The sequence below is a fragment of the Typopeltis vanoorti genome, chromosome 16, assembly GCF_054136105.1.
Source record: "Typopeltis vanoorti isolate ZY-2024b chromosome 16, IOZ_Tvanoo_1.0, whole genome shotgun sequence".
NCBI lineage: Eukaryota > Metazoa > Arthropoda > Arachnida > Uropygi > Thelyphonidae > Typopeltis > Typopeltis vanoorti.
In genome coordinates this window covers 42,808,690-43,385,405 of record NC_143564.1, presented here as the reverse complement: position 1 = coordinate 43,385,405, position 576,716 = coordinate 42,808,690, and the positions used below count along the sequence as shown (strand labels likewise).

The following is a 576,716-nucleotide window of genomic DNA, read 5'->3' as shown; positions in this document are numbered from 1 at the left end:
CAAGAATCCAATAATATTATTATCAGATCTTATATTTCTAACGTCTAATGCACATTGTACCGTATCAATCAACCTATATCTTGGTCTTCCTTTGGATCATTTTCCTGCCAACCTGGAAGAGAACACTTGTTTTGCTAATCTTTCCTCGCCCATTCTGTTTAAGTGACCATACCACCTGAGATTAGCTCTGTTAATGCATTCCTGGATGCCGACAATGTCAAGTTCTTTCCTAATATCCTTGTTTTTAATATGACATTGCCATTGATGCCTTCTGTTCATGCCTCTAATCTTTCTCAGGACTCACATATCTGTGGTCTCTAGTCTTTGGTCAAGTGTTTTACTTCTGACCCAGCTCTCAGATCCATAAGTTAAAACTGGTTTGAACACTGTCTTGTACACAGCTAATTTAGTGTTCCGACTAATTTCTCTCTTATTCCATATGAATTTATTCAACTGACTTCCTACCATAACAGCTTTGTTGATTCTGTTGTCTATTTCCATATTTAATTTACCATCTTCAGTAAAAAATCGTACCTAAGTAGTTCAAATGTTTTACTTGTTTCACAGGTTCCCCGTTCACAACACAATTGACATTTTCAACATTTCTACTATTTTCATCGTCTTTTTAATGCTGACCTTCATACCATATCTATTACAACAGTTATTCAATTTAGTCAGGGAGTCTTGCAAACTTGTAGCAGATTTATTTAGAGTATAACATCATCCACATAAAGCAAAGAGTTGACATTAACATCTCCAATTCTAATACCATGTTTAATACCACTTTCCTTCATAATGTGATCCATATAGATAATGAATAACAGAGGGGATAATGTACATCCTTGTCTCACACCAGATTTAACATTAAACCATCTTCCTGTACTTCCTTCAATTCTAACTGCCAACTTACAACTCAAATACAGACTAAGTATTGCTTGATATAACGCCCCATCGACACCACATAATTGTAGCGTATTGAATAGCTTCTCTCTTGGCACTTTGTCATATGCCTTTTCCAGATTGACAAAACTTAAATACAGATCTTTGTTATATTCCTATGCTTTCTCAACTATTTGTCGTAAAGTGAAGATCTGATCCTGACAGCCTCTATTTGGCCTGAATCCAGCTTGTTCTTCACCAAGCTTTTCTTCCACAAATCTTCTCAACCGTTTCTGAGTATGCTTGCATAGATCTTGCCAGGATTACTCAGTAGGGAAATACCTCTGTAATTCTCACATTCAGTTTTATTTCCCTTTTTATATATGGGTATTATTAGAGCTCTACTCCAATCATTGGGAATTCGTCCCTCTGTCCAGGCTTTCTGAACTATGCGGTGCAGCCACTGTAAGACTTTTATACCATCATATTTCAGCATTTCTGGTTGAATATCATCTATTCCTGCTGCCTTTCCACATTTCAAGCCTTTGATAGCTTTTCTACTTCAAGTATTGATATGTATTCCTGACTGTACGCCTGTTGAGTGTTTTTTACCACTGTGCTATCACTGCTGGTTTCATTTAGCAGTTTTCCGAAGTAATTACTCCATACTTCATGGATATCTTTTTCTCCTGTTTTCATGTAACCTTTATCATCTCTAATTCCTTTTACAGCACTCTTTCCTCCATTCCTAAGCTTCTTCAACAACCTCCAGAATATTTTGCCACCTTCTTGATATTTATTTTCTATGTTCTTGCCCGAGTCCTCCCATGACTTTTGTTTAGCTAGTTTTACACAGTGTTTAGCTTTCTTACATTAAGAAAGCTAAATATTTGTCTCTGTATTCTCTAAGAGCACATGCTGACTTATTTGTCAGGAGCTTTTGATATGCTTTCTTCTTTTCCTTCACTGCCTCTTTAATGTCCTGTGTCCATCATGGAGTTCTGATTTTTCTATCCTTGCAGACAACCTCACCACATGTCTCTCTGGCTGAATCAATCAGTGATTTCTTCAAGGTTTGGCACTAAATCTCCAAGGTTTGGTTCCTGTTCTCAAACTCTTTCATTTTTTCTTCAATAATCTTTGTGTATTTTAGTCTACAGTTCACATCTGAGAGATGCTCAACTTTTATTCGCTTTAAAACTTTCTTACATGTTATTCTTTTCAATACGAAATTCAATTTTATCCTACTCAAGACTAAATAGTGATTACTTCAAATTTCAAATATTCTGCACACTCTGGTGTCCTGCACCATGGAGAAAACATCATTATCAACAATAACATAGTCAATGAGACTTTTCTAATTCCTTGCTTCTTCTCTCCATGTGAATTTGTGCACATTTTTATGTTGGAACATGGTGCTAGTAATAACCAGTCCATGTCCTGAGCAGAAATCCAACAGGTATTTGCCATTATTATTGGCTCTGCTATTTTCTCCAAATTTTCCCAAAATATTTTTGTATGTCTGACAATCATTTCCTACTCTGCTATTTAGATCCCCAACAAGGACCAACTTTTCCTTTTTCATTGTGTCAGTTGTTGAAAGTTTATTTTTCACTTGGTTAGAGTATAATAAAATTAGTTTAATCCTTTATCCAAGTGTGAGCAAACAAAGTTTGAGCCTGAAAGTATCTTCATGACTGGGGTAAGGTGGTACAATACCACGGCACTCCTTGCAAAGGTGGAGCAAGCTACCAACACTCCTATCTCAGTATCTCTATAATGCACAACACATCTCCTTGCAGATATGTCTAATGTAATGCATTAAGGGAAGGGCCACTGCCCAGAATAGTTTCAACCTTTATTGAGGTCTCTTCGGTGGGAGCCAGGCCCAAGTGGAGATACCAGGCATTAGCATTAGCAGGTCATCTCTACTTATAGGAGTTGCCAAATGGTGTGCCACCCTTTTTTAATAAATTACTCTGGATTTAGAGAAAGATGTTGAAAGTTTATTTTTCACTTGGTTAGAGTATAATAAAATTAGTTTAATCCTTTATCCAAGTGTGAGCAAATAAAGTTTGCGCCTGAAAGTATCTTCAGGACTGGGATAAGGTGGTACATCACTGGGGTAAGGTGGTATAATGCAAAACACATCTCCTTGCAGATATGTCTAATGTAATGCATTAAGGGAAGGGCCACTACCCAGACTAGTTTCAACCTTTATTGAGGTCTCTTCAGTGGGAGCCAGACCCAAGTGGAGATACCAGGCAGAAGTATTAGCAGGTCATCTCTACCTATAGGAGTTGCCAAATGGTGTGCCACTCTTTTTTAATAAATTACTCTGGATTTAGAGAAAGATGTTGAAAGTTTATTTTTCACTTGGTTAGAGTATAATAAAATTAGTTTAATCCTTTATCCAAGTGTGAGCAAACAAAGTTTGCACCTGAAAGTATCTTCAGGACTGGGGTAAGGTGGTACAACACCAGGGCACCCCTTGCAAAGGTGGAGCAAGCTACCAACAGGAGATACTGAGAAAGGATTATAGGAGATACTGAGATAGGAGTGTTGGTAGTTTGCTCCACCTTTGCAAGGAGTGCCCTGGTGTTGTACCACCTTACCCCAGTTCTGAAGATACTTTAAGGCGCAAACTTTGTTTGCTCACACTTGGATAAAGGATTAAACTAATTTTATTATTGTGTCAGTTGCTTTCTCTAAAGCATTAAAAAATTCCTCCACTTCTACCTTAGTAGAACCTTCTGTGGGACCATAGGCACAACTAAGTCTCATTGTCCAGTTCCCCATTCTCATATTTGCCCACATCAGTCTACTTGAGACTGCCTGCCATTCAAGAAGATTAGCCTCGTATTTAGTGTTGAATACTATGGCTACTCCTTCTTTTCCTTGATTGTCATTTCCTGAATATAACATTTTGTATTTATTTTTCAGAAAGATCTCATCAGTTTTTGTCTTTTTTTTTTCAGTCACACCTATTATGTCGATCTGGTACTTATCTAATTCCTCGGCTAGCTCCATTTCTTTGCCATTCAGGCTTCTTATGTTAGAAAATTTTAAGAGTAAGAAATTAATGACAGAAATATATGCCGGATTTCTATTCATAATATGAAGGGGGCAGGATAATAAGAAATCTTATAGTCTACAATCAACAATCACAACATCAGTGTGAAGATATCAACACAGTGATATCTTCACAAGAACCCAACCATGAAGACTCAGCAGCAAAATCTGAAGTAAACATTCAATTCAAGCAGGAAGGGAGTTGCTTGCAAAGATAGAAAAATAAGAAGTTCACCATAAGAATTTTATGATGAACTTCAGAAACCAGACACAGTCCTGGAAAAGAAGAAATCATGTTAATGATTTTCCTGGAAAGTAAGTTAGTAGGAGAGAATACAGAAAAATAAGAAAGGGAAAACTTTGGTAAAAAATATAGAAGATAAATAGAGCAAAAGTGACAAAATGTTCCAAAAGCTTTGAAAAAGTTCAGAAATGGAATAAAGAGTAATGTAAAACTTTCAGGGGACCCTATAACCTCTAGAGATTGCATCTCCTGGGTGGCAGATAGGGGAGCCCCCTATCTGCCACACCATGAGCCCCATATATATATATATATATATATATATATATATATATATATATGGGGAAAGAACTTGACATTGTCAGCATCCAGGAATGTGTTAGCAGAGCTAATCTCAGGTGGTATGGTCACTTAAATAGAATGGGAGAGGAAAGATTAGCAAAACAAGTGTTCTCTGCCAGGTTGGTAGGAAAACGACCCAGAGGAAGACCAAGATATAGGTGGATTGATACGGTACAAAGTGCCTTAGACGATAGAAATATAAGATCTGATAATGTTGGAGTCTTGAGAAGTAACAGACTGATTTGGAGGAAAATTGTAGATAGGAAGTTAGTAATGATGTAAATTTTTCATGTAGTACTATCATATACTGTACACTCCTTGTGGGTACATTTCAGGAATTTGATGATAATGATGTTAAAGATACCAAGTTATTTTAAATATAAACCTAGTTTTTTACTCCATTTCCAAAGTAAGCAAACAGACAAGTCAGTCAAGTTTGCACCTGCAAGTGTTGCAAGTCTAGCTGACCCCTGCACATAATGCAAGTCCAAGGCAACTCATGGTAAAGGTAGTATAAGCTCTGATCACTATTCTTAATATTTACTCTTAATGCAAAGCACATCTCCTGGAGGAGATGTATGATGCTATGTATTAAAGGCAAGGGGTCACTACCCAGACCAGTTTCGACCTTTATTGAGGTCTCATCAGTGGGAGCCAGGCTAAGAAATTCTAAGTTTTAAGTAATACAGAGCTTATAAATATTTTACTAACCATAAAGTTACCATAAAGTGCTTTGACCTTATTAAATAAAAATCTCAGGATGAGAGATAGATGTAGAAAGTTTTTTACCTTGGGTATAATATATGTTAAAGATACCAAGTTATTTTAAATACACACACACACACATATATGTGTGTGTGTGTGTGTGTGTGTGGTGGTGGTCCAAATATATTGAATAAGGACTCGTGGACCAACAGGGCCATAAGGGGCAATTATCTTGATTGTAAGGGAAGTGGCACTTCCATGGTCCCCTAGCTGGATCTATTCTCTTCTTCCTTTACTTTGAAGAAGATCCACGTTAATCTTTCCTAAAGGCCTTACCAGTCAGCTCTTCTTATTTTATAACCCTTATGCTATGAAAGGGAGAAGGGGTTATCTGTTTCCAGGATGATCTTCTGGTTTACTTATCTTGTGTCGAGGAGCATAAGAGACTATTAATAGGGGTCATGGAAAGACTTAACAGAGCTCAGTTATTCCTAAAGTGTTCCAAATGCCAATTTTTTCTCAAGGAGGTAGAGTATTTAGGTGATGTGGTAAATGAACGCGGTATAACACCCACAGAGGAAAATGTGACTGCCATATTGAAGGCAAGAACTCCCTCAACTGTAAGGCAAGTTAGGAGGTATTTGGGAATGATCAACTTTTACAAGAAATTCATTCCCGAATGCTCCAAACTGATGGAACCTATAGTCAGACTCACAAAGAAAGGAAAAAGATTCGAGTGGGGAAACGAACAGCAGATTGCTCAACAACGCTTAAACCTGGCTCTAACTAAGTTGCCTGTTCTGACCTATCCCAAACTGGGTAGTGATTTTTATCTCTCTGCTGATGCTTCCAATGATACAATCGCCTCCGTTATAGAGCAGAAAGAGGAAGAAGGGTTTATACCAATCGCCTTTATCAGTAGGAAACTTTCATCTTCCAAGATAAATTACTCAGTAATAGAAAAGGAAGCCCTTGCTATTACTCTCAATGCATAAACAAGATTCCTTGTTTATGCATTGAGAAAGTTCAGGTATATGTTATTAGGACAACATCTTATCTTGCGTTCTGATCACAAACCATTGTCGTTTATATCCTCAATGAAGGACAAAAATCAGAGAATCATTAGGTGGGCTCTGGAGATGCAAGAATTTGATTTGGAAATAAAATTCATCCCTGGCTCAGTGAACGTGGTCGCTCACTATCTATCCAGATCTCTGGATGTCGCACATGATAGTGATGTCAATCCTAGTGAAGAGGTGATTTTCCCTATATATAGAGAAAAGGGGAGAGGAAAAAGGGGAATCAATTCTTTAGAACAACAAGTATGGGATAAGTCTCGCATAATCGAAGAGCAAAGGAGGGATCCAGTATGGGGAGAGATTTATGAGAAAGTTTTGAGAGGAGAGAAGTCCCATATTAAAGATTCCTTCAATCACACACTATACATTGATCCGAATGGTCTCTTATTGTCTAAGCAAAGCGTCACAGGGAGATGGAAGGACAAAATCGTGGTTCCAGAAAAAATGATCCCATGGGTACTGTTCACCTTTCATGACTCTAATCTAGCAGGTCATCAAGGAATACATAGAACGTGGAACAGAGTTCGTGATCGTTATATATGGAAGGGGATGAAGGGAGATGTAGAATCGTATGTGACTTCCTGTCATTTATGTCAACAGAAGTCCAGCATTGTAGGTAAGGCTCCTCTCCAGTCTTTCCCTAACCCCATGCGTCCCTTTCAGGCTGTAGCCATGGATATCGTGGGCCCCCTACCTATCATCAAGAAAGGAAATAGGTACATTTTGGTGATCATAGACATGGTCTCACGATATCCAGAGACTGTAGCAATTAAGAATCAATCTGCCCAAACAGTAGCTTACAAATTTTTCAAGCTGATTATTTCTAGATATGGGACACCCCAGACACTTCTCTCTGACAAAGGCTCCAACTTCACAGCTGAAGTTATGTTACAATTGTGTAAGTTGTTAAGAGTAAAGAAATTGTTCACTACTCCTTATCATCCTCAAGGCAATGGAATAGTGGAAAGATTGAACAGGACTTTAAAGCTTACCTTGTCAAAGATATCCGACCTCCAGATCTCGAATTGGGATACCTTTCTGCCTCACACGTTATTCGCGTGCAGAACCGCCCTACACACCGCCATCAGAGAAGCCCCCGCAGTTATCCTCTATGGTTTTGAGCCAACATTCCCTGCTGATTTCAGGAATTCCCATGTGAATTCGGGGTTTCCAGATATTGATGATTATCTCAATAGCCTGATCGCTGATAATAGAATTGCGTATGAGATGGTGTACGAATCCAGTGAAGCTTGCTCACAAAAGGCAAGAAATTATGCCACCAAATTGAGGAGATACAAGGATCTGAAACCCGGCGATCTGGTCCTATTAGAACAGAATTCCGTTAATAAAAAAGGAGGGAAGTTTGGAAGGAGCATGGCCGGACCATATGAAATTCAAGAAAAATTGTCCCCAGTGACATTTAAAATAAAAGAGGAAAAGGAACAAGGGAAATCTTGGGTAGTACATTCTGACAGATTAAAACTTTATAAGATGAAGTCAAAAAGGTTGGTATGCTTAGGAGATTCAATGGAGAGTGTATGTAGAAATAGAGGGACTACAAGAGGGGATAACAGTCCTCGTCAAGGAGGAAACCGCGATGTGAATGCCCCCTCAGGAAGAGTACTGATTATCAAGGAGAGAGGGAATTGCCAAGCTCAGATCGGCAGTTCTCCAGGTTCAATCAGTTTGAGCAACGCATGGGGGAAGGCATAGCAAACAAGCAAAAGCTGACAAAAACAGAAAATGGGGTCTATAGGGATCAGAGTGAAGACAGAATACTAGAAAACACCCAATACAACCTTAGGCCCCGACGAAATGGTAAAGTAGACCACAGGAAAGGAGTTTATCCTTTAAGGATGCATGCCTCTGATAAATGGACATCTGACAGAAAAATCTCAACAAAGGGGTTAGGTATGAGAAGGAAATCAAAAGGAGAGGGATACAGTCAGGATAAAGCACGTAGCAGAGCTCGGTGCATACACTTCACAAGGTATTTTTTTAACAAGCAGCAAGTTCCTGTGAGGATGAGAGGAGGAGCGGAAAACACTTCGTAAGAAAAATTTCTCTTAAAGAATTTTTTTGTTTAAAGGGGGTACCTTTGTTACACCCTGATATCTTAAGAATGTAAAATTCTCAGTTATCATGGTGTAACATGAAGAGCAAATAAATTAAAAACTCTGCATGAAAGATAATAGTTGAATTAATTAAAAGAAAAAGAAAGATTCTTGCATCCAATAAAATATATAAAAAATAAAGGTGTTTGTTAAACTAACTAACAAAAGAAATAATATATTAATATTGTGATATGATTTAAAAGAGAAAATTTAACTAAATAAGACAGAAAAGGGTTAGTCATAAGAGATGGTATGTGAGAGGCTAGAGATTAAAATATTAAGTGAATTCATAGAAAAAATTTGGAAAGGGGATTAAGTTAGAGGCTAGCAGAAGAAAAACAACAGACTATCTCTCAGGGCCGATTCCCGGATTGAGACATCGTTTGGCTCGCCGACCAAAGGACGTTTGGCAGAAAAACGCCACCCTAATTGGTCGGTGAAGTAAAATCAAGACGGGGGCGGAGAAAAGAAGTTAAGAAAGGTGTGTTAGGAGAGCAGGTATAAAAGGGTTGGAAACACCCCCCCCCTCCCCCCACGAGGCTTTTTGGTTTCTGTTTTGGTTCTGTTCCCGAGGAGTTCTCTACGAGCTCCATGGCATAGGTTTCATGCGGTTTTCCTGAGTGGAGATTGGGGTTATATCTCTGTCGTCACAACATGGAAACAAAAGTAAGCGGGATTTCGATTCCGGATTTCCTATGTAAGAAGCGAAGAATGCCATAGAGTCAAAGAAAAGGAAACATATTCTTTGTGTTTCAACTTCAGTGACAACCATAAGAAAGGGAAAGCTGTAAAGATATCAATATCCACGTCGCGAGTTGCACATCCGTCATATAGATGATTCAAAGTGTGTCCTGAATTACGAAAGTTTAAGACCGTGTAAGCATAGTTCAATTCCAAAAGGAACATAGGAGTAGCAGATTATCGGAGAGGTTATACCAAGCTAGTTCAATCAGAAAAAGGTAAAGGCCCATATGAAAAACTCAAGAAAGAAAGGTACTGTAAAATATATCTAATGTTAACTAAAATTTGTCTGTAATAGGTATCATTATTCTAATACGGAACTGTTGAAGTGACCAAAGGAAAATTTATACTAGGACTTTAGTATCTGACAGCATATATTAAAAGTAAGCTAGCTAGTGTTAATGTTATATGAATAATTAAGTGTCCTGAGAATTTTGCATGTCTATTATATTGTATAAGAAAGTTAAATGTCATAGTTATGTGTTAGTGCAGTAAATGGTTTAGTTAAGCTACTTAAGTTTGGATAGTTGAATAGTGTGAATTAAGTAATTGCGTGTCCTGAGAATTTTGAATGCCTATTGTAATGTGTAGGAAAGTTGAAATGTCATGTCATAGTTGTGTGTTAGTGCAGTAAAAGGTTTAGTTAATCTACTTATGTTTGGATAGTTAAATAGTGTGAATTAATCTTATATGTCCATGTCACCTGAAGTTATGTGTTGAATTGTTATGGCGGCATGATCGTAATACCCATTATAGGATCATAGCCTAATTACTTGTAATAAGTTAATGTTAGTTTGTAAGTATTTAGTTTAGCATTGAATTGAGTAATAACAAAAATTGAATTGTACCATGTTAAAGTTTTTAATAAACCTTTGTTCAATGATAAGAAAAGTTGTCTGAAATTGCTGTCCAATGCACCACTTGAAAAATACGACCTAATCACGTGGGAAATTAATGTGTTAAGAAACGAGATAAAGTGTCACGACTGCAACATTGTTTCACTTTCAGACATATTTTAGTTCTTTCTCCTTGTTTTTGTATATAATATCTCAAACTAAATATCCCAAAAGGCACAGTATAAATACAAATATTAGAGGTACTAAGGGGAGAAATAACTTAAGTATTAGTAAATTTTTTGGTGATATCTCGAGCATAGATAATATTAGAACATAGCTAAGCAGAATTTCTCTAATTGGAATAAAAATCATAAATTGGGACACAACAACAGGAGACTTAAATGCAAGAATTGGAAACATAAAAATTAATAATAATATAGGAATATATGGAGAACATACTCTAAACAGAAATGGTAAAAAAATTTATCAACTTTGTATTTATAATAACCTTCAAATAATGAATTCTTTCTATAAACTAAGACATACATAAATATACCTGGGCAGCAAGAGGATGGAAATCAATATTAGATTATTTTATCTTAAATAAAAAGACATCAAAGTTCTCTTTAAATGTCAGAGTTCACAGAGGATATGAAATAAGTAGTGACCACTTCCTCATTAAAATAAAATTAAGATTACCACCTAAATGGCTACACATAACACAAACAGAAAGAAAATTTAAAACATTTGTTTATAAAGCTAGATTATTAAATGACAAATATACAATGGCTATATGAACAAAGAATTAACCAATACTTAGATAAAATAAAACAAAATGAAGAAATAGAAATAGAATGGCTTAATATAAAAACAATACTAAATACAGCAGCAAATGAAAGCTTAAGAAAGACCAAAAAATTCAATAAAAAACTGAAGATATGGGATGATATAATCAAAGAAATAGTCAAAATGAAAAAAGAAGCCTATCATAATGATTAAGCAGTAAAAGATTAGAAGATGAAATAGAATATAAAAGAATAAGAGTCATAGCTAAAAGAGAAGTCAGAAAAAGACAGAGAATCATGGAACAAATTTGTTTCTAATTTGGAACATGATTTATATAAAATAAGACCCAATGTATATAAGATTTTGAAACACTTAAGTACAGATACTAAAGACAACATAAAATTAAACACCGAATTGGAATCAGAAGAATTTCTAAATTTCTATACAGAATTGTGGACAGATAAATATTTTAAAAAAGATAACTGGCAAACATTTAATGAACATGAAAAGGAAATAACTAAGGATTAGAAATCAGCGTGAAAGAAACAAAAAATGGAAAATCACCTGGAGAAGATAAGTTAGGTTCAGAATTATAGAAATATGCAGGAATAAGGTTCAAAGAAAGACTCCTACTATTTTTATATAAAATCTATTCAACTAGTAACCCCCACCCCCAATAGAATGGAAAAACGCAATTGTGATCCCTATCTTTAAAAAAGGTAGTAGAGATGATGGAAGTTTATTTTGCCCTTGGTTAGACTATAATAAATTTAGTTTAATCCTTTATCCAAGTGTGAGCAAACAAAGTTTGCACCCAAAAATATTTTCAGGACTGAGGCAAGATGATGCCTCTGTTGGCAACTCATAGCAAAGGTGGACCAAGCTCTCATTCCAACACCTTTCTCTAAATCCAGAGTAATTTAATAATAAGGTGGTACGCCGGTTGGCAACTCGTATAGGTAAATATGACCACTCCATTGCTTCTGCCTTAGTGTCACCACTTCTGGGTCTGCCTCCCACTGACGAGACCTTAATAAAGGTCGAAACCGGTCTGGGTAGAGGCCCTTCCCTTAATGCATAGCATTATACATGTCTGCAAGGAGATGTGCTTTGCATGGTGGGAGATACTGAGACAAAGAGTGATAAGAGCTTGGTCCATCTTTGCTACGAGTTGCCAACAGAGGCACCACCTTGCCAGTCCTGAAGATAATTTCAGGTGCAAACTTTGTTTGCTCACACTTGGATAAGGAATTAAACTAAATTTATTGTAGTAGAGATGATCCTAAAAATTATAGAGGTATAAGCATACTAAATTCTTGTTACAAAATATATAGCATTATTTTAAATAACAAACTAATAAAATATTCTGAAAACTTTATTTTAGAAGTACAGAATGGATTTAGAAAAGGACGATCACGTATAGACCCAGCCTTTTACCTAAAATTAATAATAGAGAAAAGAAGAGAACACAGTTTAGAAACACATATTTTACATTTATTGACTTTGAAAAAGTATTTGACAAAGTCAAAAGAAGCATTTTATTTAACATATTAAAAGAAAGACAAATACCAAATAATATTCTAAAAGCTATCATAAGTATATATGAAAACAATCAAATTCAAATAAGATTAAATCATGAGCTATCATATACGAGAGATAAACCAAGTAGTCTGACAGGGATGTCCCCTTTCTTATTCTTCACTCAGTGAGAGGGTGCAGCACCATGTCCTTCCAGTTCTCTCTGTTGGTGGTTTTCCTTTTTGTTTCTGCATAGCCATGTGATCCTGTCCATGATCTTATATCTTCAAGCCATGTCCTTCGTTTTTTGCCTCTTGATCCTTTTCCCATAATTTTTCTTCTAAAACTGTTAATATCCTATGTCCTGCTGAACCTACTGAGAGGTTCAGCAGGACATAGGATATTAACAGTTTCGAACTAGAGACATAGGATATTAACTTTCGAACATGTCCTGCCAATCTCATCTTTCTCTGGATCATCTCCTATAATAAAGATCTCTGTGTTCTCATTCTCTGTAGGACATCTGTATTTGTCACATGTTCTGTCCATAGGATTTTCAGAGCTCTCCTATAACACCACATTTCAAAGGCTTTTATCTCTTGCCTTGCTCTCTTCTTGAATATCCAGGTCTCACTTCCATATGTGAAAATTGGCCACAGTAATGTTCTTATTCTTTTCTTTGTCTCGATACTCACAGAACTTCTGAGAAGATCTTTATTTTTCCAGAATGCATCTTTAGCTATGCCTGTTCTTATTTTTATTTCTTTATCTTGCTTTCCATCTGCAGTAAAGTAGGTACCTAAATATTTGTATTCTGTTGTATGTTCAATTTTCATATTGTTTATGAATATTTCTGGCTTGGATCTACTTTCTTTTGAGATTTTCATAAATTTGGTTTTTTTGCATTAATATCTAATCCAAATTCTTTACCTTCTTCAATTAGTAGCTACAGTAATTTGATTAGTTTGTTTCTGTTTTCTGCTATTAGAATGGTATCATCAGCATATCTAAGATTGCTGTATTTCATACCATTGATACTAATTCCTGTTTTTTGTTTTTCAATCTTTTTCATCACTGTCTCACTATAGATATTAAATAGATTTGGTGAAAGGATACAACCTTGTCTAACTCCTCTTTTTATTTTCACTTCAGAAGTCTCAGAGTTAAACAGCTGCATTTTCTATTTGGTGTAAATCATTTTTATAATCTTAAGTACCTGATCTTCTATGTCTAATTTATCCAATATATTGAACATTTTATTATGTTTTACCTGGTCAAAAGCCTTCTGAAAGTCTATGAAGCATATGTAAATGTTCCTATTTCTTTCAAGTGATCTTTCTATTAGTATTTTTAGTTCCAGGATAGCATTAATGGTTCCCATTCCTCTTCTGAAGCTTTTCTGTTGTTCACTCAATTCACTGCTTATGGCTCTTTCAATTTGTTTGTTAGCGAAGGTTAAAATAATTTTAGATGCATGGGATATTAGGCTCACAGTTCTGTAATCCTCACAATTTTGTGCATTATGTTTCTTTCGAATTTGTTTACAGATAGATGTTATAAAAACTTCAGGTAATGGTATTGTTTTATAGATGTCCTGAATGGATTCCACTAAATAGTTATTAATGCCAGTCAAGCTTTCAGCAGCTCAGCCGGAATATTATCACACCAAGGGGATTTATTATTAGGAAGATTCTTAATTATATGTTCTACCTCCTTTCTTGTGGGTAGAGTGGTATCTGTTATTACGTTTAACTTATGGTGTCGTGAATCATCCAACATGTTACCATTATCATCATCATAGAGATCTGATAAGTACTCCACTCATCTTCCATTTAACATTTCTTTATCAATGGGTATGTTTCCATCTTTGTCCTTGATGTTATTAGACTGTGTGTGTTTTGTTTTTCCATTAAGTTCTTTCACTTTCAGGAATGCTTCTCTGGTTTTGTTCCTATTTTGTAATTCTTCTATCTCAGTGCACTGCCTATTTATCCAGTTTTCTTTCAATCTTTTACATGTTTGATTCTTTTATCCAAAGTTTTTGTCCCCTTTCAGCAACTCTTTTTAATATTTATCTAAATGAAATAATAATTTCCATCAAGGTATTCAACTTTCTCCAACTGTGAACTTAAACTCTCCTTTTTGCCGATGACCAAATAATAATTACAAATTCTGAAGATAACTTACAGAAAAATATTTTAAATTTAAATGAGATAGCCAAAGATTATGGAATGATAATATCAACAGAAAAATCAAAAACAATGGCCTTAAAAGGACAAGATACAGTAAGAACTAAAATAATAAAAATAATAATAGATAACAAGATTTTAGAACAGATGAATTCATTTAACTACCTAGGATGTATGATTACATATGAAAATGAAAAAGATATAGACCTAAAAATTGCAAAATATTTAAAAATAACAGGTGTAATTAACTCTATATTTAAACCAAACCTAGTAAAAACAAACCAGACTAAAAGTATACAATACAGTAGCCCAACCAGTCCTATTGTATGGAAGTGAAATCTGGACAATTAAACAAAAACACAAAGTTTAATAACAGCTGAAATGAAGTTTATGAGAAAAACTGCAAAGTATACTCTAATTGAGCACAAAAGAAAAGAAGAAATTATGAAAGAATTAAACCAGGAATCAGTAATAGAAAAAATTAAAAAATATAAACATAAATGGATGGATCACATTGAAAGAATGAAAACAGAAAGATTACCAAAACAAGCTTTAAATTACAAACCATTAGGAAAAAGAAAACCAGAATGTCCTCTTAAGAGATTTAACAATGACTTCTAAAGCCAGAACAGGCCATTGTAGGCCTAAATCCTTGACAAGCATGATGATGATGAGTAATGTAAAAGGAATCAGGGTTGATAAAGGTGACAATAAAACCTATAAATATTCTGGATGTCTGAAGTAATGACTTTGAAAAACTGTGAAATAAGAGTGACAATCAAAGTGAAAAAAAAAATATATATATATATATATATATCATCATCATCATCATCATCAAATTCCTGCCATGTACCCTCAAGGGGTGTACAGGATATAATAGTACTACATGAAAAAAATTACATCATTATTAATTTCCTATCTACAATTTTCCTCCAAATCAGTCTGTTGCTTGTCAAGACTCCAACATTATCAGATCTTATATTTCTATCGTCTAAAGCACTTTGTACTGTATCAATCCACCTATATCTTGGTCTTCCTCTGGGTCGTTCTCTGCCAGCAAAACAAGTGTTCTCTGCCAACCTGGCAGAGAACACTTGTTTTGCTAATCTTTCCTCGCCCATTCTGATTAAGTGACCATACCACCTGAGATTAGCTCTGCTAACGCATTCCTGGATGCTGACAATGTCAAGTTCTTTCCTAATATCCTCGTTTTTAATATGATATTGCCATTGATGCCATCTGTTCACGCCTATAATCTTTCTCAGGACTCTCATATCTGTGGTCTCTAGTCTTTGGTCAAGTGTTTTACTTCTGACCCAGCTCTCAGATCCATAAGTTAAAACTGTCTTGTATACAGCTAATTTAGTGTTGCGACTAATTTCTCTCTTATTCCATATGAATTTATTCAATTGACTACCCACCATACCAGCTTTGCTGATTCTGTTGTCTATTTCTATATTTAATTTACCGTCTTCAGTAAAAATCGTGCCCAAATAGCTGAAATATTTTACTTCTTCCACAGGTTCTCCATTCACAACACAGTTGATATTTTCAATGATTCTGCCTATTTTCATTGTCTTTGTCTTTTTATTGCTGACCTTCATATCATATCTATTACAACAGCTATTCAATTTAGTCAGAGAATCTTGCAGACTTGTAGCAGATTTATTTAGAAGTATAACATCATCCGCATACAGCAAAGAGCTGACATTAACATCTCCAATTTTTGATATCATGTTTAATACCACTTTCCTTCATAATGTGATCCATATAGATAATGAATAACAGAGGGGATAATGTACATCCTTGTCTCACACCAGATTTAACATAAAACCATCTTCTTGTACTTCCTTCAATTCTAACTGCTGACTTACAACTCAAATAAAGACTAAGTATTGCTTGATATAATGCCCCATTGACACCATATAACTGCAGCGTATTGAATAGCTTCTCTCTTGGCACCTTGTCATATGTCTTTTCCAGATTGACAAAACTTAAATACAGACCCTTGTTATATTCCCATGCTTTCTCGACTATTTGTCGTAAAGTGAAGATCTGATCCTGACAGCCTCTATTTGGCCTGAATCCAGCTTGTTCTTCACCAAGCTTTTCTTCCACAATTCTTCTCAACCGTTTCTCAAGTATACTTGCATAGATCTTGCCAGGAACACTCAGTAGGGAAATACCTCTGTAATTCTCACATGCAGTTTTATTTCCCTTTTTATATATGGGTACTATGAGAGCTCTACTCCAATCATCGGGAATTCATCCCTCTGTCCAGGCTTTCTGAACTATGCAGTGCAGCCACTGTAAGACTCTTATACCACCATAATTCAGCATTTCTGGTCGAATATCATCTACTCCTGCTGCCTTTCCACATTTCAAGCCTTTGATGGCTTTTTCTACTTCTAGTATGGATATGTATTACTGACTGCATGCCTGGTCAGTGATTTTTACCACTGTGCTGTCATCATTGCTTGTTTCATTTAGCAGTTTTTCAAAGTAATTACTCCATACTTCAAGGATACCTTTTTCTCCCATTTTCATGTCACCTTTATCATCTCTAATTCCTTTTACAGCACTCTTTCCTCCATTCTTAAGCTTCTTCAATAACCTCCAGAATATTTTGCCACTTTCTTGATATTTATTTTCTATATTCTTGCCAAAGTCTTCCCATGACTTTTGTTTAGCTAGTTTTACACAGTGTTTAGCATTCTTGCATTTGTCTCTATATTCTCTAAGAGCACAAGCTGACTTATTTGACAGGAACTTTTGGTATGCTTTCTTCTTTTCCTTCACTGCCTCTTTAACTTCCTGTGTCTACCAGGGAGTTCTGATTTTTTTATCCTTACAGATAACCTCACCACATGCCTCTCTGGCAGAATCAATCAATGTTTTCTTCAGAGTTTGCCACTGAATCTCCAAGTTTTGATTCCTGTCCTCAAACTCTTTCATTTTTTCTTCAATAATCTTTGTGTATTTTAGCCTACAGTTCACATCTGAGAGCTGCTCAACTTTTATTCGCTTTAAAACTTTCTTACATGTTATTCTTTTCAATATGAAATTCAATTTTATCCTGCTCAAAACTAAATAGTGATCACTTCCAATTTCAAATCCTCTGTACACGCTGGTGTCCTGCACCAGGGAGAAAACATCACTATCAACAATAACATAGTCAATGAGACTTTTCTTATTCCTAGCTTCTTCTCTCCATGTGAATTTGTGCACATTTTTATGTTGGCACATGGTGTTAGTAATAACCAGTCCATGTCCTGAGCAGAAATCCAACAGATATTTGCCATTATTATTAGCTTTGCTCTTTTCTCCAAATTTTCCCAAAATATTTTTGTATGTCTCACAAGCATTTCCCACTCTGCTATTTAGATCCCCAACAAGGACCAACTTTTCCTTTTTCATTGTGTCAGTTGCTTTTTCTAAAGCCTCATAAAATTCCTCCACTTCTACCTTAGTAGAATCTTCTGTGGGACCATAGGCACAAATAAGTCTCATTGTCCAGTTCCCCATTCTCATATTTGCCCACATTACTCTACTTGAGACTGACTGCCATTCAAGAAGATTATCCTCGTATTTTGTGTTGAATACTATGGCTACTCCTTCATTTCCTTGATTATCATTGCCTGAATATAACATTTTGTATTTATTGCTCAGAAAGATCTCACCAGTTTTGGTCTTTTTTGTTTCAGTCACCTCTATTATGTCGATCTGGTACTTATCTTATTCCTCAGCTAGCTCCATTTCTTTGCCATTCAGGCTTCTTACGTTGATAGTACCGATCTTTAACTCTGGTGATGTTGAGTTGGGGTTTATTTTCAGATTTGTTCCAGTAGCTGACTTTTCGCTGTTCGCCCTGGTTCCCTGGCGAAAACAACAGAGGCCTTGTTTAACCGGGCGACGCCCCAGCCGGCATGAAATTTTGTCATGTTGTACCATCATTCTATATTTTGGTTTAACCAATAAGAATACAATTTGGTCGGCTAAATCCCAAATTGCCAGCCCATCCTCGTCCATTCAGTATCCAAGTAGATACCCAACAGGGTGCACCATGAGAAGGTGAGGATTGGACATTAGGTCAGAAGCCCTGGTCGGTTTTCCGCATTCCTTTAAAGGCCATGTGGAGGTCTCCTCTCAGTTATACAGCTTTGACCCTTAAGCACCCCTACCCCTATATATATATATATATATATTCTCGAGAACAATGTAATCAGAGCGTATCTCAATACTTGAAAAAAGTATTTGTAGAAAAAGTTATAAGAAACCTGAAATGTTGAAAGACAGCTGAAGTAGATAATATTCAACAAGAAATGCTACAATGCACGTAATTCAAAAGCCCTGGTCAGGAGGACAAATTCTAGATGATTTGAGTAAAACTCTCATAGTATCCATATATAAAACAGATCAATTTTCTACTTGATGTTCCTTGTAAGAAAAGGAAGAGAAACTTCGGGAAGACAAGTTGGATTCAAGCCAAATAGGGGTTGTCACAATATCCTTTTCATTTTAAGGCAAATGGTCAACAAATAATAGAAATATAACAAAGATCCATTTAAACTTTGTATATCTAGAAAAAAACAGGGCATACAATAAGATGCCAAGAGAAAAGATGATCAAAACACTATAGTTATGTGGTGTAGTTGGAACATTATACAGATCAATATATGTTGGAACATTATACAGATCAATATATATATATTGATCAATATATGATCAATATATATAGTCAAAAACCAAGTCGTTTTTGACTCCTGGTGATTCTATGAACATACATTCTCCATTCAGATCTGTCCCTGGCCATATCTTTCAGAATTTCCAAGCGCATTCCTGTTGCTTCTTTAACTCCATCCACCCATCTAATTCTTGGCCCCTCTTCTCCTGATTCCATCAACTTTAGCAAGCATCATCATCTTCTCCAGACTGTCATTTGCTCGCATAATATGTCCAAAGTATGACAATTTTTGCTTGATGATCACAGCTTCGAGGGAGCAATCCGGCTTTATTCTGTGTATCACTGATTTATTGGTTTGCTTTCATGGTAGTAGGTTCTTAGTAAGCATCTCCCAACCCATAATTCAAATGCATCTATCTTCTTTCTTTCACTCTTTCTCAGGGTCCAAATTTCACATCCATACAGTACCACAGGGAATACCATTGCTTTCATGATTCTGATTTTTGTTGTGAAGCTAATACCTTTGCTTTCTTTCCGAGTAATAATAATCTTCTAACTTCTTCAGTACAATAACCATCTTTATCAATTCGGTTCCTAGGAGCACAAAATTGTTAACTGCTTCCATTTTCTCCCCATCTACTTCAAAATCATTAAGTTCACATGTTGCCATAACTTTTGTCTTTTTGAGGTTAAGTTTAAGGCCATATTTAGCACTTTCTTCTTTAACTTTTAATAAGTTCCTCCAAATCTTCTTTACATTCTGCTAGCAAGGTGGTATCATCTGCATACCTCAATTTATTAATATTTCTTCCACCAATTTTAATTCCAACTGAAGACTCCTCCAGCCCTGCCATTCTTAAAATGTATTCGCTGTACAAGTTAAACAGGTATGGAGATAAAATACATCCTTGTCGCATCCCATTATCTATTGGGAAATACTCAGTTTCTCCAATGAAAAATCTGTTTGGACAGTAGCTTCTTGTTCATAATAAAGATTCCTCAGAAGGATAATGAAATGCTCTGGAACTCCCATTGTTCTTAACGCATTCCACAGTTTCACATGATCTACAGAGTCAAAAGCCTTGCTATAGTCAAGGAAACAAAGGTAGACATTCTTTTGATATTCCTGTGCTCTTTCTATTATCCATCTCACATTGGCTATTTGATCTCTTGTTCCTCTGTCTTTTCAAAATCCTGCCTGCTCATCTGGCATTTCTCTCTTCATGAATGGTTCCAGTCTTTTCTGAACGATCTTAAGTAAGACTTTATTTGTATGAGAAATCAGTGCTATAGTTCTGTAATTTTTGTACTCTCTTGCATCGCCTTTATATATCAATAAAGGTATATAAACTGATTTTTTCCATTCCCTAGGCCATGTGATCCAAATTTGCTGACATAGAACTGTTAAAATTTTAATTGCCTCTTCTCCTAGGGTTTTGAGCAACATCAAGAATTCTGGAAATGGTGGTGTTTCAGACCTTTGTTCAGATGTAATTTACAGTTGATAAGTATTCCATCTCCTCCTGGTGCTTTCTTACTGGATAGCTGTTGCAGTGCTCACCTCACTTCACTCTCCAATGGTACTAGCTCCTGGGTATAATCCTGCTCATCAAATTTCTCAGTAATTTTGGAGTCCTTTCTGTAAAGGACTTCTGTATACTCTTTCCATCTTTCTTTGATGTCTGCAGCTTCTGTAAAATATCCTTTGTGTTTACTTTTCAATATTGTCGCCTTGGCACTAAACTTCCCTATTAGTTCTCTGATCTTTTTGAAAAGATCTCTTGTTTTTCCTTTCTTGTTTTGGTCTTCTATTTGTTGGCATTCCTGGTTAAAGTATTTTTCCTTGTCTCTTTTGGCTTGTCATTGAAACTCTGCATTCAAATGCCATATTTCCTGCAAATTTTCTGTGGCTTCATTTTCCTCCTTTACATCAGAAGATGTAATTCTCATTACATCTTCTGACAGCCATTTAAACTTCTTCTTCTTCTTCTTCTACAAACTGTTGGAATATTCTTCTTTGCTTCTGTTTTAATTATATCTTGAATCTCTTCCCATAGTTCACCTGGTTCTCTTTCACACAAATTGAGTGTGTTGAATCTGTTCTGTATACTAATATTGTATTCAGCTGCCATATTTCCAAGATCATATGCGATCGACATTTGTGTTGTTTTCAGTTTCCATAATTTCACATGTATTGTAGCCACTAATAACTCATGGTCTGTTCCACAGTCTGCACCTAGAAAGGTCTTGACAGACTGAATTGCACTTCTCGATCTTCTTTGTCCAAGTATATAGTCAATTTGATTTCTGTATTGTCCATCAGGTGATATCCATGTGTATAATCTTCTTTTGTGCTGTTTAAAGCAAGTGTTAGCAACAAACAAAGAATTCTCTGCACAAAACTCAACTAGTCTCTTCCCTGCAGGTGTTACTAATACCTAAACCAAAACAACCTGTTATTCCTTGTTCCTCAGTCTCTCCCACTTTTGCATTCCAATCTCTGATAAGTAGCTATAATATATATATAGCTATTCATTGCTATTCATCATCTACATAGATCATTATGAAGGAAAGTGGCATTAAATACCACTAGATATCCAAATTGGAAATATTCAACTCGACTCTTTACTTGATATTACTTTACTCTTTAATTTATTAAGGGGAATATAATTTTTATATTCTTCTTAATAAATTAAATATTAAATAAATATCCAGTATTACTCATCAGGACTCTAAATAGAATACCTACTGGAAAAAAATTTTACATGAAAAATAAGCATTAAAAAAAAAAAGGGGGGGGGGACATGGAATTATCAACTGCATGTAAAATAATTCAATATTTAAATACAATTTATTTGTGAAAATGCCACATTAAATTTGGAAACTGCAGAGTAAGCAAAGCTGGTATACTAGTGGTATACTAGTAAGTAGGCAGTTGAATAAATACACTACTTGGAAAGAAGCCAACAGTCACCATAGTGTGAGGAACAAACAGCCAGCCATGTCCCCCACATTAACAAGATGTAAGACCTCCTTCGCTGCGATAACTGAAACAATCCTACAGGGAATACTTTCTACAAGCGCACAATAGCGAATGATGGGAATTTTTCAATCAATGATCAATGGGACCATTCTTCCTGTGGCTATGTAATGAGGCCCTGGACTGTTGTTTCCAATTCATCCTACAGAGGTTCATTAGGATTGAGATCAGTACTCTGTGGAGGCCCAGTTAAGTGTGATCATGTCCACATGTCTGCAAACCACGTAGTTACTGCAGCTGTCTTATGACACTGCCTTGCTGAATGATCAGTTCTGTAGAAACACCACAAAGTAGGATGCATTGCATTATCAGAATGTCCAGAATGTTCAGATAATGTTCATGGCACCACAAACAGAGGTTCGATGGTAAACAGAAAAACAGGGCCATACCATAACACTGCCACTTCTGAATTTCATAATTTGGGTTGTGCCCTCTCGTAAGAGACATTCACTTGGCATCCACCACACCTGTCCGTCTGCTCAGTAGAGTGTGTAGCATGATTCATCAAAACACAACTTTAAAAGCTTCCACATTCCACCATACAGAGTCTTTGGACCACAGAATATGACCCTGCATGTTGGTTTGGGTAATGTGGGATGAGCATATTGTAGTTTGACCATAGAAATCCATACTGTGCACCTTGGTTTTGAATGTTTTTATGCAGATTCTTGTTCCAGTCGATGTCCAGAAACTCTACATTCAATGTGCAGCCAACGAATGGTGGATTTAACATATACTTCGTAGCACCAAACAGTTATGTTTGATGAGTGTGGTGGGTCATCCACTGCAGGTAGTACTTGCAGTTGACTCCCTGCACTTCCATCTCAGTATATCACTGATTATTAACCTGGGATAACCCATTTTGCCAACAATTTGTGTTTTATTGTTTTATGCACAGATAGGCCTGTAACATGGCATTCTATCACTAAGTCTCTTTCAATCTCCATTAGTTACCTTCTCGCAGCCATTTCACCTGGACACAGTTGCACTGACTTGGGAGCATCATATTCCTCCATTTTATACCAGCTACAAACACATGACTTATTACATGGCATGATGCACCTTGTCCATAGGAGAGTTATCCACCGACTTCTTTCCAAGTAGTGCATATATATATATATATATATATGGAATAAGAGAGAATTAGCGAAAACACTAAACTAACATTGTGCAAGATATTGTTTAAATTTTATGAGATTTCTGAGAAAAACCAATGGCAGAATCATATTGAGATGAAGATAGATATTAGAAATTAATTGACATCATTAACATTTAGAAATGAGAGCATAGCTAATAAACTGAAAACTTATGTTAAACCAGCAAAGTTTATTGGACCCCAAAAATTCACAAATTAATATTCCCTCACTCATTCATCCTACAGATAACACTATAGACAGTCCTGCTTACAATCTTGCCAAGCAATTAACAAACTAACATGTCTAACACAGACGATTTCCTCTACTTCAAAAAAAAAAGTTGTTCATTTCAAAAGCTATATTAAAAAAAAAAAAAATATCCTCAAAAATTCAGATATGATGACTTGAATAATTCAGCCCAAGAATGCTGAATTAGTCAAATTCACTGTACATGCAGGTTATTTTACATGGAAAATAAAAATAAACACATGGGACTGCAATGAGTTCTTCCCCCTTTAACCAATTTCTATAGTGAACACAGAACAAAGCACTCTGTTACAACTCTGCAGAAACCCATAGACTATCTACACCAGGGATGGCCAACCCTGGTGTAGATAGTCTATGGGTTTCCTATGGCGCATGCACCAAAAGTAGCGCATTGGATCCCAACGATAATAAAAAAGTAAGCCTATTAATGCAAAAAAGTATTAACCAAAAACTGATATGTAGAAAAAAAGCTAAAACTTAGTAATTACTTCTAGCGATTTTATTGTTTCATGCACATCTTTTGCACATTCACTTGTTTGATCCTGAGGTGCCAAGCATTAGCAACAGCTGTGTGTGTTACGGGTTTTTGTCAGTCAGTTCAAAGCACAACTACAGAGCTGTGCTTTGTTCATCCTTTGTGAACATTTGTAATTTTATACTTTTTCGAAAATTAAGCCTTGTTGTTACATTCAATTACCCACCACAGTGTAAAAGAAAAAGTATAAAACTACAAAAGTAAATTCAATGAATAGTGGGAAAATAAGTTCTTATTTAGAGGGAATTCATTACAAAAGCTGTTTTGCATTGTTTGTGAAAACACATTTTCACATAATGAAAGTCATGATCTAATAGAAATATTAAGATCATGTCTTAATTTCTTTCTTAATCTTTCCCTCTTGTATCTTTACAGTGTCAAGGGTTTCTATTCCTTACAGCAACCGTTATACGAGGATAAGGTAGTTGGACCTATGCCTCCCGGCTATATTATGTCTGTAGAAGCATTATGTTCTCAAAGGCCAGTCTGCCTCCTTGTGGGAGGAAAAAGCACAGATAAACTGGCGAGAAAAACTCTGCAGTCCACACCCAAGACTGACTAACTTGTCTGAGAAAGATCCTAAGCTCCTCACATCAGCAACGGGAACTAAACCCAGGACACTCCTTTCCCAGGCATATGGTTGCATGCGGTCATGTCTTAATATTTCTATTAAGACATGATCTAAATATTTCAATTAAAACTGAAATATTATTATTATTATTATGCACTTCCATAGAGGCTGAAGACCTACTGCGAGGGACCCAATCTATCCACACAATCTATGATACCACTCCTTGAACCTATTAACAGAAAAAAGACTCACAATCGACACTGGCAACCTATTCCACTCACATTCTGCCTTAAGAAATTATCTCTCAGCAGGTGTATAAATTCTATTTCCTTCCTGCCATGTGATCTTTCTTCCTCCCAGTCTATATCTCCATAGTTGAAGTCTCCCAGGATAATCACTCGACCTGTACTCATTGTACTAATTTAGCGATGCATGTCTTCCAGATTTCCAGATCATGGGTGAAACTCCCTGGCCTATAGCAACAACCAACCGTATATTTTGTCTTACTGGCCTTAATCTCACACAACAGATTGCTTCAAATGAACAACCACCTTCCCGCCTGTCTCCTATTCTTTTTGGTTGCAATTCATCTGTTATCATCAACAGTACTCCTCCACCCCATTCTATTTTCTCTGCCATCCCTGAAAATACTTAACCCTTCACATTCAATCCCTGTAACTACATCATCTGCTGCTAGCCAAGTCTGACTAATGCCTATAACTTTTAGCAAGGTTGCACTAACCAATGCCAAAAACTCCTACATCTTGTTCCTGATACTTCTGGCATTGGTATATAGAAACTGCAGCATCCCTTTAGTCCCCCACCTACCTTTACTTTCTGAATTGACTATCCTATTCAATATTTTTGTTTGAGAGACCAGATTCCTCACTTGGTCATTTTCACACTCACTCACTTCATGGGTACCTTCACACAAACTCACTTGCTTCCACCCTAATTGCTTAAGTTTTCCTGAATTTGAACTTCAAGCATGCTCAGTGAACAAAGCTTCTCCAGACACCTAACACCCAAACCATTTAGATGCAATCCATCAGCATTGTACAAATTCATTCTTTTTGTTAAAGAGACTACATATTCTATATCATTCCTTTTGCACAATCTACATATACTCATTGGCTATCAATGCCCTCCTCCTCAGTTTGTCTCTATCATAGCGAGGTAGGAGACTTACAATCTTCACCTTCTCGCTTTTCAGTTTACCTCTTCTAACAACTCCTTTGCATCCTCCCTCATAGAATACTTCTAGCCTCTCAAATCATTTGTAGCAATCAAGACAATCATTTCCTTTGACTTACCTTTTTGCATCCAGATGGCATGGCTACTATCGCGAATTTTTGCAAAAAGAAGGAAATCTGAAGCTAGTGCTTTAGTCTGAGTTACGGAGAGAGAGAGAATCTTGTTTTTGTATTAAATCAATATATCATGTTTATATTAAACACATCTTTATTTGTATGCATGATCTAAATACATTTGATTCATTTTTAATATGTTTAAACAGCGAACACCCTAAAACCCATTTTGCTCCTTAATAATATAACCAAATACCCCTCTGCCCTTCCTAGGCACATTAGTCTTATGTCTTTCAAATGATTATTGTTTTGTTTATAGAAAAGCAACATACACACGCACCAGAAAAGCACAAAGAGACAAACGCCATCACCCTACCGAACAATACTGCTATTGTTCGGTAGGGTGAACAATAGCAGTATTCTCAAAATACTGACACATAAGGCAGTTTGGCTAAACTATGCCAAAATTCTGAATGAATGAATCCCATCCTCTCTTATATATATTAACATCTGAAAAGACAACCGAAGTGCTAAATAAATAATCTCCTATTAATAAATTTGTGCTTTTAAAGTACAAATCAAACTGGCAACTCTCATCTGTTCACGTATGGTGAAATGCCATAAAGTGCAGATTGGCATCTTGGCCTACTTGTGCTGTCCATAAGTAGGCCAAGATGCCTGCAGCTTGGCCTACTTATGGACAGCATAAAATGATTTATTACCATCTACCTGAAAGAATTAAAGAAATATGTTCACAGTCAGTACTGCTGGTATGCTATACATTAGACACCCATCACACAAGAATAAATCGAAGAAAAAACTAGAGAGCTGCTGGTTAAATACTCACCTTCTACAACATCAATCACTACCAGAGCAATAAGAGAAGGTATTAGGTTCCTATATACTGTATGAACTGCTATGGCTCCACCCATACTAGAAAATATTAACAGAATAATATAAATTGGTTCCCTTTTATAAATCTGCTTTTTACATTTAATAAATATATCAATGGAAAAAAAAATTCAAAATATATTTCTAGAGTAAAACCATAACTAAACTATTTTCCAGTTTGGATAAATTAATAAAGGCAGTAATGAGTACAGATTTTCTGCAAACACATACACAATAAATTTTGTCACATGAATTACATCTATGATATCAATGTTTAAAGCCAAATAACAAAATTAATAGAATGTATAATATACTTGAAGAGAAATTATATTCTTGTTTTAATTCTATATCAAAACATAAGCATAATTGTGAAGACTGTTACTTGAAATGTTTTGCCAATGTAAATATTATGAATACACATTTCAGCACTTTTTTATTATTAAGGTATAACAGTTTTCCTTAGAGCTGAGCAAATTTTAAAAATTTGGAAATGCCCCTTTTTGTGCCAAATTGCATAAAAATATGCAAATCTATTATTATTACATCCTCGATGGAGTTAGCAGACTCATTATGGGAGGTTCATTCAAATGATAACATATTTATCATACTGAAATCTTAAAATTCTTAATAAGAACTGCTGCATATTTATCATATCTAAATCTTAAAATCCTTAATGCGAACTGCTGCACGACAGTAGTTACCCTCCTTTTTTGAGGTGCTGCTCCATCATGCACCACTTGTACACCAAGTTATCATATGGTAATCTATCGAACGATTTTGCAAAGTCCAAGAATATCGTTGCAAGTGATTCTCTCTTATCTGACACACTTGTTACTTTACGGGGGGGGGATGACTGAGAAGTTCTGATAAACACCTAGAACAAAATGATATTAAAGCAACTGATACATCATAAATACTATGTCCCTTAGTATAGCATAATGCAAAGCACATATCCTTATGGATATGCATTATGGAAAGGGTCACTACCCAGACCAGTTTCGACCTTTATTGAGGTCTCATCAGTGGGAACCAGACACAGAGGTTGAAGTAATGCAGAAGCCATATTGTCATTACTAATGCAAGTGATGTAAAGTCATTAGCTTCTATATACGAGTTGCCCCAGTCCTGAAAATACTTCAGGCGCAAACTTTGTTTGCTTACACTTGATAAAGGATTAAACCAAATATATAATTTCTTGGTATCTTTAATTTATAGTATAACCAAGTGGAAAAACTTTCAATAACTTTCTCTGATCCAGAGTATTTTAATAATAAGTTGTGACACCTTTGGGCTACTTGTATATGAAAATATGACTTCTGCAATACTTCAACCTTTGTGTCACCACTGGGTCTAGCTCCTACTGCTGAGACCTCGATAAAGGTCAAAGCCAGCTGGAAGCTTGGGTGATGAATGGCAATGCTGTAGCCAGTGAAGTTATAACTGAGGCTTGGCTGTTGCTGTTACCCAGCTGTAGCCCAAGAAGTTATCTGAGGCTTGGCTGTTGTTTCCCCTCAGATGAGATGTGAGCGTTTCTGCTCGGTGGTGGGATGGGCCTGCCAGTGGATAGAGCCAATGCTGAGAGTTTTTCTCAGTGACGGGGTGAGCCTGTTACTGAGGGGAACAACCGCTGAGTTAAATGATCCTTCGAATCACTCATTGTTAGGTGATCTGGGGGATCTCATGAGTTTTTTGGAGAGGTAACGCTGTACTTAAACAGGGAAATCAGTGTGGGTAGTGACCACTCCCATAATGCATAGCATTATACATACCCATAAAGATATGTGCTTTGCATTATGGGATACTAAAGCAAGTGATGTGAAGTCATTAGTTTCCATATACAAGTTACTCCAGTCCTGAAAATAGTTGAACTATACATAATTTCTTGGTATCTTTAATTTATAGGATAACCAAGTGGAAAAACTTTCAACAATCATTGATCATTAGCTACATTAACTTCTTGATTCTGTCCCTTCTCAGCAAACAACAGCCTTTCTAAATACCGACACCAATCCATTCAATCATTCATTTTCGAAATTATGGATTCTACAACCATGTTAGAATAACTCTTTTTATTATCCCGACATTTCGATCTTCATATCAAGATCATCATCTGGAGCATACATAAATATACAAGACAAACTGCGTTACACAGTTGTAGAATCCATAATTTCGAAAATGAATGCTGATTACCATGTAACACTAAAAGAAAGCAATCCATTCAACTTTAAACCATTCCAACATTCCTTCCAATTCACAGATTCATAAACTGAATCTCCTTTGCCTCATACAACTTAGCTATCTTGGTATTCATCTCTGCTTTCCTTCTCAACTCACTATTGTCATATCTGGCAACATGCTAATGACTTTTTCAACATCACAACAACAACATGATGGCTCTATTGCATCATCATCCACAGAAAAAGCCAATCTCCTGGCTTCACACATTGCTTCCAATGTATGGAAAGAACGAGAGCACATCCATGGAAGTTGAGAATGAATGCAGTCAAGAAAGGTGTCAGAGCTAGATTTTTCTCTCATAGAGCAATGCATGATTTCAACAGTCTTTGGATTTAGTGAGTACCAGGAGGGTGAATAAATTCAAGAAAAGATACTGCAGCTGGTGTGTGTTATATGTGGTCTTCCTCGGTGAGTCTCCAACCTAGAGGTCTCTGATAATGATAATGTCTGTGATGGAGTACATGCCTGCTCATGTAAGAGAGCTGCTATCACAGGAAAATGATCGCTCCAATAGATGTTATTTTTTACTTCCACTTAAAAGAGAAAAAAGTGATGGTGAACAAACTGTTAGGTCAACAACAGAGAATGTTCAGACAGATGCAAAATGATGTACTTCTGGTAGGAAGGAAAGATTTTTGTTGAGCATGCACTCAACAACCTTTCAGCCGATGGTCAGTTTATGCACTACAACACAATGAATGGCCAATGCAATATGGGATCAGGGGAATTTTGGAATATATCTGCACCAGATGATACAGGTGCAGCATGTTGTAATAAGAAGTCTGCTGAAAGGTGAATTGTAGAGGGGGGACTGGTCTAGCAGCCTACTAACTGACATGCAAATAAGCCTAAATATCTGCCTTGGTATTTTTTTTTTTAATCATTTATGTATCATTTTATTTAGAAAATACAATCATTCATAAAAATGCTTCTGAAATGTGGGAAAATACATATACAAAAACATAATAAACATGCTAGGTAGCAGCCCATAACACTGAGAGTGACATATTTTCCTCCCCCACTATTCAAGCATCGTGCTGCACACTATTGTGCAACTGCATATTGCTTGTTTGGCTATTCAACATTCATTTGTTCATTTTGAGAGTAACCAAATGAATTTGTGGCTACTAAATAATAGTAATGAGTATTACAGATCCTTCATCTCCTCCACCTCTTCTAATATTCCCACCAATCTTATACTCTGCATCCACCTTTGCTTCCTGATTTTTCTGAATTTTAAAACCTTAGACTTCTCTACATTGAACTGGGGGCCCACTCATTCACCTATCCACCCAGACTTCTTAATCACATTCACAATTGAAATATCATGTGATTAACCAAATGACGAGCATGTAAGAAATTAAGAGATTGTGTTTACAGAAACCACTTCACAATCACATGATGTTTCAATTGTGAATGTGATCAAGAAGTCTGGGTGGATAGGTGAACGAGTGGGCCCCCCAGTTCAATGTAGAGCAGTCTAAGGTTTTAAAATTCAGGAAGCAAAGGTGGATGCAGAGTATAAGATTGGTAAGAATATCTTAGAAGAGGTGGAGGAGATGAGGGATCTGGCAGGGTTAGGATGGTGGATATAGACCTGAAAATTCAGGGACAATTTACTAAATTTGTGAGGGCAGCACAGTGGATTATGAAAATGGTGTAGGGAGGATACTGATATGTCAAAGTAACGATTTTATGATTCCTCTGTATAAGGAAAGCTTTGATCAGACCACATATGGGTTACTACGTAGAGATTTAGTCATCTAGTTTTCAAAAGGATGAATAGATGGTGGAAAGTGTTCAGGGATGATTGATAAAGGCCATTTCTAGTCTCGGTCTCTGAAATGTTGAATATGAAGCTTGATTGAGGGAATTCAATTTTCAAAGTCTAGTGGATAGAGGACTTCATCAAGACATAAGTTAGTAAGGGATTATTATCAGATTAATGTGGCTGAGACTGTTCATAAATTGAGTGGAGATGGGAGAGAAGAGAACAAGAAGCTGTCTAAGGAGACATGAGAAAGAGAGTAAGGAGTAGGTTCTTTTGCATGAAGAGCAGCAGGTAACTTGAATGCAAGAGTCTTAGAAGTCAGAAACCTTGATGTTTGTTAAAAAAAAAAAAAAAAAAAAGATTTTAGAGAAAAATAGACTAGAATTCTAAAAGAGATTTCTGGAGAAATTGATTCAATAACATACAACGAAATAAACCTATCATATAAATATGTGTAATATAGCAATGGTAGAAATGTCCATAATCTTAACAATATTAAAATATTGGCTAAAAAACAGAGCCAAAAGGCTTCACTTTGGCGATGCAAAATTATTCACATTAAGTGGATACTGAATCCAACATTATTCAGCTTTGAAATAATGTTGGATTCAATATCTACTTAATTTGAATAATTTTGCATCGCCGAAGCGAAACCTTTTGGCTCTCTTTTTCAGTAATTCTTGGTGCCTTTTGTGATGTGACACCTTTTTTTTAGCAACTCGTATGGTAAAGTATAAGTTCTGTATCACTTCAACCTAAGTATTTACATATGGGTCTGGATCCCACTGATGAGTAGGAGACAGATCTGTCTATGGGAAATACTAAGGATAGTGTTATGTCTCGTTGTTTCCCTGTTTCACTACTGTTTCTCTCTCTCTTATTATTATTATATTCTATATTTTATTTATTACACCTCCTACCCTTGAGTTCCCTATCTCATATTATCCTTACTTTTGCTCCTAAGTCGCCTGCGCTATTGTTATATCTCTTATCTAGCCCTTGTTATAACTTGTACTTTCTTTCTATTCTTTATTTTCTATTATATTTATACTATATTCCTACGTATCAGAGATTTCGTTTCCGGCAAATTTATTTTTAGAACGACTGCGCCAGCCGGTAACTAATTCCTGGTACTTGATTATCTCGGTAACATTTGTTAACATAGGGATCACGTGGTGAGCAGTCGTGGTTCCCCCACCTCTATCTTGCATGAAATGTTTCCCCCTCGCTCACACAGGTCCGAAAGTTTTTTATAAATGGTAGGTCAGTGTCAGAACAACAGAACATATAAACTTTGGTTTAAAAGAATACATTTATTATAACACTAGAACAGATACACATTTGATTAGACATTCTAAATATACTTGAAATAATAACTTCATTGCTAAATTACCCGCTTGTTCAGAATCAAAAGTCTGAACCTCCCCCCCCTTTTTAGATTAAGTGATCCAAAAATTTCATTCTCTAAGCTTAAGTATTTCAACTAGATATCTCTGCATTACAATTAAGCTCAAACTTGATTCATCTTTACAGAATTAATCAATACTCATTTTCTATGTACAAATGTAAGTAAAGTTTACACATAGCATATCAAATTCACACTATTTTAAACTCCAACATGGAAGACAAAGTTCAACTCTGTAAAGCTTCTATGCCCCACACTTTAAGTGTAAGTCAGGCTAACATTCAATACTTCAGCTATTAGCTTCTTCCTAACAAACCAAACTGTTCAAGAGTTATGTTCCCTTTTCGGCACAAATTTAGAATAGCATGTCTTTTTGACACAGATAATCAGTCCAACACAGTCACTAAGGCACTATGAGCAAATGAATGCATGGAGCTCTTCAAATCCTTGCCCCCTTTTCTTCTTTTTGTTAACAATTATATAAGATAAAAAGGTTGTACTTTACCATCTTGTCTTTACTAATGGGGTTTCCATGACTTCCCCATGCTCTCATTTCGGATATGGCAAGACTTCCGTATTCACTAGCCACTTGCTTCTATGGCTGCTGCGACTTACTTATTCCTTCTTCGAAGGTTGTCCTTTGCATTGGCGTGGTTCACCAATGGCTCCTTATTGAAAATCTGGTTTCATTCCACAGGTAGCTTTGTTCGACTCGGTTATAACAGCAACCAGCAGATTGTTGCTGGTCACCGGCGGCAAGCTTCCTCAGCTATCCAGGCTTGAAAGGGAACGCAAGAACAGAAAAACAAGAGAGCGTTTGAACCACGTGCTGCTCCTTATATCTTCCTTGGGAGCGCCCTCTCTCGTTGTCTACGTCATACACTTAGCTATAGCCGATTGGTTACTTTAACTCTGAACTGTTTAATATGGTTCTAAAACACAGATTTCCTTAGCTTATTTTACAACAATAATTTTGGTTCTAAAACACAGTTTTCCTTAGCTTATTTTACAACAATAATTTTAGTCGAGTAGACATACCTTTGGATCATAATATGTACAGTACTCCCTCAGCCCTGTTCTTGGAAGTATAAGAATGTCCTTTCCTTAAGTTTCCATTCTCTCTATGTTGGGTTGGAAACAAATGGCCTACGGATAGTGGGTCAGCTATTTCCAACACAACAAAGGCCTCCCCTTTAATTAAAATTTTTCCATAATGGAGTTACTGAAAATTTTCCTGTTTCTTACATTTCATCCCCCTCCTCCCTCTCTATAACAAGAATTTCTCCCCAAGAAAATTTTCGTCCTCAGTTTTCCTCGGTTATGTGATCTTTCCAATGCGTATTGACCTTCGGCAGTAACATGATATATGTGGGTGGTTTTGATCCGCACATGCTGCTCACTCAGATGTGTGCTCTTACTTTCAGCCAAATCATCTTCTACTATTTCCTTGCTTTGCCCTTCACCTGTGACCAAATTGTCATCTGCTTTCTCGACTGCAATGATATTAATTTTAGACTGAGTGTAAGTTATGGGGTCTTCCCTTCCTTTCGTCAGTTCTGCTTCCTTCCTGCATTGGGGTTCACTGAGCAAGGGTTTGTCCTCCTTTCCTCCTCATCATCATCAAATTCCTGCCATGTACCCTCAAGGGGTGTACAGGATATGACAGTACTATATGAAAAAATTACATCATTACTAACTTCCTATCTACAATTTTCCTCCAAATCAGTCTGTTACTTGTCAAGACTCCAACATTATCAGATCTTATATTTCTATCGTCTAAGGCACTTTGTACCGTATCAATCCAACTATATCTTGGTCTTCCTCTGGGTCGTTTTCCTGCCAACCTGGCAGAGAACACTTGTTTTGCTAATCTTTCCTCTCCCATTCTATTTAAGTGACCATACCATCTGAGATTAGCTCTGCTAACGCATTCCTGGATGCTGACAATGTCAAGTTCTTTCCTAATATCCTCATTTTTAATATGATATTGCCATTGATGCCATCTGTTCACGCCTCTAATCTTTCTCAGGACTCTCATATCTGCGGTCTCTAGTCTTTGGTCAAGTGTTTTACTTCTGACCCAGCTCTCAGATCCATAAGTTAAAATTGGTTTGAACACAGTCTTGTATACAGCTAATTTAGTGTTCCGACTAATTTCTTTCTTATTCCATATGAATTTATTCAATTGACTTCCCACCATACCAGCTTTGCTGATTCTGTTGTCTATTTCTATATTTAGTTTACCATCTTCAGTAAAAATTGTGCCTAAGTAGCTGAAATGTTTTACTTGTTCCACAGGTTCTCCATTCACAACACAGTTGACATTTTCAATGATTCTGCCTATTTTCATTGTCTTTGTATTTTTATTGCTGACCTTCATACCATATCTATTACAACAGCTATTCAATTTAGTCAGAGAATCTTGCAGACTTGTAGCGGATTTATTTAGAAGTATAACATCATCCGCATAAAGCAAAGAGCTGACATTAACATCTCCAATTTTGATATCAGGTTTAATACCACATTCCTTCATAATGTGATCCATATAGATAATGAATAACAGAGGGGGGATAATGTACATCCTTGTCTCACACCAGATTTAACATTAAACCATCTTCCTGTACTTCCTTCAATTCTAACTGCTGACTCACAACTCAAATAAAGACTAAGTATTGCTTGATATAATGCCCCATTGACACCATATAACTGCAGCGTATTGAATAGCTTCTCTCTTGGCACCTTGTCATATGCCTTTTCCAAATCGACAAAACTTAAATACAGATCTTTGTTATATTCCCATGCTTTCTCGACTATTTGTCGTAAAGTGAAGATCTGATCCTGACAGCCTCTATTTGGCCTGAATCCAGATTGTTCTTCACCAAGCTTTTCTTCCACAATTCTTCTCAACCGTTTCTCAAGTATACTTGCATAGATCTTGCCAGGAACACTCAGTAGGGAAATACCTCTGTAATTCTCACATTCAGTTTTATTTCCCTTTTTATATATGGGTACTATGAGAGCTCTACTCCAATCATCGGGAATCGTCCCTCTGTCCAGGCTTTCTGAACTATGCAGTGCAGCCACTGTAAGACTCTTATACCACCATACTTCAGCATTTCTGGTCGAATATCATCTACTCCTGCTGCCTTTCCACATTTCAAGCCTTTGATGGCTTTTTCTACTTCAAGTATGGATATGTATTCCTGACTGCATGCCTGGTCAGTGTTTTTTATCACTGTGCTGTCATCACTGCTTGTTTCATTTAGCAGTTTTTCAAAGTAATTACTCCATACTTCAAGGATATCTTTTTCTCCTGTTTTCATTTCACCTTTATCATCTCTAATTCCTTTTACAGAACTCTTTCCTCCATTCCTAAGCTTCTTCAACAACCTCCAGAATATTTTGCCACCTTCTTGATATTTATTTTCTATATTCTTGCCAAAGTCCTCCCATGACTTTTGTTTAGCTAGTTTTACACACTGTTTAGCTTTCTTACATTTGTCTCTGTATTCTGTAAGAGTAAAAGCTGACTTATTTGCCAGGAACTTTTGATATGCTTTCTTCTTTTCCTTCACTGCCTCTTTAACTTCCTGTGTCCACCAGGGAATTCTGATTTTTTTTATCTTTGCACACAACCTCACCACATGCCTCTCTGGCAGAATCAATCAATGTTTCCTTCAAAGTTTGCCACTGAATCTCCAAGGTTTGAGACCTGTTCTCAAACTCTTTCATTTTCTTTTCAATAATATTTCTGTATTTTAGTCTACAGTTTACATCTGAGAGCTGCTCAACTTTTATTCGCTTTAAAACTTTCTTACATTTCCTTGATCTTTCCTTGATCTCTTTTCCTTGATCTCTTGACCTCCTTTCCTTGATCTTTGAATTTCTGATTCTCTGTTCTATTATCCCTTCTTCCTTGGAACTGAATTCTCTCTTTGGGATAGTCACATGAGAATCCGTGCTTCTTTAAGAAGTCCTCTCCTAAAATCAGCCCCATGCGAGAGAGCGAGTTCTTGGGGAGAACTAGGAAATTATGCCAGGCATACAAATCTAATCCTATCAATTCTACTCTTAATCTCACACGCTTTTGGGCACGAGTAATGGAGGGGGATATCCCTAAGAGTCTGATGGATTTCCTCAATCTCTTAGTTCTTCTATTCATACAGTTCCCCAGTTCCCTGAGACAGTTCTCAGAGATTATAGAAACCTGAGAGCCGGTGTCTATGAATGCATTAATATGCCTTCTGCATATCCTTGTTTTTATGGTCATCCCAGGGAATTTTCTCCCTCCCTTTTTATTAGTTGGTTTGGCACAAATGTGTGATGTAGTTTTCATCACACAATTGTGTGATGAAAACTACATCAATACACCTCATAAACTACATCATAAATTGTGTGATGAAAACTACATCATAAACCGCGCACCGCTCCTTATATATTCCTTGTGAGCGCCCTCTCTCGTTGTCTACATCATACACTTAGCTATAGCCGATTGGTTACTTTAACTCTGAACTGTTTAACATGGTTCTAAAACACAGATTTCCTTAGCTTATTTTACAACAATAATTTTGGTTCTAAAACACAGTTTTCCTTAGCTTATTTTACAACAATAATTTTAGTCGAGTTGACATACCTTTGGATCATAATATGCACAGTACTCCCTCAGCCGTGTTCTTGGTATAAGTATAAGCATGTCCTTTCCTTAAGTTTCTATTCTCTCTATGTTGGTTCAGAAACAAATGGCTTACGGATAGTGGGTCAGCTATTTCCGACACAACAATAGTGATTGGAGCTTACTTGACCTTTACTACGAGTTGCCCCTGTCACGAAAAGTTTGCTTACGCTTGGATCTGCCGAAAGTTTTATAGCATGAAACTCTTGTAGTTTCTCTTTTCAGCTTTGAAATAATGTTGGATTCAATATTTACTTAATTAAAAATATAGGTAACCCTCGTATAACACAGACGTTGGGTTCCACAACAATGCTGCGTTATATAAATCGCGTTATGCAAAACTCAGATCACATAGAAAAAGTTAGGTTCCGAAATCGTTTTTTTTTTAATTATATAAACAACAATGACATACCCAACAAAAAAATACAGTATTTTTATTTAATTCAGTTAATTCATGTAAGTTAAGAAAGCAAATAAACTAGTAAATAAACACATACATACATCTTCAAGGCCCACCTTTCCTAATTAGGTTGTGGGGGCAACAGCTGCAAGAGGAACTTCCAATGGTCACCAGAACAGCTGAGCCACCAAGCTCAGATGTTCTGGTGGGATTCCCAAATGTGTCCACCCAAGGTTTTGGATTTAATCTATCCGGCGAGTCCTTGGCCTTCCACGTGGCCTCCAACCCTCTGGTTTGGCAAAGAGGGCCTGCTGAGGGAGCTTCTCTTGTGGCATTCTGACCAGGTGCCCGTACCAATGTAACCGTGATCTCTCAACACGGAGAAGCAGTAGTTGACTATTGAGGTTTTCCCAAATTGCAGAGCTTCTGACTCTGTCGAGTCTTGTCAGCCCTGCAACCCCTCGAAGGAACCTCATTTCAGCTGCATGGATTCGTGTCCACATTCTTTCGGTCATTACCCAACTCTCATGACCACAGGTGAGGATGGGGACATAGACTGTATTGAAGACAGCCAGCTTTGCCTTCTGGCTTAACTCCCGCTTCAATACTACCGAACGGCAAAGCTCCTGTAATATTGAGCTTGTTAAGCTAATTCGAGTATCTAGCTTGCCCCATTTTCCATCATTCGTGAATATGGACCAAAGGTATTTAAACTTCTCCACCTGCCTCATTGGGACTCCACTTACATGTAGAGTACACTGGGATGGTTGTCTTGAGACAATAAATGTTTCAGTTTTGGCCACACTGATCTTCATTCCGGCGTCTGCACAAACAGCTACAAACTTATCCAGGGTCCGCTGGAGGTCATCTGTGGAAGAAGAAGCAGAACTAGGTCATCTGCAAAAAGCAGACATCCAAATGCTAGATCTTCCAATTCTGACACATTCACTGCCTCGGCTGTGCCTATCAATCCAGTTCATAAATATTATGAAAAGGAGGGGTGACAGAACACACCCTTGGCAGAAGCCAACAGAGACTGTGAAAGGTTCAGACTTTGTGCTGTTTACCCTGACACAAAATTCTGGGCATTCATACAGGGACTTGATGGCAGCTAATAGTTGGCCATCCACTCCATACTCCTGTACTACTTGCCAAAGCTTATCTCAAGGAACCCGGTCATATGCCTTCTCCAAGTTCACAAAACATGTGTAGACATTCTTGGCATATTCCCAAGATTTCTCAAAGACTTGCCTTAAAGTGAAGATTTGGTCAGTTGTACTTCTACCAGGACGAAAGCCACATTGTTCTTCCTGGAATTTTGACTCAACTGTGCTCCTGGACCATCTTTCCAAGCACCTAGCATACACTTTCCCAGGCAGGCTGAGCAGAGAGATGCCATGATAGTTACTGCAATCCTTCTGGTCTCCGTTCTTGAAGACTGGTATTATTATACCTGTCTGCCATTGCTTTGGTGCTTGCCCAGATATCCAAGCAGCCTGACACACTCGAGTCAGCCAGAGAACACCGTCTCGATTTAAGGCTTTTAGCATTTTGGGCCGAATTTCATCATCGCCAGCAACCTTGCCCGATTTTAGCGATTTTATTGCTAAATGGACCTCTTCTACTGTGAGACTAGTCATTGTCCCGATCTGCACCTCTTGGATGTCCACAACTGCTGGGACATCCGGGTTAAGAAGGCTCTCAAAGTATTCCCTCCATCTGTGGAGGATATCCTTCTCGGTTGTTAAAAGTGCACCATCAGTGGCCTTAATTGCCCTTGCTGTGCACGATTTCCTCCCTCGAAGGCGGCGGTTGGTCTGCCAGAATACTTGGCTTCATTTGCATAGGATGAGTCTAATCTTTCTCCAAATAATTCCCAAGCCTTCTGCTTTGCTGTCTTTACTGCCTCAGCAGCAGCTTTTTGCGCCTCAGCATACCACAAACGCATCTCAGGTGACCTGACCCTAAGCCGTGTTAGGTAGGACTCCTTTTTTGCACTTCTTGGTTCTACCAGGGTGTCCTTTTCTCACTGCCCGTTGCCACACCAAGCCGCTTTCTGCCACAGCATGAGAGTGCAGAGGCAGTGACAGCTGTTCTGAACAGCTTCCACTCCTCCTCAACATCTGCAGTATGCTTGGGAATCTCTTTGAACCTGAAGGAAATGTCATCTGCAAAATTCTTCCTCACAGCCTCATTTTCCAATGCCTCCCATTTCACACGGTATAGCTGCTTAGGCCTGCCAGCGTTGATGGTAGCATCTGGTTTCTGAAGCCGTAGAGTGCACACAACAACATGGTGGTCAGTTGACAGTTCTGCCCCTCTTCTCACACGAACGTCCAACACTGAGGAAAATAGGTCTGCTGAGACTATAAAGAAGTCAATCAGAGACCTTTGTTCTAGTGTATCCCAGTACCAGGTATACTTATGGACTTCTCGGTGCTGGAAGAAGGTATTCATTATGGACAAGCTGTTAGTACAGCTGAAGTCCAATAATTTCAACCCACTCGCTTTAAGGTCAGGGGCACCGTTCCTCCCAATCACACCCCTCCATGTCTGGTCATCTGTTCCAATGAAATAAATACATAGTATAAAATTATAAAAAATTATAAATCATACATAAACTTCATTGCACAAAGAACATAAATGTTTTAGGCAAAATAAAATAAAGTGTATATTTTAATCGTCATCACTCTCTTCAAAATTAACATTTCGTAGATGTTCTTTATTTATGAGTGGCTGGATGTCGTCATCACTTGAAATCTCTTGGACATTATTTGTATAATTCTCATTGCATACTTCGGTTGGTTTAGTTATCAAGAATTCAGTAATAAGATCTTGCTTACCACTATGCTGCAATTTTTTATTAAGTTCATAATACGGAGCTAAACAAATATCCAATTGTCTCGTGAATTTTCTGGAGATTTCCACTTTATTTTATTCATATGGAGTTCCCTCCCTTTTCTCCCCCATCCCTATTGGGGCGAGTTGAGCCCCCTCGTGGGGGCGAGATTTTATCTCGGGATGAAAAACCCCAGATAAACTGGGGGAAAAAACTCTGCAGTCAACGCCCAAGACCGGCTAACTTGGGCTATGCCTGAAGAAGATGATCCTTAAGCTCATGTTGGTGACGGAAATCAAACCTAAGACACTCCTTCCCCAGGCATATGGTTGCAAGGCGCAAAGCCACTAGGCTAACTGCATGACAGTGCTCCACTGAGAGATCATTATCCATAAAATAACTTTCTTGCAAAGTCCAATCCTTCTAATTACTTTAAACTGAATTCTTTAACGAATTTATCACAATCAGAATCTTCAGCAGAACTTTCCCCGCTTAGATGTCATCTATTAATTGTACCAGTTCCTCCTGATTTAAATCTATTTCTCCATCAATTAATTCACTAATTTCGTTTTCAACCATATCGCAAAAGTGCTCTGTAAGTGGCCATTACTATAATTTTTTTTTTTTACATAAAAAAGCATTACATATTGTATGTAACTCACCAAAAAATAAAGTGCTCAGCTTGAGATTAACACACTCATGATTTTTAATGCACTTTCCTGGAAGAAAACGAAGACAATTTTCAACAATAAATACTTTATACGGCAAACAATTGAGATACACGTGTGCTAAAGTGTATTTCCCCTAATACAAATTTGCTACTTACAACTAAATGCACGATATGGACAGACACAAATTTAACGAAGGTAAAATTTGATTTTTAAGTTGCGCGTTGAAAAATATATAAAAAGATAAAGGATTACTACAGTTTGTAGACCGTCTTTTATTGAAACCGCATTGTATAAGTACCCTGATCAACAAGGGTTACTACAATTTGTAGACCATGTTATATCGAAACCACGTTGTATAAGTACCATGTTATACGAAGATTACTTGTATTGATTTCCAAGAATTTTGAAAATATTCAAAATCATCTCTAAGAAACTTTCCTGATAAAACTGAGGGAATTATTTAAAAAATTAGAAACTATATTACAAAAGAAATATTACAAGCAGAGCTGATGGATTTTGCAAGAATGAAGAAATGGCGAAAATTCAGTTCAAGTTATTGAAGATGTATTCCATGGAAATGCTGATACCAGTAATGATAACTGCTACTGAAAATTGTAATTCTTCAAAAATCCTGTTGTAATTGGATTTTAACCAAATTTAATATGCACATATTAGCATAGAAGGCTTATTTTCATAGAAGGTCTTTCTCTAAACTAAAAATACATTCTAAAAACAGACTTGTTAATATCACGAAAAAAATACATCATCAAATTCCTGCCATGTACCCTCAAGAGATGTACAGGATATGATAGTACCACATGAAAAATTTACAACATTACTAACTTCCTATCTACACTTTTCCTCCAAATCAGTCTGTTACTTGTCAAAAATCCAACACTGTCAGATCTTATATTTCTATCGTCTAAGGCACTTTGTACCGTATCAATCCACTATATCTTAGTCTTCCTCTGGATCATTTTCCTGCCAACCTGGCAGAGAACACTTGTTTTGCTAATCTTTCCTCGCCCATTCTGTTTAAGTGACCATACCAGGTGAGATTAGCTCTGCTAACGCATTCCTGGATGCTGACAATGTCAAGTTCTTTCCTAACATCCTCATTTTTAATATGATATTGCCATTGATCCCATCTGTTCACGCCTCTAATCTTTCTCAAGACTCTCATATTTGGGGTCTCTAGTCATTGGTCAAGAGTTTTACTTCTGACCCAGCTCTCAGATCCATAAGTTAAAACTGGTTTGAACACTGTTTTGTATACGGCTAATTTAGTGTTCCGACTAATTTCTCTCTTATTCCATATGAATTTATTCAATTGACTTCCTACCATATCACCTTTGTTGATTCTGTTGTCTATTTCCGTATTTAATTTACCATCTTCACTAAAAATCGTGCCTAAGTAGCTGAAATGTTTTACTTGTTCCACGGGTTCTCCGTTCACAATGCAGTTGACATTTTCAATGATTCTGCTTATTTTCATTGTCTTTGTCTTTTTATTGCTGACCTTCATGCCATATCTATTACAACAGTTATTCAATTTAGTCAGGGTATCTGGCAGACTTGTAGTGGATTTATTTAGAAGTATAACATCATCCGCATAAAGCAAAGAGCTGACATTAACATCTCCAATTTTGATATTTTGATATCATGTTTAGTACCACTTTCTTTCATAATGTGATCCATATAGATAATGAATAACAGAGGGAATAATGTACATCCTTGTCTCACACCAGATTTAACATTAAACCATCTTCCTGAACTTTCTTCAATTCTAACTGCTAACTTACAACTCAAATAAAGACTAAGTATTGCTTGATATAATGCCCCATTAACACCATATAACTGCAGCGTATTGAATAGCTTCTCTCTTGGCACTTTGTCATATGCCTTTTCCAGATGGACAAAACTTAATTACAGATATTTGTTATATTCCCATGCTTTCTCAACTATTTGTCATAAAGTGAAGATCTGATCCTGACAGCCTCTATTTGGCCTGAATCCAGCTTGTTCTTCCACAATTTTTCTCAACCGTTTCTCAAGTATACTGGCATAAATCTTACCAGGAACACTCAGTAGAGAAATACATCTGTAATTCTGATAATCGGTTTTATTTCCCTTTTTATATATGGGTACCATGAGAGCTCTGCTCCAATCATTGGGAATTTGTCAATCTGTCCAGGCTTTCTGAACTATGCAGTGCAGCCACTGTAAGACGTTAATACCACAATACTTCAGCATTTCTGGACAAATATCATCTACTCCTGCTGCCTTTCCACATTTCAAGCCTTTGAGGGCTTTTTCTACTTCAAGTATTGATATGTATTCCTGACTGTATGCCTGTTGAGTGTTTTTTACCACTGTGCTATCACTGCTTGTTTCATTTAGCAATTTTTCGAAGTAATTACTCCATACTTCAAGGATATCTTTTCCCCCCGTTTTCGTGTCACTTTATCATCTCTAACTCCTTTTACAGCACTCTTTCCTCCATTCCTAAGATTCTTCAACAACCTCCAGAATATTTTGCCACCTTCTTGATATTTATTTTCTATGTTCTTGCAAAATCTTCCCATGACTTTTGTTTAGCTAGTTTTACACAGTGTTGGGCTTTCTTACATTTGTCTCTGTATTCTCTAAGAACACAAGCTGACTTATTTGCGAGGAACTTTTGATATGCTTTCTTCTTTTCCTTCACTGCCTCTTTAACTTCCTGGGTCCACCATGGAGTTCTGATTTTTCTATGCTTGCAGGCAACCTCACCACATGCCTCTCTGGCTGAATCAAACAGGGTTTTCTTCAGGACTTGCGACTGAATCCCCAAGGTTTGGTTTCTGTTCTCAAACTCTTTCATTTTTTCTTCAATAATCTTTGTGTATTTTAGTCTACAGTTCACATCTGAGAGCTGCTCAACTTTTATTCGCTTTAAAACTTTCTTACATGTTATTCTTTCCAATATGAAATTCAATTTCATCCTACTCAAGACTAAATAGTGATAACTTCCAATTTCAAATCCTCTGTACACTCTGGTGTCCTGCACCAGGGAGAAAACATCACTATCAACAATAACATAGTGAATGAGACTTTTCTAATTCCTTGCCTCTTCTCTCCATGTGAATTTGTGCACATTTTTATGTTGGAACATGGTGCTAGTAATAACCAGTCCATGTCCTGAGCAGAAATCCAACAGGTATTTGCCATTATTATTGGCTTTGCTCTTTTCTCCAAATTTTCCCAAAATATTTTTGTATGTCTGACAATCATTTCCTACTCTGCTATTTAGATCCTCAACAAGGACCAACTTTTCCTTTTTCATTGTGTCAGTTGCTTTCTCTAAAGCATTAAAAAATTCCTCCACTTCTACCTTAGTAGAACCTTCTGTGGGACCATAGGCACAAATAAGTCTCATTGTCCAGTTCCCCATTCTCATATTTGCCCACATCAGTCTACTTGAGACTACCTGCCATTCAAGAAGATTATCCTCGTATTTAGTGTTGAATACTATGGCTACTCCTTCTTTTCCTTGATTGTCATTTCTTGAATATAACATTTTGTATTTATTTTTCAGAAAGATCTCACCAGTTTTTGTCATTTTTTGTTTCAGTCACCCCTATTATGTCGATCTGGTACTTATCTAATTCTTCAGCTAGCTCCATTTCTTTGCCATTCAGGCTTCTTATGTTGATAGTACCGATCTTTAACTCTGGTGATGTTGAGTTGGGGTGTGCTTTCAGATTTGTTCCAGTAGCTGACTTTTGCTGTTTGCCCTGGTTCCCTGGCGAAAACAACGGGGGCCTTGTTTAACCAGGCGACGCCCCAGCCATCATGAAATTTTGTCATGTTGTACCATCATTTTCTATATTGGTTTAAGCCAATAAGAATACAATTTGGTCGGCTAAATCCCAAAATGCCAGCCCATCTTCTTTCGTTCAGTATCCAGGTAGATACCTAACAGGGTGCACCACAAGAAGGTGAGGATTGGACATTAGGTCAGAAGCCCTGGTCTGTTCTCCGCATTCTTTTAAAGGCTATGTGGAGGTCTCCTCTCAGTTATATAGCTTTGATCCTTAAGCACCCTGAAAAAAAAATACTTACTAGTAAAATAAATTAGAATAATAACAAGGATATTTTAGTGTCAAACATTTATTTCCAAAAATAAATTATGTATTAATATTTATAATATGTATAAATATTGTATATAGATATAAGCATTTGGTTTACTGAGTGGTTAATGTATCCACTTACAACTAACAGGGTGTGGGTTTTAATCCTTCTGTGGACATGGGTGTTTATGGTTATCTTTAGATAGGAGAAAAAGTAAACAATCACCCTAAGTGACAATTCTGTTTATTGGAGGTCTTTGCAACTGGAAAAAGTTCCATGTTTGGTTTCTAGTGGCATTTCTGGATTAGGTAAAAGGTGAATTAAAATATAAAAAAAGGCAAAAAATTAATACAAAAAAACAGATATAACTAAAAACTCAATAAATATTTCATTATAAATAATAATATATAATAAAAATATTTGACAATATCGAAGTGCTAACAAGTGATAGACTAATCTGGAGAAAAATTGCTGGCAGAACATTAGTAACAACAAACTTAGTAAGCTTAATCTTGTAGTACTGCCATAGTGCCCTGTACACTGCTTGAGAGTGGTATCAGCAAATTGATGGATAAGGATAAAAAATAATATTCTTATAAAAATATAATAAAAAATTCCCTCAGCACTTTCACAATACTAATGTACTGCAGTTAACAACTTTTTGTGGTTTGTGAGTCACAAAAATTCATGCAAAAAAAAAAAAAAACTTAAAATAAGTAACAAGGATGTTCTTAAATGAACTAACATCAATAAACAAATTGTTTTTAGAAAAAAATATAATATTTTATAACATAAAATTTCATTGGCCATTCACAAGTAATTTATGGAGCTATTTTATTCACCAGTCAAGCACTGGTGAACTTCCTCTGTGTTAGTATTGAGTGGGACTTGAAGAATAGAGTATGGATGCCCACAAAGAAGGCAACTCCTCGATAGAGGGATTCATCTCTTATTCTGTCTTTACAGATGATGACAAATAGGTTGGGAATGAAATGGATGTGCAACCTTATTAAACAAGAGTTCTACAAGAAGAAGATAATGTGGATAAAATATTGGGAGAATAAGAGTGAGAGGAGTTATGAAATATATAAAGCTCAAGCCAGAAAAGTAATGACTATAGTGTAGAAAGCTAAATTGGAGTGTGAAAAGAAATTGGCTATGCTATTGGCAATCCAAAAGAATTTTATCATTATGCCATAAGCAACAACGAATACAGAAGGTACTCGGGTGTCAGAAGCTGAGATTGTTCAATTAATGAGTGCTCACTTTGCTAAGATATATCAACCAGGTGTATACAACATTTGCTAAAAGAATGTTCACCAGATTTGGCTAGGCCTTTCACATATTTGTATAACTTGAGTCTCAGCTCGGAAATGATACCACAGGAATGGACCTCACTTGTATAATAGTTCCATTGTACAAGATCGTACAAAAACTGATGTGTCTAACCACTAACCATCAGTATCCCTGGTGTGGTAGTGAATAAGAACTCACATACAGAAATGGGTAGACAAACAAGCTATACTCTGCAAGGAGCAATATGGGTTTACTAAAGGAAGGTCATATTTTAGCAATTTGCTCATACTTTATAACAATGTTACTGCCGAGTTGGATAAAGGGAATGGATAGGCTATGAAAATGTTGGATTTTGCTAAGTCATTTGATAGGATACCACATGAAAGGCTGTTGTATAAACTGGAGAATGTGGAATTGGGATATAAACTCTCAACTTGGATCAGTGAATGGTTAACAGACTGATATCAAAAAATGGTAGGTGTGAATCTGCTGGATTTAAGGTGACCAGTCGTATACCCCAGAGTTCAGTCCTTGGTTTCAGTCCTGTTAGACAATTCCTAACAGGAAATGTCTAACAGGAGATGTGCAATTGTTTGCCGATGATGCAAACAAAGGCAGAGCAACCAGGGATGTTACTGATATTCAGAACTTACAAAATGATTTGAATAGGCTGGAAATTTCAACAAAAGAAAATGGCTATCAGTTTAACGTTGGTAAGCAAAGTTATGCACTTTGGCTTGATGAGATTTCCAGTGGCATATTATATTAGCAGGGTTATGCTACAAGAAACTGATGAGGCTAGGGATCTTGGCATAATGGTGGATAGGAATTTGAAGTTGAAAGTTCACATAGCAACTCGGAGGATAATTGCAATGTTGAGGTGAACCTTGACGTATAAGGAGGTCATTTTGCCTCTTTAAAAGGCCTTGATACAATCACACACCTGGATTACTGTGTGCAGATTTAGTCTCTTGGGTTTCAAGGGGAAAGGATGTGGAAAGGATGCAAAAAAGAGTTACAAAGATTATATCCAGATTATGGGATTTAGATTATGAGGACATTGAAAGTATGTGGATTATAGACTCTGGTTAATAGGAGAAAGAGAGGGTGATATGATAAAGGTCTATAAACTTCTGAATGTTATAGGATATAGTCTGATGAAATTTTTCGTTATATGGAAGGTGGGGAAAGAACACAGAAGCATCCGTGGAAATTCAGTTTGTTTTCAGTCAAGAAAGAGGTAAGAGTTAGGTTTTCCTCTCACAGAACAGTGAATGAGTGTAATAGTTTGCCTTTAGGGGTAGTGAGTGCATATAGTTTGAGAGAATTTAAGAGAAGGTATGACAGTTGGTTTGGGTGATTTATTGCCTTCCTCAATGAGTCCTTGACTCCCTGGAGGTCTCAGATAATAATAATAAAAATTATTATTATAATTCTTAACTTCAACAATAATTAAGCAAATTGAGTCCTCACACTTCAATATATATATATATATATAATATATATATATTAATATTAATAATAGAAAAAAACATTAAAAGAAAATTACAATATTCTGAATTTTTACAACTTAAAATCTAAAAAAATAATTATCACATCTTATCTGGTTTTTGTACCCAAAAATATGCCATCTGAAAAGAACATTATGTCTCTTAACTGTATCTGGACCTCTCTTGAAATAAACAGTTCCTTGACTAAAGACCACTTTATCTTGGAAATAACTGCAGATTTCCTATTCTTAGTGATATGAAAATTTCAGACATGACAATAAAATCTTCAAATCCTAACACTATCTGGCATTCTTCCTTTAATGGCTGCAAAAATCACACACAAGTGTTACTTCTTTCCACTTTCTTCTTCAAGATTTATGACCCCTTTTCTCTTCCTGGACAAAGGATTTCTGAGGAAAAATACAAATCGCTGTATCCTCCGAAACAGTCGCTAAATCATTACTGCACTAATGGAATTTAACATCTGATAAACATTTCTCTTCCTATATGAGAAGCTTCATTCAAGTTCAGTTCCAAAGTTCCAATTATTTTCTTCCACAACTGTTATTCCAGTTACTCTTGTAACTGGAATATGTTAACTTATGTATTTTAAATATAGCTAAATAACTTCTGAAACAGCTTTCTTTATGAAAGACTGCCACTAATGGAACTTTTTCTCTTCTTCCCTAGTTCCAAAAAGTCTTCCATATTACTGATATATGTATCTATCTCATTTGATTACACAGCTCTATCCAGCTGTTTATTATTTGCCATGTTCTTTTCACTTGCACATGCTCCAGCATGCATGATATTTCTGGTTCTGCTTCAGTTGTGAAGTAAGAGAAACTGATGCCATTATACATTATTCTCATGAAGCTTTGCTTAAAAACTCACATTTTCAGTCAACTAAGTAAGTATTTTTAACTCATGTATTTTAAACATCAAACTATAACACTAATTTTGGATACAGCATTTGGATCCTACTAGATTCACCTGATTAAAATTTTGTGTGTAGCGCTAGACATAAACAGATATATTAGCTGCACACGACTATTTATAAATAAACAATACTAAACTACACACACACACACACACACACACAAATAAGCAATAAATTGTGCAGTTCTCACAATATAAATGCACTAACAACCAAAACTGGTAATATGAAACAGAATATTTAAGTTTACACTAATTTACACCAAATTCTGTAGAACGTCTACATGTATATACTGATAGTCTACAGTATCATGGTGTAACCATTTCCTTTAGCCAATTCTGCTATTGCCTTATCATAAAATGTGAATGATTTACTAAGGTGGGGGCCTACCTTTTACAAAGCTATCCTACCCACCCACCCACCCCACAGATTATCATATTCCTATTCACTCATTCTTGAATTTCATCTTAAACCAATTTTTCCAAAACTTTAACCATTACTCCAAAGACAGTAACTGGTCTGTAATTTAATACTTCTGTTTTGGAGCCACCTTTATGTAATGGAACTATCTTACCCTCTTTCTGCTTCTTTGGAACTGTGCCAGAGCTGAGACTAAGATTAAACCACTTCAGACACACCGCTAGTTCTCTTGCAGTCTTGCAACAAACAAGATGACATACTGTCCAGTCTGACATGCTGAGTACTTCCAATTCATCTTCCTCAATTTTCACATCATCATCTCTCACATAAGCGATTGCAAAGTCTCCACCTGGATGATATATCCTTGGAAAGATTACTCAGTAATTCAACTAATTCTTCTGCTTCTATCACTTTCCTAGCACACTAAGTAAAGTTATCCTTCTATAGTCATTCTTTCTCTTATTTGGTACATAGTGAAAAAACTTTTTTGTATTTACTTAGGCCTACTTAGCTAATTTTCTCTCAATCTGATTTAGCCATCTTTACTATACTAGTTACTCTTCTTGCCTGTGCTTTGTATTACTCATGAGCATGCTGATCACTTTTTTGTTTATATCTCTTTCACAATGCTTTATTTTTTGCAGCTTCTGGATTATATTGCAATTCATCCACTTAATTCCTACTCTGTTTATCCTCCTGACCTTGGGTATGGTCTGATACTCTTTCAAATAATCCCTGACCACTTTCCATGTACTACTGACATCCATTCCTTGTAGCTTCTTATGCTACCAGCTGCCACCTAAGTTTGTCATAATCGCCAGCTTTGTAATATCATATAAACCTTTTCTTTACTGAGAATTCCACATGTTGAGCAACCTCCTAGAACAGTTGTGGCAAACCTTTTTATGTACACGTGCCAAAAGTTTACAAATCGAGTTGCTGACGTAGAATATTAATTAATTTATTTATAATTTTAAATAATATTTTATTTTATTTATAATATTTATTTATACATAAATTTATAATATTATTCAGTGCAAAATTAATTATTGTATTATTAAATTGATTTTAATGATGTTGGTTTGAAAAAAAAAAACGGTGGCGAGAAAAATATTTATGCATTGTAACTCACCATAGAAGTCAGCTGAGAGGGGAAGCAGCAGAAGAATGTCAACTTGTCGGCGAAATGCTTACAGTATTTACTCGAATATAACTTGCCCTCACGTATAACTCGCACCCCTGATTTTACATTAAAAAGTTGTGCATATACCTCACACACGAAAAATGTTTAAACATGTTCACGTCGAGGTGATGGTAACTTGCTCCCCGCAGTAACAACACACCTTCCCCAACAGCCATCAGACTGCAGATGCAAGAAAAACAAGTAGTTTTATTGTATCCCTTAGTGAGGTACAGAGGCTTTTACAGTCTGTGTAATATATTTCTCAACAAACAGTGCAATTACAGACAGTTGGAATAAAAACAGCGCTATCTAACGAATCACATGTCCCCTCTCAGAAACTATGCTGTATAGGCTCAAGCAAAACCATATGTTGCACCAGAAACACAGTATCTAACTAAAAACTATTGTCCAATTTTTCAATTACATGAAACAAGTGTTTGTTTTATTGCATTTGAAATTCTCGATTTCATTATGACAGATCACAAAGGCTAATTTCAAATAAAATTCTACCAAGAATTGAAACATGCCATATAATGAGTGTGTGAGTTCTCCTGCCAGCTCAAACACAAGCAGCCATAAAATTCAACCAAGGGTTGAAACTGTGTGCGAGTTGAGTCTGCCGGTAATGAGAAGTTCCGTCAGAACGATAAATGACACCTCGTCGTGAATGTGTTAAAACTAAGAAATATATAGTGAATGTTGTTATGACAGTTTCGGATGTAATGGAATTCGGTTGAAGAGAATTTGCATTTCAACTTAACAATTGTCGATTGCCTTTGTCTTTGGGTTGCGTTATCTTTTGTTAATACCACACCAATCATATGCACATCTTCATAGCTGCTCTGTTGTATAAAACAAAATTTAACTTGTACGTATTGTAATAGTTAAAAAAAAGTTGGAAAATTTATAAGCAGTGTATAAAAGGATATCACCTGTAAATCATTGACATGCCAGCAAAATTCTCGGACATGCCATCTCTGGCACACATGCCATAGGTTTGTGAGGTTTGCTAGAATGGAGAAAGTGACCATGCAGTCTTATTCTAGGACATAGAATAAGACTGCATGGTCACTTTCCCCAATCAAAGATAGTGTTGCTACTGTAGTTATAGCTACATCTTCTGATTATATTACCAGATCCAACACACTCAGATGGACAATGAAATATATTTGTGCCTATGGTGCAAAAGAAGGTTCTTCTAAGGAAAAAGTGGAGGAATTTTTCAAGTCATTAGAGAAGGCGGCTAACATAAAAAAAAATGGAAAAGTTGATCCTGGTTGGAGATCTAAACAGCAGAATAGGAAATGAATTCTGGAAAATTTGGAAAAAAGGGAAAGGCTAATAATAATAGTAAGTGACTGCAGGATTTTGGTTCAGGATATGGACTACTCATTACCATGTTCCAACATAAATATGTGCACAAACCACATGGAGAAAAGTCACGAGAAATAAGAAAAAGATTCATCAACTATGTTATTGTTGATAATGATACAAGAGTGTTGTTATCAAGAAAGATAATTTGAAATTGGAAGTGTCCTACTGTAAAAGTTTTAAGTAGAATAAAAATGAATATCATATGGAAAAGAACAATATGCATGAAAGTTTGAAAAAAGAATTAAAGTTGGGCAGCTCTTCCAGGTGAATTGTAGCCTCAGCTATACATTATTCAAGAAAATATGAAAATGTTTGAAAATAAAACAAAACTTTGGAGTCCCAGTGGCAAACTGAAGAAAACATTGATTGATAACAAGCTAGGGAGGAATGTGGTAAGGTTAGGATAGAAAAATAAGAAGATGATGGACACAAGAAGTTAAACAAGCAATCTTGGAAAAGAATAAAGCATACCAAAAGTTTCTACAAACTAATTCAGCAGATGTCCTAAAAAAATACAGAGAAAAATGTAAAGAGATGTAGGCTATGTGTAAAAGTAGCTAAACCAAAGTCAAAGTCTTTGGTAAGAATATAGAAAATAAATATCAGAAAGGTAGAAAATGTTCTGGAGGCTATTAAAAGGCTTAGAAATGGAGGAAAGAGTATGGTAAAAGGAATCAAAGATGATAAAGTTAAACATGAAAACATGATATAACGATATTTGAGATGTTTGAAGTAATTGCCAGCCTTGCTGGCCGAGTGGTAAGCGTATCCGCTCTCCAGCCAAAAGGCTGCAGGTTTGAATCCTACTGTGGGAATGGATGTTTGTGATTGTCTGTGGAAATATTAATGGTGGTGGTTGGAAGTAGACAGCATTGGTGTAGTTGCGATCAGTTGGTGGAGACAGAGTTGTAGAGCAGTATCCTCCCCTCGATGAGTCTTTGGACTCACTGGAGGTATCAAATAATAATAATAATTATTATTATTATTTTGAAAGACTGTTAAACAACACAAATAGTGACAGAACACTAATAGAAAAATTCAGAGGAATGCACACAGGAATACATATCAATACTCGAGGTAGGAAAAAAGCAAAGCTATCAAAAGCCTGAAATTTGGAAAGGCAGTTCGAGTAGATATTTGACCAGAAATGCTAAAATATGGAGGTATAAAAGTTTTGCAGTGGCTACCCTGCATTATTCAGAAGACTGGTGTAAGAAGGTTAAATTCCAGATGATTGAAGTAGAGCTCTCATGGTTTTCATCTATAGACAGAGACACTGATTATAACTAATCAATGGGTTTGTAGGTAGTGAGTGAACAAGCTAGCTTTGGTGATCTATCTTCTCCACTCCATACCTTACAAGTATATTGAGATGAGGGCAATGGGAAAATAGTTTTGTGGCTAACTTTTATCTTCATTTTTAGGTAAAAGCTGAATAAGAGCTGGCTTCCACATTCTTGGATAGATGTTAGATGAGTATGACAGCTTGTAAAGGCAATGTAGGATGGGTGCTAGTTGTAGAACACAAGCTCATAGTGCAAATGGAGGAATACTACTGGGTCAGGAGACTTATTAATAGCAAAGATAATTGAGTATTTGTCTCATGTCCTGGCAAATGATCAGAGGAAGCATACTGTGGGTGGTTTGTGGGAGGAGATTTGCTTTGATGATGTCAACAAGAGTTAGAGGAAACGCCTAACGCTAAGATACTGCTTTGTTTTTAGAAGATGCTTCCTTTGTTCTATCATGAGACAGATGAAAACATAGGAGGACAGAAGTTTTGCCTAACAGCCTTGACAAGAAATCAGAAGGCTCGTCTGCCATTTGAGAAGCACACTTAATGCATTTGTCTCATGTCCTGGCAAATGATCAGAGGAAGCATACTGTGGGTGGTTTGTGGGAGGAAATTTGCTTTGATGATGTCAACAAGAGTTAGAGGAAACGCCTAACGCTAAGATACTGCTTTGTTTTTAGAAGATGCTTCCTTTGTTCTATCATGAGACAGATGAAAACATAGGAGGACAGAAGTTTTGTCTAACAGCATTGACAAGAAATCAGAAGGCTCGTCTGCCATTTGAGAAGCACACTTAATGCATTTGGTCTTCCCTTTCATTTGTTGATAATTTTTTTGCAGTTGTTATGGGCTGTGGTGTAAGGCAAGTGTTTATCTTCAGCATTGGGCATATGCTGTATTTTTATTTAGACTGACTTGGCACATTTGTTGAAAAACCAAAGCTCGAATAAAGGTTAGAGGATGTTCACTGGAGTGGATAAAAAATGCACTTGTCACAGCAAGAATAAATTCAGTTATTATATCACAACAAATGCTTATATCAGGATAACAGAAACAATAATCACACAATGGAAAAGAGGCACAGAAATCTCTAAAGTCATCCCAATTGGCACCACTACAGTTCCATAGGATACAAGGCTAAGAATAGCTGGGTAGAGGAGGATCTGTAGAAAAAAAACATGGTCAAAGTTACAGTCACTTTCTAAGAAGAGAACTAATATTAGTGTATATGAAGGGAGAACTGGTTATGAGATGGCCTCAGGTTAGAAGAATGATGAGAAATGATTTGTTTTAGTGACAGGGAAAAACAGCTTCCAGCTTCTCTTCCAATTTGGTCTGCGGAGAGAGAGAGAGAGAGAGAGAGAGAGAGGTGAGCCAGCTAGAATTATGGAGACTGAAATCTGTAAGGAAGATTATCTCTCTGTAGTGGAATATTGTTCGAGTAATTAGACCATGTAATCAACCTTTCAGACATAAATAATCAAAAAGGTCATTACAATCATCAGAATTAGGAGAGTGGAAAAGCTGCAAATGAAGACAAGTAAATTTTGAGCCAAAGCAGATTATAAAAAAGAGATTCTTAGTCTGATAACCTATGGCATGAGATATCAGACCTGATAAAAGTGTATACTTCAACTCTTCTTATGGAAGGCATCATGTATGACATAACATGGAAAGTTTAAGTGAGATGTAGTCATTGAGGATTCCAGTTGAGATGCAGTGATCAAAAACAAACTGGGTTTGGATGTCTGGTGGTAAACATCACTGATGTTAATATTGGGTCCCCAGATGTTGGTAAACTATAACAAAGTGTTTTGTTTTACATGAATTTTATTGTTTTGTTAGATTTTTTGGAGTATATTTTTATTATTTTTTGTGCAATATATTTGTTGAGATATTTTTGGTTTTAGCACAAGATTTTTTTTTTAAACTCCAGTCATACTATCATTTTATGCTCTTTCATGGTAGTGGAATATCGGAAAAAATTTATAGAGTGGGAGCATGCCATATGAGTGAAGGAATCATAGACATGACCTCCCAACGAAGGGAATGCCCAGACTTCAATCCAAGTATGGCCTTGACAGTGTTCCCCTGCAAGTTGGGCTTCCTATATGCACAACCTGGCATAGTAAGCAGCAGCAATGCTGTTCACCAGCTGATCAAAGTCTAACAAAGTGTCACCAAGGTCAGTCCAATTTACTATCTGGCAGTCAGCTTGGGGAAACCAATTTACTACTATACCCTCAACTAGAGGAGATGCTGGTTCTCTAGATACAAATTAGATATAAAGGTTATATAAACTATTAATAATAACTAAACATAAATTACCACAAGTAAACATTGATTATTTAATTTTAATAGTGTTTTTGTTCTTCTGTTCAATAAGCTATGATGACACAAAATGGTTAATGGTTAAACATGAATGGGAAAACTCATGATAGTTGACAAGTCAATTTTGAATACTGTTTCACCTATCTTTTATTCTCCCTGATGAAATATATAGGACCAAATAAATTTATACATTTTACATGTGCTAACCATTATTGATTATTTATTGATTATACTTGTACATCAAAATTTCATTTGCCTTATCACATTAAGCAATTTCATTATATAAAACAGTTTACCTGAATGAATAAGAAAAATTTTCTGAGCAGATTAAAAACAAACTCACAATGATATTATTGCCATTGCCCTTATCCAGATGAAATGTAACCTGCTGCAAACATATAAAATAACCTAAACCTGGTGTATATCTTTCGACATAAAGAGATATGCTGATTATGAAATGAGATATTCAGATTGAGTTTCCTAATAATCTGAATAATTTTCAATTTAATAATTTTTCTGATTTAAAATAATTTGTATTTATCTTTCAAGGAGTATACCTTATTTTAATTTTCCAACCAGATTTAATTACCTATGGCCAACTAATATTACATTAGGAGGATCACTTCTCTTGTACATAGCCTGGAATACATTTCCCACATCGCTAAAAAGAAAAATAATAATATATATTGCCATTAAATAAAGGTTAATTAAAAAAAGTACCAAACCAACTAAAGATTATAAAAATAAAGAATCAATCTGAAAAGCTTTTTTTTTTGAAAGTGAATTTGGAAGAGTTTTTTGTTTTTATGTGGAGTTGAGGTTTTGTTGGATTTTTAGGGTACATTTTTGTTATTTTTGGTGGTTTTTGTGGGAGATTTTTTAACCATTTCTCTAGAGGTTTTTTTTTTTTAATGTTTATCATGGTAGTGAGTGAAATATTAGGAAAAGGGTATACAGCAGGGATGCATATATCTGCTTCTAGCAATTAATTTTCATGAAAAACATCTTTCCTTCATTTACTGAAGAAGGCATGAAGAGAATCCCTTTGACAGCATTTAACAGAGCAGTCCAAAGAGACCCCTGGCTGCAGATTCAATCTCACTTCATGGAGTATATAACATTCTCACCGATATATATGAAGGTATTGTCCTTCAATATTATCTTCATGGTTCCTCGGAGATTAGATAACAATGCATATAAAAACTTCTCTGAGATCACAAAATTTAACTCGCTGGTTTTTCTCCTTTCCAGCTCTCTTTCCTCTCATCTCTTGGTTGATGGCTAGTTCCTGTTCCCTGGTGACAGTTGTTAAAAAACCTGCCAATTAATGTGCATGTCTATTAACAAGATTCAAAGCGAAACTCAAGTGACAAAATAACTGCTGACTGCATGTAACAATAGTGTATCATATAGGCACATTACTGTAAATAAACATAAAATAATATACATAACATTATTTCTGTGTGCTTCCCTAAGGATTTCAATATTAGATTAATCAAGCTAATTAAATTAGCTTGATTATTTAAATATATCTCAGTTTCCTTTGTTAGGCTACCACTTAACTTCAGGTAATATTAAGGTCTTTATAATTAGATTAATAAATACAAACAAGTTTTTTTTTTGAAAAAAAAAAAAAGAAAAAAAAAAAAAAAAAATATATATATATATATATATACACATTGTAAAAAATATATAATTTACACTCAAATTATATACATGATACCATAAAAACAAACATAATAAGCAAATCATTCAATTATATGAAATATTTACAATGTATACAATTTTTACAAAGTCAGGATATTTTTTCGAAAACTAATTAAACATAATTCAATAAAAAATCATACATATTCCGAATTTATTCAAACAATCAATTAATCCAAACCTGTTTGAATTGATTACATTCTTTCCTAAAAATGGCATTTATTATATAATTCTCTATTAATTACAGGATTAAGTTTAAGGTCTTCTATTGCTTCTAATAATTTATCAAAACTGTTTTTAATTTTAAACAGAGAAAATTCTTACCATTTTTGTAAAACAGCTAAGAAAAGATATAAATTTTATATATATATATATATATATATAAATCAAGATATAAATTAAAAGAAAAAAAATTCTTTTTTTCCGTAATAATGAATTGATACTGCTCTCAACCCCACTCCTTATTCTAAATGCTGTAGTACATTTCAGTGTTCTATACTGTGCTGAATAAAGAGTAGATTTAAATTTCCTCATGTGATGTGTACATCATCATCATGTACACATCACATTTACATATTTCCTAAAAAGTTAGCTGTTAGCTCCATTACAATGTGATTTATTAATTTTATTTTAATTATAAGCATTGAAGATCACAATAAGATACAATTTCTCTAATATGAACCTCAAAGAAAATAATTGGTGGTTGTATGTATCACACTGCCAAATAATTTTTGAAGAAAAAGCAGGAGTTAGAGGTAAATTTATAAAAAGCGAGATGGGTGGTGATTCCACTATACACAGTATAGGATATAAATTAATGGCATGTGCAAATTGTAAATGTGCTATTAATGAAACTGATTACTTTCAACATGTGAAGCCCAGATATATGAATTACTTTTTAAAGATGAACAATTGCCTTAGAATATCAGCACTTGAGAATTCAAAATACAAAATTACCAGGTCAGAATATCAGTACTGAGGCAACAATTCATCTAGATTGCATCTTGTTTGAAAGCACATTTGATCCTCCTCATCCATTGCTTAACACGTTCGCTGCCAGCTACGAGTATACTCGTATGACGCTTACCGCCAGCAACGAGATTACTGTACTGACCTTGAAGAAGTGAAAATGCTTGGCTTGTGGAGCTAGCATCAAAACTGTGTATTCTCATAGATGGTATATGCTCTGCACAAGCCAACTACGAGTACACTCGTATGACGTTTACCGCCGGCAACGAGATTACCGTACTGACCTTGAAGAAGTGAAATTGCTTGGCGTAGGGGAACAGACTATGCCGAAGTGGCGTGGCAGCGAACGTGTTAACATTCTCCATGCGACGAGAAACACTCCTTTTTGCTGTAATTTCATTATGGTTGCTAAATACTTTATTTTCAAGAAATAGTCGTCTTTATTAAAATCTTAATGCAGAAGCATTGTGAATTCAACACAGAAATACAGCATTTATAGATTACCAGAGAGTGATTGACAGAGTCTTAAAGAACAAACTGTGGACCATACTCAAGAATCTAAACATTCCAAATCAGCTGCTTACAGCAATGACTAACATATATCAAAACAACCAAATAACTGTAAGAATCAAGGAAAAAGCTATAATAGAAATCAATAAACAGAGGAGTGCAGCAAGGATGCCCAATGTCACAATTCTTACTTAACCCTCTCATGCATCATGTCCACTGTGGTGGATGGCTACTATTGGTTTACTTCACAGCTCCATGAGACATGTTTTGTAACCTCTGATGCATGCAGTCCACTCCAGTGGATTCCTATGCATAGTGGTGTTACCTAGTGGCTAAGAATGCGACTTCCACGGTCGTAAATGGCTTTTAATTTGTACTGTGTAGCCAAGATGGCGGACTTGAAGATAGCAGGTGCACATATGTAATTTTTTCATTGAAGCTTTATGACTACGTTGATATCATACAATATATACCTGTCCACTGTAGTGGACTGCATGCATGTTGGGTAATAAAAGACCAAGCCAAGTGTTTACACCCTAGTGCTGCTCAGTGGACCAAATGCGGTTTGAATTTTATAGAAATGATTATAGCTAATGCAATAGCTAATGAAAGATAATGTAGAAGTGGACATTGTGTAATGTATATCCATACACATTCTGATAATAATAATAATAACAATGAAATTACAATGCCCACTTCTACATTATCTTTCATTTAAATATTTCAAGACCACAGAATGTTATCATTCCAGAAACAAGCTCTAGCTCAGAGGAGGAAATTGATGAGAGTATGAATGAACTGGATGATAATCCTCCTATTGTGCCTCGTACGGTAGAACCGTGTGCTCGGAAGAAAACAAAAAAAGGCAAAGTACACATGGACCAATACAGACAATTCTTTTGCGGGATCTATTCCCACCTTTCAGCAGTAAGCATACACTGAATGTTATAGCTGGTATTCAATTTAGCCAGAGAATCCTGGAGACCAGCACTGGATTTATTTAGAAGCACAACTTCATCTGCATAAAGCAAGAGTTAAGTTTGATAACTCCAATTCTAATATCAGACTTAATGCCACTTTCTTTATAATGTATACCTTTGTCTCACACCTGATTTGACATTGAACCCATCTCCTGTAACATTCCGAATTCTAACTGTTGACTAAACACAAACAGAGACTATATACTGCTTGACATAATTTCTCACTTTACACCAGATAATTGTAGTGTTTTGAACAGCTTTTCTCTTGGCACCTAGTAATATGCCTTTTTCAGATCTACAAAAATTAGATATAGATCCTTGTTATATTCCCCATGACTTCTCAATTATTTGTTATGAGGTGAAAATCTGATATTAAAAACCTCTATTTGGCCTGAACTCTGATGTCTACTTAACACAATATTTGTTAGCCTATTCTCAAGTTTGCATGCATAAACTTACCAGGAACATCCAATAGGAAAATTCCTTTGTAATTCTCGCAATCAGTTTTATTTCGCTTTTTATTTTTTTTTATAGATGAATACTATGAGCTACACTCAAACAATCTGGAATTTTAATCTTTCATCAAGCCATCAGAATTATACAGTTACCCACTTTAAAATTTTATAACTGCTACATCTGAGAATTTCTGGTAGATTTTCATCTACTCCAACAGCCTTCTGCATTTCAGGTTTTTGAAATGTGTACTGCAGATTGCATTCCACTTGAATTATCTACTACTGTGCTGTCACAGCATTTCATTTAGCAATAGTTATAATTAAAGTTATTAAACATCTGGTATCTTCAATTTTTGTGCCACTTCATCATCTCTGATTCCTATTACAGTATTCTCTCTTCCAGAACAGCATGGATTTACTAAGGGTAGGTCATGTTTTAGCTAATTGCTCACATTCTAGAATAATGTCACCACTGAGTTGGACAAGGGGAATGGATACAGACCAAAAGCTTTTGGATTTTGCTAAAGCTTTTGACAGAATACAGCATGGAAAACTGTTGCATAAATTGGAGATTACAGCTATTTGCTGCATGTCACCTGTCATATGCAAAGATAGGCAGGCTAATCAGGAATGCAGATGATACGTAGTACTTGCAGAATGATTTCAGTAGGCAGGAATTGTGGGCACAGTAAAATGGATGTCGGTTCAATGTTAGTAAATGTAGAGTCATGCACTTTGGGGTGATTAGATATCCAATGTCATATTATATTGGTGGGATTATGCTAGAAGAAACTGATCAAGCTAGGGATCTTGGAGTTTTAATAGACAGAAAGCTGAAGTTCAAGTCATTTTGGATATATAGGGATCATTTTGCCTCTTTAGGCCTTGATAACACTTCGCTTCGATTATTGTGTATGGTCTCTTAGTTTCTGTGGTGATCCTGATACAGTGTAGAGAGTGCAAAGGAGAGTGTTGAAAATTATATCAGGATTGTGGAATACTGATTATGAAGACAGATTGAGAATTTGTAGATTGCAGACATTAGGTAAACAGGAGAAAGTGGGGTGATATGATTGAGACTTAAAAACTTCTAAAAGAGTCATACAGGATTTCAGTTGATGGAATTTTTCATTTTATGGAGGGTGGAGAAAGGATGAGAGGAGCATCCTTGGAATCTGAGAATGAATGCCATCAAGAACGGGGCGAGATCCAGATTTTTCTCTCATTGAGTTGTGTGTGATTGGAATGGATTGCCATTGGATGTTGTATGTGTAAGTAGTGCGAACGAATTTAAGAACAAGTACAACAGCTGGTGTGTGTGTGTGTGTGTGTGTGTGTATTATGTGGCCTCCCTCGATGAATTCCTGACTCTCTGGAGATCTCACTTAATAATTTCTAAGCTTTTCAATAACCTCGAAACGTTTTGACACATAATAATGCAATATTCATTTTCGAATAATTAATTTTTCTATGCTCTTACATGTTTCTTTGTATTCTTTTAGATCATCTGCCAACTTATTTGGTAGGAACTTTCAGCATGCTTTGAGCCTTTCTATAACTGCCTCTCTCACTTCTCGCATCCATTATGTGGAACTCTGAATTTTCTATAATTGCATATAACTTCACCACCTGCCTGAATTAATAACTATTTTCTTGAGAGTTTGGTACTAGTTTCAAGATTTTTGAGCTCTTTCACTTTTTCTTGAATAAAATTTGTATAGTTTTCAGTTCACCTGTAAAAGCTGCTCAACCTTAATTCTTTTTAAAGCTTCCTTATATATTTTGCTTTTCTATATGATATTCATTTTTATCCTGCTTAGAAATGATCACTTTCAATTTCCATTCATTCACCTGTATACTCTTGTCCTGAACCAGCATGAAGAGATCATCATCCATGATATATAGTCAGTGAGACTTTTTTTTCCTTCTGTCCATGTAAATTTGTGTGTATCTTTTATGTTGCAATGTGTCAGTGATGAATAATATCTTGAACAGAAAAATCCAGCAGGTACTTACCATTATTAGCTTTGCCATTTTTTTCCAAATTTTTCCAATACATTCTAAATGTTTGGAGTTTATTTCCTACTCTGCTGTTTAGATCTCCAACAAGAGCCAACTTTTCATTTTTCTTTATATCAGATGCCTTCTCAAATAGATTGAAAAATTCCTACATGTCTTCCTTAGTAGAACCTTCTGCTTGACCATAAGCATGTTTTACAACCCCATTTTAATTCTTGCTCACATAACTTGATATTTTGCATGCCATTCAAGATTATCTTCATATTTGGTTTGTTGACTACTCTTTCCTTTCCTTGATCATCTATCTTTGCCTGAATATAACATCTTGTAGTTGTTATTTTTAAGAATCTCCCATTTTTGTTTTGTTTCAGTAATACTAATTAAGTGAACATGGCATCTCCCTCATTCTTCTGCCAGTTCCTCTACCCAAAACATTTCTATATGCCTGGGATTCATTTTCTACTCTGCTGTTTACATCTCCAACAAGATCTGGCTTTTCCATTTTCTTTATGTTGGTGCCTTCTCTAATGACTCAAAAAAAATTCTTCTACTTCTTCCTTATTAGAATCTTCTGTGGGACCATAAGCACAAATACATTTCATTGTCCATTTCCCCCTTTTGAAGTTTGGTTTGGCCACATAACTACTTAAAATTGCCTTCCAATCAAGAAGATTATCTTCATGTTTGCTGTTGAATGCTATCACTTATCCTTCCTTTACTTAATCATTATTGCCCAAATATAGAATCCTATATTTTTATTTAGTGGTATCTTGCCTGTTTCAGTCCTCTTTGCTTCAGCAACATCAGTCTATGTGGTACTTTTCCAGTTCTTCTGCAAGTTTGATTTCTTTTCCATTAAGGGTCCTTATATTGATGGTTCTTATCTTCAATTCTTCTGATGTGCTTATTCCAATAGCTGATTTTTCACTGTTCGTCCTGGTTCCCTGAAAATAGCAGGGGGCCTCATTTAATATAACACTGGCAACACCTAGTCATCATGAAATCTCATGTTGTACTACCATGTTTATTTCTGGGCTAAGCCAATAGAATTTGGCCAGCTAAGTCTTAAATTGCCAGCTGCATACTCATTTTTCAGTGCCCAGTGGATATCTACTAACAGGGTGCACCATGTGAAGGTAAAGATTAGGTAATAAGTCGGAAGCTCCAGTCCATTCTCCACATTCCTTGAAGGCTATGTGGAGATCTCCTCCCAGTTATCTGGCTTTGACCTTCAAGTGACTCCATCTGAATAATTAGGATCCATTATCAATATGAAGAACTGCTATTTGGGAGATACTGATAGAAAAAAAAAAAAAGAAGAAGAATAGCAAATGTCTGGAAGGACAGATCAATTAGTACAGGAACAAAGCTGAGCATCTAGATACAGATGTTTTTTTCAATAGCATTTATGCATGTGAAAACTTGGAAGCCAAAAGAAGTCTGATAGGAAAAAACAGGCTGCTTTTGAAATGTGATGTTACAAGAGACTGTTGAGGATCTCATACACCAAAAGGCACACAAATGGATGGGTTCTAGAAAGCAGTGATAGAACTTTAAAACTCTTGAAGAGTAATGACAGAAAGATGCTGAAATACTTTGGACATAGAATGAGTAGGAGGAGTTCTCAAAACAGTAATAGAGGGCAAAGTGCAAAAAAAAAAAGGGGGGGGAGAGAATGATGTACCCTCAATGAGATGAATGGATAGTGTGTCTGGAGTGACTAGTTTTCGATCTATAAAAGCCTGCAATAGTAACATCTAGCTAGAATTTGTGTCACATATCACAAAGGTTTTGAGTTACCATATGCCATCTGCTGCCATCCAGTGAAATTCTGGTCAGAAGTCCTGCTCAATTCCTTACAAGCTAATTGACTTGCCTCCCAGTTATTTAACTTTAACCCTCAAGCAACACCCTTCCCCCCAAAAAATGCAGTTAATAAATTCTTTATAGCTTTACTAAGCTCATGTTACTACTCTAGTAATAAGATTTTTAGACAACTAACCAGAAATTCTATTGCAATAGAAATTTTATTTATACAAAATTTTTTAAAGAAAGACTTAGATGTTGTTTATTATTCATAATAATACAGAATACAGAATAATAATTAACAGAATAACCAACACCAAGAAGGGGAAAAAATACACTTTTTTTTAAAAATACATAAATACAGGATCACAGTAAAATCATTCTCATTCCACATATTAAGGATATAGCAGAAAAAATAACCAAAGTTCTTTGTACATATGATACCACTCCATCCACTTTCAAATCTTTCATTCAACTAGCTACTTTTATATATTCTCCTAAAGATTGACTACATCCTCTTGAACATCCTGGAGTATATAAAGTTCCTTGTGCCTGCAAATTAACCTACTTTGGACAGGCATGGTAGATCAGTTAACATCCACCTTGAAGAATATTAACATTACATCCGATATCGCCTGTATAGCAAATCAGTATTGGCAGACCTGGATACTCCTTCACATAGAATCAGATGGAGAAAAACATCTTTATTGCATAGGAGTTGTTACAGGTCTGAGAGGCTATTCTTAGAATTAGCATTGGCTATGAAGCACTCTCCCAACATGGACAAGTATAGTTGAATTAATTTACCAAAAATCTGAGAGATTATAATTTTAAGATGTAATAGTTGGACTTCTCTAAATTAATTTTGTAGTTATCTGACTGACAGAGAGAGAGAGTGCTATATAAGAACTTAAATTGTTTCTACAACTACTTGGTTTAGTGCTGTGTTCCTGTAACAGTTATCATTGTGCTCTGATAATGGCAAACCAGCAAAACATTAGTGAGTTTAATAGAGGAATTTTTTATCTTTGGTGTTGGTTATACCATTAAGCATTATTATGAGTATATAAATGTATATAATATAGTGTCAGATATATAAAAGCTGCTATCTAGTCTACAACTCAACTTGTTATTTGTGTCTGGTCTAAACTATACTTATGTTAATATAAATAATATTCTTACTTCGCCAATATTTCAGCAGACAGATTTCTTTCATCTAATGTTCGTGTTTCACCTAATAAAAGAATGTTTAGCTTTAAAGAAAGCCTAATTGAAAGGAAACATGGTTAATTAGAGTATAAAAAAAGATTAATTCATAATAGCAAAACTATTCCACTAATTCTAAAACTTCAAAAGCCTGATTTTGTTCAGATTTTCTACCTACATCTACAATTATTAAAAGAAATTTAAAAGAAAGTACAGATAATTTTCCCATTATGTCCAGGTCATTATACTCACACCTACCAAGCAGATAACTTTAAACACATCTTTGTATGGCTCACCTCATCATGTCACATACAGTCAAAAGATAACATATCATCCGTACTTTCTGACTGCACTCTTAGGGAACAATATGCTATCATCAAATTTTTATGGTCAGAAAGGTATCAAATCTGAGATTTGTAGAGGAATGTTAGCAGAGTATAATGAAAAATGTGTAAGTCATAAAAAAAAGCATACAAATGGACAGAAAAGTTTCAATAATGAAACTGAAAACTGTTGCAGAAAAGAAAGAAGCCTACTTTAAAAGGTATTCTTAATACATTATGACAAGGCTCACATTCATTTAGCTGACTGCGATCAACAAATATTCGATAATTTTAATCTGCAATTCATACTCATCTGTCCTGGTCTGGGGCTCTCCTCAAGTGATCATCACCATTTTTCCTGAAATAATAAAGACAAAAAACTTTGCATACTTGCCTCGGGCAAGTATGTAACAAACCAAAAAAAAAAAAAAAAAAACATTCTTCTCAGAGGTATCAAGAAGCACATAGACCAATTTAATAAGGTGCTTGGGAAAAAAAAAAGTACGAAGATGATAATGGTGAAAAATAACTGCAATCAAGGGCTGACTCAGATAAAAATGAGTCAAGATATTTAAAAATAGAACTTTTTACTCATAGAAGAATAGGCTTTATTGTTTTCAAGTATATCAAAAAATGTTGATGTATTGTTCAGAATTATATATACACAGGTAACCCTCGTATAACGCAGATGTTAGGTTCCATAGAAATGCTGCGTTACATAAATCGCATCACGTTATGCGAGACTAAGATCACATAGAAAAAGTAGGGTTATGTTCCGAAATCGTTTTTTTTTTAATAAATAAATACTATGAAACAAATACAGTATAAAATTATAAAAGTTACAAATTGTACGTGTACAATTTGAAATTTTTATTTAAGTGCAAAGCGTGTTGCTCAAATACACGAGCAACGCTCTTTGCACTTATTGTTGACCCAACAATAACACTGTCTCGGATTTTATGTTCATTTTATTTGATTGTTCGAATTGTAGATTCATTTAAATTCAAAGTCCTTGCAACTCATGGTTTTTCTTCATTTTTTCAACTGATCCAAGATTTTAATTTTTTCTTCGAGAGAAACGAATTTTCTTTTCGATGTTGATTTTTCCCCTTTCGGTGCAGTTTTGGTGGCCATTACTATAAAAATAATTTTTTTACATAAAAAAAAAACCATGATTTTTAATGCACTTTCCTGGCAGAAAACCAAGACAATTTTCAACAGTAAACAGTTGATGATACGCCAAAAAAATATGTACATGCATGCTAAAGGGTGTTTCCCATAATATAAATTCGCTACTTATAACTACATGCGCGATACGGGCAGACAAATTTAATGAAGATAAAATTTGGTTTTTAAGTAGTGTGGTGAAAAATATATGAAAAGATAAAGGGTTACTACAATTTGTAGACCGCATTATATCGAAACAGCATTGTATAAGTGCCACGAGGGTTACCTGTATATACAGGTAATTTAGAAAAATGAACATATCCCAACCCCGAGTTAATAGTACGTTTCATATATATATATATATGTGTGTGTGTGTATGCATGTGTGGGAGTGTGTATATTTTTACTTTCTTCCTCCACATTCTGAATAGCTGAACTTTTAAATTCAAACTAAGAAAACACTGAAACTAAACTCCTTATTAACTCTGCATGCAGATTCACATCCCAGGATATTGCCTTGTAACTTAACCTCTTAAATTAACCTAATTAATTCATTACACCCATAAAGAAATTGAGACTTCACATTCTTCTACCCAAATAAAAATCTTTACTTTACAAAAAACACAAACATAAACATTAAATCAACTTCTTAACTAAGCAAGTGCCAGTATATTCTTCAAATCACAATACCAAAAAAAAAAAAAAAAAAATATGCATAACTTCCTTACAATCATGTGAACCAACACATATATCAACAAAACTTTTGGAATTTCAGTTTTACCTGAAATCCTGAATTTACCTGAGATCCATTATTAATGCAAAGAATTGCTGTTCAGAAGATGTTAGAAGAAGATTAGGAATGGCTAAAACAGGCAGAGACTTCTTTATAATCTGGAAGGATGGATCTATCTCCGTGGGGACCAAGTTGAGGATTTTGGATGCAGTTGTTTTTCATACAGTGTGACTTATGGATGTGAGACGTGGAACCTAAAGAAGTCTGATAGGAAAAGGATATCTGCTTTTGAGGTGTGGTGTTACAGAAGGCTGCTGAGGATATCATATACTGAAAGGCATATGAATAACATATAGTCAAAGCCATACAAATGAATGGGTGTTAGAAAAGATCAGTAGAACTTTAAGGCTCCTTAAGGATATTGACAGAAAAAAGTTAAAATATATTGGACATGATGAAAGGATGGAAGGAGGACTTCTCAGAACAGCAATAGAATGTAAAGTTCCTGAAAAAAGAGGAAGGGGTAGACCAGCATTTCTCACCCTCTTTGCCCTTGCAGAACCCTTGAAATAATATCCATGTTGTAGGGAACCCCTACATAATAATTATTATATATCATTGTTAGTATCTTTATTATTTATGAATTTAAAGATCATGAGGAAAACAAATAATAAGTGCTATAATAACTATCGTTTATTTGTAATTTTCAAAATAATAAGATAAATCAAAGCAAAATGTCATATAAACAAAAATATGTGCCAAAGAATTGTTATTTTTGAAACAAATATGAATAATAAAGTTTAATTTTCTAATGTGAAACCTGTGCCCTTTTGGTACACAAATACTTAATTTGGGGTCGGATTTTAGATAAACAAACACGGATTACATCTTCAACAGAAAGGAGACGATTTCTGTCTTTGCTCTTAACACTTGTCAAACAAGAAAAAGCTTGCTCACACATATAAGACATTGAAATCTGCAGCAATATATTTATTGCTTTCCTATGAATAGTAGGATACGCTTCTTTAACAGAAATCCAGAACTTGTCCAGGGATAGGTCAGTAAATCTCATCTTGAATGTATGATCAGATTACAGCCCACAAAGTTCTTCCTCTTCTCTTAAAGTCAAGTTCTCAGGATGAGCAGAAGATTCCAAGTATGGATCTCTCACCCAATCATACATTTGTGTTGGAAGGGACGGAAAATAATGTTCGATTTTTATCATCAGTTCTTCCAGGTGGATTACAATAAGACTTGAAATTTGATGATATCCATCTTTACTTTTAAGTCCCACCAATAATTGAAACATATTAAGATTCCCTTTTGCAACATGATTTTTACAAAGATTCAGCCTTCTTTTAAATCCAAGAATCTTGTCACTTGAAGTTAATATATTTTCTCCAGGACCCTGCAGTGACTTGTTCAGCATATTAATGTAATGAAAAATGTCAGCTAAATAGGCTAGCATCTGTACCCACTTGGCAAAATCTTGTTTATTGTTTTCTTGAAAATATCTTTGCAATTCATCTTTTAGCTCAAACACCCTATTTAGAACTTTTCCTCTACTTGGCCACCGGATTTCTGTATAGAGCAAAAGATTTATATGCTCTTTGTCCAGGTTTTCACACAGAGTTTTAAACATTCTAGAGTGAACTGGCTTTTGTTTAATGAAGTTAAATATTTTTGTGGCATCGTCAAGAACTTTTTTCAGTTCATCACTAAGAGATTTTGACATCAACACTTCTCTGTGAATAAAACTGTGTGTTGAGACAACATCGGCATTTTCTTCTTTTACATAAGAAACAAAACCTCTTCTGGAGCCAACCATGGATGGAGCACCATCAGTACACATGCCAATACGTTTCTTCCAAGAAAGACCTTTTGTTTTCGGATATGAGGATAAAATATTGAATATATCTATTCCTCTGCTTGTCTTAGGTAATTCTTTACGACAGAGAAAGTTTTCTTGAATTTCATCCTCATTAACAAATCTTACAAAAGCTACAATGTAACAGTTATTGGTAAGATCTGATGACTCGTCAACTTGGATGGAAAAACTGCTATTTTTCAGTTTATCGCACAAAACCTCCTCGACGTCATTTGACATATCATGGATACGTCGACTTATCGTACTGTTTGAAACTGGAATATCTTCAATATCTCGTAATGCATCTTGTCTCAGCATTTTACCCACTATAATTTTACATGCTGGCACTATTAGGTTCTCACCAACTGTGTGACTTTTCCTTTTCTGTGCAATAATTTCTGCTACCAAATAACTTGCTTCCTGAGCCTTTTCACTGACACTGAATTTATTCATAAAAATTGCACTCTGTTTCTTTAGAGATTGCAATAGCATTTTAAAATAATCAGCACTTTTATTTTTCATATCATTGTGATTTTTCGTGAAATGTCTTTTCAATTTTGCTGGAGCCATTGCTGTATTTGAAAGTTGTTTGCCACAGACGAGACACAGTGGAAGAGGACAATCTGGATCACCAGTCAATGTAAAGCCCATTGATAAGTAATTTTCATTGTAAAAACGAACCTTTTTTGTATTCGTTTTTGTATTTGTGTTTTGAAATTCGGTATGAGATTCTAATTCTTCATCACTAGCCTCTTCAGAATTGGCTAGATTTTTTCTCTTCAAAAATTTCCACATTTTAACGGTTAGAAATTTCTATAAAATAAAAAATGTAAAAAAGATGATAAATCAAAATTAGACTAATAAAACTGAAGCACAAAACATAAATAAAGGAAAACAAAAGAAAAACATGGGAAAACGGGGAGAAAGAGAGAGAAAACAGAACTCCAGTATACAGTGATCATTGTTACATCGTGCAAAGCACTTATGTAACCTTATTCACCATTCAGAACAAACTATCGATATATTGAATTAAAAGTGTGAATATATTTTCACGTAGGTTAGCTAACAGTGGTTGCCATGTAACTCAAATAAAATTGGTCTTGAAACAATAAAAATACTTAATACATGCAACACTATCATTAAAGGTGTTAGTTTTTTAAAAAATTGCTTAAATTAAAGGGCTGAGAAAATTAGTTTATAAAACAGATTCAGTTATGTTAGTAATATAATATTTAGTAAATTAATAAAAATATAATAGAAAAAGTATAATAAAAAGAAATTAAACATTATGAAAAATTGGGTGGTCCCCGTTAATGCATAAGTACCAAATAATGTAATTAATAATATTATTTAAACATAATTATTATTTATTTGAGTCTAACTTTCATAAATACATAACACCTAAATAAATACACAATTTGTAACAATATAACTAATAAATTGATGAAATAGCAAAAATCGATTGCTCAAACTATCGACTGCAACCTGAAATAAAGGAGTAACCTTCCCAAAAATTATGATCACCGTAAAGTGGAATTTAGCCGAGAAAATATACAAACTTTTCATATTAACGAATGAATATGTACCTACACGCTAGAAAACACATAGGATTGATAAGAGACCGACTGCACTTCTCACGTTTCTTGCTTGCACTGACTCATAAGCGACACTAGGTAGCGCTACAACTAGCTCCAGTTGCCGTATGATAAGTGGATCATGGACAGCATTGCCTCACATCCTAGTGGGAGTTAATAGAACTAACGTGAACTCGAATTTATTCCTTTCAGAGAACATTTATTATTTTTAATTGTATGAAGAGCCAAAGGCTTCAATTCGGCGACATGAACTTATTTAAGTTAAGGGATATTGCATCCCAAATTATTTCTTAGCCGAATAAGAAACTCAAAGAGTTTCATGCCGAATATAGAAACTATATAAAGTTCGGCGATTCCAAGCATAAGCAAATACCTGGAAAGCAGCACCTGATCCATTTGGGTAGTGCAAACTGAGGCAACTCATACAAAGGGTGGAGCAAGCTCCAATCACTATTCTTGGTATTTACCCATAATGTGAACTTAGCTCCTAGGAGCTGTATTACTGTTCAACATTATGAGAGGAGGTGAGGTCACTACCCAGACCAGTTTCAACCTTTTTTGAGGTCTCATCAGTGAGTAGGTAGACCTAGTTAATACCAAGTTTGTAGCGAACAGAACTTACATCCCTTCTATGAGAATTGCCACGAAGGTGTCTTAATTTGCTTACGCTTGGAATCTCCGAACTTTATATAGTTTCTATATTCGGCATGAAACTCTGAGTTTCTTATTCGGCTAAGAAACAATATGGGATGCAATATCCCTTAACTTAAATAAGTTCATGTCGCCGAATTGAATTTGGCTCTTCATATAATTAATAATTGATTAAGACTTCTTGGCAATTTTCATAGAAGGGATGTAAGTTCTGTTCGCTACAAACTTGGTATTAACTAGGTCTACCTACTCACTGATGAGACCTCAAAAAAGGTCGAAACCAGTCTGGGTAGTGACCTCACCTCCTCTCATAATGTTGAACAGTAATACAGCTCCTAGGAGCTAAGTTCACATTATGGGTAAATACCAAGAATAATGATTGGAGCTTGCTCCACCCTTTCTAAGAGTTGCCTCAGTTTGCACTACCTAAATGGATCAGGTGCTGCTTTCCAGGTATTTGCTTACGCTTGGAATCACCGAACTTTATATAGTTTCTATATTCGGCATGAAACTCTTTGAGTTTCTTATTCGGCTAAGAAACAATATGGGATGCAATATCCCTTAACTTAAATAAGGTTATTATTTTGTTCCACTGTTTAAGTTCATTTATTTGCCACTGCTATTCATTATTATTTCTCGCGGAACCCCTAGCAATGTCTCACGGAACCCCGGTTGAGAAACACTGGGGTAGACCATCAGTGAGATGGATGGATGGTGTGTCTGGAGTGAGTGACTAATCTTCAGAGAGTTGAAGCCTCCAGAAAAGCATACAACAGGACCCACATGGCAAGGACTGGTGTCACACATCAAGCATCTGAGTGACCATACAGCATCTGTGGATGTCCAATGAACGGATGGATGGATATGTACACCATTCACTAAATAAAAATGACCAACACAATAGATGCAATTCTTTTTCTTTTTACTTTTCATAATATGCACATTCAAAGGATGTAGGGGATCCATGGAAAGCATTACACGATTAACTTTACAGCATAACTAATCTCATGTCAACAATTTTCCACAACATTAGTCAATAACTTGTCAGCACTAAAGGATAACTACTAAAGTCATCACCCATGACCTGAATCACTCCTGGACAGGAAACTCAACATGACTCCACTTTGTGAGAGTCAAAAGCCTGCCAGAGAGTAGGGCTGCTTTACTCCCAAGGAAGGAAGCAAGCCCAAAAATGAGCATCATCAAATGTCATCAGTGACAGCCAGATCCAGAAGAGATACCAAGGTTGAGGCAATGCAAGTCATATAGTTCTCATATACAAGTAGTAAAAGGGAGTATAACATCTTATTATTAAAATACTCTGCAATAGAGATAGCTGTAGAAAGTTTTTCCCCTCTTGGTTATAATTTAAACTAAACTTGCCAAAAAATTATATTCTTGTTTAATCCTTTATCCAAATGTCAAGTGTGCATGTGAAGTATCTTCACCAATTGTATATAGGAAATACCTTGCTTAGAAAGAATGTCAACAGACACTCCCATTGGCAAGGTGCATCAAGCCATGCAATGAGTCACGTGTTTGTAGCCAGTATAAATTGAAGAATATGATGATCCCAAGCAGTGCAACTGTGTCCAGGTGAAATGACTGCAAGAAGGGAACTGATGATTTTTGAAAGTGGTGTTGTGACAGGATGACATGTTGCAGGCCTAAATGTTTTGTCAACAATTTGAAAAATCAGTGATATCATACTGAGATGGAAGCGTAAGGAGTCAAGTGCAAGCTCCCCGCAGTGGATGAACCACAACACTCACTGAACATGACCGTAGGGTGCTATGAAGGATAATATGTAAAAACCACCTTTTGTCAGCAGACAAGTTGAATGTGAAGTTCTGGGCATTGACTGGAACATGAATCTGCACAAAAACATTTAGAACCAAGCCTCACAATATGAGTTTCCATGGTAGGACCCCAATATGCAAAACCCATATTACCCAAACCAATATGCAGGGCATCTTCAGTGATGCAAAGAGTGTGTACAGTGGGGCGTGGAAGCTTGGAGAGATGTGTTACGATAAATCATGCTGCACCCCCTCTACTGAGCAGATGGATGGGTGTGGATGTGATGGATGCCCAGTGAACATCTCTTACCAAAGTGTGTAACCTCAACTATGAAATTTGGAAGTGGCGGTGTGATGGTATGGTCCAGCTTTTCCTGGTTTGACCTCAGACTTCTGTTTGTGTATCCACAAACAGTGAACTCCGAGAGGTATCTGGACAATGCAATGCTTCCTACTTTGTGGCATTTCTATGGAACTGACCTTTGTCTCTTTCAGCATAGCACTATGCTTACTGTGCCATAAGGCTGCTTCTGAAAGTGCATGGTTTGTGGACATGAACATCACCACACTGACTGACGTTCACAGAATGATCTCAACCCTATTGAACATCTGTGGGATGAACTGAAGCATTGGATGAGGTCAAGGGACATCCACCTCACAACAGGAAGAATGGTTCAAAATTCCCATTGATTGTGGAAAGTATGCCTCGTAGGATTGATACAGTGATTGCAGCAAAAGGTGGGTGCCGTGACTGTTTGTTTCTTACACTATGGTGTCTGTTGACTTCTTTCCAAGCAGAGTATAAGATCTGATAATATTGGAATGGTGAAAGATAATAACAGGCTAATTTGGAGGAAAATTTTTGACTGGAAATTTAATAGTCATGTAACTTTTTCATGTAGTACTATCATAATGTCCTGTACACTCCCTGAGGATGTTGTCAATTTGATGATGATGACACCAATATTGAGAAAAAACAGCTATGCAGGCACACGACGCAAACTCACACACACCTATGTCCCCAAGAATGTCCAGTAGCTAAAGTACTAACTCAAGTATCCAAAAGGTCATGAAGTGAAAGAACAGAGGAAGAGGATGAGGAAAAGAGAAAGAAATATACATTTAAATCACAGGAAAAAAATCAAACAGGACTGAACATACATTTCTCAAACTTCAGGAGCATCAAATATAATTATACAGATCAACCTTCTAGAGCAATTAATCAGTACACACACACACACACACACACACACACACACACACACACACACACACACACACACACACACACACACACACACACACACACACAGTGATTTGCCCACATTCAAGAGTTAATTCCTTGATTGAAATTGGACAAAAGAAGCTCATGTGGAAAACTGATTTCTAACATGACAATTTAAAAAAAATAAGAATGAACTGGTCAACATTTAGGTCAGAATTTAAAGTTACAAAATAATTTAATATCTTAAAACTTACTCTTCATTTGAAAAACAAAATACAGTTGATCCTTAAAGAATGAAGACTTCAACTGCTGAACTGCACGGATCCACTTATATGCAATTTTTTAAGAATAAATATATTTGAAACATTTTTGGAGATTTGCGACAATTTGAAAAAACTCACAGACAAACTGCGTAGCTTAGAAATATTGAAAAAATGAAGAAAAATGAATGAATGCATAAAATATTATTTAGATACTAGTCTTTTATCATTTACTACCATAAAGTATACATAAATTTATTCATAAAGAGTTAAGTTATCAAAACTTACAGACTGTACATGGCCATTTGCAGTCGAGAGAAATGTAAACAAACGTAAAGATGCAGTGTTAAATCATAACTGCATAAAATTAACTGTTATTAATCAGTTAAACAGTTTAATTAAGCATAAAATAAAATTTTATAATGATGCATTCATTAGCATATAGGCTAGGCTACCACGAAGTAATCGTATCAATTGCACTAAGCTGCCAAAAAGTAATCATATTGCTGCTGCTCCGTTATCAATGAATGAATCGTTCTACTGTAAATAAATATGAATTTCTTTTTCACATTATCTTTTCATTTTTGATGTCTAGTGTTAGTAATATGTATAACATCTACAGTGCTTTGTATCATATAAGACAATACTGAAGTAGGTAGTGATAGACATATTATTCATCTTGTAAACAGACGATAAACTTACAGTATCAATAAATAGAGTACAGTTTGTTGAATGTATTTTCACTTATGATTTTGTTTCATAGCATACCATACAAAATGTGTTAATCGACTGTTTATGTTATCGATAAGGCTTCCGGTCAACAGTAGCCTATTAGTAAGTTGTGCTGGGGAGTCAAAAGTTATACACAGATTTTTGAACGTGGGGGGGGGGAAGGTTTGGAACAACTAATCTCCCATAATATATTACTTCCATAACATAAACATGCAGTAAAAAAAATAATTTAAAATTATGAATCTTTTCATGGTGTACAGTACGGACAGATTGGCCTTCAGATACTGTTGATGGTGGTGATGGGTGGTAGAAGGCATTGATGGTAGTTGTGTGTAGTAAGTGAATTAAGTAGTAGGGAAGATGGTGAGATATGCGTGTGTAGCGGAGTGGAGTACCCTCCTGCAATGAGTCTTTGGACTCCTTGGAAGTGTCATGTAATAATAACAATAATAATTTTTACTGTTGTTTCTATACATTAGAATTATTTTTTAGTTTTGGTTTTGTAACCACATTTGGCACTTGAATGTGTCTGATAAAAAATTGATATTTGTGTTTAAAAAAAATGTGAAGTATTTGAGATTAATTATATTTAACAGACATCTGGGGTGCTTAAGGGTCAAAGCTGTATAACTGAGAGGAGACCTCCACATAGCCTTTAAAGGAATGCGGAGAACCGACCAGGGCTTCTGACCTAATGTCCAATCCTCACCTTCTCGTGGTGCACCCTGTTGGGTATCTACTTTGATACTGAACGAACGAGGATGGGCTGCCAATTTGGAATTTATCCGACCAAATTGTATTCTTATTGGTTAAACCAAAATAAAAAATGATGGTACATGACAAAATTTCATGCCGGCTGGGGCGTCGCCCGGTTAAACAAGGCCCCCGTTGTTTTCGCCAGGGAACCAGGGCGAACAGCGAAAAGTCAGCTACTGGAACAAATCTGAAAACAAACCCCAACTCAACATCACCAGAGTTAAAGATCAGTACTATCAACATAAGAAGCCTGAATGGCAAAGAAATGGAGCTAGCTGAGGAATTAGATAAGTACCATATCGACATCATAGGGGTGACTGAAACAAAAAAGACAAAAACTGGTGAGATCTTTCTGAGCAATAAATACAAAATGTTACATTCAGGCAATTACAATCAAGGAAAAGAAGGAGTAGCCATAGTATTCAACACAAAATACGAGGCTAATCTTCTTGAATGGCAGTCAGTCTCAAGTAGAGTAATGTGGGCAAATATGAGAATGGGGAACTGGACAATGAGACTGATTTGTGCCTATGGTCCCACAGAAGGTTCTACTGAGGTAGACGTGGAGGAATTTTTTGAGGCTTTAGAAAAAGCAACTGACACAATGAAAGAGGAAAAGCTGGTCCTTGTTGGGGATCTAAATAGCAGAGTAGGAAATGATTGTGAGACATACAAAAATATTTTGGGAAAATTTGGAGAAAAGAGCAAAGCTAATAATAATGGCAAATATCTGTTGGATTTCTGCTCAGGACATGGACTGGTTATTACTAACACCATGTTCCAACATAAAAATGTGCACAAATTCACGTGGAGAGAAGAGGCAAGGAATAAGAAAAGTCTCATTGACTATGTTATTGTTAATAGTGATGTTTTCTCCCTGGTGCAGGACACCAGAGTGTACAGAGGATTTGAAATTGGAAGTGATCACTATTTAGTCTTGAGCAGGATAAAATTGAATTTCATATTGAAAAGAATAACATGTAAGAAAGTTTTAAAGTGAATAAAAGTTGAGCAGCTCTCGGATGTGAACTGTAGACTAAAATACAGAAAGATTATTGAAGAGAAAATGAGAGTTTGAGAACAGGAATCAAACCTTGGAGATTCAGTGGCAAACTCTGAAGAAAACATTGATTGATTCTGCCAGAGAAGCATGTGGTGAGGTTGTGTGCAAGGATAAAAAAATCAGAACCCTCTGGTGGACACAGGAAGTTAAAGAGGCAGTGAAGGAAAAGAAGAAAGCATATCAAAAGTTCCTGGCAAATAAGTCAGCTTTTACTCTTACAGAATACAGAAACAAATGTAAGAAAGCTAAACAGTGTGTAAAATTAGCTAAACAAAAGTCATGGGAGGACTTTGGCAAGAATATAGAAAATAAATATCAAGAAGGTGGCAAAATATTCTGGAGGTTGTTGAAGAAGCTTAAGAATGGAGGAAAGAGTGCTGTAAAAGGAGTTAGAGATGATAAAGGTGACATGAAAACAGGAGAAAAAAGATATCCTTGAAGTATGGAGTAATTACTTTGAAAAACTGCTAAATGAAACAAGCAGTGATGACAGCACAGTGATAAAAAACACTGACCAGGCATGCAGTCAGGAATACATATCCATACTTGAAGTAGAAAAAGCCATCATACGCTTGAAATGTGGAAAGGTAGCAGGAGTAGATGATATTCGACCAGAAATGCTGAAGTATGGTGGTATAAAAGTCTTACAGTGGCTGCACTGCATAGTTCAGAAAGCCTGGACAGAGGGACGAATTCCCGATGATTGGAGTAGAGCTCTCATAGTACCCATATATAAAAAGGGAAATAAAACTGAATGTGAGAATTACAGAGGTATTTCCCTACTGAGTGTTCCTGGCAAGATCTATGCAAGTATACTTGAGAAACGGTTGAGAAGAATTGTGGAAGAAAAGCTTGGTGAAGAATAAGCTGGATTCAGGCCAAATAGAGGCTGTCAGGATCAGATCTTCACTTTACGACAAATAGTCGAGAAAGCATGGGAATATAACAAAGATCTGTATTTAAGTTTTGTCGATTTGGAAAAGGCATATGACAAGGTGCCAAGAGAGAAGCTATTCAATACGCTGCAGTTATATGGTGTCAATGGGGCATTATATCAAGCAATACTTAGTCTTTATTTGAGTTGTAAGTCAGCAGTTAGAATTGAAGGAAGTACAGGAAGATGGTTTAATGTTAAATCTGGTGTGAGACAAGGATGTACATTATCCCCTCTGTTATTCATTATCTATATGGATCACATTATGAAGGAATGTGGTATTAAACCTGATATCAAAATTGGAGATGTTAATGTCAGCTCTTTGCTTTATGTGGATGATGTTATACTTCTAAATAAATCCGCAACAAGTCTGCAAGATTCTCTGACTAAATTGAATAGCTGTTGTAATAGACATGGTATGAAGGTCAGCAATAAAAAGACAAAGACAATGAAAATAGGCAGAATCATTGAAAATGTCATCTGTGTTGTGAATGGAGAACCTGTGGAACGAGTAAAACATTTCAGCTATTTAGGCACGATTTTTACTAAAGATGGTAAATTAAATATAGAAATAGACAACAGATCAGCAAAGCTGGTATGGTGGGAAGTCAATTGAATAAATTCATATGGAATAAGAAAGAAATTAGTCGGAACACTAAATTAGCTGTATACAAGACAGTGTTCAAACCAGTTTTAACTTATGGATCTGAGAGCTGGGTCAGAAGTAAAACACTTGACCAAAGACTAGAGACCACAGATTTGAGTGTCCTGAGAAAAATTAGAGGCCTGAACAGATGGCATCAATGGCAATATCATATTAAAAATGAGGATATTAGGAAAGAACTTGACATTGCCAGCATCCAGGAATGCGTTAGCAGAGCTAATCTCAGGTGGTATGGTCACTTAAATAGAATGGGAGAGGAAAGATTAGCAAAACAAGTGTTCTCTGCCAGGTTGGCAGGAAAACGACCCAGAGGAAGACCAAGATATAGGTGGATTGATACGGTACAAAGTGCCTTAGACGATAGAAATATAAGATCTGATAATGTTGAAGTCTTGACAAGTAACAGACTGATTTGGAGGAAAATTGTAGATAGGAAGTTAGTAATGATGTAATTTTTTCATGTAGTACTGTCATATCCTGTACACCCCTTGAGGGTACATGGCAGGAATTTGATGACGATGATGATGATGATGAACAGACATCTGATAATTGTAATATTTTCAATGGTTCTTTATTGTAAGTCAAAAGTATTCTTCTCACTAACAACATGGCAACCATCAACTTCTCGCTTGCTGCTTAGTTGAACAAGTACATATGCTCACTGAGGAGATTGATGGGAGACTGAAAGCTTGAACGTTCAGTACTGGGATAACAACAAAAACAAGAGAAGTTTGAAAACGAAGACCAGAGAATTTTTTTTCAAAAAAACATGACAGTCAGAATATATTAACAAAAGATTCCAAAAAGGAATTTTACCAAGGTAAATCTTATTGCAATAAATGAACAGTAACAAAAGGAGATATTAATGTTCTATTTCAACATGCAAAGAAATGTTAAAATGAAAAGTTTCTTTCTTTTGTCTCAAGTACACTGGTGATATTAATGAATTATTTTCTCAGAAACAAGTGATGGGATTAGAAAAATCTGAAACTGTAAAGTGGCATTAATGAAATGCTCTACTTGAATACGTTTCTGTTTAGCTCTACTTGAATACATTTCTGTTTAGCTCTACTTGAATACATTTCTGTTTATAAAGTAGGATGAAACTGTTTCTCTCTGTCAAGGAGATGTGATCTATGCTTCTTAAAATTAAGCTGCCTAAGGTAAGCCAATATTTATCAGCAATAACAAATGGAACAATATATACTAAATAAGGAAACACTGCAGAGTCCCATGGAAGTTAAGGAGAAAAGGGAAAAGTTTATATTTTGAGAAAAGACCTAGGTCTGGTAGACTAATCATGCACATGTTAAAAAAAATCAATAATAGAATGAGTCAGGGAATTAATGAATTTATCCTCTAAAGCAGGGGTCGGCAACTTTTTCAGACTTGCAGGCCACATTCAACTTTTATTTTTAACAATCGGGCCACCAGCATAGCAGGAACAATCTATAGATTATGAATACTTTGCTTCTTAAATATGTTTTGATGAGCAGTCAAAGAAGCTTGTTATTTATACTTTATTAATTTCATTTTTTCTAAGTCCACAGTTCAATTCCTTGTATTGGTTTTCATGTTCATTCTCGTAATGACGTCTGATATTATATTCTTTCATAATAGCAACACTTTTATGACAAACAAGACAAAGGGGCTTACCCCCATTTTCAATAAAGAAGTGCTTGCTGTTTCATTCATCATTAAACCTCCTTCCTTCATCTGCAATTGTACGTTTTCTTGAAACCATTGTCTGAAATTATTTTTAACAAATATATATACTCTGAAAATAATAGTTGATGTTATTGAATTATATATAAAGGACGGACCAGGGAAAGTGACTGCAAAAGTGTGCCAAAATCTCGGTTGTCGTCGGATGAAGTTGCCTTTGTTATCCCCAATCATGATGTCTCACATGGTTGACTCGTGCGCCAAGTTGCACGACGATATCACGAAGTATAGGTATAAAATTATTTTTAATTTATTATTCATATTTTTTAAATAATTCAACATGTGGGCTATATGCCATGTAAATATGGTCAACCCTTTATGGGCTGCCAAAAATGTACGTTTGGGCCGCCAGTTGCCGACCCCTGCTCTAAAGAATAAAGAGATCTCAAAAGAATAGTTTATTTTAGAATGTTCTAAATCCAATCAGTTTTACAGCAAAGAATATTTTGCTTGTAAATAATTTGGTTTTATTAAATATGTATTTTTTTATTTGGTCTTGAGTCAATCATTTCCTGGATTCTAAAAATGATTGAGTTTAAAAGTCATTGCACCAATTGCATATGAGGTCTTGTAAAATTCCTTAACACTCAATATAGTATGCCAACAGATGAGAGACCCTTCTACACTTCTGCGCATGTCACAAGAAGGAGAATCCATTCTGATAACAGGGTAAAATTATACAGAAAAACAGAATTATTAGAATATCTAAGTTCATTTTCAAATGAACTTAGATATTCTAAACTTACAGTTCAGAGAACTGAGACACTTAATGTCCTAAACCAATTAATTATTTATGACTTGTTGTGACTCTTTAACAAAAACACGCAAATAAAAGTTTTAAAAAAATACCATTATCAAATCCTTTTAATCTTCATAGTCATCTGAATTGGTGTCCAAATCGCCATCACTTTCACTTAAATTGATCACCAAAGGTTTGCATAATTCTTCGATAATTCCGTCTCTCTCCCAATACATATTTTCTGTTGAGGTGACATGAGAGCAATATTTGCCCCAGTTTTGAACTGTAATATTTTCAATCGCCTATTCTGAAAGCTTAAAAAGTTTCAACATGTCAACATCCCCAGTTACGCTACGATGGCGAATGAAACTTTTCACTTCTGCCCAAACATACTCAATAGCATTAATATTAATGTATTAATATATTAATATCGCAATGGTGGTAGCCTCAAAGCTAGGAATCCATGCTCTTTCAGCATCGTGTCGAATTTAAATAGTTTAGTTGTGGGTGAGTATCTTTTGACCAAGTTAAGCAATTCAATTTTTCGCATATCTGGGGAATGAGAAATGTTATTTGCAGAGAGCCAATCCATAAGAACTTGCTTCTTATTAGACCAATTTGGAACTTTGTTTAATTAAATGGAGTGATATGAAGCATTATCAATTATAACAACAGCATTTTTAGGAAGGTTTGGAATCAGTTTTTCTTCTGCCCACTTTTCGAAGATTGTAGAATTCATTTGCCTATGGTAATCTCCAGTAGTTGAATTGGCTTTTCGGAAATTCGGTAAAAACCCATTTCTCCACTCGCACACAAAATTATTATGCGCCATGAGGCATTTCTGGTTTGTAGCACACCACATTCTTCTTTAGATTGCCAACATTTTCCATAAGTTAAATTACTGTCAATCCAAGTTTCATCTATACAATCGGTCTATTCTCCTCCCTGAAACGTCGTATTGCTCTCAAGTACTGCATTCTAGATAAAACAATGTCACTTTGCTCCATAATAAGTTTCCTTTTATTCTGGGACTTTTTTGAATCAAAATCTGATTTCATTAAGTATTTTCCTTAAAGTTTCTCTTTTCCAAGGAAAATTAATTTTTTCTTTCAGCACAGGAATCAATTTTGGAACAGATGGCACTTTTTTCCTCGACCACGTAAGATTCGTGAATAGTTCTTCTTATAACGGCTACATCAAAATCATTCAAAGCATTTTCGATAGTTTTCTTTCTCTGGGGGTTTTTAGGAGATTTAAATTTTGGCTTACCTTCATCTTTTGATTCCCTACGAATTCTTTTATTAGTCGACTCCGATATGCCCGCAATTGCACTTGCACATTTTATGACTTGAGAAAGGGAAACAAGGAGACTGCCTTCTAATGATTCTTTTTAGCAAAATGTCAGGCCCATTATTCAATATTCTTTTGCAAGAGCTACTGAAAGGTTTAACACCAGAACTTGTTGACTATACAGGATCCATCACACACATTAATAATAGAAAAATTAAATCAAAAAAGCGACAATAAAAATCAAGCTACTACAATTACAGCAACAGACAAGAAAGCACGTGATTTCGCATGTTGGTGACCAATTCGTACATCCTTCATTTCTTTCTTCCCTTCAGCATGAATCGACTATTCTTGGCAAGTCACCAAGTGAAGCTCTCGCAAGTGTAGGCATACTATATGAACACAGTTTGGTACCTGAAAGGATACATCAAGTGTGTACACACAACACAAACCAAACAAACAGTAGCTCCAAGACAGAAGAAGCAAATTACAGACCAATTAATATCTCAAAAGTAGTAGTTAAAGTACTGGAAAAGTCAGTTAATGGTAAAATCCAGCAATGGGTGGATAGGAATATGATATGCTATTGGTGGTCAAGCATGGCTTTGCAAAAGATAGGTCCTGTCTCGGTAATTTACATTTTATAATAGAGTGAGCACAATTAGTTAAGGGAAATGGGTACACTATAATAGTGCTGGACTTTGCAAAGGCATTTGACAGAATACCACATGAAAAACTATTAAGAAGGTGGACAAGTGGGAATGGATATGAAGCTGGTAGCATGAATGGGGGGAGGACTGACAAACACCAAAAAGTAGTATATGGTGCAACAGAATCTAGAGAATTAGGGTGACTAGTAGAGTGCCTCAAGGCTCTGTACTAGAGCCACTACTCTTTAATTTGTATATTAATGATATGAGGAGGAATATTCAGTTGTTTGCTGATAATGCAAACTTGGAGTAGCTGATAAAGGTGATGTAGATATCCTACAGGATGATTTAAATTAATTGGCATTGTGGATAAAGATAATGATTGTCACAATTAAATGTTGCAAAAGGTAAGGTTATGCACTTTGGAAAAAATTACATACTGTGTATCACGTTGATGAGACCAGATAAAGTGAAAAGTGTGGGTTGCAAAGTTTAGTTGATAGGCAGAAAAGAGGGGGAAGTGATATATAAACTTAAGTTACTAAAGAGGTTGTATAAGATTAACATAAAAGAATTTTTTCAATGTGTGATGAACAGAGAGAGAGAGAGAGAGAGAAACAAAAAAAAAAAAACAGGGCTCACCCCTGCAAGTTGTGTAAAAGTGTGCAAACTAGATTTTTGCTTGGAGAGTGGTGAATGAATTGCCAGAACTAGCTGTGGGTGCCCTGATAGCAAAAGAGCTTAAAAAGAGGTATGATAGGTTTTACGTGTATAGAGGTTAGTGTGGGTCTCCTGAAGTGAGTCCTGACTTCATGGAGATACCTACATAATAATGATGATGATAATAATAATAAATGAACATCAATAACGTTTTTATAACATTTACTCCAAATGCCTGTCTTCCAGTTGAGTAGTATGCATTTCCATGCTTCTTAATTATGCATCTATTGTTCTATCATCAGTTGATCATTTTAAATGTGGTTGACAGAATCCAAAATTCTGCAAAAGGTGCAACAGTCTGTTGATAGGTTAAGGCCAGGATATGTAGCCGGCAAGGGATAAGGACCGACTCAACCAATACAACAGGTGGAATAGTGATGGCTCAAGATAATCAGAAACCTGTTGAAAAAATGAATTTCATCATTTCATGGTTGAATACAATGTAGTCAGGTAAGATTACAAGTGGCCAAATGAATGATATCTCCTCTTACCCTTTAAGAATCAAACCCAATATAAATTTTTTTTTTTTATTATAATCACTTGAAACATGGCAGATTCCTCTAAAGCAGTGTTTCCCAACGTGGGGCATACATCCCATGGGGGGGGGGCAATTTGAATATTTTGGGAGGCAATTAGAAAATGATGTTGCATTCGTCACCTCATCACCGATATACTCAAAAAATCACCATTCTCAGTGATAAATTATCGATGTTGCAATCCTGACTTTTCGAGAAAAAAAGCTGGCAACTCTAGTACAGCAATCAACATAAACACTTTGTAGTGTAAGTGTGTTAAGGTTAGATCATAACATCTGTCACTTCTGAAAAGTAAACAGTACCAATTTAACTTGAAGAAATGCGAAATGATGAGTCTATTAGAATTTTATTCAACATAAAAGGGACAATGGCATGGCTTTGTGACAAGACAGAAACAAAATACCCAAATTCAATTAGTTTTGAAAGAAAATTACTGTTGCTCTTCCCGTTGTCATATTTAGTTGAATGTGGCTTTAGTGCTGTAAATGACTTGTTACTGAAAAAAAGAAATCATCTGGATATCACAAACCATGCAGATTTGAGACTGAAATTGACTAAATTAGTACCTCAAATATGCATCTATTTGAGGTACTAATATTTGAGGTACCTCAAATATGCATCTCTTGGCAGCAGACATCAAGTTCAAGAATCACATTAACTTGGATTTTATTTTCCTAAGATCGATTTATGTTTTATAAGATACAAAGTGTAATATAAAATTTATATTCATTGAAGAAAGTCAAAAACAGTTTTACCTATGTTCCTTTATTATTTGAAGTACCTATTTATATTACTTTTTCAGAACTTGGTTAATTATTATGCTACAGGAGGCATCAAAATCTGAGGTGGGGCATGATCCAAAAAAAGGTTGGGAAACACTGCTCTAAAGGTATCCTGTGCACACACAGACAATCTACATAACTGTGGCTTCTAAAACAGTTGCATTAAATAATCACTGAATTCATTTCACATCTCAACTAGCACCTACTACATGGATAGATTTAGACAAAGTCAAAATCAGTCCCATCTTATTTTGCACAATAAAGATCACATTTCATCTCTCCCTTTCTGATCTATTTTCCCCCAGATCTCTTCCTAAGTTGACTTACACCACTAGCCCCTTTCCTGGTATAAACACATCACATCTGTAGCTTCTTCAGTCTTCAAAATAAACCAAATGTCCTTTTCTTCTCAACAATGCTTCTCTCTCATGCAAACATTGTTTATGTCCATCCCAAATCTGCTCAACCTTAGAATATTGTTCTTGCATTTGGGATGGTGCGCCAAAGACCTGAAAAACGCTTGATGTCCAAAATGAGAGGAAGTCAGTTAACTGATAACCTCTTATCTCACTTTCTCTCTCTCACATACACACAAACTCATCCACTTCCCACAGGCATTATGTTTGTGCTACTAGAGGTATTTTTATGCTGTTCTCAGCCTAAAACATATAAGCAACTGTTGGTGAACATACATTCATTCACTCTCCAGTTTCAAACTAAGTGAATTGACTTCTCATCTTCTTTTCATTCCATTAATCTGCTATATGAAATCATGTTCCTTACACTGCTTTAAGGATTATGACCTTTAGTTGTCAAGAAACTTATCAAGAGGTTCTTTCTTTTTTAACCACTTACCCATATAAAGCACTAAGGTATAGATTTTGCAATCTTGGTATAGAGATTGACACACACACACATACTTGAAAGGGGATGTAAATGCTATTCCAGTCTACCCATATCACAGCATTCTATAGCCACATGAATGACAGTATAGGCATTGCATCATGATGCAATGCCTATACTATTATTCTATTGGTTTGCTACTTACAACTACAACCTCAGCCACAACCAATGCCAAAAATCATGTACACACCTGGATATTTCATGGGTGGATGCGGTTCCATCAACGAATGCAATAATAACTGGAGCTTTATCACCAGCTCACATGTAGCATGTATGGTATAAAATTTGGGTATATTGGCAATATGGTCAATATACTTTCATTGAGTTCAATTGGGTGGACCCTTTGAAAGTATGTTTATACTGGAAGCATAAAACTGATCTTTGGATGTTGCAATAAGAAACAAAAGGAACAAACTGTTGTAGTGCTGTAGTATTCTGTCATGCGAATAGATAATTACCACGTTATTCATAAGGTATTAATAAGGCTGTTTTAAAATGGCATCAGATAGCAGATTCCTCAGAATGTTGCATGTGTAGCTTTGCCAATGGAAAAGACAATCTCACTGCTATCTGCAATTTTGCTAATAAATTTTCTCTCCACTTTAAATAATTTGTGATGAGAGTACCTAAATTTTATTATGCCTAATAAAAACATATACTCTATGATCTATAACACCTCTTCAAAGAATACTGCAACATCCAAGATGACTAATAGGCATGTCAGAGGGCAAGAAGGATATCTGGCCAAGTTTTCTAGCCAGATGGGTTTTTGAAATAAGATAATTCCTACCAAAAGTTTCAGCACCCTACTTCAGATAAGTTATTGGAAAACTTATAACAGCAATTGTGGGGTATACCAGGAGGTTTTTCTATATACACAGAAATTTAGAGAAAAGTAGCTCATATCAACAAATGACAGGAGCTACTTCTCTATCAAAATCCCATCTATTCATATTGTCAAAACCATATTTTCTTATGTTTTCATGCTGGATCTGTGTCAATTTTGAATTAAATTACACTGTTTGAGAGTAATTCCTGCATTTCATGCAGTAATCACTTGTTTTGAGAACAATGACTGTCTACTTGATAATTATCTTAATTCTGCAAGAAGTAATACTTACTATTCTATCCTTGCAATATTACTTGTGTACATTCTGACATTTAGAGGTAATGCTATTCACATATCCATTTCAGAGGAATTATGGAGACTACAACCACGACAGAAACAATTACTTTAATTTCCTAATTTTTCGACCTTCATGTTAAGGTCATCATCTGGAGGTTTCACACACACACATATATATAAAACTACATCAAAGCTATATTCTATTCATAACATTATCAGAGAACAAATTCATATACTAGAGTTAAGATCCTGGATTACTTACAGATCTATTTATAATTAACTCTTATACGAAAAGATATGTAGGTAAAACATGTGTCAGCCATATTTTTGAGATTTTTAAACCATCATTATTGTAGGGTGGTTGATAAGAATTTCACATGCCTCCTTAAATTAATGTTCATACCACATTTTGTTCTGATGTAAATAACAGATGCCTTTCCAGTCAATTCTATGTAGAGTATTCAGGCACGATAAGAAAGGCTGGATTTATCATAGTTACTACATTTAGTGTGCCATTTATGTTCGTTTTTCAGAGAGGAATTGTGCATCCTGTTTCACCTATACAGGGTGGTTCAAAATTCCACGTACAAACTTTGAGGGGAGGTAGAGAACATCAAAATCAACCATATTCACATAGGAAAGAATGACCGGAAACATCACCAGATGGAACTAACAGGGACACAAAGATACAGAAATAACACAAGGCAGTAAGTAGTGTAAAAAACTTTATTAGGCGTAACTGAACAGTTCAATAGTAGTTGGATAGATAATATGGTTTCACATCAGGTGCTCAAAGTTACAACCATTAGCAGTGATGCATGCCTGACACCGACGATGCACTGATTGTCGTACATTTTCGAAAATACCTGGAGATTCCCGGATATTAGCAGAGCCGATGACAATTCTTGCCATGAGGTCCATGTCAGAGGCAAAAGGCGTTTTGTACACTATGGCTTTAAGGGTCCCCCACAGAAAGAAATCAATGCTCGATAAATCAGGTGAGCCTAGGGCCATGCGACGGGTCCCCCATGCCCAATCCATCGAGCCCCAAAGGACCTGTCCAAATACTGACGCACAGAAATGCCAAAATGGGCTGGAGCCCCAGTCATGTTGGAACCACTCATTGGAACATTGTTCAGTAAATCCGGCAGAACTTCTTCCAGAAAGGTCCGATACTTCTGGGAGTCCAGTCAGGGTGGTAACAGGTATGGGCCGACTAAACAGTCAGAGACGATACCTGCCCTTACATTAATGGCGAAGCGTTGTTGTGCAGCATGTGATCACACAGCGTGTTGGTTCTCATGGGCCCACACATAAGCTTTGTGGTGATTGAAGACCCCTTCGCAGGTAAAAGATGAAGCTTCATCTGTGAACAAAACACAAGTTGGAAAATCTGGGTCTCTACAGAAACCACTGCACAAATTCCACATGTCAAGGATAATCTTCTGCCATCAGTAACTGGACTCGTTGTAGATGAAATGGATGTAAGGATTCAGAGTGCAACACGTGCAATACACTGGATTGAGATACTCCTATAGCAGAGACAACGGCACGTGTGCTTGTCTCTGAATTATTGTCCCTCGCATGCAACACCTCCTCTTCCATGGCAGGAGGCAGGATTTTGCGTTGATCATGGGCTGTCCACTATCATGCCTGCGATCCCTGAATGATCTATAGCCACACAAATTCTGATGCAAATGCGCAAACATTTGGTGATGTGGTATGTGTCTGTTTGGGTACCTTTCACGATACATTCATACAGTGGCTCGTCCATTACTGTCAGCTAACCTGTAAATGAGGTGCATGTCTGCCATCTCAGCATTCATAAAACATTGCATGTTCTTCGCACAACGTCGAAAGCTTGAATGAGGAAGCCCCAATTGCTCACCTGGAGCGCTGGCAAAGCACCACCTATCACTTTCGGGTAGCATTTCTAGTCATGCTTTCCTATGTGAACATGATTGATTTTGATGTTCTCTACCTCCCCTCAAAGTTTGCATGTGGAATTTTGAACGACCCTATATAGGGCAAATTACAGGTACACTAAATATGGCACTGGATGGAATATATGAGGATGCTTAAGGGTCAAAGCTGTATAATTGAGAGAAGACCTCCACATAGCCTTGAAAGGAATGGGGAGAACCAATCAAGGCTTCTGACCTAATGTCCAATCTTCACCTTTTCGTGGTGAATTCTGTTAGGTATCAACCTGGATACTGAACGAACGAGGGTTGGGCTGGCAATTGGGATTTAGATGACCAAATTGTATTCTTATTGGCTTAAACCACAAATAAATTTATGGTAAAACATGACAGAATTTCATGCCAGCTAGGGCATTGCCTGATTAAACAAGGCACCTGTTTAATCACCTTTTTTGCCAGGGAATCAGAGAGAACAGTGAAAAGTCAGCTACTGGAACAAATCCTGAAACAACCCAACTCAACATCACCACAGTTCAAGATCGATACTATCAACATAAGAAACCTTAATGACAAAGAAATGGAGCTGGCTCGGTAAAGTTTGAGAATAGGAGCCAAACCTTGGAGATTCAGTGGCAAGCCCTGAAGAAAGCACTGATTGATTCAGCTAGAGAGGCATGTGGTGAGGTTGTCTGCAAGGATAGAAAAATCAGAACTCTATGGTGGACACAAGAAGTTAAAGAGGCATTGAAGAAGAAGAATAAAGCATATCAAAAGTTCTTGGTAAATAAATCAGCTTGTGCTCTTAGAGAATACAGAGACAAATGTAAGAAAACTAAACACTGTGTAAAACTAGCTAAACAAAAGCCATAGGAAGACTTTAGCAAGAACCTAGAAAACAAATATCAGGAAGGTGGCAAAATATTCTGGAGGCTGTTGAAAAAGCTCAGAAATGGAGCAAAAAGTGCTATGCAAGGAGTTACAGATCATAAAGGTAACATGAAAACTGGAGAAAAAGATATCCTTGATGTATGGAGTAATTATTATCCCAAGATCCAATGGAGTCAAAGACTCATATAGGTCCTTTTGTCATATAAACAGCTCATAATACTGCACCTTAAACACACTCAAATTCTCTGCAGGCACCACACTCTCAGGCAAGGCATTCCAATCCTTCACAACTATGCATGCAAAAAACCTGCTGCTCACACCTTCCTTATACAGCTTCCAGGGATGACCGCTGGTTCTCCCCTGATCTCCCACTGTTTTCTGTAGAACATCTCCAACAACATTGATCCTATAACAACTCTATAACAACCCCTTACTAACTTGTAGCTCTCTATATATCTGCCCTCTTCCTCCTATCCACCAAACACTGTAAATTGCATCTTCTCAACCTTTCCTCATATTCGACATTCCAGAGATCAGAAACTACCTTAGTCAATCAGACTCTGGATCCTTTCCAACAGCTCTTCATCCTTTTGAAAACCAGGTGACTAAATCTGTGCACAGAAGTCCATGTGTGGCCGAATCAAAGCCTTATACGATGGAACAAGAATCTCCCTACTTCTACAAGTCAGTGTTCTCAGCATCATTCCCAGAAGTTTTTGTGTTGTTCACACAATTTTGGTAATGTGTCCCATAAATTTCAGATCCATATCCACTATCATGCCAAGATCTGTTATACCCTCCACCTCTGACAATATATCACTACTAAGCATAAATTCCACATCCCATCTTTGCAAAATGTAAAGTTTTAAAATTTGGGAAAATTGAACTCGCATCCCCATTCCCATTCACTCAATTTATTCAAGTCTTCTTGTAAATCCACAACATCTTCTCTACTCTTCGTAGTTCGTCCCAACTTTGCATTATCTGCAAACAACTGAATATCGCCATTCAAATCTTCGTCAATATCATTAACATATAAGATAAACAGTAATGGCCCTAAAACAGACCTATGAGGTACACCACTACTGACTCTCCTCTTCTGGGATATTGCTCCCCAACACACAACTTGCTGTACCTATCAGATAGCCAGTCTCTAATCCAATGCACTAATCTAATATCCAACCCCATCTAGTTTGACTATCAACTTATCATGGGGTAATCTATCAAAAGCCTTTGCAAAATTTAAGTATATTACTGTGTATCCCTCTCCTCTGTCCAAGAAAGTCATCACCTTACTGTAATAATAAGTAGATTACTAAAACATGATCTCCCTTTAGCAAATCCATGCTGTCCATCAACGATAATACCATTTTTGTCAATCCAATTCTAGATCTAGTTCTCACCAGCTTTTTCAACAACTTAACCACAATACCTGACACACAGATCTATAAATTGATGCTCGAGTTCTATCACCTCCCTTATGAAGTAGCAGAATCTTGCCCTCCTGCCACTCCTTTGGAACTTGACCTATTGCAAGACTCATATTACAAAAATATGTCGAGGCAGACGTTAACTCCCTGGCACATTCCTTCAGAATACGTGGTGATATATTATCAAGTCCCACAGCCTTATTAACATGAAGTTTGCTCAACTCCCCCATATACCTCTTGCTCACTTACAGTCAGTTTCTCCTCCTCATCATCAACTGCTTTCAAACTGTACATGATGTCGCATTCACAAGAATGAAAGTCCTTTATGAACTGCTCATTAAGTATCTCCACTATCTTCTGCAGCAACTGTCCTTATACCATTTTCCCCAATCAATGTCATCCTTCCATGATTATTCTTTTTTTTTTACTGGTTACATATTGAAAGAACTCTTTAGGATTCTTTTGGGCTTCATTAGCTAACTGCTGCTCACACCTCACTTTTGATACCCTTAACAACCAAGTCACCAGCCTGTCCTGGTCTTTCAAATCATCATGGCTTCTACTAGATAGTTCTTGAAAATCCTCCAAGCTGCAATGATCTCTTTTCCAGCTAACTCCTCAATTCCATGCTACACATACAAGCTGTCTCCTGAGCTATTCATAAACACCACCTTTGTAGTTCTACATATACCCATTTCTCACACAGGTCCTCACACTGCTAGCAACCACCAAGGTAATCATTTCATGGTCACTCTCACCAAACTGCCAGTGGTTTTGAGGCAGTATGTATGTGTGGACATAACTCTTTCTCTATCATCAATAGCACTCCCCCACCCTTTTTACCCTTTCTATCCTCATGAAACACATCATACCCTTCCATCTGTAAAATCTTGTATTGAGAGAATTTTGTATAAAATTCTTATATACCGATTTTACTTGAGAAAGAAAGTCAATGCAAAATACTTGTGGTTTAATTAACAATTTTTTTGTTTTACATAATCTGGTAAAATATTAAAATGAATTGCTAAATTATTTAACCACCAATATGTAATCTATAAAAATATTAGAATGAATTGCTAAATTATTTGACTGCCAATATTGCACAAACAAAGAGATAACCCAGACAGAATTAGAACATAGACCTGAGGCTATCACTAGGCGCGAAGGTCAACGAGTTATGGGGTTTTCCCGCATGACTCAGCGATTTTCGTAGGGGGAAGGTAACCCTAGTAGAACATTGGGGGAACTCGCTCTAAACAAGTTCCAAGGCTGTCGAGGGAGAATAAAAAGGAGACAGGCACTCTGCTCAAGGCTTTTGGCTCTCGCTCTGGTCTCTCTGTCCTGACTTGTTCTGGTGTCGCTTCGAAGAAGGTTCCTGTATCTAGCCATTCCAAGCGTGGGGAAGGATATCCCGATAGCAGTATTTCGCTGATGATAGGAGATTTTAAAGGCGGTATCGGCCTGTTCGAGAAGTCCAGTTGCGAAGTACTTTAAGCAATCTCTAGGAATGCTGGATCATCATTGCTGTGGAATAATGTCTGTTTGCGGTTCTAACAGGAAAGAAAAAGGTTATATTCGGGATCTCTAGGATCCTGAATGCTTAACTAGCTGAGAAATGTATCAAGTAAGGTTAATGTAGAACTGTTATGGATTGTGAACCTTAGAGCAGGGATTGTTGATTATATAGTTGCTAGCATGTTGTAAGGTTATGAAGTCGGAAAATCGCACTTCCATGCTGTTGTGAAATAGTTACCTAAGGAGTTTTAAGCATTTGTTAATGTTAAGTGTTGAAGGGAGGTGAAGCTTAGTTAAGCATAATTCTGATATTGATCTAAGTTAAATTGAGTTGAAGTGTGTGTGAAACTAACCACGTGTCTGCCGTATATGTGAACGGATGTGGTTTGTAAAGGCTAGAAGTACTGATTTAAGTAAGTTGAGAACTAGACACGTGCATTGCTTTGTTACTTGGCAGAATTGATAAGAGCCTAAAAAATTTGATACGTGTGAAATCCTTTTTCCATTAAATTGTAATTACTATGTCTTAGTATGCAGAACTGATGCTAGAGTCTTTGCCGCCCGCATGCAATTTCAATCTAAGCACCCCTGTAACAATCCAGGAGTGTGTGGTTCTTTTAGGATAATAAAAATTTAAATTATTTGAAATTTCTTAAATAAATTTTGACAGAACAGCCACATGTTGATTCGCTAAATGTAACAAACCAGGGGTGTTGACTAGGCAGGATAATCGTTAAAATTTGCCTCAAGGGATCACTTTAGTGAGTACGGGAGTGGCGAACCCGAGGTACCTGATGCTGGACCATACCTTATTTCATGTAATATACATCTGTTATATTATCTATAGAATGGTACCTACTCTTATTTCTTTCTGTCCTTTTCTTCTTTCTTGTTCCTTCCCCCCAATGCTATTAGAGTAATCGAGGGCTAGGGGTGATTCTTTCAATGTTTCTACTTTTTTCATCTCTTCATGCACAGAAGGCAACGGGAAACCACTATGCTTCTATTTTTTCCCTAGTTTGGATGAGCAGTAAAAATCAAAATGACGAGTGATGCACAGCTCAGGATGGGTCCCCTGGGTCCGGAACTGCGCAACTGGCTACCAGGGAGGTCACTTGTTCCCGTATGGATATGGACCAGATTGCATGTCAGTCATATGAATCTTCTTTACTAAAGCCTGCAGGGGGTGGAGAAGTGGAAGATGGAAAGTATTCATGTGGAAAAGGGGCTAAAAGTAATTTTCGCATTGGATCTTGGAATGTGAATACCTTACATCAAACTGGAAGAGTGGAGATTGTAAAGATGGAGATGCTAAGATTGAAAATAGATGTTCTGGGAATGGCTGAGGTGAGATGGAAAGGAAAAGGAGATTTTAGAACAGAGGATGGAATAAGAATAATTTACTCAGGAGGGGAAGAGCAACATCAAGCAGGTGTTGGAATAATATTGAATAAGCGAGTGGCAGGATATGTGGAAGGCTACTGGCAAATCTCAGACAGAGTTTTAGTAGTAAAGTTGAAAGCAAAACCAAGAAATATTCTACTTATCCAGACATATTTACCTACTTGTGATTAGAAGGTAGAGAGAGTTTATGGCGATATAGAACAGGGCTTGAAATGTAAAGAAACAAAAGATATAATTATAATACAAGGCGATATGAATGCAAAAATCGGAAGAGGAAGGGAGGAAGATATTGTTGGGATATTTGGATTGGGAGTGAGAAATGAAAGAGGAGACATATTGTTGGATTTCTGTAGAAGGCATGATTTAGCAATTATGAACACTTGGTTTAAGAAACATCCAAGAAGATTGTACACATGGAAAGCCCCAGGGGAGGATATAAATAGTAGAAGAAATCAGATAGATTATATTTTGATAAACAAAAGATATAGAAACATTATAAAAGATGCGACAACATATCCAGGAGCAGACTGTGATACAGATCATATATTGTTGTCAACTAAGATAAGGATTAATCTAAAAAAGGTAACTACAGGGAAATGGAACAAATCATGGAATATGGAGCGGCTGAAGATACCAAGTACGGCGAATGAATTCTCAAAGAAAGTAGAGGAAGAAATGGACGAGAGAAATATACAAGAAAATGATGATGCAAGTGAAAAATGGAAGATTCTGAAGGAAAGCATAATTACTGCTACAGAATTACATTTAGTTAAAAAAGAGGAGGAAAGAGAGAAAAGAAAGAAACCATGGATGACGGAAAATATTTTGAGGAAAATAACACAAAGAAGAACATTAGTTGATAGTAAAACAGAGGAGGAAAAAAAGCAGTATAAAGACTTGAGTAGGGAGATACAAAGAGAGATAAGAAGGAAAAAGGAAGAGTGGTTAGATGAAATAAGTAAAGATACAACAGCAAAGGCAGAAAGAAAGGACATAAAAGGAGTTTATAAAAACATTAATATGATGACAGGAAGGAGAAAGATGCTAAGGACTGGAGCAATCAAGAATGAAAGAGGTGAAATTCTGATAGAAAAAGAGAACATATTACAGAGATGGAAAGAATATGTAAGTAAACTTTATGAAGACAGGGAAAGAGGAGAAAATCAAAGGAAAGAACATAGTGGGCAGAGACTGTGCATCATGAGGGAGGAATTGAATCTAGCAATTCAAAAGATGAAAGAAGGAAAATCCCCTGGAATAGATGGTATACAGATAGAACTTATAAGGAATATAGGTGAAAAAGGTATGGAAGCGTTATGGCAAATTATTAACAGAATTTATGAAGGACAAGAATTACCAGAGGAGTTTAGAAGATCAATTTTTATCCCCATTCCAAAAAAGACGGGAATTTTAGACTGTAACAATTTTAGAACGATAAGTCTTATAACTCACACAGCAAAAATTCTGGTGCAAATAATTTTAGAGAGAATTAGGAATAAAACAGAAAAAGAAATGAATGAGGAACAGTTTGGATTCAGAACCAACAGAGGAACTAGAGAGGCTATAACTTGTCTAAGAATTATTGGGGAGAAAACATTAAACCTTGGTGGAAAGTTGTTTTTGGGATTTCTAGATTTTGAAAAGGCATTTGATACAGTGAAACATGAAAGGCTTTTTGACATTCTAGAAAATACTGATATTGACTCTTATGACTTGGAAATTTTAAAGAGATTATATTGGTCACAAATTGCGTCAGTATGTGTAAATGGAGAGGAAACAGGAGAATTCCCGGTGGAGAGAGGAGTCAGACAAGGATGCAAGTTATCACCATTATTGTTTAACTTTTATAGTGAACAAATGTTTAGAGAGGCACTTGAGGATGTAGAAGAAGGAATAAAAATAAACGGAAGAATCATTAATAACTTAAGATATGCAGATGATGTAGTAGTGATGGCAGAAAGTGAAAATGGGTTACAACAAATTATTCAAAGAATTGAAAACTCTTGTAAAGAGTATGGACTAAGAATTAACACAAAAAAAGACCAAGATAATGATAATGGGTAGAAAAATAGGAGATGTAAAAATAAGATGTGGAGGAAAGATTTTAGAAGAAGTGGAAAGATTTCAATATTTAGGTAGCTGGATCTCAGAGAAAGGAACTTCAGAGTTGGACATTAGAAATAGAATAGGCAAAGCTAAATCGCCATTTATGGAAATGAAGAGAATTTTAATAAACAAGAACACTAAAATAGGCATAAGAATTGGAATAGTTAAAGCAACAGTTTGGAGTATTGCAAGTTATGGAAGTGAGTCATGGACACTAAGAAAGAGAGATATGGAAAGAATTAATGCATTGGAAATGTGGTGTTATAGAAAGATGGAAAAGATTAGCTATACAGAAAGAATATCAAATCAAGAAGTTTTTAGACGAGTTGGGATGGAAAGAACACTGCTAAAGAATATTATGCAAAGAAAGACTAGATTTGCAGGACATCTTCTGAGAGGTTCTTGGGGACAACTGACAAGAACTATATTACAAGGGAAAGTTGAGGGGAAGAGAAGACGTGGAAGACCAACTAGAGAGTGGTTTCACGACATCGTGGAATGGACTGGTTTAAGAATGATGGAAGTGACAGACAGACAGAAATGGAGAAGAGCTGCTCATCTGCTGCAACCCTCTTGCTAGAGGATGCTACCGGACAACGACGACAATTTACTAAATTCTCAGTAACTTGTAAAAAATTTTTAATAATTTTTATAAGTGGAACTATCTTTTAGGAAAATAAAAGGAACTCAAGATAGATGAGAAAATAAGAAAAGAATTCAGAAATAATTAGAACATTTAATATAAGTATTCAAAAAAATAACATCTTTACAGAATAACAGAAAATAAATTAAATTACATAAATATATTTGAAATTTTTTAAATTAAAATTTTAGGGGTTTTGATTTCATATTCACAAAATTAGAAATAATGGTCTTAACGACTAATTCCGCACATATATAGTTCGCCCACCATTTGTAGGTCTCTCCTTGGCATTTTGCAAAGAATAGTTGATTCATGCTGAAGGGGAGAAAGAAACGAAGGATGTATGAATTGGTCGCCAACATGCAAATTCACGTGCTTTCTTGTCTGTCGCTGTACTAGCTTGATTTTTGTTGTCGCTTTTCTGCATTATTTTTTATTAATTTGTATGATGGATCCAGTACAGTCAACAAGTTCTGTTGTTAAACGTTTCAGTAACTCTTGCAAAAGAATATTGAATAATGTGCTGACATTCTGCGAAAAAGAATCATCAGAAAGCCGTCTCCTTGTTCCCCTTTCTCAAGTCATAAAACATGCAAGTGCAACTACGGGTATATCGGGGGCGACTGTTAAAAGAATTCGTAGGGAATCAAAAGGTGAAGGTAAGCCAAAATTTAAATCTCCTAAAAAAAGCACCAGAGAAAGAAAACCATTAAAACCGTAGCTTTGAATGATTTTGATGTAGACGTTATAAGAACTATTCACGAATTTTACGTGATCAAGAAAAGAGTGCCAACTGTTCCGAAATTGATTCCTGTGCTTAAAGAAAAAATTAATTTTCTTTGGAAAAGAGAAACTTTAAGGAAAATACTTCATAAAATTGGATTTTGTTTTAAAAAGTCCCAGAATAAAAGGAAACTTTTAGAGTGAAGTGACATTGTTTTATCTAGAACACAGTATTTGAGAGCAATAAGACGTTTCAGGGAGAAAAGACCAATTTTGTATTTAGATGAAACTTGGATTCATCTAGATACAAAATTGGTATTGATAGTAATTTAACTTATGAAAAATGTTGGCAGTCTAAAGAAGAATGTGGAGTGATACAATCCGGAAATGCCTCCCAGCACATAATTTTGTGTGCGGGTGGAGAAATGGGTTTTTTTACCGAATTCAAACTTACTATACAAAGCCAATTCAACTACTGGAGATTACCATGGGCAAATGAATTCTACGATCTTCGAAAAGTGGACAGAAGAAAAACTGATTCCAAACCTTCCTAAAAATGCTGTTGTTATAATTGATCACGCTTCATATCACTCTATTTGATTAAACAAAATTCCAAATTGGTCTAATAAGAAGCAAGTTCTTATGAATTGGCTCTTTGCAAATAACATTTCTCATTCCCCATATATGAGAAAAATTGAATTGCTTAATTTGGTCAAAAGAAACTCGCCCACAACTAAACTATTTAAATTCGACACAATGCTCAAAGAGCATGGATTCCTAGCTTTGAGGCTACCACCATGTCATTGCGATATTAATGCTATTGAGTATGTTTTTTGGCAGAAGCGAAAAGTTTCATTCGCCATCGCAACGTAACTGGGGATATTGACATGTCGAAACTTTTTAAGCTTTCAGAACAGACGACTGAAAGTATTACAGTTCAAAACTGGGGAAAATATTGCTCTCATGTCACCTCATTGGAAAATATGTATTGGGACACAGACGGAATTATCGAAGAATTATGCGAACCTTTGGTGATCAGTTTAAGCGAAAGTGATGGCGATTCGGACACCGATTCAGATGACTATGAAGATTAAAAGGATTTGATAATGGTATTTTTTTCCAACATTTTTTTTGCATGGGTTTGTTAAAAGAGTTACAAGTCATAAATAATTAATCGGTTTGGGACATTAAAGAGTCTCAATTCTCTCAACTGTCAGTTTAGAATATCTAAGTTTATTTGAAAAATTTCCGTTTTTCTGTATAATTTTTATTTTATAGAAAACTTTCTTAAAAATAAACTTAATTAAATTTTTGTTTTATGCTATACCTTTATTATACCTTTATTAATTTTGTTAATACTCTATGTACATTTTTCCAACTGTTATACAAGCAAAATAGTTACACTTTAAAAACAGCAATGTTCGTAAAAGAATACCTAAATTTTCCGACCAGTAATAATAAACAAACTCATCCCAGAAGACAGATTGATTACACTATTATCGGAATGTATTCTCCTTTTTCTGACATGCGCAGAAGTGTCGAGGGATCTCTAATCGGTGGGTAAACAGTATCATTTTCAATAGCTATTAATGCCAAACTAACGAGCCTTTTTTGTGACATACCTGTTCTTAAGTACGTTTTAATCAATTTCAACTTAATAGTATTAATAGTATTCTTAAGGTTAATAGTATTCTTAAAGCATTCTGAAAAGTTAGGAAAAGATAAATTATTAGACACAATAAAATTAAGAATATCGAAAGGGTTTTGAATATTTAAATTATTCTTCCGAAAAATATCCCGCAAAGCACATAACTCGTCATATAGTTCTATTGCATTTATGTCTTTATTGTTGCCGTCCTTCAAGAGAATCTCTAAACTGTCACAATTTTTTTGTAAATCTTCGTTATTAATTTGTAGTAATCTATACAAGAAATTGAAATTCATATGTTTTTAGTTGTTCAAAACGTTCTATTAACATACACGTTGCAACGTCTAGAAGTGTATAAAACACATTTGCTGTAAATTTATCTTCTGGTGATTGTGGCGTTTCGTCATGATGCTCGTAGTCAAATTGCTGTGTCTTCTTTCGTCGTCGGACTTCCGTACCAGTTTTAAATTCTTGTTCTCCATCCACCTCTTCACTCAGTTCTTTTGCCGTTTTTAGAACTTCTTTAAAATTTGTATCTGATCGATACTCTTGTAAGAATATTTTTAAGTTTTCGATAGATTCTAAAACAAGTGTAATGTTCATATTATTTGTCTTGAAGCATTTTACTCACAGAGGGTTTATTCTGTTAAGTAAATCATGCCAAGTTATAAGAGAGCAAATAAATTTGTAGTCCTCTATTTTAGCACATGTTTGTGCTTCATGCTGAGTTTCTTTATTAAAATTTCAAAAAGTGCATCGTAAATTTCTCCTAACTGATATTGTAGAAGGCGGATTGCATTAATTTTATTTCCCATTGCATTTCTGATGGCTATTTCAATGTTAATTTTTTTACGAACTTTAAAAGGATTGCCCAACGTTTGTAAGAGAATGAAAAGAAATTGTATATTTCTTGAATAATTGCAAAGAAATTAATTGTATCTGCATTCATTTGCTGCATCATTAATGATTAAATTTAGAGTATGAGCAGTACGTGGCACATAAAAAGCTAGGATTTTTGTTCAAAAGCAAATTTTGTAGCCCATATTTTTTCCCTTTCATATTTTCCCCATTGTCATACTCTTGACCTTGCATGTCTTCAATGGGAATGTTCCATTTTTTCAGTTGTTCCATTATTGTTGCACATAAACCACGTCCTGTGGAATCTGATATATCTGCAAAACCTAAAATGTTTTCCCTGATCTTGACAATTTCATTATCACAGGAAACAAAACAAATAATAATGTTAATTTCTTCTGTTTTCCTTGCATCAGGTGTGCAGTCTAAAATAATGGAATATTTAGATTTTTGAATTGATAATAAAATTGAATCCTTGCTTGCATTACATAAAGTTTCCAATATTCATTTTGACTGTCTTTATTCAAATAGTGTACTCTATTGTGTCACTGTAGGGCCCTTTCCACATGATTTTCTCTATATACTGGACGTATATATATACGCCCAGCTAAATCTGGATACGATTCTGGATACACCTGTTGAAAGAACATGGATAAGAAGTGCAATTTGGCTGTTCTCTCCTTTAGAATGTGCGATAATCCTTCACACTGTAGAGAACACTTAACCAGATTATTATCTCGTGAAGCTGAGTCTCAGTTCTCTATAACAAGGAAAGCAGTTCCTTGTTTTATGCTGTTCAATTTGACTGTTAGTTATATTAGAGAGGCTAAAAATATAGAAATTATTCTTATTTTCTCTTTTTATTGTATACAGTTTTAAATTCCTTGCCTACTCCTTATACAGGGGGAAAAAAAAAGGCGTTAGCTGATTTTTTTTTTATAGTTTTAAATTCAAGGACAAAATATAAATCCTTGCATACTTTCTTCACTTAAATATTGTATTACCTTGGAGAACCAATGTTTAATATTTTTGTATGAATTTTGTATAATCGCTTACTCATCAGAACATTCTGTTTTCGAAGAAATAAATTCAATAATTATTTTAAATATTATTTAATACAAAAACAGCTGCCAACGTTCTAGATTATATTATCTTTGTTCAAAATCATATTTCGAAAATAATTCACAGATTTCCTGAAGGAAATCTGTGAATTATTCTTCTATAACTTTTTTTGCTTTATACAGAATAATATGCAATTCTTTAATCATATCACTGTTTTTTTTTTTTGTTTTTTTTTTTAAATATTGTAATCTACTGCTCTTTACACTTTCACCTTGTTGGTTTCCCTGAATATAATTGGTCTTTACAAAATGAAAGAACGGTTATCGTTTAAATTGATAAGTATATATTTTCTGCTAAAAGTTTATTTTTCACTTGGTTAGACTATACTAAATTTAGTTTAATCCTTTATCCAAGTGTGAGCAAACAAAGTTTGTGCTTGAAAGCATCTTCAGTACTGGGGTAAGGTGGCACAACACCGGGCACCTCGTTGCAAAGGTGGAGCAAGCTAACATCACTCCTATCTCAGTATCTCCCATAATGCAAAACACACATCTCCTTGTGGATATGTCTAATGTTATGCATTAAAGGAAGACCACTACCCAGACTAGTTTCGACCTTCATTGAAGTCTCTTCAGTGGGAGCCAGGCCCAAGTGGAGATACCCAGTACTGAAGATACTTTCAGGCGCAAACTTTGTTTGCTCACACTTGGATAAAGGATTAAACTAAATTTATATTTTCTGCTAGTTTACATATTTTGCTCCAATTTTAAAGTAAGCGATACTGTTGCATATATTCTCTGATACAAAATATGTATATGTGCATGCATCAAATGTGAAATTTCATATTTTCACAATAGAATTGAACTTTATTTCGACTTTGATAGTTTTACACACACACCCCTCCCACTGCAACACTACCACACACCCGAAAACTGTTATGAAACATAGGTACAGTTTTTATTTAATTGATTTTTTTTGCATAGTAATTGTTCCACATAACGTTTAATTTTTCGACACAGAAACTAGGTTTTGATTATTATAAAGTAGCAAATTATAAATCAGAAAATATACATATTTCCTGATTATCATATATTAGAAAGATATATATGATATTGCATAATACAGGAAATTAATATTTAAAAACACTGACATCCTACAAATGCAATATCAGAATAATATATTTGGAATGTCTGCTAATCAATCAGAAAGATGGAAAAACAAAACAAGGAATTTCTGCCTGAAAACTATTCAGTTATTGCACGAGGCACTTTAGTGTGCTTCCTGCAGGGAATGTTCTTTTGATCTGTTTCCTAGTGGTCGGGGGGGGGATCAGTAATCTTCGTTAGCTTACAGCTTATTACTGGGCAGAAAGGAATATTAGAAAGTATACCCAACACACAATTCATTTGTGAGATGGCAAGAAGCAGCAGCAGTAGCTGTAACATTCAAGGTAAGAAATGGAAATTTTGTGAGATGACAAGTTGGAGGCTTCGCCTTTCGCTTCACCATTATCCCGAGAATCTACCAGCTGCGGCTAATAAAAAAAACCTCAACGCAAATACTATGTATGCAAAAAAAAAAACAATATCAGAAGGGAGACAACAATCTGGTGCCTTGAATGTAAAACTGGTTTGTGTGTTTACCCTTGCTTTAGGGTATTCCATACTGTTCAAGATTTTTAAATTCTGAACATTATGAAAACAAAATGTTTGTTTTCATGGCTACCAAAATAGTCCTTTTCAGGACTACAAATATTGATAGAGAGAGAGATGCCTAATTTTACTGTTTCCATTTCATCTTGAAGGTGAATTTCTTAAGTTATTATAATAACACAGTGATATATTGAAAGTTTATTTTTCACTTGGTTAGAGTATAATAAATTTAGTTTAATCCTTTATCCAAGTGTGAGCAAACAAAGTTTGTGCCTGAAAGTATCTTCAGGACTGGGTTAAGGTGGTACAACACCAGGGCAACTCGTTGCAAAGGTGGAGCAAGCTACCAACACTCCTACCTCAGTATCTCCTATAATGCAAAACACATCCCCTTGCGGATATGTCTAATGTTATGCATTAAGGGAAGGGCCACTACCCAGACTAGTTTCGACCTTTATTGAGGTCTCTTCAGTGGGAGCCAGGCCCAAGTGGAGATATCAGGCAGAAGCATTAGCAGGTCATCTCTACCTATAAGAATTGCCAATTGGTGTGCCACCATTTTTTAATAATTTACTCTGGATTTAGAGAAAGATGTTGAAAGTTTATTTTTCACTTGGTTAGAGTATAATAAATTTAGTTTAATCCTTTATCCAAGTGTGAGCAAACAAAGTTTGCGCCTGAAAGTATCTTCAGGACTGGGTTAAGGTGGTACAACATCTTTCTCTAAATCCAGAGTAAATTATTAAAAAATGGTGGCACACCAATTGGCAATTCTTATAGGTAGAGATGACCTGCTAATGCTTCTGCCTGATATCTCCACTTGGGCCTGGCTCCCACTGAAGAGACTTCAATAAAGGTTGAAACTAGTCTGGGTAGTGGCCCTTCCCTTAATGCATAACATTAGACATATCCACAAGGAGATGTGTTTTGCATTATAGGAGATACTGAGTTAGGAGTGTTGGTATCTTGCTCCACCTTTGCAACGAGTTGCCCTGGTGTTGTACCACCTTAACCCAGTCCTGAAGATACTTTCAGGCGCAAACTTTGTTTGCTCACATTTGGATAAAGGATTAAACTAAATTTATTATACAGTGATATATTGTTCTTTCGAAGTATCTAATAGTATATTTTCAAAGGAATAAAATATCAATAAAAAAGCAGATGCCCTTCACCCTTGTTTTAGGGTGTTCCGTACTGTTCAACATCTATAAATTTTGAACAGTAAAATCAGAAATGTTTCTTTTTTGATACACAATTCATTTGTGGCCATCAAAACTACAAATATTGATGGAGAGATTCCTGACTGTACTGCTTCCATTTCATCTTTAAAGTAAATTATTTCACCAAAAAATGAAAAATATAAATAATAAAATAAATTATTAAAATCTATAAAGCATTGATGTGATATAAGTTCTGAATTTCTTGTGTGAGATATATATATATATATAATACCTTAATTATATTCCAAACAATTATGAATAGTAGGGTAAATCATTCTCTGAGATGTCATATTTCTTAATTTTTGAAACATTCTGTGTACCACAATCTCGCCTAATGCAACTGGTTTTCAAATATGCCTATTATAAGACTGTTTTTTTGTAAATAAGAATAGAGTTTGTGGAAACTTTGTCTATTAAATTTTCATAGCAGTGTGTGCCACAGATTACAAATTTTCGAAGTAGCACGAATAATATTTTTTTATTACAAAACAGCAAAATTTGATAATAAAAATTTCCGCTACAATAAAGTTCGACAGATTGAAAAATATTGCCTTATTTCTTTTCTCCTGTGGGAGAATAACGGCAAAACGTCCCTTGTATAATTATAGCAGATTTTCTATTGGCAAAAATGGTAAGAAAATAATCATTTGCACTTTCATTTCAAAACACAAAGAACATTATTGTAAATTCACCCAATGAAAAATAAAACACTACATATTTTTCTTCTGCAATTATCTGGTTTTTTCTTTTAGTAAAAAGAAGAAATTACTGCACATATTTCTTTTGTCAATACAAGAGTGCAAAAATCTGTAAATTGATTACATTATAGCTGACAGAGAATTCATGCCAGAAAAAAAAAAAAAAAATTATTTATGAGTTCTAACATCAGCAGATATAATGACATTTTCTTCTAGTTTAGATATGTGACCTTACTGAAGTAGTTAACTTTTGCTACTATTTTACACTAAACTGCATGGGCATGTTCATGAAGTGATTTATGTTTGTAATAATTGCCCGCAGATTGAATACGTTTAAAACCCTCCCCCACTTCAATGCAAAAAAATAAATTTAAGTAACAGATATGCGCCTTTTCTCTTAAAAAATTCAAATCCTTTTTTCAAGATAATTGTATCAAATAATTTAGAATTTTTCGATAATAAAAGTGAAACCGATCACTTTAATAAAGAAATCATTTTTGGCATAAATACGACATCAGAAACGACAACTGAAAACGAAACAAGACATTCTTTGAGGCAATTTATTTTGATTTGTGGGAAACTTCCTCTCTACTGTTTCTCAAAAGCAGTAAGATAATCTAAGACTTTTCCCTCCAGCTAAGAGGATTATTGTCCAGCATTTCTAAGTCCTATTTCAGAAATAGTAACTGGCAGCATTAGAAGTAGTAATATTTGAATTTTAAAAAAAACAAACAAACAAACAAAAATAATGCAACTGAACTTTCTTGTGTGTAGTATGCATAAACAGTTTAACACATTAAAAATATAACATAGTATTTCTAAATCTTAGAATAATTTCAGCAGACTGCTGAACAGTTGATTTCAGATGCAAAGAAAGAGTAGAGAATTAGAAGCTTCAAATATACAATATTACTGCTTTATTCCTTTTGTCAAAACAGTAAACTGAAATAAGAGATTTTGAATACTGTCTGAAAGCTTTCAAAGCTGTATAAATTTAAAGTAGTTATGTAACTGAGTTCCAGGAGAGGGAGGGGGGGGGGGGGGGAGTTGCAGTAAAAAATCTTAAACGTGAGCATAAATTTTGAATCATTCCATACAGGATATCCTTCCTATTATATTTTCAACATATCTACAGTGGTTACGCACTGGATAATATAGTAATGTGCCTCCTACAAAAAAAAAAAAATCTGTTGCAATTTTAAGCAAAAGAAGAAGGAGAAGAGTCTCCGATAAAATAGCATTGGATAAATTTTTGATACTAAAAAGACACAATCGGAAACCAAGTAATGCAGTTTATAATCATTTGTTGTTCATAAAAAATAATAAAAAAATAAATAAATAAATTCCTAAAAATAAATAAATAAATAAGATCATCACCTATGTGATGATCCATAATCCATATAAAGGCATTTTGCAAAGAAAGAAAGCAAAATGTCACATTTCACTAAATGTTATTTAAAAATATATAAATATTTGACAAAATATGTTAAATGCAACAAACATTTCAAAATTCGTGAAAAAAATCTATATTGTCTGTAAAGTGAAGGAAATTTATTAATAAAATATATTCATTACAAAGGCTGATCTGTGGTCATGTCAGGATTGATTATCTATTTTGGCAGATGTGAAACTTGTTTTTATTTTTGGAAAGAGACACAATAAGAAAATTGTGCAGCAAAAAAAAATCCTAGTAGAGAAAAGGCAAATCCAAGTAACCAAGTAACACAGTACATGTAAAGCAAGTGACAAAAAATTTCCTCCATCACAATTAATCTGCTAATGTCTCTAAAATCACTGTTAATGGATTAAAGGCAGAGGAGGGTAAATACTTGATAAAAGGTAAAATGCGGATGAAGTTTAGATCCATGAAAATGCTGCAATGTTCTGGCTATTTCATCCACCTCAGCAGGTAGGAATATTAAATCATGCATCTTGTTATCTTGTTCAATAGTTGCAATAGTACATTCATGCAAACTGGATGATGTGCATGGTTCTTCAACTCTCATTTCTGATATATCGAGTAGGTTATAATCTGCATCAGCATATTTTAATATTTTAACACGATTATTAAGAGCCCCAGTTTGTTTCTTAATATCTGCTTCTCTCGCGGCATAATGCTTAAGATTTTGTGCACCAGATAACTTTTTTTTTAATTTTTGATTCCATTTCTATTTTATACCCACAAGAAATTATTACACAACACGACACAGACAAAATAACAGTCTGCACTGTGCTACTGTCAGTAGCCTACTGAGATACGTACCATATGACTAGTTAACTAGCAACAAATGTTTTGTACGAAAATTCGTTTCTGAGCATAAAAACCATTCACTGTTTCACTTTAGATAGACTGCAGCAGACACAACATTCTGCAAGCAAGCATTTAGCCTGCTCTCGCTGCAAAATTGTAAACAGCCGGCTGATCAAAGAGGTGGCAATATACAATTTTTTTTTAATTTTTATTCGGTGTATCAGGTCTTATTTATTTTAATATTGTTCATTCTAAGTATTTTGTTGTTTTTACGATAAAAATTTTGTTTCTTAAAAATGAACTTATGAACTGTACCATGGCGGTGGGGTCCCCTTCGCAGCGGCGCTCGCATGCACTACATGCCCGCTTCTGCCGGCCCTGTTAGTATGAATAAATTGTTTTGTTTGTTAAATAATTTGTCTGATTTCGACTTATCAATGCACTTCTCATAAAAAAATAGAATCTGTGTGTCCTTAAAGTTAAAAGTAGCCATGACTGACTAACAGTAAGTTTCAAACATTGCTTGATTTAGTGCTGAATTTTAGAGATAATTCCATGTTTCTCTGAGCATTTCTCTTACATGTTTAGGAAAGACAAACAATTCTTTTCCGTGATCTTTAATGGTGCAGTCATTACACAAATAAATTTTTAAAGATCAGTGTTAGAGAAAGCCAGCTAGTTAGACAAAGGAATAGGCTCCAGCCAGAGGCAATTCTTAAATCTATACTACACATACATGAAAGTAGCATAGTTACGACCTCGAGAGGGGGGGGGGGGAATGCAATTGTAGACTAAAGGATTAAAGGTGATAAGACTAGACCAAGCAACGATTACAACTCAAAATTACGACTGTTAAATAAGATAAATAAGACAAGTAAAGAAGAAATATTGAAAATATCTTGAATAAAGAATACATAAAAAAATTTAAAGAAAATAAAAATCATTATTTTTACACATCTCTAATTCCTGTCACGACTGTCCTCATCTAACAATGTCTCACTTATTCCAACAATTTTTGGGTGAACAGACTCAATTAATGCAACCATTTCATTTGACTTGTTTCTTACACTTCTAGCATTTGTATACAAACACAGCAGCTCATTCCTGGATCTATAGCTAGTTCTACTGATACCACTCACTCGATGTGATTTCACCATGCTCAACTCAAGCTAATTTCCCTTTCTCCTTATTCATCTTAGAACCCTCTTCAAATCCAACTGTTTTCTCTTGATCCCAGGTCATCCCCTTCCTTTCCTATCTACACATGCATTCACATCCTCTTAGAGCATCAAACTTTCTCATGCTGTGTTCCCCTGTCCATCTTGCACACCCATTCTTTATACTCATGCTGCTCACTTCTTCATTCACAACCACCTCTTCAATCTTTCCTATTTTACTCTCCCACTCTTCCCCATCGCTTCCCACCTGATCAGATTCATTCTCTGCACTCACTTATCTACCTTCCAGCAGCAGCAGAGTCTCCAGGCGACTCACACCAAAACCACTCAAATGCAGTCCATCACTCTTATACAGTTCACTTCATACCTAGGCAACACACTTACTACCTTTCCCTATCACACTATTGTCTTATCCATCTAAGCAATTTCCTGATATCCAAACTGATGTGTTCTTTGTTCGGAGTCACATTTGTACTTATTATAACTACCAACTCTTTCACTCACTCACTTCTCATATCCAATGCCTCAATCACTCTACCTCCAGTAAAACATACTTTGTGCATCTTCTCGTCCAGCAAATCTTGAATAATTGAATCACCATACAATGCCACTCGCAGTTATTTTCGTCATTTTCACTCTTCCATACATATCTCGAATTTTCTTACCTTTATTCTGCATTAATTTCATGTCTTGCCTCATTCTAACCAACTCAACTTTAGAATCTTGTATCACCTTTTGGCTGTCATTCATTCTTTCGAGTTTTCGAACTTTGCATCACACTTTTGCTTTCATTCATTCTCTCCATTTCATTGATGCTGCCACATCTGGATCACTTTAGTCTTTCTTACCTTCGATTAAGTTTCTCAGATCGCTCATTCTCTTTTTCAAAACTTTAACATTTTTTCCTTGCTCTTTTACACTGTCCGCTATCAGATGAGCACTCATCCTCCTCATGGCATTCTCACTAATAACACTTTCAGTCATCAAAATATTATTCACTCATCAAGTCCTCATATAGCTCACACTTTGCACACACCCTATTTCCACCTGCCTTAAATATGTGCAATTTATCTATATGTATAGGTGGTGTATATATATGTATAGGTGGCACCAGCGAATAATCAATTTAAATTTGTGCTCCCGCATTTTATCGTAACTGCAAGTGTTTTTTTGTACAAAATAAGCAGGAAACGGAAAAGTAACAGAAGGTACTAAGCAGCTGACTACTACAGTACAATTCGTAAGTACCCATAGTCCATTAAATGTGCTATATTTTACAACTAAAAAACAGCCACATGAAAGCGCTATGCCTACTGTCCGAAATAAAGATGGCTGAAACAAAAGTCAACAAACGAAGACTACCTCGAGACCCCTCCAAATATGCAGTAAATGTAATAAGCCCCCCTGGGTAATTCTGACCACAACTTAGTGCTTATCTCCTCCCCCATGCAACAATGCCTACACAGTTAATCCCACACATGAGTAGTTTGGCATTATAATAGCATCAAATGGGACAGTCTCTGAGACTACTATGCTTCATTCCCATGGTTAGACTATTGTTTCTGGTTTTTCAGTCCAGACATATGCACCGAACGCATCACCAAAGTGATCCTCGCTGGCATGAAAGCATATATTCCCCACACTACTCAGACCTGCCATCCTCTAACTAAACCCTGGTTCTCCAAAAAAGGTGCCAAGGCAGTGCAGTACAAATGAAAAATCAGGCACACCACAACTGGCTCATATCAAGAACCCCATCCTCATTCAATGCCTACACTGAAGCCCAAAACAAATGCAAGAAAACTATATATTTCCAAAACAGATTTTGAACAGGCAAAAAGCAGGAAGCTTGCAGCCTGTCCAAACAGAAGCCGTGCCTTTTGATCCCTTGCCAAGGCAATTGGCCGCAACTTTTGCCCTACACTATTCCCACCTCTATCATACCCAGATGGCTCATTTGCAACATCACTCATAGAAAAAGCTTACCTCCTGGCATCACACTTTGACTCAAATGTCCTACAGTCATTCGAACTGCCCAACATACAATGCCCCCTATATCCTTTTGCCAAAAAGACATCACAAACCTGCTGTCTAAATTAGACACAAAAAAGTCTCCTGGTCCAGACGGAATTCCTCCAATTATTCTGAAGGTCTGTGCATCTGAACTAACTCCTATCCTATGTCACCTGTACAAACTCTCTTACTCCACTGGTATATATCCCAAAACCTGGAAACTGGCCTATATTCAACCCATTCCTAAAAAGGGTGACAAATCACTGCCATCTAACTACCGCCCTATCTCACTCACTTCAGTCCTATCTAAATTAATGGAGAAAATCATCAATTCTCAAATCCTAATCTACTTTGAAGGTACCCGGCTATTAAGCGACCACCAGTACATATTCCGCCAAAGCCGTTCAACAGGAGATCTACTCTCATACATCACCCATCACTGGACAAGCTCTATGGATAAATTCGACAAATCCCAAGTAGTTGCACTTGATATCTCCAAAGCCTTTGACCGAGTATGGCACAAAGGCTAACTAAGCAAACTCCCATCATTTGAACTGCATCAGGACTTCTGCAGATGGATTGCCAGCTTCCTGTCTGGATGCACACTATGTGTAATGGTAGACGGCTCCCTATCCTCTCACCATCCAACTAATGCTGGGGTCCCTCAAGACTCAGTTCTCTCACCGATCCTCTCCCTTCTATATATCAATGACCTCTAACCCAATACACAGTTTTGCAGATGACAGCACACTACATTCCTCCCTAACAATAAATGGAAAATAGACAACAGAATCAACAAAGTTGGTATGATAGGAAATCAATTGAATAAATTCATATGGAATAAGAGAAAAATTAGCCGGAACATTTAGCTGTAGACAAGACAGTGTTCAAACCAATTTTAACTTATGGATCTGAGAGCTGGGTCAGAAGTAAAACACTTGACCAAAGACTAGAGACCGCAGATATGAGTGTCCTGAGAAAAATTAGAGGCCTGAACAGATGGCATCAATGGCAATATCATATTAAAAACGAGGATATTAGGAAAGAACTTGACATTGTTAGCATCCAGGAATGTCTTAGCAGAGGTAATCTCAGGTGGTATGGTCACTTAAACAGAATGGGAGAGGAAAGATTAGCAAAACAAGTGTTCTCTGCCAGGTTGGCAGGAAAAAGACCAAGAGAAAGATCAAGATATAGGTGGATTGATACAGTACAAAGTGCTTTAGAAGACAGAAATACGAGATCTAATAATGTTGGATCATGATAGATACAGACTGCTTTAGAGGAAAATTGTTGATAGGTAGTAATGATGTAAGTTCTTCATGTAGTGCTATTATACTGTATTTACTCAAATATAACTCACCCTCAAGTATAACTCGCACCCCTGATTTTACTTTATGAAAAAAGAAATTAAACAGTTTCACATATATAGCTCGCACATGAAAAAAAGTTTAACATGCGGTGATAGTAACTCGCTCCCCATGGTAAAAGATTTACGGAAAAGTGGCTCCTCGCATTTTGCCCCCCATATTTCATCCCTGACACATTTCGTCCCCTGTATAAATAATGTAGATAATGAGTAGGTTACAAAAATATAAATGCAGTCAACTCTCGATAACTCGAATTTTTATTGAAGTCCCAGCCCCTTTAGTGGAGATTCAATGTTAAACTCTCTCGATTACTTGAACTGAACTTCCGACAACTCTTCCGATAAGCAAATTGTTGCATCAGTAATTGCAGAGGCTCATGCCAATGTCACGGCATTACTTTCTAAAAAGGATTCACTTAAACGAACTATTTGTCATTCGATGCAACAATGGTACTCCTGCTTTACCGAGCAATCCCCAGGACCTAGTAATTCCACAAAATTATCAAGAAATTATTATTGATGGCAATGTACAACAGTTTTTGATGCATGATTCTCAGGACGAACTGCTTATTTTTTCCACTATTAACAATCTTCAGTTATTAGTGCGTAGCCAGGAGTAGTTTTCTGATGGAACGTTTAGCACAGTACCCACACATTTCCAGCAGCTTTATACAATTCATATGGTTCAATTCAATGCAGTTATTCCAGTGGTCTACATGCTTCTGCCAAACAAAACTCATGCCACATGTGTCAAGTTGCTTCAAGAAGTTAAAAATCTACAATCAGGTCTCCAACCCCAGCGACTTATGACAGATTTCGAACAAAGTGCCATGCAAGCCTTCCAACAAGAATTTCCTGGTATTGTAAATACCAGTTTTTTTTTTCATCTTTCCCAAAGAGTTTGGCGAAAGATACAGAATGAAGGTTTAAAAGCCCGATACGAACAAGACCATGAATTTGCTCGTTGGATCCGAATGATTCCGGCATTGGCATTTATTCCTGCTGCTAACATTATTCAAGCATTTGAAGATTCAGTTGAAGCTGATGACTTCCCGAATGAACCTATGGTGATTGCAAACTACTTTGAAGATACATATATTGGAAGAAATCAACGGAGAGGCCAGCAATTACCCATTTTTGCCATCAAACTGTGGAATGTTGCTGAATGATCAGCAACATACCAGCAATGGCGTGGAGGGGTGCCACACGAGATTTCAGGAAATTTGTGCTATTTTATTCCCAAATATTTGCAGATTCATTGATTCTTTAAAAAAATTTTAAATTTTGAAAAAGAAACAAAAAAAAAGAGAAACAAGGACTGTTTAAAGAAACAGCCCTTCTTGTTTCTTTCTTTAAAAAAACAACAGGGGGCTGCACAATTTCAAAATTACACAACTAATTGCTAGTAATTCAGGCAATCAAAGAAACAAGAAGTATGCTGCAATTTCTTCTAGAATCAAAAGAATAGTCCAAGATTTTCAAAATTGTAATGTGATTGATTACCTTAGGGACATTGCATACAACTTCGAGTTTTAAACAATAATAATGTGCATTTATCCTATTAAAACAAAATAAATTAGAATTATTAAAAAATTAGATGTATTATTTACATTTTTGTAGCCTACTCATTATCTACGGGGGGGGATGCGAGGGCCACTTTTCCAGATCCCCGGTAAACAAGGCCTCCCCCACAACCACTATACTGCAGACGCAAGAAAAACAAGTAATTTTATTGTATCACTGAATAAGGTACAGACATTTGCAGTCTGTGTAATATATTTCTCAAGAAATAGTCAAATTGGAGACTGGGATAAAAATGGCACTAACTAATGAATCGCATGTCTCCTCCCACAGAAACTATGCTGTATAGACTCAAGCACAATGATATTTTTTTTTACACTGGCAAACACAGTATCTAACTAAAAACTATCGTCCAATTTTTCAATTACATGAAATAAGAGTTTGTTTGTTTGTATTTGAAATTTTTGATGTCAAGATAGATCAGAAAGACTAACTTCAAATAAACTTCTATCACTGAATTGAACTAACTCATATAATGTGTGTATGAGTCTGCCTGCCAGCTCAATGCAAAAGCAGCACACAATCAAGCAGCAATAAATTCAATCAAAGGGTTACTACTCTGAGTTGAGCCATCCGGCATAATACAGAAGCGGTACACAAACAGTAATGAGAAGTTCCATTGGAACGATAAACGAGCAAAACACCATCCCATTGTGAACATGTGAAAACTAAGAAATATATAGGGAATGCTGTTATGGCAGTTTCAGCTATTATGGAATTCGGTTGCGGAGAATTAGTATTTCAACTCAACAATTGTTGGCTTGCGTATGTCGTTGTGTTATTGTGTTAATACTACACCAATCATGTGCACGTCTTCATAGCTGCTCTATCTCTACTGGCCTACAACTGCTGTCTGTTTCATGCTCTGTTTTTCACTTCTCATTAGTCATTCGTGAAGGATTGTTCGTTACATATCCCAAGTCTTGTAAATTACATATTAAATTACCCATTTAATTAAATACCCAATTTTCAGTTTTTTCCTGAAAACTTTAGTTTCTGAAAATCCCAGCATATATCTCACACCATGATTTTTTTTTGCTTGACATAAAGGGAAAGAAGATGATGCTATTTGGGTAGATGACTCTGACGATTCACACAAGGAAACTGCTCTCGAGGCTGGAAATAGTGATAGCAAAAGGATATTCTTGGTAAGTCATACCCTTTTCCAGTTTTATCCTGAAAACTTTAGTTTCCAGTGCATATCTCACCCCAGGATTTTTTAGCTTTACTTTTGGGGAAAAAAAATGCAAGTTATATTCAAGTAAATATGGTTATATCTTGTACACCCTTTGAGGGTTCATGTCAAGAATTTGATGGTGATGATAATGAATACAGTACACTCCAGGGTGGGCCAGAGGAGGAACTAGATCCTTGGATGAGTTGAATAAGTTTGTTAATTTTGCAGGAGGTTTAAAGGCTACATTTAGGTTGTATTTCTGTAGTATACAGTTTATTTTATCTGATAACCCTTTAATGTATGGGTTATCAAAAAACCTTCCTGAAAAATGGCTACAGCCAAAATACTATAAACAAAATTCTTCACAAGACCCCATTTAAAAACAAAAACTAGATTATAGTAAAGCTCTAACCAATTTTTGTTTTTAAATGGGGTCTTGTGAAGAATTTTGTTGACAGTATTTTGGCCTGTAGCCATTTTTCAGGAAGGTATTCTGATTACTTTTAATTCATCTTTAAGTTCTTGTTCATTGGAGCAAATCTTCAAAGCCCTGTTTTATAGTGTGCTAATGACATCTAGTTTTTGTGTTGGGTGGTGGTGGTAAGAGGTTATGTGTATATATTCACCAGTATGTGTAGGCTTCCATTAAATAGCAAAGGAAAGACTGCCAGAAGGAAGACTCATGACAAGTGTATCTAGAAAGGGAAGTGTATTCTGACTTTCCATCTCAATTGTGAATTGCATGCATTTGCATTGTTTGTTTGGATAGCTGAGGAAAGTATCTAAATATCTAGGTGGGATCAGATAATGAAAACATCATCAATGAATCTAAGCCAGATTTTGAGTTTTAAAGTGAAGGAAGCTATAGCACATTGCACAAAAGCTTCCATATAAAATGCAGTTGTTTACATCACATCAAAATATGGTATTCTGAACATAAATTTAAGGTGAAATTCTTATCAACCATCCTAATCTTAACAATAATGATAGTCTAAAAATCCCAAGAATATGGATGGCACATATTCTACCCACATAACCACTCAGCCAGAGGGACATAAGTTGTGTAGTGGCAGAAAGAACTCCTTAAACATAAGTGCTATTTTCATAATAATTGTCAATATTTCATGAATTTTAGTGTTGTAGTATTTATTTTTGATAACAAAATGTGTCTGCATGATTTTTGAACTCTAAACAAGCTCCATGATGTGGGGAATACTTCGATTAAATTATGACAAACTTCAGTTACACTAGACCATAGGTTCCCATCGTGGGTGGTGAAGCCTTCTAGGGGGGGGGGGGCTATAATGGGATCAGAAGCATTTGGGGGCATTCAGGCGGTCTAGGGGGTTGGTGGCCCTTTATAGAAGAAATTAATAATATATAATAATATATATATTTAATCACAAAATCGATTATTTTCTTAATTGATTTTGCGATTAGATAATCATTCAAAATTTAAATATTGCATTTTAATTCATCTTATGCCTGTCTATTACATGATCAATTTTTTTTATCAATTTTCTATTTCAATTATTTAATCATTTGAAAATTTACCATGTCAGATAGAAATAGATGTCAATTTTCTATGTCAATGAGAAAATAGAGCATGTATATATGTGTGTATAATAGGTTATGTTTACAGTAGCAAATATATTCGTTATATTTCATTTCAAAATATACATAAAATATATAAAACCACTTTTCTAATTGATTTGTACAAAAATAAACCCACTTTTATATAATTTATACTAACACATTATTTAATGCTAATAATGTCAAGTTCTCTCCTACTTTCCTCATTTTTAATATGATACTGCCATGGATATCATCTGTTCACTCCTCTAAACTTTCTCAAAACTCTCATATCTGTGGTCTCCAGAGTGTGATCAATATTATGGGGTGGGGGGCGCATTACAAAATTTATGTCTTGCAAAGTGGGTGGTGGCCCGAAAAAGTTTGGGAACTTATGTACTAGACCATATCTGAAAAAAAAAAAAAAGCTGACGAAAATCTGTGTGATAAGACTAAGTGTTCTGAAATTACCAAAAAATAAAATCACTGCAAAGCATATTAAGTGTCAGTGTGATTAATTTTTTTCACGAGTTAAGTCTTGTTTTGCACTAAGGGCTTGCAAAAACTATGCAGTGAGTGGAGAGAAGTAATCCAAGAGATGAGAAGATGGTTCTTTAGCCCTTTTTTGCTCTTTGGAAAACATCCACAGAGCAAAAAAAAGTGATAGCCTAGGTTTCCCTCAACAGTTTCAAAAGATAGTATGACTTTATAACAACAATTGTATTTTTAAGACGTGTAGAAAAGCTTATGTGTTCGTTGTACATGTTGTTTAATTTTGACAGTATATATCAGAACACAGAATTATAAGTAAATAATTATTTAGTGACTTATTACTGATATTTCACTGGTGTTATAACCAGCATCTGGTTATAACACCAATGAAATAACCAGATGCTGGTTATAACACCGGTGAAATATCAGCAATAAGTCACTAAATAATTATTTACTTATAATTCTGTGTTCTGATATATACCGTCAAAATTAAATGACAGGTATTTTTAAGAAAATGACAACTCAGATAACATAATTAAAATAATTTAATTGCTATGTCCTATATTTAGCCAAAGTCAAACTGGCATCATAAGAGAACAATACACACATGCAAAGATAAATGCACACATCAGCACTACATAAGTTAGTGAACCTAAAATGAAGAAAGGTGCTAAAACATACTACCTGGTAGGCTTGATTTTGGTGCTCTTAACCACTGAGATGATAGTCTGAGGATGAGTATTTCCCATACATGAAGTAGTTTTTATGCATCCAAGGTTTGGATAATTCTTCAAGGCAGAAGCAGATTCAATGAAGTTGTCTTGTACTTGTATTTGCTGAAGCAAGATAGTTTATTCAGCAGATTCTGTGATAACCAAAATATGGTCTGCAGGTCTTAAGTATAGCAGTAATATTTGACACAGTCTTTATTTTCAGAGATTCTGATAATGGCTATGCTGCCTGTTTGGCCATAGACAAGTGCAACTAAAACATGCAGATCAAATGCCCTACACATTATAGCTGCATGGAACTTGGGAAATGCATGAACACACACGTTAGAGTAGTGATCCTGTGTGCACATATCTTTACTTGCACATTGTGCATGCTATTCCCAGATTATGTCAATATAACTGCAGTGAAACAGAGGAAATAATAATAACTATATTATTTCAAGTAAAAAATCTATAGTCATGGCCTTCCTAAAATTACCAATGTGCCATATATTATTTTTGTGTAAGCTATTTCTCATTTCACATTTTTCCAACAATCAGTTTGTGTAATAAACTAGTGGGAAATTACTATGAGTTCTTATATATGTATAACTTGGAAGCGTGTAATTGTGCATCCTTCCTAAAAAAGCACTCCATTGGAATGACAGCAACTGAAAGCAGAAGAAAGAGGGCATTTACTTCAGTGCTGAAATATAATATTCACATTCCCATGCTTACTTAGTCATACAATTGCTGGAAAAAATTGCAAGTCTTCATCATCATTAAATTCCTGACATATTCCATATACCCCCTCCCCTTGGGGGGGAGGGGGTATATGGAATATTATGATACTACTACATAAAAAAGTTACACCATTACTAACTTCCTATCAACAATTTTCCCCAATATTAATCTGTTATCCATCAAGTCTCCAATATTATCAGATTTCATATTTCTATCTTCCAAAGCACTTTTTACTGAAACAATCCACCTATATCTTGGTCTTCCTCTGGATCTCTTTCCTGCCATCCTGGCAAAGAACACTTGTTTTGATAACCTTTCCTCTCCCATTCTGTTTAAGAAACCATAAATTATGATTAGCTCTTCTAACACATTATTTAATGCTAATAATGTCAAGTTCTCTCCTACTTTCCTCATTTTTAATATGATACTGCAATGGATATCATCTGTTCACTCCTCTAAACTTTCTCAAAACTCTCATATCTGTGGTCTCCAGAGTGTGATTAATTGTATTATTTCAAATCTAGTTCTCAGATCCATAAGTTAAAACACTGTTTTAACACTGTTGATATGCATTTGTGTACAGCTAGTTTAGTATTTTGACTAATTTCTCTCTTATTCCATACAAATTTATTCAGTTGACTTCCTACCTTAACAGCTTTACTAATTCTGTTGTCTATTTCCATATTTAATTTACCAACCATCTTCACTAAAAATTGAGCCTAAATAGCTGAAATTTGACTTCTTCTATAGGTTCTCCATTCGGAATACAGTTAATGTCTTCAATGTTTCTGCCTATTTTCATTGTCTTTTGATTGCTGATTTTCATACCATATTTATCACACCAGTTATTAAATTTATTCAGAAAATCTTACAGACTTAGCTGTACAGATATTGTTAGCATCCAGGAATGTGTTAGCAGAGCTAATCTCAGGTGGTATGGTCACTTACAAAGAATGGGAGAGGAGAGATTAGCAAAACAAGTGTTCTCTGACAGGTTGGCAGGAAAAAGACCCAGGGAAAGACCAAGATTTACATGGATTGATACAGTAAAAAAGTGTCTTAGAAAACAGAAATATAATATCTGATAACGTTAGAGTTGTGACAGGTAACAGTTTGATTTGGAGGAAAATTGTGGATAGGAAGTTAGTAATGATGTAAGTTTTTTCAAGTAGTACTATCATATCCTGTACACCCTTTGAGTGTGCATATCAGGAATTTGATGATGATAATGATTATATAGATCCCTGAAATATTCCCATAACTTCCTCACAATTTGTTTTAAAGTGAAAATCTGATCCTGCCAACCTCTATTTGGAATGAATCCTGTTTGTTCTTTAAAAAGCTTCCCTTCCACTATTTTTCTTAGCTGTTTCTCAAGTATACTTGCATAAATCTTACCAGGAACACTCAGTAAGGAAATTTCTCTGCAGTTCTCTCTTCAGTTTTATTTCCCTTTTTACAAATGGGTACTATAGGAGCTCTACTGCAATCAACCAAAATATGACCCTTTGACCATGCCTTCTGAATTACACAGTGCAGTTAATGTAAAAATTTTATACATATATATTGTAAAACTTTCATACATATATATTTGAGCATTTCTGGCAGAATATCATCTACTGCAGCTGCTTTTCCACATTTCAGGTTTTTGATGGTTTTTTCTATTTCTAGTGATATGCATTCCTGATGAACTGAAACACTAACAGGAGTGTCATCATGCTGTCACTGTTTGTTTCGTTTAGCAATCTTTCCAAGTAATAATTACTCCACACATCTAATATACTTTTATCCTCATTTTTTATATTACCTTTATTTTCTCTGATTCTTTTTATAGTACTCTTTCCTCAATTTCTAAGATTTTTAAAAGCCTCTAGAATATTTCCTCCCACTTCCTGATATTTATTAAATATTGTTTTTCTATTGAGTCCTCCTAATGAGGGAATAAGTACTATATTGTATGACTGTAACCTGTGTGTTCACAGGGCCGGTTTGCCTGCTTGTGGGATGAAAAATCCCAGATAAACTGAGGGGGGGGGGGACCCTGCAGTCCACACCCAAGGCCGGCTAACTTTGCTATGGCTGAGAAAGATCCTTAAGCTCCTCACGTCGTCGATGGGAAATAAACCTAGCACATTCGCAACCATATGCCTTCCCCAGGCATATGGTTGTGAAGCGCATAGCCACTAGGCTAACGGAGTGGACATGACTGTTGTTTGGCTAGCTAGCTAGCTTTACACAGTGCTTTCCTTTCTTGTACTTTTCTTCATATTCTTTAAGATCACGAGCTGACTTACTTGCCAGGAACTTTCGATATGCTTACTTCTTTTCCTGAAATGCCTCTTTAACTTCTTGAGTCCACCATGGAGTTCTGTTTTTTCTATCCTTGCAAACTGCCTCACCACATGCATCTCTGGCTGAATCAGTCAATGTTTTCTTCATGGTTTGCTAGTAATCTCCAAGGTTTGATTCTTGTCTTCAATCTTTTCCATTTTTTTATTGAATAATGTTTGTATATTTCAGTTCTACAGTTCACCTCTAAGAGCTGCTCAGCTTTGATTCATTTCAAACCTTTCTTAGACACCCCTCTTTTCAATATGATGTTCAATTTTATTCTACTCAACACCAAATGGTGATCACTTCCAATTTCAAATCTTCTATATACTCTTGTGTCCTGAACCAGTGGGAAAACATTGCAATCAACTTTAACATAATTAATGAGACTTTTCTAATTCCTTGCATCTTATTTCAATGTGAAAATGTCTGCACATTTTTATGATGCAACATGGTGTTAGTAATAACCAATCCATGTCCTGAACAGAAATCCAGCAGGTACTTACCATTATGATTATTATTATTAGATTTGGTCTTTTCAGTAAATTTTCCCAAAATATTTCTATGTCTGGTAATCATTTCCTACTCTGCTGTTTAGATCTTTTCCTTTTTCATTGTGTCAGCTGCATTCCCTAATGCCTCATAAAATTCCCCCACTTCTTCCTTAGCAGAGCCTTCATGGGACCATAGACACAAGTAAGTTGCATGTCCAGTTCTCCATTCTGATATTTGCCCACATCACTCTTGATAGTGCCTCCCATTCAAGAAGATTATCTACATATTTAGTATTGAATACTACAGCTCCTCCTTTTCCCTGATTGTTATTGCCTGCAGTGCAGTAACTAGTTTTTCATGGGAGCCAAGATTTCATTTTTGGCTCCCATTTTTTTGTTAAAAAAATAAAAAACAAATATGATAAAAATAGACTGGGTAATTTTTAACTTTAACCAAAAAGGTTACAGAACTGGCCCTCACTGGAAAAATTTAAAATTTGAAAATGAAAATATATGGATATTATTTTTTTGATTCACTATTTCAGGTCCCCTTTATCCTGGGCCTGTGCACCCATTGCAGCTGCCCTGTTATAGCACTGATTGTCTGAATATAACATCTTGTATTTGTTGCAAGATCTCACCTGTTTTTGTCTTCTTTGTTTCAGTAACACCTATCATGTTGATCTGTACTTATCTAATTCTTCTGCTAGTTCCATTTCTTTTCCATTCATGCTTCTTATATTGATGGTGTTAATCCTGAACTCTGCTGATGCTGAGTTGGGACTTCTTCTAGTAGCTAGCTTTTTGCTATTCGCCTTGATTTCCTGACAAAAACAAAGGGGGCTTTTGTTTAACCGAACAACACCACAGCCAACATAAAATGCTGTCATGTTGTACCATCATTTTGCATTTAGTTTAAGTCAATAAGAATACAATTTGGTCAGCTAAACCTCAAATTTCCAGTTCATCCGTGTTTGCTCAGTATCAAGGTAGATAGCTAAAAGGGTACAGAACAAGAAAGTGAGGCGTGGATATCAGGTCAGAAGCCCTGGTTACTGCATTCCTTAAAAGGCTATGTTGAGGTCTTCTCCCAGTTATCCAGCTCACCTCCCCATTATCCCTAACAGGTTGGTAGGTAGGTGTGTGTGTGTGTGTGTGTGTGTGTGTGTGTGTGTGTGTGTGTGTGTGTGTGTGTGTGTGTGTGTGTGTGTGTGTGTGTGTGAAGAAACTTATACATCTGTGTTCAAGATAACATTAAAAGCTTGCTGTCTGCATAATCCTGAAAATAACTAAATTAGTCAAAAATTCAAAATAAACAAAAAATAAATCATATTCCAATTTATAAATAAGAATATTATCTCCAAAAATTAATAACTAATAATATATAATTTTAATTAACCTACACATACATACCATGGCCACGTATATCAATTGCTGCTATCTGACACTCTACCATTTGAAAAATGCTGGACTACAAGAAAATAAACACATAAACAGCATTAATTGGCATATATAATATTTACAGTACACATATGAGAAGCATTTTTAGATTAACTTTTGCATTTTTTTTTTATCATTTATAAAGCTGTCGAGATATATATACCATAGCATCATTTACCAAGGACTCACTCCATCTTTATATTATCAATTTATTTTGAATTTCACCAAGAGATTATAATGAAAAACTTTGTTTCAAGAAGAAGATACCATTCTTGGTGCAGAAAGAAACTTGAATGATGCAAGTTCTTTTGATAAAGAATCTGAGGCTAAGCCATATTACCTCAGTAGCATATAAGAAAAAAACGTCTTAAAAACTAAAATTAACAGATACTTTAATATTATAAGAACTAATAATATATTAAGCAATTATCTTGCAATTATGTCAGCATTTGCAACCCTTTTCTCAGTACTAGCATAGTATAGGTCTGCATACCTTCCTTGGGTGGGACTCACATGTTGCAAATCTGCTACATTTAAAAATACTTCCAGTCTGGTTTCAAGTACACCTATATGCCAGGTAGCACCTGTGAATAAGTTACTCAAAGCATGTGCTCCCACATTTTATCATTATTGTAAGTGTTTTTTTGTTCAAATTAATCAATAAACGGAAAACTACCAGCAGGTAAAGGAGTCAATTACTTCTGCATGACCTGTAAGTACTTATAGTAAATCAAATCAGTTATCTTTATAATTAAAATTATCTTCTAAAATAATTAAGATCAGCCATGTGCAAGCACCCACTATGCCTACTATGCGAAGTTAAGATGGTGGCAGCAAAGGCTAACGACGAAAGAGCACCTCGAGTTCTCATCAGTGTACCACCACTGATCAAAACAACAATATGAATTGCTGCAGATGTAAAATTGATGTTACCAATAAAAAAAGGGTATATTGTACGATTTTTGTTGCCAATGGCTACATGCTTCCTATGCAAAAATAGATGAATCACCGTAAGCTTTTTATTGAAAAAAGCCTCCCTTCCGTAAAACAGCTTCTGAACTTAGGCAAATGAGTTGTAAACCTCTAACAGCACCTTAATACTATGATTGAAACCTTCTCTTCCAAAATCTGAATGCTGGAAGCTAAGCTCGAGCTAAGCATCAAATACTCGATGATCACTGCTGCAAAAATGCACCCCTGCATGCTAATGAACTCTGCAACCTAACTGCATCAACGGTACACAACTTGATCAAGGCCATTATTCTGAACTTTCATGGAAAATGGTGAATTCACTATAAGGACACATCAGTAAATTAGCAAGAGAATGCAACTTCAATCCCAGCAAATCATCTGGTGCCATTGTTTGTTTTGGACCGATAAATAAAAGGAAGGATGGAACAAACTTTCCACATCTCATGAAAGTGACCTGTGACACACAGACAAGAACATCCAAATTGATAACAGCGATTAATAAATTCATGGACACTTGCCCCCAGTTTGGCATAAGTGCTAAACCTGACTTAACATTTGCCCAGAGAGAACAATGACATCATCTTCGAAGACAACTTGAAGAAAAAGGCCAAAATGGAGACAAAAGTTGGTTCATCAACTACAAACAAGTTAAATTGGTACAAAAATCAAGTAACACCACTAGTAGCCATCATAGAGACCAATATGCAAGCACTACATAGGAAACATGCAAGAACCCTTGAAAATATATGCTCTACAGAACCTTGCACATCCACTTCGCTAACATCCGTTGCCTCAAGTCCAGCCTTAATAACGTCTACCACCATCTTCAGTCTATCAAACCCACCTACTTTTTTTTGGAAGAAACTCAAATCTCACCTCCCGCCAGCACTATTAATCTCAACCATCTGAACGACACACAACACATACCCGTTCTGACATACCTTGCCAAAGAGCATCTAACCTAGAATTGCACAAAAATTTTAACCTTCCATGGTTGAAAATATCCCTTCCCCACTCACTCAAATTCATTTGCTATCTGTATCACTCCACTAATGCCGCAACCACTCTGAGCTCTGTAATTTCTTCTCCTTTAAAATCGATTTTCTCCAGTTCCACTTTCCTAACAGCGAAATCATCCTCCTAGGAGATTTTAATGTTCACAACACCAACTGGCTTTCCTCCAGTTGTACAGATCTTGCAGGCAGACTCTGAAACATTTGCCATCATTAACGATGTTACACAACTTGTTCAGATGCTAACCAGAATACCAGATAACCAGAACCACTCCTCAAACACACTAGATCTCTTCCTTCCCAATGACCCTTCCAAATACACAGTGAATGTAGTGAGTCCCTGGGTAATTCCAACCACAATCTAGTGCTCATCTCCTCCCCAATGCAACAACACTGACACATCCACTCCTATACAAGAGTAGTTTGACATTATAACAGTGCCAAGTGGGACAGCCTCCATGACCTATGCCTCATTTCCATGGCTGGACCACTGTTTCTGGTCTGTCTTCCAATCCAAACATATCACAAAAGTGATCCTTACTGGCATGGAAACCTTCATTCCCCACACTGCTCTGAACTGCCATCCCCTACCTAAACCTTGGTTCTCCAAAAGATGTGCCAAGGCTATATACAAATGAAAAATCAAGCATGCCACAACTGGCTTACTTCAAGAACTCCATCTTCCTTTAGGACCTATACCCAACCCCAAAATAGATGCAAGAAAACCATCAATGTTTCCAAAACTCTATTTTGGAAAAATTGATAACATAACACCCCTATCATACACAGATGGCTCTATTGCATCATCTGGATTAGAGGATTCCTCCAACCCAAAATTGTAACTGTGTATTGGGTTGGAGGTCAACTTAATGACCTGCTTCTGTTGACCTCTAACCCAATACACAGTTTTGCAGATGACAGTACATTGCATTCCTCCCTTTCATTTGATAAACCTTGCTCTACATAACTCACCTTAACCTACAGAACAACTACCACTGCCCTCAATTCTGATCTCCAAGCCATCCTCCAATGGAGCTCAGATAACCTTGCCAATGCTACTAAAACCCAGTTCTGTCTTATTTCTCACAAAAAAAGAACCATTTTCTCCCAGTATTATTTTTGATATCACTCAAATTTCCAGGCAAGAAGAGGTCTCTCTTCTTGAAATTACCTTGACATCAAGCCTCTCCTGGAATAAACACATGACAACAATTGCATTATCATAGCTTCTAGTAAACTACGATTTCTCTTTTGCTCAATTTGTTACTTCACCTCTGAACAGCTGTTAACCTTATGCTTGGCTCAATACAGAGAGCAATTAGATTGATAACACTGGCCAACAAAAAAAAATTTTTTTTCTGCTGATTATGATTTGACACTTGTTTTTTACTAATTTGGGTGTGCAGATTTCAAATATCAAACCCATTTTTCTCTATCACATCAGGTTTTTCCTCTATTGCATTTTCTTTTTGCTAATTTGTAAGTTTTTGATAGTTTTAAGGAGGCAGTACTATTTAGAGGATCAAAAAAATCAATTTTTTAATATTATTTTCTAAAAGTATGTACTTTTAAAAATCTGTTCCTAACTTCTTATCAAGACATTCGAAAAATTCCCGAAGATATAGCCTATTATTCAAAGCGGTGTGCAGATCAAAATCGGAGTGCTCACCGCTCTCGCTTGTTAGTAAACGAATAAATGCGTAAGAACCTGCAACGGCACATGCTGGCGCTTTGAATGCGAGAGAGGCCGATAACCGACCTAATACATTTAGGTGATGAAAAGTAGGCGATGACAACTGTCTAAAACAAATGAATGATATATGCGTCACAGCGGACAAAGAACGATCGAAATCAGTCAATCGTTGATCAATTGTGAAAGTATGATGAGCACTTATAACGTTTCAATAAAGTCTGTCTTGTTAATTGCATGTTAGTCAGCAGTGAAGAAAATACATCACATCTACTACTCGAAAATGTGTCAATAGTGTAGATTCCTTCTGCTACATTTGTGGCAGCTTTACTGTTCCCAGTCAAAGGACAAATATCACTGATTTCGTTAAGAAAGTGTACTTTGCATACTTTGACGTAAAACTTGCAGATCGGGACAATTCATATGCTCCAAATAAAGTGTGTAAGTCATGTGTAGAAAATTTACGACAGTGGAGCAAGGGAAAACGCCAAAAATTAGCTTTTGGCATTCCAATGATTTGGCATGAACCGAAAAATCACGTAGATGATTGCTATTTTTGTTTAGTTCAGACTTCTGGTTATTAATAAGAAGAATAAGAAAAAAATTGTGTATCCAAATCTCGACTCAGCAATTCGGCCAGTTGCTCATTCCAATGAAATAGCTGTGCCAATTTATAAAGGACTTCTTTTACTTGAGAATGAGCATGATCAGGATATGCCAGATGTTCTTGAGGCGCAAGACCCGGATGTTGATTTAGACAATGAAAATTTAATTTCTAGTTCTGGACCGCAACGTTTTACTCAAGCGGAATTGAATGACTTAATAAGAGATTTGGGCCTATCAAAGGAATCATCGGAATTATTAGCTTCAAGATTAAATGAAAAAAACTTACTGGAGCAAGATACGAAGATAACTTTTTATCGTAGCAGGGAAAGTAATCTTGTACAATGTTTTAAACACAAGTGTGGGTTTGTTTACTGTAACAATGTGTCAGGTTTACTAACTGAAATGAGTGTTGTACAATATCATCCAAATGAGTGGCATTTTTTATTTATTGACAGTTCTAGCAGAAGTCTCAAGTGTGTCTTACTACACAATGGGAATGTATATGGCTCAATTCCTATTGGCTATTCAGTCCACTTAAAGGAAACATATGAAGACATTAAAAAGGTGTCATTCTGAAGTTATTAAAATATACAGACCATAACTGAATCATCTGTGTGGATCTTAAAATGGTGAACTTTTTACTTGGCTTTCAAAGAGGATATACAAAGTTTCCGTGTTTTCTATGCTTCTGGGATAGTTGAGCTAGAAACCAACACTGGAGTCAGAAACATTGGCCTCTTAGAATATCCTTAAATGCTGGAGAACAGAATGTTATAAATCAAGCTTTAATCGACAGAGAAAAAATCATTTTTCCACCTCTACACATCAAACTTGGTCTTATGAAGCAGTATGTTAAAGCTTTAGATTTACAAGGTGACTGTTTCCAATACATATGTGAAAAATTTCCACAACTTAGTTATGAAAAAATTAAAGCCGGTGTATTTGATGGACCGCAAATTAGAACTTTAATGAGAGACCCAAATTTCATCAACTCTATGAACGAAATTGAGAAAGAGGCCTGGACTTCATTTACGATGGTTGCGAATAATTTTCTAGGAAACAAAAAAGCATGCAATTACAAAGATCTAGTGGAAACAATGCTTGAAAATTTCCAGCGCCTAGGTTGCAACATGAGCATAAAGCTTCATTTCCTATACAGTCATCTTGATAGATTTCCCAAGAATTTAGGTGCTGTAAGCGATGAACAAGGCGAAAGATTTCATCAAGACTTAAAAACTATGGAAGATCGGTACCAAGGAAGATGGGATTATCACATGATGGCCAACTACTGTTGGAGTATTCAAAGGGATTACCAAAACAGAACACACAGCAAAAATTGCTACAAACAAAAATTTATTCCCTGAAACTCATGTGTAAGTAAAATTGTTATTTTTTTTATAAATATTCTTGTAATTTTTAATGAATATTGTTAAGTAGTTATGTATCTAATTATCGGCCTCTCTCGCATTCAAAGCGCCAGTACATGCTGTTGCAGGTTCTTACGCATTTATTCGTTTACTAACAAGTGAGAGCGGTGAGCGCTCTGATTCTGATCCGCACGCTGCTTTGAATAATAGGCTATATCTTCGGGAATTTTTCGAATTTCCTGATAAAAAGTTAGGAACTGATTTTTAAAAGTACATACTTTCAGAAAATAATATTAAAAAATCGATTTTTTTGATCCTCTAAATAGTACTGCCTCCTTAAAACTATCAAAAACTTACAAATTAGCAAAAAGAAAATGCATAGAGAAAAAACCTGACATGATAGAGAAAAATGGGTTTGATATTTGAAATCAGCAGACCCAAATTAGTAAAAAACAAGTCTCATATAAAAGTCAGCAAAAATTGTGTTGGCCAGTGTAATTAATCCATCTCTTACCAACTCACGACCCCCCACTTTTGCACAGATGTTTGGTTTCTGCAACTTGTATATTCCATAAATATATATGGCATGGCAAATGTTCATCTAAAATAGCATCGATAATCACTCTAAGTGTGGGGAGGATTACTGATACTTTGAAACCCACAGAACAAAGTTTCTTCCCCTCCTCCTCCTGTGGAAGACTGTTCCAGAGTACTACTGTACTGTGGAATAGTCTTCCTGCTGATGTGTTTCCCAAGGAATACAATACACAGGCTTTTAAATCCAATGTAAACAAGTTTCTCCTTTCTCAATCCAATACCCATATACGGTACTAATGTACTATAGGTTGACCAACCAACCTCTCTTTTATGGGGCTCAACATAAAAAAAAAATATTGAGAGTTTCCCAAAAACATTTTTTAAAAAGATTTTTTACCAGTAGTGTAAAATCTTGTTTTATACTAGTTTGGATAGCATGATTTGCAAGGCCTGAATTTTCTAACTTTAAGCAGATGCATCTTCTTGTTTATCTCATTACTGCATATCTGTCAGTCAAAAATATGAGAGCCCACAAGAGTATAGAATCTGATTTAGCTTATCCTCCATGTCTAGCTGATTATAATTCTAAATATTTATGAAACAAGGCAGAGGACACAATAGAAAGGTGAAAAGGTTGGTTCTTTCATTAAAATAAGGGAGAGGTCTATAATGTAACTGCCAGCCTATAATACAATAACCTATGGTATAGTCTAATAGGTCAAATTATAATTAAGATCACTTTGTATACTAATCTTTGGACAATTCAAGATCTCTGTCTCTGGTAGTACCAAGACAAGATGGACATGCATGACAACCAGCATGAGTCATTCTATGATAAACACAAAACTGTTTCACTATCATTCTAAAGTGATCTTTTTAAGAAAAATCAACTCTTTTTTTTCATCCTCATAAACAATTTACAGTTGAAGTGGAGATGAACAATTGGTTTCCATTCCTTGACATTTCAATCAACAGACAAGCCAACAGTAGCCTATAGTTTTCTATTTACCATAAGATGAACTCTTTCAAGCTTACCAACCATGGTGAAACTGAAAATACGGCGAATATCCTAATAGAAACACACACACAAGCACATAAGTCACAAGCGCGCGCACACACACACACAAAAAACACTCACTATAGGAAGTCAGATCTAGAAGACCAATAGGAAGATGGAGGGAAAAAAAAACTCTTACCATATTTTGTAACAAATTTAGACAAACAAAAAACTTTTCTAGAGTATGCATGTATAAAACTTTACAAGAAACAAGAAAAGTCTGAAAGAGAAGGAGCCTTTACAACTCCTACAGCTAAGTCATGCCATTCCCAGTTTTTTTGCCTTGCTATGCACACTGGCTCTGTATTCCAATCAGATGTTTAGAACAGAGACAAAATACTTGAATCGTTAAACTAAAGTTTAACTTCATTCTTCAATGCTGTATTCATTCTGTGACAAAAGGAGTAGATTGATCTACAATGAACAGAAATCACAAGTTATTCTTAATAACAGGCATTGCACCATTCGTAAGTAGACTATGATGAGATCTCATTTAAATCACAGCAAAACATTCAGAAGAAAACCATGAACTAAAATAAAGTACTCTCTCCCAAATTTGTCTCTAATCTCACCAAAACAGAAGATGGTATCAGCATATGCCATCATCATCCTCAGTAATCTCATAGATAGGCCATGCTTTCTTCCAAGTTATTACAGGAGGAATGCCAAATATATTTATCCAATATCATAAACATGATAACAGTAACAGCATTTACATGATGTATGCATATTTTTTTCATTCTACAGGTAAATAAAAGATAGCTTTAATCTGCTAAGTGAATTTTTTTTAAAATATGTCCAGTGGACCACTCTGTTGAGCATCTGCAAGGAAGAGTTGAGCTCCCTGTCTCATCTCATCTTCCTTTTACCTTGCTGTGTCGAGGGTTTATTAATCATCGGACCTCAAACCGTTCACAGGATAAGGTGATCAGTCCTACGCCCAGGTGTATCATGTCCGTAGTGTTTAGTTCTCAAGGCCGGTTTGCCTGCTTTGCAGGATGAAAAACCCCAGGATAAACTGGGGGGGGGGACCTACTGTCCATGTCTAAGACTGGCTAACTTGGCTATGGCTGAGGAAGATCCTTCAGCTCCTCACATCTCTGACAGGAATCGAACCTAGGACACTCCTTCCCCAGGCATATGGTTGCGAAGTGCACAGCCATTAGGCTAACAAGAACTGCAAGAAGTGACATTAAAAGGTGGACATTTCTACTTCTCAGAAAATTTTTTTCTGAAAGTATTCTATATCATAATACAGTACATATCACATCACCTTGTTTCTAATATAATTCAATGTCTAATTAATTATTTTATTAGGAATATAAAATAAGCAGCAGCCTTATATTCAGTATTGCAATATGGAACCTTTATGTTTGCAGCGTGTGTGTGTGTGTGGTTACATTTACATGATTTGGTTTATATTTATTAATTTAAAAGATTGAAGGTATAAAACATACTATATCTTGGCATGAAGTGTGATGTCCAGAACAAGAAGACTTTCACAAAATGTTGTGTGAATTTTAAATTCTGAACCCTGTACAGTTCCTCAATAACGCTGAAGCTATAGCAGATAAAAATTTAAAAACAAAGAAGTTAAAAGCTGACACCAGAAAAAATTTGAAATTCTATAACAGTATACAACAGGTTGACCACAACTACACAGCGATTGTGTTACCAGTAATGAGTTGTTATAAACTCATCATTGGTAAACTTAATGGAAGAAGACATAAATGCATTAAGTTGAGGTCATAATGTAGCCTTTAGTAACCCTAGGAAAGTACCAAACTTGAAAATAATGAGAACTGCTCAACATGGAATATGTAACCTCCCTCCTGTAACAGCTTTTATTTTGTGGGGGGGGAGGGTTCAAATCCACAAAAAGTTACTATAAACCTATAGTACATTTTGTATCACAGGTGGACTAAGGATTTAAGTTAAGGGATATTACATCCCATATTGTTTCATAGCCGAATAAGGATTTTTTTTTGCCATTTTTATTAATTTCATATATTTTTTTTGTAATTTTTTATTGATTTTACATAGTCTAGAAACCCTTCTCTAGACACCAAACATGGAACTTTTTCAAGCCATTTCAGACCTCCAATAAGCAGGACAGTAGTCCCACACTGGGCAATGAAATTCATCTCCCACCTAAAGATAATCACATACATCCATTTCCACAGTAGGATTTGAACCCGAGACCTATTGGATGGAAAGCAGGTACGCTAACTACTCGGCCAACAAGGTGGGCAATTAAATCCAGAAATGCTTAATAAATATAAGCTCCACACCACATTCAAACCATAATAACCTTCATCTGTTCTCCTAAAGGCAAACTCCATCTAATTTTTGCTCTATACTTGTGCACTGATTTACTATGGACAAACAAGATCTGTTGACATCCACCTCAGAAAACAAACACATGCACCACTATTGTTATGGTGAGTCGGAACTGGTGGACAATGCTTAGATATCTCTTCACACAAACTAAATGGGAAAAAAAAAATCAAATTGCTACACAGAAGTCATTACAAGTCAGAATGACTGTTTTCGAAATCAGCAGCTGCCATGAAACTCTGTCCAAACCTCGATAGGTGTGTCTGTATTAATTTGTTAATTAATCTTAAAATTTTCAGATTGACTTAACACCTGTAAGCTTCTCTTTACACAATAGGTGGCATCAAATTAGGACTATAGTTCTTTGAGGTGGTCTGCTATGATTTTAAGCCATTTCCACTAATAACTGATTGTTACTGTTTGAGTACTGTGATAAACTGCTTGTGCTCTGAAGACTGCATTAATTTGTCAATTAATTTTCAAATTATGAGATTGATTTAACACCTGTAAGCTTCTCTTTACACAGCAATAGATGGCATCAAATTAGGACTTTAGTTCTTTGAGTTGTCTGCTATGTTTTTAAGCCATTTCCACTAATAATTGATTGTTACTGTTTGAGTACTGTGATAAACTGCTTGTGCTCTGAAGACTGCATTAATTTGTCAATTAATTTTCAAATTTTCAGATTTCACTTTTTTCAGTGCTCTTTCACCAGGCATAGTCCACTGTTTTGACTGCTGTTTGGACTCAGGTGTGTAGTGGTGAATCCAAGTTTTGTCTACAGTCACGAATTGATGCAAAAAATCCAATGAATTATGATTAAACATCGCCAAACACTGCATTGAAATGTCTTTATTTTTATCATTTTTGATCGACAGTCAACAATAGTGGCATCCATCGTGCACACAACTTTTTTCATGTGCAATTTTTCATGCAGGATATTATACATCCATTCAGTTGAGATGCCTACAATCTCAGCAATCTCATGCACTTTCACTGGACGGTCTTCCATAACAATACCATGGATTTTGTCAATCATTTCCTTCATAGTGACCTCAGTCAGGCGTCCGGAGTGCGCTTCATCTTCAATGGACTTACGATCACGTTTAAACTCATTTATCCAAAAATAAATAGTCTTTAATGCTGGTGCAGTCCCCATGAACTGCATCTAACTAGGCTTTGATCTGTGCAGCTGTCCACTTCTTTAAATAAAGTGTTTTTATCACTGCACGAAACTCATTTTTCCTCCATTTTTATGAAAACTGCGAACATGGTGATTTTAAATGTTTGCCAAACGAGAACTATGCATGCCACATGGCTAGAATTTTGCCAGGGGTCATGAAAAAGATGATACATGCCGACATTGGTATGAATGAACGAATTGTGTTGCCATCTACTGGAAATTTACCAAACGTTTCAAATAACCCTTGTATGCATGATGGAGAAACAGAGATGACTGTTTTAAGGCCAGGTTTCTCAAAGTGGAACAATTTTATCCTTGAAGAGAGTTATTAGAGGTGGCAATACTTGGGAAAATTTCTGTAACAGGTAGCATTGGTGACACTAGATACAAATGAATTCTCCTGTTATGATAGGACATGTTTTAAAATAAAGTTCTTCATTACACATGAAAAAATTAAGGATTTTCTCTAAAAGTGCTGAATGCACATAAATTACAGCCTTATCACTAAGGGACAAAATATCATCACAAATCACATGTTGAACTTGACTTAAGGAATTTTTCAATCATAGCAATGATTGAAAATCATTGCTATGATTGAAAGCCCACAATCTTTGTTCCAGTGGAACCGCCCTCACTACTGAGCTTAACCACATACACAGAACTTTCCTCTCCAATGGCTACAGCGAACACAGTATCAAAAAAAAATAATCAATTCCTCCCCCAATCCCCGTCCCTCTCGTAAGCAAGATTTTAAAAATGCCATCACCATACCCTACATCTGTGGCACTTCGGAAAAAATAGCCAAGATACTAAAAAAGTATAACCTACACACAGCATATAAACCCTACCGCAAACTTGCTACCCTTATCCGGTCTACAAAAGATCAGCTCCCTCCTCTCTCTCTGCCTGGAGTTTACAAAGTACCCTGTTCCTGTAAGCTTGCGTACTTTGGAGAGACAGGCAGATCAGCATCCATCTGCCTGGAGGAACACAAGTCGTACATCGTTAAACACAACTATGGCCATTCAGGCTTGGCTGACCATGTGTTGGACACCACCCACAGAGTATCATGGAAGAAACCACCATGCTCCACCACAGCAAATTCAAGAAAGAGAGACTTTTCTTAGAAGCAGCAGCTCTCAGAAACCAACCAAATCTAAATAAATACGGTTGCATTAAGCTTGAGAAGATTTGGGAAATACTCATCACCAGAGGTCCCACCTTACATTCCAGGCCACCTACGACAGCCCTTAGAGGGCGCTCCACCTAGATAGGACTTTAGTGTCACCCACGTGGTTGGGCTTAGCATTGTAAGTTTTTGTGTGCATGTTACATTAATTGTTTTTGTAATCCCCGTAGATGTCCTAGTGACTAGGACGAAATATAAGAAGTATTAAATTCTATTTTAATTCTTTTTGAGTGTTGTAAAAAATCCATTAAACCTCCAACATAAATAGTTTTACTGCATCACTAAATACAGCACAGAGACATTTACAGTCTGTGCACTATAGTTAGCAATAATTAGATTAATTAGAGACAACGGGAAAGTCCCTTCCTAATGAAAAACACATCTCCTCCCACAAACACTATGCTACACACACACATGCAAGAAAAACAGTTTTATTATAGTGCCAATATATCTAACTAAATACATTTGTCCTAACATCCTGTTTCAAATTTTCAGTTGTAGAAAATACACATTAGTAACTGTTTATAATGCAGCCACCTGACTATATATATCAAACTTGAAATCGGTTTGAATTGCATTTAACATTTTTAATATTGTTAAGATGGTTCACAAATGCTAATTTTATAATTAAAATTCTACCAAAGAGTTGCAACTAACATGCCAAATAACCTTTGAGAAAAGGCACTCGTCCAACACAGGAGCGAGATACATATGGTAAAGCAAGTTCCCATGGAAGTGTTGGCATCTAGGTGTTAAACAGAGAAATGGAATAAGCAAAGTGGGTATGGTGACATACCAATTAAATAAATATATATATGAAATAAGAGTGAAATGAGACAGAACTCTTAACTAGAAATACAAAAGGCAGTGTTCAAACCACTCTTAACTTATGAATCTCAGATCCACAAAGGCAATTAATATGAAAAAGGAAGATATTAGGAAGGAACTTGGCATTGTTACCATTTAAGAATGCGTGGACAGAGCTAATCTAAGGTGGTATGATCACTTAATCTGAATGGGAGAGAAAAGGTTAGCAAAGCAGATGTTTGATGGCCAGATGACAGGAAAAAGACTAAGAGAAAGGCCAAGATAAGTGAATTCGTGCAGTCTCAAGTGTCCTAGAAGACAGAATATAAGATCTAACATTAGAAAGTACAGTACTTGTATTTCTCCTCCCATCACTTTTACTATATCAAATGATCCATCATATTAACACAATTCTTTAATGCTTGAGAGTAAATTCTTTACCTTCATCTCACCTACCTTTACCCTGAGAGTAAAGGTAGGCGAGGTGAAAAATCTTGTGTAAGAGAAAAGACAAGACTGCATTTTGGTGGCATTGAAAAAGAGCACACTCTGCTTTCTCCATTTTGAAGGACAGTACATAGATCAATGCTTAAGGCACTGGTTGTAGATGATTGTGATGCTTGGAATGTATGTGCAGTGCATGGTTTATCAAATGAGTAAGATGAATGGAGTACTACTGTCTGCAAAATTGTGGAGGATTAGTGGTGATTGAGTATGTTGTTTATGTACAGGAGAAAGAGAGTAGGTGATAGGACAGCCCAAGATACTCTTGCATTGGTGGTGAAGCTTGAAGAGCGAGAGGGAGTTATCCACCATGACATGCACTAAATGACCAGAGGGGAAGCTAGCAACCCAATAGCAAAGTAGCAGGTAAACAAAAGGATGTCAATTTGTTTAGCAGGCTTTGATGCTAGACACAATCAAAGCTCTAGAAATGTCAATTTTTTTTATTTGATCCATACACGAAAGGTCACAAGATCTATAGCAGATTAGTGCCATATGTGGGCAAGAGGATAAGAAAGAAGGAATCTGTTCACATTCGGTGAGTTTCCAGATTGATTATAAAAGTGTGTTGGTTAGTAGTGGCTCTTGTTCTAATGATTTTGGAGGAAACTGGAGGAATCATAATGGCTAATTCAGCAGAGCACTGTCCATGAAACTATCTGTAGAAGATGCACAAGGCAATGGATATGTGGCAGTGATATGTGAAAGAGGGATCATTAATTAACTGGATTAGCTTTTTCTAGATAGAATCGAGCAATCTTAGAGAGGATTTTGGTGCACCGTCCAAAAATATGGGAGCAATATTCCATGGTTGGACAGATTTGGGATTTGTACAGAGTTAGCAGTTGCAAAGATGTTTAAGTCTAGTGCAAAAACGTTTTCTATGGCTAGAAGCTATAGATGAAATGTGTTTGCAACAGGAAAGGTTGGAAGTATAGGTCATTCCAAGAAGGGAAATCTGATCATGTTTGGATATCTGGGTATTAATGAAGGTAAGGAGGAAGGATGCAAACTCACTCTTGCAAGTGATCAGACAAGACCAAGTTTTGGTGACAATGAAGTCTGCAACGTTGACTTTACCCCATTGTGATATATCTAGGAGATCAGAGTACAGGTCACTGGTCATGGTGGATCTTGAGGATTCTAATATTTGGGTACTACAAGGTTTGTCAAATGAAAAGGAGGAATGGAGTGTACTGCCATGGGCAAAGCTATGAATAGGATTGGAAGTCTATGAGAGCAGGTCATTTATATATAAGTGAAAGAAAAGAACCCTGGAGTGCTCCTACATTGATGGGGAAATTTGAGGAAAGGAAACTATCCATCATGCCACACAGTGAGCAGTCAAGAAGAAAGTTGGAGATCCAGAGTGTGGAAGGCAGACAGTATGATGGCAGTTTGCTAAGTAGGCTTCTCTGCCAAACCTAATTAAATGAAATGTCAAGGCAACCCTGTGAGTTTCTCAGAATTTTTCCATGGCTTGAGTCCAGAGGTGGGTGGTGAAACCTAGATTAGTTGTAGATTGCAAGTGTTGGAATTCATACTGCTGATCACTGATTAGTTAGTAAATCTTTAGGCTGTTCAAGAGTTGGTTGTTGATGATGTCCATAATTTTAGAGAGAACAGAAGTGACAGCAATTTGGCAGTAGTTCATTGGTTAATGTTTTATTACCTTTCTTTGGAATGGGCCTTTTTCCTGTTGTATGGCAGATGCCAGGTGAATAGATCGAAAAGGTGATACAGTATAGGCATAAGATACTTTTGTAGTGCCAGAGGATGTGAAGTCAGTAGTAGTTTGAGAAAGGGCATCTGTGAGATTGCATAAGATAGTGGCCTGAGTTGCCAAGAGGAGAAGTGACCTCTATGGAGTGTTTGGAAGTACTGATTAAAGAGATCCAAAGTACTACTGAAAGAGTGAAGAGGGTTATCTGGAATTCATGTAGGATTTGCATTAAGTCATTGCATATGGCAAAGATTTCTGTCTCTCATCCAGTTTGGTTAGTGGTGTTGGAAAAATGGGGAGCCAGCTGGAATTATGAACACTTGCCAAAGAAGATGAGTTTCACTATTTGGATAGCTGGATTTAGATGGTAGAGTTTCATGGAAAAGAATGTGACGAGGTCTGAGTGGTTAGAGTTTAGAGAACGGTAGATGTAACAGATGAATATTACTGAACGAGGCAAGGAAACCTTGAGACAAGAGATTGAAAGCAGCAGATTCTAAATTAACCACTCTCTAGCATGCAATGTCTGATCTCAGAAAGGCACAATGAAAGGAATTGTTAAGCATGTAATTTGGTACTGGAGGTGGACAACATCATCATCATCAAATTCCTGTCATGTACCCTCAAGGGGTGTACAGGATATGACAGTACTACATGAAAAAATTACATCATTACTAACTTCCTATCTACAATTTTCCTCCAAATCAGTCTGTTACTTGTCACGACTCCAACATTATCAGATCTTATATTTCTATCGTCTAAGGCACTTTGTACCGTATCAATCCACCTATATCTTGGTCTTCCTCTGGGTCGTTTTCCTGCCAACCTGGCAGAGAACACTTGTTTTGCTAATCTTTCCTCTCCCATTCTATTTAAGTGACCATACCACCTGAGATTAGCTCTGCTAACGCAATCTTTCTCAGGACTCTCATATCTGCGGTCTCTAGTCTTTGGTCAAGTGTTTTACTTCTGACCCAGCTCTCAGATCCATAAGTTAAAACTGGTTTGAACACTGTCTTGTATAATTTAGTGTTCCGACTAATTTCTCTCTTATTCCATATGAATTTATTCATTTGACTTCCCACCATACCAGCTTTGCTGATTCTGTTGTCTATTTCTATATTTAATTTACCATCTTCAGTAAAAATTGTGCCTAAGTAGCTGAAATGTTTTACTTGTTCCACAGGTTCTCCATTCACACCACAGTTGACATTTTCAATGATTCTGCCTATTTTCATTGTCTTTGTCTTTTTATTGCTGACCTTCATACCATATCTATTACAACAGCTATTCAATTTAGTCAGAGAATCTTGCAGACTTGTAGCGGATTTATTTAGAAGTATAACATCATCCGCATAAAGCAAAGAGCTGACATTAACATCTCCAATTTTGATATCAGGTTTAATACCACTTTCCTTCATAATGTGATCCATATAGATAATGAATAACAGAGGGGATAATGTACATCCTTGTCTCACACCAGATTTAACATTAAACCATCTTCCTGTATTTCCTTCAATTCTAACTGCTGACTTACATCTCAAATAAAGACTAAGTATTGCTTGATATAATGCCCCATTGACACCATATAACTGCAGCGTATTGAATAGCTTCTCTCTTGGCACCTTGTCATATGCCTTTTCCAAATCGACAAAACTTAAATACAGATCTTTGTTATATTCCCATGCTTTCTCGACTATTTGTCGTAAAGTGAAGATCTGATCCTGACAGCCTCTATTTGACCTGAATCCAGCTTGTTCTTCACCAAGATTTTCTTCCACAATTCTTCTCAACCGTTTCTCAAGTATACTTGCATAGATCTTGCCAGGAACACTCAGTAGGGAAATACCTCTGTAATTCTCACATTCAGTTTTATTTCCCTTTTTATATATGGGTACTATGAGAGCTCTACTCCAATCATTGGGAATTCGTCCCTCTGTCCAGGCTTTCTGAAGTATACATTGCAACCACTGTAAGACTTTTATACCACCATACTTCAGCATTTCTGGTCGAATATCATCTACTCCTAGTGCCTTTCCACATTTCAAGCCTTTGATAGTTTTTTCTACTTCAAGTATGGATATGTATTTCTGACTGCATGCCTGGTCAGTGTTTTTTATCACTGTGCTGTCATCACTGCTTGTTTCATTTAGCAGTTTTTCATAGTAATTACTCCATACTTCAAGGATATCTTTTTCTCCTGTTTTCATGTCACCTTTATCATCTCTAATTTCTTTTACAGCACATTCTTTCCTCCATTCCAAAGCTTCTTCAACAACTTCCAGAATATTTTGCCACCTTCTTGATATTTATTTTCTATATTCTTGCCAAAGTCCTCCCATGACTTTTGTTTAGCTAGTTTTACACACTGTTTAGCTTTCTTACATTTGTCTCTGTATTCTGTAAGAGTAAAAGCTGACTTATTTGCCACGAACTTTTGATATGCTTTCTTCTTTTCCTTCACTGCCTCTTTAACTTCCTGTGTCCACCAGGGAGTTCTGATTTTTTTATCCTTGCACACAACCTCACCACATGCCTCTCTGGCAGAATCAATCAATGTTTTCTTCAGAGTTTGCCACTGAATCTCCAAGGTTTGATTCCTGATCTCAAACTCTTTCATTTTCTTTTCAATAATCTTTGTGTATTTTAGTCTACAGTTCACATCTGAGAGCTGCTCAACTTTTATTTGCTTTAAAACTTTCTTACATGTTATTCTTTTCAATATGAAATTCAATTTTATCCTGCTCAAGACTAAATAGTGATCACTTCCAATTTCAAATCCTCTGTACACTCTGGTGTCCTGCACCAGGGAGAAGAAAACATCACTTTCAACAATACCATAGTCAATGAGACTTTTCTTATTCCTAGCCTCTTCTCTCCATGTGAATTTGTGCACATTTTTATGTTGGAACATGGTGTTAGTAATAACCAGTCCATGTCCTGAGCATAAATCCAACAGATATTTGCCATTATTATTAGCTTTGCTCTTTTCTCCAAATTTTCCCAAAATATTTTTGTATGTCTGACAATCATTTCCTACTCTGCTATTTATATCCCCAACAAGGACCAACTTTTCCTTTTTCATTGTGTCAGTTGCTTTTTCTAAAGCGTCAAAAAAATTCCTCCACTTCTACCTTAGTAGAACCTTCTGTGGGACCACACGCACAAATAAGTCTCATTGTCCAGTTCCCCATTCTCATATTTGTCAACATTACTCTACTTGAGACTGACTGCCATTCAAGAAGATTAGCCTCGTATTTTGTGTTGAATACTATGGCTACTCCTTCTTTTCCTTGATTGTCATTGCCTGAATATAACATTTTGTATTTATTGCTCAGAAAGATCTCACCAGTTTTGGTCTTTTTTGTTTCAGTCACCCCTATTATGTCGATCTGGTACTTATCTAATTCCTCAGCTAGCTCCATTTCTTTGCCATTCAGGTTTCTTACATTGATAGTACCGATCTTTAACTCTGGTGATGTTGAGTTGGGGTTTGTTTTCAGATTTGTTCCAGTAGCTGACTTTTCACTGTTCGCCCTGGTTCCCTGGTGAAAACAACGGGGGCCTTGTTTAACTGGGCGATGCCTCGGCCGGCATGAAATTTTGTCATGTTGTACCATCATTTTTTATTTTGGTTTAACCAATAAGAATACAATTTGGTTGGCTAAATCCCAAATTGCCAGCCCATCCTTGTTCGTTCAGTATCAAAGTAGATACCCAACAGGGTGCACCACGAGAAGGTGAGGATTGAACATTAGGTCAGAAGCCCTGGTCGGTTCTCTGCATTCCTTTAAAGGCTATGTGGAGGTCTCCTCTCAGTTATACAGCTTTGACCCTTAAGCATCCCGGAGGTGGACAACATCATCATCTTCAAATTCCTGCCATGTACCCTCGAGGGGTGTACAGGATATGACAGTACTACATGAAAAAATTACATCATTACTAACTTCCTATCTACAATTTTCCTCCAAATCTACACCAGTAGATGGACAACAGTAGATGCTATTTGGATATCTGTCAAGAGTAACAAGTATGGATGACTACTAGTGATAGTCATTTATGTTGGTGTTAATGCCATGGATGTAAGTAAAGTGAATGAAAAAAGTGAGTTTTTATTGAGGGGATTATGGAATGGACTGTATGTTGTGATTGGTTGCATTGTACATTTTTTATTAGGGTTAGTTTATGAGGGAAAGTCCTTTTTGTCACAGTGTCACTGTCAATAAGATTCATCATTAGTTCATTTGTGGTTAGATGGAGGGATTGAGTGGAACATACAGTGAGAGAAGATGTGCTAGTTGACTGGGAAGCTTCCTGACTTGTTACTGACAGGTTCGTTTAGTACACTGGGTCCATGTACTAAACGGAGGCTGGCATGTAGCACCACCATTATAATTAATGTATCCTCAAAATGGAAGAGGTTACGGGTCTGTAAGCATGTGTGACATGACCTTAAAGGAAATGACTCACATTGTGCAAGGAAAGGAGGGGGTGGAATTGGAATTCCTGCTCTGCAGAACAAACATGGCATATGCCACTTCGGGTTGCCAATAGATTCCACAGGGTTCGGTACTGGAAAACCAATTAGTGTTCAATCTATGACAATAATGCTTTGGCTGGTGTACAGGAAGATATTCAATTGTTTGATTATGATGATAATGTGAAACTTGGGAGAGATATTAATAACAGTGCTGTTTAAGCTGCTCAAGAGGATTTGAATAAGCTGGAAAGGTAAGCAAATAAATGAGAGCATCAGTTTAATGCACCTAAATGTAGGGTTTGAAAATTTGGATCCACAGATAGGATACTTCATATTTACTTAGTGAAATTATAATGGAAAAGAAGAGGAAGCAAGGTTTCCTTGGGGTAATTGTAAATAGAAATTTTAAGTTCAGAGAGCATATTGCAAGGCTGTGAAGACCACTTGTAGAACTGCTACAATACTGAAAAGGACATTCCCCACAAGAGCTTTATAAAAATTGGTGGTGCCATTGTATAAAACTTTGATAAGACCACATCTGGATCTCTGTGCTCATATCTCATTACAGAAATTTTGAAGAGAATGAAATAACAATGGAGGGTGCAGAGATTTTAAGTTCAGAGAGCATATTGCAAGGCTGTGAAGACCACTTGTAGAACTGCTACAATACTGAAAAGGACATTCCCCAAAAGAGCTTTGTAAAAATTGGTGGTGCCATTGTATAAAACTTTGATAAGACCACATCTGGATCTCTGTGCTCATATCTCATCACAGAAATTTTGAAGAGAATGAAGTAACAATGGAGGGTGCAGAGATGGATAATGAAAATCACATCAGGGCTGCACAATATTAGTTATGAGGATAGGCTGAAAGCATGCAAACTACAGTTTGGTGGATAGAAGACAAAAGGAAGATATGATTGAAAAATTTATAATCTTTTGAAAGATTATTATTGGACTGAAGCTGGGAGATTTTTCATATGATAGAATGAGGGAAAAGAACAAGGACAATCTCTGGAAGTCGCAAAAGAAAGTAGTGAAAGAAGTAGAGTAGAAAATAAAGTAAGAAGTAATTTTTTTGCATGGAGAGGCAGAATGGTAGGAGCATAGAATGCATTGTACTTAAGGAGTGGAACTCAATCATTGAGTTACGTATCAAATACTATATACCTTTAAAAATACAAAATACCAGGATATGTCAAATTAATACTCTTAATATAAATTTTTAATTAGTTAAACTTAATTTTAGCCTAAGGTTGATGGAAAACAGGGGGGAGCTCCATTACCAAACAGCTTTGTTATTTTTTATTGATTATCTAACATCAGGAGGTACCTGAAAATTTCAGAAAATCAGAAATACAAGATCTAATAACAGTTGAGTGCCATCAGGCTAATTTTGAAGAAAACTGTTGATAGGAAATTAAAAATAATGTAAAGTTAATTATGTAGTACTGTTATAGCATATTGCATATTCAGTGAGGGTATATATCAGGAATTTGATCATGACTAATTTAACTTTTAACTAATTGTGTAATTAAATTTTTTTTTAAATATGTAATGCTTGTAGTAGTAATATGTTAAAATAATTTAAAAGAAGTGTGCATCAAAGAAAGTTTAATAAAAAAAAACTGCTTTAACATAACCCTCTAGAAACAGCATACAGCATTATTATTACCCAACACCCCCATGGAGTCAAAGACTCATTATTATGGAGTCCAAGACTCATCATTATGCACAATCTCAAGTTATGAACTCTATGGAGGTCACATAATAAAATAATAGTAAGAGCAAAAAGTTTAAATTAAAGTATTTAAAAAATTGTACTTACAGAAAACAATGCCCAGGTAAGACCACTGTAGCCGCCACCATGCAACATTAACAGAAGTGGACCTGTTTCTCCAGAACAATAAACTCTAAATATCTGTTTTTTGTTAAAATCAATAATTTAATAATACAACTCTATAAAACACTAATTTTATAACTGTAATAATCCATATGATATCTGTCTTAGCTATTTCTTAATATTTTGAGTTTAAATTTGGAAGTATGCCTTACTAGGTTAGAGGAAGACAGAAACTTTGGGTCTATCATTGTCAGAACAATTGTTTATAAAAAATAATAATAATAAAATAAAAAAGTGTGCGAGTGCGCAGGCATGTTATAATTATACAAGTTTATATATGAAAGCTGTATGAAGATGTTTGTATACTTATACATTTATAGTATAAGTATACAAACGTGGGGGATCAAACTCATTCCCCACGTCCATGAATTCCACACCACACTGTCTGCATGACCTGCGCATAATGTCATTTGCGATTATGGCCCTCCTCCTAAACTCCTCTGTCATACCGCGGCAACAGACTCACCATTCTAACTCTGTCACTCTTTTCTTTCGCTACCTTTAACAATACTTTCAAGTCCTCTCTCATAAAAAATTTATCACCTTTCAATTCATTCGTACCCGCCACAATTATTAATTCTTTCACCCTCTGTTTTTGCACTCTAATACTCTCACTTACATCCTTAAATTTCGCACCCGGTAAGTATGATTTAGTTACACTCCCATCTATCACTCCTCTTAATAGTACCAATATACATAAATATCATGTACTCTGTCACTACAGCTGCTTCTTATGAACAAAATATCTGAATTGAATCACTCTCCAGCAGCAACGTGTATCATACAGATATGTAACATTATAGTTCACTGTGATCTGGCTATTATCAACGTTGTGACATAGATGTGTTAATGAATTCTGTAATTATGGTGTTGTGTGTGCATAAAATTGCCTTGATTATTTTCTAAGCATTTGGGAAAACATTTATAGCAGCATGTAGTTTATAAATAGAACATATGAGCATAGTCATTTATTTCTGCTGAGGGGAAGCCATTTTAGTTGTTTTCAACTTTGAGAAACTCAGCGATGAATGTGCATCAAAAGGAAAGTAACATGAATAAGATTTAAGATTTTGGCATTTGAAAATTATAGTGGTGTATATATACTGTCGGCCTGGTTGGCCCAGTGGTTAGCATATCCACTCTCCCGCCAAAAGGCTGCGGGTTCGAATCCTGCTATGGGCATGGATGTTTGTGATGTCTGTGGAAAGACTAGTGGTGATGGGCAGTAGATGCCATTTGTGTAAATGATGCGATTCACTGTAGTTGGTGAAGATGGAGAGTTGTAGAGTAGGTGCCCTCCCTCGATGAGTCTTTGGACTCCTTGGAGGTGTCCAAGGAGTCCAATAACACATAATAATAATAATAATAAATATATATTAAATTTCACTGAATTACCTTCAGGCAGAAATCCATTATTCACTGCTAAAATCTTACTCAGAGGAAAAAATACTTCAAGTTTTTCTTCAATATTTATGGAGCATAGAAGTGAAGACAACAAAGGATGCTTTAGCAAAGATGAGACATTTATTCTTCTCAAACACAAATATGTTAATATAAAAAATATCTGTAAAAATGTATTTACAGTATTGCTCTTTATGCAACTGAAACAGACTTTGTCTAAACAAAGCATCAGAATGGAAGCATGTCAATTATGGTGATAAAAAATTAAACAAATCAAAAAAAAAAAAAAATCACCAATGAAGAAATACTCACATGAATAAGAAAAGAAGAAAATATCATTAGGGCAATGGAAAATAGAAGAGGGAAAATGGATTGGACATCTTCTGAGGCAAAGCAATTTCTTGAAGATGATTTCTGAAGGGAAAGTGATGGGTAACGGTATGGAAGGCATGGCAGAAATTTCTGGAACAACTGATTAAGAAGTCAATCACTTGAAAACCCAAATGAAAAGGATGATAATGTATAGGAGTGAATAGTAGCAGAAGCATGCTTTCTCATTACTTCCAAGAGGAGTCCTTTAATTATACACTCACACATACTTCACATGAGACATTAATTTGAATGAAACTTATGTAGTAATCAGCCACTTTCACTTATAAGAGACTGGCTCCTTTGCTATTTCAAATATGTATAACAATTCACTATGCAGCTGACACGTATTTTCTATTAGTGAAGTAAAATATTTTTTTAATTAAATTTGTTTGGACTACTTCACATTTTCAGATAATTAAGAATATAATTTCTTGGTAACTTTATCTTATAGTTTAACCAAGTGAAAATACTTTCAATACCCAAGCATACGCAAAGTTTTTGCAGAAAAATGCTTTTTCTTCATGATTCGTCTATTTGTATACAGAAGGTGTTGACTTCATATCAGTTATCAACTGAGATTAGGTTTGACCTTTACTGAGATCTCATCAGTGGGAGCTAGATCCAGAAAGATAGTAAGGACAAATCAATGCAGAAGTTATATATACACACACACACACACACAGGTAGCCCTCGTATAACGTGGATGTTAGGTTCCATAGAAATGCCACGTTATATAAATCGTGTTATGCAAGACTCAGATCATATAGAAAAAGTAGAGTTAGGTTCCAAAATCGTTTTTTTTTTTTTAAATTATATAAACAACAATGAGATATCCAACAAAAAAATATTTTTATTTAATTCAGGTAGTTCATGTAAGTTATAAAAATATATAAATTATGAAACAAATGCATAGTATAAAATTATAAAAATTACAAATTGTACATAAACTTCATTGCACATAATGCATAAAATGTTTTAGGCAAAATAAAATAAAGTGCATATTTTAATCTTTCATAGCACAAGGATTTGAGGATAGGTTAATAAACATTGGTTTTGTCATGTAATCACCCGATGCTTTACTACAAAACAGTAGAGTAATTCTATCTTTAGAAACTTTGAATCCAGGAGCTGATCTTTCATTTTTCGAAATATAGGTGCGTTTTTGCATTTTTTTCCAATATAACCTGGATTCATCCGCATTGAACACCTGGTGTGCATCATAAATGTTCATAAACTGTGAGAGCTTTTTGTTTAATAAGATTTCCATCCAAAGGAATTTTCTTTCGAGTGCAATCTTCTATCCATATCATTAGAGATGTCTCCATTTTTCCCATTAGAATATCACGTACACGAGCAACGTGCTTTGCACTTACCATTGACCCCGCAATAAACACTTTCTCGGATTTTATGTTCATTTTGTTTGTTCGAATTGTTGATTCATTTAAATTCAAAGTCCTTGCAACGGCTCTTGGTTTTTCTCCATTTTTTAACCAATCCAAGATTTTAATTTCTTCTTTGAGAGAAATAAGTTTTCTTTTCAATGTTAGTTTTTTGCTTTCGTTGCAGTTTGTGGCCATTACTACAAAAATATTTTTTTACATAAAAAAAGCATTACATATTAATTATGTATGTAACTCATATACATAAAGTGCTCAGCTTGAGATTAACACACTTATGATTTTAATGTGCTTTCATGGCAGAAAACGAAGACAATTTTCAACAATAAACTCTTGATACGGTTAACAATTGACGTACATGTGTACTAAAGGGTATTTCCCGTAATATAAATTCGCTACTTATAACTACATGGGAGATATGGGCAGATGCAAATTTAACAAATATAAAATTTGATTTTCAAGCCACACGGTGAAAAACATATGAAAACATATAAAGGGTTACAACAATTTGTAGACCATGTTTTAATCTCAATCGTTTTATATAAGTACCTCGTTGAACAAGGATTACTACAAATTGTAGACAGTTTTATATTGAAACCATGTTGTATAAGTACTGCATTATACAAGGGTTACCTGCATATATATATTTTATATACAAGTAGTAAAATGATGTATCACCTTATTATTAAATACTCAGGATCAGAGATAGTATTAGAAAGTTTCATCTCTGGATGATATGAAGTGCATTATACTTGACAAGAAATGATATTCTTATTTTAATCTCCTTTACTCAAGCATAAGCAAACAAGATCTGCAATAAAGTATCTACACAACTAGCCCACTTGTATGCAGAATATAACTGTTTATCAAGTATAACATGCTTTGTAACCTAGTGATAAAATCTTCTTCAACTAACTCTAATCCAGATTATCTAATAATATGGTGACACATCATTTTACTACTCACATACAGAAAATATATGATCTCTGCATTGATTTAACATTGGCATCTTCTGGGTCTAGCTCCCACTGATAAGGCCTCAATAGAGGTCAAAAATAGTCTATATAGCGAAATTTTTAATCTTTCTTGTCTTGCACCCAAGAAAAATAGCCCTGGATTTGAAACCTTATGCAAATTTAAATTTACAAATCCAAAACAGAAAAGTGTTGAATTTTTTATAATTTATAATTTTAGTAAAATAAGTATTATATCATAATATAGATTATAGACAATGATTAAAATCAGACCAAATAACAGAAATCATCACAGGAATGAAGGCTTTCATTCCTCACTCCACTCCAAACACTCAGCCACCATCCAAGCCTTGGTTCTTAAAAAAGTGTGCCAAAAGGGAAAAAACATCTCACTTCTGGTTACCACGAATGGCTCAAGACCAAAAATCCAGCTGTCCACTCTGCAGCTTGCAACAGCTGTAAAAGAATCATCACCAAGTCAGATTTTGAAAGGGCCAAATGCTGCAAACTCGTCTCCTGCCAAATGGCAGTTGCTCCTTCTGATCGCTTGCCAAGGCCATTGGGTGCAACATCTGCCCATCCAGGCTTCCACCACTCTCACATTCAGATGGTACTATAGTTACCTCACTTAAAGACAAGGCCAATTTACTGGCATCGTTTTCTCTTTCAATTCCTGCATTGAAGACTGGAGCAAAGTTCCCTCCACTCTACCAAGAACGGCTCCCTTCATGTTGCCCATAGTCTTCCAACAAAAAGAAATCCGAAGAATCCAAAATAACCTGGACTCAAGGTATCTGCTCCTGATGGTATCTCATCTATTGTGTTTAAAATTGGTGCTCCAGAACTAACACCTCTCCTGCATTGCCTCTTCAATCTATCCTATTCAACTGGCATCTATCCTACAACATGTCCACATGCAACCCATCGCAAAGAAAAGTGATAAAAGTGAACCAATGAACTACCGTCCAATTGCTCTCACTTCTGTTCTCTCTAAAGCTAAGAAAGTCATCAACAACCAACTCTTGAACCACCCAGAGTCACACCAACTAATCAGTGACAGCAGTATGGATTCCACCACTCACAATCCATAGATGATCTTTTTGCTTTCACCACTCACCTCTGGTCTCAAGTTATGGAGAAATTTCGGGAAACTCACGCGGTTGACCTCAACATTTCAAAGGCATTCAATTGGGTTTGGAAGAGGGGACCTACATAACAAACTGCCATCCTATGGGCTGCCTTCCTTACTCTGCAACTGGATCAACTTTCTCACTGACTGCTCATTATATGTCATGGTGGACTGTTTATTCTCCTCAGATTTCCCCACCAATGCAGAAGTTCAGCAGGGTTCTGTTCTTTCACCCACTCTCTTCCTTTTATATATAAACGACCTACTTTCTCAGACTTCCAATCCTATCCAGCTTTGCTGACAACAGTACACTCTATTCCTCCTTTTCATTTGACAAGCCTTGTAGTGCTCAAATATTAGAATCCTCAAGATCTACTATGACTAGCAATCTGAACTCAGATCTCAGTGGGAAGGACAACCTCATAAACTTCAATGCCACCAAAACTCAGTCCTGTCTTATCTCTCACAGGAAAGAGCTCGCATGCCTCCCCCCTTACCTTCAGTAATACTGAGATATCCAAGCACAATCAGATTTCTAATCTTGGACTGACTTACACCTCAGATCTTTCCAGGCACAACACAACCGCATTTCAACTATAGTATCTGCAGCCACTAAAAAACTTGGTGTACTTTACTGCACAAGACACTGCTTCACACCTTCACAGCAATTAACTCTATACAAAGCCGAAATCCTCTCTAAGATTGCTCAATTCTGTCCAGAAGAGGGTAATCACGCTATTTAATGATCCTTTCTCAGATGTTCAGTTTTTGCCTTGTGCCTCTTCTACAGATACTTTCATGGATAGTGCTCTGCTGAATTGGCCACTGTTATTCCTCCACTCTCCTCCAAAATCATTAAAACAAGAGCCACTGTTAACAACACCTTTTTACAGTCCATCTTGAAACTCACTCCAAGGTGTATATATATATATAAACTGGTAAACAGATCGATTGGGCTCACTCCTGAAACAATACAAAGTGAGAACAGTTGAAAATTTTCAGGATAAAGTCTCCAATTTCCTCAGACAAATTAAGGACTATCAGGATCCTCTCTCCTTCCCAGGTAATTTTTACAGTATCCCACTATCTAAGTGGAATTCAGTGCTCTGGACAAATAGGATGGACCACCATTACCAAGAGAAAAGAACATAAAAAATATATTCGGTATGGACAACCAAAAAAGTGAACTAGCTCATCATGCCTTAGATGAAGAGTATTTCATCAGGTGGGAAAAAAAATAGCTCCCAGTTTAAATCACAGACTGTTCTCAGAAATGGCTCACATGCTACAAACCCACTGAACTCTAAAAGAGATTATGGTATAATTCTACATAAGTTTTGTTGTATTGCCCTATCCACTCATCAACAATAATCACGAAACACGAATCTCCCAGAAACATCACCACAGAGAATGCCACTGTCGCTTTACATGCATGTGAATGTCCTTGTTTTGGAAATTATTATAATTCTAATCTCCACTAAGTGCACAGCTTAAAAATGCTTTTGATAATGCCAATATAAGCTGGAGAAATGTTAGGTTGTAAATACTTAATGTAGTTATTGAACTGATTATTTCATTTCCATCTCTATGTGGTTTATTTCAGAAATATCAACGTGAATTTCAATCCTTTTGCCCCACTTACTCTCACAGAAAACAAACTGTGAGCCCATTCTCATTCACCGTACCTCAAAGTATCACTACAGAAACCTTCTGTGTCTTTTTCATTCGATCCACTTTCACTCTTCCACCTTTACCAAATGCATAATCTCCTGCTGGATGCAATTTAGTCTCTCACCATAACCAACCCTACTTTCAATTCTTGAAGAATTGAAAGTGTGACATAAGAAGAAGGTGTGACGTGAGTGAGTTCAGCAGTGAGAGCAATGTCATTGGAACAAATCGCTCGAGCTCTGTGGGTTAGTGTTTTTAGAATACCATACTGTTGAAATGGGTGATGGAGTGATTGTTTGTGTAAATATCTTCCCATGTGTGAGTTTTCTATAAACAGAATGATAAGGAACCATCTGGAAGACGTGTGATTAGTGTATCCAGAAAGGGCCGACAGCCATTAGCTGTCGGCCCTTTCTAGTTCCATGGTAAAGTTTCTGGTTTCTTCCAGTTCCATGATAAAGTGGATTTTTGGGTGTTGACTATTTAAATGTGCTAAGAATGCATCTAATGTGTCTGGGCCATGTGGCCAAATAGCAAGCACATCATCAACATAGCATAGCCAAGATTTGGTTTGAGAGTGGCTGTACTGATAGCTAGCTTTTCCAAGTGTACTATGTAGAAGTTGGTTAAGAGATTGTCCTGGGAATAAACAGAAGCCTTGAAACATGTTCCAAACCTCAACAAGTATGGCTATATAAATTTGCCAAAGATTTGGGAGACAGCCATCTTAAAACCTAACTAATACCTGCTTTCCCTCTGTTTTTTTTTCCCCAACATAGATGGCACCTAATTAGGACTTTAGTCTTTGTGTTGTACGTTACAATTGCTCAAACTGGTCCCATTGTTATACCGGATTGTTGTTGTCTTGCATACTGTGACAAACTGTTTTTGTGCTCTGAAGATGCTGGATAGAATACCAGCAAAATTATTATTATCTGAGACCGGAGTCAAGGACTCATCGAGGGAGGCTGTAAATTACCCAACCCAGCTATCATACCTTCCCTTAAATTCAAATATCAGCAATAGGTTAATAAATAGTTATTTTCTTATCAGTCTGTGTTCTCATCTATACCACTAAAATTGATCAACATGTACGACAAACACATAAGCCTTCCCACACGTTTACCAATGTAGAAATATATTTTTCTTATTTCTGCATCTCAAAATTATACTTTTATAATGAATTGCATTAAGTCATCCTTCGTATCACAATTTAATTTTCCAAGTCTCTTTTTCACTATAACTGACAAATTTTCTATTGAGTTAATATCAGGAAAGTTAACTGCTCACTGAAGCAATTGAATGTTGCAATTGTGTTGTACGTTACAATTGCTCAAACTGGTCCCATTGTTATACCGGATTGTTGTTGTCTTGCATACTGTGACAAACTGTTTTTGTGCTCTGAAGATGCTGGATAGAATACCAGCAAAATTATTATTATTATTATTATTATCTGAGACCGGAGTCAAGGACTCATCGAGGGAGGCTGTAAATTACCCAACCCAGCTATCATACCTTCCCTTAAATTCAAATATCAGCAATAGGTTAATAAATAGTTATTTTCTTATCAGTCTGTGTTCTCATCTATACCACTAAAATTGATCAACATGTACGACAAACACATAAGCCTTCCCACACGTTTACCAATGTAGAAATATATTTTTCTTATTTCTGCATCTCAAAATTATACTTTTATAATGAATTGCATTAAGTCATCCTTCGTATCACAATTTAATTTTCCAAGTCTCTTTTTCACTATAACTGACAAATTTTCTATTGAGTTAATATCAGGAAAGTTAACTGCTCACTGAAGCAATTGAATGTTGTAATTTTTGAGGAACTCTCACTTTTTTTTTTTTTTTGAAATGAGGCATGGAGCAAGATCCTGTTGGAAAATGAATTCTTTGTCTTTCTGGATCCATATGACCATTCTTTTCTCCAATATCTTTATGTATTGGTCACTTTTCATCATACCATCCACAAGCACAAGTGATCCTGAACTGTCATGTGTAAAACAACACCAGAACATCTTTTTAGCTAGGTGTTTAGGAACTTGTTGAAGGTTGGTGATAGAAGTCTTCTTAGCTGCTGATTTGCAATACTGCTGATACTCACTCTCCTTGGACAAAGAATTGCTCTTATCTGAGAATATGACATTCTTCCACATCTCAACAGTCAAATCTTTGTACATTTTTGCCCATTTGAGCCTCTTTTTTGGCATAGCCTTCATCAACAGTTGTTTCTTTTTCAGTCTGTGGGCAGTCATCCCTGCTTCCAACAATCTTCAACCAACTGTCATGTCAGAAACATTAATCCCACTAGCTGCAAGTCTCTAAGTCTACAGCAGACAATCTTGGATTCATTTTGTTTTTCCTAACTAGTAAACAATCTTGGGTAAGTGTAGTTTTCCTTTTTCATCCACATTTTCCTTTTCTGTCAGGAGAAAAAGTACCTGTCTCCCAAAACCTCTTTAAAATTGCATTGCCAGCATCCAAACTAACACTAAACTCATTGGCAATTTGTCTGAGTCATGAGTGTGCTAAGAAAGAGTGCATATTTTTGAATGCTTTCTTGGAGATGTAGCCATTTTATAGCTACACAAAATGAATAAAACACTACAAATGTCAACTTACTTACACTATTAAAAGCGCACAAAACTATTAATAAACATCATAGAGACAGTTAAAACATGCAACACTCAACAAAAATAATGAACTAAAACGAAAACTACAAATGGTAAACCAAAACTTGAGGGAAATTTGGCTTGTTGGGCCAAATTTCCCTCAAGGTACTATACATACACAGATGGCTATACAACTTGGTGATGTCAAGTAGTCAAGTATTGTTTCATTAAGATCATTTTCAAAATGAGTGATGCAAAAGATTTTGGATAAAGTTGTTTTAATCTCAATAATCTCAATTAATCTCAATCACTTTTGAGATTTCTAAACTGTCAAACAGTCATCATCACGAAAAAAAATCGATTATTACCGCATTCAAAGAAGTTAAGTAGGTCTGGCCAAACATCAAAGCATGATGAATGTTTCCATCATCTATAAAAGAGTTTGTAGACAAAACAGCAGACACAATACCAACTGATATTCACACATCAATGAGAAGTAAGAAAGGCAGGCTGGCAATTTTAATATTTAGGAAGGCACTGTTATTTCTATTTTATTCTTTTTATATATATATTCAACCTGTGTTTCTAAATTATATAAATATTTTAACATTAGATCTAACAGGAACACTTCCATGCAAAAAAAGTACAATAATAAATTATTAGTACCGTCAATTTTCACTATAACAAAACTACTAAAAAAGTTCGAGGCAAACCATTGTAGCATCAATGCTATTTTTAAAAGAAATTTGCTCTAGCAAACTTGTTTTTTTTACTATAATAAATCATTCCTTCTGTCCCTCCAGATTCATTATAGTGAGACTTGACAGGTGCAATTAAATATGTGAGGATACATTGCCATCTGACACAGTTACATCTTTTGCCTCTTGAAAATACTTGTCCCAAGAAAGTGGTGTATAATCTCGTTTACGATTCATTCCCTTTCTACCTCCAAATCTAAAATAATAAAAGATTTCATGGAAAAAACTTTCATCACTCAAAGAAAATAAATCATAAACTTGAAAATATTAAATGAGTAATGACCTTAAAATAAAAACATAATATTTGTTATATATAACAGAAAACATGTATAGTGAGTGAGGACCATCATATCAGTATTCTCCCTCCCTTAAAAAAAGAATATAAACTTGTAAGTTTTGACGGTTCATGGATAGATAAATAAAAGTTTGAAAGGCAGAAAACCAGGGCAAGATATTAAGTTACTTTAATTTAAAGAACACAACATTTCATACTAATTAGAGAATTTCTTCAGGTGTAAAAGCTAAAACTAGTAGACAAACAGTAAAAATTAACAAAGGTGACAACTACTATGTAGTAACAAGTCTGATGATTTTAAAAATATTTCTAATGGTGTGTTGCATTGTTAAGCACATTGTGCACCTATTTAAATCATTCTGCAAGCTCTGTACATCACCTTAACTAATACTTTATCAACTTTGTATCATCAGTGTACAGCATTGGGCAGATGAGGGTAATGTTATCTGTGAGAATCAACATGGATTTGTGAAAGGACGCTCTTGTTTTAGCAATATGCTAGCCTTTTATAATAAAGTTACAAGAGCATTAGATGAGGGAAAGGCATATACTGCAATTTTCTTAGACTTGGCGAAGGCATTTGACAGGGTGCCACATGATAAGCTGATATTTAAGTTGCAGCACATGGGTCTGGATGTCAGATTGGTCAACTGGATTCAGGATTGGCTGTCTGATAGGTATCAGAGAGTTGTGTATGGTGGAGCAGTTTCCAGGAGGCAGAGGGTTACAAGTGGGGTCCCACAGGGCTCAGTACTAGGACCTATATTGTTTAACCTTTATATCAATGACATAGTCAGTGGATTGCAGGGGGATATTCAGTTGTTTGCGGATGATGCGAAGCTGGGAAGGATTATTAGTAATAGCGCAGATGTGGTAGCCCTGCAAGAGGATTTAAATAAGCTAGATAGATGGGCAAACGAATGGGGGTGTCAGTTTAATGCAGCAAAATGTAAGGTCTTGAGGTTTGGGAAACATCGATGGGATGCTGCATACTCTATGGGAGGAGTTATACTGGAGGAAGTAGGGGAGACAAGAGATCTGGGGTTGATGATTGACAGAAACCTGAAGTTTAGGGGACATATTGCAAAGGTAGTGAAGGTAACACAGAGGATTGCTGCTATTATGAGAAGGACACTGACCTGCAGAGATAAGAGGGTTATCATTCCGTTGTATAAGTCTCTGATCAGACCACACTTGGACTATTGTTCTCAGATTTGGTCCCCAGGATTTGAAGGGGATAAATTAACTGTGGAAAGGATACAAAGACGGATGACAAAGATGGTTTCAGGACTGTACAAGGATAGTTATGAGGATCGGCTGAGAGAATGTGGACTGCAGAGTTTGGCGGATAGAAGAAGGAGAGGTGATATGATTGAGACTTTTAAACTGTTGAGAGGTGGTTACAGGGTTGACACTGGGGAGTTCTTTCGCTTGGTTGATCAGCGGGAAGGAGTGATGACAAGAGGCCATCCCTGGAAGTTACGAAAGGAAACTGTGAGCAAGAGGGTAAGGAGTGGTTTCTTTGTGTGGAGGGTGGTTGAGCCGTGGAATGCATTGCCTGATGGAGTGGTGGGAGCGAGAACGGTCAGTGACTTTAAAGAGTGGTATGATAAACTTTGTGTTTCTCAGGGGGGGATCTCCCCTCGATGAGTCTTGACAGACTTTATGTCTTAGGAAGGACCTCCCTCGATGAGTCTTTTGACTCCTTGGAGGCCTGAATAATAATAATAATAATAATAATAATAATAATAATAATAATCAACAAACAACTGAATATCTCCCTTCAAATTATTTCCTATATCATTTATGTACAAATTAAACAGCAGTGGTTCAAGCACAGAACCCTGCAGCATACCACTATTCACTTGCCTTCCCCTGGATTCTGCTCCTCAGTATACTACTTTTTGGTATCTATCCATCTGCATCCTTTAATCCATTTCACCAGTATCATATCCATTCCCATTTGTTGCAGTTTGTATAACAGAATTTCATGTAGCATTAAATCAGAGTAACTATTTAGCATTTGAAACAATCACAAAATCAGAACATTCATTAATTAAGAAATATGGTGATAAGGTTACTGAATGCTGTTTTTAGTTTTTATAAAACACTTAAGGAGATGAGCTGGCATATGCTACTCTGCAGCAGTATATTGGCATATAGAGCTGCAGCCCAGTGAGGGAAAGCTCACTGAAGTGGTTACACCAGGTGCCTCACAGGAGTCTTACTGATGAGGGATGGAAATATTAACATTTTGCCTCTCTAATGAAAACCAATATATGGTGAACATGTCAAAAATGGCATCTGAAGGTTAAGGTACATCAGAAGATTATATCCCTTGCAGAGTTACATAACATTAAATTATCCATCCAATTAACTAATTTTTCTAACCTAATATCCAAAAACCGATTATTCTGGTACTATTTGTATTTACTATCTGAATGCTGAATACCCATCTTAACAGCCAATCGATTATTCTTCCAAATATCCAATCACTTCTCCCTCCCCCCTTACACACACTGAAAACTCCTGTATTTCTATTTCATGCATATTAAGTATGAAATCAAGCATTTAAAAAAATTAATATAATCACAGTATGTCAGAGAGAAATAAATTAACCACAATATCATTTGCAATATATCATTTGCAATATATATATATTAAAATTTTTGCAAATATTCTTTTATATAAAATTAATTTTCATTGGTATGTCACTCTATAACATTCATTTTTTTAACATATTTCATAGGCTTAAAAAAAGAAGAACACTTTGGAAATAAATTTTTAAGTAAAAAATGAAATGAGTTATATGATGCCTGACCTCTTAATAGACATTTGAAAACTCAAATATATGAAACTGATCATCCCCATGTTCATTGCTTGTTTGTTTGACCTATTGCACAATAAAACACAAATCTACCTTAGGATAAAAGTAGATCATTCACACATAAATGTACATGCTGAATACAAAAATCACATCCATACTATTCTATCACTCAAAATTTGTTTAAGAAAGCATCATTTGTTAGTAAAAGTCTGCAGCAATATGGATTATACTAAGTCAGTTCAAGGCTGACACTCTCTCAAGGGCATGCTCTGATGACTGTCAGCTTGCTCTAAGATTACATCATCATATAACATATGTGCCACTGTCCAATGAGATAACTTCATTCATATAATATAATCACACTAACATGTGATAATCTCACTAACAGCAGGCAGATGTATGGCTACCATTATGGACATCACATCCAAAGAAAGCAAAAATGTGATTTTGCATCTGCTTTGTTTCAACAAGTCATTAGCCTGAACAGTCTGAACTTGCAGAGCATGCAATCATTACTAAACACAAAGTTTATTAGAACAAAACAAGTTCTTCATAAAAGTTTCCTCGCAGAATCTGAGTGGTTAGCGTGTCCCCTCTCCAGTCAAGAGGCTGCGGGTTTGAATCTCGCAACGGGCATGGATGTTTGTGATCATCTGTGGAAATACTAATGGTGGCAGTCGGCATTAGATGGTGTTGATGTAGTTGCAGTCAATTAGTGGATTGTGAGTGATGGAAGCAGAGTTGTAGAGTAGATGCCCTCTCTCGATGAGTCTTTGGACTCCCTGGAGGTGACAAATAAAAATAATAGTGTCAAACTTGACTTCGTCATCCTAATTTAAGCAGATCCAATGGGCTACATCTGTCCCCTTCATGGGAAATAGTACCTTTTAAATCTGCTATTCTTTCCTAACTTTATTTTTATATATCCGTTAAGTTAGGAAATTATTGACATCATATAATTATTAGCTACTTAGGTGCTTTTAAAATTGTTTGCTATTGTTTAAGTGCTGGTCTATGAATCTGTACTGATGATGCCTATGACACTTAGATGAACATTTTACACTAAAAGTTTTTTACATGAGCTTTCCTCTCTTTTTATATTTCTTTTGCACATTCACTTTCTCTTAACTGGTGCTGTGCATTTAAAATGACTTCATTGTGCATTGCAGTGCAGTTTTTTTTTATGTGATTCCCCACTCACAAAAAGTTATAGGCTTATAGTACATTAGTAATATGAATGAGTTAAGGATTTTGTTCTATTTTATTAATTTTTATCATTTTTGTATTTTTATTTATTTTTTTACATAGTCTGGAAACCCTCCTCTAGAGATCAAACATGGAACTTTTTCAAGCCACTTCAAGCCTCCAATAAGCAGGGCAGTGGTCTCACACTGGACAATGAAATTCATCTCATTATTCATTTCTTCTTGCACTCAAAGGGGAGCCAGCATGATTTTGTATCATGGCATACAAAGTTACAGTTGCATCATAAGTGTATGAGTAGTACAGATTCATTTTAGTGAATTTATAGTGAAATGACAAAATCAGCAAAAACAAACATACTCTGATCAAGAAACCATGTGGGATGTACTCTGAATATGGAGTGATAGAAAAGGCCAGGATTTAGGCTCCCTATATAGAAGACCATATATTGATCTCGTATACAAGAGGCTGAAAGACCGAAAAAACACATCAGTGCTATGTCTAGGGATGCAGGTGATGGGGTCCGAAGTTTATTGATTTTTTTTTTTTTTTAATTATTGAAGAGTTGCTAGTTGTAACTGATTGGAAATAATTCTTGCAGTAGGCTGTTTAAGAGGATGGAGGTAAATATAATAAAAGTAGGTTTCGTGTGTTGTTGCAGTTGCACAGTAAAAGTGTGCTGGGAAGCTGCTGCTTGCTGCCACTCTTGTATTAACAGGTGAAACAGATTGGAAGAATGATGGTTCAGTGGAACTGTGACCATTGAAGTCTCTGTGTCTATTCTGCAAATACTTCAATATTCACACAATGCATCTGTGAAACAGAGATCAAAGTGGATCTGTGAGAGGGATGTCTATGAGCCAAACTGTTCTCCTCTGGACAGCATGAAGAATTTTTAGAGAAGTGTACAAGATAACATACAGCCAGGTTCACTTGAGCCATGGACTTGGGATGATTATACCTATAACAACATATATATTTTTCATGTGTTGTCGATTTTCATCTATCAGTTAAACAAGCACATAACTGATAATCCAAACAGAGTTGAATGAATGTGAAAGATCTAAATCTTATCAAAATACATGCTGAAATCTTATGACACAAACTACAATTTGGAATCCCTGCAAAAAGAGGGGCACAAAGATCCCGTCATTTCAAAAGCATCTGCAGAATTTAAAATACGGATGGCAACTTTGTATTTTGCATCAACGTTAATAGAAACTCTAGGGGAGAAAACATGTTTTCAATAAATGGTATTATCTGTCTATAAGAAGCATCAAAGCTTAGCTCCTACACACTAGAAATAAATATTCCTTAATAGCTTGTATACATTAATACTAAATATAAGAATAAACAAAAAATAATTTCAGAAATTATATATTTCTAAAATTTTTGTTATGTTTTTCTACATATAGGACAAATACTACGCAATACCCGACGAATCAACTGAAAATAAAATGAAAAAGGAACTGATTCATCGATTCCACGTGCTTGCTTTTGTTCTTAATTAAGTGGAAAACTATTCCAAAATAAACTGCAATAAACACGAAACATCCCTAATCGAATATACGAGAAATGTCCCATTTAAAATATTTATTAGTCACCACAGAAGTAAATCCATTTAAATTTCATAACTTCCCAAACGGGAAAAGGAATCTCCGAGCATGAGGAAAATAACTTTACCCTACATCTCCTAATCCACGATTAGTGACAGGCGGCAGTTTATTTCTTAACACCTGTTTTTGAAGAGCAGACATTGCTCTACTTCTCAACCGCTCCAATTTCACTAACACATTACAGAACACGATACACAAGTTTGAAATGTTAGGATGTTATAACAGTTTCGTTTCGAGTTTCCAATATATTCCGCAAGGTAGCGACAAGGAAAACTCAAAAACATGCATCAACTATGCAATAATAATACAGCTGTTAAAATTCGACTACTCATAATAAAATAGCATACCTTCGATATAATTCCCTTCACTTGAAAAAAAAAAAAAAAGTTAAAAAATATCAGTTTTAATACATAACGGAGATGTACATTACAAATTTCGATTTAAAATTCCAGCATGTCTTTTTTTTTTTTTTCCTTGTTGTTCTAGAGGGTGTCCACATTGGTCCCCCCTAGTTTCAACGTGTTACTACTACTTAAGTGTAAGTGTATGGACCACGGTGTCGAAATCGTACAAATGAGAAGGAACACTGACCAAGTTTTTGTAAAAAAAAAATCTGGATGAAACTTGTAGAGTCTCTGGAACATTTTAACAAATACATTTCGATTTTTATCGTTGTTTGAAACTGGGGAGATATAATGTTGACATCCTGTATATCAGTTCAACAATTGGGTAAAAGTTATGGTAAGGTGTTTGGACATTAAGGAGAAAGAATGAATGGCTTTATGTGTTTCTTGAACAGCTGGAGGTTGTTATGATTTTTTTGGAAAGAGCGAAAAGGAAAAAAGCAGTATCAGGCCGGCTCAACATGATAAGAAGATAAGTCGCATCGGGGCGTTGAAGTGAATAGAAAAAATAAAATAAAAACACGTTTTAATATTGGCATTTAATAAATGCAGATATGCACTAAATATATTTTATTTTAATACTGTGACATTTGATTACATTTAGCAAAAGCTGCAATTGTTTTTCGCTATAGAGCTGACGTAAAGCACTAAACGAGCAGAGTGCTCGCACGGGCGTTATTTTACAGGGGGCGCCTAACACTACCGACTTTCTTTTTATATGTAGCGCGCATTCGCCAGCTAGGACGTTAGGCGCGCACGTGTATCCGGCTTAACATCTGGTATTTTTGTGGTATTTTTCTGTAAATTTTTACTCATGCGTTGTTAGGAATTCAGCGAACCGTTTATCGCTAAACACACACTAAGTGTGAATTAACTACACTGAATGTGTAGTTAATTCACACTTAGGTAAGTAGATTCAAAATTTAAACTAAGGCTATTCAAATCAGCGAAAAATATATGTATTTCTTGCAGTATTTATTTTTTATGTCTTATCAATTTTTTGGTTCAATAGATTTTTTACTTCAAAATAAATTTAGGCATAATGGAGAGGAGGGAAATTATCTGGAACTTCAAATAAAAAAAAAGGAAAAGCGGCAAAAGAACTTAAAAAGCAGAATCAGAAAAGGCACTAACTAATTTCTCAAAGAGTCTAAAGGTTTATCCACGTACCTCTCAGATAAATTAAAAGATTTAAATTTAGATATTAAAAATTTGCGGAGACAAGGATACAATGACGGAGCGAACATGCGAGGAACACACAGCGACGTTCAGAGACACATATCAAATATTAACCCTCGAGTACACTTTGTTCCGTCTGCAGCAACACAGATTAAATTTGGTGACAGCTGATGCTACTCAGGTTAATGCTGAAACCGTGAGTTTTTTTAGCATTATACAAGAAATTTATAATTTCTTTAGTGCTTTGACTAAACGATAGGATGTACTGAAAAAGGTAGACCAGAATTGCACTTTACCAGATACTAAATGGGAAGCAAGGATTGACGCTCTTCGTTCGCTTATATATAATATTGGAGAAGTTTCAGATTCTTTTGAATAAATTTATGATAATATACAATAATACAAAATATGAAGCAAAAACATTAGCTTTGAATAAAGATTATGAATTTTTGTGTTTACTTATTATCTGGTATGAATCTTTTTGCAGAATCAGTGCAGTGAATAAAATGCTTCAGAATCCAAACATAAGTTTAAGTGAATTTATAGAAGTGTTAAATAATGTAATCGACTTTACTAAAAAATTTAGATCGGATGAAAATTTATATTTGAATCGACAAAAGAGTTAGTATTAGATTTAAAATTTCTCCTCAGTTGAAGAGCAGTACATTACGCAGAATAAGAAAATATTGTTCTATGAGGAATGTCCTGGGGAATCGCCATTTGATCCGCAATATAACTTTAAAGTTACATTTTTTTTCCCCTTCCAATTGAAGATACTATGATTAACTCTTTGGAGGAAAGGTTTGATCGCTTGACAAGTTACTTTAACATATTTCAGTTCTCATCCAGTTTCAAGGAAATTTCTAATATGGATGAGGACAGTTTAAGAAAACACTGTGGTGATTTCCAAGTTGCGCTGACTGATGGTGAAGAAAAGGATATTTGTGCCACCGAATTATCCTTTAAAATACAAATTCTAAAGGACATCACACAGGATAGTGACAGATTTAGACTCAAAGAAAATATTGTAATATATATAAGCAAATGATTTAGAAAGCGTCTTTGTTAATTTAAAAATTTCTCTTCGAATATTTTTGACACCTCCAGTTTCAGTAGCAAGTGGAGAACGATTATTTTCAAGACTCAAACTAATTAGAAAATATCTGCGATCTAGTATTTCACAGGAAAGACTGGTTGGGCTGTCACTGATCGCAACAGAAGGTGATATCTGCGATAAACTAGAAACAAGTGAAATTTTGAATCAATTTACTGCCATAAAATTAATTAAAGTAAACATTTAAATCATTTATTTTATTAATATGATTGTTTTTCCATTAAAAATTAAATGATTCTTGTCATTGTGCAATTTTTCTAGTTAAGTTATAATAGCTCATAGCCAGAAATCGGCAACTTATGCGTCTCTAATTCTAGTCTTACCACAACTGTAAATTATCAGTAATTCATTTGCCTCTAAAAGTTTTTATTCACTACTGTACTAGTCATTTTTGCAACCCCCCCCCCCCACACACACACGCAATTTTGATGAGTTTCCTGGAGAAAAACCCGCCTGGCCGTGCCAGAGATTAATTAATTCGGGAACTGGTCGAAGAAGAAAGCATTATATATATATATATATATATATATATATATATGAGAATTTTTATATGTTTTGTTATTTTTGGTGTGTTGTTAATACGTGCATTTTTCAATGTACACAATGTTACACAAAAATAGGTGTGTTCTGAGTTTTTAACCTTTAAATTTGAACTACATTTTAAAAAAAAGTAAGGTGCGTTTAACTTCGATTTTCTTGAGTTTTAAGGGACGAAAAACATGAATTTCCGGAAGAAAAAACCCGCCTGGCCCTGCCAGAGATTAATTAATTCGGGAACTGGTCGAAGAAAGCATTAGAAAACGTTCCTTTAGTCGACGACTAGAACCTACCCTAGATCGCCATTCTTCGGTCGTCCTAGCACTCAGGAGAGCAAATGCCACTTCCACTGAGCTACATAGGCCGTGAGTTTGAATTATTTTTATATGTCGGCTAATGGCTCTGTGTGAAAGTAATTCGAGTAATTCTATGAGGGAGACTTTTTTATTATTATTAATCAGACAAAATTTTTGCTGATAATACTGAATTAATTTATTTGTTTTCTAAGTATGCGTGATAGACTGAGTTATTTGGATTTAACTAAAACGTGTATATTACCTTAAAGCAGGAGTCTTCAACGCATGGCCCTCGGGTCACCTGTTGCCCTCGGAGCTCTTTGCCGTGGCTCGCCGGGTATTTGAAAAAATAACTACTTAACATTAAAACGTGATTAAATAAAAAATAATTACACTGAAGCCCGCGGGCCACTAAGCTATACTGCGGTATTTAGAATTGTAAGATGCATTCAAGATTCACAAGGAACGCTGTGTATTTGATATTTTACATAAAAATCCCATAAAAATAAATATTAAATAGACATGCTTCTTCAGCCATCTACAAGCGCCAAGCGGTACTTAAGTACTAGTACTAATGTCGCAGGCTGAAGCAGTAATTCGTTCGAGTGCGCTATCTAGTGCCTTCCAGATACATCTCGGAGGTCCTCAATACTTCGTTTTTTTCATATAAATACAAGAGGATCTCATTCACAGTCAGTCGTGAACAGTGTGATACTCGTGTATAAGCGCGCGCAGGTTCGTCGTGTCAGCCATGGCCTATTGTGGTTATATATTGCCAGACTTTTTTCATTAGTGCGAGACATATTCAGTGGATAATAACCGTTACACGGACAGTTTGGATCATTTTTTGGGTTCACCTTCCATCACTGTAGCGTCTACGAGTAAAAAAAGTGAATCAAGTGATTCTTCTCTGTTTTTGATGAAAAGTAGACCAATTTGTACTCTTTTGTGCCGATCGACGATAAGCCAGTGTGTTCAGTTTGTCGTGAGTCAGTGTCAGTATTAAAAGAATACAATATAAAAAGACATTATGAGACAAAGCATACGTCCAATTTCGATCACCTTCAAGGGCGGCTTCGTGTGGACAAAGTAAACCGTCTCCAAATTGATTAAAAATGCGAGCAGGGTACGTTTTAAAAGGCAGAGGGAAGAGAGAGCGAAGCGTGCGTCAAAGTAAGTTATGTAATAGCTGAAAAAATTGCTAAATAATCAAAAGACTTCTTGGAGGCGAGTTTCTGTAAGAGTTTCTCATCGCTGCTGGGGATATTCTGTGCCCAAATAATAAGGAAGTGTTTAAAAAACCGAGTTTGTCAGGGTAACTGTAGCACGGCATGCCGAAGAACTTGCCAATGACACTGAAGGAACTTTAAAAAAACGGTTGTCCGAATTTACGTCATATTCACTTGCTTTAGATGAGAGCACAGATATGAAGGATACAGCCCAACTGGCTATCTTTATCCGTTGATTAACAATTGAATGTGACAGAAGAACTGCTAGCGCTCGTACCCATGAAGCGAACGATGAAAGCCACCGATATTCTTGAAGCGCCAAGAAAACGCTCCAACTTTTCTGCCTTAGCTTAACCAACCTCAAGGGTGTGGTAACTGATGGTTCCCCTGCTATGGTGAGAAAGAACGAAGGGTTTATTGCGCTGCTACAGAAAGAACCGGAACCAGAAGGAAAAGATTTCGTCCATTACCACTGTGTAATCCACCAGGAGAATTTATGCGCGAAAACTAATGGATTTAAGAATGTCATGAAAGTTATTGTGACTGTCGTCAACATTATTAGGGCAAAATGATTAAATCATCGTCAATTACAACAGTTTTTGATCCAAGAGTGCGAAGCGGATCATGGCGATGTGCTTTAGTTGAGCAGAAGGAAGGTTCTTAAAAGAGTCTTTGACTTATGGAGCGATATACAACAGTTCATGCAAACCGGGGGGGGGGGGAATCCGATTGTGGAATTTAACGATCCGAAGTGGATTTCAGACTTTGCCTTTGTGACCGACATCTCGTTGCATATGAATGACTTAAATACGCAGCTAAAATCCAAAGATCAACTGGTGCACACTCTGTTTGATCACATCAAAGCTTTTGTGGCCAAGCTAAAACTTTGGGAGGCACAACTCGTAAAAAAAGACTCAACTCATTTTAAGCTTCTCGCTGAGTCAAACTGTTCATCTCCTGATGAATACGCTACAAAATTAGCCGTGTTGCGAAGCGAGATCGAAGAGAGGTTTAGTAATTTTCGTAACCAACAGTCTTCTTTAGATTTATTTTCAATGCATTCAGTGTCAATGCTGCCGAAATGCCAGGCTCAGTGCAAATGGAGCTGCTTGAACTCCAAAACAACTCTTCTTTGAGAGAAAAATTATTCAATGTGCCTTTGCTTACATTTTACAAAGACTACATTTCTGAGGACCCATTCCTTAATCTTCGCCGGCATGCTTTGAAGATGTGCGCTATGTTAGAAAGCATATACTTATGTGAGCAGTTCTTCTTCAGAATGAAGCATGTGAAGTCCAAGACAAGAACTCAGATTACGGACCACCATCTCGAGAATACTCTGCGCATAGCGACTTCCAACATTGATGCCTCCTGGGATAGTCATGATCATGTGTTCTTGACTTAGGTGGCAGAAAAACAGGAGGAACTACAAGGCAAGTGATCATAATACACTTCAGAGCCAGCTTGTAACAGTACCATGACATAAAGATAAGCACAGGAAGGATGTTCAGTGGTCATGGGGATAGTCAATGGGTATCTGGAAAAAGCAATATCAGAATATATACCTAAGATAAGGAGGGTAAATTGGTTAGGAGTTAGATGGATGAGTACTATCACTAAGCATAAGCTGAAAAAAAGAAGAAAATATTGTGGTAGGTATATAAGTAGAAGGTGACTAGCTATACATGAACAGTACATTGTCAGGCGAGAAAAGTGACCAGCATGGTATCGAAGACAAAACTAGATTATGAGAAGAAATTTGATGATCAAGCAAAATGAAATTGCAGAGTGGTTTCTTGTTATATGGCAAGTTGGAAAAATCACTGAAAATAATGAGAACAGATGGTAGTGAGATAACAGGGGCAGATGAAATTGTTGAGGCAATGAATGACCATTATGCAAAGGTATATAATCCAAGTGATGATGTAGTGACAGGGACTGATGTGAGAACAGAGTTTGATAAAATAGCGGTACTTGGGATATTTCAGAATTTGAATGCAAGTATACCTGTGGGATTGGTTGGGGAATTAGCTTGTGTTTTACAAGAATAAGCAGGGAACTTGGTGCCTCTTTTGACTATGCTGTTTAACTTAATTCTCAGTTCTTGAAAAGTCACAAAAGATCGGAAGGAGAGCAAAAAAATTGTTTTAAAATTTTACTTAGTACCTTAGACTTACTTAGTCTTAGTTCCTCCCTTTAAATAAAAGGGAGGAACTAAGTCTATGGTAACTTCTAATTAAAGCTAAGTTTCATAGCTAAGTCTATGGAACTTCTAATTAAAGGGAAGGAACTAAGTCTATGCTATCAAATTATAGATTAAGCCATATCCCAGAAGTAGTGGTGATCATAATACACTTCAGAGGCAGCTTGTAGCAGTACCATGACATAAAGATATTCACAGGACGGATGTGCGTGCGTGCCTGTGTGTGTGTGAGAGAGAGAAACTAAAATGATCATTCATGATACCTGTAATTCTCCCTTTCACCAACTGGAAAAATTGGTGAAAGAGAAAATTCGGCAATCAGTGGATAATAATATGGTACTTTATGAGGGGAAGCAGGCCTTGCTGGTGGCGTGTGCGAACTGTGCAATATACACAGGCGCCACAGAAGGAAAGGGGCTAAAAGATGTCAAAAAATATGAGATACGAGTTTAAACGAACAACGAATGGTACATATAAATGTACGTCGTCTTTTTTTAGGGCTCCCTACAGATCTTCCCGGAAACGAACAAATAAATTCTGAAATTGTATCCTGGACCCGATTATATCACTGTAAGTTTTGATTAAAATTTACGAAAATATACCTAAAAGGCCTGTGTAGCTCAATGGAAGTGACGCTTGCATCCTCTGAGCTTGGTCGCTCGAAGTTTGACTTAAGTTCAAATCTAGTCGCTGACTGGAGAAACTTTTTCTAAGCCTTTCTTCGACCGGTTCCCGAGTTATTCGATCTCTGGCACGGGTAAGCGGGTTTTTCCTCCAGGAAACTCGGGTTTTTCATCCCATAAAGTCAAGAAAATCGACTGTAGTACCCACATTCTTTTTTCAGACAGTGACCTATCTTGTTAAGGTTAGGTGCCAAGAGATGGCAGCACTTGTTTGCCAGCCTCTTCATCGGTGGCTGCTGTAATTAGCGATAGACATGGGCCAGCTATCTATGATTGGCTACTGGTGGATATGGAACAGCCCACTCGATCTCCTAAAGCTAGATAGGGCATAAAGGCCTCGCCTACTCCCTTTAAGGGAATAAAAGGTGTTAGCTGATTTATTTTTTATTTATTTAAACCTAAAATAGTTCTTTGTTTTTTGATGTATCATAAATTAACTTATGATTAATGATTAGTGTAAGGGCCGTATCTTAATTTTAATCGGATCGGATGCATGTGGTCCGGCCCTAAAAGTCGGCTTACTACTGATAACTCATTCTTCTCGACATTCGAGCCTGTTATATTAGCGAGCTGTTAGGGCTGTGTCAGCGACACAAAATAATCGGCGAACTCTCGAGTCCAATGTGAAACCTTCTTGTAAAATTCTCTTATCTATTTTCGTTGGATCTTCAAAATCAATTTATTTATTAATGCACAATTAATGTAAAGAATATTTGAATAAATCTCTTAACTTTATATTAGTATTTTATATTATTTTGAAAATTTATATAACTTGAAAAAATTTGTATAAGCAGGACTAATAGGTAGGTAACATTATACTGTAAAGCGGTTTTCATTTGTTTTTCATTTCCTGTTCGTTTTATTTTATTTAAAAAAAAACTTTTTTTTGGAAAGGTGCCAAACCTTAATCGCACACACAAGAAAAATACTATGCCCCGGTCCTCAGGGGCAGCATAGCTTTTTGAAGGATAGCTCATGCCTTGGTAATCTGTTAACATTTTGTAATAGAATGAGAGATGAGTTGCATAAAGGGAATGACTACACGCTGATACTGTTGGTTTTTGTAGAGGTTGACAGGATGCTACATGGAGCTCTATTACGCAGTATCTCTAGAATGGAGGTGAATACATTTGGAAAAGTTGGTAAGAGTTCGGATGCAGAAACAGGTTGGCAGAAAAAAATGTATACTTTGCATGAACAACATTAGTTTGTCATGTCATGTCAGAAAAAAATGTATACTTTGCATGAACAAGATTAGTTTGTCATGTCATGTCATATCATATGGAAGGTCATGTTTAAGTACCTGGCTTATGTTTTATATAAATGATGCGGTTGAGTTATATAAGGGAGAATGGATAAGCACGATACTTTTGGGCTCTGCTAAAGCTTTAGAGTCTAAAGTTTTAGCTATTTGTTTCTTAAAGTTTAGACAGTAAAAAGCATTGAAGGCTGTTGCATAAGTTGGAGGATATGGGACGGTATAATACACAAATCATCAAAAAAATCAACTAACGCCTTTTATTCCCTAATAGGGAGTAGGCGAGGCCTTTATACCCTATCTAGCTTTTGGAGACTGAGTGGGCAGTTCAATCTCCACCGGTAGCCAATCAGAGATAGCTGGCCCATGTCTATCACTAATTATAGCAGCCGCCAATGAAGAGACTGGCAAACAAGTGCTGCCATCTTTTGGTACCTAACCCTAACAAGATATGTCACTGTCTGAAATAATGTGGGTACAACGGTCGATTTTCTTGAGTTTACGGGACGAAAAACCCGAGTTTCCGGGAGGAAAAACCAGCTTGCCTGTGCCAGAGATCGAATAACTCGGGAACCGGTCGAAGATAGGCTTAGAAAAGGTTCCTCCAGTCAGCGACTAGACTAGAACCTAGGTCTAACTTCAAGCGGCCAATCGCAGAGGACGCAAGCGCCACTTCCACTGAGCTTAATTTAATAATAGGATAGCTGAACTAACAGAAATCAAAACTTTTTGTATAGGGGATTGTATTCTTCAAGATTTAAGGTGATCAATGGTATACCTCACGGATGAGTCTTTGACCCATTCTTATTCAATATATAGATAATGACATTGAGAAGGCTTTGACAGCAAACACACAGCTATTTGCTGATGATGCAAAAATAGGCAGAGTAATCATGAATTCGATTGATATGAAGTACTTGCAGACTGATTTAAGTTGGAATTGAGGGCATGTATAAACGACTATCAGTTCAGTGTTAGTAATTGTAACGTTACGCGCTTTGATGTTTTCAGATATCCACAATTCCAACTTAAATCATTCTGCAAGTACTTCATATCAATCGAATTCTTGATTACTCTGCCTATTTTTGCATCATCAGCTCACTACACAATTGTATTATATTGGCCATATTGTGACAATGGAAACTTACTGATCTAGGAATCCTTGCGGTTTAGGAGGTAGGAAATTGAAGTTTAAGGGCAATATAGCAAAGATGGTGAATACAACTAAGAGAAAATTAATAAGAGAATTAAAAAATCCTTTTGCCTTTTTACGACACTATCTCATCTGTTTTTCTTGGGTGAATGCAGTTAAAATAAAGAGGTAGGTATATATTTAGAGAGGATTGCAAAGAAGAGCATTAAATGTGTTATTATTACGAGTATGGAATGTAGATTATGAGAACAGATGGAGAATTGATGAATTGCACACTGGCAAACAAGAGAAACAGGATAGTGTGTGTGTGTGTGAGAGAGAGAGAGTGAGAGAAACTTCTAAAATAATCATTCATGATACCGGTAAGTAAATTACAAGAAAGAGGACAGAAGACATTCAGAGAAGTTGAGAATGAATGCAGCCAATAAACGAGTGAGAAGCATGAATTTCTTCTCACAGCGTGGTGCCTGATTGAAATAGCTTGCCTTTGGAGGTAGTGAGTGTAGATGGCGTCCATGAATCCCAGCGAAGATAAGACAGGTGGTGTGAATAACATGGCATCCATCGATGAGTCGCTTACTCATTATGAGTGCAGACGCCACTTTTACAGGGCTACACAAGCCATAATAATAATAATAATAATAATAATAATAATAATTATTATTATTATTATTATTATTATTACAGCCCAAAACCTACCCAGATTGGCTTTTGTAACAATAATTTCAGGATAAGGTGGACAGTTTTGTCTCTAGGTTGGCTGAAACGTGCTCTCCAACCAGAAGGTCACGACTTTCAATCACCACAAGGGCATGAATGTTTATGATTGTCTTTAGGTGTAAGAATTTCATTGCTCGGTTTGTCGCGAGACCACCTCCCTAGTTACTAGTGGCCTGAATTGGAGTGAAAATTTTCCACTTTTGGTCAATAGAGCAGGGTTTCAGGCCTATGTAAAAAAATAATCATTAGCCTGACTACGATACGAATGTGCCATAGATTTTAAAAACGTTTCGTGGGTAGGAGCCACATAAAGAAAAGTCTTATGCCTAAATATATATTAGAGCACCTTTGCATCTCAACGAAATAATAAAATTTAAAAAAAATTAAATATGTATACTCGTGATTCTAATTGGATTCGTTTACTGGGTCAATTGTCTAGTTGTAGAATATTTAAAATGTACAATAACATAAATAAAAAATAATTTTCTGTTAGGAAAAACCTGTCATAGCCATTTGAGATCTGCTAATCATCTTCAACTGAAAAGCCATCATAGGTTCGTTATATCCAAGATGGCACTAAAACTCATAATTTTCAACCAAAGATTTTATTGAAATGAATTGACAGCTGGAGGCTCTAAATAAATCAAACACCTTCTATTCTCAAAAGGTAGTAGACAGAACTCTATTCACCCTAACGTTTGAAGACCGATGGGGAAGCCGATCTGCACTATTCAGCCGTCACTGTAGTGAGCTTAAACTATCGACAATGAAAACTTTTAGGGGAGAGAGATTATGGCAGATAATTTCTGCTATTTCATGGTCATAAATTTTAGCATGTATACACTAAGTTTGAAATAGTACGAAGAAAGACCGTTATATTTGCGATCATGCAGAGAACATTTTCTACTTCTTTTTCTGAACTGTGAAATTAAAATGCAGTTAAAAAAAAAACTTGCATGTGCTAAAGATGGACTACAAGGGAAAGAACTGGGAAAAGTCTTGAAAATATCCTCTGATTGATAACTTTAAATCGAACCTGTAACAGGCTTTTCTACAGGCAATATAGCACTAGGGAAGTAGACGGCATTTAGGCTACAAGCAATGTTTCAGAGGATTTATATAACTATTTATTTACAAGATACCTCCTGGAAGTAAGCGACTCATCGATGGATGCCATATGTTATTCACACCACCTGTCTTATCTTCGCTGGGATTCATGGACGCCATCTACACTCACTACCTCCAAAGGCAAGCTATTTACAGTAGGTGTCCTCCCGCGATGAGTCTTCGGATTCCTTGGAGGCGTCACGAATAATAATAATAATAATAATAATAATAATAATTTGAATACACTCACTGACTAGAGGAACTAGTTCTAACCCTTTTTTTCAACTAGTTCCCGAGTAGTTAGTCGATATCTGGCACTGGAAAGCAGGCTTTTTCTCCCGGAAACTCGAATTTTTGTACCTTAAACTCAAGAAAATCGAACCCACACTATTTACTGATAACGAACTTTCCCCTCTGCCAAATTCTGCTTGCTTTTTTGAATATGTTATATTCCAATGAATTAATCTTTGTTGTCATGCCAACTGTTATACTCGCGTATTTTGAAGATAATACATTCTCCCTCGAGATCAAGTGAAACGTGTTTATAATATCATTCATGCCAGTAATGCCAAGTTCTAACTCTAGAGAAATAGCTTATTAATTGGATAATCTTCTAGAGTGATCCTCGTTGCTCAAATGTAAATTGCGAATTACTCTTCACCATAGATGGCTATTTGAGTTGTGAGCGCATGCTGAAATTAACTTGTTTAATGCTTACTGCAGAATTTTTGGGAAAATGCACCTATAAAAGATATTTAAAATATGAAAAGCATATTTTAATGCCAAGATATTAAGTGCCTATAGAAATCAGTGGCCATCTAATGTATTCAAAGTATGAAAAAAATTATTATGTGGCATCTCCAAAGGCTCATTGAGGGTGGGTACCTACTCTACAACTCCGTCTCCACCACTCAATCCACCAACTACAACGAACCACAACTACCTTCTTCATCTACACCAACGCCATCTATTGCAGACCACCATCACTAGTATTTTCACACAATTATCTATGCCAACGGCGGGATTCGAACCCACAGCCTTTTGGGTGGAGAGTAGATACTCCCCACCCTGGCCGGTGAGGAGGGATATTTTGCTTGCATTTTAATACTGCCAGTCTAATAGAACGGCATCAGATAATACAATGTACTAGCTATTTGAAAATCAAAAAATCTTCACAATGAATGTATGACATACTTTATGATAGACTCGACAGTGTAACATCAAAAATAGTCACCTCACAAATGAAAACTCCATTTCGACTTCTGGAACAAATATAGTGCTGCCTACATCTTGTTTAGAAGTCGGACAATATAAAATGTGGAAATCATTCAACTAGTAACATTACTGGCTTAACGGGTGAAGCAAAAGCTTTTCATATTCCCGGCTATCTTAACAGAGACTGTGAGTAGAAAGAGTTTATGAGCTATAATGCTCGCCCTGAGTGGGCTAGGAGATTAATCCTCAGTGAGGGGGTTTAGGATGGCTTTAGGTCTTTTGTGCTTAGAATAGTCCGTTGCATCATAGTCAGCGGCCAGTTGGATCAGTCTGTTAGGATGCACAGTTGCCTTTGAAAAGAAGTTGGTTGCTATAGTCTGCATGATGGTGTAAATATAGGGGACCTCCGTGTCGCGGTGCAGTTGGACAGTTCGGATGAACCATGGAGCTCCCAGGATCATTCTAAGACACTTGTTCTGAATGCGTTGTAATTTAATGATATTTGAGTTTGAAGTATGGCTCCAGGCCGGTGAGGCATAGGTGAGTATTGGACAAATCATCAGTTTGTATGTGAGAAGTTTGATTCTGGTGCTCAGTTTACTGTTTCTGTTTATTAGCGGATAGAGCTGGGCTATGGTTTTGGATGTGTTTGCACAGAGAGTCTTGATATGGGAGTTGAAAGTCAGTTTACTGTCCATTACTACACCGAGATACTTGATCTCTGTTTTCCACTGAATTTTTGTGTTAAAGAGGAGAATATCTTCTTTGAGAAGCACTGATCTTTTAGAGAATAAGACGGCTACGCTCTTCTGAGGATTCACCTGGAGACGCCATTTGGCAAAATATTGCTCTATTTGCAGTAGGTTTTCTTGCAGTTTCTTGATGGCTAAGTGAGGCTTTAATGATCTGGCCAATATCGCTGTGTCATCAGCGTAAAGAGCTTTAATTGAAGATAATGGGTTGTGTGGTATATCATGCAGATATAAGGAGAACAGGATTGGTGCTAGTAAGGACCCTTGTGGAACTCCAGCCAAGATGTGTTTCTGTGAGGACACTACTCCACTTAGTCTCACTTGCATGCGCCTATCGCAGAGGTACGTCTTGATGAGTTGAATGATTCCGATTGGGACACCGGATGATATAAGCTTGTATAGTAAACCATAATGCCAAACCTTGTCAAATGCACTGGCTAAGTCTAGGAAAACAGCCCCAGTGCATTGGCGCCAGTTAAAACCTGTAATGATATGTTCCACCAATCTGTGTATTTGTTGTGTGGTACTATGCAACTGTCTGAAACCAAACTGCTCCTCAGGCAGGATGTTTAACCCGAGTACAGAATCTTGAAGCCTAGTAAGAATTACCTTCTCAGCTATTTTTCCGAGATTAGAGATGAGACTGATTGGTCTGTAATTCCGTGGCAGAGTGGGATCCTTTCCAGGTTTATGAATTGGAACAATGTACGCCAATTTCCAGTAGGAAGGGAAATACTTGTAGTGAAGTATGGAGTTGATTATGTTTGCCAAATGAACAATAGCTTTGCGAGGTAGAAGTTTTATAACTTTGTTGGAGATGCCGTCGGGTCCAGGAGCCTTTTTATTTTTGAATTTCTGAATAATAGCATATATTTCAGCAGGTGAGGTGGGTGTGATTTGAGTAGAATGTGTGGGAGCAGACTTGAGCGAATATCTGACATTACGGTGTATCTTGTAGATACGACTAATGTCAAGGTGACCGTATGCGGGTTTGCATTGATTTTCAAGATGATTCGCTATTGCCTCAGCTCTATCAGCATCAGTGTGGATGAGACCTGATTCTGTTTGCAGAGGGGAAGAGGTTTATTTTTGTTCTTGATCTTTCGGATAAGATTCCATACAGAGTGGCTGTCAGTGGAGATGGAGGTCAGTTTTTCATCCCAGAGTTGAGTTCTATGAGCTGCGAGTGCATCCCTCACTGCAGAATTTAACCTATTTAAGATTCGTTTATCTTGTGGCGCCCTAGTGTTGTGGTATCTTTTTCTAGCCTTATTTTTTCCCTAATCAGATTCATAGTATCTTCAGGCAGGTGGTTGGACTTGTAGGTGGTTGCAGGGGTAGTAACTGCTGCACAAGCTGCTGTAATCTGTTCTGTTAGATTTTTGACAGCTATGTCAATTTCCTCTTTTGATTTAATGATAGGAACAGGACCAATATATTTTGGGAGCACCTTGGAGAGCCTTTCCCAAGGAATAAATGAGTGAGGGGGTGGGGATAATTTTTCAAGATTTCCTAATTTTAACCGTATTGGATTATGATCTGATGATAAATCATTGATTGTTATTAAATTGTATTGGAGTCTGATGTGCTGCAGTATGGCTATGTCCAATAATTGGCCCTACCATAGGTGTTGTGATGGGTGGGATCAGCAGGGCCTATTACATGAAGGTTGTTGAAATCAGCATAGTTCTGTAGTATCTGTCCATTTTTGTTAGTGGAGTGGCTATTCCAGGTAGAATGCTTGGCATTTAAATCACCTGCCACAATGGTAGGCTCTCCAGTATCAAATATGGAGTTCAAATCAGAAGGTAGTAATGCTTTTTGTGGTGGATGGTATGCTGCAAAAATTTTTAATTTGCCTACTGAGCTCGTGAGAATCTCGATGCCAGTGATCTCAAGATTGGAGGTAGTAGGAATGTTTATGGAGTGATGAGAGATAAAATTTTTGATGAAAATTGCCGTGCCTCCACCTCTGTGGGTTGATCTGTCAGTTCTATACGACTGATATCCATAAATTTTGGGATTGTCTGCTGGTCTTAAATGCGTTTCATTTATTAATAGATCTGGCCGATGTCTGTGGGCAAAATTTTGGAGTTCTAGGATATTATTTCTTAAGCCGTTTGCATTCCAGGCTATTATCTCTAGGGCTTCTGGTTTTAATTTTTTACCGTTCATTAGTGAGCGCTGAAATGATGATTTGAGTGTCTTTTAGAAATCTGTTAGTAGAACTTTGTGAAGGATTAGATCTGCTGAAATCTAATAGCATATTTGCCAGGGACGCGGTAATGATAACTGTCAAATTTGGGCGTGATGGTGATTGTTCTAGGGATGTCTGTTTAGGGCGGGTTACATCCGCATATGTCCTGGACTGCCAATTTGGAGTCGTTTTTTGAGGGACCTCAGTTTTCAGCAGATGGGCTTCTGGGTCCTTATTCTGAACTTTAGGAGGCTGTGAAGTAGCCGCAGATGTAGGCGAGCTGATGGAAGGAGAGAATGGTCCCTCTTCAGATTTCCTGTTACGTGGATTGTACAAACATCCTCTGTAGTTGGATGTGTGAGGATCGCCACAATTGGCACATTTAGCCGGGGTAGATTTTGGTTTAGAACAGGTGTTCGTTGGGTGACCAACCCCACACTTCAAACATTTAAATTCGGCCCTACACATTTTCTGGGCATGCCCAAACTTTTGACATCTATGGCATTGCCCAGTAGAAGCTCTCTTCCTTAACGGTTCTACCGAGATTTTCAATCCACAGATGGTTGTCAAGTCATATATGTGTTTATAGGTTTGACTGATCTCGATCAGCACTAATGGCATTGGAGTCTTGTCCCTCCTGGTCATCCTACTGACCTTGATTGGTGGTAAATCACTCGAGTGCAGGTCTGTGATGATTTCGTCGGTGGAGACATCCTCAGGTACGCCTCTAATCACAACCTTGAGATTTTTTTCCGAACCGAGTGAGAAAGTATGGTACTGAATTCCTCTGGAATTTAGTTCTGTTGTTAACCTACGATAGTCTGTGACAGTTTTAGGGTGAATTTTTACACCATCTGTGATATTCTTTGCATTGTTATATGAGATCTTTAGGTTGTTCATTATACTCTTTAGAGTCATCCATTTGTTCTTCTCACGCAGGATAATCGGGGGGATCTTTTTCCTTGCGGAGGTAGATGAGTCTGGGGCAGAGCCATCTTCTTCCATGACATCTATAATTGGTGATTCGGAGGTCGCAGTTTTGCGCTTTTTGCTTACGCGAACCTCCTGAAAATCAGTGTGGTCAGTACGGGAATGATCTTCAGCCGTTGTTTTTTCAGTAGCGTTGGAGTAGTTCAAGAAGTTGAACGTCGTCCGTATCAACTTCTTGGATTTCATGAACTACTACCTTACCTGGCCATTTTGTGTGTAGCAGATTTCCAATATGCTTGAAAATAGCCAGGAGCTGTTTGAAGGTGAGTTCCTCGTACGGCAGGTCTGTGGCTGCACCCACGTTTTGTTCTGGAGAACAGGACATGCTTTCCATTTCTACCGTATTGTGATAATAGATAGTTTCTAAAATAATAACTGATGGAATGAAACAATGGCGATGCTGATGACAGTAAGCCTAGCGTATCGCCGTTGTTTCGAAAAAAAGGTTAACTTACCTACTGAATCAGTTTTTATGAGCCTATTCAAGAACCAAACCGGTTGACTATATCAGTAGGACTATTCACTGCCAGTAAAAATATTTGTTGAGTTCATTAAATCACATTTTGTATCAAATATCAGAATCGCGAATCATATGTATGAGCACTAGGCAAAACGCCATTTCCTCATTCGAAATCATTCAACTCTTTATACTTGTTTATATACTTCGTGAAAGCTATACCCGCTCCCCCCCACCTAAAAAAAAGAGATCACTGTAGTCTTCATGTAGTGAAATATAATATGCCGGTATTGTACTGAAGTGGAGGATAGAGAATATGCTTACTTAATTTCATATTATTAGGCAAACGTTTTATACTAAAGTCGCCTGGAAGGCATATTTTACATAAGATGTATGCTTAAGGTATTATATCCTTACATTAGCCATACAGTACATAAAAAAAAAAAAAAAAATCAGCTAACGCCTTTTTATTCCCGTATACGGGGAGTAGGCTAGGATACTTATGTCTTAGAATCAGTCATACTGATATACTTATTCATCTGGTCATGTGTGGTCCATATTGCTGTCTAAAGCAAACAGGTACATCCATAGTGTCAAATTTAATATAGTCAATAACACATGAACATCTTGTAAATGAAAGTATTATCATAGGATGTAGCATTAGTGGCCTATTCATAGTATCATCATCATCAGCTAACGCCTTTAATTATAGGGAATACGCGAGGCCTTTATCCGAAATAAAATGGCAGTTATGCGCAAATGAAATTTAAAAAAAAAAAAAAAATAGTGATGAAACCGAACAGGCAGACAGTTACAAATTAATTCGACTCAGGTAAACTTAATAAAACAAAGAAAGACACAAAAACAGACTAACTACTTCAAACCCTGTTTCATCAGAACAGGACAGCCGATACCGACTGAGTTACGGAGGTTCGGCCTGTTCACCTTGATTAGCTACAAATAAGTTGGAATCATGTACACTTGATAAAACCAACAAAGAAAGAAACAAAAGATTAATTGTTATAATAAAAATAAAGAAACTTTGTCTGAAATTTAAAAAAGGGACATAAAAGGGAAAATTTAAAGAACGGACATAAAAGGGAATAAAAAGCTATTTCGATAATGGAACAACTACTTTTATCCAACTAAGTAAAAAGATATTAAGTGGATTTATATTAAGGAGCAATTATTAATTTGACATACTGTGCGCATGGTTTTAAAGGAAATTATGACATAGTACTTGGTACAGGATTTAATTCAGAATTGAGAAGATAATATGTAATTAAGAAGTGTGCATGAAGAATCCATAATTGAGCATAGAGATACTTATCAGATAAAAAAAGAACGAAATTGTAATAGTTATATTGTAACTTTACCTGTAATAGGCAAAGCATAGAATTTCTTGTGGCAAAATAGAATTTGCATTTCATATAAGCAATATTCCATTATACAGCCACATAACATTAAGGTCAATCATTGGATAAATGCACACCAAAGATTAACAGAAGCAAACTTTCTATATAAAAACAATTATGATAGGTGTATACCACTGAAGCACAATCAATACACTCAGTGTTAGCGGTCAACAGTATGAATATAGTTAGCATGCATATGGAAATAATGAGCAACTGCTCACACACATGCCATAGGCTTGGACCATTTGCTTTACCAACTCCGTATGAACGAAAATAATGCTCAACACTAAACGTCTTTTGATTTAGTCGTTTATCTTTTTCGATTGAAGGTGAGTTAGCCGATCTCATATGGAGGTAGTAGGGTTTTTTCTCCCGGAAACTCGGGTTTTTCATCCCGCATACAGACAAATCGGCCCTTCAGAACACATGCAATTTACAGACAAAAAATACCAGCGGTGGTGATGGTGGGCAGTAGATGGTGTTGATGTAGGTGATTGGTAGTAGAGGTTCTGTGTTGTAGTGGAGATGAAGAGTTGTACAGTAGGTGTCCTCCCACGATGAGTCCTCAGACTCCTTGGAGGTGTCATGAACAATAATAATAATAATCTTGTCTAAAAAAGAAATAGTAAAGCCTGCTTAAAAAATGGATGAATGAAACGGTGGGAGTATGAAATTCGGTTGTCATAGGACATAGTGTTGAATGATTTTAACATGGTCTAAAGAGATGTTCACATGGATGAATGCATCCACTACTCAAAAAATGAAATCCCAATAGGAGTATCAAACTGAAGAAGTGGTACAAAAGTTGAACTCAAAGCATTTCTGCAATTAAGACACAATGGAAATTCCTGGATAATGCTCCCATAAAATCCAACACCATTTTGTTGACAATGGTAATTGAAAGTACAGTATCGCTCAAAAAAAATAATACAATAATAATAATAATAGTAAAATAAAATAAATAAAATACTGAATAACCACAACGATATATGTTATGAAGTAAATGGGTTTATTAACAAAGAAATATACATTTACACATGATATGTACATTCACAACTATCGGTGTGTGAATGTACATATAGTCTTAGTCGAATAAAGCATTAATGACAGCAGATTACTTGCTCGAGGTTTCGTAGCGCAAAAGAAGGTTGCAAGTTAGACACTTGCCACAGGCACTTTATACCCTCATTACTGTACTGACTAAGGCAAGTGATGTGAAGTCATAAGCTTCTATATACGAGTTGCCATACTTCTGAAAAATAGTTCAGGCACAAACTTGTTTGCTTACACTTGGATTAAAGGATTAAACCAAGTATATAATTTCTTGGTATCTTTAATTTATAATGAATAGGGTAGTCAATTCAGGAAGTAAAGGTAGGTGGGGGGACTAAATGAATGTTACAGTTTCTATATACTAATCCCAAAATGATATGCAACAGGAGAGAGGAGTTTTTGGCATTGGTTAGTGCAACCTGACCAAAAGTTATATGCATTAGTGACACTCGGCTAACAACAGATGATGTAGTTACGGGTATTGAATGGAAAGGGTTTAGTATTTTCAGGGAAGATAGAAAAGATTGGATGGGGGGTGGGTACTGCTGATGATATCAGATGAATTACAGTTAAAAAGAAGAGGAGACAGGCCGGAGAGTAGATGTTCATTTGAAACAATCTGGTGTGAGATGAAGACCAGTAAGACAAAATATACAGTTGGTTGTTGCTATAGGCCATGGAGTTCCACAGATGACCTAATAGACATGCATCACCAAATTAGTACAATAAGTACAGGTCGAGTGATTATTATGGGGACTTCAACTATAGAGATATAAACTCCAAGGAAGAAAGATTACATGGCAGGAAGGAAATAGAATTTATACACCTAGGTTATGGATAGTTTTGTAGATCTGGAAAAGGCATATAACAAGGTGCCAAGCGAGAAGCTATTCAATACACTACAGGTATATGGTGTAAATGGGACATTATATCAAGCAATTCTTAGTCTTTATTTGAGTTGTAAGTCAGCAGTTAGTGAAGGAAGTACAGGAAGGTGGTTAATGTTAAATCTGGTGTCAGACAAGGATGTACCTCATCCAATCTGTTATTTGTTATCTATATGGATCACATTATGAGCGAAAGTGATATTAAACCTGATATCAAAATTGGATATGTTAATCTCAGCTCTTTGCTTTATGTGGATGATGTTATACTTCTAAATAAATCCACTACAAGTCTGCAATATTCCATGACTAAAGTGAATAACTATTGTAATAGATATGGTATGAAGGTCAGCATTAAAAAGACAATGACAATGAAAATAGGCAGAAGCATTGAAAATATCAGCTGCATTGTGAATGGAGAACCTATAGAACAAGTAAAACACTTCAGCTACTTAGGCACAATTTTTAGTGAAGATGGTAAATTAAATATGGAAATAAGACAACAGAATCAACAAAGGTGATATGGTAGGAAGTCAATTGAATAAATTCATATGGAATAAGAGAGAAATTAGTCGGAACACTAAATTAGCTGTATACAAGATAGTGTTCAAACCAGTTTTAACTTATGGATCTGAGAGCTGGATCAGAAGTAAAACACTTGACCAAAGTCTAGAGACTGCAGATATGAGAGTTCTGAGAAAGATTAGGGGCATGAACAGATAGCATCAATGGCAATATCATATTAAAAACGAGGATATTAGGAAAGAACTTAACATTGTCGGCATCCAGGAATGTGTTAGCAGAGCTAATCTCAGGTGATGGTCACTTAAACAGAATGGGCATGGAAAGATTAGCACAACAAGTGTTCTCTGCCAGGTTGGCAGGAAAATGATCCAGAGGAAGGCCAAGATATAGGCGGATTGATACAGTACAAAGTGCCTTAGAAGACAGAAATATAAGATCTGATAATGTTGGATCATGACAGATACAGATTGATTTGGAGTAAAATTGTTGATAGGAAGTTAGTAATGATGTAATTGCTCATGTAGTACTATCATATCCTGTACACCTTTTGAGGGTATATACATCAGGATGATGATAGTTTTAAATAGCTCTTTGGATACCACATGCCTTGAACTGGTGAAAGTGACCATGCAGTCTGGACTTGGGAGATTGTAAAACATGAGAAATATTCTATCAAGAAGGGGTATATGTGGAACTAGAAGGTAGGTGTTTATGAGAAGCTTAGGAAGAAGCTTAAATCTGTGCCATGGCATAAAATACAGCAGGATGTGGATGTTAATAGTGCATGGAATGTAGTTAAGAGTAATCTAGAGGAAGCAGTATTAAATTGTATACCTAGTGTAAGGAGAGTTAATCAGGTAGGAGTAAGATGGATGAGTAAAATCATTAAGCATGAGCTGCAGAAAAGAAAATGCTGTGGTGGATATATAAAGACAAAGCTGACAAGCAAACACATGAACAGTACAATGCTCAAGCAAGAAAGGTGAGCAGCATGGCAAGGAAGGCAAAACCATAATTTGAAGGGAGGTACTCAGTTATTTGTTGATGATGGAAACATGAGTAGGGTAATAGCTAGTCAGTTAATTAGTTCAATAAAATTGAGTAGGGTAATAGTTAATCAGTAGAGAGCTTGCAAGATAAGTTTAAATATGCTAACAGTATGTGCAAAAGATAATAGATGTTAATTTAATGTGGAAAATGTAGAGTTATGCATTTTGTGATACAAACATTACAAGCTGTGTACTACCTCAAGATGAAGCCAATGATTTGTGGATAGTAGTTGACAGAGAAATGAAGTTTAGAGGGCATATTGCCAAGGCAGCCCATAAGATTACTTGGCTATTGAAGAACACACTAACAAACAGAGATAAAGGAGTTATCATTCCACTTTATAAAGCCTTGATATGACCACATCTGGATTACTGTGCTCAGGTCTGGTCGAATGGATTTCTTGGGAATTTGGAAAAGTGGGGAGGATCCAGAGGCAAGTGACCAAGATGGTGAGTGGTCTGTGGAATGCTCTCTATGAGGATAGATTCAGGGTTTTGGATTGCAAAAGTTGTGAAGGCTGCCTGTATTTCGCTGGTTTTGTACTCAGAGTCATTAGAGCACAATGATAACTATAACAGGGAGACACAGCACTAAACCAAGTAATTGTAGAAACAATTTAAATTGTAACTGACACCTAATATCGTTACACAGCACTCTCTATCAGTCAGATAACTACAAAGTTTGTTCAGAGAAGTCCAGCTATTAGATCTTAAAATGATAGTCTCTCAGATCTTTAGTAAATAAGAGAAAGAGGGGGGATATGATATGATTGAGACATATAAGCTGGTCAATGGTTGTTATCAGGTAGACATGGAAGAGGGGAGTAGAGCAAGAGGCCATTGCTGGAAATTGTATAAGGAGGGTGTGAGCAAAGGAGTGAGCAGTAGGTTCTTTGCAAGGAGGGTGGATGGTGAGTGGAATGCATTGCCTGAATGTGTGTGTTGTGGAACACATTGAATCAGTTTAAGATGCGGTTGGATGAGCATTGCATGCAATAGTGAGTACCTCCCATGATGAGTCTCTGACTCCATGGAGGTCAAATGTTAATAATAATAATAAATTCAACTATACTTGTTGAGGTTGGCAGAGTGCTTCATAGCTGATACTAAGAATAGCCTCTCAGACCTGTAATGACTTTTATGTAATAAAGATGTTTTTCTCTGTCTGATCCTATGTGAAGGATTATCCAGAGCATGGGGGTGCCAATCCCGACTTGCCATACAGATAATCTTAGATGTAATTTTTTATGTTCTTGAATATATTAACTGATCTACCAGTCTGTCCAAAGTAGACTAACTTTCAGGCATGTGGAGCTTTACACACTCCAGGATGTAGTCAATCTTTGTTGAATGTAGCTAGTTAAATGAACGGTTTGAAAGTGGTATGGAGATCCTATTTGCGAAGAACTTTGTCTATTTTTTATTATGTACCCTTAACATATGGAATGGGAATGATTTTGCCGTGATCCTGTTTGTTGGGTATAGGAGGGGTTGGGGTGTGCATGTAATATTTTATCTATTTTATATGGGCTGTAGCCATTAGCTAAAAGGGTGTTGCAAAGGTCACCAAGCTCAAGTATGTGATGTGTCAAATGAACAAATGGTCGTAATAAATGTATTTTTTCCTCTTGGTTATACCATTAGGCTTTATTATAGATAATCAATGCCTAAGCCTTTCTTTACATATAGAGTACAAGAAAATTCATTTCTGCTTGGTGTGAATGCATTATTATTATTATCATGTAACTCCTCCAGGGAGTACAAAGACTCATTGAGGGAGCGCACCTACTCCACCAACTATAACTAACCAGAACTACACCAATGACATCTACTGCCCATCACCAGTATTTCCACAGACAAATAATAAACAGCATTAATAAATGATAATCATCATCATCAAATTCCTTATTTGTACCCTAAAGGGGTATACTAAATATGATAGGAAGTTATTAATGATGTCAGTTTTTCATGTAGTACTATCTACAATTTTCCTCCAAATCAGTCTGTTACTTGTCAAGACTCCAATATTATCAGATCTTATATTTCTATCGTCTAAGGCACTTTGTACCGTATCAATCCACCTATTTCTTGGTCTTCCTCTGGGTCGTTTTCCTGCTAACCTGGCAGAGAACACTTGTTTTGCTAATCTTTCCTCGCCCATTCTGTTTAAGTGACCATACCACCTGAGATTAGCTCTGCTAACGCATTCCTGGATGCTGACAATGACAAGTTCTTTCCTAACATCCTCATTTTTAATATGATATTGCCATTGATCCCATCTGTTCACGCCTCTAATCTTTCTCAAGACTCTCATATTTGGGGTCTCTAGTCATTGGTCAAGAGTTTTACTTCTGACCCAGCTCTCAGATCCATAAGTTAAAACTGGTTTGAACACTGTTTTGTATACGGCTAATTTAGTGTTCTGACTAATTTCTCTCTTATTCCATATGAATTTATTCAATTGACTTCCTACCATATCACCTTTGTTGATTCTGTTGTCTATTTCCGTATTTAATTTACCATCTTCACTAAAAATCGTGTCTAAGTAGCTGAAATATTTTACTTGTTCTATAGGTTTTCCATTCACAATGTAGCTGATATTTTCAATGCTTCTGCCTATTTTCATTGTCTTTGTCTTTTTATTGCTGACTGTCATACCATATCTATTACAACAGTTATTCAATTTAGTCAGTGAATCTTGCAGACTTGTAGCAGATTTATTTAGAAGTATAACATCTTCTGCATAAAGCAAAGAGTTGACATTAACATCTCTAATTTTGATATCATGTTTAATACCACTTTCCTTCATAATGTGATCCATATAGATAATGAATAACAGGGGAGATAATGTACATCCTTGTCTCACATCATATTTAACATTAAACCATCTTTCTGTACTTCCTTCAATTCTAACTGCTGACTTACAACTCAAATAAAGACTAAGAATTGCTTGATATAATGTTCCATTTACACCATATACCTGTAGTGTATTGAATAGCTTCTCGCTTGGCACCTTGTCATATGCCTTTTCCAGATCGACAAAACTTAAATACAGATCTTTGTTATATTCCCATGCTTTCTCAGCTATTTGTCGTAAAATGAAGATCTGATCCTGACAGCCTCTATTTGGCCTGAATCCAACTTGTTCTTCACCAAGCTTTTCTTCCATAATTCTTCTCAACCATTTCTCAAATATTCTTGCATAGAACTTGCCAGGAACACTCAGTAGGGAAATACCTCTGTAATTCTCACATTCAGTTTTATTTTTTTTTTATATATGGGTACTATTAGAGCTCTACTCCAATCATCAGGAATTTGTCCCTCTGTCCAGGCTTTCTGAACTATACAGTGCAGCCACTGTAAGACTTTTATACCACCATATTTCAGCATTTCTGGTCAAATATCATCTACTCCTGCTGCCTTTCCAAATTTTAAGCCTTTGATGGCTTTTTCTACTTCAAGTATGGATATGTATTCCTGCCTGTATGCTGGTTGAGTGTTTTTTATCACCGTGCTATCACTGCTTGTTTCATTTAGCAATTTTTCGAAGTAATTACTCCATACTTCAAGGATATCTTTTTCTCCTTTTTCATATCACCTTTATCATCTCTAATTACTTTTACAGCATTCTTTCCTCCATTTTTAAGCTTCTTCAACAACCTCCAGAATATCTTACCACCTTCTTGATATTTATTTTCGATGTTCTTGCCAAAGTCCTCCCATGACCTTTGTTTAGCTAGTTTTACACAGTTTCGCTTTCTTACATTTGTCTCTGTATTCTCTAAAAGCACAAGCTGACTTATTTGTAAGAAACTTTTGATATCCTTTCTTCTTTTCCTTCACTGCCTCTTTTACTTCCTGTGTCCACCATGGAGTTCTGATTTTTCTATCCTTGCAGACAACCTCACCACATGCCTCTCTGGCTGAATCAATCAGGGTTTTATTCAAGGTTTGGTTCCTGTTCTCAAACTCTTTCATTTTTTTTCAATAATCTTTGTGTATTTTAGTCTACAGTTCACATCTGAGAGCTGCTCAACTTTTATTCACTTTAAAACTTTCTTACATGTTATTCTTTTCAATATGAAATTGAATTTTATCCTGCGCAAGACTAAATAGTGATCATTTCCAATTTCAAATCCTCTGTACACTCTGGTGTCCTGCACCATTGGAAAAACATCACCATCAACAATAACATAGTCACTGAGACTTTTCTTATTCCTTGCCTCTTCTCTCCATGTGAATTTGTGCACATTTTTATGTTGGAACATGGTGTTAGTAATAACCAGTCTATGTCCTGAGCAGAAATCCAACAGGTATTTGCCATTATTATTAGCTTTGCTCTTTTCTCCAAATTTTCCCAAAATATTTTTGTATGTCTGGCAATCATTTCGTACTCTGCTATTCAGATCCCCAACAAGGCCCAACTTTTCCTTTTTCATTGTCAGTTGCTTTTTCTAAAGCATCAAAAAATTCCTCCACTTCTACCTTAATAGAACCTTCTGTGGGACCATAGGCACAAATAAGTCTCATTGTCCAGTTCCTCTTTCTCATATTTGTCCACATTACTCTACTTGAGACCGCCTGCCATTTAAGAAGATTAGCCTCATATTTAGTGTCGAATACTATGGCTTCTCCTTCTTTTCCTTGACTGTCATTGCCTGAATATAAGATTTCGTATTTATTGCTCAGAAAGATCTCACCAGTTTTTATCTTTTTTTTTTTTGTTTCAGTCACCCCTATTATGTCATTCGGGTACTTATCTAATTCCTCAGCTAGCTCCATTTCTTTGCCATTCAGGCTTCTTATGTTGATAGTGTTAAATAGTGAATGAAGCTATGTTATGTAATTTTTTTTTTTTTTCATTCACATTTAACATTGCTTATTAAATATTAATCATGACTTATATAAAAATATTTATTATTCCTTAATTAAGAAATTACTAATCAAATATTTATTCAAAACCTGACCTACTATTAATTTATAAAATAATGATATGTTTAGAATTTTATATAACTAAATATATATGGTGTAACGTAAAGTGTATTTTATATTTAGCTGTATACGTGATCAAAAGGTTGAGGAAGTAGCTTAAATATTATATTGTTCTTATTTGTGAAATATTTAATGTTATGTAATCACTCATGTAGCAGTAATATAGCATACATTATATTGGCGAAATGTTTACGCTTAGTCGCTGTTGTCATGGAGACGCACGCGTAAACAACCACGAGTGGAGTAGAGCGTGGCGTTCGAACGTAAGGTGGGAGTGAAGGTCATAGATAATATAGATATATAGAGATAAAGCAGATAGAGAAGGAAGGTCATAGATAAGACAGGGAAGGGAGAAGAATTATTATTAAGGAGTGAGGAGAGAGTTTTGCGGAACCAAGATTATAAAATCCTGAGGGCAGAAATTTATGAGTTTAGTGTTCGGAAGTGAACCTATAAATAGTGAAACATAAAGTTTAATGTTATTAGCGAAATCTGCTGTTGTTATGAAGAAAGGTTGATGCCGTATTCAGATAAAAGGAAACTGGACAGTCAATGCGAAAATTCTGATTAGTTCCAGTTAATCTGGATTACGATTAAATTCTATGTTGCCCTAGAAAAAGGTTATATTGATTACTTGGAGAGAAGTGAACAGGAAAAGATATTAGTACCTAATTACTGTTGTTTGGAATAGTGAAGTGCGACTTACAGTAATACAGTTTAAACTATGGAGAATATTTGTTATGTGTGTTCCGCTAATGTTAATTAAGTCAATCAATAATTTGATGTATTGAAGAATTTGTCTGGTAAGAGTAGTTGTATAAGTTTCTCTATTCTAGCATTAACTGTAATATACCTCCGATGCTCAAGGTCCGGGAATATATTTACTTGGAATATAGCTTACGTAGTTTATTGCCTGCTGTGAATATAAACATTGAGCTGAAAGATTTGTGAAGACTGAATAAAATGTGAAATTGTTATATTAACTTGAGATAAGAAGATTTGTGTTTTTGAGACTGTGAATAGTATATGAAAGTTAGAACATTGAATTAGTATCAGTGACCTAAGAAGAAGTGTTAAGTTAATTGTATAGTTCCATTTTGAAATAGAGTTCTTGTATTTGTTAACCATATCATATATTAAATGTTTTATTTTGTTGATCTAAATATTGTGTTTGCCTGAATTCCTTATTATTGCACCGTTCATAAATATTCGAATCGTGCGGGAACCCCAAGTAAAAATAATAATAGATGATTCGGCCCAATGAGATGACTGCTAACTTAATTTAGAACTGATCCTACTATTTATATAGACTAATCTAAGAATAGGGTGGCGCAGTATAAATATAAATTTCCCTACTTTTGGATCGGTGATCATTTCGTAATTAGTTGTATTATTCATAAAAGTGACTTGAAACTAGATAAATTTAGAACACGACAGAAGGAGTCGTCACGACAATAGTACCGATCTTTAACTCTGGTGATGTTGAGTTGGGGGTGTGTTTTCAGATTTATTCCAGTAGCTGACTTTTCGCTGTTCGCCCTGGTTCCCTGGCAAAAACAATGGGGGCCTTATTTAACCGGGGAACACCCCAGCCTGCATGAAATTTTGTCATGTTGTACCATCATTTTTTATTTTGGTTTAACCAATAAGAATACAATTTGGTCGACTAAATCCCAAATTGCCAGCCCATCCTCGTTTGTGCAGTATCCAGGTAAGATACCAAACAGGGTGCACCACGAGAAGGTGAGGATTAGACATTAAGTCAGCAGCCTTGGTCGGTTCTCCGCATTCCTTTAAAGGCTATGTGGAGGTCTCCTGTCTTTAATAAACGATAATTAAAATAATAATGTGTGGCATAGAGAAGTATTATTAATTTATTGTATATAATATTTGTTTAAGAAAAGTATTTGGTTGTGGTATTTGGTTTTATCATCTGGATGTTTTTGTCCTTTCTTATTGTTTACTTTTGAGGAAAAACACCCATATTAATTTTTATTTATTTATTTTAATTTTTTTGTTTTGAAGTTAATGCAAGGATGTGTGATCACATGTATCTCTAACTGGGATTGATACTGATGGGAAATGATACTTTTAGTTAAAGGTTTCTAAGGAATAAAATCCACATGGATTCTGTTAATTGCTCAATTTTTTGTACCTCTACTTTTTGTGTTTAAACTACTGTGTTTAAACCTCTACTTTTGGTGTACTAGTACACTTCATTTAATTGGAGAATGAATTAAAATTAAAAAAATGGAATGAGTTAGACAACAAGCAAATTAGCAGAAACAGTAACATAGAATATTGGAAAGAAAATTAAGAATGATGAGCACATGCAATTCATTCTGTGTGTGTGCACTCACCAATGTTAGGCTCCTTTCAAACATTGTCTGTTTCCATTATTGTGTATTATTAAGTAACACCTCCAGGGAGTCCAAAGACTTAACGAGGGAGGGCACCTACTCCACAGCTCTCTGTCTCCACCAGCCGCAACTACCTTTATCATCTACTGCCAACCACCACCACTAGTATTTTCACAGACAATCACAAACATCCATGCCCAATGCGGGATTCGAACCTGCAGCCTTTTGGCCGGAAAGCAGATACGCTAACCACTTGGCCAGCCTTGTTGCCTTAATTCAATGATATATTTTGCATTTTTAAAATTATTATTTTAATTCACTTTCCAGAAGAAGTGTACTATAATGAATGTGAAACTAAATGCAGTAAAAATAATTGGTCAACAGTAACATAGAATATCTGGAAGAAAATTAAGAATGGTAAGCACATGTAATTCATTCTGTGTGGGTAAATGAATGTGGAATTTATACCTGATGTAATACCTTTAACATGTTCCCTGTTCCTAGAGATGAGATAGTTATTTTTCTCTGTTAAAAATAACTTTTTTTGTTGTTGCTTTGACATGAAAAGTAGCCTACTGCACATAAAACACTAGGAGTGCTTTCTTTTTAATAAATTAGTTTGGTGTGCTTGAATTTTTGTGTAAGATATATACAATTCCGAAGGTAACATTTTTTTTTTTTTTAATTAATACAGTAAACCCTTGATTTTATGGACCCTGATTTAATGGACTTCAGATTTAAGGGACCAAATTTCTAGTCCGTATGTCACATGTGAAAATTAACACCCTGTTAATTTTAAAATGCTTTTAACCAAGATTTGCTTATAATTAAATTAACAAGTTATTTTTTGTTATTAATTTCCTGTTATTTTTAACAAATTTTGGTGAATAGGCCATCCATCATATGGTGTAAAAACACTGTAGTAATTTAGCCGACATAAATGAGTCACCGCTCATAAACATGTTCAGCGAATGATTAGCACATGATTACACCAGTCTCACTGTAATTTTCTTTTGTCGCGTGGAGTAACAGCAGAATTCAAGTTAAAAAAAAAAAACTTGATAGTTTTTTCAAAGCAGGATTACCTAAACCAAGCACCCCAATATCTAACATTAACTTCACGCTGGAACGGAAGTGTCTGGATATATCATCATCCGAAGAAAAATAAATAGAAAAAATATTTTTTGTTTTTATAAAATTTAAATTTTGTTTTGTTTTTAAGAACATTGTTTATTTAAATATAATTAAAGCTTGTTTTTGGAAAAATGCTTGTTTATTTATTTCGATATAGATCATAGACTTGTTTTTTAGAGTCTCAAAACCAAGGTGAGGTTTATAAGCAATAATACACATCGAAAACTTTTCTGTGAAATTAAACTTTTCATAGATACAGTACTTAATTTTAATTACATAAAAGTTTCTACATAAGTAAAAACATGTAAATTAGCTAATTTGCCAATTTTTTAACATACGCATTCGGAAAATCTACTTTATTATATAACGGACTTTCAGATTTAACAGACACCCCCCCGCATGAATTAGTCCGTTATATTCAAGTTTTACTGTACTTTGTCTCATATTTAATTTAGTACAATTAGGATCTCAATGCATTGGAACACTCCACTCTATTATAACCTCACCTTGCATGCTTTCGTTGTTGAGTCACTTTGTTAAACTTCTGCCAGACCTGACCAGCACACAATAGTCCAAGTGAGGTCTTATCAAGGCCTTGTAAAGAGGCAAAATAGCATTCTTATCTTTACATGTGAATGTTCATTTCAGTATTGCAATTATTGTTTGTGTTGTATTTGCAATCTTTGTCACATGGTCCCTGAACTTCAACTTCCTATCTACTAACACTCCAAGATCCCTAGCCTCATCAGTTTCTTCAAGCATCCCACCAATATAATATGCCACTGGATATCTAATCATGCCGAAGTGAATGACTTTACATTTACTGACATTGAACTGACATCGATTTTCCCTTTGCCCACAATTCCAGCCTATCAAATCATTCTGCAAGTACTGCATATCAGCAGCATTCCTGATTATCCTACTTATCTTTGATTATCAACAAATAGCTGTATATCACTTATCAAATCTTTCCCAATATCATTAATGTACAGAGTGAATAACAGTGGACCAAGCACTGGTCCTTGTGATACCACTGATTACTTTAAATGCTGCAGAGACTCACATCCCCCTATAGCACTTTTTGATATATCAATCAGCCATCTTCTTATCCAAACCCATATTCTCCCATTTATGCAACAGTACAATGCTGTATTCTGTCAAAAGCCTTAACAAAATCCAAAAGTATCATAGTGTATCCATTCCCCTTGTCTAATTCAATGGTAACATTGTTATAGAATGTGAGCAAGTTGCTAAAACATGACCTTCTCTTAGTAAACCCATGTTTCTCATTGCAAAGTATTGTCAACCCATTTCTGAATGCGAGCCCTGACCAATTTTTCCAAAATCTTCACCACCACTTCAGAGATACTAAAGGGTGGTGCAAAGACGGATATATCCGTCTTTGCACCACCCTTGTGCAATGGAATTACCATACAATCCTTCTATTCATTCAGAATCTTTCCAGTTCTGAGACTCATATTAAACGGCCCGGTCAAAGGAATGGCCAGTTCAGCTGAACACTCTTTTGGCACATGTGCGGATATTCCATCAGTCCCTATTGCTGAATTCTTATTCAATTTGTGCAACAGCTCTAATACCTCAGCCACACACACCTGCATTTCTTCATCTAGTGAAGAGGTAACAGTGAGCTCAATGTTGCGTTCACCAGCTTTTAACAAAATGAGCACTCATTAACTGAACAACCTCTTCTGCTTCTGTAACCCTCACAACATCTGGATTTAGAAGAGTTATTATTTCATATTCATTCTTTCTTTTACTTGCAGCATATCGACAGAATTCTTGTGGGTTGTCTTTAGCACACAGAGCCAGTTTCTTTTCATACTCACACTTTTCTTTCCATACAACGGTTGTGATCCAGCCTGCTGCTTATAACGTTCATAATGGATGTCATCCTTATGCAAAGGGTATTCCTTCCACATCGTCCTTTTCTTATGAATCTCTTGCTTAATAAGATTACACATCCATTTGACTCCTACTCTATTTATTCTTCAAACTCTCGGGACACATTCTGACATTGCAACATTTAAGTATTGTTTAAATGCTTCCCATGCACTGCCAATATTCTTTCCATCCAGCAACCAATCCCATTCCACTGAACAGTATACTCCTCAGTTGGTCATAATTTCTTGCTTTGTAGTCCAGCACCTAACCTTTTCTGAATGGAACATTCATAAACTTAGTCACTTCCCAAGTGAGTACTGCATGATCACTGTCGCCAACCGGAGGCAGGATGGTGACGTCTTTAACTGAAACGCCCTCTGACACTATAATCAAATCTAACACTCTTTGCCCTTGAGTTCCTTCTGTCACATGCTGCTTGAGGAAGTTGTCCTGCAACAGCTCAATAAATGCATTTTCATTCTTCTCATGAGATTCTACTGCTACCCAATTAATATTTGGATAATTAAAGTCTCCCATCTTTTCTATTTGGTGATGCATTTCATCACTAGCAATCAATCCACCAGGTCTGTAGCAACACCCTACTATGTAATTGATCTTGTTAGATTCACCTCACACCAAACTGCTTCAAACTCATTGCTACACGAAATACTGTTAGAGTAGTACTACAATCATAGGTTATTATCTATTGCATTTTATCTACTGCATGTTAATACTCTGCAGTCCACATTCCCTCAGCCGATCCTCATAACCAACATTGTATAGTCCTGAAACCATCTTTGTTATCTGCCTCTATACCCTTTCCACAGTTAATTTATCCCCTTCGAATCCTGGGGACCAAATTTGAGAACAATAGTTCAAGTATGGTCTGATCAAGGCTTTATACAATGGAATGACAACTCTTTTATCTTTGTAGGTCAGTGTTCTTCTCATTATTGCAGTAATCCTCTGAGTTACCTTCTTTCACCACCTTTGCAATATGTTCCCTGAATTTCAGATTTCTGTCAATCATCACCCCCAGATCTCTCCTACTTCCTCCAACAGAGTATGCTGCCTCCCATTGATGTATCCCAAACTTCAAGACTTAACATTTTGCTGCATTAAATTCTCATTTATTTGCAAAACTCCCATTCATTTGCACATCTGTCTAGTTTATTAAAATCTTCTTGCAGGGCTGCCACCTCTGCACTATTACTAATAACCCTTCCCAACTTCACATCATCTGCAAACAACTGAATATCCCCCTGCAATCAATCGACAATGTCATTGATATAAAAGTTAAATAATACAGTTCCCAGTACTCAGCCCTATGGGACTCCACTTGCAACCTTCTGTCTCCTTGATATTGTCCAACCATACACAACTCTCTGATACCTATTAGATAGCCAATCCTGAATTCAATTGACTAACCTCACATCTAAACCCATATGCTGCAACTTAAATATCAGCTTATAATGTGGCAGCCTGTCAAATGCCTTTGCAAAATCCAAAAAAATGGCAGTATATGCCTTTCCCTCATCAACTGCTCTTGTCACATTATTATAAAAGGCAATCATATTACTAAAGCAAGAGCGCCCCTTAACAAATCATGTTGACTCTCTCAGATAACATTACCCTCATCTGCCCAACACAGTATATGATGCCTCACTGATTTCTCAAAGATCTTAACTACTGATGAAACACACACTGGTCTACAATTTGACACTGCTACTGCCCTTATGCAATGGCACTCTCTTACTGCCTTTCATTCCTTAGGTACCTTGAGTGAGGAAAGTATAATAAATTTAGTTTAATCCTTTATCCAAGTGTGAGCAATGTGGTAATAAAGTGGGAGCCAGGCCCAAGTGGAGATACTAGGCAGAAGCATTAGCAGGTCATCTCTACTTATAGGAGTTGCCAAATGGTGTGCCACCCTTTTTTAATAAATGACTCTGGATTTAGAGAAAGATGTTGAAAGTTTATTTTTCACTTGGTTAGCGTATAATAAATTTAGTTTAATCCTTTATCCAAGTGTGAGCAAACAAAGTTTGTGCCTGAAAGTATCTTCAGGACTGGGGTAAGGTGGTACAACACCAGGGCAACTCGTTGCAAAGGTGGAGCAAGCTACCAACACTCCTATCTCACTGAAGAGACCTCAATAAAGGTCAAAACTAGTCTGGGTAGTGGCCCTTCCCTTAATGCATAACATTAGACATATCTGCAAGGAGATGTGTTTTGCATTATAGGAGATACTGAGATAGGAGTGTTGGTAGCTTGCTCCACCTTTGCAACGAGTTGCCCTGGTGTTGTACCACCTTACCCCAGTCCTGAAGATACCTTTCAGGCGCAAACTTTGTTTGCTCACACTTGGATAAAGGATTAAACTAAATTTATTATACTCTAACCAAGTGATAAATAAACTTTCAACATGAGTGAGGAAAGGTTAGTAAAGCAAAGGTGTTTGATGCCAAGATGGCAGAAAAGAAACCCAGAAGAATACCAAGATCTAGATGGATTGATTCAGTCAGAAGTGGCTTAGAAGCACAAAATGTTAGATATGACAATATTATTATTATTAACCAAAGAGACCTCATGAAGTCACCGACCCACACATCAAGTTGCTTTTGTCATAAACACAGCTCATCATAACACATTCAAATTCTCTGCAGACCCACACTCTCAGGAATTGTGTTCCAATCATTCACAACTCTCCATGCAATAAACCTTCTCACTCCCTTGCTCACACCCTCCTTATATAGCTTCCAGGAATGACCTCTTGTTACCCCTAATCTCTCACCATTTTATAGAAAAGCCTCTTCAATGTTAATCCTATAGCAATCCCTTACTAACTTGTATGTCTCTATCATATCACCCCTCTTCCTCCTATCCACCAAACTTTTGCAAAATGCATCATCTCAACCTTTCTTCATATTCAACATTCCAGAGATCAGAAACTATTTTGGTCAATCGCTTCTGGACCCTCTCTGACACGTCTTCATCCTTTTGAAACCAGATGACCAAATCTGTGTACAGTAGTCAATATGTAACCTAATCAGAGCCTTATACAATGGAACCAGAATTTCATTACTTCTCCACATCACTGTCCTCTTCATCATTCCCAGAATTCATTGTGTTTTCATCATAATTTTGACAATGTGTCCTCTTAATTTTAGATCCTTATCCACCATCACCCCCAAGATCTTTATTTCCTCCACCTTCTCCAATACATCCCACCAAGTGTATACTTTACATCTCATGTAAATTTTAAAACCTTACAATTTTGCAACATTGAAATGACATCCCTACTCTTGTATCCATTCACTAAGTCTATGCAAGTGTTCTTGTAAGGTCACAACATCTGCTCTACTCCTTATAGTTCATCCCAACTTTGCATCATCTGCAAACAGCTGTATATCCCCCATCCATATATTCTCCAATATCACAAATATACAGGTTAAACACAATGCATATCACTAGTGACTTTCTTCTTTAGGGATATTGCTCCCCAATACACAGCTTGCTGACATCTATCAGATTTCCAATCGCCAATCCAGTGTATTAGTCTAATATCCAATTCTATCCATTCTAGTTTAGCTATCAACGTATAATGTGGTAATCTATCAAGAGTCTTTGCAAAGTCTAAGTATACTACTGTGTATTCATCTCTCACATCCAATAAGTAAGTAGATTACTAAAACACGGCCTACCTTTAGCAAATCCATGCTGTCCATCAAAGATAATACCAAGGTTGTCATCCCAATTTTCTGGATCCTGATTCTCATTAGTCTTTTCAACACTTAAATGCAACACATGACACACAGATTAGCCTATAATTGGATGTTTGAGTTCTGTCATCTCCTTTATGAAAGAGCACAATCTTGCCTTCTTTCCACTCCTTTGGAAGTTGACTCAATGTAAACTCATATTAAACAAATATGTTAATGCAGATGTCAACTCCATGGCACATTCCTTCAAAATCCACAGTGATATATCATCAAATCCCACAGCTTTATTGGAGTGCTCACAAGTAATAAACTGATTTGGAGTAAAATTGTTGATAAGAAATTAATAATAATGTAACTTAATCTGAACACTACCTTGGAGTTACATATCAGGAAACTGATGATGATGATGATGATAATTTTTAATCATAAAACATGAAGTCTGAGCACTGATCATTTAATACAGGTATCCCTAACCAGTGTCATCACATGCCATATAGGACTGTAAAAATAAATAAGAATATCAAATCTTGTCAAAGGGACATGGCCAAACTATGTCATTTAAAAATACAGAATTATTGCATCATTCAGATATATTTTCTACCAAAAACTGCAAGACCAGAATATGTTAAGACAACAACTAGATATAACTTGACTTTTCAAGGTCTTACTTTATTAAAGAGATATATGATCATGTGATTTTAAAAACAGGATCTTTCTAAATTGAAAGTGTGGTGGAGAGGGGGTGTGAAGAGCAGATTTTTAACATAAAAAATTGTCAGTGAATGGAACACATTACCAGAATGTTTTGTTAATGCAAGGCATGTTAAGCATTTTAAAATTTAGTAATGTTGTCAGTTGAATGAATCTCCTGTGATGAGTCTGCCAACTCCATAGAGGGTGAAAAAATAAATTTTTAAACTACTTTGAAAGGCATCAATAGTTTATACTTAAAGCATAAATATAGTAGTGCTCTGTATTACTAAGAACAAAATTCATTATTTATATCAACTCATGATCATATGAAAAACAGTGGTGTCTTTTAAAAGTGATGTCTTTTTAGATTGTAGAAATGCAATATAGCATAAATAGGTAATTTGATTTTCTCAGACTGAGCTGAACAACTGGATGAAAATCCAATACTATGGAGAGAATATCTATCTATCTATTTATATATATGATTACATGGAATTTGATTACAAAAATCACAACTGGAACATTTGGAATCGCCGAACTTTATATATAGTTTTTACTATATTCGGCATGAAACTCTTTGAGTTTCTTATTCAGCTAAGAAACTATATGGGATGTAATATATCCCTTAACTTAAACAAATTATTATTCTTTTTATTACTGCATGGATATCTCCATGGAGTCTGCAAATACATCATGGGATGTCCAAAATACTTCCTTTTGCATAATACTTATCATACCTCTTGATGAACACATTTACTAACATAGCACTGACAACCAATTCAAACTTATTCACCACCACTCCAAGTAAAATATCTACTTCTGAAGAGCTTACTCACTACATTCTTACTTAATTTCTAGAAACAATTCCCTGTTCTTTATCCTCTAGTCAAATACTAGAAAATTTCTGCTTCATGAATCTATAAAATCTTTTAGCAATTTACAAATTTCTATGATATTCCACTCTTTTCTACCTGTCAACCAACTTATGTAACCTAAAAACTTTCAGTCTATCCTTATAGGAATCATTCCATAAACCACTCCATCTCCACAATCTTCAAGAAACCCAGGTGGCCAAATTTATTCACAATAATCCAGATGGGATCAGATCATGTTGGCTTTACTTATTTTTGTTGTTAATACATTTTTGCCAAATAAACAATCTCAATACTAGCCAGTTTTGTAACGTGCCCTCTGAATTTCAACTTCATATCTACCATCATCAATTTCCTAATGTCATTGACATTCATCATCATCATTAAGAAAGTGATGATGAATGTCATTGACACATCATCACCATGATACCAAACATCATGAAATTGAGGATATTTCATGATGTTCATCTCTGTTAGTGTAGTATTAGCTTGTAATCTTTTCATTCCAAAGTACATAACTTGATACTTTTCTAGATTAAACTATCATCCATTATCTTTTGCCCATACTGCCAGCCTATTTACACAGTCTTGCCATAAAGACAAAAATACTGTCACAACTTCTGCAGAATCTCAATTCTGTTAGTGGTGCTAGGCACAGCCAACATTTGTGTGTTTATCAGTAGAGAGATAGTTGTCTAGCCGTGTGGGTTAACATGCAGTGGGAGATTATGAGATAAATACAAGGTTGGAATGCAGCCACCTGTTATTTTCAACATACTAAAAACATTCAAGATCAACTGGATATTTGTGCATCAGACTATTAACCATTATAATGATACCAAAGATACATCTGACCACTAAAGAACATTTTGACAATGCTGTGTTATGATGCAACAGCTTGTGAGGGATGTGAAGCACACCTCTGCCATAATCCTGTGAGAATGGAGAAAGTGATGTTGCAAGAAATGAATGCAGAGAATGATGTCATGTGTACCAACTGATGACCTGGGGGGGGGCAAGAGCCTATTGTGATTCTACTGGACACTTCCTAACACAACAACTTATGCAACAGAGAGTGATAAAATCAAAGGCACTTTTACAGTGCTGTGCAAACAGCAGACACAAGATATCCACTTCACAGATGAGAAGATTTTCACCATTGAAGAGTCATTTAACCACCAAAATTATTGTATGTATGCCCTGGATGGTCACACAGCACATGCCATAGCATCCAGGATTCAGAGAAGTCATCACTCCCGTGTCAGTGATGGTATGGTGGGAAGGGAGTGAGATAAGTTATGTATCAGGGAATATCCAAGTTGCATTTCTGCAAGAAAGGAGTAAAAACCTCTGTCAAAGTGTATCAAGACACCATGCTGGAACCTATGTTATGGTACCTGAACAACACCTTGTTTCACATTAGGTAGTGGACTTTCCAAAAGGACTCAGCCCCCTGCACACAAGGCAAAAGCCACACAACAGTGGTTGAAGGCGAATGTGCCTGACCACTGATTGGCCATTTGGAAGTACCAACCTGAATCTGCTGCACTTCAAATTGTGTTGGGAGCTTGAGGGAGTAGCCACAAGCTCCCAACACAATTTGTTAAAGGCCACACATCAATGGCCGTATGCATAACATCGAATGGATATGTTGCTACTGCTTGCTGTAAATCCACCTTCAGGCTGGCGATGCTGGAGTGTCATTGAAAAGAGCAAGGAAGTCCTAGACCATATCAAAGAATGGTATATGGAGGAGTAGAATCCTCCAGATTCTACTCCTTCATATACCAGGCATGCACGAAGGCAAAAGGTGGGACATTTCGAACATTGAATGCTGCTATATGCTTGTTATACATGTGGTTTGCATATGCAGAAAGCTGTATTTGATTAATCACATAACCGGCGATATGGATAAAATACACACTCCTCATACACTTCGTATCCATCACATATTTCAATGTAAAATGAAATATATGATGGTATTACAATTTTAATATGCACTTTGCATCCATGGTAACCTTGACATCTTGAGGCCAGTTGGGTGGTTAAAGGTTTATCACTGTTCAAGTTGTAATAGCATTTATTGCTAGACTAAGTAAATCATCCTTCAAGCTTTCTACATTACCTTGCTTATTTATTACATTACCCAATCTTTCATCACCAGCAAAAAACTGAATACAGTCATACCCCGAGTTACGTGGTTTCTTATATGTACGTATTCCCGTCCCGCTTCACGCCTCACCACTAGTCGTATCTTTCTGGTGCCAGCCGCATTCGCCAATGTCGCACATGCTGTGAACAAGAACTGACGTGTTCTGCGCAGTCTCCATTCATGCACGATTTTTATAGTCTACAAACCTAGCGATTGTTTAACGTTATGTTCTTGATAAAAATGTTATCACATAAAAAATAATAATGTCATCCAAAAGAAGCAAGTCCGATTTCTTCTACAGCTAGCAAGAAAAGAAAAACATTGACTTTGGAAACAAAACTCAACATTAAGGATTTTGAAGGCAGAATGAAAATTTGTGAGCTAGCAAAGAAGTTCGATCTACAGGAATCCACAGTAAGAACAATCATAAAAGAAAGGTTTGCAGATTTTGGAGGACATAGATTCTAATGAGGGACGAATTGTAGTCACAAGGCAAAGAATAAAAAAATCATTAGCTTGCTATGAAGAAATTTTGCGTGACAAGAAAAAGACATACCGTCAGACGAATCTATTAGATTTTATGAACCCATCGACATCGAAAATAACTTTGATTATATTTCTTAAAAAATATAGGTGTTGTTTTTGTAAATCTTTGGTCCCAATTAACTAATATTTTGTATGTTTGTATATATAAATTACATGCAAAATTAAACCCCCGAGTTATGCGAATTCAACTTACGCGCTTTTTGTTGATCCCACCTACTGCGTAACTTCGTGGTATGACTGTATTTCTCTTCAAATCATTTCTTATATCATTAATGTACAAATTAAATAGCAACAGTCTAGGTACTGAGCCTGAGATGCACCAACAGTCACTTGTATTCTTCCAGATGCTACTCCTCCATATACCATTCTCTGGTATGGTCTAGGACCTCCTTGCTCTTTTTAATGAGCATTCCCAACTCTTCCTTTTCACCACCCCCTGGGTAGAGGATGGATGACAGGAAAGAGCCCAGCCCAGCCTAGGGCTGCTCCACCAAAGCTGAAATAACATCAGACTGCTCTTCTGTACATGCAATTTATCATCTAGATGGATTGTAAATCTAACAATTCTAATCAATGGTGCATTCTGAATGCCCTTATTTGTGGTCTCTTATCAATGAGTGAGACTTGTGGAGAAATTGAACTTATCCTTGAGAGTTATCTCAAGGGCAAAAGTCATTTCTCCTATACTGGTAGCAAAATAGTGTATTACCACATTACTATATTTTAAATTTACGATCCTTTTTTTTTTTGCTAAGTTGAAAAGTACATTATATTTAACAGAAAATTGTGTTCTTGTTTTCATCAATATTTTATCCCAATATTTGCATGAAGTATTTTCACAAGTCACATGTATACAGAAAACAGTGGACTTCACATCACGCTGATCTTTTGATCCCATAATGTATACCTTGACCTAATTTTGACCTTGAAGCAACATCACATTGCACATTTATCTTTTCCTACACCAGTATCATTAATTTTCCATCTTTTGCACATCCACCACCCTTTTAGTCAATGTTTAACATAAGTATGAATTGTACAGGAGACCAAGAAAAACCTTTATACTTGTTTTTTTAGCAAAAGGTAGGTCGGACAGTCTCATGGAACTGGCAGGATTTTTCTGCACGGAAAAACCTTGCCAACTACATATGAGAAACTCTGGTTTTTCATCCTGCAAAATATTCAGACCAGCCAGAAGGAAATACACAATTAACAGACAGACATAATAAGCCAGTCTCATAACTATGGTTGCTTCAGTTATAAAACAAATCCAATCATCCTTTCTCTCATACATTTCATTTTCCTGTCCATAAGTAATCTCGCTCACACACACACACACACACACACACACACACACACACACACACACACACACACACACACACACACCTTTATTTTTGTATTTTTTTATTTCCAAATTCAGTTTCTCACATCATTTATAAAAATTAAAGATGCTACAAACTAAATCTATTCAATTTATGCTTATTTTTATTATAACTAGTTTTACACATCAGTTACTTTCTATTCTAAAAATACATAGAGGATCGACGGAGGGAATCTGGACTGCAGAGTTTGGTGGATAGAAGAAGGAGAGGTGATATGATCAAGACTTTAATTCTACCCTGTAACTGCTGAGAGGCAGTTACAGGGTAGAATTGGGGAGTTCTTTCACTTGGTGTCGAACAGCGGGAAGATGACAAGGGGCCATCACTGGAAGTTACGAAACCTCATAAGAGGGTTTTGTAAGCAAGAGGGTGAGGAGTGGTTTCTTTGCATGGAGGGTGGTTGAACTGTGGAATGCATTGCCCGAGAGAGAGTAGTTAGAGCAGGAACGGTCAATGGGTTCAAGGAGTGGTATGATAAGCTTTGTGTTTCCTAAAAACGACCTTCCACAATGAGTCTTTTGACTCCATGGAGGCCTGGATAATAATAATAATAATAATGTATGTAGTTAGAGGCAGCCCTCGATGAGAAGCGAGACAGAGTGGGTAAGATTCCCCAAGCTTGCAATTTTTAAAGGCTCAGGCATAAGTTTTTTTCTTTGTAAATGAAAATAACAATAAATAACAAATTTTGCTTTTTTTTTCCCCCACTTCAGAGGGCTCAGTAAGTTCTTTTCCCCAGGCTCAGTGTTAGCTGTCGATGCCATTGTTTGTGGGTATCAAAGACAAAGACTAATGCCTCTGATTCATAAAGATGAATCTAAAAGAGATGTGGATAAAAATTCTGGAGATTAGGTATATAAAGATGTGCACATGTGATACCAATTTATGCAAGAAGAGTAAAATAAAATAAAATTACTATTAAGCTCTAACCTCATAAAACTGACAACATTGTCCCACTGACTGAAGTCTTAGTGAAAAAGCTGAAAATTTATCATTTAGTGTATCCCTCCCTAACCAAGAAATAAGTACAAAAATATCAGAATGAGAAAGAACACATGGGAGATCCATGAAAGACTATAAACCTATTTTACATTTAGAATGTGGGAGGTATAAGGTTAGACAATCTGGGTTGTCTGTTCTAAACACCAAACACAACACTTTTTTTTTCATTTAAAGCCACGTCTGAAACACAGTTAACAGGCTAATGATTTTATACCAAGGAATGAAAATCATCTACAACTAATGATGTTCACAAATTCCCAATAATAGATACAACAGGATATGAAATTAACTGACAGCTGGCTGGATGGAAATCAGCCTTGTTAGTTGAGCAGATACTGAATATCTGCTCAACTAACAAGGCTGATGAACATCTCTAAGGAAAGTGTCTTTAACTACTTATCTGAAACATAAGATATATAAACAGCTTTATTAACTTTAATTTTTTGCTTGCACATAATTTTCTTATAGTCAACTCTTATTATAGCAAACACTACTACAGTGAGAGCTGTGACCAACCATTTTTTCCTATCCTACAAGTTTGCTTATGAGAGTTGACTGTTATATACATTCACAATATAAATGCAACATTGCTTTTATTATCTTAAGCACAGAATGATTCCATTTCTTGTTCATTAATGAAATATATTCTGGATTCTACACATCAAATGAACAGACTTTATTCCCATTATGCATGGATGAATGAAAAAAAAACAAAATCTATATATAAAAAGAGAACTAGAGAACTTTAACACCTAAAACACTTATATACAATTGTTATCCTTAATATCATTAAAACATTATATGTAACAATGCAGAATAACAATAACTAAAAACTTATATACAACAGTTGTTCTCCCTAATATTATTAAAATATAATTGTTAAATATGAGCTATATTAAATAAAATCAGAGAAAAATAAAACACAGAATATTTTTATATAGTTTATAATTCTGAAACCTCCAGTCTTTTAGGTCTGACTATATTGTTTTGGTAGGGAAAGGAAATGTTTTGCAGACCTGTTGGACTATCAAGAAACACAGAATCATTAGCATCATCTTGATTTGTTTCATTCAAATGTCCCATGGTAAGATAATCAGCACTGGAACTCTTGACTATTGTTTCTGAAGCAGGAATATTTGCAAGTTCATGCATTGTTGAATTAGCTGCATCAGTAGAGATGACCTCCTGTTTATCACTTAAAGAATCAAGTTGAATCATTGGCACTACTTCCATTGCTTCTTTTGGCACAGGACCATCTCCCACAGGACGGATAGATTGAATACAATCATACTGACCAGCAGTAGCATTTTCAGGCCGTAGATTTGAATATTGTTTGGTGTGTAGGATGTCATTTTTCACGTTCATGTAACTATTCAGCTGAGGGCTATCCATACAGAGGTAATCGTTGTTGTTAAAAAATTCTTCATTCATCACTAGGTATGGATCATTCAGATCAATGTAGAACTGAAAATCAAAATCAATAAATATTTTAAAATATAATAAAATTATACATAATAATAAAAAAAAATTAAACAGAACATATTTATGAATGATCTTAATTATAGAAATCATGATTTCTTCTTAGACGGTTATTGATCTGTTAATGTCATTTAAGGTTAACTTTTATTTGCAATATGGTTGTGTAGTATATCTGCACAATAACATCGTCAGCAGAAACAAACCTTCTGGCTAGAAAGACATCCTGTCCAAGATGTGAAACCATAGTGCTTTTCATGAAGGTGAATTAGCTGGTCTCATACAGATGTGACAAGGTTTCTCCCCTACCTGCAAGCCAGCCAAAGCAAACATGCAGTTGACAGACTATGTAGACAGGATTAACTACTATATTAGATAAATTTTGACTGGATTGCTTGGATGTGACAGGCAATTGATTCTGATAAGTAAAGAAATGATTGTCTATTGTGCTGTTATACAATGTTTCCTTCTTATCACTTATGATTGTAACTGAAAGGTGAAGGCTAGTGTGTATTCCTAGTGCTAGATTGAATGTCGTGGACAAAGTAGTGAAGAGGGGAAATGCAGAACTCATTTGGTCAGAGTCAAGAGACTTAGGAAATTCAGCATGCAGCATGGATGTGTTAAATGATACTCTTGTTTTGCACACCTGTTTATGAAGAAGTAATAAAGACACTATTTGCAAGTTTTGATTATTTCTGCTTACTACAAAAAGTATCTGATATTGTGCTATGAGAAAAGCTTGCTTGTGTAGAATGAAAAGATAGTGTATATGAGAAGCTAGCTGAGGCAAGTTACTGGACTTCGATAAGTCTGATCAATTCGACAAGAATTTCAACATATTCTGTAAAAGCTTATCCTTTATTAGGATCTCACGCACATAGGTCTAATGGGATTCAGTCACTATTTGTTAAAATTTATTATAATGAATATTTTACACAATGCTAAACTGCCAGAAGTTAAGTGTTACTGGTTCAATTTTAGTTGCCAACCAGAAGAACTTTTTCTAGGACTTTCTTCAGTCAGCTCCCAAGTAACTTGATATTTGGCATAAGCAAGTAGGGGTATTTCTCTCCTCCCACAAACTTGGGATTAAATCCTACATGTTACAAAAAACAACAGAATTCACACTATTTCAGACAGTGATGTGGGTTTAGATTTAAAATGGTGACAGTTGTCCACTGTACCCTTGTTCTGATGCCTTTAAAATAACAGGCAGCCATGAGTTTACCTATCATTGATGACTAATTGTGACACAACTGGCTGGCTACCAATTTCTAAGAGTTAGTTAAGAGCATCCCCCCCCCCCCTTAATGCTCCCTTTGGGAAATAAAAGGATGTTGGGATTGGGGAATAAAAGGATTTTTTTAAAATAATTTATTATTACAGTGAAAATTCATTTTTTGTTTATAGTTCAGTTGGGGACCCCATAAAGTAAGATCAATGTTGGACCTAGGTTCCCAAAATCTTAATCACAGAATTGATGATAATGCAATGTCAGATGGAATGAAAGTAACTGCTAAGGATGCCATGTGCCACAAGGAATTCAAGTGCACTGACAGCAAGGTACATGGTATCATCAGGTGTAGAGTTGTTTAGACTGAAGGGATAGATTGTGTTAAAATTGGTAAGAACTTGTATAAAGAATTGGGCAGATGAGGGCAATATATTAATTATGCAGCCCAGTATGGATATGTTAAAGGTCACTTTTATTTTATTAATCTGATTACATTTAACAATAGAGTAGATGAGGGCAAGGCATACACTGTCATTTTTTAAAATTTTATTTTTTTATGATTCTTCAAAGACAGGGTACCAAATGGCAAGTTGGTTTTTTAAGTTGCAATGTATGGCTTTGTATATCAAGTTAATGGATTGGATTGGTAACTGGCTTTCTGATAGACATCAGAGAGTTGTATATGGAGGAGCAGCATTAGCAATTAGGAAGGTTCTGTACTGGGACCATTACACTTCAATCTTTATGTTAATGATACTCTCATGGGACTATATGAAGATATTCAATTGCATACGATAACCACTTGGCCAACCAGGCCAGCAACCTCTTGGCTTATCTCCAAAGATGGTTGGTGATGGCATTGCTAAAGCTACAGCTGACTGGAAGGGTCTAAAGATTACTGTTAAGCTAACTATACAGAACAGATAATTTTGGTAATGTGTTCTCTAAATTTTATAACCTTACTTAGCACCACTGCAAGATATCTTATCCTCCACCTCCAACAATATATCTCTCCAAGTAGAAACTCTACATCCCATTTAAAATTTTTTTTTTAAATATAAATTTTAAAATCTTACATTTCACAATATTGACCTAGCATTCCCACTCCTGCACCATTTACTCAGTCTATTCAAGTCTTCTTGTAAGGCTACAACATCTGCAATCAACTGAATATCCCCATTCAAACCTTCTCCAATATCGCTGACATACAGGTTAAACAGCAATACCCAAAAAACAGACCTCAGATGCACACTACTGGTGACTTTCCTCTTCAGGGATATTACTCCACAATACATAACTTGCCGACATCTATCAGATAGCTAACCCCCAATGCAATGCACTAGTCTACTATCCAGCTCTATCCAATTCTAGTTTAGCTAATTTATTAACTTAAAGTATGGTAAGCTATCAAAAGCCATTGCAAAATCTAGATACACTACTGTGTATCCATCTCCCTCATTCAATGCAGTGTCACCTGACTCTGATAAGTAAGTAGATTACTAAAACATGACCTCCCTTTAGCAAATCATGCTGTGCATTAAAGATAATACCACTGTTATCAACCCAATTCTGGATCCTGGTTCACACCTGACACACAGATTGGCCAATAATTCGATGCTTGAATTCTTATCACCTCCTTTATGAAGCAGTACACCTTGCCTTCCACTCCTTTGGAACCTGACTCAATGTAAGACTCATATTAAACAAATATTTCAAGGCAGATGTCAACTCCCTGGCAATTTTCCTTTCTTCAAAGCATCTAGTTTACTCAATTACATAAACCTCTTGCTCACTAATAGCCAGTCTCTTCTCCACTCCATCTATTGCTCTCAAACTCTCCATGATGTCACATTCATTCACAAGGTGAAAGCCCTTCTATGAACTGTTTATTAATTCAAAGATTCATAGAACATTAGAGTATAGAGATGTAGGAATACATATATAATTGAGTAATTAATTTTAAAAATAAATAAACATATACATACATACATACATATATATATATACAGGGTGTTCGGGATAAATTTGACAGTTTCGTAAGGAAAAAGAAAATCTTCTTTGTATCTATTAAATTTAATGAATTGACAAAAAAACATTACAGGCAGAGTTAATTACAATACTATCAACAAGATTTACTCAAAATAACCACCATTAGCATCGATCACAGCTTCAATTCTGCTTCGGAACCTCGAACAAGCTGATGCTACAGTCTCCCTGGGAAGGGCCGCAAAAACTGTTTTAATTTTATCCATTAACTGGGCTTTTGTATTACTGGAAGTGCGATTGGTGTCTTTTTCAACTGCGCCCCATACAAAATAATCCATGGGGTTAAGGTCTGGGGAGTTTGGAGGCCAAACATTTGGACTGGTGAAGTCGTAGAAATTTTCAGACAACCATTTTTGACTTTTCCCAGAGGTGTGGCAAGGGGCCGAATCCTGCTGCCATACATACGGCCTACCATTGGCTACCCTTGTTATCCAGGGCTTGACTACAGTTAGCAACTCCACGAACAAAGCCCGAATTCCAATGCCAGGGTTCTTCAACACCTGTTCCTGCAGATTTGCGAGGAATTCTGCTGTACGAACGCAATCAGATCGTCTGCTAGGGATCTTTCTTCTTGCTACATCCTCGTAGTCACCATTGCAAGTCTCTAGTTCATGCCTGATTGTTTTTACTGTATTCAGGGAGCATTGGGCAGCAGTCGTAATATCCTTATTTTGATGGCAGGCACGAATCATCATGATACAAGTTATTCTCTTCCATGATTCAGGTGGGTTCCAGCTATCCATCCTTTCTGACATCTTGTATATGAATGAAGAAGGGTCCAAACTTTTAAATGAAGAGAAGTGTGTGTTAATACATGTAACTTACGGAAAAATATAATTAATTATAAATATATCAAATTTATACCGAACACCCTGTATAGAAGTAATAAATTATTATTATTTTTCTGACCTAAATGGAGTAACAAGACTCATCGTGGGAAGTCAACACTGGTCAACACAAAGTCTATCATACCACTCCTAAAAATCATCCAGAGTCTGAACGTTTGCCGCCCTTTCAGACAATGCATTTCATGCTCCTACCACTCTCCATGCAAAAAACTTATTTCTCATCCTTTTAATTCACCACCTCTTTTTTATAAGTTCCAAGGATGGCCTCTTGTTTTTGCTCCTTTCCCTTGTTTTACCATTTGAAAAATCTCTTCAGTGTTAATAAGATAATAACCCTTCAACAGCTTAAATGTCTTGATCATATCTCCCCCCCCCCACTCCATGCCTTCTATCCACCAAACTCTGCAGTCTGCATGCCCTCAGTCAATCCTCATAATCAGCATTGTAGAGTCCTGATATCATTTTTGTTATCCGTCTCTGCATCCTCTCCAAGGTTACTTTGTCCCCCATCAAATCCTGGTGACCAGATCTAAGTACAGAAATCCAGATGTGGTGTGATCAAAGCTTTATACACACATCTCTCATGGTCAGTGTTCTCCTCAACAATGCAACAGTTCTCCGAGATGGCTTCACAACCATTGCAATATATCATTGGAACTTCAAATCTCTATCCACAATCACTCCAACATCCCATGCTTTCTCTACTTCTTCCAATATAACTCCACCATGAAGCATCCTATCTGGGGATCTCAAATTTTAAAACCTTACATTTAGTTGCATTAAAATGACATCCCCATTCATGTGGCCCACTTTTCCAGTTTATTCAAATCCTCTTGAAGAGTCAAACCATCAGCATTATTACTAATAACCCTCCCAAGCTTTACATTATCTACAAACAACTAAACATCTCCCTGAAGTCCTGTGACAATGTCATTGATATACACTTATGAGCAGTTGAATTAGAGATACCTGCCTAGTAGCGGGCAGCACCCCCCCCCTTTTCGCCTTGATGACGGTGCAGATGTGGCGTGGCATGGACTCCACAAGGCACCAGAAGCATTGGGGAGCCAAACTGATCCATGACCGCTGCACAGCCTCCCACAATGCATGGAGATTGGTTGGAGCAGGGTCCAGTGCGTGTATATCTCTCTCGACAGCATCCCAGATGTGTTCAATAGGATTGAGGTCAGGGGACCTCAGGGGCCAGCCAAGCATCCTCATGTCCATGGAGTGTTCATCCACCCACTTGGTCACAATTAGGGAGTGGTGGGCCAGTGCATTGTCTTGCTGTAGGTACAGGTCTCCTGCAGGGTGCTGTAGACACAGAAATGTAGGCCCATGATCTGACAGCAGGTCCCTGTATCGTTCGCCGGTGAGGGACGACGGTAGAGTAGCTCTTACAGTTATAAACTTAAAATGTCGGAGAGGTGGATTTTTTATAAGTGAACTCTCAGTCGGTGTGTAAAAGTATTTGCTAAAATAATGAGCCAAAAGACTTCATATAATAAAGCCTTTTGTAATGAACAGGTTTGAAAAACATAATGGGCACCACTTACAATAATATCCATAACGTAATCTCTGCTAGTTTCTTTTATGTTACATTTCACAGCAAAAAAAAGCTATATAACATAAGAGCTATATTTAAATTTTGCAGATATGTATTATATACTCATATGTGAAAAAAAAAAAGTAACTCATTACTGCATTCAATTCCATTTACTTAGTATTACAATTTAAATGCAGATTTGAACCTTATTACTCAAACAATAAAGTTAAGATAACCAACCTGTTTTACTCCATCCTCTAGTAAAGCTCCTAGAAGATCAGCTAATTCACTAAAGTTTGGACGATCTTTAGGTTCTGTCTGCCAGCACTTTTGCATCATTAAGTACCTATTAATGTTAAAGAAAATAAGAATTTTAAGTAACACAGGCTATCATGTCTGTGTTTAATTTTTTTATTATCAGATATGGATAACATGTATCTACTCCCATCTCTCTCTCAGCATCTTGACCTGTCAATGGCAGGCAAGGGTTATGAGAAAAAAAGCTATAGAAGAAAAGTTTCGTGTGATTGACTATTTAAACTTATGTGCTGGTTGGAATTCACTTTAAGGTTTAATGGAATAAAAACAGCACATATAATCCGAAATTTAATTTTAGATAATAATGACATCATTATGAGCTTTGATGTCACCTATCTTTTTACCAATATCCCTCTTTCTGACACTTTAAATTTACTAAACAATGTTTTCTCCCTGTAATATCATTGAACTTTTTAATTTTACCATTCATTATGGCTACTTCAGCTGGAAAAATACCATTTACTATTATTATTATACCGGTATCTCCATGGAGTCAGAACACTATTTGTGGGAGATCCATTTATTCACACTAGCCATCATTCACACAATACCTCTCCTTAAACTCAAAATATCTCTCAGAAGTGTGATATAAACAGATTGAGGACACAGCCGTGGAATTCCGCCTTCTCTCCTACAGCAAATTTTTATATAGAGCATTTCATAAAATATGCTCTTGATACTGCTATTCTCAAACATTCTATTTGGTTACAGTACACTGATGATGTGTTCTTTATTGGGCCACATGGCTCAGATACAATAGACTCCTTACTCCTCCATCTCAAAAGATAGCACCACACAATCCAGTTCACTATAAAAAAAAAAAAAAAGAAAATAAGAATAACTTGCCTTTTCTAGATACTTTAATCACATATCTTCCCAATTATGTCCTTTCTTTCTTTTTACAGAAATCACATACACAGGTAGATAGATACAGAAGCTCCCCCCACCCCTCTTAACAATATGGTGTTATCAAAGCTTAGTTAACAGATTCCTCAATCTCTGTTCTGCCCAGGTTGAACTCTCCTTATTTGTCAGACCTTTTTGCCCAGTAATTACAATGCCAAAAAAGATCCACAAATCAATTCTTCCTCCCATCTCTCTCAGCATGTTTACTATATTTTGAAAGTTTTTTTCATTTGGTTATTCTATAAATTAAAGATGCCAACAAATTATATTCTTGGTTTAATACTTTATCCAAGTGCAAGCAAGCAAAGTTTGCACATCAAGTATCTTCATGGATGAGCTATATAGAAGCTAATAATGACTTTCATTTGACTTCAGGTGTGTATAATGCTATGCATTATGAGAAGTAAGTGCTGCTATCCAGACCAGTTTCAACTTTTCTTGAGGTCTCATCAGTGCAAACTAGACCCAGAGGAGATGCCAAGGTTGAAGTAATGCAGAAGTCATATATTTCAACTATACAAGTAGTGAAAATGTATATCACCATATTATTAAGATACTCTGGATCAGAGATAGATGCTGAAAGTTTTTTCGCTTGATTGGTGAAATGGCTTGGTGATACACCTTTTCGCTACTTGTATATAGGAAATATATGACTTCTGCATTACTTCAACCTTGATATCTCTTCTGGGTCTGGCTCCCACTGATAAGACCTCAAGAAAGGTCAAAACCAGCCTGGGTAGTGGCCCTTCCCATAATGCATAGCATTACATGCACATCCAAAAGGATGTGTAATGGGATAGTAAGGATATGTCTGCTTGTGCATTACGAGCAGACATATCCTTATTGATATTTTTCAATATATTGAGTACCTCAGTTCATCTATCTCAATGCTCACATCGGTCTCTGTCACCTTACTACCTGCAAAGTCACCACCTAGATGATATTCCTTTATAAAGTGATCACTTAGTAACTGAATTATTTCTTCTCCTTCTGTCACTTTCCTACCATCAGCACTGAATGATTATGGAAAGTTGTCTTTCCATAATCATTCTTTCTCTTACTTGCTACATAGCAAAACTATTTTGGATTTACTTTGGCTTGCTTAGTTGGGTAGATTGCTGTAAATCTTATTTAGCCTTATATAGGAAGAAGGACCTTGAGTATATGGATGTATCAGATAAATTTGAAGGTGATAGATCTGTTTGCTGGAGATGGTCTGCATTAGAGTGAAACTGGCAATGTGAAGTTGGGTAGATTGCTGTTGAGTGAAAAGTGTATGTGCTCAGGCAGAGAAATGATAATTACATAGTGGGACTGTTAGTTAAGCTATCAGGAAAGGTGATGAATGATAGTAGTATAAAAGATAGGGTTTAGGAATAGCCTTGATGGGAGGCAGAAAAGTCAAATATCTTGAAGAATGATAGGATAAGAGAAGAGATTACAAGAAGGAAAGATTCATCAAGAAAAAGTTACTGTGGGTTCTAATATTATGATTGCTGATCATCAATAATTCATGGAATATCAGGAATAAAGAGGCAGAGTTTGTGGTTTTAATAAAATCAGTTGATCTGTAAATCACTGGTCTCAGTCAGATGTGGCCTGACAGAGGATGAATGATATATAATGGAAATAGAATATGATGGATATGGCATTTTTGGAGAAGACAGAAAAAATTAAAAAAAAGAGGGGGAGAATTGAATTAAGCAATAGCAATAATGGCTTGGAGGCTATTTGATTAAGACTAATATGAGCAGGAATTTTAGATACTTAGTGGTGTGTTGCTAACAGAAGGCTGTGATAAATTCAGTCTAAAAATGAATACTCAGAAAACAAAAATAATCATCATATCAGATAAAGAAATGGATTAAAACCTAAATATAAAAGCCACTGAATAGAATAAATAGGCAGATTTATAGAGATGGGAATTGTTATAACTTGTAATGGAAAATGCAAACATGAAATAATATAAATAGCCAAAATGACCTTTAACATGCAACAAACAATTAGCAGAACCAGTGACAAATAATGTGGAGAGCAGTGACAAGGAAATGTATAGGCAAATTAGCCTGGCAAATAAGAAAATGATGATCATTACAGGTTATTTTAGTTATGGCAATATAGATTGAAATGAAAAGAAGGCATCTGGGGACAAGAGAATTTCTATAGTTTGTGAGAGACAATTACCTTAGCAGTACATAACAGATGAAGTTCAAGGATCTTGGATTTGATCATCTAATCAGTGGACGTTATCATAAATGGAATGTGAAATCTTCCATCAGCCTGTGAGATTGATAAAGACATGATAACCTGAGAAGTGGCAGGCTAAATGAGGAAGTCTCTGAGAAAGTTATATATGTAGAACTATGAGGCTGGTAATTATGATAAACTTTGCTCCATGAAAATTCGTTGAAAACAGTTAAATGAAAGACAATTTACAGGATGGCTAACAGAATGGAAATTCATCAAAAAAAAAAAAAAAATCATCAAATAACAATTTAATGAATGGCAATTCATTGAATCAACAATTCATTGTACAACAATTTGTTGCAAAAGTAGTGATCATTTAATTGGAATGGGAAAGATTAGTTAGCAAAAAACAAGTATCGATTCTAAGATGGCTGGATAAAGACCTACAGGAAGACCAAAATCAAGATGTAGTTAGTAAGCACCTTAGAAGACAAAAGTATAACATCTAACAATATTGGAGACCTGGCAGACAGAAGACTAATTAGAAAGAAAACTTCCCACAGGAAGTTAGTAATAATGTAAACTTTTCATGTAGCATCATCATGGTATTCTGTGCATCCCTTAAGGATGCATATCAGGAATTTGATGATGATGAAATTTGGAATGGTTCTGAGTAAAATTTATTCCATAATTGCTGGTGTATGGATGCCGCATAATAATAATAATTATTATTATTACTAAGAATCTTTAACAGATGCTTCATTGCATCAGCCTGGATGAAGCATCCAGGCTGATATATTGTTGCCAGTAAATTATTATAAATGTATTTGCAGTGCAAATTGCAAAATGCTGATATTCTGATGAAAAGAGTAAAAACATAAAATTGGCAAACATGACATGATAACAATCACTTATAAATTTCATGAATACGAAGTTTTGGGAACACTTGCAAGATATTATAAAACAATAAATTCTTTTCCATGTTAGTTTTCTTTAGATAAATACAGCTGTTATTAAATTTACTTTATGCGTATATTGTTGCTTTTATTATTATTATTATTATGTGACACCTCCAGGGAGTCCAAAGACTGATCAAGAGAGAATGTGCCAACAGCATCGAACAATTGATCTCCTTCCAACTACTTTTCCAACTATTAACTACTTTTGCGTGAGCCATTAGTAGCAGAGGCTCTACCAAACGACTAACCTTTGCTGCCTTTATCATTTATAATGTTTTTGTTTTCATTTTTGTATAACTGATTGTTTGCTCACTGTTTCTTTTTCTTTCATAGATTCATAAATAAATGCAGGTAACACAAGGACAGATAATTTTACCACCTGATTACTACAAAACATAACTAGTATGAATCACTATAAATACAGTGTGGAGGGAGTGATCTACCTCAGGAGAAGGAGTACATGATAGCCCTTAACTCTTCAATATCCTCCAATGCAAGTAGTACAAAACAGTTCACCATCGCTCATAAACAGAATAGGAATAAGCTAGGAATACTATAAAATATACTATTAAGTATATTTTTGGGACTGGAGTATGTGATTTGTTGCTTACTAAGAAGGTTCTGATTCCTTATACAATGGAATCAGAATCTTATTACTTCTATAACTACAGTGTCCTCTGCATCATTCCCAGAATTCATTGTGTTGTCCTCACAATTTTGGCAATATGTCCTCTAAATTTTAGATCCTTATCCACCATAACCCCAAGATAAATGTAGGTAACACAAGGACAGATAATTTTACCACCTGATTACTACAAAACATAACTAGTATGAATGAAATTAGTGCAGACAATGTATCTGATTAAGTAAGAAGCAATGTGGAAGAGTAGGAAAGTAAGAAAGGAGAGATTGAAGTGGTGTTTATGAATGAAGAAGCGGGTAGCATGAGTATAGAGAATGAGAAAACAAGTGTGCATGAAAAACAGGGAGGCTCAGGATGGACAGTGGAACACAGGTTGAAAAAGGTTGATGTTCCAAGAGGATATGAATACATGTGTAGACAAAAAAGGGAAGGGGATGACCTGGGATCAAGAGAAAACAGCTGGATTTGAAGAAGGTTCTGAGATGAATAAGGAGAAAAAGAAATGGTTCGAGTAAAGTATGGAGAAGTCACATCTAATAGGTGGTATTAGTGAAACTTGCTATAAATCTAGGAATGAGCTAGTATGTTTGTACACAAATGCTAGAAGCAGTACCATCGACAGGGTGTAGCACAGAGGCAGCCTGCCTCACAGTGCGGCTTAATAAGGGCACTCGTTCAGCCATATTGCGGTAGGTGCTGTTGCTAACAGGAATTGTTAGTGTAGCAAGTGCTGAAAGAAGTTTTTCCAAGCTTAAACAGATTAAAAATTATTTGCTAAAAGCAATGACCCAAGGAAGATTGGTTGGTCTAGCAACTATATCGATAGAGGCAGACATGGCTTATAATTTAAATTTAGAAGAGCTTATAAATAGTTTTATTATGTGATATTCCTGTAGAGCAATAATTTAATTAATATTATTATGTAATAATTTTGCATTAATGTTTCTCTTGTAATAAAAACAAAAACAGCAATTGGAGATTTTCTTATATTTTTGTCTTATAATCCACCAGGGGCGATATTTAATTGTTTGCCTCAGGGTGCGATAACTTGCAAGATTAACCATGGCCATCGCCAGATTAACTTTAATCTGGCGATGGCCCTGGCTAGAAGTGTAAGAAACAAGGCAAACGAGTTGCATTAATCAAGTCTGTTTACCTAAGAATTGTTGGAATAAGTGAGACATGGCTGGATGTGGATGACATCCTGACAAGAATAGAGATGGAAGGGTATGATGTGTTTCGTGAAGATGGAAAGGGTAAAAAGGGAAAGGGGGTGCTCTTCATGATAAAGAGTTATGTCCATACAAGGTAGAGATGCAAGAGAGAAATAGTGGTAGTGGTTTTGAGACAGTATAATATAATACAGAGGTGAATAGAATGAAATACTGTAGCTGGATAGAGCTGGTAATGTGGATGGTAGCAACCATGAAATGCATAATCAAATTACTCAAGTAAATAAGAAAAGGATGATGATTATGGGTGATTTTAATTATGGGAACATAGACCGGTAAAGAAGTAAAGAAAATGAGTTTCTCGAGTACTTGAGGGAACAACTACCTCAGACAGTATGCAACAGAGGATTTGAACATCTCATAAGAGGATGCCATAAAGGAGGTGTCATATCACCTTCCAGTTAGAGTAATCATGAAGTGATTACTTTGATGGTTGCCAGCACCGTCAAAACTTCTGTAAGGAAAGAGTATATGTGGAACTACTAGGATGGTGATTATGAGATGCCCAAAAGACATCTTGCAGGTGTATCATGGAAGGAGGAGTTGGCTAGGAAGGAGATCAATTCTGCTTTGATCATATTCAAGAACTATCTAGTAAAAGCAATGTCTAAATGTATTTCAAGGGTCAGAAGGTTAAATAAGGTAGGTGTGAAATGGATAAATGAAAAGAATATGCATGTGATACAGAGGAAAAAGGCATAATGGAGGCAACATAAGCAGAGTGCGTGTGTAGAGGCTTAAGTGCTGTGAGGACATCATGTTGGAGGCTTAATGGATTTTTTACAACACTCAAAAAGAATTAAAATAGAATTTAATACTTCCTATATTTCGTCCTAGTCACTAGGACATCTACGGGGATTACAAAAACAATTAATGTAACATATACACAAATAACAAACAATACTAAGCCCAACCACGTGGGTGACACTAAAGTCCTATCCAGGCAGAGCGCCCTCTAAGGGCAGTAGTAGGTGGCCTGGAATGTAAGGTGGGAACTCTGGTGATGAGTGTTTCCCAAATCTTCGGAAGCTTAATGCAACCGTATTTATTGAGATTTGGTTGGTTTTTGAGAGCTGCTGCTGCTGCTTCTAAGAAAAGTCTCTCTTTCTTGAATTTGCTGTGGTGGAGCATGGTGGTTTTCTTCCATGATACCCTGTGTGTGGTGTCCAAAACATGGTCAGCCAAGCCTGAATGGCCATAGTTGTGTTTGAGGATGTAAGACTTGTGTTCCTCTAGATGGATAGATGCTGATCTGCCTGTCTGTCCAAAGTACGCAAGCTTACAGGAACAGGGTACTTTGTAAACTCCAGGCAGAGAGAGAGGAGGGAGCTGATCTTTCGTAGAACGGATAAGGGTAGCAAGTTTGCAGTGGGGCTTATATGCTGTGTGTAGGTTGTACTTTTTTAGTATCCTGGCTATTTTTTTGGATGTGCCACGGATGTAGGGTATGGTGATGGCATTTTTAAAATCTTGTTGACGAGAAGGACGGGGAATGGGGGAGGAGTTGATTATTTTTTTGATACTGTGATCGCTGTAGCCATTGGAGAGGAAAGTGTTGTGTATGTGGTTAAGCTCAGTAGTGAGGGCAGTTCCACTGGAACAAAGATTGTGGGCTCTCTTGGTAAGAGTTTTAATAATGCCATATTGTTGAGAGGGGTGGTGGTGGGAGAGTTTGTGAATGTATCTGCCTATGTGTGTGTGGGTTTTCTGAAAACCCATTCACAAACTCTCCCACCACCACCCCTCTCAACAATAATGCCATATTGTTAAGAGGGGAATGGTCCAGAAAGAGAGACTTTTCTTAGAAGCAGCAGCAGCTCTCAAAAACCAACCAAATCTCAATAAATACGGTTGCATTAAGCTTCCGAAGATTTGGGAAACACTCATCACCAGAGCTCCCACCTTACATTCCAGGCCACCTACTACTGCCCTTAGAGGGCGCTCTACCTAGATAGGACTTTAGTGTCACCCACGTGGTTGGGCTTAGTATTGTTTGTTATTTGTGTATATGTTACATTAATTGTTTTTGTAATCCCCGTAGATGTCCTAGTGACTAGGACGAAATATAGGAAGTATTAAATTCTATTTTAATTCTTTTTGAGTGTTGTAAAAAATCCATTGAGCCTCCAACATGATAAGCAAAGTGGTAATAATCAATTCCATGAGGATCACGAAGAACAAGCAATGAGGTTAACTTGGTTGGTAAGGGTAGCAACAGTGAAGTATTAGCAGCAGTGAGCTAATGAAACTAAAAAGTATCCTAAGGAGTTCATTTAATATGTAGCCAGCAAAAAAAAAAAGAATGATTATGGAAAGAAGACATTGATTGCAGAAAATGATATAAGAACAACTGCTGCAGAGGATATAGTCAAGTTATTTAATGAGCAGTTCATGAAGGTCTTTAATTCTTGTGAATGTGACATCATGGAGAGCTTGAGAACAGTTGATGATAAGAAGGAGAGACTGATAATAAATTTAGTTTAATCCTTTATCCAAGTGTAAGCAAACAAAGTTTGCACCTGAAGTATCTTCAGGACTGAGGCAACTCGTGGTAAAGATGGACTAAGCTCTCATCACTTGTTTTAGTATCTCCCATAATGCAAAGCACATCTCCTTGCAGACTTGTATAATACCATGCATTCCACCTTAGTGATACTAAGGTGGAAGTAAAGAAGAAGTTATATTTATCTATACAAGTTGCCAAAAGTGTCTCACCTTATTATTAAATTGCTCTGGATTAGAGAAAGATGTTGGAAGTTTAAAAAAAAAACTTCCAAGAGGAGAGATTGACTGTAAATGAGCAAGAGGTATATGGGGAATTGAGCAAACTTGATGTTAATAAGGCTATGAGAATTGATAATACGTAGGCTGTTCAATAAGTTATAAGACTATATTTATACAGAAAACAGATTATCCTTAATTGTCATCATTTACATGGTCTTTTTCGAAGTAACTACCGTGAGACGCGATGCATTTGTCCCAATGTTGCGTCCACTTCTTAAACACATGTTGAAGTCCGTTTTTGAAAGTTCTTTCAAAACTGCCTCAGCAGCTTTTACACATGCTTTGTTGCTTTCGAAATGGCAGCCTCTTAGTGGTTTCTTGAGCTGAGGAAACAGCCAGAAATCGCACGGTGCGAGATCAGGACTGTATGGAGGGTGTGGTAGGATATCTATGTTGTTCTTCTTCAAAACGTCCACTACACAACCAGCAATAAGAGAGTGGAGAGCGTATGTGCGCAAAATGCAGGCAGTTGGAGGAAATAACTACATTAGATATATCGATATCCGACTTTGTTGCTCCAGGAACGGAGAATGAATGTAGGAAGACGAGTAGTATGATAGGAGAGAATGAGAAAATAATGGTTGATAGTGTGGAAGGTGTGAGTGACTGTGGAAGTTTAGGAGATGGTTTTGTTTGGGAGAGTGAATTTAGATTAAGAGTGACTGACCTGCAGCGGGAGATAGATGAGTTGAAAGAGGAGGTGGAATGTCTAGTGAATGAGAGCAGAAGTATGAAAGATAAGATTAGGAGAATGGAAGAGATGAATGCAAGGCGAATCAGAGTAGGAGAGAGAGAGAATTTAAGGAGTATGAGTGAGAGGTATGGGGGTGCTAGAAGAGGAGAGATTGGAAACAGTAGAAGAGAAGGAATGAGAGAGAGGTATGGGAATGCTAGCAGACGAGAGGATGAAAACAGTAGGAGAGACGGAATGAGAGAGAGATATGGAAGTGCTAGAAGAGGAGAGAATGGAAACGGTAGGAGAGATGGAATGAGAGAGAGGTATGGGAATGCTAGAAGACGAGCGGATGGAAACAGTAGTAGGAGAGACAGAATGAGAGAGGGATATGGAAGTGCTAGAAGTGGAGAAAATGGAAACAGTAGGAGAGAGGGAATGAGAGAGATGTATGGGAGTGCTAGAAGAGGAGAGAATGGAAACAGTAGAAGAGAGAGGTATGGGAATGAAAGAAGAGGAGAGAATGGAAACAATAGGAGCGATGGAATGGTAAGAGGTATAATGTATGGTGACTCAATGATCCGTGGTGTTCAGGATAGGATGCGTGAGGAGTGTTTGCCAGGAGGAACAATAGAAAGGGTGGCTATGGCAATTAAGAGAAGTGAAAGGGTGGATGAGATGATTGTGATGGTAGGAACGAATGACTTGAGTGGTAATGTAAGTCGGGCAGCGAGAGATATGAGATTTTTGCTTGAGACTGTACGGAAGAAGACAGAGAGAGGAAAAATAGTGTGCGTGTTGCCTAGGTATGATAATGATGAGCTGAGCAGAAGAGCGGTGATATTGAATGGCATAATAGCGAGAATGTGTGACAAGAGAGGACTGGTATATGTGGATGCTTGGAGTGCGTTTGAGGAAAGAGAGGAGTTGTTTGCGAGAGACCGTTTGCATTTGAATGAGGAAGGACGTAGGCATCTGGAGAGATTGCTGTTCTGAATGAGTCAGTGTGTCCCAGGGAGGATGATAGCAGGGGTGGCCTCTTGTGGGAAAGGATACTTGGGAGAAGGGAGACAATGTCAGGTAAGACTGAGCCCAGTGGAGTCTAGAAGGGATAATGCTGGGTATAGAAACAATGGCATTTATATGCTGTATACTAATGCCAGGAGTATCCGGAATAAGGGAGAGGAATTGGTGGCGCAGATAGCATCAGCCTGGCCAAAAATTATTGCGATCACTGAGACGTGGTTGACAGAAGGGGATATAAAAACAGGCATAGAAGTCACTGGGTATAGCATTTTTCGCCAGGATAGGAGGGGAAAGCGTGGTGGTGGGGTGCTGCTTATGATAAGTGATGACCTATGTCCTCTAAGAGTGGAGAATTTGGAAGGTAGTGAGACAAATGATTTTGAGAGCGTATGGTGTGAGGTAGAGGTAGGCAAGACAGGATATTTAGTGGGGTGTTGCTACAGACCCAGGAGCACAGAGGATGGGGACCAGGAGATGTTTAGACAGCTAAGTTTGGCAAGTGCAAGAAGAATGATTGTTATGGGAGATTTTAACTTCAGTAGTATAAATTGGAGAGAGGAAGATGCATGTAACAATAGGGGAATGGAATTTCTAGAATTCTTGAGGGACAAATGTCTTAGGCAACATGTAACAGAGGGAACAAGAGGTTCAAAAATTTTGGATTTGGTTATAGCATCAGAAGAGTTGATAATAACTGAGTTGACGTCTCTCCCACCAGTTGGAGAGAGTGACCATATGGTTTTGACTTGGAAAATGAATAGACATGCAGGAGTATCAAAGAGACGGGAACTTATGTGGAATTATAAGGCAGGTGATTATAATAGTCTTAGACGTCAACTTCGGGAAGTTTCATGGAGGGAGGAATTGGAAGGCCGGGATATCACCAGTGCGTGGGAAATTGTGAAAGAATATTTGTTATCAGCAATGGTAAGTTGTATACCACGAGTGAAGAAGAGGGCGCAATTTGGAGTAAAGTGGATGACAAACAATATTAAACAGGAATTGCATGTGAAAAAGAGGCTATGGAAGAGATATAAGGAGACAGGTGAAGAGATGCATGAGGAATATAAGACACAGGCCAGAAGAGTGACTCGTGTGGTAAGGAAAGCGAAACTGGAATATGAGAGGAGATTGGCCCTAAGATCCAAAGAAAATCCTAGGGAATTTTTTAGCTATGTGGCCAGTAGGAGGAGAAATGACTGTGGAAGAATGATATTGTGGGATAAAAATGGGAATAGAGTGACTGATGCAGAGGACATAGTGGAATTGTTCAATGAACACTTTATTGGAGTATTTCATCCTAGAGGAGTCAGTTTTAATGCTAGAGGGATAGGACTGGTACGAGGTCTGGAGGTACAGGAGGAGAGTGTGTTTCAGATACTGAGTACTCTGGATGACAGTAAAGCTGTGGGACTGGATGGTATTTCGCCACGAGTTTTGAGAGAATGTGCTAGGGAATTGACAATACCTTTAACGTGGCTTTTCAATGAAAGTCTGGCTTTGGCAAAGGTGCCCAGGGAATGGAAGGAAGGTAAGATAGTGCCATTGCATAAGGGTGGTAACAGACTGGAAGTGTCTAATTATAGGCCAGTCTGTGTGTCATCAGTAGTTGTTAAGATCTTGGAGAAAGTAGTGAGGGACCGTGTACAGCATTGGGCAGATGAGGGTAATGTTATCTGTGAGAATCAACATGGATTTGTGAAAGGACGCTCTTGTTTTAGCAATATGCTAGCCTTTTATAATAAAGTTACAAGAGCATTAGATGAGGGAAAGGCATATACTGCAATTTTCTTAGACTTGGCGAAGGCATTTGACAGGGTGCCACATGATAAGCTGATATTTAAGTTGCAGCACATGGGTCTGGATGTCAGATTGGTCAACTGGATTCAGGATTGGCTGTCTGATAGGTATCAGAGAGTTGTGTATGGTGGAGCAGTTTCCAGGAGGCAGAGGGTTACAAGTGGGGTCCCACAGGGCTCAGTACTAGGACCTATATTGTTTAACCTTTATATCAATGACATAGCCAGTGGATTGCAGGGGGATATTCAGTTGTTTGCGGATGATGCGAAGCTTGGAAGGATTATTAGTAATAGTGCAGATGTGGTAGCCCTGCAAGAGGATTTAAATAAGCTAGATAGATGGGCAAATGAATGGGGGTGTCAGTTTAATGCAGCAAAATGTAAGGTCTTGAGGTTTGGGAAACATCGATGGGATGCTGCATACTCTATGGGAGGAGTTATACTGGAGGAAGTAGGGGAGACAAGAGATCTGGGGTTGATGATTGATAGAAACCTGAAGTTTAGGGGACATATTGCAAAGGTGGTGAAGGTAACACAGAGGATTGCTGCTATTATGAGAAGGACACTGACCTGCAGAGATAAGAGGGTTATCATTCCGTTGTATAAGTCTCTGATCAGACCACACTTGGACTATTGTTCTCAGATTTGGTCCCCAGGATTTGAAGGGGATAAATTAACCGTGGAAAGGATACAAAGACGGATGACAAAGATGGTTTCAGGACTGTACAAGGATAGTTATGAGGATCGGCTGAGAGAATGTGGACTGCAGAGTTTGGTGGATAGAAGAAGGAGAGGTGATATGATTTAGACTTTTAAACTGTTGAGAGGTGGTTACACAGTTGACACTGGGGAGTTCTTTCGCTTGGTTGATCAGCGGGAAGGAGTGATGACAAGAGGCCATCCCTGGAAGTTACGAAAGGAAACTGTGAGCAAGAGGGTAAGGAGTGGTTTCTTTGTGTGGAGGGTGGTTGAGCCGTGGAATGCATTGCCTGATGGAGTGGTGGGAGTGAGAACGGTCAGTGGGTTTAAGGAGTGGTATGATAAACTTTGTGTTTCTCAGGGGGGGACTTCCCCTCGATGAGTCTTGACAGACTTTATGTCTTAGAAAGGACCTCCCTCGATGAGTCTTTTGACTCCTTGGAGGCCTGAATAATAATAATAATAATAATAATAATAATAATAATAATAATAATAATAATAATATGTGGCCTTGCATTATCGTGGTGCAATAAGAAGCCATTCTTCAGCAATGGACACTTCCTTTTGATGTGCTGAACCATTGTCCATAAAACATCCGCATAGTATGAGCCATTTACAGTATTCCTGGGTTCTACAGCGTGTTGATAAACAATGCCTTCATAGTCAAAAAACATCATCGTCATAACTTTACAGCCGATTTTACAGTTTTTGCTTTCTTGGGGGGTAGGCAAAGATGGATGCTTCCATTCACTGCTTTGTTGTTTCATTGTAGGGTCATAGTGATACAACCAAGCTTCATCTGCTGTAATGATGCATATTAAGAAGTTGTCGCCTTCTTGTTCCAGTCTTTCTTTCCATTCTGTGCACACATCCACTCGATGCTGCATTTGCCCTGGTGTCAAGAGTTTGGAAATCCACCGGGTGCAAACACGTTTCGGTCCCAAATGTTCAGCCATGATTGAGTGAACACTTCCCACAGAAATATTCAGGACAACATGTAGCTGGCGTACTGTAATTTTGCAATCCTCCTTGATGATAATTGCTGCTGCTGTGTTGATCATTGTCTCTGTGATGGACATTGAAGGTCTTCCCTCACGTTCAAGATCTTCCACATTTTGCCTTCCTTCCTTAAACATTTTATGCCAGCGAAAAACACTTGCCCTTGACATTGCTTCATTGTGGAAAGCTCGCATATCATGTTAAAAGTGTCCGATGCTGATTTTCGCAAACACACACAAAATTTAATTGCATAACGCTGTTCCAAGGGCACTTCCATTTCGACGACTGGTCATAGTGCATAGGCATGCCAAAACAAGCTTGCGTTTAGTCACGTGACACTCTGGCACAACAGCCTGTATACGCCATCTATCAACCTCTTTTGTTAATATAGACAGCAACATTTCTTTATTCCACAGAAATTAATATTGTGATGAGTGGTTTCGCGACAGTAAAATTAGTCTTATTACTTATTGAACAGCCCTTATATCACCATGTGTTTGGAAGGAATGCCTGTTGAGTGTTTTTTACCACTGTGCTATCACTGCTTGTTTCATTTAGCAATTTTTCGAAGTAATTACTCCATACTTCAAGGATATCTTTTTCTCCTGTTTTCATTTCACCTTTATCATCTCTAACTCCTTTTACAGCACTCTTTCCTCCATTCCTAAGCTTCTTCAACAACCTCCAGAATATTTTGCAACCTTCTTGATATTTATTTTCTATATTCTTGCCAAAGTCCTCCCATGACTTTTGTTTAGCTAGTTTTACACAGTGATTAGCATTCTTGCATTTGTCTCTGTATTCTCTAAGAGCACAAGCTGACTTATTTGACAGGAACTTTTGATATGCTTTCTTCTTTTCCTTCACTGCTGCCTCTTTAACTTCCTGTGCCCACCATGGAGTTGTAATTTTTCTATCCTTGCAGACAACTTCATCACTTGCCTCTCTAGCTGAATCAATCAGGGTTTTCTTCAAGGTTTGCCACTGAATCGCCAAGGTTTGGTTCTTTTTTCTCAAACTCTTTCATTTTTTCTTCAATAATTTTTGTGTATTTTAGCCTACAGTTTACATCTGAGAGCTGCTCAACTTTTATTCGCTTTAAAACTTTCTTACATGTTATTCTTTTCAATATGAAATTCAATTTTATCCTGCTCAAGACTAAATAGTGATCACTTCCAATTTCAAATCCTCTGTACACTCTGGTGTCCTGCACCAGGGAGAAAACATCACTATCAACAATAACATAGTCAATGAGACTTTTCTTATTCCTTGGCTCTTCTGTCCATGTGAATTTGTGCACATTTTTATGTTGGAATATGGTGTTAGTAATAACCAGTCCATGTCCTGAGCAAAAATCCAACAGGTATTTCAATTATTATTAGATTTGCTCTTTTCTTCAAATTTTCCCAAAATATTTTTGTATGTCTGACAATCATTTCCTACTCTGCTATTTAGATCCCCAACAAGGACCAACTTTTCCTTTTTCATTGTGTCAGTTGCTTTTTCTAAAGCATCAAAAAATTCCTTCACTTCTACCTTAGTAGAACCTTCTGTGGGACCACAGGCACAAATAAGTCTCATTGTCCAATTCCCCATTCTGATATTTTCCCACATCACTCTACTTGAGACTGCCTGTCATTCAAGAAGATTAGCCTCGTATTTTGTGTTGAATACCATGGCTACTCCTTCTTTTCCTTGATTGTCATTTCCTGAATATAACATTTTGTATTTATCACTCAGAAAGATCTCACCAGTTTTTGTCTTTTTTTTTTTGTTTCAGTCACCCCTATTATATCAATCTGTAAATCTCATTGTCCAATTCCCCATTCTGATATTTTCCCACATTACTCTACTTGAGACTGCCTGCCATTCAAGAAGATTAGCCTCGTATTTTGTGTCGAATATTATGGTTACTCCTTTTCCTTGATTGTCATTGCCTGAATATAACATTTTGTATTTACTGCTTAGAAAGATCTCACCAGTGAAAAAAAATCTTGAAAAAAATCATGAAAAAAACCTTGTATATTTTTTTACTTACCATACTTGAAATTTAAACCATGCTTTCACAAATACTGCAACAGCAGAGTGCTCCAATCATGATCAAGGTATACACAATAATGAGATTCTTCATACAGCAATGTGTACTTTCGTGAACATTCCAATATTTCAATAATTAAATAATGTGTTCAGATAACTACAAAGCTTTAACTTAGAGAACCAACAGAAAAACAGAAGGATGTTGATTTGTATTAGTATCCATGGACTCTGCTCAGCTAATACTTTATAGACTGAGTTTCCTGGAACTTCAACAATTGCTCATCAGAATATGTCTTTGGCTCTGATTGTTTCAGGTTGTGTGATAAATATGGTTTCTCTGAATTGATATATACGGCACTTATTTCGGAAAAAGTGAAATCTGATACAAGCGAACACGTGTGGATGGTGTTGAGTATGGAGAACTGATTTTTAAAAACTTAATTTTGCACCACCTTTTATGGTGCCTTTGTGCAGTGAACAATTTGCACACTTGCTTGCAGAAGCCCTGACTATTCACTCACAGCCCACCTCTCTTCCTCCCCCCCGCCACTGCTCTCAAACTCTGCATACTGTCAATGTTCACAAGGATGAAATAATTTTGAGCTGTTCATTTAATATCTCAACCCTCGATAAGAGGTCTGAGTTAATATAACTTCCACATTAAATTTAATAAGTTAAATTTAATTTAACTTATTAAATGTTAAACAGAGCTCCAGCTCTGTTTGTAGAAGAACTTAGTCTCTCACATTTCCAGCAACGTCTGTGTCCCCCCCCCCCACAGTTTTCTTCCATTTAATCCTGTGTAATGGAATGTCCATAGCATGCCTACTAGTACTTTCATCTGGTGTGTTATTGTAGGGGATAGAACATGTAATATTTTACAAATATTTTATCTAGTAACTATAAAAGTGTAGCAAATATAAGGACTATGGTAAGAGTTTATTAATGGAACTGATGGTCCTGGCTGTGTGTTAATCTGATAAACAAAACCAAAGCAGAACTATTCTCATCCCTAGAGGATGCAGGATTCATCTGAAATGATAGCCTAAGTATTAAATAACTATAATTTCCAAAACACTTTTGAACTACACATCAAATTAGCAACTCTCATTTCTTTACATTAGGACACATTCCATACACACTATCCACTACAAAGTGTCCAGTGTTAGTTACCTTGAGGAACAAAAGAAATACATTCACTGTCACCACATTGGCAGCCCTGACTTCCATGAAAGTAACTGAAATCGTTTTAGCAACAATTCATTGCTTGTCATCATTGGAGGACCCTTTAACTACAAACTAAATGTAACATGTAGGATGAATATTTGTAGATGTATTTAAATATGATTAGTTCCAAGAAACAGCAGTGAAATATTGTCAAAAATGTAGAGATTAGATAGTTATTAAAATATTATAAAAATTCAAGCATCAAACAAACACGTCTTATGCACTGAGGATGTTTTTCAAGGACATACAAGTATCAGACAAAAGCTGTTATTGTACCTCATAGTCAGATCAGAGAACTGGTACTAGCATATAGCTTACTGGCAAATGTTTAAAATATTGTCCAATGAATCACTGTCATAAGCAAAACATATGAATGAATTAATTTCTGCTACTACTGTCAGCCATACTATGAGGATCACAGAAATGGAAAATGCACTGCAAAAAATCCTAAATGCTGATTTTCTTAAAACCTTCTGATCCTTATCACTGACAAAACTGACCTAGAGATAATAATTCTGATAGCGAGATAGGCTCTCAATCACTGAAAACCAATAAAACATGGTTCATATCTGAATAGAGTATACCATAATATTTAAAGGATCAGACTAGCAGCCCATCTATTTTTCTTTTTCAGGTACTGGGTGATTTAATTAACGAATTTTTAGTTAAAAATTAGATCCTCTGTTAAAAAACATCAATTATAATAATCATGTAAACGTTTAATTCAATTATTCCTTGAATTATGATTATAATAAACAATAACAATTACTTACACACTTTTTGGTGCATATAATGGTATCTCCAATCTAAAACCATTTTTAAGTTTCCTATAAAATTCTTCATCTATATCTATTCCTGGATAAGGAGTTTCACCAAGTGTAAAAAATTCCCACAGAAGCACGCCAAAAGACCATCTTTAAAAAAAAATAAATAAAATAAATAAATATATATATATGTGTGTGTGTGTGTGTGTGCGCGCGCACAATGCAACTGGACTTTTTTGCATAAAAATATGAATTGTTAACAATAATCAAAAGAAGCACAACTATCTACTCAAATTCTCACTTTCTTTGAAAGTCACATAAATTTTTTAAATATATAGTTCAGTTCTATAAATTAAAGATACCAAGAAATTACATACTTGGTTTAATCCTTTATCTAAGTGCAAGGAAACAAGTTTGTGCCTGAACTATTTTCAGGACTGGGCCAACTCATATAAAGAAACTGATGACTTCACATCACTTGCCTTAGTATCCCATAATGCAAGACATACATCCTTAAGAATATAGTACAGCATTATGGGCCACTACCCAGGCTGGTTTCGACCTTTATTCAGGTCTCATCAGTGGGAGCAAGAGTCTCAGGTATGGTTGAAGTAATGCAGAATTCATATTTTTTTAGATGATTAGCTAAAAGGTACCAAACCTGATTATTAAAATACTATGGATTACAGATAGTTATTATATTTTTCCACTTGCTTATACTCTAAATGAAATATACCAAGAAATTATATACTTGGTTTAATCTTTTATCCAAGTGTAAGCAAACAAGTTTGTGCTTGAGTTCAGTTCAAAGAAGGGAGAGGAAACAGCAAAATCAGGTAGATTAACTGTAAAACACCAATTTTATAATAAAGAAATCTTTGGAAAAGACTGCATTTTGGATTCTGAATATTTTTGAATTTTTTTTGTGGTGAAGGAATTTAAAAATAAACAAATCTATTTATTATTATTATTCAGGCCTCCATGGAGTCAAAAGACTCATCGCAGGAGGTCCTTCCTAAGGAACACAAAGTCTATCAAGACTCATCGTGGGAGGTCCCTCCTAGGAAACACAAAGTCTATCATACCATTCCTTAAACTGATTGACCTTTCTCGCTCTCACCACTGTATCAGGCAATGCATTCCATGGTTCAACCACCCCACCATGCAAAGAAACCACTCCTCACCATCTTGCTCACAGTTTCCTTTTGTAACTTAGAGGGATGACCCCTTGTCATCACTCTTTCACGCTGTTCAACCAAGCAAAAGAACTCCCCAGCAACCTGTAACCACCTCTCAACAGTTTAAAAGTCTCAATCATATCACCTCTCCTTCTTCTATCCACCAAAGTCTGCAGTCCACATTCTCTCAGCCGATCCCCATAACTAACATTGCACATTCCTGAAACCATCTTTGTTATCTGCCTTTGTACCCTTTCCACAGTTAATTTATCCCCTTCAAATCCTAGGGACCAAATCTGAGAACAATAGTCTAAGTTTGGTCTGATCAGAGTCTTATACAATGGAATGATAACTCTTATCTCTGCAGGTCAGTGTCCTTCTCATTATTGCAGCAATCCTCTGTGTTACCTTCACCATCTTCACAATATGTCCCCTAAATTTCAGGTTTCTATCAATCATCAACCCCAGATTTCTTGTCGCCCCTACTTCCTCCAGTATAGCTCTTCCAATAGAGTATGCAGCGTCCCATCAATGTGTCCCAAACCTCAACATTTTGCTGCATTACACCAACCCCCATTCATTTGCCCATCTCTCTAGCTTATTCAAATCCTCTTGTAGGGCTACCACATCTGCACTATTACTAATAACCTTTCCCAGCTTTGCATCATCTTCAAACAACTGAATATGTCCCCTGCAATCCACTGACATTGTCAGTGGATTGCAGGAGGATTGATATAAAGTGGATTGATATAAAGGTTAAACAATATAGGTCCCAGTAGTGATCCCTGTGGGACCCCACCTGTAAACCTTAGCCCACTTGAAACTGCCCCCACCATACACAACTCTCTGATACCTATCAGACAGCCAATCCTGAATTCAGTTGACCAACCGCACATCCAGACTCATGTGCTGCAACTTAAATATAAGCTTATTATGTGGCACCCTATCAAATGCCTTTGCCAAGTCCAAGAAAATGGCAGTATATGCCTTTCCCTCATCTACTGCTCTTGTAACTTTATTATAAAAAGCTAGCATATTGCTAAAACAAGAGCACCCCTTCACAAATCCATGTTGACTCTCACAGATAACATTACCCTCATCTGCCCAATGTTGTATACGGTCCCTCACTAATTTCTCCAACAACTACTGATGATACTCAAACTGGCCTATAATTAGACACTTCCAATCTGCTACCGCCCTTATGCAATGGCACCATCTTACCTTCCTTCCATTTCTTGGGCAACTTTTCCGCAGTCAGACTTTCATTGAAAAGCCAGGTCAAAGACACTGTCAGTTCTTTAGCACATTCTCTCAAACCTTATGGTGAAATACCATCCAGTCCCACAGCTTTACCGACATCCAGAGTATTCAGTATTTGGAACATACTCTTCTCCTGCACCTCTAAATCTCGAACCTGCCCTATCCCTCTAGTATTAAAATTTACTCCTCCAGGATGAAATACACCAATAAAGTGTTCATTGAACAATTCCACTATGTCCTCTACATCAGTCACTTTATTCCCATTTTTATCCCATAATGTCATTCTTCCACAGTCATTACTCCTCCTACTGGCCACATAGCTAAAAAATTCCCTAGGATTTTCTTTGGATCTTAGGCCAATCTCTTCTCATATTGCAGTTTCGCCTTCCTCACCATACTAGTCGCTCTCCTGGCCTGTGTCTTATATTCTTCATGCATCTGCTCTTCACCTGTCTCCTTATATATCTTCCAAAGCCTCTTTTCACATGTAGTTCCTGTTTAATATTGTTTGTCATCCATTTTACTCCAAATTGTGTCCTCTTCTTTACTTGTGGAATACAGCTTACTATTGCTGCCAACAAATATTCTTTCACAATTTCCCAAGCAGGAGGTCTTTCTAATTCCTCCCTGCATCTGCTCTTCACCTGTCTCCTTATATCTCTTCCAAAGCCTCTTTTTCACATGCAGTTCCTGTTTAATATTGTTTGTCATCCACTTTACTCCAAATTGTGTCCTCTTCTTTACTTGTGGAATACAGCATACTATTGCTGCTACAAATATTCTTTCACAATTCCCCAAGCACTGATGATATCTGGTCCTTCTAATTCCTCCCTCCATGAAACTTCCCCAAGTTGACGTCTAAGACTATTATAATCACCTGCCTTATAATTCCACATACGTTCCCATCTCTTTTATACTCCTGCATGTCTATTCATCTTCCAAGTCAAAACCATATGGTCACTCTCTCCAAATGGTGGGAGAGATGCCATCTCAGTTATTATCAACTCTTCTGATACTATGACCAAATCGAAAACTCTTGAACCTCTTGTTCCCTCTATTACATGTTAACTAAGATATTTGTCCCTCAAGAATTCTAGAAATTCCATTCCCTTATTGCTCCATGCATCTTCCTCTCCCCAATTTATACCACTGTAGTTAAAATTGCCCATAACAATCATTCTTCTTGCACTTGCCAAACTCAACTGTCTAAACATCTCCTGGCCCCCACCCTCTGTGCTCCTTGGTCTGTAGCAACACCCCACTAAATATCCTGTCTTTCCCACCTCTGCCTCATGCTATATGCTTTCAAAATCATTAGTATCACTTCCTTCCAAAACCTCCACTCTTAGAGGACATAAGTTATCACTTATCATAAGCAGTACTCCACCACCATGCTTTCCCTTCCTATCCTGCCGAAAGTGCTGTACCCAGCTACTTCTATTCCTGTTATTATATCCTCTTTGGTCAACTATGTCTCAGTGATCCCAATAATCTTTGGCCAGGCTGATGCTATCAGCGTCACCAATTCCTCTCCTTTATTCCGGATACTCCTGGCATTAGTATAAAGCATAAAAATGCCATTGTTTCTATACCCAGCATTATCCCCTCTAGACTCCACTGGGCTCAGCATTACCTGATGTCATCCCCCTTCTCCCAAGTACTCATTCTCACAAGAGGTCACTCCTGCTACCATCCACCCTGGGACACACCGACTCATTCAGAACAGCAATCTCTCCGGATGCCTACATCCTTCCTCATTCAAATGCAAGCGGTCTCTCACATACAATTTTCTCTGTCCTCAAACGCGCTCCAAGTATCCATATATTCCAATCCTCTCTTCTGTCACATTCTAGCTCTTATATTATTCAATATTAGTGCTCTTCTGCTCAGCTCGTCACTATCATACTTAGGCAACACACATACTATCTTTCCTCTCTATGTCTTCTTTCGTACAACTGTGTTAAAATAATAATACACAATTTGGTTTGGAAAAAAAATCGCTGTTAATACTATTACAGGTATCCCTTGATTAATGCGATTAATTAATCCCTTAATGTTACCGGGTATATCAAAACTGCGTTAATCAAATATAATAAATAATCAATGGTAAAAACAATTTGTCTATGATCAATTACTGCATCAATTATTCATTTTATATGGTACTCTTTTAGAAAAGATAAAAAATGAATGCAGTGTAAATGTTTACTAAATGCTTGTACTTACATTAGTTACTGCAGTTTTTTATCAAAAAAAGTTATCAAGAGTCGTTTGAACAGTTTTAATTTTTTTCCTATCAGCATAAATTCTATGATAAAAAGCAAAATGACTTTCTAGACCACGGTAAACAAGCATTCTTCGATTAACATCTAGATCCATATCCATTACTGGCTGCTTAAGCGATTCTAAACTGTGAAATATTCCATCCAGTTCTTTAATTTTTATCTCCTTTGGAACGTCATATTCACATTCCATTTGTTCGTTGTCTTCATATGTGTGTTGTTGTTCAATTTCAAGCAGACTGTTGTAACTGAAATCTTTTGAATTTGAATCCAATAATTCTTTAACATCTTCTGCATCAGCACCATCAAAACCAAGGTCTTCACCAATTGCAATGATTTCTACAATCACTGTTGTGATTGTGAATATTCTAGCGCATTCTGCAAAAGGTTTTTCTAAACAGCTCTCATGCAGCCAGAAGGTACTTGCTCCCACGAATCATGAATGTTTTCAATTGCATGTTTAATGTTAAAATTTTTCCAAAATTCTTGGAGCCTAATCGCATTTTCTCTTGTTATTGTTTCTACTGCCTTTAAGAATGTCTTTTTAAGAAAATATGCTTTGAAAGTTGCAATGATGCCATGTCCATTGATTGTAGCAATGATGTCGTGTTCGGTGTAATTTTGGTAAATTTAAAGGTCCGTTAATTAAAACTCTTGCCACGTATATCAAGGGATTGTCGCAATTAATTTCACCATGTTAATCAAATCCCACGTTAAGCAAGGAATACCTGTATTGGATTTCTGTGGAACTGCAAATTTCTCTGTGGGAGGTCCACTTTAACTAGCTTCTTAATCTGTCATACCATGCTTAAATGACAGTAAATTCCATGAGCTCCAAACTATCAAAAAAAAAAACCCTCTCTCTCTCTCTCTCTCTCTATATATATATATATATATATATATATATATTATTATTATTATTAACATCTGACCTCCATGGAGTCAGAGACTCATTATGGAAGGTACACACTGTCACACACAAAGCTCATCCAACTGTGCTTTTAACTCATTCAATACATCTACATTCACAATACAATCGGGCAATGCATTACACTCATCAACCACTCTTTTTGTAAAGAACCTGCTTCTCACTTCTCTGCTCAAACCTTCCTTACACAGTTTCCAGGGACAGGCTCTTGTTCTACCCTACCCCCCCACTCTCTCCTTTTATGAAAAATCTCCACAATACAAATATTGTGGAAATACAAGTATTTCCACAATACAAATTTGCATATAAAATCTGCTTTTCACTCTCTTGCTCACTCCTTTATAAAACTTCCCAGGAGATCTTCCTTATCTTCTCTTATTAACCCCTCTTCCTTTCTGTTCCTATTTTATAAATATTTGCTAAATAGTATTGTATCACATTGCCTGTTTATGGAACTCACAGAAACTCACAATTTAAGGAAAGGATAGAAATTTACCATTTTCAGTTGTGCTCTTCAAGTAAATCCTCAATTTTACAATCAATACTTTTTTTTTTTTTTGAAAATCACCCAGTTCCATGGCCAATAGCAAAACAACAAGAGGTTCCCTTTTCTCTATATCTTTTAATGTCAACCTTATCAATAAAGGTTGGCACCTTATAGCACATTAGGGACAGTGGAATATCTAAGACCTGGTTAATAATGAAACCATGCCATACAGGCAAACATGAAACTTTGATTCAAATTCTTTAGTCAAAAAATGTTAATTGTACTTCTAAGATGCATTACAATTAAATGGGTTTGGCATTAGGTGTTTAGAGAAACTGTTGTGATTGTGAATAATCAGGGAAACTAGATGTGTCTGGGTGATTACATGTAAATATAGATTTACATGTAACCTGCACTGCATACTGAACAATATGACTCAAAATTCCCAATTACAAAGGTGATTTTTATACTCATTGAATGAATACTATAATTTTAATTTTCTTTCTCTTTATAGGAAATTTCCATATAATCTGTGTAATACATATAAGAGTGCAAAAGCAGAGGGTGAAAGAAATGATAGTAGTGGCAGGAACAAATGATTTAAAAGGAGAAAAAATTGCTATGAGAGAGGACTTGAAAGAATTACTAGAGGTAGCAAAAGGAAAGAGTGAGAGAGTTAGGATAGTGAGTCTGTTGCCATGGTATGACAGAAAAGAGTTGAGAAGGAGGGCCATGATTGCAAATGACTCTATGTGCAGGTTATGCAGGAGGAGTGGTGTGGAGTTTGTGGGCATGTGGAGTGAGTTTGATGGGTGAAAGAATTTATATAAGATGGATGATGATCATCATCAAATTCCTGACATGTGCCCTCAAGGGGTGTACAGGATATGATAGTACTACATGAAAAATTTATATCATTATTGACTTCCTATCTACAATTTTCCTCCAAATCAGTCTATTACTTGTCAAGACTCCAATATTATCATTATCAGATCTTATATTTCTATCGTCCAAGGCACAATGTACTGTATCAATCCACCTATATCTTGGTCTTCCTCTGGGCGTTTTCCTGCCAACCTGGAAGAGAACACTTGTTTTGCTAATCTTTCCTCGCCCATTCTGTTTAAGTGACCATACCACCTGAGATTAGCTCTGCTAACACATTCCTGGATGCTGACAATGTCAAGTTCTTTCCTAATATCGTCATTTTTAATATGATTTTCCCATTGATGCCATCTGTTCACACCTCTAATCTTTCTCAGGACTCTCATATCTGCGGTCTCTAGTCTTCGGTCAAGTGTTTACTTCTGATCCAGCTCTCAGATCCATAAGTGAAAACTGGTTTGAACACTGTCTTGCTACAGCTAATTTAGTGATCAGACTAATTTCTCTCTTATTCCATATGAATTTATTCAATTGACTTCCCACCATACCAGCTTTGTTGATTCTGTTGTCTATTTCCATATTTAATTTACCATCTTCACTAAAAATCGTGCCTAAGTAGCTGAAATGTTTTATTTGTTCCACAGGTTCCCTGTTAACAACACAGTTGACATTTTCAACAATTCTACCTATTTTCATTGTCTTTATCTTTTTAATGCTGATCTTTGTACCATATCTATTACAACAGTTATTCAATTTAGTCAGGGAATCTTGCAAACTTGTAGCGGATTTATTCAGAAGTATAACATCATCCACATAAAGCAAAGAACTGACATTAACATCTCCAATTCTGATATTACATTTAATACCATTTTCCTTCATAATGTGATCCATATAGATAATGAATAACAGCGGGGATAATGTACATCCTTGTCTCACACCAGATTTAACATTAAGCCATCTTCCTGTACATCCTTCAATTCTAACTGCCGACTTACAACTCAAATATAGACTAAGCATTGCTTGATATAACGCGAAATTGACATCATATAACTGTAGTGTATTGAATAGCTTCTCTCTTGGCACCTTGTCATATGCCTTTTTCAGATCGACAAAACTTAAATACAGATCTCTGTATATTCCCATGCTTTCTCGACTATTTGTCGTAAAGTGAAGATCTGACCCTGACAGCCTCTATTTGGCCTGAATCCAGCTTGTTCTTCACCAAGATTTTCTTCCACAATTCTTCTCAACCGTTTCTCAAGTATACTTATATAGATCTTGCCAGGAACACTCATTAGGGAAATACCTCTGTAATTCTCACATTCAGTTTTATTTCCCTTTTTATATATGGGCACTATCAGAGCACTACTCCAATCATCGGGAATTTGTCCCTCTGTCCAGGCTTTCTGAACTATGTATTGCAGCCACTGTAAGACTTTTATACCACCATACTTCAGCATTTCTGGTCGAATATCATCTACTCCTGCTGCCTTTCCACATTTCAAGCCTTTGATGGCTTTTTCTACTTCAAGCATGGATATGTATTCCTGACTGTATGCCTGTTGAGTGTTTTTTACCACTACGCTATCACTGCTTGCAATTTTTCGATCTAATTACTCCATACTTCAAGGATATCTTTTTCTCCTGTTTTCATGTCACCTTTATCATCTCTAACTCCTTTTACAGCATTCCTCCATTTCTAAGCTTTTTCAACAACCTCCAGAATATCTTACAACCTTGATATTTATTCTTGATATTTATTTTCTATGTTCTTGCCAAAGTCCTCCCATGACTTTTGTTTAGCTAGTTTTACACAGCTTTTCACTTTCTTAGATTTGTCTGTGTATTCTCTAAGAGCAAAAGCTGACTTATTTGTAAGAAACTTTTGATATCCTTTCTTCTTTTCCTTTACTGCCTCTTTAACTTCCTGTGTCCACCATGGAGTCCTGATTTTTCTATCCTTGCAGACAACCTCACCACATGCCTCTCTGGCTGAATCAATCAAGGTTTTCTTCAAGACTTGCCACTGACTCTCCAAGGTTTGGTTGCTGTTCTCAAACTTTCATTTTTTCTTCAATAATCTTTGTGTATGTTAGTCTACAGTTCACATCTGAGAGCTGCTCAACTTTTATTCGCTTTAAAACTTTCTTACATGTTATTCTTTTCAATATGAAATTCAATTTCATTGTGCACAAGACTAAATAGTGATCATTTCCAATTTCAAATCCTCTGTACACTCTGGTGTCCTGTACCAGTGGAAAAACATCACTATCAACAATAACAATATCAATGAGACTTTTCTTATTCCTTGCCTCTTCTCTCCATGTGAATTTGTGCACATTTTTATGTTGGAACATGGTGTTAGTAATAACCAGTCCATGTCCTGAGCAGAAATCCAACAGGTATTTGCCATTATTATTAGATTTGTTCTTTTCTTCAAATTTTCCCAAAATATTTTGGTATGTCTGACAATCATTTCATACTCTGCTATTCAGATCCCCAACAAGGACCAACTTTTCCTTTTTCATTGTGTCAATTGCTTTTTATAAAGCATCAAAAAATTCCTCCACTTCTACCTTAGTAGAACCTTCTGTGGAATCATAGGCACATATAAGTCTCATTGTCCAATTCCCCATTCTGATATTTGCCCACATCACTCTACTCGAGACCGCCTGCCATTCAAGAAGATTAGCCTCGTATTTAGTGTTGAATACTATGGCTACTCCTTCTTTTTCTTGACTGTCATTGCTTGAATATAATATTTCGTATTTATTGCTCAGAAATATCACACCAGTTTTTTATCTTTTTTGTTTCAGTCACCCCTATTATGTCAATCTGGTACTTATCTAATTCCTCAGCTAGCTCCATTTCTTTGCCATTCAGGCTTCTTATGTTGATAGTACTGATCTTTAACTCTGGTGATGTTGAGTTGGGGGTGTGTTTTCAGATTTATTCCAGTAGCTGACTTTTCGCTGTTCACCCTGGTTCCCTGGCAAAAACAATGGGGACCTTGTTTAACCAGGCAACCAGCCTGCAGGAAATTTTGTCATGTTGTAACATCATTTTTTATTTTGGTTTAACCGATAAGAATACAATTTGGTCGGCTAAATCCCAAATTGCCAGCCCATCCTCGTTTGTTCAGTATCCAGGTAAGATACCCAACAGGGTGCACCCCGAGAAGGTAAGGATTGGACGTGAGGTCAGAACCACTGGTCGGTTCTCCGCATTCCTTTAAAGGCCATGTGGAGGTCTCCTCTCAGTTATACAGCATTGACCTTTAAGCACCCCCTGACCCTTAAACACCTCTACGTCTGAATGGATTTGGTGTGCAGAGACTGGAAAAAGTGTTGTTGAATGAAGTGAAAGTGGATGTACTGATTCAGGGAAACTAGAGTTATTAAGGTGGGGGGGAGTAGATATGCAGACTTCAGGGAGGCAGTTGAGTGTATGAATGTGTATAATATGCCCGAGCTAGTACGAAGGACAGCAAATCAGAATAGGATAGTTAGTATAAGGCATCAAGATAATAGAGTTAGGACTAACGGGCTTCTGCATTTCATGTATACTAATGCCAGGAGTATTAGGAACAAGAAGGAAGAATTTTGGCCTTGGTTGGCTCTTCGTAGCCACAGGTTATTGGCATTAGTGAAACATGGCTGACAAAAGATGATATAGCTAGTGGGATAGAATGTGAGGGATATAGTGTATTTAGGAGGGACAGAGAGAATAAAATGGGGGAATGGTGTTACTGATGATAGCTGATGAATTGCAGCCGAGGAAAATAGAAGTTGAACTGCAGGATAGTGAAAAGAGCACATTTGAGGCTATTTGGTGTGAAATTGAGACTAGCAGAACAAAATATACAGTTGGGTGATGCTATAATCCAGGTGATGGAATAGATGGTGGAGATAGTATGCATAAGCAAATAGAAGCAATGAGTGGAAGGAGGGTAATTATTAAGGGGGATTTCAACTATGGTAACATTGATTGGAAGGAGGAGAGAACACATGGGAGGAAAGAATTGGATTTTATGCAGTTATTAAGGGATAACTATCTGCAACAGCATATAATGGAAAACACTAGGGGTTCAAGTGTGCTTGACCTAGTAATTGCATCTCAGAATTTGACTGTAATGAATATGGCCACATTGCCACCGATTTGTGAGAGTGATCATAGGGTCTTCACCTGGGAGGTGGCTAAATGTGTGGAATTTTCAATTAAGACAAAGTACATGTGAAATTACCGGGCTGGTAAGTATGACAAGCTTAGGAGATTGCTTGGTTCAGTGATATGACATGTAAAACTGCATGGGCTGATTGATAGTGCATGGGAAGTGGTTATGGAGCATTTGCAGTAAGTAATGGCTGACTGTATACAGAGTCTGAATAGTAAATCAAGTAGGGGTTAAATGGTTAAATAACACCATTAAGCTTGATCTGCAAAAAAAAAAGAAACAACTGTGGAGGGAATTTAAGGAGAAAGGTGACCTCTAGGCACACGAACAGTATAAAGCGCAGGCCAGAAGGGTAGGTAAGAAAAGCAAAAGCGAATTAAAAGAAAATTAGCCATGCAGGCTAAAGAGAATCCCAAACAGTTTTTTCGATATGTTGCAAGTAAAAGACAAAATGTATACAGCAGAATGATTTTAAGGAATGCTGATGGTAGGGAGGTAACTGAATCAGTTGATAGAGTGGAATTACTGAGCAAGTACTTTGCAAGAGTATGTCATCCAGGTGGTGATATTGCAGGAATGAAGGAACCAACAGCTTATATGGGAATTGTGGTGAATGAAGTAGAGGTGAATAGTCTATTACAAAACCCTAATGTGAATACATCTGTGGGATTGGATGGTATATATACCAGCTCATGTCGTACGTGAAGAGGCTAAAGAATTGTCAGTGCCCTTGACCATTTTGTTTAATTTGAGTCTTGGGTCTGGGTTAGTCCCGAGGGGGTGGAAAGAGGGGAAAATAGTTCCACTGCATAAAGGAGGTTCCAAGACTGCTGTTGCAAATTACCGACCGATCAGCATATCAGGAGTCATCGTCAAGGTCTTGTAGAAAGTAGTCAAGGGAAAAATACAGGAATGAACGGATGAAAATGGGATACTGTATGGGGATAGCATGGCTCTGCTGGACCTTGCTAAGGCCTTTGACAGGATACCATATGGTATCAGTAAAATCTAATCAGTAAACTGCAGCATATGGGGATGGATAGGAGGGTGGTTGATGGAGAGATATGAGAAAGTAGTTTATTCAGGAGTAGAGTCCAAAAGGCGGCCTGTGACTAGTGGTGTGCGCAGGGTTTTGTTCTTGGACCACTACTGTTTAATTTGTTCATTAATGATATAGGAAATGATCTGAGAGTAACTGTTCATTTGTTTGCTAATGATGCAAAGTTGGGTAGAGCAATAATGAATGCACATGATGTCAAAATTTTGCAGGATGATTTGGATAGTTTGGAGGACTGGGCTAAGGAGAACGGGTCAATTTAATGTGGCAAAATGTAAGGTTATGCATTTTGGGGTGAAAAGATTAGCAGCAGTATACCACATTGGTGGAACTGTACTCCAGGAGAATGACGAGGCCAGGGATTTGGGAGTGTTGGTGGATAAGGAGTTGAAGTTTAGGGGGGGCACTTTGCAAAAGTGGCTAAATCAGCTCATCCAATCACTTGGTTACTGAAGAATACTTTGACGTGCAGAGACAAGCATGTTATTGTTCCTCTGTATCGAGCCTTGTTAAGACCCCATCTTGACTACTGTGCCCAGATTTGGGTGCCAGGGTTTCTTCTTGATGGGAAGTAGGTGGAGAGGATCCAGTGGTGAGTGACCAAGATGATAGCAGGTCTATGGAATGAACCTTATGAGAACAGGTTGAAGATTTGTGGGTTGCAGAAATTGGTTGATAGGCAGAAAAGGGGTGAAATGATTGAGACATTGAAATTACTGAAGGGTTTCTATAAGATTAATTCAGAGGATATTTTTGAGAACAGGACTGGTGGTGGGAGGGCTAGAGGCCATCTATGGAAACTGGGCAAGAGTGTGGTTTAGCAAGGGTGTTAGAGCTAGGTTTTTTACTTGGAGAGTAGTGAATGAGTGGATTAAGCTGCCAGAGTCTGTTGTGGGTGCCATGACTGTGAATGTTGAATAGTTGTTCTTGACATGATGTTAGGATCTCCCTCGATGAGTCTGTCGACTCCTTGGAGTTGCCCGTAATAATAGTAATAATAATAATACTTACACATCACTGTGAGTGGTAAATACACGATCACGTATAGATTCAATTGCCATCCATTTTATAGGCAGCGGCCCCTAAAACAAAAAATCAAATTGAACATATATTAACTTATAATCATACATTTATTTATTAATTCATTTATTATAATATAATAAAAAATGTTGTAGAGGGATTATAAGGAGAACTATGGTCAGCATACCAACAAGCAGTAGAAAGTACCCACAAACAAGGGTGGCAGGAATAATAAGGAAAGGAATTCATATTATGAAGAAATTAACTGAGCAGGTCAAAGGAAATCCCAAACAGTTATTTTACTATGCTGTAAATAAAAGGAAGAATAATTATTGAGAGGGTGGATAATATTAATGAAAGTAGATGGCAGGAAAAAGTTACTATATGATCACTTGACAAGGGCATTCAAGTAATAATAATGCAGTGACTGAAGTGACAGAGATCAGTGTTTAACAAATTAACACGATAACATCAGGAAAAGAGTGAATAATACATTTAGTAGCCAAATTTAAACCTGAAAATGACAAGTCATCATCAGTGGCATCAAGCTGTTTGAATACCAAGTAGAACATGAACAATGAATTATTGAAAATAGTAAGATCCATGTGATGTTATACATAGAACAATGCAAATGAATAACAGAGGAAATGTATTATTATTACAAAAAAAATTGTTAATGATGTGTGATCAGAATAAGACTATCCCATATCTTTCATATTGAGAGGCAGTTATTCTGATTCAGGTTGAGATGGTAGAGTAAGGCTCTGGCACTTTCTTTAAACAAACATTCCAACTTATGGCAGCAACAATGGAGTAAGTAAGTTTCAGACCTTAGGATAATGTGGTCATTATCAATTCCATGGTGTGCTAGGCCAGATTTCTCAGATTTTTTATTAACAATGTAGGATAGGAGTTCTTGTACTCTTTTCTCCATGAAACATACAGTTTGTCTGAAGTACAAAAGGTGACAGTTGCGTGGAACTTTGTAGATGCCAGGAAGAGCCAAAGGAGATTGTTTATATTTAGAAGATGGTAATGATGATGATAGCTTGTTGAAAGGAATGAATATAGTTACTAGATTATTTGTAAGAATTCTAGAGATTGGCTCTGAGAAGCAGAAAATGTATTGGATAGGAAATGACACAGTTTGAAGGAACCCTTCAAACTGTGTCAGTGTTGTTTGAGCTCAGCTTATAAGAATCAAGATATGTTGTATAGTCCACTCTGAGAAGACATTGAGATGCATATAATATTTGATGTCCAGAAGTTCTTGCTGTACTTATCTTATCCTACATCACAAAAAATTTCAACCATGATATCCAATGGTGTGAAACATGCTTACTCCATCGCTGAACACATTTGAACACATAAGTTCAAATGTGTTCAAAAGAATGCACTGAAGCCTGAATCAGAATGACTGCCTCTCACTATCAAAGATATGGGAGAGTATTATTCTAATCAAAAATCATTAGAATAGGAACTGTGTCAATGTTGAGAGTTTATTTTTCACTTGGTTAGACTATAAGAAGTCTAATTTATTCTGTTTGTGCAAACAAAATTTGCCACGAGTTGCCTTGGTGTTGCACCACCTTAGCTCAGTCCTGAAGATACTTTCTTTGCAAACTTTGTTTGCTCACACTTGGATAAAGGATTAAACTAAACTTATTATAGTCTAATCAAGTGAAAAATAAACTCTCAACATCTTTCTCTGAATCCAGAGTAATTTAATAATAAGGTTGTACACCTTTTGGCAACTCCTATAGGTGGGGATGACCTCTCATTGCTTCTGCCTTGGTGTCTCCACTACTGGGCCTGGCTCCTACTGATGAGACCTCAATAAAGGTTGAAACCGGTCTGGGTAGTGGCCCTTGCCTTAATGCATAGCATTACACATATCCACAAAGAGATGTGCTTTGCATTATGGGAGATACTGAGATAGGAGTGATGATAACTTTCTCCACCTTTGCCATGAGTTGCACCACCTTAGCTCAGTCCTGAAGATACTTTCAGGCACAAACTTTGTTTGCTCACACTTGGATAAAGGATTAAACTAAACTTATTATGTGTAAATGTTGTTTGAGCTCAGCTTATAGGAATCAAAAATATGTTGTATAATCTAAAAGATAATGGCTATCTATTGTTAAATGTGGTGTAATGTGAAGTAATGCTTTTGGAGGAAAAGGTTATGAGCTAGGATTGCACTGATGGAACTCCAAGAAACTTACGAGGCTAGTGATCCCGGAATGTGGTGGACAGATAGTTGAATTTTAAGGATATATACTCCACAATGAGCAAAATAGTAAAATGAAATACTTAGAAGTTGAAGAACACACTGACAAATAAAGATAAAAAAAAAGTTATTAATGCTTTTGATATAACCACATCTGCTGTACACAGATTTGGTCATCTGGGTATCTTGGGTGGAGAGAATTCAAATACAAGCAACTTAGAAATAGTTACAAGTGCAAGGAATGCTCCCTATAAGATTTGCAGATTAAATAATTGGTTGTTAAGGGATATGATAGAAAGTTTTTCTATCATAAGAGGGCTTTATAGAGTAAAATGACAAGGGGAGAGAAAAACGGTTTATTCATTTAAAATGGTTAGCAAGTGCATGAGTATTCGATTTTTTTGCTTGGAAAGTGGTGAATGAGCGAAATAAGCTGCCAGAGGCATGATCAGAATAACGATCAGCGTGAGCCTACTAAAATCAGTCTTCAGGGCTCCATGGGTCTTGAAGACTCATTGTAGTAGACTTTTTAATATCAAGTTTAGCATGTATCACTGTTTTACACAAGATTTTCATTTCTGCTAATGTTATTCTTTACTGGTCTACTTTTTCATAGCCCATGTTTCACTTCCATATAACATAACATGTTTAACTAAAATTAGAATATTCTCAAATCTTGTACCTCTCTGTATTAAATTTGATTAAAATGTCATTGATCATGCCAATAATTTTGGTAAATTTATTAAATTAATGTTTTGGATCTGCTTTAGCAATGTAGTTTATATTACAACAAAGATAAGGAAAATTAACTTGTTCTATTAGTTTATGATTTAGTACTGTTTTGCTGTTTTTCGGTTGAAAACAGGCTGGGTGTTCATAGTTCAAATATATAAATGCTTCAAGTGTATAAATAAAATGGGAATACAGTTTGAATCAAATTACTGACTAAATTATATGAAGAGGATGTAATATTAATTGCTAATACAGAAGATGAACTACATTTAGCTCTTTGCAACCTAGATACATGCCAACCTTTACAACCTTCCAAATATGGCATGAAAATATCTTCTGGTAAAACTTTTAAAATATATGGCATCTGAAAAATGCCATATCCTTTAATATATTAATAGTTAATATATTAATTAATATAATATTAATAGCAATTAATATTAGATCCTCATCATATAATTTAATATATGTGCCATTTTAATAGTTTCATTAATATATATATATATATATATACACACACTAATGAGTCAAAACACTATGAACACCCAACCTGTTTCCAACCAAAAGACAGCACATTTAGCCAGAAACAGGCTCATGTAATATGGGATTGCTCACATGGCTATCACTGGGTGCTCTCATCTCACCAAACCCATCCTGACTGTTAATTCTTAACTAGGGATTGTTTCAGACCAAGTATTGCCTTACATTATAACTATGTAGCCTGATGAATCCAGACTTTTCTAGAAAGACAATGCTCAGATGTCACATGACTTGCATTGTGCAAGCATGGTTTGAAGAGCATATCCAAGCTTCCATGTGCTCCCCCTGACTGTCAAATTCTCGTGATTTGAATCCCATCAAACATTTATTGGATCATGTGAAACACAGCATCCACTAATCAACATAACCAGTGCCTCACTCAGTCTGGGACATTATTCTGTCTAGTTGATCCAGAATACCTCAGGACATCTTCCATGTCTAGTTGAGTCAATGCCAAAATGAGTGCAAGCCTGACCAAAGGAGACCTAACATTCTACTAATTAGGTCATAATAATGTTGTGGCACATGAAGGCATGTTAAAATGGACTGTAGATAAGCTACATCTCTGCATTTATACTTATATTTAATTTCATCTATTCTGTAGCTGGATCACTGGTTTTTACTGTTATGGTATTATTTTCATACATATTTCTAAATGATTTTATTAACTGTAGAGATAAATTCAGTTTTAACTAATTCAAAAAGTTTTTTTTCCCTTAAAGATCAAAGATTTTTTCATAATCTATGAATAGGATATGAGTATTTAAGATAAATAAAATAAGATAAAATTTAAGATAAACCAATTAATCACTGGAGATTATTATTATTATTATTATTATTCGTGACACCTCCAAGGTGTCGCGAATAATAATCCGAATCAAGGTGTCCAAAGACTCATTGCGGGAGGACACCTACTATACAACTGTCTCAACCACTACACCGAACCTCTACTACCAATCATCCCCTTCAACGCCATCTACATGAGATTATGGGTGTAGAAAATCAGGCTAAAGAACATCCCATCCAGCTAGAGGATGCTAACATCCTGTTTAGCTGGATGGAATGACTTCATATGTCTCTACTCTGCAGTTAAAGAGATTACCAAATACTACATTCCTTCACCTCTCACCATGAAAAATTTGCAAGACAAAGTAACTGGAAATACGAAATGGAACACAGCTAGTGCAATTACTTCTCTAATATCTTTAAAGATAAAAGTTTTCACCTACATATACTGACCAGTAAGAAAGGTACAGCACCCATAATCCTTTTGTTTAATCAAATGAAATCAAAAGCACCTGGGATTGATGAAATACCCTAAGAACTCTATAACAATGGTGGACCTGATCTAATTAAACAACTAACCAAACTTTTCAATAATACTCTTTTCACTGGGAGTATCTAAAATGATTGGAAAATAGACAAAATCTTACCTATACATGAAAAAAGTGATGTTCAAAAATGTAACAATTAGAGACAATTACTCTTCTTTGCCACTCTTACAAAATCTTTGTAAAAATAATACAGAATTGTCTAAACATTTAAAAACAGCTAATGGAAGAAGAACAAGTTGGTCAAATATTAACAAAAAAAAAACTAAAAAAAAACAGCTACTATAAAATATGTACTAAGATTTATTTCAAACTACTATCAGCATACAAGTGCAGTAGTTCAATATAAAAATATCACAACTAAAAAACTTGAAATTAAATGAGGAGTCATGCAAGGATGCTCACCCTCCCCATGCCTTTTTAACATTTCATCCAAAAACTCAAAGAACTGTCCTCAACAAAAGAAGTAAAAGTCAATAGAAGACCAATCACACATATCATATGCACAGATGATGTAGTAATTAAACAGATAACAAATCAAATCTTCAATACCAGCTTTCAAAATTACAAGAAACCGGCAGAAATTATAATATGGTTGTAAATTCAAGTAAAACAAAGATAAAGAAAATTGGAATATATAAGATAACACTTAATCAGGAAACCATAGAACAAGTTAATGGTTTTAATTATCTAAGAGCATATTTGACTTCAAATTCATGCCCAAATCTGTAGCCTAACAGACTTTGGGCATGAATGACATAGTAACAATAAAACACAAAACTCTCCATAGCATGGTCAATGATGAATAAACTTAATAAAATTTGGAAAAACAACAAAATTCCTACAGCTCTAAAAATAAAATGATACAAAAGTATAATACTACCAACAGCTCTCTACAGAGCAGAAACTTGGACCTTTAAAAAAAAAAAAAGCAGAGAAGAAACTGTAGGCTTTTTGAAATGAAATGCTTCAGGAAAATCAACAGAACATAAGACTAATATACAAGTGTTGCAAGATTTGAATATCTCTAACTCAACAATACTTAACACAGTTAAAAAGCATCACCTCTATTGGTTTAGTCACACTGTGTGAATGGAACCAGACATGCTTCCTTGCCTGGTATTTGAGGGCACTATGGAGGATACAAGGTCAATGGGAAGACCGAATTTAACATGGCATGAAGTCCTTACAACTGCACTGGACTCAAAGCTGTTGGCATATGAAAGAGCTTGCTTTGGACAGCCCACATGGGACTCAACTTGTCTTGAGGGCAGAAGAAAATATGATATTTAAGATAAATTCTTTGTTTTTCAATTTGTGTTATAAAGTGATGAATGAATCTCCCCATATGTTGAATAGTATTGGTCAGGCACTATGCATTGCGCTCACAACTCTCTTTTAAATAAAACATATTCCACCATTCTTCATACTAAAGAGAAAATATTTCTTTCATTTCTTTGCTTTCTTTGCTACACCTTTATTACATCACTTTTTCATTAGTCTCTGCAGATCATGTTTAACTCAGATACATTCAATTTCACTACAATATGATTGTAGGGACTAATTCATTATAATGGAAGTTATGTTGCTATGAACTTTCTTTTGACTAACATTGATGCCATGAACTCTGACTGGAATTTTTCAGCAGCTGATAATGACAGATATTCTAATGAGTGAGTTCCCTTAAAATACCTATTTTTAACAATGAGAGCACTCTGTATTCTATGTGTAGCCTACATTCTGAACTTTTTTTTTTGGTTCTCCTCATCTTCCCAAAATTCAGATGATGAAATCTTCATGTACACAGTCTTGTCATAAATACTGTTACAATGTTCCCCCCTTTCCTGTGTTGCTCACAGAATTCCTACAACTCCTGGGCACGAGCCCAGCCCTGTTAGTAGTAGCGCTGTGCACAGCCAACCATGTGCTTATCAGTACAAAGAGAGCGTTCTCTAGCTGTACAGGTTAACATGCAATGGAGAGATTATGAAACTGTGTAGCTGTAATAGTACTTCACAAGGTTGGAATGAAATCATCTGTTATTTTCAACATGCTAAAAATACTTGGGATCAGTAGGATGTTTGTGTATTGGACTATTAACCATTATAATGATACAGAAGATGGATCTAACCACCAAAGAACAGGTTGACCATGCTGTGTTAGGATGAAACAGCTTGTGAGGGCTGTGAAGGCGTGACTCTATTGTAATCCTGTGAGAACACAAAGTAATATCAAAGAGATGAACATTTTGCAGAGAATGATGTCACATGTACTAACTGATGATCTGGGGATGAGAGCCTATCATCTTTCTACAGGACACTTCCTAACACCATAAATTATACAGCAGAGGGTGATAAAATCAAACGTACCTCTCTGGTGGTACACGAACAACAGACACGGAAATATCCTCTTCATGGTGAAAATCTTCAATTTTCACCGTGAAGATTCTCATCTCTAATGAGAAGATTTTCAAGGTGGTATGGTCATTGAACAACACCTTATTTCACAGTAGGCAGCGGACTTTCCAACAGGACTCAACCCCACACAAGGTGAGGACCACACAACAGTGGTTGGAGGCAAATGTGCCTAACCACATATCACCATCTGAAAGTCCCCATCTGAATCTGCTGCTGAATCAACAGGAGAGTAGCCTGCAAAAAATGACACCCCAGCAGCGCCAGCCTGAAGGTGGATTTGGAGCAAGCAATGGCAGCATTTCCGTTGGATGCTGTGCGTGCTGCCATTGATATGCGGCCTCACAGACTTTGGGCATGAATGAAAGCGAAAGAAGGAACTTTCAACATTGAGTGCTGCTATATGCATGTTATACATGTGGTCTGCTCAGGACATGGACTGGTTATTACTAACACCATGTTCCAACATAAAAATGTGCACAAATTCACATGGAGAGAAGAGGCTAGGAATAAGAAAAGTCTCATTGACTATGTTATTGTTGATAGTGATGTTTTCTCCCTGGTGCAGGACACCAGAGTGTACAGAGGATTTGAAATTGGAAGTGATCACTATTTAGTCTTGAGCAGGATAAAACTGAATTTCATATTGAAAAGAATAACATGTAAGAAAGTTTTAAAGCGAATAAAAGTTGAGCAGCTCTCAGATGTGAACTGTAGACTAAAATACAGAAAGATTATTGAAAAGAAAATGAAAGAGTTTGAGAACAGGAATCAAACCTTGGAGATTCAGTGGCAAACTCTGAAGAAAACATTGAATGATTCTGCGAGAGGCATGTGGTGAAGTTGTGTGCAAGGATAAAAAAATCAGAACTCCCTGGTGGACACAGGAAGTTAAAGAGGCAGTGAAGGAAAAGAAGAAAGCATATCAAAAGTTCCTGTCAAATAAGTCAGCTTTTACTCTTACAGAATACAGAGACAAATGTAAGAAAGCTAAAACAGTGTGCAAAACAAGCTAAACAAAAGTCATGGGAGGACTTTGGCAAGAATATAGAAAATAAATATCAAGAAGGTGGCAAAATATTCTGGAGGTTGTTGAAGAAGCTTAGGAATGGAGGAAAGAGTGTGCTGTAAAAGGAGTTAGAGATGATAAAGGTGACATGAAAATGGGAGAAAAAGATATCCTAGAAGTATGGAGTAATTACTTTGAAAAACTGCTAAATGAAACAAGCAGTGATGACAGCACAGTGGTAAAATACACTGACCAGGCATGCAGTCAGGAATACATATCCATATTTGAAGTAGAAAAAGCCATCAAAGGCTTGAAATGTGGAAAGGCAGCAGGAGTAGATGATATTCGACCAGAAATGCTGAAGTATGGTGGTATAAAAGTCTTACAGTGGCTGCAATGCATAGTTCAGAAAGCCTGGACAGAGGGACAAATTCCCGATGATTGGAGTAGAGCTCTCATAGTACCCATATATAAAAAGGGAAATAAAACCGAATGTGAGAATTACAGAGGTATTTCCCTACTGAGTGTTCCTGGCAAGATCTATGCAAGTATACTTGAGAAACAGTTGAGAAGAATTGTGGAAGAAAAGCTTGGTGAAGAACAAGCTGGATTCAGGCCAAATAGTGGCTGTCAGGATCAGACCTTCACTTTACGACAAATAGTCGAGAAAGCATGGGAATATAACAAAGATCTGTATTTAAGTTTTGTCGATTTGGAAAAGGCATATGACAAGGTGCCAAGAGAGAAGCTATTCAATACACTACAGGTATATGGTGTCAATGGGGCGTTATATCAAGCAATACTTAGTCTTTATTTGAGTTGTAAGTAAGCAGTTAGAAATGAAGGAAGTACAGGAAGATGGTTTAATGTTAAATCTGGTGTGAGACAAGGATGTACATTATCCCTTCTGTTATTCATTATCTATATGGATCACATTATGAAAGAAAGTGGTATGAAACCTGATATCAAAATTGGAGATGTTAATGTCAGCTCTTTGCTTTATGCGGATGATGTTATACTTCTAAATAAATCCGCTACAAGTCTGCAAGATTCTCTGACTAAATTGAATAGCTGTTGTAATAGATATGGTATGAAGGTCAGCAATAAAAAGACAAAGACAATGAAAATAGGCAGAATCATTGAAAATGTCAACTGTGTTGTGAATGGAGAACCTGTGGAACAAGTGAAACATTTCAGCTACTTAGACACAATTTTTACTGAAGATGGTAAATTAAATATAGAAATAGACAACAGAATCAGCAAAGCTGGTATGGTGGGAAGTCAATTGAATAAATTCATATGGAATAAGAGAGAAATTAGTCGGAACACTAAATTAGCTGTATACAAGACAGTGTTCAAACCAGTTTTCACTTATGGATCTGAGAGCTGGATCAGAAGTAAAACACTTGACCAAAGACTAGAGACCGCAGATATGAGAGTCCTGAGAAAGATTAGAGGCGTGAACAGATGGCATCAATGGCAATGTCATATTAAAAATGAGGATATTAGGAAAGAACTTGACATTGTCAGCATCCAGGAATGCATTAGCAGAGCTAATCTCAGGTGGTATGGTCATTTAAATAGAATGGGAGAGGAAAGATTAGCAAAGCAAGTGTTCTCTGCCAGGTTGGCAGGAAAACGACCCAGAGGAAGACCAAGATATAGGTGGATTGATACGGTACAAAGTGCCTTAGGTGATAGAAATATAAGATCTGATAATGTTGGAGTCTTGACAAGTAACAGATTGATTTGGAGGAAAATTGTAGATAGGAAGTTAGTAATGATGTAATTTTTTCATGTAGTACTGTCATATCCTGTACACCCCTTGAGGGTATTTGATGATGATGATGATACATGTGGTTTGTATATGCTGAAAGTCACATGATGAGACCTCAATAAAATTGAAACAGTCTGCATAGTGGCCTTTCCCATACTGCACAGCATTATACATGTACTTAAGGATATGTGCCTTGCATTATGGGATACTAAGGCAATTGATTTGAAGTCATTGATGATTACACTTGGATAAAGGATGAAACTAAGAATATAATTTCTTGGCATGTTTAATTTAAAGTCCAAACTGGATGAATACCAAATGGAGCAGGTGTTGAAAGCATGTTTGAAATGAGTAATGATAAGAGTGACTGAGGCTGTGAAAAGGAGAGGAGAGGAAGTGTAGAAAATTTGACTATGTAGTAGGAACAAATGATTTGTGAAATGAAGTAGAGCAGGGATTTGCAAGTATTTTTTTAGAGATAATGAAGCGGACAAGTAAGAGGTAGAATTCTGAGTGTATTGCCAAGGTATGATTGTAAGGAGCTGAGGAGAGAGAGAGCAATGATTATGAAGGAAAAGATAATTAGAATGAGCAGGGAAGTCCTTTATCATATACTTAATAAGGCTGTAGCTAGATGGAATATCATGATGTATATTAATTAATGGGATGTGCAAAAGAGCTGACAGTCCTCTTGATTTAGTTATTCAACAAAGGAACAGCCCTAGAATATTGGAAAAGGAAAAATAGTGTCACTGCACAAAGAAGAATGCAAGTCATTGTGTCCAACTAAGTATATCTCAGATGTGGCAGTGAATGTGTTTATAAAGGCTAGTTTGCAACAGAATATAAACTTGGATTGATGAAAATGGAAATATTTTAGAGAACAGCATGGGTTTGTTAAAGGAAGGTCATGCTTCAGTAACATGGTTACATTTTGTGATATAGTGACTAGCATATTGGACAGAGGAAATGCTTATACAATGATTATTCTAGATTTTGCTAAAGCATTTGACAGAGTACCAGATGATAAACTACTGATGTTGAAAGTTTATTTTTCACTTGGTTAGACTATAATAAATATGTAGTACCTTCTCTAAATCCAGATTAATTTAATAAAAAAGGTGGCACACCTTTTGGCAACTCCTATAGATAAAGATGACCTTGCTATTGCTTCTGCCTGGTATCTCCACCTCTGGGCCTGGCTCCCACTGAAGAGACCTCAATAAAGGTCAAAACAAGTCTGAGTAGTGGCCAATCGCTTAATGCATAACATTATACATATCCGCAAGGAGATGTGTTTTGCATTATGGGAGATACTGGGATAGGAGTGATGTTAGCTTGGTCCACCTTTGCTACAAGTTGCCCGGTGTTGTACTACTTTACCCAAGTAAGGTAGTACAACACCATATTCAGTCCTGAAGATATTTTCAGGTGTAAACTTTGTTTGCTCACACTTAGATAAAGGATTAAACTAAATTTATTATGATAAACTACTGTTAAAATTAAGCAAGATGTGGATGGATAGTAAGTTGAGTTTGGTTACAGGAATTGTTGACTGATAGCAGTTTCTGATAACAGTTGACTGATAGAAGTTTCCTTCCAAAAGAAAGGAAAGTGACAAGTGGGGTACCAGAGGATTCTGTTCTATGATCACATTGTTTAATTTAACTATACAAATATAGTTCAAGGATTGAGGAAGATATTCGATTGTTTTCTGATGATGCTAAGTTATGAGGAGCAATGTCAGGTGATGCTGTTGCAAGAAGGATTTCAGAAGGTTGGTGCTGAAAAGTTGGGATGCTACTTCAGTGTTGGTAGGTATAAGGGCATACACATTAGCAGAGAACCAGAGAAGATGGAATGAGGTTTATCATATTAAAGGAACTTTGCTCCAGGAGGTGGAAGAAGTGAAAGATCTGAGGATCTTGTGATAGGGAACTAAAGTTCAGAAGACACATTGTAAAAGTTGTAAAGATTACAGAAAATTGATGTATAATGCAAAGAACCTTGACAAACATGGATAAGAATGCGATAGTTCCAATGGATTAATCAGACCACGTTTGGATTTCTGTGTATAGATCTGGTCACCTAGTTGTATGTACAATAAGGAAACATTACAGAGAGCACAGACATGAATAACTAAGGCTGTCTTAGAATTTTGGGAGTAAAGCCTTCTACTAGAAGTGGTAGGGTTGTTGTAGATGCTCTTTCCACACAAAGTTAGAACAATTACTAACATCTATGCCCATAGAGTGATTGGAATCTGCAGCATTTTAGCTGGAGAGCAGATATGTTAACTACTCAGCCAATGAGGCCAGCTAGAAATGTGTGCTATGAGGATATATAAGGGGGGCCAGAAAGTAATCAATTTTTTGAACTACATTTTTAATATAAATTTTATTAAAGAACAAATTAACATTATTCAATTCTATAATCCCCATCGTTAATTATAACCTTATACCAACGATCTACTAAGTTTAGAATTCCTTTTTTGAAAAATGTTTTTTCTTTGGAGCCAAAAATGATATCAAACTCCTTTGGACATCATCTTGCGAATGGAAGGTTTTATTTCTTATGAACAGGGGCAATATCCGGCAAATATGGAGGATGCGATAGAAGTTCCCATCCTAACTGCCTAATTTTTTCTTGAATCATTCTTGCAGAATGTGGTTTTGCATTATCTTGCTGCAAAATTATCCCTTTTCGATTGACAAGCACAGGACATTTGATTAACAATGCTTGATGTAGTCGCTCTAATTGTTCACAGTAGATGGCTGCTGTGATAGTCTTACCTTGTTCCATGAGTTCGTAATGAATAATTCCATGAATATCCCACCAAACGCACAATAGAACCTTTTATGGATGTAGTCCATCTTTAGGTGTTGGAATTGGAGTTTGATTTGGAGAAAGCCACTGTTTTTTTCATTTATTATTCTTATACAGCACCTGTTTTTCATCACCAGTTATGACTTGTTCCAAAATGGGGTCATTTTGTTGTCTGGTCAACAATGAATTGCAAATCGCCCGTCTCTGTGCTTTATTGTTTTTTGACAGTTCATGTGGTACCCATACACCCTGTTTAAGAACCTTGCCACTCTTATGTAAGTGCTCTTGGACAGTTGACCATGATGAATTAAGTTTCTCTGCTAATTCTTGTATGGTTTGTTTTGGATCTGATTCAACGAGAATCTTAAGAGCATCGTCATCTAGAGTAAGAGGTCTTCCAGATCGAGGACGATCAGAGAGATCAAAATTTTTTTCTGCAAATCTCCTAAACCATCGCTGACATTTGTTAACCTTCAATACATCTCCATAAGTTGCGCAAATGATTTTGGTAGCCTCGGTAGCATTCTTTCCTCGGTGAAACAAAAACAGCATATGATGACATAAATGGTGCTCTTCAACTTTAAAGTCTGCCATATTAAAAAAAAAATCTAAAATTAAAAAAATAGATTTTTTTAAATAGAAAAGTAATGCTAATATTTAAATAAAAATCAAATTTAATAATTTATGTGTTATTTAAGAAAAAACAATCAGCTAAAAACGACCTATTAAAAATAATTGATTACTTTCCGGTACCCCTTATATTAAGGGAATATGGCCTGCAGAGTTTGGCAGATAGGAGAAGAGATGATATGATTGAGACATACAAGATGGTGAGAGAAGTCTATCAGATAGATACAGGATAACAGATGATGGGAGAACAAGAAATTATCTCTGAAAACTACAAAGGTTATGTGAGAAGGAACTGAAAATGAGATATTTTGCATGGCAAGTGGTGAACAAGTGGAATGCATTGCTAGAGTGGGTGACAAGTTGTCCAATGCCGAATATCTTCAAGGACAGGTATGATAGTGATGGTGGTCAATGAATGTTTGACCTCTAGTGATGAGTCTTCCTCTGGGTTTGAATTCAGCTGTGGGTATGCTTGTGATTGTCATTTTCCAGCATGAGATTACTGTCCCATTTACTGGAGATTTCAACAAGTTGCACATAATCAGATGCCATGGTGTAAAGTCTCTAGAGCAGAGTTTCTGGATTATGTAAACAAACAAACAACAAAAAAAAACACCTTAATCCACCACAATAATTATGTATAATAAGTTTATAACCAATGAAATTCACAACACTCGAATTTCCAGTAGCTATTAATTGATATGATCTTCACATCCAACTCTACAAAAAAATAATTTTTGGAAATTTGACAGATCAACAAGAGAGCAACATTTTTTTAAAAATAACTCCAGGCTAAATATAACAAGTACACTTCAGACAATAAATGATCAGTACACTCTAAGATGAATGATTACATTCATATATACTGTAAGAACAATTAAGAAGTTTAATAACTGGATTCAAAAACAGGAATTTCTAACTGGCTGAGGTAATGAATTTGTGATCTTTTTACCACCACAAGAGGTCAAGCTAGGTAGGTTAATTAGTATTAAACATTATGTACCATACAATGGCATTGCTAGTTGCTGTTAATCTAGTGTGCTTATATACGTACAGGGTGATCAAAATTAAAGTATCCCTGTTTTGATGCCATGTGGAGTTCCACCCAGTAATCCAAATGCTCCAAAACTTTGCAGGAATACATTGTGCATCATGCAAAAGCAATAACTGAGAAACAAAAAGGGTTTAAAAATTCACAACCACGGACCCTGTATGATGTACCAAATGTCATCATCAAATTCCTGATATGTACTCTCAGGCGGGTGTACAAGATAATTACGATAGTACTATATGAAAAAGTTACACCATTACTAACTTCCAATCAACAATTTTCCTCCAAATTATTCTGTTATTTGTCAAGACTCCAATGTTATCAGATCTTATATTTCTGTCTTTTAAGACACTTTTTACTGTATCAATCCATCTACATCTTTGTCTTCCTCTGGGATGTAGATGGACTGATACAGTAAAAATAAAGTTAGTAATGGTATAACTTTTTCATATAGTGCTATCAAAATTATCCTGTACACCCCCTGAGGGTACATATCAGGAATTTAATGATGATATTCGGTACATCATACAGATGTCCTGGCAGCGAATTTTGGAACTCCTTTTTGCTTCTCAAATATTGCTTTTGTATGATTCACAATGCATTCCTGCAAAGTTCTGATGCATTTGGATCAATGGGTAGAGCACCACAAGGACTTAAACAGGGATACTTTAATTTTGATCACCCTGTACATACATAAGCACACTACATTATTAGAAATACCATTGTGTAGTGTAATTTTCCTGCAAACCAGCAAAGAACACTTGTTTTGCACTAATCTTTCCTCTCCCATTCTATTTAAGTGACCATACCACCTCTATTGACACATTCCTGAATGATAACAATGACAAGTTCTTTCCTAATATCCTCATTTTTAATGTGATACTGTCATTGATGCCATCTGTTGCCATCTTTCTCAGAACTGTCATATCAGGCATCTCCAGCCTTCGATCAAGTGTTGTATTTCTAACCCAGCTCTCAGATTCATAAGTTAAAATTGGTTTGAACACTATCTTGAATGCAGCTAAGTGTTTTGACTAATTTTTTTCTTATTCTACATAAATTTATTCAGCTGACTTCCTATCATACCAGCTTTACTATTTCTGTTGTCTGTTTCCATATTTAATTTGCCATCTTCACTAAAAATTGTGCCTAAATAGCTAAAACGTTTTACTTGTTCTATAGGTTCACCATACATGAGACAGTTGAAATTTTCATGTTTCTAACTATTTTCATTGTCTTTGTTTTGTATACTGAATCTAGATGTAGCAATTTTATTGCATGCATGTGTGTGTGTTTACAATGCCCCTGGTGGTAAATTTTGGAACTACTTTTTTCTCAGATATCGCTTCCGCATGATGCACAATGTATTCCTGCAAGGTTTCTCAGCATTTGGATTGATTACTAAGTGGCACTCCACAAGCCCCTAAACAGGTACTTTAATTTTGATCACCTGTACAGAGGGCGCTAGTGAGCCAAGCGCAGCGAACGCAATTTGAAGAGCTTCTGATTAAGATAAGTTTTACTAGGAATAATTAAGTATATATGCGTAATTGTTTGAGTAAGAGCGGCTGTAAACGTTATACGCTACCGGTATTATTAGTGTGGGGGATTTTTCTTGCCTAAACTAAAGTACAAAATCGTTATTATTAGACCTAATGACCTGCATAGAAAAAAAAAAAAAAAAATGGCGGCAGCATTGTCATTCCATGATTTTAATTTAGATTTCAGTCGTTTCGTTAAGTGTGAGGTCTGTTATATGTATTCCTTCAATTACATAAATGATTTGTGGATGTTTAGTGCGGATGGAAGAAGGGTGTGTGCGAAGTGTGACCTGAACGAGGAGCTGATGAATGCAAATAAGAAATTGATGACAGAAAGTGTTAGTACCGATTGTGTCGTGAGTGCACGTTTGAAAGAGAAGGATGGTGAGAAAAGAGAGGTGAAAAAATGATAAAAAATCAGGAAAAAAGAAAAAGAGCAATTTGAAAACCGTAACAGATGTTAAAAGGAACGAAAGTGAGACGGAAAGAAACGAAATTGAGAGAACGAATGAAAGTAGAAATGGCATGATGCAGAAATCGCAAGTGAAAAAAATCGAAAGAATAAATGATAGCAAAAAAAGAATGAATGTTGGCGAAAGTTGGATGCATGTTGGATCGAAAGTACTGAAACAAAGAAAGATTAATGACAGTAAAAAGTGAGAAGAATGATAACGAAAGTTGGACGCATGTTAGTCCGAAAGTACATAAATAAAGAAAGTTAAATGAGAGTGAAAGTGAGAAGAATCATAGTGAAGGTTGGACGTATGTTGGATCGAAAGTATGGAAACAAAGAAGGATGAATGAGAGGGAAAGTGAGAAGAGAGGGTCGAGAGTTAGGAAGTTAGAAAGATTTAATGATAGAGAGAATGTGTCGCGAGATTCGGAAGGTGAATTGGATTGGATGAGGCAAGAAATGAAATGGATGAGGAATGAAATTAAGAGAATTCAGGTCAAAACTATTAAAATAAATCATGATGGCATAAAAGAGTTAATGAAAGATGGGCAAGTGGCATTGTATGGCGACTCCATTATTAAAGGTGTGCTAGAGGATAAAATGCACAAGGTATGTTTTCCAGGTGGTAAAATGAGTAGAGTGATTGAGGCATTGGATATGAGGCGAGAGCGAGCAAATGAGTTAATCGTATTAATTGGTACAAATGATTTGAGAGAGAACAAAGAGCATGTCAAAATGAATGTCAGGAAAGATAAAAGAGAATAGTGTGACAGGAAGCGTAGTCAGTGTGTTGCCTAGGTATGATTGTAGTGAAATGAGGCGGAGAGCAAGGATTATGAATGATATTCTGGCTGAAATGTGTGAGGAGATGGGAGTACAGTTTGTTAATGTGTGGAATGAATTTGAGGGATGAAGTGAGCTGTATGGGAGCGATGGACTGCATTTGAGTGGTAATGGTGTGAGTCGCTTGGAGAGACTGCTGCTAGAAGGTAGAGAAGTGAATAGAGAGAATGAATCAGATCGAGAGGGGAGTGATGTGGAAGAGCAGGAGAGTAAGACAGGAGTGACTGAAGAAGTGGAAATGAATGGGGAAGTGAGTGGTATGAGTATAGAAAATAAGAGAATGGGTGTGCAAGAGGATCAGGGAAACGTGGTGGCTCAGGGTGGACATGGGTACACAGCGTGAGAAAGGTGGATGCTCCAAGAGGAGGTGAGAGCATGTGTAGGCAGGAAAGAAATGGGATGACCAGGGATCAAGAGGAAACAGATGGAATTGCAAAGGGTTCTAAAATGAAGAAGCAGAAAGGGAAATGGCCCAGTCCAGCATGCAGAGATCACATCGAGAGAGTGGTATCAGTGGAACTGGCTGTAGATCCAGAAATGAGCTGTTTTGTTTGTATACCAATGCTAGAAATATAAGAACCAAGGCAGATGAAATGGTTGCACTAATTGCGTCTGTACACCCGAAGATTGTCGGAATAAGTGAGACGTGGTTGGATGAGGAAGACATCCTGACAGGAATAGAGATGGAAAGGTATGATGTGTTTCGTGAGGATAGAAGGGGTAAAAAGGGAGGGGGAATGCTATTGATGATAGAGAAAGAGTTATGTCCATACAAGGTAGAGATGCAAGAGGAAAATAGGGCCAGTGGTTTTGAGGCAGTATGGTGTGAGATAGAGGTGAATAGAATCAAATACTTGGTGGGATGTTGTTATAGACCTGGTAATGTGGATGGTGGTGATAGTGAAATGTATAGTCAAATAAGCCAAGCAAATAACAAAAGGGTTATCATTATGGGTGATTTTAATTATGGCAATATAGACTGGAATGAAGAGATAGCAACTGGAAGTAAAGAAAATGAGTTTCTTGAGTTTTTGAGGGATAACTACCTCAGACAGTATGTAACAGAGGGCACACAAGGATTAAGGGTCTTGCATTTGGTTATCTCATCGGAGGATGTAATTATAAATGAGGTGTCAAATCATCCACCAATTGGTGAAAGTGACCATGAGGTGATTACCTGGGTGGTTGCCAGCAGTGCAAGGACCCCTGTGAAAAAAGGGTATATGTGGAACTATAAGGGGGGGGGGGATTATGAAGAGCTCAGGAGACAGCTTGCAGGTGTAGCATGGAATGAGGAGTTAGCTGGAAAAGAGATCAATGCAGCTTGGGGGATTTTCAAAAACTATTTAGTAGATGTAATGTCTAACTGTATACCATGGGTGAGAAGGTTAAATAAGGTAGGTGTCTTGGATAAATAAAGAGATTAAGCATGCGATACAGAGAAAAAGTGCATTGTGGAGGCAGCATAAGAGAAGTGGAAGTAATCAATTTCAGGAGGTCTACAAAGACCAGTCAAGGAGGGTGACTTGGTTGGTGAGAGTAGCTAAAGAGAGGTATGAACAGCAGTTAGCTAATGAAGCCAAAAAGAATCCTAGGGAAGTCTTTCAATATGTAGCCAGCAAAAGAAAGAATGATTATGGAAGGATGACATTGATTGGAGGAAATGGTATAAAGACAGATGTTGCAGAATGTATGGTGGAGATACTTAATGAGCAGTTCATAAAGATCTTTCAATCTTGTGAATGTGACTTCATGGAGAGATTGAGAGCAGCTGATGATGGGGAGGAGAGACTGACTGTAAGTGAGCAAGAGGTGTTTGGGGAGTTGAGTAAACCAGATATAAATAAGGATGTGGGACTTCATAATATATCACTGCATATTCTGAAGGAATGTGCCAGAGAGTTGACACCTGCCTTGACATATTTTTTTAATACGAGTCTTGCACTTGGTCAAGTTCCTAAAGAGTGGAAGGAAGGCAAGATTGTGCCACTTCTTAAAGAAGGTGATCGAACTCAAGCATCAAACTATAGGCCTATCTCTGTGTCAGGTGTTGTGGTTAAGTTGTTGGAGAAGCTTGTGAGAACTAGGATCCAGAGTTGGGTTGACAGCAATGGTATAATCTTTGATGGACAGTATGGATTTGCTAAAGGGAGGTCATGTTTTAGTAATCTATTTACTTATTACAATAAAGTGACTGCTTCCTTGGACAGAGGAGAAGGATACACAGTAATATACTTGGATTTTGCAAAAGCTTTTGATAATGTAACCTCGTGATAAGTTGACAGTCAAACTAGAGCAGATGGGGTTGGATATTAGATTAGTGCATTCGATTGGAGACTGGTAATCTGATAGGTATGAACAAGTTGTGTATGGGGGTGCGATATCCAGGAAAAGGAAAGTCACTAGTGGAGTGCCTCAGGGGTTTGTTTTAGGGCCATTACTATTTAACTTGTATATTAATGATATCGGTGAAGATTTGGATGGAGATATTCAGTTGTTTGCAGATGATGCAAAGTTGGGACGAACCATAAAAAGTAGTGAAGATGTTGTGGCCTTGCAAGAAGTCTTGAATAAATTGAGTGATTGGGCAAGCAAATGGGAATGTGAGTTCAATGTTGCAAAATGTAAGGTTTTAAAATTTGGAAAACAAAGATGGGATGCAGAATTTATGCTTGGTGAGAATATATTGTTGGAAGTAGAGGAAATAAGAGATCTGGGGGTGATAGTGGATAAGGATCTAAAATTTAGGGGACACATCACCAAAATTGTGAAGACAACACAAAGACTTTTGGGAATGATGCAGAGGACACTGACGAGTAGAAGAAGGGAGATTCTTGTTCCATTGTATAAGGCTTTGATTAGGCCACACATGGACCATTGTGCCCAGATTTGGTCACCGGGTTTTCAGAAGGATGAAGAGATGTTGGAAAGGGTCCAAAGGCGACTGACTAAGGTAGTTTCTGACCTCTGGAATGTTGAGTATGAGGAAAGATTGAGAAGATGTAATTTGCAGAGTCTAGTGGAGAAAAGGAAGAGGGGAGATATGATAGAGACCTACAAAGTTGGTAAGGGGTTGTTATAAGATCGATGGTAGAGAAGTTCTACAGAGAATAGAGAGAGAGATCAGGGGAGAACCAGAGGTCATCCCTGGAAACTGTATAAAGAGGGTGTGAGTAAGGGAGTGAGAGGTAGGTTTTTTCGTGCAGAGTTGTGAATGATTGGAATGCCTTGCCTGAGAGTGTGGTGTCTGCAGGGAGTTTGAGTGTGTTTAAGACACGGTATGATGAGATGTGTGTGATAAAAGGACCTCCCAGATGAGTCTTTGACTCCATGAGGTCTTATTTAATAATAATAATACCTTTCTGAAGATAACCTGTACATAAAGGTCAAAATACAAAAGATAATTTTAATGTTATTAAAGTTATTTATCTCAAAATGGTAATTCATTCCATATATCTAATAATAATAAATTTGAAACTGTGGCCAATATTCTACTTTCTCAACTCCTGTTTTTTAACACAAAATATTTTTAACAGATGCAGTATATCAGAATGGATAGAATTCATAGTTTAAGGTCTGTGTAATTGAAGTCAGAAAACCATTATCCATGTAGAAGATCCATATTCCAGTTTTGCCTTTAAGCAGAAGAGGTGCGATAAGCACAGTTATAGTTTAGTGTACCTGCCAAGAGGAGTCTTTGGAATCTCTGAAAGTTTGACAGTTGTAGTAATTGAACAACAACAAATGAATAAATAAAAATAATACTATACATTATGAATAAAACTATACATATATAAAAATATCCTGATTCACATGTTGCATTTAATTCAAATACTTCATTCAAAAATTTGCTAAATTATTACTGAATACTTCAACTATGGAGGACATAGTTTGGAGAGAGAAAAGGGGTCATGGCATGACACGATGGAAATGGAATTTATACAGTTGCTAAGGGATAACTACCAGAAGCAACATGCTATAGAAGGGACCATGGAATTGAGAGTGCTGGATCTGGCAATGGCATGAGAAGATATGTCCATAATCAAAGTAGATGCTCTGCATCCAATTGGAGAGAGCAACCATGCAGTCTTGTTCTGGGAAGTTACTAAACATGTGAAATTCTCTCTCAAGAAACGGTTTATTTTGAACTATAAAGATGGTAATAATGACAGACTTAGGAGGCATCTTGTAGCAATGCAATGGCTTGAGAAGTTACAAGGAAAGAGTGTCAGTACCGCCTATAAAGTGGTCAGGGATTGTTTTAGAGAAGCAGTATCAGATTGCATATCTAAAGTCAGGAAGATAAAACCAAGTGGGCATTAAGTGGATGAGTACTGATATTAAGCAAGAGCTGAAAAATAAAAAGAAAACATTGTGGAATGAATATAAAGAAAAGATGATCAGCATATTTATGAATAGTACAAAGTGCAAGCAAGAAGAATGAATAGTATGGTAAGAAAGGCTAAATCACACTACATGAGAAAATTAGCTATAGAGGCCAAAGTAAATCTGAAAGAGTTTTTTTTTTTTTTTTTTTTTGTTATGTCACAATAAGAGAGAAAAATGACTATATAGTAGGATGACTTTAAACAATGCTCATGATATAGGAAGGTGACAGAAGCAAAAGAAATGGTTGAGTTGTTGAATGATCATTTTGCAAGGATCATCCAGCTGGAGATTTTGCAGTTTCTGATGTAACAGAGATACATATCAGAATTGAAGTAGATGAACAGGTTAATGCAAAGGAAAATTTTCATTATATGATAAATAGTCAGAAAACTATGGAGTCATCTGTAGAAGTTATGTAAAAGTGTGGTTAGTAAGGATGTGCAGGCTAGATGTTCTGCATGGAGAGTGTTGAATGAATTGGTTGCAAGAATTAGTTGTGAGTTCCCTGACAGTGAATGAGTTTAATGATAGGTTTGCGTATATAATAATTAGTTTGGATCTCCCATGATGAGAGTCCCGAATCCATGGAGATTCCATAAAATAATAATAACAACAACAACAGCAATAATAATAATTAATCAATATATCTTAAAACAAATGAATATTTAATGCAAACTTGTAAGTTAGATAAAAAATAATGTAAATCAATAAAACACATACATCTTCTTTCTTTACATAATTAGCATATTTGTAACAATCCTTAGCCAAACCAAAATCACAGATTTTTACAATGTTCCTATCAGCGAGCAGCACATTTCTTGCAGCCAGATCACGATGAATCAGCTAGAAATATAGAAATTCAAAATGAATGCATTTTGAATCTGACGTATCTGTATATAACAACAACAAAAAATTTAGTTAAATTAGCACTGTTTAATGATTAATTTATACCTTACTATGTGTTCAGCAATGTGTTTCTTGCATTCTTGAGGACACTTTTATTAAAGAGACAGAAAGCTTTAATGAAAATAAGCATATAGACAAATAAAAAGTATGAGTAAAAATATTCAAAGTTCTTCAGTTCTGACAACTACATAAATCTTCTTTGTATGCTATCAGTTCAAACCAACAAATGCTTTCTTGCTTAAATGAGAGATTGTGTCCTTACAATAATTCATTTTGCATCAGTGCTGTAGTGACCATTTTAAATGTAGAATGTCTCAACCACACCATGGCAAAGTATCAAACAGAACACTCTATTCAGGCTAATCTGTTAGTCATACATATTCAGGGCTTTTGAAAAATTCTGTTAGATTTCCAGTTGACACACACACACACACACACACATATATATATATATATATATATATATATATACCATATATGCATGGAGGTTCATTTACTCGGTTGTTAAACATATTTTTTAAAAGAATTGAATGATATAAACCAAGAGAAAAGGAAAAAGGTTTAATAGTATCACACGACTAGTTTCGGCTTTTTTACAGCCTTCTTCAGGTGTTTTTATATAAAAGAAAAGAAAAAACATTAAACATTGAAGATAAAAACTGTAAACAGCACAGGAAAGTCACTATACATATTTAACGTGAAAACGTTGTAGTTAACGTATTCAAAGCTGTTCCTTTGTTGTTCATATTGTTGGGTGAGTGCGTGAGTATAGCATCTCATGAGCGCCAGTATTTGATCACGGCAGAATGACAGTTTGGAAGGTTGTAGCTTAAATTATTATTTAAATGTACAGGGTTGAGGATGATTTCTCTACATTCTACAATTTTTCTCTCCAATTTGTCATGGCAACAGAAAATGTTGTTAGATCTATCCCAAAGGATTGTATGACTATGGTTTTCATCATAAGAATCGGCCGAAAAAATGACATGGCTGGATAAAGCACTGGCACGTGTTCTCTTGTAAGCGATGTCCGTCCTGTGCTCCTCCATACGCAATTCAATGGACTTATCCGTCTGGCCAAAGTAAGGAATGTCACAGTCACACCATATCTTATACACATCAGAATATTTTAGATTGTGATGGCTTGGCTTTGGACGGCTCACTAGAGAGCGGATCTTAGGAAGTGGAGTAAATAAAGTTCTAATGTTATATTTTTTGAGAACCTTGGCTAATTTTGGGGAAACTGAGCTTATGTATGGTATAGATATATTGCCTTTAACATTATTCATTTCTTCAGTATGGTGACTAGGAGGATTAAAAAGGAATTTTTTAGTAATTTTTTGAGAATAACCATTCAGTCTGAAAGTAGATCTAAGAAAATTGATTTCTTTACAAAGTTCATCTGGGTCATGAAGAAGAGCGTGAGCTCTATGTCCCAAAGTAGAAATAATTCCAAGTTTCTGAGGAGAGAAATGATGGGACTGACTATGGAAATATCTGTTGGTGTGTGTAGGTTTTCTGTACATTGAAATTTTAAGTTTATCAGAAGAACGGGTCAGTTTCACGTCCAGGAAAGGCAGGGAACCATTAGTTTCAAACTCAGCCATGAATTGGATATTCGGGTGTTGACTATTGAGATGTTCAAGGAAATCCAGGAGAGAATCACATCCATGGCTCCAAATGAGGAAAATGTCTTCCACATATCGTTTCTAAATTCTAGGTGTTAAGGAATAAGAAGAGATAGCTTTGACTTCAAAATCTTCCAGATAAATGTTGGCAAGTAAAGGAGATAAAGGATTACCCATTGCTAGACCATGATTTTGCTTGTAGATGGTGTCCTGAAATGTAAAGTATCCAAACTTGATGCAATGAGTAAAGTTAACATTTTTTTGGATAATTTATCTTTGAGTAGTGTCAAGACTTTGTCTGTAGGAACATTTGTGAACAAGGATACTATGTCAAAGCTAGCTATGATTTCATTTTCTTTAACAGTAATATCCTTAATGTATGATACAAAATCCGCAGAGTTATTAATAAAAGACGAAGACTTGCCGGAAAAACATTTGAGGTATATTGCGAGATGTTTTGAAAGGTTGTATGTTGGTGAATCAATGCCTTCAAAAAGATATCTCCATAATCAGTCCCATCATTTCCCTCCTCAGAAACTTGGAATTATTTCTACTTTGGGACATAGAGCTCGCTCTCTTCTTCATGACCCAGATGAACTTCGTAAAGAAATCAATTTTCTTAGATCTACTTTCAGACTGAATGGTTATTCTCAAAAAAATTACTAAAAAATTCCTTTTTAATCCTCCTTGTCGCCATACTGAAGAAATGAATAATGTTAAAGGCAATATATCTATACCATACATAAGCTCAGTTTTCCAAAAATTAGCCAAGGTTCTCAAAAAATATAACATTAGAACTTTATTTACTCCACTTCCTAAGATCTGCTCTCTAGTGAGCCGTCCAAAGCCAAGCCATCACAATCTAAAATATTCTGATGTGTATAAGATACGGTGTGACTGTGACATTCCTTACTTTGGCCAGAAGGAAAAGTTTATTGAATTGCATATGGAGGAGCACAGGAGTATCGCTTACAAGAGAACACGTGCCAGTGCATTATCCAGCCATGTCCTTTTTTTTGGCCGATTCTGATGATGAAAACCATAGTCATACAATCCTTTGGGATAGACCTAACAACATTTTCCGTTGCCATGATGAATTGGAGAGAAAAATTGTAGAATGTAGAGAAATCATCCTCAACCCTGTACATTTAAATAATAATTTAAGCTACAACCTCCCAGACTGTCATTCTGCTGTGATCAAATACTGGCGCTCATGAGATGCTATACACACACACACACATTCACCCAACAATGTGACCATTAAGGAACAGCTTTGAATACGTTAACCACAACGCTTTCACGTTAAATATGTATAGTGACTTTCCTCTGCTGTGATCAAATACTGGCACTCATGAGATGCTATACGCACGCACTCACCCAACAATGTTACCATTAATTTATTATTATTATTATTATTATTATTATTATTATTATTGTTCCGGGAAACTCCAAGGAGTCGACAGACTCATCGAGGGAGGCCCTAACATCATGTCAAGAACAACTATTCAACATTCACACAGTATCTATCATACCTTGTCTTGAACTCATTCACGGTCGTAGCACCCACAACAGACTCTGGAAGCTTATTCCACTCATTTACCACTCTCCAAGTAAAGAACCTAGCTCTAACACCCTTGTCAACCATGCTCTTGCCCAGCTTCCATGCATGGTCCTCCCACCACCAGTCATATTTTCAAAAATATCTTCTGGATCAATCTTATAAAAACCCTTCAGTAATTTGAATGTCTCAATCATATCACCCCTCCTTCGCCTATCGTCCAATTTCTGCAACCCACAAATCTTCAACCTATTCTCATAAGGTTCATTCCACAGACCTGCTATCATCTTGGTCACTCGTCTCTGGACCCTCTCCACTTCCTCCCCATCACGAAGAAACCCTGGTGCCCATAACTGGGCACAGAAGTCCAGATGGGGTCTTATCAAGGCTCGATACAGAGGAACAACAACTTGTTCGTCTCTGCATGTTAAAGTATTTTTCAGAAGCCAAGTGATTTGGTGAGCTGTTTTAGTTACTTTTGCAATGTTCCCCCTAAACTTCAACTCCCTATCCACCAACACTCCCAAATCCCTGGCCTCATCAATCTCCTGGAGTATGGTTCCACCAATGCGATATACTGCTGCTATTCTTTTCACCCCAAAGTGCATTGCCACATTAAATTGACATCCATTTTTCCTAGCCCAGTCCTCCAAACTATCCAAATCATCCTGTAAAATTTTGACATCCTGTGCACTCACAATTGCTCTACCCAACTTTGCATCATCAGCAAACAAGTGAACACTTCCTCTCAGATCCTTTCCAATATCATTGATGAACAAATTGAAAAGCAGTGGTCCAAGAACAGAGCCCTGTGGCACTCCACTAGTCACAAGACGTCTTTTAGACTCCACTCCTGAATAAACCACTCTTTGATATCTCTCCTTCAACCACCCTCCTATCCATCTCACCAACCCTATATCTATACCCATCTGCTCCAGTTTACTGATTAGGGTTCCATGTGGTATCCTATCAAAGGCCTTGGCAAGGTCCAGTAGTATCACCGTAAACCCATTACCCCTATCCAGTTCAGCCGTCACTGTGTTATAAAACGTGAGCAAGTTACTGAGGCATGATCTACCCTTCACAAAACCATGTTGTCCCCCATACAATATCCCATTTTCATCTATCCAATCCTGTATTCTTTTCTTGACTAATTTCTCTAAGACCTTGACAATGATTCCTGATATGCTAATCGGTCGGTAATTTACAACAGCAGTCTTGGAACCACCTTTATGCAGTGGAACTATTTTCCCCTCTTTCCACCCGCTCGGGACTAACCCAGACCCGAGACTCAAATTAAACAAAAAAATTAAGGAACAGCTTTGAATACGTTAACCACAATGCTTTCATGTTAAATATGTATAGTGACTTTCCTGTGCTGTTTACGGTTTTTATCTTCAATGTTTAATGTTTTTTCTTTTCTTTTATATAAAAACACCTGAAGAAGGCTGTAAAAAGCCGAAACTAGTTGTGTGATACTATTAAACCTTTTTTTTTTCTTTTCTCTCAGTTTATCTCATTGAATTCTTTTAAAAAATATGTCGTATATATGCCAGCATATGAGACAAGGCCTAAATTTTAGGCTATTTTTAGGTTTTAAGCTTATGCCAATTGTATAAGACAACCCCTCCCCCCAATTTCTTCTTTCTTATATTAATGCAACATTAGGTATTGTTATTATATCCGTTATTTTTATATCTATGCATATCTGTTATTTTTTTGCATAGCATAAAATTTAGTATTTATGTGAATTACCTTAATTACAAGTGATTATCCCCAATTTTAATTAATTATTAATTTTTCATTTTTTTTAAATTTTAGGATTATTGAAATTGTTATCATTTAAAATCATGGAACCAGCAACAAAACGAAGAACGTAGAAGCTCGATTTAAAATAAGGGTAATTGGAATGGCAAAGCAAACTAATATCTGTGCTGCTACAAGAAAGTTTGACATAACCGAGAAGATGGTAAAAGAATGGAGGAAGAAAGAAGATATTTTAAAAAAACTGCCAAAGAAAAAATGTGCGATGAGAATGGGGATCACCTGATGGCCGCAATTGGGTATGCAGAATGGGTATTCGAACAAAGGCAGAATAGTTATCTTGTTACAAGAAATATGATTAGAGCATATGCACTAAAATGGTCAAGATTGAATCCAGATGAAAGTATAGAATTTCAAGCTACTTCAGGATGGTTTAATCATTTTATGAACAGACAAAATCTGGTAATATGACAAAAAATGAAAATTGCTCAAAAACTACCAGTAGATCTTGGCCACAAACTTACCAGTTTCCATAAATTTATTATTCAGTTGAAACAAGAACATAAATTTCTATTGTTAATTATTGGAAATATGGATGCAACTCCTATGAGCTTTGATATGATAAGCAATAAAACAATGGAGTCTAAAGGTAGTAAGAGTGTGCTAGTTCGAAGTACAGGTCATGAAAAAACAAGGATTACGGTTGTGTTGTCATGTTTGGCTGATGGAACCAAATTAAAACCAATGATCATCTTCAAACATAAAACTAAACCTAAGATAAAATTTCCTTCAGGTGTTTTTGTACATTTTCATGAAAAAGGATGGATGGACAAAAATGGTGTGAAATGATGGATAAATAATGTGTGGAACATGCGACCAGGTGGTATAACGAAGAAATGCAATCTATTAGTATGAGAGAGAGAGATATGTTTTGTAGTCATTTAACTGAGAATACTAAAAGTCTTCTAGAAAAAAATAACACAAAAATTGTTATACCAGGTGGTTTAACTTCTATACTGAAACTACTAGATGTCTGCTTGAACAAACAATTTAAAGATCGAATGCGAGAAGATTGGAATAATTGGATGCTGACTGGTGAAAAATCATTTATAAACAGTGGATCTATGCACACTGCATCACTTGATATGTTGTGCAATTTGTGATCAAAGCATGTAAAAGTAGAGACTGTAATAAAATCATTTAAAAAGTGTGGTATTTCTAATCTTATGGATAGTATGGAAGATGATCTGTCGTGGGACACTGATGACGATGAAAATGAAATCGATTCACCGGATTCGAACTGGGATGCATATGATGATCATTTAAACAATGAATCTGAAGAACTATTTTCAACAGATGATGATGATGATGATGATGAAGAAATTAACATGAAAATTGAGGTGAATAACTATTATTTGCTTTTTAAGACTTATATCTATTGTAATATTTTAAATAAATTTGTGTAACAAAAAATTAATCTGATTTGTTTATAAACACTGCCTATTTTCTTATATAACGATGTATTGTAACTACCTAAATGTTCATCCAAGAAATTAAGTTTCCCTTTTTATACTCGCCGTATAAGATGACCCATAATTTCGAGGGGTTTTCTGTAGTATTTGAGAGTCGTCTTATACGCCAACATATACGGTGTATATATATATATCACTAGTCAGGATGCTGGCCTGAGTCACCAACTTGAAAGCTGGGACATAATCAAGAAAATCACCTAATCATCAACAGCAGAAGAATGCCACTGGTATTTATTAGTTCACAGATTTATTTTGAAATAGAGCAGAAATTTACTGATAACAGCTTTCTCCAATACTATTATTATTATCATTATCACTGTGCCCTCTGCAACAGAGGGTGCAGTAGTAGCAAGCAGGCTTCTGCAACACTCCCATTTCTTAAATGCTAAAATAAATTTTATAATATAATAATGCTAAAATAATGCTAAAATAATGCTAAAATAAATTCAGAGTATATCAATATTCAATTCTTCAAGCTGAACATACTGATGCAAAAATTGTACTGAATTCATGGTGAACTAAAAGAGGACTGAGATACTGGTAGGAAATACAGCTTGGATAATCTCTAAAACATGTTTAAATGAAATATTTGGGAACTGAGAAGTAAAAGAAATAAACTTCACACTCTAACACACTGAATATTATGTCAGTGTGTTGGAGTGTGATGTTTTTTATACTGGTTTTAAAGTGAGCTTAGTTTTTTATGGATGAAGGCATGTTGCCAGTGCCATCCCAGGGAGCGTAATCGCAGAGTCTCCGTGTAACAGTCTGCCCTTCCTAGATGCTTTAATTACCCACAGCCTGATGGATCCCTGATATTCTCTATTTACAGACCCCCCCCCCTACACACACACACTGGTAGATATATTCAGTAACAGTCATACCAATCCTTCTGACAATATGGGATCAGAAAAATCTTATATAATAGGGTAAAATTAATCAGTTGTGATAACAGTGCTCTAGTCACTGAGCTTGACCACATTCTTGACACTTTCTTACACAATGGGTACATTCCCCACAGATTCAAAAAATATTAAACACCATAATCACATCCTCTTCCTCCAGAACAGAGAATGCAAAAAATTTATCAACGTTCCATATATCCATGGCACCTCTGAAAAAGAAACAAAAAAAAAACCTAAAAAAAAAAAGTACAATCTTACAACCACTTATAGATCATATAAGATATTGGCATCCCTTATCCACTTTACCAAAGATCAGCCACACTCTGTAGATTTGCCAAGTGTCTACCAGATTCCTTGCAGTTGTAAACTGTCCTAGGTACAGCCAAACAGGTAAGAAAGCCAACATCCAAATTGCTGAACATAGAGATTAAATATGGTTCGACCACTATAGCGACCCAGGACTTGCTGACCTGGGTCACTATAGTGGTTGCTACATACACATACCACCCAACCATAGAATTTGCTACAAGAAGGCCACCCTACTCCATTGAAGCAAATACAATGAGAGACAATTCCAGAAATTTGCCTTAAGAAACTTCGCAAACAAATTTGGTTGTATGAAACTGCCCCAAATTTGGGATGCACTCATCCTCAGATGTTCAGCTTAACAACCAAGACCATTTTTTCAAGTTCTACTCTGGTTGCCTTGTTTCAGCTTCATTTACCCAGTGTTAGTGCCTACATACACATACCACACAGTATTGTATTGTCTTTGCTAATATATGTCTTTGTGATGATGTAACAGTATTGTCTTTGCCAAAATATTAGCAGTATTAATTAGTTATTACAAATAAGATTCAATATATATGTTGTAAAGTACAGTACAGTGATTAATAGCCAATGTATAAGCCTTTCTACTAAAAAATGGTCAAATAAGTCAGTATAAAGTCAAAACAGGAGAATGGAAGAGGCAGCAAATGAAGGCAACAAAGTGTGGTAAAGAAATATTGAGTCAAAGAAGATTATATGAAGGGGATTCCAGGTTTGATAACTTTTGACTTGGGATATTAGACCTGACAAATCCACCAATCCTGTCCTTGTGAAAGGCATCACAGAAGATGTAATAAGGAAAGTTTGTGATGATGTCACAGATTGCTAGTTGTGGTTTTAGTTGAATAACACATTAGGTTTAGATGTCTGTGGATAGCGGTGACATCATTGATATTAATATTTAAACATCGAATGTTAGTTAATCTGGAGTTTTTTTAATTACATGTAATTCTGACATTTTGTTGGATTTTTTTTTTTTTTTTTTGAGGGGGGGGGTATATACTTTTTGGTTTGTTTGTTTTTCTGTACATTTTTAGAGATTTTTGGCAGTTTTTATGGAAGTTTTTTCCCCTAGAATCACTGTGGTGACTAAAAGTTTTTATACTTTATATCATGACAGTGGGTAAAATAAAAATAAAATTTATAGAGAAGAGGTGAAGGACTAGAGGTCACCAGTGTTACACTAGTAGTGCCCAGACTCCATTCCGAGTGTTGCTTTAGGCAGTGCTCGCTTCCATACTTCTTCCTGCAAACTTCTATACTTTGGCTACTTCTGGGCACAACTTGGCAAAGTAAGCAGCAGCAGGATTAGTTCCAGTTGATCACGAAGCCTCTCAAAGTGTTACCAACAGGTTTTCGGTCCCATGTACTATCTGACAGCCTGCTTATGGAAACCAGAATTATTTGCAAAATTCCTAAGGTATTTTATTTTAAACATTTAGCTCTTCTGAGCCTTTGTTTTCCTAGAACAGATTATTGTTTTATAAATAACCTCTTCCTGGAGAATAAGGAATATGTTGAATTTTTTAAACATAATTTCAATGTCATTTTCTTTGAATTGTAATGATTACAGATCAAGCTTGCAACCTGCATTTAACATATGCTTTTCAGTCAAAATATTACAACCACCATTGTAATATTTCAGAGGCTACCTCTTGCTAAGCAGTAAAATAGCATACACTCTCTTTAAGACCTTTGACTACTGCAGGAGGTATACGCTACCACATAATCAGGATTGCTTCTTTAGATATGTCTGTTCAGGGGGTTGAGGAACTCTAACACTAGATCTCTCGATTCATGTAATCCCAAAGGTGTTCTATGGGATTCAAATCAAGCATATTTGGCATGCATGGTAACACTTGTAAGTTGTTGTCATGCTAAGAAAATGACACTCAAGCAATACTGGGAATATGGCATGGTGCATTATCTTGATACAATACCAGCGGAGTCTAGAGGGAGGATAATGCTGGGTATGGAAACAATGGATTTTTATGCTTTATATCAATGCTAGGAGTATCCGGAATAAAGGAGAGGAATTGGTGACGATGATAGCATCAGCCTGGCCAAAGATTATTGGGATCACTGAGACGTGGTTGACAGAAGAGGATATAACAACAGGAATAGAAGTAGCTGGATACAGCATTTTTTGGCAGGATAGGAAGGGAAAGCATGGTGGTGGAGTACTGCTTATGATAAGTGATAACTTATGTCCTCTAAGAGTGGAGGTTTTGGAAGGAAGTGATACTAATGATTTTGAAAGCATATAGCATGAGGCAGAGGTGGGAAAGACAGGATATTTAGTGGGGTATTGCTACAGACCAAGGAGCACAGAGGGTGGGGACCAGAAGATGTTTAGACAGTTGAGAAGTCTCCCATAACAAGAGGAATGATTGTTATGGGAGATTTTAACTACAGCAGTATAAATTGGGGAGAGGAAGTTGCATGTAGCAATAAGGGAATGGAATTTCTAGAATTCTTGAGGGACAAATGTCTTAGACAACATGTAATAGAGGGAACATGAGGTTCAAGAGTTTTCGATTTGGTCATAGTATCAGAAGAGTTGATAATAACTGAGATGACATCTCTCCCACCAGTTGGAGAGAGTGCCACGTGGTTTTGACTTGGAAGATGGATAGACATGCAGGAGTATCAAAGAGACAGGAATGTATGTACAATTATAAGGCAGGTGATTATAATAGTCTTAGATATCAACTTGGGGAAGTTTCATGGAGGAAAGAAATGGAAGACCGGGATATCATTAGTGCTTGGGAAATTGTGAAGGAATATTTGTTAGCAGCAATAGTAAGCTGTATTCCACAAGTGAAGAAGAGGACACAATTAGGTGTAAAGTGGATGACAAACAATACTAAATGGGAATTGCATGTGAAAAAGAGGCTATGGAAGAGATATAAGGACACAGATGAAGAGCAGATGCATGAAGAATATAAGACACAGGCTAGGAGAGTGACTAGTATGGTAAGGAAGGCAAAACTGGAATATGAGAAGAGATTGGCCCTAAGATCCAAAGAAAATCCTAGGGAATTTTTTAGCTATGTGGCCAATAGGAGGAGAAATGATTGTGGAAGAATGACATTGTGGGATAAAAATGGGAACAGAGTGACAGATGTAGAGGAAATAGTGGAATTGTTCAATGAACACTTTATTGGAGTATTTCATCCTGGAGGAGTCAGATAGGGCAGGTTCGAGGTTTAGAGGTGCAGGAGGAGAGTGTGTTCCAAATACTAAGTACGTTGGATGTCAGTAAAGCTGTGGGACTGGATGGTATTTCACCATGAGTTTTGAGAGAATGTGCTAAGGAACTGACAGTGCCTTTGACCTGGCTTTTCAATGAAAGTCTGGCTGCAGGAAAGATGCCCATGAAATGGAAGGAAGGTAAGATAGTGCCATTGCATAAGGGCAGTAGCAGACTGGAAGTGTATAATTATAGGTATAGGTCAGTTTGTTTGTCATCGGTAGTTGTTAAGATCTTGAAGAAATTAGTGAGGGACCATATACAGCATTGGGCAGATGTGGGAAATGTTATCTGTGAGAGTCAACAAGGATTTTTGAAAGGACACTCTTGTTTTAGCAATATGCTAGCCTTTTATAATAAAGTTACAAGAGCAGAAGATGAGGGAAAGGCATATACTGCCATTTTCTTGGACTTAGAGAAGGCATTTGACAGGGTGCCACATGATAAGCTGATATTTAAGTTGCAGCACATGGATCTGTATGTCAGATTGGTCAACTAGATTCAGGATTGGCTGTCTGATAGGTATCAGAGTTGTGTATGGTGGGGCAGTTTCAAGGAGGCAGAGGGTCGGGTCCCACAGGGCTCAGTACTGGGCCCTATATTGTTTAACCTTAATATCAATGACATTTTCAGTGGATTGCAGGGGGATATTCAGTTGTTTGCAGATGCTGCGAAGCTGGGAAGGGTTATTAGTAATAGTGCACATGTAGTAGCCCTGCAAGAGGATTTGAATAAGCTAGAGAGATGGGCAAATGAATGGGGTTTCGGTTTAATCCAGCAAAATGGTCTTGAGATTTGGGGCACATTGATGGGATGCTGCATACTCCATGGGAGGAGGTATACTGGAGGAAGTAGGGGAGACAAGAGATCTGGAGTTGATAATTGATAGAAACTTGAAATTTAGGGGGACATATTGCAAAGGTGGTGAATGTAACACAGAGGATTGCTGCAATAATGAGAAGGACACTGACCTTCAGAGATTAAAGAGTTATCATTCCATTGTATAAGACTGTGATCAGACCACACTTAGACTATTGTTCTCAGATTTGGTCCCCAGGATTTGAAGATGATGAATTAACTATGGAAAGGGTACAAATGTGGATAACGAAGATGGTTTCAGGACTGTACAATGTTAGTTATGAGGATCGGCTGAGGGAATGTGGACTCCAGTGTTTGGTGGATAGAAGAAGGAGAGATGATATGATTGAGACTTTTAAACTGTTGAAAGGTGGTTACAGAGTTGACACTGCGGAGTTCTTTCGCTTGGTTGAACAGTGTGAAGGAGTGATGACAAGGGGCCAACCCTGAAAGTTACAAAAGGAAACTGTGAGCAAAATGGTGAGGAGTGGTTTCTTTGCATGGAGGACAGTTGAACCATGGAATGCATTGTCTGATAGAGTGGTGAGAGCAAGAACGGTCAATCAGTTTAAAGAGTGGTATGATAGACTGTGTTTAATAGGAGGACCTCCCACGATGCGTCTTGATAGACTTTGTGTTTCTTAGAAAGGACCTCCAGCGATGAGTCTTTTGACTCCATGGAGGCCTGAATAATAATAATAATACATGTGCCATCTGGAAAGACATTCACCATGATTGTGAACTTTATATTATCTGTACTATACTACTCTAGTGCATGGATCTCACTTGTCTATTGTTGTTTATTGAAATCTATTATTCTACCTTTCTCAACTGATTTTTAAACTGATGACGATCTTTTTAAGCTTCAGATTGAAATATGTTTTTATATACCTCAGGAATAAACTTTTCTGTATCTATGTGCTTCATATATTAATCAACTGAAGTGGTCAGTGTATCCATCTCCAACCAACACCCTGTAGATTCAAATCCTGAAGTGGGGGATTGTCTTTAGGTGGGAGATGAATTTCACTGCCTGGTGTGGGATCATGACCCTGTTCCATGTTTGGTTTCCAGATATGGAAAAATAAATTTAAAAAATACCAAAAAATTCATAAAATTAATACAAATTAATATAAAATAGAAAAAATCTTTAGCCTAATAGTATAAATGTACTGCCGGCTTAGAAAAACCTCTTGAGGATGGCAGTCACATTAAATAAAAAAATACACTGTATTGTCTCTTAATTGTGTGTTCTCTGGCTGATTGCCTGTTTTGCAGGATGATAAACCTGAGTCTTTAGGAGGAAAATCCCTGCTAACCCATATATGAGATTCCTTATTCTGTTTTTAATAACTGATTCTATGAGTTCATTCTTGAACTTCATGAGGATATTATTATTATTATTATTATTATTATGCGACACCTCTAAGGACTCAGCACAGGAGGACACTCTACTCTACTATACACATCTCACCAACTCCTCTATCAATTAATCCTCCAACCACACACACACACACACACACACACGATCACCACACAATGCCTCATCTTTACTTATGCACAAGCACATGAAGTGGGGCACTATAGCTGGTGGCCCCCAAAATTTAGAGCCAATTTAAGTGCCTTAAATAATGAAATTTAAAATTGAAGAACTAAAAGTATAAATAATTAAAATTGAACATAAAAAATTACAATTATTTTCTGTTAAATTTCCTATATCACTATAATATATATATATATATATAGCTCAGAAAAAGGGTATCTAAATAGATCACTTTTATAATTATTTATATTTATTATTTATTTGGATAATGTATCAAGATGCTAATCTATTCACTTATTTAAAACTTAATTTAACCTGATTTTTCAACTATGTATTTAAGGTAAATGTAGATTGTTTGAAATTTATTTCTGGCTAAATCTTAAATTATTGAGAAACATTGATAATATTATTCTTTAAATGTTTATGGTTTTAATTGATGTTATATATAATTTTTATATAATTCATCATCATCTCAGTTGAGATGATGCAAATGACCATCAAAACTTTTATGATCACTATAGTATTTTGACAGTGTCCTCAAAAACAATTATTTATAACTAATCTTTTGCAGACTTCAGATTTGTATCATTTTTAACCATTATCTGTATAGAGGATTTTTTAAAAGTATCTTTAAATTTAAATTCAAATTTAAGAGAATTTTTAATAAACAAGTATAGCATGGATACCTTTCTAGATGCCAGATACTCCATTCCTCGAGCACACTGAAAAGCATAGCAAAGAAGGTCGCAAGTAGTAACAAGGCAGTCTTTATCTTCTTTACAACTTGAGCTACTTCGATATCCTCCACTATCAGTTATGTTATCACTATCATATCCACTTCCGCTACTCAGTGTAGTAGCAGTCATTTCCATGGATGCATTCTTGGAATTCTGATGAAGTAACTCTGCATAGTTAATTATTTTTTCCCTAAAAATAATATAACTATATATATATATATATATATATATATATACACTTTATGGCAATTATAATACACTATAAAACTCAGCAAAACAGTTTTCTACAACTGTTTAAAATGTGGGGTTTATCAAAATAATGACTACACACACACACACATCTTTGTAATTTATATCTGAGAAATACAAATCCAGTTAGATAAATTCATACTATCAAGTTAAATTATAATTATAATTATTATTTAGTGGCACCTCCAAGGAGTCCATTATTATTATTATTATCCACATAATAATAATATGGCAGTCATTTCTGTGATCTGTGGTGGATAGATAGTCCAACTATCCATCAGAATACCAGACGCCTCTCACCATTCCTGGCAACACCCTAAACCTCTTCTTAACAATATGGATTGGTGTGGCTTGTGTAGACGTTGATTATCACTAATAATAAATAAATTCTGTGTGATGATACAGCGTTCCCCCTTTATTTGGGAGTTCACGGTACCATCTAGTCCCCCCCCAAATTTTATCTGGGCTCCGGAACCGGCATAGGCTGACAAATCAGACTATGGCTAGGTCAGTATTCCTGACTATAATCCATGTGTGTCCTCTGACCAGTTTGCCTGCTTTGTGGGATGAAAAACACCAGATAAACTGGTGGAAAAACACTGCTGTTCACGCACAAGACCAGCTAACTTGGTTATGGCTGAGGAAGATCCTTGATTTCCTCATGTCATTGACGGGAATCGAACCTAGGACACTCCTTCCCCAGGCATATGGTTGCGAAGTGCAAAGCCACTAGGCTAACCATGCAGACATTATCACTAATTTCAATGTTTAATGGAGAAAACAGATATCTAAAAATAATAATTAATTAACTAAATTTAATTAGCTAATTAGATTATAAGCCAATATTTTTCCTTGGTCACCAAAAGCATCTATTATGGGCATAAAGAAATTTCAAGCACATGCACACAGGCATTCCAACAGGAAGGCAAACACAGACTCATTTCAAAAGGCCAGCTCTACAGTACTGATTGCTTCCCTCTATGGATGCAGTGGTGGAATCCTGCTGAAGGTCTCACAATGATAGTATCCCAGATTTTTTGGCAAATGTGAAGCAACCAAATTTGCTTAGCTTTGGAGAGTAGTACTTTGATGAATTACAGGAGAACATGTTCTCTCTCTCTCTCTCTCTGATTTGTATCTCTTTCTGTATAAGAGGGGAGTTTGAGGTCCCCCCCCCCATTGGATCCAGTGATCTGTATTGTATTGTTTTCCAACTCAAAATGGCATTGTTTTCCAACTCAAAATGGCTGTAGCACAGATGAACATGTTTTCTGTGTTTGGAGAATGGGTGGAGAGCTTTGTTGATTATGTGAAGGGGGAAGCCATTGGCTAAAAATGTTTCAAAATGCGATTTAAATTCAGGTGAAAGTCTAGCATGATCTGAGCAGATGGTTCTAGCTCTATTAGTTAAGATTTTAACATCGTACTGCTGGGAGGGGTAGTGGTGTGATAGGTGATGTATGTATCTCCCAGTGTGGGTAGGCGATCTGTAAACATAAAAGGATCTATTGAGAAGCCAGTGAACTGTTTTTGATGAATTTTCATGGAACTACTATACCTTGATCAAATATTCTGGCACCTGTTCTCCTCGTTAACTCTATAAATTCTCTTTCCCTCCTTCATGCTTCTGCCTCTCTCTCCAATCTATATCACATAGCTGAAATCTTCCCTAATGATAATTCTCCTTATATTCATAAGATTTTGCTCTGTCTGCAGTTCACAGTCCTCTTCAGATGTCAACAGGAGCATCCAACTGGAAAGGTATTCTTGTCTTGTTAATCTCTTTCTTACACCAAACAGCCTCAAACTCATTGCCTGTATATGAGTAGGATTGGAAACAAGAGAAGGAATCGTGGTGATAGTAACAACCATTCCTAATCACTACTCTTGATGGATTCAATTCAGTACTGTGACAGTACTCCTAGTCATTTCTTATTCTGCCAGTCTTCCTTGAATAAACTGCACCCATTAAGGTTTACCCCTCCTGTCAACCAGGTCTCATTAATGGCAATATCTTTTGTGCCCTTTCTATTTACTAATACCAAACACTCATCACCTTTTTTTTAACGCTTCAGGCATTAGTAAACATGTGCATGATTGCTAACCAATCTGGCTAACAGTTTTTCCTGACCAATTCAAATAATAAGTCTGAGTTGATTCCTCAGCCAAATTCTCTATTCCACTATTGTAGTCATGAATTTTCTTGTATGGTAAAACCAGTCCACCAATGCCTGAGGTTATCCCTATCAACCTACCATTTTCTCTCTCTCTCTCCACATTCACAATTTAGCTCCTCTCACCTTAATATACATTTCACGACTACAGCTAGTCTTCATTACTATATACATTCTCTTTCACCAAACAACAATCTCTACAAGCACCTAACTTCAAATCCATTTAAGTTCAATTCATCCTGCAAGTACAAATCCTTTCAACCATCACAATCATCCCATACATCAACATAATGCTCACCATCTCTCTCTCTCTTACACAGTTTGTACACTGAATCATTTTCAATCAGCTGTCTGTCTCAGTTCACGTATGTCAAAATCGCAATCTTGATTCTTTGCTCTTCTTTTCTCGGATCATTCAACAACTGTTTCATATCTTCTTTTATACTATACTTATCTCCTTTCAAATAATTTTATTTGGTACAATCATTTCTTCCAATTGATCTACCTGCTTGCTTGTGACCACAGTGATGTTATGCACTTTCATCTGGAAAACACTGTCATTGTTCATTCTTCTATCACACCAATAATCATGAAATGACCATAAATCAACTTATCCATTTCACCCATTTCTGTATCTTCATACTTTCCTTTGGCCTGTTTCCTTTCCTGCTTCTTACTAAGAACTTTTTTGATCTCTCCAGTCCAATTCCATTTAGTATTGTGAAGTACCTATTGTAGCCTTGAAATTTCTACAACTGTGCTGAGATTTTCAGTATTTTATTTAAAAAATTTTTCTTTTTGTCACTACCATACCTGCTTTCTCACACTTGTTCATCTCTCCCGAACTGTTATTCCATTATGCAATTGAACAGCTCTATTCATGCCTGCATTCTTTCTCACTGTCACTACCTGCTCATTTGAATTCCCACTCTCAATCAATACCTCTTCCTCAATCTGCTTAAACTGCACACATTTTTGACATATTCCAGTACCAGAAATACAATTTTATTAATACAGACCAGTATTTTACAATAAACATTTATTAAAACCTACCAGTTTCGCCAGCAAACTGTCTGGCTTTTTCAAGGCATTACGGAGATATGAAAGTAAATGCAGATTAAAAGGAACATAAAAAACGTTGTAAAACAAACTAGTATCTATGGTTACATGTTTCGCGTGACAGAGATGGCTTATTGTTCTTATTCATTATCACGCAACTGGTAGGTTTTAATAAATGTTTATTGTAAAATACTGGTCTGTATTAATAAAATTGTATTTCTATTATGAAAACGACCAAAAATGTATACTTTAAGTATATTCCAGTACCATTATCTCCTTTTCCACAGCAACAAGTACATGAATGCTGACACATGTAGTTCAAAATGGGTGCTGTTAGAGATGTATATACAAAGCATAGAGCAGTGACTGAATTCTATGATGCAAAAGCGAGTATGATGGAAGTTTATAACTGCCTGAAAAATGTGTATAGAGACGATACTGTTGATATTGAGTGCAGTTAGATGTTAGGTCAGACAATTTAAGAGTAATGAAACCGAGGTGAGAGACTAGCCTTAAAGCACCCAACCGGTGACATCAATCATAACATGAAATGCAACTGGCTCTTTTTATGCATGAAGTAAGAACAGAAAACTGGATCCCACCACCACCACCTAACTATAATTTAATAGCAGTTATTTTTCAGAAAAAATGAAAACAGATGCATAAATAAGAAGAAAATTAATGATGTCAGAAATGTATATTTCAGTTACAAAACACAAAAAGATATGCACATAGCCAATTAACATAATTAATCATCACTGCTTGCATGCAAAACAAAATAAGTGATACAAATAATATCTGTGATCCCCCACAATGGCTGCCATGAGATAATGTAATACATACTTTACAGAGCTGTATGGTAGGTGTACATTTATTTACCTTTTCCCTTTTATCATTTTTTAATATAATAATAAAAATTATAAAGTTTATTTTTCTGTACTCTGTCATGCTATGCATCCAAGGCTAGTGTCTCACCCACCTCACTGTTGGTATGTTATGGCTGGTGATGGATAACAAGAGTTGCACACATTATAGCATTGATGCAGTGATCAAGAAAGACTGTCTCGTTGAAACTAATTACAACGAGACAGTCCTGTTGCAATTAGTCCAGTTGTAATGAATTATGTAATGCAGTTAGCATTGGAAAACCAGAAGCGATAATCATAATTAACTACCTTGGCTACAACAAAGTTTGTGCACAATGGGTCCTGAAAATTCTGGGTCATTTATATGGAACTTCTTCAGTACTATAAGAACAATAATGGGGAGGCCTTCCTATCCCACATCATCAGAGGTGATCAAACATGGGTTCACCATTACAACCCTGAATTGAAGAGGCATTCAATAGAATGGCATCTCAATTCACCATGCTAGAAGACATTCAAAAGACAGCCATCCATGAGCAAAATCATTGCAATTATGTTCTAGAACAAAGATGGAGTCTACTTGTGGATTTTTTATTAGAGAGGCACTGTGATCAATGGTACATGAAGATGTTGCAGACATTGAACAAATGCATCTGTAAAATTTAGCCTACCAGAAACATGAATGAGGTCCTCTTTCTCCATGACAACATCCAACCCCACACAAGTATGCAGACAAATAATACAATTACAACATTTAGCTGGAATGAACTTTGGCCATCCTGCTCATTGTTTGAATCAGGTATCCTCAAACTACCACCTGTTTAGCTGCCTGGAGGAGGCACTCCAAAGACAATTTCCATAAGATGAGGATCTGAATCTAGCTATTTTTGAAGAGCTCTAATAGAGTAAAGACTTTTATGGAGTCAGCATACAGTGTCGTATCCAGCAATGGCAAAAGTATATACAGAGAATGATGAAGACTTTGTTGAAAATGACAGAATAGTTGCAAAAGATGGTAGATGATCCATGCAAAAGTCAGTATTAAATAAATTATATTTTATGAAAAAAAAAAAAAAAAATAGGAAGCTCTTTTTTATTTATTTGTATGGGGTTTCCCCCATCTCTTAGGCCTGGTTGAGCCCTCCTAGTGAGGGATTAAGTATGTATTTTATGTTGGAAGTTTATTTTCCGCTTGGTTAGACTATAATAAATTTAGTTTAATCCTTTATCCAAGTGTAAGCAAACAACGTTTGTGCCTGAAGTTTCTTCAGGACTGAGGCAACTCGTATTAAAGGTGGACCATTAAAGGTGGACCATTAAAGGTGGCAAACTTTGTTTGCTTACACTTGGATAAAGGATTAAACTAAATTTATTATAGTCTAACCAAGTGGAAAATAAACTTCCAACATCTTTCTCTAAATCCAGAGTAATTTAATAATAAGGTGGTACACCTTTTGGCAACCTGTATAAGTAAACATGACCTCCATTGCTTCTGCCTTAGTATCACCAAAATAGAACGGAAGAAGGATCGACCGTGAGATGCGGTGATCAATACCCTTGGAGGGTAATGGATGGCAATGCTGTAGCCAATGAAGTTCTAACTGAGGCTTGGCTATTGCTGTTACCACCCTCTTGCCATGATCAGGGCTTTAATAGCTCAATAACACCTTATCCCTACATTGTCCTCTACAGATAACGGGGAAGATGAAAAGCATTCTTGCTTCGCTACTTTAAGCCAGTCCTTATAAGGACTTAGTATCACCACTTCTGGGTCTGGTTCCCACTGACGAGACCTTAATAAAGGTCAAAACTGGTCTGAGTAGTGGCCCTTCCCTTAATGCACAGCATTATACATGTCTGCAAGGAGATGTGCTTTGCATTATGGGAGATGCTAAGACTAGGAGTGATGAGAGCTTGGTCCACCTTTACCACGAGTTGCCTCAGTCCTGAAGATACTTCAGGTGCAAACTTTGTTTGCTTACACTTGGATAAAGGATTAAACTAAATTTATTATATGTATTTTATGACAATAGATCCGTGTGTGTGTGTTCATGAGCTGGTTTGCCTGTTCTGAGGGATGGAAAACTCAAGTTTCCAGGTGAAAAAACCCTCTATCTCCATAAGAGACCAGGTAACTCACCTTTAGTTAAAAGAGACAAGATAAAGGTTCTTCACATCATGGATTGGAATTGAACTCAGGTATTTCCGACCAAAAGGCTTTGTATATACAGAACTGAACTAGAGCGCAAAAACATAGGGTGAAGGAATTGATAGTTCTGGCGGGTACGAATGAATTGAAAGAAGATAAATTTTTTATGAGAGAGGACTTGAAAGTATTGTTAAAGGTAGCAAAAGAAAAGAGTGACAGAGTTAGAATGGTGAGTCTGTTGCCGCAGTATGACAGAGAGGAGTTTAGAAGCAGGGCCATAATCGCAAATGACATTATGCGCAGGTTATGCAGACAGTGTGGTGTGGAATTCGTGGATGTGTGGTAACATTAATTGGAAAGAGGAGAGGGCACATGTGAGGAAGGAAATGGATTTTATTATTATTAAGGGATAACTATCTGAGACAGCATGTAATTGAATATACTAGGGGTTTGCGAGTGCTTGACCTGGTAATAGCATCTGAGAATTTGACTGTAATGAATATGACCATGTTGCCACCTATTGGTGAGAGTGATCATAAGGTGCGAGGTGGCTAAAGGTGTGGAATTTTCAATTAAGACAGGGTATATGTGGAATTATAGTACTGGCAAATATGACAAGCTTAGGAGATTGCTTGGATCAGTGCCATGGCATGTACAACTGCAAGGGCTGGATGTTGATAGAGCATGGGAAGTGGTCAAAGAACATTTACAGGAGGTTATGGCTGATTGTATACCTAGGGTTTGAATAGTAAAACAAGTAGGGGTTAAATGGATGAATAACACCATTAAGCTTGAGCTGCAAAAAAAGAAACAACTGTGGAGTGAATTTAAAGAAACAGATGACCAGCAGGCACATGAACGGTATAAAGTGCAGGCCAGAAGGGTAACAAGTGTGGTAAAAAAAAAGCAAAACCAGATTATGAAAGGAAACTAGCAATGCAAACTAAAGAGAATCCCAAACAGTTCTTTCAATATGCTGCAAGCAAAAAAAAAACTGTACACGGCAAAATGATTTTAAGGAATGCCGATGGTAAGGAAGTCACTGAATCAGTCAATATAGTGGAGTTACTGAGCTAGCACTTTTGCAAAAGTATATCATCCAGGTGGTGACATTGAAAAAATTAAGGAACCATTAGTTTATACGGGAACTATGATGAATGAAGTGGAGGTGAATAGTCTATTACAGAACCTTAATGTGAATACATCTGTGGGATTGGATGATATACCGGCACGGGTCTTGCATGAAGTGGCTAAAGAATTATCAGTGCCCTTGACCATATTGTTTAATCTGAGTCTTGGGTCTGGTTTAGTCCTGAAGGTGTGGAAAGAGGGGAAAATAGTTCCACTGCATAAAGGAGGATCGAAGACTACGGTTGCAAATTACCGACCAATCAGCATATCAGGAGTCGTTGTCAAGGTCTTGGAAAAAGTAGTCAAGGGAAAAATACAGGAGTGGATTGATGAAAATGAGATACTGTATGGGGGACAGCATGGCTTTGTGAAGAGTAGATCATGCCTCAGTAACTTGCACAAGTTTTATAACACAGTGACGGCTGAACTGGATAAGTGTAAAGGATTTACAGTGATTCTACTGGACCTTGCCAAGGCATTTGACAGGATACCACATGGAATTCTAATCCGTAAACTACAACATATGGGAATGGATATAGGGTTAGTGAGATGGATAGGTGGGTGGTTGATGGAGAGATATCAAAGAGTAGTTTATTCAGGAGTAGAGTCCAAAAGACGGCCTGTGACTAGTGGTGTGCGGCAGGGTTCTGTTCTTGGACAACTGCTATTTAATTTGTTCATTAACGATATAGGGAAAGATCTAAGAGGAACAGTTCGTTTGTTCGCTGATGATGCAAAGTTAGGTAGGGCAATAGTGAATGCAGAAGATGTCAAAATCTTGCAGGACAACTTGCATAGATTGGAGTTCTGGGCTAAGGAGAATGGTTGTCAATTTAATGTGACAAAATATAAGGTTATGCATTTTGGGGTGAAAAGATTAGCAGCAGTATACCACATTGGTGGAACTGTAGGGAGATTAAGTTTAGGGGGGCACATTGCAAAAGTAGCTAAATCAGCTCATCAACTCACTTGGTTGTTGAAATATACCTTGACGAGCAGAGTCAAGCAAGTTATTGTACCTCTGTACCGAGACTCGATAAAACCTCATCTCGACTACTGTACCCAGATTTGGTCACCTAGGTTCCTTCTTGATGGGGAGGAGGTGGAGAGGATCTAGAGGCGAGTGACTAAGATGATAGCAAGTCTATGGAATGAACCATATGAGAACAGGTTGAAGATTTTAGTTGATAGGCGGAAAAGGGGAGATATGATTGAGACATTCAAATTGCTAAAGGGTTTCTATAGGATTAATATAGAGGATATTTTTGAGACCAGGACTGGTGGTGGGAGAACTAGGGGACACTTATGGAAGCTGGACAAGTGTGGTTAGCAGGGGTGTTAGAGCTGGGTTCTTTACTTTCAGAGTGGTAAATGAGTGGAGTAAGCTGCCAGAGTCTGTTGTGGGTGCTATGACGGTGAGTGAGTTCAAGGCAAGGTATGATAGATACTGTGAGAATGTCATATAGTTGTGTGGACATGATGTTTAGGGCCTCCCTCGATGAGTCTAAGGACTCCCTGGAGTCGCCTGTAATAATAATAGTAATAATAGTAAATCTAACAGAAATGATACAGTATTACTAATTAATATGCACTCTAAAACCATATCTCATAGCGTGTGTGCGCATACACAGACATACACAGTATGGTGCAAAAGAAAAACAGTACCGAATAACTACAATGATATCTGTTATGGAATAAACAGGTTTATTAACAAAGAAATATTTTCCCCATGATGATATGTACATTCACAACTATCATTGGAATCTTGATTGAATAAAGCCTCAACAATGGGTGAATAAATCAATAAACGAACAAAGGTCAAATAAAGCATTATATGCTCGCAATGGGCACCTTGTTTTCAAGACAGGTTTTGTACCACATGTAAAGGTTCTCTATCATCCTGGAGAACAAGGATTAGACATCTTCTGGACATATTGTGTAATTTTATCCCTTACTTCATCAAGGTTTGAAGGTGCATCATGGTGGAATACTCATTCGTTCAACATACCCCAAATGAAGACATCATGTGATATGAGATCAGGAGAACGTGAAGGGTACTGGAATTCTCTTAACCTTGAAATGAGCCTCCCAGGGAAGTGTTAGGATAGACTCTAGAACCATATGACGTGTGATAGGTTGCTCTGTCCTGTTACCTGTACACAAAATGGAATGTTTTTTGCAACACGTCCAATGCAAATCCTGGGTGGACGTAACCAACACATTCTTGATATAGCATTCACTATTCAAGGTCACAGTTATACCACCTACTTCATTGAAGATGGTGGTATAACAGTGACCTTGAATAGTGACCTATATTTCGTAATTCCTAAGCTCGGACCATTTGCTCTACCCACTCTTTATGAACAAATATAATGCTAAACAATAAACAAACATCTTTTCTTCCAACATCAACACCATTGCTACAACTAAACGTAATGCCGTGGACTCTACACATGTTCTTTTATTAATGTGCATGCAGCCAAAACGGCATTATCTCATAGCAGGTGTACTGAAGGGGATGTTGAAGTTCAGTACTTTTTTATTTTTACCATACTGTTATATATTTAATTTAAAAATTAAATTTTTAAATTAAATTTAATTAAATCTAAAATTATGCAATTCAAAATGTAAACCTATAAACAGTAGTAATATAATACAAAGTTTCAAATTTTATATTGATTTTAAGTAATTAAAACTTCATTTCAATAAAAATCCTAAAGTGACAAGTATCAGTATAAATAAAAATGGAATAAATTACTTACCTATATGTTGGATTTTCAATAGCAGTTGGTGATGTACTGTGGTATTCATCAACACTTCCACCTGTAATGTTTCTGTTGCTATAAAGCTGAGGAAGTGTGCAAAGTGAAGGATTCAACTTGCCAGTAACAGGATCAAGCTGGTTCACAAAATGTTTTCTGTGTCTCAGCAAATAATGTCTTATATTACCATAATGGCAATATTCTACTATTACTAGCAATTCACCTTCCAAAGAAACAAAAAAAAATAACATTAGGTCTACATATTTTTATATAACCATGATAACTAAATATCATATTAAACACAGGATTTATGCATCATATTTTTATTACATGGAGAAAATAAACAATTTTGCTGCTCTTCTTTCCTATTGAAAATATTTGCTATTCATAAAAACAAAGCATTTCTGCTAAAAAAACTATGCTTAAAACAATATCTCAATTATATCACACCTTCTTCTAGTTGTATAATCAACAGGTTCTGGAAATGACATTGCTACAATCTCTTGTCGTATCTGACATTATCCTAATATTTTTATTCTCAACTTTTCCAAGATATCTTTATTTCCTCAAAAGCAAACCATATACAGCAAATGTGGCTGATGAAGACCTTATACAATATAATCTCTTTTTATGCCCATGTCTGTATCTTACTTCATTGCAATAATCCACTGGGTCGGTCTCACAATTTTCATTATGAAGTCTAAAATGATTGCCTCCTGTATTTTGTAATTCCTGATTCCCTCCACCCTTACAACCTTTCCAAATGAATACACACATTCTGTATCCATGGATTCGTTCAATTTTCAAAGTAATTCTTCTTCATAGAAACCCAATTAATATTCTGCTAGGATGATAATTCTTATCTGTATAATCTGCTATGATCACTATATATTCTCAGGCTCTCTAACAGATAAACTTAAGTGTCAACGGTTATTCGTGACTTATTTTTAATGGTATTAACAACAATAAACGAACTATTTTATAAAAAGATGTTTTATTAACTTGCTTATATTTCACTGAATTTCAAATTGGCATCATTAGAGCACAACACAGCATGTATATGTGACAGTAAGTGAAACAATACAATTGTGCTGAACAAAAGATCTAGTCTTAGTTTGGTGCCCTCTAATGTTGTAAAAAAAAAAAAAAAAAAATAGCTATATGGGAGTTGCTTTTAAGATAACAGTCTCCCATAGTTCAGGCAAATTAATGCAACCATATTTGTTCAGGTTCGGAGAATTCTTCATAGCTATGGCTGACTCAAAATATGATCTTTCAGATCTGTAACGACTTCTAAATAGCATATTAGTTTTCTTCCATCTAATCCTGTGTGAAGGGGTGTCCAAAGCGTGGTCTGCCAGTCCTGACTTGCTATAATAATGGTAGCGAATGTATTTTTTATGTTCTTCCAGGCAGATGTTAATAGATCTTCCTGTCTGCCCACAGTAGACCAAGTCACAGTCACAAGGACCTTCATACACTCCAGGGTGTGCTGGAGGGTGAAGTTTATCCTTAGGTGAACGAATGAAAGTTGCTAATTTAACGTAAGGTTTGAATGTGGTGCGAAGGCCATGTTTCATCAGTACTTTATTATTATTATGTGACACTCTCCAGGGAGTCCAAAGACTCATCAAGGGAGGGCACCTACTCTAGAACTCTCCATCTCCACCACTCAATCCACCAACTACAATGAACCGCAAATACCTTCATCATCTACACCAGTGGTCTCCAAACTTTTTTGCTGTAAGGGTCACATTGGGTACTTCAGCACTGTTCAGCGGGCTGTAGTAAAAAAAAACTCGAACTAGATATATGAGTTTTATTGAAATCAGATAAAAACTGATTACAGAGTATGTGAGATTAAATTATCGTGTATTAATGACAACGAACACTATCAGCAATTTCTCATATTTTTATCACAAATTATAATAAAACCATTAATGTGAATGATGTAACTGTGTTTGTGTTTTTAAAATCTTATTAAACTCAGGTTCAAATTTTGAAGTGCTAATTACAAGTAGATTTCAAATGTTCATCAGATAAATTTGCCCTGTATTTTGACTTGATATATTTCATTTGTGAAAAGGTTTGTTCACAAAGATATGTTGTCCCAAAAATAGAGAAAATTTACAAGCAAATTTGAAGAAGTTTGCTTGTAAAATTTTGTAAAATTCAAATTTTTTTTTGTTAGTCCATTTTAACTGACCTTTTACAGTCAGAAAGACCGTAACGGTTTTACGGTTACTTTTTTTTGCTATTCGGGAATATATTTTGAACACAATTTTAATTAATGCATTTGAAATCTATCAACACCCCATGTTTTTTTTTGCGGATTCTTATTGAAAAATTAGTCCAATTGGCATGCCAGATAAAATCATATTGAGGGCCGCATCTGGCCCGTGGGCCATAGTTTGGAGACCCCTGATCTACACCAATGCCATCTACTGCCCACTACCACCACCACTAGTATTTTCACAGACAATCACAAATATCCATGCCCATGGCAGGATTCAAGCATGCAGCCTTTTGGCTGGAGAGTGGATATGCTCCTAACTGCTCGGCCAACCAAGCTGGCAAAGTTCATTAGTACTTCAGCTATCTTTTCTGAGCTTCAGAGATATCTCTGACATAGGAAATAGAAATGGTATTGTTGTGTTCCTGTGTATTAGAGGAGGAAGAAGTAATGGGGCTATGTAGTATTTTATCTATTTTGTAGGAATTATAGCCGTTAGCCAAGAAAGTATGGCTCAGATATTTGAGTTCTGTGGGCAGATCTGTTTCATTAGAACAAATATAAGTGGCAACACACTTATATTTGTGTGTTGCCATTTATATTTGTGGCAACACACAAATATAAGTGGTTATATTTGTATACAGTAAGTATACAAATATAACCACTATATTTGTATACTTACTGTATACAAATCACCTCAACCTACAGCACATCAGTCACCACTACCCTCAATTCTGATCTCCAAGCCATCATCCAATGGAGTTCAGATAACCTTGTCAATTTCAATGCTAGCAAAACCAAATTCTGCTTAATTTCCAACAGAAAGAACCATTTTTTCAAGTATTACCCTTGACAACACTCGAATTTCTACAAGACGAGATTTCTTTTCTTGGACTCACCCTGATACCAAGCTCTCATGGCATACACACATCACAAGCATTGCCTCCTCAGCTTCCAAAAATACTAGGATGTCTCTTTCAATCAAGATGTAACTTTGCCTCTGAACAGCTGTTAACCTTGTACAAGGTCACAAATCTGTGGGATAAGATCCCTATGAGCTCCCTCAAAATGCTTGATTCAATACAGAGGATGGGAATTTGATGAATTAATAACCCATCTCTTACAAACTCACTGCACTCACTTTTGCACAGGAATTTGGTTTTGGCAATATGTGTGTTCTATAAATATTTCCATGGCAAATGTTCACATGAAATAGCATCAATAATTCCCCTACTCAGTACTGAGGCTGTTGGAATACTTGTGATTGCAACACAACAACTCTTCACAGTCCAACTCAAAACCAACAGAACAGGTTTCTTTTCCTTCTGCTCCTGCTGTATTGTGGAACAGTTCCCCCTTACATGTTTCCCAAGGAATACAATATACAGGCTTTAAAATTAATCAACCTCTTTGATTTAAAAGCCTGTATATTGTATTCCATATAAGAGAGGTTGGTTGATTAACTAACCTCTCATGTATGGGCTCAACATAAAATAATAATAATAAAACCATAAGAACTGGATAGGGAGAATGGATATGGTACATAAGATTTATTTGCTTTAGCACTTAATGGATGGAAGATTATTATATAAATTCAAAGGAATTGATATGCAAAACAAGGCTGTGCTATGGATAGGCAAGTTGCCGACCTATAGGTATATCAAAGTGATGTATGGAGGTGCTGATTCAAGGAGAAGGAGGGTGACCTATGGTTCACCACAGTGTTCTGTCTGTACTTGGGCCATTGTTATTTAACTTATATATTAATGATGCTGGGGATAATGTGCAAATGATGCAGAGATGGGGGGAGGGGAGATAAAGAAAAATTATTATTATTATTAACATCTGACCTCCACGTAGTCAGAGACTCACTGTGGCAGGTACACACTATTGCATGCAATGCTCATCCAACTATGCATGCAATAGTGTGTACCTGCTATTGCATGCATAGTTGGATGAGCTGATTTCAATGTATCTACATTCACAACATACTCAGGCAATGAATTTCAATCACCAACCATTCTCCACGCAAAAAAAACTTTCTCCTAACACCCTCCTTATACAGTCTCCAGTAATGATCTCTTGTTTTACCTACCCCCTCTCCCATTCTATGAAAAATCTCTTCCATGTCAAACTGATAACACCCCTGATCAGCTTATATGTCTCAATCATATCTCCCCCAACCTCTTTCTCCTATTCATAAGGCTTTGCAACTTACATTCTTTCATATTTAAGTTATGGGATATTATCCCATATTGTTTCTTAGCCGAATAAGAAACTCAAATATGTATGTTCATGTTGCCGAATTGAAGCCTTTGGCTCTTCATTATAATTAGTAATTTAATAGGACACCTCTTGGCAATTCTCATAGAAGGAATGTAAGTTCTGTTCGCTACAAGCTTGGTATTAACTAGGTCTACCTAGTCACTGATGAGACCTCAAAAAAGGTCAAAACCGGTCTGGGTAGTGACCTTCTCTCATAATGTTGAACAATAATACAGCTCCTAGGAGTTAAGTTCACATTATGGGTAAATATCAAGAATAGTGATCAGAGCTTGCTCCATCCTTTGTATGAGTTGCCTCAGCTTGCACTACCTTCAAGGGTCAGTTGCTGCACTATCCAGGTATTTGCTTACGCTTGGAATCGCCAAACTTTATATAGTTTCTATATTTGGCATGAAACTCTTTGAGTTTCTTATTCGGCTAAGAAACAATATGGGATAATATCCCTTAACTTAAATATGTTCATGTTGCCAAATTGAAGCCTTTGGCTCTTCAATACAATTAATAATTAATTACATTCTTTCAATCTGTTCTCATACTCCACATTCCAAGGACCACTGACTACCTCTATGAATCTTCTCTGGATCATCTACAACATATCTGCATCACCGTGGAAACCTCAGCTTTTATTCTCTCCTATTCTAATTTCCATCTTGCATTTTAGAAAATTAGGCCATATTAACCTATTTCATCAGAAACATGATGGATCTGCCATCAAAGAAATCGATGAATTTTCTCGCATGAATTCTGTCAGAAGTAATGAATAAAATAAAACATTCATCTTCTATGCCAACTGAATACTTCACAACTAATAAATGAGATCTTGTACCTCATGTCACTTACTTTGGAGAAATGTCACGAAAAAGTTTGGAATTACAAGCAGTTTGATATTTTTAAGACATTTGATCAGGTTTAGCACAGACCTATTAAGTAAGATTGTATCATATGGTCCAATATGTGCAAACTGGGGTGCCAGGTTTCTATCTGGTCCCACATTACAAGTGATGGTCGATGGATTTTCTACTCGAATCCTACAACTAATGCTGGGGAAAGGCCCTCTTGTCTTTTGCCCACCTTTTTCCTTCTACATATCAATGTACTTCTACAGTTGATTAAAAACCCAATCCACAGTTTTAATTGTGATAGGAAGCTGCATTTCTCTTTCTCATTTGGCAAGCCTTGCACTAAACAAATCACTAAACTTCCAGAATATCAACATTTACAGCTCTGAATTCTGATCTACAAACCATTGTTAAATGGGAGTCTCATAAACTTGTTAATTTTAATTGCTAGCAAAACTCGGTCCTATTCTTTTATCTTTTTATTTTTTGAAATTCTTCCGGTCTAACTTCTGACAACACTCAAATTTCTGGACAAGGTATTATTTCTGTTACTGGAATAACTCTAAGCCCAATTATTGAACACCAATAACTTTGCTTCTGAAGAGATATTAATTCTACAAATTATAAATCAGCCCAAACAATGAATACTGTTCTCACATTAAGGCGATACCACTAATAGTCCTATAAACATAGTTGATTCAGTACAGAAGATGACAATTAAGTTGATTAATTCTCATTACCCAAGAATTCACTCATTTTCACACAGACATTCAGTTTCTGCTGATTTTATGTTTCTATAAATATTTTTTTCCATGGCTGCCATACATCAGAGTGGACATCAATAATTTTCCCATCCTTTAAATCTGTTAAAATACATGCAACAACTTTTTAAAGCACCCTTCACAGCTCAACTTCCAACTCACAATTTATTTTCTTGCAAAAAAATTGTTGTCTTTGTTTATGTATTTCCTAAAGAATACATTCTACAGATCTTGAAATCAAATGTTATTATGTTTCTTTTTTTTTTTCTCTTCCTCTATGGTTGGCATGCATTAAAACCGGCATCAGTAATTCTCCCACCCATCCACAGTGTTAATGTACTGTTGGTTGAACAAACTCATGTATGGGATTATCAAAATAATAACGTAGTTAATGACACTATGGATTTGGGGATGATGGTGGTGAAAGAGAGCGTTCTGTAAGAAGAAAGCAGTAATTTTCCCACTTTACAAGTTTTAATTAGATCACAGTTGGACTAATGTGCTCATATATGAGGGTGGTCTGAAAAGTTCTTGGCCTCGACCATAGATGGCAACAATATCGGCAAGATTTTCTTTTCTAAGTTGGTACATCTGTCATAAGCATCTATGTGAAATTGCAAGTCATTCTATCAAGTAGTTTGTTTCATACAGCTGTCTGAAGCAAAAGTGTTCTCTGTATCCCTTGAAATTGATAAAACTGAGTATTGTGCAGTTAGAAAATTCTTTGTAAAAGAAGGTTTAACACCAAAAGAAATTCATTCAAAGTTCATAAAACTTTATGGGCACTCTTCTCCGTGCCAGCCTTGAAGATGATCCAGATGAAGATGAAGCTTTGTGCAAAATGGGTGCGCGCTTGCTCACAGCAGATCAAAAACGCACTCGCATGAAAATCTCTGAACAGTGCTTGGAGTGTTTTAACAAGAATAAAACTGATTTTGCGTGTCAATTTATTACTATGGATGAGACTTGGATTCACCATTACACACCAGAATCCAAACAACAGTCAAAACAGTGGACAGAAGCCAGTTGTTCAGTGCCAAAGAAGACAAAGAGTCGGTTTCATCAGCAGGAAAGGTCATGGCATCGGTGTTTTGGGATGCTAAAGGCATTTTGTTGATTAATTATCTTGAAAAGGGTAAAACAATAACTGGGGAATATTATTCCGATCTTTTAACTAGACTAGACAAAAAAATTTGTGAGAAAAGGCCCAGTTTGCAGAAGAAAAAAATCATCTTTCATCAGGACAATGCACCTGCCACAAAAGTGTTTTGGAAATGGGAAATTTAAGGGATCTGCACTATGAATTGTTGGAACATCCACCTTATTCCCCAGATTTGGCTCCCTCTGACTTCTATCTCTTCCCAAAACTAAAACTCTTCCTCACTGGTCAGCATTTTTCTTTGAATCAAGAGGCGATTGCAGCTGTAGAGGGGTATTTTGCAGATCTTATTAAGAACCACTACAGGGGCGGGATAATGGTGCTGGAGCATCGCTGGAATAAATGTATTAGTCTTAACAGAGATTATTTTGAAAAATAAAAATAATTTTGAAATTATAAATTCGTTTTTTCATTGTCAGGCCGAGAACCTTTCAGGCCACCCTCGTATGATCAACCTAGGTTTCATGGAGATGGAATGGGGGGGGGGGGGGAGAGTGAGTAGAAAAGATTCAGGAAGGTAATTAAGGAAGGTAATCTAGTCTATGAACTCTTGTATATAAGAGCAGACTGAGGAAATGCAGTCTTCAAAGGGTTTGAGGAATAGATGGAAGAGAGGAGATATGGCAGGATACAAGCTGGTTAGGGAAACTTATAAGAGTACCAATAAGAGTGAGATTTGTCAGATTATAGCAGATGGAGAGGAAAGGGAGAGAAGGAGGGGGAGGGAGAGAGAGAGAGAACTCAGAGTAATCTCTGGATGTTGAGTAAGGGTGTGGTTAGAAAGAATGCGAGAATCCGGGTTTTTTCTCATGGCTGATAAGTGTACCACTAGGTGTTCATTTAATGTGTTCAAATGTTAGGCACTGTATAATGTAGAAGGGGGTTCAAACCTTTGTCCTTGGATTCCTGGAGTTCAAGTTATCTTCTTGGTTAACTTGGAGCATCTATACTTATTGAGACTAGGCTGGTGTATGTCTCTTTTAAAGATGATATTTTTTTTTCTGTAGATCTCAGGAGTGTTCAAAAAGATAAGACTACTTTTTACTGTAATAAGACTACATATTACAGTGATGGTCACAGTAAGCAAACTTGCATTTGGAGAGAATTTTAAAGATAAGTAACCAATAATTAATGGGTATCCCCTTTTTTTTTAGAACAAATAATCAGAATCTAATTCAGATGAGCTGTTACACAGGCTGCTGCTGTGTAACAGCTCATCACAATAACAGTAAGGTTTCAAGAAGCTATCAAACAATATACAGAGAGAGAAAGATAGAGGAGTAGCAGTATGGAAGACAAGCATAGGCCAGTGTTTCTTGGATAAATCTTTGTTTATATATACAGCTTCAGTAAAGTTGAACCATATGATTATTACACAGCTTATCCCTATATCTTCCACTTCCCTCTTGATTTTAATATACTTCAAACCACCAAAATAGTTAAATAAAAAAAAATGAACCAATGTCTGCAATAATGTCATTTTTATCTCCAATCTTCAAAAACTACACTTTCTTAATTCGATGGAACTGATTTCTTGACTATCCCTCTACTCACTTTTCTTTTTTTTCAAGTACACATGCATGACTTTTTTTTTTTTCAGCCTACAAGAAAATGCATCTGGCTATGTACAAATTTGCTCTGATATCCCAAGTCAGTAATGTTTCCAATACAGATTCTTCTCTTTCTGATCTACTATTACTAGTAAATTCTTTATCTTATTCAATCCAATTTATTTATTTGTTTCTATCTCCTAATATCCCAAGCTCTGATATCCCAAGTCAGTAATGTTTCCAATACAGATTCTTCTCTTTCTGATCTACTATTACTAGTAAATTCTTTATCTTATTCAATCCAATTTATTTATTTGTTTCTATCTGCTAATCTCATCAATCAGTATGACTGATGAGATTAGGAGAATCCATCCAAATTTAAATTTCCTCTAAGAGCAAAGTTTCCTTCCTTAGAGATTTTAATGTTTGCAATTTTGCAACTAACTATGTCAATAACAGTGCATTGGCTTAAATGCTGAATAATTATTCAGACTAGTGCACAAACTAATGCACAGCTCTGAGGAATAAAATATAAATATTAGTTTAAAGATTCAAGTATTTCATCTTTCTCACAGAAACATAATTGTAGTGCAGTGTTACTGACAGGGAAAAGACAGGTGAAGATCTAGATGGATGAATTCAGAAGAAAGGGAGAGGAGAGGTGGGGAGACTGCTTTTTAGAATGCTTCAAAGGACTGTTGTAGTTGAGACCTGACTAGTAACAGAGCAATTTGGAAGATAAATATTGTTGTGAAACGCATAATGAACTCTTAATTATACTGGAATGTCATAGTATCTTGTACTCCCTTGAGGAAAAGGATGATGATGAAGAGGCTTAAGAAATCATTATAACAGATGAAGAATAACAGAGGTAGTGCAGAATACAGTTATCAGATATGAAAGTACTGAGTTTAAGAAGGTGTGGCAAATGATATGATGAAGCCAGGTGAGAAGAAAGGTTTGCAGTTTGCAAATGTATGAAAGATGAATTTAAGGGGAACTTAGAATGGTGAGAGAGAGAGAGAAAGAAATGACTTATATATGAGAGGGTTTGGTGTTGGACATTTGGACCAATTGTAATTGAGCAAAAGAGAGAGCAAGAAAATGTATAGTAAAGATATGGAAGAGCCAGATCCATGGAACATGAAGGATAGATTATGAAAGAACAGAAATATAATGTAAAAATTAGAAACTGATCAAGACATGACAAAGCAAATAATGTGAGAGTGGAGTGAGTGAAAGTAACAGAAGGAAAAAAAGCCAAAATAAAAAGTTATAGTGTATAGATGGGATAACTTAATTTAGAGTTAGACTAATCTCAGTTGGAGAAAGTAAAGAATTACGGAATTGGAAAGGAAGGTTGTTGGTTATAGGTCATTCAAAAAAAAAACAGAACTATGAAAAACATGGTGGCCCTATCTGAAATCGCAACTAAAAGCCATTACAAAGATCTATAATGGTGGAAAATTAACAGAGGAACATCACCATCAGACAACTTGAGTAACTCCAGCACCTCCCCGAAGAAAGTCCTGCATATCACTCAGCTCTTCAATCCATCCAAAGACACTTAGAATTATTTGCAAAAGATACCCTGCATAGATCACAGCACACATGCATGCACACATGCATGCACACACACACACACACACACAACCTCTCAGATGTCCCCCTCCACATCCATAAAGCATTTTTTTTCTCTCTCTCTCAGGAAAAAAGCACACCAGGAAGAAAACTGCATCTCACCAATTAGATCCCAAGATGGCAGCATCACAGAAGATCCAAATAAAATTACTTCTGAAATATTACAATAGCAATACTACAAGACAACGTATAGCTCTACAGGCTTCTCTCATAAGGCCATCCGAGAAATACTGAAAGGAACAAAAGAATTTTTGAAACAAATCAGAACAAAGTAGAAAAAGCCATCACTCTGAAAGGCTTCCATAATCTATCATGATTTCAGTAGTATGCCAGACACCAAAGAAGAAAGACCACCCAGACCTTCAAAACTGGAATCCAATCTCACTAATTAACACTGACTGCATAATCAATTCCAAAGTACACTATTTGATCAAAAGTATCTGGCCACCCCTCTGTAATTCATAAACTGACGTCTAGATGTCACTACAACCTCACTCGCTTACTAGTATAAAAGGAGACACTGAGCTGTGTGCTGTTCAGTGATAAGAAGTACGAACAGAATGGGTAGGTCAAGGGAGCCGAGTGACTTTGAATGTGGACTAGTTATTAGTTGCCACATTAGTAAGAAATCTCAGAGACATTTCAACCCTCCTCAAGTTGCCCAAGTCAACAGTTGGTGACATGATTATGAAGTGGAAATGTGAAGGCAAAACCATGGTCGGGCAGGCTGCGTTTAATGACAAACAGGGACCATTGATTGTTGAAGAAGGTGGTTCATGGAAATCGCCAGACATCGAATGAAACAATCACCTGGGAGTTCCACAGTGCTACTAACTGTCCAGCCAGCACCATGACTGTGCATCGAGAGTTAAGAGGAATGAGATTCCATGGTCCAGCAGCTGCCCAAAAACCAAACATTTCTCTTGTGAACACTAAGCGCTGCCTGCAGGGATGTAAAGAGCAATGCCACTGGACAGTGGTCAACTGGAAATGTGTGATTTGGAGTGATGAATCACGCTTTACCATGTGGCATCCAGACCCTCTGATGGGAGGGTCTGGGTGTGGCAAATGCCTAGAGAACAATTCCTGCAAGTGTGTGTGTGTGTAGTGCCAACAGTGAAATTTGAAGAAGGTGGCATTACAGTGTGGGGGGTGTTTTTCATGGAATAGACTTGGCCCTCTCGTAACACTACATGGAAATCTAAATGCCAAAGAGTACAAGGACATTTTGACCTGTTGCATACTGTCTACGGTAGAAGATTAATTCAGTGATGATTCTTGTCTGTATCAGCATGACAATGCTACTTGCCATAAAGCAAAGTCTGTGAGGGAATAGTTTGTTGACAGTAACATTCCAGAAATGCACTGGCTGGCCCAGAGCCCTGACCTGAATCCCAAAGAACACCTTTGGGATGAATGCAGACTTCATTCCAGATCCCAACGACCCATCACGAACTGCTCTGACTACAGCTCTTCAGGAAGAATGGGCTGCCACTTCTCCAGAGAATTACGACACCTGGTAGAAGGTCTCCCTGGCAGAATTAGAGCTGTCATAGAAGTAAAGGGTGGACCTACCCCTGTATTAATGTCCACTACTGGAAAGTGTGTTACAGGGAAAGTCTGATTACAGTTTCAAGTAAGCATCTGGATACTTTTGATCAGATAGTATAATTGCAAACTAATTGAAGCCTATATTGCTTAATGTTATTGACTGCTATCAAAACTAATTCAGTACAGAAGATCAATACATAACAACATACATTTAATTAGAGAGTTCATCCACATTGTAACAGGCAAAATGAAGACTTAGCACTCAGCTTTGATTAGGGAAAAGCCTTTTAGAGAATAGAAGTCCTGAGAGCATTTGAATGTGGTCTCTGATTGTTCAAACAGTTCTACTATATGTGGAAGCACCTTTCTGCTTAAAAATAAACACGTGACTTACCAGGACATTACTATACTCTCTAGGATTAAGCAAGGATGTCTTCTCTTTGGGCAACTGTATATACTAGCCATTGAACCATTAGAAAAAAAAATACATGGCACAATACTCTCCAACTGAAATAGTATAATAAAATCCAATTTGAAGACCAGTCTATCAGCATATTATACTGTTGATGTCGCATCCTAACATATAATGATAAAGAAATCAAAATAATTCATCCAGAATTACTTTACACAGCACTTTCAACATATCATTCATGATTTATAATGTCTATCTGAATTCATCATTGTCACCTTGGTAACAAGCTGACAACTTTCCTTATCACCCTATTATCTTTACTCTCCTCTATAACCTCTTGGTATTCATCCTCAGGTACTCCTGCTGTTCAACTAAATCATTTGTTTCCACAACTGCTAACTTTCTTGCTTTTGTTTACTTTTCATAGCCAAAGCATCAGTCATATTGCTCATTTTCCCTCCTGGAAATAGACCATATGGTCTCTCTCATTCACAACCTTTAATAATGAAATCTTCACACATTACTATTCATAAGTTATTCATCACCTCCTTTTCTCAGTTTTCTTTCATTCTATCCATTTGCATTCATTTATTTCTCATTCTGATCAATTCATTAAACCTTGCACCCTGGCAATTTCACTCTGTTTTTCCTGCAGTCTTGCTCCATTGTGTTCTGTCATTCCTTTCTTTCACTTCCATACTCTCACTCAATTTCATTTACTCATTTCACTCTTCGCTTTCTTCTCCTCATTCACCACAGTGAAAGAACTGATGGTAACTGATCACTTTCATTTTATGATTCATACAATCTTTTGTACCTATAATTACACTAGACTCCATTCTGTCTGTCTGTTTCACATTCATTGATAACTCACAGTTTAACAAAAAAAATTGCACTTTCTACAAACCCATACCTTCTCTCATCTCCTGATCAGTCTCACATACATATCCTCCACACTCCACCATGCATACATGCTGCGCACACACAATAAGAATGAACCATTCTTAAATCTATGCTGTTAATTACACTGATCTTTGCACTGTGTAGTGTGCAAATCTCATTTATACTTCAAATGTAAACTTCAAAATTCATTAAAAAAAAGACGTTAGTAATAACCACAAAGCTCCCAATCATGCAGCTACACTAAACTATCATCAATATTTACAGCTAATAAGGGATACTTATAATATCTTAATTTTTAATGGGGTTGTGCCATTGAGATCTCCTGCTCACACAGAATAAAGTGAGCATAATTTCTCTAATTTTAATATAATTTTCCAGAGCCTGTGTAGCTCAGTGAAAGTGGTGTTTGCACTCCTCAGCACCAGATCGCCTGAAGAAAGAGCATCATCAGTTCAATTCTAGTCGCTGAGTAGAGGAATTTTTTCTAAGCTTTTCTTCGAATGGTTCCTGAGTTAATCAATCTCTAGCATGGGCAAGCAGGTTTTTTTCTCTTGGTAAGTTGGGTTTTTCATCCCATAAACTCAAGAAAATTAACCATAGAACTTACACTATTTCAGATATTAAAAATATTGTGTCAGAGTTAAGGAGTCACTTAATGGTCAAAGCGAAATAACTGGGACAAAGAAGACAAAAACAGATGAGATGTTACCAAATAATAAGTATAGGATGTTATTTTCAGGCAATAATGATCAAGGAAAGGAAGGAGCAATGATAGCATTCAACACCAAACATGAACATAAACTTCATGATTGGAAGGCACTTTCAAGAAGAGGTATGTGGACAAAGTTCAAAATGGAGACATAGACAATGAAACGTATTTGTGCCTATGGTCCCACAGAAGTGTTTTCCAATAAGTGGATTAAATTTTTGAATCATTAGAACATGCAGCTGACATAAAGAAAATGGAGAAATTGGTATCCTTGTTGGAGAGCTGAACACAGAGGTAGGAAATGAATCCCACTATGCATGTAGGAACATTTTTGAAAATGGAGAAAAGGACACAGCTAATAATAATGGTAAGTATTTACTGGATTTCTGCTCAGGACATGGAGCAGTCATCACTAACACCATGCTTCAACATAGATGTGCACAAGTTCACATGGAAGATACAAGAAATAATAAAAGCCTCATTGATGACATCATTGCTGATAGTGATATCTTAATGCTCGTTCAAGATACAAGAGTGTACAGAGGATTTGAAGTTGGAAGTAACTACCAGTACTAAGCAGGATAAAACTCCATATCATATTGAAAAGAGCAAGTATGTAAGACAGTTTTAAAAATTATTAAAGTTGAGCAGCTTTTATAAGTAAATTGTAGACTCAACTATATAAACATTATTGAAGAAAAAATGAAACAAACTGAATACAAGAACTAAACCTTGGTGTCTCAGTGGCAAACTCTGAAGAAGACATTGATTGATTCAGCTAGGGAAGTATGTGGTGAAGTTGTCTGCAAGGATAGAAAAATAAGAACACCATGGTGGACACAAGAAATTAAAGAAGCAGTCCTGGAAAAGAAGAAAGCATATCAAAAGTTTTTAGCAAATAAGTCGACAGATGCCCTAAAAGAATACAGAGAAAAATGAGAGAACTAAGCTGTGTGTAAAAGTAACTAAACAAAAGTCATGGAAAGACTGGTAAGAGTATGGAAAATAAATATCAGGAAGGAGCAAAATGTTCTGGAGGCTGCCGAAGAAGCTTAAAAATGGAGGAAAGAGTACTGTAAAAGGAATCAAAGATGATAAAGGTGACATGAAAACTGAAGATAAGGATATCCTAGATGTCTGGAGTAATTGCTTTGAAAGACTGTTAAATGAAACAAGCAGTGACAGAACCATACTAGAAAATTTTCAAGTGCAGAGGAATGCAAAGAGGAGTACATATCAATACTTGAGGTAAAAAAAAGTTGTCAAAATCTTGAGATGTGGAAAGGCAGCTAGAGTAGATGATATTCGACAGAAATGCTTAAGTATGGAGGTATAAAAGTTTCACAGTGGCTACACTGCATAATTCAGAGGGCCTAGTTAGAAGGTCAAATTTGCAATGAATTGGAGTAGAGCTTTCCTAGTGCCCATCTATAAAAAAAGGAATACAACTGAATGTTAGAATTACCAAGGAATTTCTGTACTAAGTGTTCTAGGTAAAATTTATGCAAACATACTTGAAAAGAGGTTGAAAAAGATTGTGGAAGAGAAAACTGGAGAAGAACAAGTTGGGTTCAAGGCAAATAGACATTGTCAAGATCAGATTTTCACTTTAAGAAAAATAGTTGAGAAATTGTGGTAATATGACAAAGATCTGTGCTTAACTTTTGTAGATCTGAAAAAGGCATATGACAAAGTATCCAGAAAAAAAAAACTATAGACAGTTATATGATATGAATAGAATACTACATGGAGCAATACATAGTCTGTATTTAAGTTGTAAGTCAGCACTTAGAATTGAAGGAAACAGGAAGATTATTTGAAATTTAGTGGTTAAAACAATAATGCACATTATCTCCACTCTTATTCATCATTTGTATGGATCACATTATGAAAGAAAGCAGCATTAGGCCATTTGTCATTATAATTTGGAGATGTAAAACATAGCTCACTGCTTTATTTAGATGATGTTGTACTCCTAAACACATTTAGTGCAGGTCTCCAGGATTCTCTAGCTAAATTGAATAACAAATTTGGCCTGGCAATCAGCAATAAAAAGACCAAAACTATGAAAATAGGCAGGAACATAGAAAACTTCAGCTGCATTCTGAATGGAGATTCTAGAGAACAAGTAAAATATTTCAGCTATTTATACACAGTTTTTTGCGAAGTGGCAGGTTAATTCTGGAAAGAGACAACAGAATAAGCAAATATTGATATGGTGGGTAGCCAGCCTGAATAAATTATTATTATTACATAACACCTCCAAGGAGTCCAAAGACTCACTGAGGGAGGGTGCCTACTCTATAATTCTCTGTCTCCACCACTTAATCAACCAACTACACCAACACCATCTACTACCCACCATCACTAGTATTTTTTGTCTGTAAATTGCATGTGTTCTCAAGGCCGATTTGTCTGTGTGCAGGATGAAAAACTCGAGTTTCCAGGAGAAAAAGAAAACCCTGGTACCTGCATTAGATCGGCTAACTCACCATCAATTGAAAGACACCCACATAAAGATTCCTCTCGTCACAATGAGAATTGAATTCAGTCCTTTCCCAATTGAAGGGAGCAACATACCATCATTCTTCCAATTGCACTATGGAGTAGCTTAAAAATTTATATGTAATAAGAGAGAAATTAGCCAAAACACTGAACTAGAAGTATACAAGACAGTGTTTAAACCAGTTTTAAGTTATGGATCTGAGAGCTGGGTTAGAAATAAACCACTTGATCAAAAACCAGAGACCACAGATATGAGCGTTCAGAAAAATTAGGGGAGTGAATCAATGGCAGAATCATATTAAACATAAAGATATCAGAAAGGAACTTAACATTATTAGCATTCAAGAATGTGTCAGCAGAGCTAATCTAAGGTGGTATGGTCACTTAAATAGAATGGATGAAGAAGGTTAACAAAACAGGTATTTGATGCCAAGATGGCAGGAAAGAGACCCAGAGGAAGACCAAGGTCTTGGTGGATTGATTCGGTCAGAAGTGCTTTAGAAGCACGAAATGTTAGAAACCTGAACATCCCCTCCCCACTTGAGGGTAATATCAAAAAATTGATAATGACGGTGTTATGGACAATATGATGGTGGCACTTGTTAGCCATCTCTTTCACTGCATGCCACTTAAATTAGTGATAACCTTGGAGCAGCTATCACTGAATGGCTACCAGTGGAGATTGAATTGCCCACTCAGTCTCCAAAAGTTAGATAGGGCTAAAATGGCCTCTCCTACTCCCTATAAGGGAATAAAAGGTGTTAGCAGATTTTTTTTTATATCATTTTTCTTAAGGTGATCCATATAGATTCCTGTACATCCTTCAATTCTAACTGCTGACCTGTAACTCAAATATAAACAGTATAGTGACCACATTCTTATTTTAGTACTTTGAACAGTTTTTCCTTGGCACAACACATATGTTGTATTAACAAGCATAACTAGTTGTGAACAGGTGCTATATAGTAATACAATGCTGAAAAAACTACATACAGGTACACCATCTATTTTCCAGTAATTCTCATTCCAGAGCCAAATTAGCCATTTTGCCAGACCAAACAGAGGTCACATAATAATAATTCATCAGCACATCTTTGGCTCATTGATTATACCTCTCATATGTCCCTAAAGCACCACTGATTCTAGAAAATGAAATGCATTAGTATAAATGACATAGTGCAAGTGGATATGGACTTATTCTTATGCTTGACATCACTATCACCACTATTATGAACCTGCTCTTGATTAGAAGCTATCCCTAGGGTTAAGTATAAGCAAAATAAAGAATCACTTAAAATCAAGAGATTAACATTAAGAGTTGGTCGATTAAACACAATTAAGTGAGCGTGCATACTTGCATTAATGATGCTATCCGTGGTGACCCAGTGAACTAGTTGGGTAGTTGCAAGAATTTCAATCTCTCTCTCGCTCAAAATTTTGTCTGGACTAAAGGGGGATGCCGGACCATATAATGCTGGAATATTGGTGGTGTACCTACAGTATCTAACTGTTAATTTGGTATGACATGTAAATAATAATCATCAGTAAACATTAAATGTATAACTTAAAGTATACAATAGTTTTTAATTATGTGGCGTTATTTTGAAAAGTAATTATTCTCTTGATTTAAAAACTCACAAAGATTCTCTAAAAATATATTTACCTTTGGAAATATTCTTAGTCACAGCACCTAACAGGTTTACAATGTTAAGATGACGCCCTAAGTGGATTAAAATCTTCAACTCAGCTGTTAAAGCTTTGCGCTGTGTAGCATCTGCCCTCTCTGAAGAAAAAAAAGAAAGAAAAACTTTTAACAAAATTTAAAGATATTATTATTCATATGTGAAATCAACTTCTGAGATGTTCAATATAAGAATAAACCATTTATGGTCTCATACATAACACATATTTATTTATTTTTAACTAATTTGGTTTGGTTAAGAGTTTGGTGGAGCAAAGATGGTTAAAACCACCAATGCTGGTCATATTGCTATGACCTATGCCAGATCATAGCAGTAGACAAATACAAATAAGTAGGCAAATTGCTTAATAAATAAATAAATGAACAGCCCTGGTTGGCCGAGTGGTTTAGCATATCCGCTCTCAGCCAAAAGGCTGTGGTTTTAAATCCCGCTGTGGGCTTGGATATTTGTGATTGTCTGTGAAAATACTAGTGGTAGTAATGGGCGGTAGATGCCATTGGTGTAGTTGTGGTTCATTGTAGTTGGTGGATTGTGAGTGGTGGAGACAGAGAGTTGGAGAGTAGATGCCCCTCCCTCGATGAGTCTTTGGAGGTGTCAAGTAATAATAATAAAAGAAGTATATAAACAAGTATATAAAAAATGATGTAAAGAGGTGTATAAAAAAACTTGTAAAATGGCATTCATAAAAATAAAATAAATAGATAAACCCAATTAGGTATTAAACATTTTATATAATAACTAATTTATAAATAAAAATAATACATACAATATTATTATTATGGGCATCTCCATGGAGTCAGTAGACTCATCGCAGGAGACCCAAACTATCAAAACAATATCTATCATATCTCTTCTTGAATTCATTTACAGACGAAGAACTCACAACTGAGTCAGGCAATGCATTCCACTCATTCACCACCCTCCAGGCAAAAAACCTTGTTCTCACACCCTTGTTAACCATACTTTTCTTTAATTCCAGGGATGTCCACTTGGTCTTCCATCACTATCAACACAACTGAAACATTTCCCCTGCATCAATCTTATAAAAACCTTTTAGTAATTTAAATGTTTCTATCATATCTCCTCTTCTCTGAACCAACCTCTGCAATCCACAAGCTCTCAATCTATCAATGTAGGGAGCAATATTTACATCACTCACCAACTTAGTCACTCTCCTCTGAACCCTCTCCACAACCTCCTCATCTCCAAGGAATCCAGGTGACCAGACTTGAGCACAGTAATCCAAATGTGGAAGTATCAACGCCTTATAAAGAGGAATAATAACCTCTTTATCTCTGGATGTTAGTGTGTTCCTCAATAACCAAGTAATCCTATGTGCAATCTTGGACACCTTAGCAATGTGTCCCTTGAACTTCATCTCCCTATCCAGCAACACCCCCATGTTCCTAGCCTCATCAATCTCTTATAGTACCGTTCCATCAATGTAGTACACAGCTGGTAATCTTTTAATCCCAAAATGCATTTTGGGATTAAAAGATTAAATGATAAAATGCTGAGCCAATCTCTTATCCATATCACCAGTTTAATATCCCTCCCCATCTGCTCCAATTTGCACAACAGTATTCCATGAGGTATCCTGTCAAAAGCCTTAGCAAAATCCAGAGGTACCACTGTGTAGCCATTTCCTTTGTCCAACTCAGATGTCATTCTATTATAAAAAGTTAATAAATTGCTAATGCAGGATCAACCTTGATCAAAACCATGTTGGCCCCTATATATGTATCATATCCTGATCCACCCATTCTTGAATTTTGTCTTCAACCAACTTTTCCAATACTTTTACCACCACTCCCAAGATGGTGATTGGTCTGTAATTAACTACCTCAGTTTTAGAGCCAACTTTATGCAAAGGAACTACTTTGCCTTCCTTTCACTCCCTAGGGACCATACCAGAGTTCAAACTTAAGTTAAATAACCAAGTAAGAGGCATTGACAATTCCTTTGCACATTCCTGCATATCAATATCTATGTTGAAAGTATTTTTACTTGATTATACCATAAATTACTTCTGCATTATTTCAACCCTGGTATCACTTCTTGGTCTGGCTCCCACTGACGAGACCTCAATAAAGGTCGAAACTGGTTTGGGAAAGTGGCTCTCCCCATAATGCATAGCATTATACATGTCTATAAGGATATTTGATTTGCATTATGGAATACTAAGGCAATTGATGTGAGGTCATTAGTCTCTATATACAAGTAGCCCAGTCGTGAGGTTGCTTCACGTACAAACTTTGTTTGCTCACAGGTTTCATCCTTGGATAAAGGATGAAAGCAAGAATATAATTTCTTGGCATCTTTAATTTATACAATATATAAATGATCTATATAGAGCAATAAATACTGATGTTCTGTAAAGATTGAAAAATGAAAGAAATATTCAATGAATCTGATAAAATCTGCCTGAGTGCATAGGGCTCAAACAAATTATGGACATGACTAAAATAGTGACAGCACTCAAGAGTTTAAATTAAAGTTACCGAAAAATGATATTCTAGTTTAATCCTTCATTCATGCATAAGCAAACAAAATATGCATGAAGTTTCTTCACAACTAGACTATTCATATATAGAAGCTAATGGCTACACATTAGTTGCTTTAGTATCCCATAATACAAAGCACACATCCTTTCAAATGTGTATACTGTGCATTATGGGAAGGGATACCACACTGACTGGCTTCAACTTTTATTGAGATCTCATTGGCTGGTCCCTCACTGGACCAGCCAATATCAACAGTTTCTAATCCTCACCAAGGATTAGAAACTGTTTTATATTATGACGACAGGCCCAATACCGAGGAGGGGGGGGGGGCATGGATATCTTTATCGAACACAACAATGAGTGCAGCAAAACTGAAAACCCTCAACTGCTAATATTGAGATCAAAGAATCGAATCCAGGCAAGTGCAGGAATCCTTGAAATCTACTCTGTGTATAACTCTACCAGCAAATAGCTACTTGAAACCAAATTAGTGGAGATACTAAAAACAGACAATGGATACACTACAAACCAAGCAGTGCTAGTAGCACTGCTTGGTTCGTAGTGTATCTATTCCCTTTATCCAACTTGGCCATAACACTGTTATAAAATATGAGCAAACTGCTAAAACATAATCTTCCTTTAGTAAACCCATGCTGCTCCTTGCAGAGTATAGATTGTTTTGTCTACCCATTTCTGTATGCGAGTTCTTACCAATGGCTCTAAAATCTTCATTATCACACCAGGTATACTGATAGGTCAGTAGCTAGACACATTAGTTTTTGCACCACCCTTGTACAATGGAACTATCATACATTCCTTCCATTCCTGTGGTATCATTCCTGAGCTGAGACTTAAGTTATACAAACATATGAAAGGCCTATCCAATTCGGCTGAACATTCCTTTAGCAAATGGACTGATATTCCATTTGTCCCTATATCCAGGTTATGCAACAGCTCTTCAACCTCATTTTCACGAACTTCTACCTCTTCATCCAATGTAGCAATAGCACTGTGCACCATGTTACATACACCTCGTTGATATATCTTAGCAAAGTGAGCACTCATTTGAACAATTTCATTAGTTTCCAACACTCCACCTGCATTCAATAAAGTTATTATTTCCCATTCATTCTTTCTTTTCCTTGCAACATAATGATAAAATTCCCTTGGATTGCCTTTAGCTTGCATGGCCAATGTATTTTCATACTCCGATTTAACTTTCCACACAATAATCATTACTTTTCTGGCTTGAGGTTTGTATATTTCATAACTCCTTCACTCTTATTCCCACAATATTTTTTCCACATCATCTTCTTTTTGTAGATCTCTTGTTTAATAAGGTTGCACTCCCAACTTATTTATTCTTTGACACATTCAGATACCATCTCATTTAAGCATTTTTTCAAAGATTTCCATGCACTGCTGACATTTTTCCCATTCAGTAACGGATACCATGGGACCAAAGATAGTATTCCTCTAAGTTAATCATAATTTCCAGCTTTGTAGTTCAGCATGTAACCTGTTCTAATTGGACCATCAATACAATTAGATACTGCCCAAGAAAGCACAGCATGATCACTATCACCAACTGTAGTAAAATCGTAGTATTCTTAATAGAGACTCCTTCTGATGCTATGAGCAAATCTAACACTCTTTGACCTCGAGTTCCTTCTTTCACATGCTGCTTGAGAAAGTTGTCTTGCAACAATTCAATAATATCTTCTCTCCTTTCAAATCATTTGTGTCAACCAAAACAATCAATTCTTTCATTTTTCCCCTTAGAAAACAAACAGCTTTGGTAATAACTTGATCTTCGTACCTGGGAAACACGCTTTCATCTCTTTCTCATTAAATATGCCTCTTTTCACTGAATCTCCCATACAATGCCTTCTCCTTTCTTCCAGCTTCTTCATACTTTCTCATTTGCTTTTTTTCTTTCATTCTCCCTCCTGATATACCACACAATAATCATTTCTCCAGTTGCTCTGGGTCATGTTTTGTCTTGTGAAGGCCACTGCTCAAGCAGTCTATATCACTTCTTACTGTCACCTCATTATCCACATTACCTTCAGCCACATCTTTCATGCTCTCAATTATATTTCACATATTCATTCACTCCTGTCACATTCTCTGTAAAACTTTCACTACTTGCTTACAGTATACCATTCATTTTAGTTGATTCATTTTCCTGCTTTCTATAGATATTTCTTGCACTCGCACACAAAACACATCCAACACACCCTCTCTCATCACATTCACTTTTGTACCACATTCTAGTCACTCTTGGTAATAAGTACACAGAAGACACACTACATCATGCAGAATCCCTAATGCTGAAGATAGCAGAAATTTTCTTTGTATACATTGGTGCAGTGGAAAATACTCTCTGAATGATATTGTGCATTAAATTTTGCAAACACACAACAGCATATATATAGCGGCAATTTTCTTTGTATACATTGGTGCAGTGGAAAATGCTCTCTGAATGATATCATGTATTAAATTTCACACAACTTTCAGTCTAAAATAAGTAAAATACTACCAAAAATAATTATTAAAATTAATAATATTCAATAAAATAAAGGACTCATCAGTAAGACAAGTGCATTACTGCTTCTAGTATGCACTATGCGCAAACATGCCAGTCCCAAAGGGCAGGACAGGATAGTGACTTGGTTAGTAAAAACAGCAAAAGTGCAGCATGAGCAGAAATCAGCCAATCCAACAAAGAAAAATCCAACCGGGGGGGGCAGTGCTTAAGGGTCAAAGCTGTATAACTGAGAGGAGACCTTCACATAGACTTTAAAGGAATGCGAAGAATCGAACAGGGCTTCTGACCTAATGTCAAATCCTCACCTTCTTGTGGTGCCCTGTTGGGTATCTACCTGGATACTGAACGAACGAGGAATGACTGGTAATTTGGGATTTAGCTGACCAAATTGTATTCTTATTGGTTAAACCAAAATAAAAATGATGGTACAGCATGACAAAATTTCATGCTGGGGAGTCACCTGGTTAAACAAGGCAGGCCCTGTTGTTTTCGCCAGGGAACCAGGGCAAACAGCAAAAAGTCAGCTACTGGAACAAATCTGAAAACACACCCCAACTCAACATCACCAGAGTTAAAGATCGGTACTATCAACAAAAGAAGCCTCAATGGCAAAGAAATAGAGCTAGCAGAGGAATTAGATAAGTACCAGATCGACATAAAAGGGGTGACTGAAACAAAAAAGATAAAAACTGGTGAGATCTTTCTGAGCAATAAATACAACATGTTATATTCAGGCAATGACAATGACAAGGAAAAGAAGGAGTAGCCATTGTATTCAATACAAAATACGAGGCTAATCTTCTTGCATGGTAGGCAATCTCAAGTAGAGTAATGTGGGCAAATATGAGAATGGGGAACTGGACAATGAGACTTATTTGTGCCTATGGACCTACAGAAGGTTCTACTAAGGTAGAAGTGGAGGAATTTTATGAGGCTTTAGAAAAAGCAACTGATACAATGAAAAAGAAAAAGTTGGTTCTTGTTGGTGATCTAAATAGCAAAATAGGAAGTGATTGTCAGATATACAAAAATATTTTGGGAAAATTTGGAGAAAAGAGCAAAGCTAATAATAATGGCAAATATCTGTTGGATTTCTGCTCAGGACATGGACTGGTTATTACTAACACCATGTTCCAACATACAAATGTGCACAAATTCACATGGAGAGAAGAGACAAGGAATAAGAAAAGTCTCATTGACTATGTTATTGTTGATAGTGATGTTTTCTCCCTGGTGCAGGACACCAGAGTGTACTGAGGATTTGAAATTGGAAGTGATCACTATTTAGTCTTTAGCAGGATAAAATTGAATTTCATATTGAAAAGAATAACATGTAAGAAAGTTTTAAAGTGAATAAAAGTTGAGCAGCTCTCAGATGTGAACTGTAGATTAAAATACACAATGATTATTTATGAAAAAATGATAGAGTTTGAGAACAGGAACCAAACCTTGGAGTTTCAGTGGCAAGCCTTGAAGAAAACCCTGATTGATTAAGCCAGAGAGGCATGTGGTGAGGATGTCTGCAAGGATAGAAAAATCAGGACTCCATAGTGGACACTGGAAGCTAAAGAGGCAGTGAAGGAAAAGAAGAAAGCATATCAAAAGTTCCTGTCAAATAAGTCAGCTTGTGCTCTTAGAGAATATAGAGACAAATGCAAGAATGCTAAACACTGTGTAAAACTAGCTAAACAAAAGTCATGGGAGGACTTTGGCAAGAACATAGAAAATAAATATCAAGAAGGTGCAAAATATTTTTGAGGTTGTTGAAGATGCTTAGGAATGGAGGAAAGAGTGTGCTGTAAAAGGAATTAGAGATTATAAAGGTGACATGAAAACAGGAGAAAAAGATATCCTGAAGTATGGAGTAATTACTTTGAAAAACTGCTAAATGAAACAAGCAGTGATGACAGCACAGTGGTAAAAAACACCGACCAGGCATGCAGTCAGGAATACATATCCATACTTGAAGTAGAAAAAGCCATCAAAGGCTTGAAATGTGGAAAGGCAGCAGGAGTAGATGATATTCGACCAGAAATGCTGAAGTATGGTGGTATAAAAGTCTTACAGTGGCTGTACTATAGTTCAGAATGCCTGGACAGAGGGACAAATTCCTGATGATTGGAATAGAGCTCTAATAGTACCCATATATAAAAAGGGAAATAAAACTGAATGTGAGAATTACAGAGGTATTTCCCTAATGAGTGTTCTGAGCAAGATTTATCCAGTATACTTGAGAAATGGTTGAGAAGAATTGTGGAAGAAAATCTTGGTGAAGAACAAGCTGTATTCAGGCCAAACAGAAGCTGTCAGGGTCAGATCTTCACTTTACGACAAATAGTGGAGAAATCATGGGAATATAACAAAGATCTGTATTTAAGTTTTGTAGATTTGGATAAGGCATACAACAAGGTGCCAAGAGAGAAGTTATTCAATACGCTACAGTTATATGGTGTCAATGGTGCATTATATCAAGCAATACTTAGTCTTTATTTGAGTTGTAAGTCGGCAGTTAGAATTGAAGGAAGTACAGGAAGATGGTTTAATGATAAATCTGGTGTGAGACAAGGATGTACATTATCCCTTCTGTTATTCATTATCTATATGAATTATATTATGAAGGAAAGTGGTATTAAACATTATATCAAAATTAGAGATGTTAATATCAGCTCTTTGCTTTATACGGACGATGTTATACTTCTAAATAAATCTGCTACAAGTCTGCAAGATTCACTGACCAAATTGAATAGCTGTTGTAATAGATATGGTATGAAGGTCAGCAATAAAAAGACAAAGACAATGAAAATAGGCAGAATCATTGAGAATGTCAACTGTGTTGTGAATGGAAAACCAGTGGAACAAGTAAAACATTTCAGCTACTTAGGCACAATTTTTAGTGAAGATGGTAAATTAAATATAGAAATAGACAACAGAATCAACAAAGCTGGTATGGTGGGAAGTCAACTGAATAAATTCATATGGAATAAGAAAGAAATTAGTCGGAACACTAAATTAGCTGTATACAAGGCAGTGTTCAAACCAGTTTTAACTTATGGATCTGAGAGCTGGGTCAGAAGTAAAACACTTGACCAAAGACTAGAGACTGCAGATATGAATGTCCTGAGAAAAATTAGAGGCCTGAACAGATGGCATCAATGGGAATATCATATTAAAAACGAGGATATTAGGAAAGAACTTGACATTGTCTGCATCCAGGAATGCATTATCAGAGCTAATCTCGGGTAGTATGGTCACTTAAACAGAATGGGCGAGGAAAGATTAGCAAAACAAGTGTTCTCTGGCAGGAAAATGACCCAGAGGAAGACCAAGATATATGTGGATTGATACTGTACAAAGTGCCTTAGATGATAGAAATATAAGATCTGATAATGTTGGAGTCTTGACAAGTAACAGACATTTGGAGGAAAATTGTAGATAGGAAGATAGTAATGATGTAAATTTTTCGTGTAGTACTATCATATCCTGTATACCCCTTGAGGGTACATGGCTGGAATTTGATGATGATGAACCAAGAAAAATCCTGGTGAGTTCTTTCAATATGTGACAAGCTGAAGAAAGAATGGTTATGGAAGGATAATGTCAATTGATGCCAATGGTTGATTAGTAACTGATGGAGAGGATACAGTTGAAGCATTCAATGAGAGTTTATCAGGGTATTTCATCTGTGTGAAAGTGATATCACGAAAAGCTGGAGTGTGTACAGTATGGTGAAGGAAGGACTGATGGTGAATTAATTCGATGATTATATAAACTTGATGTTAATGCAGTTAATGCTTGATGATATGCTTGACTACATATCATCCCATGTTTGGATGGAATTGGTTTGGGAATTAACATCCTTAGCACTCTTGTTTAGACACTAGTCTTGCAACAGGGTAAGTCCAAAAGAAGTGGAAAGTGGGGAAAATTAGTTCCATTTCAGAAAGAGGACAGTAAAACGTTTTTAATTTATGCTATAATTATAGGCCAATCTCTATGCAGTTGATGTTATGGTTTTAGAGAGGTTGGTGAGGACTAGGATTTGGAATTGGGTTGATAGCAGCAGTATTCTCTATGATAATCAGCATGAGCTGAGCTTCTTAGGGGGAGGTCATATGGTAGCAAACTGTTCATATACTACAAGAGGGTGTTGGATTTGATGGTAGGGTAGATGCATATACACTGAATAATTTGATTTTTCAAAGGCCTTTGACAGTTTTCCATGTGAAAAACTGATAAAAATATTGAATCAGATAGCACTGGATAGAAGACTAGTGCACTAGATAAGTAATTATCTGTCAGACAGGCATTAGGAAGTTGTGCACAGCATCTCCAAAAAGAGGAAGAGCACTGGTTGAGTACTACAGGGTTCTCTCTCTTGGGCCCATTTTTTTTTTACCTTGTATATTAATGATGTTAGTACAGGCTTAATTGGAGATATGCAGTTCTTTGCCTGTGATGGAAAGTTGGGGAGAACTATGAGGAGCAGAGCAGGCATAGCCTTGCAGTAGGATCTCAATAGACTATGTGAGTGGGCAAGTGAGTGGAGTTATCAGTTTAATGTTGTAAAGTGCAAGCAAGGTCGTAAAATCTGGTAAGCATGGTTGAGTGTAGAGTATACAATTAATGGAGAAATGAATAGAAGGAAAGGTGAGGTGAGTGAAACATATAAGTTGATAAGAAGTTGCTATCAGATTAATGTGGAGAAGATTTTTCATTGAGTATAGGGAGACAAGGCTGGCCATCCTTGCCATCCCATATTAAGAAGGTTGTGAGTAGCAGGTTCTTTGCATGGAGAGTGGTTGATGAGTGCAGTGCATTGCCTGAAAGTGTGGTTAATGCAGAAACTGTGAATGGGTTTAAAGCATGGTCAGATCTTGTTGCATGAGAGTGTGTGGTTTACCTGCAATGAGTCTTGACTTGATGGAGGTCTGATAAAATCCCAATGATTTCTTTTGCTATCTGGAAGGTAAAAGAAAGTACAGTTATGGAAGGACAACTTCAACAAATGTTGATTGTAGAGAGTAACAGAAGCAAGGATTACTGAGTGATCATTTTGCAAGTGTGTAACACCAGATGTAACACTGAGAATAAAAGAAAATGAACAGAAGATGCTTTGGATATTGCAGAATCTTAATGCAAATATAGCCATGACATTAGATGGGATATCAGCTCATATTGTGTAAAAGGAATAGGAAGCTCCATTAATCAAGCTGTTTAATTTAAATCTCAGCTGTTGGAAAATGCCTGGAGAGTAGAGAGGGAAAAACAGTTCCTACGCATACAGAAGGCCCAAAGACAGAAGCAGCAAATTATGGACCAATCAGCATTTCAGGAGTGGTAGTTAAGAGACAGGAGAAGTTGGTGAAAGACAGAATTTAGGAATTGATGGAGATGCTGCTCTGTGAGAGCAGCATGGGTTTCAGGTAAGTCTTACTTTAGTAATTTTTTCATTTTTGATAATAAAGTGACAAGTGAATCGAATGAAAGAAATGGCTGCTCACTGATACTGCTGATTTTGTTAAGACTTTTGACAGGATATCACACGGAAATTCTACATAAGCTGGTTGGGTTACTGCCAGCCTGGTTGGCCGAGTCGTTAGCATATTCGCTCTCAAGCCAAAAAAAGGCTGTGGGTGCGAATCCCGCCATGGGCATGGATATTTGTGATTGTCTGTGAAAAATATTAGTGGTGATGGTGGATAGTAGATGGCATTGGTGTAGATGATGAGGTTGAGTGGTGGAGACGGAGAGTTGTAGAGTAGGAGCCCTCCCTCGATGGATCGAGTCTTCCTGGAGGTGTCAAATAATAATAATAAAAAGCTAGAGCAAATGGGGTTGGATATGAAGCTGAATATGGATATGAGAGGGAGTGATGGGCAGACATCAAAAAGTAGTATATGAGGGAATGCATATTTAGGCTTAGGTGCTGGTTTATACTCATAATTAAATTTTGTGGAATAAAACTGCACATAGAAATAAAAAACAACATGTTTAATCATTCAAATATATCATCTTTGTCACAGAGACATATTCAGGAATAGAGTATTAAAATTGTAAAAACATGCATACACACCAATAAAGAAGAAATGAGTCTATTTAGAGCCTGAAATTCCATGAGGAGGACCCTCTACGAGTGCTATTGGCTAGCCTTAGTAGTTGGGTAGTAGGACTAAAAATTAATGTTCAAAAAATCTTGGGAAGATAGCACAACTATATTTATTTAGGTTAGGCTGCTTTCTTAAATCTATTCTGATTCAAAAAGAGTTTCTCAAATTTTCATTTGCTTGATGAAGCATATTAGTTTTTATTTCATCTGATCCTGTATAAGGTATCCGAAATCATGGTCAGCGAGATCTGACTGACCATAGTTGTGGTGGAAGATGTATTTCTTGTGTTCACCAAGGTGGATGTTGGCAGATCTCCCAATTTAACCAAAATATGATATGTTGCAAGAACAAGGAACCTTGTAAACACCTAGGACAGGGAAGGAGGGAAGGAAGAGGATATTTAAGAGAGCAGAGGAATAAAGCCAGCTTCAAATGAGGTTTGAAAGCAATGCAGACATTATATTTCTATAAAGTTCTGGCTATTTTTTCTGAGAAGACCATAATATAGGAAATATATACAGGATATAAGAAATAGTAATAGTGTTACTGTAGTCTATATATTAAGAAGGATGTGAGAGAGGGGAGGAATAGCTAATTTGTTCATCTTTTTGGCATTGTAACCATTGGACAGGAATAAAGGAGAGTTCAGTTGTAAGGGAAGCCTAGATAGAGAAGGGAAAAAAAAAAAAAGAAATATAATCTCTGCACTGCTTTCAAAGCTCATTTGAAGCTGGCTTGCTCTCTTAAGGATGCTCTTTCTCCCCTCTCTGTTCTAGGTATTTACAGGCTACCTTGTTCTTGCAACTTATATTTTTATCAAACTAGTACATCTACCAACATGCCTTAGTGAACATAAGAAATACATCTGCAGCCAGAACTATGATTGGTCAGGTCTGGCTAGCCAAGCTTTAGATATCTTCCATAGGATCAGATGGAAAAAAAAACTATTATGCTTTATCACAGCAAATGCAAACTTGACTCTTTTTAGGATCAGTAGCAGATTTAAAAAACCAGCTTAATCTAAGTAAATATGGGTGTGTCAACTTCCCAACATTTTGGAAACTTTAATTCTTACATGTATAACCCAACAGCTAAGGATAGCCAAAAGCACTCATAGAGGGTACTCCACACAAACTCATCATCATCAAAAGAGAGAATGAATCATATCGAGAGGGGAGTGATGTGGAAGAGCAGGAGAGTAAGACAGGAGAGATTGAAGAAGTGGCAATGAATGGGGAAGTGAGTGGTATGAGTATAGAAAATGAGAGAATGGATGTGCAAGAGGATCAGGGAAACGGGAAGGCTAAGGGTGGACAAGGATACACAGCGTGAGAAAGGTGGATGCTCCAAGAGGAGGTGAGAGCATGGAGGGCACTAGTGAGCCAAGCGCAGTGGACGCGATTTGAAGAGCTCCTGATTCAGATAAGTTTTACTGGGAATAATTAAGTATATATGGGTAATTGTTTGAGTAAGATCAGCTGTAAACGTTGTACCCTACCGGTATTATTAGTGTGGGGGATTTTTCTTGCCTAAACTAAAGTACGAAATCGTTATTATTAGACCTAATAACCTGCAGAGAAAAAAAAAAAAAAATGCGGTGGCATTGTCATTCCATGATTTTAATTTAGATTTCAGTCGTTTCGTTAAGTGTGAGGTCTGTTATATTAATTCCTTCAATTACATAAATGATTTGTGGATGTTTAGTGCAGATGGAAGAAGGGTGTGTGCGAAGTGTGACTTGAACGAGGAGCTGATGAATGCAAATAAGAAATTGATGACAGAAAGTGTTAGTACCAATTGTGTCGTGAGTGCACGTTTGAAAGAGGAGGATGGTGAGAAAAAGAGAGGTGAAAAAATGTTAAAAAATCAGGAAAAAGGAAAAAGAGCAATTTGAAAACCGTAACGGATGTTAAAAGGAACGAAAGTGAGGTGGAAAGAAACGAAATTGAGAGAACGAATGAAAGTAGAAATGGCGTGATGCAGAAATCGCAAGTGAAAAAAATCGAAAGAATAAATGATAGCGATAAAAGAATGAATGATGGCGAAAGTTGGATGCATGTTGGATCGAAAGTACTGAAACAAAGAACGATGAATGACAGTAAAAGTGAGAAGAATGATAACGAAAGTTGGACGCATGTTAGTCCGAAAGTACGGAAACAAAGCAAGATAAATGAGAGCGAAAGTGAGAAGAATCATAGTGAAAGTTGGATGTTTGTTGGACCGAAAGTATGGAAACAAAGAGGGATGAATGAGAGGGAAAGTGAGAAGAGAGGGTCGAGAGTTAGGAAGTTAGAAAGATTTAATGATAGAGAGAATGTGTTGCGAGATCCGGAAGGTGAATTGGATTGGATGAGGCAAGAAACGAAATGGATGCAAAATGAAATTAAGAGAATTCAGGTCAAAACTATTAAAATAAATCATGATGGCATGAAAGAGTTAACGAAAGATGGGCGAGCGGCATTGTATGGCGACTCCATTATTAAAGGTGTGCTAGAGGATAAAATGCACAAGGTATGTTTTCCAGGTGGTAAAATGAGTAGAGTGATTGAGGCATTGGATATGAGGTGGGAGCGAGCAAATGAGTTAATCGTATTAATTGGTACAAATGATTTGAGAGAGAACAAAGAGCATGTCAAAATGAATGTCAGGAAAGATAAAAGAGAATAGTGTGACAGGAAGCGTAGTCAGTGTGTCGCCTAGGTATGATTGTAGTGAAATGAGGCGGAGAGCAAGGATTATGAATGATATTCTGGCTGAAATGTGTGAGGAGATGGGAGTACAGTTTGTTAATGTGTGGAATGAGTTTGAGGGACGAAGTGAGCTGTATGGGAGCGATGGACTGCATTTGAGTGGTTATGGTGTGAGTCGCTTGGAGAGACTGCTGCTGGAAGGTAGAGAAGTGAATAGAGAGAATGAATCAGATCGAGAGGGGGAGTGATGTGGAAGAGCAGGAGAGTGAGACAGGAGAGATTGAAGAAGTGGAAATGAATGGGTAAGTGAGTGGTATGAGTATAGAAAAATGAGAGAATGGATGTGCAAGAGGATCAGGGAAACGGGGAGGCTCAGGGTGGACAAGGGTACACAGCGTGAGAAAGGTGGATGCTCCAAGAGGAGGTGAGAGCATGTGTAGGCAGGAAAGAAATGGGATGACCAGGGATCAAGAGGAAACAGATGGAATTGCAAAGGATTCTAAAATGAAGAAGCAGAAAGGGAAATGGCCCCAGTCCAGCATGCAGAGATCACATCGAGAGAGTGGTATCAGTGGAACTGGCTGTAGATCCAGAAATGAGCTGTTGTGTTTGTATGCAAATGCTAGAAGTATAAGAAACAAGGCGGATGAAATGGTTGCACTAATTGCGTCTGTGCACCCGAAGATTGTCGGAATAAGTGAGACGTGGTTGGATGAGGAAGACATCCTGAGAGGAATAGAATTCTTGTGTAGAGGCTTAAGTGCTGTGAGGACATTATGTTGGAGGTTTAATGGATTTTTTACAACACTCAAAAAGAATTAAAATAGAATTTCCTCTCCAATGGCTACAGCGAACACAGTATCAAAAAAAAAATAATCAATTCCTCCCCCATTCCATGTCCCTCTCGTCAACAAGAATTTAAAAATGCCATCACCATACCCTACATCCGTGGCACTTCGGAAAAAATAGCCAAGATACTAAAAAAGTATAACCTACACACAGCATATAAGCCCTACCGCAAACTGGCTACCCTTATCCGTTCTATGAAAGATCAGCTCCCTCCTCTCTCTCTGCCTAGAGTTTACAAAGTACCCTGTTCCTGTAAGCTTGCGTACTTTGGACAGACATGCAGATCAGCATCCATCTGCCTGGAGGAACACAAGTCGTACATCGTTAAACACAACTATGGCCATTCAGGCTTGGCTGACCATGTTTTGGACACCACCCACAGAGTATCATGGAAGAAAACATTTCAACTACTTAGGCACGATTTTTAGTGAAGATGGTAAATTAAATAAATATGGAAATAGACAACAGAATCAACAAAGCTGGTATGGTAGGAAGTCAACTGACTAAATTTATATGGAATAAGAGAGAAATTAGTCAAAACACTAAATTAGCTTTATACAAGAAAGTGTTCAAACCAATTTTAACTTATGGATCTGAGAGCTGGGTCAGAAGTAAAACACTTGACCAAAGACTAGAGACTGCAGATATGAGAGTCCTGAGAAAGATTAGGGGATGAACAGATGGCAATATCATATTAAAAAGGAGGATATTAAAAAAGAACTTGGCATTGTTAGCATCCAGGAATGTGTGTTAGTAGAGCTACTTTCTACTAACACATTCATTCAATAATTTAATATTAATGTTAAACAGAATGTGAGAGGAAAGATTAGCAAAACAAGTGTTCTCTGCCAGGTTGGCAGGAAAAAGACCCAGAGGAAGACCAAGATATAGGTGCATTGATACAATCTAAAGTGCCTTATAAGACAGAGATATAAGATCTGATAATGTTGGAGTCTTGATAGGTAACAGATTGATTTGCTAGGAAAATTGTAGATAGGAAGTTAGCAGTGATGTAAGTTTTTCATATAATACTATCATATCCTGTACACCTTTTGAGGATACATGTCAGGAATTTGATGATGAACAATGTCTCCATATCAGAGATGAAATATTAGCATGATTATTAAACCTTTTAATTATATTTCTGGACTCTATTTATTCCATGAAATCTGATTATTAGAGAACCTGAAAGGTGACTAGTGGTGTACCACAGGGCTTTGTAATTGGGGCACTGCTTTTTAATTTAGACATGAATAATATAGGAAATGGTTTAAGCAAAAAAATCCAGTTGTTTAATTACAACCCAAAATTGGGAAGAGTAATAGTTAATATTCTTGAAGAATATTCTTATTGAAGAATGAATTAAATATGCTTGTATTATGGGCAAAGTATAAATAATGTGCCTTGGGAATAAGACATCAATAAGCTTCATACTATATATATAGATCTCCCACTATGAGTTGTCTGACTCCACAGAGATGCCTGTATAATAATAATAATAAAATTGTACTACAGGAAACTGATGCACATATTGCTAAATTGGTCAAAACAGCTTATCAGAGAAAATACTTACTTAGATGTTGAAGAACATTCTGATAAGCAGCGATACAAGGCTGTTATTCCTATTTACAAGGTCACATTTCGATTATGGTAATCAGATCTGGATGCCTGGTTTTGTTAAGAATAGAAATGGTGGAGAAGATCCAGAGATGAGTGACTAAGATTGTGATTGGTCTATGTACTCCTCATGAGGATAAATTCAAAGTTCGTGGGTTACAAAAGTTAACTAATAGACAGAAAAGCATGATAGAAACTGCACTAGTGTGCACAGCTAAAGACAAACTACATTTTTACCTGTATATGAAAAAATTTTCATGACTACAGCCAAATATGAACATAAATTTATTGCCAGCATAAATAAATTAAACTAATAAATTACATTGCATAAAAATATGTTATAAATTTTGTAAAAAGTAAATTGAAATATGTTTTTGGCAAAATTTACAAATTTTCTAAGGACGTGATTAATCAACTAATGTATAGTGTTTACAGAAAACTATATGGAGAGACATTTCGGTATGGAACATGTCCACCCCAAACTGCGATGCAGCTCTCACATTGTACCATGCTTAACACAAAGTGATTCAGGAGTTCTTTAGGCAAATTGGCCTAAAGAACTTGTTTGTTTTTTGTTTGTTTCTATGGGGTTGAGATCTGGGCAGTGTGCTAGCACTTGATTCGATTAATATCCTCAGTCTCAAGAAGCATCTTCACTGCTTGTGTATGATGTGGCACTGTCACCCATAAAAATGCATTCTTCACCTACAGCACCACGGAACAACTTACTTTGGATCTTGGGTAATAATAATAATATCTCAAACTATAATTAGCAGTTTTATTTCTCAAAAAATTAATAATAATAATTTTTTGCATGCAAAAAGCAGATGAATACATTCAAATTATAATTATACACTGAATGAAATGGCTCACACTGTAACTGTGTTGAAATGGATGATCCTGAATGAAAACAGATATGTTTCTGATGAACTCAGGAATTCCATCTTTATAAACATCTCAAAAATTAGCTTGTGGTGGTTGAATGTAAAGCTTACAGACTAATAAGTATAACAGGCTATATAACTAATGGTGTAAATTATAATGGAAAGAATAAAATCAAAACAAATGAATTTCAATACCAAAATTATTATTATTATATAACACCTCCAAGGAGTCCAAGTGCTCATTGCAGGAGGGCACTCAACTCCACTCTGCTACAAACATCTCACTGTCTCTCACTACACACAACTATCACCTATTCCATCTACCACCCCATCACCAACAGTATTTGCCTGTAAATTGCATGTATTCTCATTGTGATTGGCCTGTATGCAGGATGAAAAACCGAGTTTCTTGGAGAAAAAAACCCTGCTACCTTCGTATGAGATCGACTAACTCACCTTTAACTTAAAAAAGGCCATATAAAGATTCCTCTCATCATAATGAGAATCAAACTCAGGTCTTTTCCAATCAAATTTGTTGTAGTTGAATTTTCCAGTGTTTTATGTCTAGAACAAGGGTCAGCAAGCTTTTTAGACCATTGACCCCTTCATGGAATCCTTGATCTCTCATCAACCCCCCCCCCCATCATTTTAAATAAATATTATCAATAATAAATTTCTCAATTTAAAAATAATAATTCCTTCCCTTTTACTTCATTATTGCTTCTCAATAAGAAATATTTAAAGAAATTTAAAGAAAATACTTAAAGAAATTTATAAAGAACATTAAAAATTTACTTACATTTTATTGATTTACTTGGAATGGTTACTGAGAAGGATGTATTTGATGAATAGTAGCCAATTGGCACATTGCATGTTTACTAGGTGTTACTCAAATCATTTTAGGTGTTTATTGACCCCTTTTGACCCTAGACATTTATCGATCCCTTGTACAGCCACATCGACTCCCAGGGGTCGATATCGACCACTTTGCCAACCCCTGGTCTAGAATGAGGATGGTTTGCGATATACAGACTGAAATATCCAAAATTTGACAATATATTTTTAGTAAAATCTTAAATGTGATTATATGTTGTTTTATTTCCCACAGTAATCTCTCTCTCTCTCTGTTGAAATATATGTGGACTTACTCTTTTAAGATTCTAATTTCTCGTAATGAAATATCTCAGAACTGATGTATGCAGTCAAAAGTGAGTCAGTAGCTCTTTTATTTATGTTTTATTAATATATTATACTCCAAAAATTTCTTTCATATTTCATATGTTCAATATAAATTACATGAAGCAGGATTTAGTTTTAATTAACTTAAAACTCATTACTTTGCCTTGTGGGGGGGATTACTCTATTGCATTTGCCACTGCATGTAAAACTTTAAATGGTTAACTAGTAAAATTAAAAATTGAATTCTGAGTTTACAGAACTTTTTATTTATACACAAAATTAAGTTATGCAACTAAAAAAATAAATAAATAAATAAAAACTTAAAGTTATGTTGCAAAAGTTTACAACACTGAGTACTGACATCTACTATTGTTTACAGTAATATCTAATAAACCAAATCCTCCTAGATGAGTCTTTGACTCCATGAGGTGTTAGGATAATAATAATCTAATAAACGAAATAATTAGTGTTCCAGTTAAGTGTTTACACAGTATTATCTTCTTTTCTTTTTTTGTGCACAGATATTTCTTTAGGTTCAGGTACTTTAATTGCAGGTAAAGAAGCTTTGATACTAAGGATCCATTTGTATTGAAAATGGAACATACACTGTCTACATCTGCTTCTTCTTCTGGAAGAATGGTTACTATATTCTCTCACCACTCGGGTCCTTTTCATGTTTAGCATTTAGAGTGAAAGTGCAATCATGTACAGTAACTTTAACATTTTTGGGTACCTCAAAACGAAAATTCTGATTGGCACATTTCGAGAATGAAACCATATGAATGGAGAAAAGAGTCTTGACCCACCAAATGGCTTTACACAATCAAAATCATCCAAACAATGCTTAAATTCTCTAACTGCTTCTTGCATTTGACATTCAACAAATTCCATAGCAGAAACTATATTTGAGAAAGGATCCCTTCTTCCCCATGAATACAGTCAATTCAGAACAAGAAGTTATGCAAGAGAAAAACTTGGCAAGAAGACATTTACTTATCTTTGTTTTATAGATTAAAAACAAGCATTTGATATTGTCCATCATAAGAAATTAATAAAACATTAATAAGAACAGAGACAGGAATAACATAAGGCTCATATTAACAAACAGCTACCAGAAACTTTCCAATACAGAAAGGTGTGAGACAGAGAGATATGTGTGTGTGCTCTCTCTCTCTCTCTCTCTTTCCTTCTATTTGATCACTGAAGTGAAGAAATTTTTTGAAGCATTGTAGAACTCGAAGAAGCAAAATTTGAAGGAAGAATTTAATTTAGCCTTGCTAATAATTTATATTCTTGATTAATCTTTTATCTAAAGATTTATCTATAAGCAAAGTTAGTGTATGAAGCATCTTCACAACTAGGCTACTTGTGGTGGTGGTGGTTCAGTGTAGTTGGTGTATTAAATGTGGACATGGAGAGTTGTAGAGTTGGTGCCTCCCTCGATGAGTCTTTGGATCCATCTCATGACACCTCCAAGGAGTCCAAAGACTCCTTGAGGTGTTACAAAATAATAATAATAATAATAATAATAATGATGATAATAATAATAGGATAAGACCTGCACATTAATTGCCACAGTATCCACAATGCGAAGCATATATCCTTTCAGACATGTACAATGCTATGCATTATGGGATGGGCCACTATCCAGAGCAGTTTGATCTTTATTGAAGGTGCACTATAGAATACCTGGAGTTGAATTATCGCTGATCATTAAGGGCCAAATTCCAGAGAGAGAGAGAGAGAGGCTATTCCATTGCACACTCAGTTCAGCTGATCTCTGCCACTTTCCCAAACTGGGATAGATGGAGTGTGGAATTTTCTCTTCCGTAGCACAATTGGAAGAATGACGGTATATCACCATTCAATTGGAAAAGGCCTAAGTTTGATTCTCATCGTGATGAGAGGAATCTTTATATTTATTTTTTTCATTTGAAGGTGAGTTAGCCAATCTCATATGGATAAAGCAGGGTTTTTTCTCCCAGAAATTTGGGTTTTGAATCCTGCATACAGACAAATCAGACTTGAGAACACATGCAATTTACAGACAAAAAATACTAGTGGTGGTGGTGGTGGACAGTAGATGGGGTTGGTGTACATAATGATGGTAGTGGCAGTTCGCTGTAGTTGGTGGATTAAGTGGTAGATAAAGAGTTGCAGAGCAGGCACCCTTTCTCAACGAGTTTTTGGACTCCTTGGAGGTGTCACGTAATAATAATAATAATAATAATGCAATTAATGTGAAGTCATTAACCTCTATATACAAATAGCTTAGCTGTGAAGATAATTTACATACAAACTTTGTTTGCTTACACTAAAGGATTAAATGAAAATATAATTTCTTAGGAAGTTTAATTTAAAGGATAACCAAGTGAAAAAAAAACTTTCTATAGGAGGAAGAAATATAAATAATCTTTGATATGCAAATGATTCTGTAATACATGCTGAGGGAGAAGAAGATTTGCAATAATTAACAATTAACAGAGCAAATAAATATATAAAGTAAAAAATATGTATTATATTAGATTCCATTAACAACAAAAAATCACAGTCAACAGAGAAAAATACACCCCAAAGTTAAAAATCAAAGTGAAAAAAGAAATTATAGAACAGGTAAAATCCAGTACTAAAATAAATGACATCTAATTAGAAATGATGATAGATTCAGAAGAGGAGCTACAAAATCAACCATTAAGTACTACAAGAATGTGCAAGTGAACTGTTATTGCCTCTGACAAAGTTGTTTAATCTATGTCTCAGCTCTGGCAAGGCTACAAGGGTGTGGAAAAATTGTAAAATGGTTCCATTAAATAAAGTTGGCTCCAAGACAGAAGCAAATAAATATATAAATACTAGCAAATTACAGAACAATTGGTATTTCTGGAGTGGTAGTTAAAATATTGGAAAAGTTGGTTATAAGTAAAATTCAGGAATGGGTGGATAGGAATATGATACTCTATAGGGGAAAGCAAGGCTTTGTAAAAGGTAGGTCCTGCCTCAGTCATTTATCCATATTTTATAATAACAGCAGAATTGGATAAAGGAAATGCCTACACCATGATACTGCTGGACTTTGCAAAGGCATTTGATAGAATAAAGCATGAAAAACTATTACATAAGTTGGAGAAAATGAGAATGGATGAGGCTTGTGACATGGATAAGGGTGTAGCTGATAGATGGACATCAGAGGGTGGTGTATGGTGCAGTGGTATCAAGATGAATAAAGGTGACTATCAAATCTTATGATATAGCATAAGATTTGGAGGGGAACATTCAGTTGTTTGCTGATAATGATGCAAAACTAGGGAGGGTAATAGTTGATAAAGGTTGTATATACATTTTACAGGATGATTTAAATAAATTGGCAGTTAGCAGAGGACAATGGTTGTCAATGCAATGTTGCAAAGTGTAAGGTAATACACTTCAGACTGAAAGGTAACACACTTTGTATCATATTGATGGTGCTAGTTTATAGGAAATTGATGAGGTTAGGGATCAAGGGATAATAGTGGATAGAGATTTGAATTCAGAGGACAAACATACTGCAAGAGTTGGCAAAACAGCTCAGAGGATTACCTGAATGTTGAAGAACATCTTGACAAGTAAAGACAGGGAGGTTATTATCGCTCTTTATAAGGCTATAATTTGGCCACATTGTTGACTGTGCACAGATTTGGTCATTTGTGTTTCTTGGGGATCAGGAAGTGGTGGAAAGGATTCAGAGACGAGTGGCCAAGCTGATGACATGTCTACGGAATGTTCCCTATGACAATAGATTGAGGGTGTGGGTTGTAGAGTTTTGCTGACAGGCAGAGGAGAGGAGGATAGGATACAAAAAGTTACCAAAGGAATTCTATAAGATTGACACAAGAAATTTTTCAATATATGGGGAGTAGGGGGGAAATGAGGGGTCACACTTGGAAGTTGTCTAAGAGTGTGGTTAGTAAAGGTGTGAAGACTAGGTCTTTACTTGGAGAGTGCGAGATGAGTGGATCTGTCCTCTCCAGCACCTCCTGATCCCCTGCCTTTCTTGGTAATCGGGAGGTGGTGGAGATGATTCAGAGACGAGTGATGGGTCATACATGGAAGTTGTCTAAGAGTGTGATTAGTAAGGGTGTTCGGACTAGGTTCTTTACTTGGAAAGTGGTAAATGAGTGGAATGGATTGCCAGAGGTGGTTGTGAGTGACCTAACAGTGAATACCAATTATATATTTGGTTTAATCCTTTATCCAAGTGTAAGCAAACAAAGCATGCACCTGAAGTATTTTCAGGACTGGAGCAACTCATGGCAAAGGTGGTATAAGTATAACTTCTCATCACTTGCCTTAGTATCCCATAATGCAAAGCACATCTCCTTGCAGACATGTATAATGCTATGCATTATACATGTAAAGTTATGTACTCTACAACTTACAAACCTTAGGTAAAGCACTATATGACCTGAGAACTTCCAGTTGTGATGAATCATCACATTCCTCAGTATTATGTGTGTGATGATATGTTTCTAATGCTGATGCACTGGTATATATGTGAACTATTGCAAATGCAGCAACAAACTAATAATGTCATCCTCAGATAAGCTTAACATGAGCTTTGAGGAGGCAATTGCATTATACTTCATCCAGAAGCACCAAGTATTAAAATGAAAATGATTTATTTCCATTTTTCATTTTCATTTCATGTTTAAAAATGCAAAACACATTATTAATATAATTATTATTTATACATATATATTTATACAAAAATATTTACTTAACATTTTGCACTGTCTTAGTTAGTAAACAGGAAATGTAACAGTAATGTCTTAATTATATATTTGTAAATACTCTGTATATAGGATGATGGTAATAAACTTTGTTAACTTGTCAATAATTATTATTATTCTGGACCTCCACTAAATCAAAAAAAAAACATCATGGGAGGTCTGTCTTATACAACACACAAGGTCTATCATGTCATTCCTTGAACTCATTCACTGTCTGCACTCTCACCACCCTCTCACATACAATGCTTTTCATGCTGCTATCAATCTGCAGGCAAACAGCCTCTTACCTCCTTTTGTAACTTCCAAGGATAATTCCTTCCTATTGTTTTACCATATGAAAAACTGTCCTGTTGTTAATCCAGTAAATATCTCTCAATAGCTTAAACGTCTTCATCATCTATATAACACACTCTGCACTTCGCATACTATCATTCTATTCTCATAACTAACATTGTACATTCCTGATATAATTTGTTACCTGCTCTGTACCCTCTCCAAGATTGCTTTGTCTCATTCAGATCCCGATGACCAGATCTGAGCACAAATTTAATCCAGAGGTAATCTAATCAGGGATTTACACAATAGAGCCACCACCATTTTACTTCTTCTGGTTAGTGTCCTTTTCAATACTGCAGCAATCTTCTGGATTGCCTTCACAACCTTTTCCCCATGTCCTCTGAATTTCATATTTCTATCTATAATCATCCCAAGATCCCTTGCTTCCTTCACTTCTTCCAGTATGACTCCACCAAGTGAGTATGAAGTGAGATTCAAATCCTCTTAAAAGAGCCACATCAGTACTATTAGTAATAGCCCTCCTAAGCTTCACATCATCTACAAACAACTCAATATCCCATTGTAATCCAGCGACAATATCATTGATATAAAGACTGAAGAATAACAGTCCCTTCCTAGTCCCTAATACTGCTCCACCATATACAACTCTCTGATATCTTTCAGAAAGTCAATACCATCCCATCTGATTTTCAAGCACGAAATTTTTACTAAATCATTATTTTATGGCCTAGATGGCTGAATAGTTGATGTATCTGTTCTCCAACCAACAGGATGCAGGTTCAAATCCTGCTATAGTCATGAGAGATATCCTTAGGTGAGGGATGAATTTCATCACCTGGTGTAATACCACAGCCCTGCTTATTGGAGTCTTGTGGCTTACAAAAGTTCCATGTTTGGTCTCTGAAGCAGGGATTCTGCAGTTAGTAAAAAATAAGCAAAAATAAAATAAAATAATGAAAAATTATAAAAATATGTTGCAGCAATCCTCTGAGATGTGTTCACAACTTCTTCCAGTGTAAGCAAGTAGGAAGCAACCCATTTGTAGATCCCAAATTTCAAAACCTTAGATTCAGTTGCTTTAAACAGAAATCCAAATTCATTTGCCCAACTTTCCAGCTTATTCAAATCCTCTTGAAGAGCCAAAACATCAGCACTATTACTAATAAACCTCCCAAGTTTCACATCATCTACAAACAACTAAATATTTCTCTGCAATCCCATTACAACATTGGCATAAAAAAATGAACAGTAATGGTCCTGGTATTGAACTGTGTGGAATTCCACTTGTAATCTTCCTACTGTTTGATACTGTTCTCCCACATGTAACACTCTGATATCTATCAGAAAGCCAATTACCAATCCAAGACATTAACCTGATATCTCAACTCAAATCATAATGAATGTACAAGAACAAGTCAACAAGTTTACATCTCATAGATGCTATAGCATCTATAAAATAAACTGTAGAAACTTATGAATTTATACAGACATTTTAATATTATTTTATAGGATATATTTTTATGTATATCAGAAATCCTAGTGGGATTCTCCAACTATCCTTGCAAGACAAGCCAATGCTAAATAGGTGTTATTTTATGATCAAAACAGTTTCTTTCTGAAGTGGAACAAACTATTTATTTTCTGATTTGTTTCGGAAATTTACATTCATATGAGCCTACTGAGCCTGATAACAATAAGCAGTTAATCAAAAACAATAATTACCTTTTAACATCTTTACTGCAACAGTTGTAGAGGTCTCTGAATCATATAAACCAACAGCTTCTGCCTTTACAACTCTCCCAAAGGCTCCTTGCCCAAGAGTTTTACCTAGAGATAAACATTTATGGAATTATATATATGAAACATTCACTCTACATGTCTAAAGTCATATACAAACACATGCATATATCCTCATCATTTGAAACACAAGAATATATTTTTACTTGGAGAATGTTGAATGGAAGAAAGGGTGTGGGCTTCCTAAATGAGTCTTCAGACTCTACGGAGATGTTTCTTTAATAATAATAATTATTATACAAAGCTCAGATTACATCATCCATATCTAGACTTTCGTGGATTCTGATCACTAAGTTCTGAGATGCAGTGATACTAGAGAAGAGTGACTAATAACAAGGGTGTGGAATATTGGCTATGAAAACAGACTGAAAAACTGATGTTTTTAGATAGAATTATTCTTGCAAATTTCTTTTTTTTTCTTCAAAAATAGACTATCTGTTCTTTTGTAGAAAATCATCAAAACAACTTCTCTTAAACAAAGAATTAAAACAAAAAAATTCTTGCAACAAATTCAATAACATGTCTTTATTTCAATTTACAAATAACACCCACACACAAAAACTTGATTTCAGCTTACCAAGTTTCAGACGGTCTTTGGAAAACTCCCATCGGTGATCATATGGTAAAAGTTCTGCTTGGCTATCCAATGGCATATCGGCATTAAACATTTCTATTGCTCCTTGGTCAAACAAAATATGGTTAAAAAATTCCAGCTCCTGATTCGTTTTCTAAATGAACAAATCATTAATCATTTATGCAATACATAAAATTCTATTTATCATGTACATGAAAAAATAAAAACCTCTCAATTATTCATAGTAAGGAACTGATATCTAATAAATTTTTATGCCAAGTAATTTAGCAAGTATTAGCTTAGTATGACTTTCCAAACTGAGCCCCTCTCCCACAATATTTGATGGGAATTACTTTTTTTTTAATGTAAATGATTAAAATTATACAATGCCATTTAAATAGTTTAAGTTTTCCTATCCAGTGAAAATGAAGTAAGTTTCATCCAAATATCATACAAAATTGAAAACGACATAAGAGACCATTTCACTCTTAAATTAATACAATAATACACATTCCATACCTGAAGTTTAATTTTCTGTAACCCAATTACCCAAACAGTGAACTCAAGTTCCTGGGTGACTACAAGTTAGTAAGGGGATGTTATAGAATCATTGCTGAAGAAGTTCTACAGAAAATAGCGGGAGATCAGGGGAGAACCAGAGGTCATCCCTGGAAACTGTATAAAGAGGGTGTGAGTAGGGGAGTGAGAAGCAGGTTTTTTTCATGCAGAATTGTGAATGATTGGAATGCCTTCAATGAGAGTGTGGTGTCTGCAGAGAATTTGAGTGTATTTAAAGCACAGTATGATGAGCTGTGTGTATGATAAAAGGACCTCCCAGATGAATCTTTGACTCCGTGGGGGTCTTCGGTAATAATAATAATATTCACAACTAGAACTAGTTTCCCCTTTTCCAATGACTGAGCTGGAAGAGATATGACAGCATTTGCTATAAGCAATGATCTATTTCAAGTCATCCATCTGGCAGATAAACTCTTCCACTATCCAAGTACCCTTGATCTTTTTCTTAACCACTTCTCTATCTAGGTATATTACAGAAGTCAACCTCTTCTTAGTAACTCATGCAGATTTGCAGAATATTAGACCTCCAATATGCTGCAAATTTCCTCTATAGCACAATGCTCTTCCCTCAAGCACTCCTAATTTTCTTTCCTTTAGCATTACAAGGGTGCCAAGTGGAATGACCTCTGGGACGTGTGATCTTTCTTTCTATAATCATTCTCCAAATCCAAACACCTAATCTGAGGAAGTCACAAAAATTTAGCTCACTGGAGTGAAGGCCTCTACTCTGCACTTCATCCAAAATTCCCTCTTTCCAAACCACCACCATTTAACAGACAAACCTGCAGAAAAAATTCAGCATATTACATGGCATGTGACAAGAATTTCAGCTACTATTCGTCTATACTGAAGCATGCAATTAATGCAAAATGACCATGAACAAATAACAAATCTGACTCTGAAAGGGTCAAGAGCAGAATATTTATCTCTGGTGCAAATGACAGTCATACCTTCTGGTCTCTTGTAAAGATCATCAGGCTTTCATACCTCACTCTCTCTCTCTCTCTCTCTCTCTCTCATCCAGATGAACCATTATAGCACCTAAAGATAATGATCTCCTGACATCGTTCATCTCTTTCACAGATGACTAAGTCTCATAGGTGTACCATATGCTTCTATGGTCCCCTATAAAAAAAAATAAAAATAAGGCATTTAAAGAATCATAAATAACCTACATACCAAAGATTCTTCCAGTCCGAATGGAACTTCCACAGCTGTGCTGTGCCCCTGAAGTTATGTTCCAAATGATCTACATCATCTCTACACTTCTACAGTCAGCTCAAATCTATCCCAAAACATGAAAGCAAGCATTCAGCACATTCCAAAAAAGAAAAGATAAAAAAAGTTTGCTGTCAAACCTCTGCTCTAACCTCAGTTCTCACCAAAATAATAATAATTATTATTACTATTATTATATACGTATCTCTAAGGAGTTACAAAAACTCATCCTGAGAGACCCATTAATTCACACACTAGCCATTATTCATACAATACCTATCATACCTAGTCTTAAACTCATTCACTGGCAAATCACTCACAACCACCTCTGGCAACCAATTCGCCTTCCTCCAAACAAAAAATGCAGCCCTAACACCTTTACTAACCACATTCTTACACAATTTCCACAGATGATCCCTCATTCTCATCCTTCCTGCCATGTACTGAAAAGAGTCTTCAGTGTTAATCCCATAAAACCCCTTTAATAACTATATGCTTCTATCATGCACCCCTCTTTTTCACTTATCAGCAAGTTTTGGAAGCATACAGACCTTCAATACTAATTCCATAGACCTGTCACACACACTGGATCCTCTACACCAGTTCTTCATCCCCATGGATGAAGTGGTGGAGTCAATGAATAATTCAATAAATAGGTGTAAAGGCGAGGCTAACAGGATAAAATATATGGTGCAGTGTTGCTACAAACCTTGTGGTTCAGTTGCTGGGGATGATGACATGTATTGCCAATTTACCCTGTTGAGTGCTAAGAGGGCAACTATTATGAGTGACTTAAATTATTCAAATATTCATTGAGCAGAAAAGAAATCTCATGGGAAGAATGAAGGGGAATTTACGAAGAAAGAGCTGTTGCAAAACAACTCTTTCAAGCACCATGTGAAAGTAGGAACCTGAGGTCAAAGAGTGGTAGATTTGATCAATGTGTTAGAAGGGGAGGTCTCAGTTAAGAATGTGAATATTTTGCCACACTTGGTGACAGTGTCAAATGTTCATTAATATCCTATTGTCATTACTTTAACATTTACAGCTTGAAATATCCTTGAAAATGTCAAAGAAAATTAATCTCTCCTTCCCCTATTTTCTTTCAATTTATATTTTAAACTAAAAATATAATGGAGAACGTTATCAACAGTCAGCTTCTACACTACTTAGAGAAACAATTTAATCAATTAACACATGTAGATTTATTGCAAACCCTCTGCTCTCACCAAGTCCTCACCAAAATAATGGAGAAGGTTATCAACAGCCAACTTTTTCACTACTTAGAGATCCAATTTAATCAATGATCAATGATCATATGTGTGGACTCTGCCAATCTAGATACACAGCGGATATCATCACACATTACTGGATATATGCCATGGAATCTGAAGAGACATGCTGTTGTTTTTGACATTTCCAGTTTTTTTGTTGTTTTTTTTGTAAATATATAGTACATTGTGAGTGAGCTAAGGATTTTTTCCTGTTTATTATTATATATCTATTCTATATATATAAAAAGATAAGCCAAAATTTGAAATGTTTTATGTCACGTTTTTTGTCTCTTCGTTGTTTTGAAACATCCAACAATGTGTTTGCCTTCATGAGACAAACATGTTGTTGTCTCATGTCTCGAGCCATCAGAATTGAAGGAGAACCGGCTTACAGCCTGGAACTCAGGGTTTGGGTGCTGTATGCACCAGAGCCCCCTAGTGTATGTATATATATATATATATATTTATTTATTTATATAATTTATCTTTTACATAGTCCAAAATAAGCCATTCTGACTTCATTTAACTGGGTGATGAAATTTCTCTCTCATCTAAGAACAATCAATTACCCATGCCCAAAATAGGATTCAAACCTGCAGAACAGTGGTTGGAAAGCCGAGGTTGGAGCCAGATCTGATGGAGTCTGCCATTGATGCTTGCTCAGTAAACTGCCATCCTTTAGTCCATTTCCCAACCTCTGTAACTGGGTGGTCAGCTTTCTCTCTGGCCAATCACTAAACATCATGGTGGACTGGATTCCTCTTTTCAAGCTTCTTAACTAATGCAGAATCACCTGACGGTTCTACTCTAATGCCTATCTTATTTTTCTTATAAATGACCTACTCTTATTCTATCCATAGTTCTGCTGATGATAGAAATGTTAGCATTCCTGCTTCGAAAGGATATCTTTCTTGTTGGAGGAAATGTCAACTAGACCCGCTAGGTGGTAGATGAACTTCACTGCCTGGTGAAACACCACTAACCTGCATATTGAAGGTCTGAAGTGGTGAATGCTTAGCTTCCAGAGCATGGATTACAGCTTCTGTCTTCTCCATGCAATTTGAGTGATACTCTTCAAGGCATGACAAACATACTAACAGATCCAAAAACGTCCTCTATTTCAAGGATACAGCAATAAAAATTGTGGTGTCACAGACAGCTGGCAGATAATACGTGGACTAAAACCTGTCAATACTGAGTCAAAAAGCATTAATATCAATAATCCCATTGCATATTTTGCCAAGTCATGATGGGAGGAAAAGTCCAAGTGGTGATATGTAGGAAACAACCGTCAAGCCCACAATATGGCAAGGAGACCGTATGAATGTCATGTCCAAGAGTGTTGCCTCTCACTTCATGTCTGTACTCTGTCTCAAATTGATAAGCAATAATGAAGCATAATAAACAATGAGGATGTTACTGTGATTAAAATAAAACACCCTCAAAATCCAATTTCAATAAAAGAGACAAATCAAGAAAAATATACAAAATAAGTATATTTTGTATATTTCTCAATCCTTTGATAAGATTGAGAAAGAAGAAATCTACTTACATTTTTCTTAAAGAGCTGTAGGCTGAAGTCATTGGGAAACACAATATGAAGAAGGCTGTTCCAGAAGACAGAGGCAAATGGGATAAATGAGGAAGAGGAGAGGCAGGTTCAATGTGTTTGCGGTTGTACTGAAAAGGAATGTTGGGCAGCTGCCGCTCTTGTTTTAATGCCCCAACAGAGAATATGGCAGAATGATGTTTGCCAATTCACTGTAGCAAGTAGTGAGCATGGAAGTATCTGTAGAAGAAACACAGAGCTAAAAATTGCACCTGTAAGGTGCAATATTTTAGATAGAGAGTTGAAGTGAGCTTGTGAGGGAAGGGTCATCTATGAGCTGAATTGCTCTCCTCTGGACAGCACCAAGAATTTTTAAGAAGGTTTTAAGTGCACTAACCCAAAAAAAGTAGGTGCACCTAAAAAGTAGGTAGAGTTAGTAGTCTGATGTCATGTGTTTGTGCTGGGGGAAAATGTCAGTACAAGGAGAGATAGGATAGCTCATTCTGTCTGGTGATTTGTTTATTATTGAGGAAAAGGGAAGGTGAACTAACCCATTTTGTGAGAGAAAAGACAGAACTGTGTTTTGATGGCATTGAAGGTGATCAGGTTATCTTTGCCCCAATGGAGAATAGTATGGAGATCAGCATTTAAAGCACTGGTTGTAGATAATCTTGATGTAAGGAATATCTGGGACTATATAGTCTGGTCTGTCAAAGGAACAAGATGAATGGAAAGTACTGTCATCAACAAAGCCACAAATAGGATTTGTTGTGATTGGGAGTAGTATAAGAGAAAGAGGATAGGTAATAGAATGAAGCTCTGAAGCACTCCTCCATTGTTGGTAAAGCTTGAAGAAAAAGTGCCATTCACCATGATATGTAGTGAACAACCAGAGAATCTATTCTGTTACAGAGGGTGGCAGGTAGAGTCTTACAGAGCAGGCTTTGATGCCAAACACAATCAAATGCTCTGGTAATGTTAAGGGCGAAAGCACAAGTTTCTCTGAACCTTTCCATGGCACATGTCAGTGGTAGGTGATGTAGGATAAGAGATCAGCTATGGATCTCGATTGGCAGAATCCATTGTGGTGGTCACTTATTAATTGGTGAGCTTCTAGGCAGTAAAGAAGTTGACTACTGATAACTTTCTCCATTATTTTGGAGAGGATTCAGATGATGGCAATTGATCAGTAGTTAGACAGTAGGCTTTTCTCTTCCTTTTTTGGAATGGATTGGATATATGCTTGCTTACAAGAGCTGGGATAGGTGGCAGCAGGACCATACTTAAACTTTTCCCTAGGTTGGTGAGGCCCAAGGCACTACAGTGCTCTGGGCCCTCCAGCTAGTGCCTCGCACACCTATGCATAAGTATGGACCTGGGTGGCAGCTAAATAAAGAAGATTGAAGAGATGATAGTGGACAGGTGTTAGCTCTGGAGTGCAATGCTTGAGTACAATAGGAGAGATGCCATCAGATCCAACTTTGTAACATTCAGGTTGTATAATATTCTTATGTCATTTTTGACAAAAGATCACGGAAGGCATGCAATGCTTGATTTCTAGCATGAAAGGAAAATTTGCTTTGATCATCTATGCAGGAGTTAGAGGACACGAGTGATGCCAGGAGGTTATCTTTTCTTTAGGTACTGTAACACTGGTGCTATCATTGATAATTGCTTATGGGGAGGGAGGGAGGGAGGGAGGAAGGGAGGGAGGAAGGGAGGGAGAGAGAGAGAGACAGAGGTAAGTAGAAGTTGCATCTGATGGCTTATGCAAGAGACCAGAAGATATGGCTTCCATTTGGACAAGAGGCAAGTTTTCTAGTATTGGTCTTTATGAAGTTGGATTTGGATTGCTAATCGTTGTTTTACATTTACTGCATGCTTCTGAACAGGCTGAGTATAAAGTTGGAATTTTTGATGTAAGCAACCTGCAGTAAACTGAGTTTTTCCCCTTCAACTGCTTTCATATATCTTCTGTTGAACCAGGGCTTGAAAAGTGACCTGGAATTTTGGATGGTATGAGGGATGAATGACTTCATGCCAGTGTGGATGATTTCTGTGACTCACTCAGTACAGGTGTCTGGGTTAGAACAGTGGAAGTAATAGTTATTCCATGGAAAAGAAGAATAGTAGTTTTAGAGGTCATCCCACTTGGTACCTTTATAGTACCAGAGGATACAAAGTTAAGTGTGCTTAAAGGAGGTGCATTCTGTGAAACAGGAAACTTTCACAAGATTGTAGTCTGAGTTACCAAGAGGAGAGGTAATGGGAAGGAGACTAGTTAAAAAGAGATCAAGGGTATTGAGAAAGTGGAGGGAATTATCAGGAATTCAGGTAGGTAGGTGTATGATTTGCATCAGATCATTGCTTATGGCAAAAACGTCTGCATTACATCAAGCAAGAGCCTCTGCAGCTAAGCTGGCATAGACGAAGCCCTTTGGTCAGAAAGAACTAGGTTCAATTTCCATCTATGATGTGAGGAATCTTTATCTGGTGTCTTTTGACTAAACGTGAGTAGGCCAGTCTCATACAGAGGTATAGGGTTTTTTCACCCAGAAACTAGGGTTTTTCGTCTTTCAGAACAGGCAAACCAGCCCCATGAACACACACAGATCTATAGTCATAAAATACATCAATCCCTCACTAGGAGAGCTCAACCAATCCTAAGGGATGGATGAGGAATGGGGAAACCCCATATGAATAAATAAATAAATTACATCCAGTATGATTGGTAGAGTTGAAGGAGGGGAACAAGTTGCAATCGTGGACATTAAGATCACCTAGGATGATGACTTTGCTGTTTGGATAGCTGGAGTGAAGATGGTCAAGCTTCAGGGAGGGGAAGGTGAAGAGGTCTGAGTGGTTTTCAGAATTAGGGTAGACCAGTAAATGTAGCAGATGAATGTTACTAAGTGGGGCAAGAAAATCTTCAGTCAGAGGAGGTCAAAAGCAGAGGACTTGAAATTTGGCATTCTCTGGCAGGCAATGTCAGAATGCACAAATACACAGGTGCTACCCTTGTGGCAAAATGAATCATGAAGAGTATAATAATAATTATTATTATTATTATTATGTGACATCTCCAAGGAGTCCAATGTTCAATTCATCAACTACAGTGAACCGCATCATTTACACCAACGCCATCTACTGCCCACCACCACTAGTATTTTCACAGACAATCACAAACATCCATGCCCACAGTGGGATTCGAACCCGTAGCATTTTGGCTGGAGAGTGAATACACTAACCACTTGGCCAACCAGGCCAGCAGATTGAAGTTGAACAGTAGTAGATGTAGCTGCAATATGGGATGCAAAAATGATTTTTTTTTTTTTGCAGTAGGAATCCTGGTGTGTTTGGAATATTGTATTTGGTTTGATTTTTTTTGAATGGATTTGTTGTCAAAGGAGATTTATTTTAATTGCCATGCTGCCATCATTGTTTGTCTGGTTCAATTTTGGTTTCTTGTTAGATGAAAAAAAAAATAGTTACTACATACTTGGACACATGACCTGGCAGAGTACATGGTAGCAGGATTATGCACCAGTTGACTGGGAAACCTCCTAACTTTTTACTGGATGGTTCAGGCCCATATACTATCTGGCAGCTGGCCTGTATTACCACTGTTTTAACTGATGCACCCTCAAAATGAAGGGTACATTAGTTATATTGATGCACCTTTAAGGGTATCACTCATATTACATGAAGAAGAGGGGAGGGATGGAGGCAGGAACCCCTGTTCTGGAGGCCAAACATAGCCTTTACTACTTCATGGCAACAGTGTTTCACCAAACGATGAAGTTCATCTACCACCTAGTGGTCTGGTTGGCATTTCCTCCAACTAGAAAGAATACTGTGATTGCATTCTTACTGTTCTAACCATGAGAATGACTCTACAGAAGGGTTTTTTTTTTTTCAATTTAATGTTTTTCACTACTACTCTCCAAAAACTAATTCGAGAAACTAATTTGAAAAACTAATTTCAAAAACTGAGTTTTTGAAAAATGTTAACCTTATTAAAATTAACAAAAAGATGTGAATTCTATTCACAAAGAATGAGACATCCATAATTTTCATAAAGAATTGCTAACAAGTAATGCTTTCTTTTTTTCATACAAATAAAAACATAAGATTAAGAAGAAAACAATACTCATTGAGTAGACTTTCTTGCACTGTGGTGTGAAGTTTTGCAGTTCTTCCACTAGAGATTTCTGAATGTGAGGAAACAGTACAAAACTGTGAATGAGTTGTTTATGGAGACAAATATACAGGCATCAGTAGAGTTTGATGCCAAACTGCTCATTGCGCTTCCCCTGATTCATGCTGAATGGCATTTATGAGGAAATAAATTCAGAATTCATGCCTATGATCTCTACTTAACTTGGTGTGCATTCAAAGAACAATTTCTGACACCAATAGCTTTTCCTCCATGAAAAGGCTTTACTATTAATTTGGAATGCTAATTTGAAGTAAAAATCTCACATAAATGTTACATTTGTTATGTTCATTTTTTACAGTTTATACACAGAATAAAAAAAATTCTTTAATGAGAAATATGTATTATTTATAGAAAAGATATATAAAAGTATACATGTAATATGTTTGCATTTATTGATGCAATTGTATATGCTTAGTATTACCTGAGCTGCCATGTGGTTAAGCGATAATGGCATAAAAGAAACTTAAATGTAATTAAGTAGTAATCTGGCTTACCATATGTTCTAATCTTTAGGGAATAACATAGAAATGATGTATGTATATTTTGTGTTTTTGTTTTTAGTAGTTTTCATATATCTTGCTTTTACTGTACAAAGTGTGAGAACTGTAGTAACGGGAATCATTTTGTCACCTGAGTTTCACTTTGAATCTCGGTAATGGAAGTAATTGTTAGTTGTTGTTTTTGGAAGAGCTGTCACTGGGTAACAAGAATGCTAGCCAAGAAAGAATAGTCAAGCAGGGAAGGAGAGCTGAAAAGGTCTAATAAACTATTGAATTAAGTTCTCTGAACTTGAAAAAAATTTTATATGCATTTTTAATTAATCTCCAAGGATATGGAACTGAGAAGTTAATAACTGAAGGATTGTATGATTATATGAGAATATTTTGTGCTTAATGAAAGGCAAGTGATATACGTTCCAAGGTGAAATACAGAATCTGGTAAAACGTCCTTGTATTGGAAATGCATTTGATGCATTGGAAATTAAATTAACATATTCCTATTGTTTGAGTGATTATTCTTCATGCCTATTTCAAAAAAATTGAAAGTAAAATGCATTAAGGATATTGTACACATGAGATCTTTAGTACAGGGTGATTATAATTAAAGTTAACATTTTGAAAGGCTGTAACTGGGTAACTACCCAGCAAAATGATTTAATATTTAAATTAAGTTTAAATGTAAGTTGGCTATGTGTTCACGGTAGACTACGTCTTTGAGATGTTCTCACAGCCAAGTCACAAGGGTTCAGATCTGGCAAGCATGCTACCATCATGTACAAAAATAGCGGCCGGCAATTCTGTCCTTGGTAAAATGTGTCTGAAGCAACCGTTTGAGAGGGGTGATGTGAGGAGGGGCACCATCCTGCATAAAAATTGTTGAATCCAGGCACTTACACTACTGAAGCGTTGGAATCACTTGATTAGCTAAGAGAGATGCATATCACTGGCCATTAACAGTGCAGGTAACAAGACCATTAGGACCAAGCTCCTCTAAAAGAAAGATCCAATAATGAATTCTGCTGTAAAACCACACGAAATGGTGACCTTGAGGGAATGAAGTGGTATTTCTCACACTGAGTTTGCGGTTGCCCAAATTCATATTTACAGCACCATCCAGATGAAAGTGAGCTTCGTCAGGGCAGAAAATATTCCATGGCCAGTTGTTACCCAGTTCAACTGGAGCAAGAAACTGAAGGACAGATGGTTCTCCTGCACTCCAGTCATGATTAAACAACTGCAGAACATGGGAAATCTCATAAGGATAACAGTGCAGAATTTGCCTTACGACTTTGTGAACCATGCTTACGGGTTTGTCTAGACTGTGCAATATACTGTGAACTGTTGCTTCCTATGACATTTGCCATTATTTCTTCTTCTAACACTGTGACTACTTCCTCCACTGTCTGCCATTTGATGGCCTTCCATCCTGTACCAGTTTGGCATCTAAACAACTTGTCTCTTCAAATTTCTGGATCATATTGCATAAACTGTTTGCAGTCAGAGGGCCTGTGTATAATCCATTTAATGTTCTGAATTTTTTAATTGTTGTCAAGGCACAGCTGTAATTTACTTATTTAGTAAATATATTTATTTTAGTAAAATAACTTCATGAGAAGTGAGCAATCCTTCAGTAACAGTGACATTGTGCTTTAACACAATGTCTGTTCACAGGCAATGAACTGACACTTTCTCAAAGGTACCTGCTTTTATAGAAGCTTCTTTCAAAGCATACATCATTGCAGAGGACATTTGTTATTTGCATAAATGGTAGAGTTGCAGCATTTCACTGCTTACTTCATGTATTGTAAATTATTCTCGCATTCAGTTTTATTTCTCTTTTTATATATGGATACTATTAGAGGTCTGCTCCAATCATCGGGAATTCGTCCCTCTGTCCAGGCATTCTGAACTATACAGTGCAGCCACTGTAAGACTTTTATGCCACCATACTTCAGCATTTCTGGTCGAATATCATCTACTCCTGCTGCCTTTCCACATTTCAAGCCTTTGATGGCTTTTTCTACTTCAAGTATGGATATGTATTCCTGACTGCATGCCTGGTCGGTGTATTTTACCACTGTGCTGTCATCACTGCTTGTTTCATTTAGCAGTTTTTCAAAGTAATTACTCCATACTTCTAGGATATCTTTTTCTCCCATTTTCATGTCACCTTTATCATCTCTAACTCCTTTTACAGCACACTCTTTCCTCCATTCCTAAGCTTCTTCAACAACCTCCAGAATATTTTGCCACCTTCTTGATATTTATTTTCTATGTTCTTGCCAAAGTCCTCCGATGACTTTTGTTTAGCTAGTTTTATAGAGTGTTTCGCTTTCTTACATTTGTCTCTGTATTCTCTAAGAGCAAAAGCTGACTTATTTGCCAGGAACTTTTGATATGATTTCTTCTTTTCCTTCACTGCCTCTTTAACTTCCCGTATCCACCATAGAGTCCTGATTTTTCTATCCTTGCACACAACCTCACCACATGCCTCTGTTGCTTAATCAATCAGGGTTTTCTTCAAGGCTTGCCACCGAAACTCCAAGGTTTGGTTCCTGTTCTCAAACTCTTTCATTTTTTCTTCAATAATCATTGTGTATTTTAATCTACAGTTCACATCTGAGAGCTGCTCAACTTTTATTCACTTTAAAACTTTCTTACATGCTATTCTTTTCAAAATGAAATTCAATTTTATCCTGCTCAAGACTAAATAGTGATCACTTCCAATTTCAAATCCTCGGTACACTCTGGTGTCCTGCACCAGGGAGAAAACATCACTATCAACAATAACATAGTCAATGAGACTTTTCTTATTCCTTGTCTCTTCTCTCCATGTGAATTTGTGCACATTTTTATGTTGGAACATGGTATTAGTAATAACCAGTCCATGTCCTGAGCAGAAATCCAACAGATATTTGCCATTATTATTAGCTTTGCTCTTTTCTCCAAATTTTCCCAAAATATTTTTGTATGTTTGACAATCACTTCCTACTCTGCTATTTATATCCCCAACAAGGACCAACTTTTCCTTTTTCATTGTGTCAGTTGCTTTTTCTAAAGCATCAAAAAATTAATTCACTTCTACTTTAGTAGAACCTTCTGTGGGACCATAGGCACAAATAAGTCTCATTGTCCAATTCCCAATTCTGATATTTGCCCACATCACTCTACTTGAGACTGCCTGCCATTCAAGAAGATTAGCCTTATATTTTGTGTTGAATACTATGGCTACTCCTTCTTTTCCTTGATTGTCATTGCTTGAATATAATATTTCGTATTTATTGCTCAGAAATATCACACCAGTTTTTTATCTTTTTTGTTTCAGTCACCACTATTATGTCAATCTGGTACTTATCTAATTCTTCAGTAGCTCCATTTCTTTGCCATTCAGGCTTCTTATGTTGATAGTGCTGATCTTTAACTCTGGTGATGTTGAGTTCGGGTGTGCTTTCAGATTTGTTCCAGTAGCTGACTTTTCGCTGTTTGCCCTGGTTCCCTGTCAAAAACAACGGAGTCCTTGTTTAACCGGGTGACGCCCCAGCCGTCATGAAATTTTGTCATGTTGTACCATCATTTTCTATATTGGTTTAAGCTAATAAGAATACAATTTGGTCGGCTAAATCCCAAAATGCCAGCCCATCCTCGTTCATTTAGTATCCAGGTAGATGCCCAACAGGGTGCACCACGAGAAGGTGAATATTGGACATTAGGTCAGAAGCCCTGGTTAGTTTTCCACATTCCTTTAAAGGCTATGTGGAGGTCTCCTGACAGTTATACAGCTTTGAATCTTAAGCACCCCTTAAAAATATCATTAAAACTAATTTTGATGGTTACATAAGATAAGAATCTCCCAAACTTTTGGGGGAGAGAGAGACAATCGTTCCGATTCAAATTTGGCTGATGTAAAAGGGCTTCGCAACTTTCTTTGAAAAGGCATTCATATTTAAACTTGCTTCTATGGAGAAGATGAGCTTCATCCCACTAGATACTGTGTTTAGTGCAATACTATGTTGTGCTAGACCAGACTTTTGAGGTTTCGTGTATTTGATATAATACTGATGTTCATTAATTCTTTTTTCAACAGAATGGCCTGTTTTCCCAAAGTATGTTAGATTACATTAATAAGATATCTGGTAAACACCAGCTGATGATAGAGATGACAGTTTGTGTTTTGTAGATGGCAACAGATGAGAAATTTTGTTGATAGGAAAATGTGTGGGAATGAGATACTTCTTCAAAATTCTACCGATTGGTTCAGAAATGCCAGAAATATAAGGGATTGGAACCCTGTTGAAGAATCCTGGGGTGTTAGAACATAGGAGTCAATTATCTGCTGGATTTGATTAGGGTTGTATACTGATGATGTACTGTAATATTCAGTACGAAAGATCTGCACTTACATTTCATTAAAGTTAATTACTGTGGTTATCATGTAATTTATCATTTAATGGTTTCTGTGAAAAACAAAATTCCATTGCTGCACCTATTATCATGTTAAATATTAAATCATTCCGCTAAGTAGTTACCCAGTTACAGCCTTTTGAAATGTGAACTTTAATTATATTCACCCTGTATTTAAGGAATTTTAAGATAAAATAAATACTGCAAGGGAAATTTCCATATGGCCAAGTGAAACTACAGAACCTGCAGCTGACTGCTGTGGTCAAATCTGTTTCATCAAATATTTGATGTTATATCTTAGAATTCTATTTAATTGAGAGTCAGAGAGTCACAGATATATATTTTCTTCAGTTCATAATTGTGCAATTATTAGAATGACCATTTAATTATCTTTGCATGCATTAGAAGTTAGAAATTAATTTACTACTTTTAATTCTATACAGAATATGAAATTAATCTGTTTGGACAGAGAGAGAAATAGAGAGAGAGAGAGAGAGAATTACTTAGTATTGAGAATTGTATCTATCTTTATCTATTTATGTTTACAGTAAATATTTTAATTTTTTCTATACTAGAGCTTCATTCTTTCAATATACACAACAGCATTAGATGAGGTAAAGGCATATACTGCCATTTTTCCTAGACTCAGCAAAGGCATTTGACAGGGTGCCACATGATAAGCTGATATTCAAGTTCCAGCACATGGGTCTGGATGTCAGATTGGCCAACTGGATTCAGGATTGGCTGTCCGATAGGTATCAGAGAGTTGTGTATGGTGAAGCAATATCAAAGAGGCAGAAGGTTACAAGTGGGGTTCCACAGGGCTCAGTACTGGGACCTATATTGTTTAACCCTTATATCAATGACATTGTGCATGGATTGCTGGGGGATATTCAGTTGTTTGCTGATGATGCAAAGCTGGGAAGGAGTATTAGTAATAGTGCAGATGTAGTAGCCCTGCAAGAGGATTTGAATTAGCTAGATAGATGGGTAAATGAATAGGGTTTCGGTTTAATCCAGCAAAATGTAAGGTCTTGAGATTTGGGACACATCGATGGGATGCTGCATACTCTATGGGAGGAGTTAAACTGGAGGAAGTAGGTGAGACAAGAGATCTGGGGTTGATGATTGATAGAAACCTGAAATTTAGGGGGACATATTGCAAAGGTAGTGAAGGTAACACAGAGGATTGCTGTAATAACAAGAAAGACACTGACCTGCAGAGATAAAAGGGTTATCATTCCTTTGTATAAGACTCTGATCAGACCACACTTAGACTATTGTTCTCAGATTTGTCCCCAGGATTTGAAGTGGATAAATTAACTGTGGAATGGGTACAAAGGTGGATAACAAAGATGGTGTTAGGACTGTACAATGTTAGTTATGAGGATAGGCAGGGAGTGTGGACTGCAGAGTTTGGTGGATAGAAGAAGGAGAGGTGATATGATTTAGACTTTTAAACTGTTGAGAGGTGGTTACACAGTTGACACTGGGGAGTTCTTTCACTTGGTTGAACAGCGGGAAGGAGTCATGACAAGGGGGCCATCCCTGGAAGTTATGAAAGGAAACTGTGAGAAAGAGGGTGAGAAGTGGTTTCTTTGCATGGAGGGTGTTTGAACCATGGAATGCATTGCCTGATAAAGTGGTGAGAGTGAGAATGGTCAATGCGTTTAAGGAGTGGTATGATAGACTTTTTGTTTCCTAGGAGGGACCTTCCTCTATGAGACTTGATAGACTCGTGTTTCTTAGAAAGGACCTCCCACGATGCATCTTTTGACTCCATGGAGGCCTGAATAATGTTGATCCTTGAAGTCAATGCACCATCACAGATATGAATCTGAAAAATTCTAACCAACTAAAATAAAATTATAATAGTATTATCTTACTCCACAACTAATTTTAATATATTGGTTGGATATAAGTGGGGAATAACATAATTAGAGCAATCAAACGTCCTTCGAAATGTAACAGAAGCACTGCAAAAACTGAAGGTGTACATTCAAAAACAATTTCCTCCACCAATAAAATGTATGGTCTAACATAGAACACGAATGATAGAGAATCAGTGTTGTAGTTTTGCATTTGGACAACCCACCGTATTATCTAAAAGTTAACTTTGATGATAAAGTCAAGATTTTGATGAAGATGTTCTATTATCAAGCTACTCAGCTCTATTGAAATGGATATGTGAAACTGATTGTACACTTGAAAACATATATCCTACAGAAGTAAATCATGATGAAAATAATTGTATAAAATTACACAATAAATTTCAAGAAATATTTGTTGCAATATTCAATGAAATATTCCATTTTGTTGAAGAAAAAAAATAGGAGGCATGTCATCAATTTCTATCTTTATAAATAAATGATTTATAAAACATTAGTAATTTAACAATCTATTATTATAACATAAACTCACTTTGTCATTATAAATTTTTTTCCCAAGGACCACAGAGATTATAATAAGGACTACTCCAACAAGTACAAGAATGATGATAATAACATGTATTTGAGGTAATTTTGCAGCAGTCTGGGCAGCCTGGGCACTTGCTAGCGGAATAAGCAAACATTCAGTGAATAAATTGTAACATATGTTATATTATAAATACTTAAACATTGTTTAAATACACTGCACTCTCAAAAGTAAAAAATCTGAAAGTGTGCCTAGAACAGAAAATATATCAGTATAACCTAGGATTAGTAAACAGTACATAAGTGAGGAATTTTCAGATTATTATTATTATTAAACAAGACCTCATGGAGTCAAAGACTCATCTAGGAGGTCCTTTTATCTCACACACATCTCATCATACCGGGTCTTAAACACATTCAAACTCCTTGCAGACACCACACTCTCAGGCAAGGCATTCCAATCATTCACAACTCTGCACGAAAAAAACCTGCCTCTCACTCCCCTACTCACACCCTCTTTATACAGTTTCCAGGGATGACCTCTGGTTCTCCCCTGATCTCCCACTATTCGCTGCAGAACTTCTCCACCATTGATCCTATAGCAACCCCTTACCAACTTGTAGGTCTCTATCATATCTCCCCTCTTCCTTCTCTCCACTAGTCTCTGCAAATTACATCTTTTCAATCTTTCCTCATACTCGACATTCCAGAGGTCAGAAACTACCTTAGTCAGTCGCCTTTGGACCCTTTCCAACATCTCTTCATCCTTCTGAAAACCAGGTGACCAAATCTGGGCACAATAGTCCATGTGTGGCCTAATCAAAGCCTTATACAATGGAACAAGAATCTCCCTACTTCTACACGTCAGTGTCCTCCTCATCATTCCCAGAAGTCTTTGTGTTGTCTTCACAATTTTGGCGATGTGACCCCTAAATTTTAGATCCTTATCCACTATCACCCCCAGATCTCTTATTTTCTCTACTTCCAACAATATATTCTCACCAAGCATAAATTCTGCATCCCATCTTTGTTTTCCAAATTTTAAAACCTTACATTTTGCAACATTGAACTCACATCCCCATTTGCTTGCCCAATCACTCAATTTATTCAAGTCTTCTTGCAAGGCCACAACATCTTCACTACTCTTTATGGTTCGTCCCAACTTTGCATCATCTGCAAACAACTGAATATCTCCATCCAAATCTTCACCTATATCATTAATATACAAGTTAAACTGTAATGGCCCTAAAACAGATCCCTGAGGCACTCCACTGGTGACTTTCCTTTTCCTGGATATCGCACACCCCCATACACAACTTGTTCATACCTATCAGATAGCCAGTCTCCAATCCAATGCACTAATCTAATATCCAACCCCATCTGCTCTAGTTTGACTGTCAACTTATCATGAGGTACTCTATCTTTTGCGAAATCCAAGTATATTACTGTGTATCCTTCTCCTCTGTCCAAGGAAGCAGTCACTTTATTGTAACAAGTAAGTAGATTACTAAAACACGACCTCCCTTTAGCAAATCCATGCTGTCTATCAAAGATTATACCATTGTTGTCAACCCAACTCTGGATCCTAGTTCTCACAAGCTTCTCCAACAACTTAACCACAACACCTGACACAGAGATAGGCCTATAGTTTGATGCTTGAGTTTGATCACCTCCTTTATGAAGTGGCACAATCTTGCCTTCCTTCCACTCTTTATGAACTTGACCAAGTGCAAGACTCGTATTAAAAAAATATGTCAAGGCAGGTGTCAACTCTCTGGCACATTCCTTCAGAATACGCGGTGATGTATTATCAAGCCCCACAGCCTTATTTATATTTAGTTTACTCAACTCCCCAAACACCTCTTGCTCACTGACAGTCAGTCTCTCCTCCCCATCATCAACTGCTCTCAATCTCTCCATGAAGTCACATTCACAAGATTGAAAGATCTTTATGAACTGCTCATTAAGTATCTCCACCACACATTCTGCAACAGCTGTCTTTATACCATTTCCTCCAATCAATGTCATCCTTCCATAATCATTCTTTCTTTTGCTGGCTACATATCGAAAAAACTCCCTAGGATTCTTTTTAGCTTCATTAGCTAACTGCTGTTCATACCTCTCTTTAGCTACTCTCACCAACCAAGTCACTCTCCTTGCCTGGTCTTTGTAGAACTCATGAAATTGGTTACTTCCACTTCTCTTATGCTGCCTCCACAATGCCCTTTTTCTCTGTATTGCATGCTTAATCTCTTTATTCATCCATCTCACACCTAACTTATTTAACCTTCTCACCCGTGGTATACATTTAGACATTGCATCCACTAAATATTTTTTGAAAATCCCCCAAGCTGCATTGATCTCTTTTCCAGCTAACTCCTCATTCCATGCTACACCTGCAAGCTGTCTCCTGAGCTCTTCATAATCACCCCCCTTGTAGTTCCACATATACCCTTTTTTCACAGGGGTCCTTGCACTGCTGGCAACCACCCAAGTAATCACCTCATGGTCACTTTCACCAATTGGTGGATGATTTGATACCTCATTGATAATTACATCCTCCGATGAGATGACCAAATTCAAGACCCTCAATCCTCTTGTGAAAGCCACTGACTTAAATGTTGAATCCAAAGCATTAGTACTGGCACTGTTGATAGAAAGCCTGCAACTGAGTCTGTTTAGCAAAATGTACAGATATCAGTTACAAATTGCAAAATAATTTGTATTCTCTGTTAAATGATTCATTTGTAAAATCTTTATAGCACGGGTCTTCTAAATCACATGTAATAGTAACCATTTTTAAAACTCCCAAGGGTGGTGCATAGCCTGGCACTGATAATGGAACAATGGAAGAAAATATGGAACCACGAAAATCCTTTCCTTCATGCTTACATGGTGATCAGAATACATCTTCAAAAATTATGGAAACAACTACCATGTTAGAGTAAAACTTCAGTTTAATACAGGCAACATGAGTGCATATAATGTACTATTGAAATTGAAAATCAGAACTCACTTCCTTTCCTGGATATACTGGTCATATGTCTTCCCTCAGGCAGTCTTTCCTTCACTGTTTACAGCAAGCCTACACATACTGGCCAATATATACATATCACTCTAACTCATATCACCACCCTTCACAAAAACTTTCATTAACAAAAACAAAGCTATAACAATTTGCTCTAATGAACAAGCTCTTAAACAAAAATTACAAACTATCAGCAATACATTTATAAATAACAGCTACAGCAAAAATACTATTAATAAAGTTCTTCATAAAACTTCATCAAAAAATATAGATTACACTAAAACCATAGCTATCCCATACATTAAAGGGTTATCAAAAAAAATTAATAGAATTCTACATTGTTATAAACTTAATGCCACTCTAAATCACCTATAAAACTAAAAAACCTTCAACTCCTCTAAGGATACTCTCCCCCTATTGGCTCACCCTGGAGTTTATTGTATCTGTTGCACCTGTAACCTACTTTATATTGGGGAAACTGGATATACAATCTCCACCCGTAAAAAAAAGAACAAAAACTGCACATTAAATTTAATAATTTTGGTGAAGCTGGCCTCTCAGATCATGCTCTTAGCACCCTACACCAAATTGATTGGAAAAGTACTTGTTCTTTACATTATACAAAACCCTGGTATGAATGGAAATTTAAAGAAGCCTGTGAAATTTTGATTAACTGACCTAATCTTAATAATAATGGCAGCAAAAAAATCCTAAGAATTTGGATGGCACACATTCAACCCACTTAGTTCAAGTTTTCCAACAAACCCCGACTTTAGGACTCTAAAGTCAGGGTTTGTTGGAAAGCAACTTTTCAACTTTTATTGGCCGCCATCCATACTGGTTTCTTTTAATTTATATGTATACTTATATGAGTAATTTGTATGTGTGTGTGTGTGTGAACATGTTGCTCTCTAGCTTAATTTAATTTAATTTTGTAACCTAATAGATAATAGATAATAATAATAATAGGACTCTAGCTTTGATGTAGAAAGTTTTTTCTTTTTTTTCACCAGAGGTCAGGCCAGTAGTTAATGGTTGATCAAATCAATGTAACTTCAGCATGCCAATGTAGATTGTAGGTACATTTGTTTCTTTGTATATATGCGCATACTCCAGATGATGACTTAATGTGAAGGTCGAAACGTCGAGTGATTATTTTAGTTTATATTAAACTGAAGTTTTACTCTAACACGGTAGTTGTTTCCATAATTTTTGAAGATGTATGGAGCCATGGGATTATGGATGCCTCAAGAGTATTCACAGCAAGACTTCTAAACAAAACAAGTTCATCAGACAAATTCTCTAATGATCACATTCAGATTTGATCATTATGTGTATATGATCAAATATACACATTGATCAGATTTGATCAATGTGTATATGTCTTGTTCTAACAACAAAGTCTAGCATTTGTCTGTCATAATATGAAGCTGCTTTGTAGTTAAACAGAGGAGTCACCAGGCAAGTGATCATTTACCAGGCATTTTTGTAGAATTCTATTCTACAGTCAGTTCTCAAAGAGTAAACTCCTATGGACAAAAGTAATAGTATGTTATATTGGATATTTGCTGCTATGGAGTTTTGGATAGCTATACTTGGTAGTGTGTTATAGTAAGATTAGAGCATTTCTTTTAATGATCTCCACACTCTCATACTGGGAAATGAAATTCATCTCCCATCTTAAGATAACCACAAACATTTATAGTCCTAGTGGGATTTGACTTGCATCCAATTGGTTGCAGGGCAAGTAAGTTAACAACTCAGCCAACAAAAATGGCCAAAGAATAATGAAATTAATAATGAAAAATACTATGAAATTGATTCTTCATATAAAAGCAGGATAATTTTGTGAAGTGATTACATGGTTGTGGCTAGCCATATGAATACTTCTGTGAGGAAAGGATATATGTGGAACTACAAGGCTGGTGATTATGAAGCTTAGGAGACAGCTTGAAGCTATAGCATTGAATGGGGGAGTTAAGCAGAAAGAAAATAAAAATTGTTTGAGAATTGACAAAAAAAAAAGTAAATAACAGCATGAATGTGTGAATATATTCTGAAAGAGAAAAGGTTGAATAAGGTACATGTAAAATGAATGAACGAGGAGAGTAACCATGAAATCTGGAAGAAGAAGAAGGCACTCTGAAAATAGCACAAGATGAATAATGGTAATAATCAGTTGCATAATGAGTATACAAAGCAAGCCAAATGAGTCAGTCTTCTGGATGACTCAGTTGGTAAGGATAACAAAAATGCAGAACAAGCAGAAATTAGCAAATCAAGGATCAAGAAAAATCAAGAAAAACCATCATGAGTTTTTTTCGACATGTGGCAAGTAAAAGGAAGAATGATTATGGTAAGATCAGTAGCAGATTACCTGATAGGCAACAGGCGTGCACCTAGGGCCTCGTCGTCTCAAGGGTCCTCAAAAATTACATAGGAAAAAAATAATGTGCCTCTAAAAATTTAGTGAACGTTTATATTTATTATTTATTTATTTATGCCTAGGGCCTCAAAGGAACATAACCCGCTACTGGGGAAGATGCTGTTAATAGATGAAAGAGGAATATTGACAACTGCTGCAGAATGCATTGTCATGGTATTAGCAAGCAGATCATCAGGATGTTTCATTCTCAGTGAATGAAACATCCTGATGATTCATTCACTGAGAATGAATCATCAGGATTCATTCAGAAGCTGAAGTGTAGAGAATGAAATGAGAGAAGAACTGAACTGTGAGTAAGCAAGAGGTATTTAACTCCTTATGGAGTTAAATACCTCTTACTGAGACCTCAATAAAAGTTGAAACTGGACAGGATAGTGGCCCTTCCATTATGCACAGCATTATGAAATACTAAAGTCATTGATGTGAAGTTATTAGCCTCCATATACAAGTAACCCAGTCATGGCGTTACTTCTTGCACAAACTTTGTTTGCTTACACTTGCATAAAGGATGAAATCAAGAATATAATTTCTTGGCATCTTTAATTTATAGTATATCCAAGTGAAAAAATTTTCAACATCTATCTCTAATCAAAAGTATTTCAGTAATAAGATGTAACACCTTTTGACTACTTGTATATGGAAATGTAACTTCTGTATTCAATGTTGGTACTGATTCTGGTTCTGGCTTTCACTGATAAGATCTCCAATTAGATCAAAACTGGTCTGGGTAGTGGTACTTCTAATAATGCATAGCATTATATTTGTAAACTCTGCCATGGGATCCTTAGGAGTCTCATTTCAGTCCTAAGCCTGGATAAAGGAGGAGGATCAGTAAGATGGGTGTCGATGCTCTGACTGTAAAGAAAAAACACAACTGCTATCTGATGCCTATGCCTACATGATCAACAGTCAAAACCTGCCAGCTCAGACATCACTTGGATGAACAAGGTCCACAATATCAATCGAGCAATTGGGATTGGATCAAAAATTGGGATACTGAAAGGAAATTGACAGAACTATGGACACTTTGGATGTCGGGAAAACTAGAATACTGCAAGTGGATGGAACTGATATAGAAAATGTAGAACAATTCACATATTTGGGAAGTAAAATGACATATGACTTGGACTGTAAAAAAAATAAATAACGATCAGGATTCTAAAGGGAAGAACAAATCTGAAGGCCATGGAAAACATCTGAAAAAGTAAAGTGATCAGCTTGCAAACAAAATTAAGAGTACTAGAAACATGCATCTATAGCAGCGTATTGTATGGATCTGAAATGTGGATAATAAATCAGGAATCAAGAAAAAGAATTTTGGCATTTGAAAGAACTTGTTACCGGAAGATTCTAAGAATAGGATGGATACAGAAAATCACAAATGAAGAGCTCTATCGGAAGAGATACAACCAAAGGAGAATTTAATGCAGAAGATTATACAAGGGAAGCTGCAATTATTTGGACACATCTGCAGAATGAGTGAAGATTGAAACATAAAGACATTCATGTTTGGTATTATGGGTGGTGTAAACAGAAAAGGTAGACCATACAGAGAATGGATAGACAACATAAAGGACTGGTGTGAAATGGGGTTATAGAAACTGCAACACTGTGCACTGGACAAAGAAAGGTGGAAGATAGTGAAGGAGGCATCAGACACCAATGGGCATGTTCCCATGGTTCATGATGATGATGATTATGTTTATAAGGATATGTGTGTTGCATTATGCCAACGCTGCTGATGTGAAGTCATTAACCTCCATGTACAAGTAGTCCAGTCATGAAGCTACTTCACACACAAGCTTGCATAAAGGATGAAACCAAAAATATCAATTCTTGCATCTTTGATTTATGATGGGGAAATTGGTAGAACAACAAGACATACCTGGAAGTTGTATAAGGAAGTTGTGAGCAGGGACATAAGGAGTAGGTTCTTTGCATGGAGGGTGGTTGGTCAGTGGAGTGTTTTGCTGATGTTGTGGTGAGTTCAGATACATTAAATGAGTTTAAAGCACAGTTTGATGGGCTATGTGTAACACTGTTTGCCTCCTGCAATGACTCTTTTGACTCTGTGGAGGTCAAGTGTTAATAATAATAATAATCATTGGTCTTATATTCAAGCAATAGGTCTACCATATCAAACATCTGCTTGAGATGTTTTACCATTTTAATGTGAGACTTTGGGTTTATTTTATATCCAGGTACTTTTGTGATCTAGTCTTGTGATATCAATCATAATCTTTCCACACTGAATTCTGTTGTTTGAAGTCTTTGAGTTTTCCTTTAATATCCATGTTTCAAAGCCAAATTTCAATACTTGCCTTTTTATGCATAGTGGTAAATGGCTTTTCAACATCAACTGCAATTTTCCAAAGGCTTACTAAATAAGCATTGTTCATCTCTTGACTTCTTCCAAAGTATTTTTTTTTATTGATTTCTGATGATTTTTATTATTGCTAGCAAAACACCTCATTGAAAGATAAACCTAAAAAAAGACACAAGTTATATTCAATAGCAATCTGGAGTTCACACGGTTGCCTTAGCAACCGTGTGGAGTTCCCATGGTTGCTAAGGTAACCGTGGCCCTACAGAAGTTAAAACCATTGTGGGGAGATAACAGAATAGCAATCGCAACCAGACTAAGACTAATTGACACCTTGGTGAATTCTGTCCTTTTGCATGGTTGTGAGGCCTGGACTTTATTGAAGGAAGATGAGAGGAGACTCCTGTTCTTTCAAAATGAAAACTTACAGAAGACTTTTGAGAATTCCTTATACTGCTCACGAAACCAATGAAAAACTGATTGACTTAATAGATGGGAGAAAAAGGGAAAATATTCTGACAGTCATCAGAAGAAGACAGATGAAATGGTTCGGACATGTGGAGAGGGCTAATGGCATTCCAAAGCAAACCCTAGAAGGAATCGTTCCGGGATCAAGGGTTAGGGGCCGACCTCGATTAAAATGGACTGATGACATCAAAAAATGGACAAATTCCTCCCTTTCTCAACTGACATCAAGAACAAGAGACCAAGACAACTGGAGGGCTAGCAAAGAGTATCACCTACTAGCCATGAATGACCCAATGGTTCATTTAGGACTATGGGAGAAGAAGAAGAAGAATCTGGAGTTCACAAGAAATGAAAATAATTATATGATCTGCATAGTATAAATGGCTTGAACATTTTCCATTTATCTTCAAACCTTTTCCTTCCCGATCAAGAATTTTAAATATTTCTTCCACATATGCTCTAAATAGTTTTGTGGATATCATGTCACCATGTCACATTGTAACGTGATGCTCGTGATGTGATGTCATGAGCAAATTATATAGGAGTTGAGAGTAAATTCAAATTTCTCTTAAACTTTGACTTTTTTTTTAAATACATTACTAGGAGGAAAACATACTCAAGAGGGCTCACTTTAGTGAGTACAAGCATGGCAAACCCGATGTACCTGATGCTGGACCATGCTTTACTTCATGTAATATACATCTGTTATATTATCTGTAGACTGGTCCCTCCCCTTCTTTCTTTGCTTCTTTCTTCTCTTCTTGCTCCTTCCCCTCAATGCTATTAGAGTATTCGAGGGCTAAGGGTGAATGTTTCCTATTTTGCTATGTCATTTCATCTTATGCAGCCACTGAAGGGGGCAAGCTAGCCTCAATAAGTGCCAGTCCCAAGCAAGGATAAATGGTGAGGGTTGATGTCAGGAAGGGCATCCAATCATAAAACTTCACTGCCAGATCTAGCTATGATCTAATGAGTCAAAAAAAAAGTGATACAAGGGCAAGGGTATATCCCTTAGGTGATGGGCAGTGACAGTGCCCTAAACTGCAAGAAGTGGATGAGAGTTACTGCATCAAGGGCGGATGCAGTTAAAGAAGTGAGCCCAGTAGGTGGAGAGAATGTTGCAAGTCGGAACATTGAATGTTGGAAGCATGACTGGAAGAGGAAGAGAGCGGTCGTCTTATGTGTATGAGCCCTGCAAGTTGGCTGTATAGCATAAGAGAAAGATCAGTTCTGGAATGTGCTAAATGAAGAAATGAGGGAACTGGAAGAAAATGAGATTATGATTGTCAGAGGAGACTTGAATGGACACATAGGAAGACAGAATAGGGACTGTGAAAGGGTGCATGGCGGCCATGAAGTGGGAATGATGAACCAGGAAGGAGAGAGGATTGTGGACTTCGCAGTAGCATTTGATCTGGCAATTGCGAACTCATTTTTCTACAAGAGGGAAGAACATTTGATAACATTTAGAAGTGGTAACAACAATTTACAGATTGACTACATTTTGACTAGAAGAAAACATCTTAAGGAAGCAACAAATTGTAAGGTAATCCAACAGATCAAGTGGCTCAGCAACACTGGCTGCTGTGCACAGACTTAAAAATAGGTCAAAGATAATAACTTTTGGAAGCCATGGAATGAAGATAATTAAGTGGTTTCACTCAAAAGAGGAGAGTGTGAGGAACCATTTTAGGGAGAGGGTGTTACAGAGGATTTTGGATGGACTAGAAGGTGTACAAGATTGGTGGAGACATAATTCAAAAGCAATTCTGAGCTGTGCAATCAAGGTGCTTAGTGAAACATCTGGAAAGATTAGAGAGCAGAAGGAGGATGTGGTGGAATAATAATGTACAAGAAGCAGTGATGGCTGAGAGGAAAGCAAAGCAGAAGTGGGACAAGTCAAGAGTGGAAGAGGACAGATAGGAATACAGAGAGAAAAAGCAAGAAGCCAAGAGAGTTGTTGCATGAGAAGACCATGGCATATCAAGATCTTTATGAACAATTAGAAACAAAGGAAGAACAGAGAAAAATTTATCGATTAGCAAAATGTAAAAATAAGGCATCAAAGGACATCTTACATGTGAGGCAGATCAAAGACTCTGGAGGAAGAGTATTAAGGAGGGATGTGGATATAAGTAACAGATGGAGAATATACTTTGAAGGACTTTTGAATGAGGAAAATGCGAGGAATCATAGAGAAGATGGGCAGCCTTATGAGGGGATGATGCAGAACATCAGTAGAGTGGAAGTGAAGGAGGCCATGAAGAATGGAAAATCGGTGGACCCTGACAGGATCCCGGCGGAGGCATGGAAGGCATTGCGGGAAGAGGGAATTGACCTGCTATGGCACCTGTTCATAAAAGTTTGCCAACAGGAAAATATACCCAAGAAGTGGAGGGAAAGTACTCTTGTCCCCACCTACAAGGGTCAAGGGGATGCACAAGACTGTAAGAATTACAGAGAAAGTTGATGTCCCATGCAATGAAAATCCTAGAAAGGGTTCTTGATGGAAGATTGAGTAAGGAGGTGGAGATTGCAAAGGAGCAATTTGGCTTCATGCCTGGTCGATCAATGACAGATGCTGTCTTTCGGTTAAGGCAGATGATAGAAAAGTTTTGAGAGAAACAACAGGAGCTACATCGGGTGTTTATTGATCTGGAGAAAGCATATGATGGTGCCAAGGCAAGAAGTCTGGAGGTGTCTGAGGGAGAAGAAGGTACACAGAGAAATATGTCAGGTTGGTGCAGGAGATGTACAGAAATGTAAAGACAAGAGTTTGGACCTGCCTGGGACAGACAGAAAGTTTCCTGCTGTTTAATATTGTGATGGAGGAGGTGAGAGAAGACGTGCCTTGGACAATGTTGTATGCGGATGACATCTTCATGTGTGCAGAATCAAGAAAAGAAGTGGCAGCTAAACTGGAAAGTACTGGAAGAGAGACGTATGAGACTGAGCAGAAGTAAAACAGAGTATACGTGTTGCAAAGTGGATGGCAGCCTGGAGACAGATCTGGAGCTTGAAGGAAATGTTATCATGAAGGTCAGTGATTTGAGGATACAAACAGGATGGAGGAACTGGAGAGAGAGAGAGAGAGAGATGGTTGGAGTGCTATGCGATAAGAGGGTGCTGATCAATCTAAAAGGCAAAATCTATGACAGTAGTGAGACCAGCTATGGCATATGCTATGGAAACTGTGGCCCTGAGGAAAAATAACATCAGCAGAATGGAGGTAGCAGAGACGAGAATGCTTAGGTGGATGTGTGGTGTGGCCAGAAAGGATCATCTAAGAAATGACTATGTGAGGGGAAACGGTAAAAGTTACAAACTTAGGAGTGAAGATATAGGAGGCAAAATTGAGATGGTTTGGTCATGTGATGAGGAGGAAGGACGAATATGTGGGAAGAAAGGTAATGCAGATGGATGTGCAGGAGAGGAAGAAGTGCTGGAGGCCAAAGAAGAGATGGAGGGAGCTGGTGGAGGAGAACTTGAGGATGAAGAACTTGAATGTGGTTACAGCCCAAGACAGAAGGATGTCAAGGAGACTCACCCAAAACAGTGACCCCACTTAAGTGGGACAAGTTGCAGAAGAAGAAGATTACTAGGATGAAAAGAAATGCTATGATAGAGATGTTTAAGTTAGTAAAGGAATTTTACTGGATTAACACAGAGAGAATTATTTTTTAAAAAATGGTGAAATAGCAGTCCAACCTTTTTAAATCTTCTTACTACCAAAACCAAAACTGAAAAATTTCAGTACAACTTATTAAACTGTTAAAAGAAACAAAGAGGATCCATGCTTCCAGAGAAAGACATGATCATCAGGATAGTAGGGATAATAATTTTATCATCTGCAATTCTAAGAATATTTGCTATAAAGAAGCTTATGAACACATTTTCACCAGAATACATAGTTGTAATATTGTAGTGACAGCAATTAGAAGCTAAATGAAAGGAAATATTGTTGTGACATTGCATGCAAGACAGACTACATCAATTGACGTAGACCTCTCTTAAACCGTTGTTATGATGCATAGTAACTTACTAAAGCAACAATGTACACTGGCAGCAACACTGCTGTGTAAGAAAGTTTTAAGCTCACAACTGTAAACTTTCCAAGAAATATATAGCTATCTACTCAGAGGTTGAACAAACAAAATATTTGAAAAAATCAACACGATTTTTCAACTCCTGCTAGATTAAAAAAAAAAAAAGGTAAAACATGTAATTATTTATCTTTAGAGCGGGGAGTGGAATGTTTAATATTTTTTTTCACAATTTCATAAATTAAAAATATTCAACTGTCTGTTATTCACGAACTAGCAAATTTTATTTTCCTCTCACCTTCTACTTCAGTATGCATACCACCAGTTGAGAAACACTGAAGTAGAAGGTGAGAGGGGAAGAAGAAGTAGTCATCCCTGGATGTTGTGTAAGAGTGTGGTGAAGAAGAATGCAAAACAGTTCTTTTACATAGAGAATTGTAAGTGAATGGAACCTCTAAATTATTAAAAATCATTCTGGTAATTACTAGAATGAATTGTGAATGCAGGGAGTGTTAATGATTTTTAAGGTTCAATATGATAAATGTGTTAATGGAATTACAAGTTCAATGTTGCAGAGTGTAAGGCTTGAAAATTTGGGAAGCCGGAGGAGGTCAAAGAAATGTGGGATCTGGGAATGATGGCAGATGAGAACCTAAAATTTTGGGATGCTAAAAATTGTTACAATTTTGAGGGTAGCACAACAGATTATGGCAATGATGTGGAGGACAGTGATATGTAGATATAAGGATATTATGGTTCTGTTGTATAAGGCCATTATCATGCCACATATGAATTTACGATGTACAAATTTGGTTATTGGTTTTCAAAAGAAGGAAGAGGTATTGGAAATGTTCCAGTGATGATTAACTAAGGTGTTTTTTTGGTCCCTGGAATGGGGAGTATGAAGGACGATTGAGGAAATACAATTTGTAGATTCTAGTGAACAGAAGATGGAGTGGGGGAAGATATGATTGAGACATGTAATTTGGTAAGGAGTTATTACCAGATTAATATGAATGAGGTTTTTCATAAAAGAAGAGAGGGAAAATAACAGAAGGTCATCCACAGGAGCTGTATAATCAGAGATGTGAGTTGCAGGTTTGTTTTTGTATAAAGAGTATTAATGAATGGAATGCATTTCCTGAGTGTGGTAAGTGCAGAAACAGTGACTGCATTTAAGGCATGGTACGATAAGCTCTGGACATGTGTGCGACATCTCGATGATTTTCATTTGACTTCATAGAGGTCTGATAACAATAATGATAAGATATGTGGGGCTAAAAGGCTAGTGATAACAGAAAGCTAAGGAGACAGTGTGGAACTACAGGAATGAGGAACTGAATGAAAAAGACAACAGTGTTGCTCAGACACTAGTCAAGAATTATTTAACAGCAGCAATAGCTGAACATATTCCAAAGGTCAGGAGCTTAAATAAGGTAGGAACACAATGGACAAATGAACCCTGGCCCTCTTATTCAAGGCCTGAAGTGGCTTGAAAAAGTTTCAGTTTTGGCCTCTTGAGCAAGGCTTCCAGACTAAGTAAAAAAGTAATTAGAAATACGAAATATATAATTGATAAAAATAGAAAAACCCTTAGCCCACCCATCATATAAAATGTACCATAGGTTTGCAAATAACCTTTTGTAGGGTTGGTGAGATGGATAGGAGGGTGGTTGATGGAGAGACATTAGTTTATTCAAGAGTATAGTCCAAAAGAAGACCTGTGACTAGTGGAGTGCTGCAGTGTTCTGTTCTTGGACCGCTACTATTTCATTTGTTCCTTAACGATATAGGAAAGGATCTGAGAGGAACTGTTCAGTTATTTGCTGATGATGCAAAGTTGGGTAGAGCAATAGTTAATACAGATTTCAAAATTTTGCAGGATGATTTAAATAGATTGTCAGACTGAGCAAAGGAGAATGGATGTCAGTTTAATGTGGCAAGTGTACGGTTATGCATTTTGGGGTGAAAAGATTACAAGCTGTATACCACATTAGTGGAAATGCACTCCAGAAAATTGACAAAGCCAGAGACTTGGGAGTGTTAGTGGATATGGAGTTAAAATTTAGGGAGCACATAGCAAAAATGGCTAAAGCAGCTGATCAGATCACTTGGTTACTGAAGAATACTTTGATGAGCAGAGACAAGCAGGTTGTTGTTCCTTTGTTGTTCCAGGGTTTCTTGGTGATGAGAAGGTGGAGAAGATCCAGAGGTGAGTGACTAAGATGGTAGCAGGTCTATGGAATGAACCTTACGAGAACAGGTTGAAGATTTGTGGGTTACATAAACTTGTTGATAGGCAGAAAAGGGATGACATGAGATTAATTCAGAGGAAATTTTTCAGAACAGGTGTGCTGGTGGGAGAACTAGTGGGGGATGACATGGAAACTGAGTAAGAGCGTAGTGAATGAATGGAATAGATTGCCAGAGACTATTGTGGGTGCAATGACTGTGAATGAGTTCAAAGCAAAGTATGATAGTTACTTTACAAATGTTGGATAGTTCTTGACATGATGTTCAGGGCTTCCCTCAATAAGTCTAAGGGCTCCTTGCAGTTCCCAGTAATAACAATAATGCGTTCAAAGGGCATAAAATTGCATTGCATAGATGGGGGTCATAAGACTGAAGCTAAGAACTATAGGTCAACTTAATGTGTTTGTAGTTGTGGTTAAAGTTGTGTCAAAGAGGTTAGTGAAGGCTAGAATCCTGAACTGGTTTGACAACAGCAGCATTCTCTTTGTTGGTCATCTTGGGTTTGGTAAAGAGAGATCATGTTTTAACAATCTGCTTGTGTGTTACAACAAGGTGACAAATGCAGTGAATGAGGAAAATGTATATACAGTAGTATATTAAAATTTTACAAAGGTTCTTAACAAATTGCCACAAAACAAGTTGGTAATTAAACTGTAATAACAGAGTATAAGAGACTAGCTGTCTGATTAGTATCAGCAAGTTGTGTATGGAAGAGTACTGTCCCAGAGGAGAAAAGTCACTAGTGACTTTTCTCTTCTGGGACAGTGCTCATGGTGTCCCCCACAGAATCTATTATGGGTTGCTCTTTGTATGTTAACTTGTATGTTAATGATACTGTGGGAAGTTTAAATGAAAATATGCAGCTATATGCAGAAGATGCATAGTTAGGAAGAAATGTGGAAAACTATAAGGAGAAGAGCAGATGTAGCTTTACAGCAAGATTTAAACAGACTGAGACTGCGAGTGGACAAATAAAGTAAATTATCAGTTCCATGCTGAAAAGTGTTAAGTTTTAAAATCTGAAAAGCGAAAGGCAGGATGCATAGAGAATATGAAATCTCATGTGAGGAGGCAGAGGAAATAAAAGATCTAGGTTGATAATGGTCAAGAACCTAAAATTTAAGCATCATGTTGCAAAAATTGTGAGAATGTCAAAACTCTGCAATTGGGATGTTCTCATGGTTCTTTTTACCCATATGGTTTTTTTATATATAGTCTTAATCAGGCTTCTATGGATTACTATACACAGATCTGGCCATTTGTTTTTCAAAAGAAAGATGTACTGGAAAAATTCTAGAGATGATTGACTAACACGATTTCTGGCCTCTGTAATGCTAGATATGAAGAAACATTCAAGAAATACAATTTGCAGAGATTTGTGGAGAAGAGGTGGGGCATGACTGAGACATACTTAAGTGAAAGGCTGTTACTGATTAATGTGGAAGAAATTTTTTAGAGAATTGGGAAGACGTGTAAAACAAGAGGCCATTCCTGAATGCTCCGTACAAAGGATGTGAATAAGGATGGAAGTGACTTTTTGTGTGCACAGTGGTATGCATTTCCCCTGAAAGTTTAGTGAGTACAAAATCAGTGAATGAGTTTAAGAGACTGTTTTTTAATCTAACAGGATCTTGACATCCGAAGATCAGGCTTTTGCCTCCATGAACATTTGATGATATGATAATAATAATAATAGAAAACTCAATCTATGAAGTTTTATTCAAATTCATATTTTCTTATTTACATTTATTCCAAATTACCTTTTTTTTCCAGATCGGTATTATGAAACCTTCTTTTTTGAAATAAAGTATATTAGACTAATAACTACTAAAGTAAGTGCTTGAACTGCTCTAAAAAATGAAGCATAAAAATGAAGAAACTCTTCCTAGTTTTGCCTGGAGGTAGTCCAGGTATGGTAGTATGCAGTGGAGGAAATTGCTCCATATAGCATAATGAAATTGATGTTGCCAGATAGTGGTTTCACTTAGAAGGAATATAGAAATTTTATATAGAAATATATAAAAAAACTTATATATTTCTATAAGTTTTTTTACAGCTTATGTAAGAAATAAATATAAATGCATTTGATTATTTTTCTTCTCATTTCAAAGTTTTGATACAATTCCAAGATTTTTATTATGCGTACATATTACAAAATTAATATTACTCACCAGAAACAACATGCAGTGAAATACTTCTACTGGCATTTCCTCCTTTATTTTCTGCTAAACATTGATAAATGCCATTATCCTGTTCTACAATTCTTTGGATCTTCAATTGTTGGCGATTATCTATGAACTCAACTCCTGACATATTAGTGACATCAAATGGTTTTCCATTTTTAAACCAAGTGATAAGAGGAAGTGGAACACCTTCTGTATAACAGAATAAATCTAATTCATCAGCAAAAGTAGCAGTTAGCTCTGAACCATTCATATTAGTGTAGCTGAAATATGGTTTTACAACAGCTGGAATTAATAAATAAATAAATAAAAAACACCTTGTTAGCATATGATACTTAAAAAAAAAGAACATCAAAACATATTAACTAAAACTTGACACAGTCACATTAGGAAACTTAATAATATTAGAAAGAAACTCTACAGAGTGCAATGAATTCAATTTGAGAGAGACAATAAGCTAACACATACCATTTATCATACTTCTTAATTTCATTTGCAGATGAGCACTCACACTTCCATTATTAATCCATATCAGTGACTCACCACATGCAAATAGTTTAACACAGATTTTTAGAGTAAAAGGAATGTGAAATATTTCTATATGGCAAATGGAACTCAAGTGTGAAGAATTTAAGGTGCAATATAACGGATTATCATTATCAACATCAATTTCTTGATATTTTACCCTCAAAGGGTGTACAGGCTAATACAACCTGCATATATGAAGTTTACATTGTAACTAATCTCCTATCAACAATTTTCCTCCAAATTAGTCTATTACTTATCAGTACTCCTGTCATATCTAACAGTTTGGTCTTCTAAGGCAACGCTTCCCAAACCGTGGGCTGTGGCCCCCTTGGGGGGGCCATTAGTTTTGCTTGGGGGGGGGGTCATGAAATAATGAAAACAAATTTAAAATGTTTTAAGACTAAATGTGCCATGTCAAATGTGTATGTAAGATGATAAAAATGTAATATTTTATTTTATTTTTACGATATTCGCTGTGTATGTTTTGCATTGAATATAAAATAAATACAATAAATATTACAATAATATATGTCTGTGTTACAAATTTTTTTTTCGATGGGGGCTGTGAAATATTTTAATGTTTCCAAGGAGGCCTTTACATCTATAAGTTTGGGAAGCACTGTTCTAAGGCACTTCTGACTGAATCAATCCACCTAGATCTTGGTCATCCTCCATCTTTTTCTTGCCATCTTAGTATCAAACACCTGTTCTGCTTACCTTTTTTCTTTCTGTTTAAGAATTGGAGAGGAAAGGTTAGCAAAACATTCTTCAATGCTAACAATGCCAAGTTCAGTCCCAATATTTTCAATTTTGATATGATTTTACCATTGATGCCATCTGTTCAGGCTTTTAATTTTTCTCAGATCTCTCATATCTGTTGTTTTTAATCTTTGATCAAGTGCTTTATTTCTAATCTAGCTCTCAGATCCATAACTGAAACTAGTTTGAACATTGTCTTGTATACTGCTAGTTTAGTGTTTTGACTAACTTCTCTTATTCCATATAAATTTATTTAACTAGCTCTCCACCATACCAGTTTTGCTTATATGACTCATATGTTGTTCTTGGTTTAGTTGTGGATAATATAACTAAACACATAAGAAAAAAATTGAGGTAATCACATTAGAAAACTATTATTATTATTACACAGAAACTTCTAGAGTGTGCAATGACTCAGTACTACAGATACACAAAACTAAAACATACCACTTATCTGACTGACATATTGCTGGTTAAATGAGATCTCCCTCAATGGATTTACTGACTCCATGGAGGTCTGCTAATGATAATATTTTTTTAAATTTTTCTTGTTCATTTCTTTCAGTTTCTGTCCTCCTCCTCCTCCCCATTTCTTCTACATGCAGTGCAGGTTATGGCCTTGCTGGGCCTGCTCAGGACACTGCTAATTTTTTAACTAGGGAGCCAGCATCACCTCAGCTTTTGAGGGTACAGCTGTAAACTAATTTTCAGTAGATAATTCACTCAACTGAACCCAACAGAATTCATCTGTTGACAGCATGTTGATCATCTGCTACTGCTTACTCTTCCTAGTTGTGCATGGAGGTAGTCCAGGTATGGTAGTATGCAGTGGAGGAAATTGTCCACGGCTACACCTAGACAACTGGAATCTTTGCACTTCCTGTACTGGAGTTGTGTACATAAGTCCCTTACCTCAGTTGCAAGCCTCTGCTCCAAGAAAGATAGATACATATTAGCATCACTATGTATGGATGTAAAAAAAAATCTCTCACAAAAAAGTCAAAAAATATGAAAAATTCAACAAAAATTATAAGAAATACTAAAAAACCTTCCAAAATAACAAAAAAAAAATTCTTCTACTAAAAACACTTCCATATCGATTTCACATCCATTTCACCAGTATCCAAAGTATCAACAAAAACATCAATGATATACACCAACACTTACAGATGTCAAAAATCCAATCTACTATTCCTTAACCAGTTGGCATCTTCCACAATAAAAGCCCACCTCAAATATTCCTATTACATCCTGCCTGTTACATTCTGCAAAAAGGGAGACGGAATGCATGGTTTTGTCAAATCAGATATCCCTTGCCGAGACTATCCAACCTGGAATCCCTGCTTTTCATTCTTATTTAGCTCAAGATTTGCTTACCTTTATAGCCTTCTTTTGCTGCCCCCCCCCTACTGCTTTCCTAATTCTGAAAACCAAGCCCTTTATGACTGCTTATTGCTAAAACTTGATTTCATATAATCTAATTACTGAAACTCTGAGAATGCCTTCCTAGGAGACCAGTGTTTACAACACAAACTGGCTAACTTCACAGATCAAACCAGAAAGGAAGCCAAATAATTTGCATCAGTCACAGTCCATCACACATAGTTAACCTATCAACCAAAATACTTGACAATCCTCAGCATTCTTCCAATGCACTGCACCTTTTCTTAACTAGCTATACCTCAAAATATACAATGGAGGTCTACCCTCTCTCTCTCTCTCTCTCTCTCTCTCGGCAGTCTGACAATAAACTTATTCAATCCATCTCTTCCACAGATCATTCTCTTCACAGCCAATCTCAGTCTCATACCTTATGGCACTACAATTCTGCCAACTAGGATAACCACCAGAATTTTTATGCCCTTTTTCCATGATTACATTGTTTTTGCACTCCAGATCCAAACACTTGCAGTGAGCTAATAATCAAAATAGGCCTTCATTTTCCCACACCAGTACAAGCCCCCAACCCATATCCAAGCTCTAGTTCTCTAAAAAATGTGCCACTGCTGTCCATGAGAAAAACACAACATATATAATCAATGGCTTAAATAAAAATCTCCAGCTTTTCACTCAGTTTACATTACAACCCAAACGAGGTATAAAAAAAAAGTTATCAATTCCAAAGCAGAATCATAAGAATAAAATGCAATAAGCTTGCCTCCTGCTGAACTGGCAGTTGAGACTTCTGGTTACTAAGGCTGTTGAGAAGTGATGCTTGTTTCCACCTCTCTTGCATCCTGATGGCACCATGTAACCTCACTCAAGGATAGAGTAGACCTTCTGGCATCTCAGTTTCCTCCAACTCTTGTTAAGACAACCAAGGCAAATGATCTCCTGCACTACCACCACATTATTGCATGCCTCATCTGATCTTTTACCTGAAAGATATCAGAAAAATCCTGATTAATCTAAATACAAATAAGGCCCCTAGTCCAGATAATAATCGTCCAGCTGTACTCAAAACTTGCACTCCCAAATTAACATCCATCCTGTATTACCTATATAAGTCGTCATATTCATCTGGCATCTACAATAGCATGTAAACAAGCCTTTTTTTTTCAGCCTAAAAAGAGAGATAAAAGTCAGCCATCAAATTATCATCTCATCTCACTACTCTTAAAAGTGATGGAGAAGATCATCAGTCATCTTCTTCACTACATGGTGAATAATCAATTAATTAGTGATTACCAATATGGACTCCACCATTCTCATTCTACAGCAGACCTCCGTTGCTAACCTTACCTACCTCTGGACATAGGTCACAGAAAAATTTACCATTGTTGTCAACCCAACTCTGGATCCTAGTTCTCACAAGCTTCCCCAACAACTTAACCACAACATCTGACACACAAATAGGCCTATAAGACCTATAGGACCCAACTCTGGATCCTAGTTCTCACAAGCTTCCCCAACAACTTAACCACAACACCTGACACACAAATAGGCCTATAAGACCTATAGGACCCACCTCTGGATCCTAGTTCTCACAAGCTTCCCCAACAACTTAACCACAACACCTGACACACAAATAGGTCTATAATTTGATGCTTGAGTTCGATCACCTCCTTTATGAAGTGGCCCAATCTTGCCCTCCTTCCACTCCTTAGGAACTCGACCAAGTGCAAGACTCATATTAAAAAATTATGTCAAAGCAGGTGTCAACTCCCTGGCACATTCCTTCAGAATACGTGGTGATATATTATCAAGTCCCACAGCCTTATTAACATCTAGTTTACTCGACCCCCCCCCCCCAGTTAGTCTCTCCTCCCTATCATCTACTGCTCTCAATCTCTGCATGTAGTCGCATTCACAAGACTGAAAGACCTTTATGAACTGCTCATTAAGGATCTCCATCACACATATTCTGCAACAGCTGTCTTTATACCATTTTCTCCTATCAATGTCATCCTTCCATAATCATTCTTTCTTTTGCTGGCTACATATCGAAAGAACTCCTTAGGATTCTTTTTGACTTCATTAGTTAACTGCTGTTCATACCTCTCTTTAGCTACCCTCACCAACCGAGTCACCCTCCTTGCCTGGTCTTTGTAGACCTCATGGAATTGGTTATTTCCACTTCTCTTATGCTGCCTCCACAATGCCCTCTTTCTCTGTATCACATGCTTAATCTCTTTATTCATCCATCTCACACCTACCTTATTTAACCTTCTCACCCTTGGAATATATTTTTAGAAATTGCATCTACTAGATAGTTTTTGAAAATCTCCCAAGCTGCATTGATCTCTTTTCCAGCTAACTCCTCATTCCATGTTACACCTGCAAGCTGTCTCCTGAGTTCTTCATAATCACCCCCCTTACAGTTCCACATATACCCTTTTTTCACAGGGGTCCTTGCACTGCTGGCAACCACCCAGGTAATCACCTCATGGTCACTCTCACCAATTGGTGGATGATTTGACACCTCATTTATAATTACATCCCCTGATGAGATGACCAAATTCAAGACCCTCAATCCTCATGTACCCTCTGTTACATACTGTCTGAGGTAGTTATCCCTCAAAAACTCAAGAAACTCATTTTCTTTACTTCCAGTTGCTATCTCATTATTCCAGTCTATATTGCCATAATTAAAATCGCCCATTATGATCACCCTTTTCTTATTTGCTTGGCTAATTTGATTATATATTTCATTATCACCACCATCCACATTATCTGGTCTATAAGTTGATGAATTAAATGTACAAATTTTGAAAGATGAAGAATTAAAAGTATGAAAACTAAAAATTAAACAAAAAAGGGACAAAAACTAGTAACATATGCAGGACCAACAACAAGATGGTGTGCTAGCCATTTCATGGAAACTGTCATCAGAATATAAACAACACAAAACCAACTATGAGCTATATGGTTTATGCATTAACTACCCAACCAGCACATGGCTCAAATATACCAAAAATATATGCTTTGTATGCATATTATTTATTCTATAATATCAAATGGTTATATTGACTTCAATGGACACTTCATATCCATGTAATAATAAAATGTATATATACATACAGGCTGGTACGGTGGTTAAAAGACGTTTTTAAAATCTGACCCACACATAAAACGTCAGCAATACCTATAGCATCTCAGTAGTACATGGAAAGAGAGACAAGAGGGTAAAAAGAAAGGAGGAATCAGTTGACGTTTTTCCTTTTTTTTTTTTTTTTTTCAATAGCTAAAGGTTATTATAATCTTTGGGGAAAGCTCTGGGTGGCTGTTTTGAAGAACAGAAGTAAATGGAATGAAAGAAGAGGCAGAGAACTAAGTTCAGAAAGTTTCAAACTGTACTGTATATGTGTGTTGGTTATCAGCAGCTCTTGTTCTATATGACTTTGAAGGAAAGTGAATGAAAGATCTTCTTCTTCTTTTCTTCTTCTACTACGCGTTATTCCCGCTTCCCATGCAGGGTCCGCGTGTTACTTTAGATGCGACTTCTTGTTAGTACTACTCCCAACCGACCCGTCGCCTGGTCTGCCGCTGGGGGGGGGGATATATTTTTGACTGTAGAGGCGTATGTTCATAGGGCCGGTTTGCCTGTTTGCGGGATTAAAAACGCCAGATAAACTGGCGGAAAAAACCCTACTGACCGCGCCCAAGACCGGCTAACTTGGCTATGCCTGAGGAAGATCCTCAAATTCCTCACGTCTACAACGGGAATCGAACCTGGGACACTCCTTCCCCAGGCATATGGTTGCGAAGTGCAAAGCCACTAGGCTAACCGCGCGGTTGAATGAAAGATAGTGTGTCCAAATCCACAGAGCACTGTCTATGAAAATATCTGTTGAATAGAAATAAGGCAGAAATGGAATGTCTATGGTAGAGAGTGAGGGAATGAAGTTGATCTGTGAGAGAGGGATAATTAACTGAAATCAGGGTTTAATTGTTTAACTGGAGTCAAGTTGACAACAGTAGTACTATCTTTGTGGACAGCTTTGCTAAAGGGGGATCATGTTTTAGTAATTTACTTACTTATTACAATAAGGTGACAGCTGCATTGGACGAGGGAGATGGATACACAGTAGTATACTTACAGTTGGAAAGAATTTTGATAGATTACCTCATGACAAGGTGAGAGTCAAACTAGAGCAGATGGGGTTGGATATTAGACCGGTGCACTGGAATGGAGACTAGCTATTTGACAAATAGCAGCATGTTGTGTATGAGGAAGTAATATCCCCGAGAGCAAAGTCACTACTGGTTTACATCAGTGGCTGTTTTAGGACCAATGCTGTTTAAGCTGTATGTTCATGATATTGTTGAAGTGAATTGTTGAACTGAATATCATAGAGATATTCAGTGTTTACAGATGATGCAAAGTTGGGAAGATCTATGAGGAGTAGAGCAGATGTTGTGACATTACAAGAAGACTTGAATAGACTGAGTGAATGGACACAGGAGTGGAGATGGTAGTTCAATGTTGCAAAATTTAAGATTTTAAAGATTTGGAAAACAAAGATGGGATGTAGAGTTTACACTTGGTGGGGATATATTATTAGATGTGGAGAAAATAAGAGATCTTGGGTGATGGTGGATAAGGAACTAAAATTTGGAGCACACTGCCAGAACTGTGAGGACAACACAACGAATTCTGGCAATTATGCAAAGGATACTGATTTGTAGAAGTAAAGATATTCTGGTTCCATTGTATAAGACCTTGATTAGGCCAGATATATGTGAACAGATTTGGTCACCTGGTTTCAAAAAGAGCCTCTGTAGCTCAGTCGATATAGACAAAGCCTTTGGTCGGAAAGACTTGGGTTCGATTCCCATCCGTGACACGAGGAACCTTTATCTGGTCTTTTTTGACTAAAAGTGAGTTAGCTGGTCTCATATGGAGGTAGGCAGTTTTTCACCTGAAAACTCGAGTTTTTCTTTCCCCATAACAGGCAAACTAGCCCATGAACACGTGCATCTACAGACACAGGACACTCCTGGAGGCATAGGGGCAACCACCTTATCCTCGAGATGGTTGCAGTTGCAAAAACAAGAAACCTCGACACTGTAAAGGTAAAAGAAGAGGATAAAGAAGATGAAAAGGATGAAAAGATATTGGAAAGCATTCAAACGTGATTGACTAAGGTAGTTTCTGTTCTTTCAAATGTTGAGTATGAAGAAAGGTTGAGAAAATGGAATTTGCAGAGTTGTGGAATGGAGGAAGAGGGGGTGATATCATACAGACGTACAAGTTTGTAAGAGGGTTTTTATAGAATTATCAATGAATAGGGTTTTTCATAAAATGGTGGGAGATTTATTTATTATTATTTTTTTTTTTTTTTTATGTTGAGCCCATACATGAGATGGCAGAACAAGAGAAGACATAAGATCAAGAATAAACAACGCAAAAGCCCAATTCTCTAAGATGAAAAGCATTTTAACAGGAAACCTCAACCTACAATTGAAAAAAAAAAAAAAATTAGTAAAGACATTGATATGGAGCATCACTGTATGGATGTAAAACTTGGATTCTAGGCAGAGAAGATGTAAGAAGATTGGAGGCTTTTGAAATGTGGTGCTAGCGTCGCATGAACAAAATAAAATGGACAGAAAAAAATCAAACCAACAAGTCCTGAGAGAGATAAACGAAACAAGAACTTTAATAAAATCGATCAAAATTAGAAGGGATAGGTGCTTTGGACATATACTTCGACATGATGGACTTGTGAAAAGAATAACTGAAGGCAAAATAGAGGGGAAAAGAAGAAGAGGCAGACCAAGGAAAAGCTTTCTTGACCAAGTCAAAGACAGCACGGGCTTGAGGAGTTATCAGGAGGTTAAGAAGAAAGCCAATGACAGAGCGGAATGGAGGAAATTGCTGCTGAGCTACCAGTCCCAAGACTGATGCAACTGATGAAAAATACACGAGAGGTTGGTTAACCTATAGCACATTAGTACTGTATATGGGTAGTGGGTGGGGAAAGGAGGAACTTGTGTACATTTGGTTTAAAAGACTGTATATTGTATTCCTTGGGAAACACAACAAGGGGAAGACTGTTCCACAATACAGCAGTTGCAGGGATGAAAGAGAAGGAAAGAAACCTGTTCCGTGGGTTTCAAGGTGCACTGTGAAGGGATGTTGAGCAGCAGCTGCACATGTTCCAACAAGCTTAGTACTAAGTGGGAGAATTATTGATGCTAATTCAAATGAACATTTCCCAAAGAAATACTTGTAGAATACACATAGTGCAGAAACCAAATATCTGTGCGAAACGTGGGGGAATGAGTTGGTAAGAGATGGGTCATTAATAAGTCTAATTGCTCTTCTCTGTATTGAGTCAAGTGTTTTGAGGGAGCTTTTATTGGCCCCCAGATCAAGAGGTTATTCCTGGAAGCTGTATAAGGAGGGTGTGAGTAAGGGAGCGAGAAGCAGGTTTTATGAATGGATAGCTCTGAATGATTGGAATGCATTCCTTGAGGGTGTAGTGTCTGCAGAGAATTTGAATGTATTTACGACATGGTATAATGAGCTGTGTTGTGTATGACAAAAGGACCTCCTGCAATGAGTCTTTGACTCCAAGGGGATCTTGGGATAATAATATGAATTGAAACTTTCTGTAAAATTAAGGAATAAAATGGATTTTTTTTTTATTAAGAAAAAAAATGACAGAAGGTCTTCACTACATATAAACTTGTGCACATACTTATGTTAGAACATGGTGTTAGTAATGGCTAGTCCATATCACGAGGAGAAATCCAGTAAGTACTTACCATTATTATTAGCCTCGTGCTTTTCTCCAAATTTTCCCCAAAATTTGGGAAAATTTGGAGAAATGTTTCTATACGCCTGATGGGATTCATTTTCTAGTCTGCTATTTAGATCTCTGACAAGGACTGCTTTTTCCATTTTCTTTATGTCAGCTGGCTGCTCTAATAACTCAAAAAATTGTTCCATTTCTTCCTTAGGAAAACCTTCTGTGGGACCATAGACACAAATAAGTTTCACTCCATTTTGAAGTTTACCCACATAACTACTTGAATCTGCCTTCCAATCAAGAATGTTATCTTCAAGATTGGTATTGAATGCTATTGATACTCCTTCCTATCCTCAACATTACCTGAACATAATATCCTACACTTATTATTTCGTTAGATTTCACCTGTTTTAGTCTTGTCTCAGTAATACCAATTATTGTCCTTGTGGTGCTTTTCAAGTTCTTCTGCAAGTTTGATTTCCTTTTCATTGTTACTCCCTTATGTTGATGGTTCCTATCTTCATTTCTTCTGTTATTGGATTTGTCCTTCTTTTTCTTCTAGATGCTGAATTGCAGTTTATTCCAGTAGCTGACTTTTCACTGTTTGCACTAGTTCCCTGATGAAAACAGCACAGACCTTGCTTAACCGAGAATCATCCCAGCCAGCATGAAATCTCATCGTGGTATCATCATGTTTATTTTTGGTTTAAGCCAATAGAGAGCACAATTCGGTCAGCTAAATCCCATATTGCCAGCCCATCCTTGTTTGTTCAGTACCAGTGGTTACCTACTAATGGGGTGAACCACATGAAGGTGAGGAGTGGATGTTAGGTCAGAAGCAATCAGTTCTCTGCATTCCTTAAAGGGCTATGTGGAGGGCTCCACCCAGTTATCTGGCTTTGACTCTTAAGTGACCCTTGTGATATATATTGTATTGTAAAATACTAAAAATGTAAAAATGACCAAGAATTCATGTAAATTAATTACAGTATATGATATGGATGTTAGCACTTACCACTGCTAAATCACTGTAGAGCAATTCTAAATCTGCAACTAATGTCTTTTGTGTTAGAAAATTTCAGATGCAGGCCACAAGAAAATAAGGAGATAAGGTGTAAATAATATATTTTATCAGAGTTATCTATCTACCTGTAGACAAAGTCACATGCTGACAGTGATACTGGCAAACACAGGAATGTGAAACCCATAAGTGACTGATGCAACCCAAACAACACACAGGTCTGTTTTGACTAGCAATGGGAATGCTGGAAAATAACAGCAGAGAGCAGGTAGCATAGATGGAGGGAGAGAGAGAGAGAGAGTTGTGATAAATTTGAAGTTATGGAATAACAATTTGCTAATGAAGCAGAATTATGAATTAGCTAATGAAGCCCCCCCCACCAAAAAAAAAACATAGGGAGTTCTTTCGATATGTAGTCAGAAAACAAAGGAATGATTATGGTAGGGTGATATTCAATGGAGAAAATGATACAAAGAAAACTGCTGTGGAAGGTTTTAGTTGAGATATTTAATGAGTAGTTCATAAAGGTCTTTCATCCTTGTGATCTACACCACTGGTGTAGGATCCAAGCAATCCTACACCAATCTACCTCCTTTGCCAACCTGGAAACAACCTTGAATACAGACCTCAACATCCTAAAGGTGTACTTCAAGCAGTGGAACCTGAAGCCAAATCCAACAAAAACTCTGTCTACAGCATTCCACCTGAACAATGCAGAAGCAAATCGACACCTCCACCTCTCTTTCTGTAGCAAAATGGTAGAACATGAGCCTCACCTGAAATACCATGGAGTGAGTCTGGACAGAAGCTTAACCTATAAAAGGCACATCACCAACCTGTCCAACAAAATTAAAAAGAGAAATAATATCATTTCAAGGCTTGATGGAACAACCTGGGGTTGTGGCACAGACATCCTAAGATCATCTGCACTAGCCCTCATGTTCTCTGTAGCAGAATAATGTGCCCCCATCTGGGAAAGAAGTGCACACACTAACATTATAGACATACAGCTAAACTCTACAATATGCACAATTAGTGGGACACTAAGAAGCACCCCTTTTCCCCTGGCTGCCTGTCCTATCTAACATTGCTCCACCAAATATACGGAGAAGACAAGCCTCGAATGAGCAACCTGTCCCTGCACCAGACTCTCATAAATCCACCTGGTGTTTGCCTAAAATCTAGGAACCTTTTCTGGTCCATTGACCAACTCTCTTCAGCTGCCTTATCATCAACACCTGACATTGGTCCAACAAATATCTTCCTGGTTGAAGATTTCTGTACGCAGCCTGGTTTTGCTCTTCCTAGGAAGATTTGGTTATCTATCAACAGGATCAGAACTAACCAGGGCAGATGTGGCTACCTACTACATAAATAGTCTGTCAGACCATCCTTATTGTGACTGTTCCCCTGTGGCCCAGATGATCACTCATATTGTTAATGATTGCCCAAGGTGCCAATTTCATGATGGTGGCCTCCAGGACATCCACAAGGTAACAGATGAGGCCCTGGATTGGCTTTCTAGACTGGACTTTGACCTGTAGCTGCTTTGTATTCCTTTTGACATAAGAATAAATAAATAAATAAATCCTTGTGATGAATGTGACATCATGGAAATTTGTAAAATTCTTTTTCAAAATCTCCATGTCCAATCAGAAAACTAACAGTTATGATTTTTTTTTTTTTTTGAAATTTTGCTTATTGTACAGTTTGATGAATTACTATGATATTATTTCCTGACCTTCATGTTTTTTTTGTTATGAATTTGTTTTATGCAGTTGAGCTCAATGTATAGATTTATTTATTGTACAGTTTGCATTGTGTGAAAGTGAGTTATGAATTTACAGTTCAATGACTTGGATATAAAACTCATTATGTTAATTATGTAAACTTATTATGCAACTCATATATAGACATATGTTTATTAAATGAGTTGTGTATAATTATTGAAATTATTTATTTGGATATACTTAAAATAATTTCCAACTTCAGCTAGAATAATTAAACACATGATATCTTTGTACTGAGATGAACACTTAAGTCTGAAAACAGCAATGACATTTCCTAAGGACAAATCTTGTCAGTGTTTTGGTATTCAAAATAGATGAATACACCTCAAAAAAATATAAATAAATAAAATAAAATAAGAAATTCATCAATTCATTCATTCATTCATCATACTCTGCAGTCTACTATTTTCCTACACTAACCATGCAACCTTTCTTTCAGTGTAACTGATCAGTGAACAGCAATCAGTTACTGTTTTGAGATAACAAAACAGTAACTGATTTATCTTCTACATTTCCATCTTTACATTAGAATCATCTTCAGGAATGTATACACATAATACATATACATATTAAAAGCAACTAACACTGTACTGTTGTAAGCTATGTTATATCTAATACCAGTTAGCCTTTCATTATTTAGTATTAGACATAACAAAACCTCCTGTGGTAAAAAAAAAAAAAAAAAAATAGCATCCATTAAACAGTTATTCAGAAATTCCTTCAACATCCTGTTGTCAATGCTCGTAATTAGTTCTGCCACTTTATGTTAATATAATAAATGATAGAATAGAGTCCTGTTTATCCCTTTCTTGAAGATCTAGTTAACTGTATCTAGTCCAGATTCCTATTTGTAGCAGGAATGGAAAACTGCAAATTTCTCATGAAGAAATTTTTTTTTTGACATTGCAGTAGAGATGTTGCAGATTACAACAGTATTGGTTAATTGGTTTTAACTTTGGTGTTTGTGTATGCATCTATATATTCACCATGTATGCATATATACATTCAACACATACACACGTATATGTGTTGTCAGGATGGCCAAGTGGTCTAGGATAAACTTCCTTTCATGTAACATGAGTGGGAATTCTGACACATGAATGTGGGTGTGGGTTCCACTCTTGAAATAATTTTTTCCTGATGAGTCTTGAGACTCCACTGAGGTCAAGAAAATAATAATTCCTGAAGATGACCTCAATGTAAAGGTAAAAATGTATGAGGTCTATTCAATAAGTAATAAGACTAATTTCACTGTCGCGAAACCACTCATCACAATATTAATTTCTGTGGAATAAAGAAATGTTGCTGTCTGTATACAAAAGAGGTTGATAGATGGTGTATATGGGCTGATGTGCCAGAGTGTCACATAACTAAACACAAGCTTGTTTCGGCACGCCTACGAGCCGCGACCAGTCGTCGAAATGGAAGCGTCCTTGGAACAGCGTTATGCGATTAAATTTTGTGTATGGTGGCAAAAATCGGCATCAGACACTTTTAACATGATATGCAAAGCTTTTCACGATGAAGCAATGTCGAGGGCAAGTGTTTTTCGCTGGCATAAAACTTTTAAGGAAGGAAGGCAAAATGTGGAAGATCTTGAACGTGAGGGAAGACCTTCAATGTCCATCACAGAGACAATGATCAACACAGCAGCGATTATCATCAAGGAGGATTGCAGAATTACAGTACGCCAGTTGCATGTTGTCCTGAATATTTCTGTGGGAAGCGTTCACTCAATCATGGCTGAACATTTGGGACTGAAACGTGTTTGCGCCCGATGGATTCCCAAACTCTTGACACCGGAGCAAATGCAGCATCGAGTGGATGTGTGCACAGAATGGAAAGAAAGACTGGAACAAGAAGGCAACAACTTATTAAAACGCATCATTACAGCAGATGAAGCTTGGTTGTATCACTATGACCCTACAATGGAACAACAAAGCAGTGAATGGAAGCATCCGTCTTCGCCTACCCCCAAGAAAGCAAAAACTGTAAAATCGGCTGGTAAAGTTATGACCATAATGTTTTTTTGACTACGAAGGCATTGTTTACCAACTGTAGAACCCGGGAATATTGTAAACGGTTCATACTATGTGGATGTTTTACGGACAATGGTACAGCACATCAAAAGGAAGCGTCCATTGCTGAAAAATGGCTTCTTATTGCACCACAATAATGCAAGGCCACATATTACTGCTGGTGTAGTGGATGTTTTGCAGAAGAACAATATAGATATCCTACCACGCCCTCCATACAGTCTTGATCTCGCACCGTGCGATTTCTGGCTGTTTCCTCAGCTCAAGAAACCACTAAGAGGCCGCCATTTCGAAAGCAACAAAGCATGTATAAAAGCTGTGGAGGCAGTTTTGAAAGAACTCTCAAAAAACGGACTTTCACATGTGTTTAAGAAGTGGATGCAACGTTGGGACAAATGCATCGCATCTCACGGTAGTTACTTCAAAAAAGACCATGTAAATGATGACAATTAAAGGTAATCTGTTTTCTGTATAAATATAGTCTTATAACTTATTGAACAGCCTCCATAGAAGATAACATTGAAATTATTATTTATCTCAAAACAGGAGCTGATTTCATAACTGTAATATAATGTAGATTTGACTGTAATTAAATTTATTAATTACAGTCAACTGAAATCTACTATGATTTGTGGCAATATAGAATTTTTTTTTTCTAAGTTGAACGAATGCAAATTTATACTACCAATTAGCGACAAATATTTACTTGGGGATAAAGTACTGAAACATTTATGTCATAAAACAAATATTAAACAGAAATGTGTACTAAATGCATTTTCTCATTATTATTGTTATTAACTGTGTGTATCTCCTGTGATGGAGTCAAAAGACTCATCACAGGGGATACACACAGTCACATTAACTCATTAAACTGTGCTTTAAACTTATTCAATGTATCTGCATTCATCACAATGTCAGGCAATGTATTCCACTCATCACTCACTGTCCACCATTAAAAGAGCCTGATCTTTATGATCCTGCCAACATCCTCCTTATACAGCTTCTAGGGAAGTCCACTTGTTCTACTCCTCTTCTTGAATGCTATGAAAATTTTTTTCCACGTTAACCCAGTAATGACCCTTTACCAACTAAAAAGTCTTCCTTCTCTTCCTCCTATTCATAAAGCTTTGCAAATTGCATTCCCTTAGTCTGTCTTCATAATCCACATTCCCAAGCCAGTTAACACTTCTCGGGACCCTTTCCAATTATATCCTCATCATCATGAAAACCAAGGGACCAAATCCATCTGCAATAATCCAAATGAGGGCAGATAAAGTCATCATACAATGAAACTAGAACCTACTTATTTCTTCATGTTAAGGTCCTCCTTCTCAACTGCCATAATCTGATGTGATGACTTCACATCTTGTGCAATGTGACCTCTGAACTTCATATCCTTGTTACCACCAATCCAAGGTCTCTTGTCTCCTCAGCTTTCTCCAAAATTTCCCTACCAAGTATATACTATGCATCTCATCGTTGCCTACCAAATTTCAGAACCTTACACTTGGGAACACTGAACTGACAGTTGCATACTGTTGCTCGCTTACAATCTATTCAATCCTCCTGTAGGGGAAAAACAAGAGTGATTCCACATCACTCTCCCAAGTTTTGCATCATCTGCAAACAGTTGTATATCACAGCAAAGCCCATCCCAATATCATTAATATACAAATTAAATAACAATGTTCCCAAGACAGACAGACTAGTCTGTCTTTCCTCTTCCAGGATACTGCATCCCATTCACAAATTGTTGGTCTATCTGAGAACTAGTTGCCTATGCAACCCAGTAATTTATCATCTAATCCTATCTGCTTCAGTTTAGTTGCCAACTTATGGTATGGCAATATATCAAAAGCCTTTGCAAAATTTAAGTAAAGCACTGTATTTGTATCTCTCTTGTCCAATACATTCATCACCTTGTTATTGTACATATGCAAGGTTGGTAAAACATGACCTTTTAAACAACCCATGCTGACAAGCACAAAGAATGCTACTGTAATCAATCCACTTTTGTATCCTGTCTCTCACCAACCATTCCAATACCTTAACCCCAGATATATAGATAAGCCTATAATTTGTTGACTTAGCCTTATCACCACTTTTGCGAAGTGGAACAATTTTACCTTTCTTCCACTCCTTTGGAACTTATGCTATTGCAAGACTCTTAAACAGGATGGCCAGGCTGATGCTTACTCCCTGGAACATTCCCTTAAGACACATGGTGATATGTCACCAAGTCCAATCACCTTACTGATATCTAGCTTACTTAACTCCTCATATATATATCCTGCTCACTCACCAGTAAGTCTTCTCTCATTTTATTCTCTACACTTGAACTGACTTCACATTAGGATGAAACACCCTGATGAACTGCTCACTGAATAACTCAAATATGTTTGCTGCTGCAGTTACCAATTTCCCACTTCAATCCATTAACATCATCTTGCCATAATCAATATTCTTTCTACTTGCCAGACATCAAAAATACTCCCAATGGTTTTTCGTGGCCTGGTTTGCTAATTTCTGCTCATACTGCACTTTTTGCTGAATCACTTTCTTGGCCTTTTTTTATCCTGGCCTGCAATGGATTATTACCATTATTCATACTATACTGCCTCCAAAGTGCCCTCTGATCTTTCAGCCCTCCAAATTTAGTGTATTTATATATTAGAGATTTGTTTTTGTTTCCTGTTAGTCAAAAAGAAATACTACACCTTCAGTTTTTTATAGGTCTCATGTGATATAACAAGACGTGTCAAGCAGGTAGCATTGAATATAATAAATTTAGTTTAATCCTTTATCCAAGTGTGAGCAAACAAAGTTTGCGCCTGAAAGTATCTTCAGGACTGGGTTAAGATGGTACAAACTTTTAACAGGTAGCATTGAAGTGAAAAAGAAGTATAATAAAGCATTCTATTGTCATGTGTTGTGCATGACACTCTCAGTTAAGTGGTTACACTCATAGATTAAAAATAGACATGCATCAGGGACACCTGTGAAAGACATTATCAATATTAGTTATCAATATCAATATTAAGGATTTGTAAAACATGCAGGAATCTTCGTAAGAAATTTTGAAGAGCATGTCCATCTTCCAAAAGAACATGTAATGGATGAACAGAAGCATTAAGCAAACAAAGCATTGCAAGAGACAGTCTAATGGTTATGTTAGGATCCAATGCACAGGAGACTTCAGAATGAAGCCACTCCTCCTTGCATTCCATGAACCTGAAGGCATTAAAGAATGTGATTATAAGTCTTAACTCACATTAAAAATCCATTAAAAATCAAATTAAAAATTCTTGACTCCATTAAACATTTTTAAGATCGGTTTGCAAATTACTTTACAAGCAGTACAGTAATATCTACAGAATTGGCAAAGAAGGATTTCCTATTTGTTGATAACACATCAAACTCATAGCTTAGGGCTTGAGTATTCCCAGAATTCAAAATAATGAAATTTTTCTTCCTGAACATCACCTCATTGATTCAACCAATGGATCATTGTGCCATTTCGAACTTTAAGTTCTTAAAAAGCAAACTTTCCAAACAATGTTTTGTGGTGACTGATGGAGAAAGCAAGTCAACATTAAGAGAATTCCAGAAGAGTTACAACATCAATGATGCAAAAAATAACACTAATAATGCATGGAAGAATGTGACCACAAATTATGTCTAATTTAGAGTGGCTATTGAACAACAACAAAAATAAACTAAAGAAGTGGCACAGTGTATGGCAAATCTTATTATTATTATTATTATTATTATTATTATTTCAGGCAACTCCAAGGAGTCGACAGCCTCATCGAGGGAGGCCCTAACATAATGTCCAGAACAACTATTCGACATTCACACAGTATCTATCATACCTCACCTTGAACTCATTCACGGTCATAGCACCCACAACAGAACTCTGGCAGCTTATTCCACTCATTTACCACTCTCCAAGTAAAAAACCTAGCTCTAACACCCTTGTTAACCACATTCTTTCCCAGCTTCGATGTATGGCCCCTAGTCCTCCCACCACCAGTCCTATTCTCAAAAATATCTTCTGGATTAATCTTATAGAAACCCTTCAGTAATTTGAATGTCTCAATCATATCACCCCTTTTCCGCCTATCAACCAATTTTTGCAACCCACAAATATTCAATCTGTTCTCATAAGGTTCATTCCACAGACCTGCCACCATCTTGTTCACTCATCTCTGGATCCTCTCACACTTCCTACCCATCAAGAAGAAACCCTGGGGCCCATATCTGGGCACAGTAGTCCAAATGGGATCTTATCAGGGCTCGATATAGAGGAACAATAACTTGTTTGTCTCTGCTTGTTAAAGTATTTTTCAGTAACCAAGTGATTTGATGAACTGATTTAGCCACTTTTGCAATGTGTCCCCTAAACTTCAACGCCCTATCCACCAACACTCCCAAATCCCTGGCTTCATCAATCTCCTGGAGAATGGTTCCACCAATGTGATATACTGCTGCTAATCTTTTCACTCCAAAATGCATAACCTTACACTTTGCCACATTAAATTGACATCCATTTCCCCTAGCCCAGACCTCAGCTATCCAAATCATCCTGCAAAATTTTGACATCCTGAGCACTCACAATTGCTCTACCCAACTTTGCATCATCAGCAAACAAGTGAACACTTCCTCTCAGATCCTTTCCTATATCGTTAATGAACAAATTGAAAAGTAGTGGTCCAAAAACAAAACCCTGCAGCACACCACTAGTCACAAGCCGTCTTTTGGACTCCACTCCTGAATAAACCACTCTCTGGTATCTCTCCATCAACCACCCCCCTATTCATCTCACCAACCCTATATCCCTCCCCATTTGCTCCAGTTTACTGATTAGAGTTCCATGTGGTATCCTGTCAAAGGCCTTGGCAAGGTCCAGTAGAATCACTGTAAACCCATTACCCTTATCCAGTTCAGCCGTCACTGTGTTATAAAACATGAGCAAGTTACTGAGGCATGATCTACCCTTCACAAAACCATGTTTCCCCCCCATACAGTATCCCATTTTCATCTATCCAATCCTGTATTCTTCTCTTGACTAGTTTCTCCAAGACCTCGACAACGATTCCTGATATGCTAATCGGTCGGTAATTTACAACAGTAGTCTTGGAACCTCCTTTATGCATTGACTTTATGCAAGACATATATATCTTGACTTTGAGTGACACTGAAAGATGTGGATATATAGAAATCAATCTGTATGTATAGAAACTACAAAAGAACTAGCAATACAAAATCTGAAGGAAACTGCTGATAATAAACTGAAGTCATTATTGTCTTCATATGATTCTGACTGTGACAGAGCATTCAAGGCTTGTTAAAGAATTAATATTTAGAATGAGATATAAATTTCTCCTACATAAGATATCAAAACCATTAGGCGAAAATTAATCCTTTCTTTAAAAAGAAAGTGAATCACTCCTCTGCTCTTCTAGAGCAATGTCAAAAATCTATCTCCCTCCACATCAATCTCCACCAAAACTTTTTTTTACTGTTTATTGCACACTGGCAAATATCAGAGAGTGAAAACGTTTCTGGACTTTCAAGCTCCAAAAGCAGACTTATTCTGACCCCTAAGCAACTATGAAAATGACCAAATAATAAATAGGAATGCCCAGAGAGCTGACTAGTCACACTTCCAGCATTTACCTCAGGTATGTGCACCAAGCCTTCCTACAAAAAAATTGGATTATGAATCTGATGATCTCCTCATAATGTGGACAAATACTGGATTTAATTCATCATCATCATCATCATCAAATTCCTGCCATGTACCCTCAAGGGGTGTACAGGATATGACAGTACTACATGAAAAAATTACATCATTACTAACTTCCTATCTACAATTTTCCTCCAAATCAGTCTGTTACTTGTCAAGACTCCAACATTATCAGATCTTATATTTCTATCGTCTAAGGCACTTTGTACCGTATCAATCCACCTATATCTTGGTCTTCCTCTGGGTCGTTTTCCTGCCAACCTGGCAGAGAACACTTGTTTTGCTAATCTTTCCTCGCACATTCTATTTAAGTGACCATACCATCTGAGATTAGCTCTGCTAACGCATTCCTGGATGCTGACAATGTCAAGTTCTTTCCTAATATCCTCATTTTTAATATGATATTGCCATTGATGCCATCTGTTCATGCCTCTAATCTTTCTCAGGACTCTCATATCTGCAGTCTCTAGTCTTTGGTCAAGTGTTTTACTTCTGACCCAGCTTTCAGATCCATAAGTTAAAATTGGTTTGAACACAGTCTTGTATACAGCTAATTTAGTGTTCCGACTAATTTCTTTCTTATTCCATATGAATTTATTCAATTGACTTCCCACCATACCAGCTTTGCTGATTCTGTTGTCTATTTCTATATTTAGTTTACCATCTTCAGTAAAAATTGTGCCTAAGTAGCTGAAATGTTTTACTTGTTCCACCGGTTCTCCATTCACAACACAGTTGACATTTTCAATGATTCTGCCTATTTGCATTGTCTTTGTCTTTTTATTGCTGACCTTCATACCATATCTATTACAACAGCTATTCAATTTAGTCAGAGAATCTTGCAGACTTGTAGCGGATTTATTTAGAAGTACAACATCATCCGCATAAAGCAAAGAGCTGACATTAACATCTCCAATTTTGATATCAGGTTTAATACCACATTCCTTCATAATGTGATCCATATATATAATGAATAACAGAGGGGATAATGTACATCCTTGTCTCACACCAGATTTAACATTAAACCATCTTCCTGTACTTTCTTCAATTCTAACTGCTGACTCACAACTCAAATAAAGACTAAGTATTGCTTGATATAATGCCCCATTGACACCATATAACTGCAGCGTATTGAATAGCTTCTCTCTTGGCACCTTGTCATATGCCTTTTCCAAATCGACAAAACTTAAATACAGATCTTTGTTATATTCCCATGCTTTCTCGACTATTTGTCGTAAAGTGAAGATCTGATCCTGACAGCCTCTATTTGACCTGAATCCAGCTTGTTCTTCACCAAGCTTTTCTTCCACAATTCTCAACCGTTTCTCAAGTATACTTGCATAGATCTTGCCAGGAACACTCAGTAGGGAAATACCTCTGTAATTCTCACATTCAGTTTTATTTCCCTTTTTATATATGGGTACTATGAGAGCTCTACTCCAATCATCGGGAATTCGTCCCTCTGTCCAGGCTTTCTGAACTATGCAGTGCAGCCACTGTAAGACTCTTATACCACCATACTTCAGCATTTCTGGTCGAATATCATCTACTCCTGCTGCCTTTCCACATTTCAAACCTTTGATGGCTTTTTCTACTTCAAGTATGGATATGTATTCCTGACTGCATGCATGGTCAGTGTTTTTTTATCACTGTGCTGTCATCACTGCTTGTTTCATTTAGCAGTTTTTCAAAGTAATTACTCCATACTTCAAGGATATCTTTTTCTCCTGTTTTCATGTCACCTTTATCATCTCTAACTCCTTTTACAGCACTCTTTCCTCCATTCCTAAGCTTCTTCAACAACCTCCAGAATATTTTGCCACCTTCTTGATATTTATTTTCTATATTCTTGCCAAAGTCCTCCCATGACTTTTGTTTAGCTAGTTTTACACACTGTTTAGCTTTCTTACATTTGTCTCTGTATTCTATAAGAGTAAAAGCTGACTTATTTGCCAGGAACTTTTGATATGCTTTCTTCTTTTCCTTCACTGCCTCTTTAACTTCCTGTGTCCACCAGGGAGTTCTGATTTTTTTATCCTTGCACACAACCTCACCACATGCCTCTCTGGCAGAATCAATCAATGTTTCCTTCAGAGTTTGCCACTGAATCTCCAAGGTTTGATTCCTGTTCTCAAACTCTTTCATTTTCTTTTCAATAATATTTCTGTATTTTAGTCTACAGTTCACATCTGAGAGCTGCTCAACTTTTATTCGCTTTAAAACTTTCTTACATGTTATTCTTTTCAATATGAAATTCAATTTTATCCTGCTCAAGACTAAATAGTGATCACTTCCAATTTCAAATCCTCTGTACACTCTGGTGTCCTGCACCAGGGAGAAAACATCACTATCAACAATAACATAGTCAATGAGACTTTTCTTATTCCTAGCCTCTTCTCTCCATGTGAATTTGTGCACATTTTAATGTTGGAACATGGTGTTAGTAATAACCAGTCCATGTCCTGAGCAGAAATCCAACAGATATTTGCCATTATTATTAGCTTTGCTCTTTTCTCCAAATTTTCCCAAAATATTTTTGTATGTCTCACAATCATTTCCTACTCTACTATTTAGATCCCCAACAAGGACCAACTTTTCCTTTTTCATTGTGTCAGTTGCTTTTTCTAAAGCCTCAAAAAATTCCTCCACTTCTACCTTAGTAGAACCTTCTGTGGGACCATAGGCACAAATAAGTCTCATTGTCCAGTTCCCCATTCTCATATTTGCCCACATTACTCTACTTGAGACTGACTGCCATTCAAGAAGATTAGCCTCGTATTTTGTGTTGAATACTATGGCTACTCCTTCTTTTCCTTTATTGTCATTGCCTGAATATAACATTTTGTATTTATTGCTCAGAAAGATCTCACCAGTTTTGGTCTTTTTTGTTTCAGTCACCCCTATTATGTCGATCTGGTACTTATCTAATTCCTCAGCTAGCTCCATTTCTTTGCCATTCAGGCTTCTTACGTTGATAGTACCGATCTTTAACTCTGGTGATGTTGAGTTGGGGTTTGTTTTCAGATTTGTTCCAGTAGCTGACTTTTCGCTGTTCGCCCTGGTTCCCTGGCGAAAACAACGGGGGCCTTGTTTAACCGGGCGACGCCCCAGCCGGCATGAAATTTTGTCATGTTGTACCATCATTTTTTATTTTGGTTTAACCAATAAGAATACAATTTGGTCGGCTAAGTCCCAAATTGCCAGCCCATCCTCGTTCGTTCAGTATCAAAGCAGATACCCAACAGGGTGCACCACGAGAAGGTGAGGATTGGACATTAGGTCAGAAGCCCTGGTCGGTTCTCCGCATTCCTTTAAAGGCTATGTGGAGGTCTCCTCTCAGTTATACAGCTTTGACCCTTAAGCACCCCAAAACTTGATTATCTTAATCAAGTAAATGCTTCTCATTAAATCCATATCATGTCAAACAAACATTTTAGTATTCAACCACACTTTGTTCTAATACTTACCTTTAACATTAAGATTTACAGTTTTAGTGAACCAAACTGAAGAGTTACTCTTGTACCAAGCTGTGCATTCATATACCCCAGAATCATTTAGATGAATTTCACCAAACTGCAACATCAGTGAATGGGAATATGGAGTTGTAACTGATATTAGTGATGTCTCTGCAAAAGACAAATAATTACAATTTAGTAAAACATTGCTTTAAAATCTGATTTTTAATTTCTGCTAATGCTTTCATATTTCTCTGTAATTTACAGTAATTTCTAAACCACAAAAATATATTTGAAACAAAAGGTGAAATTAAAGGAAACTGTTTAAATGAATTCTGTTAAAACAGATTTAATATAAAGTAATATTACACAAAGTAAATATTGCATGATCATCTTGAGCAACATAAGTCATTCATTAAATGTAAACAAAAAAGATCAATGGCAAAATGTTATTTCAGTGATGTTTTAGGGTTTTTCTTTACCTGATCTGCCAATTTCTGCTCATACTGCATGCTTGTTTTCTTTACTAACTGAGTCACTCCACATGACTGGTTCTTTATGCTCATCATGTAATTGATTATTACCATTATTCATCTTGCAATGCCTCCAAGGTTCCTTCTTCTTCTTTTTCTTCAAGATTTCATGCTTAAGCTCCTCATTCATCCACTTTACACCTACCTTATACCGTCTCTTGGCCTTTGGAATACATTCACACACATATATATGCTGTTATGTATTTCTTTGTCAGTTCCCAACCAACATTTATTTCCTTACACTCAACTCCTCATTCCATGTTATAGCTCCCAGCTGTCTTCTAAGCTTGTCATAATCACCAGCCTTTTACTTCCACATATATCCTTTCCTCACAGAAGTCTAGAACAGAGGTATAAATGGGGGAAGGCTGGGCATAGTTGTCTGCTGAGGTAGTTGTCTCTCCAGAACTCAAGAAATTCGTTTTCCTTATTCCATATGCCATTTCTTCATTCCAATCTATAATTACCATAATTAAAACCATCCATAATAATTATCCTTCCTTTGTTCACTAATCCAAGTTGTTTATACGTTTCTTCATCACCACCCCACATATTCCTGGGCCTAAAGCAACATCCAACTAAATATGTCTTCCTGTCAACCTCCACTTTACACCACCCTGCCTCATAACCATTACTACTGTTCCCTCTTTTATATCTACCTTATGTAGACATAATTCCCCTGCTAACATCAGCAGCACTTCCCTCCCCTTCATTATTGTCCTTTCTATCCTTGTGAAAAATACTTTATCCTTCCATTTCTATACCCATTATGATATCACCTTCATTCAACCATGTTTCACTTATTCCAATAATTTTAGAGCGAATAAACTCAATCAGTGAAACCATTTCATCTCCCTGATACCTCTGGCATTTCTAAACAAACACAGTAGTTAATTTTTAGGTCTATAAACAGTCCTATCCAAGCTACTTGTTGGTTGTGATTTCCCCACCACACTTACCCTTGCCCAGGTAATCGCACTTCCTACAAATACTTTCTCTTGTCTCCCATTCAACCGTAGAAGTAAGAATGATTATAGTAAGATGATGTTAATGGATGAAAATGGTAGAATGGTAACTGCTGCAGAAGACATTGTTAAGGTATTCAGTGATCAATTCAGCAAAAATTTTGCAAAGTATAAGGTTTTGAGATTTGGTAAGCAACAATGGGATGCAGAGTATACACTTGGTGGGGAAACTTTAAAAGAAGTGAAGGAGATGAGAGACCTGAGAGTAATGGTGGACAAGGACCTGAAATTCAGGGACTACATTGCACAAGTTGTGAAGGTGTCACATCAGATAATGGCAATGATGAAGTGAACCCTGACATGCAGAAATAGATTATGATACCATTATATAAGGCCTTGATCAGGCCTCATATGGATTATTGTGCATAGATTTAGTCACCAGGTTTTCATGGTGATGAGGATATGTTAGAAAGGGTCCAGAGAAGATTCACAAAGGTGGTCAGTGGTCTTTGGAATGTGGAGTACAAGGACAGATTGAAAGAATATAAGTTGTTATTATTATTATCCTCATGAATAGGAGGGAGGGGGATATGATTGAGACATATAAGCTAGTCAGCGGTTGTTAGTCAGCTGACATGGAAAAGATTTTTCGAGGGGGGGGAGGGTAGAACAAGAGGCCATCTTGTTCTACCCTCAAAGGCCATCAAACTGTATAACAAGGGTGTGAGCAGAGGAGTGAGGAAAAGGTTCTTTACATGGAGTGGTTGGTGAGTGCAATGCATTGCTTTAGCATGTTGTGAATGTAGACACATTGAATCAGTTTAAGGCACAGTTAGATGAGCTCTGTGTGTGTGATAGAGTGTACCTCCTGCGATGAATCTTTAACTAACTCCATGGAGGTTTGATGTTAATAATAATAATAACAACATATTGAAGAAAGACAATATAGAGTTAGGATATCTTCAAAGTAGTTTCAGTCATATCTCATTGGGAAGTATAGAATTGTAGTGATTAGAGACAGAGAAGAGTAATTACAAAAGAGTAATGATCCAAGCATGACTTATTGATCTTCATGCAGATATTATATTTGCACATTAATGCAAAGACAGTTTGTCCAAGTACTATTATTATTATTATTATTACCATTATACTACATAGCACCTCCAAGGAGTCCAAGGACTCATCGAGGGAGGGCACCTACTCCACAACTGTCCATCTCCACCACTCAACTACGTTCATCATCTACACCAATGCCATCTACTGATGACTACCATCACTAGTATTTTTCACAGACAATCACAAACATCCATGCCCATAGCGGGATTCAGACCCGCAGCCTTTTGGCTGGAGAGCAGATATGCTAACCACTCGGCCAACCAGGCTGGCCCTATTATTTGTAGAATTTCTGAGGGATAACTACTACCTAAGGCAACAGCATGTAATGGAACAATACAAAGTTTCAGAGTGTTAAATTTGATTACAGCCTCAAATAGTTAATGAGGTATCAACACTGCCACTGATTGTTGAGAGTGATATCGAGGAACTGACTTGGGAGGTAGCCAAAGAGGAAACAGTTTACACGTGGATAAACTTCCAATTATTCATTGGAAGTTTAGCAGTGTGATTCACAACACCAAAAAACAAAACAAATAAAAAATTATATAATTGCTAACAATTCACTAGTTTTTTAACTGGCAAATTGAGACTATAACCTGTATGTCACTATATATACAAACTAATAATCAGGAACAATTTGAAAACTTTAACTTACATTTTCAACATCAGTCTTAAATTAGCTCAAGTTCCAAAGGAGTGGAAAGATGGCAAAACTGTTCTGTTTTGATAAAGGAGGTGATAAGACTAAGGCTTTGAATTATAGGCCAATCAATTTGTTTGGAATTGTGGTAAAGGTGTTGGAGAAGCTATTCTGTTGGACAGCAACAGAATTCTCTTTAATGGACAGCATCAGTTTGCTAAAAGAAGATCATTTTTAAGCAATCTGCTTACATATTATAGCAAGGCAATGAATACATTGGAAAAGGATGATGATGCATAATATAGTATAGTACTGTATTTAGATTTTGCAAAGGCTTTCAATATACTGCCACCTGACAAACTAGTAGTTAAATTGCAAAAGATAGGTTGAATAGTAGATTCATGCATCATTGGATTGGAGATTGGCACTCTGATCGGTATCAATAGGTTGTGTTTTGGGGGAGTGATATCCCAGAAGAGGAAAGTCACTAGTGGTGTGCCTCAGGGCTCTGTTTTGGGGCCATTGTTGTTTCATTTTTAAGTAAATGACATTGGAAAGGGCTTAAATGGTGATATACAGTTTGCAGATGATGCAAACTTTGGCAGAGTTTACATGCAAGATGATGTAAACAGACTGTCAGAATGGGCAAGTGTGCAGGGATAACAGTAAATGTAGTAAAGTGTAAGGTTTTGAAATTTGGGAAGCAAAGATGTAATGCAGATTATAGCATTGGTGAGGATATTTTAGAGGAGATGGAGGAGATGAAATATTTGGGGGTGACTTGAAATTTTGTGGACATTTTGTAAAAATTGTGAGGACAACACAGCAGATTATGGGAATGATGTGGAGAACACTAATGTGTAGAAGTAAGGATGTTATGATTCCACTGTACAAGGAATCATAGCATACGAAATAATGTGCATGGATTTAAATGCCTAGTTTTCAAAAGGTTGATGAGTTGTTGGAGTGGATTCAAAAATGATTGACTAAGTTGGTTTCTCATCTCTAAAATATGGAATATGAGGACAGATTGAGAGAAGGCAAATTACAGAGAATAGTGGATAGAAGGAAGAGGGGAGACATGATCGAAATGTATAAGTTGGTAAGGGACAATTACCAGATTAACATGGATGAGATTTTTCATAGACTATCTGGAGACATGGGGAAAATGAGGAGCCATCCCTGGAAGCTGTATAAGGCAAGTGTGAGCAAGGGGATGAGAGAAGATTTTTTTACATGGAGAGTGATGGGTAATTGGAATGCATTGTCTGAGCATGTGGTAAGTGCAGCACCGAATACATTTAAGTCAAGGTATGATGAGCTGTGCATGTGAGAGTGGGACCTCCTGCGATGAGCTTCTTTACTCTATGGAGGTCTGCTGATAATAATAAGAAGAAGAAAAAGAAAAACCAATGTCCTAATTTTGGTGCTGTCTACTATTGGATAAGAAAAGATTTGCAAAGTATACAAATATTAAGTTGAAGCTAGTCTTAAAATAACTGACTCCTAGATTTTTGGAAAATTAATTGTTGAGATTTGAAGAATGTTTCATTGCTGTTGCTGAGTCACAAATTATCTAACCTGCTTAAAACTACTTGAGATATCACACTGCATTATATAATGATGTTTTTTTAAGAAAGCTGTCTGCCAGGAAACCAAAATCACTTAAGTTCATACAAAACTTTATAACTTATTTTCCTAGCAACTTATTTAGCTATATATCAGCTAGATTAGTTCGCTCTCCAACCAACAGGCTCTGGGTTTGAATCACGGGATGGCCATGGATGTTTGTAATTGTCTTTAAGTGGGAGACTACTGGCATGCTCTTATTAAAGGCATGAAATGCCTAAAAAGTTCCATGTTTGGTCTTTAGAGCAGAGTTTCTGAATTATATAAGAAATACATTTAAGAAATACAAAAAAATGTTTAATAAAACTAGAAAAAAATTCTTAGGCCACCAATGGTACTATATGTTTACAACCTTTCGTGGGTGGGAGTTGCATAAAAAATTATTCTGAGATAACTGCTTCAATATAGCTACATAAGTTGACATAACTTTGAAAACATTTAACCTACAGTATAGTATAGATATATGTGGATGATATTTTAGCAATATGGAAAGGTTCATCATCAAATTTGAAACTATTCATTTCAGGATGTTTGTAATTGTCTTTATGTGGGAGACTACTGGCATGCTTATTAAAGGCATGAAATGCCTAAAAAGTTCCATGTTTGGTCTTTAGAGCAGAGTTTCTGAATTATATAAAAAATAAATTTAAGAAATACAAAAAAATGTTTAATAAAAATAGAAAAAAATTCTTAGGCCACCAATAGTACTTTACTATATGTTTACAACCTTTTGTGGGCGGGAGTTGCATAAAAAAGTATTCTGAGATAATTGCTTCAATATAGCTACATAAGTTGACATAACTTTGAAAACATTTAACCTAAACCTACAGTGTTATAGATATATGTGGATGATATTTTTGCAATATGGAAAGGTTCATCATCAAATTTGAAACTAATCATTTCAAAAATAAACATGCTTTAACTGAGAATTCATTTGACCATAGAAGAGGAGAAAAATAATCAATATAATAGTGTATATATATATACACTACATATATATATATATATATACAGGGTGTTCGGGATAAATTTGACATATTTATAATTAATTATATTTTTCCGTAAGTTACATGTATTAACACACACTTCTCTTCATTTAAAAGTTTGGACCCTTCTTCATTCATATACAAGATGTCAGAAAGGATGGATAGCTGGAACCCACCTGAATCATGGAAGAGAATAACTTGTATCATGATGATTCGTGCCCGCCATCAAAATAAGGATATTACGACTGCTGCCCAATGCTCCCTGAATACAGTAAAAACAATCAGGCATGAACTAGAGACTTGCAATGGTGACTACGAGGATGTAGCAAGAAGAAAGATCCCTAGCAGATGATCTGATTGCGTTCGTACAGCAGAATTCCTCGCAAATCTGCAGGAACAGGTGTTGAAGAACCCTGGCATTGGAATTCGGGCTTTGTTCGTGGAGTTGCTAACTGTAGTCAAGCCCTGGATAACAAGGGTAGCCAATGGTAGGCCGTATGTATGGCAGCAGGATTCGGCCCCTTGCCACACCTCTGGGAAAAGTCAAAAATGGTTGTCTGAAAATTTCTACGACTTCACCAGTCCAAATGTTTGGCCTCCAAACTCCCCAGACCTTAACCCCATGGATTATTTTGTATGGGGCGCAGTTGAAAAAGACACCAATCGCACTTCCAGTAATACAAAAGCCCAGTTAATGGATAAAATTAAAACAGTTTTTGCGGCCCTTCCCAGGGAGACTGTAGCATCAGCTTGTTCGAGGTTCCGAAGCAGAATTGAAGCTGTGATCGATGCTAATGGTGGTTATTTTGAGTAAATCTTGTTGATAGTATTGTAATTAACTCTGCCTGTAATGTTTTTTTGTCAATTCATTAAATTTAATAGATACAAAGAAGATTTTCTTTTTCCTTACGAAACTGTCAAATTTATCCCGAACACCCTGTATATATATACACACACACACACACAATATACACACACACACACACACACACACACACACACACACACACACACACACACACACACACACACACACACACACACGCAATATATATATATATATATATATATATATATATATCAGTGGCATTGCATGCTCATTTTAGTTGGGTGTGCTGTTACATGGCTTATGCAACCTGTGGTACAAAATTCACGTCGATTTGACATGAATTTTGATTATTTTAAATATAATTGTATGAAAGTTTTAAAAGTGCATAGCACATCAGCGTTCATCTTAATTGGCCCAATGCAATTAATTGTAGGATAATTTTAAATACTTTAATTTATCAATTAATTGTAACCAAATCTGCATATAGCAAAGGACAATGTGTTTGTTTTAAGATATATTAGAAAACAGTAATGAAGGAGAATGGTATATTTGCATTACTCAAAGTTGTAATTTGGATCAGGAGAACAAGGCTTATCTCCTTCAACTACAATCATACATTCAGCAAAAGCCTCTGGGAGAAAATGGGTCATTCAATAGATTATCATTATTGTTTCCCATTGGAAATATGGGCAAAAAAAGTTATAAATGATTTATAGAAAATTATATACAGTAAACCCTTGCCGAACGTGGGGGTTACGTCATTAATACATTGCATGCATGGCAAAATCGCGTTCCGCAAAGTTAACTTTCTATGGAAAAAAATGTGTTAGGTATAGTTCAAATTAAGAAACTATGTATGTATAATTTAAACTAACCTAAATATTGTTGTAATTAAAAGGGAAAAATGAAACAAATGTTAATTGAAAGGATTTTTATTACTGCTTAATAAGTAGGTATATGATACAATTATTTTTTTAAAAAGCTAGTGATTTTGCTTGGGACAATGACTGACGCAACTCTTTAAAAGTTTCGCAGTAAGGAGCGCAGAGGTTTTCAATGCCTTTCATAAAGTGTCCTCTTCTTTCTTCATTTGGTATCAATCTCCATTGCAAAATCAGACAGTTCCTGTGCCTTTTTTAACAATTTGTTTAACTTCTTGTAAGTTAAGGGCGCTTTATCTTCTTCTTCACTATCACTGCTTTCACTATCGGCTGGTGTAACAAGATCAACCAATTCTTCATTCGTCATTTCTCGATCGTCATTCTCGATTAATTCTTTGACTTCTCCTTCTTCCATGTCTGAAAATCCTTCCCCGCCAATTGCTTTTGAAATTTCTACGATTTCTTTGGCTTCATTTTTAATCAATGGAAATCCTTTAAAACTGTTGACAACTTCTGGCCAGAGCTGATGCCAGCAAGCATTCAATGTTGATGAATTCACTTGTTCCCATGCGAGTTTAATCATTTCTATTCAGTGGCTTATGTTGAATCGCTTCCAAAATACCATTAGTGTGTCGTGCTTTCCTTCATCTAGTGCTTTATTTGCAGAGGTGTAAACATGCCTGACATAATAGGCTTTGAATGTTTTTATGATCCCTTGATCCATTGGTTGGAATAAAGAAGTGGTGTTAGGTGGGAGGAATAAAACCTCTACATTTGGATGCAATGTTGTGAGGGCCTCAGCATCGTGTCCTGGAGCATTATCGAGAATTAGAGAACTTTAAAGCACAGATTTTGCTGTTCTAAGTAATGTTTGATTTCTTTAATAAATGAATTTTCAAACCAGTTATTAAAGAGGGCTATTGTTACCCAAGCTTTTCTATTCCACTTCCAAACAACAAGCAATTGCTCAAAATTTTTTCCCTGCAATGCACGAGGCATTTTAGATCGATAAATGAGCAGAGGCTTGCACTTGAAGTCACCTGATGCATTTCCACAAAAAAGCAAAGTGAGTCCATCCTTAAAAGCTTTAAAACCTGGGGCAACCTTGCCCGTCTCATCTGCATTGAAAACTTGTTGCGGAACGTAACCCCCTCTCTTCAATGAATTTCAAAAATTGAGGTTTGAATTTCCCTGCTGCTTCTTTATCTGCAGAGCCAGCTTCTCCCTGAAGCTTTACATTGTGCAAATTAAAATGATGCTTAAAGTTTTCAAGCCAACCTTTGCTTGCTTGAAAATCCATTTTCGCTGACGATTGGCCATCTTTATTTAAAACGAAAGAAAACAAATCTAAAGCTTTGTTTCGAATAGCAACACCATCCACAACTGAGCCTTTTTCATTTACTTGATTGTCAATCCATGCTATTAATATTTTTCCTTCTTTTGCAATTGCAGAATTCTTCTTGAAACTTGAGCAACCATCGCCTGAAGTTTCACACTAGACCGAATCTTTTCTTCATTCTCCCATATTGTTCTTATGCTTGATTCGTTTATAGCTAGTTCTCTTGCAAGCAATGAAACACATGTACCATTTTTCAACTTATCTAAAATTTCAATTTTCTGAGATAATATCAAAAGTTTGTATCTTTTTGCTGCTTTATCATCTTCATTTTTCCTCTTAGATATCATATTGAATTTTTGAAATTAAAAGAAATACAAATGCAAAAGGAGAAGAGGATAAACACTGATAAATACGTGATTACAGCTCTGCTAACGTTAGTGAAATAATCGCAACTCGGCCTGGGTCACTCAGCTAGTGGGCAGCGCCAAGCAGGGTTGCCGGCCGACGCTCTGCTGCGTACCACGTATATGAATGAAATTCTAGCTTTGGACAAATTAAATGGAAACAATTAAGATAACACATATGTGCAAAATCGCATTCTGCAAATCTGCGCTCGACAAGGGTTTACTGTATTAAAAACTTGTCTATATCAGTGTCCTAAACACATCAGCCGCTTCACACATGCAAAACAGGTGAAACTCAGAAAACAAAAACAGCGACTCATGACAAATGGCAACATTCAGTTGGATTGGCCAACACAGTAACCAATCACAACCACTGATTTCTGAGTGCTATTGTCTCAGTCCATACCCAGCCTCACCTTCTCCATGGTCTAAAACCACTAGAACACTAAAAATTTGATTCCTGTGCTATCTGTACATCTGTTCAAAGGGCTCAGAAGTGTCCATATTTGTGACTTCACACCTGAGCTATTAATGCAAATGTGATCAAATGTGAAGAGCCTGTGTAGCTCAGTGGATGTGGCGTTTGCACACCACCGCACTTGGCCGCACGAAGGAAGACTTGGTTTCGAGTCTAGTCAGCGACTAGAGGAAATTTTTCTAAGCCTTTTTTCGACCGGTTCCCGAGTTAGTCGATCTCTGGCACCGGCAAGCAGGTTTTTCCTCCCGGAAACTCGGGTTTTTCGTCCTGTAAACTCAAGAAAATCGACCATACAACCCACATTATTTCAGACATTAAATATATTGTGTTAGGGTTAGGGACCATGAGATGGCGGCACATTTTGAGCAGTCTCTCTTCACTGCATACCGCTTAATTAGTGATAGCCTTGGGCCATCTGTCTCTGATTGGGTACCAGTGGAGATTGAAGTGCCCACTCAGTCTCCAAAAGTTAGATAGGGCTAAATGGCTTCGCCTACTCCCGTATACGGGAATAAAAAGGCGTTAGCTGATTTTTTTTTTTTTTTTTTTTTTTTTTTTTTTTTTTTTTTTTTTAGTGATCAAATGTACTATAGGTTTACTAATAACTTTTGCAGGTGGGAACCACATAAAATTTACATAAACTAAATTATTTTTCATCATTAAATGATAATTTTATAGGAATAAATACAAGAATATTTATTTAAACCTGAATTATTTCCCAGATGAATTACTGTTTCATTATCGACAGCAGACCTCCAAGTCCAAATCATATCTACAAATTTATATACATCTACACGGCAATGAAGTGTAACTACATCATTTTCAACTGGCTCTGCATCTGAAGCAATTACTTGAAATCCATTTTCAGCATCTGTAATTTAAAACTGTTTGTTAAGAAAATGTATTTCAATGTTTTATAAAAGAAATAGGTCTTAATAATTAATGATTAAAATATTAAACTATGTGTTTTTAAGTAATGTTGCTGTGTTGGCTTAGAGGTTAGTGTATCTGCTCTCTAACCAAAAGGCTGCAGGTTCAAATCCTGCCATGGGAATGGATGTTTGTGATTGTCTGAGAAAATACTAGTCGTGGTGGGCAGTAGATGTTTCCCCCCCCAACACACACACACAGTTCCTTTTTTTCTTTTTAACCACTTGCTCAGAGAGCACTATTTGTATTAAGTGTTTCATGATCTCTTGTATATACAAGTGATATAAAAAAGAAAAAAAAAAGAGTGGTGACCACATTTTTGGCTTCAAGAATAATGAGCGGAACATATTGCAAAAGAGTGTGCCGAGTGCAGAAACAGTAAATGAGTTTAAGGCACAGCTTGATGAGCTTATTTGATAGTGATAATAGTTCACGAGTTCTTAATTCCAGTAGGTATAATAACAATAAATCAGGATTATGCATCCTGTGGCCCTCATATCTTTTTTTTTTTTTTTTTTTTGGTTATGTTGTATGGCTTTTTAGATTTTTTTCTTCAAGACTTCAATTTTGGAGAAGTTATTGTTTCAGTAGTAATAATTAGAGTAAACCGAGCATCTCCATCTGGAGGTGTTTAATCTGGATATCTGAGATCCATAAGTAATGTTCTGTGATTCTGTAAAGAAAATTTTTTAGTTTTGCTTGGATTCAAATTTTCATATTATTATTATTCAGGCCTCCATGGAGTCAAAAGCCTCATCATGGGAGGTCTTTCCTAAGAACACAAAGTCTGTCAAGACTCATCGAGGGGAGGTCCCCCCTAAGAGACACAAAGTCTATCATACCACTCCTTAAACTCATTGACCGTTCTCACCTTCACCACTCTATCAGGCAATGCATTCCACGGCTCAACCACCCTCCATGCAAAGAAACCACTCCTCACCCTCTTGCTCACAGTTTCCTTTCGTAACGTCCAGGGATGGCCTCTTGTCATCACTCCTTCCCGCTGTTCAACCAAGTGAAAGAACTCCCCAGTGTCAACCCTGTAACCACCTCTCAACAGTTTAAAAGTCTAAATCATATCACCTCTCCTTCTATCCACCAAACTCTGCAGTCCACATTCCCTCAGCCGATTCTCATAACTATCCTTGTACAGTCCTGAAACCATCTTTGTCATCCGTCTTTGTATCCTTTCCACAGTTAATTTATCCCCTTCAAATCCTGGGGACCAAATCTGAGAACAATAGTCAAAGTGTGGTCTGATCAGAGACTTATACAACGGAATGATAACCCTCTTATCTCTGCAGGTCAGTGTCCTTCTCATAATTGCAGCAATCCTCTGTGTTACCTTCACCACCTTTGCAATATGTCCCCTAAACTTCAGGTTTCTATCAATCATCAACCCCAGATCTCTTGTCTCCCCAACTTCCTCCAGTATAACTCCTCCCATAGAGTATGCAGCATCCCATCGATGTTTCCCAAACCTCAAGACCTTACATTTTGCTGCATTAAACTGATACCCCCATTCATTTGCCCATCTATCTAGCTTATTCAAATCCTCTTGCAGGGCTACCACATCTGCACTATTACTAATAATCCTTCCTAGCTTTGCATCATCTGCAAACAACTGAATATCCCCTTGCAATCCACTGGCTATGTCATTGATATAAAGGTTAAACAATATAGGTCCTAGTACTGAGCCCTGTGGGACCCCACTTGTAACCCTCTGTCTCCTTGAAACTGCTCCACCATACACAACTCTCTGATACCTATCAGACAGCCAATCCTGAATCCAGTTGACCAATCTGACATCCAGACCCATGTGTTGCAACTTAAATATCAGCTTATCATGTGGCACCCTGTCAAATGCCTTTGCTAAGCCTAAGAAAATGGCAGTATATGCCTTTCCCTCATCTAATGTTCTTGTAACTTTATTATAAAAGGCTAGCATATTGCTAAAACAAGAGCGCCCTTTCACAAATCCATGTTGACTCTCACAGATAACATTACCCTCATCTGCCCAATGCTGTATACAGTCCCTCACTACTTTCTCCAAGATCTTAACAACTACTGATGACACACAGACTGGCCTATAATTAGACACTTCCAGTCTGTTACCACCCTTATGCAATGGCACTATCTTACCTTCCTTCCATTCCCTGGGCACCTTTGCCGAAGCCAGACTTTCATTGAAAAGCCAGGTTAAAGGCACTGTCAGTTTCCTAGCACATTCTCTCAAAACTCGTGGTGAAATACCATCCAGTCCCAAAGCTTTATTGACATCCAGAGTTCTCAGTAACTGAAACACACTCTCCTCCTGTACCTCTAAACCTTGAGCCTGCCCTATCCCTCTAGCATTAAAACTGACTCCTCCAGGATGAAATACTCCAATAAAGTGGTCATTGAACAATTCCACTATGTCCTCTGCATCAGTCACTCTATTCCCATTTTTATCCCACAATATCATTCTTCCACAGTCATTTCTCCTCCTACTGGCCACATAGCTAAAAAATTCCCTAGGATTTTCTTTGGATCTTAGGGCCAATCTCCTCTCATATTCCAGTTTCGCTTTCCTTACCACACTAGTCACTCTTCTGGCCTGTGTCTTATATTCTTCATGCATCCTCTCTTCACCTGTCTCCTTATATCTCTTCCATAGCCTCTTTTTCACATGCAATTCCTGTTTAATATTGTTTGTCATCCACTTTACTCTAAATTGTGTCCTCTTCTTCACTCGTGGTATACAACTTACCATTGCTGCTAACAAATATTCTTTCACAATTTCCCACACACTAATGATATCCCGGCCTTCCAATTCCTCCCTCCATGAAACTTCCTGAAGTTGACGTCTAAGACTATCATAATCACCTGCTTTATAATTCCATTCATATTACAGAATGGAAAGAAATCTCTGTTTAGAACACGAGATCCATACACATGCATTGTTTGAGAGGCTACATTTCAACTGTCTACCTGTGCTCTAAATAGTTCTGCCATCCAGATCTGTTTTGCATCTACTTATTTGTTCATTTAAAGAATATTCATATACTGCTCACTATTAGTCTTTTTATAGGAAAAAGATTTTTACTTTAATAATAGAGTAACTATACTTTTATCAGAAAAAAGTACTTAAGTATTATTAACACTGATATTCATTTTTATTCTTTATTATATCTAATACGGAATAAAGCATTATTAAATTGTAGAAATAACAACAAAAAAGAGAGAACTTTAATCTCTTAAAAAATCATTTAATTTGCAACAGTTATCCCAAAGAAAGCTATACATAATTTGCTATATACAGAAAAGCATATCATTCCAAGATTCTCAAAAGATGCTAATTCTCTCCTAAAGTAGCCAGATGTTTATAAAATTTACTATAACTAGGAGGCCTTACAAAAATAAAAACTGGCTGGGTTTTGAAATCCATGAGGATGAACACTAGCAACATAACTAGTAAGTGCAAAGCAAAATCTACTCAAAAAGCTCACATGATATCAACCATCCTTTCCATCAAGTGGTCCATGGCTATTTTGATTTATTTAAATGAAACTTTCTTGGCATATTACTTCAAGGAGCTGAATGAAGCTAATCCTACAGGATCCTAAATAAGAATCAAGGCTTAATTTTGCATAGTATGTGAAAATCACTAATTAGCTCCTGCAACAGCACCTCAGATTTAAACTATTCCAACAACCACCAAAAGTCAATGGAGAAACAGAAACAGTAGCACATGATGTTACATATGCAACTGCTACTTATTCACTGTTTATGCACTATAATTTTCTACATACTCATTTCTCCATACATTTCTCCTTATCAGTAGAAGTCAGACCCAGAAGTGATACCAAGTTTGAAGTAATGCAGAATTCATATTTCCATATACGAATAGCCAAAAGGTCACCTTACTTGTATATGGAAATATCATCATCATGCATATTAAGGAATTAGACCTAGCATGGCCTGTTCTGACCTTAGAGGTCATCAATGAATCGTTTAAGTGGACGTCCCGGTTTTCTTTTTTCTAATGGAAATATGAAAATATGACTCGTGCATTACTTCAAACTTGGTATCACTTCTGGGTATGGCTTCTACTGATGAGACCTCAATAAAGGTTGAAACTGGTATGGGTAGTGCCCCTTCCCATAATGCACAGCATTATACATGTCAGCAAGGATATGTGCTTTGCATTATGGGATACTAAGGCAAGTGTGAAGCCATTAGCTTCTATATACGAGTTGTCCCAGTGCTGAAAATACTTCAGGCACAAACTTTGTTTGCTTATACTTGGATAAAGAATTAAACCAAGTATATAATTTCTTGGTATCTTTAATTTATAGTATTTGAACTATGTTGCTTCTGACACAAATAAATAAATAAAGTAAACCCATGCTGTTCCTTGGCATAGATTTTGAAAGTTTATTTTTCACTTGGTTAGAGTATAATAAAATTAGTTTAATCCTTTATCCAAGTGTGAGCAAACAAAGTTTGCGCCTGAAAGTATCTTCAGGAATGGGGTAAGGTGATACAACACCAGGGAAACTCGTTGCAAAGGTGGAGCAAGCTACCAACACTCCTATCTCAGTATCTCCTATAATGCAAAACACATCTCCTTGCGGATATGTCTAATGTTATGCATTAAGGGAAGGGCCACTACCCAGACTAGTTTCGACCTTTATTGAGGTCTCTTCAGTGGGAGCCAGGCCCAAGTGTAAAAAAGGGTGGCACACTATTTGGCAACTCCTATAGGTAGATATGACCTGCTAATGCTTCTGCCTGGTATCTCCACTTTGGCCTGGCTCCCACTGAAGAGACCTCAATAAAGGTCAAAACTAGTCTGGGTAGTGGCCCTTCCCTTAATGCATAACATTAGACATATCCGCAAGGAGATGTGTTTTGCATTATAGGAGATACTGAGATAGGAGTGTTGGTAGCTTGCTCCACCTTTGCAACGAGTTGCCCTGGTGTTGTACCACCTTACCTCAGTCCTGAAGATACTTTCAGGCACAAACTTTGTTTGCTCACACTTGGATAAAGGATTAAACTAATTTTATTATACTCTAACCAAGTGAAAAATAAACTTTCAACATCTTTCTCTAAATCCAGAGTAATTTATTAAAAAAGGGTGGCACACCATTTGGCAACTCCTATAGGTAGAGATGACCTGCTAATGCTTCTGCCTGGTATCTCCACTTGGGCCTGGCTCCCACTGAAGAGACCTCAATAACTAGGACCTAAAGGAGAGCTCCAGATCGAAGAGAAAGAGCGTTTTGGTATTGCACCACCTTCAGGATCACCTACCCAGCTGACGAGATTCACGTTTTCAAGCTGCCCTGAAAGAGAGCTTCATGGTCCAGTCTTACAGTGGAAGTATCCCAGCCTTGGATTCCAGTTACCAGACCCCGAGAGAGAGCTCCTATTCCAGTCCTGCTGCCTTGGTAAGAACCCTTTGTTGTTGTTGTTTATTTTTTCTTTGGTTCTTAGTGTTCCACCTGTACCCTAGTGTAACAGGTATTTCCTTTTTTTTCCCTAAAGCATGTCTTCGGCTCTTCCGAGAGTAAGAACCCTCAGATTCGAAATTGACGCAAGGATCCTTAAGAGGACGTTTGCGAAAGCTCTCATAGACTGCGTCGGGGCTGACAATATTTCTGGCTTTATCCCCTATGGGGGGGAAGATATCAAGTAGTGTGTAAGAATACCAATACAAGAGAGAAACTATTGCAAGGGGTTCAATGTGAAGGAAAAATTTGCCACCCATTTTTTGTCGGAAGCATTGCTAAAAGAATGCGAATAGACCGTTTCCAACTAGAATACCTTGAAGGAGGGAACGATATTATCACTCAAGTTTTTTCAAAATGGGGAACAGTATGAGACATCCAAGTAGGCAAAGACGCTGACTTCCCTGAATGGATGTCGGGGGAAGTCACGCTCTCGCTAACAATGGAGGAGGAAGTCCCAAATTTTATCATGATTGGATCGGCCAGGGTAATGGTTAGTCACCCTGGAGTAAAAAGGCAATGTTATAAATGCGGCACCTTCAGTCACCTCGGAGCCCAGTGCCCCAAACTGAAATGTAAGAACTGCCTCACAGCAGGCCATTCACTGGCACAATGCCAGCTGGCATGCTTAAAATGCGCTGCTACCGACCATAAAGTGGACACCTGTCCGAGGAGAAACTTGGCAGAAAAAACAGGAGGCAATATCACACCCAACACCGAAGCACCAGGAAAAAATGTCAATGCCACGGAACCAAATGATTTCCCAACCCTGAAGGCTGCGCATGAAAGGGCAGCAACAAAGAATCATACTGCCACATCGCAAATTGAAGTAACAGAGAAACCTACAGCCAAAACTGTAGAAGTATCCAGGAAAGACACAAAGCACGAGGAGCCAGCCAACGACCAAACCACTGCCACAGAAAATAAACAGAAACACTAGCAGGAAGGTCCTATCATGGTAGTTGAAGAAACAACAGAAGAAGAAACAGTAGAAATGGAAATTCATAGCGAAGAAATCACACAAAAAAGACCAGGCAGCCCTGAAGAAGGGAATGTGAAAAAACCAAAACCAGGGAGTCCGGGCATAGCTGAACCTGGAAAGGTAACAGCAGAAGCCACAAAGTACCCTTATGCAAAAGCCAATGCACCGATACTGCATCTGCTAAAAGACTTCCCTGAGGATGCGAAGGTTTTACAAAACGGAATAGAAACATTCGGGGATATTCTACTTATCCTCACAGGGAAAAACGGGCCTAAAGGGGTAAGCGCAGAGTGGAACGATATGTTTATCGAAGACATAGACGAAATCACTCCAGAACAAATCGAAGAATTTATTGATGCAAAGGATGACGTGGGAGCAGCATTGTACAGAGGCCTAGGAATGCTAAACTACTTCTGCGGAGAAAAGTTATACGATCACATCCTTAGTATCCATAAAAAATAGAAAGCAGGCGGATTTAAGCCCTGCCTAACAGGCTGACAAGTCAGTCGATTCCTCGCATACAGCTGCCAGACTCGGGGGGGGGGGGGGGGGGGGGGGGCAGGGAATTTCCTTTTCTCTCTTTCAGATTAGAATTTTTTTTGTGAAAAAAGTCTATGCCTTTTCCACACAGGAGGGGGGGGGTATCCTGAGAACCTGGGCTGCGAAGGCCTACATCGAGGTGGTGCAGCTCCTTGTGGGCTGCATCACCTAGGCCAGGCTTTTCACCGCTCTTCTGATCATTCAGGTTGAAATTTCAAAATTCACCTAGTTTCTCATTTCTTTGGTTCTGTCTTACAAATTGTTATATGTAACTTTTAATGTTATTTACCAGTTCCTTTTTCATGTGTTGCTTCTTTCATTTGTTTTTCCCCACTTTCCTCGGGCAATCATCTGAAGAGGTGACTGACTGGGAAAAGCTGAAAAGAACGGATGGAGGGAGATAATGTCGGAGATCTGCTTGGTGCTGGCATTTAAGTCAGGCCAAGTAGATCGACTGAGGCCTCTTTAACTATCTACTACTATCCACTCTATCTTTCTCCTCCTCTCTCACTATCAAGCTGACTCTCAGCATGACTTTTTTTAAATCTAAAGAGGCCAGTGATGAAAGGCATGAACTCCCATTCTACCTCAGTAAAGGTCGAAACTAGTCTGGGTAGTGGCCCTTCCCTTAATGCATAACATTAGACATATCCGCAAGGAGATGTGTTTTGCATTATAGGAGATACTGAGATAGAAGTGTTGGTATCTTGCTCCACCTTTGCAACGAGTTGCCCTGGTGTTGTACCACCTTACCCCAGTCCTGAAGATACTTGCAGGCACAGGCCTTGTTTGCTCACACTTGGATAAAGGATTAAACTAATTTTATTATACTTGGCATAGATTGTTTGTCAACTCATTTTTGTAGACAAGATCTTCACCACACCTCCAGAGATAGTGATAAGTTAGTAGTGAGATACATCAGTTCTTGCACCACTCTTGAACAATGGAACTATCAAATTCTTTTCATTCCTGTGGGATCTTTCCTCAGCTGAGACTTAAGCTATACAAACATGTCAAGGGCCTAGCCAATTTGGCTGAACCAATGTAGACCACTTTGCCTCCAATTGGGGAGAGTGACCATATAGTCTTTTTCTGGGAAGTTGCTAAACGTGGAATTCTCTGTCAAGATAGGGTTTATGATGAACTATAAAGCTGGTAATTATGACAGACTTAGGAGGCATCTTAAAGCAGTGCCATGGCTTGAGAAGATACAAATAAAGAATGTCATGGTGCATGGGAAGTGGTGAGAGACTATTTAAGAGAAGTAGTAGCAGACTGCATACCGAATGTCAGAATAATAAACCAAGAGTGGATTAAGTGAATGAGTAGAGTTATAAAGAGCAGCAAAAAAAAAACCACTCTGGAGGAAATATGAAGAAAAAGGTGATCAGCATACTCATGAGCAGTACAAAGTGCAAGCAAGAAGGATGACTAGTTTGGTAAGAAAGGCCAAATCAAATCAGGAGAGAAAATTAGCTGAGCAGGCCAAAGTAAACCCGAGAGTTTTTCATTATGCAGCAACTAAGATGAAAAATGATGTCAGGATGACTTTAAACAGTGCTCATAGTAGGAAGGTGACAGAGGCAAAATAAATAGTTGAGTCGGCCACATCTTGACTACTGTGCACAGATTTGGTCACCTGGGTTTCTTGGGGATCAGGAAGTAGTAGAGAGGATTCAGAGATGAGTGGCCAAGCTGGTGACAGGTCTGTGGAATGATCCCTATGAGGATAGGTTAAGGGTGTGTGGATTACAAAGTTTAGTTAATAGGCAGAGAAGAGGGGAGACATGATAAAAACTTATAAGATATTAAATGGGATTTTTAAAATTGATGCAGAGGAAATTTTTTAATATATGGCAAATAGTCAGAGAACTAGAGATCATCGATGGAAATTACGTAAGAGTGTGGTTAGAAGGGTGTACAAACTAGATTTATTGCCTGGAGAATGATGAACAAATGGAATGGATTGGCAGAATTAGTTGAGTGTTCTGACAGTAAATGAGCTTAAGCAGAGGTATGATAGGTTTTGTGAGTATAAACAATGTGGGTCTCCACGTTGAGTCTCTCCATGAAGATACCATATAATAATAATAATAATACAATTACTGAAATAAGAGCCAACAGGCTTCACTTCGGCAAAGTAAAATTATTCAAAATTAAGTGAATATTGAATAACACATTATTTCTTAGCTGAATAAGAAACTCAAAGATAGGAAATCTAATCTAAGAGTTTCATGCCAAATATAGAAAACTATATAAATAAAGATCAGCGAGTCCAAGCGTAAGCCAACACCCTGTAGTGCAATGCTAGGGCAACTCAAAGTAAAGGTGGAGTAAGCTCCGATCACTGTTCTTAGTATTTTCCCATAATGTAAAACACAACTCCCTGGAGATGTATTATTCTACATTATGAGAGAAGGTCACTACCCAGACCAGTTTCGACCTTTTTTGAGGTCTCATCAGTGAGTAGGTAGACCTAGATGTAATACTAAGGTTTCAATGGTCAGAACTTATATATTTACTTTACCCAGACCTTTGTATAGGTGAAAAATTAGGCGATCCCGAAAGATCACCCATCTCAGCGTTGTTCCACTTCAGTGACAGGCTCACCCCGTCACTGAGAAGAACTTCTCAGCATTGGCTCTACCCAGTGGAAGGCTCACCCCCACCACCAAGCAGAGCCATAATCTCAGCAGTGGCCCCACTTAGAGACAAGCAAAAACCTATCCCCAAGCAGAGCCTCTCAGAACCCAAGCCTAACCCGCATCGGTTTCAACCCTCTTTGGGGTCTCATCAGTGAGTAGGTAGACCTGGATGTAATACTATGGTTTCAATGGTCAGAACTTATATCTTTACTGTACGAGTTGCCAAAAAAAAAAGGTGCACAAATACAATTACTGAAATAAGAGCCAACAGGCTTCACTTTGGCGAAGTAAAATTATTCAAAATTAAGTGGATACTGAATACCACATTATTTCTTAGCCGAAAAGAACTGTATTGTATTCAGAAATTGTATTTGTGCACCTTTTTTGGCAACTTGTACAGTAAAGATATAAGTTCTGACCATTGAAACCTTAGTATTACATCTAGGTCTACCTACTCACTGATGACACCTCAAAAAAAGGTCGAAACTGGTCTGGGAAGTGACCTTCTCTCATAATGTAGAACAGTAATACATCTCCTAGGAGCTGTGTTTTACATTATGGGAAAATACTAAGAACAGTGATCAGAGCTCAATCCACCTTTACTTCGAGTCATCCTAGCATTGCACTACTGGGTGTTGGCTTACTCTTGGACTCACTGATCTTTATTTATATAGTTTTCTATATAAATAAATGGTTGTTGAAAAATACTTTGACGAGCAGAGACAAGCAAGTTATTGTACCTCTGTACCAAGCTTGATAAGACCTCATCTCGACTACTGTGCCCAGATTTGGTCACCTAGATTTCTTCTTGATGGGGAGGAAGTGGAGAGGATCCAGAGGCGATTGAACAAGATGATAGCAGGTCTATGGAATGAACCATATGGGAATAGGTTGAAGATTTGTGGGTTGCAGAAATTAGTTGATAGGCGGAAAAGGCGAGATATGATTGAGACATTCAAATTTCTAAAGGGTTTCTACAGGATTAATTCAGAGGATATTTTTGAGATCGGGACTGGTGGTGGGAGAACTAGGGGATACCTATGGAAGCTGGGCAAGAGTGTGGTTAGCATGGGTGTTAGAGCTGGGTTCTTTACTTTTAGAGTAGTAAATGAGTGGAATAAGCTGCCAGAGTCTGTTGTGGGTGCTATGATGGTCAGTGAGTTCAAGGCAAGGTATGATAGATACTATGAGAATGTCATATAGTTGTGTGGACATGATGTTTAGGGCCTCCCTCGATGAGTCTAAGGACTCCCTGGAGTCGCCCGTAGTAATAATAATAATATATTCAGCATGAAACTCTTAGATTAGATTTCCTACCTTTGAGTTTCTTATTCAGCTAAGAAATAATGTGGTATTCAATATCCATTTAATTTTGAATAATAATACAGTTCTTGAACTCTTACTCATATCTCTCTCTCTGTCTTCACTGAGTGTAGTGGTAGCATTGTGCACCATGTTACATATACACCTGGCTGATAGATCTTAGCACTCACTATGCTTCTGACATAAGTGTATCAACTGAATTTAGTACAGTTATTCTTCCACATTCATTCTTTCTTTTACTTGCGACATATAACTTTCGACTGTCTTTAGCCTGTACAGCCAATTTCTTTGCATAATCTGATTTAGCTTTGCATATAATACTCATAACATTTCTAGTCTGAGCTTTATATATTTCATAACTCTTCTCACTCTTATTCTTATGATATTTTCCACATCATCATTTTCTTATGGATCTCTTGCTCAATAAGGTTGCACATCCATTTCTCAACCATCCTATTTGATCTTCAAACTCTAGGGACACATTCAGATACTGCTTCATTTAAACACCTTTTCAAAGCTCCGCATGCATTGCTGACATCTTACCCTTTCAGCAATTGATAGCATGAAATACAACATAGTATTCTACTAAGTTTATCATAATTTCTAACACTGTGGTTCATCATGCAACCTGTTGTAATTGGAACATCATATAGGTGGCTATTTCCCAGGTGAGTACAGCATGATTGCTGTCACTAACTTGTGGCAAAACAGTCACATTCTTAGATGATACTGACTTCTGATGGTATGATGAATTTGTAACACTCTTTAGCCTAGAGTTACTTCCTTCACATACTGCTTGAAAAAGTTGTCTCACAATAGATCTCAAAATTCTCTGCCATTTTTATCACAAGTTTTCTCTATTGTCCAATCAATATTTCGATAATTTAAAGTCACCCATAAATTACTCACTTAGTACCCATCACTATAATTTGGCAATGCATTTCATTGACTCCAGCAAACTGAACCACCAGGTCTGTAGCAACACCGACCATGTATTTCACTGTGCCAGCCTCTACTTCACACCAGATAGCCTCAAATTTACTACTAAATAGGACATTATTACTATTGTTGCTTTCTTGTGTTTCTATTCTAACTGGGCTGAAATCATTAGATAGCATTAGTAATATCACCACCCCAAACTTTCTCTCCCATCTATCCATCATTCCTGAAAATACTACACCCTTTACAATTGATCCCAGTTATGATGTAGTCATTTTGTTTATCCATCTCAGCTGTCACTATTATAAAAGGGAGTGAATAAATTACTAATCAAGACCTATCCTTTACAAAGCCATGCTGTCCCCATACAGCATTGCATTCCTATCTATCCATTTCTGAATTCTGCCCTTAACCAACTTTTCCAATTCTTTAATCACCTCTCATGACACAATGACTAGTCTAGAATTTACTACTGCTATATTGGATCTTCCTTTATTTTAATGGAACTAACTTGAAATCTTTTTACTGCCTTGGGAACAAGTCAGTGTTAAAACACCTGATCAGATTCAAAGCCAATTCTTGTGCACTTTTTCTAATACATGGGTCGATATTCCATTCAATTCCAAGTTGTATTCACGATATGATTTTGCAATATCCTAAGCACCTCTGGTTCATTTTTCCTATTCTATTCTAACATCAGTCACTATATTATCACCACTTATTTACACCTGGATAAACTACTTCTGCTACCTCCCTACTATCTGCATTCGTTAAAGTTATCTTTCTAAAATCACTAAATTTTTTTTGTGCTCCAATATATGGAAGGCTGTGATTCTTTTTGCATGTTATTTTATAATCCAGAAACCTTGCTGTAGCAACCAAAAACTGATTTTTTAAGCCACTTCCAGTAAGCTTGGCAATGGTTTCACACAAGATTAAAAATTTTATCTCTCCACACTTTTAACTCTTACCAAGTTGTTACATTTCTTGAATATATTTTGTACTGGTTATGAACTTCCTGATTCCATTTCTCCTTAAATATTCTGCTCATTGATGCTGGATATGCAGTCTGATAATGCTTTCCTTAAATACTCCTTGATCATTTCCCATGGCACAAACATTCCTCCCTTACTGTTTTTTAGGCATGCTAAGCATACATCCCTCCCTAAATGAAAATTCAACATGCTAAGTCACCTTCCATGTCAAGAATGCATGACTACTCTTCTTACTTGGAGTCAAAATTGACATCTTGGTTATGGGTATTTATCTCTTAGTAAATATGAGTTACTCTCAGTAGCTGAAGAAATTTTATTTCCTTTTCAGCATAAGTTTTTTTCTCTTAAGTCTACATTTAAGTCTATGTTACCAGTCAATCCTCATAATAATTACTCACCTTATGCTCACTGAACTAATTTTCCCATGCATGGCATCTACATCCACTGCACTCTATAGTACACAGAAGCAAACAATTTATCCACTTCCATTCTGTAGGTTACAGTTTTGCTATAATCAGCAATATCCCTTTTCCCATCCTATTCTCTCTCTCTCTCTCTCTCTCTCTCCTTCCTCCATTAAAAAAAAAAAAAAAAAATATCCTTTGCACTCTATTCTTGTAATTATATTTTTCTTTGTCAACTAAATCTCGCTAATGATAATTTTTGACCAAGCTGAATTAAACATGCCAGATATTCTTTAAGTTTATTCCTACGGCTTCTCACAAGAGGTTTTAAAAACTGAAATATTCCTTTTGGACCATGATTCTTTAATGACAGTCCCAATCATCTGGGACTAGAGGAACTGCATTCATCATTGTATTATCATTCCAATTCTAGTATTCACTTGCCACATAGTTAACTACATACATGCTTGCCTACCCCCCCCCCCTCAACTGTCTCAGTCCCCTAATTTCATACTTTAATTTTTTCAATGAGCAAAACTTGTTCTAGACATCCAACTCCAAATCCAATCAACTGCCATCCATCAGTCATAGGTCTTTTTGTCTATCAAATTCACATATCATATTGAAGTCACATATATCACTGCACATTCTACAAATGGACATTTTGTAGGGAGGAATTCAAAGGATTGAAAGGAAGACAAAACAATGTCAATGCACAAGAGTGGTGGCCCTACAGAAGATTCTTGTAGGACAGTCTAATCTTTAAAGGTACCTGTGGCATGACTATAAACAATGAATTACACAATAACCACAGTAATTGACTTTCATGAAATGAAGGTACAGATATTTCGTACCGAAAATAACAGTACATCATCAGTGTGTAGAAAACAAGCAATCAAAGGAACCGGGTTACAAAGTACATATACAGCAGTCAGTGGTTTACCAATTAAAAACTGTTGCCACATGCTATAAATAAGTATTAATAAATAATATTATTAAAAACTATTTTTCATGGTTACATAAGATAAGAATCTCCTAAACTATCGGGAGAGAGAGAAACAATCATTCCAATTCAGATTTGGTCGATGTAAAAGGACTTTGCAACTTTCTTTGAAAAGGCATTCATATTTAAACCTACTTCTATGGAGAAGACACGCTTAATCCCACTGGATATTGTGTTTAGTGTCAATACTATGCTGTGCCAGACCAGACGTTTCATGTATTCGATATAATATTGATGTTCATTAATTCTTTTTTTCTACAGAATGGCCTGTTTGTCCAAAGTATGTTAGATTACATCCATATGGTATCAGGTAAACATCAGCTAATGATAGAGGTGCCAGTTTGTCTTTTGTAGATGGCAACAGGTGAGAAATTTTGTTGATCAAAAAATAAGTGGGGAATGAGATGATACGTCTTCAAAATTCTACCAAATGGTTCTGAGATGGCAGAAATATAAGGGATTGGATCTCTGCAGTCTGTTGAAGAATCCTGAGGTGTTTGAACATAGGAGTCAATTATCTGCTGGATTTGATTAGAGTTGCAACCATTAAATTCCATTAAGTTTTAATAATGAGAAATTCTTGTTGTAAACTTGAGGGAGAGGAGCATAACTTATGTGCTCTATTAATTAAAGACTTGGTGTTATCAAGTGATGAGCAGACTTTGATGAATGTATCTACCAGTAAAGGTAGGTTTTTGCTAAACACTGGTTAATAAATTACCAGTGGCTGTGTGTGTAAGATGGGGGCCCAAAAATGGTAAACTACCAGCATTTTCTTTTTCCATGGGGAACTGAATGCATGGGTGAAGGCTATTGATCTGTTGCAGGAATGTGGTAAGTTCATTTTCAGAATGAGGCCAAATAGCAAAGATATCATCAACGTAACAAAACCAATGAGAGGGGTGGGGATGAACGGATCAAAAATAGTTTTTAATAATATTTTAATAATATTATTTATTAATACTAATTTCTAGCACACGGCAACAGCTTTTAACTGGTAAACCACCGACTGCTGTATGTACTTTGTAATCCAGTTCCTTTGATTGCTTGTTTTCTACACGCTGATGATGTACTGTTATTTTCAGTACGAAATATCTGTACTTTCATTTCATTAAAGTTAATTACTGTGGTTATCGTGTAATTTATTATTTATAGGACAGTCATTTTATCTGAAGTGAGTAAAGATACTGAAGAGCTTTGTTAGAACTAGAATAGAGAGTGCAAATATCCATATTGACCATCATACTGACCATTATATAGTCTCCCTTATCCAGCACATTATGTTTTCATTTTACGAAAAAAGGAATGTGTTGGATAAGACACTATAAAAAGTGATATTTTTGGACTTCGTAAAGACATTTAGCGAAATGCCTTGTGCAAGTTGCTGTACAAGCTGAAGGTCATGGGGATGAATACTGATCAGTCAGGTGAACTGTCTGAGAAATACCAGCAAGTTTTATATGGTGGAGCAGCCTTGTTAAAAGACAGAGTACCTAAGTGGAGTGCCAAAGTATTTAATCTTATTGAGCTGCTTTTGTTCACTGATTTGTTAATATTGCATATGGTTGGAAAGGAGACAATTGTTTGCTGATGAGGTAATGTTGGTAAAGTTTTAAGAAGTGATGCAGATGTCAAGTCTCTTTAAAAAAGATTTAAAGAAATGTACATTTTGCAACAAACAGTGCATTCTAAATGCAATGGTGCATACTGCATTAGTGAACTCTGGTCCAGAAGAGGAGGAAATTTGGGGCATAGAATTGATATGTCATTGACGTTGGGGGTGGGGCACTGAATAAATTCTAAAGACCACTTGTCATATACATTCTCTTTCTATAAGAAAGAGAATGTATATGATGAATAGGTAACTGTTTTCCCCTTGATAAGGTTGTGATCAGACCATGTCAGACAACTACACAGAGATTAAGTCACCAAGTTTCAATAATGAGAAAACTAGAAATCATGCAGAGATGAGACGAGACAATATCGGGACTAGGGTGTTGATTATAAGGAGTGGTTGAAGGAGTGTAAGCTACAAAGTTGATGAATAAGTGAAGAGGTGATATGATAGACATCATATTGTTAGATTTTACCAGCTTAATACAGAAGAGATTATTCAAGAGAAGAGAGAGACAGGAAAAGAATAAGAGGTTGTCACTGGAAATTGTACTTTTTCTTTTTATAGACTAGTAAAATGACTCATTCACTCCAATCATCTGGCATGTTATCATCTGATCAGGCCTTGTGAGTTATGCAGTGCAATTTTCAGTATATGCTCTCACTCATATACTACTTTTGGATTTCTAAAATCCAACAGCAGTTTTTGAGTATATTCAACATCAGTTTATAGCAAAACATGCAATGCAGCATTTCAAATGTGTCTAGCTAAAATTCTGATGTCAACTTGTTTAAATCAATTTAATAGATGGACACATTTGAAACAGACACATTGTTTATTTCATAATTAAATAAACTGGTAATTAAAAAGTAAGTTCTATAAAGTAACATAACTGAAAATGATAGCTACTTCATTTACCTGTAACAATGAACGATACAGTCATATTATCCTCTCCAATTTTATTGTCACCAACACAGATATAATAGCCTGACATGGTGGCATTCACTTGAAGAACATACTGAACAAAATCAGCTCCTTTCGTTATCTTCTGAAGTTTAATATCTGAATTTGGATAGGTTTTATTATCTTCTATTTCAATCCATTCAAATCTATCAAAGGGTTTGAACTTCCAATGGACTTCAGACAATGGGTATCCCTTGATATCACAATAAAGAACATGTATCTGATTAAGCATGTAATAATTGTCCTTCTTCCCAAAAACTGTCACTATAGGTTTATCTGAAAAATAGAATTTGTGATATAAACTATATAAATTTTACTTAGCAATAAATTATGTTCAATACTGTATCAGTGACACTTATTTCATGCCTTCATTTTTTTTTTTTTTCTAAAACATACAGAAAAAAGTAGAAAGTGTAAGTAATCATTATCATTTTCTGGTAAATACTCTGAAGGGTCCAGCTATTATGATGACAGCTAACATGATCACAGCTCCATGACTAGTTTCTAATCCCAATTTTTTTCCAAACTGATCTATATATAGATTTGCACAGATGGACAAAAGTTGTGCTAACAGCTTTGGCAAATGACCAGAAGGTGGTCATTTGCCAAAGGTATCAATTACTCGATGCTTATGCCATTGATATCAATTACCAGTGGCATAAGCAGCAAGTTTTCTACATTTATCCTTGTTGAATTTAGACTTTGTCCTTTTAACGATGGTTTTACAAGTATTGTAGACAAATGGGTAGTAGACTGTGGAAGAAGATGGTGTTTTGGTATCAAGCTTGTTGTAACAGAATAATAATTCATTTGTTGTTTGGAATGCTAGACATGATTATTTTATTTATTTATTTATTTTTATATGTTCTAACAGAATAATAATTCATTTGTTGTTTGGAATGCTAGACATGATTATTTTATTTATTTATTTATTTTTATATGTTCTAACATGTGGATCTTTTCATTGCAACCCATCTATCCCATGTAATAGATATCATACAAGCAGTAGATTTTTGTAGATTCCTAATTTTGTTACATGGAGAATGTGGTGGTTTAAGTAAATGAAAAAATAGAGATACCTTGCATAGAGAGGTCAAGAATATCTTTATTTCATATTTAAAATCTTTCACAGCTTACATTTGTAACAAAATATATATAGAATTTTATTCAAAGACTCCAATATATTTCATCTAATGTTACATGGACATCATCTAAGAGACAGATCAGTATCTATATTCAAAACATGAATCACAAGAATGAGTCAAAGTATGTACATAATAGACCATATCTTGCTTGCAGTTGAAGTACATGATTACACTATCAGAGTTCAAAGGAACAATTATAAAATTTGCACAGATTACAAAGTATTTTAAAATAATTATTAAAAAACATGAAGAATTAATGGTGATCACTTCCCAAAAATTAAAGATTGGCATGCTGGCTGAGTGGTTAAGGTTCAGATGATTTCATAGCATTCCACATGTTTCAAGGAAAACATGATCAAATTTGAAATTGCTGGAATGAAGAACTTTGCACATAAAGAACTATGTGCCTAGTGTTAACTGCATGAGAAGCAAGGCCACACTTGCCATATTACAAAAATATAGTATAGTCTTGATGTTTCTGAATTCTAATCAAGGCAGAATGGCTAGTCTGTTCAAAACAGCAAAGATGACATAAGCAGAGTAACTGAATGACACCTGGCGAGTAAAGAGGTGGTAAATATCACTCCCCCGCCCTTTTTTTTTTTTTTTTTTTCTAAATTAGCCAATCTTAGTATAGGTAAGTAGCATTTTCTCCCTCCTGGAAACGTTTTTTTAACAATACAGCTTACACAATAAAACCAGCTAACCAGGTTAGGAATACAAAACTGCTGTAGTTCTTTTGCTGCAATCATTAAATCCAGAAATTTAAAATTGAAAACTTAATTTCCAGTGATAACAAAGGGAAGAAACTGGCTATCTACGAAGAGTTACTGATGCCAAATTTTTTCAGCTAAAAAAAAAAACATAAATTTGAATCTCATCTATGAGGAAGTGGTAAGGTTTTTCCTCCAACTATATAGTAAATAGGTAAACCAGCCAGTGAACAGGCCAATTAACAGGTACAACATACTGACCTCATATATCTCAAATGCTTTAAACATTCATTATTTTATATATATATATTGTGATTGTTCATTTTTACTCAGTAGAAAATATTATAAATTAGTTTAAATGACTGAGACTGAGAGGTAAAGAGGTGACATGGTTTATTTAAAAAGATACTACTAGTTTACTAGCTTTGTTGAATGGATCAACTTCTTCAGGTATCACAATCAAAGAAATATACAAAAAATAACAGAGACTTAAAAATTGCATTAACAGTACTAGTACAAAAGACAGTAGCACATTTTGAAAACAGTAATGCGAGCTTGAGTTCCAAATAAAAGTTGACTAACGTGCTGTCACGAATGCACCAGTATTGAACAGAGGCAATGTTGCATCAGACAGATTGAAACTTAGGCTGTTGTTGATATGGGAAGAATCTAAGGTAATTTCTCTAGATTCGACAATCTTTCTTTCAAGTTCATCATAGCACACATGGATATTAGAAGTTTGTGTCCAGTCCATAATGTGTTGGCGGCCTTCATCTGAGTTAACAGAAAAAAGCATGTGGCTAAAGAGAGCGCTGGCTCTAGTCCTGTTGTAGGAAATATCTCTACGGTGTTCTTCCATACATAAAAGGATGGATTTAGCAGTTTGGCCATAGTATGGTTTTCCACAATCACGTAAAATCTTGTAGATGCCTCGAAACTCCTGGAAACTGAAAGGAGAGTGCTGGTAGACTCCAATTCACTAACCCAACATCTAAACCAATGTGCTGCATCTTAAATATCAGCTTATCATGTGATAGTCTATCAAATGCCTTTGTAAAAGCCAAAAAAAATGGCAATCACATTTCTAAAGCAAGAGCTCCCCTTAACAAATCCATGTTGACTCATTGACTCTCACAGATAACATTACCGTCATCTGCCCAAAACTGCATACAGTTCCCTCATTAATTTCTCCAAGATCTTAACTACTGATGAAACACAAACTGGTCTATAATTTTACACTTCCAGTCTGCTACCACCCTTATGTAATGGCACTATCTTACCCTCCTTCCACTCCTTGGGTACATTTCCCTTGGGCAGACTTTCATTGAAAAGCCAGGTCAACGGAGCTATCAGTTCTTCAGCACATTCTGTGAAAACCTGTGGTGAAATTCTATCAAGTCACACTGCTTCATTGATATCCAGAGTACTTAGCATTTGAAACAAACTCTCCTCTTACCACTTCTAAACCTTGAACCTGTCCTATCCCTCTAGTATTAAAACCTACTTCTCCAGGATGCAATACCCAATAAAGTGTTCAATGAAACTTTATTGGGGCAGGACATCCAACATGTCCTGCTTTGCATCAGTCACTCTATTCCCATTTTTATCCAACAATGTTATTCTTCCATAATCATTTCTCCTCCTACTGGCTACTAGCCAAAAAATTCCTCAGAATTTTCTTTGAATCTCAGGGCCAATCTCTTCTCATATTGCAGTTTTCCCTTCATTACAATACTAGTTACTCTTCTTTTTATATATTCTTCATCCATCTGCTCTCCTCCCCTCTCCTTATATCTCTTCCATAACCTGTTTTTTGACCTACAGTTCCTGTTTGATATTGTTTGTCATCCACTTTTACACTAAATTGTGTCCTCTTCTTCACCCATGGTATATAGCTTACTATTGCTTTTAATAAATATTCCTTCACAATTTTCTAAGCACTAATGATATCTTGCCCTTCCAATTCCTCCCTTCATGAAACTATCCCAAGCTGATATCTAAGACTATTATGATCTGATTGAGATTTAGACTATTTAGATTTAGACTATTATAATCTGATCCAATTATAATCTGATATAATATGATTGAGACATTTAAGCTGTTAAAGGGTTAATATTGGATTAACACTGGGAAGAATTTTCATACGGAAGAATGAGAGGAAGGAACAAGGATGAGGGGCGATTCCTGAAAGTTGCAAAAGGAAGTAGTGAGTAAAAGGGCAAGAAGGAAGTTATTGTATATTTTAGTAATATTATTTTAAGAATTATTTAATTTTAATAAATAATTATTTTAATAATAAGGTGATGCACCTTTGTATACACTTGTATATAGGAAATATATGAACTGATGTCTAGAAGTTCTTGCTTTAGTTCCTGTGGTTTACATCATACATATACAACTAGTAAAAAAGGTGATTCACCTTTTTACTATTGGTATATAAGAAATATATAATTTCTGCATTTATTCAACCTTGGCATTTCTTCTAGGTGTGGTTCCCAATGATGAGACCTCAATAAAGGTCAAAACTGTTTGGGAAGTGGCCCTTCCTAAAATGCATAGCATTATACACATTTAAATTATACACATTTGAAAGGGGTGTGCTTTATGAAGTCATTAGCCCTCTATACAGTGGTGTAGCTAGAGCAGTTGCCACCTGGGGCGGTCCCCGAGTTTGCTGCCCCTCTCAATACACACCAAAAATACTACAAAAAGTCAAAACGACTTATAGAGAAATAAATTAAAACACTATGTTTATTTTTTAAGTAAAACTTTAATTCCAAAATTCTAAAATGTTATTTTTCTTCCTTTTCTGTTACCAAAATTGTCTATGACATTGGCGAAGTCTATTTCATAGTAATGTAAGTAATTCTTAATCAATTTTATTTAGAAAAACTCCTCTCACAACTAGCAACCCTTACAGCAATTGTGAGGAAAATTTGCAGTAGTATTACAATATTTGGAACTGAGTTCTCAAGACTGTATTTTAGAATTAACTGCAAAAGTTCAAAAAGGTTCAAAGTGCTGGCTGGGACGACCCCCCCCCCCCTTAGCTATGCCACTGCCTCTATATACAAGTAGCCCATTTGTGAAGATACTTCACTAGCAAATTTTGTTTGCTTACACTTGGATAAAGAATTAAACAAGAATATAATCTCTTGGCAAGTTCAATTTAAGTGGTAGATTATTTTATTCACTGAATGCGAGTCCACCACCCTACTTAAAATTAAGCCTGAAGTAGTTTGAAAATGTTCCATCCCATGTTTCTTGAATTTTCAGTATGATGGCCACATGATGTGAACTAATATAAAAAACTTCATTAAACCTAAAAATCTCAATTAGTTTTTGTTTAGGAATGTGCTCATATTTCAAAAGAGTCAAACAGCTAAAATGTATCACATTAAGCAATAAAAGCATAAATACAATGGATGAAAATTAAAATAAATAATGAATGCATAAAGTAGGCATACCAGCTAGTATTGTTAATGTTCTTCAATGTAAAGCATGTCATATCCAAAAAATCTGTAAAAGTGAGATTTTTGATGAAGATCAAACTTGATTCAGGATGATATCCTAGTTCTTAATACACTGAATAGGAGTATGCAACATTCTGGAAGCCTCCTTAAATTTCCTAATAAAACAGTTGTATTCAATGCAAAGGCATTTCTGTATTTTGTTTAAGTGTCAGATGTTCTTCAATGGCTGTGAAAGAGCTAGACCAAATTTGTGATTTTTTTTTTTCTTTATGACATCTTAAAATGTTCTGACATGTGGATTTCCTCTGGAACATCTGCTTAACCAATATAGCAAATACTGCACAACAGTGCTAAATATAGACAAACATGTCTATATTTAGCTATAATGTCTAGCTATTTGACTCTTTTGAAATATACGTAAGCTTCTGACAAAGTTTACCCATCTTTAGAAAAAACAAAATCTAACACTAAGTTCCATGTTCTTGTTCTCTATGTCAGGATTATCTAATCCTTAGTTCAACTAATGTACAACAGAGTTGTAACCTTTTGTAGATGGAATTCTCATAAAAAAACTATTCCTAAATTTATTCCTAGAACTATTTCTTCACTTAATAATTCATTCAGTAGTGACTTCATAGTTTAGATAAGATAGAAATTTTAATTAACTACTTTCTTCCAAGACTTTTAATAATCCATGTGATAAACATAAATTACTTATAACTAAATCTGATTTAGGTTCTACTCCATTATGCACTTGGTTCACAAAATGGATAATACTGTTGCTGTATTCCAACTAACAGACTAAGTTTGAATCCTGCTGTAGTATGGATGTTTTGTGAATATCTTCAGGTGAAATATGAATTTCAATATTCAGTGCAAGATCACCCTTGTTTACTGAAGGCATAAAGTGACTTTCAAGGACCAAGTTTGCTCTCAAGAGCATGGTTTCAGGATTATCTAATCCTTAACCCACCCACATTACTAATATGTTTGCAACTTTTTGTGGACGAGAAGCATATGAAAAAAAAATAGTAAAAATTAATAAATAATTAATCAGCAATTAGTTGGGGAGAATTTCTTTTAGATTTCACAATGTCGAATACAGCCAAATTAATTACAACAGATACAATCTGAGTTCTTAGATATTATCAATATTGGAATAGCATGAAATCCTGCATAAAAATTTATTAACGGTTATTCTATTTAGGTCATCATATTACAAGAGACTACATGTATTGCAACCCTTTGTACAAAGTAAAACACAGTTTTTGAAGTAGTAATTTGTTGCAAACTTTCATTTCATGCAGCAATCATGTATTATTATATTTCCAATTAATTTCATGACTAGTATGAAATATGTGGGATCTGAGAGACCAGATTTTTAGTAATGCAAGAATTTGATATAATATATATGCCCTTCCCCTGTCTTAAAAGTTGTGCATCCAGTTTGCATAATAATACAAATTATAACTGAAGTCAAGCTTGCAATCTTCTGTCTAGGAATGGAGGAGAGCATTTCTTTAGTAAATCTGATGAGGAAGGATAAGTCAAAATACATTATTCAGGTAGTATCTCTTTAATGCTCACACAAATCTCTGTGCTGGAACAGAAGATAGTAGCAATCAGTGTATTATTATTATTATTATTGCACCCTCCATGGAGTCGGAAGACTCATTGTAGGAGGTTCATTCAACTGACAACATATTATCATACTGAATCTTAAAATGCTTAATACACCTTGCATTAACAATACATTTTGGTAATGCATTCCATTCAGTGACAATTTTCCATGTAAAAAATTTACTCCTCATAACCTCCCCCCCCCTTCTTTACCGCACTCGTACATGACTTCCAGGGATAGCCTATGGCTTTTCCCCTCTCGCCTTCTCTTTTTTATAATCACATCTGGATTAATCTGATAAAATGTCTACCATATCACCTCTCTTCCTCCGATCCAACAAACTGCAGTCCACATTTCTTCAACCTCTCTCCATAGCCAGCATTACGAAGTCCTAGTATTGTCTTAGTCATTGGTCTCTGGACCCTCACCAATGTTTCCACATCACACTGAAAACCAGGTGACCAAATCTCGGCACAATAATCCAAGTGTGGTCTGACCAGTGCTTTATACAGCAGCACAACCACTTTCTTATCCCTACATGTTAGAGTGCTTCTTATCATAGCAGCACTAGGATGTGCTCTCTAAACTTCAATCTGCTATCTACCATCAATCTCAAATCTCATCCACTTCCTACAGTATGGAACCTTCAATATAGTACACAGCTTTATATTTCTGCACTCCAAAATGCAACACATTGCACTTATTACTATTAAAACAATAACCCCACTCCTTTGTCTAAGTCAAACGTCTATTCAAATCTTCTTGAAGGAAACTGACATCAGCAGTGCTACTTATTATTCTCCTCAACTTTGCATCATCAGCAGACAACTGAAGTTCCCCAGTCAGTCCATATGATATACATAATTTACAAACAAGTTATTATTATTAATATTATTTGACACCTCCAGGGAATCCAAAGACTCATCGAGGGAGAGTGTGTCAACAGCATCGAACGATTGGTCCCCTTCCGACTACTAACCATGCTCAAACTTACTTAACTGAGCCATTAGTAGCAGAGGCTCTACCAATCGACCAACCTTTGCCGGCAAGAACAGAACTTTGAGACATAGCACTGATTACCTGCTTTTTGAGATATAGCTCCATCATGTACAACTTGCTGGTATCGTTCAGAGAGGTCAATTTCCATCCATCTAACCAATATACTATCTATTCCCATCCTCTGTGGCTTGTACACAAATACTGACTTATCATATAATGCTCTATCAAACACATTTGCAAATTCCAAGAATATCATAAAATGCAAGTAAATTACTAAAACAGGACTTACCCTTTACAAGTCCATGCTGACCATCATAAAGAATGCCATGTCCATCAACCCAAACCTGCATTCTATTCCTAACTAATCTCTCCAACAGTTTCACCACAACTACAGTTATACAGACAGGTCTATAATTGTAGACTTCTGTCACAAAACCATGCTTGTGGAGTGGTACTATTTTGCCTTCTTTTGACTCCTTGGGAACACTACTCAATGCAAGACTTCCATGAAATAACCAGGTTAAGGGAAACTCAACAAACTCAATCTCCTAGTTCCCATACACTATCTCCTCCTTCCATTCTCTATTCCTGTAATTAAAGACTCCCATCAGATCACCTTTTTACTTGCCCAACTAATTTGCCTAAACATTTCACAATTAGTATTCTTTACATTCCCTGGTCTATAAGCGTGTTGCTCATGCATGACAGTGGTGAGATGAGGCAGAGAGCAAGGATTATGAATGATATGTTAGCAGAAATGTGTGAGGAGAAAGAAGTGCAGTTTGTTGATGCATGGAATAAGTTTGAAGAACTAAGTGAATTCTATAGGAGTGATGGACTGCATTTGAGTGGTTTCTAAAAGTGGTTTTAGTTCACACTAAAACCACTTTTAGAGACTGCTGCTGGAAGGTAGAAAAGTGAGTGAAGAGAATGAATCTGATCCAAGTGGTAAGCAATGTTGAAGAATGGGAGAGTAAGACAGGAGAGATTGAAAATGTGAGCAGCATGAGTATAGAGAATGAGAGAACAGGTGTGCAAGACAGACAGGGAAATGGGTATGCTCAGGGTGGACAGAGGAACACAGCGTGAGAAAGGTAGATGCTCCAAGAGGATCTTCAGATCCAACTGTTTTCAAAGGAAAACAGTTCGATCTGAAGAATGTTCGAAGATGAATAAGGAGAAAAAGAAATGGCTCCAGTTAAGCATGGAGAAGTTGCATCAAATAAGTGGTGTCAGTGGACCTAGCTATAGATCCAGGAATAAGCTGCTGTGTTTGTATACAAATGCTAGAAGTGTAAGAAACAAGGTAAATGAAATAGTTGCATTAATTGAGTTTGTTCATCCAAAGATTGTTGGAATAAGTGACATGGTTGGATGAGGATGACATCCTGACAGGAATAGAGATGGAAGAGTATGATGTATTTTGTGAGGATAGAAAGAGTAAAAAGGGGAGAGGGAGTGCTATTAATGATAGAGAAAGAGTTATATCCATACAAAATAGAGATGCCAAAGGGGAAATAGTGCCAGTGGTTTTGAGGCAGTATGGTGTGAGATAGAAGAAGTGAATAGAATGAAATACTTAGTTGGATGTTGTTATAGACCTGGTAATGTGGATGGTAATGACTATGAAATGTATAATCAAATTAGCTAAGCAAATAAGAATATGAAATAAGGATGATTATTATGGGTGATTTAACCTATGGCACTATAGACTGGGATGATGAGATAGCAACTGGAAATAAAGAAAACAAGTTTCTTGAGTTTTTGAGGGACAACTACCTCAGACAGTATGTAACAAAGAGACCATGAGGACTGAGGGTCTTGCATTTGATCATCTCATCAGAGGATGTAATTATAAATGAGCTGGTAATAGTGACCATAAAGTGATTACCTGGGTGGTTGCCAGCAGTGTGAGGACCTCTGTGAGAGAAGGGTATATGTGGAACTACAAATCACCAGCCTTGTAGTTGAACTACAAATCACCAGGAACACAGCTTGCAGGTGTAGCTTGGAATGACGTGTTAGCTGGAAAAGAGATCAATGCAGCTTGGAGGATATTCAAGAACCATCTAGCAGAAGTGATGTCTAAATATATTCCAAGGATCAGAAGGTTAAATAAGGTAGGTGTGAAATGAATGAATGAAGAGATTAAGCATGCGATACAGAGAAAAAAAGGCATTGTGGAGGCAACATAAGAGAAATGGTAATAACCAATTCCATGAGGATTACAAGGACCAGGAAAGAAGGGTGACTTGGTTGGTAAGGGTAGCAAAAGTGAAGCATGAGCAGCAGTTAGCTAATGAAGCCAAAAAGAATCTTAGACAGTGCTTTCGATAACCAGCAAAAATAGGAATCATTATGGAAGGATGACATTGATTGGAGAAAATGGTATATGGACAACTGCTGCAGAAGATATAGGGGAGATACTTAATGAGCAGTTTGCAAAGGTCTTTCATTCTTGTGAATGTGACACCATGGAAAGACTGAGAGCAGTTGATGATGGGGAGGAGAGACTAATTGTGAGCAAGAGGTGTATGGGGAACTGAGCAAACTTGATGTTAATAAGTCTGTGGGACTTGATAATATATCACCAGGTATTCTGAAGGAATGTTAGAGAGAATTGACACCTGCCTGGACATATTTTTTTAATACGAGTCTTGCATTGGGTCAAGTTCTTAAGGAGTGGAAGGAGGGCAAGATTGTGCTACTTCGTAAGGGAGGTGACAGAACTCAAGCATCAAATTATAGGCCTATCTATGTGTCAGGTGTTAAATTATTGGAGAAGCTGGTGAGAACTAAGATCCAGAAGTGGGTTGAAAACAATGGTATTATCTTTGATGGACAGCATGGATTTGCTAAAGGGAGGTTATGTTTTATTAATCTACTTACTTATTACAATAAGGTGACGGTTTCTGGACAGAGGAAAGGGATACACAGTAGTATACTTAGATTTCCTAAAGGCTTTTGATAGATTAGCATGATAAGTTGAGAGTCAAACTAGAGCAGATGGTGTTGGATATTAGATTAGTGCATTGGATCAGAGACTGGCTGTCTGAAAGGTATCAGCAAGTTGTGTATGGGGAGCAATATTCAGGAAGAGGAAAGTCACTAGTGGTGTGCCTCAGCAGTCTGTTTTAGGGCTATTGCTGTTTAACCTGTATGTTAATGATATTGGTGAAGATTTGGATGGACATATTCAACTGTTTGCAGTGATGCAAAGTTAGGACTAACTATGAAGAGTAGAAAAGATGTTGTGGCCTTACAAGAAGACTTGAATAAATTGAATCAATGGATATAAAAATCAGGATGCGAGTTCACTGTTGCAAAATGTAAAGTTTAAAATTTCAGAAACAAAGATGGGATGTAGAATTTATGCTTGATGGGGATATATTGTTGGAGGTGGAGGAAATTAGAGATCTTGGGGTGATAGTGGATAAGGATCTGAAATTTAGGGAACACATTGCAAAAATTGTGAAGACAACACAAAGAATTCTAGGAATGATGTGGAGAACACTGACTTGTAGAAGCAAGGAGATTCTTGTTCCATTGTATATGACTTTGATTAGGCCACACATGATTTAGTCACCTGGTTTTCAAAAGGATGAAGAGATGTTAGAAGTGGCTGACTAAGGTAGTTTCTGATCTCGCGAATGTCGAATAATAGGAAAGGTTGAGAAGATGGAATTTACAGCATCTAGTGGATAGGAGGAAGAGGGAGTGATATGATAGAGCCTTGATCCTATAACAACCCCCTAACTACAAATTAGTTAGGGGGTTGTTATAGGATCAATGTTGGAGAGGTTTTACAGCAAATGGTGGGAGATCAGGAGAGAACCAGAGGACATCCCTGGAAGCTATATAAGGAGGGTACGAGTAGGGGATTGAAGCAGTTTTGCATGTAGAGTTGTGAATGATTATTATTATTATTACGTAACACCTACAGGGAGCGCAAAAACTCATCAAGGGAATGCACCTGCTCTACAACTCTCTTTCTCCACTCAATCCACCAACTACAATGAAAAGCAACTATCATCATCATCATCATGCCTTTCCTAAGAGTGTGGTGTCTGCAGAGAATGTGAGTGTGTTTAAGGCAAGGTATGATGAGCTGTTTGTATGACAAAAGGATCTCCTAGATGAGTCTGACTCCATGGGGTCTTGGGATAATAATCACATCATATCAGATATACTAGCCTGTTAATTTCAACTTCACCCTCACAGATTAAAAATTTGTGCATGCACTATCAACCTTCAACACTTTGTGGATACTATTCCTCTGCAATCATCAACAACACTCCCCACCCCCTCCTCTTTTCACATTCCTTCCATTTCTATTCCCGAAATCACATTCTCCTCAGACAAACAACTTTCACTTATTCCAATTATCTTTGGGCATATTGACTCAATCAATGCAACAAACTCAGCTCTCTTGTTTTGAATACTCCTTACATTTCTCTACAAACATAATCTCTGTGCCTTTGAGGCCATTTTATCAGTACCAACATTCTCTGTTCTATCTGTTATACCACATCTCAGTCTTCAATCTGACCACTCTCATTTCTCTGATCCTGACTCTGATTTCCATTCCTACCTATCTCATCCTCATTTTTATGCATTCCATCATCTTGTGCTACTACAACCACATCTTCAACCTCGTATCCATCTTCCTCCTGTTGCAAATCCATTTAGTGGATTTGCAACAGATTTGCTATCCTGCTTCAAAAGTAGACTAATCATTTACTATATTAACTTCTTGACTATACCTTCTCAGAAAACAATAGCTTTTCTAAATGCCTAACACCAAACACATTCAAATGCAACCTATAAACTTTAAACCATTCTGACTTTCCTTCAAATTCACTCCACCGATTTACAAATTGAATCCCCTTTGCCTCACACAACTTAGTCATTTTACTATTCATTATCTCTGCTCTCCTTCTCAATTCACTATTGTCATATCTGGGAAACATGCTAATGACTTTTCCAACAATGCGATTTGCACAACAACTTCCTCAAGTCAACTTGCTCGCAACTACCACTAATTTTGACACGGTCTTTCCATTTCTGCAATGCATCAGTTATTTGTTTCACTGTTCCATGAGAAAAGGATGTTTTGTGCACTTTATTAGTCATCACACCTCTAATGATCAAGTCCCCATACATGATATACGATTATCCTTTGACATTTTTTTTTTTGTAATACTAACTTCCTCCTTCTCATCAGCCAATCTCTTCTTTATGTTTAATATCCTCTTCCCAATGTTTCACTTTGCTTTTAATTTTCACTAACTCTTGCCTAAACTCTTCTAGTACAGTCGTCCCAACTCTTGCTCCCATTTCTAATCGCTCTAATCTATCAAGAGACTTCTTCACATATATTAATGCTTTCTTCTTTTCATTTACCCAAACAGTCCAAATCTTTCACATTTTTTGGTGCATACTTACAGCAATTTTTGCAATGCATCCACTGCAAAAAAACCAAGGCAGAGCTTGATCTTTGTACTGAAGCTTTCCATGCCAACAACATGGGTTTCATTACAAACACAATTTTCAGAAACAGTGAGCACAAAAAAGTAGAAAAATACAATATAAACAACAAAACTTCCAACAGCAACACACTACTGAAGGATATTTGTATCCAAACTGAAATAAATGCAGCACAATTTGCAATAAAAAGCCACACTATATATTAATTAAAAACCCTTATTTAGCACAGCTCAAATCTACCACTATGTTCACTTGTGACACAAAGAGGTAGACTCTTTATGGATATAGGGCTTGCACTGTTTGCATTTCATAGCTATTCTAAAAATGGACATATATATAAGGTGTCCCAAAATTCATGCAAGATTTAAATTTAGCGCCATTTGTGCGGTAAAGTGTTGCCATCGAGAAAAAAAAAAAAAAAAAACGTGACAGCAGACAGTTCAGGGTTATTAAAAATGACCACACACAGCGAAGGGAGTTCGTTGAATGGATTATGGAACAACAACAGGTGGATGCTTATTTTTCGAACCAAATCATCTTCAGCGATGAGGCTCATTTTCATCTTGATAGCTTCGTTAATCGACAAAATTGTCATATTTGGGGTTCAGAAAATCCACAAGTGATTGTTGAGAAACAAATGCATCCACAACGTGTCACTGTTTGGTGCGGATTTTGGGCTGGAGGCATCATCGGTCCATTCTTCTTCAAAAATGCGGCTGGTAAGGCAATAACAGTTAATGGTGCTCGCTATCGCGACATGATAATCCAGTTTTTTGTGCCTAAATTGCAAGATATGGATGTGGACGACATGTGGTTTCAACAAGACGGTGCCACATGCCATACAGCCCGAGAAACAATTCAATTACTGCATGAGTCATTTCCTGGTCGTGTAATTTCCCGTTTTGGTGATCAGAATTGGCCGCCCAGATCATGTGACTTAACGCCGTTGGACTTTTTTCTTTGGGGTTTTTTGAAGTCTAAGGTTTATGCCAACAAGCCCACGACCACCCATGCCTTGAAGGAGGAAATTGAGCGCTGTATCAATAAAATTCATCCTCATTTATGCAAAACAGTCATGGAAAATTTCGACAAAAGAGTGCGTATGTGCCAGCAAAGCCGTGGAGGCCATTTACCCGATATGCTATTCCATGCATAACCCTATACTGTATACACTATGAATCAATAAGAAATTACAATTTTTAATTAAAAACCTGTGTTTTCTATCAAAATTACTTCTTGCGTGAATTTTGGGACACCCTGTATAACAGCCAGTGTTACAATAAACCTCAAAGTTACAAATCAGTGATTAACACCAGGGTATTATCTTCATTAGAAAATGAAAAGTATTATCGGTTTGTTTTCAAACACAATTTGTGCAGAATTCATATATTTTAACCATATTTTTTATTTTAATAGATCAAGGTTTAATATTTTCAGCATAAAAATTGTAATAAAAAATTCACTAAGAAGATGGAGTTTTTTTTTTTTTTTTTTGCTTAATAGAGAGATACAGCCTCATTAATGAGAATTAGTGAGAAGAGCAATCATTTTAAAACTGATATCTTTGTTAATGATGGTATCTATTTATTAAGAAATATTTTCCCCCATAAATAAATTACTAACACACATTTCTAAAATTCTTACTGATAACAGTAGACAAAATAAAAACTTAAATGGAAAAATTCTGATCTAATTGGAATCTTTAACAAATATCACTTTGAATAAAGCATAATTAGAATTGTTAAAAAAAAAATAATAAAAAATTTCCTCCTGATATCCTTACTACTTTATCAGTGATTCAGGTGATTTCATTTGAAGTCACCTGAACAGGCAGTCTCTGACTTATGGATGGATTCTGAAATACCATAAGTTGAAAATTACGTATGATATTATCTGATGATATCTGATAAAGTCTACTGTATAAGCTAGAAATCTTTATAATGTAACATTAAGTGCTTAAAAAGGAAAGTTTAAGATAAATTGTTCATGATAAATGGATAAATAAATTAAGAATATCATAAATTTAAAATCAATTTTATAACAACTCAAAACATTTATAACATTGGATTTCAATGATTCAGGTCATTTAAATTGTTCTTTAATGCAAGCTCATCCTTAATCAATTGTATTTACAGTCAATGCAGCTAGTTTAAAGTCATGTGATAGGCTTTGCATTGTCTTGATCACATTTGTAATTCTTGATATTAATTTCAAGATCAATCTCATTACATTTACCAGTGGGTGACTTGTTCATATCCCTTGGTATTTTACTTCCATTATTTAACCTTGTAAATCAGAGTGCAATAAAATAGATGCAAGAATACAATACTTTCTGTTCAGTAGCGACTACAGTAAATGAATGCATATGTATTGGTTGACTGATATGTTGCCAACATGCTATCTCTGAAGCACACAATTTCATTGGAAGCTTTGCTTAGATGATCCATAACCCATAATTTGCATAATATTACACTCGTAACTCCAGATCAGTGTAAATTGAATTATAAGTCAGGGAATGCCTGCGCAAGTGCACGCACGCACGCACGCACGCACGCACGCACGCACGCACACACACACACACACACACACACAATCTTTCCCTGTATATGGTGTAGACTTGACATCCTGAATAACACCTTTTGTAACACTGCTAGCTTGATTTCACCATTCATCCATCTCACTCCTATTCTATTCATTCACTTAACTCTTGGTATGCATTGTGTTAGATACTGTCTTATTTCCCATGCATTGTCAACATCTTTTCTACACAGTTCATTAACTCAATGTATCGATGCTAGTTGACTACAGAGCTTTTCATAATCACCCACCTTATAGTTCCACATATAGACCTTGGTAACAATGTTTTCCTGTTTGACTACCTTCCAAACTAATGCCTCATGATCACTCACCAAAAGGAGGCGGAGTTAACACCTCATTCACAACCACATCCTGTGAGGATATCACCAAATCTAACACTGATAAACCTTGTGTTGCTTCCATCACATGCTGCTTTAGATATTTATCCAGCAGAAAATCAACAAATTCACTCTCCTTGTTACTATACACTATCTCTTCTTTCCAGTCCACATTCCTATAATTAAAATCTTCCATTAGGATTATCTTCCTTTTATTTGCCCAACTAATTTGTCTGAACATTTCACAATCAATACTCTCCACCTTCCCTGGCTTATAACAACATCCTATTAGATATACCATTCTATTAATCTCAACTCCACATCAAACAGCTTCAAAATCTTCACACAGACTATTTTTACACTTCCACTCTTGAAGGACAATTGATCTGCTACCATTCCAAATACTTACTTCCTCTAGAAAATTATATATCCTACCATTTCAGGCCATCATCATCATCATCAAATTCCTGCCAAGTACCCTCAAGGGGTGTACAGGATATGACAGTACTACATGAAAAAATTACATCATTACTAACTTCCTATCTACAATTTTCCTCCAAATTAGTCTGTTACTTGTCAAGACTCCAACATTATCAGATCTTATATTTCTATTGTCTAAGGCACTTTGTACCATATCAATCCACCTATATCTTGGTCTTCCTCTGGGTCGTTTTCCTGCCAACCTGGCAGAGAACACTTGTTTTGCTAATCTTTCCTCTCCCATTCTATTTAAGTGACCATACCACCTGAGATTAGCTCTGTTAACCCATTCCTGGATGCTGCCAATGTCAAGTTCTTTCCTAATATCCTCGTTTTTAATATGATATTGCCATTGACCATCTGTTCACGCCTCTAATCTTTCTCAGGACTCTCATATCTGCGGTTTCTAGTCTTTGGTCAAGTGTTTTACTTCTGACCCAGCTCTCAGATCCATAAGTTAAAACTGGTTTGAACACTGTCTTGTATACAGCTAATTTAGTGTTCTGACTAATTTCTTTCTTATTCCATATGAATTTATTCAATTAACTTCCCACCATACCAGCTTTGCTGATTCTGTTGTCTATTTCTATATTTAATTTACCATCTTCAGTAAAAATCGTGCCTAAGTAGCTGAAATGTTTTACTTGTTCCACAGGTTCTCCATTCACAACACAGTTGACATTTTCAATGATTCTGCCTATTTGCATTGTCTTTGTCTTTTTATTGCTGACCTTCATACCATATCTATTACAACAGCTATTCAATTTAGTCAGAGAATCTTGCAGACTTGTAGCGGATTTATTTAGAAGTATAACATCATCCGCATAAAGCAAAGAGCTGACATTAACATCTCCAATTTTGATATCAGGTTTAATACCACATTCCTTCATAATGTGATCCATACAGATAATGAATAACAGAGGGGATAATGTACATCCTTGTCTCACACCAGATTTAACATTAAACCATCTTCCTGTACTTCCTTCAATTCTAACTGCTGACTTACAACTCAAATAAAGACTAAGTATTGCTTGATATAATGCCCCATTGACACCATATAACTGCAGCGTATTGAATAGCATCTCTCTTGGCACCTTGTCATATGCCTTTTCCAAATCAACAAAACTTAAATACAGATCTTTGTTGTATTCCCATGCTTTCTCGACTATTTGTCGTAAAGTGAAGATCTGATCCTGACAGCCTCTATTTGGCCTGAATCCAGATTGTTCTTCACCAAGCTTTTCTTCCACAATTCTTCTCAACCGTTTCTCAAGTATACTTGCATAGATCTTGCCAGGAACACTCAGTAGGGAAATACCTCTGTAATTCTCACATTCAGTTTTATTTCCCTTTTTATATATGGGTACTATGAGAGCTCTACTCCAATCATCGGGAATTTGTCCCTCTGTCCAGGCTTTCTAAACTATGCAGTGCAGCCACTGTAAGACTTTTATACCACCATACTTCAGCATTTCTGGTCGAATATCATCTACTCCTGCTGCCTTTCCACATTTCAAGCCTTTGATGGCTTTTTCTACTTCAAGTATGGATATGTATTCCTGACTGCATGCATGGTCAGTGTTTTTTATCACTGTGCTGTCATCACTGCTTGTTTCATTTAGCAGTTTTTCAAAGTAATTACTCCATACTTCAAGGATATCTTTTTCTCCTGTTTTCATGTCACCTTTATCATCTCTAACTCCTTTTACAGCACTCTTTCCTCCATTCCTAAGCTTCTTCAACAACCTCCAGAATATTTTGCCATCTTCTTGATATTTATTTTCTATATTCTTGCCAAAGTGCTCCCATGACTTTTGTTTAGCTAGTTTTACACACTGTTTAGCTTTCTTACATTTGTTTCTGTATTCTGTAAGAGTAAAAGCTGACTTATTTGCCAGGAACTTTTGATATGCTTTCTTCTTTTCCTTCACTGCCTCTTTAACTTCCTGTGTCCACCAGGGAGTTCTGATTTTTTTATCCTTGCACACAACCTCACCACATGCCTCTCTGGCAGAATCAATCAATGTTTTCTTCAGAGTTTGCCACTGAATCTCCAAGGTTTGATTCCTGTTCTCAAAGTCTTTCATTTTCTTTTCAATAATCTTTCTGTATGTTAGTCTACAGTTCACATCTGAGAGCTGCTCAACTTTTATTCGCTTTAAAACTTTCTTACATGTTATTCTTTTCAATATGAAATTCAATTTTATCCTGCTCAAGACTGAATAGTGATTGCTTCCAATTTCAAATCCTCTGTACACTCTGGTGTCCTGCACCAGGGAGAAAACATCACTATCAACAATAACATAGTCAATGAGACTTTTCTTATTCCTAGCCTCTTCTCTCCATGTGAATTTGTGCACATTTTTATGTTGGAACATGGTGTTAGTAATAACCAGTCCATGTCCTGAGCATAAATCCAACAGATATTTGCCATTATTATTAGCTTTGCTCTTTTCTCCAAATTTTCCTAAAATATTTTTGTATGTCTCACAATCATTTCCTACTCTGCTATTTAGATCCCCAACAAGGACCAACTTTTCCTTTTTCATTGTGTCAGTTGCTTTTTCGAAAGACTCAAAAAATTCCTCCACTTCTACCTTAGTAGACCCTTCTGTGGGACCATAGGCACAAATAAGTCTCATTGTCCAGTTCCCCATTCTCATGTTTGCCCACATTACTCTACTTGAGACTGACTGCCATTCAAGAAGATTAGCCTCGTATTTTGTTGAATACTATGGCTACTCCTTCTTTTCCTTGATTGTCATTGCCTGAATATAACATTTTGTATTTATTGCTCAACCAAGTTTCACTTATGCCAATTATCTTTGGGTATATGGATTCAATCAATGCTACAAACTTAGCCCCTTTATTTCTGATATTCTGTACATTAGTATACAATTCTCCACTCTTTGAGGCCATCTCATCAACACAATCACTCTTTACTCTCTCTCTCTCTCTCTGCCAAAGTGCACTTCTCTCTCTTCATTCTGACCATCCCTTTTTTCCCTGATCCTGACTCTGATTTTAATTCATATTTCATCATCCTAACCATTCTGCACTCCATCACTCTGCCCAGCTATAATCACTTCCTCACCTTTGTATCCATCCTCTTCCTGTCCTTCCACAACATGTTTCTCAACTTCTGACTCTTAGTGGTACTAATTTCGTATGAACCCATGTATTCTTAGTAAACAACAATCACTCGAAATGAGCAACACCAAACCCATTCAAATGCATTTTGTAAGCTTTGAAACATTCTAATTTCCCTTCATATTCATTCCATACAATCACAAATTAAACAATCTCTGCCTGACACAATTCAGCCATCTTGTCATTCAGTATCCTTGCTCTCTATCTCAATTCACTAATGTTATATCTGGGCAAACTAATCACTATTATCCTTCACCTCCTGCAATAACTTCTTCAAATCCCTTTCCACATTCTTTGTCTCACTATCCAAGTAATTTGTGCCTACATTCCTTTCTCTTATGTAAAGCATCTGATATTTGTTTTATTGTACCACCTATAAAACATGTCTTATGCACCTTATTTTTTTACCACTCCTTTAATGATTGAGTCACCATATAAAGCAACCCTATCATCTTTAGATACCTGCTTCTTATTAACCTCCTTGTCATTTACATCTGTTATTCTCTTCTTTAAATGTTTGATTTCCTTATCCATACGTTGAACCTGAGTCTTCATTTTCATTAACTCTTACCTAAGCTCTTCCGTGTCACTTCTATTATTACCGTTGCAAGAACTTCCATCCTTCCTGGTAACACCATTCTCATTTTTGGAATGTCTTAACCTTTCATTGTGCTTCTCATATACTATAATCAGGGCTGGTTTTATCATTAGACAAACCTAAGCAATCGCCTAGGGGCAATTTCTATTTTTATAAATATCCACATGTGTACGTGTGCTTGTGTGAGTATGACAAAATATATAGAGAGAGACAATGTATAGGGGCACCTAAATTTTCTTTGCCTAGGGGCATCAGATACTCTCAGACCAGCCCTAACTATAATGCATTCCTTTTTATCATTTAATCTAATACTCCATACATCTTTAAAGTTTTTGTTGACTACCTTTACTGATTCTAATGCGGGAACTGGAAGAAAATGAGATGGTGATCATCAGAGGAGACTTGAACGGACACATAGGGAGACAGAATAGGAACTGTGAAAGGGTGCATCATGGCCATGGAGTGGGAATGATGAACCAGGAAGGAAAGAGGATTTTGGACTTTGAAGTAGCATTTGATCTGGCAATTGTGAACTCCTTTTTCTGTTTAAGGGAAGAACATTTCATAACATTTAGAAGTGGCAACAACAGTTCACAGATTGACTACATTTTGACTAGAAGAAAACATCTTAAGGCAGTAACAATTGTAAGGTAATCCCAACAGATCAAGTGGCTCAGCAACACTGGTTGCTGTGCGCAGACTTTAAAATAAAGTCGAAGATAAGAACCTTTGAAAGCCATGGGAGGAAGAAAATTAAGTGGTTTTGCTTAAAAGAAGAGAGTGTGAGGAACCATTTTAGGGAGAAGGTGATAGAGAGGATTTCGGATGGATTAGAAAGTGTACAAGATTGGTGAAGACATAATTCAAAAGAAATTCTAAGCTGTGCAATCGAGGTGCTTGGTGAAACATCTGGAAAGATTAGAGAGCAGAAGAAAGGTTAGTGGTAGAATAATAATATACAAGAAGCAGTGACGGCTAAGAGGAAGGCAAAGCAGAAGTGGGAGGAGTCAAGAGTGGATGAGGACAGAGAGGAGTACAGAGAGAAAAAACGAGAACCAAGAGAGTTGTTGCACAGGTGAAGGCCATGGCATATCAAGACCTCTATGATCAATTAGAAACAAAGGAAGAACAGAGAAAGATTTATCGAATAGCAAAATTGATAGATTAGAAATTGATTAGAAATAAAGCATCAAAGGACATCATACATGTGAGCCAGATCAAAGACTCTGGAGGAAGGGTATTAAGGAGGGATGTGGATATAAGAAACAGATGGAGCTTTTGAATGAAGAAAATGTAAGGACTCACAGAGAAGATGGGGAGCCTTATGAGAGGATGGTGCAGACCATTAGTAGAGTGGAAGTGAAGGAGGCTGTAAAGAGGATGAAGAATAGAAAATCGGTGGGCCCTGACAGGATCCCAGTGGAGGCATGGAAGGCACTGGGGAAAGAGGGAATTGACCTTCTATGGACCTTTTTTGATTATGATCATTTATTATTATTACGTGACACCTCCAGGGAGTCCAAAGATTCATCGAGGGAGGGCACCTCCCTCGTGATGGAGACAGTGAGCTCTATAGCTCTCTGTCTCCACTCAATCCAACTACACCAATGCCATCTACCACCCACTACTAATATTTCCACAGACAACCACAAACATCCATGCCCATGGCGGGATTCGAACCCGCAGCCTTTTGGCGGGAGAGCAGACACACTAACCACTCAGCTGACAAGGCCGGCAGGAAAATATACCTGAACAACAGGAAAATATACTCGAGGAATGGAGGGAAAGTACTCTTGTCCCCATCTATAAGAGTAAAAGGGATGCACAAAACTGTAAGAATTAAAGAGGAATAAAGTTGATGTCCTGCACAATGAAAATCCTAGAGAGGGTTCTTGATGGAAGACTGAGGAAGGAGATGGAGATTGCAAAGGAGCACTTTGACTTCATGCCTGGTCGATCGACAACAGATGCCATCTTTGGGTTATGATAGATGAGATGATGGAAAAGTTTCAAGAGAAGCACAGGAGCTACATCTGATATTTTTTTTATCTGGAGAAAGCGCATGATAGAGTGCCAAGGCAAGAAGTGTCTGAGGGAGAAGAAGGTACCAGAGAAATATGTCAGGCTGGTGCAGGAGATGTACAGAAATGTGAAGACAAGAGTTCGGAACTGCCTTGGAGAGACAGAAAGTTTTCCAGTGACAGTTGGCTTGCATCAAGGGTCAGCATTAAGTCCATTGCTGTTTAATATTGTGATGGAGGTGGTGAGAGAAGACGTGCCTTGAACAATGTTGTATGCAGATGACATCTTGATTTGTGCAGAATCAAGAGAAGAAGTGGCAGCTAAACTGGAAAGTTGGAGAAAAGTACTGAAAGAGAGAGGTATGAGACTGAGCAGAAGTAAGACCAAGTACATGTGCTGCAAAGTGGATGGCAGCCAGGAGACAGATCTGGAGCTTGAAGGAAATGTTATCAGGAAGGTCAGTGACTTTAGATACTTGGGTTCAACAATGAAAGAGGATGGTGAGGCTGAGAAGGAAGTGGGATGCAGGATACAAACAGGATGGAGGAATTTGAGAGAGATGGCTGGAGTGCTATGCGATAAGAGGGTGCCGATCAATCTAAAAGGCAAAATCTACAGGACAGTAGTGAGACCAGCTATGACGTATGCTATGGAAACTGTGGCCCTGAGGAAAAATAACATCAGCAGAATGGAGGTAGCAGAGATGAGAATGCTTAGGTGGATGTGTGGTGTGACCAGAAAGGATCGTCTGAGAAATGACTATGTAAGAGGAACGGTGAAAGTTACGAACTTAGGAGTAAAGATACAGGTGGCAAGGTTGAAATGGTTTGGTCATGTGATGAGGAGGGAGGAAGAGTATGTGGGAAGAAAGGTCATGCAGATGGATGTGCAGGGGAGGAGGAGGAAGCGCGGGTGGCCAAAGAAGAGATGGAGGGAGACAGTGGAGGAGGACCTGGGGATGAAGAACTTGGATGTGGCTACAGCCCAAGACAGGAGGTTGTGCAAGAGACTCACTACAAACAGCGACCCTACTTAAGTGGGAAAAGCTGCAGAAGAAGAAGAATGCAAAACTTGAATTAAGGATGGATGCCAAGAAATTATATTCTTGGTTTCATCCTTTATCCAAGTGTAAACAAATAGTTTGCATGTGAAGTCATTTCACGACTGGGCTACTTGTTTATAGAGGCTAATGGCCTCAGATCAATTGCCTTAGTATCCCACAATGCACATATACTTGCAAACATGTATAATTCTATGGTTATGGGAAGGGCCACAACCCAGATTGGTTTCAACCTTTGAGGTCTCATCAGTGGAAGTCAGATCCAGAAGTGATAACAAGGTTCAAGTGATGCAAAAGTTATATTTTCATATACAAGCAGTCGAAAGGCATCACATCTTATTACTAAAATATTCTGGATTAGAGATAGATGTTGAAAGTTTTTTTCAACTTAGTTATGCTACAAATTAAAGATGCAAAAAAATTATACTTTTGGTTTCATCCTTTATTCAAGAGTAAGCAAACACAGTTTGCACATGAAATCACTTCATGACTGGGCTACTTGTATATAGAGGTTGATGAGACCTTTCCAGTCTGGGTAATGGCCCTTCCCATAATGCATAGCATTATACATGTCTGCAAGGATATGTGCAATTGATCTGAGGTCATTAGCCTCTATATACAAGTAGCAGAGTCATGAAATGACTAAATGCGCAAACTATGTCTGCTTACACTCGGATAAATGAAACCAAGAAAATAATTTCTTGGCACATCTTTAATTTATAGTATTATTATTATGGGTATCTCCATGGAGTCAGTAGACTCATCGGATGGGGGAGGGGGAACCCAAACTATCAAAACAATATCATACCTCTTCTTGAATTCATTTACAGACAAAGAACTCGCAACTGAGTCAGGCAATGCATTCCACTCATTCACCACCCTCCAAGCAAAAAATCTAGTTCTCACACCCTTTGTTATGACTAAATGACAAAATGTGCAAACTATGTCTTACCCTTGGATAAAGGAGGAAACCAAGAAAATAATTTCTTGGCATCTTTAATTTATAGTATTATCTAGTTCTAGTTTTCAAAAATCTAGTTATCACACCCTTTGTTATGACTAAATGACTAAATGTGCAAAGTATGTCTGCTTACACTTGGATAAAGGATGAAACCAAGAAAATAATTTCTTGGCATCTTTAATTTATAGTATTATTATTATGGGTATCTCCATGAAGTCAGTAGACTCATCGGGTGGGGTGGGGGATCCCAAACTATCAAAACAATATCATACCTTTTCTTGAATTCATTTACAGACGAAGAACTCACAACTGAGTCAGGCAATGCATTCCACTCATTCACCACCCTACAAGCAAAAAATCTAGTTCTCACACCCTTTGTTAACCACACTTTTCCTTAATTTCCAGGGAGAACCTCTCTTTCTTCTATTACTATCACACAGCTGAAATATTTTCCCTGGATCAATCTTATAAAAACCTTTTAGTAATTTAAATGTTTCTATCATATCCCCTCTTCTCTGCCTATCAACCAACCTCTGCAATCCATAAGCTCTCAATCTATCAATGTAGGGAGCAATTTTTACATCACTCACCAACTTAGTCACTCTCCTCTGTAATAACTCTGTATAACAAAGAGAAAAAACTTTCAACAATGCAAAACTTGGTTTGCCAAATTGCTATTTGCCAAACCAAATATGCTTAGTTTTTGGACAGGGTGATGATAATGGTGTAAGTACCTGGTATAGGACAAAATAGAAATATATACATATATTATTAGCATCTCCATAGTGTAATTGGAAGAATGATAGTACACTGTGCCCTTTGATTGGAAAAAGGAGTTCGATTCTCATCACTAGGAAGGAATCTTTATATGGGTTTTTTCAACTGAAGGTGAGTTAGCTGATATCATACAGAGTTAGCAAATTTTTTTTTTTCCTGGAAACTCAGGTTTTTCATTCTGCATACAAACAAATCAGCCTTCAGGACACAAGCAATTTACAGACAAAGAAAAAAACTAGCAGTGGTGGTGGACCATAGATGGAGTTCGTGTAGACGATGGAGATTGATGGAAATGGTGGAGACAGATAGCTGTAGAGTAAGTGCCCTCCCTTGATGAGTCTCAACTACTTGGAGGTGTCATGAAATAATAATAAATTGTATATGTATAAATGACCTTTACAACAGATCTAGGAGCCCATGTGACCAAATTGCTTTAAAAACACTTGTAGAACTTATAATTCATATTTAATGTATACCAAACAATCAAATGCATGCGTAAACTAGACACCTAGATTTGGAGAGGACAGGGAGACTACAGCTATGCCAATTTATTCAGTTTGTTACTATTTAAAATAAACATCTTTTTTTTTTACACTGCTTACTGTAATCACAGATATCTGAGGCAGTGCCGTATTTAGGTGTAGGCCGTATAGGCCCGGGCCTAGAGCGGCAAATTTTGAGGGGTGGCAGAAATTTCCAGGCTCTCATTTTTTAGTTATAACATGTTCCTTATATGCTGCATCCACTCATAAGTAGAGAAATATTTTTCTTTTCCTCATTGTAAATTTAGTCTGCAAGCATACTGGCATGTAATCAGATTCTGCATAACTATACAGACCGAGACACATGCACGGAAAGCTACTGTATTCTTGTCGGTAACTTGACACAAAAGTGCTAGGGATTAGTGAATTTGAACCCGTTCTTGCCGAGCACATTGCCAAAATCGGGAAAAAAAAGGAAAAAGTTTCATTTCCTATCTTTCCTTCGCCATGAATAGGAATTTATTAAAATAATGGGCGAGAAAGTAATCAAATTTATTGTGGAAGAACTTAAAATAGCATAGTACTATTCCATAAGTGTTGACTAACACTAGACTTGTCTCGTGTTGATCAGTTGTCCTTCATTGTACGATATGTGAAAGAACATGGAACTTCTGTGGAGCGTTTCTTGCATCTCATTCCTAACGTAAGTCGCAAATCTGAACAGTTACAAGAGGCGGTATTGACTTCATTAAACGAGCTCGGAATAGATGTAGCAAATTACAGAGGGCAGGCATATGATAATGCTAGTAACATGTCAGGCAAGTACACAGGACTGCAAGCAAGAAATCTTGAAATAAATCCAGTGGCAGAATTCATACCGTGCACTGGATATTCTCTGTCTCAAATTGGTACTTGCACTGCCGAATTCTGTCCATACTCTTCTTCATTTTTGATGTCCTTCAGAAACTGTACGTATTTTTCACATCTTCAACACATCAGTGGAGTGTTCTAAGAAAGCATCTGAAAATTTTTGCAAAAGTAATCAAATGTCTTTCGCCTACTCACTGGTCAGCTTGTGACGATGCCTCTCAGAGTCTTTGTGAGGGATGGACGGAAATAATTTCCACTTTGTCCGAAATTGAAAATGACACCAACCAGAAGAAAGTTATGTGATGTGAAGCAAGTGGGATTCTATAGCAACTTCAGTCACTGGAGGTTGGGATCATGAGGGGCGGCACTTTCTGCGGGCCTAGGGGAAGCAAATACCTAAATATGCCACTGATCTGAGGTGATTATGAATAGCATTTACCAATGTCATGGTTGGTTTGTTAGTAAACATGGAGGACACATGAATGCTGATTAAGCATCAATTGAACACAACTAAGTTTTTTTTATCAATGTTTTAAAATATATAACATTTTTAGTAAGATGTCAAGTCTGTGTGTTTGTTAAGTTTGTATGCTAATGTGTTGCTCTTTATAGGTAGGCTGGCTATCTGGCTGCTCAGATAATGCCGAAGTAATGTAAGGCTATGAGATAAGATGGCAGCCCGGTTGGCCGAGTGGTTAACATATCCCCCCTAGTGAGCCCCCTAGTTTTTTTTAATAAACACACACACACACACACACACACACACACACACACACACACACACACACACACACACACACACACACACACAGGGTGGTCAGGAATAATGCTAAATACAAATAAAGGAACTATGTAGTAAAAATTATGTGAAAGTTGAATGTTCATGTCTTAAAGTTGTATTCTTAATGTAGTTTTTAATTATCAAGCTTCAAACATGGCCGCCATCATCATTGATACATCTTTCAAGCCAATTCTCAAACTCTGGGAATATATCAATGCATAATTGATACTGATATTGCTTGAAACGCTTTTGTTATTCTGACCTTGAACGTCCAAAGAATAGGATTTTGATGAGTAGGCAAGTGTTTTGATATGGTCCCACAAAAATCTAATGGGGTTACATCAGGCAAACACAGAGGAAAACCAACTGATCTGCCTCTACCAATCATTTGTTCAGAAAGGTATTCAAATTATTATTTTTTTTTAAATTTTTTAAAACTATGAATGGGATGATTGATAATGCAGAGTAGGTCATTTATATGTAATAGAGGATAAGTGATAGAGATGAGCCTAGGGAGGCTTGCATAGGTAGGGAAATCCAAAAGAGGAAGCCCAATGATGATCTGGCTTCCTCTTTCAGAAGCTATCCAATTACAGAATGGAAGGTAAACCAAAGGATGGCAATAATCTGCTGAGTGGGCCTGAATGCTAGACATGATCAAATGTTCTGGAAATGTCAAGAGAGACAGCACAATTTCTCTAAACCTTTCCATGGCATGTTTTCAGAGGTGGGTGACAGTCTAGGAAAGAAGCCATGGATCAAGGAGTAATAGTTTCATACCAGCAGTCATTGACTGGTGAGTCTCCAGGTGTTGAAGAAATTGAGTGTTGAAGCCTATTATTTTAGAGGGGACTCAATTGCAGAGAATGGGTTAGTAGTTGGATGACATTTTTATCTGTCTTTTCTGGGCTGAATATAGGCATAATTTCATGAATTTGAGCAGATGACTGCTGAGTATAAAAGAGTGTAGAGACAACAACAGGACAGGTGTTAATTCCGGAGCACAATATTTTTTTAAATTGGGTTATTGTTTCTGTTATTTGGGATTATAACCTTATATGGGATTATGCCAGCCTGGCTGGCCGAGTGGCTAGCATATCCACTCTCCAGCTAAAAGGCCGTGGGTTTGAATCCTGCCGTGGGCATGGATGTTTGTGATTGTCTGTGGAAACACCTGTAGTGGTGGTAGTTGGCAGTAGATGGCATTGCTGTAGTTGAGGTCAGTTGGTGGATTGAGTGGTGGAGACAGAGTTGTAAAGTAGGTGCCCTTCCTCGATGAGTCTTTGGACTCCCTGGAGGTGTGAAATAATAATAATAACCTAAGAAACTAAAGCTATCAGGCCATTGTATTATGTTTATTAATTGCATGTGTTCTTTTGGCAGGTTTGCCTGTTTGTGGGACACAAAACTTGTTTTTCCCTTGTTTCCACAAGGGAAAAACCCTGTCACCCCATATGAGAGAGACTAACTCAAATTCAGTTGAAAAGCACTTCAAACTAAGTGTTCCCAACCAAAAGACATCAATGATACCAAATACTGAGTAACAGAAACTATGAATGGGGAGACATAATCATGACCAAAGGACATTTCTGTATCAAAGATTGTTATTTAAAATTTTTCTTCTTAAAATTAATTTGTTCTGATCATTTGTGGAGGAGAAGAAGGACATCAGAAGGTCATCTTTATTCTTATTATTACTGTGGTAGTACCCAATCTTATTGAGAAAGCAATAGAAGTGCAAATCATTAATTAAGGGAATTTGATTTTCTTATGTCATTTCCTAAATTTAAAAATCTTAAGCCATCTGTCACTTACCTTTAACTACTAGAAGCACAGAAATGTTATCACTAGTTTCTGAAGTTAGAGCAGACAAAGAATAAAATCCAGTATCAGCTCTCTGTAAATTATTGATATTCAGTATCATCTGAGTTGCTGTTTTCTTTATTTCAAATCGTGAATTACTAATAAGCTGAACTTTATCTTTCTTCCATGAAAACATAATCTCACTTCTAGAAGGAACAACTGTGTAACTAACCACAATCTTCACACTGTTTCCAGCTTCTGACTCAAATGGCACTGAAGGATCAAAATCAGTTGAAAGATTGACATATGTACGTTGCTTTTCTCCTAGAAAAGTTTTATGCTTTATATTAATATAATGCAAATATAATGAAAATAAAAAAAAATCCAATATATACTTTGCTATATTATATTAAACACACAGAGGTATCTTAAAATCTGACTCAAATGGTACTGCAGGATCAAAATCATCTGAGAAAAAAAAAAAAAAGGAAAAGAAAAAAAGTTATATTTTTTATATTAATGTAATACAAATTAAAAATAATCTAATATATACTTTGGGGAATGTGAATACACTATATTATATTAAACACAGAGCTATCTCAAAAAACCAGCGTTTGTAAGAATCAATTTTTATCTTAATAAAGTAATCGCTTTATTCAGAATACTTGGTAAATTGACTGACATAGGCTATATAATCTCTAACCAATTTCTTCAAAATTAACTACAGAAGATATATAAACTGATTGGTTTGGCCTCTACTTACCACCATCCTGCAATGTCACTCTTTCACTCTCCTTCTCCTTGGGCACCTTCCTATTAGCTAGATTTTCACTGAACAGATATGTCAACGGGGGATGTCAGTTCCTTAGCACAATATCCCATTCGATCCCAAAGTCTTGACTTTCAGAGCAGCACTAGTATTTGAAATTGATTTTCCTCATGCACTTCTAAACCTTCATCCCTCCAGGAATAAAAACCTGCTTTTCTGTGAAGAAATACCCCATAATAAAGTGATCATTAAAGTTCTACTACTACAGTGGCACACCCGGGGGGGGGCTGGCCCCCTCCAAAAGAAAAGGAAAAATACACTCGAAAATTTTCCAAAAATCTTTTCCTAATTAAAATTCATTTTTTATTTACGTTGTGTCGTGTCTTTTATTTCTATACTACTTATGAATTAGTGGTCACAAAAGGTGGGAATACCCTGTAGCTCTCGGGAATCATGGCCGCTGTGAATGCAAGGTGAACGAGGTAGTGCTCGGCAGACAGAGCGTTACTTTGTTTGTCCGAGCTGGGCCAGAGAAGATCACGGGCATCATGTATTGGCGATCAGTGCAGATAATTAGTCATAGGTCGTATTCAATGTGTAGTGTGTATTCTCAAATAGTCTACTCAATTCTCTCCCCCCAAAATTAAATCTTGAGTGTTCGGCCCCCTCCAAGATTAAATCCTGAGTGCGCCACTGTACTACTATATCATCTGCATTGGTCAAAGTGCCATTTCCATCAAAGAAGCTCACTCATCCACAATCATTTTTCCTCCTACTGGCCATATAATGAAAGAATTTCTTAAGATTTTCCTTAGATTGTAGCGCTAGTTTCTTCTCATAATCCTAAATTGAGTCTTATATTCCTCACACAACTGCTTTTCATCTCTCTCTCTCTCTTAATACTTTTTGCTAACCTCTTTTTTACTTGCTATTCCTGTTTGATTTCATTACTCACCTACTTTATACCAAACTGTGCTATCTTTTTCACTTGAGGAATGAATTTACCATTGCCACTGATAATTAATTGTAATTATCTCCCATGCACTGCTGATATCTCTCTCCCTTTCAATTTTTCCATCCATAGAACTGTCCCATAGCTGATTTCTAACATTATTACACACTTATCTTATAAATTCACATAAATTTCTTTCTCCATGATACTTCTATACATCTATTTAGAGTCCAAGTTAAAACGACAAGGTCACTCTCACTATCTAGGAGGCTAGGATAACATCTCAGTTACAATCAGATCATCTAATGCTAAAACCATATCCAAAACTCTTGATAATTATCCTTCTATTATTACATGTTGCATAAGGCATTTGTCACTCAATAATTCCAGAAATTCCTTTTTTCTTAATACTGCACATTATCTTAACCATTTACCCTCCAGTTGGTGAGAGTGATCATGAAGTGATTACCTAGGTGGTTCCCAGCAGCGTGAGGACCTCTGTGAGAAAAGGATATATGTGGAACTACAAGGCTGGTGATTATGTAAAGCTCACGAGACAACTTGAAGGTGTAGCATGGAATGAGGAGTTAGCTGGAAAAGAGATCAATGCAGCTTGGAGGATATTCAAGAACCATCTAGTAGAAGTAATGTCTAAATATATTCCAAGGATCAGAAGGTTAAATAAGGTAGTGTGAAATGGATGAATGAAGAGATTAAGTATGCGATACAGAGAAAAAAAAAGGCATTGTGGAGGCAACATAAGAGAAGTGGTAATAACCAATTCCATGAGGATTACAAGAAACAGGAAAGAAGGGTGACTTGGTTGGAAGGGTAGCAAAAGGTGAAGCATGAGCAGCAGTTAGCTAATGAAGCCAAAAAGAATCCTAGACAGTGCTTTTGATGTGTAGCCAGCAAAAAAAGGAATGATTATGGAAGGATGACATTGATTGGAGAAAATGGTATGTGTACAACTGCTGCAGATGATATAGTGACATATTTAATGAGCAGTTCACAAAGTTCTTTCATTCTTGTGAATGTGACATCATGGAGAGACTGAGAGCACTTGGTGATGGGGAGGAAAGACTGATTGTAAGTGAGCAATAGGTGTATGGGGAACTGAGCAAACTTCATGTTAATAAGGCTGTGGGACTTGATAATATATCACCATGTATTCTGAAGAAATGTTCCAGGGAGTTGACATCTGCCTTAACATATTTTTTTAATATGAATCTTGCACTGGGTCGAATTCCAGAGGAGTAGGAGGAAGGCTAGATTATGCTGCTTCATAAGAGAGATAGAACTCAAACATCAAATTATAGTGCCTATCTGTGTGTCAAGCATTGTGATTTAGTTGTTGGAGAAGTTGGCGAGAACTAGGATCCAGAATTGGGTTGACAACAATGGCATATCTTTGATGGACAGCATGGATTTGCTAAAGGGAGGTCATGTTTTAGTAATCTACTTACTATTACAATGAGGTGATGGTTTCTTGGACAGAGGAGAGGGATACAGTAGTATACTTAGATTTTGCAAAGGCTTTTAATGGATCACCGCATGATAAGTTGATAGTCAAAATAGAGCAGATGGGTTGAATATTAGATTAGTGCATTAGATCAGATACTGGCTATCTGACAGGTATCAGCAAGTTGTGTATGGGGAAACAATATCCTGGAAGAGGAAAGTCACTTGTGGTGGCCCTCAGGGGTCTGTTTTAGGGCCATTGCTGTTTAACCATTATGTTAATAACATTGGGAAAAATTTTGATAGGGATATTTATTTGTTTGCAGATGATGCAAAGTTGGGAAGAACTATGAAGAGTAGAGAAGATGTTGTGGCCTTACAAGAAGACTTGAATAAATTGAATCAATGGGAATGGGGATACGAGTTCAATGCTGCAAAATGTAAGATTTTAAAATTTGGGAAACAAAGATGGGATGTAGAATTTATGCTTGGTGGGAATATATTTGTTGGAGGTGAAGTAAATAAGAGATCTTGGGGTGATAGTGGATAAGGATCTGAAACTTAGGGGATACATTGCCAAAATTGTGAGGACAACACAAAGAATTCTGAGAATGATGTGGAGGACACTGACTTGTAGAAGTAAGGAGATTCTTGTTCCATTGCATCGGGTTTTGGTATTAGGCCACAAATGGACTACTGTGCACAGATTTGGCCACCTGGTTTTCGAAAAGACAAAGAGCTGTTGGAAAGGATCCAGAGGCGACCGACTAAGGTAGTTTCGATCTCTCAAATGTCGAATATGAAGAAAGGTTGAGAAGATGGAATTTACAGAGTCTAGTGAATAGGAGGAAGAGGAGTGATATGATAGAGACCTACAGGTTAGTAAGGGGTTGGAGAGGTTTTACACAAAATGGGAGATCAGGGGAAAACCAGAGGTCATCCCTGGAAGCTATATAAGGAGGTTGTGAACAGGGGGGTGAGAAGAAGGTTTTTGCATTCAGAGTTGTGAATGACTGGAATGCCTTGCCTGAGAGTGTGGTGTCTGCGGAGAATTTGAGCGTGTTTAAGGTGCAGTATGATGAGCTTTGTATATGACAAAAGGACCTCCTAGATGAGTCTTACTCCATGGGGTCTTGAAATAATAATAATGATTCCTCTGCCCTATTTATACTGCTATGATTAAAATTTCCTGTAATGAACACTCACCGTGCACTTGTCAAACTTATCTCCTCTAAGCATTTCCTGCTCATTATCTTCTGTTTGTTGAGATATAGCAACATTCACTAAATATCCTGTCCTTCCCAACTCAACCTCACAGTATACTTTCAAAACTATGTGTCATTTCCTTCCAAAATACAGCAGATTCCAAATTCTCTACCCTGAGAGAATTAAACTCATTCCTTATATTAAGTGACCGTCCACTAAATAATATGATTTTCTTTTCCTGCCGAAATATACTCTATTTTCTCCTATCAGATCATCATCTTAGACCAAACAAATTTGACAGATTCCGATAGCCTTTGAACAGGTTCAGGCTATCAAATATCAACAATTAATTTCTTTTATTGCTGATAATACTCCTGGCATTTGTATAAAAAATCCTCTAACAGTGGCTTCTAAGAGTGGAGACTTTGGAAGGCAGTGTCACTAATGATTTTGAAAACATATGGTGTGAGGTAGAGGTGGGCAAGACAGGATATTTAGTGGGGTGTTGCTACAGACCCAGGAGCACAGAGGGTGAGGACCAAGAAATGTTTAGACAGTTGAGTTTGGCAAGTGCAAGAAGAATGATTGTTTTGGGAGATTTTAACTACGGTAGTATAAATTGGGGAGATGCATAACAATAAGGGAATGGAATTTCTAGAATTCTTGAGGGACAAATGTCTTAGGCAACATGTAATAGAGGGAACAAGAGGTTCAAGAGTTTTGGATTTGGTTGTAGCATCAGAAGAGTTGATAATAACTGAGATGACATCTCTCCCACCAGTTGGAGAGAGTGACCATGTGGTTTTGACATGGAAAATGAATAGACATGCAGGAATATCAAAGAGACGAGAATGTATGGGGAATTATAAGGCAGGTGATTATAATAATCTAAGACGTCAACTTGGGGAAGTTTCATGGAGGGAGGAATTGGAAGACTGGGATATCATTAGTGCATGGGAAATTATATGTAAGAATATTTGTTAGCAGCAATGGTAAGTTGTATACGAGTGAACAAGAGAACACAATTTGGAGTAAAGTGGATGACAAACAATATTAAACAGAAATTGCATGCAAAAAAGAGGCTATGGAAGAGATATAAGGAAACAGGTGAAGAGAAGATGCATGAAGAGTATAAGACGCAGGCCAGAAGAGTTACTAGTATGGTAAGGAAGGCAAAAGTGGAATATGAGAGGAGATTGGCCCTAAGATCCAAAGAAAAGCCTTGGGAATATTTTAGATATTTTTTGGCCAGTAGAAGGAGAAATGACTGTGCAAGAATGATATTGTGGGATAAAAATGGGAACAGAGTGACTGATGCAGAGGACATAGTGGAATTGTTCAATGAACACTGTATTGGAGTATTTCATCCTGGAGGAGTCAGTTTTAATGCTAGAGGGATTGTGCAGGTTTGAGGTTTAGAGGTACAGGAGAAGAGTGTGTTTCAAATACTCTGGATGTCAGTAAAGCTGTGGGGCCGGATGGTATTTCACCACAAGTTTTGAGAGAATGTGCTAGGGGAACTGACAATGCCTTTGACCTGGCTTTTCAATGAAGGTCCGGCTGCAGGAAAGGTGCCCATGGAATGGAAGGAAGGTAAGATAGTGCCATTGCATAAGGGCGGTAGCAGACTGGAAATGTCTAATTATAGGCCACGTGTGTAGAGGCTTAAGTGCTGTGAGGACATCATGTTGGAGGCTTAATGGATTTTTTACAACAACAAGAGGGAACAAGAGGTTCAAGAGTTTTGGATGTTGTAAAAAATCCATTAAGCCTCCAACATAATTATAGGCCAGTTTGTGTGTAATCAGTAGTTAGTAGGATCTTGGAGAAAGTAGTGAAGGACTGTATTCAGCATTGGGCAGATGAGGGTAATGTTATCTGTGAGTGTCAACATGGATTTGTGAAGGGGCACTCTTGTTTTAGCAATATGCTAGCCTTTTATGATAAAGCTACAAGAGCATTAGATGAGGGAAAGGCATATACTGCCATTTTCTTAGACTTAGCGAAGGCATTTGACATGGTACCACATGATAAGCTGATATTTAAGTTGTAGCACATGGGTCTGGATGTCAGATTGGTCAACTGGATTCAGGATTGGCTGTCCGATAGGTATCCGAGAATTGTGTATGGTGGGGCACTTTCAAGGAAGCAGAGGGTTACAAGTGGGGTCCCACAGGGCTCAGTACTGGGACCTATGTTGTGTAACCTTTATATCAATGACATTGTCAGTGGATTGCAAGGGGATATTCAGTTGTTTGCGGATGATGTGAAGCTGGGAGGATTATTAGTAATAGTGCAGATGCGGCAGCCCTGCAAGAGGATTTGAATAAGCTAGATAGATGGGCAAATGAATGGGGGTATTGGTTTAATCCAGCAAAATGTAAGGTCTTGAGGTTTAGGAAACATCGTTGGGACACTGCATACCCTATGGGAGGAATTATACTGGAGGAAGTAGGGAAGAGAAGAGATCTGGGGTTGATGATTGATAGAAACCTGAAATTTCATGTTGGAGGCTTAATGGATTGTATACAGCACTCAGAAAGGATTAAAAACAAAATTTAATTCTTCCTATATTTCATCTCAGTCAATAAGACATCTTCAGGGATTACAAAAAAAACTAATGTAACATAAAAACAAATAACAAACAATACTGATTCCAACCACGTGGTTGACATAAAGTCCTATCTAGGTGAAGCGCCCTGGAATGTAAAGTGGGAACTCTGATGATAAGCGTTTCCCAAATCTTAGGAAACTTAATGCAACCATATTTGTTAAGATTTTGTTGATTCCTGAGAGCTGCTGCTGATTCTAAGAATAGTCTTTCTCTTTTGAATTTGCTATAGTGGAGCATGGTGGTTTTTTTTCCATGAGATCCTGTGGGTTATATCCAAGACATGGTCAGTCAGGCCTGACTGACCATAGTTGTGGTTGCAGATGTATGACTTATGTTCTTCTAGGCAGATAGTAGCTGATTTGCCTGTCTGTACAAAGTATGCCAGTTTACATGAACAGGGTACTTTATAGACTCCAGGCACTGAGAGAGGAGGGAGCTGATCTTTTGTAGAGCGGATAAGGGTAGCAAGTTTGCAGTGGGGCTTAAATGCTGTGTGTAGGTTGTACTTTTTTTAAAATCTTGGCTATTTTTTCAGATGTGCCACAGATGTAGGGTATGGTGATGGCATCTCTTTTTGAAGAGAAGACCGAGGAATGGGGAGGGACCTGATTATTTTTTTAATGCTGTGATCGCTGTAGCCATTGGAGAGGAAAGTGTTGTGTATGTGGTCAAGCTCAGTTGTAAGGACGGTTCCACTGGAACAAAGATTGTGGGCTCTCTTGGTGAGAGTTTTTAATAATGCCATATTGTTGAGCAAGGTGGTGGTGTTAGCATTTGTGGATGTATCTGCCTGTATGCATGGGTTTTCTATATAGAGTGAAGGAAAGTGTACCGTTGGGAAAGTGTGTAAATAAGGTGTCTAGGAAGGGTAAATAATTGTTCTTTTCCTTTTCCATCGTGAACTGGATTCTTGGATGTAGGCTGTTGAGGTGACTGAGGAAGGCGTCTAATAGAGAACACATCATCTACATATCTTAGCCAGATAGAAGGTTTGAGAGGGGCTGAGTCTATCACTCGTTTCTCAAAATCTTCCATATAAAAATTGGCAGGAGGGTGGTGACGGGGGGGAACCCATGGCAGTTCCTTCTATCTGCTTATAGAATTTTTTCTTCCAAGAAAAATAACCAGAATCGATGGCAAAGGAAAAGAGATCAGAAGGAAAAACGTTTTTTAAGAGTGTTAAGGTATCAATTAAGGGAATATTAGTACACAATGAGGAGATGTCAAAGCTTACAATATGTCTGTGTTATTTAAGGTTCTATTTTCTATGAGGGTTTTGAAATGGGCAGAGTTTTTTTAATATAGGATGTGGAAAGTCCAGTGAGGGGGGTCAGAGAGTTGGCCAGCTGTTTTGACAGTTTGTAGCAAGGTGCATTAGTGGCATCTACTATAGGTTTTAGTGTGGAATTGGGTTTGTGGATTTTTGGTAAACCATATATTCGGGGGGAAGACGGGAACAGAAAGGTTTGAGTTTTTTCGTGATTTCTGGGGGCCAGGAAGACACTTTTTAAAGTAAGTTTATTAGTTTTTTAACTTGTGTTTTTGTGGGGTCGTGTTCTAGCAGGGTGTAGGTAGAGCGATCTCGGAGGATAATCTCCATTTTTCGATTGTATTCCGTGGCATTAAGAACAACTGTGACATTACCCTTATCTGCTCAGGTGATGACAATACTTTTTTCTTTTTGTAATTTCATGAGAGCAGTGCGTTGGGAGGACAATAAATTACTTTTTGGAGGCGAAGACTGGGCGAGGATGTTGGCGACGTCAAGTCCGATGTTGTTTGCTATCTGGGGAAAAAACCACCATGCTCCACCACAGCAAATTCAAAAGAGAAAGACTATTCTTAGAATCAGCAGCAGCTCTCAGGAACCAACCAAATCTTAACAAATATGGTTGCATTAAGCTTCCTAAGATATGTTAAGATTTGGTTGATTCCTGAGAATTCCAGGAATCAACCAAGCATTCCAGGCCACCTGCAACCGCCCTTAGAGGGTGCTCCACCTAGATAGGACTTTAGTGTCACCCACGTGGTTGGGCTTAGTATTGTATGTTATTTGTTTTTATGTTACGTTAGTTTTTTTGTAATCCCTGAAGATGTCTCATTGACTAAGACAAAATATAGGAAGAATTAAATTCTGTTTTTAATCATTTCAAGTGCTGTATACAATCCATTAAGCCTCCAACATGATGTCCTCACAGCACTTAAGTCTCTACACGTGAAACCTGAAATTTAGGGGACATATTGCAAAGGTGGTGAAGGTAACACAGAGGATTGCTGCAATAATGAGAAGGATGCTGACCTGCAGAGATAAAACAATTATCATTCCATTGTATAAGACCCTGATCAGACCACACTTGGACTATTTGTTCTCAGATTTGGTCCCCAGGATTTGAAGAGGATAAATTAACTGTGGAAAGGTTACAAAGGCGGATAACAAAGATGGTTTCAGGACTGTACAATGATAGTTATGAGGATCGACTGAGGGAATGTGGACTGCAGAGTTTGGTGAATAGAAGAAGGAGAGGTGATATGATTGAGACTTTTAAACTGTTGAGAGGTGGTTACAGGTTCACACTGGGGAGTTCTTTCGCTTGGTTGAACAGCGGGAAGGAGTGATGACAAGAGGCTATCCCTGGAAGTTTTGAAAGGAAACTGTGGGCAAGAAGGTGAGGAGTGGTTTCTTTGCATGGAGGGTGGTTGAACCATGGAATGCACTGCCTGATGGAGTGGTGAGAGTGAGAATGGTCAATGAGTTTAAGGAGTGGTATGATAGACTTTGTGTTTCTTAGGGAGGACCGCCCCTTGATGAGTCTTGATAGACTTTGTGTTTCTTAGGATGGACCGCCCATGATGAGTCTTTTGACTCCATGGAGACCTGAATAATATTAATAATAATAACAAAATACCAATGAACTGCAAGATGTCTGAAAGGGCGATGCTAGTTGATGCAAGTTTCATTACATGGAAGGTGGAACTTAAGAAAAGGATGAGAGCTTGATTTTTCTCTTACAGAGCAATAACTGAGTGAAGCAATTGCCTGTTGAATTGATGAGTTCATGTTGTGTGAATCATTTAAGATAAGGCATGACAGGTGGCATGAGTGATGTATGGCCTCCCTTGAATGGTCAACCTCCTGGAGTTCTCTCACTATAATGATAATAATAACTATCATTTCTAATATTATTATGAGTATTTCTGTACCTATTATTTATTATTTGCAGATTTATTATCATTCCATTGTATAAGACCCTGATCAGACCACACTTGGACTATTTGTTCTCAGATTTCATTTGATTCTGCAATATACCACACATTTCTCCCAAGACATTATCCCCACAAAAGGCCACCACTGCTACCATCTACCATGACAACACTAATTTCCTGCTTAAACATCAGAACAAGAAAAATGTTCTTGTTCTGATGTTTCCTAATATTCTTTCCTAATATTTACCTGTTTGTACCACATACACACAATAGGTTCTTCTACCCCTCATATATGGAGCCAGTGTCAAATATATATCTACTCTATACTATAAAATAAGCTGAAATTGGAAACGGATGTGACATCGGCTTGAAACGGATGTAGGCTGTAAAGTTTTTGTGTAACGTGTTTTGTAAAGTTTTCTGTAACCTTTTTGTCAAGTTATTTGAAACGTTTTGAAACTCAGGGGCTACCCTGAGTGTTGAGTCTTCAAAATTTGAGTCATCAGAATTCAAGGAGAACCGGCCTACCAGTCCATAACACGAGGGGTTGGGCACCGTAGGTATCGGGGTGGAACCCCCCCCCCCCCCAGTATGTATATATATATATTTGATGCAGCATATTTACTCAGCTATATGACATAATTAAAGAAATTTAATGACTACAAGCCAAGACATACCAAAATAGAAATGACTATTTATTATTTGAATGCACAACTAGTTTGATCTCAGAAGACATTGTTGGGTGTATAACAAAAAAGAGAAATACAAAAATATACAGTACAAGAAAACAACACTTATAAATTAACTTCAAATATATCGCTGACATTTGAAGGCATTCTGGATTCTCTAGTATTGTTGAGCACTATAACATAGGCATGATCTCATGTACACGAAATTTGGATATCTGAAGAGTGGCAATTGGTTTATAGCTATGGTTAGTATTAAGATGGACCAGATTGAGGACAATTTCTGTTGATTCCATAATCCTTCTTTACAGCTAATTGCAGCATCTAAAAATGTTTTATTGATTTGTGCCAGACCAGTGAATGAGTGATGGAATCTTCATTGTTAAGGTGAGCAGAATTAAACAACATGATTAGATAGTGCACTGACTCTAAGTGATACTACTTCAAATAAAGTTCTGATACTACTTCATCTAAGAATTTAAACTTATATTCAAATTAATCTAAGAATTTAAACTTATATCATGTAAATATTAGGCCATTTAAGGTCAAATTCTGATAATTTAATGTTGCTTTTCTCAGAAATTGAATGCTATATGGATGTACTAGTGTTAAGTAAAGTATGGATCAAACAACTTGAAATTAACAGACACTCCCATGGGCAAGGTGCATCGTGCCATGTGACAAGTCCCGTATTTGCCGCTAGCATAAATTGCATGAAAATGATGCTTCTAAGTCAGTGCAACTATCTGAGTGAAATAGCTGTGAGAAGGGAACTGACAGAGTTGTTTGAAAGAGATGTTATGATAGGATGCCATGTTGCAGGCCTATCTGTTCAGCAAGTTGGTTGACCATCCCAGGTCAACCATCAGTGATACCATACTGAGATGGAAGTGCAGAGAATCAACTGCAAGTGCTATCCACTGTGGATGACCTACCACACTCACTAAACATCCGTAGAAAGATAATATTAAAAACTGCCATTTGTTGGCCAATATGTTGAATGCATAGTTCTAGGCATCAACTGGAATACAAATCTGCACAAAATCATTCAGAACCAAGGCTCACAACATGGGTTTCCATGGTAGCATCACAATATGAGGTATAGAAATTTCCCAGAATAACAAAATAAATACGCTATTACTTGCAGATGATCAGGTAATCATTATCAGATAAGGAAGAATTTATAAAGAGCAATATATAATTTAAACATTATAGTAGGCCTCAAAAAAGGTAGCAACTGGTCTGGGCAGCATTGGCGCACCCAGGGAGGGGGCCAAGGGGCCTTGGCACCCCCCAAAAGAAAAAGGGAAAAAACACCAGAAAAATTTCCAAAAATCTTTTCCTAATTAAAATTCTTTTTTTTTTTTTAATTTATGTTGGGTCGTGTCTTCTATTTCTATGTTCGTTATATGTTCCTTATGAATTAGCGGTCACATAAGGTGGGAATACCCTATAGCGCTCAAGAATCCTGGGCGCTGTGAACGCAAGACGAATGAAGTAGTGCTCGGGAGCTACTTCATTTGCCCGAGTCGGGCCACAGGAGATCACGGGTATCATGTATTGGCGATCGCTGCAGATGCTCAGTCATAGCTCATATACAATGCGTAGTGTGTATTCTCAAATCGTATACTCAACTCGATCCCCCCCCCCCCCCCAAGATTAAATCCTGAGTGCACCACTGCTGGGCAGTGACCCTTCCCATAATGCATAGCATTATACATGTCTGTAAGGATATGTGCTTTGCATTATGGGATACTAAGGCAAGCGATGTGAAGTCATTAGCCTCTATATATGAGTTGCCCTGTCCTGAAAATACTTCAGGTGGAAACTATGTTTGCTTACACTTGGATAAAGGATTAAACCAAGAATATAATTTCTTGGTAACTTTAATTTATATTATAGTAGAACACTTTGGAATGAAAATATCCATAGAAAAAACTAAAACAATGCCATTTTGTGGACAAACTTCAGTTAGAAGTAAAATAGTTATTAATAATAAAATAGCAGAACAGATAAATACTTTCAGTTATCTTGCCTTTATAAGGCCTTATAAAGAGACAAAATGACTTCCATATCCTAACATGTCAATGCCCATTTCAACATTACAATTATCTTCTGAGTTGTACATGCAATTTCTGTTAGGTGACCTTTGAACTTTCAATTTACTATAACCAGTGGTGTGTTCGCAAATTTTTAACAACCGGCTCGCTTTATGAAAAATTTGATTTTTCACAAAGTTCTATTGTATCTTCAGATGTCTTTGTTTCTGCTTCTTCAAAGTTTGTCCTTTTAATGTTTAAGCAGTTTCGTTCTATTTCATTTTTTCAACTAACGGCTATCCACTTTTTTGACTGCAAAACTCTACCCATTAAAATTATTTTAATTATTAAAAAAAAAAGAAAAAACCTAAATAAAAACATATATTAAAGAAAATTTTCATATATTACCTACAACAGACCTATTATCAAATGAAATCCTGAACAAAAAAAATGTAACACTAATATTACCACTCATAGTCGATTAAATGACCAGAGACTGTAGCCATCGTGACGAATTTTTGTATTTATCGATAGTGCAACAATGTTGCTTTTCCAAGAACTTAATGTTGCAAGTTCTTGAAAATTCGCCAAAAATAAGGCATTATTGTTTATTCAAATACCCAGTTCGGGAGTTTTGATAATGTGTTTGTGTTGAATACAGACATTGTTTAGTAAATAAAATTGTTTCCAAATTCCCGTTCATAAATTGAGTTTGTGTTTTGTGAATTCTCCTTTATGCATTTATTTTTGATAATAATAATAATAATATATGTAAGTGTTTATTATACAATTTCAAAATATTTATGAGAAAAAGTATATACCACCATTCATCATCTATCCTTTCATAAAGAATTTTAATAACCGGCTTGCCCAACTTAAAAACATTAACGGCTGGCTTGCTAAATTTGAAAAATTGTAACAACCGGCTCGCACGAGCCGGTGCGAGCTGGTCCCAATACACCACTGACTATAACTAAGATCTCTAGCCTCGTCGGTTACTTCAAGAATAATCCCACCAATAAAATATGCTGCAGGATATTGCATCACAACGAAGTGCATAACCTCTCCATTCACTTTCTAACATTGAATTGATATCCATTATCAATTGTCCACACTTCCAGCCTATTCAAATAATCCTGCAAATGTTTTATATCAGTAGCATCTCTGACTTCCCTGCATATATATACACCATCAGCAAATAACTGAAGATCTCTTTTCAGCATCTTCAATTGTTGATAGCATTAACGTATAGATGAAACAACAACTGTCTAAGAGTGATCCCTGGAGAACATAACTGGTCACCTTAAATCTAGCAGATTCACAGCTCCTTATACCTTAACTGATACCTGTCCATCAGCCATCCGCTTATCCAAGCCAACAGTTTATATTCCAATCCCATATTCTCTAGTTTATGCAACAGCATTTCATGTGGTATCCTATCAAATGCCTTAACAAAGTCCCACAGTATCACAGTATAACCATTTCCTTTATCAAACTCAGCCATAATGTTATTACAAAACATGAGCAAATTGCTCATATATGGCCTCTCTTTAGTAAACCCATGCTGCTCCTGGCAAAGTATATCTTGTTTGTGCATCCATTTCTGTATGTGAGTTCTTACCAACTTCTGTAAAATCTTTATACTCTCTCTCTCTAGAAATATTGATAGGTCAACTGCTAGACACAACAGTCTTTGCATCACCCTTGTGTGCAATGGGATTATTATAAATGCTTAACATTCTTGGGGGATCTTTCCTAAACTAAGATTTAGACTGAATATTTTGATTTCCTCTCTGTCTCAATTGCCAAATTCTTATCCCAGTTGTGCAACAAACCTAGAATCTCTTTTTCATGCACCTCTGTCTCTTCATCCAATGTAGTGGTATCACTGTGCACTATGTTACATACCCTAGGTTCATAGATCTTGGTGAAGTGAGTACTCATTATTTGAGCTATCACACCTGATTCTGATACTAGGGTAGTGTCTACTTCAATAAAGTTATTCTTCTGCGACCATTCTTTCTTTTGCTTGCAGCATAACGATAAAATACTTTGGGGTCAACTTTAGACTATGGACCCAATTCTTTTCATACTCAAATTAAGCTTTTCATACAATACTTAACTTTTCTAGCCTGACTTTTATATATTTCATAACTCCTCTCACATCATCTTCACCTTATTGATCTCTTGTTTAATGAGATTGCATACCTATTTCACTCCCATCCTATTTATTCTTCAAACACATTCAGATACCAAATCATTTAAGCATCTTTTTCAAAACTTCATATCCTCATATCCACTGCTGATGTCCTGAAATCAAAGATAGTATTCTCCTGAGTTTGTGAGAATTTCCAGATTTGTAGTTCAGAACATAACCTGTCTTGATTGGAATATACATAAAGTTGGCTACTTCTTAGGTTATTACAGAATGATCACCATCTCATTTCACCATCATCATTTGGAAATTATCATTAATAATAATAATAATAATAATAATCTCCAAATGATGGCAAAAAAGTCACATCCTTAATTAAGATAATTTGATCATGGTATCAAAATGTAGAATTCTTTGTCCTCGAGTTTCTTCTTTCACATGCTATTTGAGAAAGCTGATTTGCAACAGCTGAATAAAATCTCCTTCATTCTTATCATGAGTTCTCTGCTACCCAATCAATATTCAGATAATTCAGGTCACCTATAATGATTACTCATTTAGTATTTGCCAGGGTAATTTGGCAATACATTTTTCCATACCAAGCAAATGAACTGCCAGGGCCATAACGACATCCCTGATGTATATTTCATCCTGCTAGCCTTCATTTCAAACCAAATAATCTCAAATTCAGTGCCATTTATTTATTAAATATACTGCCATATATTTCAGTCTAAAATTAACAGACCATTGTCAGTGGCTTAAAAAACAGTTGTTACAAGGTAGAATATGCAAAGAAATGATTTATTTGAAATTGAACAAATTAAATCGCCAATAGTATTATGATTTCACTGAAAAAAAGGTTAATCATAATAGTGTAAAATAAACTGCATATATATATATATATATATATATATATATATATATCATACTAAACAGATCATCAGATAGATGTAGTATCTAGTTGGTTTCTTAAGACCTTATGTCATTATAAAATATCATTCTTGGTCTTAATTAGTAAAAAACACTTTAATGTGCGATTTGAATCAAACTTTCCCATATTTTTGATAAGGATAGGCAGTCATTCCAATTCAAGTTATGCCAGTGAAGCAAGGCCTTAGCACTCTCCTTAAATAGGTGTTCAAATTTGTACTGACATCTATGTAGAAGGTGCGTTTCAGACCAAAGAATGTTATGGTCTGCCTCTATTCCATGTTGAGCTAAGCAGATTTATCGGATTTTTTGTGGAAAATATATGATGGATGTTCTTGTACTCTATTTTCTATTGAGCGTCCAGTTTGTCCAAAGTAGGAAAGATGGCAGTCACATGGAACTTGGTATACACCTGGAAGAGACATTAGGTGAGAATGTATACCAAGTTCCATGTGACTGCCATCTTTCCTACTTTGGACAAACTGAACATTCAATATAAAATAGAGTACATAGAGTACATTATATTAAGAGTTTTTTTTTTTTTTTTTAATTGTGCAAAAAACCCAACATAACAATAGAACAGCATTTAAAGCTAAGGATAACAGTAGTGTGGAATCCTCTAAGAGAACCTTTATGCTGGTGACATAAATGAAGAAAAATTAACATATGAAATTTCAAGATTAAAAGGAATTATTTGAGAATCCCCCATGGAGTTGGAGAAAGAAGTACAAAGTGTAATAAGGTTTATAAATGTTTATTCTCCATCCAATGGATCAGTTAGATGAAAATTCTTCCAGGAATTGGAGCCAGATTTATATGTCATTGACTACATCATAGCAGTAGACTGGAATTGTACTGAAAATCCCACATCAGATAAAATAGAAGGACACCCCAGGAGTGGAAAAGTGGGATATGCACAGTGAAAAACATGTCTCAACAATGCTTAACTAGTAGACATATGGAGGATTTGCAATCCTGATCTCCAGGCTTACATGAATCAAGGTACTAGTACTTGTCTTGATCGAATTTATATCTCTTATAAATATGCCAGACAAGGAAACCCATCACCTGATGGTTTAGAGCAGGGTTCGCCAAAGTCATTTGCCCATCGACCCCTTCAAGCGTTTCTTGACTTTTTATCGATCCCCTATATTTTACTATTACATAATTATAATAGGACAAGCAAAAAAGACGCTTATATGAATTTTTAGATTGTTTATTTTATAGTTACAGTGTTTATTGTATGTATAATATAGTATATATTATTATATTAGTATTACTACTACTATTACTATCACTAGTAATATCACTGGAATTACTAATGATATTAATAAACTACTGGTATTAATATCACTGGTATTATACCAGCGCTGCTCAACTCTTCAACATAGAGAAGTTTAGTTTGTGAATGAATAACGATTGAATCATAATATGTATGTTGATGAATTTTAGAACATTAACGCTCACTTGTATGTCAATGCGCAAAAATGAGACTGGGATCGAATACTTGTATCAGTAAATAAGAACCACGCACGTGTTGCAATCTCACTCCCACTGCGCCGGCTGGCAGGAACCACCAACATCCGTTTATTGGTAAATATGTCATTTTGGCCTACTTGATTGGCCTCAGTAACTATTTTCATGACCTTACTCCATCTTACAGGTCCTATTCATGGACCTGTAAGATGGAGGTACTGATCCCACGATTCACTCTTAATTGCGTTGTCATTACCTCCATGTCTTTTGTCATGGAGGTAATCCAAGTTAACCGAATTAAATATTACCCATACAATGATGTCTTATATTTTTTGCCGACCCTCAATCGACCCCTAACAATGTCATATCGACCCCTTTGGCGACCACTGGTTTAGAGGTAGAACTTCACTGTGAGGCCTAGGATTTTATTCTTCCCATTCTAGTTATACTATTTAATTCTTTTCTCTCATCAGGACACATACAAGTGAATTTGTAGCAAACCATATACCGTCCTCATTCCAAAACCTAATAGAGATCATACCTTAATCAGCAGTTGGAGACCTATTTCTCTGTCTAATACTGACATGATATTTTTCTGCATTATCAATAGCAAGGTGGGAATAAGAAACATAATTAAAAGCACACAGGTGTATGGAGTTCCAGGCTGAGCAGTAGAATTTAATCTTTTTGTACTACGTGATTTAGTCTGCTTAGTTGATATGAAAAAGCAGTCGATAGCAGTGCTATCAGTAGACTTTACTCAAGCATTTGTTATCAAAGGAGCCTATGCCAATTCAACTACCCATCTCCTAGATAATGGGTTCCTGTCAGAAATTGCACAATTGACCCAGTTAAAATTCGAAATGGCGTCAAGCAAGGTTACCCTCTTAGTCCGTTGCTCTTTACATTGGTTCTTGAACCTTTCTTACAGGAAGTCAACAATACATATGCTGTGTGAGGAATAACAGTTCCTTCGACTATAAAGGAAAATAAGGTATTAGCATATGCTGATGTAGTGAGCACTTTGATGGATAATGATTCCATATATATCTTTTTTGGTATTTTGGAAAAATTTAGCAAGATCAGTAGATTAACTGCTAATGCAGACAGAAATTAAACAGAACAAAATTAAAAGTTTTTGGAAAATGGGATCTTGGAGGCATTCCTTTTGGACTAATCTCTAAGAGAGAACCCCTTATTATACATGGAATTCCCTTTTCCACTTACCCAATATTACTAGTTCTAGAACTTATATACAAGAACTTTGAAACCTTAGAAGACTGGAAAATAGGTCCACTTTCCTTTTCTTCTAAAACCATAGTACTCAAAACCATAATCGTTTTTTCTGCTCAGTTTTACATAATAAATATTACAGGCATCACAGAAGCTGAAGAAAAGCAATTATATAGTACATCTGTGCAATTTGTTTGGTCCAGCTGATAGCAAGAAGTTAAAAAGGAATTTCTTTAACTATTAAAGAAGCATGGAGGATTTGGGCTTCCAGTCATACAATTCTGCCATTTAAGCAATACAGCTTCAAAAATCCATAAAATATTGTAGACCAATCACATATGTGCAGACCTTCTCCTGTACTACCTGGGTTTTCATCTTCCCATGTTTGGAGTAAATGATTATAAAGATCCAAAAGCTGAAGATGTTCCTGAATACTACAACACTCTGTGCTTAACTCTATGACTGCTAAATCACTCTGGAAATGACATTCTTTACATTAAAAAAAAAAAATTTGGTATAAAGAAATCTTTAATCTCTTTTGCCATGAACTTCCACAGTTAGGTACTGACAACAACACTTTTTTTCATAACTTATTGAAGTTTCAAGGATATCCTAACAGGAGGGATCTTGCTTAGAGAATTGCATATGGCTGCCTACCATCAATACCATCAAATGGAGGTACTCTAACATTGGAGATCCAATCTGTGACATCTGTTACCGATTGGAAACAGTAGAACATGTATTCTACAGCTGTCCTCTTGCCCTGCATATTTGGAACAGTTTATGTCATGTATTCGGCATTCCATTACTTACAACAGAACAGGTTTTTTTTTTGCAGTACCTACCACCTGTCAGCAATGGGAAAAGAATTTTGATTTTTATAATTAATGAATTAAAATACCATTTATGGAAGGTTAGAAAGAAACATAGATTTGAAAACCAGCAATATGACATCCGAATGCTTTATAATATTGTATTGTGGAAATTTTAGTGTTCATTCAGATGATTTTTGTATTTAAAATCAAATATTTGATTAGATGGCATAGACCACCCACATTATGCAATATTCACCAGGAGGGGAGATAAAATTCTGTCTATTTTTGCTATGAGAATTGTTTTAAATAGTTCCATCCCCTTAATTCAATGTGGTCTTATAATCAACTGAAGGGATGACTGGGGAGCAATTTCAGGCAGAGAAGGCCAACTCAAGACAGTTAACTCAGATAAGGCTAACCAACTGGGTATTAGTCATCTTTGTGCTTTAGTTTCATTTGGTCTTTTGGTCGTTCATCTATATGAGATTGGTGAAAAAGGAAAACTGATTGCCTTTGAGCATATGATGATATAAAAGAGCCGAGGCTTTTTCTCTATCTCTCATACTATCAATCTTTTCTTTCTTCTAATACTATCAGTCTCTTGCACCTCTATACTAACTACTCTAGGCCTATGATAAGCACTCCTTCACTTTTTCACCTCAATAAAGGTTGAAACTGGTCTGGGTAGTGACCCTTCCCATAATGCATAGCATTATACATGTCCATAAAGATATGTGCATTGCATTATGGGATACTAAGGCAATTGATGTGAAGTCATTAGCCTCTATATACAAGTAGTTCAGTCGTGAAGTAACTTATTCATGTGTAAACTTTGTTTACACATGAAGTGGTGCACCCTGTTAGTAAGTATCAACTGGGTACTGAAGAAATGAGGATGGAAATTTAGGACTTAGCTGACCAAATTGCACTTTGTTGGCTTAAACCAAAAATAATATGATGATGCAACATGATGAGAATAAAGAAAAAGGACACAGGGAAAACATACGTCCAGGTTAAATGATGCTGCTAGAAATCCTTTGAAGAACAAAATATCTGATAATGTTAGAGTTCTGACAAACAACAGACTCATTTGGAGGAAGACCATTCATAGGAAGCCAGTGATAATGTAAACTTGATCATGTAGCATTATCTTATTATCTTGTATATCCCTGGAGGGTATATATAAAGAATTTGATTATGTGTATTGCTAATAGTCCCAAAAGAGTCCCAACTCTCCTTAAATCAGAGGATCAAGGATGCAAGGGTGATAACTTTGAAGCTTGCTGGGATTCATGTTGAAGTCAACAAGAATATCAGATATTTAAAAGGGGAGCAATATTATAAGCCAAGACATGTTCACAAAATGTCATTGCTGAATGACAAGAAGATAATAACGGACAACTTAAGAGGACAGAGATGGAAGAAACAAGCACTTTGCCAGAGGACAACAAAAGAGTAGGATGTGTTAACAGGGTGGTAGAAAAACAAAATGTTTTCATACTTTATTAGAATTTTTGCTTTAGATTTACAGTGAGTGTAATCTAGAAAAAATATACTATCTATGGGCAGTTCACACTTATCAAACTTGTACTCTAACATAATATTTTAGTACATTTTATCAGAGTTTTTTTATGCAATGTTTGAATAATGATGGCTACCTCAAGTCAGTTTGCAGATATGTTATTGCCCAGCCAGTCACCATTTAAGGACTATATTCTACAGCATACTACAAGATTTTGTGATATGCAGCTTGCAGCTTGTACATCCTGTCAGTAAGAAATGTAGCATGTAAGAGACCTGGGAATGCATGTCTGCTTAAAATGTAGGAAATGGGAAGAGCTCAGCAATATTGAAATTAGTATAACAGACAACTTGGTTGCATTTTGTCAGAAATGAGTAGTGTGATAGGGGGTGAGGAAGATAAGCATCATATGAATAAGGATGTAAAATTAGGGTATGTAGCAGGTTTGGAAGATGGAATTGATTGGGTGAATGAATATCTGACAAGAGTATGTTGGTTGGAAAGAGAGACAGATAGATGCACTGGAAGAAGTGAAATGTATGAGGAACGAGTTTAGAAGAATGAAAGAAAAATTCCTGATCGATGTCAAGGGGATGATAAAAGAGAACTGAATATGAGAACCAGGGGAATGAGAAAAGGCAAGATGGTGCAGGAGCTACAGATGGACTGATGATGGGAAAGCAGATAAGTGGAGAGCAAGGAGAGAAAGTGTCACAGAAGAGAGAAAAAAAGAGAGAGAGAGAGAGAGAGAGAGAATGAGGGATGCAGGTGAACATGGAAGGAACACAGTGGTAAGAGGGCATGATGTATGGAGATTCAATGATATGTAGTGTGCAAAATGGAATGGAAGAGGCAGGCTGACTATGGCAATTAAGTGAGGTGAAAAAGTGGATGAGATGATTGTGATGGTAAGTATGAATGACCTGAGAGGCAGTGTGAATTGAGTGGTCAAAGAGATAAATGCTTGAGGATGTATAGCAAAAGAGTGAGTGAGAGAGAGGAAAGATAGTATGCATATTACCCAGATATGATAATGCAAAGCTGAGGAAAAGAGCAATGATAAATGCCATGATAACTAGAATATGTCAAAGAGAGGCTTGGATTATGTGGATGACTGGAGTGCATTTGAGGATAGAAGAGAACTGTATGTGAAAAGATGGCCAGCATTTGAAGGCATCTGAAGAGAATGTTGTTCTTTGAGCAAGTGAGAGTGTTAGTGTAGGGAAACTAGAAGGGGAACATATGGTGTAATGCAGAATCCAGTGGTGTCTGGAGGGAATAATGATATACAAACACTGACAACATATTGATGTTTCTTTGTATGAATGACAAGAATATCTGGAATAAAGAACATAAACTAGTACCACAGATAGCCTGAGCTTGTCCAAAGATTATTGGTATCAGTGAGATATGGTTCACAGAAGATGATATACTGACAGGAATAGAAATAGTAGGGCATTGTGTGTGTTGGTGTGACAGTGAAAGTGCAAGTCAAGCCATTTAGAGATTTAGAGAATACATATGAAAATAGGAATCTTTCAAGAAGACAGCATTGGTTTGCATAAGGAAAAATCCAACTACAAACCAGTTTGTGTGTCAGATGTGGTGATAAAGGTGCAAGGCAGGCCATTCAGAGATAGAATGCATAAGAAAATAAGACAGAATACATATCAAAGGAATCTTTCCTGAGGACAACAATAGTTACTAAACAGCAGTATTGTTAGAGTAACCTAGTTAAATTTTAAAGATGAAAGTTCTAGTAGGCCAATGTACTCTGATTACTTTAATTATACTAGCAGCAAGCAAGGCTGTTTTATTTCAGAGTAGTCTGCCAGAATATATGGTTTAGTTTGAAAACCACATGAATAAAAGAAAATTAAAACAACCTTGATACTAGCATAATTAGTTATAAGATGACAAGGGTACAGAGCAGAGTTAGATAGTTAGTTATTCACATGTGACATCACTGTGATGCTGTGTGGTCACTACTGTATCTCATAGCATTTTGGGAGTGAAGTCTTCTGCCAGGAGAAGAGGTAGGGTTGCAGATTCCCTTTGTAGAAAATCACATACATCCATGCCCACAGCGGGATTCAAACCTGCAGCCTCTTGGATGGAGAGCAGAGATGCTTATATGATAAGTTTCTGGATATTAGATTTTCTAGTTTTCTTCTAATTTTTTTTTTTTTTTTTTTGAATTTCTAGGCATCAAGCATGACAGAATTCCTGCTGAAATTGAGAGGAGTGAAATAGTTTATTGGTAGCTTTGATATAGTGATGATTAATAGAAGAACAAGTTGGTAGGGAGCAATGTCTCCAAGGAGAAGCAGTGCTTGCATACTGAGACAAATGACCTTTAAACACTTTCTAAACACAAACATATCACAAAAAAGTAGTAATGCATATAGTAATACTCATAATTATGCATGAGTTACCATCCTCACTGAAACAGGTGCTATGGATCAGATGCATATTTCAATTAATCAAAATAATCTTTTTTTTTTTTTTTTTTTTTTTTTTATGTATACAACGTGTATAGACATACCATGAACTGATATATATACTTGATAATAATTAGATTTTTGGGAATGATCAGTAACATTGCATTGATAGTACCCCTCATCACTCTTTTCTGCACTGGAAACGATTAATTCTCGAGAATACTCAACATAGGATGGTTTCACATCACTTCGTTTAAGAACAGTTGCTTCCGTTTCTGTTATTCTTGAGCTCTGCAAAGTGGGGAAACAAAGAATAAAAAATTACCAATAATCAGAATTTTCACCTTGCAGTTACATGGAATGACATCATAGTGAGAAGAAAACAAAAATTAAACACTAGTTTAATTATTCTAATATTTTGCCTCTATGACAGTGTCATAGAGACATCAGAGTACAATACAGAACTATAATGCACATGCAATGCATTGACATTAGCCTCAGAAGTTATTACACACCTGCACTGTACTTTAATAACATCTCTGTATCAGACACCTAACCTTCACACACCAAACCTTCAACTACTATCAAAGTCTTGGTTCTTCAACAAGTAGACTAAAGTTATTTAAAAAATCAGCATATCTCAAATGACTCATGTCAAAAGCCTTGGCAATTCACTACTGTCCAGAACAATTGTCTGAAAAAAAAAAAAGTATCAACAAATCCAAATTAGATTTTTAATAGGTCAAATTAAAAAATCCTGCTTCCTGCTGAAATGGCAGACAAACCTTCTGTTAATCACTATAATTACTGGGTACAACTTTATCTTTAGGTGATATTACAAATGGTACTATATGGATGTAAGAGTTGTTTTAGTATGATGGCCTCTTGGCATCGGGATGGTTAAAGGAATGTGAATTGCAGAGTTTCGTGAATAGGAGGAAAAAAAGTGATATGATAGAGATGTTTAAGTTAGTGAGGGGATTTTATCAGATTAATCCAGAGGAGATTATAAAAAAAGAGTAGAAGGTGAGAGGAGAAGGACCAGAGTCCAACCCTAGAATTTATATAAGAGTGTGGTGAAGAGGGGTGTGAGGAGTAGAATTTTTATGTGGAGAATTATGGATGAATGGAATGCATACTGGAATATGTTGTTAATGCAGGGAATGTTAAGGATTTTAAGATTCAGTATGATAAATACACTATCTATCAATAAATGTCTGGAGACTTCCAATTTACAATTGATACTAGTAGCCGAACCCTAATATCGGTATGTCCACCTTTGGCTTTGATCACCCCCTGCACTCTTTGAAGGCTTTCCACCTATGTGCGGCAGGCATCAGGTGGAATTTGTTTCCATTCCTCCATCAAAGCAGCACTGAGTTCAGTGACAGACTGAGGATGAGCCATTCTGGACCTCAAATGCCACTCCAATTCATCCCACAGGTGTTTGATGGTGTTGAGGCTAGGACTCTATGCAGGACAGGGCAGTCGTTTAACGCCCATCTCTTCATACCATTCCATAACAGCTGCAGCTTTGTGGCATAGGGCACTGTCGTCTTGATAGTAATGTGGATCTGTTCCATAAAAACTCTACAGTGTAGGAAGCACCTTATTATCCAGAATATCAAGGTACTGATGCTGCCTTCATGGAACCATGGACAACAACTAGTGATCCCACTCCAAACCAGCTGAATGCACCCCCACATTACTCCTCCACCACCAAAATTTACTGTGGGTATAACTTACTGTGGTAACAAGCATTCAGCAGACTGTCTCCATACCCACACCCTGCCATCAGACTGGAAAAGGTGAACGTTGATTCATCGCTCAAGAGTACCATTTCCTACTGGTCAATTGTCCAGTTCACACACTCTTTTCATGTGGTTAGACGAGCCACCTTGTTCTTTGCTGTGATGTTCAGTTTGCATGCTGCTGCTGCACTTCCATGGAAACCCAGTAAATGGAGTTCTTTTCATACAGTGTTAGTACTACCAAGATGTTACTGGCAATGTGGAACTCATCACGGTCTATACCAATTGTAGCCGGTTTTTGCATGCCACCTATTTTAACACCCTCCAGTCTCTGTCATTCATTTTCAACAGCCACCCTGGGTGTTTTCCTGCACTAGTGATATCAGAACATCTCAATTTGTGAATCGCATCACTAACTGTTGATTTTGGATGCTCCAATTGAGTGGCAATAGCACATATGGACATACCACCAATGTGACAGCCCATGATGACACTTCTCTTGAAGTCACTGAGTTCATGTTGTGTTGCCATATCACCTGTATTCAACTGCTACAATGAAACACTGCTACCTACTATCTGTAAACTGGTTTTTATGTTATTACCAAACCTGGAATGTTCCATAACTTCAAATAACAAGGGGTGTCTGGACAATTATTGATAGATAGTGTATGTTGTTAGTTGAATGAACTTCCCACAATGAGTGTTCTGACTCCACAACAGGTATGATAATTATTATGTTTAACGACTGAGAATTTATCTCTTTCTGGTGAAAGACATCGGAAAAATGTCAATCTAGATATTAGTAAGTTATTTCTTGGTCCAGGTGGTATTCTCCAATTGTGCCAAATACATCTGCATGAGAATTAGCACTCATCCTGTAATCATCTATAACAAAATAACCATACCTACCTGTCATTCTACACAAGGAAAAAGCCTTTATCCAATAGGTCCCTAAAAAGGAAGATAAAGTGGCCATTGAACTATCATCCCATTGTCTTCACCTCAATCCTGTTGAAAACAATGAAGAAGGTCATCTTCAACCTACTTCCTCATTATTTAGAGATTCACCAATTAATTAGGAATCACCAATTGGGTTCTCCCACCACTACCCTTTATCCACAGCAGACCTATCAAATCTTATTCACCTCTGGAAGTAAAGCATAGAAAAGCCTGGAAAAATTTGTGTAGTTTCCTCTTGATATTTCCAAGTCATTTGACCGAAGAACAGAAAGATTCTTACAATGCTTCCACCTGGAATTTTTCTCTCTGACTTCTTCATTGTTCCCAGGGTATATGCCAGGACTATATGCTTTGATCTATTCTATACATTAATGACATTCTCTCACTAAACTCAAATCTTATCTACAGTTCTAATGACTAAAGTATATGCCATTCCTTTTCTTCATTCAAGAAACCCTATAGTGCTCAAATGATTCAAGTTTCTAGATCTTCCATAACCAATGTCAAACTCTCTCCTGACAATATCCAGTGGGGTGAAGATAATGTAGTCAATTTCAATGCCATCAAAACATAATCAGTCTTATCTTGTGGAAAAATGATTCCAGTCATAAGTCAAGATCAGTTTTTTCTACTTGGGTTGATTTTCATATTTTGGATATGCTGTCCTGAATACATCACATCTACAACCTTCTCAGCCTCCAAAAATCTGTGTCCCCTTTTGTTCAAAACACTATTTCTCATATGCACAAATCCTACCATTTTAGAAACCCCAAATCCACCAAACCTCTTTTAGTACACCACCCCAAATGTGACAACAATATTTCCACATTTGGGGTGATATACTAAAACCCTCAGTGAAACATTTGATGCTATATTTGATCAAGAAAAGGACAATTCATTTAACACATGACACTCTCACTCTGTTTCTCAAAGATGCTCTCACTGTGCATAATGCCATTTTTATAGAAATTTTTATGAGTGCTGTTCTACCAAACTGGCCATAACCATTCCTCCGCTTTCTTCTAATCATGTAAGAACACAAGCAAATGCTGACATCCATACACAGTTCAGCCCAAACCATATCAAGCCAGCTTCTCACCCTCCTCTGTCATTAGTCAGCCTGGCTGGCCGAGTGGGTAGTGTATCTGCTCTCCAGCCAAAAGGCTTCAAGTTCGAATCCCACCGTGGGCATGGATGTTTGTGAGTGTATGTGGTGTAGACCCCAAATATGTCAACAGTATGCCAATGATGGTACATTTAAAGCCTCTTCAAAAATTCTTGTGCTGTCCAGAAGAGCAATTCAGTGGGATGCCCTCTCACAGACTCACTTCAACCTCTTTCTCACAGATGCAACAATTCAACTCTGTGCCTCTTCAACGGGTACTTCCATGGTCACTGCTCTAGCAAACTGGCAAACATCCTTCTTCCAATTTCTGTTTGTCTGGTAAAGCAAGAGGAGGCTGCCCAACATCGCTTTTTAGTACAACTGTAATTGAACCTGCTTTGTCTTATAGTATATATGTCATTATATCATACATCATGACATAGATATATGTGCATGTCTTATACATATGTCTCCTCTGGAATAGCCTCCCTCACAATGCATTTCCCAACTTCAACCTCCGGCACCTTAAAAAAATGTCAATACATTTTTTTCGTTCTCAATCCTTATCAGCATCTCTCACACACATGGCACTGATGTGGTACAGGTTCTTGTACCTCTCGTATGTGGGATAAATATTAAAAAAAAAAATAATGATTGAGACTTGGAGTGATAACAAGAGTTTAAAGTTCAGGACTACATTGCAAAGGTGGTTAAATCAACACACAAGATAACCGAGTTAAACAGAGCACTAACTTGTAGAGATAAGGAAGTTATTCTTCCACTGTACATTGTTCTGATAAGATAACATCTTGACTACTGTACTTGGATATGATTACCTGGGTTGAAAGGAGATAACTGAAAAGATCCAGTAGCAGGTAATCAAGATGACATCTGATCTATGGAACTTACATGCAAAGTAAGCTCCACAGATCAGATCATATCCTCACATGCAGCTTATCCATATGAGAATAAGCTGCATGTGAGGATAAACTGAGGGAATGGTGATCAAAACTTGAATAATTGATAGAAGAGAGGAGAATATGATAGAAACATACAGCTTGGTAAGGGAATCTTATCCTGTGGACATAAATGAGATTTTGTGATTCATGGCAAATGGAGACAACTCAGAGCCATCTTAAAAACTGAGTGAGAATGTAGTTAGAAAGCATGTGAGATCCAGGTTCTTCTTATGATACATGAAATGAGCTATAAGTGAGTGTTGTTAGTACATCTGCAGTGATTTTTTTAAGGAAGTCTGTGACAGATATGTGACCAGATAGGGATCCCTTCTCTCAACAACAAGTCCTCTCCCTGAAGGAGCCTGCATAATATCTTACTATAATCTAGAAATTATTCAGCTTTTAGACTTAGCGGAGAGGTCTCAGAAACTCAGGTTGTTAAAAAAAAAATTCAGATTCCACTAAAGCATGGATGCTTGTGAATTCAAGGTGACAATTTATTAAAAAAAAAAAAGTGAAATAATTAAAAATCTTAAAATTAATTCCATAACAGACTCAGTGATTAAATATAGGAAAAACTGACTAGACCATATACAAGAATGCAGAGAGAAAGATTACCAAAAAAAATCTTAATATATAAGCCTAGAGGAACAACAGGGAATGACCAAGAAGAAGATGGACTGAGTCCAGAACAAGCCACTTGGCCTAGAACCTGGATAGGAAGAAGAAGAATTTTTAACGTTAACGCCTATTGTGACTACATTACTTGTTGAAGATCAGAAGTGGAATGAAAAAGACCATCTACATTAGGTTAGATAAGCCAAATTAGATTGTGGGGTTTGGAAATCTATGCACTACAGGTTCCTAAACTCTTATTGATGGAAATTTAAAACCAGTACTATGCAGTATTTAAAGACAAAAAATACTGGTGTTGGTGAGGATTGGTGCTAGATGGCATTGATGGTAGTACTAGTAGTTTTGTGTATATCTGAAGTATTAAGTAGTAGGGGAGACAATGAGATGTGTGTAGTGGAGTACAGTAGAATGTCCTCCAGCAATGAGTGCTTGGAATCCTTAGAGGTGTCACGTAATAATAATAAGAGTTTTCTGATAGAATGGCAGGAAAAGACCAAGAGGAAGAACAAGATATAGGTGGACTGATGCAGATTGATGCAATAAGAAGTGCCAAAGAAGACAGAAATATGATATGAATATTGGATTCTTGTCAAATAACAATTTTGACAAGATTAATTTTGAAGAAAGATGTCAATACAAAGTTAATAATAATCCTGCACAGGATTATTATTATTAGCTTTGGGAGGATATGTACCCTCAGAAGGGGGAGGATGTAAGATAACATAATATCCTGTACATCTTCTGAGAGTACATACCAGTAAGTCGATGATTTACTGTCTTCAGAAACGGAGTTGAAATAGCTAAAATGTTTTACTTGTTCAATAAGTTCCCCATTCAGCATGCAGCTGATGTTTTCAATGTTCTTGCCTATTTTCAGTTTGTCTTTTTTTTTTTTTTTTTTGCTTAAGTGATGAATTGCACTTAATTTGTTACAGCAGTTATTCAATTTGGTTAAGAATGCTGCAGACTTTTACTTCATTTATGTAAGAGTATAATATCATCTGCATAAACTATGGACTGAGGTTAACATCTCCAATTTTGATATAAGTGGTATTGGGCCTAATATCAAAATTGGAGATGTTAACCTCAGCCCTTTATTTTATTATTTCTTTGTAATTTGACCCATATAGATAATGAATAACAGTGAAGACAGTGTGAATCCTTATCTCACACCTGATTTTACATCAAACCATTTTCCTATATCTCTTTCTATTACAATTGCTAACTCGCAATGTAAATGCAGACTAGGACAGTTCTGTATAATGTCCCATTTGCACCTTACAATTCATGTTCTGAAAAGGTTTTCTCATAGCATCTCATCACATGCCTTTTTCAGAGCTAGAAAATGTAAAAACACAGATCCTTGTTGCATTCCCATGCTTTCTCAGATACTTGTCTTAACATGAAAGTCTGATCCTGATAACTCTTAATTGGCATGAATCCAGGCTATTCTTTCCTGAATGTTTCACCGACAATTTTTCTTAGCCTATTCTGAAGTACCATTGATTAAATTTTACCTGAAGTATTCAGAAGGAAATTCACATTCATTTCCATTTTCTATGATGGGTACTATGAATTTCTTTTATGGAAGTATATTCTTGGAAATACTAAAATCATCAGTATTTCAACCTTCTGAATTATTCAGTGCAGTACAACCAGTAAAAAAAAAAAAAAAAAAAAAAAAAAAAAAAAAAAAAAAAAAAAAATTAGTACAGACAACTATAAGGAGTCCTTAGACTTATCAAGGGAGGCCCCTAAACATAATGTCAAGAACTATCCAATATTTGCACAGTATCTATCATACTTTGAACTCTTTCACAGTCATGGCACCCACAACAGACTCTGGCAACCTATGTTAAAGATACCAAGCAATTTTAAACCTGGTTTTACTCCATTTTTCCCAAGTGAGCAAACAGACAAAATGTCAAGTTTGCGCCTGCAATTTATGCATATTAAGATTAGTGATCAGAGCTTGCTCCACGTCTACTACGAGTTGCCTTGGTCTTGCACTACCTGTGGGATCAGCTAGTCTTGCATAAATTGCAGGCGCAAACTTGACATTTTGTCTGTTTGCTCACTTGGGAAAAATGGAGTAAAACCAGGTTTAAAATTGCTTGGTATCTTTAACATAACCATACCCAAGTTAAAAATACTTTCTATATCTGGCAACCTATTTCACTCATTCACTACTCTCCAAGCAAAAAACCTAGTTCTAGCACCCTTGCTAATTACACTCTTACTCAGTTTCCATGGCATCCTTAGTTCTCCCACCAACACACCTGTTCTGGAAATTTCATCTGAATTAATCTTGTAAAGATCCTCAGTAATTTGTATGTCTCAATCATCTTCTTCTTCTCTTCCATCTAAGACGGGTTGAGTCTTCTCTTGAGCAGGATCTTTCAGTCTTCTCCATTCCTTGCTGTTCGAAAAAGTTCCTTATATGTTCTGCATCCCGAGATGTTCTTTATTAATTTCAGCCAGATAATTCTTGGTCTTCCGGGTCTTCTTTGTTCAGTTGGAAAAGCATTGATTAGGACGTTAGGAAGTCTGTCTGCGTCCATGCATACAGTGTGTCCAAACCATCTCAGTTGTAGTTTTCTAATTTTTTCCATTATTGTCTTTATATAGAATGGTACTTGTCTGACTGTGATGTTTGTTTTCTTTTCTATCCAACTTGTTCTATTTATTTTTCTTAAGCATTTCATTTCAAATGCCAGCAATTTTTTCTCCTCTCTTTTTTTAACTGTCTACGCTTCTACTCCATAGATGAATGTTGGTATAATTATTGCTTCATATAATTTGATTTTGGCTTGCTTAGATATCTTGTTTGTTTTCCAGATTTTCTGTAATTTTCCCATGGTGGTCCATCCTATCGCTATTCTGTGTTTGATTGTTTTGAGTTTATCTATTGTTTCTGTTAGTTTTGATCCAAGGTATATGAAGTTGTCTCCTTGTTCTATTTGTTCTCCGTTTAGGGTGGCTGAGATGGTAGTTCTGTTCCTCCCTATTTTCATCACTTTTGTCTTTTGTATATTTATTGTCATGTCATATGTTTTACAGGTTTCGTTTAGCTTGTTGATCAACTTTTGTAGTTTATTTGGGGTTCTTGCAAGAAGGATGACATCATCTGCATACTTCATATTATTTATGTTTAAACCATTGACATTGATTCCAGGCTCAGTGTCTATTGCCTTCTTTACAACTTCTTCTAGATATATGTTGAATAGGCATGGGGATAATGGGCATCCTTGCATTACTCCTTTTTGGATCTCTATGGGTTCTGTTGTGAGTGTGTCCTTTTTAATTATTGCATTTGTCTTAGAGTAATATTTTATCAGAAACTGTATTATATATTTGTCTATTGCTTTTTCTAGTAGAATTTTGAGAAAGATTTCTCTGTTGATGTTATCGAAAGCTTGTTTAAAGTCCACAAAACAATAATATAGTTCTTTATGGTTTTCCCAGCTGAGTTCTGCTAGTTGGTGCAGTGTGAAAATTTGGTCTATTGTTGAATAGTTTCCTTGGAAGCCAGCTTGTTCTATGCCTATCATTTCTTCATAGGTGTTTTTTAATCTATTTTGTATAATTCTTAAGAATATTTTATAGGTGTGAGGAAGTAAATTGATTGGTCTGTAATTTCTACAGTCTCTTTTGTCTCCTTTCTTGTATATTGGGATGATCTTTCCAGTTCTCCAGTCATCTGGGATCTCTCCTGTTTGTAGTATTTTATTGATTAGGGTTGTTAAATATTCTATTGATATGCTGCCTCCACATGATCACAGTTCAGTAGGGATAGTAACAATGCCTGGTGCTTTATTGTTTTTCATCTGTTTTATTGCATATCTAACTTCTTCTTGTAAAATTTTTGGGTGATCTTTTATTTTTTTCTATTGTTGGCATTGTAGTTTTGTTTCCTTGGTGGAAGATAGTCTTAAAATAGTTTGACCAAATTTTTCTTATATATTCAATATTCCCGGTTTCAGTCATCTTGTTGTTTATCATTGTTACTGCTTTTGCTGAGAATTCCTTTGTAATTTCTCTTACAGTATCATGGAAGACTTTTAGGTTGTTTTGTTGGTATGCTTCTTGGCATTTCTTAGCTTTTTCTTCTAACCATTTTTCTTTGGCTTTTTTGCATAGGTTATCAACTTTATTTTTTAGTGCTCTGTATTTTTCTCTATTCTCTTCATTGTTTTGTTGGGTGACAAGTATCTTGGCCTCTCTTTTCTCTTCTATGGTAGCTATGATTTCTTGAGTTATCCACTGTTTGTTTATTTTGGGTTTGAAACCTAGAGTGTCTTTTGCAATTGATAACACTGTTTCTTTTCCTTCTTCCCAGTATTTTCTGCTGTTCAGTAAGATGAAGGGTTTTAATTTCAAGCACATCTGTTCTAAAAATCGACTTCTGCTTGAGCTATCTTTTAGTTTTGATAGGTTGATGTTTTCTTCTTTTCTGATATTGTTTTTCCTGTCAAATTGAATTTTATCTTCACTTTGGCAGTTAATATTTCTTGGTTCATGTTGAAATCAAAGTTGCTTAACATTACATTATTTACTGATCTTTTCCAGTGTTTGTTTATGAAGATATAGTCTATGCAGTTCTTTATATTACCATCTGGGGATATCCATGTATATTTATTATTAGGGCATTGATAGAACAATGTGTTTGTAATCATTAGATCGTTTGCTTTACAGAAGTGGAGTAATTGTTCTCCTCTGTAGTTAAGCTCTCCATATCCAAATTTCCCCATCACATCTTTTTTGTCTGCTGTGAACTGTCCTATTTTAGCATTAAAATCTCCCATCATTATCATGAGTTCTCTATTTTTGGGATTATCTATTTCCTATTGTAGTTTTTCATAGAAATTTTCTATTTCTTCCTCTGAATGGTTACTGTCTGGTGCATATATTTTGATTATTTTAATTGTTTGACCTTTTTCTTTTGCTTGAAGTTTGGCTGTTATTATTCTAGGAGACACTGGGTTTACTTCAATTACTGAGTGTGTAAGTTTCTTTTCAATTAATAATGCAACTCCTTCTCTGTGTATGTTAGCTTTCCTTCCTGAGAAGTACAGTCTTCCTTCTGGTAAATCCATGAATCCATCTCCGCACCAATGTGTCTCTGATAAACCTAAAATGTTCCATTTCAGTCTTTTTAAATTTTCCTGGACTAAACAATGTCTCAATCATATCACCCCTTTTCTATCTTCAACATGTTCTATAAAGTTCCAGAGACCTTCTACCATCTTGGTCACTTGCCTCTGGATCCTCTCCACCTCCTCATCACCAAGAAACCCTGATGCCCAGATCTGCATGCAGTAGTAGTCAAGATAGGGGTGTTATCAAGGCTCAATAAAGAGGAACAATAACCTGCTTATATCTGTTCAAAGTATTCTTCAGTAACCAAGTGATCTGATGAACTGATTTAGCCACTTTTGCTATGTGCTCCCTAAACTTTAACTACTTATCCACTAACACTCCCAAGTCTCTGGCTTTGTCAATTTCCTGGAGTGCAGTTCCACCAATGTGGTATACTGCTAGTAATCTTTTCACCCCAAAATGCATAACCTTTCACCTGCCACATTAAACTGACATCCATTCTCCTTTGCCCAGCCTGCCAATCTATTCAAATCATCCTGCAAAATGTTGACATCATCTGTATTAACTACTGCTCTACCAAACTTTGCATCATTGGCAAATAACTGAACAGTTCCTTGCAGATCCTTTCCTATATCATTAATGAACAAATTAAACAGTAACGGCCCCAGAACAGAACCCTGCAGCACGCCACTAGGCACAGGTCTTCTTTTGGACTCTGATGTCTCTCCATCAACCACTCTCCTATCCATCTCACCAACCCAACAAAAGGTTATTTACAAACCTATAGCACATTTTGTACCATGGGCTAAGGGTTTTTTCTGTTTTTATCAATTATATATATAAATATTTTTTGTATTTCTAATTACTTTTTTACATAGTCTGGAAGCCCTGCTCAAGAGGCCAAAACGGGAACTTTTTCAAGCCACTTTAGGTCTAATAAGAGGGTCGGTGTTCATTTGTTCATTGTATCTCTATCTTATTTAAACTCCTGACCTTTGAAATATGTTCGATTATTGCTGCTGTTAAATAATTCTTGACTAGTGTCTGAGCGACACTGGTGTCTTTTTCATCCAGTTCATCGTTGCTGTAGTTCCAGACTGCCTCCTTAGTTCTCTGTTATCGCTAACCTTAGAGCCCCACATATCTTATTATTATTATTATTATCATTGTTATGAGACCTATGGAGTCAAACGAAAATCATCATGAGCTGTCACACACACACGTCCAGAGCTTATCATACCATTCCTTAAACGCAGTCACTGTTTCTGCACTTGCCAAACTCTCAGTATTGTTAATGTACAAATTAAACAGTAGTGGTCCAAAAACAGAACCCTCTGGCATGCCACTAGTCACAGGCCTTCTTTTGACCTCTACTCCTGAATAAACAGCTTTGCCGTTTAATTGCAGTTACATTTGCCAGCCTGGTTGGCCAAGTGGTTAGTGTATCTGCTCTCCAGCTAAAAAGGCTGCAAGTTCAAATCACATTGTGGACATGGATGTTTGTGATTGTCTGTGATATACTAGTGGTGGTGGTGGTGGGTGGTAGATGGTGTTGGTGTAGTTGTGGTTCATTGTAGTTGGTGGACTGAATGGTAGAGATAGAGAGTTATAGCGTAGGTGCCCTCCCTTGATGAATCTTTGGACTCCCTGGAGGTGTTAGGTAATAATAATAATAATAATAATAACGATAATAATAATAAACTACTCTCTGATATCTCTCCATCAACCACCCGCCTATCCATTTCACCAATCCTATCCATCCCTATATGCTGCAGTTGACTGATTAGAATTCCATGTGGTATCCTGTCAAAGGCCTTTGCAAAGTTCAGCAGTATCACTGCAAACCCATTACCTTTATCCAACTAAGCTGTGATTGAATTTTAAAACATGAGCAAGTTACTGAGGCATGACCTACATTTCACAAAACCATGCTATATTCCCCATATTTGAGCATTTCTGGTGAATATAATTATTTTGGTTACCTTTCCACATTACATGTATCTGATGGGTTTGTGTCTCAGGTAGTGATATGTACTCTACGCTGCATTCCGCTTAAATAACTTTTACCACTTTCTTCCACTTGTCAATCTTCACTTTTTCCTCAGGTTGTCCAATTTTTTTTTTTTTTTTTTTTTTTTTTTTTTGGCCATGTCTCTGATCCAAATGTCATAACTCCTCCTCATTTATTCCTTCTAATGCTGCTCTCTGGAACAGTCTCTCATCTGATATGTTTCCCAAGGAATATAATCCACAGCACTTTAAACTAAATATGAACAAGTTCCTTTCTGCCATACATGGTACTAACATACTATTATTATTATGATACAAGTATCTCCATGGAGTCAGAAGATTCATTGTGGGAGATCCATTATTTATACAATACCTATCATACCTCTCCTTAAACTCATTCACTGATGAAGCACTCACAACCACCTTGGGCAACCTATTTACCACCCTCCAAGCAAAAATCGAGTCTTAACATCTTTGCTAACCACACACAATTTTCATGGGTGATACCTCATTTTTCTCCCTTCCTGCCATTTACTGAAATAAAAAGTCTTCAGTGTCATTCCTACAAAACTCTTTTAATAACTTATGTGCTGCTATTGTGTCACATCTTTCCATCTATCAGCTAGTTTTTGAAGTCCCACAGACCTTCAATCTATTCTCACAGCAAGCATTCCACAGATCTGCCATAATCTTTGTCACTCGCCTTTGGATTCTCTCCACCACTTCATTCCCATGGAATTTGGGTGATCAGATCTGCATGTAGTAGTTCAGAAGTGGCCTTATTAAAGCATCATAAAGTGAAATAATAACTTCTCTATCTCTGCTGTTAGTGTGTTCTTCAACAGCCATATCGTCTGTACTGTTTTGGCTACCTTTGCAATATGTCTTCTAAACTTCTACTCCCTGTCCACAATAAATCCCCCAATTCTCTGGCCTCAGTTTCCTGCAGTTCAGTTCCATCAATACAGCAAAGTACACAGCTTGTGTACTTTGCTGTATTGATGTGATCTCTTCTTCCCTAAGTGCATCACATTACACTTGGCCACATTAATATATATTAATTAGCCATTTACCTCTGTCCATACTACTAGTCTATTTAAGTCATCGAGCATCACCTCTACATCCCTATCATTTACAGTCACTCTTCCTGGTTTTGCATCATCAGCAAACAACACTGAATACCTCCCATCAGATCATATCAAATATTATGGATAAGTGATGTGCAAATTGAACAACAGAAGACTAAGCTGAGCCTTGTGGTACACCACTAGTCACCTGCCTCCTCCTGGACTCAACACCTCCATAACCATTCTTTGATCTGTCCATCAGGTCATTCTCTAATTCAAATCACAAAATTCACATCCATTCTCCTTTGCTCCAACTTATGCAACATAGGTATATGTGGAATCTTGCCAAATGCCTTTGCAAAATCTGGCAGTATTGCTGAGTAGCCATTTCCCTTATCTACTTCCATCATAATTTTGTTATAAAAATTAAGCAAATTACTAAAGCAAGATCTATCCTTCGCAAAACCATGCATCCCTTATACAGTATTATATTCCTATCCATCAAATATTGAATTTTGTCTTATCAATTTCCTCAGCGCCTTAACTACCACTCCTGAGATACTGATTGCTTATAATTTGCTACTTCTGTCTAGAAACTTTCTCTATGCATTGGGATTGTTTTTTCCTCTTTCCTCTCCATTGGCATTTTTCCAGTACTGAGGCTTAAATTAAAATTAAGTATAACTTTCAAATCAAATAACCAGAAAAGAAACTGGAAGACTTAACGAAAACACATCAACTACATGTACATGACACAGGGTGACATGGCCTAAACACACCAAGGTATCAACAAAACAACCCTAAATAAGAGATCATAACCAATCACAAAAAAATTATTTCCAGAATGTGTGTGAAGAATCACTCCTTCCCTTGAAAGTGACAATCCAGTCCACAACCCTGCCCAGACCCAGATGATGCAGCAAAGTTGCACAATACACACAGGATTCCACAATAATTGACAGTGGTTGGGATGAATGAATTGAGAGATAGCACGAATTGTGTGCCACAAGATCTGAAGTTGAAGTTAAACATAGTTTAGCAGAAATGCTAAACTATGTTTAACTTCATGCCCACTATCTTTCCGAAGAAAGATAGTGGGCATGTTGCCTGGGTATGATAATGCAGAGTGGAGAAGAGCAGTGATGACGAATGAGGGATAGTGAAAATGTGCAGGAAAAGAGGTCTGGAATAAGTGGATGCATGTAGTATATTTTAGGATAGAAGAGAGCTGTATGCAAGAGATGAATGACATTTGAATGTAGAAGGGTGCAGGCATTTGGAAAGACTACTGTTTTCTGGGCAAGTGAGAGTGTCAGGACAGCAAAACTAGAACTGCACAGGTGGAACGTTTCAGGGATGGCCTCATATGGGGGATAGTGGCTTAAGAAATGAGGGAGTGCACACTATAGTAAAGAATCAGGTGAAGTATGATGGGAGTAATAATGGCTAGAAGAATACTGGAAATGCACTGGTTTTTCTGTATACAAATGTTAGGAGCATTAGAAATAAAGGGAATGCATTTGTGGCATTGAATGCCTTAGTCTCTCCAAAGTATGTTCTAACAGGGATAGAAATTAAAGGATATAGCATATTTTGGCAGGATAGGAAAGGTAAACATGGTAGTGGAACATTACTCATGATAAGAGATGAACTGTGTCCTCTCAGGGCATAGAATCGCAATGGAAATAACACTAATAGCTTTGAAATATATAGTGTGAGATAGATGCTTGTAAGACAAGATATTTAGTGGGATGTTGCTACAAACCAAGGAATATAAATGATGATAATCAGGAAATGTTTAGGCAAATTAGTTTGGAAAGCACAAAGCGAGCAATTATTATGGGGGGGGGGGGGCTTCAACTATAGTGATATCGACTGGGTAGAGGAGACAGCATGCAGTAATAAGGAAACTGAAATTTTTGGATTCCTTGAGGAACAACTGTTTTAGGTAGGATGTGGTTGAGGGAACACGAGGATCGAAAGTTCTAAATTTGGTCATAGCATCAGAGGATCTGATTGTGACAGATAGGGCATACTTAGGATGATTTTAGGACTTAGGATGGATGATTTTAAGGAGTGGTATGATGAGCTTTGTGATGACTAGTATTGACTTCCCACAATGAGACTTGTGACTCCATGAAGGTCAGGAAAAATAATAATAATCTTCTCCATACAAGTGTTGCACAAGATAACCACCCTAGATTGCCCAAATTCTTGTGTATGGGATTATCACAAAAAAATAAAAAATAAAAAATAAAAAAATAATAATAATAATAATAATAATAATAATATATATATATATATATATATATATATATATATGTAGCAAAATATTACTCACATTTCTATTTGGATAATTCCATACCATTACAAGGCTAGTTCCAATATCCACTCTTACTGTACAGACAAGGATGAATGAAGTGTTCAGCAAAACATGTTCTGCTTTTGTAGTATTAATATAGGGTTGTGGAGCTTGAAGTGTATCATCTGAAATTTGAAAACATATATACATATTTTGAGATTTTTGCTTTCATTCGATGAATGTGTTTGCATACACGTCTGTGTAGTTTTTCAAAACATACATTTGTAATTCTTTCTTTTAAGGTTACACGATGATCAGCATTCATATTTAAGAATTTAGGGACACAAAACACACGTGTTGAAATGAAACGTTTTAACACATGTGTTTTGTGTTCCTAAATTCTTAAATATGAATACACTTGTAATAATTTATAAACTTAAAATTCAGAAATTATTTCAATTAATCAATCAAATTTGATTCTGAGAACCACTGACTGGTTTGTTCTTCCCCAAGTTTCTCTTCTGCAATATTTTTAGGCTCTTCTCAAGTATGCTTGCATCCTTACAGAAATTCATATAGGTCTTCTCATATTCAGCTATATTTCCTGTTCTAAAACAGGAAATATAGCTGAATATGAGAAGACCTATATGAATTTCTGTTATTAGAGATAGAGATAGATATTATTAGAGATGAGAACTGTAAAAGTTCTAAGCCAATCATCTAGAATTCAACCTTCTTACCAGATCTTCTGAATTATGCAGTATAGCCATTGTAACACTTTTACATCTCCATATTTGAACATTTCTGGTCGAATGTCATTCCACATTTCAGGTGTTTTTATGGCTTTTTCTACCTTAATGATTGATATGTGCTCCTGATTGAATTCCACTTAAATATTTCTCACCATAGCTGTCACTGCTCACCTTATTTAATAATTCTTCAAAGTAATCACTACAAATATTCAAAATATCTTTATCATCTCTTCTTCCTTTTGTTAAACTTTTATCCCTCTTTCATATTCCTCCTCTGCGTTCTTACCAAAGTCTTCCCATGACTTTTTTTCCGTTTAGCCACTTTTACACATACCTTGGTTCCTACATTTTTCTCTGTATCCTCTCAGGATATCAGTCAGCTCACATACTAGGGGTTTTCAGTATACTTTCTTCTTTTCAAAGATGGCCTCCTCTTGCATCTATCATAAAGTTTTGATTTTCTTGCAAACAAATTCACCACTTGCTTCTCTAGCTGAATCATTCAATGTTTTCTTCAGAGCACGTCACTTAGATTCTGAGGTCTGGTTCTTCTTTTCAAACTCTCATGCTTCCTTTAATAATATTTGTATAGTTGAGTTTAGAGTCCGTCTCTGAAGCTGCTCAACTTTTATTCTTTTTTGAACCTTTTTACATATTTTTCAATATGATAAGATGAACTGAGAAGAAGGTCATGATTAAGAATGAGTCAATAAGAAGAGTGTGTAAGAGGAATGGTGTGTGGTTTACAGATATCTGGAGTGAATCTGATGGATGGATAAAAGGACTTGTAGATGCCTGATGGATTGTAATAAATTTAGTTTAATCCTTTACCCAAGTGTAGGCAAACAAAGTTTGCACATGAAGTAGTTCAGGACTGAGGCAACTTGTAGCAAAGGTGGACCAAGTCTCATCACTCCTTGTCTCAGTATCTCCCATAATGCAAAGCACATCTCCTTGTGGACATGTATAATGGTATGCATTAAGAGAAGGGCCACTACCCAGACTGGTTTCAACCTTTATTGAGGTCTCGTCAGTGGGATGCAGATCCAGAAGTGGTCATACTAAGGCAGAAGCAAAGGAGAGGTCATATTTACTTATACGAGTTGCCAAAAAAGGTGTATCACCTTATTATTAATTTACTCTGGGTCAGCTTCACAGCCTTGTAATTCCACATATATCCCTTCTTGACAGAATATTTCTCATGTTTTATAATCTCCCAAGTTGAGACCACATGATCACTTTCACCAATTGGAGGCAATGTGACCATCTTGGTTGTGGATAACTCTCACACCTAGTCCTCCCTCCATCACATGCGGCCTCAGGTAATTATCTCTTGGTATATAAATTCCATTTCCTTCCTGCCACATCATCTTTCTTCCTTCCAGTCTATATCTTCATAGTCGAAGTCCCCCATAATAATCACTCCATCTATATTCATTGTACTAATTTGCTGATGCATGTCTTTTGGATGATCTGTGGAACTCCCTGGCCTATTGCAACAACCAACAGTTAGTTGTTTTTGTCTTACTGGCCTTGATCTCACACCAGTATGCTTCAAATGAACAGCCACCCTCCCACCTATCTCCTATTCTTTTTGGCTGCAATTCATCTGATATCATTAGCAGTATCCTCCATCCCATCCTATCTTCTCTATCTTCCCAGAAAATACTAAACCCATCACATTCTATCCCTGTAATATGGTGGCCTGGTTGGCCGAGTGGTTAGTGTATCTGCTCTCATACCAAAAGGCTGCGGGTTTGAATCTTGCCGTGGGCATGGATGTTTGTGATTGCCTGTGAAAATACTGGTGGTGGTTGGCGTTGGCACAGATGATGAAGGTAGTTGTGGCTGGTGGAGACAGAGTTATAGACTAGATACCCTCCCTCGATGAGTCTTTGGACTCCCTGGAGGTGTTACATAACAATAATAATCTCTCACTAATGCTTATAACTTTTTATAAAGTTACAGGGACAGAGAGAAAAAAATGGGGGAAGGGGTATTATTGATGATAGCTGATGAACTGCAGCCAAGGAGAATTGAAGTTGTATCACAGGATAGTAGTGAAAAGAGCTCATTTGAGGCTATTTGGTGTGAGATTGAGACTGGCAGAACAAAATATACATTTGGGTGCTGCTATTGACCAGATGATGGAATAGATGGTGGAGATAGTATGCATAAACAAATTGATGAAATGAGTGGAAGGAGAGTAATTATTATGGGGGATTTCAACTATGATAACATTAAATGGAAGGAGGAGAGGACACATGTGAGGAAGGAAATGGATTTTATTCAATTATTAAGGGATAACTATCTGAGTCAGATTGTAATTGAAAATACTAGGGGTGTGAAAGTGCTTGACTTGATAATAGCATCTGAGAATTTGACTGTAATGAATATGACCATGTTGCCACCTATTAGTGAGAGAGTGATCATAAGGTCTTGACCTGGGAGGTGGCTAAAGGTGTGGAGTTTTCAATTAAGACAGGGTATATGTGGAGTTAACGTGCTGGCAAGTATGACAAGCTTAGGAGAGTGCTTGTATCAGTGCCATGGCATGCACAACTGCAAGGGCTGGATGTCGATAGAGCATGGGAAGTGGTCAAGGAGCATTTACAAGAGGTTATGACTGATTGTATACCTAGGGTCCGAATAGTAAAACAAGTAGGGGTTAAATGGATGAATAACACCATTAAGCTTGAGCTGCAAAAAAAGAAACAACTGTGGAGTGAATTTAAAGAAAGAGGTGACCTGCAGGCACACAAATGGTATAAAGTGCAGGGCAGAAGGGTAACGAGTGTGGTAAAAAAAAAAAAGCAAAAGTGAATTATGAAAGAAAACTAGCTATGCAAGCTAAAGAGAATCCCAAACAGTTCTTTCAATATTCTGCAAGCAAAAAAAAAAAAAAAAAACTGTAGATGGCAAAATGATTTTAAGGAATGACGATGGTAAGGAGGTCACTGAATAAGTCGATATAGTGGAGTTACTGAGCGAGCACTTTGCAAAAGTATATCATCCAGGTGGTGACATTGAAAAAATGAAGGAACCATTAGTTTATACGGGAATTGTGATGAATGAAGTGAAGGTGAATAGTCTATTACAGAACCTTAATGTGAATACATCTGTGGGATTGGATGGTATATTGGCATGGGTCTTGCGTGAAGCGGCTAAAGAATTATCAGTGCCCTTGACCATGTTGTTTAATCTGAGTCTCGGGTCTGGTTTAGTCCCGAAGGTGTGAAAAGAGGGGAAAATAGTTCCACTGCATAAAGGAGGATCCAAGACTATGGTTGCAAATTACCGACCAATCAGCATATCAGGAGTCATTGTCAAGGTCTTGGAGAAAGTAGTCAAGGGAAAAATACAGGAACGGGTTAATGAAAATGAGATACTGTACAGGGGACAGCATGGCTTTGTGAAGGGTAGATCATGCCTCAGTAACTTGCTCAAGTTTTATAACACAGTGATGGTTGAACTGGATAAGGGTAATGGGTTTACAGTGATACTTCTGGACCTAGAAAGGCATTTGACAGAATATCACATGGAATTCTAATCCGTAAACTACAATGTATGGGAATGGATATAGGGTTGGTGAGATGGATAGGTGGGTGGTTGGTGGAGAGATATCAAAGCGTAGTTTATTCAGGAGTAGAGTCCAAAAGACAGCCTGTAATTAGTCGTGTGCTGCAGGGTTCTATTTTTGGACCACTGTTGTTTAATTTGTTCATTAATGATATAGGGAAGGATCTAAGAGGAACAGTTCATTTGTTCGCTGATGAATCAAAGTTGGGTAGGGCAATAGTGAATGCAGAAGATGTCAAAATCTTGCAGGACGACTTGGATAGATTGGAGTTCTGGGCTAAGGAGAATGGATGTCAATTTAATGTGACAAAATGTAAGGTTATGCATTTTGGGGTGAAAAGATTAGCAGCAGTATACCGCATTGATGGAACTGTACTTCAGGAGATTGATGAGGCCAGGGACTTGGGAATGTGGTGGATAGGAAGATGAAGTTTAGGGGGCACATTGCAAAAGTAGCTAAATCAGCTCATCAACTCACTTGGTTGTTGAAAAATACCTTGACGAGCAGAGACAAGCAAGTTATTGTACTTCTGTAACGAGCCTTGATAAGACCTCATCTCGACTACTGTGCCCAGATTTGGTCACCTAAGTTCCTTCTTGATGGAGAGGACGTGGAGAGGATCCAGAGTGACTAAGATGATAGCAGGTCTATGGAATGAACCATATGAGAACAGGTTGAAGATTTGTGGGTTGCAGAAATTAGTTGATAGGTGGAAAAGGGGAGATATGATTGAGATATTCAAATTGCTAAAGGGTTTCTATAGGATTAATTCAGAGGATATTTTTGAGATCAGGACTGGTGGTGGGAGAACTAGGGGACACCTATGGAAGCTGGGCAAGAGTGTGGTTAGCAGGGGTGTTAGAGCTGGGTTCTTTACTTTTAGAGTGGTGAATGAGTGGAATAAGCTGCCGGAGTCTGTTGTGGGTGCTATGACAGTGAGTGTGTTCAAGGCAAGGTATGATAGATACTGTGAGAATGTCATATAGTTGTGTGGACATGATGTTTAGGGCCTCCCTCGATGAGTCTAAGGACTCCCTGGAGTCGCCCATAATAATACTAATAAAGTTACACTAATGAATGCCAAAAGCTCCTCCCTCGTGTTGCTGATACTTCTGGAATTAGTATACAGAAACACAGCATCCCTTTAGGTCTCATCCACCTTTACTTCCTGAATTGACTACCCTATTCAATATTTTTGCTATAGAGACCAGATTGCTCATGGTTATTTTCACAGTCACCCACCTCATGGGTGCCTCTGCATAAACTCACCTGCTTCCACCTTAATTGCTTAACTTTTCTTGAAATTGTTGTTCAGTATGGTGAACAAAGCTGTCTCCAGACACCTAACACCAAAATCATTTAGATGCAGCCCATCAGATGCAGCCCACCGCATCATACAAATCCTTCTTTCCATTAAACACAGACCACAAATCCAATGTCATTCCTTCTTTCCAATCTACGTATTGATCTCTTCCAGCTTCTGCATTTTTTTCAATTTTGCACTTTGTCCTGTGAAGAACAACATTCAAGCATGCTATTTCTTTGTGTCCATTTCATTCTCTCTATTTCCAAAGCCACATATTTGATATTAATTCTGACATTTTCTAATCTACCATCTTTCTAACATCGACATTTTCTATCCTACATCGTCACCCAATAGTCACTCATTTTTGAAACATTGAATACACACTCTTGTTCCAGTTTCAATTTCCTTCCACATATCCTTTAATTTTTGCAATAAATACATCTCATATGCACTTCATATGCTACCAAAATTCTCCTCCTCCTTGGTTTGCCTCTATCATAGCATGGCAGGTGACTCACAATCTTCACCTTCTCGCTCTTCAGTTTTGCTACTAACAATTCCTTTACATCCTTTACATCCCGTACTTTTTTTTGCATCTGGATGGATTGACTAATATAAATTTTTGCACCAGGGACACATGATTTTGTTACAGTTTCATTAAGTAATCCCCTGATCACTGAGTCTCTGTACATAATTTTCTACTTAACTTGTTTTTCTCATTTGCTCTCACAGTCTCTATTATTACTTCAAACCACCTGCTTCTGTCTCTTCTCATCCCTGCTAATCTCTTCCAGCTTCTGCATTTTTTTCCGATTTTGCACTTTGTCCTGTGAAGAATAGCATTCAAGCATGATATTTCTTTATTTATGTACATTTCATTCTTCTATTTCCAATGCCACATGTTTGACATTATACCTGAAATTTTCTATCCTACCATCAACATTTTCTATCCTACCATCAACATTTTCTATCCTATGTCATCACGCAATAGGCACGCACTTTTGAAACATTTTTTTGATGTTGAAGGCTTATTTTTCACTTGGTTAGAGTATAATAAATTTAGTTTAATCCTTTATCTAAGTGTGAGCAAACAAAGTTTGCGCCTGAAAGTATCTTCAGGACTGGGTTAAGGTGGTACAACACCAGGGCAGCTCGTTGCAAAGGTGGAGCAAGCTACCAACACTCCTATCTCAGTATCTCCTATAATGCATCTCCTATAATCCTATCTCAGTATCTCCAGTTGGTAGCTTGCTCCACCTTTGCAAGGAGTGCCCTGGTGTTGTACCACCTTACCCCAGTCCTGAAGATACTTTCAGGTGCAAACTTTGTTTGCTCACACTTGGATAAAGGATTAAACTAATTTTATTATACTCTAACCAAGTGAAAAAAATTAATTTTCAACATCTTTCTCTAAATCCAGAGTAATTTATTAAAAAGGTGGCTCACCGTTTGGCAACTCCTATAGGTAGAGATGACCTTGCTAATGCTTCTCTCTTTATACAGTTTCCAGGGATGACCTCTGGTTCTCCCCCGATTTCCCACTATTTTCTGTAGAACTTCTCCAGCATTGATCCTATAACAACCCCATTACCAACCTGTAGGTTTCTATCATATCTCCCGTCTTCCTAATGTCCACCAGACTCTGCAAATTATATCTTCTCAATCTTTCCTCAAACTCAATATTCCAGAGGTCAGAAACTACCTTAGTCAGTCACCTTTGGATCCTTTCCAACATCTCTTCATTCTTCTGAAAACCAGGTGACCAAATCTGAGCACAATAGTCCATGTGTGGCTTAATCAAAGCCTTATACAATGGAACAAGAATCTCCTTACTTCTACATGTCAGTGTCCTCTGCATCATTCCTAGAAACCTTTGTGTTATCTTCACAATTCTGGCTATGTGTCCCGTAAATTTCAGATCCTTTTCCACTATCACCCCCAGATCTCTTATTTCTTCCACCTCCAACAATATATGCTCACCAAGCATAAATTCTGCGTCCCATCTTTGTTTTCCAAATTTTAAAACCTTACATTTTGCAACATGGAGCTCACATCTCCATTTTCGTGCCCAATCACTCAATTTATTCAAGACTTCTTGCAAGGCCACAACATCTTCACTACTCATCATGGTTCGTCCCAACTTTGCATCATCTGCAAAGAACTGAATATCTCCATCCAAATCTTCACCAATATCATTAATATAAAAGTAAACAGTAATAGTCCTAAAACAGACCCCTGAGGCACTCCACTAGTGACTTTCCTTTTCCTGGATATCACTCCCCCCGTACACAACTTGCTGATACCTATCAGATAGCCAGTCTCCAATCCAATGCACTAATCTAATATCCAACCCCATCTGCTCTAGTTTGACTATCAATTTATCATGAGGTACTCTATCAAAAGCCTTTGTGAAATCTAAGTATATTACTGTGTATCCTTCTCCTCTGTCTAAGGAAGCAGTCACTTTATTGTAATAAGTAAGTACATTACTAAAACATGACCTCCCTTTAGCAAATCGATGCTGTTCATCAAAGATAATACCATTGTTGTTAATACCACTGCTCTCAATCTCTCCATGAAGTCACATTCACAAGATTGAAACACCTTTACGAACTGCTCATTAAGTATCTCCACCACACATTCTGCAACAGCTATCTTTATATCATTTTCTCCTATCAATGTCATCCTTCCATAATCATTCTTTCTTTTGCTGGCTACATATTGAAAGTTTGAAGGATGATTTAAATAAGCTGGTAGAATGGGCAAAAGGTAATGGATGTCAGTTCAATGTGGAAAAGTGTCGAGTCATGCATTTTGGGATTAAAAGTTTACCAGCTGTATACTACATTGATGAGGCTAGGGACTTAGGGGTGCTGGCAGATAGGGAGATGAAGTTCAAAGGACACACTGCTAAGGTGTCCAAGATTGCACATAGGATTACTTGGTTGTTGAGGAACACACTGACATCCAGAGATAAAGAGGTTATTATTCCCCTTTATAAAGCATTGATACTTCCAAATTTGGATTACTGTGCTCAGATCTGGTCACCTGGATTCCTTGGAGATGAGGAGGCTGTGGAGAGGGCTCAGAAAAGAGTGACTAAGTTGGTAAGTGATGCAAAAAATGCTCCCTACATTGATAGATTGAGAGCTTATGGATTGCAGAGGTTGGTTGATAGGTGGAGAAGAGGGGATATGATAGAAACATTTAAATTATTGAAAGGTTTTTATAGGATTGATGCAGGGGAAATGTTTCAGCTGTGTGATAGTGATGGAAGAACAAGAGGTCATCCCTGGAAATTAAAGAAGAGTGTGGTTAACAAGGGTGTTAGAACAAGGTTTTTTGCCTGGAGGGTGGTGAATGAGTGGAATTCATTGCCTGACTTAGTTGTGAGCTCTTCGTCTGTAAATGAATTCGAGAAGAGATATGACAGATATTGTTTTGCTAGTTTGTGTCTCCTGCGATGAGTCTACTGACTCCATGGAGATACCTGTAATAATAATAATATCGAAAGAACTCCTTAGGATTCTTTTTGGCTTCATTAGCTAACTGCTGTTCATACCTCTCTTTAGCTACCCTCACCAACCAAATCACCCTCTTTGCCTGGTCTTTGTAGACCTCATGGAATTGGTTATTTCCACTTCTCTTATGCTGCCTCCACGATGCCCTTATTCTCTGTATCGCATGCTTAATCTCTTTATTCATCCATCTTACACCTACCTTATTTAACTTTCTCACCCTTGGAATACATTTAGACATTGCATCTGCTAGACAGTTTTTGAAAATCCCCCAAGCTGCACTGATCTCTTTTCCAGCTAACTCCTCATTCCATACTACACCTGCACGCTATCTCCTGAGCTCTTAATAATCATCCCCCCCCCCTTGTAGTTCCACATATACCCTTTTCTCACAGAGGTTCTCACACTACTGGCAACCACCCAGGTAATCATCTCATGGCCACTCTCACTAATTGGTGGATGATTTGACACCTCATTTATAATTACATCCCCTGATGAGATGATCAAATCCAAGGCCCTCAATCCTCATGCGCCCTCTGTTACATACTGTCTGAGGTAGTTATCCCTCAAAAACTCAAGAAACTCATTTTCTTTACTTCCAGTTGCTATCTCATCATTCCAGTCTATATTTCTATATTGCCATAATTGAAATCATCCATAATGATCACTCTTTTCTTATTTGCTAGGCTAATTTGATTATACATTTCATTATAATAAATTTAGTTTAATCCTTTATCCAAGTGTGAGCAAACAAAGTTTGTGCCTGAAAGTATCTTCAGGACTGGGGTAAGGTGGTACAACACCGGGCAACTCGTTGCAAAGGTGGAGCAAGCTAACATAACTCCTATCTCAGTATCTCCCATAATGCAAAACACATCTCCTTGCGGATATGTATAATGTTATGCATTAAGAGAAGGGCCACTACCCACACTAGTTTAGACCTTTATTGAGGTCTCTTCAGTGGGAGCCAGGCCCATGTGGAGATACCAGGCAGAAGCATTAGCAAGGTCATCTCTACTTATAGGAGTTACCAAATGGTGTGCCACCTTTTTAATAAATTACTGTGGCACACTATTTGGTAACTCCTATAGGTAGAGATGACCTTGCTAATGCTTCTACCTGGTATCTCCACTTGGGCCTGGCTCCCACTGAAGAGACCTCAATAAAGGTCGAAACTAGTTTGGGTAGTGGCCCTTCCCTTCATGCATAACATTATACATATCTGCAAGGAGATGTGTTTTGCATTATGGGAGATACTGAGATAGGAGTTATGTTAGCTTGCTCCACCTTTGCAAGGTGGAGCAAGCCTTACCCCAGTCCTTAAGATACTTTCCACCTTACCCCAGTCCTTAAGATACTTTCAGGTGCAAATTTTGTTTGCTCACACTTGGATAAAGGATTAAACTAGATTTATTATAGTCTAACCAAGTGAAAAATAAACTTTCAATATACATTGAATTATCACCACCATTCACATTACCTGGTCTTATAACAACATCCAATTAATTTTATTACAGCTGCCTTTCCACATTTCAGGTTTTAGATGCTATGTTCCATGTAAAGAGGGTGATTTTCTTCGGTTCTCTATGCAAGAGCTGGATGAAAAGAATGATACCAAGAAGTCAGCTTTATCTTTAGGTGATGTTAGAATAATGCCATCTGGATGAGAAAGATCGAAGTCATCCATATTGGTAGAAATTATGCCCAACAGTTTTTGCAAGGGACTAGAAGGCATGAGGTCATTGGCACAGGTAGCAAATTTTCTACATTTAGCCCTTTCAAAGTCACTAAATCCCATTAATGATGGTTTGTGCAAGAGTTGCAAGTTGCAACTCTTGCACAAACGAAACTCCTGCACAAAAAAAAGAGTTGCAATGACATTCCCTCATTGCAGGAGGGAACGCCATTCCATGCAACTCACGATCTGCTTTACTTGACCCATCTGTACACTATGCCACAATCCTTAACTACACGCTGCATCATCTGTTGCTAATAGTACTGTAATAATTGTTCTGTATAAATCTTGTGTATTAGGGTAATTTGCTGTAAGTTTTGCTTACACTTCACATACCTTATAATTCATCCAAATCTAGCACTTCTCATAATAGTTGAACTGTTATTTATAGTTTGAAGTGAGAAATATGTCCATTTTCATTCTCTTGAAGATCTAGTCATAACTGACATTGAGATTTCTGATTTCATGGGTTATCAGTCTCATCATAAGAGATATCATAGGTGTCCCTTATCTATGTCTTATCTGTGCCTTAAACTCATTGGTTGTCAATGTGCCAATCATATTCTCCAACAATGTATTTCACTTATCTACCACTCTCTAAATAAAAAATCTTTCTTACTCCCTTTATTTCTATTGCTTTATACAACTTTCAGGAATGGTCTCTTGTTGAGGATAATCTCTTATGTCATGAAGCAATTATCGACAAACGTTTCTTCATTTCTTTCATTTGCAATATTGGTTTTCTGTTATGAAAGCAAGTATGATAAAAGGTTTCATGACCTTATAGTACATTAGTAGCACAGCTGGTCTGAGGGCTACATATTTTGGAAACCTTACTCTAGAGAACAAACATGGAACTTTCGAACCACTTTGCACTTCCAGCGAGTAGGGAGGTGGTCTCCCATCAGGCAAAGAAAATCATAAAATCTAAAAAACAGTAGGCAGATACTATATGTCTAATATTCTAGTTGAATAAACTTAAATAACATGCAAAGAACTTTTACTTATCATATACAAAAACAACAAAAAAAAAAACTTTAGAAATAGAAAAAAGAAACTTACGAAAAAACATAAGATGAATAATACGAATTGCTGTGCTATTTTCTGCTTGTGCAAGACATTCAAAGTTCCCACTGTAATATGTATTGGGATAAAAAATAATAAAACCCTTAGTAGAGTCAAAGTGAACATCTTGGCCAATAGATATCATACTATTTTTTCTGCCTTCAACCTTCCATAATGTAACGTTTAGTTGTGAGCTTGTTGGTAAACAAGGAATGTAAGCTGTAGCATGCTGATGTAGTCTCATAAATATATAGCGTCCAGTAAGACGATCAGGTAAAAACAAATGTTTTGGATCTGAAATAAAAAATAATAAATAATAAATAAATAAAAATTTTTAAATTTCCTATGTTCAAACTGTTTTTAATTAAATCATTAAGATTTAGTTACACATTATCAGAAAATATACATAGTAACAAAAAATATTAAAAAAATTCAAAAATAAATGTTGTGACTATCTAGTGACAATGCTTTTGAGGAGACAATGGAAACGACAGAAAGGATAATGTTCATATTAAAGGAAAAAGAATACATTTGCTCTCCTGTCTTTTTTACATTTCCTCCAATTCTTTTTACCCTGGAATTATCTTCTGTTCTTTATTACCTCTATAGTCTCTCTTATTCCATTTGTCTACCTACAGCTTGGAAATTAGCCAAAATTCAACTCATGCTTATGAAAGGTGACAAATCTTTGTCATCAAATTATCACTGAATTTCTCTCACTTCATTTCTTTCTGAAGTAATGAAGATGATTAACACTCAACTTCTTGGTTTCAAGAATCGCTAATAAATGACTGCCAGTACGGATTCCCTACTATTGATCATCTGTCAATCTTCTTCTTTATGTCACAAGCCTTTGGCTAAATTATTATTATTATTATTATTCAGACCTCCATAGAGTCAAAGGATTCATCATGGGAGGTCCTTCCTAGGAAACACAATGTATCATACCACTCCATGAACTCATTGACCATTCTTGCTCTCACCACTCTATCAGGCAATGCATTCCACAGTTCAACCACCCTCCATGCAAAGAAACCACTCCTCACCCTCTTGCTCACAACTTCCTTTCATAACTTCCAGGGATGCATCGCTTGTCATCGCTCCTTCCTGCTGTTCCACTAAGTGAAAGAACTCCTCAGTCAACCTTGTAATTACCTCTCAACAGTTTAAAAGTCTCAATCATATACCTCTCCTTCTTCTATCTACGAGACTCTGCAGTCCACATTCCCTCAGCCGATCCTCATAACTAACATTATAGTCTTGAAACCATCTTTGTTATCTGCCTCTGCCCTTTCCACAGTTAATTTATCCCCTTCAAATCTTGGGGACCAAATCTGAGAACAATAATCTAAGTGTGGTCTGATCAGAGTCTTATACAATGGAATGATCTCTGCAGATAAGCATCCTTCTCAGTATTGCAGCAATCCAAATAATTAATGCCAGCAGCCCAGGGTTGTCATGTGGTCACCCTCCCAAATACTAACCTGGCCTCAAGTTTGCTTGCCTTTAGTGATCAGACGAGAACTGGTGCTTTCAAACCAATCTGACCGCTGCAAAAGTTTGGGAAATATTAACTGGTTACTCTTTATATCTGTAAAACATCTAATTGGGTTTGACAGAAATGTCTATTAAGCAAACACCCATCATATGGTCTTTCTTCTGCCTTCTACAATAGGTTGTTAGCTTTCTCTTTGGTCAACATTATGTGTGATTGCTGATAGAGCCTTATTATCAAACTGTGCAACTAATGCTACATTTTACAAAGCTTGGTTCTTTTTACCTATTTTCTTCCTTCTGTATATCAGTGCCTTCTCCAGATAACTGCCAAATCCAATCCACAGTTTTGCTGATAATAATAATACACTGCCCTCCTCTTTTACATCTGACAAACCGTGTATCACACAAATTAATCAAACTTCTAGAACGGCAACAATCCTAAATTCTGATCTGAAAACCATTCTTCAATGGGATTCTGAAAACTTTGTTAATTTCAGTAGACTGGAATTTAAAAAAGTATTTTCTAAAATATGTGCACATCAATGATAATCAAAACTGGCATCAGTAATTCTGATATTCTCCTCTACATATGTTATGCACAATAGCTATTTGTCACTCCTACTTACTTCAAATCTAAATTTATGATACAAATTTTTCTTCTTCAACTGCTGTGTTTTGGGACTGTTTCTCCAGTTATGTATTTCCTGATGAGTAATCTAGAGTTCTTCAAATCCAATGTTAACCTGTGTTTTCTTACTCTCTCTCCTGAATAAAAAGAGCTGATGAAAATGAAGAGTGAAAGGAAATGTCTGGAAGATGAAATTACACAAAGTACACAAAACATGCTTTCCTGGTGCAACACTGCAACAAATTGCTGATACTTTGCCAAGAAGGAAACAGCATCAGAATTAGTGGCAGTTGTGAGCACAAATAACTTAGATGGTGAAAAAAGGAATGTTGATAAGGACATGAGGAAATTGTTGTGGGAAGTAACGACTTCTCTAAATTGTTAGAAAAGTCTTTAGTGTGTTGCCAACATATGATATGCCACTTCAATAATGTATATCATACTGGTGTAAATGATACTGTATCGTACAATATGTAGAAGGGAGGCGAGGCAAGTATGGATAATTAGAAGTGTTTACTGGGTTAGATCTTAACAACACTGTGGGAATGGATGACATATCCTCTATATATTTTTAAGAAATGTGCAAAACCATTAGCCCTGGCCTGGTTATTTAATAAAAGAATTGCAGTGGGTGAGATTCCTAAGGAGTGGGGAAAAAAGGTAAAATAGTACCACTCTACAAGTGTGGTTCGAGGACAGATGTTTCCAATTACAGACCAGTCTGTATATCTGTAGTTGTAGTCAAGGTATTCATTAGGAGTATCCAATCCAATTCTGTATTCATCAGAATACAGGATTGGATTGATAGACATGAGATTCTTTATGATGGTCAGCATGGATTTGTAAAGAGTAGGTCTTGTTTTACAAGTTTACTTGCATTTTATAATAAGGTAATTAGTGTGTGTGTGTGTGGTGGATAAGGGAGATGATTATACAATGATATTCTTAGACTTTGAAGAAGCATTTCATAGATTACCTGATGATAAGTTAGTGTACAAGCTGCAGAGGATGAGAATTGATAGATTATAGGTCAACTCTATCAGAACAATACCAGCAAATTACATATGAAGGATCAGTGTTCTCAAAATAAAGGAGAGTAGCTGGTGGTGTGTCCAAGGGTTCTGTTCTGAGAATCTGCAGTTTAACTTATATGTTAATGATATCTCATGTGGATTAACTCAGGAACTTTGATTGTTTGCCAATGATATAGTGTTGGGGAGAATTATAAAGGGCACTACTGATGTTAATTCCTTTCAAGATTTGAATAGACTTTTAGCTTGGACAAATGAGTGGGATTATAGTTTAAATATTAATAAGTGAAGGGTGTTGCATTTTGGAGTGCAGAGATATAAGGCCATTTGTATTATGGAACCATGCTAAAAGAAGGGGATGAGATTTGAAATCTGGGAGTGATAGTTAACAGTAGACTGAAGTTTAGATGACATATAGCAAGTGTTGCAAATGCTTATCGCTACTGTAGGATATAAGGAGGTGGCTAGGCCACTCAGAGGCATAGATAGAGGGGGTCGGCACTTTGAACATTTTTGAACTTTTGCAGTTAATTCTAAAATACAGTCTCGAGAACTCAGTTCCAACTATTGTAATACTACAGCGAATTTTCCTCACAATTGCTGTAAGTGTTCCTAGTTGTGAGAGGAGTTTTTCTAAATAAAAGTGATTTAGAATTACCTACATTTCTATGAAATAGACTTCACCAATGCCATTGACGATTCTGCTAACAGAAAAGCAAGAAAAATAAAATTTGAGAATGTTGAAATTAAAGTTTTACTTAAAAAATAAACATAGTGTTTTAATTTATTTCCCTATAAGAGCAATACAAGTAGATTTTTTACATGGAGAATTGGGGTGAATGGAACACATTACAAGAATATGTTCTTAATACAGGAAGTGGTAAGGATTTTAAGATTCAGTATGATATATATATGATATATACAGACAAATTGGCCCTTCAGAACACACGCAATTTTTTACAGACATAGAATACCAGTTGTGGTGGAGGTGGGCGGTAGATGGCATTGATGGAGATGATTCGTAGTAGAGGCTCGATGTAGTGGTTGAGACAGTTGTAGGTGTGTCCTCCCGTGATAAGTCTTCGGACTCCTTTCGGTTGAATAAACCTCCCACAATGAGTCTGCTGACTCCATGGAGAGTGTGTTGAGAATAATAATAACAATAAATTAATGTTTTTCATTGATGATACTAATGTACTAAAGAGAAAAAAAAAGACCATCACTACCCTGCCTTTTTGAAGACTTTGAAAAAAAAAAGAAAAGAAAAAAGTTCATGTTTGATCTCTAAAGTAAGGTTTTTGAGTTACCTACCTCTTAGTCCACTCTCAGGATACTAATGTACAAGTTTATAACCTTTCATGAGTGGGATTCACATTACAAAAAAAAAAAAGGGGGGGGGGGGTTCCATCCCCACATTTCGTTCTTCTATCATCCAAAACATCAGAGGGGTACAGATTTCGAATAGTTATTCCACTAGCTACCAGCAGTATACTGGACTAAACTTACTGGTAATGTTTATAAAGGCTTCCTTTTTAAGCTGGCATTGCTAAAACTATGATTTAAAAAGGAATGGTTTTAAGCAGGGGCGGCTCGTGCATAGGCACTTAGGAACTGCAGCACTCCCAATTTTTTTCGATATATATATATATATATATATATATATATATATATTTGCTTGTAATATTTAATTTTATCATCAACAATCCTATACAATTCTCTTATTTTGTATAAAAAATAATAAAAATCCATTTTGTAGCACTTAAGACGGCGAAGGACGCTAGCAGCACTGTGTTTACCACAGTTTCATATTGCTACGCGGGCAAGCATATGCACGTCATAGTGAGATGCGAGCTATTAGCGAAATGCGGCACTGTCTGTCGCGCAGTTTCACTGTTGTTTATATGCAGTTTGCGCCAGTAGTAGCGTGTTTGTAGTGCTTATCGTGTTTACTCCGTCTCTTTAAATATTTGAACATTACAATTAAAGACAAAGCATTTGTTATACTTTTTATTTTAGAACATTATTGGGATTAATAATAATAATAATATCCTACAAATAGTTATGATAATGGATTTTATTTTTAAGTAATTTTTAATTATACTAAACTGTATAATTTTATCGATAATAAACAATATTTTTTCATGAAACAAAACAAGAATATATTTTATTTTAAGTAACTTTGAATTATACCAAACTGTATAATTTTATCGATAATAAACAATATTGTTTCGAGTTTAATTTTTTTTAATAATTACCATAAGTTTGATATTTTATCCGAACATGTATACACTGTACATACAGTACATCAATTCGACTTTCAAACTATGGGAAGTTGATGAACCTTTTTCATGTGCAGATTATGGAGAATTGATTGTTATACACTGAATGGCTTTCTAAATTTAACGATACTCGATTCAAATAAAAAAATAAATAAAAGACTACGTAATAGTAAAGAACACTCAACTAATGGATTCTTTAACTACTCATCTCAGTTTTCTGAATTACACATCGAATCTGTCAGAGGTACATGAAAGTGATATGCATGATGTAACAGCTTTGATGATATTTAATGCAAAGTTTAAATGAACAGGGAAAGATATCTAATAACATGTTATAGGCTTGGTAATCATTTGGTTGTAATTACAGTCTTAGCTGTTGATGTAACTAAGGCTTTTGATTCCAGTATGCATACCATTTTCTTATATGTAAGTGTTATATGCCCCTGTCATGAAAGATTTGCTTACGCTTGGATCCGCCAAAACTTTTATAATTTCTATATTCGGCACGAAAATCTTGTAGTTTCTCTATTCGGCTTTGAAATAATGTTGGATTCAATATCCACTTAATTTGAATAATTTTGCATCGCCGAAGTGAAGCCTTTTGGCCCTCTTTTTTCAGTAATGGCTTGTTTCTCTGTTTTGCAGGAAAAATCATATCACCTCTATATGAGAACAGCTATTACAGGCTTGAGGATGTGGCCTGGAAAAAGATGGCGGCTCGCATAGTAGTCTCGCATGATGGTTGTTGTTGCGAAGAATATTTTTTGATTTCAGTAGTGATTAGTGAGTTTTAGATATTGTGAATCTGCTTTGTTTGCGGAATAGAAGATAAGAATTTAACTTTTGATACAATTTTCTGGCCATAGCCCGTTCTATTCGCCATCATATCTATCCGAAATGTATCTTAATATTTCGTACACAAGAATGGAGAATGTAAACGATATCAAGGACGCCATTCAACAGCTAAACAAAGATATGTCACTTGACATTCTCAAATTCATCCTTAAGAAATTTGATACAGACTATCCTGGTTGCTTGAATCTCTTCACTGAAATAAATGACACTGAAGATGATGATTTGGACATAGAAGAGGACATTACACCTGTTCTACCTACAAAGATTCCCCAACAGTTCGATTGTTCTCGTGAGGAACAATCTAATAAAAGACGCAGAACATCGGGAGGTGAATTGGAAGATAATGTAACAACTCAACAAAATCAGATCTCCCAAGACAGAAAAGAAAAGGTCCCTCCAGTTATCCTTCGAGATAAAGACAAATGGACCTCAGTCACAAGATCCCTAGGAGAACAAAATATCAATTTTTCCTGGGCAAGAAATACTGAAGAGGGTGTAAAGATCCACCCTACCACTGTCACTGATTATCGCTTGATGACGAAAATGTTTGACAACTCCAAACTGCCCTTCCACACCTTTGCGCTAGTAAGCGAGAAGAACTTAAAGTAGTTCTAAGAGGAGTGGCTGAAGGCATCACAACTGATGAGATCACAGCTGACCTCATCAATCAAGGACCGACTCCAACTAAAGTCAGTAGAATGTTGAGGTCAGATAAAACACCAATGCCACTGGTGTTGGTCGAAATCTCCAACACACAAAAAAGTATCTATGAAGTTACGGACATTTGTAAGCTTAAAATCACAACCGAACCTCTAAGGAAGAAGGCATCGGCAGGGCAGTGCCACAGATTCGGGCATGCCCAAAAACTGTGCAGAGCTGCATATAGATGCCTAAAATGCGGTGAGGGTCATCAAACCAACTTCTGCACCAAACCCAGATCGACACCTGCCTGTTGTGCCAACTGTAGAGGACCACACCCCTCTAATTACAAGGGTTGCCTTTTCCATCCAAAAAACCGTGGATCATTAAGAAGTAACCACGATCCTCCAAGAAATGACACAATGCACATCCAAGCAGTTCGCCCTCCAGATCATATTACCTCACATTCGACAACACAGGAAGGCACTCGACCCTCAACCATGTCCAAATCATATGCGGAAGCGGTAAGAACCCAGACTTCTTCATCGCAAGAGCGAACAAGCTCTAATCTCACATCAGCTTTAACCTCGTCACTTGCAACAATGCTGCATGAATTCAGCAAAGCAAGCACCTCACCATCTTCCAGAAAAAGATTCTACCTAGAAACTCAATCCATATTAACTGCTCTCTATAATGTTTAAAAAATTTAAACCAAATTCTCTCATGATAACAGCATGGGATGCCAATGGCTTAACAAACAAAATTCTCGAGCTGCAAGAATTTGCAAAAAGATACAATCCAGACATAATCTTGATCAGTGAATCCCACCTCAGCCCATCAAACAGTCCAAAACTAAGAGGTTATATTTTATAGAGGACAGACAGACTTAACTCTAGTGGAGATGGAACAGTTATTTTTATCAAAAATTATTTAAACCACAACTTGCTGACCAACCCCCAAACTCTAAACCTTGAGGTGACGGGTGTGGAGGTGCACACTAATAATGCTGGCAAACTCAAAATCTATGCAGCGTACAATCCTCCCAGTATTCCACTATTGACAGCAGACTTAGACTCCATCCTCGGCTCCACAGATTCCATAATTATGGCTGGAGACCTTAACTCCAAACATACGGCCTGGTTCAGTTCGTCAATCAACGCCAAAGGCTTTACCTTGTACAACTACACATTACTCAACTCATCAATAGTAGCTGGACCCACTGAGCCCAGCAGGAAGTTCTGATGTATTAGACATAGTTATCCTCAGAAACATCAAATATCAATACCAGCTGGAGACAGTAGAAGAGCTGAACTCAGATCATAATCCCATCCTACTCAGGTTAGGACTTCAAGACCAGCTCTCTCCCCATCATTCTTTCGTACCATGGGACAAGCTCTCTAATGTTCTTCCAGTCCACATCGGTCCTCCCCCTGTCATTCGTAAAAAAGAAGAAATAAATCAAGCTGTAAACAATTTAACTAGGCAAATCAACACAGCAATAGCATCAGTCACTCAAACCACTGTCTTTCACGCTCCTAACTGGATCCCAGAAGAGATAATGGACCTGATTAGGGCCAAAAACAGGGCCAGAAAGCGATATCACAACACCAGAGCCCCGCAGGACAAAGCAACCTTGAACACTTTGAACAGATAGGTTCAAAGTGTTCAAGGTTGAGAAGCCCTCCAGGTCCACAGGAACTCCAAATGGGAAACCAAACTGAAGGAAATCAACCCAGAAGAAAATTCCTTGTGAAAGTTTGTAAAATCTCTTCGTACCAAAAGACAACCACTTCCCCCTTTAAAGACCAATCTTGGAGTTGCACACACACACAGATGAAGAAAAAGTAGAAGCCCTAATTGACAATCTGGAAAATCAATGCAGCCCATCTTATGCAAACTTAAATATCAATCTTATTTACAAGGTTCATCGTAAAGTTAGAAATGCACTAAGTCAGCCTAAGGATGATTCAGAAACCATCACCCCCACATCTCCAACAGAAATAATAAATATCATTTCCCATCTGAAGAATAAAAAGGCCCCCGGCCCTGACGGCATTACCAATAGAATAATAAAGCTACTCCCACGGAAAGCCATAATTCATCTAGTTAATATTACCAATTCCATTTTAAGATTCCAGTACTTTCCCTCTGATTGGAAAATCGCGGACATTATACCTCTGAAAAAGCCTGGTAATAACCCACAACTTCCCCAAAGCTACAGGCCCATCAGTCTTCTTTCCTGTCTTGGAAAAGTAATAGAAAAGGTCATCCTATCAAGACTACAATCAGCAGTGGACCAACAGAAAATAATCCCAAATGAGCAATTTGGGTTTCGCAAGGCTCACAACACGGTGCAACAAATTCACCGACTAACAGAACATATCACTCATGACTTTAACTGGCACCTTCATACTGCTGCTGTATTTTTGGATGTTGCCAAGGCCTTTGATAAGGTCTGGCATCAAGGCCTTATCTTCAAACTAATTGAAAACAATATCCCAATTAAACTAGTGAAACTCATATATTCATATATCAATGAAAGATACATGCAAGTAAAACTCAACGGGATTGTTTCTTCAAGGCACAAAATCCTGGCAGGAGTACCTCAAGGTTCTCTTCTGGCCCCAATACTTTTCACACCTTACATGGCAGATATTCCTCTCAACCCAAAAACTACTACGGCCCTTTATGCCGACGACACCGCTATTCTAGCTAGATCGCTCAGCCCTCACCTGGCAATCACTAGACTCCAAGGAAGTATCAATGAGCTAGCAAACTGGTTCACCAACTGGAGAATTCAAGTACACCCCCTCAAAAGCTCAGCCATGATGTTTTCAAGAAGAAAGATCTGCAACAAAGAAGACCTCCTGCTCTCTGGTCAAAAGATCCCATGGCAATCAGGGACCAAATATCTTGGGGTATTGATGGATAAGAAACTCCTTTTCAACAAACACATCAATCTCATTTGCTCCAAATCTTCCAAAGTCATAGCTGAGCTCTACCCATTGATCAACCGCATGAGCAAATTGAACCTACATAATAAATTGCTTCTTTACCGGATGGTAATAGGTCCAGTCATTACCTACGCCTCACCAGCATGGGGTAACACTTCAGGATCAAACATTTCAAAATTACAGAGAATCCAAAACAAATGCCTTAGGATGATTCTGGATGCACTGTGGTTCATCAGAAATTCACAAATTCACCGAGAAACCGGCACTCCATACATCTCCTCCCTTCTTCGTGATCTTGCAGAAAAATTCTTCGTGAAGTCAAGTTCACATTCAAACCCACTAATCGTCCAAGCTGTCAATTACAATGAGACTGATTACTACAAACACAAAAGACCGAAGGCTATTCTTCTCTCAACCGATCATAGCTAACACTACTGACCTCAGAGGGCGAACTTAATTGCTCACAAATCTCCCATTCCCAAATAACTCTCATTACAGATAAAGAGGAATATGAAAAGCACTTGCGCTTCACCCATCCTGTCAGTAATGTTAATGGTGGTGGTGGTGGTGCTGCTGCTTGAGGATGTGATATACAACTTGAATTTCACGCAACTTGGTTGGAGAAATAATAGGTTGACAATAACGGACGATTTTAACTATGGAAATATGAATTGGAGGGAGAAGTAATATATGAAAACCAAAAAGGGTGAGTGAATAAGAGATAAGTACTGGTGAAGAAGCAGCAGCAAGTAATGAAAACAACACAAGGTTTTAGAGTATTATTTTAGAGTATTTGGTGATAGTTTCAGGGGATGAAATATGAATAAAGCATTAGCTAAACAAGTGAGAAGAATATGTAAAAATAAAATAAAATAATAATACTATTAGTATTGTCCCAAACCTGTTATAGGTGTTTGTGTTTTGCTGAAAGTAGCACTCCAAATATGTGAGCAGGAAAAGTGAAGAAAATTTAAGTTTGGAGGAGATTCACATTATATTCATGTAAATATAATTATAGTCCAATCAGTATTTCAGATGGTAATTAAGATATTGGAGAGATTGATTAGAATTAATATCCAGAAATGGATTAATGCAAATATGATCCTGCACTGCAGATTTATTAGAAGTAGGTTTGCTTTAGCAATCTGTTCACATTTTATGATAAAATTACTACAGAATTCAACAAGCTGAGTAGATTATTATTATTATTAATATCCAACCTCTATTGAGTCAAAGGAGTCAAACCTCTATTGACTCACTGTGGGAGGTCCCCACTCTCATGCAAAAAGATAATCAAACCATGTCTTAAACCCATTCCCAATTTCTGCACCAGCCACATTTTCAGACAGTAAATTCTACTCACCGCCCAATCTCCATGCAAAGATCCTGTTCTTCACCCCTTACTCTGACACCCTCACAGTCGTTGTGATTCTCCTTAAAAGGTCACATCTGCTTTGCTCCTCATAGTTCTCTCATCAGCAAACATCTGCACATATCCAGTTATGCCTGTTCCAATATCACTAATATACAAGTCAAATAATAATTGCCCTAAGACAGACCCCTGCAGTACTCTGCTAATGACCTTCCCATTTTGGGATACCTCTCTCCCATACACAACCCACTGATACTCTGACAGCCAATTACCTATCCAACTCACTATTCTTTTATCTAATCCCATCTGTTTCAGTTGTTTTTTTTTCCTTCTTGTCATGTGGCAATTAATCAAAAGCTTATGAAAAATCCAGTGATCATCATCACCATGTAATAATGCCTAATCAATTTGGTAAAACTGCTAATATCTCCCTCTCCCTAAAAAACCCATGATGACCATCATAGAGAATGCTGTTATTATCAATCCAATTCTGAATCCTAGTCCTCACAAACTTCTCTAACAACTCCAGACACACAGTAGCCTATAATTTTGGAATTGTTGCAAGACTCGTGTTAAACAGGTGTGCCAAGGGTGCTGTTAATTCCCTAGAGCATCCTTCACAAGATGTTATGATATACAGTGAAGTCCTCTTGCCTTATTAACATCAAGTTTACTTAATTCCTCATAATTCTTGTTCACTCACCATCAGTCCCACCTCTACCATATCCTCTACACTCTAACCTCTTATGATGTCACCTTCATAAGATGAAATACCCTAATTCACTAAATACTTAAACTATATTCTCTGCATTAGCTACCAAACTACCATTGACATCAACCAACATCATTCCACAGTCATTTCTTTCTTCTACTTGCAACATATAGAAAAACACTCACTAGGATTTTTCTTGGCATGATCAACTAATTTCTACTAATACTGCAATTTTGCTCTTTTTAACAACTGAGTCACTTTCCTGAACTATTCATGCAATAATCAGTTGCATGAATAGTTCTTTCTACTATTCATGCAACTGATTATTACCAACATACATTTTGTGCTACCTCTTCTTCAAGGTTCCATACTTAATTCCTTCATTTATCCATTTTACTCCTATCTTATTTATTCTTTTTCCCTTTGGAGTACACTGAAACAAAAGTTGCATTTTACAATGGATTGCTGCTCATACAGACATTGATTATAATGAAGGAGTTGATAAATTTGAAAAAGAGGCCAGAGAACTCAACCAAGAAACTAACATCATAACTAGGCTGACCATATTTCCTTGAGACATTGGGATGGCAAAAACGGGATGGGGGTTACGTAATATTCTGCGTAACCCCCATTCCGTGGGGTTATTACGCAAAAAGTAAGACGATGAAAAAAGACGATTTCAAGTCTAATTTTACTATGTCTAATATGTATGGGATAATATGTATGGAATAAAATGTTTCTGATTTAGTACGTGCTAAAGAAAATTTTGGTTCATAAATTTTATTTATCAATGTCAACAAGCAGTCATTTGCGCGAAAACTTTGGCCGTGACGCACAGTATGATAAGCAACAAGAGCTTCACTTGCTGCAATCACTTTTATCACTTTCGCTATCACCATCACGTCTCTCCATAAACGAGCTAATGTTGTTAACTGAAGCCAGAGTCTTTTCAGCATCCTTATGTTTCTGGCTATGTAGGTGTTGATTGATGTCGATTCTACCTCCATGTGCAACGGAAAAATGAACATTACAATGTTGGCAGACCACTTTTGTTCCATTGCTATACAGCTTGTCCAGTTTAATAAATTTGAATTCTTTATGGATATCGTCATTAAAACTTCAGTTTCGCCTCCTTGACATTGCAAGGATAGACTTAAAGCTATATTTTTAAAGATTTAAAAATAAAACTTAAAATTTTATAAAATATGAAATTTAAACCACCGGCATTGAATAGCAGAACCGGGTTAGCGTAAAGGCAAAACAAAAACTAATGCTACAGCAGAACAGACGCCGCATCTGAGACGCGCAAGTGTTGCCAACATACATTTTTAATTTTCCCTGAATAAATCAGTTCAGATATCGATATTTAGTATCGAACAATGCTACTCCATGGTTATTCAAATTACTAGTACCCATGATATTTATATACGATTATAGGTTATGAATAATAATTTATGATTGACCAATATTAAAGTATATTTATAGTTTTTATTAAAAACGGGACAAAATCGACATTTTTATTAAAACGACTGAACGGCCGAGAAATATGAAAAAAAAAACCGTACTGTCCCGTTCAAAACATACGTATGGTCAGCCTAATCATAACTCTTGTTGATGCTAACGCACTAGAAAAATCTAAATTAATTCCACTAAAATCAGGGATACAACACCAAATTCCCAAAATTAATGTTGAATTAATTAATGTCTTCATCTTATAGATATGAAGATCAATACGGACGGTACGAGAACATATATAAATTGCAATCACTGCCCTAATACTGAACTGACACCCACTCACAATTTCATTTTTACCTGTCCAGCAATTACATCAGCCTTGCAAGCAATAGACTCTAATCCTGAACAACAACTCTACAGGGACAAAATTATCAACATTTCCATGTGCTCTTTGAACTGCTTTAGCTATGTTGATGATTTTGACCAACAACTCAATTTTGATCCTGAACAACAACTCTACAGGGTCAAAATCATCAACATAGCTAAAGCAGTTCAAAGAGCACATGGAAATGTTGATAATTTTGTCCCTGTAGAGTTGTTGTTCAGGATTACAGTCTATTGCTTGCAAGGCTGATGTGCTCCTCAAAGGACAAGACAACAACAACAACAACAGCAACAATAGTACACTCAGACAATGCTGCTATTAAGTATTCTTAATCAATATCCAAGCAGTATCATATTTGTCTTCCTTCCACTGCACTAGTTTTTTTCATATGGCTTATAGTTGTTTCCTAAGCTTTTCATAATCACAAGCCCTGTAGTTCTACATACATCCCTTCTTCAACATTCTCATATGACATGCTACAAACAACGGGATCACTTTGTGGTCACTCTTGCCAAATGGGGGGAAGTTTAGACACTCAATTCACAATCACTTTCTCTGATGATATGGCCAGACATAAGACTCACAATGAATGGTGTACCGGAACTAGCTTGCATAAGCGGAGTGTTAAATTTTCAAGAATTTTTGAACCGGTTGTTCAACTAACCATAGTTATAAACTGTAGAGAAGTATACAATTCAACCCACAATTAGCAGCATTTGAATGATAAGCTTATATTTGGTGACACTTCCTGGCTGAAAAATCAGCCATGAAGTGCTTTTTTTGGCATGCTTTGTGCTTCGTGTGTTAAGGCTTAAGTGCTGGGAGAAATTTGTGTTAGAAGCTAATGAAGTGAAACAGCATTGAGAAAGGATTAAAAATTATGATCAATTGAAACTCGCTCAATCACAATAATTTTAGAAGAGGAAGACTATTTTTAGAATCTGCACTTGTTCTCAAAAAGCAGCCTAATTTGCTTAAATATGATTGCATAAAACTTCCTAAAATATGTGGAAAACTAGTACTCCGAGATTCCAGTTTACATCCTAGGGCACCCACCTAGTTAGGACTAGTCTTTCATTCAAGTGTGTCCCTTAATTATTATTAAGTGACACCTCCAGAGAGTAAGAACTCATCGCGGGAGGTCACTACACTCAACTTCGCTAAATACATTCTTTTTAATCCTTTCTCAGTACTGTTTCACTCCGTTAAAGTTCTAACATGATCATCGCAGAGCACTTTAACACACGATACTGATTATTCATGGTGAAAATATAGCACGCAAGGCAAAACATTATAACTTCAATTGTATAGGCAATTAAACCGGTTGACCATTCTTAAAAGATGTCGGGATACAGGAATATACTCAACTGCTCTAAATTAAACTCTGCAACGGAAATGGATCGCTGCTACCAACGATATCATCAGCTCATTACAGTCAGAATTTTAAGCTATTCTCAACACTCAATTCTTTATCATTCTCTTTAATATTTCAGAAATCTCTTCTCAAAAAGAATTCTTAAAAATAACAAATAAACACATCATGTTCAATCTCTACATGCAGTGTTGACCTGTCGTCAAAGAGATTTAACGAAGCTGCCGTTATCGTCATAAGTCTCGTCTACGTACCGGAAATAGACCTGATGTTCAACATGGACTGCTGAATTCATCACGTAGCTCCAGAAATAGTTAACAACATTAGCCAACTCAGTGCCCTCAAGCCGCTGTGCCTCAACTCAGTGCCCGATAAGGCGCTTCTTCGATTAATGCCAGGGAATACAACAGAAGAAGATATATTTTAAGAGACTGCTCCACCTACAGATCTTTAGATTATGAGCCTATAAATATATTGAAACACTAAAACATATTTACAATAATACAACTTCTGTAATTAAATTATATAAAAACAGTGAAAAGTTTCCAATACAAAATAACCGATATGTGCGCTGCAAAAATAAACCCTTTCATGGCCAATTCCTTCGAGATACTGAGGAAAAAATTCAAGTGAACAAAACGTGACAATGGCTACAATATTGATATATTAAAAAAAAATAATAAAACAGATTCATCTAATCTATTCGCAGCTCACAAACAGGCGTTACAAACTAATGCAATCAATGCAAAAATTGTGAACATTAGTAATAACAACAAATGAAGATTATGAGATCAGAAGGATGAGACTATAGGACATCTAATCACAACCTGCAAGACAGCTGCTCAAACTGATTATAAATACCCCATGATCAATTGGCCAAAATAATTCATTGGCATGTATACAAAATATATGATAACTGGTGACAGCATAAAATAGAGACAGTGTTAGAAAACTAAACAGCAAAAATTCTCTGGAACTTTAGAATACAAACGGATCGGCATTATTCCATTGAATTTTTAGCATAGGTTTGCATTATTGACATCGTTGTACCCAGTAATAACAACATTATTAATAACAAAGAACTGGGAAAAAATTACTAAATATCGAGATCTGGCAATCGTAATTGTCCGGCTGTGGCTTAAACACACCAAAGTCATCCTAATAGATATCGGTACATTTGGTGCAATTTCTTAAAAAGTTATCCAACTATTTACAAGAATTATACATCAACGAAGTGACCCATGTGATCTATAAAAAATGGCATTACTTGGAACATTCCATATTTTACGATGCTACCTGACAGAGTGTTCTTAGATTCTTGGGCAGAATCTCAATGTTCTGTATCACCAGTCAAACTGTTCTTTGAATTATATATTGTTTTGACTGAGTATATCAATTATGTGAATAAAAAAATTATAATAAGTATAGGCCTGTGTAGCTCAGTGGAAGTGAAGCTTGAATCCTCTACTGCGCAAAGAGAGAGAGAGAGAGAGAGAGAGAGAATTAAATTCACGTCTATTCGCCGACTGGAGTTATTTCCAAGCATTTCTTCGACAGTTCCCGAGTTAGACGATCACTGGCAAGGGATTGAGGGTTTCCCTCCCCAGGAAACTCGGGTTTTTAGTCCCCTAAACTCAAGAAAATCTATTTTCATACAGTAACATATTCTGTAAGAGTTAGCTACCAAGAGATGACATCACTTGTTTGTCCATCTCTTCTTCGGTTGCACTTATAATTAGCGATAGTTATGCACTAGCTGTTTCTGATTAGCTACCTGTGAAGAATGAACTGCCCACATAGCCTCTAAAGTTATATGGGGTTAAAATGTATAGCCTACTTCTATGAGGGAATAAAAGGTGTTAGTTGATTATTATTATTATTATTTATTTATTTCATTTATTTTTTGCTAGTTGGCGTACCATGCATTAACATAAAGATAATCTACCATTTCCATGAAGAACAAAAAAATACATATGCCGTCATGAGCATTGTTAATTGTGCCTTGATCATGCTTTTGATGTTGGTTCTATGAACCAACTGGAAAATGACCATCCTATTCCATTGCTCCTACTTTAGAAGAGAAAGGCTGTTTTTAGAACCTGCAGCTACTCTCCAAAATTAGCTTCGTATATTTTTGAATAACTATGGTTCCAAAAACTTTCTAAAACATGGGAAACACATATTTCGAGATCCCAGTTTATATCCTAGGCCGCCAACGAGCGCCCACAGAGGACGAACTACCTAGGACTAGACTTTCGTCCACGTTTTTCCCTTAGTTTTATGTATAAGAATTATCTATGCTAGGAATTTTACAAGAATATAATTTTTCAACAAACTTCTGCTTAATTTATCCTAGACCACATCCCCGGAAACTCGAGTTTTTAGTCCCCTAAACTCAAGAAAATCGACGGTTCTTATGGTAAAAACATTCGCATGATCTATGTCCCTCGATGATTTCGCATTTTTAGAATTGTCACGAATCTGAGAAGACCATTACTCTAAGAAGAGAAGCTGTCCAGTCAAAATTAAGCAGATTTTTCTGATAATGGAATGCATTTACACTTTCGTGGGATTAAAATTCTCACAAGCAGAGAATCCACCGCTTTTCTTCAATTTTAAGCGAGGCTGTTGTTAAAAAACTAAGGGAACACTTCTGCTTTGAACCCTCATGTGCCTTCTGTTTCATATTGCCTAAAAGAGATATCCCTTAATACCACGAAAATCATTCTCTCAATTCCTTGATTCTATCTCTTTATTCCAATTAATATTGCCAAATTAAAATCACCCATAATTATCACTCTTCTCTTGCTCACTTAGCCAAGTTCATCATCATCATCATCATCATCATCATCATTATTAGAGCCTGTGTAGCTCAGTGGATGTGGCGTTTGCACACCACCGTGCTAGGCCGCACGAAGGAAGTCTTGGTTTCGAGTCTAGTCGGCGACTAGAGGAAATTTTTCTAAGCCTTTTTTCGACCGGTTCCCGAGTTAGTCGATCTCTGGCACGGGCAAGCAGGTTTTTCCTCCCGGAAACTCGGGTTTTTCGTCCTGTAAACTCAAGAAAATCGACCGTAGAACCCACATTATTTCAGACATTAAATATATTGTGTTAGGGTTAGAGACCACGAGATGGCGGCACATTTGAGCCGTCTCTCTTCACTGCGTGCCGCTTAATTAGTGATAGCCTTGGGCCATCTGTCTCTGATTGGGTACCAGTGGAGATTGAACTGCCCACTCAGTCTCCAAAAGTTAGATAGGGCTAAATGGCCTCGCCTACTCCCGTATATACGGGAATAAAAAGGCGTTAGCTGATTTTTTTTTTTATTTTATTATTATTATTAGGAGAAACCTCCAGGGAGTTAATAACCCATCGAGCGAGGCCATACTATCTATTCGTATTAGCTGTCATACCTATTCTTGATTTCAGTCATGCTACTTGTACACAAAACATCCAACGGCAATCCATTTCAATCAAGCACCACCCTATGAGAGAAAATTCTAGCCCTCACACCCTTGTTGATTCATTCTCATCTTCCAATGATGCCCTGGTGTCCTTTCCCTACCCTCAATAAAATGAAAAATTCTATCTACTGAAATTCTGTATAACCGTTTGAGAACGTTGTAAGTCTCAATCATATCACCCCTCTTTCTCCTGTGTGCTGATGTCTGGAGCCTACAAATTCTCAATCTGTGTTCGTAATCAGTATTCCACAACCCGGACATCTTTTTTATATATTTTTTTATATCAGATTGCCCTACCTATCATTGCATCATCAGCAAATAGCTGTATGTTGCATGTCAAATCCTTCCCAGTGTCATTGTTGTACAGGTTGAATAAAAATGGACTAAGGACTGATCTTTGAGGCACATCACTAGTTACTTTGAATCTTGCAGACTCACATCCATCATATATCACTTTTTGATACCTGTCAGTCAGTTATCCCTTTTATTAACGCTAATATTTTATAATCCAATCCCACATTATCCAGTTTATGCAACAGTCTTTTATGCTGTATTCTGTCAAAAGTCTTAGCAAAATCTAAAAGTATTGTGTATCCATTCCCCTTGTGTAACTCAGTGGGAACATTATTACAGAATTTGAGCAAGTTGTTAAAACATGAACTTTCCTTAGTAATCCCATGGTGTTCATTGCAAAGTTAGGGATTCTCTGTCAACAATTTTTGAATGCAAGCCCTAACCAATTTTCCCAAAATCTTCATCAGGGCATCATTGGAGAAGCCTCTTTGCACCATTCTTGTGCAATGGGATTACCACAGATTCCATTCCTGTGAAATCTGTTATGTTCCGAGTCTCAAATTATATAGCCTCGTCAAAGGACTAGCCAATTCAGCTGAACACTCTTTTACACTCTTTACGATTATGGTTGCAAAACGTATGTGGCTCTCAACTGAAGGCGAGTTAGCAAGAGGTAGAAGGAATTGTTTTTCTTAGAAAATCTGGTTTTTCCAACCGGACAGGAGAACAGACGCACATACAATTTACACTCAAAAGGATATATTTCAACATACGACTAGCCGACTAGCCACCTTATCCTAAAATTACGGTTACAAAAGCCAATCTTGACAAGTCTGGGACTGCACATTATGATCATTAATGCGAATTATATTAGGTACCATTATTGAAAATCAATAAATTTATATTTAAAAATAATCAGAAAAAAAAATCAGCTAAACAGGCATATTATTGTTTGGCTTAGAAAGAATTCCGTTAGTCGACGACTAACATGATGCCTAGTGCGACGAAAGCAAACACTGTTTCCATCAGAGCTACACAGCATCTTCTTTGCTGGCGTGGTTGGCTAAGAGGATAGCATCTCTATTATCCAGACAAAAGACTGTACTGTGTAGAAATTATTTTACCTTGGGTATAATAAATGTTAAAAATACCAAGCTATTTTAAACTTACCAAGCTATTTTTAACAGACTGTACTGTGTGTTGCAAATCCTGGAGCAGTGAAAACTTCTGTAGGTAGTGAATTTCATTTCTGGATGTGAGAAGACATTCTACTTACCGAAGACATCTAGTGGTTTGCGCAAATTTGTACACATACTCTACTTTTTATATGCTTTCAATATTTTTTTAATGGAATCGGTCAACTCTGAGTGGCTGAATTAAAATGCACATGATCCGGTTCTAATAAAAACGGTTCTTTTATACTACATTTTTGAATACTATTCTTTGTTTTGATTTAATTTCCATTTCATCAATGAAACAGGTAGATCAGTACGAAACACTGATACAAGAGATACTGAAGTTTGTAGTTCAGAAGGTGGCTCGAGTTCCCAAAACTACTTGAAATTTCAAAAAATAAAAGTATCATATAAATCTATTGTTTTTAAAGGAGCGTTAATTCTTTTAAATAGAATAGAATTTAAGTAAATTTTGCGAGTAATGTTCAATAAATTTTTTTTTTTTTTTTTTACTATTTTATTATGGTTTTTCTTTGGCTACAGATTAACTCATCATCAAATTCCTGATATATACCTATAGGGTTGTAAAGGTTAATGATAGTCTAGGTAAAAAAGTTACACCATTACTATCTTCCGATCAACAATTTTTCTACAAATTTATCTGTTATCTGTCGGACTCTAATATTATCAGATTTTATATTTCTGCCTTTTAAGGCGCTATTTACAGTATCAATCTGTCTACATCTTGGTCTTCCTCTGGGTCTTTTTCATGCCAACCTGGCAAAGAATATTTGTTTTGCTAACTTTCCTCTCCCATTCTGTTAAAGTTACTATTCCAGCTGAGATTAGCTCTACTAACACATTCCTGAATCCTAACAATGGCGAGTTCATTCCCAATATCCTCATTTTTGATGTGATACTGCCATTGATGCCATCTGTTCACTCCACTAACAATTCTCAGAATTCTCTTATCAATGGTCTCCAGTCTTTGATGAAGTGTTTTATTGTTATCCCAGATCTCGGATCCATAAGTTAATGGTGTGAACGCAGTCTTGTATACAGTTAATTTAGTGTTTTGACTAATTTCTTTCTTATTCCATAAATATTTCTTCAGCTGATTTCGCACCATATCAGCTTTACTAATTATGTTGTATATTTCCATGTTTAATTTACCATCATCATATAGCTGAATTGTTTTACTTGTTCTATAGGTTCACCATTCAGGATAGAATTGACGTTTACAATGTTTCTGCCTATTTTCCTCGTCTTTGTCTTGTTATTGCTGATTTTCATACCAAAATTATTACAACAATTATTCAATTTAGTCAGGGAATCATGCAGACTTGTACTGGATTTATTTAGAGGTATAACATCATCTGCATACAGTAAAGGTAGAGTAACACCGCCAATGTTAATATCAGATTTAGTACCACTTTACTTCATAATGTGATCCATATAGATAATGAATAACAGAAGGGATAATGTACATCCTTGTGTGACACCAGATTTATATCAAACCATTTTCATGTACTTCCTTCAATTCCAACTGCTGACTTACAACTCAAAAGGACTAAGTATTGCTTGATATAATGCCCCATTTACACCATACAACTGTAGCGTTTTGAATTGCTTCTCTCTTGGCACTTTGTCATATGCGTTTTCCAGATCCACAAAACTTAAATACAGATCTTTGTTATATTCCAATGATTTCTCAACTATTTATCGTAAAGTGAATATTTGATCCTGACAGCCTCTATTTGGAATGAATCCAGCTTGTTCTTTACCAAGCTTCCCCTTCTACAATCCTTCTGAACCGTTTCTATATACAGTAATACTCAATAGCGAAATACCTCTGTATTTATCACCAATCTTCTTGAATTCGACCCTCTGACCAGGCCTTCAGAATTATGCAATGGAGCCACTGTAAAATTTTATACCTCCATATCTGAGCATTTCTTGCAGAATTTCATCTACATCAGCTGCCTTTCCACATTTTAGGTTTTTTGATTACTTTTTCTAGTTCAGGTATGAATATGTATTCCTGATTGTATTTCTTTTTGAGGAGTTTTCTACAATTGTGCTGACACTGCTTGTTTCATTTAGCAGTCTTTCAAAGTAATCATTCCAGACATCTAGAATATCGTTATCTTCAGTTTTCTCATCACCTTTATCATCTCTGCTTCTTTTACAGTTCTTTTCCTCCATTTCTGAGCATTCTAAATAGTCTCCAGAATATTTTGCCACTTTCCAGATATTTATTTTCTATGTTCTTACCAAAGTCTATCCATGACTTTCGTTTAAATAGTTTTATACAGTGCTTCGCTTTTTTTTACATTTTTTTTTCTTTGTGTGTGTGTGTGTGTGCATTCTCTAAGAGCACAAGCTGACATACTTGCTTAGAACTTTGGATTTGCGTTCTACTTTTCTTTTGCTGCCTTGTTACCTTTCTGAGTACACCATGGTGGTCTCATTTTTCTATCTTTATGGACAATCTCACCACATACGTTTGGATGCTATCCAGGGAAGCTCCAAACCTCCCCGTCCCTTTCACCAGTCCCATCATACAGAAAGTATGCTGTATGGACTCAAGCAAAAACCATATGCTTCACTTGCAAACACAGCATCTAACTAAAAACTATTGTTATTAATTAGATGTGTGTGAGTTCGCTCGCCTGCAAAGCAGCAATAAAATTCGTAAATGTGTTAAAACTATATAGTGAATGTTGTTATGGCAGTTTCACATATTATTGGGATTCGGTTGAAGAGAGTTGGCATTTCAACTCAATTGTCGGATTGCTTTTATATTTCCGTCGCGCGATCTTTTGTTAATACTGCACCAATCACGTCTTAATAACCTGCCATTGCTGTCTGTTTCGTTTTAGGCTTAATTACCATAAAGGGAGAAAAGTCACAAAACAGAAAAATGTTCCGGAATCAGGCCCAGTGCATAAAAAAGTTTCGTGGACAGACCCTGGAGGATCCTGTCTAAATTTAACTACTGCCTGAACCAGTGGGAAAATATCGCTATCAACTATAACATAATATGAGACTTTTCATATTTCTTGTATCTTCTCTCCATATGAATTTGTGCACATTTTTATGTTGTAACATGGTGTTAGTAATAACAAGTCCATGTCTTGAGTAGAAATCTGACAGGTACTTACCATTTATATTAGCTTTGCGCTTTTCTCCAAATTTTCCCAAAACATTTCTATATGTCTTGTAATCATTTTCTACTCTGCTGTTTAGATTTCTGGCAAGGACAATCTTTTCCTTTTTCATCGAGCCCGTTACCCTCACTGATGCCTCAAAAAGTCCTCAATAAGCACAAATAAGTCGCATTGTCCAGTTCTCCATTCTAATATTTGCCTACATCACTGTATTTGATGTTGCCTGCCATTCATGAAGATTATCTTCATATTTAGTGTGAATACTATGGCTACTACCTTTTTTCCCTGATTGTCATTGCCTGAATATAACATCTCATCTTCTTTGTTTTAGTCACGCTTATTATGTCGATCTGGTACTTATCCAATTCTTCTGCTAGTTTTTAATTTTCCACTGATGCTTCTTACATTGATAGTACCAATCTTGAACTCTGTTGATGTTGGGTGGGGATGTGTTCTGGGATTTGCTCCAGTGGCCGACTTTCCGCTCTTCATCCTTGTTCGCTGACGAAAACAACGAAGGCTTGTTTAATCGGACGACGGGCCCAGCCGGTATGAGATTCTTCTATATTGTACAATCATTTTACATTGCGGTTTTAGCCAATAAGGATATAATTTAGTCGGCTAAATTACAAATTGCCAGTCCATCCTCATTCTTTCAGTATCCAGGCAGATACCTGACAGGGTGCATCGCGAGAAGGTGAGAATTGGATATTAGGTGAGAAGCCCCAGTCGGTTCTCCGCATTCCTTAATAGACTATGTGGAGGTCTCCTCCCATTTATACAGCTTTGATCTTAAGCACCCATACAGATTACCTAAAATCTGAAAAAATAAAAAATAAAAAACTTTAATTAATCAAATGATGTTATGAATGACTACATATTTCAAGTCGCTAGTGACGATGCTCCATGATTAGAAACACCTCGATTCTTCCTGTAGCAGTATAATAGGAATATGCCTCATAATAACGAGTGGAATCTTTAAATGAACTTTTCCTGAATTCAAAAGCACGCAAGCATAATGCAAAGAGTTATACACAAGGTAAATTAAGGAATATAAATACTTTGAAAATATTTTTACTTACCATTAATAAACACATATACGGAAGTGACATTATCGCTGGACTTAAAGTTCCTTGTGCCATTATAATAGCATGAATATAATCCTGTATCATTATAGACAGGATTTTCAATTATGAGCAGGCTGCTATATTTTGAATGTTCCACTGTGTCATTAACGACCATGATGATATTAGTACGATTCTCAATATCAGGATTCTGAAATGAAACAACATCAGCAAATATAATAAATTATAAAATTTCTGCAAAAGCTTAATAAAATAATTGTTAATTTCTAATGTCCTTAAAACGCATATCAAAATATGCAGAAAGTAAGAAATGCATTTCATTTCTAGTGAGAATTAAACTGCTGTAATGGATACTGATTACCTCATGTAGCCAATTTCCTGGTTTTTAATATATAAAAAGGAGAGTCACGGATGTCTCTCTTAATAGCTGAGTAGGTAACGTTTTCACTCTACCACCTATGGCTGTGGGTTTGAGCTGCACCGTAAAAAGGACTTATAAATTGTTTCAGCATTACTGAATACAAAGACATCTTTCTAGACAACAAATACTCTTTGCAACTGAAGTTCAAAACTATGTCTCATCTATGCTTTGAATATAAAGTATCTTAATGAAAGTTTTAGGTTTCTGTGTCTGCCGAAGTTTAAACAGAGAACTGAAAGAATTCAAGAATTATCTTACACAACCTACACCGTAATTTACTTGATCAGGAATTTTTAAGGTTGAAGTTTCTCTACTCCAAGTTGAATTGGAATTTGAATTGGAAAAAGCAAAACATTACCTTTCCTCGACATTCTACTCTCTCTCTCTCTCTCTCTCTCTCTCTCTCTCTCTCTCTCTCTCAGATAAAAGATTTTGTTATTCAGTAAGAAAACCCACCAACACTGGTAGATTTCTCCATACTCCACACCACCACCCCTTACAGAAGGTAGGAATAATCAAAAACTCTAAGGAACAGAGGATACGACATCTCTAGCAGCATAGAGAAGAGAAATAAAGAACTTTATTACCTATTTCATTATTTTCTCCTTAATGGATATGGGCGCAAGAGGATCACCACGATTTTGCAAACATCCCCTTACACAAAAGATAAATAAGCAAGACTTCAAAAGTGCAGTCACCTTCCCACAAAGTTATGGATAACATTTTTTTGGATTCCCTGACGTCATGACATAACAGTGACTATTATATCACTATATAAAATCTACAGATCCTTGCTGCATCCGAAATCTCATCCTTTCCTCAAGATGTCAGGTGTTTCCAAGATTCAGTGCTCGTGCGCCATTTGTTATGTTGGCCAAATGGCTTTTCCAGAGAAATCTGCATACAGATCTAGTTTTTCTCATCACACAAACCAATCAAGATCATCCTATACTTCGGAAGAGAGAGAGAAAAAAAACAGACTCCTGTATATTGAACATAACTACTTTGTCAGAAAATTCAATGAAAGCTTTCATAATGTTACACACTCCCACTCAATAAAAAAAAGAACCATGGCTTGGTCTGTCTTCCTGGGCCGTACTTATATTTTTCCCGAGGTGGATGGGGCCCGAGGCGCTATACTGCTTCGGGGCTTTTCCCTCATTGTTTGTGGCCCTTAAATTTGCCCTAATTTTTCTGGGCTCCCAGCTAGAGCCTCATGTGAGTGTGCATAACTACCTGCTGTCTTCATCAATAAAAAATCTCACATTTACAGACCTTGGCTATGATGCTCTTCATTGCAGCAGGTCCTAATGCCAGCCAGGACTCCTGCTTTCACGTGTTTATTGTTTAAAAGGTTCGTCCATTGAATTATTTTTTATTGCTTACTGTAACACGTCAGGCATCTCCAGCCGTTTTCTCCTGATGATATGCACTTGTCGGCACACTAAACTGGTTGAGTTATTTAATGTTTATAAAAATTTATTATGAGAGCCTGTGTAGCTCAGCAGAACTGACGTTTGGGTTCGAATCTAGTCGCCGACTAGAGGAACATTTTCTCGACTGGTTCCCGAGTAAGTTGATATCTGGCACGGGCAAGCGGTTTTTTCCTCCCAGAAACTCGGGTGTTTCATCCAGTAAACTCAAGAAAATCGGCCTTCGACCCCACGCTATTTTCAGACATTAAAAATATTGTGTTAGGGTTAGGGACCACGAGATGGCGGGACTTGTCATCTGTCACTGCATACCAATTAATTAGTGATAGCTTGGCCAGCTATCTCTGATTGGCTACCAGTGGAGATTGAAATGCCTACTCAGTCTCCAAAAGTTAGATAGGGTTAAAACGGCCTCGCCTACTCCCTATGCGAGAACAAAAAGGAGTTAGCTGATTTTTTTGAAATTTATTTAATATAGGTTCTCATTATGTGGTCATTATACCGAAATTTCGAAGAAAAATTAAGTACTATTATTATTATTATTATTATTATTCCTGACACCTCCAAGGAGTCATCGCAGGAGGACACCTAAAACTGTCTCAACCACTACACCGAAACTCCACTACGAATCATCTCCATGAACGCTATCTACCGCCCACCTCCACCAACACCACAACTAGAATTCTGTCTGTAAATTGCGTATGTTCTAAAGGGCCGATTTGTCTGTATGCGGGATGAATCGATGCAATGCATTATACTTTATCTCACAATTTGAGATAAAACTACTTGAGATAAGATTTTTTTTCTCTCTCTCTCTCTCTCTCTCTCTCTCTCTCTCTCTCTCATAACTGATGTGATATATTTATTGAAGAACTAAGGCAAATAACAAGCGCGATTTTGAATGAATAGGAGATGAAGGCTAGTAATTTAGCGATTTTAAATTATGGCTGACACAGCTAAGGCTATGAGGCTAGTGTAGAGCACATGTGTTCTTTGGCGGTCTGTTTTGCAAAATGAAAAATCCGAGTTTCCCAAAAGAAAAAATCCTTCAATTCACTATGATAGTGGCTAAATCACCTTCGGATGAGTAAGAAAAAAATAATAAAAATAAAAATGAACCCCATGAAGGTTTTTCCCGACCTTGACAGGATTTGAACGCTTCTCTTCCTGACCAAAGAGCATCGTCGATACCGATGGACTACGGTGGCATTTCCTTTATGAAGAGAAATATTTCGTGTATACTCTTCTCGGGTATACGACTGTATGGATGGGGTTATGTTAAATGCTGATAAGAGGTCTAGGTATTGTGCTGTGTTGTTATTTATGTTCCTAATGTTTATATTCATGTCACCTATTATTATCAGGTATTCTGAGGCGCCTTCTTCCGTCGCACAAAGCGATCTGTTTAATTCATTTAGAAATTTTGTGGTGCTTAAATTGGATGGTCTGTATATTGCGTTTAATATCAAGGAGTTCTCTTGTTCGATATTTTTAACTTCGACGCATATATTTTCTGCAAATTCTAATTTATGTTTGCTAAATATTATTATTCCACCGCCTCGTTTAGTTTGTCTGCAGCTCTTGTGTTGTTGAAAGTTTGGCATTTTGTAGATGGTTGCCTCTTCGTGTGTTGTGGATACTTCTGTTAGTATTAAAATATCTATGTTGTCTATATCTTCCTTCAGATAAGCATGCGGACTCAGGCAGTATTTTTGAATGCTCCTGATGTTGATATGAAGAATAGATAGTCCTTGTTTCCATTCTGTTATCGAGTTTAGAATGTGGCAACTGTCATGTTCCAGGATGATTACATCTGCTTGGTGGTCTGCGTTCACGTAGGTTGGTATGTTGTTCCATGCTTTACGACAGATTAGTGTTCCTTTTAATGTAGCAGTCTGCTGACATCTACGGATTTTATTCGGATTGGCTTTGCATAATAATAATAATAATAATAATAATAATAATAATAATAATAATAATAATTTTTAATATGTATTCTCGTTCAAAGAAATTACATCTACACAATATTCACACTGGAAAAGGAACAAATCTTAACTTCAGGCAGGGAGGACAACAAACACCAAGAAGGAGTAGCACTTATATTAAAACCAAAGGCTCAAAACTCTCTATTGTCTTACAATCCTATCTCACCTAGGATAATTAAAACAAGATTTAAAACATCAGTTGGATCACTGACTATTATTCAAATATACTCACCAACTTCGACATCATCAGAAGACATTGAGGAGTTTTATATAGATTTGAAAAAAGCAGTATAGCAGACATCAAGTCAAGATCTCCTAATTTTAATGGAGGACTTAAATGCAAAAGTAGGCAAAGACTGGGATACCTGGCCAAGTGTAATCGGAAAGTTCGGGTATGGAGAAAGCAATGAACTTGGCGAAAGACTGCTAAACGTCTGCTCAAATAATAGACTAACAATAACCAACACTCTCTTTAAACAACCAGAACCCGAAAAAAAAATGGACGTGGATATCACCAGACAGACAAACCAAGAATATGATAGACTATATTATTGTAAACCAAAGATGGGAATCAAGTATCCTTTTCTGCAGATTGTGGATCAGACCATAAGCTACTGTTAGCAAACTTAAGAATAAAGTTAAAATCTGAAAGCACTTTTAGAATCAAAAGGAGACTGAATGAAAAAAAAACTACAAGACAACTAAAAATAGCACACAGCAAGAAAATATCAAATAGAACTAGATACAACCCTAAAGGAACTACCAAAACAGAATATAAACATCGAAGAACATTGGTACAAATTAAAGGAAATAATATTAAAATCAGCAGAAAATATAATAGGTTACAAAGAAAGAGAAAGTAAAAAGGATTGGATCTCGAATGAAGTAAAAAGGTTAAGCGATCAAAGGAAGGGCATAAAACTAAAACAGAACTATAACAGATGTGAATATAATAGATTAACCAGAGAAATTAGAAAACTAGTAAAAAGAGGCAAGAATAACTGGTTAGAAGAAAAATGTAAAATGGCAGAGAAGCTATCAAAAGAAAATAACCTTCATGGATTATATAAACAAATAGACCAAATAAGTAAGACACAGACAACAAAAATGATAATGATCAAAAACAAAGAGGGACCACTAATTGAAAGTAAAACAAAAAGAATGGCCAGATGAGAAAATAATAAAAACATCTCCCAGGATATTACTCTTCCAGCCACTGAAATGGAAGAGAAAACAAATATCTTCCAAAGAAATAATACCACATAGCATAGAAAAACTTAAAACTAGGAAAGCACCTGGTATTGATCAAATACATGCAGAATTCTTAAAAGCAGGAAAGGAACAACTTTTGGAACCATTAAAAACATTATTTAAAAGGATCTACAAAAACGAAGCAGTGCCTACCGATTGGACCAAATCAGTTATAACTCCTATATACAAAAAAGGAGATAAAACAGAATGCGATAATTACAGAGGCATTAGCCCTCTCAGTATTCCAAGTAAGTTTTTTACGAAAGTACTCCAAAAACAAATTAAGCCATACAGGGGCACGCCAAGGGTATTTGCCGACCGGGTGCAAATTTTTATCGGCCGCCCCTAATATTGCACATTGTATAATCCAAATTAGATATTAGCTACATAAAATGCTGCCCTATCAATGTTGCCGCCAGGGTGCGGTGCACCTCTTACACCCTCGGGTTGGCACGGCCCTGAAGCCATATATAGAACTAGCACTAGGAGAAGATAAGCAGGCTTCAGACCAGGACAAAGCACAATTGATCAACTATTCACTTTAAGGCAGCTAATAGAAAAGACACTAGAGTACAACTAAGTAAAGACATAAATTTCATAGACTTTCGTCAGGCATTTCATTCAATCCGTAGAAGAGAATTATGGAAAACTATGGAAGAATTTGGAATTCCCAACAAAATAACAATAATAATAAGGAATCTGTATGAGAAATCTGAAGACAGGGATGCAATCTGTCACCAGACCTGTTCAATCTTACACTGGAAGAAGCAACCAATAAAGCCTTAAACAATGAAGACTCCGGAATCAAAATATATGGGAAAATTTAACAAATTAAAAATTTGCAGATGACATTGCATTACTTGCAAACACAGAAGAAAATCTACAGCGAATTTCTGATAAAATAAAGGAGGAGTGTATAAAATTTGCATTAAACATAAATATAGAGAAAACAAAAATTATGCAAATAGGAAAACGAAGCACCAATCGGGAAATTGAAATTGATAGTAAGAATCTAGACCTGGTAGAAAACTTCACCTACCTTGGAGGAGTTATTGAGTAAAACTGTGAAATTACAAAAGATATAAACAGACGAATCATTCAAGCATCCCAAACTTTTGGACGACTTAATAAAATATGGAAGTCAAGAGATATCAAACAAGTAACAAAAGTAAGAATCTATGAAACAATGGTCCTCCCAATGCTCCTCTATGGAAGTGAATGCTGGAATCTAAAAAAGGCTGAAGAGAAAAAATTATTATTTACTGAAATAGATTGGCTAAGAAGATTACTTGGAGTATCTCTGCTGGATCGACTAAGAAATGAAGACATGACACCGACAAAAACAAGAAACAACAATAATAGACAAAATCCAAGAAAGAAGACAGAATGGTAACAGAAAGCTACCATCTAAACCCCTGAATACAACGATGGAAGGTGAAAGATCCAAAGGACGGCCCTGAATTAGATGAATAGACAAAATAAAAGAGGACCTGAAAACCAAATCACAACAAGCGACACCAATCTGGACAGAATTGTTTTTACTCTCCCGGGACAGACAGAAGTGGAAAGAGTTCATTTGGCCTCATCATCATCCACATAGATGATGGAGGAGAGAAGAAGAAGAAGAAGAAGAAAGAAGAATATTCACACTATTCACAAATACTACTACTAATAATAATAATATTGTTTCCAGACAACAAAAGCTTTATCTTTTAGTACGTGAACCTTATGAGCTTGGCATAAAAGACTTGATTTAGCTGAATGTGTATTAATGAATTCATGTATGCTGTAATAATATTATTGCTGCTACTCACGACGCTACTAATGGAGAAAGAATTGATGAAGTCAGCAAGTTTGAGTACCAGGAATACCTTATTAATGCGAAAAAAGCAGCTATCAAAAGAATAGCTGATTTTGAGATACGGCGTTACAGAAGGATGTTGAAAAGCTATACGAATGAATTAGTTGGAAAAGATCAGTAGAACTTTAAGGCTCCTTAAGAATATTGTCAGAAGAAAGTTAAAATAGTTCGGACACATTGAAAAGATTGAAGGAGAACTTCTCAGAACACTAATAGAAAGCAAAGTTCCTGGAATAAGAGGAAGGAGCAGATTGTCAATGGGATGGAATGGGGACTACATGGTGAGGCCTGGTGTGGCACATCACCGAGCATCGGAGTGACTATGCGGCATCTGTGGATGTCCAGCGAACAGATGATGATGACTCACGATGCACACAGAAAAAAAAAAACAAAAGTGATCATTGGTGCAGAGGAAGAATTGATGATCCTTGGGTAGGCAGGAAGCAGGGCTCTCATGTGGTAGGGGATTCCTCCGAATATAATTGGGAAAGATTATTTTTTCAGTTATTAGCTAATTAATAGATGATTTTATTTAGAAATTTAAATTTAAAAATATAAATATATAATGTATTTAAATGAATCTAATTAAATGTAATGCCATTAAAGATGAACATAAAGCTCATAAAATACTTTGTGGTTTTTAACAAAGAAAGAGCCATATGGTTTCATTTCGGCGACGTAATTATATGGAAATAGTGGATATTAAAGATTAAGCATTATCTCAAAGCCGAATGTATGTAGAAACTTTGAAAGTTTCGAAATTTCGACCAGAGAACATATGAGAATACAATCCTCAACATCGAAGTTGCCTTAGCTTGCACTGCTTAAAAAGATACGAGAGCTGCCTAAGCGTTCATATGAAAAATAACCACAGAAGTGGTTATTTTTCATACGTATTTCATATATATATATATATATATATATATATATATATATATATATATATATATATATATAATTGTTTTTACCTTGTTCATTTTACCTTGTTTTTTACATTTTCCATATTGATTGATCCTCTGTGTTTAATTGGTGAATTTTGTTATTCCAGAGTTGGTTACGGTGGTCCTTTAGGACATATCGAACCTGGTTTGTTACTCTATAGACTGCTTGTTTATCCGCTGGGTCCATTGTTCTCTGATATTGTCTTCTTAATCTGTTTTTCTCTTGGATAAGACGTTTTATATCCTCTGGGAGTTTATTTGATGGTGCAAATTTGGTTATATATGTTACCTGTGTTATAGCTGTCAGTAGTTGTTTTTCAATAGTTTTCACTGCCTTTTCTATATCTTCGGCAGATGTTATATGCGGTACTGGACCAAGGCTTTCCTGGAAGGCTGAGGGAAGTTGTTTCCAATTTATAAATGTGGTGGTGTTTTCCGTTAAATCTTGTAGTATGGTGCCTAGTTGTAATATGATGGGGTTATGATCAGAACTTAAGTCGTTGATTGCTTGTATCTGATAGCTGTGCGCTATGTTTTTTACCAGAAGGAGGAGACAGGTATTCTTGTTTTCCCAGCTGTAGTAGAATTGGGTTGTGATTGGATGATAGTTCATCCAAGGATATAATGCTGTATTGAAGTTTGATATCCTGCTGGATAGCTATATCCAGGATATCAGCAGTGCCAAACGTACTGAGATGAGTTGGTTCGGTGGGGCCTGCCACAACAGCGCTGCTTGATCCTAAGTAATTTGAAAGGATGCAACCATTCTTTTTGATGATTGAGAAATTCCACGCAGGGTGCTTGAAGTTCAGATCCCCGGCTATAATGGTCGGCCCTCTGACGCATAAGATGGCATTTAGGTCAGAGTGTAGTAGAGATTTTTGGAGAGGATTGTAAGCTGAGTAGATTTTCAATCTGCCAGTAGAACTGGTGACTACTTCCCCACCTGTGATCTCATGGTTAGTGGTTGGGTTGCTCACAGAGTGGTGCTTAATATAATTTTTAATGAAGATGGCAGTGCCGCCGCCTCTGTAGAGTAATCTATCATTTCTGTATAGGCGATAACCCCTTATTTTAGGATTGTCTGAGGTCTTAAATGAGTTTCACTAATTAATAAAACATCTGGTTGATACATATATGTGAAATCTCGGAGTTCTAAAATTTTGTTTTTGAGGTCATTTGCATTCCAAGCAACGATCTGAAGAGATGCTGGAATGAGTTTGTTACTATTCATTTATGAGAGCTGTGAGGATGACCTGCGTTTCACGAAGAAATCTTTTAGTGGAGGTTTCAGTAGGGTTTGATAGGCTGAAATTTTGTAGCATATTTGCTAGTGAGGCCATAATAACAGCTGTTAGATTTTTAGGTGCTGTTGGTTGATTTTGTTCTGGTATTAGTCTATTTGTGCGGGTCACATCGGCATAACTTCTTGTTTGCTTTTGGGTGTCTCTATTTTTAGAGGTCTCCGACTGTGGCCGCAGAGTCTCCGGTTTTGATGCCTGGGCCTCTGGTGTTCTTATACTGTAGGAGGAGGGCTGATTTACTGCTTCCATCCCTCTGTTCTTTGGGTGCTGAATACATCCTTTGTAGTTCGCAGGATGAGGGCCACGCAGTTGGAATATTTGCCGAGGTGGTCTTCGTCTTAGTGCAGGTATTGGTTGGGTGGCTGTCTCTACATTTCAAACATCTATATTCAGCTCTACATAGATTCTGAGCATGGCCAAACTTCTGGCACCTGTGGCACTGCCCAGAAGATGATCTTTTCCGGAGTGGTTCTGGTGTGACAATGAGACCACACACTGTTTTTAAGTTGTAGATATCCTTGTATATTTTATGAATCTCAACTAGAACTAATGGCATGGGAGTCTTGTCTGCTTTGTACATTCTGCTGACCTTGACTGGAGGCAGATCCTGAGAATTAAGGTCAGCAGCTATTTCTGCTGTGTCAATGTCTTCTCAGACACCACGAAGGACCACTTTTACGTTTTTTTCAGAGCTGAGCGCAAAGGTATGATACTGGATGCCTCTGTCGTCCAGTTCTTTGGTCAACCTTCTATAGTCTGTCACTGTTGCTGGCTGGATCTTTATGCCTTTATCCATGTTTTTGGCCTTAATGAAGCCAATGTGCAGATTGGACATTGTGGATCTTAAAGCTGCCCACTTCGGCATTTCTCTAAGAATGATCGGAGGAACCTTTTCTTTGGGAGAAATAGCGGCGTCCGAACCCTGAGAATCCTGTTCCATTTCATTATTGTCATTGTGCGGTTCTTCTGTTGTTCTTCGCTTTTTGCGTGCGCGCACTTCTACAAAGTCTGAAGGAGTAGAAGGCACCGATTTTAATTGATCTTCTGCGACAACGTCTCTGACACTTTCCGGGGAAAACGTGTCGTAAAGTTTAACGTTTCCTGGCCAATGGTTGTTAAGTAGTTCACCTAGTCTTATAAATTCTTTATATACCTCCTCGAATATTGTCTCATTTAGCTGATTTTCCATGATTATCAATGTGAAGTATCTTAAAAAAATTTTTTTTAAAATAATAAAAAAAACCGTTTACCGTTCAATTGTAGTCTTACTGGAAAGAACAACGAATCAAAAATTGCATGATCTTCAAGACACATAATATCATATAATATAATAAACGCACCACAATTCCAAAACTGACCGAAAGCATCACTATCTCTACCGCCATTCCAATTCATACCAAGGTTGAATACAGAGCCTTATCAACTTTACCTATACAAGTTGCTACAAGGTGTTTTTATTTTGAATAATCTCTGGAAGAGATATAGATGTAAATATATATTTTTTTATCTTGGGAATAATGTATATTAGGGTTGCCAAGTAATTTTATAAACTTGGTTATTTTACTCCTAATCCCAAGTAAGCAAGCAGTTAAGTTTGCGCCTGAACGTAGTTCAAGTCTAAAGGTGGTGCAACACCAGGCCAACTCATTGTAAAGGTGGGTAAAGTTCTGATCACTGTTCTTAGTATTTTCAATAATGTAAAGCACATCTCACTAAGAGATGTATACTGCAATACATTATGGGTGACGTCACTACCCAGACCAGTTTCAACCTTTTTTGAGGTCTCCTCAGTGAGTAGCTAGACCCTAAATACCAAGGTTTTAGTAATACAGAGCCTTATCAACTTTACCTATACAAGTTGCTACAAGGTGTGTATATATATATATGTATATATATATACACACACACACACACACTCACATGTGTGTGTGTGTGTGTGTGTGTGTGTGTGTGTGTGTGTACTTTTAGAACGTAAAAGTACGTAACATTTCAATTGTAATTTCATTGTTGAACTAGCAGTTCGTATTGCCGTTCAAAATCCATCTTTTCTAGCGAAATTGCTTTATCAGAGAGGTAAAGCGAACAATATGTAACTGAGTACTGTATTATTAAACCTTGAGTATTTTTGCACTGAGTGGGAGAATGAATAATTTCCGATGCCTCTTTGAGTTTTCCATATGTGACTATTATATGAGCTGCACGACTTTGGTTTGCTGCCAAAAAAGTAACGTTTTTCCCTGTTGCATGAAAGGGTTATACTACATTTACGTGCTCTCTTTTCTGTAGATTTTATATATTATGTTATACAGCTAATATAATGTAAATGATATTTGTTATAATTTATAACTCTGATATGTTCACTCATAGAATTATCCCATGTGAACAGGCTCACTTAAATAACGAATCCTAGAAGCACAGTATATCATGTCAATTCTTGTTTTTTTTTTTTTTTTTAATGGCAGATGAGGTAAATTCAGTGATAATAAATACTCTGTTTAGAGGAATAAACGTAACTTCTCTTCTCTGAACAAAATATATACCGTTAGTTCAAAGCTGTACGTTACGGTTGGGCACAATCAGTGAAATTGGCCCGATATCACTTGATCTGAATACAATGTAGCATTCGCAATTGCTAGACTAAGTAGATCGAAGAGGATGCAAGCGCCACTTCCAGTGAGCTACATAGGCTCAACAAGAAATATAAAAATTCTAAATTTTATCCCCAGTTAACGAGTGTAACAGATATAACCTTTATTAAAGACATTAACTTATGTTCTTGTTGTCGGCTTGCGAATCAAAGGGTTAATTCCGGAAGTAATAAGCTTGTCAGTTCTTAAATGAGTTGATAAAAACATTAAAATTTAAAATTTAGAATTATAAGTAAAAATATCAATTTGATAATAATAGTATGTTAAAAATTGATACTAATATATATATATATATATTTTTTTATTTATTTTTATTTTTTATTTTTATTTTTACCAAGGTATCAGGATACGACCAGAGTAGAGGGTAAATCCCTTCACAGTGAAGCACCAGACTACTGTTGTATGGGATATCAATATGTGGTGTAGATACGTTGAGGACAGGAGACATGGAGAGAACACAGTCAACATTGGCTGGAAGAGATACAGTATTTAATTTATAAAAATCCATAAAGTTAAAATGCATTTACTTAAATTTTAAACTTTATTTTTAGTGTTTATTCACAGTTGATTAAAGCATTCAACACAACAGACCCTACTTCGTAGGGTCTGTTGAATGCTTTAATCAATTGCTGTTTAACACAGAAAGTTGATGAAAGGCCCAGATTATTTTCCTTTTTCGTTGTTATACTTTTAGGAACGGGAGCCACACACACACACACACACACACGCGCGCGCGCGCACGCACACACACACACACACACACACACACACACACACACACACACACACACACACACACACACACACACACACACACACACACACACACACACACACACACACACACACACACACACACACACACACACACACACACACACTAAATCGCTTGATATCTAGTTCTCTTATAATAATAATGACAAAAAATGCCCAATACATTCATATTTAAATACGATAATTGGTGTGGTCGTTGTGCCTACTGGCTAAGTTCCTAAATATTAATGAAATAATCCAGTTCGCGGTTCTGATAAGAACTGAATATACTGCAAGAGTATTAGCTTGTTAAACGCCTGTGGTAATCACGAAATAGCTAATGAAACAATATGTCACTTTTTGAGCCAATTTATAAATCTCCCATCGCTTATCACCATGTTATCCTTCACTTAAACACCGCTAACTTATTCACAGATATTCACTTAACCCTTTCTGCCTCTAGTGATTCCAATTGGAATCACCAACTGTCTTGGCTTTCGTAGCACATATTACGTGGCGAATGATTCTAATTCGTATCGTACATTGTAGTTCCATTTCTTTAATATAATAACAGGTATGTATTATACGTATATATCTTACTAATATCGGTTTTCATGACTTAGTAGAATAATATACATATATTGGATTATAGAGTATAAGCTCAGAAGTTGAATATTTGCTACCAGAATATAATGATTCTTCCTTATGGAATCAGTCGGTCAGAATTCTTATCCTGAAATGCATATTTCATCAAAATACTTGATACTCTTGCTTTTTTAGACCTAAAGAAAAATTTTTTTCACTTGGAAAAAAAAATTCAGGTCAGAAAGGGTTTTGATTAAAATAATATTTCACACAAAAAAAAAAGTGTCAGCTTGGATCCATGCTTGCATGGTGTGCACGTAAATGGATATATTATTGACTGTTTACCATGAGCATTCTTAAACGGATGATGAAATACCCAGGTTTTTTTAAGGATATGGTTTGTGATGGAAAAGTTAGCCCAGAAGGAGAATTTTACGTGGGTGTGCCGAAAAGTTGTGATAACCACCATGAAGGAGTTGAGGTAGAACCTCAGTTGAGGTGTTTATCAGAACTTTTCAGCCCCTCCCTCCTCGTATGTTGGCAGTGTTTATTGAAGCTCATTAGATTATTCTCTCCCTAAGTATTTTAAAACAGTTATCTTGAAGTATGACTTATTTGAGCACTGCAAGGCTTATCGAGTGAAGAAGAGGAACGGGATGTGCACACTAACAAAATTATTGATAGAGAAGGCCGTTAATGAAGAGGCGATTAAGAGGAGATTAACCATGACGTAGTAAACAAACAGTGAGGAACCTGGTGATCCAGTTGCAAAGTATGGAAGGCAAAAACATAAGATTGTAATTTAATAAAGATGCTTCTGTATCAGATCTGATCGGATGGTATGTGTGAAGAGCAAGGTTTCCTGATTATTGAAACCTTGCTATACAGACTAAACAACCAATAAATATCAGGCAGAAACTGACCCACTTCAGGCCTGTCATAAGCAGGAGGGTGTTAAAGACATCTAAAAAATCCACACTCACTCGAACACAGTCTACTAGTTGAAAAGTGTATATGCCTAAACATTCGGTCAAGGCTGACAGTTAAGCCTATAATAGGAAACATCTCCATTATCCCACTGAAGCCCCTTAGTATTAAAGCTGAAGCAAGCAAGCAAAGTTTACATAGCATCGCCATCAGAATATAAAAGAATTCTGAAGAGATCATGTCCTTGATGATCATATAAAGTCCGTAATTAAAAACCATTAACAATAAAATATTGTGCTAATGTACAAACTATCAATCCGGACAGCGTTTTATACAAGCGATTTTAATGTCAAGTACAATTTCATTTATTACTAGACCTCATCTCTGCCACTACTACTCGTTCATCAGTTACATCTTTCAAACAGGTTTATGTTTTCGTAAACTAGTGAAAAATACAGCGATGTTTTATTTAACAACTTATTGCTAATGCTGGCGTCATTAATGGAATCACTATCTGGTATGACATTGGTATAATATAATATAAGCATATTATGCTTATTATATAAGCATAATATAAACATGATATATAATATAAAAGGAGAAAGAGAAAGAGAAAAAATAGAGAAAGAGAAAAGAGGAACGTATATTCAGGTTGTGCTAAGTATGCGGTGCACACCCACTGAATAGTAATATCATGGATATTATATTTTTGCACTTATTCATATTAAAGACTCCCCTAATTGTTTCCTGGCTTCGCGTGATTCCTAAAATTAAACACAATATATTAAAGCTTTATGAAGAGGACACTTTTCAATGCGTAAACATTGCATCACATTCGTGTTAATAGCTCAGGTGTGCAGTCACAAATACCGACGCCTTTGAACACATGTACAGGGGCAGCGGGTTAAATTCTTAGCGTTCCAATGGTTTTAAACCATCCAAAGAACAACTATAACAATCATTATCAGCCATTGTCTATTCACTGCTGGTTGAAAGCCTTTCAAGCTGACTCAGAAACTGTCTGTCAATGACTTTTCTTTCTCATGTCACAGGCAGGGTGTGCGCTGAGACAACAGCGGACTAAATCAGTGGCTGTGTTTGGTTATTGTGTCAACCAATCCAATTGAAAGTTGTCATTTATCATGAGTTCCTGTATTTGTTTTCTGAATTTCATCTGTTTTGCGTGCGTGAAGTGTGAACTGGCATGTTTAGGATTTAGCCTAAGCAACAAAAGTTATGAAGATATTGTGTTATAGAAAAGTATATAGATATAGAAAAGTAATTTAGAAAAGATATAGAAAAGTGATTTTCTATAAATAATTTATAACTTTTTTGCCCATATTTACAATAGGATACAGCGTTGACGATCTACTCAATGTCCCGTTTTCTGCTAGAGTTTTCGCGGATTGTATGATTATAGTCGAAGGAGGTTTGAACTTGTGTATAAGTAAAACCAGTTATTTGAAACGAGTTATTGAACCTTTCTTTGGTTCAATTCGGAAATATAATAATTTCCTAAGTTATTAATTTTTCCGATTTCTATGCGCATTATATGGCTGTATTTAAAAATCGCATCTTCTTATTGTGTTATCTTCTATCGAAGGTCAGCGACCATCTTGGCGAACAAACTGCACTCTTGTGCTCATCTGAGCAGTTGTGCACTGCTCTTTCCTGTCCACATCTTGATGTTGTCAAACCATGATATTCTTTTTCTTCCTCTAGTTCCTTTGCCATCAATTCTTCCTACCAAAATAGTTTGTAGAAGTTGGTATTTGCTGTTTCTCATGATGTGGCCAAGATATGAAATCGCATCAAAATTCAAATAATCTGCGTCTCGGTAGTATTTGCCAATGATAATCTAATCTCACCACGAAGCGTAAACCGTTTGTGCTTCTCACATAAACGGCACGCGTGAAACATAGCTATTGTTCATTTGTTAAAATGTCCCAAGCCTGGATAAAAATAAGGGGGATTGAGGTGGTGCCGTACCTACCCATAAAAGGGTCTCACGGCCGTTGAATCACCATACGAAATGAATGAATTTGTTAAAATTATATTAATTGATAAATTAAAGTATTTAAAGCTATCCTACAATTAATTGCACTGAACCAATTATGCACTCTTAAAATTTCCATACATCAATAAATATGCAATCATACGGTCAAATCGACGTGAATTTTGTAGCGCTTGTTGGATAAACCACACGACAGTACACCCAACCTAAATAGGCACCCAATGACACTGACATAACATTATTATATAATATTATATATAAAACAATAACAATATTGTTATATAATTATATAATAGAGCCTTCGTAGCTTAATCAGTATCATCGATACGTTCTAGATGAAAAGACCTGATTTCAAATCCTTTTTAGACGCGAACAATCTTTAAAAGGACTTTTCAAATGAAGACAGTCTAGCTGGTCTACAGAGGTGCAGGGTATTTACATCCAGAAACTTGGGTTTTTCATCCCGCAAAACAGAAAAAACCTGCCAGAAGGACATAGGCAATTAATTAGCATAATACAATACCTCATAATATTTGTTGCTTAGGCTAAATCCAAAGAACAACTATAACATTCATCATCAGCCATTGTCTAATCACTGCTGGATGAAAGCCTTTCAAGCTGACCGAAAAACTGTCTGTTAATGACTTTTCTTTCTCATGTCACTACAGCATATCTGATGCTATCATCAGTCCAGCGTGATTTTGGTCGCACTCGTGGTCGTTTTACTTCCCATGGAATTTAATCAGATACTACTTTTGTCCATCATTGATCTTGTCTTCGAGCAATATGCCTAGCTCACTGCCACTTCAGATGTTTCACTCGTTCTATGATATGAAGGACTTTGATTTGATATCTTATGTACGTATTCCTTTTGTGACCCAGTCTTGTGATAATAAGAAAACTTCTTTCCATTCTAAACTATGTTGCTGTTAATTTTTGAATTTCCTTTGCTTCTAGGTGTTCATGTTTCACAGACATTAGTCAATATAGGAAGAATACATTGTTAAAAACTTTCCTTTTCAGGAATAATGGTAAATGGCTTTTGAATATAGACTGTAATTTTCCAAATGAATTCCACCCAAGAATTGTGTGCTTTTAATTTCTTCCATGATATTTTGGTTCATTAGTATCGTTTGTTCCAAGTATATGTGATGATCTACTTGTTCAATTTCATCCCTATTTGTTTTTTGTTTTTTTGGCTGTACTTAGCTATTGTACAAGGAACATCCAGAAAGTAAGTTCCGATTAACATGTCAGAGAAACAAAAATATACTGTACTTACAAAAACTTTATTGGAAATTAAAGTAGACATTTTTCACTACTTTTCTACATAATTTCCGCCATTGTTCAAGCACTTATCATAACGGGACACCAAGAGTTGTATACCTTCGTCGTAGAAAGGTTGCCGCCTGTGACGCAAACCATGTATACTGCTTCTTTGACCTCGTCGTCGTCTTGAAACCGCTGGCCACCAAGGAAAGATTTCAAATGTTTGAACAGGTAAAAGTTTCTTGGCCGAGGTCAGGACTATATGGACGATGATAGAATTGTTCCCAGCCGAAGTCGTTCTGTTACGCCGGCCGTGTGTGGGCGGGTGTTATCATGAATCAAAACAACGCCTCTGGTAAGCATGCCACGTCGTTTATTCTGGATCGCACAACGCAGTTTCTTAAGGGTTTGGCAGTACATACTCACGCCGCGCCGTGAGTGGAAACCGTTGTCTTCAATTTCGTCTTGACTGGTGATGAGGTGTGCCTTCACTCCATGGACTGTTGTTTTGATTCAGGAGTTGCGTGCGACACCCAAGTCTCGTTCCCCATTGACAAGTCTGCTCAGGAAAGCATCGCCACTATCATCATTACCATTGAATCACTCATTGCATGTTCTCCATAAACCTCAATAATCTGCCGATGAATTTCAGCTGCTTTAACGTTCTTCGCATTCAAGAAACGGATAACTGACTTAATTTCACATGCGGTAGGCGTCTCGATTTTCTTAGCCATTATAAACACACACCAAGAAGCGTACGCATTGCGAGAATGTCTGAAAATGGCACCAACGCCTTGCTAACAAATCAACAAACTCAGCACACATGTGCACCATGGCGATCGCAGCGCTGCAGTGAAAATATTTATAAACGGAACTTATTTTCTTAATGTCCCTCGTACATAACTTAGGTTTTCTTTATGTTTATCTTTAACCCAGCTGTTTTTCTAGAAATTGTAAGTTCATGGGTACGAGTCCGTAATTCATGTGCAATTGACGTAACGATAACTGTGTCATCTGCAAAGCGCAAATGGCTTAAATATCTTTCATTTATCTTCAGACCTTTTACTTCCCTATCCAGAAGTTTGAATATTTCTTCTAGGCATGCTGTGAATAGTTTTTTAGAATTGTGTCACCTTGTATTTGATGGTTTCTCAATGGTTTAAGTATTGCAGACGTTTTTAATGAATCAAAGGCGTTCTCATAATCAATAAAACCAAGACTGGCAGTTGATATTCATTACACCGTTCAATAATCTGTTGTACAGCTCGAATATGGTTCATTGAGCTAAAGCCACTTCGAAAACTTGCCTGTTCTTTTGGTTGTGCAAGGTCTAGAGCTGACTAAAGTCTATGAACCAAGACTTTAGCCTTTTGCCAAGATTTTGTAGATAATTTCTACACTTGCTTTTAAAAATTCCGCTGTGACTCCATCCTCACCTGCCGTTTTTTTTTTTTTTCATTTTGCATGCTTTAGATACTCAACATAACTTCTTCTGATAGAATTTGTGGCGTAATATTATATATCATACATAACAAAATAATAATATTATTATGATAATAATATCATTATATAATACGCTGTATAATATCGTCTTACATAATGATATTATCATGTATAAAATTATTACATCGTATATATTTCCATGTTTATATAATATTAACACGAAAATGCCCCTTGGTGGCGCAGTCGAATGGATACATTAGGTAGTTGCCTCCGTTTCTGTTACTATGTTAAGAAAAAAAGAAAGCCTTAATTCGTCTTCTGCTAATGGGAATTAAAAAATAAAAAGACAGTGGAAGATGATATCAAGTGTTCCATGCAACATGGTAGGATTTTAGATATTAATTATGCATTATTTAAATAACTGCTATGAGTTAGTGGAATTCAATGCTTAATGTGTTGTGTATGCTAATAATATGAATGAGATTCATTCTGAAGGATATTCCGCCGCAGGCTTTCCGTGATTTTTGTTGTTGTTATATTGGTTTTTGTTGTTTCTGTTGTAAATTTTTACAACAGAAATTATCGAGGAAGAAAGAATTGTAAACTACAAGAGATTGTATTGGTTGAGACTGCAGTTCGAAATTATAGTTAAATTAGGGGGGATTGTACATTCGACAACGTTAATTCGATTATGGTTTTCCAAATTTTTATAGTTAGGGAGGGCTCCGTATTTACATGGCTATCTATTTTAGAATACGGTACATGATGAAAGAAAAGCAATAAAAGAAGATAATTACGGGAAATACTGTTGGAATGCAGGGAATACTGATTAATGGTAATAAACTTCCATTTAAATCTTCAATATCAAGGAAGCTGTTTATATTACCAAGTATAAAGAAACCAGACTTAAGGAAAGAATGTAAACAGTTCAGAAATAATAATGCCATATTTTTTGATCAAGGGGAGGAGTATGGCGTATAAAGAAACAGTTTATTATTATTTTAGTTATTCTTTCTGTTTTTTTTTTTTTTAACAATCAATTATTGATTTTACCTGCTGATAGTAAGCTTAAAGATAGTGAACTGAATGACAAACCACTATTAATTGGAACTCGCAAAAGGAGAAGCTAGCAACGAAGACAGGTATGCACTACTAGGATATATGGACGAGTACGGGGTAAGGATGTAATATGCAGAGATAGCTTCTTTGCGAGATACGAACTTGCATGTTGGTATACATGGTATTGCTATTCTAGAAACCACGCTTCAAATGGATAATTACAAACCCATTAAGAAGAGTAGAGCTTAGGTTGGATATCAGCCTATTCAATATTTTGTCCGGATATGCCAGCAGGAAAAAATGACAAAGGACAAGAGTATTAGCAAGTTTAATACTTTTTCTCTTAAAAGAGGCAGTTAAACTAACCGGGGAGGGAGGGGGGGGTGCGAATATAAATAAAACTCTATCAAACTCGTTGTGAACGATAAAGATGGAAATCGTGCAGATCCTGTTTAACTAATATTTAGATACTACAGGACACGGTATGTCTCAAGATATAACAGTTAATAAAGTTGGTCATTCAAAGATAAGTACCGGCCTTGCTGACTTGTGATTCGAACAGGGCCTTCCGTTGTAAATTAATAGACAATATTGATAATTTGTAGTATGTACATATATTTCTAAACAGAAAGCCGTTCTCTTCATGAGCACTTTAGTAGTATAATTAACAGATGTTGCGAATTTGCGCTAATGATCAGTAGTAAAATTCCTGGTATTCGAGATTGTCGCAGAACAGCTAGCAATCCAACTAGCTTTTCAAGAGCATTTGTGCCTAACACATGCTTAATGTTTTACTCTGGAATACTGCGTTGAGAGATAACGTTAAACGATTTTATATTACAAAGTAAATTACGTGGACCTGAGAAACACTTGAGGGGAATTAATTTTTAACGATAAATGAGAAATTTTCAAGTAATTTGACTTTCAACTGCTAACTTCTTTTTTAATTACCAGTAAAAACTTTATCGCTTTAAAAACAAATGAACCGAAAGTGATGGCCACAGAATTTATGAATCAGATATGGAAAAAGAAGGCGGCTGACATCAGTAGACTTCGGCAAGATTCATTTAGTTGTAATAACACGATTGAAATATGATTACTAAACATAATTTCCTGGAGCAGATCGACAATTTTGGAATGGGGAAAGGAAAGAACAAAGAAATTATATGTATATTTAGCATAAAAAAAAAACTTATGATTGCAAGTTTTCTTTTTGTATGTCAGTTAATAAGGCCCAAGCAATATGCAGGATATATCCTATCATGCTATATTAAGCGAGGAATAAAATCTTCAAGTATTTAACTTTAATCATGAGGGCTTCGTTGTATTTATTCCAATCCATATAGGAGGCGGATGATCGGAAAGTAAGTGAAATGATAAACTACAGGCTTATAAGTTTAGCATCCACAGCAGGTAAAATAAGTATTAAGTGGGTTGAATGATTGTAACTATAAATGGATTGTAGCATGGATTTGCTTAAGAGGAAGTTCTGATTTTCAAACTTTTTTTTTTCAGGTGAATTCCACACATGAAGTCTTTTAAACATAGTACAGTATATGTCTGTTAGTACCGAGGCTGAGAACTAAATCAGAAAACCATACTCTAGAGATGAAATATGGCATGCAGAGGGGATTTTCAAGCCACTTCAGGTCTCTAATAACCAAATTAGTAGTCTCGCATTGGGCGATACAACATATTGTACGGAGGAGTTGATTGCTGATTTCGCCCTAATATTTAGATTTCACAAGCCATTCGATTATGTACCATACATTCGTCTTATAAGCAAATTGAAGAATTTTGCCACTATTATGGCACACAGACACCGAAGGTCATACTGCTCCAGGACACAGGTTACAACAGTATACATAGTAAACGGTTAGTATTATAGGACAATCACAAACATTCATGCCCTTGTTGGGATTTGAACCCGCAGCCTCTTGGCTGGAGAGCGGATATACGCTAACCACTCGACCAGCCAGGCTGGCTGTCAGTAAGTTGAAATAGTAAAAAGGTGAAGGTGGTAGCTAATGAATGGTCATTTCTCCGATTGAGTTCCTGAAACTAGTGAGGTTCCAGACAGGTCAGTGTTGGATTCATTGTGCTGAATTTTTATCTTCAGTATTCAGAATGAAATTAAAATTGCATGTCAAAATGTGCAGACAGTGCATAGAGCAGTTAATGACAAGCAATGGCTGTTAATTCCGGAAAATGTAAATACGATATGTAGTTTGCCTGAGAATAGACAGCTAAGATTAAAAGAAACTGAAAACAGCGGAAGATCAAAAGGACCCAAGCATAAGTGCAGTCCAAAATGAAATAATTTTCTAAGAAGTGTAATATAGAAACCGGATTATATTAATTTTCAGGAACTATGCTAGAGGAGAGGAAAATGCAGTTATTCCCTTGCATAAAATTAATTCGCTTAATGATCGGATCTCGTTTAGTGTACGCTAATGAACTTTGAAGATCTAAGAAAGAATATATATATATATACAGGGTGTTCGGGATAAATTTGACAGTTTCGTAAGGAAAAAGAAAATCTTCTTTGTATCTATTAAATTTAATGAATTGACAAAAAAAACATTACAGGCAGAGTTAATTACAATACTATCAACAAGATTTACTCAAAATAACCACCATTAGCATCGATCACAGCTTCAATTCTGCTTCGGAACCTCGAACAAGCTGATGCTACAGTCTCCCTGGGAAGGGCCGCAAAAACTGTTTTAATTTTATCCATTAACTGGGCTTTTGTATTACTAGAAGTGCGATTGGTGTCTTTTTCAACTGCGCCCCATACAAAATAATCCATGGGGTTAAGGTCTGGGGAGTTTGGAGGCCAAACATTTGGACTGGTGAAGTCGTAGAAATTTTCAGACAACCATTTTTGACTTTTCCCAGAGGTGTGGCAAGGGGCCGAATCCTGCTGCCATACATACGGCCTACCATTGGCTACCCTTGTTATCCAGGGCTTGACTACAGTTAGCAACTCCACGAATAAAGCCCGAATTCCAATGCCAGGGTTTTTCAACACCTGTTCCTGCAGATTTGCGAGGAATTCTGCTGTACGAACGCAATCAGATCGTCTGCTAGGGATCTTTCTTCTTGCTACATCCTCGTAGTCACCATTGCAAGTCTCTAGTTCATGCCTGATTGTTTTTACTGTATTCAGGGAGCATTGGGCAGCAGTCGTAATATCCTTATTTTGATGGCGGGCACGAATCATCATGATACAAGTTATTCTCTTCCATGATTCAGGTGGGTTCCAGCTATCCATCCTTTCTGACATCTTGTATATGAATAAAGAAGGGTCCAAACTTTTAAATGAAGAGAAGTGTGTGTTAATACATGTAACTTACGGAAAAATATAATTAATTATAAATATGTCAAATTTATCCCGAACACCCTGTATATATATATATATGCAAAAAAAAAAACATTATAAAAATAAATTAATTAAATCATAAAAGCCGAGAAGAGCGAACAAATTGATATCTAGAATGAATGGCTACACTTATGGAGAAAAACTTTTGTAGGCGCAAAACCTTAGAGACAAAGAGTATATGAGATTTGATTGAATTGAATAAAGGGATACCTTTTATAATTTTTCAGAACTATGTTACTGGAAGTAGACTAGCAGAAATATTCTTTCAGTGAAAGATCAGTCACTGGAATAAGTTTCGAAGATATTGTAGCAGCAGATATCTCACAGTAGGATTATTAAGTTTATGGCGCCCATGGTAATTTTTAGTGTGATAATTACAATAACTCGTGAAATATCCTCTCAGTTGCGCCCTTTTGACCGATGTCAGAAGGGCGCAACTGATCAATGTCTAAGCATCCCTACGCTACTGATCACAAGTTCTAGTATTCTGATTATTACTTTGTTTCATTCATCCATTCAGGTGCCATCGAAAACCTGGAAGTTGGCGGTTTTAGTTCTCCATTTTATCTTGTGAATCTAAATATTTGGATGATACTTCCATTCTGTTCCACCTAAAATGGTGTTTCGTTTGTCCTCTCCTTGTAGTTTTCCTGTGATTATCACGTTAATTAGTCCCCTTTTTTCCCCATCTTGCAAAATTTAATACTGACAGTACGCCTTAGTACTGCTTTGAACATGAGTATTATTACCTACCTTGAACATGGTAGTATTTCACTATGGTAGGTTTGCGTTCCATCATGCAGCCCAAGCAAAGGTTGTTTTATATTCTATCATCAGACTCCCTGCAGCTGTTTAATGCACACAGCAAAGCGCTGTAATTTCTTACCTTTCTATACCAACGTTCGAGATATGAGACCTCTGTTGGTTGTGTGGCGGCTAGGTCAGCTCGTACTTTCTCCACATTCTGGTTGTCAGTCACCTTTTACAGACAGTTAATTGTCTTAATAATAAGAAGAAAGTTAATTATTTGATGGCAATCATCCTAACAGGAGGCACTGATAAACAATTGCATGGGATTAAGCCTGAAATAAAGCGGTGTCTGTCTTGTCTACGTAGAAACAGAAGAGAGGAGGTTTAAATTGCTATACTCCGCATAAGTCAGACATATTACATTCTTATCTATTGAAGACTAATGACCCGCGTATTAAGACTCATTGTACCATGTATCTGGTGGAGTGCCAGCACTTCTCCTCAAGAGAGGAATGCAGTTTTTACTAACCAGGCTAAGCCAAACTGCTGGTGGCTTTTAATTGTTTACAAGGAATTAATTTATACGAACGCATTTGATCATAAATGCAATTTATAATGTACTTATAAACTTATTTTAGCAATTAATTTTTATTACCGCATTGTAATATTTTTCATAATGCAAAAATTTATTTTCTCATTGTAAATGGCGCAGTATAACCTTGGCGGGTCTTTGCGCAATAAACCACAAACCAACCTGACTGATAAGTCTAATTTGTAGGAAAATTGTCGATAGGAAGTTAGTAATAATATAAATTTTTCATTCAGCACTATCATTATACAGGATGTCCATGTTTCTTTATTGAACATTAATGTAGAAGTAACAGCAATTGCATTATTGTATTTTTTATCGACTTTTCTGTTATTTATTTTTATTTTAAGAAAGACCGTGCTCTTTATATTTCTTGTCAACATTTTCCATCAGAAGGTGATTGCTTCCCAAATATACGAGTATATCTGTATTACTCTACCTACTTGTTCTGTGGTAACAGCCTTTTAAATTTTGTTTAGATTTTTATTCACCCATTTATCTGTGACTTCATTTTCATCATTTAATTCATCATTTCTATATCGAATTTATCACAGCTGTGTTAGTCTGAAAATTATCTGTAAGATACGGTGCAGATCTTGCAGGATCAGTATTCTAGTGATTACTACTGTGTTGTCTGAAGCATATGCTAAATTAGAGCACTGCTTTTGTGTATATGTGTGTGTGTGTGTGTATATATATATTTAAAAATTTATGTGACTCCCACTCACGAAAAGTTGTAAACGTATTGTACATTAGCACCATGGATGGGCTAAGGATTTTTTCTAATTTCTTAATATTTTTTATTTTGTATTTTATTCACTTTTACCTGGTCTGGAAATCCTGCTCTAGAGACAAAACATGGAACTTTTTCAAGCCACTTCAAGCCTCCAGTAAGCAGGACGTTGATCTCCCACCGGGTGACGAAATTCATTTCCCACCTAAGGACAATCCCTGAAATCTTGCCCACGTCGCATGATATAGGTGTCCGCAGCTTGTTTGTTGGAGAGCGGATAGATACGCTAACCACTTGGCCAACCAGGTCGGCGTAACTGTATAATTGTATACAATACAATACTTAATCAGTAATTAGGCACATTTATTTGATTGTTAAGAGTTGATTTTATTACTCTGGTATAATAATTTTATTCTTCTTTGTACGATGCCATCAAGGGCATCCCCCCCCCTTTGATGCAGTTTGTGTTCTTGACATCGATCTTGCAGCGGATGGTTTTGGTTTAATAATTTCTTATTGCTAATAATATCATTATTGACCAACGGCTGGTCCATTGCTAATATTGAAAAGGACGAGTGAAATTGGGCCTAGTCATTGCTAGCTTTTCGTTTCGAGGTAAAATCCCACCCGGCGATCTCATCAACTCAGCCATTACAAACGGCCACCCCTCGCCAATAATACCGGCACCGGTCAAGCGTTAACCTAGATCAGAGCTTCTTAAACTGTGGGTCGTAACCGAATGTGGGGATCGCGATAAATTTGGCAACAGTAAAAAGTTTCTGAACCCACAAAATTAGGGGCTATTGTTTGTAATTCTTTATGTAAATGGTAAGATTTATATGTATACCAAATTGTTTTAAAATAATTTTTTTTATGATTTATTATCAGTAAATGTTTGATCTGTATACCTAATTTTATATACCCTGGATCGCGTAAAAATTTCTCGGACGAAATGGGGTCGCGTAAAAATTTCTTGGGTGAAATGGGGTCACAAGTGGAAAAAGTTTAAGAAGCGCGACCTAGATGACGTTTCTTTCCTCTCTATAATTATAGAGAGGAAGGAAACGTTTTCTTCTCGCGACCTCCCATCAAATAACTGCACTTTATCAATCAAACACATTTCTTTATTATTAACTAGTGTTATTCATATTTAAAAATTGGCAAAGAACAACAAGAAAATCAAATGGAAACGTTCATTAATAGATAGACAGATGTAATATAAATCACTGCATATGGAAACTAAGAAAGTTGCACGTGGTTAAAAATAAATGACAACCTTTCTGCGCGTCCCACAACTTTATCTCAGATCCTAAACTATTGTTACAGAACAGGGTCTTAAAATCTCAATTGGGAATAAGTAAATCAGCGAACGCTATAATTATGCTGTACTTGGTATAATAGCAGTGGTCGAACTGAATCAATATTCCTCTTCCTTTAAGAACGAATAGCCATGCGGTCCTGAGTCAGAATGTTCTTATGTTGAGTTTGTTAGATAACAATATATGTAGACACATGGGATAGAAACTTTTGAAAACTTGAAGCATTTTCTCATTCCAGTACTTTGGCATGAACTATACAAAAGAATCTAGTAGCGTGTAGGAATCGAAAGTCAGAAGAAGAAGGATAGTTTAATTGCCAAAGCTAGAAGAATTAGTGGGAGTTTATATGAACAGTATTATCAAGCATGAGCTGCATAACACACCCGCATATGCACGGTGGTGCTATAGATGAACATATATAAGACATATGCTAGAAGAGTGTCAAGTGCGTATGCGTGTGGAGGGAAGTCTGCTAATTCCATGTCACGTCTGAATATACCTGATAAACGAAATTAAAATACTTCATGACGGTTTAGTCGTGTTTGTGACATAATTATATAAAGAAACCTGTGGAGAATTCATGAGTAAATAAACACACGTGAAACCACAGTAATAGGTTTTTTTAATACGTGAATATTTCGACCTAGTGTCTTAGGACATCGTCAGTACAGTTGAGAACAATACTAGGAATAACATGCAGATAGGGCGCATGAATACAATGCGTGTAACAGAGCTTTCTAGCGTTAAAAAAAAACATTAGATTATTTAGATAAAATTAAAATTGAATTATTTTACACAATTTTGTATGACCATTTCCCATACTTTAGGAATGGCAAGAACATCATTGCGGTCTAGATTGGGTCTGTGAAGTAGGGCTCCAGCACTTTCTTTATATAAACGCTCATGTTTGTATGAAGATCTGTGTAGAAGTTTGGTCTTTTCCCAGTGGATCCTATGGGTTGGGTTTTCAACTCCGTGTTGGGTGAGGCCGGATTTCTGCGGCTTGATGAGACGGATGTGATCTTGATGTTCAGAGATGCGTTTAAGAACAGATCTTCCCTGTCTGCCCAAAGTACGACAGTTTCAGGAGCATGGTACCTCGTACATGCCAGGTAGTAACAGAAGTGGCAGTTTGTCTTTAGGCGAAGGTAACAAGTTGTAGATCTGGTTGATGGGTTTGTAGGTCGCAGCAAGATTGTATTTTTTCATAATTTTTGAAAATCGCTCTGATATGCCTTTTGACATAAGGTATGGGGATCCTATGGGCTTGTTCTTGTCTGAGTTGATGTGTGGAAAAATGTAATCTTCAGATTCTTTATTCAGCTGTGGAAGCCAGTCCTGCAGCATTTCAAGATAGGAGTTTCCCGTAGCAGTGTTTTCCTCAAAAAAAGAAAGGACCATAAATCTTTCTAACAGAAACCGCGCAAAAAACATTAAGTTTTGGTGAATCACGTTCATGTTATACAATTTCATATGGATTCTCAAGTCCCCATATGCGAACATTGTGGCGCGAAACTTCACCGCTTATGAAAGGTTGCTTCATCACTAAAAATCAACCTTTGTAGGAAGGTGTCGTCCTCCATGTCCTCTAACAAATTAGCACAAAAATCTGTTCTTTTTTTTTGTCACCTACACGAAGAGCTTGCACCAGTTGCAATCTGTATGGCTTCATAAGCAAACGTCGTCGTAACACACGCCAAACAGTCACATAAGGGATGGTAAGTTCTCGGCTAGCACGACGAGTGGACTTGCGCGGGCTTCGCTGAAAAGCCTCTTGAATTCGTTGCACATTCCTCTCTGAGGTGCGTGGTCGTCCAAGACTATTTCCCTTACATAAACACCTTGTTTCTTGAAATTGTTGATACCAGCGACGAAAGTTTTTGTCCAGTGGTGGATCAATTCCGTAACTTCGTCTAAACGCATGTATCATCTGCAAACAAACTTGACTGATAGATCTCTCTCTCTTTCTCCCTCCCTCCCAAAGCATGCTACTTATTTCCATTTTGTGGATTAACTTTAGTTTCGTTGCTGCCCTTTTCTTTTTATTTATAAATCGTTCGAAAAAGTACTTAAATATAAATTTTTCGAGAAAAGTGTCATCTAAATAGTTTATGGCGACAGTTTATGAAACTATCTAAAAATTAAGAAAAAAACACATTCCAAAGACTTTTTGTATACAGTTTCAGAACTTTTATACTACATACCTATAATGTTCTATTAAATAATCCTATTTAACAAAGAAAAGTAACATTTTACTATGTTTTTCACGTCCAAAAAAACATATTAAAATTTACATGTAAATATTTTGTCAGCGTAATTGAATTATGAAGAAATTATAACTGATAGTTATGTTACAAATGACTAAATAAACACACTTAAAACCTCAGTAATAGGTTTTTTTAATACGTAAATATTTCGACACATTGGAACCTCCAAGTTCGTCGGTTTTTAAACGAAACATTGCCTCAACGTTGGATTGGACGCACGGTACCCCACGACTTGGCACTACACTCTTGGCCTCCAAGATCTCCAGACATCACACCTTGTGACTTCTTTTTATGGGAATACGTAAAAGACAGTATTTATGTTCCTCCATTACCCGCTGACTTGGATGAGCTGAACCAGAATCATGGCTGCAATAAATTCTGTGACAGAAGACACTCTCAGACGCGTTTGGGATGAATTCAGCTATCGGCTTTATATTGTCCGTGCAGCAGGTGGAGGGCACATTAAGCATTTGTAGTTGTGGTGAGTGAAACTTCAAGCCTTACTTCATACTTCGTAATTTATTTTGTAAATGTACCACATTTTCATTATTAAATATAATTATTTGAAATCGGGTCATTCTTTTTGAAACACCCTTATACCACTATGTATATCGCCCTTATTCAGTGTATTTTTCACCTTATTATAATAAGTAAGCAGATTGCTAAAACACGATCTTCCTTTAACAGACCCATGCTGGCCATCAAAGAATATTTTTCTATCGTCAACCTCTTTCTGAATCTTGGTCCTAACCAACCTCTCTAGAACTTTAACCACAACTCCAGACACAGACTAGCCCGTTATTCAAAGCCTTAGTCTTATCACCTCCCTTATGAATCGGAACAATTTTGCCTTCTATCCACTCCTTTGGAACTTGGCTCAGTGTAAGACGTGTTAAAAGGATATGTAAAAGCTGTTGTCAATTCTCCAGAACATTCCCTCAAAACACGTAGCGAAATATTATGACCTACAGTCTTATTAACATCAACTTTATTCAATTCCTCACATACCTCCTGCTCACTTACTAGCAGTTCCTCCTCTTCACCTCTCATTCCATTCGAGTTCTGCATGAAGTCACATTCGCGACAATGAATTGCTCATTAAATACTTCAATTATATCCTCTGCAGCGGTGATCATTTCCCCATTTTCACCCGTCAATGCCATTCTTCCATAATCATTCTTTCTTCTACTAGCCACATATCAAAAAATTCTCTGGAATTTCCTCATTAGCTAATTGCTACTCTTACTGCACTTTTATTGCCTTTATCAAGCCAGTTACCTTCTTCGTCTTCTCCTTGTACTCTTCATGTAACTGGTTGTTATAACCACTCATCTTGTGTTTCTTCAATAACACCTTCTTCCAAACTGCATGCCTTACCTCTTGATTCACCCATTTCGCACCTGCTCTATTTAATCTCTTGACCTATGGAATACATTCTGATATTGCCTCCACCAGATAGTTATTCACTAGGGCACAAGCAGCTTTGATATCCTTTCCATCCAGTTCCTCATTCCAAGTTATTGCCCAAAGTTGTTTCCTGAGCTTTTCATAATGTTCAGCCTTATAATTCCACACATATATCCCTTTTCTAACAGAAGTTCTCATATGGCTGGCCACCCTGCAAGTGATCACCGCGTGGTCATTCTCACCAACTTGTGGAAGATCTGACACTCCATTTATAATATCATCTGATGAGATGATCAAATCCAGTATACCTGGATCGTCGTGTACTCACTGTTACGTACTACCAAAGGTAATTGTCTTTGAAAAACTCTAGAAATTCATTCTTTGCCTCAGATGTCTCTTGATTCCAGTCTATATTATCATAATTAAAGTCACCTATAATCATCACTCGTTTCTTGCTGATCAGGCTAATTTGCTTAAAGATTGATTTTTTTTTTTTTTTTAATTCCACTTTACGATACCAGACGTATAGCAACACCCAACTAAATATTTCATCCTGTTCACCTCTACCTCGCACTATACCGCCTCAATATCCTCATCTAACTGTGTCTCCCTTATATCAACAATTTTGGGGCGAATAAACTCGATCAATGCAATAATTTCATTCCCCTTATTTCGGATACTTCTGGCATCAGCAAATAAACATAACAAATCATTTCCGGTTCTACAAGTCCTACGGACATCACTTCTCCCATGCGACTCTTCAATGCCTTCCCCAGTCCCTTCCTCTATATTGCCACCGATTCTACAACTTTTCTCACACCAAACTCTCCCTTCCTATCCCAGGCCATCTCGATCATTTTTTTCTCACACTCACCTCTGAATCCAGCATACACGTTTGATGAAGTTGTCTCCCCGTCCGCCCTGACTTCCTCCCGTTTCCCTGTTTGTGTTGTTTCCATCCTCATTTACTTTACTCATTATACTCACCTCTCCTTGGTTTTTGAAATTACAAACCGCTTATAACTATTTCATTTTATTAACGAAAATAAAATGAAATAGTTATAAGAAGTTTGTAATTTCACAGAAAAACAAAGTAGGAAAACTGCGCAGCGGTTGATTCACGGTCGCTAAAAAAGCGTCGTATGAGGCGAATGCAGCGTTGTATAAATGGGCATTGGTCATACTCGAAGAGCGTCGTATGAGCGGTTCGTCTTAATGCGGGATATTACTGTATAATATTATTTTTCTTTTCTTGTGGTTTAAAGTAGTCAGTTATTTCTGTCAGATGAATTATTTTGAAATCTATTCAATAGCAGCAGTTTACTTCTCAAAAATTATTATATACTTCATAATTTAAAATTATGAAGTATTAGCGTGAAATTATGCCAGACGTAGTTAGTTTGCCAGTAATTTGGCTTTGGTCTCTCTTCAAAAGTGTGAGCTGTATGCGAGTATCAATATTATGATTCGGTGAAAATGATACGCGCAATACTAGATGATTCTCTCCTACAGTATGGCCTTTGCTTATTCAGACTTAAAACTATAGGGAGAATCGTCTGGTATTGCACATATCATTTTCATCGAATCACAATAACGATACTCTCATACAGCTCACTTGCTACTGATTATTTTTTAATAATCTTCAGCACTGATTGAGTCGATCTTGAAATTGTTTTTGCTTTTCCTCCTAGAACTCCAAATTTTCCTCAAAAGCCAAACTGTCATTGAACAAAGTTGTTGAGAATTATAGCCGAAGTTCAACGAGCGAAAACTATGTGGCCAGTTTATTATGTAAAGTGCGTGTGTTCGTCTGGCCGGATTGTTTGCTTTGCGGGATAAAAAAACACTTCTACGTCTATATGAGGCTGGCTAACTCACCTTTATATTTTTTTAATATCTCCCACCTACGAAAGATTTTAAACCTCGTACATCATTACCATGAGCGGGCTAAGAATTTTTTCATTTTATTTATTTGTTGTGTGTTTTATTTTTTACAATGGCCGGAAGTCGTGCTTTTGAAACCAAACATGAAACTTTATCAAGACACTTCATTTTTCCAATAAGTAAACGGGGAACCGGTCTTTCTGCGGGTGATGAAATTTAGTTCCATCTAAATAAAATCACAAGCATTCATGTCCACGACGAGATTCGAACCCGCTGCAAGTTTGACAGCTGATACGTTAACCACTTGGCCAACTAGCACACGATATTGGAAAATTCTTGCATGTTCTTCACTTTCTAGATGGGATTCGAACCCATCTATCCATCCATCATTCCAACCGAAGTCATTGTCTAGGCCAACTTAGTTAAGGAAGCTGAGGCAGAGTTATGATTATTCTCGTACAGAGGTTGATTAGGTAGCGTTCATAATGTTATCCTAATGGACTAAACTTTACTCGTGGTAAGCTGAAAGTTTCCAAAAAAAAAAAATCTAATACATCACCAATCCCACAAAGAGTGCAGTCTGTCCCTCATTGTGGGATATTGCACAACTCTCCAACATTTGCTTGGGGTTTGTATTCCATTTTTGTCACTTTTTATAGGTGGGATTCAGGAAAAAAAAACTTTCGTAGTTTTTTTAAGTCAGTAGATTCAAAACAATTTTATTAAGACGTAATTAGTCGATTATCAAAATTAGATTGTAAGGGATGAACAAGCTAAAAAAAAACTCTGAATGTAGTTAGTTAGCAAAGGAAGTACTATATAAGAAATAGTTGAATTATTGATAATATACTGAGAAAGAGGTATATACTAGTTTATCAGTTTATTTGTGGAGTGCTGGTTTTCGTGAAGTTGATTAGGAACTTGGAATTGGGTATGCTTGTAAACATTTGTTTATTTCCTACTCTTGGTCAATTTTTTATGTATGATTTCATTGCGATAAGCCATTTTGATAATTAGTAAATAAACGTATGTTGGTTATCGTTTAAATTATTTCCACTGTGTGGCCTTTCGACTATTATCAGTGACGAATACATGCGAGAAATCTGGGGGGGGGGGGAGGATTTATTGTAAAGTTTATGCTCAGAAAAACTTTTTATATTTTGCAAAAATAAATTTTTGTATATTTTTAAAATAAACTGGAACGTGAATTAACTCCTCTTCAATTCTTATTAAATCCATTCTTATATCTTCACCTCCTCTTGACTAGGTAGATGTAGATTGAAAATGCCCACATTTATAGCGCTATACAGAAGTTTAGGATAAATTTAAAACTGGATAGGTTAAAAATATTACACTCCTATCTCTGATACGCAGAGCCGGAGCTACACATTTCAAGGAAGGCGAATATTTTTTTCAAGTAGCGAAATGACTAACAGAATATAAAGTTCTTGTGAAAGATAAGCGCCTCTTTATGAGTGGTCTTAAGTAAGGTGGTATACCAGATGGCTTTATTCATAAGAGGAAATCACTGATCTTAAACATTGGAAATTGTAATTCTAGAAAAGCAGCTTCTGGCACAGGAAGTGAAAGACGGGCTTGAATGAACGAAGAAATGGAGTTAACAGGATAAGCTTAAAGTTGGATTGTGAATGACCCTTGATTGGATGTGATCATGATTTGAAGAAACCCGTTATCTTAAAGAAGACTAACTAGGGTTGAAGATTTAATATCAGCATTTCATCATCAATGATTTCTTTGATTATTAAAAGACGCTAATATTTCTTTCAAAAAACAGTAAACGGTTACTGTGTTTCTCTAAGTCAATCCCTACCTCAGTAGGTAGAATCTGTATTCTCCCCTTTTATTCTGCTGATTTTCACGACGTAATTGAAAACAAATGTTTCAGTCTTCCCGTTTGTCTCTTTACTCACTGATCACATGAACAAAGCTAAATCTATCATCCTTACCTTACATTATTAAAATAAAGAAAAATGCAATATATAATGCAGATCAATATAATAATATCTCTTTTCATAATTTAGTTTGTACACGGATATGCTGAAAGGTAATTCCCTCTACCTTATAAAATCCTAAATGTTAAACCAGTTGGACTAAGTTTGTAACTGTAAAATTTTTGGACTTTCTCTTCTATAAAACAGTTATTACTGCTTCTGTTGTTGTTGTTACTGCAGGATTTTAACAACGACCGGCCCAAGTGATTTTCTTATGCTGTGTAATAGATCAACATTGAGTTCCTACTCAAATCATAGGATAGGTTAGCAAAATAAAAATGGGATAATATACTTTAGATGATCAGTGAATAAGCGATCAGACACCAGTAAAAAAATAAATAAATAAAAAAAGTGAATGAATGAATGAATGAATTCATCGAAGTCCCCATGCCTGCGACTACAAAAAATCTTCTTTAATACCTAGGTAGTTTAAGTACAGTATCTGTTAGGATAGCAGAAAATTTGTTATCACTGCTACTTCTGAGATAGACGGCAAATTTGATTTGTGAGATTTGTATTGTATAATAGACAAGATGTCCTGACTTTGTCTCTCCTGTAATTCCCCGATTTATTTTCTCTTAAATCTTTCCGTGTGATAAATTAAAAAAAAAAAAAAAAAAAAAGGCACAGTAGGAAATCAGAGAGATTGAATAGCTTTTGTATAATTATGAATATTACTTAAAATGGTGCGACTTACTTTCTTCTAGTTGTTTATTTTTTGAGAAAAAAGCATATAAACATTGAGGCTCTTGCATAACATAATTATATATATATTTTTTTTCTAAATTCACTTTGCTAACCACATTTAGAGAGAAACTTACCGGATAAGATGCTTGAAGTTATTAAGGCAATGGTAGAAAACACATTGTTGAATATCACACTTCGTTTTGATACTTGAGACATTATGGCAATCATCATATCACTTAACTAGTGTATAACAGAAATTTCTAACATGAATAACCTTGTAGTTGTTTTTTTCAATGAAAATTTCTTCTTCCGATTGATAATCGGCATAGCATTAAAAATAATAAAATAAAAACTGATTTCGTTGTAGTAATATGGACATCCAGTAAACGACTTTTAGTTTTATCATAGAAATGTTCACATGGATTTCCACTTTCTTAAAAAGGTTGTCACTGTCATCGTGATAGCAACAGCAGAATTAAATCGCTCTGTTAAAGAGCCAGATTCCGTGAGATTTGTGCGAAGCAAATTTGCGACAGCGGTGTACTTCCTGTGGATAATGCCAGGACACAGGAAAGGAAACGAGCTCAGCTGCTCGTGAAGCTGTTTGCTACAGTTCCGACTCCTGCAGGCAGCCAGCCGTGAAGTACCCAGTATCGCTTCCAATACAGAATTCGTGTTCTCGGTAGCCTACCGGATGCTGCCTGCACTATGTTGAGTCACAATTTGGCTTTGACAAGAACCCGACGCTTCTCTTTCGGTTGAAAGCGTCAAGAAAATAATCTGATCATAAGTTTAAACTTATGATAAGATTATTTTCTTGATGCCTTCAACCATGCTTATCAATACCACAAATGCTTAATATTAACCATACGTAGCACATATTGAATGGAAACTCGGAAACTTAATGTTTGCGGTTTAATAACATTCCACTACCTCGAACAGGTGGATTAAAACGCGCAGCTAATATGTAAACAATACCGAATTTCTTATAAGTAGCACGCATTAATCACAACGTACAATTTTATGATTTACCCAATAATTCAATACTGATTTCAATTTACGAGTCTGCGGATCTCTATTTACGATCTTGAACGACTTAATTTGCATAGCATTTCAAGAACCTGTAACCTAGTCTAATATAATCTTAAAATTTCGTGGGATTTGTTGTCATTGGTATACTATTCCAGCATAATGCATTTGTATTATCTCGGTACATCGTAAAAGCAGATGTTATGGCGAAAATAATTTGTCTGAAATTGTTCATTACAGTATTTTTAATTAAATTTTTAATTACATCGAGGGAAATGATATAATAACCTGTTATATTCAGTCACATCAGATAATGCGATTGGATTTGTTTTCATAAGCTGATTATTTTATAAAAAATTAAGAAAAACTACACGCATTTTAATTCTGACATTAAAATGCGTGTAGATTTTTACTACATGCTCCTTAGTTTTAGCTGAACTTTCGCTGATCAGAACAGGTAATATTCTGAACTACAGAAAGTTTCGAAAAGCAATTTATGGTATACGAAACTTACATGACCTAAAGAATAATTTGCCATGGCATGATTGAAGACAAATAACTCTTCTGTTTTCAGATAGTGTCCCCCATTGTTGCATTTTATTGGTGTTTAAGACCTGGTAGCGCAGTTTCGAAGTTTCTGTAGGTAGCGGATAAATGCTAAAATTCATTAAAACGAAAGGATACCGCCAGGACAGTGGCGTACCTAGGGAGGGGCGATGGGTGCGGTCCGCACCGGGTGGCGTATTTTATATTTAGTTATAGCTGTAAAAAACAACTTGTTTACTTCATAAGTTTACTATTCGATTTCCACGAATTATGAATTATCCACGAAATATCAACTTATGCGGCCTCCTTTATTACTGCCTAATTTAAATATGGCATCCAATGGTAAAAAAGCCCCCACCTATAGTTTGTCTCAATTACAATTATTTATTTATGTTTATTAATTTATAAAAACCACCATTTGTTTGACTTAGAAAGGGCGGCAAATTGGAGACCGCCCCGGGCGGCAAAAGTTCTAGGTCCGCCACTGGGCCAGGATTGAAATTGTGGCAAGGAAAAAATATACAGATGATCGTTTCATAACGTAACAGAAGATTGACAAATGAGAAAGAGGAAAGAAGAGCTGGAAGACTGCTGGAAATGATTATAAGATACAAAAAGACTGATAATGTTCTAAAAAAAAAAGTGGCAGCTTTTGTTCCTTCGATGTTAAGAGCGGTACTTTATGCGTTTATTAGTTTTGAATTTAGTTTTCAATCTTTCCTTTCTTCCTGACAACCATTACTTTTGTTTTTCTTTCGTTTTCATTTCTTTGATATTATCAAACATATCCCGAAGAATTTCCTTCCACGATTCACATAGCCATACTTTGCCTGAACTTACAGTTCGGAAGTTATGTATATAGCAGAGCTATATCAAAACAGCATGTAATAAGGTACTTATATATTATCTTCTACAAATGTTATAAATTTTGAAGGAAATATTGCGTTAATATGCACGTTAAATTTTTTTTAAAAAAAGTATAATGTTTGTATAATTAAAATAAAAAAAAGTTATAATCTGAGCAACATACTTAAATGCGAATACACGCATTTAAGTATGTTGCTCAGAGTACTCGTGAACAGATAAAAACCTATCAAAACAGCATGACCATCTACTTTAAAAACTTATGGCTGTCACTCTTACTCATCATTTATTACTTTACAACCTGGATAAAAGACGATATTTACCTAAGGAATTGGGTGACAAATGCTGAGTTCTGTATGAGTTGTCGATATGGGTGAACAACCGTTGTTGTCCTTTTTTTTTTTTTTCTTTAAGAAAAGGAGAGTACTGGAAAATAACGCAAGCAGATGGATAACCAATAAAAGATTAGAAATCGAGACGTAATAAATAGATGAGGCCACTTTCGGAAGCATCATTGGAGGCCTTGTTCTAGTAAAGAGTGTCTCTGTCCTGCATCCAATAGACTACACCTTCAAAAACTCGGAAATGAGAGCGTTTGCCATTCATCCCACTACTCGCGGATGAATGATACTCTTATGACTGTTACTCTTTTCCATCATTTATTAAATACAATGATGGGGGAAGTTTTCGAGTGGAATAATAGTCTTTTTATTCGAAGTTCTACGTGAACTGCGAGTAAAGAGGCTTTCTGTAATTAAAATTATACATTTCTATAATTTTGGTTCTCTGCCCATAGTACCAAAATTTCTTATATTAATCCTGCTTTTCATACAGCAGGAGGAGAGGCTTTTTTTTTTTTTAAATATACATTTCAAGAGCTAAAGGAATAATTTTGACTCCATCACCATTTTACGGGGGGGGGGGAGTTGGACTTAATCAACTTAACATTTCTTTAAAAATTCGCTTGCACTGCATATTGGTGGAAGAATGAAGTTTTACGGTAAATGTATCACGCTGATCTATTTTACTCCCTTATTACTTTAGCATCTTTAATGAAGACCCTTTTTCATTTATAGGTATTTTTTCCTTAGATCTTTAGTAAATCTTTTCTTAAAATCACTTGCCATGAGAGGACCTTTCCTCTGGTGTCATTCATGAATGTGTAGTAGATTTCTAAGTACGAGGTATTTCATAAAGATCAAATAAATGCTTGTCACCGAAGCTTCTTTAGGGATAATCAAACATTTTAGAAGACACATAACAAGATTAAAAGGAATCCATTTGTTCACTTTATAATATGGCATATAATATGTCCTTTATAACATATTGACATATACAGATACTTTGATAATACGTTCAACTTCAGTAAGTTCTTAGTAATGGTAGAATGTAAAATACGTTCCTTGAGATATTCTCACGCGAAGTCTGTTGGAATAACTGTGGATAAAGAATTGTTAATTTTTTGAGTAGTTCTTTGCTCTCTTCGTGGATCAGCACCAGTTTGAGGCTAAAGGAGAATTGCTATTTTATCGGAGAATCTCACAAATTCCTCTACAATGTGACGTTTAATTTGTTGCTTGTTTGACCTCGGTCTATGGATACGAATCCCGCATGAAGTATAGATGTTTGTAAAAGCCTGCTCTTGACAAGTTTGTATATCTGCTTGACTTTATAAAGCTTGTAATTTTAGTCAAATAAAATAATGGCATCAGAAGTATAAGCGACAGTTAGGTTTTCTTCCTTACGAATTTCCAAATATTAAATGTTAGATACATAATTTTAGAATATCTGAAAAAAAAACAGCGTTCAATTGTTCGTTAACTGAAAAGAAATAACAGAAATATATAGTAGATTCTTGCGATATAAGCCAAAATTTGCATAAATTAGGTTATTACCTCACCTTTCCAGGGAATCAATATTTTAGCTAAAAACCTAGCCTACGCTCTTCCCATAGTAAAATAGGAGGTTATACAATTTCGTGATGGAAGCGTCCAATGGTTTTCATTGTATACCAGGAAGACAAAGTATCCTTAATTTATACATATACAAACACACGCCATCGGAATGATGACCACATCATAGTACAGCATTCCTGCTTTTTTTTTTTTTTTTTTTACTTCACATGACTTCTACTTGTGACATTGCACACAGAAAAAACTCCCATTACTTATTCTCTTCGTGCTTCATGGCACTAAAGGACGAAATCTGCTTCTTGCAGACACCTCTGTCCTGCTCCACAAATTCAGCTTCTCTCCAGAGTTCCAAACCAGCCATTCTTCTTTGCTTTTGTCATTCTCTGCCAGGTATTAACCTGTTTTGCCTTTTCCTTCTGTAATCCTGGGTAAATTCTTCACTGCAATATAGCATTACCTGTTGGGGAGGAGACTATTATAACAATCTGCTTCCATTAATAAGAATACAAAACAGAATAATTAGAGCCATAACTACTACCGACTTTGCACATTCAACCAATGATCTGTATATCGTTCATAATATTCTACCATTTCAGAAACTATATCTCTATGGTTGTCTGTTATATGTAAAAAGAAACACTGAACGTTTCTTCGTATATAATGTAGACTATGGATTGCGCTGCGGTCGAAACACGCTGGAAGTACGTAAGGCTGACAAAGAAATTTTTCATAAATCTTTCGAGTACATTGCAGCGAGCAGCTATAATAAACTTCCGAATGAAATTAAATCTCTAATCGCAGAATATGTATTCAGAAAAAGATTCAGAAACTACCTTATGGGATTAAAGAATGTTGACAATTATTTTAAACGTATATTATAAGAGATCATTATAACTCATATATCATAACCAATTAAGGTATTGATTTACAAATTGGTTCATTCAATTAGGAATTAAAATATCAACATGTACATCATTATAACTGGTAAGGGAGCCCTCTTAGATGCGGTTCCCGGACTCTCCGTGTCTGTTTTAAGCTAATTACTTTTCTAGTAACCAGTATGGTTACGTCCCTTGGTTACACATATTTGCATTAACTAACTTGCATTACTCTAAACCAATTACTTATAACTTTGAAACCATTCGAAATATATTATATTCTACTTGCATATAGGAGAAAACCTTTTATTAGCCATAATAAGTGTTAGTACCAACAGAATATGATAGTAATACTAGAATTTTATTTTGTAACATTGTACTGTGCATTGAACTGTATTGTGAAATATTGTCATAATTATACAAGTTGAATAGTATAATATGTATAATTTGTATACGTGATGTGAATAATAATAATAATAAACAAATAATAAACAAAATGAATAATAATAATAATAATCCATGTCAAAGCTGCTTTTGGAATATTTTTTGCTATCTATTCTCCAGTACTTGTCCAATCAATTTCCATCTGCGTTTTGTTATTTTACTGGTGGTACGTTTTTACTCATTCAATTTATGTCATCGTTTGTCATACTTTGAGGCCAAAATATTTTAAATATTTTACACACACATTTTGTTTGGAAATTATTCTTATGTTTTCTTAAATTTATGAAGACGTTATCAGCACGTGGATATAAAGATATCCGTTTAATTGATAGACAAAACATTCAACGTTGAAATAGTCTAGAAGGCTTCCCCGTAGAATCGACTCTATGAGAGTTACTCATAGAAGCTATCAGTAGAATTACTACTGATATAAATAAATGTCCATCTTATAATCATTTTAGTATTTACTTTTTTTTTTTTTTTTTACAATGGTAACTCATGTTGCTCGTTGTTGTCACTTGTATTGCCCCAACAGTTAAGTTTTTCTGGAAGGAGTATGTTTCTGAATTTCCCAAAGAAGACTGATTTGGATTTAGTGTGTAAAACTTGATCATCTCATTTAATCCAGTTATTTGCATACGTCTCCTTTGAAACACTAATGTAAAGACGGTAGCTTTCCAAGTTTCTGGCTAGGCAGTGTATTTACTGTAATGATACAAATGAATTGCTGTTTATCCAGCGGTTATCATCCTCTCTCTTTAGAATTTGGCAGCAGTTTAAACAAACCGTATAGGTAAGAAGGCAAGTATGGAGATAAGCATGTTGCTTCCCGACTATTATGCAGTCAGTGATGGGAAACGTGACGCCAACAAACGCACAGTTTTCGGAAACAGAATTTGTTATGGGTTATATTGGAGCAGGGTGACTGACTGGTGTGTTCAGCATTACGCTGTTTCCTTTTGGACATGAGGGGTGACTGTTTACTGTCGTACATATGGTTAATTATGTTTAAAAAAAATAAAAATCCCGTGTGCCGCGCACGTGTAAACATCCATCAATCAAGGATGTGAACTGTGTGCAAATGTACAAAACAGTTAGGGATTTCCATAAGTGACAGTTCGAGTGTATGAAAGCAACACTCAAACATTTGCTCCAAATGAATTATTGCCGGCTAGTAATTAATGATTTGTACTCGTTAAAGTTATTTGGGAAGTTATGTCCGATCGAGAAAAAAAAAATCTGCATTCGATGAAACAAAAAAACCTGTCAAAGTACAGGCTCATCTACAGACTAATATACATGTCAACCAGCCTGTGAATAACTAGAATTTAACGTGTCAGTATCAAAATAATAATCATCCACTCCGAAAATTCATTGGAAAAACACTAAGGAAGAAGACTATTAGAATGTCTTGATTTAAAAAAAAAAAAAAAAAAAAAAATTTACTATGCACAGTAAAAATACAATATTTCTGCAGTACTATAAAATGTTATCGCATCGAAAGAGGCAACTTAGTCATTAATTCAAAATATAAATCCTCAAGACATCCATTTCCCTCGAAATTAATTGTAAAATTAAGATTTTTTTAAAAAACACGGAAACTACTTTTACAAAAAGTTTTAAAATAGTTATTCTCCTAGATAAAGGGGATAAAACATTACCAGATTATTTTTGTTTGAATAATGCACTTTGCCGTCAGGGCAGAATTCGTAATGCTCATGAGAGATTATTCTTTATTGCAATGCAGATTACATTGGAAATAGACGATGCAAAAATTGTTGTAAGAAACTGATCTCAGATGTAGAAATTTTGAGTGTTAGGTCTCGAGGACCCTCTGCACTACATTATACCATCCACCTCCTGCACTATCTAATCTAGCTGTCTTTTTCATGCCCCATGACACAAAGTCGAGATCCATTTTCAGTTACACTTCTTTTGCAACTACTGCGCTTCTCTACCTCTTCCAATCAGCCAACTTTCTTCCTTTTTCTGTCATTTTCGCCAAGTTAGTTTAAGCTCTTCCTCTATTCATTTATCCTTCCATGATCCATGTCAAAGCTAGCTAGTAATTTCTCTGTGCATTCTTTGTACATGATCATTCCAGATCTATCTGTGTCATTTTATTTTACTAGCAGTACTTTTTGTGAATTTATATAATTTATCATTTTTTATACGTTATGATTAAGATATTTTTAATATTTCACGTAAATGCTTTGTCTGAAAACTAATTTGGCCTCCTCTTTCTATGTCGCTTACCGTATAATAACAAAGCCTTCACACTATTGAATATCTTCTTAGTTTTATTACTTGATATTTAGACCATTGCCATATATTATTCAGTCTTCTGAAAACAGTATATTCTTTTGTCAACCCCTGTGTTATCTTTGGCAGTTTCACCTTTAGTATTACCATTAGCTCCACAGTATGTAAAATTCTGTTGCACTTATCATCTACTACACATTATTGTAAAGAAGAGTGGTTTGCTTTGGTTGGTTTTCCTGTTTTGCTGGAGGGAAAAAATCCCGCTACTTTCCTATGAGAATGACTAACTCACCTTCAATTTAAAAAGTCTTCATATCAAGATTGTTCTCACCATGACGAGAATCGAATCCAAGTATTTTTCAGTGGAAAAACGCTACCCCGTCGTAATTCCAACTTTTCCACGGAGACACCGCTTATCTTGCACGTTGTTATTATTATTTAATATACAAGCTAAAATTTCATAAAAACCTTTAACAATCGAATTTTCCCAAGAATTTGTCTTGTGCTTCTTTTATCCTTTTCCAGTTTTTGGTCTCAACGTATTACGTTTGGGCACTTACACTTTGCCTGAAAACTAGAAATGTGCGGTATGTCTGTAGGCTATGTTCATGCGGGCGGTTAAATGGAAGAAAAACCCAAATTATCTCCATATGAGGCAGACTGTCACTGTTAGTCTTTATAAGGATTCTGTGAACTCGCAGAACCATTATACCCATTTTTCCTCTTTGTTGATAATATTTCAATGGTTGGGAATCGAATACTTTTCAGCTAGTAAAATTCGATGGAATTACCAACGAATTGTGATGGTAGGCAAGAATTTTGCGAAGTGGTAGTTACAATACTTGTTTACGACAAAAGCTATTTTTTTCTCTGCAGTTTTTTAGCGCTATAAACTGACTCAGCACGGTATCGATAGCCGATGCAAAATAAAGATTAATGCAATATTTTTAAGTTAAAAATACAGCTGAGCTTCGTATTCACTGTGTTCAGATTCCTCATTTATGTCACTAGTCTCTTTCTCAGTACATCAGAAATTTCCGTCAGTTGATTTCCGTTACTAGAATTCATACTAGATAAAGGTCGACAGTTTATTTCCGTTGGAACAGAAAGAAGACAAAGACGAACTAACTAACAAGGCAAACCATATCGCAGTAGACTACCAAATAAGATAGGGAACAATTTAATGCGACCAAAATGAACTCAAATTATTCCAAGTGGGTGCAGTATAGAGTTAAACAACTAGTTAAAAGTGGATGATCAAACTCATACTGCAGTTCTTTTCCAACATGATTTTATTACTAATTATATGTAAGATTATTTGTAGTGTAACGGTTTTTGCAAAATCCTGAGGGTTTTTATTTTGGAATTAACACAAGCAATATTTGAGTTTTTTAATCCTAAAATTACAGATCTCAAGTACTGATTTCTAAAGGTCTATCAGTGGTCTTGTGAAAGACCACTGCCTACCAAACCGGTTGCAGAAACATCGACGCATTTTCTACGGTTGCTCTTTGATTTTATTATTCAAAAATTATACTTATTAGTGAACTGTTTTTAAGCATGTTTTAAATAATATATCAGGATTTTCTTTAAGAAAGGAAACGCTGTATTTAGAATTTTCAAATTTTCCCCCACCATCCTCGATTCTAATATCTCACTTTTTTATTGTGAAATCGGATGCCCAGCTCTCGGTCATTTGAGCGAAAGGAAAGTAGCCACTGAATATACTTAAGTTACGCTCCTTTGAAATACTGAAAGAAAATTTAGCATAAAACTTAATGTAAATTGTTTTGGCAATGTAAGTTCAAATATCTTAAAAAGCACAGAAGCTATTTTTCTCTCTGCAGTTTTTTAGCGCTGTAAATTGACTCAGCACAGGTATCGATAGCCGATGCAAAATAAAGATTAATGCAATATTTTTAAGTTCAACTCCGTATTTACTGTGTATTACTCTAGTAATACACAGTGAATAACTCTAGCAATTGGTTAAGTATAAAAATCTCCGAGACTTGCTAAGTCTTCTTAATTTTAATTTTGTTCTATCAAGCAATAGATTTACACTGTTTTATGCCTACAGTACGGTGTTACCAGATAGAACAAAATTAAAATTAAGAAACTTAGCAAGTCTTGGAGGTTTTTATACTTAACCAATTATCCGTCGTATATTATAAAGTTAATTTCGTGGTATTATATTTTCTATTAGCTTTTACTTGGATTCAGAAAATACCGTTTCCTAGCTATGTTCCGGCTATGCACACATTGATTTTGCTAGAAAGTAATCAATGCTATATTATGGAAAAGTAATCTCACCTCCCCCAAACAAAGATTCCGATTCTCTTCCATTCTTAAAGTTCGTACGCACTGCAGAATGAACACTGTTTGTGTTGTCTTTTTTACATTCTGCTCTTTTCCCCCTTGTGTTCACGACAAAACTATTGTTACGAGGTGAGAGGGATATTTTTCCAAAAGTGTCTACAAAAAATTAATTATGGCATATAATTTTATATATTAATCACGCACTTCTTAAAATACGGCGCTGATCTGCCGTATTTTAAGAAGCAAAGAAGGAACTCGTTATGCTTTTGAACAACTGGAGGTTTTAGTTCTTCGGGAAAACGATGTGAAGATATTAACGAGCAATTATTTGTTTATAGGCTTAAGGGAGGGGAGGGGAAAGAAAATGAGTTCAAAAGGTAAAAGTAAGACGGTCCATAGTTATTGCCAAATGTGGGTGTGTGAGAGAGAGAGAGAGAGAGTGACACTGCGGAATGGCATGCTATCATTGACTAAGCTCAAACCCTTACATTATAATCCGAAAAGTCAGAACTAATGCCACTGATCCTCGTTGGTCATTAACTAGCAAAGCTACATACAGAGAGAGAGAGAGAGAGAAGACGGAGCTAATTCGCAACATGTATTTGTTTCTCAACAGAAACAAATCATTCATTTGATTGGGTTGTTATGAGGTTCCACATTGTTTTCATCTCACAGTAGTTGGTTCATTCAGTCATATATCGCGTTGTCCTAAAGTAGAATATCTCTTATTTGCTTTCGATATGATATTCTTAAGATATTGTAGTTGCTTTCAACTCTAGTAATTAATCGGAATATCATGATGTTGCATCACTATGCACTGGATGAAAATTCAACATATTTTGACACCCAAACAACTTAAGAATTTCGCTAGCTGGTTATAGAGAATATTCACTAAATTCCCGGAGAATAGATAGTACACAAGAATGAGATATCCTCTAGGTCAGTACTTCACAAACTTATGGATGTAAAGGCCTCTTTGGAAAAATTAAAATATTTCACAGCTCCCATCGAGGAAAAAAAAATCGTAATACAGACATATATTATTATAATATTTATTGTATTTATATGCAATACAAAACATACACAGGGAATATTGCAGAAATCAAATGCAAATATTACATTTTTAGCATCTTACATACACATTTGACATGCCACACACTTCGTCTTAAAAACATTTTAAATTTGTTTTCATTATTTTTCTGGCCCCCTCAACAAAACTAACGTCCCCCAAGGGGGCCGCAGGCCACAATTTGGGAAGCGCTGCTCTAGGTAATGAAAGTGACCCTAACTCAAAGTACTTATTATAGTGCTATTCCGCTCATCTGGGTAAGACTTGTTTTAACATAAAAATACATTTTTGAACTTTGAATAACAACTTTGGATTCCAATATATTATTATATGGGTATCTCCATGGAGTCAGAAGACTCATCGCTGGAGACCCAAACTATCAAAGCAATATCTATCATACCTCTTCTTGAACTCATTTACAGACGAAGCACTCACACCTGAGTCAGGTAATGCATTCCATTCATTCACCACTCTCCAAGCAAAAAATCTAGTTCTCACGCCCTTGTTAACCACACTTTTCCTTAATTTCCAGGGAGATGACCTCTTGTTCTTCTATCACACAACTGAAATATTTCCCTTGCATCAATCTTATAAAAACCTTTAAGTAATTTAAATGTTTCTATCATATCCCCTCTTCTCCGCCTATCAACCAACTCTGTAATCCACACGCTTTCAATCTATCAATGTAGGGAGCATTTTTTACATCACTCACCAACTCAGTCATTCTCCTCTCAGCCCTCTCTACTAATTCCTCATCTCCAAGGAATCCAGGTGACCAGACTTGAGCACTGTAATCCAAATGTGGAAGTATCAACGCCTTATAAAGAGGAATAACAACCTCTTTATCTTTGGATGTTAGTGTGTTCTTCAATAACCAAGTAATCCTATGTGCTATCTTGGACACCTTAGCAATGTGTCCTTTGAACTTCAACTCCCTATCTACTAATACCCCCAAGTCCCTAGCCACATCAATCTCTTGGAGTACCGTTCCATCAATGTGGTACACAGCTGGTGATCTTTTAACCCCAAAATGCATAGCTTTGCACTTTTCCACATTGAACTGACATTCTTTGCCCACTTTGCCAGCTTATTTAAATCATCCTGCAAACTCTCAACATCGGCTTGATTTCTTATTGCGTTTCTCAACTTTGCATAGTCGGGAAACAACTGAACAAGTAATTTCCTATATCATTTATGTACAAATTAAACAATAATGGCCCAAGCATAGAGCCCATAGTGGAAAAGAATTTTCCACTATCTCCGTTAGGCGGGGAAAAACAGTTTTCCTGCATAGCGAATTTGATCACCTTCTTCATCCTGGACTCTGCTCCTCCATACACTACTTTCTGGTATCTCTGCATAAGCCATTCTCTTATCCATAACACCAGTTTAGTATCCGTCATATATTAATATGATCTTAGTGAATTTCATGTTCTTTACAAATGCGCTACCAGGGAAAAAATAATGGAATCCTAGGATCTATTTGTTTTGAGGAATATTAAAATCGGTTTGACATTGCATAAACGTTTATTTCTATATGACAGCAAAATTTATAATTAAAAGGGGTTGGCATTAAATCGTCTATCGTGCCAATTTGGCAATCACTTTGAGATGAAAACTTTGCCACAAGGAGCGCACGAAATTACACTGGTCTATTTTAGGATAATTACTCAATTCATTAGTTCCTTCAAATTGCGTTACACCACGAAGATATAGAACTCAAACTAGTCTTAGGTTGCGTATAATATCTTCGTTAGCAAAATTCCTATGAACTAATGCATTTCGATACCTTAAATCCAAGGTATCGAAACTAAAGGTAACTTTAGTTTACAGTTAGCGGGATACCGACCATTGTCCTTTCTTGACACTTTTATATAGAAAAATAAAAAAAGACGTCTGTCCTGTGCTGCATCACATCACCATTCATCTTACAATTTTGAAAAACATAAAATAACAATATTATCTGAGTTGAAAACATGAAGGAAAGTGAACTCAAACATTTCATCAATCAACATGTCGAGGTTGTCATAAAAGCATTCTGCTCAAATTCTCACTGTGTCGTCACAGCATGTGATGTTATTTAGAATTATGAGGAAGCTAAAGGCGGAAGGGAACCGTCTCATGCCGCGGCGGAAAAGATCTGTTTCAAGGACTTTTCTTGGAAAACGATTCTCCGAAAGTCCAAAAGCAAACAAACAAAAAAGGGATATGTATAGTTCTTCCAACGTGCAGTGAGGCGCTTCTCACTGCACGGTTGTAATGCACGATCTTTACTTCTATTTCGACATTATTATTTAAAAATATTGATAACATCACATTACGTTATGAAAACCACGAAAGAATTTATCACTTTCATCACTCGTGATTAAAATGCTGCAAAATATGATTGATCCGTGTTAAATTTTCCGTCTGAATAGTATATTAATTTTGGAATAAGTGCGGGATAATGCTACTGACAGTATGAAACATATACTGTACTAAAGTAATAATAGTTTATTCGTATCACACCAACAGGGAGAGAGCTACTTGAAACACACAAATTTCAAGCACGCCTATAAAAAAAAAAACCAGGAGTTCAAGTTTGTCCGTATAATGCTAATTTTGGAAAATATTTTATGAATGGTATGTACACTTTCATTATAATCCATAAAGTAACATGAAAGACAGCTACTAAATTATGCATGTCCTTGAGCCTTGTCTATCTTGCTGGCAAGAATACTTAAATAATGCCAAAATATCTTGACTTTTTTGTGAGTGACTAATGCATAAAAAAACTACTACCTTGCGCATATTTTACACACATTATTTTCCTTTGGACAATTCTATAATCTTGAAAACCTCAAATCTTATCGTATATGATTATTAAAAAATCTGAAGCTTATCTCTAAAATATGAAAAAAGAGCCTAAAATATGAAAAAAGAGCCATGAATTAACAATTAGGCTAATTAGGTTGTCTTTCAACATCGAAGTCGAAACTCCTATATACAGTATATATTAAACTTTAAATAAACCAATAAACTATAAATCGATCCGTCCTCGACAGTAAATCCTACCATTGCTAAGCACTTCAAAAAAGAAGAAAAAATAATAAAATATCTCTAATATCATAATATAATAACCCATTTTAAAAACTGATTTAAGCATTTTGCAGAGTATAAATTTTAACTATTCTGTAATCACGTGGTCTTAGATTTTGGTCTTTATCTTTACTTAATTCATATGACATATAAAATAATATTCGAAATCCGTTTGGTAATTATTCCTTAAATTAGAATAGCATGGTCCTATTTTCGTTCATTCTATCGCTTTGTTATCATTATTCACTACGGCTAGGTGTACATATGAAAATTTGGATTCCCAAATTTTCATAATTTAATATAAAAAATAAAATATAAAATAGTATATATATCATTTTGATTTTTTTTACTCTTGTTTATTTAAATAACACATCTACATATTTCATTAAATTTGTTCTGACAGCGTCATCAGAGTGAATCCATACAACAAATAGAAAACATAGGTGTAAAAATACCTAGAGCCCACCGAATTTTTTGAGCTAAGTAACAATTCAGATTTAAACAAAGCATTTTATATGCGAGAAGTATGTATCACATGCACTTTACTATCTTCGAATTGCTCGCATGTAGTTGTGGCTAGTATAGGTCTGTTCTGCAAGATTGAATAAGTAATTTCCAAACGCCATGTGAACCTGATTGTGTTCAGAAATGTCGTGCGAACGAACTATTTTTATACTCCTTGAGACGGCGAGACAGGAAGTAATTTTCGAGATAAGACTCCGAAACCGCAGATCATTTTTTCCCATAGTGTTCTGCAGAGACATTAACTTGTCGATTGTAAGGGACAACGGTGTTGAGTTTTCTCTCCCGAATTTTGCAACTTATCCAAGTCTTACCTATGTAAACATTACCGTCAGATGTATGGACACCAGGATACTTCTGCAAAGAAATATTCTCTTTGGGGAGATCTTAGACTTCGAAGTTTCTGAAATGCTTTATAAGAAACTGATATTTATAAACAGTTCTTTTTGGATAATTTAACAGCAATTTGGTTATCAAGGTTGTTCTTCCTCTGCGTTTTATCTTCATCTTCTAGAATATTGTATGCGTACATTTTCTTGTAAACAGTGTACTATGGATGTAAATTCTTCCATAATTTAAATGAAAAAAAAAAAGTGCCAGAAAAACAGAAATAATTTGTTGCCGTTTTTCTGCTCATCAACGATTAGCTATTCGCCTGTTCGAACTTCATTGTTCTTTCCAGCTTTCAAATTGTCTTCCACTCACCCTTTTTGCCATTTCAACTCTGCTCTTGTTTTCTATATTGTCATGTTATTTTTAACGAAAATGAACGAATAATTATTTATTAGAATTTTTGATAGAATTCTGTAAAAGGATCATTTACTTTGTGGAATTATTTGGAGATTCTGTTAGGTAGCAGTAACTTGTGAATATATTAGATCTACACGTGGGATTTTGATGGCCATGCTGCGCTGTCTGATGCCATTAGTAATTACAGTGACTATATTCAACATTAGCTCAGTATATGATCCTAAGCTATATACAGTATAATAGTTTTAATTATAGTTGTGAAGCTTAATAGTTTGAATGCTTTATACAATGCTAATTCAGATTAGACAGACTACTTAGTTGAAGGGATATGCGAGTAATATTGATCTAGTAATGCGAGTAAACTGCTCTCGCAATCCCCCCCCCTCCCCTTCCGGCATGCTAGAACTGCCAGTAATTGCTGTGTAATTTAACTGTTCAAATAAAGTTACATTCTTGATTACATTCAATAAATAAATAAATATTGCTAAATAAACTATATTAGTAAAATTGTTTTGTATTTGAATGTAACTGTCATAGCATAGATGTGAAAAGAATTTTCTACTATTTCCGCTATGATGGGGAAAAACAGTTTTTTCCAGCATAGCGAATTTGCACACATCAGGTGGATTATCAAGTCGTTTGTGGTCCAATATATCTGGAAGATCTGTTCCTGAGACTGTTAATAGCGTACTATTATATGCTAGTTAGGATGCATTCAAGTTAGCGTCAGTGATATTTCAGATGGCTATACTTGCATCATTAGCCTGAAACGTAATTTATTTACATGGTGGTGGTTAAAATAAATCTGCAGATACTATTTACTAATAGTGCACACTCGCCAGTGTTTCCGTAAAGAAATGCTGGTATTTTTTATTTTTTTTTCAAACCAAATTGTTCATAATTATTTACTCAGCCATTGGAATCATGGAAATGATTTCTCCCAACGTGAATGTGTGCGTGACGTTCGCTTGCAAATATAAACTACTAATCTGTATTTTTTTTTTTTTTCGGAGAAAATAATAAACAATGTTTTTTTTTTTTTTCGTATGCTTAGAACATCACGCACTTTCACATTCACAGCTGGAAGGGTATTGCAGTACTTTCTAGATAAACGAGGCATCACATTTTGGAAACATTGCGCGACAAATTCTAGATGCCTGCTACACGAATTCCTGATTGGGTATAAAAGGATACAGTTCCTGGCGATTTTGTGAAGTCCTGACTTTGACACCCTTAATTTTGTTTGTTTGGAATTAAACAAACGATAATTTACACATCAAAAGTGACTCTGCTGTGAGAGTTAAACACAAAATTACAGCGTAACTGTATACTGACCAGAATACAGCTATTCTGGAAATGTTAGCACATGGCGAGAGCTTACTTTCGAATTGGATGTATGCGGAGCTTGACATAGCGAATGTTAGTTACTGCAGGAAAAAAAAAAAATGTTTCTTCTTTTTTCCTTGTATCATTGGTTTCTAAATTAACTTCTTGGGTGTTGACAGGATGTGTCCATTAAGACTAGATTTTCCTAAAAGTACTTAAAGAACACGTCATAAATTTATCTGGACAGAATTTTACCTGGAATTTTATCTGGACAGAAGATAAGAGAATTATTCAAATATGAAAGTTAATTTTATGTATTTTGTATGTGGAAACTTTCCCTTGCCTTGAGGTTTATTTACAATAAAAAATACGATTTTTTGACACTTAATATTAAACAGTGACACGACATATTCATTTAGTGAAGAATAAAATATTCACATTTCTTAATCGGGTAGGACAAAACTTTCATGCTAAAAACGTTTCTGGCAAGGGGACGTCTCCACCTTTGTCCTGGGATATAAAGATCCCAAAAGTAATTGTTTCCCTAATTTTAGTTGTTTTTAAAGAGTTTCATTGGCAGCGATGAAACTGAAGGACATTTTTTGTTCATTTGCAAAGCCCAACGCCACTCAATTTCATTGCTGCCAACGTCTTTCTTCGTGCTTGGTGTAAGAGCTTGAAATAATTGATAGAAAATCCACTTGTTTGAATTTTCTGTCGAATGCATTTTCTGTATTTTATAAACTATTTTGAATTAAGAACCCAGGTATTATTAATTTAGTAATGATTATTAATTAAACTGAAATGAATACTAATATTGGTTTTTGAACTTTGTCGTTTTCCTGATTCTACCAACCTGAGAAATTCTAAATCTAGAAGCTGTATTCAAAACGACCTAATTATAAAACTTAACCACTGTTATTTAACGCTCATTTAAATACTTAGGTAATCAGACATGACATGTATATAATATAATGATACTTATAATTATCATATTATTTACTAAGAGTAATAAGAGTTAAAAGGGTAACCTTTCAAGCTCTCATATACTACAGAGATATATCACTTCAACATGCCTAGCCTATGCGAGTTTTGAGAGACGAAATGTGCTAAAATGAAAGGCTTAACCCCAGATTATTTGTCACCCAATCGCGAAGGATAACACATATAGGTGAACATTTTGTTAAAGCAACGAGAAATAAAGTAGGAAATAATGTAGTCAAAAGTGTAAATGGCTTAAAAAATCTTCGAACCAACCCGATTGGACTTGTAACGCTAAAAACCCAAAGCACAACAGGAAATCAGGGATTTACAAGAATAATAGCTACTTTGAAGAGCGCGCCTTTGATATGCACTCTGATTCCCTGCTATTCTAGATTGTCTTACTTTTAATAATATCTCAATATCCTTTCAAGTGGCTATTTTTGCTTCACCATTTCAGGGATACCCTTTTTCAGTTATACTTTTATATATTAAGCTACTGTGATCGGTATTGTTCATACTGGAAGTAATGTTTTTTATTTTTTTAACACACTTGTACATAAGCTAATTTACAAAATGGAATTTTAAGCCATTTAGCTAGTGTGTTAACCAGAGGTGAAATATTTTCTTGAAGGATATGTCTTCTCCAGTATACCAGAATTTGCTGCTAGTTTCTCACAGAATACCTCACGAGATAAGCATATATTTGTTTTAACTGCTGTAATAGTGAAATACAATAAACAAAAATAGGACTGTACATATTTCAGGACCATTCCCAAAATTTTTATCTTACCACTTCTTGAAGGTTGTTGAATTTAGGATCATGTGCCTCTTTTCTTTGCTTCAGTCAAGTCATCCGTTTAAGGATATATAGCCTGATTTAGGCTGTGCAGCTATCCAACCTGTTCAGAAATTGATCTCAGGCAGAGGGGTTTTTCTTCTAGAATCAGATTTTTCTGCCAACAAAACAGAAAACAAAGGCCTGTAAATATACACAGCTGACAGACAATTTTCATTGTCTTAGCGGCCTCATTCTTAACACAAAAATAAAATTTAAATTTGCTAGGAGATCGAATCTGCGCACATTAGTCTAGGTTAGCCTAGTGGCTTTGCTCTTCGCAACCTGGGGAAGGAGTGTCCTAGGTTCGATTCCCGTCAACGACGTGAGGAGCTCAAGGATCTTCCTCAGCAATAGCCAAGTTAGCTGGTCTTGGGCGTAGACAGCAGGGTTTTTTCCGCCAGTTTATCTGGTGTTTTTGATCCCGCAAGCAGGCAAACCGGTCCGAGGACACACACTGATTACAGTCAGGAATACGGACCCAGCCATAGGTCTGATTCGTCAGCCTATGCCGGTTCCGGAGCCCGGATAAAATTTGGGGGGACTAGATGGTACCGTGAATTCCCGTAAAAAGGGGGAACGCTGTATCATCACACGGAATTTATTTATTTTTAGTCCAGGTTCGGTCGTATCAGTGCCTTGTAAAGAGGAAAAATAACTTCTTTATTCATTTCAGCATCGCATTTATTCTCCGAGTTGTATTTGCAATTTGACCTTTGAACTGCAGTTTCCTATCAACCATAGCTCCAAGATCCCT

At 36.5% G+C, this 576,716-nt stretch overlaps 2 protein-coding genes across 5 annotated transcripts in view; both read right to left on the bottom strand.

Annotated features, from left to right (window-relative positions):
• Window positions 1–177,651, bottom strand: part of LOC150097976 (protein phosphatase methylesterase 1) — a 371,474-nt gene extending 193,823 nt beyond the window's left edge. For 2 of the 3 annotated variants that reach the window (XR_016549609.1, XM_090406576.1), the window contains exons 1-7: window positions 160,074–160,220; window positions 154,159–154,261; window positions 143,666–143,758; window positions 122,347–122,404; window positions 64,993–65,044; window positions 55,957–56,028; window positions 26,890–26,975 (exon numbers count right to left, since the gene is read on the bottom strand). Coding sequence is in view for 2 of the 3 variants with exons in the window: in XM_090406576.1 (XP_090262702.1) it covers window positions 26,890–26,975; window positions 55,957–56,028; window positions 64,993–65,044; window positions 122,347–122,404; window positions 143,666–143,758; window positions 154,159–154,261; window positions 160,074–160,147 (538 nt within the window). In the remaining variant the exon portion in view is untranslated. Of the gene's footprint in view, window positions 1–26,889; window positions 26,976–55,956; window positions 56,029–64,992; window positions 65,045–122,346; window positions 122,405–143,665; window positions 143,759–154,158; window positions 154,262–160,073; window positions 160,221–177,498 lie in introns of those variants that run through there. The other variant, XM_090406577.1, reaches the window with a different exon arrangement.
• A 25,943-nt stretch (window positions 177,652–203,594) lies between these two features.
• On the bottom strand, window positions 203,595–557,731 carry LOC150097975 (vascular endothelial growth factor receptor 1-like). 2 transcript variants are annotated; one of them, XM_090406574.1, is made up of 22 exons: window positions 557,278–557,731; window positions 534,395–534,531; window positions 522,214–522,406; window positions 497,847–498,143; window positions 485,933–486,078; window positions 470,108–470,294; window positions 446,513–446,824; window positions 417,119–417,439; window positions 400,036–400,200; window positions 389,542–389,700; window positions 365,982–366,278; window positions 349,257–349,387; window positions 333,099–333,249; window positions 332,447–332,551; window positions 307,241–307,360; window positions 289,029–289,251; window positions 278,588–278,828; window positions 264,345–264,467; window positions 241,852–241,922; window positions 228,602–228,742; window positions 210,580–210,685; window positions 203,595–204,650 (listed from the first exon to the last, which is right to left on the bottom strand). In XM_090406574.1, the coding sequence occupies exons 1-22, from the start codon at window positions 557,372–557,374 to the stop codon at window positions 204,129–204,131; spliced, it is 4,245 nt and encodes a 1,414-aa protein (XP_090262700.1). In that variant the 5' UTR covers window positions 557,375–557,731; the 3' UTR covers window positions 203,595–204,128. The 2 variants fall into 2 exon arrangements, 1 of the variants encoding a protein (XP_090262700.1); XR_016549608.1 differs by lacking the exons at window positions 203,595–204,650; window positions 241,852–241,922.
• Window positions 557,732–576,716: the final 18,985 nt, after the last annotated feature.

What these genes read in the sequence shown, in the direction of transcription:
- LOC150097975 (XM_090406574.1), bottom strand. Translation starts at nt 557,374, where the DNA reads ATGATGATTGCCATAATGTCTCAAGTATCAAAACGAAGTGTGATATTC. An exon ending in AAAAAATTTATAATGACAAA is followed by an intron (nt 333,250 to 349,256) that starts GTGAGTTTATGT and finishes TTGTTCATTTAG; the next exon opens with AAAACGAATCAGGAGCTGGA. An exon ending in TGCAGTAAAGATGTTAAAAG is followed by an intron (nt 307,361 to 332,446) that starts GTAATTATTGTT and finishes TTTTTTCTTCAG; the next exon opens with AGAGGGCAGATGCTACACAG.